The 516,082-nt window shown below is 41.0% G+C and overlaps 4 protein-coding genes across 4 annotated transcripts; all 4 read right to left on the reverse strand.

Moving 5' to 3' along the window:
- Positions 1–394: 394 nt before the first annotated feature.
- SLC26A3 (solute carrier family 26 member 3) lies at positions 395–55,920 on the reverse strand (the record flags this gene model as incomplete). Its single annotated transcript, XM_082253530.1, has 20 exons — positions 395–418; positions 2,000–2,071; positions 2,344–2,489; positions 11,980–12,034; positions 17,002–17,238; positions 20,288–20,383; positions 20,468–20,560; positions 20,955–21,024; positions 21,324–21,430; positions 23,505–23,600; positions 23,822–23,899; positions 33,614–33,727; positions 34,514–34,661; positions 43,976–44,058; positions 45,699–45,851; positions 48,109–48,273; positions 48,356–48,492; positions 52,755–52,865; positions 53,951–54,090; positions 55,790–55,920. The coding sequence occupies 20 exons, from the start codon at positions 55,918–55,920 to the stop codon at positions 395–397; spliced, it is 2,256 nt and encodes a 751-aa protein (XP_082109656.1).
- A 49,664-nt stretch (positions 55,921–105,584) lies between these two features.
- On the reverse strand, positions 105,585–237,103 carry LOC309552584 (chloride anion exchanger-like; the record flags this gene model as incomplete). Its single annotated transcript, XM_082253531.1, has 23 exons — positions 105,585–105,896; positions 112,333–112,338; positions 115,010–115,075; positions 122,237–122,382; positions 125,348–125,402; positions 156,262–156,492; positions 156,878–156,973; positions 157,053–157,145; positions 157,240–157,309; positions 160,087–160,193; positions 164,197–164,292; positions 169,217–169,294; positions 198,841–198,954; positions 199,099–199,246; positions 206,264–206,346; positions 214,801–214,953; positions 216,651–216,815; positions 216,906–217,078; positions 220,480–220,590; positions 224,143–224,282; positions 234,668–234,904; positions 235,232–235,337; positions 237,001–237,103. The coding sequence occupies 23 exons, from the start codon at positions 237,101–237,103 to the stop codon at positions 105,585–105,587; spliced, it is 2,889 nt and encodes a 962-aa protein (XP_082109657.1).
- Positions 237,104–238,775: 1,672 nt separating this feature from the next.
- On the reverse strand, positions 238,776–364,112 carry LOC309552585 (chloride anion exchanger-like; the record flags this gene model as incomplete). Its single annotated transcript, XM_082253532.1, has 20 exons — positions 238,776–238,850; positions 290,925–290,990; positions 291,080–291,225; positions 293,346–293,400; positions 295,977–296,210; positions 297,777–297,872; positions 297,974–298,066; positions 298,197–298,266; positions 299,982–300,088; positions 316,080–316,175; positions 319,028–319,105; positions 323,559–323,672; positions 326,529–326,676; positions 338,386–338,468; positions 340,233–340,379; positions 344,820–344,984; positions 349,533–349,711; positions 351,696–351,806; positions 353,953–354,092; positions 363,982–364,112. The coding sequence occupies 20 exons, from the start codon at positions 364,110–364,112 to the stop codon at positions 238,776–238,778; spliced, it is 2,334 nt and encodes a 777-aa protein (XP_082109658.1).
- Positions 364,113–376,477: 12,365 nt separating this feature from the next.
- Positions 376,478–456,790, reverse strand: LOC309552586 (chloride anion exchanger-like; the record flags this gene model as incomplete). Its single annotated transcript, XM_082253533.1, has 20 exons — positions 376,478–376,519; positions 379,432–379,509; positions 384,892–385,037; positions 387,035–387,089; positions 390,982–391,221; positions 394,000–394,095; positions 394,181–394,273; positions 397,243–397,312; positions 398,686–398,792; positions 401,403–401,498; positions 404,722–404,799; positions 406,407–406,520; positions 411,356–411,503; positions 413,976–414,058; positions 414,870–415,022; positions 417,953–418,117; positions 425,060–425,232; positions 428,367–428,477; positions 433,187–433,326; positions 456,642–456,790. The coding sequence occupies 20 exons, from the start codon at positions 456,788–456,790 to the stop codon at positions 376,478–376,480; spliced, it is 2,337 nt and encodes a 778-aa protein (XP_082109659.1).
- Between the last annotated feature and the right edge of the window lie 59,292 nt (positions 456,791–516,082).

The raw sequence follows: 516,082 nt of genomic DNA on the forward strand, positions 1-516,082 counted from the left end.
CGGCGACCTGTGAGGCGACCAGGTCGCCTCACCGGTCGCCCTAGTGTGAACCGGCACTAAGTGTTATTCGCTCATGGTTTTATTTTGGAGATTTAAAACATCAGACATGTGTAAATATGTCTATATAACTATACTATTGCTGTATGTAATAATTTAGGGCTTTTATGTCAAATATATACCTTACTATATCTATTTGTTTTCTTGTGGTAGCTAGGTAACATGACTCAAAGTTACAGGTTCTCATTATTAGGTTTTATTCTAGAGCTTTGAGTTCCAAGGATAGTTTGTTAATGTTTGTATGCCAAGATGTGTATATATTATCTGCCAATTTTACAAAACATTCCTGTGGCAACTACTTCCTTTTTTGGCCAGCTTTCAGGAGGGATCCATGTGGTCACAGTTGAGATCCAACGGCTACCTAAAAAATGCAATAAATAACAATTAGTACTTGCTTTTATGTAACAATGGCTACATAAATAATTCAACATGGTACACAGCTTCACCTGTCCAGGCATTTAACCCTGAGAATTTCAGATAAGGGAATGCATGGTACCCAAGCATCATAGGACAAGGGAATGCATGGTACCCACACATCATAGCATGTGAAACATCAAATGCAGATAAGTACATGTACATAGTGATATAGAGTCTGCATATGTTGTTTTCCAATAGGACCTGAACCTTGCAGAAATTGAACCAGCAGCTGTTGTTTTCCTGCATTGGAATGAATAGCTGTGTTGTGAGTCTATTAAGTGTTAACCTTTTTATTGCCAGAACCATTATTTCAATTTGCACACACCTGCTAACATTTGTTTGCATGAGAAATCAATTAGAACCCCAAAACATTGTATGTTTTTGTGAAGCAAAGGGCTCATAGAATAAAATGAGGGTAGTATATATACAATACTACCACAATTTTTCAGTAAAAATAGATTTCAATTATTTTGTAGTGCACAATACATTTCCAGAACGTTTGTAAAATGTTTTTTTTTTTTAATTCAATTACATTTTAGTCTTCCAACACTTTTTAACTACTTTCATTACTATTGCTAGGAGACCCCATCTGTGATAGTAAATATATGGTGAAAGGTCCTTTGTATGGAGACATTATGGAGACATAATGCCTTTTCTGCACTCCATTCAAGCTGATGAATGTTTTTCACTCTATTCCTGCTCACAACCCTGGAAGTGAATTTAGGCTTCCCGAATTCCCACAGAACCTAGTTGAGACCTAAAAGGGGTTTGAGTGGGGGTGCAGCATTCCCAGCATATACTGTGATTGGGTGGCTTTACAGCAACCAGAATCACTTCTATTACAGAACCTACAGTCGGCTCTGTGAGATGTGAAAAAAACGGTGGTTGCCTGTGCATAGACACTAGATGGAGCTGACAATCATAATAAGCTAATTATATTGTAAATAATTTAACAAATAATCGTGGTGCCAGTGTGAATGGTTAAGACATCCACTCAGCGGATGTTTCATTCATAGACCCCTTAAATTAGATGCAACCCCATGACAACTAAGCAGGATACCAAATCTATTAAATACACAATACTCAAAACAAGCCACACTTAAACAATTTTACCCTAATTATCAAATCACTAAAAGCTATATGAAGGGTAACTGATTTTATAAAATTCAAACAAATATGCCTCTCTAAAATGTGTCAATCAAACAAGAAATTGCCAATGGTGTAACAGGTAATGTGCTTTCCTTTAAAGAAACCTGTACTGAAAGAAAATGGAGACTGCCATTTATAATTTTTCTATTTGATGCACTGACCTGGGGCATTTATGCAGTTTAGAAGTTCTGATTTCTTTCTGACTCCCTAATCTGCAAGCTTCTTATGGGTCAGCAACTCAACAAACATTGACACCAGAAACAGCTAGGCAACTGGTATTATTAGGAGGTCAGTGACATGCCACTTTTCTTTTCTCAGTACATCTTTCCTTTAATACGTAAATTACAGAAACTATCCTTTAAAGATGTGAACTTACAGAATATTCATTTGCTTTGCTGTCTTTATGTGGTGTGTTCATTGCATCAAATCTGGTCTCCTTTAATTCTTCCTAATGAGAATAAAATTAATATACTTTAATCTCATGACTGATTTTTAGTGCCTAACATACATAACATAACATACAGAATATATACAATATATATAGTATATCATAAAAAAGAATAAAACATTGGTAACAACATGGACTTTCTACAGTAGTAATTATTCAAAATAGATTTAAATAAGTAGTAATTATTCAAAATGGATTTAAAGTGAAACAAAGCTTTAGGAGAATATACTAATATGATCTAAAAATCATGTAGTTCACAGTGATATTTTTACCTTGGACTCCCTATACTTAGATATGCTATCCAGATTCTTCTTGATGAATATATGTAACACCGCATCATGGACAGTTAGGAAAATTATGGAAGTAGTAATGTCATCATCAAAAAATCCACATCGTTCAAGTTTTTCTAAAAGATTGCCTAGGAGAAGAATAAAATGATTAATTACATATATCTTGTATTATCTCTTACCTACATCTTTCATATTAGTTCTAAAAAAATGTCTGTTTTCGAACCAAATATTGAGGATATTTTCTGGTTTAGGTACTAATGGATGCTGGATTATCTGTTGCTGCTGGCAATGCATTTTCCATGTTTTATTTATTAGTTTTTTGTTTAGCTCAGTATTTAATTATGTGCACTCTTAAGATCTCTTACACATTGGTGCCAAAATGGCCCAATTTTAGTTTTTCATGTTTCTTTTTGTTACTGATATGAATGCCCTGAATTACTGGGAGATTACAACTCCCCCTTGAATAGTAGATTATATTATTTGCATTTTTGGCCTACTGGGAAGAACTTTTACATGTGTAAATGTGCATACTATATGGACCATATGCATGGGAATTTTCTGCCTTAGAAGATCCAGCATTCATACATCAGCACCTGGTTCAAAGAACCTAACTATGTTTAGAAGATTTTTTGCTTGTATTTTTGAATGGCCCATGTGATTGTCTGAATTCCTGGGTCCCAACCTGCTGCTCAAGTGCCACAAGCACTTTTAGTGTTTGAACTGCAGCCTTTGGTGTTCGAAGTGCGGCCCTAGGACTCCAGCAGTCAGTAATGGCAGCACTGATTGGTAAATAAAGGTGACTTTAACAACAGTAATCTCTAGCAGTTTCTTGTAATATGTATCTAGCCTCTGACTGTCTCCTACAGCATGACTTCATTTTCCAGCCACTCCTGGAGAACATTTAGTCTAGTAAGTACAGTAGTGGACAGTCTGTAGATAAATTCTGTATGCATCATTTTGGAGACATCGGTGGCAGCATTTGAGGCCCCCAGCATCCTATATGTTTACTACTACTGTTCTGGACTTTAAATTATCATTTAATTGAAACCAATCGAGGATGAATACTGCTGTGCAAAATGTGAGCGACTTGTTTCTCTGGAAGCTCAGATCCTGGATCTAGAGAACAAAGTGGTAACACTGCGTAGCATCAACAACCTGGAAAGGAGCTTGGACATTACCCATCAGGTGCTGACAGGGGCCAGCATAGAGGAGGGAGGAGAAGAGGAGACGCAGGCATCAGAGGTAGGCAGTTGGGTGACCGTTAGGAAGGGTAGAGGGAAGAGTGCCAGGGAGGCCAGTCCTCAGTTGGAACACCCCAACAAATATGCTAAGTTGCATGTTGATGGGGATATCAGCTCAGAGGTGGCAGTGCTGGAGCAGGCGCCCTCCCCCAGCTGCCAGGGGAGTGGCTGCTCCAGGAAGGAGGGGGGCCGAGACTCAGGAAAGGTTAGACAGGTTGTGGTAGTGGAACAGAGGACAGAGAGGGCAATCTGTCAAAATGATCGTGGTAGCCGAACAGTATGTTGTTTATCGGGCGCTCGAGTTCGGCACATCGCGGATCGGGTAGACAGATTATTGGGCAGGGCTGGGGACAACCCTGCGGTCATGGTACATGTGGGCACCAATGACCAAGTAAGAGGAAGGTGGAGGATCCTAAAGAACAATTTCAGGGACTTAGGGAATAGATTGAGGAATAGGACCTCCAAGGTGGTTTTCTCTGAAATACTGCCGGTACCTCGAGCCACACAGGAGAGGCAGAAGGAGATTAGGGAACTTAACAAGTGGCTGAGGAACTGGTGTAGGAAGGAGGGGTTCTGGTTCCTGGAGAACTGGGCTGACTTCTCAGTTGGCTACCGGCTCTTTAGTAAGGACAGGCTGCACCTTAATGGGGACGGTACAGCTCTTTTAAGGAGAAAGATGGCCATCAAGTTGGAGGGGCTTTTAAACTAGGAGACGGGGGGAGGGCTCAGAAGTAGAATCAGTCAGGAGGGAGCAAAAGACAGAAGGTATTATTAGGGTCAGCAGCGACAGTAGATCATCCGAGACGTCAATTGGAGGGTCTGTGCAGGCAAACCTCAGACCAAACAGGAATACAAACAGGAATAAGAATAAGCACCATTCACTACCAACTTCCACAAATCTAAGAGGTGTATATGCAAATGCCAGGAGTCTAGCCAATAAAATGGATGAGTTGGAAATGTTAGTACATGAGGAGGACATTGACCTTGTGGGAATAACAGAAACTTGGTTCGACCCCTCACATGACTGGCTGGCCAATATCCAAGGGTATTCTGTGTACCGGAAGGACAGGGTAGGAAAAAGAGGGGGAGGGGTATGTCTCTATGTCAAGAATAATATAAGGGTGATAGAGAGGAGTGATATTTTGGAAGGGATGATTACGGAGTTAGAATCCGTGTGGGTAGAACTCCATAGGGAAGAAGTAAAGGGGAAAAGTAATCGTGGGGGTTTGTTATAGACCACCCAACCAAAGGGAGGAGGTGGAGCTGGAATTTATATCACTGTTGGGTAAAGCGGCAAAGCTGGGATCAGTCATCATATTAGGGGACTTCAATTTTCAGAGGACACTAAAAAGGCAACCGTGCTTAATGCACTGACCATGACTGTATGGTTATCAGTAATTCACAGGACTTGCCGCTATGGCTAACAGAGGGTGAAATCAGGGAAAGGCTGGATAAAATTAACACAAATAAATCACCAGGCCCGGATGGCGTACATCCGAGAGTACTCAAAGAACTTAGTAAAACTATATATAGACCACTGTTCCTGATCTTTGCTGACAGTATTATGACAGGAAATGTACCGGGGGATTGGAGGAAAGCTAACGTGATACCGATATTCAAAAAAGGGTAGAGGCATGTCCCAGGAAATTATAGGCCGGTCAGTCTGACATCGATAGTATGTAAACTTTTGGAGGGGATGATAAGGGACTATATGGTAGAGTTTGCTAAAGACAACAACATCATCAGCAGTAATCAGCATGGGTTTACTAAAGGGCGTTCTTGTCAAACCAATCTCTTAAAATTCTACGAAGAGGTGAGCTGTGAGCTATATAGGGGGGGATACCAGTGGATGTGGTGTATCTGGATTTCGCTAAGGCGTTTGATACAGTTCCCCACAAGCGCTTAATTTATAAAATAAGGTCTGCAGGCATCGACCACAAGGTTTGCTCTTGGATACGGAACTGTCTAAAAGGGCGTGTCCAAAGGGTGGTAATAAATAGCGCATACTCAGACTGGTCTGGGGTGGTAAGTGGGGTCCCCCAAGGCTCAGTCCTGGGACAAACCCTGTTCAATTTATTCATAAACAGCATTGAGGACGGGATCAGTAGTTCTATATCAGTTTTTGCAAATTACACAAAATTGGGCAGGGCAATAACTGCACAGCATGAGGCAGATATCCTACAGAATGACCTGAACAAAATAACAGAGTGGGCAATGACATGGCAAATGAGGTTTAATGTGGAGAAGTGTAAGGTTTGCACTTGGGGACTAAAAACATAAAAGCACAATACACTTTAGGGGGGGAACCTTTGGGGGAATCAAAAATGGAGAAAGATCTGGGAGTCTTGGTAGAGGATAGACTAAGCAATAGCACGCAATGTCAAGCTGCAGCTACCAAAGCCGGCAGAATATTAGCATGCATAAAGAAAGGGGATGTATTCCAGAGATAAAACTATAATCCTACCACTTATAAAACTCTGGTCCGACCGCATCTGGAGTATTCTTTCCAATTCTGGTCGCCAGTCCTCAGGAGGGATGTATTGGAGCTGGAGAGAGTCCAGAGAAGGGCAACTAAACTAATTAGGGGATTGGAGGACCAAGAGAATCTACAATCGCTTAATTTATTCTCCCTGGAGAAGAGACGCCTGAGAGGGGACATGATAGCAATTTATAAATACCTCAATGGTGATCTCAGCATAGAAAAAAAAGCTATTCAGTCGCAAGGATTGCATGAGGACTCGAGGACATACAATGCGATTAGAGGAGAAGCGTTTTGACCTCAGGCAACGCAGTGGGTTCTTTACTGTTAGAGCTACAAGAGTGTGGAATTCTCTACTGCAAGAGGTCGTTTCTGCGGGAAGTATGGTGGCTTTCAAAGACTTGGACATACATCTCAAGGATCAGAACATTAAGGGGTATGAGAGATGATTACGGCCACGCGCGCCTACACAGGTTGAACTGGATGGACTATTGTCTTTATTCAACCTCAACTACTATGTAACTATGTATGTAACTATGAAACTGGTTTTGCAAATATGGTTTCATGAAGGCTCAGTCATTTTTCTGTTCTATGTCATGATTATTGCTGCTGATTTGATTGGTACAAATTGGATTCATCTATTAAATATAAATGAATTGCTTTGATTTTGGAAAATGGATTCGTATAGTATGCATTTCTTTCACTTTCTATGCAGTATGTTATGCTTTATGGATGGCCACACGATAGCCTGGACTTTTCATTATTATTTTATTAAAGCTTAGATTTTAAAAAAATACAGACTCAGATCTACTTAAAGAGACTTTATCACCAACCTACAAAATGCAGGTAAACATACAGAAAATATGTTTTTTTTATGCTTACCCATAGTATTTTTTCTATTCCAAAAAGAATTTGTATTCACTTATAATGTGCCTTTGACCTTGTTAGAAAATTTCACTAGTAAATTTCTTAGAAAAGCCTTCTTTCTCTTAAGCCCCGTACACACGTACCGATCGTCGGCGAACGATCGGCCGTCTTTTGTCCAGGGCTGTCGGTGTCTGTTGAAAAGTGCAAAAGACAGCACAAGAATTTTGTCCGCCGACTACAGCCGACTGCAGAAGTGATGTCATGTAATGGTTAACTTTCCCTGTGTTTTTCCTTTTCTGAGCATGCCCAGTATTGCAAATCTGCGGTCTGTCGGCCGAAATCTGTATTGACTGGCGAACAATCGGCCGCTCTGGTGTCGGCATACTAAAATTTTAATGCTTGCATGACAGATTCTTATCGGCAGAATGTGCGCTGACGGCTGTCGGAGGCATCATACTAACAAGCCTACAATCGGCAGATCGGTCGTCGGCCGACGCTTTTCGGCCGACGATCGGTACGTGTGTACGGGCCTTTAGCTTTTTGTAGCTCTCTCCTCTTCTGGGTGTGTCCAATTTCTCTCTGTGCTGACAGTTACCCTACCCCTCAACTCCCTACATACCTTTCCTGTAGCAGCCAGGGGAGGAGCAAAGAGTATTCCATAGAGTGTCACTTAAAAGATCACATCCAAGATGACATGAATAAGATATGGTATATGCACATTTAATCTCCCCTTCCCTGCTCTAAAATGCTTAGAGTACTTGTATTCCATCACTGCCATCCCTTCTGTTGATTTCTGTGTGGCAACCTCCCATGGAGCTTCCTGATCGGTTTCTAGTAATGTCAGTTGGTTTCCAGCCTACGATGGACATGGGAGCATTACTGCTCCTGGCACACTACAGCTGCTTCTAACAGCCCGTGGAATTTTACATTTGGGTTGCTCCTATCTTTTTCTTGTAAGATTTCTCTGATCTTATCAGACAGCAGGCCATTCAAGAACTTTTCCTTTGGCCACCAGTCTTTGTCATCCCAGTCTGACTGTCCCTCATGGCCTCTTTGTTTGGGGCATATCTCTGCTGTGATATCTTGTAATTACATCAAGTATTGCAGAATAGGTTATTCTGCTCTCTGTCTTCTGCTGATGAAGCGAGCTATGAGATGATCGTATAACACTACTGCCTGGCTGTACACTGATTCTAGGCTTCTAATTGTATCCAGGAAATCCTAATCTTCTGCTGGCAAGGGTGCAGAATTAACCTCCTTGCTTCCCCTTCTAAGATGTTAATGTCCTGTTCTGCCTCCAATCACCCATTTGATTTGATCAGATCATGCAGTCTTTGGATCCAGTCATCCAAGTCCTGATCTTGCCCTGCATTCTTGGGTATCTGTTGTGGCAGAAATCCTGCTAGAAACAAGAGGGTTATAATGGCAGTTGTAGTAGGCTGTTTGTTTCCCTCTGGCGTGTATGGGCATATGGGCACTGCTGCCATGTTACTATCATCGCTGGCTGATCCTCTTCATAGATACCAAGTGTAATGCAGGGGTATTATCCAAATGATCAGACAAACAGCAATGTGCAACTTGTGGTTTACTGAACGAATACAGGATAAATTGAAAATGCAAACAATATGGTAATGGGGTATACAATAATTACTAAATAAATAACACCAGGCAATGATATATAACAATAAAAAGAGCTGCCTAAGAGCAGTTTCCTAAGAAAGGAGCTATGTGGTAGCATAGAACAGTCAATGAGAAACTTTATATGAGCAAAGGACTACTTGCAATTCTTCTAGGGCAACACTTCTCTCACAAGAAGGTAGACTGTCTCTGACAATGCAAGTGGCTTGCTGGAGGGTTCCCACAGGCATTTGTAAGAAAAGTTCTTGGGTCTAAATATTCGAGTGAATGGCTGTAGGCATAGGACCATCTCACTGAAAGCTCAGCACCCTGGAGCAGCCATTATGATTGTGAAGCCTTGCCCTCTGCATTGGCTGGGTTATTTCACGAATCTGCATGCTATTGTGTCCCAAATTGACTGTCACATGCTGGATAAAACATTGGTGGATTAGACTCCTGAGGACAGATGTCATGGTGAGTCACCTTCTAAGCCCACTTGAATATGGGAAACATTATTGAAGGAGCCTGCATCCACCATTGAACAATGTGGGCAAAAAGGACTCCACTATATTTCCTGTTCCCCATTGAAAAATGATTGATAATCATTCAGCAGTGCATGTGTCAGACTAAAAGAAAGTGCATCAAAATTATCAAGGGCTCAACAGTCTTTAAAGGGATATGAAGAAGATGTAATATAATATTATTACCAACAGCGCATGTCTCAAAGAAAAAAGAAAAGGGGGTGAGGATAATATTTCTATTTAGCCAAGCCAATAGAAGGGTAGGTGTAATGTACTAACGTTCATGTCAAAACTATATTGTGCATGAGAGTTATGCTATATCAAATGAAAATTGCTATTCACATATATCATATACGGTGCATCCCCAAGAAATTCAAAGTGCATATAAACAGTGCATACGGTGATAAATCAATTATCACATGTGCAATGCATCAAAAACAACACATATAGTGCTCATTAAAACCATGCATCAAAATTAATGAACCAAAATAGAAAAACAATTGTCTAAATCAAAAAAGGGGTTTATGATGCTAAGTGTCCTTGTATCAAAAGTGTCCGGAGAAGTCCATAGTGGATATACTGTAGGTGTATCTGGTTGAAGCACCAAACAACTCCTCTATAGCATGGAATGGTGAAGTGGATCTTCTAATCACTACTTGCATGTGAAGTATGGTATAAATACAAACTCACCAGAAGGTGTTGACCCTCAATACCATATGGCAAGTGGGTCAAAGAGGCTTAGGGTAAGTATCCTGAAAGGGTCCCCTGCGTCTGTGCCCGGATGGTTCTGGATGTTCCAGTTCTTAGATGTGATGCTGCATTCGTTTTGTGGGCTTTCTTTCTTTTCTTTATAACTTTTTTTTTTTCTTTGGTATTTGACTCAAAGACTAGAAATTTTACTGAAAAACAGCAAACTTACTGGCTGGATCACCAGTTATAAATAAAAGAAAGAAAGCCAACAAAACTAATGCAGCCATCACATCTAAGAACTGGAACATCCAGGACTATCTAGGCACGGACGGAGGGGACCCTTTCTGGATACTTACCCTAAGCCTCTTTGACCCACTTGCTGTATGGTATTGGGGGTCAACACCTTCCGGTGAGTTTGTATTTCTACCAAACTTCACATGCACGGAGGGTGACCCCACCATTGCATATCTATGCACTCCATGCTATAGAGGAGTTGTTTGGTGCTTCAACCAGATACACCTACAGTATATCCACTATGGACTTCTCCGGACACTTTTGATACAAGGACACTTAGCATCATGAACCCTTTTTTTGATTTATACAATTTTTTTCTATTTTGGTTTATGAATTTTGATGCACGGTTTTAATGAGCACTATATGTGTTGTTTTTGATGCATTGCACATGTAATAATTGATTTATCACCGTATGCACTGTTTATATGCACTTTGAATTTCTTGGGGATGCACCTTATATGATATATGTGAATAGCAATTTTCATTTGATATAGCATAACTCTTATGCACAATATAGTTTTGACATGAACGTTAGTACATTACACCTACCCTTCTATTTGCTTGGCTAAATAGGAATATTGTCCTCACCCCTTTTTCTTTTTTCTTTGAGACATGCGCTGTTGGTAATATTATTATATTACATCTTCTTCATTCCTTACCATTGTGGGCTGTTAAAGCGGAGTTCCGGGCACAGAAGTCATTTTTTAATAAACATACCCCCGGGACAGTCAGGGCTAGCACATTCCACAATGGCTAGCCTCTGATCTGTCCCGGTTCGCACTTACCTTTTAGAAGAAATACTTACTTATAAAATTTCTTCCACAGCGTTTCCATCTCTCTTGTGGGCAGCTGAAGCCGGCGCGGTCCTCTTCTGTGTCTTCTTCCGCGTCTTCTTGTCCCAGAATGCGCCTGCACCGGCCCCTGGGAGCTGAACGTCATCGCTCTCAGGAATCAATGCGACGGCACCGGCCCCGCTCGTCACTTCCGGTGCGGCGCCGCATTCCTCCACAGCTTCTGGGCATGCCCAGAAGCTGTTTAGCAGGGGAATGCGGCGTCGCCCGGAAGGGACGAGCGGGGCCGGTGCCGTCGCATTGATTCCTGAGAGCGATGACGTTCAGCTCCCAGGAATCATAGCGAGACAGGAAGTGACGGGGTGAGCCGCGGCGCCGAGGGAGGAAGTACTCTGAGATGAGTATTTACGATCTTCAATTAAAAGGTGAGCAAACAAAAAAAAATAAAAATAACTATCCAATTCCTTTTCAGGTAATGTCGAACTAGCGGAGGGGCACAAAAAAAAAATATAGTTTTTGTGCCCGGAACTCCGCTTTAACAGCAGCAGTCTATTTCTAACCACATATATATATATATATATATATATATATATATATATATATATATATATATTTTTTTGGCGCGATTGAATTTATCACACTATATCTTTAAAGGTAAATGCCTTGCTTTCGTCCCCTGTAGTAACCAATACTTACTCATATATTTTTTTTACCTTTATTTCTATTAGATTTTTTTAACTGATCAAATATGCTATAAAACTGGTGGTAATGCAGATACTGCTGCATCCTAAAGGTGGCAGTATTTGCAGTTTAGCAGCTTTCATTTTTTAAGCTGAAGCCCCCCACCTGCTTGTAATCACTTTGTCAAAGCTGACATAGTAATGATATTATTGGTAAACACTCTGGATGACTCCTGATCCATAACAGCCAGGACTGAGAGGTCACACTAGTTCCGCCTGCTTGAACTCAAAGAGGGAACATTTAAAAATGTATCTCCATCATGGGGCATTGTGTTAGGGATGCTTATTTACAGACTGTGACTGGGAAGGAGTTCAATTTAACAATATGCATCCTCAATATACCTCCCTAAAAAAAACGTTAAATTGGATGGCACTTACTGTCTATTCCAGCAATGTAAACATCAACATCAACCTTGATAAATTCTTTGATGATCTAAAAAATAAAAGATGTTAAAATAGGTAGGAAGGATGCTGTTGTTACATAATCAAATAACTAAATAGAGCTTCCTATATACACATCACTGTGTGCCACTGCCTGACAGTATTTGCTCAGATGGGTCTATAAGGGCAGGACAATCAGTGACTTGAGACTTGAGACTGGGTCCTCTAGTGACATAACAGCTACCCCCTCCCAAATGAGCAGCTCAGGCCGTGGTTTCTATTTTGCTGGTGGAAGCCAAACCCAGGTTGGGCAGTCTATTAGGCTGTGAACACAGTGGGTGCTGAATGTTTTTATTGAGCTTTGGTTTTTTTTCTATAAAAAAAATCGAATTAAATCTACAGAGTAACTGTGGTGTAGTAATCAGTCAGCTGAGCTAAACACCCATCCATTTAGCAACAGTGTGATGTTCAGTTCCTGGAACATGTACAAATTTGGTGCAAACCTTCTGAACACCAATATATGTTTGATCATCTGAATTAATCTTTATATATTAAGATTGTAAGAAAAAGAGAACAACTATGTTTTTTACTGGTAAAGATAATATTGCAATGAAAATCACATACTAGTGTTTTTTTGTATAGTCTAACCTATTTCTATGGAATGGTCACACTGTACCAATTCATCTAAGATTATATTTATTATTAGCTATTACCTTTAAAAAGCAAACCCTTCTCAACCCTGGGCAACTTAACCTCCCTGGCGGTATGATTCTTTCGATTTTAGGTGCTGAAAGCGGTACCATTATTTTGGATGTAATTCTTGTGAATGAGCAGCCCAAACCAATTGTATACATTATATATATATATCTATATCTATATATAATATATATACAGTATATACATACATATATATACATATATATATATATATGTATATATATATATATATATATATATATATATATATATATATATATAATATACACATATATATATATATATATATATATATATATATATATATATATATATATATATATATATATATACATAAAAATTACAGTAAAACTGCAGGAAAGGGCACTGGGGGGGCAAACGAATGTGATTTTTTTTATTTTGAATTGTATCAGTGTGTTTGGTGTGTTTTACATTTGAATTTGCTGCCGGTTCCACCCCCCTGAGAACGTCACGTCGCAGGAGACGGAAGCCGGGGCACGGAGAGGATAGGGAGGAAGAATCGCCGCTAGACACCGCCGGGACACATCGCTGGATCCCGGTGACAAGATAAGTAACCCTGCTTACAGGATCCAGCGATGCTTCTGGCGGTACCCCGAGTGTGGCTCGGGGTTACCGCTTTTGGCTCTGAAATTTAACCCCCGAGCCATGCTTGGGAATACCGCTAAGAAGGTTAAATTGAGCAAATGTTGACCCCCCCTCCCCCCAAAATGCAATAATCAGGGATTAAGCAAATACCACTTTAATCACTTCCCACCCAAGGCTGTCACCTGACGTCGTGGACTTTGAGTGGAGATATCTAAATGATGTCTGGAGCTGCAGGCATCATTCAGATATCATCCTTTTCTGCCAGTGATTCCCTGCACCATAAAAACAATCATAGTGACTGTTCAGGTGCTTGATTGTTCTTGCAGGCTGCAGGAGGGGATGCCCCCCACCCTCTCCTGCCGCCCTCCGGTGCTTCCACAGGCTTGCCCGTGTGATCGGTGAGCCGGAGAAGGAATCCGCCTGTGGCGTAAGTTTACCATAGAGAATACCGAGAACCAAATGGTCCCTGGCAGTCTCTATGACCTTGGGAGGCCCGGGCGTGACGTTATTACGTCACGTCCAGCCCAGCAGATGTAAACATTGCCATGTACTTGGCTGGAAAGTTTTTTTTCTTTTTTGATGTCAGTCTTTCCTGCCTGGAGGAGTGATGTGGGGTCTATAAAACCTCCATAAAGAGATGCCTTATTCCTATTACAAGGGATGTTCACATTCCTTGTGATAGAAATAAAAGTAATCAGAATTTTTTTTTTAAAGGGAAAGCAGAAAAATACAAAATAAAAATAAAAGAAATAATAAAAAAGAAAGTAAAGCGCCCCTGTCCCTGCGTGCTCATACGCAGAAACAAACGCATAGATACATTATGTCCACATGTGTAAACAGCGTTCGAACCACACATGTGAGGTATCGCCACAAACATTAGAGTGAGAGCAGCAATTCTAGCCCAGACCTCCTCTGTAACTCTAAACTGGTAACCTGTAAAAAATGTGGACACTATTTCACGAGTATGCGCAATTTTAAACCATGACATGTTATGTATCTATGTACTTGACGTAACATCATCTTTTACAGTATACAAAAAAATTGGGCTAACTTTAGTGTTTTTTTAATTCATGGGACAGTTTTTAAAAAAAAAAAACCCTTTTTCAAAAATTGCTGTGCAAATACCATGTGACATAGAAAATTGCTTTGACCACCATTTTATTCCCTAGGGTCTCTGATAAAAAAAATATATATAATGTTTGGGGGTTCTGAGTAATTTTCTAGCAAAAAAAATGATGATTTTTTACATGTAGGAGGGAATTGCCAGAATAGGCCGGGTATGGAAGTGGTTAAAATTATCAGCAGGTCCAGATTTGAAAATATTAACAAATGTCCCCATTTTGTATAAAACGTGAGGCTGGCCCTTCCCCTCTCATTTCCCCAGCCTACCGATATGACCATAAGGTTTTAGGGTTTCCCATCATAATAAAAGACCAATAGAACGTCTCAGGAGGTGGGAGAGGACAGAGCCTGGCTTGACTTTTATCAGAAAAGTTAATATTTGCATACAACTTTAGCTAAGCATAATTCTTGATAATATTTTGGCCCACAGTTTTTACAGAAGGTAGGTATTCTTTTTCTCATATAAACAGATAAAGTATGAACTTTATACATGAATAAATAAAAGTAAAACAATTAAATTCTTTAGGATTGGCAGTTCACTGTATAGTCTACAGCCATAGTGTCATATGTCGCAGATGCCTAATAAAAGTAAAACCCTGCCTTATTTTAGTTGCGTATGTGGGAATTGTTATTCATAAATCTGCAAGTATACATACACTAATTTTAATTATTAATGGGGCGTTTGTGGATAATTACTGCAACTTATACAGTTTACATACGTATGCAATGAGGACATGATGTATGGCATAGTTGCACTTTATCTATAATATATATATATACTACAATGCCTTGCGAAAGTATTCGGCCCCCTTGAACTTTGCGACCTTTTGCCACACTTCAGGCTTCAAACATAAAGATATAAAACTGTAATTTTTTGTGAAGAATCAACAACAAGTGGGACACAATCATGAAGTGGAACAAAATTTATTGGATATTTCAAACTTTTTTAACAAATGAAAAACTGAAAAATTGGGCGTGCAAATTTATTCAGCCCCCTTAAGTTAATACTTTGTGGCGCCACCTTTTGCTGCGATTACAGCTGTAAGTCGCTTGGGGTATGTCTCTATCAGTTTTCCACATCGAGAGACTGAAATTTTTGCCCATTCCTCCTTGCAAAACAGCTCGAGCTCAGTGAGGTTGGATGGAGAGCGTTTGTGAACAGCAGTTTTCAGTTCTTTCCACAGATTCTCGATTGGATTCAGGTCTGGACTTTGACTTGGCAATTCTAACACCTGGATATGTTTATTTGTGAACCATTCCATTGTAGATTTTGCTTTATTTTTTGGATCATTGTCTTGTTGGAAGACAAATCTCCGTCCCAGTCTCAGGTCTTTTGCAGACTCCATCAGGTTTTCTTCCAGAATGGTCCTGTATTTGGCTCCATCCATCTTCCCATCAATTTTAACCATCTTCCCTGTCCCTGCTGAAGAAAAGCAGGCCCAAACAATGATGCTGCCACCACCATGTTTGACAGTGGGGATGGTGTGTTCAGGGTGATAAGCTGTGTTGCTTTTACGCCAAACATAACGTTTTGCATTGTTGCCAAAAAGTTTGATTTTGGTTTCATCTGACCAGAGCACCTTCTTCCACATGTTTGGTGTGTCTCCCAAGTGGCTTGTGGCAAATGTTAAACAAAACTTTTGATGGATATCTTTAAGAAATGGCTTTCTTCTTGCCACTCTTCCATAAAGGCCAGATTTGTGCAGTATACGACTGATTGTTGTCCTATGGACAGAGTCTCCCACCTCAGCTGTTGATCTCTGCAGTTAATTCAGAGTGATCATGGGCCTCTTGGCTGCATCTCTGATCAGTCTTCTCCTTGTATGAGCTGAAAGTTTAGAGGGACGGCCAGGTCTTCGTAGATTTGCAGTGGTCTGATACTCCTTCCATTCCAATATTATCGCTTGCACAGTGCTCCTTGGGATGTTTAAAGCTTGGAAAATCTTTTCGTATCCAAATCCGGCTTTAAACTTCTCCGCAACAGTATCTCGGACCTGCCTGGTGTGTTCCTTGTTCTTCATGATGCTCTCTGCGCTTTAAACGGATCTCTGAGACTATCACAGTGCAGGTGCATTTATACGGAGACTTGATTACACACAGGTGGATTCTATTTATCATCATTGGTCATTTAGGTCAACATTGGATCATTCAGAGATCCTCACTGAACTTCTGGAGAGAGTTTGCTGCACTGAAAGTAAAGGGGCTGAATCATTTTGCATGCCCAATTTTTCAGTTTTTTATTTGTTAGCAAAGTTTGAAATATCCAATAAATTTCATTCCACTTCATGTTTGTGTCCTACTTGTTGTTGATTCTTCACAAAAAATTACAGTTTTATATCTTTATGTCTGAAGCCTGAAGGTCGCAAAGTTCAAGGGGGCCGAATACTTTCACAAGGCACTGTATATATATATATATATATATATATATATACAGTATATATATAATTGGTTACTTTTAGTAAATCTCTCCCACTGAGTATCAAGAAAGAGTGGTGAATACAGGTAAGGACAGATAAGGACGCAGGAGCCCACTTTTTGCCAATATACCTGCTTAATAAATGAAATATTACTTACTGCTTTTAAGCCTTTCATTCCAGACATGTCTAGGAAGGACACTGCTCCGAAATCAATGATTAAACTATGGAGATCAATCCTAGGAACCTTGATATTATTTGGCAGATCTGCATTCCAGTCAATGACAATGGGCAGGTCAGCAGTGTTAATGGGTTTGTCCAATTCTTCAATAAGGTTGTTGTCTATTTCTTCATAATCAGACTCAACGGTGTCATATGATGTACAAATCACACCCTTCTGCAATAGAAGATGTTTGAACATTAACTGAAATATTGACTCTGAAATATTGAAAGTTACAGCTGGAATCTTAAAACTGACAATACAATAATCTTTTTGTGTCCAAATCCGGCTTTAAACTTCTCCACAACAGTATCTCGGACCTGCCTGGTGTGTTCCTTGTTCTTCATGATGCTCTCTGCGCTTTAAACGGACCTCTGAGACTATCACAGTGCTATTAGTACTGGCACATTGATCATGGAGCCCATGTGCTCCCAACTACCACCTGCTCATCCCATTTATATGGTCTGAAATATTCTGCATTTGTTGGGTATTCCTGCTGAATCAGACTAAATTCAAGCCACCGATGACCCTTTAGCACCACCTGGCTCAACAAAAGATTTTAAATTGATTGAGCTGCATGAAAAATGATTGGCAGATACATCAGATGCAGTCAATGTTTGGGTATTCAGTCAGTTGTGGGTGGTAAAGCTGCCTGAATACCATAGCTGACAGTAGCATTTATTTTCAGTATATTACAGTAAGGCATAAATGCATGAATCTTAGATTACATGTACAAACTGTGTGCTCAACAGTTTAACCACTTCCCGCAAAATCACATACCTGTATGTGATTTTGCTAAAGTGGTTGTATTGTAGCTGCAGGCATCACCCTGGTATGTTTTTTTTAGAGCTGCCAGTCAGCTTTTTAGTAATAACAACCGATGCGGCCAAGCATCCTCCCCTCCTGCCGCCTTCTGCTGCTCTGTCTGGGTCTCCTGCCCCACTGGGAGAGCCGAGCCACTAGCCAGCATGTCCGGCCGACTGGCTGGAGTCTCGAACAAAGTCGGATTCGGCTTTGATTGGGTCTCGGATGAAAAAACTCAGAAGCGACATCACAACATCACTTCCAGTTTACTCTGCAGCCAACGGCGACAATTTTAATAAAATGACCGTATTCAAAAACGCCAATCTTGGTGCAGAGGAGGGATTTGTGGTCTTTTAAACCCCAGATCCCTCCATAAAGAATACCTGCCACTGCCTAATAGTGTCACAAGGAATGTTTATATTTCTTGTGAAAGCAATAAAAGTGATTAGAAAAATAATAAAAAAAAAGAAGAAAAAAAAATGTTTTAAAAGCATCCCATCCCTCCGTGCTTGCGCCCCAAAGCAAATGCATTCGTAAATCGTGCCCGCAAATGTAAACAGTGTTCAAATCACACATGTGAGGTATCGCGGCGATCGTTAGAGCAAGAGCATTAATTCTAGTGCAAGGCCTCCTCTGTAACACTAAACAGGTAACCCTTAAAAAATTTTAAAGAGTCGCCTATGGATATTTTTAGGTACCATAGTTGGTCACCATTCCAGGAGCGTGTGCAATTTTAAAGCGTAATATGTTAGGTATCTATTTACTTGCGTTTAAAAAACCACTGCACAAATACAGTGTGACATAAGATAATGCAACAACCCTCACTTTATTCTCTAGGGTCTCTGCTAAAAAAAAATATATATATATATATATATATATATATATATATAATCCTGACTTTAACGTGTAAACAAGTTTCAGAATTAGGCCTGGGTTTGAAGTGGTTAATAGAGTAGAATAGAATAGGTAAGTATAAAATTCCTGCCAGTTTTTTTTTTTTTGTCTATGTACTATTGACAAATTTCTCATCACCTCCCTTCACTGAGAAGTTAGAGGAAATCGCCAAGAGTATAGGGTGTTCCCCTCTTGGATAGAGTAGTTGTCAATGGAAATAGTGTCCCCATCTCACTCTCATACCCCTTCTTTTGAGGACAACTCTAAAATTTTGGAAGTCCACTTAATTTACATAGTTACATAGTTAGTCTGGTTGAAAAAAGACTCAAGTCCATCTAGTTCTACCAATAAAAACAGAGGGGGGGGGGGGGGACTAATACAATTCCATATACACAATCCTATAACCACAGTTGATCCAGAGAAAGGCAAAAAAACCCCAGCAAAGCATGATCCAATTTGCTACAGAAAGGAAAAAAAATTCCTTCCTGATCCTCCAAGAGGCAATCGGATATTCCCTGGATCAACTTTACCTATACATGTTAGTATCCATTTATATTATGTACATTTTAGGAAAGAATACAGGGCTTTATTAAACCAATCTACTGAGCTGGCCATAACCAGCTCTTGAGGGAGTCTATTCCACATTCTCACAGCTCTTAATGAGAAGAAACCCTATCGTATTGGAGATGAAATCTCTTTTCCTCCACAACTAAAGAGTGCCCCTTGTCCTCTGTGATGACTTTAAAGTGAATGACTCAACACCAAGTTCTCTATATGGACCCCTTATGTATTTATACATTTTGATCATATCCCCCTTAGTCTCCTCTTCTCAAGAAAGAATAAATTCAGTTCCTCTAATCTTTCCTCATAGCTGAGCTCCTTCATGCCTCTTATCAGTTTGGTTACCCTTCTCAACCCTTTCTCCAGTTCCCCCATATCCTTTTTTGCGAACTGGTGCCCAAAACTGAACTGCGTATTCCAGATTCAAGATAAGGTTTTGCTAATGATTTGTACAGGGGCAAAACGATATCTCTCTCTCTGCTGTCCATACCTCTCTTAATACAAGAAAGAACTTTGCTCGCTTTGGAAGCCGCAGTAGAAACCTATTATGTTGTCTTGTAATAGGTGTATACATTTTTGCCCTTTAACTGTTCCTTCAGTGCCATTACTCCTGTCCATTTCCTGGTAGTTAAAACCCCCATTATTATTACAGTCCCAGCTCTTGCAGCCCTTTCTATCTGTGCAAGGAGCTGAGTCTCCACCTCCTCATTAACATTGGGTGGCCTATCACAAATTTTTTTCTTGGTAACAATGGTCACCAGTACATACAAAGGAGTGAATTTCCCCTATGGGGACACAGCCAGTACTTGACAGTGGGTCTACCCATTCCGCACTATATCCAAATCTGAAAAAAAGTTTTTTCCTATAGATACAATTTAAAAAGACTTTGTGACATCACTCAAGGATTACTGAAAGTTGTAGTTGTATGGTTGGCACTGTGTATATTAAACAAATATTTACTACTTACTGGTGTAATATGAAGTTCCCCTTTAGCCAACAGCTTCATTATCTTTCTCAGCGCTTTATTGCGCTTGCGCAACACTCTCAGTGGGCTGAACCCTGCCTATAATAAATAAAAAACAGTCATATTTAATGTGTTTGTTCAAGTAAATAAAAAACATGGATCCTTGTATGATGCCTAACTTACAGCAGCAACGAGTTTATCCCTAAAAAAGTCAATGTTGGCAAAAAATATTGGTGATGGACATCTGAAGATCTTGATTCCTTGAGGTTCATATATCTTTAAAAAAGAAACAAACATTTGTGTATTAGATGGGCATTTTTAGAGAAAATTGTGGAATAAAAGGGCAGTAAGGATAACATAATAATGTAACAGTTAGTTATGGTGAGATGGAATTGTATACACAAAAAGAAAAGGGATGAAACAGCACTACCAGGATTGCCAAACAACCAGTAAATAGCAACTCCCCAGATTTATCTACCTTTTCTGAAAAAAGTCCCAATGGGCTTGCTGAGTCATGCTCATGGGTATTTTTTCCACAGCGCTGTTTTCTAATCTCAGCCTATGCCATCTAGATCACATGTTCTCTGACCACCAGCCATTAGAGGCAACAGTCTAAAGTTTTCAACTGGACGGACCCTTTCTGGGAGACTATATAGTATATCATACTTACATTTGTATAGTCTTTCCTGTTTCTGTATATGTCAGTTCCCATAACATTTGCAACCTGTGAGCATTTTGGACTGTAAAAGATCAAAAACAGTAGTAAACATGTGTTGCATATATCTGACCAGTAGGTATCCAAAATAATACAGCTATGGAATCAAGGTAAAATTAAGTAGGTATTATGCAATAAAACACTGGTAACACTTCTAGAAGAAGTTGCTATTGCAAATTTGTGCTATTTTAGTTTAGGTTTTTGCTACTAGCATTAATTGCTTATTATAATATAAATATACTGTATTGTAACTTTTATTTCTCTATGTTTATTTCTCACACCTGTATAATAAATAGCGTAGGCTAAACACAAAACACTACTTACAACTGTGCACGGAACACTACAGTCAGCAACTCAAATCCAACTCCTGCAGCCAGTCCAAGGTCAAGCCCAAGCAGGACAGCAGCCACAAAGGTCACCACCCATACCAACTGCAAACAACGAAATGTTAGCTGTAGGTTGTGTCATATGGTAATTGTATTTATTTACTTTATTAAAAATATATATAGTGCAATGTACAGTAGACCATAGCAACCAAGCAAATTTTGTCTTGCTGGTCAATTTATCTAAAGTTTGCATCCCTTTAAAATGGCTGGAAGTACAAAATTAGAGAAATATATAAATACGTACGGGCAGTTTATGTACAGCACTTATTTAAGCCCTAAACACACAACCTTTTCTGTATGTTTGCTCAGGAGAGCACCCATAAGCCCCCTTTTTTTTTAATGATTGGGTAGTATTATGAGACTGCTCTTGCAATTAGCATCTGCTTTCTGTCCAGGTGAACCTAGGAAGATGTAAAATGCATTGACAGATTTAGTTTGGACTTGATTATCCCTACGGAGGGTTTAACTTTAAACACTCCATCAAGTTAGTAACATGCTGCCATATCCCTTCAAACAGCTTCTGTTTATTAATGGTAAAAATATTACAGGTACATGTTTCATTTGCTATGTCACATTGCTAGTATTGCTAAACAATGAGTTGAATTGGGTTTTAGGTGTCACCATAAGGAGGCAAATATGGACACCAAAATAAGAACAGCGCCTCATTCTGATATTCAGTAGAAAATTATATAGAGCAACAGGATAAACTTTAGTGGCACAACATAGTTTACAACCAACAATAAGTTTTTGCATAAAAATTATAAATTTTAGTATATTTCATTAAAATATTACACAGACAACAATAAAGTGCAAATATAACAATATTTTGACAATAGATCAAGCCTTTTATTGCTCAAGACTTGATCTATTGTTAAAATATGGTTATATTTGCACTTTATTGATGTCTGTGTAATATTTTTAATAAAATATATTAAAATGTGTAATGTTGGTTGTAAACTAAGTTGTACCACTAAAGTCCATTGTGTTGCTCTAAATCACAGGTGTCAAACACAAGGCCCGCGGGCTAAATGCGGCCCCCCAGGCCATTTCATGTGGCCCTCACACCTCTCCTGCAGCTGTGGCACCCCCTTGTCTCCTTTGCCAGATCCTGCACTCCTCTGTCCAGCTGCAGAAAGGCTCATTTTTGCCCCACCCCCTTCTCATTAGTCAGCAGCAGAGAGGAGGGCAGAACTCCTTCTGCAGATCCTGCACTTCTCTGTGCAGCCCCAACACCACCTTGCCTTTTCCTCCCCTGGTCTCAGCATTCAGACCCTGCACTTCTTCCCAGATCCACCCGCATCTGCCTGGCAGCAGCACAAGGTAAGGAGTGCATTGTGATGTAAGGAAGGGTGGGTGACTCTTGACTTCTGATGGTGGGGGGTTCTTTACATCCCATGTAAGAGTGTAAGGGGGCGTGGGGTGCTCTGGACATCTAATCCTACAGATATAACCGGTCCTTTGAGGGCAACCATAATGCTGATGAGGCCAGCGATGAAATTGAGTTTGATGCCCCTGCTCTAAATCATTTTCTAAACAATGAGTTGATACAATAATCTCAATATACACTATTTAACCCGTCTGACGTAAGTTTGCCATCAGTGTAGTTAAAAATTAGACTGAAGCCTTGTTTGCTCACCAATGAAAGCTGGGACCCCACCATACAAAGGGATCTGAGTCAAATAAGGAATTTCCATTTTTCAAGGGAAAGTCCACTTTAAAGACAGCAGGTAAAAAATAAATCACATATCAAGAGAACACTTTCTTGATAATTATTTATATTGTTAAAGTCCTTGATGTATTTTTGTTGCTTTAACTTGGTAAGATATGCTATCTAAATTAGTCCAAGAAGGTAATTTATAGAGTCGGAATCTCTATTGACTCCAATTTTTTACAACACTAACAAGACTTTGAACTCATAGTGGAGTTCACACAGCTCAAACAACCAGTTTCCTATTCTGGCAGCTATCATATCAATTTCTTGCAAATACGGAATTATGCTTTCATTAATTATTGGCCCTGGTTCTGAACATTGCACAATTTCTTTTTTTTTTTTTAGAACACCAATAAACAAAATGAATACATCAGAACAAAGACTTGATAACTCACATGTACTACTTACACAATCATATTTGTCCTTGCGAAACAAATTAGGAATTTCATTAAACTGCATCAACATTCCCTTTAGGTTGATTACGACCAATGCTGCAAGTACAGACTGTAAAAAAGATGCACCTATTAGGGTTGGATTTAACTGTTAATTTTAAGTAACAATATATCCAATCTCAATTAAATTGCCTTTGCCGCTTGTTAAGAATATGTAAACGATTTAGTGTGCATATTTAAAAATACTTAGCCTAATGAATAAAAAGAAAGATTTGTGTTAAACTTCTATAAAGCAATTGTTATACGTTTTTAAACTTGAGACTTAAACCTTACCTTTTGTAATGGTTCCAGAAGAAATCCGATAGCCAAAGTGACAATCATAACAATAATGGCTGATAGAAGTCCGGCCACCTATAATTAAATATAAGTAGATAAACTGAACAGTGTTTTGTAGGGAAACTATTTTATTTTTATTAAAGGAATGGGGCAAAGGCTTTTCTAATCCCCTTCACATGGTCTCTTCAACCTTCTGAGGGTGATCCTAGCATTTCTTGCCAAAGGCATAACCATTGTCATTGCAAACCATGCTGCCATTCTGGGGCCCATCAGCACTCAGGGCCCAGCACTGCCTGACTATATAGTAATTTCCAGTATGTAGTGAGAAATAGAATTTGGTAAATACTTTAAGTAAAGAACTCTGGGAATTTAATTGTGAGGATAGCAAAGATGGTTCTGTATCACAAGAGGGATTGCCTTTAAAATATACACAGTAAAGAGGCAAGGGGTCCCATAATTGTTCTGCTTCACTGCACTAAAACAATAATCTAAACATCAAAAGTGTTACTTTTTACATGTATTTTTTTGTAATTTTCCCTTTAGGAGGACATTTTTATGGTCAAAAGTGAAATTCATTATATGGGGGGCTATTTGCCAAAGCAAACCTTTACTCCTAACAGAATAAAAGAAGAGTTTTTCCTGAACCCCGAGTGGTAATTTGTAGTGAGTAAAGTAAGGGCTAATAAAGTCTTCACTATATCACCAAGAGGTAAAAAGGTAAACACCATTGCCTGATTTACTACAATTTTCATTTGAACTCAATTGTGTATTCCAAGTGAACCCATGCTCAATTACTTCTTAACTAGCTCTGCTTCATGGAGTTTTATTAGCGTTGGCTATCTCCTCTTAATATATGTAACAGAAATTGCACAGTATGATTATAGATACAGAAACACTGTTTGTAATGCTAGTAACAGAGTTTATACAATAAATTAAAAACTAAATGACTTACATGTAACTGATATTTTAAAGCATTTGACAGTCTAACTCTCATAAAAACACAGTATTATAATACAAGATCACTTTACACCAAATGGTAGAGAAACATGAATTCGCCTAATTGGATAATTAAATTGGTTATTAAGCTAGTGTGTTGTTCTTATATAATCCTCTGTGGTTAATAATGTTAGGTGCCCCAGTGTCTGTGTTTTTATAAAAATAATGCCATTCTATACCTGATTTCAGGGCACCTCTCAGCGCTCACTTGACTGGCCGCCTCTCCCCTCTCTCGATCTGACAGCTACATTGGGAGGGGCCGAGAATCTCCAGCTGACATCAGTCGGGAGGAGAGAAGCAGGCGGTCACGTAAGCACCGAGCGGCGCTCTGAAATCAGGTACAGAATTATTTTATTTTTTTTAAAACACAGACACTGGACACCTAACATCATTAACCACTTTCCTTTCAGACCAGAGGATTTGGCTGCTCAATGACCAGGCCATATTTTGCAATTTGGCACTGTGTGACTTTAACGGACAATTGCGCGGTCGTGCGACGCTGTACCCAAACAAAATTGACGTCCCTTTTTTTCCCACAAACAGAGCTTTCTTTTGGTGGTATTTGATCACCTGTGCGATTTTTATTTTTTGCGCTATAAAAAAAGAGCGACAATTTTGAAAAAAATAACAATATTTTTTACATTCTTTTATAATGAAATACTCAAAAAAAAAATGTAAAAATCTAAATTTTTTAACATTTTAGGCCAATTTGTTTTTGGCTACATATTTTTGGTAAAAAAAAGTTGCAATAAGCGTATTTTGATTGGTTTGCACAAAAGTTATTGCGTTTACTAAATACGGGAAAGATTTATGTCATTTTTATTGTTTTTTTGTTTTTACTAGTAATGGCGGCGATCTGGGATTTTTTGCAGGACTGGGACATTGCAGCGGACAGATTGGACCCCTAACTGACATTTTTTATACTTTTAGGGGTACCAGTGACATTAGTACAGCTAAAAATATGCACTGTTACTGTAAACATTACACTGGCAGGGAAGGGGTTAACATTACTGGTGATCAAGGGGTTAAATGTGACCCTAGGGGTGTGATTCTAACTGTGGGGGGCATGGCTTGTGAAGTCATCACAGAGACATGTGATCCTATATAGCAGGATCACATGACATCTGTGATCACTTCAGGGAGAAGCACAGATGGCTGTGTTTACATCAGCTGTCCGTCCTTCTCTGTCAGCAGCGGGAGATTGCGAGTGGCCGGCGGCCATCGGAGCCACCTGCCACACGCACTAGCTCCCCTGCTGATGAGCGGGTTTGGGAGCGCGCCTCCAGCGGCGCGTGATCGCCCCCTAGCTCCTCCCAGGCGAGGGCCATACATGTACGGGACTTTGCCTGGGAGAGCCAGACTGGCGTCGTACATCTGCGGCGTGTGATCGGCCAATCGTTAAAGACAGAGGATTATATTAAAATTAAAAAGTAATTTCAGCAGCAGGAGGGGAGGGGGCAGGCACTGTCACAAGCTGACAGGCAGGGAGGGAGGGGGGAGAGGGGGACAGAGGACAGCAGTGGATGACGGAGGCACGTAAACTAACCACAGTGTCAGGGCTCAGCAGCCATGATAAACCATGGTCAGTTGACAGGGAGGAGAGCAGAACCAGGTAGGATCAGCCAGGTATTTCAGGTGATACAGGGGCCCAAATTACACAGCACAAGCACTGTTCTGTATACCATGCTTTAAAGAAACAGGATCCATTTTAGGGTAACAAATGCTTTAAGTATTAAGTTAATTTACTACTCAGTTACTACTAAGGTACGAAGTTACCAAAGTTAATATTTAAAAAGGCCAACAAGTTCTTTAACTCCTTGTCTACAAAGGTATGTTTATAAATGTCCTGGTTGTCAAGGGGTTAAAGCAAGTTCATGACTGCAGTCTTGAACTTGGTATGGATTTTTAGATCTCTGCTTTAGAGATTAACCCCCCCCCCCCCCTCCCCAGTGGTGCATGCAGTGGTTCCTGGACTCTAAGAAACCTGGAAGCAACATGTATTATGTCACTTCTGGGTTCGGAGCTGTCATTTTCTGGCTTCTGTACTGGGGTAGCAGCTAATCAAGCATGATCTGTGCTGAGGCAATATTGAGGGTTTATTAGAACCCCAATATCTCCATAAATAGGAAATATTATCTGCCTATACTATTACATAGGGGGCTTGTTAGCCCCCTTGTGATAACAATAAAGTTACATTTAAAAAAAGATAAAAAGTGTTAAAACAATTATAGTAGAATAAATAAAAGTACTACAAAACATTTAAAGCACCACATCCCCCCTGTGACACCCCAATGCAAACGTACAGCATGTGGTGTGCAATTGTATATAAACATAAATTTAAATAAATGGAATATACAAGGTTGTATAATTGGAAGCAAAGGAAACCTGAACATTGGTAATGAGCCTACTCTCACCTTCAGTCCTTGTGACTCCTGTGTGTCTGGTTCTTTGCATCCTCTTCAATGTCACTTCCTACCCTCCACCCATCTGCAGCTGCTATTGCTATAAAGGGTCCACAGTTATCTGGCCACACGTGACATGCTTATAACAAGTGGGTAGCAACAAACTATTAGTACAAGTATGGGTTTTTCCTTTGCTTAACCACTTTGAGTCCCATAGACAATTTTACAATGGGACCCAGACACAGTGCTTCTCTTGGGTCCTGGCATCTTCCAGTGCTAGAATCACTAGCTGGGACCCATCATTCAGCCCAGGAGCAGCCTTATCAATCCCAGGCTTCCAATCCATCTACAGATCACCCCATAAAAGCTTGCTGTAGAATTGATTGTAAACACAATGATTCTAGGAGTGTAGTGACATCATGGAACTTTCTAACAGCAGCTGTTTCAGCTCTGTCCAGCTTCTCTCTGCAGCAGTACATGACTTCTATAGTGATCTATTGCTGGTTGACTACAGTGACCTGTTGCTCCACAGCTGTAAGGGTAGTTTGGATTAGGATTCCACTAACCATATCCAGACCCGCCATGAAAAAAAGTGTAAAAAATAGAAAAAAACTAAAATATACAGGGCCTGCCAAAAAAACAAGTGAGCTTATAATGAGGAGCCTGAAATCACAATTTATTACAGCATCTGCACTCTATTAACCACTTGCCGACTGCGCACAGTATATTTACTGCGCCAGTCGGCCCCGGCCAGGCAGAGTGACGTAGGTCTACGTCGCTCGCCTGTCACTCCTTCTAGAGCCAATAGCGGGCGAGCGCGTGCCCGCCTCGGCGCGCGCCCGCCTCGGCTCGTTCACGGAGGAGTGCGGGAGTGTGACTGGCGGACCCGATGTCCGCCGGTCACACTACGATCGCCGGTACAGCGGGAGAAAGACAGAGAGGCTTATGTAAACAAGCCGCCTGTCAGTTCTCCCTGTGTAAAAATGAAGATCAGACGGTTCTACTATGTAGAACCGTTGATCTTTGTTTTTACACCAATAGCAATGTCCCACTATAGTTAGAAGCACGCCCCTAGGACACACTTAACCCCTCCCTGTCCAATACAGTTAACCCCTTCCATGCCAGTGTCATTTTTGCAGTAACAGTGCATATATATAGCACTGATTACTGCAGTAATGTCACTGGTACCCCCAAAAGTGTCAAAAATGTCAGTCAAGGGTCCGATCTGTCCGCCGCAATGTCGCAGTACCGCAAAAAAATCGCAGATCGCCGCCATTACTCGTTAAAAAAAAAACACCAAAAATGACAAAAATCTTTCCCTTTGTTAGTAAACGCGATAACTTTTGCGCAAACCAATCAAAATACGCTTTTTGCGATTTTTTTTACCAAACATAGGTAGCGTAAAACAAATTGGCTGAAAATGTTAAAAAATTTTGATTTTTACATTTTTTTGGGGGGAATTTCATATAAAAAAAAGTGAAAAATATTGTTATTTTTGCAAAAATTACACTCTTTTTTTGTTTATAGCGCGTGATCAAAAAATCGCACAGGTGATCAAATACCGCCAAAAGAAAGCTCTGTTTGTGGGAAAAAAAGGACGTGAAATTCGTTTAGGTACAGCGTCGCACGACCGCTCAATTGTCCGTTAAAGTCACGCAGTAAAAAATCGCAAAAAACCCCCTGGTCTTTTAGCAGGAAAATCCTCCGGTGGTAAAGTGGTTAAAAAAAAAATATACAGAAAAATGCTGTAAATTAGCAATGCTTTCAGAAATAGAAGTTTTAATAGTTTGTTTTTATCAATTACCAAAATGGAAAGTAAATGAACAGAAGAGATATCCAAATCAAATCAATATTTAGTGTGACCACCCTTTGCCTTAATGATAGCATTGATTCTTTTACTGTAGGTGCACTTTCACACACACATTTTTTGAAGGAACTCAGCAGGTAGGTTGTTCCAAACATCTTAGAGAACTAACCACAGATCTTCTGTGGGTGTAGGATGCCTCAAATCCTTCTGTCTCTTCATGTAATCCCAGAGAGACTCAATGATGTTGACATAAGGGATGTGTGGGGGACAAACCATCACTTCAAGGACTCCTTATTCTTGTTTACGCTGAAAATAGTTCTTCATGACATTGGCTGCATGTTTGGGGTTGTTGTTCTTCTCTGAATACATTTGGGGCCAATCACATGCCTCTCTGATGGTGTGGCCTGATGGATAAGTATCTGCCTGTATTTCCCAAATTTGAGGACACCTTTGATCCTGACCAAATCTTCAACTCCATTTGCAGAAATGCAACTCCCACCATGCTTCACTGTTGCCTGCAGACATTCATTATTGTACCAATCTCCAGTCCTTCGGTGAACAAACTGCCTCCTGCTGCAGCCAATTATTTCAAATTTTATCTCATTAGCCCAGAATACCTGCTGCCATTTTCTGCATCTTAGTTCCTATGTTTTCATGCATAGTTGAGTTTTCATGTCAGAGGTATGGCTTTTTGGCTGTATTCTATGAAGACCACTTCTGGCAAGATCTCCGGACAGTAGATGGGTGAACCTGGGTCCCACTGGTTTCTGCCAGTTGTGGGCTGATGGCACTGCTGGACATCTTCTGATGTTGAAGGAAAATAAGCACGATGTGTCTTTCATCTGCTGCATTAGGTTTCCTTGGCCGACCACTGCATCTACAGTCCTCAACATTGCTGGTTTCTTTGTGCTTCTTTAAAAGAACTTGATGAATTGAAATGATGCTGGTTAGAAGCCAAAGGGTAGCCACACCAAATGTTTTTTAGATTTAGATTTTTCTTGTGTTCACTCATTTTGCATTTTGTAAATTGATAAAAATAAACAATTAAAAATATATATTTTTTAAAGCCTCCTTACTTTACAGCATTTCTACACATCTGCCTATATCTTTTGCACAGTACTGTATACATACAATAAAAATAAATAAAAATACCCCAAGCCCCCCCCCCCCAACACATTAATCCCCAGGTTGCAACGAAAATATGTATCAGAATTTGCTACCAAATTAACATCCTTTCTGTCCCCCAAGAAATCTTTAAAACTATATAAAAATGTATAACACATTGGGGTACACTATAAATGCATACTGTGCAAAACTGAGACATCACCAAATGCAATATCACTTTGGGATTCAAGGGGAGAGTGCAAAATCTGGTGCAACTCTGTATAGAAACCAATCAGCTTCCAGGTTTTATTGCCAAAGCTTAACTGAACAAGCTGAAGTTAGAAGCTGATTGGCTACCATGCACAGCTGCACCAGATTCTGAGTACACCAGTTTTAGTAATTCTCTCTCTGAGTGGCTTATTTGAGGTAATGGGTAATTTGACACTTTTCTACTGAGGACTTAAAGGAGAAGTACAGCCAAAGTTAATTTGGCTATACTTCTCCTGTGGATCACCGGAGTGCAGTCTGTTCTGCACTCCTGTGGCCTGTTTTCAGCTGACGTCACAGAGCCAGTCCAGGCTGGGGAAAGATGGCCACCCTATGGTTGGGATCCACCCAGAAGCTTGAGCTGACAGCTGGCCCAGCCTCTCAGCGAGCCGCTGAGAGCCTAAGCCAGCCGCTCCCGCCTTCTCCACATTCCAGCACTCCAGTAAGTGTGGTGGGGGGGGGGCAGAGCAGATAGCCTGAGAACTGAGCGATCAGCAGTGTTTGCAAGCTCACTTCTCAGTCTTAGAGCCAGCGGGGGACAGATGGACTAATGCTGCATCCAACTAGGTAAGTATGTTTCCTAAAAAAAATTTGTTTGTGTAATATATGCAAACATATGCTGCCCCCCTAGTGTCTGTATTTGTGGCTGTACTGTGAATTATTTGTGTACATCACTTTCTGTCTCTGTGGGGTTGGTTTAAAAACCCCCAGAAGAAAAAAGTTAAGAGAGAGAGAGAAACTGAGCAACTTGACCTTTACTCACCCAGGACCTGTAGCTGTTATTGTATTTCACCCAGACCAGAAAAAGAGACTATTGTGCAAGTGTTACTATGTTTTTATAGTTTAGCTGCCCATAGCTTTTTGAGTGTGTATTTTAACCCTTGTGACAGACAGCGTATCTAGGTCTGTTCTTCTGTACATGTGTAGTAGTGTAGATGTGTGTGTGGTCTGCATTGTTAACCCTGTCTCTTCCAGTCTGGGATACTATAGCTAGAGTTAGCTCAGGGCTCAATGACCAGCATATGCTAGAGCTAGGTTAGGTATCCTTCAGCTAGTAAGAGGCTGCATGACAGATTAGACGCTACTAGGGACTAAGCGCAGAGTATAACATTGGTCTCCAAAATCAAGATGAATGCTACATCATGATCATCCTCAGAGGCCCCTGCAACTAGACTTTGCTGCAACATTCATCTTTACAAGGTATCTCTATTAATAACTATATACTGTATACCCTGGTGTATGTGCACTAGGACTCTTATTGGGCCCTTTGCTGATAATGCCTGTTTGTTCGTTGGATTTGGATGTATATACTATGATTACTCTTTTCCTATATAAAGCTTGCATTATTTCAATAGGGATGTGCATCTACACTCACTGATCACTTTATTAGGTACACCTGTTTAACTGCTTGGTAATGCAAATTGCTAATCAGCCAATCACATGGCAGAAACTCAATGCCTTTAGGCATCTAGACATGGTGAAGGGGACCTGCTTAGGTTAAAGCCGAGCATCAGAATGGGGAAGAAAGGTGATTTAAATTACTTTAAACCTGGTATGTTTGTTGGTACCCGACAGGCTGGTCTAAGTATTTCAAAAACTGCTGATCTACTGGGATTTTCACACACAACCATCTCTAGGGTTTACAGAGATGGTCTGAAAAAGAGAAAATATCCAGTGGGTGGCAGTTGTGTGGACAAAAATGCCTTGTTGATGTCGAGGTCAGAGGAGAATGGACAGGCTAGTTTGAGATGATAGAAAGTTAACAGAAACTCAAATAACCACTCGTTACAATCAAGGTATGCATATTACCATCTCTGAAAGCACAACACATCGAACCTTGAAGCAGATGGGCTACAGCAGCAGAAGATCATACCGTGTGCCACCCCTGTCAGCTAAAAGGAAACTGAGGCTACAATTCACACAGGCTCACCAAAATTGGACAATAGAAGACTGGAAAAATGTTGCCTGGTCGGATGAGTCTTGATTTCAGCTGCAACATTCAGATGGTAGGATCAGAAGTTGGCGTAAATAACACAAAAGCATGGATCTATCCTGCCTTGCATTAACGGTTCAGGCTGGTGGTGGTGTAATGGTGCGGAGGATATTTTCCTTGGGCACACTTAGGGCCTCTTAGTACCAATTGAGCATCATTTAAATGCCACAGCCTTCCTGAATATTGTTGCTGACCATGTCCATCATTTTATGACTACAGGGTACACATCTTCTGATGGCTCCTTTCAGCAGGATAATGCACCATGTCACAAAGCTCAAATCATCTCAAACTGGATCTTGAACATTAAAATTAGTTCACTGTACTCCAATGGCCTCCACAGTCACCAGATCTCAATCCAATAGAGCACCTTTGGAATGTAGTGGATCGGGAGTTCTCATCATGGATGTGCAGCCGAAAAATCTGCAGTAACTACGTGATGCTATCATGTCGATATGGACCAAAATCTCTGAGGGGTGTTGCCAACACCTTGTTGAATCTATGCAAGAATTAAGGCACTTCGGAAGGCAAAAGGGGGTCCAACCCGGTACTAGCAAGGTGTACCTGATAAAGTGGCCAGCGGGTGTAAATACTTATGGTTAGTCTTATATGCTGATTGCAGTAGTTCCTCTGCTCCCAGATAATTGTTTAGATTACTGATTCATTTCCCAAGGAGGGAATCCCCTCTGTTCACAGAGGCCTTGTTTTGGGCGGGTGCACTGCCAACTTTATTATTAAACCCACCCCCTCTTCCGCTTAGCAAAGGTGTTCTGGGTATTTTCTATTTACCGACAGGTTTAGCACAATACCTTTGGGTGGGGGCCATTTGTCACAACCCCCTAAAAGAGAGGTACATGTATGTATTATGATTTGGAAAGTCAATTGGCAAGAAACCTTTCTGACTGGCTTGTGTCACAGATGCTTTTACAATATTATTTGTATATTTCTACCTAGCCCTTTATATATCTATAATCAAGCACTTTGGATAAGTCAGTACTTTGGAAGTATATACTTAATATATATATATATATATATATAGTATATACTTAATATATATATATATATATATATATATATATATATATATATATATATATATATATATATATATATAGTATATATAAGATGAGTCAATACTTTGGAAAAGTCAATACTTTGGATAAGTCAATAGAAAAGCTAACAAAGATCATTTTATGTGGGATTATCAATGAGAATCCATTTACCTGTGTTTTACCCCCTGTGCTTTCCTGTACAGCCGATCGCGATAGTGAGGTGCTTGCAGCAAATCCTCTGAAACAGCCACCAAATATATTGCTTACTCCAAAGGCCACCAGTTCCTGCAGGTTTATAAAATAGACCCAAACATGGACAGTACATTACAATGAAGGATCAATTTTACCTCTTGTGAATAGCAATTAAAAAAAAGTAGTATAAATCTAAACTTATCATCTTAACGTGATTATGAATAATATAGAAAGTGACTTCTGCTGGCTATGCAGTTTAAGCTTTATATATAAATATATATTTTTTTTCAATTTCTAAATTTGCAAATAATGTTAATGAAAGATTTTACATTTCGATCATTGATAAGTAGAATTTAAGGAACATGTTTAACAGTTAGGCCCTGGTCACACCTGAGCGAATTTCAGCTCGTAAAGTGTTTATCTCTGAAGTCTCCAAACGCCCAACAAGCAAAATCACATATGAGCGTTTTTTTCACCTGAAGCAAAATGCCTGAAGCTCAAAGAAGTACAAGAGTTTTTTTTTTTTTTTGGCAGATTACAAGCGTTTTTGTTAGATGTTAATGCATGCCTCCAAACACCTGCAAAAAATGCCTAAAAAATGCCTGAAAAAAGCCCAAAAATGCCTGAAAAAAGCCCAAAAACGCCTGAAAAAACCCCAAAAATGCCTGAAAACGATACGCTCAGGTGTCAATGGAGCCCTAAAGTTAGTTCAGCTTTTTCTCTGCTGTTGGATTTATAAACAGAGGTTTTTAATTGCCACAATACTTTTTTACAAACATAAAATGAAGTGTGATGTGGCTGGGTACCTAAATAACTAAAACTGAACATTTAGACTAAAATAAGCTAAAGACATGCCAATATAACTGTAAATACACATACCTGATTACCATTGATAACATAGTCATGTTTGATCGAATAGACTTTGGCCACAGAAAAGGCTACAGCAAAGCCAACAATGCCAATTGAAAATCCATCCGCTATACAGTCTTTAAAAACTGAAATGCTTGGAGCCATCGGAGGCTGAAACCTATACATAAAAAACATGAATAGGAAATATTGAAATATTGTTTTTCTATGCAGTATAAATGCAGCAAACGCAATAAGGTGCACAAATGCAGGTTTGCTGCGGAAATTAAAGTGAAGCTTTAGTCAGAAAATAAAGGGATTGTAAAGTCTTGTTTTTTTTTATAACAAACATGTTATACTTACCAGTAGTTTTGCACAGAGCAGCCCAGCTTCTTCTCTTCTCGGATCCTGGCTGGAGCTCCTGGCCCCTCCCTCCTGTTGAGTGCCCCCACAGCAAACAGCTTACTATGGGGGCACCCGAGCCAAGCCGCAGCTCTGTGTATCCATTCAGACATGGAGCCGCGGTTTGGCCCGCCCCCTCTCTTTCTTCATTGGCTAACTGAGTTTTATTGACAGCAGTGGGAGCCAATGGCACCACTGCTGTGACTTAGCCAATCAGGAAGGAGATTCCTGGATGGCTGAGGCATTTGTGGACATCACTGGATCCAGAAGAGGCTCTGGGCTTCAGCAAAATGTATGTTCCTTGCTAAAAAACATGATTTTTTTATGAAGTTGTTATAGGAAAAGTTCCAGTTTACAATGCTATCGCATAGGCCGACACGGGAATGGTCTTCCTGTCCTAAATGCAACTATTTAGACATCAGACAAGGGCAGACAGCTTAAAGTTCTAATAAGGAATGCAGACTTTTATACTTATTGGGAGATAATTATCTAACACAAATGGGAGCTTAGCCAAATATGGAAACTTTGCTAGGTTTAGCTATTTCTAAGAAATCAGATACCATGTCAAATGCGGAGGTGTTGGCACATAAAATGAGGCTGCAAAACTACAGATGTAGAAAATGTTAAACATAAATTGAATGAAAATGTTTATAGACACCAAAAGCAAAAAGGGTTAAAATCTACTTATTCTACTGTACTGTGCAGAATACACTCCCTTAAACATGGATTGAAATACATGGATTGAAAGTCAGCCGGTTCAGCAGGGGCCGGTCAAATTGTGATTCTTGTATGGGAAGGGTAAGTCTACTGATTGACTTCTGTAAAACCAGCCGTTTTGATTTTTGCCATTTGATCAGCTCTATAGCTGGCAGTGCTGATCAGTTTTTTCTTATGTCGGGGAAGTCTTCAACACAAACGACTGGGTGAGGATTCCCCTGTCCACATTGAATGGATGGATGGCCAAAGCAAGTAATTTTTTTGGTTCAACTTACTGGGTGCTTTAGTCATAGCTAATTTTGATGTTTTTACAACTACCCTTTATCTTCTGTTTTATAATCAGTTCATTGCCCATGTACAAACAATGCATTCTTATCTATAAAAACATTTCTAGGAATTAAAGAAACATGCTATGACTTCATAGGGATGTTTTTAAGCGGGTAAGGCATGAAAGGAAAGCATTTGAATCTCTAAAGGCAAATTTTGAAATGTACTTAATTCAACAGTAGTTTCCACGAAAACTTTAGTTTGGTATTGGATAGAAGGTGCAGTCCTGAAGGCAGGGTGACAGTCATCTACTCCTCTACAGTTTATGTCAGTTCCATCCTGTTTCTGATCTGACCTGTATAGTAAATCCTAGCCAGCCATATCCTCCACATTTTATAACAAAATAGAGTAGGGCAACACCTATTTCCCAATTATTCTTCTAAATTCATCAATTACCTCATTATAAGCAGTGATAATATACAGGTGCATCTCATAAAATTAGAATATCATCAAAAAATTAATTTATTTCACTAATTCAATTCAAAAAGTGAAACTCATATATTTTATATAGATGGGTTACACACAGAGTATTATATTTCATGCATTTCTTTATTTTAATTTTAATGATTATGGCTTACAGCTAGTGAAAAACCGAAATGGAGTATCTCAGAAAATTAGAATATTACATAAGATCAATAAAAAAAAAGGATTTTAATACAGAAATGTTGGCTTACTGAAAAGTACAGTGCATTGCGAAAGTATTCGGCCCCCTTGAACTTTTCGACCTTTTGCCACATTTCAGGCTTCAAACATAAAGATATAAAACTGTAATTTTTTTTGAAGAATCAACAACAAGTGGAACACAATCATGAAGTGGAACGAAATTTATTGGATATTTCAAACTTTTTTAACAAATAAAAAACTGAAAAATTGGGCGTGCAAAATTATTCAGCCCCTTTACTTTCAGTGCAGCAAACTCTCTCCAGAAGTTCAGTGAGGATCTCTGAATGATTTAATGTTGACCTAAATGATTAATGATGATAAATAGAATCCACTTGTGTGTAATCAAGTCTCTGTATAAATGCACCTGCACTGTGATAGTCTCAGAGGTCCATTTAAAGCGCAGAGAGCATCATGAAGAACAAGGAACACACCAGGCAGGTCCGAGATACTGTTGTGGAGAAGTTTAAAGCCGGATTTGGATACAAAAAGATTTCCCAAGCTTTAAACATCCCAAGGAGCACTGTGCAAGTGATAATATTGAAATGGAAGGAGTATCAGACCACTGCAAATCTACGAAGACCTGGCCGTCCCTCTAAACTTTCAGCTCATACAAGGAGAAGACTGATCAGAGATGCAGCCAAGAGGCCCATGATCACTCTGGATGAACTGCAGAGATCTACAGCTGAGATGGGAGGCTCTGTCCATAGGACAACAATCAGTCGTATACTGCACAAATCTGGCCTTTATTGAAGAGTGGCAAGAAGAAAGCCATTTCTTAAAGATATCCATAAAAAGTGTAGTTTAAAGTTTGCCACAAGCCACCTGGGAGACACACCAAACATGTGGAAGAAGGTGCTCTGTTCAGATGAAAACAAAATCAAACTTTTTGGTAACAATGCAAAACGTTATGTTTGGCGTAAAAGCAACACAGCTCATCACCCTGAACACACCATCCCCACTGTCAAACATGGTGGTGGCAGCATCATGGTTTGGGCCTGCTTTTCTTCAGCAGGGACAGGGAAGATGGTTAAAATTGATGGGAAGATGGATGGAGCCAAATAACGGACCATTCTGGAAGAAAACCTGATGGAGTCTGCAAAAGACCTGAGACTGGGACGGAGATTTGTCTTCCAACAAGACAATGATCCAAAACATAAAACAAAATCTACAATGGAATGGTTCACAAATAAACATATCCAGGTGTTAGAATGGCCAAGTCAAAGACCAGACCTGAATCCAATCGAGAATCTGTGGAAAGAACTGAAAACTGCTGTTCACAAACGCTCTCCATCCAACCTCACTGAGCTCGAGCTGTTTTGTAAGGAGGAATGGGCAAAAATGTCAGTCTCTCGATGTGCAAAACTGATAGAGACATACCCCAAGCGACTTACAGCTGTAATCGCAGCAAAAGGTGGCGCTACAAAGTATTAACTTAAGGGGGCTGAATAATTTTGCAAGCCCAATTTTTCAGTTTTTTATTTGTTAAAAAAGTTTGAAATATCCAATATATTTCGTTCCACGTCATGATTGTGTCCCACTTGTTGATTCTTCAAAAAAAATTACAGTTTTATATCTTTATGTTTGAAGCCTGAAATGTGGCAAAAGGTCGAAAAGTTCAAAGGGGCCGAATACTTTCGCAATGCACTGTATGTCCATGTACAGTATAGTGTGCACTCATTACTTGGTTGGGGCTCCTTTTTCATGAATTACTGCATCAATGCGGTGTGGCATGGAGGCAATCAGCCTGAGGCACTGATGAGGTGTTATGGAAGCCCAGGTTTCTTTGATAGCGGCCTTCAGCTCATCTGCATTATTGGGTCTGGTGTCTCTCATCTTCCTCTTGACAATACCCCATAGATTCTTTATGGGGTTTAGGTCAGGAGAGTTTGCTGGCCAAGCAAGCACAGTGATACCATGATCATTAAACCAGGTATTGGTACTTTTGGCAGTGTGGACAGGTGCCAAGTCCTACTGGAAAATGAAATCAGCATGTCCATTAAGCTGGTCAACAGAGGCAAGCATGAAGTGCTCTAGAATTTCCTGGTAGCAGGCTGCACTATCTTTGGCAAAGTATTAAGTGCATACTATACCGTACATGAACATACTTTTCAGTAAGCCAACATTTCTGTATTTAACCACTTTACCACCGCCCACAGTAATATTACTGCGGCAGAGTGGCTCGTTATCGTCTGACGACGTAGTACTACGTCGTCAGACACTCCCCCTTCTGGGCGGCGCTTGCACGCCGCCGGAGGCTCGCTCCCGCTGTTTTCATTCACAGCGGGAGTCGGGCCAGGGGAGGAGCAGCGGCGATAGCCGCTGCTCTGCCCCGATCGCCGGGGATCTAGTGTGGAGATCCGCCCGCCTGTGTAAACACAAGCGGGCGGATCTCCATAGTGACAGGGAGTGACAAATCGGACTGTTCAGCATAGCTGGACATCCGATCTGTCCATGACTCACTCAGTCACCTCCCCCCCCACACGTCAGTAAGCACCAGGCATACATTAACCCCTCCCTCTCCAATAAAATTAACCCCTTCCCTGCCAGTGTCATTTTTACAGTAACAGTGCATATTTATAGCACTGATTGTCACTGGTACCCCCAAAAGTGTCAAAAATGTCAGTCAAGGGTCCGATATGTCCGCCGCAATGTCGCAGTCCCGCAAAAAAAATCGCAGATTGCCGCCATTACGCGTTAAAAAAAAAAACACCAAAAATGACAGAAATCTTTCCCTTTGTTAGTAAACGCAATAACTTTTGCGCAAACCAATCAAAATACGCTTATTGCGATTTTTTTTTACCAAACATAGGTAGCAGAAAACAAATTGGCCAGAAATTTTTAAAAAAATTGGTTTTTACATCTTTTTTGGGGGGAATTTCATATAAAAAAATTTTAAAAATATTGTTATTTTTTCAAAATAAACGCTCTTTTTTTGTTTATAGCGCAAAAAGTAAAAATCGCACAGGTGATCAAATACCACCAAAAGAAAGCTCTGTTTGTGGGAAAAAAAGGACGTAAATTTCGTTTGGGTACGGCGTTGCACGACCACGCAATTGTCAGTTGAAGTCGCACAGCGCCGAATCGCAAAAAGTGGCCTGGACGGAAGACAGCAAAATCCTCCGGTGGTAAAGTGGTTAAAATTATTTTTTTTATTGGTCTTATGTAATATTCTAATTTTCTGAGATACTGAATTTTGGGTTTTACCTAGCTGTAAGCCATAATCATCAAAATTAAAAGAAAGAAATGCAAGAAATATATCACTCTGTGTAACACGTCTATGTAAAATATATGAGTTTCACTTTTTGAATTGAATTACTGAAATAAATTAACTTTTTGATGATATTCTATTTTTATGAGATGCACCTGTATTTAAGTTTGTGTTAACAAAAATAATGAATGAACAAAAGAATTTCAGTCTAAGTAATATAGGATAAAAAACATCCAGTTTATAAAGTGATGAAAAAAAACACCCAAATGTCTTCACTATTTCTTCACACTTCTGTGCAAATCCATCACCAGGTGAAAAACCTGCTCACCTTAATTAGATAAGAAACACACAAATGCTCTGTATTCCCCAGTGCAGTGAATCCTCTGAGAACACCTCCTTAATCCTCCTCAGTATGCTCGGGATGGCCACCTTCTCTGGTCTCCAGTATGCTCACACATCCCCCACACACAATTCATGTAACACATAAGGCACGGACATAGTGTACTCCATTTTACAAGTTTTATTAATCCCCGCAAAACAAATACACTTACTGTCATCAGCCAACTCACCACCTTGTCAGGAGAGTGGCATGACGTCACGCCGCTCTCCTGCTCACATGGTGAGTTGGCTGATGACAGTAATATTTAGCACTCTGATATCATTCCTATGGCGGGAGGAGGTGAGCCTGGGATATCAAGCTTGCTCTCCTGCCGAGGTGGTTAGTCGGCTGATGACAATAACATTTAGCACTCTGATGCTGTTTTTATGGAGGGGGGAGCCGAGCCCGTGACGTCACGCTGGTCTCCTGCTGAGGTGGTGAGATAGCTAATGACAGTAAAAGTAAAAAATATTACTGTGCAGGGGATAATACCCTAAGTGAAATAAAGCTGCTTGCAATATCACAACAGAACCAATTGTGCAAAAACATACATAATAAAAATTAGCGCTAACATTTTTATTATGGCTGATGACAGTAGCATTTAGTGCTCTGATACCATGTTTTTTGTAAGTGTATTTGTTTTGCGGGATTAATAAAATTTGTAAAACGGAGTACACTATGTTTGTGCCATATGTTTTATATGAGGGGGATGTGTGAGCATACTGAAGACCAGAGAAGGTGGCCATCCCAAGCATACTGAGGAGGATTTAGGAGGTGTTCTCAGAGGATTCACCTCACTGGGGAATACAGAGCATTTGTGTGTTTCTTATCTAATTAGGGCGAGCAGGGTTTTCACCTGGTGATGGATTTGCACAGAAGCGTGAAGACATAGTGTTGTTTTTCATCACTGTATAAACTGGTCTTTTGTATCCTATATTACTTAGACTGGAGTACTTTGGTTTATTAATTATTTTTGTTAACACAAACTTGAATATATTGTCACTGCTTATAATAAGGCGATTGATGAATTGAGAACAATAATTGGGAAATAGGTGTTGCGCTACACTATTTTAACTAAGTGTTTTAGCTGGCAGCACGCAATATTTGTTTTTTTATTTATTTGATCATTTTGAGCCAATTTTTTGTTTTATAATTTGTTTGTTAATTATTGTATAGTAATTGCGCTGATTGTTTAAAGTTTATTTGATCACCCTGCACACATATACCTCATTCATCTCTATCCTCCCATTGTACAGTATGTGAACTTTAAATTAGCCCCTTCAGCTCTTGATCCTAATGTGTATGACCTAAACATTTAATGAATCTAGTGCACCATCACTAATCTCTATGTTGTATCCCTCTCAATACTGGCATGTTTCTTCATTTCCAAAAAATTGTGGCAAAAAATGAGATTACTCCTGTGTGTCTACATTCCAGAAATGGGTCATCTGGGGTTGGTTCGTACTGTTCTACTGTTTTTATTTGCTACGTTGTATATAGTAAAAAAACGAAATCCAGTGGCTTTAAATACCACCAAAAGAAAACGTTATCAGTCTTAAAATATATCAAATGCATTTGAGAACAGTGTTTCAGGACAGTGTCATTGTCAAACGCTAAAAATGAAAAAATGGCCTGGACATGAAAGTGACAGATAAGTGTATCGATGGTCAAAATGATAAAAATACAGTAAAACCTTTGAGAGTTACTTTTTATAAATTTTGACTTGATAAACAAGCAATGTCTGCATATACAAGTAGCGTCATGTCACAACTAAGTATAAAAGAGAAGAGAGGCGTCTCTAAGTGTAGCAATGTGATTACATTTAATGAACGCTCAACATTTAGCAACTCAGCTACAGAAGACGCCGTGATTGGATGGCGAAACGCGTCTAGTGATTGGCTAAGCGTACCTTGACGTCACTTCCGGCCGGTGAAGCGCATGTGGCGGGAGCAGCGTACCACCGAGCCGTGCTTTATCTGCCTTGACATTATACATGTTTGTAAGTAAGTTTCTTCAGCAATAAATTACTTTTACTTAACGTACTTCACCATGGATGGCTTCTTTTATTATTCCTTATGAGGGGACTCGGAATGTAAGAAGAAACATCTATCAGGATCTCTCCCATCTAATTGTGTACCCCAGGCTGTCACCAAAAGAGGCTGTGACTACATTATAAAATTTACACTGAATCCCTATTTACGCAACGTTGTGTGGTAAGTAGATAACCACAGGGGGAGCACCCCATACATGCAAATAAGTGAAGCACAGAAGCACCTTTTTTGTTACACCTAATGGGCACTTTATATGGACTATTTTATATTTTTATATTTTATAATTTAGGAATTCACTGATTAGTTTGTTGTTTTGTCTGCGATATTTTGCACATTGGTATATTTTGCACAATTTTTGCTTATTTTGCACAATTTCAGCATTAATGCAATAGGTTGCACATTGATATTTATACCACTTAGAGTATCACTAAGAGCAGCGCTGCAACATTATGTTTCTATCACATGGTTGATGATTAAAATAGGCACATTTAAGTATGAAGGCATCCGAGGTAAAGCTGTCCTCCGCACCGCCATCAACGCCATCCCTTCCACGCTGCGCTTCAAGCCTCGTTTCAGATCACTCTGCTGCAGGGTAGTCTTCCTGGTCACAATTGCTGACTGACAGCGGTGAGAGCCGGTGGGGGGGACAACAGTCTGGACAGCTTTACCCCGGATACCTGCATACTTAGATGTGCCTCTTTTAATCATCAATTATGTGAGAGGCTAAATGCTAAACCTTCATTAAATGTAATCATATTGCTACACTTAGAGGCGCATGTCTTCTCTTTTATACTCTGTAGATCCTACTGAATCTTGCTTCTAATCCCCTTATGAAGGCTGCTATTTGTGGATGGACATTTTATGGTTACACAACATATCACATTGCTATAATCTTTTTATATGGACTATAAACTGAAGGACTTAAATAAATGGTTGCGGAATGAATCATCTGAGTTTCCATTATTTCTTATGGGGAAATTCGCTTCAATATACGAGTGCTTTGGATTACAAGCATGTTTCCGGAATGAATTATGCTTGCAAGCCAAGGTTTTACTGTATATATTATATATATATATATATATATATATATTTAATGTTAATTTCGCAATGTATTTTATTTATTTCTAGCCTACTCCTATTAATCTTGAACAATCTTGAAGTTTGAAAACTGGCTTTTTGAGGGATCCCACACATTTACTTCCTTGAATTCTGTGACAAATATTCACTATGCCCTGTGAATATATATTTCTGTGTCACACTTTTTCCAAAGGCTACCTTCTACTGTAATCTACAGAGGTGCTAAAAAGGAAGAGTTTCAGTACAGAGAGACAGCACAAGAACCATTGCCTAAGAGCAACAAAGTACCGTGGGATATGTAGTCCTTAGAAGTTATAGGTAAACAATAAGAATTGAGCACAGGAAAACCTGCAGAGCATGCAGGAAATTCAGTGAGTTGTGGAAAGAGATGGCCAGCAGACAGGCAACACTCAACAACAGTTTTTTTTGGATAAGCCTGTAGTGGATTGTCAAAAATAACTATTGTTTTTATTGCTATTACATTGCTTGTGTTAAAAAATGAAAGGGTTGTGTGATTATAAATCTTCTTTATAAGAGCAAAAACAGATTAAAAAAACACATGAAGATAGTATAGTATTCACCCCCTCATTATTATTATTAATAATAATAATTATAATAATAGTAATAATAATTACAGTTGTCTAAACTAAAACAAATTAAATGTATCTTACCCTTTCTCTATTTTCCCAACAATGGATACACCATATTTTTTTTCAAAATTAAATCCATATGAAACTCCAGTTGCAATGACTGTCTGCAAAGTAGACAAGAAACGTCTACAATTAAACAATTGTAAACAATTTACAAGATTTTTCCCAAGTTAACATCATCCCGTGATATTTTTAAGTGTCCCCTTCTCTGAGCCTTGATTCCCTCATTGGTATTACAACCAACTGTATTTGCAAAAGTTATTAATAAACTAATGAGCATTATTTGGCTTATCTATGCAAATAGGTACACTTATGATTCCACCAAACCCCATTTGATACTGCAACAAAATTTCTACCCATTTACAAGAATGATTGAGCTGTGCCGAGGCTGTGCCAAAAGTAATGCAAAAGTGAGCATAACCTTTTTTTTATTAACATACATACAGTAGGTCATTCAAATTAAAATGTTGGTCGAGTAACTCTTCCTCAGTACTAGTGATCGACCGATATCAATTTTTCATTGCAGATACCGATATTTTGGCCATAGCATATCGGTATCGGCCAATATGCGCCGATATTTTGAAAATTTAAAATTTTGCAAAATAAACACAATTTTCGACACAAATCTGTTACTGAACATGTTAATGTTTGTTTATTAACCACGTGACCTCCGAGATCCTCATCGTATGCTGGACAGAGCAGTATCACCCGGGTGTCCCTTACGGCAAGTGGGTGAGAGATACCGATCTGCCACCAGATCTGCTAATGTGGAATGACTTATATCTTTAATTTGTACATATGTGAGTGGCATTTCAATAACATTTGTAAACGGAATTATGCTATGTGACATCATTTTCCCTTATATGAGCAATAATTTGAATATCGGCAATATCGGCCAGTTCCAGGGCTGATACAGATATATCGGCAAAAGTCAATATTGGCCCTCGATATATCGGCCTTGCCGATAATCGGTCGATCCCTACTCAGTACTAACTCTCCTCCTTTTTATTACAAGTAAATAATGAATTCCAAGCAGAAGCAACATGCAGCCATTGAGTTCTTGACAAAGGAGGGATGCAGGCTGTCCAACATTCACAGAAGGCTATAGAATGTTTACAGAGATGACATCATTGACAAAATAGATGAAGACTTTTAAAGAAGTGGAAACCAGCATTGAAGATAAACCATGCAAAGGGAGACCAACAACTGTGACCACTGACATGAATTGTCCTTTGTCAAGAACTCAATGATGGTCCACTTTTGCATTACTTTCAGTATAGCCCTTGTATAAAGAAAATTTTTATTTTGACCTTTTATAAAGAGGTTTCATAGAATTAAAGTTTAACATATTATGTTGATTCTTTCATCAGTCCAACAAATAAGAAAAAGGCAGGGAATCCAAACTGTTAATGTCCAGAACACAGAAAAGTGATATTTTAGTTATAAATAGAGCCTGGGGGCTGTCAGCTCCTAGCCTTTTATATATAATTGATAATCCAATATATAGACATGTCCTCATGGTCAAAAAAATCACATTAATGCTATCATACTCACCATCTTATGAAGTCCAATAAAAAAGAACAAGGATATATTTGCTATAATGAAGAGTACATTAGCTAAATTAAAAAAAAAAAAATATATATATATATATATACAGTATATTGTAGCTCCATGTCTCACTTTCTTTCCTCCACTTTGAGACATCTTACTTTTTAAAGGTAGCCCAAGTAGCCTTGCTACTTACCATTATAACCTCAATTGGGATTGGCACAGGAATCTTCGCTTTAAAACGATCATTAATTTCTTTCACTGCAAAAACTACAACCATGATGATTATAGATGTAACAAGATCGGCGATATTTGTTTTTGTAATCTGTGTAAAGATACCTTCCAAAGTCTGTAAAACAAAATCAGCAGAGTCATAAATCTGCATTCCAAAGTGTAGATTACAGCCAATATCTGTACACTCATATTAGTTCATGTTACATGGTTAAAGAAACAAAAAAAAAAAAAAACAAATAACACATAAGTTTTACTGTTTTTTTCCCATTAAAATCACAAAACATGAGAGGATAATATGTGTTGACTGTCCAGTTACTTTTCCCTTTTGGGGTAAAGGTTTTATATAAATAAATAAAAGCTGACCATTGTAAGCACCCCTCTCAGTAGTAAATTGTTTGGTGCACTGCCTGCGACCCGCCCCCGCTGTGATTATACACAGCGGGATCCCAGCGGCTCGATGTCTGCCGGCGCCCGCCAATTAGACAGTACAGAGGCGGAACGACAATCTGCCTATGTAAACAAGGCAGATTGTCATTCTGTCAGAGGGGAAGGTACTGATCCTGTGTTACAGCTAGGCAGGAACACGGTTCTTTGCCTTCCCCAAGTCAAAACATCTCCCCACAGTTAGTAAACACAACCTAGGCAAACAGTAAAACCTTTGATCGCCCCTGATGTTAACCCCTTCTCTGCCAGTGTCATTAGTACAGTGACAGTGCAATTTTTTTTAGCACTGATCGCCGTATTAGTGTCACTGGTACCCAAGAAAGTGTCAGTTAGTTGTTCGATTTGTTTGACGCAATATCGTAGTCCCGCTATAAGTTGCTAATCGCCACTATTACTAGTAAAAAAAAAAAAATATCCCATAGTTTGTAGGCACTATAACTTTTGCACAATCAATCAATATACGTGTATTGGGATTTTTTTTAACCAAAATACGTAGCAGAACACATTTGATTTTCTACCTTTTTTTATTGAGCACGTTATATAGCAGAAATGAAAATGTTGCTTTTTTTTTCAAAATTGTCAGTCTTTTCTTGCTTATAGCTCAAAAAATAAAATCCGCAGAGGTGATCAAATACCACCTGAAGAAAGCTCTGTTTGTGGGGAAAAAAAACAACAAAAATTGTATTTCGGTACAGTTTCATACGTCCGCGCAATTTTCAGTTAAAATAACGCAGTGCCGTATCGCAAAAAATGGCCTGGTCATGAAAGGCGGTAAACCTTACGGAGCTGAAGTGGGTAAAGGAACTCCAAAAATTACAGACTGACTGGCTGCATCACCAGGCAAAATAAAGGCAGAAAATCCTGGTCACCACAGTTACCACATCTGAGAATTAGTAACGTGCAATAAAAAAAACATTTTTGTTACATCTATTTTTTTTTATAACACTTTAATTAAAAACTCCAGAAGTTGCATATATTTTCATGCAGTTGTATGATTTCTCTGCATCAGTGAAACTTTAAATGAGAAGTATAACAAAAGCTATTTGGCTATAATTCTCCTATAGGTCACAGGAGTGCAGTTCGCTCTGCACTCCTGTGACCTGTTTTCAGTCAACAGCAAGCTAAAGTCTGCTATCGGCTGACATCACTTAGCCGGCCTAGGCTCAGGAAAGGTCCCAACACCGGCTGTGAGCCTGAGGAAGCCTCTCCCATCCCTCCACAGGGGCAGAGCAGAGAGCCGGTGACTGACAGTCATGGCTCTCTGCTTAGAGCGGAGGGGGAGAACTGAGCGATCAGCTGTGTTTGAGCGCTCAGTTCTCCCTGCAGAGCCGGCGGGGGCCAGATGCAGCATCAGATTGCTGCTACATCCACCTAGGTGAGTATAAATATTACTTAAAACACTCCTCTTTAAATCTCCTCAACCGCCAGTCCATTGTTCTTTCACCAGCTCCCATGTAACAGATCTCCTTTATCTTGACATGTGAGACTCCCTTCTGTGATATAACATTTTATTTATGTTGTGTCTTAAGCTGACTGAACACACAGCTTTTTTATTCAGCTGCCTGAATCCAGTGGTGTTGCCGAACAGTGATCACATATGATAGAATGCAGTCACTATTCAGCCAAAAATATCTTATTAGGCACAGTTGTTTTTTAAATCAATTGTTATAAAACCAGGTGGTGCCCACGGGACCTCCTAGGCTCAAATTTGGACCAATTGAGCTGAAATTTGTCGTTTGAGTCTTTTATGGCCAGCCTTAAACATGACGCTGCTGTGTAGGAAAATATGTGCAAACACACTCTGAAACACACATACACAAGTACACAAGTTTTTTTTTGGTATTGATATGTAGCATTTGTCTAAAATTGTAGACATTAAAAGACATTTAGCGAGTAGCAAAATATAATAAATGGTTAAATTCACTTACATAAAACAAGGCTAAAGGTCCACTGAATGATTTCACTGTTAAACCCAATATAAACTTTAACTGAGATATCAAAACATGGATGGCGGCAGCTGTTGTAAAGCCACTTATCAGGGAATCAGACAAATAGATGACAATAAATCCAATTTGAAGCAGTCCCAACGCCAGCTAAAAAAAATAAATTGGGCATTAATTTTAGCTATGAAGCAGAGATGACTATTCTTTCAATAAGGAATGTTTTAGCACTGACCTGAAAGATTCCTGCAAGCACTGTCACAGAAGCTGCCACTACCACTCTTTTGTCATCAAGGTCTGGATCAGCAGGATTATCAGGAAATAATCGGAGTACAGCTGTTCCAACCATCAAACTCAAGACAGGAAAGGGACCTAAAAGAACATGGTTTTAGTCAGTGAGGACTCTATGATCCATGTCAGTAGTAACATCAACAGGGGGCTAATGCCGATGAGCTTCTGGCAACACCAATAAACTGAAAATGTGCCTTTTCAAAGAAACTTGACTGAATAAAATGTTTGAATAGTTTGTATTTGAAAAATAATATACTTTTAAATGGGAATCAAGCTTAGAACATTGTTTTCTAGTATTAAGTGTAATGTAGAAATTCATGTTCTAATGGAATATTGTTTCCATTAGAGTGTTCTTATTCATTCTTCCTCTTCTTTAGTAAAGTATAGACGTCGGGAGGAGCCGGGTGACGTCACTTCCGTGTTCACGGCCGTAACCTGGAAGTTCTTTTGTGTACCGCTGGTAGCGGTGTCAGCGTGTTTTAACCTATTTACATGTAAGTGCAATACTTTTATTAAATAAACCATCCCTGAGGATACTAAACCATGAGCGATCTTTTCTTTTGCATTCCCATGAGACCGATGCCTATGGTATAGGATGTTATAGTGGAAGTGCATTACGGAGCACGAAGATCCCGCCATCCATCCATCCATCCATCCATCCAAAAGAACGGTCTGTGGAGTGTCTCTGGAGCAAATCCTTGTCATCATCAGATTACACACATGCGTTTTTTTTGTGTGTTAGAGGTAAGCGGCCACTACACACTCAAGATTGGGATTCTTTATCTGTTGATTCACTGCATCTTATTTGCATCATATCTCGGACATTATTTTGGAAATTTACTGCACCTATTTGCATCATATCTCGGACATTTTCGTGGAATTTTTTATGCAGTTAGAAGTGCACACCTTTTTTACACAGGATTTATAACGATTTTATCGGATTGATTGGGACATTCACTGTGCAATACGATCAAGTTCATTCTTTTTATTTTATTGGGACATTGTACAATATGGAATTCACTGGTTTTACATTAGCATCATTTTAATCTATTATTATTCACATATTTTTATTGGGACAGCTTTATATATCTTGATTTCACAGTTCCAATATTGTTTCACCTTTCTGTTAACACGGCTGTCCCGTGGAGGATTAGTAAGAGATTTGTGCACTTGCACTGTTTATCCACAGCATTCATTCATCTCACTGTTTTGATAATCATTTGTTTCACAGTAACATTATTGTTTCACTTTTTTGTAAACACGATTGTCCCTTGGAAGATTGGTAAGAGAATTGTTCACTTGCACCGTTTATTTACAGTATTCATTCACTTACATTATTTTGGATTTTTATTTATTGAGATATTCATTGCACAGATTATCCACCTGAACTGATATTGGATTCGTTCATTATTCCTACATTTATTTTTGAAGAATTACACTCTTTATACTACACCATACAGATTTGTTTTACCTACATGGATGCAGGTTACCATTTTTTTATTTAAGTCCCTTATGAATTAGCGCCGATTTTTTTTAGTTTTTTTAGTTATTGATTGACAGTGGGGACACTGATTGAAATTGGCTGTTTTTTCTCTTTTGGTTTATTTTACATTGCGGATTTGCACATTTCCATCTGTGGTTTACATCTCACCAGTTTCTTTGAGGTTAGATTATCTCTTAGTAGCGCATTGGTTCTCGTCATTTTATATTTCACCACCTAGATTTGTCCACCAGCACGGTTATTTTTTATGAATTAGCGCCGATTTTTTAGGTTTTTTATCATATTTATTGACAGTGGGGACACTGATTAGAATTGGCTGCTTTTTCTTCTGAATTATTTCTCATTGCGAATTTGCACATTTTTGTTCATGCTATCTATACCTCATCAGCTTCCCTGAGGTCAGATTATCTCTTGGTAGCACATTGGTTCTCGTTATTTTTTCAGAAGTTCTCTTATGCCGTCATGCTGGAGGCTTCTATTTTGATCCCCTTGCAAATGGGAATGGAAAAGGGCATTTCACTGCTCTGTTATCTTTGTATAACAGCTTTAGTTGTCTCTTATATTCGTTTTATTCTGTCTCATTGCTCAGAACAGAGGAGCCCAGCTTCTACTTTTATTTTCTAAACCTTCCTTTTTGCTATGTTCTTGTATATATCTCCTGTCTTTTTTGCAGTTCTTCCTGCTAACTCTTGCACTGCTCTGGTTTATTATCTAATGATATTAAACACTACCGTGCACAAGCATGGTGGGATGTATCCAATTGAGTGAACCAATACATCATAAAAGTACCCGCTTGCATTTCTTTTGCATCCAATTCTTTATTGTCCAGTATTTCCACTAAAAATCATAAAACCAAATAACTTACCTTTAACCACTGGCAATGTATACCCTAATACCCCTGTTTCTGTCACACATGGCCAATTTCCCCAAACTCTACATATCCAACCTAAAGTGTAATACCTTATGACCCTACAAATTTCTGGGTCATATGTCATATGCTAGGTATATAAAATTTTCCAGTGATTGCTTTATAAAGTCAATATACACGTATACTCCCTTTAGCTCAGTTTTTATATTTTGGTGAGAACTAAATATGAGATGGTTTCTATATAAAGATTCTCTGTGTATGTTTTCTGCTAGCATGACAGACTTTATAAATGTTGTTTAATTTACATTTTATAGATTTTGTTGTTATGGTTTTTTGGGTAGGTTGGCTTTGATATTGATTATGGTTTACGAAAAATATCTATGTCATGCCCTGGAAGACGTCACGTGTGACAAAACACTTGGGGCAGAGCCACATGCTGACGCCATTGCGGGACCGGAAGTAACCCAGAATCTGATCTATGTGCCAGCCAGAACTGTTTTTTTCAATGCAGAGTCATCTGTTGGAGCCTGTATGTGCAATGCAAAATGCAGAGCGTCTGCTCGTATGATTAATTCTGAACATGTGTAGTTGGGGGCTGGAATGGCCTATTTACTCACACAGTGTGCAGACTTTTTCATTATAATTTTTAGGGGCATTATGTTTCTCACTATTCCTGTTTTGTTTTGAATTGTTCACATTTGCTTATATATTTCACTGATTAGCACAACACAGTGGATCTATATGCTTTTATTGTTATTATCCCCAATATGTGCAGCGCTAAAAAGTCCTCAATGTGTTCCAATATGTTTCTAATCAAATTCTTAGAAGTGCATCTTAAGTTAAAGTGCTTATATATATATATATATACATATACACATACACATACACATACACACACACACACACACTGTCTTCTATATACACCGGCCTGAGACCCACACCCAAGGAAGAAGAAGAAGAAGTCACTTCTCTTCAGGAAAAACATCAGGGACAGACTGATGTTCTGCAAAAGGTACAGGGATTGGACTTCTGAGGACTGGGGTAAAGTCATTTTTTTCTGATGAATCCCCTTTGTTTGGCCCCCCGATTGTTTGGGGCATCCCGAAAAAACCTTGTCTATAGAAGAAAAGGTAAGTGCTACCATCAGTCCTGTGTCATGCCAACAGTAAATCATCCTAGACCATTCATGTGGGGGTTGCTTCTCAGCCAAGAGAGTGGGCTTACTCACAATTTTGCCTAAGAATACAGCCATGAATAAAGAATGGTACAAAAACATCCTCCGAGTCCAACTTCTCCCACCATCCAAGAACAGTTTGGTGAGGAATAATGCCTTTTCCAGCCCGATGAAGCACCTTGCCATAAGGAAAAAGTGGTAACTAAGTGGCTTGGGAAACAAAAGACTGAAAATTTGGATCCATGGCCAGTGAACTCCCCAGACCTTAATCCCATTGAGAACTTGTGGTCAATCCTCAAGAGGCGGGTGAACAAAAAATCCCCACAAATTCTGACAATCTCCAAACATTAAATATTATGCAAGAATGGACTGCCATCAGTCAAGATGTGGCCCAGAAGTTGATTGAAAGCATGCCAGGGCAAATTGCAGAGGTCTTAAAAAAAGATGGGTCAACACTGCAAATATTGATTCTTTGCATAAACGTAATGTAATTGTCAATAAAAGCCTCTGACACTTATGAAATGCTTGTAGTTATACTTCAGGATACCATAGTAACATCAAACAAAAAGATCTAAAAACACTGAAGCAGCAGATTTTGTGAAAATTAATATTTGTGTCATTCTCAAAACTTTTTGCTAGGGCTGTATTTTAAACAGGACTATTATTAGATTGCAATAAAAGCCAATAGTTACCAATGCTGGGTGCTACGGAGATGCGGAGAAAGGCCTCACTTTTATAACTCTCAAAATCTCTTTGGCTGTGGTTGTTTGTGTAATGTTTATATAAAGGAAACTACTCACCAACTGATATGTGCTTTGATGTACCAAGGAAGAAATAAATAATGACAGGGAAAAATGCTGCATAAAGTCCATATCCAGGAGAAACATTCACTAAAAGGGCAAAGGCCAGACCTGCAATATGAGACAACATATAGTAAAGTCAATTCTCTTTTTCCATCACAATATACTTTTAACAAACAGTATTTTGTTAACTTGTAAGTTAAAAACAGCTCAATCATTGTGTTTTTTGTTAAGGACAAGCAATAGCATTTATATGGATCGGTAGAGGACCAGCTATTATAGACCTGGGGGCCAGTCTGAGTTTAGTAACTCATTTTAGCTGAGTTCCTGCTCTGGTTTTATAGTAGAAAATAGAAGCCATGGTGCAGATTTATCCTCTTGTATGTATGGCTGTAACCATTTTCACTCCAGAAAAAACTTAAACTGAATCTGTGAAATAATTCTTTATGTGTGCTTGTTGCATCAGTTGAACAACTTTGAAGGTGTTGCTTGGACAAATCATTATGACTGCATTTCCTAAGCATTTTCAATACGGAAGACTCTCTTTCTATAACAATACTGTCCCTCATTCTCATTTCAAAGAATAAAAATTAGCCAGGACAAAAGCCAAAGGTTGTCAACAGTCAGGCAGCAAGGTACCAAATCAGAAAACAGCAGCAGTGTCCGGATACAATCCAAGATCATCAACAGCTGGACAGCAAGGTACAGGGACATAAAACAGAGACTGAGTCAGGATACAAGCCAAGGTCAGTTAACAGTCATGCAGCAGGGTACAGAATCAGAAGGCAGGAAGTAGAGTCTGAAATACAGGCCAAGATCATGAACATAACGGGCAGACAAAAATCCAGAAACAGGTCAGGGGCATGCTGGTTTGCACTCAGGAAGGAAGAAGTAGCAGGTCAGGTCACAGGTTTATTAGGAAGCAGCTGAAGATCACTCAGCAACCTGTCTATGTCACATTCCAGCTTATAACGGGCATTTTGCACTAAAAACAGTTCTGAGAATGCACGGGCATCCATGCCCATGCTAAGGCACAACTGGAAGTGACCTTATGCAAAGAAACATGCAAAAGACCCTCCTTACCAGAGCACTTTTGATATTAGCAATAATTTTCTTATACATAAAATTTGGATTTTTATTCAGCAAGCTCAATTAAATTATAGCCTTGATTTAAATGAGGAAAGTAAATGGCTTACCTTGCAGGACAGCCACCAGGCCAGTGCTGATTCCAGAAACGATATCACTTAAGATCCATTCCTTTATTCGGTACATAGGAAGCCAAGAGGCAATGGGAAAAAATGTGTAAGCAATTCTTTTGGCCTTCTCCGCAGAACAACTAGAACAGAAGGTTGTAGCATAATACATACAAATACGACTTACAATTCTTAATGAGCATAATGAGTGTATCAATTTCCTAAACCTCATAATATGAAACGTATTGGCCATTAGGTTAGTTATGATCTTTTTTTGTTGGAATATGTGCACTGGTAGAATTGCTTCAGGGTATAAGATGTGCCAACCATTAGCAGAGACTGGGAACACATATGTGTAATTCTGACTGCATGCTGTATGGTTAGGGAATGTGTATCTTGTTTGGTGTCATACAATGCAAATGCCTTTTTGCATAAGTACCGAGAACATTTATTAGCATAATAACAATGGGTATTCCCAAAGTGCACTACTAACAAATAGTAACCCATCAGATTTTAAATTATTGCAGTTTGATTTTTTAAATAGAGATGCTGCTTGGTTGCAGTTTCACTACACTTTGTACATTGTACTGTGGATTATTAAACCAGCAACATTTTCTATGAATATAATTTTAATGAAATATTAGAAAATCATGTACAAGAATAGTTGTACATGAACACATGTACTATGCACATTGTTCTTTGTCTTACTGCATATGGCTGATGCAAAATATCATTTTAATTTATTATTTAATATTATTTAAATACTTTCCGTAAGCAATCTCCACATAAATGCTGCCCTATGCTGGGGATACATTTATAAATGTTCCCCCTTTTGAGTGCCAGCAGCCACTTTGTGCAGCTGCTGACTCTCAGTCCTGGTTGTTACAGACAACTTGGGTGCCCTCTGGGAATCGAGAACCAATTTATGTAGTTCCCAGTTCAGCCTGCAGATGAACACTACCACCTTAAGTTTGCAGTGGAATATGCCATAAAATAAGTTTAATAATTAAAACTGTCAGATACAATTCCAGTATTAAAAAAATAAATAAAAACGGGGACAATTGTTCTAATATATATTTTAGGTATGTGAATTAGTCATAAAGTTGTTCCAGGTTAACTGACACTTGCTAATGCTACTTAACTTGGCCTAGGTCATGAGGACCTCTAGTCATAAAAAAGCTAATGAATATATTTTGATTGGCAAGATAGAATAATCGGACTATTAACAATTAAAAAAATATAATAACACGACGCATTACAGAGTAAACAATTGTTCATGTGGGAGATTTTTTTATTAGTCTGATGTCCGAAGGGTGAACCTCAAAGCAAAAGCACAGGAAAGCACTACATGCAAGAAAGGGCTGATTTATTAAAATATAAGTAAATGTTAAACTTTTTCCCATATCACCAATAAATCAGTTTCTTTCTGCTTTTTTTTAATGGAAAATAAGACTTGGTTCTTCACATTTCTCTCAGAATTAATTTACTGTAGTCCAGTCCTCATAAATTACCCCTTTTCAATTCCTCAGCCCCTTTTACACAAATATCTATGAAGGTTAGAAAGGCAACAAGAGTAATTCGACAAAGTTTTACAAGCACAACAGCAATTAAGATAAAATACATTTGTTAAATACATAAATGTTGTATCATATTTATGTCCCACTTTTTCAGTGTGAAACTGGTACTGTACTTGCGTGAGCTACAAATATATTTATGTACATTGCATAAATGTATGCATGGTGTATGCAGCACTTTTTAATGTTTGTAACAAGTGACTTCATACATGCCCAATTGTAGCTCCAAACATCCCATCCTAGCTCATAGTAAAGACATACAACCTACCTGAAATAAAGACGCAGGTGGTCCAGGAATGTTTTGTGATATCGGAGAATTTTGTCATTTTCAGCGTGGAAACTGTTTTCTGAATACACAGGTCTGGACACCACATACTGGTTACCTACGGGCTCTATCATTGTTTCTAGCCGTTGGTTTTGTAATTTTCAGTCTTCCACCAATTAGGTCCGCCAAGAAAATATCCTAGTTAAAGAGTGAATTTGTAGCAATCAGTCATAACAATGACCATGTTTGATGGGTACCCATGACAAAGTTCTTAAGCAAGATTCATAATAAGGAGAAAGATGCAGTAAAAGGCCAGACATTAGTCTAATTATTCAACAATTGGCTCCACAGAGGAGCTTCTTTCCATCGGACTATTCAATCTATGAAACAGTATCCTGCCATAACTGTATATGATGCAGTAAAAAAAAAAACAGCAATCTGTTTAATTCTGTCCAATCAGAGACAACATAAAATATTATTAACCTTTATTAGAATGCATTGTTAATCTATTTAAATATTTTTGTTCCACTATGTGGGGCATACTTCAAACTTGGTTTCTTAGTCACCCTGTTTATTATCTATAGGTTCAACTTTAGTTACTGAAATTTCTATTATGTAGAATATAGGGTTTACTCTACCCTGGTCACCCATCATCAGTACTAATTTGCTATATTTCTAACTTCATTAGACTGAATTGTAACTGATTTCATGCTCCTGTGTCCATTATAGCCTTTGTATTTTTTTGTTATTTTTTTCAAATTCAATGAAAATTTAACAGTGAAAAAAAAAACTTGCTTTCTCCTTTAAGTGACAGAAATTGTTGACAGAAGCTGGAACCGGAGACAGTGTAAGCAACAGAAAGCTGCTACCAAAGTTCACTCTTAAGATGCAATAAACATAGCCAGTGACAAACACATTATTTGTTGCAGTATCAATGTATATCAAAATATACATATGCTTCTGTCCTTTGTACTTTGCTTGTATTGTGTGAAAACCGGATAAAACATATACTTTAACAAAAAAGGTAGTGTTTCACGACTATGTGAGCAATGTAAAATCAAATGCAAACTGCATAGTATGATGCATAAATCTCATGAACTTCAACAAAGGGAGTTTTTGACAATTTGGTAAATGTTATGCCTAATCCTTAAACTTTGATGTTTAAAGGTTTTAAAAGAATAAAGTATATGCCAGGTCATGATAGCAACCATGGTTGGCGTATAATGAGTCTTGTAGTGTACATCCACAGGAAATGCTGGTTCTTAACATTAGTTTTATTTAAAAATCCAAAATAAAACACCATAAAATAAGAACATATTATATATTATACCTAACTATGCACAACTATCTCTATCTATCTATCTATCTATCTATCTATCTATCTATCTATCTATCTATCTATCTATCTATCTATCTATCTATCTATCTATCTATCTATCTATCTATCTATCTATCTATCTATCTATCTATCTATCTATCTATCTATCTATCTATCTATCTATCTATCTATCTATCTATCTATCTATCTATCTATCTATCTATCTATCTATCTTTGTATTTAAAGTATTCTGCATACAAATACATCCATATGTACTACAAAGATAGCATGCAATCATCACAAGTAAACATCTATACAAATAAGCATATCCCTATAAATAAATGATGACCATAATGGTTTAATAATGTATTTTATAGAACAATGTTTTGAAATAAAATCCTCTCTATCTCTTATAAATTACATCTTTCAATATTTTATAGCAAGTAGATATAAATGACACACCCATGCATTACTTTTGATAGAGCCTTATTGTAAAGTTAAATAGTGATCATAGCATTGAAATATATTACTTTAAAGATGGCATAGCAATTTAGAACTTCAGAATAACGAGTTCTGCAAAGTAAAAATGCCATAAAACATTATGTAACTAATAAGTAACTTTGAAGGTATTGCTAGATTTCTGTCTTCTATATTTTGGCATATCCTATTTGTTTTTAGACCCTTACCCATGTATTGGATTGCCTGGCTTGGCTGGAGTGTTGCTCCCAAGCACCTGTAATGTCTTAAGTTAGCACAGTGAGAAGAAATCTTTCACATTTATTCACTGGTGATGATGCACTTGTTTGAAGGCTTATCATTCCCTATGTAATAATTAACATAGATTAACTTTTACAAGATCCTACAGATCTTGCATGGCCTTGAACATTGAAAGTGGAATCAATAGAAGGAGTGGAGATGCTTCCATATGACTGTAACAAAATGTGTTCAGTGGACACATTGAAACATTGAGTTTTTTTTAGTATTTTATTACCTTCCTTTTGAGATTATTAAAGTAATCTGAATCTGAATGTCTGTATATACTTACTTTCTTTCCACACATACTGTATATCAATGCCCAAAGTCTGTTTGATTAGGGATAAGTAATAGAATACAATATAGGACTGATTTATATATTAAAAGTTCCTACTGATTTTATTCCATGTCTAGTGGATCAGCAATCCCTAGCTTGAGACCTCAGGGACCTCTAACAGGGGATGTTTTCTGGACTTCCAGGCGTGTGTGTGTGTTTATTTGTGTATGTATTATTGTACATGTGAGACTTACAACACTGAACCTTTGGGCAGCCCTGAACAGAGCTACCTAAGGGTCATGTCAATGTCACGTGCACTAAAAGACCTACTGCCAATCTCTATGAAATCCCTTCCTTGCTAGTAAGGCAAGAGATGTTGTTCCTTTGCTGCCCCATTGCTAGCAAGTTAATTTTGGCAGCTGTCAGGGTTCATGAGAGAGAAATTCCAAGGAGGCAAGTAGAAGTCTCTGTCCTATAACTCTGCTGCTGGCACTGTGTTTCTGGTGGCAATGTCACCCATTTGCAGAGTTGTATAAAGTACTCGAAACCCATACTTGAGTAAAAGTACAAGTGCTCGATCAAAAAGTGACTTGAGTAGAAGTGGAAGTGCTCAATCAAAAAGTGACTTGAGTAGAAGTACTAAAGTATGCAACATTTTTTGTACTTAAGTATTGCAAGTAGTTTTTTTAAAAATTTTGCTACTCAAATACTGAAAGTAAAAGTACCAGTAGTTTTGAAAAAAAAATTGCTACTCAAGTACTGAAAGTAAAAGTACAAGTACTGTGTTATGTAGTTATTAAAGAAAGAAGTCAAAAGTTTGAACATCATATTGTTTTTTATTATTTCAAATGCAGCTTTTATTTATACATACAGTAGCATTTATTTTCGTATGCGCTGATAATAGACATGTTTTGAGCTTCATGAAACCTGCCATCTACTGTTCTGGCAGTGGTAATTTTTATAATTGTAACCAGTAACTATGCAGCACAAAAAAAATATATCGGAGTAGAAGTATCGAAATCATCGAAAAAATGTAGTGAAGTAAAAGTGGAAGTAGGAGAAAAAAATTATACTCTAGGAAAGTACAGATACTGCCTTTCGGTACTTAAGTACAGTAGTGAAGTAGTTCTACTTAGTTACTATACATCTCTTCCCATTTGACATAAGCCTAAGGGCTCATGCACACTGCAGCTCAGAAAAAAAAAAAAGGCTGCTTTTACAGACATTTGAGTTTTTATTTCTCTGCCTAAAAGCTTGGAGAAGTCTGTGTTTTTTGTGCTCTTTTGCATGTTTCTTTTGAACTTCTTTGAGCTTATTTGAGCTTTTTGGAGAATAAGTGTTTTTTTTTCTTTTACAACCCCTCCCCTCCCTTCAGCTAATTTTTCCTATTTTTTAATGTGTATTTTCAAGCTTTTTTGAGCCTTTTGCTCTTTTTTGCATTTCTTTGGTACGTTTTTGGGCACTTAGGCATCTTTTCTTCTCAAAAGCCCCTCTCAAAAACGTAAGTTTGATTTGGGTTTTTTTCTGCCTGTAGGAGCAAATGCCTGTAAACTCCTAAAAAAGCCATAGTGTGCATAAACACATTGGCTAACGTGGAGGGGAGTTTCCAGGCAAAAAAAATTAGCCTGTAGGACTTGCTTCTTTCAGCTTCTTTGAGATGTAGTGTGCATGAGCCCTAAGAGACACGGATTTCTCTGGAATCTCTCCTTGCTGTTTTTTGGATTGCTAAAGTTTTACCAATACTAACAGACTCATTTTTGAAAGATAATAAATTATTTTACTTTTGAACTTTTGCTTTTGCTGAAGATGTCTTTATCTTCCATCATAAATGGGGCTTTATTCAAAAGTCAGCAGTATACTATGTGCATACGGTGATCATGAATCGCCCTGAATATTAAGGAGTCATGTAGAAACCAACGGTGAAAAGCGTCCGTTTTACAGCTTTTACATACCGCATTGATGTGAGTTTAACAGCAGTTATGAGCATTTGAGGTTAGAAACATTTTTTAAAAGATAACTTAAGGAGACCCTTCCCAAATGCCCACAATGCATTAAAAAAGTAAATTATTACCTATTTCAGCCTTTCTCTGGAAGAAGAGAGAGCAGCAGCAGCAGAGAGAGCAATGTGCTTGTAGATAGCTGTCCAATTTTTTGTGTTTTCACTTCCCATCATGAGTATGTGTGAGGAAATGCTCCTGATGTTGCTGTTGCTGAGGCTCTGAAGACGTAGAAAATTGCGTGAGAGGACCAGACCATATACCATGCATATGGTGAAATTTGTGTTTTTTCAACATGTTAATGTTGAAACATGTTAAAAAATTATCAGAAATGTTTTCCCCTTTAAAAATGCTTATAAACACAAATGCGCATTAACATGGTTTACCGCGGTTACAAGCATTTGACGTTTGAAATATCAGTAAACTACAGTCCTGAACACAATTTTTCTGTTTTCAAAAAAATGCCTGTAACCTCAACTGCCTCTAAACTACTATAAACGACTGCGTTTACATGTATACATAAGATATCATAGAGGAGAGTTCAGGGACTGCTGAAAAAAAAAAAATGCCCAACTGCTCCTAAACTGTAAATTAACGCTTGAATGCCATAATAATTTACCCTTTCTCTGCCTGAGCCAATTATCTTTTCATTTTGCGCACACATGCTAAAATTTACATTGCATCTATGAAAATACACTTAAAGACCCAAACATTATTTATTATATGAGGACGGTTGCAATTAAATTATGGTGTTTGCAATAGCTTATTTCATAGTGGATATGCAGATTCACTATGACAACGTGTTTGGACATGAAACGCGTCGGAAAGAGGCCTAAATGCTGACATCTCGACCCCCACGTTCTCGTGGTAGGAGCAATGGACTTTCTTGTGAGTTTTAAATGTACATGTACTTTTATTATTAAATAAATACTACACTATATTAACATCATTTGGCTCCCATTGGTGAGCTTTTTATGCAGCATATTTTGCATGATTAGTGATCATGGGACCGGCATAGCAGGCAATGCTTCCAGCATTCTGAATGACAGCATTAAAGGGCTTGTTTCATTCCAGCTTCTGGTGAGTGCATTCAAATGGTGAAGGGAGAGCACAGTGAAGATACCTTTTTGCAATACACGAGGTGTTTCACTCTTTGTATCTCACAGCTTTTTTTTTTGGCTTATGTGCAGGGAGTGCTCTGTGATGAACTAGGGAACTGATTTTTGATTGCTACACATATTTTTGGACTCTTTCTTTGGACTATATATACATTTTGATAACTATATGAGGAGCTTTCCTTTGTTTGCATTTTGAATTTTGGATTGTCTAAATATAATCATTAGAGCTGCACTTATATTCACTATAATAGTTTATTTCAAATGTGAAAAAAAAGTTGCACTATCTGTAAATTAACAGAGAAACGAATCCCAAGGAATATCATAAAGTAGCCAGATCTTGCTTTTACAACCACACTCCTGGATATTCTCCTGGGCATCTGGCATCTCAGCCTCCACATACCTGCGTCCTAAGTACAAGGGAGACTTGACCCGTGGCTTGATCGCAGGTGTGTGGAGGCTGGAACGCCAGATTCCGAGGAGATTATCCAGGAGTGTGGTTGTAAAAGCAAGATTTTACTACTTTTATGATTTTCCTTGATCCTATGCTTCTTATGATCTTCTGTAATATAGAGATCATGTTGATCTGGTAAGAGGCTAATATTTTCCTTTTGAGCACTGGTGGAATACAGATAGTGATTCACGAATGTATCAGTTTTAAATACTGGGAGCAGTACACTTTTATTCATCTGTTTTGAAGATACACATGGACATTTTGTTTATCTCACAGATACATTTTATAGACATTTTTGTTTATATTTGACACTATAGTGTTATATTTTTTGTTTGGATACAGTTATTTCACAAGGTTAATTCATTGTATCTATTTTTGATTGAATTCACGTTTGTTAAGACACTTTTTTCTTTGGGAATCATTTCTCTGTTAAAGAGGAATAAACCCTCCTCTGCAAGTTGTACCTATAGGTAAGCCTATGATAAGGCTTACCTATAGGTACTGTAAATATCTCCTAAAAATGTACCTTTCATGCAGCTAGTGACGTCACTGGCACATTCGCTCTGAAGGAACGGCCGCTGGTGCCGTTTCTTCAGAGCCCCGTGCCGTGATTGTCGGCTCCCGCGCGCGTGCGAGCGAGTGACGTCACCGCGGCTCCTGCCAATCAGATGGCCGGATGCCGCGATCCCGGAAGACGGGCGACTGGACAGTCGCCCGTCATACAGGTGAGTGAGCGGCACGGCGGGGGCTTGTTCTAAGGTAAGTATTGCATAATGAGCTAGTATGCGATGCATACTAGCTCATTATGTGTTTCTCTTACAGGTTGCCAAAGAAAAAAAAAAAAAGGGGTTTACAACCTCTTTAATTCACACACAGCGCAAACTTTTTCACATTTGGTATTTATTTTTCTGTATTCGGGAATTTTAAGGTGCAGCAGTTTGTGTTCACTCTAGCATGAGGTTTACTTTACAAAAAGTTTATTTCACACTATATTATTGCAACTGTTTGTAAAATCTAAATTTTCAGCAAAAATACACTTAAAAAGTAATTTCATTAGGCACAAATACAATAAACTCTCTAAAATGTATATAAAATGTAAACAATAAAATAGAGTCAAGTAAATATCTCTCAAATACATCAAGACTTGATCTTAATACCAACAATTGACCATTGACTTAGAGTTTAAGTGTTTGTAAAGATAGAAGGTTTTCTTTTACCTTACTGCATTCTATGTAGTAAGAAAAAAACCTTCTGCATGCAGCTCCCCCCCCCCCCCGCAGCCCCCCCTAAATACATACATGAGCCCAATCTTGATCCAGTGATGTGCATCAAAGCAGAGGCTCTCTCCATCTTCATTGGCTCAGGTAGAGCAGTGAGAGCCATTGGCTCCTGCTGCTGTCAATTACAGTCAGTGATGAGGGAGTTGGTGCGTCTTTTAGGTACACAGAGAGGGGTTCAGGAGCGAGTGTGCACGAGTGCATTCAGTGGGGGGAGGAGCCAGGAGTGCTGGCAGGGGACCCGAAAAGAGGAGGATTGGGGCTGTTCAAAAAACCCAAAACAACACTTTAAAATCACTTTAACTCAAGATTTAAGCTCTAGAATTATTCCTCCCACTCTGATGCATAAAAAAGAACTCCATATCTGTTGTGCAGTCGTTGTTTACATATGTGTGGGCAACCTATGTTCGTGTTCATATGTGCTTGTGAAGTGGAGGCAATGTCTTTAAAAGTTGCGAGAACAACTATTTATTAGACCACCAGAGGTGTCCATTTATGAAACTGCAATAAGCCATGATAGTGACTATCCCACTTTATCTCCACTGTTCATCGGTTTATATAGCTGCAAGGAAGAGTGGAGATGCTGTTCCCATCTTCCCAGTGAAAAAAAAAGATATATATATATAGATATATATATCTCGATAGATAGATAGATAGATAGATAGATAGATAGATAGATAGATAGATAGATAGATAGATAGATAGATAGATAGATAGATAGATAGATAGATAGATAGATAGATAGATAGATAGATAGATAGATAGATAGATAGATAGATAGATAGATAGATAGATAGATAGATAGATAATATATACAGTATCTCACAAAAGTGAGTACATCCCTCATATTTTTGTAATTTTTTTTAAATATTTTTTCATGTGACAACACTGAAGAAATGACACTTTGCTACAATGTAAAGTAGTGAGTGTACAACTTGTATAACAGTGTACATTTTCTGTCCCCTCAAAATAACTCAACACACAGCTATTAATGTATAAACCGCTGAAAACAATAGTGAATACACCCCTAAGTAAAAAAGTCCAAATTGGGCCCAATTAGCCATTTTCCCTCATGTGTCCCTCAAGTCATGTGACTTGTTAGTGTTACAAGGTCTCAGGTGTGAATAGGGAGCAGATGTGTTAAATTTGGTGTTATCGCTGTCACTCTCTCATACTGGTCACTGGAAGTTCAACATGGCACCTCATGGCAAAGAACTCTCTGAGGATCTGAAAAAAGAATTGTCACTCTACATAAAGATGGCCTAGGCTATAAGAAGGTTGCCAAGACCCCGAAACTGAGCTGCAGCACAGTCGACCAGATCATACAGCGGTTTAACAGGACAGGTTCCACTCAGAACAGGCCTCACCATGGTCGACCAAAGATGTTGAGTGCACATGCTCAGCGTCATATCCAGACGTTGTCTTTGGGAAATAGACGTGTGAGTGCTGCCAACATTTCTGCAGAGGCTGAAGGGGTGGAAGGTCAGCCTGTCAGTGCTCAGACCATACGCCGCACACTGCATCAAATTGGTCTGCATGGCTGTCGTCCAAGAAGGAAGCCTCTTTTAAAGATGATGCACAAGAAAGCCCGACAGACTAAGCAGACTAAGGACATGGATTACTGGAACCATGTACTGTGGTCTGATGAGACCAAGATAAACGTATTTGGTTCAGATGGTGTCAAGCGTGAGTGGTGGCAACCAGGTGAGGAGTACAAAGACAAGTGTGTCTTGTCTACAGTCAAGCATGGTGGTGGAATTGTCATGGTCTGGGGCTGCATGAGTGCTGCCTGCACTAGGAGCTACAGTTCATTGAGGGAACCATGAATGCCAACATGTACTGTGACATACTGAAGCAGAAAATGATCATGTCGCTTCAAGACTTGGCCGCAGGGCAGTATTCCAACATGATAACGACCCCAAATACACCTTCAAGGTTACCACTGCCTTGCTAAAGAAGCTATGGGTAGAGGTGATGGACTGGCCAAGCATGTCTCCAGACCTAAGCTCTATTGAGCATCTGTGGGGCATCCTCCAACGGAAAGTGGAGGAGTGCAAGGTCTCTAACATCCACCAGCTCCGTGAGGTCATCATGGAGGAGTGTAAGAAGACTTCAGTGGCAACCTGTGAAGCTCTGATGAACTCCATGCCCAAGAGGGTTAAGGCAGTGCTGGAAAATAATAGTGGCCACGCAAAATATTGACACTTTTACTTAGGGGTGTACTCACTTTCGTTGCCAGCGGTTTAGACATTAATGGCTGTGTGTTGAGTTATTTTGAGGGGACAGCACATTTACACTGTTATACAAGCTGTACACTCATCACTACTTTACATTGTAGCAAAGTGTCATTTCTTCAGTGTTGTCACATGAAAAGATATAATAAAATATTTACAAAAGTGTGGGTGTACTCACTTTTGTGAGATACAGTATATATATATATATATATATATATATATATATATATATATATATGCGCAGTAAAACCATGGATTGTGACTAACTTGGTCTGCAAGTGTTTTACAAGATGAGCAACATATTTTATAGATTTTAACTTGATAAATGAGCAAGGTCTTGCAATACGAATAGGGTCGCGTCCCATTTTAGTCAATGAGAGCTGTCTTAATTAGCACTACTGAAGTCACTCCACGTTTAGAAAAGTTTCCTGTACTATTTCAAGGCGACTTCTAACTGACTTGTGCCCATAGACTTTAGGGAGGGTTTGTGAAAAAAACGCTTATGCTCAAAAAAGCTCAAAGAAGCCTGAAACGGCTCAATAAAAATGTGCACAAGAACACAAAAAAAAAAGCACAAGCTTATTCAAGCTGAAATAAAAGCTCAAATGCCTATAAAAGCAGCTTTTTTTTATAGCTTCAGTGCACATGAGCCCTAAGTGGGATCCTCATCTTAATTTATGTGATTTGGATCCCACATTACAGGAAGATTACCCAATCATTCCCTGAAGTTGCCTCAAAGTTGCCTTTGTCTACACTATACAGTAGACTGAAGGACTTATGAATAAATGGTTGTGAAATTAATCATTTGAGTTTCCATTATTTCTTATGGGGGAATTTGCTTTGATATAAGAGTACATGTTTCATGTATTAATTATGCCCGCAATCCAAGGTTTTACTGTATATATATATATATATATATATATATATATATACCAATACCTGGTTTAATAATCATGGTATCATTGTGTTGATTGGCCAGCAAACTCGCCTGACCTAAACCCAATAGAGAATCTGTGGGTAATGTCAGGAGGAAGATGAGAGACACCAGACCCAACAATGCAGACGAGCTGAGGGCCGCTATCAAAGCAACCTGGGCTTCCATAACACCTCAGCAGGGACACAGGCTGATCACCTCCATGCCATGCCTCATTGATGCAGTAATTCATGCAAAAGGGAGTCCCGACCGAGTATTGAGTGCATACCATACTGTACATGGACATACTTTTCAGTAAGCCAGCATTTCTGTATTCAAAAACCTTTTTTTATTGGTCCTATGTAATATTCTAATTTACTGAGATACTAAATTTTGGGTTTTCACTAGCTGTAAGCCATATTCATCAAAATTAAAAGAAAGACATGCTTGAAATAAATCACTTTGTGTGTAACGCATCTATTTAAAATATTTGCGTTTCACTTTTTAAATTGAATTATTGAAATAAATTAACTTGTTGATGATATTCTAATTTTTTGAGATGCACCTGTAAATACATACAAATTTACAGATTTTCAGGGACAATACATTCAAAGCACACAGTCTAACACAGCGCAATGCAATGGGCCTTCTGATGCTGTCAAGAAAATGGAGCAAAAAACAATTTTTTTCCATTAAAAAGAGAAAGAAAAAAATCTAAGTATTTCTGTGAATGGCACTGTACTCTAGGTCTGCAATGCTAAAGCTGACCACTATCGGGCACTAGGGATTTTGGTAAGAAATGCCAAAGTTTGTTAAATTAAATGCAAATGTAGCCCAAAAATGGCACCATGCACAACATTCAACCACAGTACCTCAAATGAAACAGGCAGGATTCATCAAATTCTTTGACTTAAGTTTAAGCATTGATTTGCCTAATTCTATTATTTAAAAGCTTTCTAGGCCTCCCAACATGGTAAGTGCACATTCACATTTGTTTGATTGTCTTCATGTCTACCATACAATACTTTAAATATCCAATTATGGAAATATATTAAATGTAGTAATTATTCTATAATGTTAGCAATATATTTCTTGTCATCAGTACTTCTGTGCTAACTAGGTGTACACAGCAGTGTTTTCATTTCATGTGTTTGGAAGCAATGAATGGGGATTTTTGCCAGAGAGTAACACTGTGTATAGTCACCTACAGAATGATGCTGCTTTCAGAAATTTATGCATTTAATTTACACAGCTAAATACTGGAATAAGGGCTCACTCAGACATGTAACCAGGTGGCAGTAAAAGCAGGCGGTTGAGCCACAGTTTTACCACGCCCCGATGCTCCCACCTAAAAAAGTTGGTGCAACCGCTCAAAGCTGTACTCATGCCGTGGCCATGACAAAAGTTAAACAGCATGTTGCAAGTGAATGGGATCATGCTGCAAACACGGTACAACCACAAGCAGTGCATGTGATTGTGGAGTGGTAGGTGTCATTTTCAATGTTAATACAGGCAGTAAGGAGGTGCTGTATTGCCTCATCCCCCACCTGTCAAACACATCTTAAAAAGCATTCCATTGCAAATCACTTTTCAGAGGGGTGGCATTGCAAGGGCTGCTGCACATAAAAACAAGCACTTAGGATCTTTTTCAAAAAGTGACAGTTATTTCTATCTAAATCTAATGAGACTTGAAATGACAGTCACATGGCTGAAGATTGTTGTAAAGCTTTGTGAATTTAGCCTATGGGGTTCATTTATTAAAGAGGATGTTCACTTTGTGATGAAGCTCTGCTTACTTCCACCATCCATTCATAGTCATGTGCAGGTAAAAATATTGTTTTTTTTTTTTTATTTGTCTTGCAAGTGATTGGATATTATTTGCAAAGTGAATTTTCACCACATTTACTAAGCTAAGAGTAAATTCATTTGAAAAGTAAAAAAAAAAAAAATCCCTTGTAAAGTAGACAACCTATTTGCCTTTAGTAAATAAACCCCTTTAAGTCTTTCTATGGCCTGACTTTCACTATTTACAACAGAATACGGTGCTCGTATATCTAGGCAATTCAATTACTTTGTAACCCCTAATCCAGCAGCTTTTATTTTTTTCTAAATAAATGGTTTACTTATTGTTTTAAATTACTTTGAGATTACTGTTTGTTTTGCAATAGTTTCACATTTATATCACACGAAATAAAAAGTATGAAATTGTATTTTTTTATTACATAGTTACATAGTTTGTATAAAGGTGAGTATATCCGAACTATGGTTATATTTGATGTGCTCCAACCTTAACAGTTCATCATTCTATAAAAATGAAAATACAAATACAAAACCTAAACATAAGCTATAATTACAAATATAAATGTGAATGAAGCTGCTGCTAAAGTAAAAGGTCAATTGACCTCATAAGCTATCTTCAACAATTTATTAAACTCAGCGCTGCTTCTACATTTTAAACACATAGTTAAAATATGTGCATTTATGCATAAAAAGTGCTAGTGCATTCATTAAAAAAGTCCATCAGTGCAATTAAAGTGCTGGTGTTGAACACTCTTTGTGGTTAAAATCCAAGGGGCCACTCCGTGCTCCCCTCCTGAGTTCCCCACTCACCAGCAATATGAGTCAAAACAGCATGATATGTGTCCTTAGCAAATGGATGGTTATGACTTCTTCCTTCTCCTTCAGTTGCTACATAGTTACATAGTTGGTCTGGTACAATAAAGACACAAGTCATCGCTTCTTGGCCTATTGGCTAAGATCAAGTGTAGAAAAAAGACACAAGTTCATTCAGTTCAACCCACAGATAAAAAAAAAAACACACATGCACACATCGAAAACCTCCATATACATAATTCTACATCCACAGTTGATCCAGGAAGGCAAAAAAACCCCCCAAATAATGCATGATCCAATTTGTTTCAGTGGGGAAAAATCCTTCCTAATTCCCCAAGAGGCAATCAGATATTCCCTGAATCAACTTTACCTATCAATATTAGTATCCAGTTTGATTTTGTGCATTTAGGAAATAACCCAGGCCTTTTTTAAAACAATCTACTGAGCTGGAAAGAACCAGTTGAGGGAGTCTATACCTCATTTTCACAGCTCTTACTGTTAAGAAACCTTTCCGTATTTGGAGATAAAATCTCTTTTCCTCTAGAACTAAAGCGGTCCCCTTGTCCTCTGTGATGACCTTAAAGTTAATAACTCAACACCAAGTTCACTGTATGGACCACTTATGTATTTATACATGGTAATCATATACCCCTTAATCTCTTCTTCTCAAATCTTTCCTCATAGCTGAGCTCCTTCATGCCTCTTATCAGTTTGGTTGCCCTTTTCTGTACTTTTTCCAGTTCCCCAATATTCTTTTTGGGAACTGGTGTCCAAAACTGAACTGCATATTGCAGATGAGGTCAAAATGATATCTCTCTCTGCAGTCAATACCTCTTTTAATGCAAGAAAGGATTTTGCTCGCCTTGGAAACCCCAACTTGGCATTGTATGCTATTATTAAGCTTATGACCTACCAGATCCGCCATTGATTCCTTCAGTTGTACTCCCCCTCAAAAAAAAAAAAAAATGTGATCACTTTTGGTGCTGTCACAAGGAATATAAACATCCCTTGTGGCAGTAATAGGCAGTGACAGGTACTCTTTATGGAGGGATCTGGGGATGAAAACACCCCAAACCCCTCCAATGCACTTCAAAGTATTCAAAATGCCGAAATCTGAATTTTTGAATACTGTCAGTTTTTTTTAAATTGGCGCCGTTAGCAGACGAAGAAATCGGAAGTGACATTATGACATCGCTTCTGGGTTACTTGATCGGACCCGATCAAAGCTGAATCCGGCTTCGTTTGGGACTCTAGCCAGCGGGTGCACACACCAGCTGGTTGCTCGGGTCTCCCGGTGGGACGGGAGACCCAGGCAGAGTGGCGGAAGGCTGCAGGAGAGGGGACATCCCTTCCCGCTTGCTGGGATAACAGCCAAGCGGCTGCTGAGCAGCATAATTTATCACCAGAAAGCCGACCGCTGGCTCTAAAAAACAGTACCGGAAGGATGCCTGTAGCTGCAGGCATCACCCCGGCACAACCATTTCTTCAGGCCGACGTTGGTTTGCGGGAAGTGGTAAATGTGTCCAATTTTTCCACCGCAATTTCGCAGTCCCGATATTAGTCGCTGATTGCTGCCATTACTAACAAAAAATAAAAATAAATAAAAATTTTACTTTTTAATATACAGTATATCAATATAACTCAATTTTAATAATATATCAATATATACGCTTATTGGGATTTTTTTTTTACCAAAAATATATAGCAGAATACATATTGGCCTAAATTGATGAAGGAATTCGATTTCTATTTTTTTTATTGGATATGTGTTATTGCAGAAGTAAAAAATGATTTTTTTTTTTTTCAAAATTGTCGTTTTTTTTTTGTTTATAGCGCAAAAAAACAAAACAAAACGCAGAGGTCATCAATTACCACCAAAAAAAATCTCTATTTGTGAGGAAAAAAAGGACACATATTTTATTTGGGTACAGCGGCGTGTGACCGCGCAATTGTCAGTTAAATAACGCCGTATTGCAAAAAATGGCCTGGTCATGAAGGGGGATAAATCTTCCGGAGGTCAAGTGATTAAAACTCTTCTACTGCTTGATAAGTATGTGTGCATATTTTAATGTCCAAAGTCTGGGCACAGGTACACTTTAACCCCTTGGCACCAGATGCATGCAAATATGCAGCCTCTTGGCGACTAGGCCTTAGTACCGAGAGGCCACATATTTGTGTGAATTGCAATAAAGATTGCTATCCCCAGAGCGTGCACCCTGCATGCTCCCGGCACAGTGACCGCAGCGATCGGGAGTTTTGGGATCACGTGACCGCCGTGACAGCCAATCATGGTGGTCATATGATCTTAAGCCAGGCCCTGCCTTTTGTGAGAACAGTTTGGGGATAGCCCTTTCCGGTTCCAACATGACTAAGCACCAGTGCATAAAGCAAGATCCATAAACTTGACTGGCCTGCACAGAGTCCTGAACTCAACCTGAAAGAACACCTTCGGGATGAATTAGAGCACAGACTGCAAGCCAGGCCTTCCAACATCAGTGCCTGACCTCACAAATTTGCTTCTGGAAGAATGGTCAAACATTCCCACAGACACTCCTAAACCTTGTGGACAGTCTTATCAGAAGAGTTGAAGCTGTTATAGCAGCAAAGGGTGGGCCAACTCAATATTGAACCCTACAGACTAAGACTGGGATGTATAAAAGTTCATGTGCATGTAAAGGCAGGCGTCCCAATACTTTTTGTAATATAGTGTATAGTAAACATATAACGAGCAAATGGATGGTTATGACTCCTTCCTTCTCCTTCAGTTGTTACATAGTTACATAGTTGGTCTGGTTCAACAACCAGACTTGGCGTCCCAATACTTTTTGTAATATAGTGTATAGTAAACATATAACGAACTGATGGAACAATACAACAATACTGCTTTCACATCACTGCATTTTTTAAGGGACTCAATTGTAAATAGTCTACTTTTTCCACTGCTGTATATCTATCCTGATCCATTTGTCCTTGCTTGCTGGTTTAATATTTGCTCTTTGATGATTGTACATATACATGTATGTATGTATTTGAATCTTTTTAAGTCACCATTCCTGGCAAGAGATAGTCAGTAAGGTTTGACTGAAATATATTGATTTGGCCAATAGAAAGAAATCACATCTATTTTTTTTTCACCTCACTTTCAATATGTAAATAAATGATGAAATAATTGCATAGAGTCCCAGTATTTCCAGTATTTTATCTTAATTACTTATTAGATTATCGATTTAGTCATAAATGAATGTGTGCCCGACGACATGGAAATGATTTATACAAATGATAGCTACAATTAAGGAACTTGTGTGCTGGGTTTGTAATGATTTTTTCATTATGTTAAAGGTATAGCTATAGTAATATGACAAAAAAATATTCCTGAAAATGTAGGTTAATTTGAGAAGTCCCAAATACCTGTCATTTTAGATATATCCAAAATCTATCAAAGACTGTGCACTTTGCAAAGTGTAAAGGAATGTATCCACCGCTCAAGTGAGCAATCCAAAAGCTGCCCAGCATGGGTGCTGGCCCCAACTCACCACTGCGCACTAGTAGAGATAAAAGAAAGGTTGGCTGCACACCACCAGCTCCTAGAAAAATGAAGTCCTTTATTGAAAAAGCCAAATATGGACAGGACACATGGAAAAGGTAGACACATTTCACACTTGTTAACATGCTTGTTCACTACAATGGGAGCATTGGGCAGCCCAGAATTAAAGTGCACACCCATCAGGACTAACACCCATAATTGATTAGCTGTCAGATGATCCTGACCCATGATAAAGACATACATTTAAAAACCTAATGAATGATATTGCTCATAACAAAAAGGGACATAGAAAAAAATAATAAATAAATAAAAGAGTTGTATGGGAGAAAATACAATACAAACGGAAGAAACAAAAAAGTGTTAACATCGTATCCACAAAATGTACTGATAAATTGAAAAGAAACTAAATAGCTCTTGTTGAAATATATATTGTATATCACAGTATTCATTGAGATACATATGTAGATGGCCCATCATGAAGGTGAACAATGTCAGTAGGCAGTGCTCAAAATCAATAGCTCGAAAGTACAGATAGAGCAACAACGGCAGTCACATCTACACAGGTTCCAACACCTGCAACCGATAAATACTGTGAAAAATTACAAAGTTCTCCTGCATAGAAGGGTTGGAGCCAATAAAACCAGACCAGACGCAATCCAAAAAAAGGGGAGAATAGATAGAATACAAAAGATAGCTCGAGTCAACCATCTAGATCTAGAGTAAAATGGTATATATGGAACAACCTTAATCAACACACATCAATAATAAGTCTCTATTATTATTCAGGATTTATATAGCGCCAGCAGTTTACGCAGCACTTTACAATATAAAAGGGAGACAATACAGTTACAATACAATAAAATACAAGGGGATTAAGAGGGCCCTGCTCAGAAAAGCTTACAATCTAATGGGGTGGGGCATGTGTTACAAGAGGTTGTAACAGTAGGGAATGAGCTGATGGAAGATTAGTGATAGGCTTCCCTGAAGAGATGAATTTTCAGGGATGGCCTGAAAGCAGCTAGAGTAGGAGATAGCCGTACAGGCTGAGGTAGAGCATTCCAGAGGATGGGAGAGGCCCTGGAGAAATCCTGGAGACGAGCATGGGAGGAGGAGACAAGGGAGCTTGAGAGTTGGAGGTCTTGAGAGGAGCGGAGAGGACGGGTTGGGTGATATTTGGAGACAAGATTGGTAATGTAGCTCGGGCAGAGTAGTGAATGGCTTTGTATGTTGTGGTTAGTATTTTGAATTTAATTTGCTGGGCAATCGGGAGCCAGTGTAGGGATTGGCAGAGAGGGGAGGCAGACACTGAGCGGTTGGTAAGGTGGACAAGCCTGGCAGCAGCATTCATGATAGACTGAAGAGGGGATAGCCTATGGAGTGGTAGGCCTATGAGAAGGGAGTTGCAATAGTTGAGGTGAGAAATAACAAGGGAGTGAATGAGTAGCTTGGTGGTTTCAGTTGTTAAAAAGGGGCGAATTTTAGAGATGTTGCGGAGGTGAAGTCTACAAGCTTTTGACAATGATTGAATTTGGGGCTGAAAGGACAGGTCAGAGTCTAGGATTGCACATAGTACCCTGGCTTGAGGGGAGGAATTGATGGTTGCATAACTAATTTTGATGGAAAAGTCATGGAGGGGGGCATGTGCAGGGGGGAATATTACTAGCTCAGTTTTAGAGAGATTTAGTTTGAGGAAGTGGTGCGACATCCATGTTGATATGTCAGTAAGTAATTTAGCAATGCGAGAGGAGACTGAAGGAGTGAGGTGAGAAGTAGACAGATAGATTTGAGTGTCATCAGCGTATAGATGGTATTGGAAGCCATGGGCAGTTATCAAGTGACCAAGGAAGGCGGTGTAGATAGAGAAGAGGAGGGGTCCAAGAACAGAGCCTTGGGGAACCCCCACAGAAAGGGGCAATGGGGAAGAGGAGGTAGAGTTGTGGGTAACACTGAAGGAGCGCTGTGATAGGTAGGAAGAGAACCAAGATAGAGCAGAATCTTGGAGGCCAAGGGAATGGAGTTTATTAAGAAGGAGCGGGTGGTCAACAGTATCAAAGGCCGCAGAGAGGTCAAGTAATAGGAGTATGGAGTAGTGGCCATTGGTTTTAGCAGTTAGTAAATCGTTGGTGAGTTTTAGTAAGGCAGTTTCTGTGGAGTGCTGCGAGCGAAAGCCAGACTGTGGGATCAAGAAGGTTATTTTCACTGAGGTAGGAGCTGAGATGGTTGTAGATTAAGCGTTCTAGCAGTTTAGAAGTAAATGGGAGCAGTGAAATGGGTCTTAGGTTGTTCGGGTTGGTGGGACCCAGTGAGGGCTTTTTAAGTATGGGAGTGATCTGTGCATGTTTTAGAGGGGAGGGGAAGGTGCCACTAGAGAGGGAGAGATCGAATATGTGAGTAATGGATCATAGGATAGAATAAGAGGGTGTTCATAGTAGTTGTGAGGGAACAGGATCCAGGGAACAGGTAGTTAGGCGGGCATCTGAGAAAAAATGCTTTAACCTCTTCAGTAGTAGCCAGTTCAAATGAGGAGAGTGTTGACTGTGCTGTTAGGCAAGGTATGTTGAGTGGGGAAGATGTGCGTACAGTGGAGGTGTCCTCACGTATTGCATCAACCTTGTCTTTGAAGTTATTGGCAATCTCTTGGGCAGTGAGTGAGTTAGTGAGTAGAAGTTGAGAAAAGCCGGCGGGGACTGGATGACATGGTAGTAATAAGAGAGACAATGGCTTCTTCCAAAGATAATGAACCAGTCCCACAATTCATTTTAACCACAAATCCATCTATGAACATAGATGAATGTCTTAAAACTTCCCACAGATAGGAATGAAGTCTAGATGATCCAAACGTATAAATCGACTTCAATACCATCTAGTAAACAAAAATGTATGTGTAAAGAAAATATACAAAAAATAGAATGAAAATATATAAAAATCTATAAAAAAAGATAAAAAAGAAAAAAAGTCTTTAAATAAGAAAATCCCGTTCCCAGGTGTGGGAGAAAGAGACAACTACAGTGTGTGACCTCAGATCGCTATAAAACACATAATATAGCAGCAAATGTATAGCATGAAAGGATTCTTAGCATGAAGAGATACTTTTACCAAAATAATCACACTTGTTCCAAGTAAGATAAATTAAAAATCCACTTTTAAGCTAGGATTACCCGAGAAGGGGGGCAGCATTAAATTTTAAAGTAGGGATACATCACTCATAAAAATGTGTGATATCCCATTCATAGTTTAGGCCATACGGGATTCTAGTTTTTAAATACTTCCTGTTTACATAATAGCCTAAACATGTCTCCTCCTCTCTTGGTTAGACGGACCTTCCCCAGAATCTGCACCCCAACTGCCAACTTATCTCCTGAATGGCACCCATTGAAGGGTCGTGCTACATTGGTGGACTGTTTTTTTTTAATGCTAAATAGATGTTCATAAAAGCGATCCCTTAATTGTCTGATTGTGTGTCCTATATACCCAGTTACTCAGAGTCTGAGCTCTCCTAGGAACAATGGTAACTCCTTCACTCAACAGACTGGCACAGTGATCCTCAAAAAGAATAGGGTGATGTTTATTAACAATCTTTTTCATCTCATTATACTCTACGTAGAAGGGTGTTGTCAGAATGAGTTTAGTCCTATTATATTAAATGGTTGTTTACTACAATCCTTCTTTTCATTCTTCACTGTACACTTTTTGTTGCTATTCCGATTACCCTTAAGTAGTTCATCACGGGAACAAGAGGATACTATATTGACCGCCCTGTCTAACATCCATTTGGGATAGCCCCTCTGTAAAAAATGCTGATAAAGAGGAGCAGTTTCTTTTTAAAAGGCTTGTTGGCTAATGCAGATCCGGCATATCCATAAAAACTGACCCACCGGAATGCCCTTAATTGTGTGCTTAGAATGCCCCGATTTGGCCATAAGAAAAGTGTTACCTGAAAGGGGCTTTCTATATAAACTAGTGCCCACTGCAAGTCCGTCACCATGAAGCTGGACATCCAAAAAACTATTTTTGCTTTTGTCTGTCTGTCCAGAAAATTTCAGATTCACATCATTGGTATTTAGATTTCAAAAAAGACTCCAAACGATGTATCTTGTCATCCACAGCAAGCAACAGATCATCTATATAGCGATAGAAGGCTATAATGTGCTGCATGAATGGGTTACCACTTCCAAAGGTGCTATGTTGCTCCCACCAACCCATGAGTAGTTTGGCGAGAGCGGGCGAAAATTTGGTCCCCATCACGGCACCGCACCTCTGCAAGTAGTACTCTCAATTAGAGATGTCGCGAACATAAAATTTAATGTTCGCGAACGGCGAACGCAAACTTCCGCAAATGTTCGCGAACTGGCGAACCGGGCAAACCGCCATAGACTTCAATAGGCAGGCGAATTTTAAAACCCACAGGGACTCTTTCTGGCCACAATAGTGATGGAAAAGTTGTTTCAAGGGGACTAACGCCTGGACTGTGGCATGCCGGAGGGGGATCCATGGCAAAACTCCCATGGAAAATTACGTAGTTGACGCAGAGTCTGGTTTTAATGCATAAAGGGCATAAATCACCTAACATTCCTAAATTGTTTGGAATAACATGCTTTAAATCATCCAGTGTGTGAATACGATCAGGTATGATGTTGTATCGATCAGGTAGTGTAAGGGTTACGCCCGCTTCACAGTGACAGACCAAACTCTGACAGATCAAACTCCCCATTTAACGCACCGCAAACAACCACAAACAGACCAGAACCAACCAAAATGGGACAGGAACTGGGCTTTAAGGGTTAGGGTTTTGGCTTAGGGTTTAACATTAAGGTTAGGGTCAGACCTAGGGCTAGGGTTAGAGTTAGGGTTAGAATTAGGGTTAGGGCTAGGGTTAGGGTTAGGGTTATTTTTAGTGCTTAGGGTTAGAGGGTTAGGGTTAGAGGGTTAGGGGTAGGCGTAGGGTTAGAATTTAGGGTTAGGGATTAAGGGTTAGGGTTAGGGGGGTTAGGGTTAGATAGAGTTTGTTTTAAGGTTGGATAGGGTTTGGGGTTAGGGTTAGAGTTTAGGGTTTGGGTTAAAGGTTAGGGTTAAGGGTTAAGGGTTAGGGTTAGTGTTAGGGTTATGGCTTAGGGTTAGCATTAGGGTTAGGGTCAGGCCTAGAGCTAGGGTTAGAGTTAGGGTTAGCATTAGGGTTAGGGCTATGGTTTTCGGCTAGGGTTAGGGTTTTTTTAGTGCTAGGTTTAGAGGGTTAGGGTTAGGGTTAGAGGGTTAGGGTTAGAATTAGGGCTAGGGTTATTTTTAGGGTTAGGGTTAGAGGGTTAGGGGGTTAGGGTTAGAGGGTTAGAGTTAAGGTTAGATACTTAGGGTTAGAGCATTAGGATTAGGTTTAGGGTTAGGGTTATGGTTAGAGGGTTAGGGTTATGGTTAGAGGGTTAGGGATAGATACTTATGGTTAGGGTTAGATACTTACTGTTAGGGTTAGGGTTTGAGTTAGGGATAGGGTTAGATACTTAGGGTTAGGGTTAGAGTGTTAGGATTAGGGTAAGGGTTTGGTTTAGGGTTAGAGGGTTAGGGTGTTACAGTTAGGTTTATGGTTATAGTTAGAGGGTTAGGGTTGGGGTTATAGTTTAGGGTTAGAGTTAGGGTTAGGGTTGGGGTTAAGTAGGGTTAGTGGTTAGGATTAGGGGTTAAGGTTAGGGGTTAGTGGTTAGGGTTAGGGTTGGGTGAGGTTTGAGTTAGGGTTAGGGCTTGTCTAGGGCTAGGATTGGGGGTTAGGGTTAGATACTTAGGGTTAGATACATAGGGTTAGGGTTAGATACCTAGGGTTAGCATTAGGGGGTTAGGGTTAGAGGGTTAGGGTTAGGTTAGGGTTAGGGTTAGATATAGAGGGTTAGGGTTATATACATAGGGTTAGGGTTCGGATTTGATACATAGTATTAGGGTTACAGTTAGGGATGATCAAACTTTTGAAAAGTTCGGTTCGACCAGAACACCCGAACCTCCCGAAAGTTCGGCCCGGTTTTCAGAACCCCATTGGGACCCGAACTTCGGTAATCAAAAAACACCATTTTGAAGCCCTAAAACCCAATAAATGCCCCTAAAAAGTGCCTAGGGTTCTGGGTCATGCCCCAGGGACTATCAATCACACAAAAAAAGTTCTTAAAAATTGTCATTTTTAATAGAGAGCCAATTATTGGAAAAATTAAAAAAAAAAAAAATTTCTTTGGATTTAGTGTCTGGGGGGGGGGGGGGGGTCTAAAAAGTGTACCTGTGAAGTTTCAGCTCTGTAGCATGTCCAGAACCTAGAAAAAAACGATCATATAGGTGTAAAAGAGGGTCCCACCATCCCTGCTCTACTGAACAATGATCTTTTTTTCTGGTTCTGGACATGCTACAGAGCTGAAACTTCACAGGTACACTTTTTAGACCCCCCAAACACTAAATCACACAAAAAGTTCTTAAAAATTGTCATTTTTGATAGAGAGACAATTATTGAAAAAATTAAAAAAAAAAAAATTAAACAAAAAAAAAAAAAAAATTTCTTTGGATTTAGTGTCTGGGGGGTCTAAAAGTGTACCTGTGAAGTTTTAGCTCTGTAGCATGTCCAGAACCAGAAAAAAAGATAATTTTTCAGTAGCGCAGGGATGGTGGGACCCTCCTTTTAAACCTATATGATCTTTCTTTTCTGGTTCTGGACATGCTACAGAGCTGAAACTTCACAGGTACACTTTTTAGACCCCCCCCCCAGACACTAAATTCAAAGTATTTTTTTTTTTTAGTTTTTCCAATAATTGTCTCTCTATCAAAAATGACAATTTTTAAGAACTTTTTTTGTGTGGTTTGGTGTCTGGGGGGTCTAAAAAGTGTACCTGTGAAGTTTCAGCTCTGTAGCATGTCCAGAACCAGAAAAAAAGATCATTTTTCAGTAGAGCAGGGATGGTGGGACCCTCTTTTACACCTTTATGATCTTTCTTTTCTCGTTCTGGACATGCTACAGAGCTGAAACTTCACAGGTACACTTTTTAGACCCCCCCCCCCGACACTAATCCAAAAAAAGTAATGCCTGCCTCCAAAAATGCCTGATAAATATATAGAAAAAAAATAAATAAAAGCAGACTGATATACCAGCCCTAAAAAGGGCTTTTTGGGGTGCTGTCAGGATGCTGTCCTTACAGCAGGAGTGGACACAGAACACTGGCCTAGCTAATGATTTCCCTATTAATTCAGCAGCAGCACTTTCCCTGCTCTAACTAACACTGCAGCTTCAGAATGAATCTAAGATGGATGCTGCCCTTGCTTTTTTATAGGAGGTGGGAGGGTCTGGGAGGGAGGGTATGCTGATTGGCTGGAATGTGCCTGCTGACTGTGAGGTACAGGGTCAAAGTTTGCTCAATGATGATGTATAGGAGGCGGACCGAACATCGCATATGTTCGCCCGCCGAGGCGAACGCGAACATGCAAAGTTCGCCAGGAACTGTTCGCCGGCGAACAGTTCGGGACATCTTTACTCTCAATTGAAGATAAAGTAATTGTGGGTTAACAAATAATCCAAAACATCCAAAATATACAGACAGATGATGGATTTCCACTGGGAGAGCGATGAAGTGTTCCAAATAGAAATGAACCACCTGAATAGCGAGGCCATGTGGAATTGATGAGTATAGGCTAGCAACATCACAAGTCACCCACATGTACTGTTCATTCCAGTGCAAATCCTTAGCTATTTTTAAGAGATGATTGATGTCCTTGAGATAGTTGGGGAGTCTGGTAACTAGTGGTTGTAATTGTTTATTAAGCCACTGACCCAATTTCTCATTTAAAGAGCCTATACCAGATATAATAGGCCTACCAAGTAAAGGATTAAGCCCTTTGTGTGTTTTTGGGAGGTGGTAAAAGCAAGATGTGATCGGTTGTATAGGTATTAAATCCTCTGCCATTTTCACATTAAACACTCCCAATCTGATACGCTCATCCACCAAGATCTTGAAGGCAGCCCTGTACTGTTTGGTCAGGTCACCCCTCAATATTAGGTAGGTGCTGGTGTCAGTAAGCTGCCTTTCAGCCTCCTGCCGATACATGTCCACCCCCATTACAACCATTACGTCCCTATGGCGCTGGGATTACATCCTTGTTCCTGTTTTCTCCTGTGCTGGGACCTTGGTGTATTTGGCATGCTCTGTGATCTACACTGAATGGTAAGCATGATATGAAAATCTGTACATAAATGGTAGGGGGATTATTCACTTGTGTATTATGGTCTTGATGTTATGACTGTATGCATAATTCTCCCCTTTTATTTTTTGTAATCTCTTGTATATAGCATCTAGAAACAGTGCTGTGACTCTATTATACTGTTCCTGAAGAAGCCAATATGAGAGCTTTTTCTGCTAACGTTTGGCTCCTTCAAGAATAAGTTAGGTAACATTTATGTAATTAATGCAATAACATTATTTTAAGTAATGATTGGTAAACAGTCTTCTAGGAGAATTAGTCATTTGTTATGACACAAGCGGTGTGACAAGCCTTTGCTTTTCTTGGTTATTCCTCCCCCCCTTTTTGTCTTTTTCTTTCTTTTTTTTTTCTTTCTGTTTTCTCTCTTCAGGATGACACAGATGAGTGGGTCGGGATGGGAGAGTTTTCTGGATACTATTCAGAGAACCTGTATTTCCGAAACACGTCAGACAGCTATCGGAGTAGAAGTATATTTTCAAAAACTTAAAAGATTGCTGGAAAGAAAGTCCAACATTGGATGGCATTTGAAATATTTTGACAGATATATAGGGAAAGGGGTGAATCCGCTTGGTTTGCGGATTCAAATTTTCCCCTCGTTTGAGGTCACTGATAGTAATTTTAAGGAAAGATGGGAGAAAAATCTGAACCAGCGCACCTCAAAAATTATGGAGGTGTTATGAGACAAGTATAGGTTGGATCTGATGGAGATTGAAAAAGAAATTGAGATATTACAATCTAAGAACAGACTTATTCAAAAAAATGCAGACTTCCCCAAAAAAGAACAGGAACTTATTACATACTTGGAAAACTATAATAAAATTTTTTTAAAAGAAAAACTGGCGTTCACAGGGGGATGCACATATAGATAGCAAAGAGCATTCCAGACTAAGAGAAATAGACCTTCTAGGCACAATCTAGAGGCCAACAGTACTATGTATAGATCTGAGTCTGAGTCATCAATGGCATCATCAGCATCCTCACAAAAATCACACAACATAACAGGTAAAACCAAATCAGGTAAAGGGAAAATACGCAAACGCATATGTTTTTTCAATAAAGCAATATTTTTATACTAATTCATTGTCTATTACTACAGACTATCCCAAAGCCGTTAAAATCCCATCTACTTAGTGTGATGGGTCACTGGCCTGTCATTTTCTTGGACAGCATTGACGACGACCACACTTGTTCATTTTTATTTTTCACTAATCCCCCTTTGTTCGAATTTCGTATAATAATGGAGGGATTCTGTATTTAAGCGCTTCCCTTTTGTTTGGGGTGAGATTATCGTGCCAAGGACTAAGACCTGTAGAAGCTTGGGTTGCCAAGGCAGTCAGTTCCCTTTCCACTACTTTTTGAAAAGTATCCATCTCTTTGCAATGAGCATTAACTGGATAAAACTGTGATTTGCTCTTAAAAGGGACAGAACATATCGTGTCCTTCATCTCAGAGCTATGACCCTCCTTATTGCTTTCCCAGAACAAGTACTCCAACTCATTACCAGCACAAAGTTCACTAAACATGTGTATTGAGTCCTCATCTGTAGTTTCACAACATACAAGGCTAGATTAATTTTGCTTGTGCAATAAAGGACTTCATTTTTCTAGCAGTTGGTGGTGTGCGGCCAACCTTTTTTTTAATCTCCACTTTGCAAAGTGCAGTTACGCTCCGCAAGTGCAGTTGCTCCAAAGCTTAGTAAATGAGCAGAAGCTCTGCTGACTTCCATCGTCCAATCATGTGCAAGCAAAAATGCTGTTTTTTTTACTTTTATTTTCCTTGCACGTGATTGGGTATTCTTTGCAAAGTGAAGCTTTACCTCTTTTACTAAGCTCTGGGGCAACTGCACTTGCAGAGTACAACTGTGCACAGTCTATTGTCCTTTAGTAAATCAACCCCATGAGGGAAATGCCTAAATGCCCAAACATTCAAGCAACATTAGGATGGTATGTCAATCCCTTTGTATAATTAATATTTATCAAAAAAATAATTTTTTAATTTTTTGGAAATTGAATAAAACTATTTACATAAATTATTTGCTCTACACAAACAAATAGGCAAGTCCTTACTTATTAAGAAATAATTAGGTTCTGTTGACTACAATTTAAGGCTGACGCACACAAAAAAAGTGCCCATCCAATGCCTCTTCTCTTACACCTCAGCTAAATCAAGCAAACAGAATATTTAAAGTGAATTGAGCCAAAGTGGTTAACCCCTTTCCACCTGCAACCTGTATTTTTATATTTCCCAGCACAATGCCACTTCAGGGAGGCAAATGACCTGTGTGGCATGTAGCATCTAAAAAGGTGTGGTTTAATTACACTAAACATTGGGCTTGGCTCAATAGTCTGATTAGAAATTAAAAATAAAAACTGCCTGGGAAGTATTCCAAAAAAAAAGAACAATTCACCCACTGTACAGGCTGTCCCTCTCTCTCTTCACACTGCCCACCCGTCCTATACACACTGCCCCTCTTTTTCCCTGCAGGGAAGGGTCAGGAGTGCAAAACCAAAAGAGTGCAGAAGTCAGAGGTGTGTAGCACACAGTAGAGTGAAAAATACTCTCCCACTTTACATTTTCAGCAATATTCCCCACTTCCCCCTCACAAACCTTCTTACCCCCCTCCGGGAATAAATCCTCCTCTAGCCCCTAGACCCCCGCCTCCCAGCACAACCCCCCACCCCCTCCCCAACACTGCCAGCAAAAATCTTCCTCTAACCTCCAAAACCATCCCTCCCTGCACTAACCCCCACCCTAACTACCAGCACAAATCCTCTTCTATCTCCCAAAACCCACCCTGGCAGCACAGATCTCCCCCCTCGCAGCACTAATATGCATGCTCAACCCTGCAACCTCAAATCTTTGCCTCCTGAAATTCCTCCAGCTCCTTCCAGCACACATCCTCTCCCCCTCAATTCCCCCTCTTAGCACTAATCCTCTTCCCCTCAACCCCCTCTCCCAGCACAGATCCTCTACCCCCAATTCCTCCTCCCCACACAGATTTTCTTCCCCTTCTAGAAATAATCATTCACCCCAATCCCTTCTTTTAGCACAAATCCACCCCCCTCAAAACCTCCTCCCAGCGAAAATCACCCCCCCCAATCCTTCTCCTCTTTTAACTCAAATCCCCTCTTTTAAACTGGCCTTTAAATACAAATCACCCCGTCCAGCACAAATATTCTCCACCCTCTAACAAAATTTCCCTCTCATCAAACCCCTTTCTTTCAGGACAAATCATTACCACCTCCCAATTTGCCCCCCCCCCCCCCCACATACAAATATCTTTTCTCTACCACCACCACCAAACTCGCTCATTCATATCTTTATGGACCTTGCATTGTACACTGGTGCAAAGTCATGATGGAACAGGAAGGGGCCATCCCCAAAGTGATCCCACCATGTTGGGAGCATGAAATTGTCCAAAATGTCTTGGTATGCTGACACCTTAAGAGTTCCCTTCACTGGAACTAAGGAGCCAAGCCCAACCTCTGAAAAACAACCGCACCATACTCCCCTGTCCACCCAATGATTTGGACCAGTGCACAAAGCAAGGTCTATAAAGACATGGATGAGCGAGTTTGGGGTGGAGGAACTTGACTGGCCTGCAGAGAGCCTTGACCTCAACCCGACAGAACACCTTTGGGACTAATTAGAGCAGAGACTGTGAGCCAGGCCTTCTCTTCAACATGACCTCACAAATACGCTTCTGGAATAATGGTCAAACATTCCCATTGACACACTCCTAAACTTGAGGACAGCCTTCTCAGAAGAGTTGAAGCTGCAAAGGGTGGGCCAACTCAATATTGTACCCTACGGACTAAGACTGGGATGCCATTAAAGTTCATGTGCGTGTAAAGGCAGGTGTCCCAATACTTCTGGTAATATAGTGTATATTTTGGATAGTATGTCACTTTTGATGTAATGTCTTCTTAGATCTATTCACAGTTATGCAGGGAATGCAATATTTAACACAACAGTTACATTTAAAATTAAAAAAATGTAAAATTAATGTGTTTACAGTTCAGCAACCTCTGTAAGTACACTACAGAAGAAGCAATCAAGCTGTAATGTAGCATAGTGCTTTAGAAAGTCACATTATTAAAATTATCTTTAACCACTTAAGCCCCGGAAGATTTTACCCCCTTCCTGACCAGGGCCTATTTTGCGATTCGGCACTGCGTGACTTTAACGGACAATTGCACGGTCGTGCGATGCTGTACCTAAACTAATTTGACGTCCTTTTTTTCCCACAAACAGAAATTTCTTTTGGTGGTATTTGATCACCTGTGCGATTTTTTGATCATGCGCTATAAACAAAAAAATAGCGTCAATTTTGCAAAAATAACAATATTTTTCACATTTTTTTATATGAAATTCCCCCCCAAAAAAATGTAAAAATCTTAATTTTTTAACATTTTCGGCCAATTTGTTTTATGCTACATATGTTTGGTAAAAAAATTGCAAAAATCATGTTTAGATTGGTTTGCACAAAAGTTATCGCGTTTACTAACAAAGGGAAAGATTTTTGTCATTTTTGTTGTTTTTTTTTTTTAACGAGTAATGGCGGCGATCTGCGATTATTTTTGCGGGACTGCGACATTGCGGTAGACAGATCGGACCCTTGACTAACATTTTTGACACTTTTGGGGTTACCAGTGACATTACTGCAGTAGTCAGTGCTATACATATGAACTGTTTCTGTAAAAATTACACTGGCAGTGAAGGAGTTAACTGTATTGGAGAGGGACGGGTTAAGTGTGTCCTAGGGGCGTGTTTCTAACTGTGATTGGCTGTGGCTACTAGTGTAAGAACAGAGATCAACGGTCCTACATAGTAGCACCGTCTGATCTCCATTCTTACACAGGGAAGAATGACAGGCGGCTTGTTTACATCAGCCGCTTGCCTTTCTTCCGGTGTAACGGACGATCGCGAGTGCCCGGCGGACATCGGGCCCGCCGGGCACACGCGCGGGGGGGGTCCGTGACTGCGCAGGAGCGGGAGCGTGCCTCCGGCGGCGCGCACTCGCTCCCTAGAGCCTCACAGGCTAGCGACGTAGCCCTACATCGCTTTACCTGTGAGGGGCTGAACGCCGCAGTAAATAGTCGTGCGGCGGTTGGCAAGCGGTTAAGAGAGTGGTTGAAAAGCCATGCATTAATTATTGTGCTCCTGTATATACTTTCAGTATCAGAATTAAAATATATATATAAACACAAATCTCATATGATGTTTACCATGTTATTGTAATTTTAAAAGTCATGGTCGTGTTATCTATAACATGTTAATGTAATTCAGAAGTTATGATCAGTATGTTTATCTTTGTTGCTTTCATTAACCACTTTGATACTGGGCACTTTCACCCCTTTTCTACCCAGGCCAATTTTCAGCTTTCAGTACTGTCACACTTTGAATGACAATGGTGAGGTCATGCAACAACTGAACCCATATAAGCATTTTTTCCATTTTTGACATAGATAGAGCCTTGTTCTGGTGGTATTTAATTACCATGGGTTTTTTTTTTTTTGCTAAACAAACTAAAAAAGACCGACATTTAAAAAAAAAAAGTTTTTCTTAGTTTCTGTTAAAAAAATTGGCAATGAAAATAATAATAAATATAAATAATTTTTCTTCTTAATTGAGGCTGCACTGATGTGCGCTAATGAAGCTGCACTGATGGGCACTGATAAGCCCCCCCCAGATGGGCACTGATGAGACTGCACTGATGAGGCAGCACTGATGAGCTGGCACTGATGGGCACTGATGAAGCAGCACTGATGAGGCTGCACTTATGAGGCAGCAATGATGGACACTGATAAGCTGCACTGATGGGCCCTAACTGGCACTAATGGGGCTGCACTGACCATCAGGACACTGATGATCAGTGTCCTGATTATCAGTGTAAACAGTGTGCTGACAGCCTTGCTGGTTATCAGCACTTCTTTCCTCATACAGACACAGAGAGTGAGTAAAGCATTGCTGATAACCAGCAAGTCTGTGTACATATGATAAGCTGTGATTGGACACAGCTAATCACAAGGTAAAGGGTTCTGTGATTTGCCCTTTACCCCAATCTGTGACCAGCTGTGTCTAAAGGACACCGCAGTCACAGAGTGTGCCCAGTGGCGAGCAGGGGCAGGGTTCTGGGAGGACATCTATGGAGGCACTTGCAGAACTATAGTACCACACTGTAGCTGTCTTTTTACTATAGCGTGGTACTGAAGTGGTTAAAATAACACCTGTTGATCTTGCCATGGAGTTCCTTATTCAGGGCTCTTTCTGTTATAGGGTAACAACACACTGCCCCTATCTCCTAAAAGTGCTCCTGTGTTGTCACTCTATCACATGGGCTTCTGATGAAAACATCTCGTGGCATTTTACACACCTTACTCAAGCATGATCCACTGTTGTCACCATTGGGAAACCCACACAAATGCTGGAATGCATGCATATAGACATGAAGTGGCTGCAAAAAGGGTGCAGAAGATCAGTAGTATTGAGATGAAACAAAGTATAGAAAGGTATATCTTTTTTTAGGCTGCATTCACACTTGAGCGTAGTGTTTTCGTGTGTTTTTTACCGCGATTTCAGGCGTTTTTTTCAGGCGTTTTTGGAGGCAGGCATTGACATCTATCAAAAACGCTGGTAATCAGCCCAAAAAGAAGCTCATGTACTTTTTTCATCTACAGGCATTTTGCTTCAGGCGTTAAAACGCTCAGATGTGAACAGGGGCCATTTAAATGAATGGGGTTTTACTTGTTGGGCGTTTTGCAACGTTTTTTTTGAGCGTTTTTGGAGTTGAAAAAAGCTCAAAAACGCCCAGGTGTGAATGGAGCCTAATAAAGCATTTGTTTATGATACATAGTGATTGATTTACTAATACTGGAGCGTGCAAAATCTGGTGCAGCTCTGCATAGAAACCAATCAGCTTCCAGGTTTTATTTTGTCAAAGCTAAATTGAACAAGCGGAAGTTAGAAGCTGATTGGCTACCATGCACAGCTGCACCAGATTGTGCACTCTCCAGGCTTATTAAATCAACCCCATAGTGTCTTAACAAGCTTATGTAATACATTTAGGGTTTACATATACTTTAGGGATGCAATTACGGAAAGGAATTTTGTTTTGTTTGTACTTTATGTATTAGGGGTTTGATTTACAGATTAACTTTAATTTTAGAGAGCCATGACCGTGACGAAAACAATATTTGATAATAGTAGAATACACAAGTGTCTTGTGTCATGGTAAATTTATGATTTAATACATTGCCCCTGAAATGCCCAAAGTATGCTACTTTGGGCATAGGGTAGAAAAAATGTACTTACTAATAATTGTCTTTTTAAATCATCTTCATTTTACGAATAAACATTTACTATAGAATGCATCCATGATAATCAGTTTGTAAAGCCTGCTGGACTTTCTTTTTTTAAAAGCTTTTATTTATGCATTTTTTAATATGGAAACAGTAGCTGAGATTGCACACAAGCAAATGTGCTAAGAAAAATACTCGTAAATGTACAGAAACACACACACGCGCGCGCGCGCAATCATATAAGACAAGAATGACCAGAGGCCAAGAGAATGCACATATCAACACAAAGGCGTTCACTAATTAAAGGATGATCCGTTCCCATTATTAGTCTGTCAAATCGGTACACCAAGTGCATCAATCTAGGACTGACAAATTTTGTAAACATTTTGGGGACAGGCTCTGCTATTATATATTATCTTAAAGTGTTACTAAACCCACAACAGTAAAATCAGTCTGTATATGCAGTAAAGAATGCTTGTTATACTCATTGCGGAACCTAAGGGGTTATCCATCTGCATTGTGTATAAAGGCTGATTGATCCCGGTCTTCTATCTGCTATAGAACAGAGCCTTGGGGACAAGCTGTGTATTGCTAAAGAGTTTTTTTCTTGAAAGAGAGCATATGATCAGCACATGGCCAATCAGCACTTTCCAGACAGAGGGTCAGGGGTCCTGCAGACTCTAGGACAATCATGGGAGAATGTAAACTTCTCCTATAAGCTTTACCCAGACACTGATAGAAGTCCCAAGACTGCTCTAACTGCTGATGAGAAAAGGTATTTAGCAGTTCATACTTACTAAAATAATTGAATTTCCATCTTCTGTGTACTGTAGGAGACCAGTTATAGTAAATGCAGGGTCCTGTGTTCAGTAACACTTTAACTTTGGTTAATATAAACATCAAAAAAAGGTTTAAAGGCATCTACCAGACCCAACAGACCAACCTCTGGTTGGTCCCCTATAGCTTAACCACTTAAGCCCCGGAAGATTTTACCCCCATTCTGACCAGGGGGTATTTTGCGATTCGGCACTGCGTGACTTTAACGGACAATTGCGCGGTCGTGCGACGCTGTACCTAAACAAATTTGGCGTCCTTTTTTTCCCACAAACAGAGCTTTCTTTTGGTGGTATTTGATCACCTGTGCGATTTTTTGATCACGCGCTATAAACAAAAAAAGAGTGTCAATTTTGCAAAAATAGCAATATTTTTCACATTTTTTTATATGAAATTCCCCCCAAAAAAAATGTAAAAATCAAAATTTTTTAACATTTTCGGCCAATTTGTTTTATGCTACCTATGTTTGGTAAAAAAAATCGCAAAAAGCGTATTTTGATTGGTTTGCGCAAAAGTTATCGCGTTTACTAACAAAGGGAAAGATTTTTGTCATTTTTGTTGTTTTTTTTTTAACGCGTAATGGCGGCGATCTGCGTTTTTTTTGCGGTACTGTGACATTGCGGCGGACAGATCGGACCCTTGACTGACATTTTTGACACTTTTGGGGTTACCAGTGACATTTCTACAGTAATCAGTGCTATATATATGCACTGTTACTGTAAAAATACACTGGTAGTGAAGGGGTTAACTTTATTTGGGAGGGAGGGGCTGTGTGTGTCCCTAGGGGCGTGCTTTCTACTGTGATTGGCTGTGGCTTGAGCTGTAAGGATACTGATCAACGGATCTACATAGTAGATCCATGTGATCAGTGTCTTTACAGCGAGGAGAATGACAGGTCGCTTGTTTACACAAGCTGCCTGACATTCTCCCTCTCCCCCGCCGATCGCCGAGTGGCCAGCGGACATCGGGTCCGCTGGTCACACGCGCGGGGGGGTCCGTGACCACGCGGGAGCGGGCCTCCGGGGGCGTGCGCTCGCTCCCTAGACCCTCACAAGCAAGCAACGTAGCCCTACGTTAGTTTGCCTGTGAGGGGCTGACCACCGACGTAGATAGTCGTACGGCGGTCGGCAAGTGGTTAAACATGTCTCCAAAAAATGGAAGGCTTCAGTCCAAACTGCAAATACAAAAGGACATGTCCAAAACATGTGAAACGTGTAATAAAGAACATCTTTGACATGCAGAATTAGCTAATAAATACATGTTATGCAGTATCTTCAGACTGATATAACTGGTGTATGAATTTTGGTCTAATTAAGCTTGTTGGCAGACAGTGATAATCATTCAGAGCAGGTATAAGTTGTGTCAATTTTTGCTGAGCTGACTAAAATTAGCAATAGCCTTAGAACTGAAAGTAGGTATATATGTCTAAAGTAAGTTTATCTAGAGACTCATTATTCATAAAGGTCTCCAACTTTGACTAAGATAGTGTAATGTGTTAGATGTACTATCTTAGATAGTGTGATGGTGCCAAACTGAGATAACACTGCATGTTGTAAAGTAAGGTAGTGGCATAATTGCTTATTCACAACAGTATCAGAAGATTTAGGTAGTTGAAGAAAGGAGAAATGTTTTATTCAAAAATATATGACAAAGTAAATTACAGGCGGTCCCCGAGTTACAAACAAGATAGGGTCTGTAGGTTTGTTCTTAAGTTAAATGTGTTTGTAAGTCGCAACAGGTACATTTTTTAAGTGTAGCTCCAGCCAAAAAAATAATGTTTACATATTTTAGATAGCATAGGGAAGGGTTAACACCCCTGTAATGTTTGTTTTGCTGTCTGTGGCCCTGTTCAGAAGATTTTACCTCACTTTCTGTCCCTATAACGATTGGATTTTGAAAAAGTTGGGTTGTTGTGGAAACAAAGATTGGGGATAAAGCTTCAGTGGAGACACCTTTTTCCCATGAGAACTCTTACAGGAGTGAATTTCCCTTCCTAGGGATAGATTTCTCCTCACTTCCTGTTGTCTCTCTCCGTTTGTAAGTCGGATGTTTGTAACCTGGGGACCACCTGTAATACCTTGGCTTGATCACCACTTTGAGTCCACATGACAAAATAGTTCTCATAGTTTAGTGTTTTTTCACAGTTGGGTTCTGGAGGAAAAACTAGTGTCATATGCATACTTTTTGTTCGCAGCCATGAGCCAGCCTTTTACTGGAACATTCATGAGGGAGAAATTATTACAATTTCTGATTTTTACACTCTACAGTTAAGAGTGTATTCAAAGTAGAACGAGTTCCAAATTTAGTGCTTAAATTTGGCAAGGCAATTATGGATTTGTACCCTCCAGTACTTTAACCACTTTACCACCGGAGGATTTTGCTGTCTTCCGTCCAGGCCACTTTTTGCGATTCGGCGCTGTGCGACTTTAACTGACAATTGCGCGGTCGTGCGACGCCATACCCAAACGAAATTTACATCCTTTTTTTCCCACAAACAGAGCTTTCTTTTGGTGGTATTTGATCACCTGTGCGATTTTTACTTTTTGCGCTATAAACAAAAAAATAGCGTTTATTTTGAAAAAATAACAATATTTTTCACATTTTTTTATATGAAATTCCCCCCCAAAAAAATGTAAAAATCTAAATTTTTTTTAATTTTTGGCCAATTTGTTTTTTGCTACATATTTTTGGTAAAAAAAATCACAATAAGCGTATTTTTATTGGTTTGCACAAAAGTTATTGCGTTTACTAACAAAGGGAAAGATTTCTGTCATTTTTGGTGTTTTTTTTTAACGCGTAATGGCGGCGATCTGCGATTTTTTTTGCGGGACTGCGACATTGCAGCGGACAGATCGGACCCTTGACTGACATTTTTGACACTTTTGGGGGTACCAGTGACATTACTGCAGTAATCAGTGCTATATATATATGCACTGTTACTGTAAAAATGACACTGGCAGGGAAGGGGTTAATTTTATTGGAGAGGGAGGGGTTAATGTATGCCTGGTGCTTACTGACGTGTGGGGGGGGAGGTGACTGAGTGACACAAGGACAGATCCAGGGTTCAGCTATGCTGAACCCTGCAATCTGACCCTGCCTGTCACTTCAGAGATCCGCCCGCTGTGTTTACACACAGCGGGCGGATCTCCAGACTCGATCCCCGACGATCGGGTAAGAGCAGCGGCGATCGCCGCCGCTCCTCCCCTGGCCCGACTCCCGCTGTGGCTGAAAACAGCGGGAGCGAGCCTCCGGCGGCGCGCGCGCGCCGCCCACAAGGGGCGCAGTCCAGCGACGTAGGTCTACGTCGTTGGACGGGAACGAGCCACTTTGCTGCAGTAGCAGCAAAGTGAGCGGGGGTAAAGTGGTTAAAAGAGAAGCTCAGAAATACAAAAAAATAAACAATCATACTTACCTAGATGGCTGCAGCACAGATCCCAGCTGCTGCTTTCCTCTGCCACCTCTAAGATCTGATTGCTCAGTTTTCAGTGTGCAGAGAGCCGGTGACTGTCAGTCGGCTCTCTGCACTGCCCCTCCAGCACTGGGCTATGGAAGGAGCGGGAGAGGCTGGATCAGTCTCCCAGTGGCTCACTGAGAGGCTGAACCAGCTGTCGGTCCAGGCATCTTGGTGGATCCCAACTGTAAATTTGGTCTCTTTCCAGAGCCTACAGCAGCTGAAAATGAGTCACAGGAGTGCTGAGCTAAGTGCACTCATTTGAACCATAGGAGATCCATAAGAGAAGTAGGGCCAAAATATCTTTGGCTATACCTCTCCTTTAGATATTTATGTATTAGAAAAGAGGAATTGGCTATGTATGACATAAAGCAGGGTGGTCCAATAGGGAAAGCCACTGAATTCTTCCAGCTCTCTTTGAGACTTGATATTCTGCCAAAATTCTGGTCTTATGGTAACAATGCAGTAAAATAAAACGTATCTAAAAAAAGAAGGAATCATCTGAATACAATACATGTTCTCCTCTACAATTGATCAACATATACCTTCAATTTCTGAAGATTATCTTATATAATTTGCTAAATATTCTATGGCTAGTGAAAAATTCCTGGTCTTCCTTACAGAAAGTCACGCAGGCTTTAAAGGATAAGTTCACCTTTCTAAACACCCCCCCCCCCCCCCACAATGTGACATTCTCTCCCCGCATCCACTGTCACACTTTTAAAACAGCATGACCCTGTGGGCTGCACCCACACAGCTGTGCCATTTATTCATAAAGTGAATGAGCTATTGCAGCTGATCTGCTGATCGTGGGTGCATTGCCCTGCAGGCACCTAGGAAAAAACTTAAATAAATGCACATTTTTTTACCTACAATTATTTTTTTTAAAGTGAACTTATCCTTTAATGTAGCCTCTACTATACTAATGAAAAGTAACTCTGTCATGAGAGAAATATGGGGGCATCTGGAGCTGACATCCCTTTTAAGTTACTGGCCTGCTGGTTTTGCTATTCACTGACCTGGAACAAATATGCAATTTAGTAATGACAGAGAAAAGTCTCAAATCCTTATCTACTTATTTTGGGACAACAACTTATATACTAAAGCCAAAAGGTTAGCATGATGGCCACACAACTACCACTTTCACAAGTAGTGGTCATCAGGGGCAGCCTACATATTTCTTTCATAACAGGTTTAATTTCAGGCAGAACTTAACCTATTGTGACAAGTTGGGGGTTTTGTAGCTCATTGATAGTGCCACAATGTTTACTCTACACCAGAAGTATGTTTCAGGGCTTTTCCTGCTCGCTTTTATTTAAAAAATAAATCATGTGCTTGTTCCCTGGAAAACCTGTTCCAGTCCGCCATATTAACCACTTTACCACTAGAGCATTTTGCTGTCGTACGTCTGGGCCACTTTTTGCGATTCGGTGCTGTGCGACTTTAACTGACAATTGCGCGGTCGTGCGACACCATACCCAAACAAAATTTACGTCCTTTTTTTCCCACAAACAGAGCTTTCTTTTGGTGGTATTTGATCACCTGTGCGATTTTTACTTTTTGCGCTATAAACAAAAAAAGAGCGTAAATTTTGAAAAAACAACAATATTTTTCACATTTTTTTATATGAAATTCCCCCCAAAAAAATGTAAAAATCAAAATTTTTTTAAAATTTTTGGCCAATTTGTTTTCTGCTACCTATGTTTGGTAAAAAAAGATTCACAATAAGCGTATTTTGATTGGTTTGCGCAAAAGTTATTGCGTTTACTAAGAAAGGGAAAGATTTTTGTCATTTTTGGTGTTTTTTTTTTAACGCGTAATGGCGGCGATCTGCGATTTTTTTTGCGGGACTGCGACATTGCGGCAGACAGATCGGACCCTTGACTGACATTTTTGACACTTTTGGGGGTACCAGTGACATTACTGCAGTAATCAGTGCTATATATATGCACTGTTACTGTAAAAATGACACTGGCAGGGAAGGGGTTAATTTTATTGGAGAGGGAGGGGTTAATGTATGCCTGGTGCTTACTGACATGTGGGGGGGGAGGTGACTGTGTGAGCCAGGGACAGATCGGAGTGTTCAGCTATGCCTCTCCGATCTGTCACTCCCTGTCACTTGGGAGATCCGCCCGCTTGTGTTTACACAGGCGGGCGGACCTCCACACTAGATCCCCGACGATCGGGGCAGAGCAGCGGCGATCGCCGCCGCTCCTCCCCTGGCCCGACTCCCGCTGTGACTGAAAACAGCGGGAGCGAGCCTCCGGCGGCGCGCAGCGCCACCCACAAGGGGGAGTGTCTGACGACGTAGGTCTACGTCGTCAGACAATAACGAGCCACTTTGCCGCAGTAGTACTACGGTACTCAGTGGCAAAGTGGTTAAACAGTGGCATGTCCTCGCCCTACCACATATTCAAATTAACTGTTGTTCCAAAACAGTTATTTTCAAGGCATGCCGTGAATGATAATTGTCACATTTGCTTGTGCTCTCAACTGAACCAACCATCAAACCATCAAATTGCCAATGTCATAACTGATCACATGTATGGCACCACGTCAACTGCAGATCAAACAGAATACAAGATGGCAGTTTCCTTAGCTGTAAAGATAGGAGGGTTTACTTCCGCTTTAAGACATTGCTGTCTTCACTAGGGGTGGGCGGATTATCTGCCGTTTGGTGTTATTCATTTTTTTTTTTTTTTTTTTTTACCATTTGGCAAAATATTTATTGATAATAAATCTGTTCAGAAGCTGTTGGTCACATCTGTTATTTATTTTACATTGTTGGGCTATTACAATGGTTTTGACAAATGTATATACATGAACTGTTTTTTTTTTTTTTTTTTTTTTACATTTTACTAAAGAAAACAAAAAAGAACAAAGAAATTTAAGAAAGAAGAGAGAAAATGCAACAACAGAAACATGTGGAAACAGGCGGATTCCATCAGACAAAAAGCAGAGCAGGATGAGTTGTTTTCCCTCAGGAAACTGCTGCCAATATTGTTACCCCGTACAAGTCCTCTGCCCCAATAAAGTATGACCCAACAAAAGTTTACTTTAGGTGCACGCTCTGCGAACTGGGAATTGTTTCTGATAAATTTCAAGCTGCACACAGTACTTTTACACCAGATTAACACATTTTATTACTCCCACTCAGTAGTTCCTGGTGGCTTAGAAGTCAAATCATACATAACTCGAGAAATTGCTGGGATCTTCTTAATTTCTGTCACCCTTTCCAATACAACCTCTTGAGTTCATTGCCTGGTGTTGCTGCAAAGCCAGTTATAAAATCACTTGTGATAAATGTCTGGATGACAATAGATCTCTGACACGATGCCTGTTTTGTAAAGGATCACGAGAAAGTGCATTGGTGTCAATATGATCGGCATCTGACCTATTTTGCCAACATAACCAGATTCTCTTAAAATATTATGTGCTTCAAAGTCAGCTTGCCATACCGTGCAAAGCACTTCTGTCGTTAAAAAGGTATGGGTAAAATCAGTAGGGGGGGTTCTTTCACGGGTGGGCCAAAAACATATACCACTCTGTTAATATTGTGACACATTTGTGGTATTAGCCTAGCTAAGTACATTAGTGATTTCCAGTGTGGAGCGTCCTTACTTGAAATTCCACATACATAGCTTTATGAGCAACAGTCTCCCTGCACTCCTACAGTTTTAAAAGCAATAGAAAGGCATTAAGTGGATGTAGATTAGTGATGTGCATCAGTTTCTCCTGCTCCTCTTCTGTTGTACATGCTTTGACTCTTTGTAGCAGGGTGTGCAGCTTTGTAATAGTTGCTGAATAATCTGCAACTATTTTCAATATATTTTTTGTCTCAGGGAAATCTTTGCAGATAAAAGGCTCTTCGGTATCGGTACGTATTACATGAATTGCTAAGCCCGGACTTGGGAAGGGATGTTGACTGACCAGTTCTTCAGGTAGCCCAAGCTCTCTTTCTAAGATTCTTACTTCATCCTTGTGAAAGTCTTTTAAGGGTTCTATTACTTTACCCTCTTCCCTCAGTTTTCTTATAAGTTCTGTATCATTGTGATGGGTTTTTTATTAACTTCTGCTTTAACACTGGCAAATTGTGGCAATAAGAGATGCACTTTCTATCAGATCCGGTCGCAATGTGCCTTGTGCAAGAAAGACCTCCTCAGGATTAAGATTCATTTCACCTATCACCTCATTAGCAATCTTCACAAAGGTGTCACCAATGATTTTCCTCTTCTCCTCTGGGTTGTCATATTAAGGGTTTTTCTGATTCTTTCCCATCAGATATTGGCAATGTTGTTGTACTATTACAAAAAGAATGTGCTGCATTGACAACTTTAAAACAGGAAATTATTCAGCGCTAAATCACTATGGAAAAATATCAAGCAGCTGAACACTGAAATAGCTCAAACCTAACAAAACCTATGGCATATACAAAAAACTCAAAAATAGTGCAGCGCTAGAATTAACAATTAAAAAATTATAACATAATCTGTAATGTGTAAAGTCCATAAAGTCCATAAGAAGGAAGCCTTCAGTGCAGGAAAGGTGAGCAATATACACCACTGAAAAGTATTGAGTCCCTCCACCACAGAGTGTCAAAGCCTCTCACCTCCAACAATGGACCACTAGGGGTCACTGCGCCAAGATATATCACTGAAGATACTGGAAACACCAATCTTCCTTTGCAGATCTTGCACTGAATAGGGCTTAATATAGACGTTTCATCCAAGGAAATACAAAGAAAGAGATCTAATGCTCTCTGTCTATAAGCATTTTAATGTATAAAAGCAGATAAATACAACTTACAAAGCTGGCACTATCATAGTGCTTGTAGCAGGCTTAAAACAGACAGGTAACATCATAAAGGCATCGGGCGGCCGCGGGTGACGTCAGACTCCTCCCCCCATATGCGTTACATCAGTGGGCGTGACTTCGTCAGTGGGGGGAGGAGACACAACGTGCCCCGCTCTCTAAATAGACCGTCTCCTGGCAACAGGACGCAATATCCAAACAGCAGGGAAAGGGGAGGCGGCGCCGCAGCACTTTCACATTTACAGGACTCATCCCATTTCCTGCTGACACCGGAGCCAGATAACTGAAAAGCCTGCTAAAAATACAGTGGGAATCGAAAGTTTGGGCACCCCAGGTAAAAATTTGTATTAATGTGCATAAAGAAGCCAAGGAAAGATGGAAAAATCTCCAAAAGGCATCAAATTACAGATTAGACATTCTTATAATATGTCAACAAAAGTTAGATTTTATTTCCATCATTTACACTTTCAAAATAACAGAAAACAAAAAAATTATGTCTGCAAAAGTTTGGGCACCCTGCAGAGTTCATATCTTGTACTGACCCCTTTGGCAAGTATCACAGCTTGTAAACGCTTTCTTGTTTGAGGTATCTTTGCCCATTCTTCCTTACAAAAGTCTTCCAGTTCTTTGAGATTTCTGGGCTGTCTGTCACGCACTGCTCTTTTAAGGTCTATCCCTAGATTTTCAATTATGTTGAGGCCAGGAGATTGTGAAGGCCATGGCAAAACCTTCAGTTTACGCCTCTTGATGTAATCCCCCGTGGATTTAGAGGTGTGTTTAGGATCATTATCCATTTATAGAAGCCATCCTCTCTTTAACTTCAGCTTTTTCACAGATGACATCAAGTTACCATCCAAAATTTGCTGAAAATTTTATTGAATCAATTTTTCCTTCTACTCGTGAGATGTTCCCTGTGCCACTGGCTGCAATACAACCCCAAAGCATGATTGATCCACCCCCATGCTTAACAGTTGGACAGAGGTTCTTTTCATTAAATTCTGTGCCCCTTCTTCTCCAAACATATCTTTGCTCATTCCGGCCAAAAAGTTCAATTTTAACCTCATAGGTCCACAGAACTTGTTTCCAAAATGCATCAGGCTTGTCTATATGTTCATTTGCAAAGTTCGGACACTGATTTTTGTCGTGAGGACATAGAAGAGGTTTTCCATGAAGACCGTATTTGTACAAGTATCTCTTTATAGTGGAATAGTGTACCACAACTCCAGTGTCTGCCAGATCTTTCTGGAGGGATCCTGCAGTCAAACGTGGGTTTTTAATTGTTTTTCTCACAATCCTGCGAGCTGTTCTGTCTGATATTTTTCTTGGTCTTCCAGATCTTGGTTTAACTTCCACTGTTCCTGATGACTGCCATTTCTTAATTACATTCCGAACAGAGGATATTGACATCTGAAAACGCTTTGCTGTCTTCTTATAGCCTTCTCCAGCTTTGGGAGCGTCAACTACTTTCAGTTTTAGTTTTCTAGACAACTGTTTAGAAGATCCCATGGGGCTGATTGTTGGGGCAAGGTCAGATGAGTCTGGGCATTTAAAACCTTTGAGATTGACATCACCTGGTCTTCCCAGACGATGACTGAGAACAATCCATGACACTGGCAGGTCTCAGCCTTGCAAAGGGTGCAGTGCATGCTATAAATTCTGCAGGGTGCCCAAACTTTTGCAGATGACATTTTTTTTGTTTTCTTTAATTTTGAAAGTGTCAATGATGGAAATAAAATCTAACTTTTGTTGACATATTATAAGAATGTCTAATCTGTAATTTGATGCCCTTTGGAGATTTTTCCATTTTTCCTTGGCTTCTTTATGCACATTAATACAAATTTTTACCTGGGGTGCCCAAACTTTCGATCTCCACTGTATATATAGTGGGAGTATCATCACAGATAAACCATTAAGACATAAATATATAAAATTGCAAATATAAGAGGGAAATGCTTTATGAATCGTATGGGGCAAGTATCTGCTTACCAGAAACAGAACAACTAGCCATAAAAAAGCAAATCACTACAATTATAAAATCAACACACGTATACTGATACGTATAATAATTGATAATTAATCGGAATATGACTTCCACCGCGGCTACCCAAATACCTTAAATACAAAAGAAAAAATTAAATAAACAATATATAAACCAGTAAACAAAAATGTGAATAAATATATAAATATATTTTTAAACATAATTATAAGCTGAAAAAAAATATATGTATGGATGTACCTGTGAAATACATACAATACATAATTTAACACTATCTATTTGAAATGAAGCAATTTAAATCAAAATCAACGTTAAGTCCCCCTGGTGTCATTACATGTGTGCGATAGATCCAGTAGGATTCTCTGCGACTTAATTTGCGTACAAAGTTGCCACCCCTCCAGTGGTGCCCAACTTTTTCCAAGCCCCAGAATTTGTATCCTGTTGGATCCCGCTGATGACAATTTTTAAAGTGTCTGGGGACGCTATGATTGACCTTGCCTTGCCTAATCTTACTAATGTGCTCTCCAATTCGCACATGGAGTGCCCTAGTCGTTCTCCCGACATATTGTAACCCGCACCTACACTCAAGCATATAAACTACAGCCTGTGTGGTGTAGGTTATAAAATCCTTAATCGGTTGAACCTCTTGAGTGGCAGTGGCAGTAAACTCCCTTCTCCTTTTTAAATTGGTTTAAGAGTTCTTGCACGCTGCGCATTTACCACATGCATAGAAACCCTTTAAAAAAGGGAATAGCCTGTTGTCTACAGCCACTGGTGGGTCCACTACCCCTGGTGCCACATGATCTCTTAATGAGGGGGCTTTCCTGTAAATAAATTTGGGCCGCACAGGAAGAGCTGGGCCCAAAATCCGATCACTCTTCAATATAGGCCAATATTTGGCTATGATGTTCTCAAATTTTCTATATTGGACATTGTAGTCCAATATTAAGCTAAATTCATTACTAAGAGTTTCCTTTCGTGTACCTGCTAATATAGTCTCTCTATCGATCGAACCAACTTTCTCTATTTCGCTGTTAATGTGAGAGGGATCATAACCCTTATCGAGGAACCTGGAGGCTAAGACATGCGACTGGGATCGGAAATCCTCCTCTGATGAGAAGTTGTGCCTAATGCGCATGAACTGCCCCCTCGGGATATTACATAACCAAAGATTATGATGACAACTATTCTTGGAGAGGTAAGAATTCCGGTCCGTTGGCTTAAAGAAGGTACGAGTCTGAAGGGAATCACCTTCCTTAAAGATCTCAAGGTCTAAAAAGACCATCTTGTCAGTGCTTATATTCCATGTCAACTTGATGTTCTGAGTGTTATTATCCAGCCTCGCCATAAACTGTTCAAGGCTTGTAATGTCGCCTTTCCAGATCAGGAGGTGGTCGTCAATAAATCAATGATAGCAGCTTATTTGTAGGGGGGGCAGTCTGTAAAGATAACCTCTTCCTCCCAGTGTGCCATAAAAATATTTGCCACTGGGAGCAAACTGAGCCCCCATAGCAACTCCCTTTGTTTGCAAGAAGAAGTCCCGGTCCTACCAGAAGTAATTCTTAAGCAAACAAAAGTCTAAGCATTCAAACAAATATTTGGAATGCCTAGGAGGAAGCTCTGATTTGGACAAGGCCCATTTAACCAAGGACAATGCGTCCTCATGGTTGATGATGGTATATAGTGAGCCAACATCGGCTGTCACTAAGATACTATCAGATGTGTCAGATAACGCAGCAAGCAACTGAATAACATGCTTAGTATTTTTTAAGTACGCTGTAGTATTTACTACTAACGGCTGTAGGAAATAATCAATGTATTGGCTCAATCTAGCTGTTACGGAATCAATTCCGTTCTCGATTGGGCGGCCAGGTGGACAGGGCTGATGCCTATGGACATTGGGTAGAAAATATTTAATAGGCGTTCTACAAAAAAGGGGGTTGAGGTACAATGCCTCTTTGGAACTTAATATCCCACACTTTTTGCCTTTCCGTACCAAACTACCCTGTTCCTTCTTAAATCTTACCATAGGGTCCCCTGGGAGGAGAGAATAAGTTTCCCTATCTCCCAAACAATTGTTGCATTTCCTCTCTATAATACATGCCGCTTAGTACTACCAACCCTCCCCCCTTGTCCGCAGGCCGGATAACAATGTCCTTCCTCCCTTCAAGAGATTTATCCCCCTTTTTATTTGCTGAGGGTCACATACCCTTTTCAATTTCAAAGAGTCCGAATCCCTGCAGACCATATTTTTAAAGACATCCAAATGTTTGGTGTCTACATTGGGTGGGTTGAACACTGATTTATTCCTTAATTTATAATCAACAGCAGTACTTTTTGATACTAATTTTAGGCCCCTGTCCAGGACACGCACCTTATCATCAGTTAATGTTACACCACTAAGATTATAAATACCCGTTCCTATTGGGGTTTTGATCTTTTGTACCCCCCCCCCCACATCCTCTTTTTTTTCTTTTCTTTTGGTTCAATGGCCCGCTCTGGGCTTGATTTAGGGGATGTAATGGGGGGGGGGGGTACCATTCTGGCTCCATTCGGAAATTGGAGTACTGGGTTGAGGATCCCTCCAAGGGGTTCTCTGAACCCCTAAAAAATGGGGGTCCTCACAATATCCTTGTGATGGTGTAAACCTATTGTTAGGGGGGACAGGGTGATTACTAGGTGGGTAACCTCCCCTAGGGCCTGTATGGCATCCTCTGTTCTGGTAAGGGACTGCGTGCCAGTACTGGTCATCATGGCTATAATCATCCCTGGCCCAACCATCCCTAGAAGGCGACTGATATCTAAGTTGCTGTCCTCTACCCCTTCCCCTTCCTCTTCCCTCCCCCCCCGGCCTCTACCCCTAAAGGGATAACCCCTATTGGAGGGAGGCCTCGGATGAGATATTTCCCATTGGGGCTCAATTCCAGCCGTGGTTTCCACATCAGGTGATGGGGGGTGGGGCAAGGTGCTGGGGTCTACATTGGCTAGAGCCAAGTTTTCCAAAGGGGCCTGCCACCTATATATCTGATTTTCTCCAAAGTCGCCCATATCCCTAAGGAATTTTTTTTAACAAGGAATGGGGAGATTTCTTTACTGACAAAAGGCTTGGAGCGTCTATCCTTCTTGCTGTCACAGAAGCAGAGAAAGATGGAAGCTCTTGAGACCCAAATTGATTCTATTAACAAATCTATTGAAAAAGACAAAGATAAACCAGAGTTCATCAAATTATCCAATGTACTAAAATTTAAGTTGGTTAAGTGGGATAAAGAAATCCAAGAAAAGAAAAAGAAAAAATTCCTTGGGGCGCATTAGGCGCAACTGCTCATCAGAGGAGGATTTCTGATCCCAGTCGCATGTCTTAGCCTCCAGGTTCCTCGATAAGGGTTATGATCCCTCTTATATTTACAGCGAAATAGAGAAAGTTGGTTCGATCGATAGAGAGACTATATTAGCAGGTACACGAAAGGAAACTCTTAGTAATGAATTTAGCTTAATATTGGACTACAATGTTTTTTAAAATTTGAGAACATCATAGCCAAATATTGGCCCATATTGAAGATTGATCGGATTTTGGGCCCAGCTCTTCCTGTGCGGCCCAAATTTATTTACAGGAAAGCCCCCTCATTAAGAGATCATGTTGCACCAGGGGTAGTGGACCCACCAGTGGCTGTAGACAACAGGCTATTCCCTTTTTTAAAGGGTTTCTATGCGTGTGATAAATGCGCAGCATGCAAGAACTCTAAAACCAATTTAAAAAGGAGAAGGGAGTTTACTGCCACTGCTACTCAAGAGGTTCACCCGATTAAGGATTTTATAACCTGCACCACACAGGCTGTAGTTTATATTCTTGAGTGTAGGTGCGGGTTACAATATGTTGGGAGAATGACTAGGGCACTCCATGTGCAAATTGGAGAGCACATTAGTAAGATTAGGCAAGGCAAGGTCAATCATAGCGTCCCCAGACACTTTAAAAATTGTCATCAGCGGGATCCAACAGGATAAAAATTCTGGGGCTTGGAAAAAGTTGGGCACCACTGGAGGGGTGGCAACTTTGTACGCAAATTAAGTCGCAGAGAATCCTACTGGATCTATCGCACACATGTAATGACACCAGGGGGACTTAACGTTGATTTTGATTTAAATTGCTTCATTTCAAATAGATAGTGTTAAATTATGTATTTTATGTATTTCACAGGTACATCCATACATATATTTTTTTCAGTTTATAATTATGTTTAAAAATATATTTATATATTTATTCACATTTTTGTTTACTGGTTTATATATTGTTTTTTTTATTTTTTCTTTTGTATTTATGGTAGCCGCGGTGGAAGTCATATTCCGATTAATTATCAATTATTATACGTATCAGTATTTGTGTGTTGATTTTATAATTATAGTGATTTGCTTTTGTATGGCTAGTTGTTCTGTTTCTGGTAAGCAGATACTTGCCCCATATGATTCATAAAGCATTTCCCTTTTATATTTGCAATTTTATATATTTATGTCTTAATGGATTATCTGTGATGATACTCCCACTATATATATTTTTAGCAGGCTTTTCAGTTATCTGGCTCCGGTGTCAGCAGGAAATGGGATGAGTCCTGTAAATGTGGAAGTGCTGCGGCGCCGCCTCCCCTTTCCCTGCTGTTTGGATATGGCGTCCGGTTGCCAGGAGACAGTCTATTTAGAGAGCGGGGCACGTTGTGTCTCCTCACCCCGCTGATGAAGTCACACCCACTGATGTAACGCGTACGGGGGGGAGGAGTCTGACGTCACCCGCGGCCGCCCGATGCCTTTATGATGTTACCTGTCTGTTTTAAGCCTGCTACAAGCACTATGATAGTGCCAGCTTTGTAAGTTTTATTTATCTGCTTTTATACATTAAAATGCTTATAGACAGAGACCATTAGATCTCTTTCGTTGTATTTCCTTGGATGAACCGTCCATATTAAGCCATATTCAGTGCAAGATCTGCAAAGGAAGATTCCAGTATCTTCAGTGATATATCTTGGCACAGTGACCCCTAGTTGTCGATGTTGGAGGTGAGAGGCTTTGACACCGTGGTGGAAGGACTCATTACTTATCAGTGGTGTATATTGCTCACCTTTCCTGCACTGAAGGCTTCCTTCTTATGGACTTTATGGACTTTACACATTACAGATTATGTTATAATTTGTTAATTGGTAATTCTAACGCTGCACTATTTTTGAGTATTTTGCATTGACAACTTTGACTTGAATTCCCAGTTTCTTCAGAGCCTCTTCCACAGACTGTCTCTCTCGTTTCCGCATAAAGCCATTGTCTATGTGCACTAGAATCAATTGGTCTTTGTTTAAAACTTTGTTTAACCACTTAAAGACGGCCCGCCACAGTTTTACCGTGGCTGGTGAGCTCTGTCCCAGGAAAACAACGTAAATGTTCATTGCTTCACAGAACCACTGGCGGCCATTCACCACAGAGGAAGCCGATCAGCGGGTCCAGCGGCCGCGATTGCCACTGGGCACCCGCGATTGCTTCTCGTGGAGACAGAACAGCGGTCTGCCATTGTAAACACAGCAGACTGCTGTTTTGTCAGTTTTGAACACAAGGATCCTGTTTTCTCTTATTTAGGAACACAGGTCTCTGTGTTCATGCAGAAAGCCCATCCCCCCAAAGTTAGAAAGCACAACCTAGGGACACATTTAACCCTTTGATTGCCCTTGGTGTTAACCCCTTCCCTGCCAGTGACATTATTACAGTAACAGTGCATATTGTTAGCACTGATTACTGTAGTAATGTCACCGGTCCCCCCAAAAGTGTCAAAAATGTCAGTTGGGTGTCCGATCTGTCTGCCACAATGTCGCAGCCCCGCTAAAAATCGCTGATCTCTGCCATTACTAGTAAAAAATAGATTAAAATGACATCAATTATTCCCCTAGTTTGTAGACACGATAACATTTGCTCAAACCAATCAATATACACTTATTGGGATTTTTTTTACCAAAAATATGTGTCAGAATCATCTTTTTTTTTATTGGAAATGTTATATAGCAGAAAGTGAAAAATATTGTTTTGTTTTGTTTTTTCAGAATTGTCGCTTTTTTTTTGTTTATAGCGCAAAAAAAAAAAAAATTGTACAGGTGATCAAAAGCACCAAAAGAAAATTCTATTTTTGGGAAAAAAGGACATCAATTTTTTTGGGTACAGCATCGCACGACCGCACAATTATCAGTTAAAGTAACACAGTGCCGTATCACAAAGAATGGCCTGATCATTAGGGGGGTAAATCCTTCCGCTCCAGAAGAGGTTAAGAGAGCTGTGCTGACAGTAGAATCTACTCCACCACTCAATAGCACCAAAACTTTTGATGATCCCACCTTCTCCCTAATTTCTCGTATGCATTGAATCTCTCGGGTCTGTACAGTATAGGTCCCGTCCCACTACATCTTGCAACATCATATAAGAAGTTTTTCAACATCACTTTGCCATTCTCTGTGAGCTCAACCTCACTAAACTGAACATCATAACGTTTTTGGACTCATTAGCAATGCCTGCAACTATGTTTCCAGATTGTGCCACAACTTTAAAACCATTAGCTACCTTCTGTACATTGTCACCGTCTGTCAACAGCACAACCTCCCCTTTTTGCAGTCCCCTTAACAGAGAACATGTATTATCAATGCTGATACTGAAGACACGGTCTTCACATGTCTTCACATGTCAAATGTCTTCACATTTTTCTCATGGACCGTTCCACCAAACACTTTGTTCATCATCTGCATGTCGTAGCAGATTCCAAGCACTGGCTTTCCAATTGTGAATATGGCAGAATCAAACAAAGGTGCATATTCAGCGTATACAGAATTTGGCCCTCCTGATATTATTATAGCATGGAACCCTTGTTCTCTTATGGCAAATGCTGGTGTTTCCAATGGATAGATTTCAGATTGCACAAAGAATTCTCGAACACGTCGGTCAAAAACTTTTCCATACTGGGCGCCTGCATCTAGAATGACCACAGATCCCTAAAAGTGATGCTGCCCATCTTTAACAACTGTTCCAGTTTTGCCCAGCTTGGATTCTCCATTACACAGAGCCATGAGTGGCTGTGGGCTGAGTGGCTGGTGATGTGGATAGCAGTGTGAGAGCGCCACTTTGGATAGAATGGTGGCGGCGAGTGTGCACTCGGCAGTCTCCCCCTTGGTGTTATTCTTAGGCTAACGGCAGCAGAAGGAAGAATTCGCCATACCTAATATGTCATATATACCAGATTGGAAATAAATAAATACATAAATGCATTTTTTTTTTCATTATGAAAATAATAAATAAGGAAAAAGTATTTAAATAGAGTAAGAAGAGAGGGGTGTGTTACAACTTTCATCAGGTTTTGTATGCTTGCCCTCTCCATTGAGTTGACCTTTCTGAAAGTTGTGAGGTTATTTGTGCTCCCAGTCAGGAGATTTATTATTTCTGCCTCTTCTTAGCAATGCTTATCACCTAGACAGAAAGTGAGGCTAAATCTCTCTTATAAAATTCGGACACGTCCTAAACCTTCCTACTTTACTAAAAAATACTTATTGCTGCATGTGTCAACACTGGTGAATCTCTTCTCACTTTCTGATCTGACATGCATCAAATATCCAGAAAGTAGGGAAATTTACTCTCAGTAGAATCAAAGTAAGGAAATGCAGCAATAAAAAAGTAGATAGAGGTTCAACATTTAGGCTCCATTCACACCTGAGCGTATTCTTTTCAGGCGTTTTGTTGGGGTTTTTTCAGTCGGTTTTTGGGGATTTTTCCAGGCATTTTTTGCAGGTGTTTGGAGGCAGGCATTGACATCTAACAAAAATGCTTGTAATCTGCCAAAAAGGAAGCTCGTGTACTTTTTTGAGCTTCAGGTGTTTTGCTTCAGGTGACAAAACGCTCATATGTGCACAGGGGCCATTGAAATGAATGGGTTTTTGCTTGTTGGGCGTTTTAAGACTTTAGAGATGAGCGTTTTTACGAGCTGAAAAATGCTCAGGTGTAAACAGGGCCTGAGATCTTCAATGTAAGCCAAAAGCAGCCTGTAAAAGAAGATGTATGCTTATCTTTCCAATGTCATGAGTCCTAAAACTGCTGTATGACCTCTGGCCACTGCAGATATTCTCAGAGTGTCAGATCCCTGGTCTGGTGTGATTCTTTCCATTTGTTCCTTTGTAATTGAAGGAGATATGGGGCAGTGAGAGAACCAAAGGGCGGGGAAGTAGGCATTCTACACAGGTTGCGGTAGATCTACAAAATGTCAGAGTTTTCAGACACAGACATTGGAAATGTTCAGCAAACTAGATCATTTGAATATCAATAGAGAAATCCTGTTACTTGCAGCACAAGAAAGAAGTTTTAGCTATGTGTAGGGATTACTAAAATGTATTCAAATCCTACCAAGATCCAGCCAAATCATAACAGCGTTGTGTGTTGTTTTTGAAAAGATCTGGCCTCCCAAACTGTAACGCTCGCTGAGCCAGTAACAGCTCCATCTCCTGTTATTAGTAATAGAAATTTTCCATTAGGCCAGCCAGGTCATAACCATTTGCAAATGTTGATGACCTGTTTAGTAGCAGTGAGCTCACATATTCCTTTTTTCCGTGATACAGAGAGATTAGGTGGCATAATAAAAATTCCACATAAGTGTAAGTAAAAGTGTTTCGATCAGTGCAAATTGTGATGTCTCGTTGTTATCAAAGGTCACAATTGATTTTTAGATGTTTAGAGGTAGTAAATAATATATTGCCTTTGTAAACTGTTGAAGAAGAGAAAAATCTACTAATAGAATTTAAGCGAGAATCATTAATGTTTTTTTTTTTTTTTCTTGAATGGCGAGTGTTTGGCTCTATATGTGTCTTAAGATAAGGGATTTACGTTTTCTGCTATAACATGGCAAAAATCATATATTCTAAATTCAGATCTTTCACGTCTTGACTTTAGTCATTAAGGGCAATATAATTGTTATATGTTACATTTGCATACTACTTAAACACATACGGTATAATTATGTATGTAGACATCCATGCATTATTTATTATAAATGTCATACTTTCTTTTCTGTTTTTCTAAGACCCTAGGCTAGAGTGACAAAAATGCTCAGTTGCTGTACTCTATGGAGGAGCAGTGTTGTCACTGAATCTGAATTAGGATAGGAAGTGTACTGGCAGGATCACTAGGTAAAATCAAAGAAAAAATATGAATGTAGCCCCTACATCTAAGGCCAGGTAAGCTTCAATATATTATTTTTTTTTTCTTTTGATACACTGTAATCTCTTCCCACCCGCATAACGCATATATGCGGTGGCAAGGAAAATGGGTTTTAGCGCTCAGCCACTGTACATTTGAGTCTACGGCGGCATGAGATTGTATGCTGAGAATGAGCTCACTGTGTGCTCCCTGTCTAAATACTTCTGATTGGGAGGATAATCATGTGACCGCCGTGATCATGTGACTTCCACTGATGATTTATAATCTTAGGTGCTACACCTTAGTCATGTTGCTTAACTAACCATTACTGTTTATACCCATACTAATACATTAACCAAGCAATAATATTACTCCTATATGTATTCATTCCACTGATCATACTGTTGTGCAATAATCCAAGGAGCAAGGGCAAAACTGTCTCATACAGCAGGGATCACACATGAAAATGCTGAGAGTGTCTCTCTTACACAGCCCAGAGCCAGCACTAACAGTCCTTCCCCTCCTCCCTTATACTGAAGGGAGAGGAGAGGGAGAGCTGGTCTGCTCCTCCTCCTCCCTCCCCTCTCCTCCTGTGTCTGTCCTGTGGGAAGTGTAAAGCCCAGCAGCTGTATGATTAAATGTTTAGACAGCTGAACTCTGTGAACTGTGATGTAAGGGGGGCTCTGCAGACTCTGATGTAGAGGGGCTCTGTGAACGCTGATGTAAGGAAGAACTTTGTGAACTCAGATGTAAGGGGGGCTCTGAGGACTCTGATGTAAGGGTGTTCTGCGGACTCTGATGTAAGGAAGAACTCTGTGAACTCTGATGTAAAGAGGGCTCTGTGGACTCTGATGTCAGAAAGAACTCTGTGGACTCTGATGTAAGGGAGAACTCTGCAGACTCTGATGTAAGGAAAACCCTGCAAACTCTGATGTAAGGGGGGCTCTGTGGACTCTGATATAAGGTGGGACTCTTATGGTTAAATCCAGCCTGCTGCAGAACATGTGAAAGGGTCCCGCTATAGGACCATAATAAAGGGCCCGGGGCTTGGAGGGAAAGGAGGTGATCAGGGGGGCCCTACATAGTTTCTTGCACCAGGGCCCTGAAGGTTTTAGTTAAGCCTCTAGTCTGAGGTCTTGGATTGATGGGAGAAGAATTATCATAGAGGTAGAGTAAGCATGGATAGAGAAGAATTAATATAACCAATGAGAAAAAAGGCGATGGACAGAAGTGAAGGAGAATAAATCAGAGGAAAGTGGTAGGGATGGAGGTAAATGAGCATACCCAGTGTTGAGAATATGCATTTATGGAGAAGGATCAAAGAATCAGAGAAGAAGTACAGAGAAAATAAGAGTGTCCGTAGATAGAAGATTTGGTGGTAAGGGGGAATAGGAGGACTTAGCCTAGGTTCACACATATGCCGTGTGGGAAACGCCTAGATCCCTGTGCATTTCCCATACCGCATTGCAATTGTACTGCCCTTGCAATCCGCTGGTTTCAATACAAAGTTAACAACACTCCAAACAGATTGCAAATGCAATGCAGTTTGCTTGCACCATGGAACAAAAGGACCATGTGCTCCGGTTGCAGTGTTTATCCAAAAAAGGTGCCTGCATGTCCTTGGTGTGATGCAGTGTGATTTGAGCCCATTCAAAATGAATGGACTCAAATCACACCACACTGAATCGGATGTGGACTGCATAGGAATGTGGTGCGGTTCCTGTGTGAGTCACATGCGCGTTATAGTGTGAGCCGGGGCTTATGGTGCTATTTGTACAGGAAAAGAGGAGGTTGGGTGGGGAAGTTAGGATCCATGCTTCTAGAGGGGGTGTAAGAGGATTTGTGTTAGAATGGTTAGGCAAAATCTCTCATCTGCCTCATTTACCACTGACCCCTGAAATCTGCCTCACTTACTACTGACTCCAGAACTCTGGCTCATCTACTACTGCCCCCTGAACTTTGCCTTATCTATTACTGACCCCTGAACTCTGCCTTACTTACTATTGACCCTGGAACTCTGCCTCATCTACTACTGACCCCTGAATCCTGCCTCATTTACTACTGACCCCTGAGCTCTGCCTCATCTGCAACTGACTTCGGAACTCTGCCTCATCTACTACTGCCCCCTGAACTTTGCCTTATCTATTACTGACCCCTGAAATCTGCCTCACTTACTACTGACCCCTGAACTCTGCCTCATCTACTACTGACCCCTGAACTCTGCCTTACTTACTATTGACCCTGGAACTCTGCCTCATCTACTACTGACCCCTGAATCCTGCCTCATTTACTACTGACTACTGAGCTCTGCCTCATCTGCAACTGACTTCGGAACTCTGCCTCATCAACTACTGACTCTGGAACTCTGCCTCACTTACTACTGAACCTTTGTATTCCTTACTGATAAACCCCTGCACTCTCTGTGCCTTTAAGCCACGACTAATATTCAGTATAAAAACAACCACATCCAACATTTGCCACAGCACTTTCTTTTTGACAGGCAGGAGAGCTCAGCTTATGATCTTGCACACAGGCCTACTGTGTTCAGAAAACACCCTGATAGCCAACCTCACTGAGCAGGCGCAAAAGGCACCATCTTGTGTCACTCTTGTATTTGAGAGACCTGAACCCCCTCGCCATTAGCAAAAAAATATTTCCAGGCCATTAGTCTGTAGCTGGCTGCTATGTTGCAGTTCTGACCTCTGAAGTTCCATGGTCAGAATGGCAGCGCAGCTACAGTATTCAGCTTCACGCTGTGCTGTGGTTATGTGTAAGGGAATCCGATTTCAGTTATGTGCTGTCTGGGGAGAAGGAGAGCTGCTAACTGTGCCCAGGCTATGTGCAGTGCAGGGATGGGAGAAGTAGCTCAGCTGAGTGCCCTGTCCTGCCAGTAGTGACCCTTGTCATCTGCCCTGCCAGCAGTGAACCCTGTCCTGCATCCTGCTGACTCCTGTCCTCTGCCCTGCTGACCCCTCCACACTGTTCTGCTAACCCCTGAGCTCCACCCTGTGGATCCCTGTATACTGCCCTGTTGACCACTGTGTTCCCCCCTGCAGACCCCTGTACATGGCCCTTCTGACCCTTGTCCTCTGCCATGCTGTGCTCATACACTGCCCTTCTGACCCCTGTCCCCTGTCCCCTGTCTTGCTGACCCCATACACTGCCCTTCTGACCCCTGTCCCCTGTCCCTTGTCTTGCTGACCCCATACACTGCCCTTCTGACCCCTGTCTGACCCCTGTCCTCTGTCCTGCTGACTCCATACACTGCCCTTCTGACCCCTGTCCTTCGTACTGCTGACCCAGTACACTGACCTACAAACAAATGGCCTCTGTACACTGCCCTACAAACTGCTGACTCTATTCACTGCCCTGCTGATCTCCCATTCTCTGCCCCTGACATTTTTTTTTTACTGCACCCCCACATCAGACAGGCTATATCCGGCCCTGATATTAATGAAAAAAACATTTTATTAGCAATGTATGGTATTTACATTATCTAAATACCAATTGAAAGAATATTAAACACCTGCACTCAGTTCCTAATTTAAAATTTTTGATTTGTTCCAGAGAATTGCAGCCAATTTTTTTTTTCTAAAATGAAATGTATGTTTTTTTTGGTTCCGTTAAAGTGAAATTCCATCCAAAAGGGAAAGTTCTGCTTTAAGGACTCCTTTGGGGAGGGGGGGTGGGTACCCGATTTTGACAGGTACCCACTCCCACTTCCGCTCCGACGACCTAGGCGATTGTAAGTGAATGTCCTCTGGGACATATGACAGGTCCCAGAAGATGGCAGACCATTCACCATTCACTGTGTGCAGCACTGCTCGAGCATGCGCACTGGGTACCCAGCTGTGAAGCCACAAGCTGTCACAGCTGGGTGCCTATAATAAAAATCTAGGCAAGAGACACGGAGAAACGGCTGGGGTAAGCACACCGCTGAACACTTGGACAGGTTAGTGACTGTTTATTAAAAGTCACCATCTACAGTTTTGTAGCTGCTAACTTTTAATTTTCACTTAGGAGACTGGAGCTCCTCTTTAATTCTTATGGAAAATGTTCACAGGTGTTTAACACTTCTGCCACCTTGTGGCACAACATAAAAAGTTATTGTAGAGTGATGAAGTCTCTAAAACGAAAGAAAGTGTACAAGGCAGTAATGCTGGACAAAGAAGGTTTGTATCTTGTTTAGGGGATGTAAAAAAGGAAACCATATGCTTCTATTGGTAGCAGTCATTCCCTGACATATACCTGCATCTGCAGGAGTGAAAAAACACAAAATAGTTACACAAAATATACATATACATCAGAATAGGGTCTAGATCAGGCATGTCAACCTCAGATGGAACAGTAGGCCGAATTAGGGGGTTACATCTTTAGAGGGGGGCCACATTTTGTGAACTAGGGGAGTACCTACTTAATTCCAGAAAAAGATTAGGGCACTTTGTAATTGAATATTATACTTAGAATTTCAAATTACAATGTTTAATCCCAGAGAAAGGGGCAAATAAATATTTCCTAAAATATTAAACTGCAAACTTTCAAAATTTTGTAAGGACATATAATTTATCAGCATTCCTTTTTTATCCTTAAACCACTAAAGGAAGGGGAGGGTCACATGTAGCCCAAAAAACACCAGTTGGATGTACTGTCTAAACTGATATTCAGGAATGCTCAATAACTTAAATGTTGAATACAGGAGGTGGTAAACACGTGTTATATTAATTTAACCATGGGTATGAGTTTGCTCTAGAAACTCTAGGATATTGATTGATAAGAAGAACCCAATTGCCAAAGCTGCATTTTATTGCATATGTTGGTAAAATTAAATATTGTTCAAAATGATTTCTATTAACAAGATTGGCATAACATAGATAACATACAGTATTAGGTAACATGAAATAGATAACAGCTTGATGTATTTAGGATCCATTTTTACTCATCATATAAAATATAAAGGACAGAAACATTTGTGATTCCAGCAGAAAAGGTTTCATTGATATTTCTATAGTACGGTCAACAGGTTAGAATCTAGTTTCTGAGGAGACCTGGAAGAGAGAAACACAATATCAGGGGGAATTCAATAAAGTCTTTGCAAAACTTTTCTGGCAGTATGGCCCTTTAAAATGGCCTGTGCCAGATTTAAAAAATCCCTGCTGCCCATTTTGGTGGATTTATAGACACATGCTTCAGATCCAGGTAGTTCTTATTAGCACCAAATTTACAGAGTGGCACCTTTACTGCATCAAATTAAAAAATAATGACCTCCTGTTTGCAGATAATGTAACTGCAGGTAATTAACCACTTGCCGACTGCTCACAGTAATCCTACTGTGGCAGTGCGGCTCCCCTGGGTCCAGCGACGTAGATCTACATCGCTGGACTCCTAGTGGTCCTAGTGGAGGCTCGCTCCCGCTGTATTTAGACACAGCGGGAGTCAGGCCGGAAGAGGAGAGGCGGTGATCGCTGCCTCCCTTCCCGGATCATCGGGGAAAATGTGTGAGATCTTCTCAGTGACAAACAGGGAGAGATCACAGGATTCAGCATAGCTGAACCTGCGATCTCTGTCTGTGTCACAGAACCCCCCCACAGGTCAGTAAGCATGAGGCATACATTTAACCCTTTGATCACCCATAGGGTTAACCCCTTCCCTGCCAGTGTCATTATTACAGTAACAGTGCATATTTATAGCACTGATTACTGTAGTAATATCACTGGTCCCCCCAAAAGTGTCGAAAATGTCAGTTAGGGGTCCGATCTGTCCGCCGCAATGTCGCAGTCCCACTAAAAATCGCAGTTTGCCGCCATTACTAGTAAAAAAAAAAACAATAAAAATGACATAAATCTTTCAATAAAAATATGCTTATTGCGATTTTTTTTTATTAAAAATATGTAGCAGAAAACAAATTGGCCTAAAATGTTAAAAAATTTTGATTTACATTTTTTTTTTTTGGGAATGTTATATAGCATAATGTGAAAAATATTGTTTTTCTTTTTTTTTCAAAATTGTCGCTATTTTTTTGTTTATAGTGCAAAAATTACAAATGGCACAGGTGATCAAATACCACCAAAAGAAAGCTCTATTTGTGGGGAAAAAAAGGACGTAAATTTTGTTTGGATACAGCGTCGTGCAATTGTCGGTTAAAGTAACGTAGTGCCGAATCGCAAAATAGGGCCTGGTCAGGAAGGGGGTCAAATCTTCCGGTCTTAAAGTGGTTAAAAACAAATCTAAGCTGGTGTATAGAGACAAACAGAGTTCCTGTCTCTGTATGCTGTGTAGCAGGCAACATATTTGTTTCCACTTGTTCCTGTCCTCCCCAACTGTCATTGCTTTTTAGGGACAGTGTCAGCTTTACGGCTGACGGCCTCCAACCAACTAGTGCTGTTGACAGTGGGAAGAGTTTGAGGAGGAAGCTGAGACATTAGTTCTCCCTCAGGTCTACTCTCTCCTTTTTATTGACAGCAAGTAGTGGGCAGATTCGATAGCCAATAGCAGGCTGTCTTTTGGCTATTAATAAGCCCACTGTCTACTGTTAATCACAAAGTGAGTGGACCTGATAGGGGACTAATGTTTGTGAATCCCCATTAGGCTCCACCCACCTGCCTTTACAAACCCTTGTCTGCTATAATGTCTGTGTGAAAGCTGCAGTTGTGGCGAGGAAGCTCAGCTCCACTAAGCACAAAGTTCCCGTACGGATGCGTCAGTATTGGTGTGCCTCTACATATGGTGCATGCCTCAAAATCCATGTACCTGTTTACAACAGGTACATGACTTTGTCACCCAAAAAGGACATCTGTTGTGCGGAGGCACCTCAGAGTTCTAAAGATTTCTTGTTGCAGTCAAGTATTCACACTAATCTTAAAAAAATACAAAAAAATTCAAAATGAGGGGTACCAAATATGAAGTCTGACATATTTGTTTTACTTACAACATGATCTTTGATGTAGTTGGTTCCATTTGTAACACCATATAAAGATAAAATGGTTCCAGGATCCTATAAAAAAAACCCCCAAAGGTTTAAATTCACAAGCAATGTCCACTTATTTACATTACATACATACAGTACAAACATATGAAGCAGGCAGTAGGTGCACTCAGTAGGACTTACAAAAGGAGGAATTTTCCAACATAGTTTAATAAACCTTGGGAAATTCCTCCTGTTCGAAGTTCCAACTGAGTGTGCCTACTGCCTGCTTTATATTTTACATACTTTTTCCATGGATTGCACCTGGTCCATATCTTTACAAGCTTGTGCAGTGGACCACTTCTACATACATGACTTGCTCTTACATCACATGTTATTATGTTGTTTTAGAAGCTCATGACGAAAGTAGGAATGATTTGGGATGCCTCTAAAGCAGCCTTTTTCAACCAGGGTGCCAAGGCACCCTGGGGTTCCTTGAGGTTTCTTCAGGGGTGACTTGGAAAAATGCCTAAAAATTGTCCAAAATTTGTATACAAGCCAGCATGTGGATGAAGGCTGCCTTTTAGCTACACTAAGCCACAGATTTTCATTGTGTACCATTACAACCTTCTAGCTGCCGGAGTCCTAACGACCAATGGGGTCATGAGGATGTCGTCTGCATAGTTTTCTTGCTCGACCCTTCCCTGCCCTTTTCCATCAGCGTTGGGGGTCACATTAGGTGAGTGATAAAGAAAAAATGAGGGAAAGAGAAACATTGGAATACTAGTCAGTACCAGTTTGCAAAAGTGTATTTGCTTTGGAAAAATAAATCATCTCTAACGTTTGGTGTTGTACTTTGACTTGTGGATGTTGATGCATTAGAATCGTTTTTACATTTTAGAATGGGGTGCCTCGAGACTATCAGCAATTTTTAAAGGGTGCCTCCAGATTGTCCATAATTTTACGGGCGCCTTTACTGAAAAAAGGTTGAGAAACACTGCCCTAGATACCACAATGCACATTCCTGGGCCTAAAGCTGATACACAGACCGGAGAGGCAATCTGGGCAGAGTAGACTACATCATCGAATTTGAGTATGACCTGTTCACCAGACCAGATACATGTAATCCCCGCTTCCGTGTCTGGTTTAATTTTACAGTGCAGACTGTAAAGGAATATCAGGAGTGAACACTGAGTGTGGATTACCATCAACCCTAAAGGGGGTTATTGCCTAATTTTGCCAATATGAAAATATTTGGCAATCTCATCTGGTGAGTGGACATCTGAAGGGGAGAGGTGTCACCTGTGCATGTGGTGTGGTGGATAGATATTGGATGAAATGCAATTAATATGGACACTTATGTTTTATCGCTTCTTAATATATTTTTTGATTTTCAGCTTTGTGATTGAGGACTTTTTAATTTTCTTATGCACTTGTCATTCACAGTGACTTATAAATAGTGCCACTATCTATTATATTTCTTATACTATATTTTATTATTTGCATTGTGGTAGATACTGTGTCATGGTTTATACAGCTGAAAGAAAAAGTATGTGAACCCTTTGGAATGATATGGATTTCTGCACAAATTGGTCATGAAATGTGATCTGATTATCATCTATGTCACAACAATAGACAATCACAGTCTGCTTAAACTAATAACACACAAAGAATGAAATGTTGCCATGTTTTTATTGAACACAGAATGTAAACATTCACAGTGCAGGTGGAAAAAGTGTGTGAACCCCTAGACTAATGACATCTCCAAGAGCTAATTGGAGTGAGATGTCAGCCAACTGGAGTCCAATCAATGAGATGAGATTGGAGGTGTTGGTTACAGCTGCCCTGCCCTATAAAAAAACACACACACCAGTTCTGGGTTTGCTTTTTGCAAGAAGCATTGCCTGATGTGAATGATGCCTCACACAAAAGAGCTCTCAGAAGACCTACGATTAAGAATTGTTGACTTGCATAAAGCTGGAAAGGGTTATAAAAGTATCTCCAAAAGCCTTGCTGTTCATCAGTCCACGGTAAGACAAATTGTCTATATATGGAAAAAGTTCAGCACTGCTGCTACTCTCCCTAGGATTGGCCGTCCTGTAAAGATGACTGCAAGAGCACAGCGCAGACTGCTCAATGAGGTGAAGAAGAATCCTAGAGTGTCAGCTAAAGACTTACAAAAGTCACTGGCAAATGCTAACATCCCTGTTAGCGAATCTACAATACGTAAAACACTAAACAAGAATGGATTTCATGGGAGGATACCACAGAGGAAGCCACTGCTGTCCAAACAAAACATTGCTGCACGTTTACAGTTTGCACAAGAGCACCTGGATGTTCCACAGCAGTACTGGCAAAATATTCTGTGGACAGATGAAACCAAAGTTGAGTTGTTTGGAAGAAACACACAACACTATGTGTGGCGAAAAAGAGGCACAGCACACCAACATCAAAACCTCATCCCAACTGTGACGTATGGTGGTGGGGGCATCATATTTTGGGGCTGCTTTGCTGCGTCAGGGCCTGGATGGATTGCTATCATCAAAGGAAAAATTAATTCCCAAGTTTATCAAGACATTTTGCAGGAGAACTTAAGGCCATCTGTCTACCAGCTGAAACTCAACAGAAGATGGGTGTTGCAACAGGACAAAGCATTGAAGTAAATCAACAACAGAATTGCTTAAACAGAAGAAAATACGCCTTCTGAAGTGGCCCTGACCTCAACCCGATTGAGATGCTGTGACATGACCTCAAGAAAGCGATTCACACCAGACATCCCAAGAATATTGCTGAACTGAAACAGTTCTGTAAAGAGGAATGGTCAAGAATTACTCCTGACCGTTGTGCACGTCTGATCTGCAACTACGGGAAACGTTTGGTTTTAAGTTATAGCTGCCAAAGGAGGTTCAACCAGTTATTAAATCCAAGGGTTCACATACTTTTTCCACCTGCACTGTGAATGTTTACATGGTGTGTTCAATAAAAACATGGCAACATTTTATTATTTGTGTGTTATTAGTTTAAGCAGACTGTGATTGTCTATTGTTGTGACTTAGATGATGATTAGATCACATTTTATGACCAATTTGTGCAGAAATCCATATCATTCCAAAGGGTTCACATACTTTTTCTTGCAGCTGTATGTTTAAGTTGCAGCTGCTCATAGATACACGTTTTAAAGTCAACATTGCATGGCCCAGTGGTAGGATCTGTTTATAGGCACGCTCAGATCTCATATCCTGTTTTTGTATAGAGAACTAATGTTTATAATGAAATTATTCATAAAATCCTAGACATGGTTTTTCGAGACATGTTTTATGTTCGAGATGTTGGTTAATGTAAAACAGCAGAAAAATACATAAGTCAGCAACATGTAGGCAATAAGACTAGCTGCTTACCAATAGCTGCCTCTTATGACAGTATCTGTGTTTGCATTCCATATTTGTTTACGAGTTTTCTCTCCTTTTATTACTTGAACTGTTTAACAAGTGTAGCAAATGGCTACAGTTTTAGGCCTCAATACAGCAAGGCTGGCCACCTGAATTTTAATCTCTACTCACATAAAAGATTCACCTACAGACTTGCATGATAGACTTGTATTTTTTACCACTCCCCCTCTAGAGCAATTGTTTTGAACGCATGTTAATCTGCAGTTTTCGTTAGAAATGTATTTTAAATTCCCAGAACATTTTGGGGAAATCCAAAAAAGCTGCTGAGCTGCTATTTTGGTGTTAATGCATCTTCATAATGTATTGTGCCAAATTCATGAAGCATCTGCAACACTTTTGGTTCTGACAGTGCACCAAATTCAAGCGGTGGTAAAATGTGCCACTTTTACTTTGTGGCCCAATGAATGTGGCAAATTTATAATAAAATAGTGACAGTTGGTATCTTACAAAAGTGGAGCTAATTAGGACTGAAGGCCCGTACACACGATAAGAAAATAAAAAATAACATTTCGTACAATGATTGATCTGCCTATTTTCTGATCCTTAGTATAGTGCTTACGACAGCTGATTCCGACTTTTCGGATGATAAAAACTGTAGGTGCAGGCTATAAAAATTTTTATCGAACGTGAACAAAATTTGAAAAAGATTTTAGTTTAATTAGTACAATTTTCATCCGCAATAAATCGTAAGAGCAAAACTACGCATGCTTGGAAACAAAAGAACACATACAAAACAATTCAACACATTACATAATTTCGGAAGTTGTATTCTGTAGTATGAAATGTTTTCGTATGTTGAGTAACCTCTTCACTTTCGATAGCATACAACAAAAAACGGTTTAACTCTCTTTTGACATACAGAGAGAGAAACTGACTGCATGCATTCTAAAAAGTGGCACAGCATGAGCCAAAATCAAGTACAAGTTCCAGACATGTGCATGAATTTGGCACATTCTGCCCCACTTTTAAATCACGAGAGACATTTTAGCAAAATCTGTCTGCACCGTCTTTAATTCCAGGGAATATGTTATCCAAATACAGAGGCTCCGGTAAATAAAAAATAAGGTAGTAGCAATTTTTTATGTTGCAATTGTGCAACTGTACCAAAACTATATTTTTTTTTTTCAGGAAAAATACACTAAAATTAAACACAAAAAAATTGAATCCCCAATTTTTGTGTGCAAAATAAAGGATGAGGCTATGTCCAGTAAACAGATACCAAGTTTGCCAGGTATTAAAACTGCATGTGCCTGCAAAACAGCAAAATGATATGGTACCCCAAATGATCGATAGACAGCACTTTAAATGTCTTATCAGTTTAGAGTTAACCATAAAAAAGAGACCTAAAAATATTTCTCCTGCTTCAGATTGCAGTGATACCCAATATGTAGAGTACAATTGTTGTTTTCATACATATGCTTGCCCTGCATGCCTGTGTGTTTGAGGAAACAGGGTGCTTTAGGCATGTTTATTTATTTTATTATATTTTACATTTTTATAACTTTATTTTTTATTTTTTTTAACATTTAACTTTTTCTTTTGCTTTTTTGCATCTTGATATGATTTGTTGTGGTCCTAGGCTTCCACCTGTGGGTCACATAAAAGTCATCAGGTGGCTCTGGTCCTGTCCTTTTACAAGAAAATCAGGAGGTGGCTGCACTAAACAGAAATAAGTTTCACCTCTTCCGGTTTTTGGACATAATAGACACAAATGCTGAAGAAGCTAAAAAGCAGCAGGTGCATTTATAAAGCATATTGGTTTTCTTTACAAATATGCATAGTGCTCTGCTGGTTTTGGGAAGCCAAGAGAACGCTAATAAAATGAATGGAAGTTTTCTGGTATTTTGAATCAAAAAGAGAGCCCAGTCATGAGACCTGACAAAGTTAACATAAAGTTCTCTCTGCTGCATTACACAGAGAGAGCTCTTGTACAGACTGCAGGCTCCACATAACTGCCTGCATTTAATGAATGGGCTTTGAGCTGTATTGTATACTTACAGCGTGCTGTACAGCTGAGAGCAGATAGCAATATCCAATCCCTGTTATAAACTTCCCCTTAAAAATGTGCAACAGAAAAAGTGTCTGTTTCCAATAGCAACTAGTCAGAATACCTTATTTTCAAACATTTCAAATGTTTTGGGAAGCTGAAACCAGGAGAATGCTAATAAAATGAATGGATGTTTTGTGGTATTTGGAGTCAGAAAGAAGAAAGAGAGCCCAGTCATGAGACCTGACAAAGTCAACATAAAGTTCTCCCTGCTGCCTTAAGTAGAGAGAGCTCTTGTACAGACTGCAGGCTCCACATCACTGCCTGCATTTAATGAATGGGCTTTGGGCTGTAATGTATACTTATATTCAGAGATGTATAGTAACTAAGTAGAACTACTTCACTACTGTACTTAAGTACCGAAAGGCGGTATCTGTACTTTCCTGGAGTAGAATTTTTTTCTCCTACTTCCACTTTTACTTCACTACATTTTTTCGATGATTTCAATACTTCTACTCCGATATTTTTTTTTTGTTCTGCATAGTTACTCGTTACAATTATAAAAATTACCACTGCCAGAACAGTAGATGGCAGGTTTCATGAAGCTCAAAACATGTGTATTATCAGCGCATACGAAAATAAATGCTACTGTATGTATAAATAAAAGCTGCATTTGAAATAATAAAAGACAATATGATGTTCAAACTTTTGACTTCTTTCTTTAACAACTACATAACACAGTACTTGTACTTTTACTTTCAGTACTTGAGTAGCAATTTTTTTTTCAAAACTACTGGTACTTTTACTTTCAGTACTTGAGTAGCAAAATTTTTAAAAAAACTACTTGCAATACTTTAGTACTTCTACTCAAGTCACTTTTTGATCGAGCACTTCCACTTCTACTCAAGTCACTTTTTGATCGAGCACTTGTACTTTTACTCAAGTATGGGTTTCGAGTACTTTATACAACTCTGCTTATATTGTGCTGTACAGCCAAGAGCAGATAGCAGTATCCAATCTCTGTTATAAACTTCCTCTTAAAGGACTGCTGTATAAAAGTTTGCTAAAGAAAAAAAATGTCTGTTTCCAAAAGCAACCAGTCAGAATACTTCATTTTCAAACACGGACTGCTGGAATTGCAGTTGATTGGTTGTTTTGGGCAATAGATAACATTCCTATAGCACACTATTTATACCTCAGCCTTTACCGTTTGGAAGATTTTGGTTCAGGGTACATGTCTTGGCAAAGGCCTGTAAAGTAAAGAGGGTACTGGTAGACTGAGGACATGAAAATTAAAAACATTTATGTCTCTATGGCCTTCCTGGGGTTAAGGCTTTTTGTATTGTGCAAAGTTAAAGTATAACTTTTTTAGTGTTTGACAGAGTTGTGAGGGATTAGAACACTTGTCAGATTTTTATTGCTGTCTGTGTCCCTGTTAGGGAGGTTTACCTTATTTGTCATGTTTACCATTATCCTGAATAGTGAATGTAAATCCTACATTTTAGGTTGTCCCCAGAACAGTTATAGAGGAGAATCTTCGAATGGGGATACTTATTCTGGAGTCCCTGGTTCTCTCAGTCTGGAGGGGTTCTTCTGACTTTCTATTTTGACTATGGGACAGGAAGTGAAGAGAAATCTCTCCAATGGGACACAGGTGCAAAAAAATGTGACAGGTATAACCCTTCCTCACTCTATCAAAAAAAAAACACCCTTTTTTTTTTTTGTGGTTTTGCTTTGCTTTTTGTGTTGGTGACCTCCATTTACAGCCATTTTTTTACTGCTGCATAGGCAGTACCACTGTTCATACATTTGTACCTTATCTGGGGCATACTTGAATGCATCCTCTATGCCCCTTTTTTCAAGTACATGTAAAATTGCATCATGCACAGTGACAAAAAATATTGATGTTTTAATGTCTTTATCAAAAAATTCACTTCTCTTTAATTTGTCCAGAACAGAACCTGGGGAAACAAAGTAAAAAAAATGTTAAAGCTAGAGGTTGCTTATGACAACATTTTCTATTTTTCAAATTATTTAAAATTTTGTGTACATTTTTTTTTTTTTTTTTACTGTTTTTGGACAACTCCAGTACTTATGGCATTGTCCAAATTTCTCCACAAATCATTATGATTTCCGATTTGACCTATAGGATTATTGCTGAAGAAATCTGATATTGCATCTTTTGCAGTCACTGATCATAAAACATTTTGATGATAAAGTTTAGGTCCTCACAGTGGTGTATGAATATTTAATATTTTCAGTATTTTCAAGAGCTCTGCGATGAAATTGATCGAATTCCAAAAGCCTCAAAGGAAGATAATTAAAAGAGTGTCATAATGAACCATGTTCTTTAGGAACACCCATCTATCACTATGCCCACCACTAGCTCTGCATGTTATGATTTTTTCATCCCCCAGAAATCTATTCCTACCATCAAAGATCTACATATTTTTATTTGCCCCATGCCAAAGAATCCCAGACCTCCTCTATATAGCAGGGCCCCAGCTTTTAAAAAGAGGACCGGCTGAAAACTATAGAGGATATTTCAGCTTTAGAATTTAAACACCTGGTGTCCCTCTACTTACACAATATACCTCAAGTCAAGTGTACATGGCCTGAGAGTATGAACCAATGACACAAAGGACAAAAAAGTGATACAGTACAGATATGTGAATGAAATTAACAGGTGTTGCCAAAGTTTAAAAAATACAGCCCTCTAAAAGCTGAATTTGAACTTTTTCATAAAATAGGCTATGCAGTCCAGGGACCACACAGTAGATAGAAAAAAACTGTCCAGCTTTGAAAAATGTTCATTCCTTTTATTGGTATGCCTTTGCAACCCCCCCCCCCCCCCCCCCATCACCAGGACTTGTCTGAAATGCTTCCAGTTAGCAATCCCTGTCCTGCCCTGTTGCCAGGATGCGCTCAAGCCCAGAATTACAGGATTGAAAATCAACAGTTTCTGCATACTAAATATTTTAGTTATAGCAAAACTAAACTTACCTTCGCATGAGAGGTCCCATCCTTCGCCAGCACCAACCACTTCTGCTGTGTGCTGGTCTTTTGCTATCTTCATTGGCCAATGCAGGATGACATCACTCTTGCATATGTACAGGAGTCGGTCATCCCTGCCCACAGAGACCTGGCTGGCAGTGTCAGCTGAACTGCGCATGCGCAGCTCGTTTTACATGCCCGACAAGACAGCAAGCAGGCAGGTAGGTGCATCTTATTGTAGAAGAGGCATGTCTCTTAACCACTTCACATCCAGGACATTTCTGACTCTTCAGTCCCAAATCTACTTTTTTTGCTAGAAAATTACTTAGAACGCCCAAACATTATATATATTTTTTTTTAGCAGAGACCCTATAGAATAAAATAATGGGTATTACAATTTAAATCGCCTTTACAGGTTACCAGTTTAGAGTTGCACAGAAGGTCTGGGGCTAAAATTATTTCTTCCACTCTAATGTTTGCAACAAAACATCACATGTGTGGTGGGATTACCAATTGCATATGCGTGCAGGAGTAATGCATGCGTTCACATTTGTGCATAATCAGGGTGGGACCGGGCACTTTTTTTTTTAAATTTATTTTATACACTTTTTTATTTTTACACTTTTTTTTTGTACTTACTTTATTGCTATCACAAGGGATGAACAAAATACCTTGTGACAGCATGGGCTGTGACAGGTCCTCTTTATGGAGAGATTTGGGGTCTATTAGACCCCAAATTAGACCCCTATTAGACCCCAAATCCCTCCTCTGGCCTCCCATGCAGCGGATCAGACACAGATCTGTCTGATCGGCTGCTTTACTGGCTGCTCGTGGCCAGGTAAACAAAGGGGTGGGACGGGAAGATCAAATTGTATTGTTCAATTTTTCAATAATAATGATGTGTGATCAGTCCAAACTATTTTCAGTCGTTGCCCAGTGTAGATTCCATTACTTCTTTGACCAACCTTATCGATTGTTCCAAGGTGCAGCATTAGATCACTCAAAATATTGCACATTTATCTCCGTGACATTAAAGTATTAATGTATGATAAACAGTATTGCAAATAATTAGTACAACAAAGAGGAGATACAAATAGCAGACTCAATAATGAGTTCAAAGCATCCAATAAACCAAGAAAAAACATTTTTAATTTTCGGCACATCCAGTTTGACTTGTTTGTTGTTTGTATCAAGAGTTTGTCATATTTTAGGTTGTCAGTAAAAAAATGTCTTCTGTAAGTACATCTTTCTTCGTTTGTAGGTATAGAAAGTTGTGGGGATTTGGCAACCCTGTGCTGATACATATAAAAAGTGTTAAGGATTTAGGGTCCCTTCACACGGGGCGGACCGTTTTTGGATCCGCTCCGGCACTTTTTTTTTTTACGGACACGGGTGGCACTTGTGTCATCCGGTCCGTATGTCCGTTTATCATCCCATCCATTTGCGGATGATAAACAGAGATAATGTATGTCAATGGGATTGCGGATGTCAGCGGATGACACCTCTGACATCCGTTTTTGCGTCCGTTCCGTTTTTTGAAACGGAAGAAAAATAGGGTTCTCTTCCGTTCCAAAAAACGGAACTGATAGGAAAGGACGCAAATCGGATGTCAGCAGATGGTCATCCGCTGACATCCGCAATCCCATTGACATGCATTATGTCCATTTTTCATTTGAAAAAAAATGGGATGAAATACGGACATACGGAGCGCCCTTGTGAAAGAACCCTAAGGGAAATTTGCAAGGCAACACATAGAAAGTCCAATACAATAAAAAAGTTAAAAAAGAAGATCAGAGTATTGCAAACCGAACCACATGTTTGTGAATAGGATAAAATGATACACAAAAGCATTCTTTTAGATTGTGTATCTGCATTTCAAAAATCTAATTGGTTTTAGCAGATGACAAATTTCATTTACAAAATTATACTTACAATCAGCACTTGCAATGTATGTATCCACTTCAACTTTATTGAATTCCTTTAATATCTATCAAAAATAATGAAATGGAAATTGCTATAAAAAATATGTGCCAGACATGGAGCATTTTGTATCCTGCAACTAATTCCCATATAGAGTTTTAAGTATAATTTTGCTATGATTATAGAGTATATGCCAATGTGTAGAAAAACAATTGCTGTCGATGTCTCACTAACCCTGTGTCGCGGGGGTCCCCCGTGCCAGCCTCCCTCCCCTTCCTTTCCTTATCTCTCCTCTAGTATGAGCCTTACTTTTTCTTTGCTGTTTTCTCTCTCCATCTTTTCCACCGATTTCATGTCTACATTCCCCCTACTTCCCCTTTACTTTTTTTCCTTCTTTCTTGGTTGACCGACTTGGTCTACTTGTCGCACGCACGCACGCACGCAACACACACACACACAATGTGACTTTTGATATCAAAACTCTGTGTACTGATTTGTTATACTTCTCCTTGGTTTGGGATATCCTCCAGCAACAACGTAACATCTGATTGCTTTACAGTGTTTATTGGATACAAGTTTGACATAATATCAATCCATGTATTTGGCTTTTTTCTCTGTACCCACAATGCGGACTGTTTGATCTGTACTAAATGCTCAAACCAATAATTATGAACAAGGAAATAGAAAAACAATTGCATTATTTGTTCCAAGTTGTCTAGTTGTTTGAATTGCGTTTAGTTGTGGTCATGGTGGAACAAACTTTAAAAACATTTATGTTACACTTTATGTATTCTGAGGTCAGTTCTTGGACTTGAACATTTTTGTGTAAAATTGTGTAAAATAATAGACTGTGAACAAGAACCTATAAGAAAGAAGCAGACTGTAACAGTTCTAGAATTCTAGCTGTCATCTTCTAAAATGCCTAATGAACATTCCAAGCGGCCAATTTATACATTTAAGGTGTTGATGCAGTAAAATGACAAGGAGCTGACTTTACAGTTCAGTGAGAAAGGGTACAATACAGGAGAATTTAACTGGCCAATCCTAAAGCGCAATCATAGTTTGTTGAAACTATTATCAGAAAGACCGATGTTTATTTTTTAGGAATGACAATAATCTAAGAGGTAAGATAACATTTACGAGCAATTTAGGTATGCCATGCAAACAAACTGCAAGGAGTGGTAAATAAAGGGCTTTACAATGTAACAAGGTAATAAGAAATTTTATTTTAAAAGCTATATTACCTTTACCACCAAAGAAGTAATCTATGGTACACAAAGCCCGTGCAAGGAGTTGAGAAAAAAAATAAAAAAATTAAAGAACATTTCTGTAACATCCTATAAAGGAATGTTAAATCCCCACCCTCTAAACATTAAAAAAAAAAAAAAATTGATAAAGGTAGTCTTAAAGGATCCGATTCTGGGTAATAGAGGTAGTGAAACCAGATTGGCAAAGAGGAATTTAAATGTATAAGATTTTGAAACAAGAATCCAAATGGATTTATAAAATTGACACTATTGCTCCTAAAGGATTAAACATTAATATAATATTCTTTGCATTTGAATAGAGTTTTGATTTTAATATTTGTTTTAATATTTTTAGCTTTAAAACAATTTACATATTCTAATAAAGATGATCTTTCTTTTTTTAAAAAAAATACTGATTTCATATGGCTTTGACCAATAAATGGACTCAGCAGACAGTCTGTTAGATAGAATGTCTGACCACTGGTCTGCACAGCCATTCTTGAGAAAGAGAGATCATTTGTCTATATATCTTTCGTGATACTGTGCTGTATGCAAACCAACTTCACATTAGGGATGATCGAATGGTTCGGGTCGACCATCGGTTCGACCCGAACATTGACTGTTCGAAATTTGGCCGAATTCCGAACTTTTTGCAGAAAAAGTTTGGAATTCGGCAACCAGAGCCGCCCAAAATGCAATGGGACAGGAACTGGGCTTTAAAAGCCCATGATTGGACCAGAAACATCAGTAAAAGCCAATTGAGAGGGCAGGAGGATGCTAGGAATGTAATTGAAGTGACTAGGGAGTCCAGAGGCCAATCAGTAGTGAATATGCCGCCCAGTATATAACATAGCCCCGCCAAATCTCTAGCACTGTAATACAGGGGCTGTGGAAGAGATTGAAAGCAGTTCTGTTACTCCTGCTGCAAAAGTGTCATTTAGCAATTATTAGTGTGAGGAAAGGGATATCTAGTGTAGTTAGGGTACTATATACCATTATAGTTAGATTCAATAATCTAGTTTCTGCAGGGAAAGTGTTAGGTGTCAGGGTGACCGTAGTGTAGTTTAGGGTGAACTGACTCTGACTGCTATGCCAGGGTGACAGAACTCATCCATGTCAGGGTGACCGCCATAAGAAAAAGATAATTTTTCTAAGAATTAATAGTAGAGCAGGGATGGGGCTCCGCTCCTTGTATGCCAGGGTGACCAAATTCATCCATGTCAGGGTGACCGCCACAAGAAAAAGATAATTTTTCTTAGAATTATTAGTAGAGCAGGGATGGGGCTCCGCTACTTTCACACCTTGGCGTTTTTGTTTCAGGCGTTTATTGGGCAGGCATGACATGTGAACTTCTGTGTAGGGGTATATATACACACACACATATATGTATATATACACATACACACATATAGGTGTGAAAGTAGCGGAACCCCATCCCTGCGCTAATGAAATTATTTGCAGGGATGGGGTTCGGCTCCTATCACACCTATATGTGTGTATGTGTATATATACATATGTGTGTGTATATATACCCCTATACAGAAGTTCAGATGTTATGCTTGCCTCCCAAGACGCCCAAAAAATGCCCAATAAACGACTGCAACAAAAACGCCCAGGTGTGTTGTTGCAGGCATTTATTGGGCATTTTCTGGGCGTCTTTGGAGGCAGGCATAACATCTGAACTTCTGTATAGGGGTATATATACACACACATATATGTATATATACACATACACACATATAGGTGTGAAAGTAGCGGAACCCCATCCCTGCGCTAATGAATTTATTTGCAGGGATGGGGTTCTGCTCCTATCACACCTATATGTGTGTATGTGTATATATACATATATGTGTGTGTGTATATATACCCCTATACAGAAGTTCAGAGGTTATGCCTGCCTCCCAAGACTCCCAAAAAATGCGGGATAAACGACTGCAACAAAAACGCCCAGGTGTGTTGTTGCAGGCGTTTATTGGGCATTTTTTTGGCGTCTTTGGAGGCAGGCATAACATCTGAACTTCTGTATAGGGGTATATATACACACACATATATGTATATATACACATACACACACATAGGTGTGATAGGAGCCGAACCCCATCCCTGCAAATAATTTCATTAGCGCAGGGATGGGGTTCCGCTACTTTCACACCTATATGTGTGTATGTGTATATATATATCTATATATATATATATATATATATATATATATATATGTATATATATATATATGTGTGTGTGTGTGTATATACCCCTATACAGAAGTTCAGATGTTATGCCTGCCTCCCAAGGCGCCCAAAAAATGCACAATAAACGCCTGCAACAAAAACGCCCAGGTGTGTTGTTGCAGGCATTTATTGGGCATTTTTTGGGCAGCTTTGGAGGCAGGCATAACATCTGAACTTCTGTATAGCGGTATATATACACACACACATATATGTATATATACACATACACACATATAGGTGTGAAAGTAGCGGAACCCCATCCCTGCGCTAATAAATTTATTTGCAGGGATGGGGTTCCGCTCCTATCACACCTATATGTGTGTATGTGTATATATACATATATGTGTGTGTATATATACCCCTATACAGAAGTTTAGATGTTATGCCTGCCTCCCAAGATGCCCAAAAAATGCCCAATAAACGCCTGCAACAAAAACGCCCAGGTGTGTTGTTGCAGGCGTTTAATGGGCATTTTTTGGGTGTCTTTGGAGGCAGGCATAACATCTGAACTTCTGCATAGTGGTATATATACACACACACATATGTATATATACACATACACACATATAGGTGTGATAGGAGCGCCGAACCCCATCCCTGCAAATAATTTCATTAGCGCAGGGATGGGTTTCCGCTACTTTCACACCTATATGTGTGTATGTGTATATATACATATATGTGTGTGTGTGTATATATACCCCTATACAGAAGTTCAGATGTCATGCCTGCCTCCAAAGACGCCCAAAAAATGCCCAATAAACGCCTGAAACAAAAATGCCCAGGTGTGAAAGTAGCGGAACCCCATCCCTGCGCTAATAAAAATTCTAAGAAAAATTATCTTTTTTTTCTGGTTCTGGACATGCTACAGAGCTGAAACTTCACAGGTACACTTTTTAGACACCCCTCCCCCAGACACTAAATCCAAAGAAATCTCATTTTTTTTCAATAATTTTTTCAATAATTGGCTCTCTATCAAAAACGACAATTTTTAAGAACTTTTTTTGTGTGATTAATAGTCCCTGGGGCATGACCCAGAACCCTAGGCACTTTTTAGGGGCATTTATTGGGTTTTAGGGCTTCAAAATGATGTTTTTTGATTACCAAAGTTCGGGTCCCATTGATTTCAATGGGGTTCTGGAATCCGGACCCGAACTTTCGGGAAGTTCGGGTGTTCTGGTCGAACCGAACTTTTCAAAAGTTCGATCATCCCTACTTTACATCAGGGAAATGTAGGTCTCGATACACTGTTGATACACGTGTATTACTGTACATAGCGATGAGCAGTTTGCAAAGGATATAAAGGTAATGGGTGTCCTTTTTTTTCTAACCACTTGACCCCTGGAAGATTTACCCCATTCACGATCAGGCCATTCTTTGCTATGCGCCACTGTGATATTTTAACTGACAATTGCCCAGTCATTCAAAGTTGTACATGAATGAAATTTATGTTTTTTTTCCCCACAAATAGAGGTTTCTTTTGGAGGAATTTGATCACCTCTGCGTTTTTATTTTTTACGCTATAAACAAAAAAAGACTGACAGTTTTGAAAATAAAAAACAATATGTTTTACTTTCTGCTATAAAACATATCCAATAAAAAAAATAAAAAAAATTTGATTTCTTCATAAATTTAAGTCACAATGTATTCTGCTACATATTTTTGATAAAAAAAAAAAATCTCAAAAAGTGTATAACGATTGGTTTGTGCAAAAGTTATAGCATCTACAAACTATGGTGTCTACAGTAGAATTTTTATTCATTAATTTTTTTTTTTATTAGTAATGGCAATGATCAACGACTTATAGCGGGACTGCGATATTGTGGCACTTTGTGGGAACCAGTGACACTAATACAGTGATCAATGCTAAAAAACTACATTGATACCTAATCTGCTGGTGGCGGCCAAGCAAGCAATACTAAAGAAACGGCAGTAACCAGAGGCTCAAACAATTAAAGAGTGGTTTAGGAGAGTGGAATTTATACAAGAAATTGAATATTTAAGTCATAAATAGAAAGGGGATTAGATAGACATGAAAAGATCTGGGGGATTTGGAGAGAGTTTAAAAAAACTAGAAGTTTTATTGAGAAAATTAAGTTTTATTGAGGCTGTGGTGAAGTAATAAGGGATAGGCAACGAAGACCATTGGCAACAGGGGTAGGTTGCGGGGAGTGGGGGAGGGGCGTGTGTTTTTTTTAATTATTTTTTTTCTCTTCTTCAGTATATAAGGAGAGATGATGTAAATGTATGAAGATGTAACTGTCTGAAATTAAATAGAAATTAATATAAGAAAAAAAGGGTTAACTGTGTGCCTAACCAGTGTTTTTGTGTACACAGTGTGCTGCTTTTACTAAGGGATGTGCTGCATTTTATTCCCTGAACAAAATCCAGCACATCCCTGCTGACAGGATGGAGCTCTGCCTTGTATACAGAGCTCCGTCCAGCGTGTCTCCTTGCCGATCAACGGGTGCCGGCGGACATCCATTGGCTGGCACCCACAGATCGGTATCTGCTGTGACTAACCACAGCAGAAGCGGTGCGCTGGCGGCACTCGCGCCCCCTACCAGGAAGTGCAGAATCACATATACGTGATTCTGCACAGAACGGCTGACCTGTAGCAATAAATCTGCTATAGGGTGGTCGGCAAGCAGTTAACCACTGCCTGCCTGCCGTATGCAAAATGACGGCCACAGGGTGGTTGTATTAACCTGACTGGGAATCATGTGACGTCCAGCAGGGTAAGTGGCTCAGGGTCCCAGGAGCGCGCAGCCCGGCGATTGGTGGTTTTTCGATCCGACACATCGCATCTATGATCTAGGTAAAGAACCTATGACGTAGGCTCTTTACCATGTGATCAGCTGTGTCCAATCACAGCTGATCACATGGTAACCAGGAAGTGCCCTGTATCGGCTTTCCTCCATTCGTGCTGACAAGGCATGGGTAGAGGGGAGCCAATCACCGGCTCTCCTGATGGGGGGGGGGGGTCTGCACTGATGATCAGCGTATTGATTATCAGTGGAGACCCATCAGTGTTGCCCACCAGTGCCCACCAGTGATGCCCATCAGTGCCTCACCTGTGAGGCCCACCTGTACCCATAAAGGATGCCAATCAGTGCCCACCTGTACCCATTAAGGATGTCAATCAGTGCCCATAGAGGATGCCAATCAGTGCCTATTAGTAATGCCAGTCAGTGACCATCAGTGCTGCATATCAGTGTTACCTATCAGTGCCAATCAATATTGCATATTAGTGCCTCATCATCAGTGCCCATCAGTGCCACCTCATTTGTGCCGCCTCATCAGAGCACATCAGTGCTGCCTCATCAGTGCTCATCAGTGAAGGAGAAAACTTACTTATTTACAAAATTTTTTAACAAAAACAAAGAAAAACTTTTTTTTTTCAACATTTTTGGTCTTTTTTTGTAGCGCAAAAAATAAACAGGACAGTGGTAATCAAATACCACCAAATGAAAGCTCTATTTGTGGGGGGGGGGGGGGGGGATTTAAAATGTCATATGTGTATAGCATGACAGCACCATTGTCATTTGAAGTGCGACAGGGCTGAAAGCTGAAAATTGGCCCGGGAGCAAGGGGGTAAAAGTGCCCAGTATTGAAGTGGTTAAATAGCTCACTATTTACATATTATGTATTATTGAACTTTTTTTGTATTTAGAGACGACCTGTCATTGTCAAAAGATTGCATACTGAGCATTATCCATATGGATGCAGTAAGATTTTGACTTATTATTTGAAGTTAGTTACATAAAATGTAATTTATTTTCAATATCTGCTGTAAACATTTTATAAAACAATTTATTTTTAAAGGTGCCAGATTTATGTATTCTTAGAGGTGGTCAGTTATCACTCAGCTGCTGCTGTTATACTTTTTTATTACTGTGCTGAAGAATATTACCTTATAATTTTACATTCCTGTTGTTAGCTGTAGTAATCAAAGCACTGAGTATAGCAAAGTGAAAAATATTATAAATAGGTTGTAAATGGAAGACAAAACTTGCGATAGACATTATATGGTGGATTCATTTGTGAACATGATCCAACTACTTAACCTATTGTTGCTGGTCAAATTTTCCTTTTTTAAATATATACTAAAATGCACATTAGTGATTAAAGCTGTGCTAAGGAAAACTATATATTTTTGTGAAGAAAAGGACCAAAAGAATATGAAGATGGTAGTCTCAGATTTTTATAGTACACCGTATTTGCATAAATGTTTATGAAATCTATATTTTTCATACAAAATACAATAACTTGATTTGTAGTTCACACAAACACATCATAATTTCCAATTTTTCTCATAACTATAAAACATGAGACTGTAGTAAGGTAATAAATATTAAATATATCTATTGTCAAGATCATATGTTCTTGTGAAACCCCAGAATAACACAATACCCAAAACTGTATATCAGCAATAGGGTTGAGCGGACACCTAGATGTCCGTGTTCGACGGGTTCGGCCGAACTTTAAAAAAAAGTCCGGGTCCGTGTCCCGGACTTTTACCGAACTTTTCCCGGACACCGAACCCCATTGAAGTCAATGGGGACCCGAACTTTAAGGCACTAAAATGGCTCTAAAACACCAAAGGAAAGGGCTAGAGTGCTGCAAATGGCAGCAAAACGTAATTAAGAGCATGGCAAGTGCTCTGCAAACAAATGTGGATAGGGAAATAACTTAAAACAACAAAAAAAAACAGAAAAATAAAACAATGTTCTTCTTCATTTCTGAAGGACGAGGCCCATATGGAGTAGGAGGGAGGTTGAGGTGGTGGTGGATGTGGCGGTGACATAGGCATGCGCACAGGGTGTGCCGGGTGTGCCTGGGCACACCCTAATCACCTAGGGCACATAGCATTGCCAGTGAGGAGATGGGAAAGATCTCCCTCGGACCTGCTCTGCTCTATTTCTCTTTGCCTACAGGTACATGGCCCCGATACATTACTCTCCCTGCTGGCAAACACATGCATGTGTATTTCAACTTTGGGGTGCACACCTTAATGCAATAGGCTGCGCACACCTATGGGCGGTGTAGGTGGAAGCGGCGGTGGAGGAGGACCAGGGCCGGATTAAGAGCATCATGGGCTTGGTGCTGAGGATTTTGAAGGGCCTTAAGGGCCGTGCCTTGCCATGCACCCAGAGGAGGAAGGGTGCAGCCATGCATGCCTAATTCAACATGGGATGCTGTCTCAGAAGCCCATAAACACATCCATGCATCGGCAACTGTCCCTCCTTGTCCGGCCTTCGCGCTGTGTGGGGAGGTTCTGAGGGTGCTGCCTGGGGAAGCGAGCATAGAAGCCAGACTTCTGTGTTTACAAGTGACAGAAGAGCGGTAACAGTGAATATGGCCAACCCGGGGCCTATATAAAAGGTAGGGGCCTGGAGCTGCAGCTCCAATAGCCCCTACGTTAATCTGGCCCTGAGGAGGACGACGAGGTAGCCAACACTGCTTCTTTTCACAAATTTTAAATGAGGGTACACCCCAAAAGAGTGAGAAAGAGCAAAAATGGAACAATGGGTGGGTAAGGTCGGTATCCATTGCTATTCTGCACAAGGTACGGAAAAATCCCGTGGGATCCATGCCTGGTTCATTTTAATGAACGTGAGCTTGTCCACATTGTCTCTGGACAGGCGGCTGCGCTTGTCTGTTATAACGCCCCCAGCCGTGCTAAATACCCGTTCAGATAATACACTGGCTGCAGGGCACACCAGCACCTCCAAGGCGTAAAGGGCAAGCTCAGGCCATGTGCCCAATTTGGAGACCCAGAAGTTGAAGGGGGCAGACCCGTCATTCACTACATGTAGGCGTGTGCACACATACTGCTCCACCATGTTGGTAAAATGCTGCCTCCTGCTAAGACGTTCCATCTGAGCTGCTGGTGCTGCTGTTTGTTGTGGCGTGCTGACAAAGCTTTTCCACATTTCGGCCATGCTAACCCTGCCTTCTGAGGTGCTGGCGGTACCCTGGTTGCGTTGGCGACCTCCTCCTCCTCCTCCTCTGCCTTGTGCTTCCACTGCGGCCCCGCTGTCAGATGGGAATGCCAGCAGCATGGCGTCTACCAGCGTGCGCTTGTACTCGCGCATCTTGCGATCGCACTCCAGTGAGTGAATTAAGGACGGTACGTTGTCCTTGTAACGGGGATCCAGCAGCGTGGCCACCCAGTAATCAGCACAAGTTAGAATGTGGGCAACTCGGCGGTCGTTGTGGAGACACTGCAGCATGTAATCGCTCATGTGTGCCAGGCTGCCCAGAGGCAACGAAAGGTTGTCCTCTGTGGGAGGTGTATCGTCCGTGTCCTCTGTATCCCCCCAGCCACGCACCAGTGATGGCCATGAGCTGGCCTGGGTGCCACCCTGCTGTGAACATGGTTCCATCTCCTCCTCCAGCTCCTCCTCCTCCTCATCCTCCTCATCCTCCAGAACTGTGCCCCTGCTGGACAATTGTGTCCCTGGCGTTTGTGTGTGCAGGAACCCACCCTCGGAGCCCCTTGCGAATGACTGCCCTGAAAGCCTTGGAAATGTTACCTCTTCATCCTCCTCCTCCTCATCCTGTGCCACATCCTCTTCCATCATCGCCCGAATTGTTTTTTCAAGGAGGCATAGAAGTGGGATAGTTAAGCTGAGAACGGCGTCATTGCCACTGGCCATGTTGGTGGAGTACTCAAAACAGCGCAACAAGGCACACAGGTCTCGCATGGAGGCCCAGTTATTGGTGGTGAAGTGGTGCTGTTCCGCAGAGCGACTCACGCGTGCGTGCTGCAGCTGAAACTCCACTATGGCCTGCTGCTGCTCGCACAGTCTTTCCAGCATGTGCAAGGTGGAGTTCCACCTTGTGGGCACGTCACATATGAGGCGGTGAGCGGGAAGGCCGAAGTTACGCTGCAGCGCTGCCAGGCGAGCAGCAGCAGGGTGAGAACGCCGAAAGTGCGCACAAACGGCCCGCACTTTCTGCAGCAGCTCTGACATATCGGGGTCCTCTGACATATTTAAGGAACCTCTGCACCACCAAATTCAGCACATGCGCCAGGCAAGGGATGTGCGTCAAACCGGCTAGGCCCAGAGCTGCTATGAGATTTCGCCGTTATCGCACACCACCAGGCCGGGCTTGAGGCTCGCTGGCAGCAACCACTCATTTGTCTGCTGTTCCATGCTCCTCCACAACTCCTGCGCGGTGTGTGGTTTGTCCCCCAAACAGGCAAGTTGTAAAACTGCCTGCTATCGTTTACCCCTGGCCGTGCTGAAGTTGGTGGTGAAGGTGTTACGCTGTCCGGATGAGGAGGCGGTAGAGGATGAGGAAGCGGAGTAGGAGGAGTTAGGAACAGGAGGCAAACTGAAACGCCCTGCAATCCTCGGTGGTGGAAGGACATGCGCCAAATTGCTATCCGCCTCAGGCCCATCCGCCACTGCATTTACCCAGTGTGCCGTTAGGGAGATATAACGCCCCTGACCGTGCTTACTGGTCCACGTATCGGTAGTTAGGTGGACCTTGGCACAGATGGCGTTGCGCAGTGCACACCTGATTTTTTCCCCCACTTGGTTGTGCAGGGAAGGGATGGCTTGCCTGGAAAAGTAGTGGCGGCTGGGCACGACGTACTGTGAGACAGCCACCGACATAAGGTTTTTAAAACTGTGCGTCTCCACCAGACGGAATGACAGCATTTCAAAGGCCAATAATTTTGAAATGCTGGCATTCAGGGCCAGGGATCGCGGGTGGGTAGGGGGGTACTTCCTCTTCCTCTCAAGTGTTTGGGAGATGGAAAGCTGAACGCTTCCACGGGACATTGTGGAGATGGTTGTTGGTGACCAAGGTGGTGGTGTTGCTGACAGATCGTCTGTTTGCGGGGTGGCAGGTGCCGGTATCACTACAGATGTGGCTGGAGCGGCCGAGACTGCAGCAGAAGAGGAAGCAGGATGAGCCAGAGACGTTTCTTGGTTTTGAAGGTGTGTACTCCACTGCAGCTCGTGCTTTGCACTTAGATGCCTGATCATGCAGGTTGTGCTCAGGTTGAGAAGGTTTATGCCTCGCTTCAAGCTCTGATTGCACAGGGTGCAAACCACTCGTGTCCTGTCATCAGCACATTTTCTAAAGAACTTCCACGCTAGAGAACTCATTTGAGCTGACTTTGGTGCGCTCGTTCCCTTGCTGCGTTGGGCAGTAGCGGGCGTAGTGTCTAGGGCACGGCCGCTCTGCTTCTGCACCCTGCTCCCTCTTCTGCTGTGCTCGTGGCTCTGTGCGACCACCGCCTCTTCCTCCAAACTACTCAGGTCACCTGCATGACGTTCATTCCATGTGGGGTCGAGGACCTCATCGTCCTCCACATCATCTTCCACCCAGTCTTCACCCCTGCCCTCCTTGTCGGTCTCCACAATGCTGAACGCCGCAGCAGTTGGCACCTGCGTTTCGTCATCATCGGAGACGTGCTGCGATGATCCTTGCATGTACTCATCTTGAGAAATAAGTGGTTGGGCATCGCTGCACTCAATCTCTTCCACTTCTGGGGCAGGGCTAGGTGGATGGCCCTGGGAAACCCTGCTGACAGAGTCATCAAAAAGAAGAAGAGACTGCTGTATGGCTTGGGGCTCAGACTGCTTGCCTGATTTGCAAGGGGGTGAGGTGAAAGACGGTTGGACATCGGCTGCAGGTGCCAACTGTGACCTTTCTGCAGTAGACTGGGTGGGAGACAATGTGAAGGAACTGGAGGCACTGTCAGCAGCAAACCAATCTACTATCGCCTCCACTTGTTCTGGCCTCATCACTTCTAGGGGCGTATGATGCCCTACCAAATACTGATGCAGGTTCTGTCGCCTACTCACACTTGAGGAAGGTGTTTCACTTGTGCGTGTAGCTGGCACAGATCGACCACGTCCTCTCCTTGCAACAGGAGCTCTACCAGCAGCACCACGACCCAGGCCACGGCCCTTATTTGACGGTCTCCTCATATTTCTGTAATTTAAGATCTTGCCCTAGAAAGGTTTTTATTGAATAGCGGAATAGGAAATATGATCCAAAAAAGTGTATGTATCTCGCACGTACAAAACCACACTAGGCCCCAATTACTATTGTTTCTACCCCTAAAAGGATGGATGAGGAGTAGGAGGAGTATGGAACAGACAGCACCCTCAAATCTTCAGAAGTATGAGATGAACCTCAAAAACTTGGAAAGGTGGATCTCACACGTACCGACACAGACTATCCCGCAATTCAATAGATCCTCAAAGGTTTTTATTGAATAGCGGAATAGGAAATATGATCAAAAAAAGTGTATGTATCTCACACGTACACCACCACACTAGGCCCCAATTACTATTGTTTGTACCCCTAAAAGGATGGTTGAGCAGTAGGAGGAGGAGTATGGAACAGGCAGCACCCTCAAATCTTCAGAAGTATGAGATGAACCCCAAAAACTTGGAAAGGTGGATCTCACACGTACCGACACAGACTATCACGCAATTTAATTGATCCCCAAAGGTTTTAATTGAATAGCGGAATAGAAAATATGATCAAAAAGAAAGTGTATGTATCTCACACGTACACCACCACACTAGGCCCCAATTACTATTGTTTGTACCCCTAAAAGGATGGTTGAGCAGTAGGAGGAGGAGTATGGAACAGGCAGCACCCTCAAATCTTCAGAAGTATGAGATGAACCCCAAAAACTTGGAAAGGTGGATCTCACACGTACCGACACAGACTATCACGCAATTTAATTGATCCCCAAAGGTTTTAATTGAATAGCGGAATAGAAAATATGATCAAAAAGAAAGTGTATGTATCTCACACGTACACCACCACACTAGGCCCCAATTACTATTGTTTGTACCCCTAAAAGGATGGTTGAGCAGTAGGAGGAGGAGTATGGAACAGGCAGCACCCTCAAATCTTCAGAAGTATGACATGAACCCCAAAAACTTGGAAAGGTGGATCTCACACGTACCGACACAGACTATCACGCAATTTAATTGATCCCCAAAGGTTTTAATTGAATAGCGGAATAGAAAATATGATCAAAAAGAAAGTGTATGTATCTCACACGTACACCACCACACTAGGCCCCAATTACTATTGTTTGTACCCCTAAAAGGATGGTTGAGGAGTAGGAGGAGGAGTATGGAACAGGCAGCACCCTCAAATCTTCAGAAGTATGAGATGAACCCCAAAAACTTGGAAAGGTGGATCTCACACGTACCGACACAGACTATCACGCAATTTAATTGATCCCCAAAGGTTTTAATTGAATAGCGGAATAGAAAATATGATCAAAAAGAAAGTGTATTCATCTCACACGTACACCACCACACTAGGCCCCAATTACTATTGTTTGTACCCCTAAAAGGATGGTTGAGGAGTAGGAGGAGGAGTATGGAACAGGCAGCACCCTCAAATCTTCAGAAGTATGAGATGAACCCCAAAAACTTGGAAAGGTGGATCTAACACGTACCGACACAGACTATCACGCAATTTAATTGATCCCCAAAGGTTTTAATTGAATAGCGGAATAGAAAATATGATCAAAAAGAAAGTGTATGTATCTCACACGTACACCACCACACTAGGCCCCAATTACTATTGTTTGTACCCCTAAAAGGATGGTTGAGGAGTAGGAGGAGGAGTATGGAACAGGCAGCACCCTCAAATCTTCAGAAGTATGAGATGAACCCCAAAAACTTGGAAAGGTGGATCTCACACGTACCGACACAGACTATCACGCAATTTAATTGATCCCCAAAGGTTTTAATTGAATAGCGGAATAGAAAATATGATCAAAAAGAAAGTGTATTTATCTCACACGTACACCACCACACTAGGCCCCAATTACTATTGTTTGTACCCCTAAAAGGATGGTTGAGGAGTAGGAGGAGGAGTATGGAACAGGCAGCACCCTCAAATCTTCAGAAGTATGAGATGAACCCCAAAAACCTTGAAAGGTGGATCTCACACGTACCGACACAGACTATCACGCAATTTAATTGATCCCCAAAGGTTTTAATTGAATAGCGGAATAGAAAATATGATCAAAAAGAAAGTGTATGTATCTCACACGTACACCACCACACTAGGCCCCAATTACTATTGTTTGTACCCCTAAAAGGATGGTTGAGCAGTAGGAGGAGGAGTATGGAACAGGCAGCACCCTCAAATCTTCAGAAGTATGAGATGAACCCCAAAAACATGGAAAGGTGGATCTCACACGTACCGACACAGACTATCACGCAATTTAATTGATCCCCAAAGGATTTAATTGAATAGCGGAATAGAAAATATGATCAAAAAGAAAGTGTATGTATCTCACACGTACACCACCACACTAGGCCCCAATTACTATTGTTTGTACCCCTAAAAGGATGGTTGAGCAGTAGGAGGAGGAGTATGGAACAGGCAGCACCCTCAAATCTTCAGAAGTATGAGATGAACCCCAAAAACTTGGAAAGGTGGATCTCACACGTACCAACACAGACTATCACGCAATTTAATTGATCCCCAAAGGTTTTAATTGAATAGCGGAATAGAAAATATGATCAAAAAGAAAGTGTATGTATGTCACACGTACACCACCACACTAGGCCCCAATTACTATTGTTTGTACCCCTAAAAGGATGGTTGAGGAGTAGGAGGAGGAGGATGGAACAGGCAGCACCCTCAAATCTTCAGAAGTATGAGATGAACCCCAAAAACTTGGAAAGGTGGATCTCACACGTACCGACACAGACTATCACGCAATTTAATTGATCCCCAAAGGTTTTAATTGAATAGCGGAATAGAAAATATGATCAAAAAGAAAGTGTATGTATCTCACACGTACACCACCACACTAGGCCCCAATTACTATTGTTTGTACCCCTAAAAGGATGGTTGAGGAGTAGGAGGAGGAGTATGGAACAGGCAGCACCCTCAAATCTTCAGAAGTATGAGATGAACCCCAAAAACTTGGAAAGGTGGATCTCACACGTACCGACACAGACTATCACGCAATTTAATTGATCCCCAAAGGTTTTAATTGAATAGCGGAATAGAAAATATGATCAAAAAGAAAGTGTATGTATCTCACACGTACACCACCACACTAGGCCCCAATTACTATTGTTTGTACCCCTAAAAGGATGGTTGAGGAGTAGGAGGAGGAGTATGGAACAGGCAGCACCCTCAAATCTTCAGAAGTATGAGATGAACCCCAAAAACTTGGAAAGGTGGATCTCACACGTACCGACACAGACTATCACGCAATTTAATTGATCCCCAAAGGTTTTAATTGAATAGCGGAATAGAAAATATGATCAAAAAGAAAGTGTATGTATCTCACACGTACACCACCACACTAGGCCCCAATTACTATTGTTTGTACCCCTAAAAGGATGGTTGAGGAGTAGGAGGAGGAGTATGGAACAGGCAGCACCCTCAAATCTTCAGAAGTATGAGATGAACCCCAAAAACTTGGAAAGGTGGATCTCACACGTACCGACACAGACTATCACGCAATTTAATTGATCCCCAAAGGTTTTAATTGAATAGCGGAATAGAAAATATGATCAAAAAGAAAGTGTATGTATCTCACATGTACACCACCACACTAGGCCCCAATTATTATTGTTTGTACCCCTAAAAGGATGGTTGAGGAGTAGGAGGAGGAGTATGGAACAGGCAGCACCCTCAAATCTTCAGAAGTATGAGATGAACCCCAAAAACTTGGAAAGGTGGATCTCACACGTACCGACACAGACTATCACGCAATTTAATTGATCCCCAAAGGTTTTAATTGAATAGCGGAATAGAAAATATGATCAAAAAGAAAGTGTATGTATCTCACACGTACACCACCACACTAGGCCCCAATTACTATTGTTTGTACCCCTAAAAGGATGGTTGAGCAGTAGGAGGAGGAGTATGGAACGGGCAGCACCCTCAAATCTTCAGAAGTATGACATGAACCCCAAAAACTTGGAAAGGTGGATCTCACACGTACCGACACAGACTATCACGCAATTTAATTGATCCCCAAAGGTTTTAATTGAATAGCGGAATAGAAAATATGATCAAAAAGAAAGTGTATGTATCTCACACGTACACCACCACACTAGGCCCCAATTACTATTGTTTGTACCCCTAAAAGGATGGTTGAGCAGTAGGAGGAGGAGTATGGAACAGGCAGCACCCTCAAATCTTCAGAAGTATGAGATTGTGTTCACTGTACCCCACAAAGATTGTGTTCACTGCACCCCACAAAGATTGTGTTCACTGCACCTCAAAAAGGATTTTGTTCACTGCACCCCACAAAGATTGTGTTCACTGCACCCTAAAAGGATTTTGTTCACTGCACCCCAAAAAGATTGTGTTCACTGTACCCCCCAAAGATTGTGTTCACTGCACCCCACAAAGATTCTGTTCCCTGTACCCCACAAAGATTGTGTTCACTGCACCCCACAAAGGATTTTGTTCACTGCACCCCAAAAAGATTTTGTTCACTGCACCCCACAAAGATTGTGTTCACTGCACCCCACAAAGGATTTTGTTCACTGCACCCCAAAAAGATTGTGTTCACTGTACCCCCCAAAGATTGTGTTCACTGCACCCCACAAAGGATTTTGTTCACTGCACCCCAAAAAGATTGTGTTCACTGTACCCCCCAACGATTGTGTTCACTGCACCCCACAAAGATTCTGTTCACTGTACCCCACAAAGATTGTGTTCACTGCACCCCACAAAGGATTTTGTTCACTGCACCCCAAAAAGATTGTGTTCACTGCACCCCAAAAAGGATTTTGTTCACTGCACCCCAAAAAGGATGTTGTTCACTGCACCCCAAAAAGGATTTTGTTCACTGCACCCCAAAAAGATTGTGTTCACTGCACCCCACAAAGATTGTGTTCACTGCACCCCACAAAGGATTTTGTTCACTGCACCCCAAAAAGATTGTGTTCACTGCACCCCAAAAAGGATTTTGTTCACTGCACCCCAAAAAGGATGTTGTTCACTGCACCCCAAAAAGGATTTTGTTCACTGCACCCCAAAAAGGATTTTGTTCACTCCACCCCAAAAAGATTGTGTTCACTGCACCCCACAAAGATTGTGTTCACTGCACCCCAAAAAGGATTTTGTTCACTGCACCCCAAAAAGATTGTGTTCACTGCACCCCACAAAGATTGTGTTCACTGCACCCCAAAAAGGATGTTGTTCACTGCACCCCAAAAAGATTGTGTTCACTGCACCCCACAAAGATTGTGTTCACTGCACCCCACAAAGGATTTTGTTCACTGCACCCCAAAAAGTTTGTGTTCACTGCACCCCAAAAAGGATGTTGTTCACTGCACCCCAAAAAGGATTTTGTTCACTGCACCCCAAAAAGATTTTGTTCACTGCACCCCAAAAAGGACGTTGTTCACTGCACCCCAAAAAGATTGTGTTCACTGCAGCCCAAAAAGATTGTGTTCACTGCAGCTCACACACAGAAAAATGGATGTGGATCACTGACACCTGCCTATCTCCTATCCCACACCACACAGCAATATCGATTGTAGTTTGTAGAACACAGTTTCCCTAAAATTCAGCAGCAGCAGCCTCTCCCTAACAGGATTGAGAAGAGATCGTAGATCAGGATTGAGTGCAGAGTCACCCCACCCCCCACACAGCAATATCGATTGAACTTTGTAGAAGACACTGACCCTATAATTCAGCAGACTCTATCCCTAAAATGCCTACAACTCGCCCTGCCTAAACACTCCGACCTGTCCCTCAATTCTATCCGGACACAAATGTTTTTTTCCTGCCTGTCTTTCCCTAATCAGCAGCCAGCACGTTGATGTGTGCTCTGTCCCTGATCTAAGCAGCAGAATGAAGACGCTGCGGCTGCCTGGAACTTATAAAGACTTGGTCACATGCTTCAGACGGCCAATCACAGCTACTGAGACATTTGCAGGCATGGCTGGGATGGCTTAAGGCACACCAGTTAAACGATTGTTGATTGGCTGTTGAAAGCCCGCCATGAAAAGAGCGCCAAAGCATGCAAAACCCAGAAATAAAACGACCGAACACTGATTTTTACCCGAACATACAGTAAAGTGTCCGTGTCCGTGTTCGGGTACAAAAAATCCAATTATTCGGTACGAACACGAATAATACAGTCCGTGTTCGCTCAACACTAATCAGCAATTCTCTAAGATCCTGCATTCAAACACATATGTGTGTACACCTATTACAATCACAAGGAAGCTGGCAAACCTCATATTGTACACAGGCAATGACAACCAGGTATTCTTTATACCCCCCCAGTGCCATCTTAAGAGCCTTATAGGCCCCTGGGCAATGCAGTGCACTGGGGCCCCCTGCCTACACAATCGCGCACGAGAATAAAAATGCAAGTTATCGATGAGGCGATATTTATTTTTATTGGTACCTCAAACAAAATCAGTGTTTAAACAGAGTAGGGTATATACTCCAGGTAGTAGTTGTACTATATACACATTACAGGGAACACTATATACTACAAGAGAGTACAACTACTACCTGGAGGATATATACCTTACTATATACATATTACAGGGACCAATATATACTACAATAGAGAGTACAACTACCTGGAGTATATACCTTACTATATACATATTACAGGGAACACTATATACTACAAGAGTCTCTTGTAGTATATAAGATTCCCTGTAATGTGTATATAATAAGGTATATACTCCAGGTAGTTGTCTCTTGTAGTATATATTGGTCCCTGTAATATGTATATAGTAGGGTATATACTCCAGGTAAAACAAACAAAGGTAAAATTCCCAGTTCAATTTGCTAGCCAGTCTGCTTACCAACCAAATTAACCTGTCTAACAGTTTGCGTCAAAACAGGGGTTTAGTTAACACACATTTGCAAACGCATGTGAAAGCTGCAGGGCCACTCCACGGCTCCCTGTATTACCTGCAGTCCTAACTCTAATGAATTTATAAGAGTCTTCACAGTGGAAGCACATGCAAGCCAATGGATAGATAAGGGGCAGGTGACCCTGGAGGTGGCCCATCCCTCCTCTGAAAGGTAATTGGGGGCATAATGGAAGCCCAGCTGTGTAACGTTCATGCGTTTTTGTTTGTGGATGGATTTACAGCTGCAGAATTATTACACTCAGTAGCCTTGTAGAGAATCTGTTGAACAACATATCCAACTCTCAGGACTTCATCACCGTGTACAGCCTGTTATATACTACATATATATTAATAGATGTTTAATGGAGGGATAGAGTATATGAGGATATATAGATGAGAGACAGGCTATTATATGGTGAGCACTAGAAGTAGTATAGGAGTTGCAGGTGATGGTGAAGCAGATAGGTTCTGATGTCAAGTATAGTGCAGATGGTAAGAGGACACAGATGGAGTATACTTAGACAGAGTAACCTAGTGCAAGGATAGTTGAAGGTAGTCCCAAGAGCTAACAGTCTATGCAGATGATAGTGAATAGATAGATACAGATAGTCTTGGTAATTGCAGTAGATGACAGTAGGAGATTGATTAGCAAGAATCCCCTGCGGGGTACTTATCACTTAGATAGGTTTAGGAATAACAGTGTCCATTGGAGAGGGGTGATCCCGTAGCGAGATACGGATCACCAGCGAGGTTTCCGGCTTCAGTTCAGCAAGGGAGGTATGTCAGCAGCTCCGACTTCTCAGGCGTAGGTGCGATGAACATGTGGGTTTGAACGAGCGATGAGTGAGAGCAAACCGGCGATTGAAATAGCCGCTCATAGCGGCGCTCGGCAATGATGTCATCCGGTCTTAAAGGTATATGCGTTCTTTGTTACACAAGATGGGACGCAATTAGGAGAGGAGAAATATGGAGACAAGGGTACCAGAGGTACCGGAACATTACAGTACCCCCCCCCTTAAGGCCGGCTCCGGAAGGCCTCTAGAACTGGTTTTTCCGGATATTTCGAGTGGAAATTGCGAATCAGTCTAGGGGCATGTATATCGGAGGTATCCAGCCAAGTGTCATCTTGGGGCCCATAATTCTTCCATCGTACAAGATACTGGAGTCTTCTTCTATTGAAACGGGAATCCAAAATTTCTTTTATCTCAAATTCTTCTCCACCTTCCACTTGTACAGGAGGTGGAGGTGAGATAGTAGGCCTTATTCCTTGGTTAGGAACATGGGGCTTCAGTAGAGACACATGGAAGACAGGATGTATCTTGAGGTTTACTGGCAATGTGAGTTGTACTGCAGCTTTTCCAATAAGCTTCTCTATTGGAAAAGGTCCCAGAAATAGAGGTCCAAGTTTTTTACTAGGGATTTTTAGTCTCAGATTTTTTGTAGAAAGCCAAACAAGATCCCCAATGGCATATTGGGGAGAGGGTTTCCTACGGAGGTCGTAGTACTTTTTTTGTTGGCTATGAGCATGAGATATGGTATTGTTGAGTAATCCCAGAGAATCCTTTATCTGGGCAAGATAATCAGATGCCACTGGATTACTTGATGGCAAGATACGTGGAGGAAGGAGTGTGGGATGAAACCCATAATTCAGGTAAAACGGACTTTGCTTAGTAGTGCTATGAGTAGCGTTATTATAGGCGAATTCCGCCAGCGGGAGGAGATCTGCCCAATCGTCCTGTAGATACGAAGTATAGCAACGCAGGTACTGTTCAATGCACTGGTTAACTCTCTCTGTCTGTCCGTTGGTCTGAGGGTGGTATGGAGAAGTAAGGTTACGCTCTATTCGCAGTATCTGACATAGAGCTAGCCAAAACTTTGAGATGAATTGTGAACCACGGTCAGACAGCAGTGTTTTTGGAATACCATGTAACTTAAAGACATGTTTCACAAGTAATTCCGCTGTTTGTTTGGATGAAGGTAGTTTTCGGATAGGAGTGAAATGTGCCATCTTGGTCAGATGGTCCACTGACACCAAGATGGTGTTGAATCCTTTGGAAGGTGGTAGTTCCACTATGAAGTCTAAGGATACCACTTCCCACGGAACCTGGGGTATCGGTAAACTACAAAGTAACCCTGATGGTTTTGTGTTGTCAATTTTAGACCTTACACAGATATCACAAGATGAAACGAACTTTTTTACGGTTGTCTTCATGTCTGGCCACCAAAATTGCCTAGTGAGTAGATTGAGAGTTTTAGTCATACCCATATGTCCTGCCATAGGTACATCATGCGACAGTTCTAAGATCTTGGTTCGCATAGTAGGGGGTATGTATAATTTATCGTTGTAGTAGAGGAAGCCTTCTGCGTCAGTAGTTAGTTGTGGTGGAGGTGAATCCAACCCTATGCTGTGCAAAATCTCCTCCTTCAGGGAGCGAACGACTCCGATAATACGCTCAAGTGGTATTATAGGAACTGAGGGAACCTCAGTGCAATCTTTCTCGGCTAGTCGTGAGAGTGCATCCGCTTTTTTATTTTTGTCTGCGGGGGTGTAAGTTACTAAAAAATTAAATCTCAGGAAGAATAACGACCACCGTACCTGCTGGTGGGAAAGAGTTCTATTAGTCTGAAGGTATTGAAGGTTTTTGTGATCAGTATATATCAGAATTGGCAATTGAGTGCCCTCAAGTAGATGTCGCCGATTCTCTAATGCCAGTTTTATGGCTAATAACTCCTTCTCACCTACTGGGTAGTTCACCTCGGGGCTACTTAATGACTTTGAAAAAAAAGCAACTGGGTGAAGAGGTGAGGTGTTTGTTGGTCGTTGTGAGAGAACTGCTCCTACTGCCATATTAGACGCATCTACCTCCAAGATGTATTGAAGGGATGGGTCTGGATGGCATAGTATGGGGGCAGTAGTAAAGCTTGATTTCAGCAGAGAGAATGCTCCATTTGCTTCTTTTGTCCAATTAAATGGTTTCTTCGTGCTTGTAAGTTGTGTGAGAGGTTTCACAATCGCAGAGAAGTTTTTAATGAATTTCCTGTAGTAATTAGAGAATCCTAGGAACCTTTGTAATGCTTTGCGAGTGGTTGGCACAGGCCAATCCAGAATGCAGGATATTTTGCTCATGTCCATTTTGATTCCACTTTTAGATATAATATATCCTAGGAATAGTACTTCCTCTTTATGAAACAAACATTTCTTTGATTTAACATATAAGTTATGTGCAAGTAGTCTTGACAACACAAGTCTCACATGTTTTATGTGCTCAGGTAAGGAATGAGAATAGATAAGTATATCGTCCAAATATACTACCACACAAACATCAAGCAAGTCTCGGAATATCTCATTGATAAACCGTTGGAAGGCTGCGGGAGCATTACATAGCCCAAATGGCATTACAAGGTACTCAAACAGTCCGTATCTGGTTCTGAATGCCGTCTTCCATTCATCCCCTTTACGGATTCAAATTAAATTGTATGCCCCTTTTAGGTCCAATTTTGAAAAGAAGGAAGCCCCACGCACCTGTTCGATAAGTTCAGGAATAAGAGGTAAAGGATAACGATCCTTTATTGTGATGGCATTTAATTGTCTGAAATCAATGATAGGCCTAAGGCTAGAGTCCTTATTGCGGACGAAGAAGAGCCCAGCAGCAGTGGAGGAAGTAGAAGGTCGGATGAATCCTTTTGCCAAGTTCTCATCCAGATACTCCTTAAGGTGAGAGAGTTCATCCTGTGAGAGAGGATATACATGTCCGTAAGGCAACTTGCTATTAGGGAGCAGATCGATACAACAATCATAGTCCCTATGGGGAGGTAGCATTTGAGCGTTTTTCTCAAGGAAAACCTCCGATAAATTTGATAACACTTAGGAATAATGTCATCCGGCAGTACAGACAGGATCCTATCATGTGTGGGGAGGTTGCACGGCGTCTCACAATAGTGAGAAGAGAAGGCTAACGTTCTTGTTTTCCAATCGATGATTGGTTGATGTATGTGTAACCAGGGAAGTTCCAAAATGATTGGAAAATGTGGTGAAGTTAATACATCAAAGGTGGTGGTCTCCACATGAGACTTGTCAGCAGTTACAAGAAGTGCCTGTGTCTGACTGGTGATAGGACCAGAGGATAAAGGGGTACCGTTAATAAAACTAACGGAGACAGGTTTGGGTTTTGAAACAATAGGTATTTTATTAAGGGAGACAAAACAAATGTCAATGTAGTTTCCACAAGATCCTGTGTCAATCATAGCCTTGGTGGTGATCCTAGTTTGGTCCCACTGCAATGTTAATTGAACAAAAAGATAAGGATTAGAAAAGGAAGTTGTGAGTGCCCCTAGCAAGACATTTGAACACTCACCCTCTTTTCTGCGGACAAGAGGACAGTCGTTTACCAAATGATTCGGGGATGCGCAGTACATGCAAAGATGTTCGGTTTTCCTCCTGGCACGTTCAGAAAGGGTCAGAGGTGGACGTATCATTCCTACTTCCATAGGAGTAGGGTCAGCAGGCAACATCCGAGAAGGACTGGAAAATGGTGAGCCCATCTTCTCAGCCTTTCTTTCTCGTAGTCGTCTGTCAATATTGATACTGGTCTGGATCAGTCCCTCTAGAGTGCCAGGTAAATCCGCTCGGGAGAGCTCGTCTTTAACGGCCTCAGATAGGCCGAGTCTAAACTGCGTTCGCAAAGATGTGTCGTTCCACCCTGAATCAGGGGACCATCTTTTAAAATTCGCCACGAAATCTTCAACAGGTCTCCTTCCTTGTTTTAAGGCCCGTAATTGGGTGTCAGCGGTACTCTGCTTGTTGGGGTCTTCATATAAAGTAGCAAGTTGTGCTAGAAATAAGGGATAAGAATTAAGGAGTGGATCATCCTTTTCAAAGAGAGCATCTGCCCAGGCCCGGGGTTCACCCGTTAAATAGGAGATGATGGTACAAACCTTAATTTGGTCAGTGGTGTAGGTTAGAGGTTTTAACAAAAAAAACAATTGACATGCGTTTTTAAATTCACGGAATTTGCTCCGATCACCAGAAAACACTATAGGAGGGTTTATCTTAGGCTCACGGGGCTGAGCAGCAGGAGGCTGTGTGAGACGGCCAAGCTGCTGTCTCAAGGTTTGCTTGTCATTTTTTACCTCTGTAAGCGCATGGATCAATGCATCTACTTGCTGTTTTAATTGTAGTACATGAGTGGATAATTCTGCTGAATCCATATTTTTTTTAAAGGCTCGTTCAATCTGTAACGTTCATGCGTTTTTGTTTGTGGATGGATTTACAGCTGCAGAATTATTACACTCAGTAGCCTTGTAGAGAATCTGTTGAACAACATATCCAACTCTCAGGACTTCATCACCGTGTACAGCCTGTTATATACTATATATATATTAATAGATGTTTAATGGAGGGATAGAGTATATGAGGATATATAGATGAGAGACAGGCTATTATATGGTGAGCACTAGAAGTAGTATAGGAGTTGCAGGTGATGGTGAAGCAGATAGGTTCTGATGTCAAGTATAGTGCAGATGGTAAGAGGACACAGATGGAGTATACTTAGACAGAGTAACCTAGTGCAAGGATAGTTGAAGGTAGTCCCAAGAGCTAACAGTCTATGCAGATGATAGTGAATAGATAGATACAGATAGTCTTGGTAATTGCAGTAGATGACAGTAGGAGATTGGTTAGCAAGAATCCCCTGCGGGGTACTTATCACTTAGATAGGTTTAGGAATAACAGTGTCCATTGGAGAGGGGTGATCCCGTAGCGAGATACGGATCACCAGCGAGGTTTCCGGCTTCAGTTCAGCAAGGGAGGTATGTCAGCAGCTCCGACTTCTCAGGCGTAGGTGCGATGAACATGTGGGTTTGAACGAGCGATGAGTGAGAGCAAACCGGCGCTCGGCAATGATGTCATCCGGTCTTAAAGGTATATGCGTCCTTTGTTACACAAGATGGGACGCAATTAGGAGAGGAGAAATATGGAGACAAGGGTACCAGAGGTACCGGAACATTACAAGCTGATAGTATTACAGCAAAGGCATCCAGTATGTCCACTCACCAGTACACATTAACAACAAACAAAATGGCTACTGCCCCCACCTATTACTGGCCTTCATAGCAAAGAACACATGGAAGGGCTCCACACATGAAACAAACAAAGGTAAAATTCCCGGTTCAATTTGCTAGCCAGTCTGCTTACCAACCAAATTAACCTGTCTAACAGTTTGCGTCAAAACAGGGGTTTAGTTAACACACATTTGCAAACGCATGTGAAAGCTGCAGGGCCACTCCACAGCTCCCTGTATTACCTGCAGTCCTACTCTAATGAATTTATAAGAGTCTTCACAGTGGAAGCACATGCAATAACCTTCCTGCAGAAGTGGTAGCTGCAAATACAGTGAAGGAGTTTAAGCATGCATGGAATAGGCATAAGGCTATCCTTCATATAAGATAGGGCCAGGGACTATTCATAGGATTCAGATATATTGGGCAGACTAGATGGGCCAAATGGTTCTTATCTGCCGACACATTCTATGTTTCTATGTTTCAAGCAAATGGATAGATAAGGGGCAGGTGAGCCTGGAGGTGGCCCATCCCTCCTCTGAAAGGTAATTGGGGGCATAATGGAAGTTTCATGTGTTGAGCCCTTCCATGTGTTCTTTGCTATGAAGGCCAGTAATAGGTGGGGGCAGTGGCCATTTTGTTTGTTGTTAATGTGTACTGGTGAGTGGACATACTGGATGCCTTTGCTGTAATACTATCAGCTGGGCTTCCATTATGCCCCCAATTACCTTTCAGAGGAGGGATGGGCCACCTCCAGGCTCACCTGCCCCTTATCTATCCATTTGCTTGCATGTGCTTCCACTGTGAAGACTCTTATAAATTCATTAGAGTAGGACTGCAGGTAATACAGGGAGCCGTGGAGTGGCCCTGCAGCTTTCACATGCGTTTGCAAATGTGTTTTAACTAAACCCCTGTTTTGACGCAAACTGTTAGACAGGTTAATTTGGTTGGTAAGCAGACTGGCTAGCAAATTGAACTGGGAATTTTACCTTTGTTTGTTTCATGTGTGGAGCCCTTCCATGTGTTCTTTGCTATGAAGGCCAGTAATAGGTGGGGGCAGTGGCCATTTTGTTTGTTGTTAATGTGTACTGGTGAGTGGACATACTGGATGCCTTTGCTGTAATACTATCAGCTGGGCTTCCATTATGCCCCCAATTACCTTTCAGAGGAGGGATGGGCCACCTCCAGGCTCACCTGCCCCTTATCTATCCATTTGCTTGCATGTGCTTCCACTGTGAAGACTCTTATAAATTCATTAGAGTAGGACTGCAGGTAATACAGGGAGTCGTGGAGTGGCCCTGCAGCTTTCACATGCGTTTGCAAATGTGTGTTAACTAAACCCCTGTTTTGACGCAAACTGTTATACAGGTTAATTTGGTTGGTAAGCAGACTGGCTAGCAAATTGAACTGGGAATTTTATCTTTGTTTGTTTCATGTGTGGAGCCCTTCCATGTGTTCTTTGCTATGAAGGCCAGTAATAGGTGGGGGCAGTGGCCATTTTGTTTATATACTCCAGGTAGTAGTTGTACACTCTTGTAGTATATATCGGTCCCTGTAATATGTATATAGACTATATACACATTACAGGGAACACTATATACTACAAGAGAGTACAACTACTACCTGCAATATATACCCTACTATATACAAATTACAGGGACCAATATATACTACAATAGAGAGTACAACTACCTGGCGTATATACCTTACTATATACATATTACAGGGAATCCTATATACTACAAGAGTCTCTTGTAGTATATAGGATTCCCTGTAATATGTATATAGTAAGGTATATACTCCAGGTAGTTGTCTCTTGTAGTATATATTGGTCCCTGTAATATGTATATAGACTATATACACATTACAGGGAACACTATACTACAAGAGAGTACAACTACTACCTGGAGGATATATACCTTACTATATACATATTACAGGGACCAATATATATAGGAAGGTATATCCTCCAGGACAGAGTTGTCTGTCTCTTGTGTCATCGATTCCATCATTATCATTCCCAGCCATGAGAGAGTTAAAAAAATAATATATATCATCAGATTCAGCCTTGCAGGCTGTGGGCCGTGGCAGCCTTACCTTTAGAATGGCTCAGCTGCACATGGGAGGAGGTGGGTGGAGGCGGAGCCAGTCGGGTCGAGACGGAGCCGGAGGGAGGAGAGGAGGACGAGCCGACGAGGAGGAGGATCCTCCTCCGAGTCCTCCGCTGCGGCGCCGTGCATCCTGGGTCTGCTCTGCTAACGTCACTGGTTGCTAGATGCCAATCGGGCTGGCCTTAGCAACCAGTGTGCACTGCAGTGCAGACTCAAGCCACGGCCGCCGCCGGCGGGCGAAAGCAATAAGGGGGGGCCCGGGCCAGCGGACAACATAACGGGGGGGCCCTAGACCACCAGGGACATGCCACCATCCATGTGGGGCCCCTTGGCAAGTGGGGCCCCCGGGCAACCGCCGGGCATGCCCAGTGGAAAAGACGGCCCTGCCCCCCCCAGCCCAGACTTCTACTGTTGGTATACTGATCCTATGAATTCCGAAGTCCCAAGAGCTGAGCACCTCTGGGCTCATATCACAGATGAGACTCTTCTTCCTGATTTTCCCCTTCAGTGTTTCAGTGACTTCTAGAAATGAGAAAACCCCAGGGTGCAGGAAAGAAATTTGCTTGATTTTCTCATCAACACTGTCTGTGAGGGAATCCCTTCTGCGGGACCATTGTTTTACTCAACAATAGTAGCGTTAGTCTTTAAAGAACTATAATTTGTTTTTACATTATTTAGTTCCTGATAGGACACGGTACATGTAGTACTTTGTCTTATTTTTCTAGATGTCCTAAAACACTAGCCATGTTGCTTCTAGCACTAGCTCCTCCTGGCACATGGTAACCTGGCACTGCAGCTGGCAAGGAGCCAGCTGTTGTCTCCAGTTTCCATCACTTTCCAGAGGCAAGCACCTGCATTAGGAATGCACAGGGAGTGAGGTGTGTCATTCCTCATGCCGGTGCTTGCCTTGGGCAAATGGGCAACTGCTGGAAGCTGGAGATAGGAGCAAGGAGAGGACAGCAGGAACAGGTCAGCACATCCAGGAGTTTTCCAGAGAAGTCATCTGGGTGGGCTGGTGAGTGAGCATTCACCCTTAAAATGATTGAGTGGATGGAGAGACTGTGTCTACTGTTTCCTGGTTACAGAATACCGACCACGTTGGTGTGGGCCTAGATTCAGTGCGGGCACTGTGACGAGCCGCTCACTGGGCTAACACCAAGTGAACGGGAGCAACAAAACTACAATGTGAATCTGCGGACAGGTCTCTGCACAGAACTGCAGCGAAAGTCCTCGAAGCGGGCCTTGAAGTATCTGCTCAAGGCAGGGTTGACATCGGGGAAGAGAGTTGGAAGTCTGCCACAACCTGCAGCCAAGTCAGGGGACCTGGCACCTGTTAGTACTGCCCAGCAGGAGCTAGATGACATCCCTGAAGTGATGGCCGGGCCTTTAACCCTGCCAGCCCCACTAGGAAGGAGCCTATGCCGGAAGACAGCTCATCCTCAGGTTAGCCAGTGGGGAGTGGTGGGTGCATAGATGGGGGGGGGGGTCGCCAAGACTGCAGGCAGAATTTGGGCCCTTGGATAACGAGTTTTCAGATTGGTCGTTACACAGTAGCTCGGAGGAGGAGTGGGGACACTCTAAGGAAAAGATGGAAGTAATGTCATAGGTAATGAATGTACCAGATCCAGATGAGGGGACCGGAGTAGCCATGCAGACCCCAGTCAGTGTATTTTGCCTAACAGACATTGCCTAACAGACCCCTACCACCCAGACCAGAGCTACTGAGTGCAGGCAGTGGATAGTGAGGTCGCCCAAAGCCTGTGTTCTTCCTGGGAAGGGAAAGCCAAGAAAACTGCCAAGGTTTTCAAGATACCAGGGGATAGTGCAGCAAAGAACAGCTCTGGAGTGGGGTCTGGACTATCTCTATGCCCCTCCTAACACCATGGACATCATTAAGGACTCCCATAAAGAGTTAAGAGTATGAGCTGGTGTGGGAGTATCTGCATGTCACCAAGCCCTTGCAGGTACCGGTCTGTGACCAATCTTGGGCCTGGTTCCAGGACATTCGTCAAGAATTGAGGCTAGGAAAGAGTGATTTACAAAGACAGGGTGGTGGTTGTGAAAGCAAGACAGCCCCCCCCAAGAGCCACTCCATTGCAGTTAGAGGAGCTGATAGAAACTTGAAGAGACCGCCAAATTCTCACTATTATCTGCGAAGGACTGATGTAGAGTGTTCAGCTCACAGGTAAACAAAAAAAATTGCATGGCCAGCTGGGAAGATTGGACGGCTGTTCACCATGCTGGTGATGGACCCTTGAAGGTCAATTTATTTGTGCCTTATGTTATGGGAGAGTTCGCTACAGGGACCTGTAACTAGGAAATGCAAATATTGTGATGTATTGATATAAAATTCTTGAGAGAGATGTGTATTTTTGAATACTTCCTAATTTATTTGTACCATAGCCTAATCCATGTTTCCCCTTTCACCTCCCACTGTATGTTATGTATTTAATTGTGTTTTTTCCCCCAGCCATGGGGTCAGGCTGGCTTTTTAGGGGGGCAAGTGTTGCACCCTTTAGCTAGATAGTGTACATAGATGTTGGTGTAGGTAAATATTGACTTGGTTGGCAGCCAAGCCTAGGTTGAATCTGGGTCAGGGCTGAGTGACTCAGGGAGGCTGACTCACTCAGCAAACAGCTCCTCTGGTAACTTCAAAATTAAAGTTTGGAGAGTATTGAATCTCAGCAAATTAACTGTACCACTGATTTGGTGTAAAATGTATCAACTTTTGCTTCTACTGGCTAATATTCCTAATCTTCCTGGCACACACTGAACTAGTAAAGAGGTCTGTTTGACCCATTTCTAGTTCAGTTAGAGTGCCACAGTCCATTTCAGAGCACAGGTCTCCTACCTCCTCACTATTGAACTCCAATTAGAAATGTAGGTGGAATGTCATAAAAGATCCTGTATTTTTTCTAAAGGCAGAGAGGGCAAGAAGGTATGGGACAGGATTCTCTGGTGCTATCCAATTAGGAAAATAGTGTTCTTCCCTATTAGGGCATGACCATCACAAAATGAAGGGAATCCCCCCTGGATCCTGCTTACACTGCTTACTGGAGGTCAATGAGGGGTAAAGAGTCCATGATTCATTGAAATATGGGCTTTATATATATATAAGGGACAGGCTGAACTCTCTCTAATTAAAAGTAGACTGATGAGAGGTCCACAAGGTCCCTTTACCAATTTACTTATTGGATCACCTGGTTCAGAAATTCAGTCATCTATAGAGAATCTCCAGTCACTTCATAATGTCCCAGCTTGCAGCAAATATGAGTTGGTGTGAGACCATTTGATCATCTATATTAAACTCTTTCTTTGTGTCTGATTATTATACTACATGGTCCTTGATTGAATGAGAAACTGTGTTAGCTCAAAAGCATAGATGTTTTTTTTTTTGCTTACATATAAAATTAATGTGCTTACCGCTTTAAGAACCTTCATTCCAGACATATCAATAAATGACACTGTTGTAAAATCCAGAATCAATGTGTGGAGATCAATTTTTGGAACTTGTATGTTATTTGGAAGATCTTCATTCCAGTTCACTACAATGGGCAGATCCTCAGGGGGTTCATCCAACTCTTCTATTCTGTTATTGTGTAGTTCTTCATCATCAGATATATCAATATCATTTGTTGTTGGTACCAAACCTTTCTTTAGAGGGAATTTTGAAAAGAATTTAAAATGTGTATTAATGCTTTAATTTGTATTAGTAGATCTTTATTTTTACAAGAGAGAACATCAAAAACAATCAAAAATGCATTATGACATTCTTGTATTAAACTATTTGCATTATAATATTCATTTTGAACATAGATCTATCTATCTATCTATCTATCTATCTATCTATCTATCTATCTATCTATCTATCTATCTATCTATCTATCTATCTATCTATCTATCTATCTATCTATCTATCTATCTATCTATCTATCTATCTATCTATCTATCTATCTATCTATCTATCTATCTATCTATCTATCTATTTGGTATAAAACTTTTGACAGTTTTATACAACAGGTTATTTTTTTAGACTTACTGGTGTCATCTGTAATTCTCCTTTTTTGACTAATTTTGTAATTTTCCTGAGAGCCTTATTGCGTTTACGAAGGAGCCACAGTGGATTAAAACCAACCTACAAGATATCATTGTGTTAGTAGGCAGTAGTAAAAATGCATAATTAAAAAAAAGAAAAGGAATAAACATAAACTTACATAGGTGATAAGTTTTTCTTTAAAGGCATCAATGTTAGCAAAAAAGACAGGAGATGGACATCTGAATATTTTCACTCCATCTAACTCATAGATCTGTGGACAGTGTGAACATATATTATATATACATGGTTTTAAATGAAATGAAATTACTTTAATGCATATTGTTGATTGAGATTGACCTACTTACATCGCTATAATCCTTTCTGTCTTTATAGATATCTGTTCTTCCAACGCTAGCTAATAATGCATATTTTGGGCTGTAAAGTAAAAAAGATGTTACATGAAATAAACTTTAAAGAAGATAATAATTAAACATAGTAAACAGTAGGAACTATATATATATTTATACATATACAGAGGCATAGCTAGAACCTTTAGGACCCCGGTGCAGGAAACTACGAAGGGCCCCCCTGACCCTGTCTTAGGGCCCTTGCCACTGATCCAGGACCCTTTACTCCCATCGTGGGGACCCCTTCACGTGTTCTGCAGCAGGACCCCTTCCTGCATAGTTGCCAACCTTTCCAAAAAAATTTTAGGGACACCTTTTTTTTTTCTTTGTTTTCAGCTAGTCAATGTAGATGGAGAATGTATCTTAATTGGGGGTGGGCCATTTAAAATGCGCGTGGTTCTACAAGAACCCTCTAATGCCATACCTCAGTGTTTCCCATCCTTTTTTCTGTCAAGGCACCCGTTAAAATTTTGCACAATCTCGAGGCCCCCCATTCTAAATTGTAAAAACTTAAACTAATAGTTTTATGTATTGCAGCATCATCCACACACATAGGACACCGAACATTAGAGACTATTTATTCTTAAACATGCAATGTATCTTTGCACACTGGTACTGACTAGCATTACAGCTTTTCTCTTGTTCTTAGGCACCTGGTGTCCTTCTAATAAACATTTGCCATCATCAGTTGCTGGGATACCAGCAGCTGGTCAATACAATGCCCAAACTTGTATTGCTGCACATTAAAACATGGTGGCTATGTGTAACAAAAAAGGCAGCCTTGATCCACCCTCTGGTTTGTTGACAATTTTTGGCCAATTTTTAGGCATTTTGCCAAAGCACCCCTGAAGAGCCCGGAAGGCACCCTGGTTGAAAAAGACTGCCATACCCCTTTGCATATCTCTAAACCCCCCCAGAATGCCTATGTACCCCTCAGCACCACACCTCTATACCCCCTGCCCATCTATGTACCTCCCAAATAACCCCTTTACCTCTTGCACACCTCCGTACCTGCCTACCTTTGCACATTGCTGCACCTCCTACATACATCTCTGCACCTCCCAGCATCCTCCGTACCCCACCCCCAGCACACCTCTGCATCCCATACATACCTCTGCTCCTCCTAAAATCCTCTTTATTTGGTGAAAGTGCAGAGAAGAGCAACCAAACTAATAAGAGGCATGGAGGAGCTCAGCTATGAGGAATGATTAGAGGAACTGAATTTATTCTCTCTTGAGAAGAGATTAAGGGGGGATATGATCAACATGTATAAATACATAAGGGGTCCATATAGTGAAATTGGTGTTGAGTTATTCACTTTAAGGTCATCACAGAGGAAGAGGTGCACTCTTTGTGTCTAGAGGAAAAGAGATTTTGTCTCCAAATACGGAAAGGTTTCTTCACAGTAAGAGCTGTGAAAATGTGAAATAGACTCCCTCCAGTGGTGGTTCTGGCTAGCTCACTAGATTACTTTTAAAAAAGGCCTGGATTCTTTCCTAGGTGTAAATAATATCACTGGGTACTAATATTTATAGGTAACGTTGATCCAGGGAATATCCAATTGCCTCTCAGGGGATCAGGAAGGATTTTTTTCCCCTGCTGTAGCAAATTGGATCATGCTTTGCTGGGGTTTTGCGCCTTCCTCTGGATCAACTGCGAGTATAGGATTGTGTATATGGGATTGTATGGTTGGGTTTTCTTTACTGTTTTTTGTTTCTTATTGGTTCAGCCAGATGGACTTGTGTCTTTTTCCAACCTGACTAACTAACTAACTAATTCCCTAGGCTTGATTCCCTACACCCAACAAGCATTTGTAACCCCCAGCACAACCCCCCCCCCCCCACACACACACACACATCTCCCATCATCCTCTGTATTCCCCAGCACAATTCAACACCTCCAGCACATCTATGTACTCTGCCGCACATCTCTGCACCCCCACACCTCCATAACCCCCCTCCCCCCCCCACACACACACTCGCGCACACACACACACACACACACACATCCACACACACACATCTCTGCACCTCTCAGCATCCTCTGTATCCTTTCAGCACACAATTGTACACCACAGCAAGTGAACTTTGCACCCCTAAGGTCCCTTATACATGGGGCAGACCCGTCAGCAGGTTCCCATTGCATAATGGGAGAACTTTCCACTGATCACTGCTGAACAAACGCATGACAGGTTAGTGTTCGCTCTGCTGATGCAGAGAGAACACGGACACAGCCTGCTGCTCTCTATGGGGCTGTCAGATGGAAACAGGCTTTTCCATTCAACTGTCTTCCAATCCGATCCGCCAGACTGATGGGGAATGGATTCCCATCCGTCTGTTTTTAGTGGACAGGAACAGGTCGGATGGCGGCGGGGGTGTCAGCTTTACACCCACTACTCCATAGAGAGCTTTAAATGGACAGATTGGGTCTGCCTAAAAACTGACAGGAAAAACCCAAAGGTCTGCCACTGTGAAAGGGGCCAAACCCATCTGTGCTCTGTACCCACTTGATGTGTACCTCCAAACCCCAGCATATCTCTGTAAGGACAGGCAGACTGTGCTACCAATGTAAAATAGGAAAACAGAGAGTCTGGCAGGACCAACAGCTTTTAACAAAAAGGAAGAATTACAAAGAGAGCAGGATACATTTTAATACAAGTACATTGTACAGCATACTACACATATCAGGAATATAAAGTGTTTGGGTAACATACACTTTAAAATTAGGCACAGCTGAGAAACAGGTACTGAAATGTAATTTTTGTGCTTTTACATATGACTCCACATGATCCAGTTAGGTACTTACAACTGCACACGGAAAACCACTGTCAGCAGCTCAATTCCAACACCCACTGCAAGCCCAAGATCCAGACCAAGAATGACTGAACCCCAAAATGTTACCACCCACACAACCTGTAAAAAAAAAAAAATACTATTGTTACTATGCACTTGCTTTCCATTTAATGTTATTGCTTCTTGATGAATATAAAATCACGTCATTGTGCAATCAATTCCAGGTGATCAAGGAAAGAAGGTGTCAATGTGCAAGTTTCTATGATTGTCCAATGTTGAGCTTGCACAGTTAAAGCATTGCAGGTCAATCCTGGATAATCACAAGAACACATCTAGTGTTAGCAAAAGTAAAAAATGGGAATAGATTGGTGTGATTGTTAACCACTTAAGCCCCGGAAGATTTTACCCCCATTCCGACCAGGGGGTATTTTGCGATTCGGCACTGCGTGACTTTAACGGACAATTGCGCGGTCGTGCGACGCTGTACCTAAACGAATTTGACGTCCTTTTTTTCCCACAAACAGAGCTTTCTTTTGATGGTATTTGATCACCTGTGCGATTTTTTGATCACGCGCTATAAACAAAAAAGAGCGTCAATTTTGCAAAAATAGCAATATTTTTCACATTTTTTTATATGAAATTCCCCCCCAAAAAAATGTAAAAATCAAAATTTTTTAACATTTTCGGCCAATTTGTTTTATGCTACCTATGTTTGGTAAAAAAAATCGCAAAAAGCGTATTTTGATTGGTTTGCGCAAAAGTTATTACTAACAAAGGGAAAGATTTTTGTAATTTTTGTTGTTTTTTTTTAATGCGTAATGGCGGCGATCTGCGATTGGTTTGCGCAAAAGTTATTACTAACAAAGGGAAAGATTTTTGTAATTTTTGTTGTTTTTTTTTAATGCGTAATGGCGGCGATCTGCGATTTTTTTTTGCGGGACTGCGACATTGTGGCGGACAGATCGGACCCTTGACTGACATTTTTGACACTTTTGGGGTTACCAGTGACATTTCTACAGTAATCAGTGCTATACATATGCACTGTTACTGTAAAAATACACTGGTAGTGAAGGGGTTAACTTTATTTGGGAGGGAGGAGCTATGTGTGTCCCTAGGGGCATGCTTTCTACTGTGATTGGCTGTGGCTTCAGCTGTAAGGACACTGATCAACGGATCTACATAGTAGATCCGTGTGATCAGTGTCTTTACACCGAGGAGAATGACAGGTGGCTTGTTTACACAAGCTGCCTGCCTTTCTCCCTCTCCCCCGCCGATCGCCGAGTGACCGGCGGACATCGGGTCCGCTGGTCACACGCGCGGGGGGGGTCCGTGACCACGCGGGAGCGCGCCTCCGGGGGCGCGCGCTCGCTCCCTAGACCCTCACAAGCTAGTGACATAGCCCTACGTCACTTTGCCTGTGAGGGGCTGACTGCCGACGTAGATCGGCGTTAGGCAGTCGGCAAGTGGTTAACAGGATCCCTGACCAATTGGAAGAAATCTTTGGTCATAATATTGAAAATTGTAGTCATATTAAATTCATTTTTTCCAGCACAAATTCAAAAGTCACAGCAATTCTAACCTCTGTAAGCATGGGTACACACAGGCCGAAAACAGTTGGTTCGGCAGGAACTTTCGGTCCATGTGTACAGCTCCCTGTCCAACAGAAGCTGGTCGCATGCTGGAAAATCAGCATCTGATCAGCACTGTCAGCCAATGGCAGAGGGGTGGCCCAACTGTCAGAACACAATAGCACAGAAGGGGAGATTGCTGTACTAACATTGCTTGTCTTATGGGCCATACACACTATAAGATTTTCTGAAGAATTTTTCCTTCAGACTTACCAAAACCATATAATATGAGGTCAAACCTAAACACTTTCAATTTGTATGCAATCTGGCAGGCCCTTGCACTACATAGAAAAGGTAAATCTGAAGGAAATCTAACCACAAAAGTTGAAAAGTGTGTATCCAGCTTTACTATGGCGATCTGTCAGTTTTATTTTACATTCAGCCCACTGGGTTAAACGAAAAAATCTTTTAGTAAGTACCAGACATAAGCTAGATACAAACTATACAATTTTCTGTAGACTTTTCCATTTTGATTTACCAAAACCATATGATGGGAGGTAAAACCTAAACACTTTCAATGTGTATGCAATCAGGCAGGCCCTTGCACTACATAGTTGAAGGAAAAAGCCTCGTACACACGCAACAATTGTTAGCCGACCAATCGGTCGACTTTTGTCCAGTGTTGTTGTGTTGGTTGAAATGTGCTCTAGACTGCACACAAATTTTCTCGGCCAACAACAACCAACTTCAGAAGTCATGTCATGTGCTGGTTTACTTTCCGTGTGTTTTTTCTTCTCTGAGCATGCCCAGTCTTGCTCGTCTGATTTTTGTCTGCCGAAATCTGTACTGACTGATGGAAAATCGGCCGTTCTGTTGACGGCCAACAAAAATTTTCTAGCATGCACACCAGATTTTGTTCGGTCAAAAAGTCGCAGTCGTTTTTCGGAATCATCATACTAACAAGCCGACAATCAGCCGATCGGACGTTGGCCGAAAATTCACGGCCAACAATCGTTGCGTGTGTACGAGGCTTAAATCTAAAGGAAATCTAACAACAAAATTTGTATAGTGTGTATCCAGCTTTACTCTCCTCATGCACTGACTTTGCAGAAAACCATGTGACCCTATCTGATTGCCTTGATTTGTTTTTTGAACTGCAGTCAGACCATTTGTATATGTAACAGCGCTCATGATGTGCCATTATATCTACATGGCTGAACCTATACCAGAGTTCACGTAGCACGATTTCAAAGTAATACTACTTCAGGGGCAGCCTGGAAGACATCTGTGATTTCATGCACAGATGTCTATGCAAGTCGTACCTGAACTTGCAAAAAGTAGTGCAAGAACTACTTTCAAAATCAGTGCGACTCCGATGGAGTCAGAGTCGCACTTAGTTGACGGCTTCCATTGTGGAGAATAGGGTGCGACTTGTCATGCGATTTGAAACCGAGGGATTCAACAGATGTACATGCATGTACATCCTTCTATAACTGCTAGCCACTGCTAACTGCTAACTGCTAACCGTTCGATCATCCCTAATTACAAGTAGTACCTCTGAATTGCACTCTGATGCTCTGGAAGGACAGGTCAGCAAGTGCAGATCGTGATCTACAAGTCACCTGGCCGATATCTATCGGTAAATCACCATCTAGGGGTTGCTGACCCCTGCTCTAGACATCACTGTCTTACCGCAATTGTAGTGAAAGTCTATTCTTGTTATGACAACCACTGACTATCTGTGCAACATTTTTTGGATTTTAACAATGACACAGAGCATTTTGGGGTGTAAGTTGTATTCTTTAACTTAAATAAAGCTGAACCCACCAATTTAAAAGGAAGCTCAAAATATCAATAAATGGTATTACTGCTATTCAGTCCTGAAGGTAAAATTATAGGAAAAACTTATTTTTTTAACATTTTGAATAGAGTAAGGGAGGGTTATAACCCCTGTAAGGTTGATTTTTGGCCTTCTTTGTTCCTGCCCATAGCCAAAACAAGAAATTTTGATGAAAACATTTTTGTTGATGAAATGAACACTGCTCTGGATAACGTTTACAGTTGTCTGTGTGCTTCATAATCTTTCAAGCCTCAAATAACTGGTTTCATAGCTGGTTCCAATTGTAGCACTCTGGCAGCTGTAGAGATAGGGTCTCAAGTCCACCATGATCCTGTCCACCCCCTTGGCTCCCAGGCTTAACTAAGGGAGCTGTCAGAAAGCTTGGTCACTGCTGGAAGCATGCAAATCTTAGGAAGCCTCGGCCTCCATGGTCGCATATGTGTGGCATTTGGGCAGCAAGACCCACGCTCCTTACTGCCGCACATATGTGTTACGTGGGTTAAAGATGCAAGCTATCAGACCCTCTTAGGTTCCCTCTTCAGGGTTTAAAAAAATTCAAGAAAATGGTTCTGAAAAACACATATTTATACACAGAACAAACAAAAAATAATAATTAACTCAGAAACACCACTACCATTCTCTGATACAAACTGTAGGATGACCTGTGGATATCAGTAATGAGTCAATTGGGTTTTACCACATAGCATTTACTTACTAAATCATACTTATCCCTCTTGAACAATATAGGGATTTCATTAAATTTCATCAACATTCCTTTCAGGTTTATGATAATAATAGCTGCAAGAACAGCCTGAAATAAAAGGAAAATATTAAAAACACTATACATGATTTTCCTATAAATTGTATTCTAAAACCATCTTTGATAGAGTGAGCCAGTATTTTTTTTTTTTAATAAATTATTTTTGTAACAATAAAAATGATAATACTGAGCAAATACCTTAAAAAATAATTTTTTCCAGCAATGGGCACATATGTTCCTACAATCCAATGTGTTGGGTTTTCATCCATTAATCTTCCCATAATTAATATTGCCATCTTTTTTTCTATTTTCACATATTTTTATTAAAATTATGAAAAAGTTATGCTGTCCTCACCTCAGGATAGCACCAGTCTGGCTTGTAAAAGATACTGTTTCCCATGCTAAATGCAATTACCATGTGGGGTACTGCCCCACTGATATCAATCTGTGTGCCAAATAAAGAAGTATGGGCATCTGGTGGGTAACATGTACGATTCTGCCCTCCTGTGGGAATAGGTAAGTTGCTACCAACAACCAGTGGTGACCTAGTTAAAGTGCTTCTATGCATGAAGGTAAAACAACCTTCTGTGTGCAGCAGATCCCCAGCCCCCTTAATACTTACCTGACCCCCATCTCGATCCAATGATGTGCATGAGATCCTCGACTCGCCAGGGATGCTCACTCCTCATTGGCCATTGGCTTCCGCTGCTGTCAATCACAGCCAAGGAGCCAATCAGGAGAGGGAGGGGTGGGGCCACTCACACGCAGAGTCACTGCTCAGGAGCGAGCCTGCTTGGGTGCCCCCAGAACAAGCTGCTTGCTCTTGGGGTACTTAGCAGGAGGAAGGGGCCAGGAGTATAGACAGGGGACCTGAGAAGAGAAGGATCTGGGCCGCTCTGCACAGAGCAGGTAAATATAACATGTTTGTAATTTAGAAAAAAAAACAAGACTTAAAAAATTACTTAAAGGGCACCATTTTAGACTCCTTTGCACCCATTATTTGTTAAAGCAGATTTAAACTCTCTCAATCAACATTATCTATGTTAATCCTTATGCTACTAGCATTAGTAAATAGATAGAAAGATATATTATATTTACCTGTTTTCAACTTTTTTATTTACATTTCTTCAGTTGCTTCCTGGTTTCTGTCCTAGGCTGAAATTATGCCATATATACCATGAGTCTTCATGGGCATATATTTTTTCTTTCACCTGGAGGAGGGGCTTTGTCAGCTAAGCACACCCTTCTGCCTGCATGCCTGAGCTAAGGGCAGATGTATTAAAGGAACTAAATATTACATGAATCATCTTCCCTTACTCAAGATGGCCACAATGGCCACGTCTAGAAAGGGTAAGAAAGTGTTTTTCAAAGTGATTTCTCAACAAAATAAAGCATGGAGACCTGGTTGAATGGATGAGTTTGCTTTGTATATTAAAACGAATTACATTTTCAGTTTGTGGTGCTCAGACACAGTTGAGCTCTTTAACTATGATTTAAAACAAATAATGATTAAAACAAGTATGCCAACTCTGTCACTTAAGGCCAACAGTCCTTTGCTCTTTCCCTGTTTTGCCCCTACTCTGAATTGCTCCAACAGAACAGGCATGCCAGGTATGGGAGTATGTAACCCCCCCCCCCATGTGACAATCTTAAGGCCAGAATGGCATATCTCCATCATTCACCTGGGTAAGATCCTGACAACATTCCACAGAGGAGCTTACCCAGGATGGACTGCAGTGGGGTAGCAGACATACAGTAGTAAAATATATTATTTACCTGTATCTGTAACAGGATATAGGATATGGTATTTATTATTATTTTAAATGATGTAGCTTTCTCATCTACATGAGCCTAGTATCAAAGGGGACAAGCTAGAATTAAGCAGTAATGGCTTATCAGGGGGAGCCTAGAGATGTTCCCTCAGACTTTGGCTGTCCAGCAGGGATGAAGGCCTTCAACAGAAATTAACTCTTTAGAGATTAAGTCATCTTATGTCTATAAGTGCCTCCTAAATAGAGGTTCTGTTAGAGGTAAACAGCAACAGTCTGTGAGTAGATCCAAATCAGATGAAGATGTATTTGACATGTGCTGTACACGCGTGTGGGGTCAGTAAAAATGACTGACCACACACAAAGCCATATTTTTTTATGCACTCTACTATCAAGATAATAAGCAAGTATAATATTATTGATTCTCAAACTTCTCATAATTAGTTATAAAATATAGTTATCCACTTATAGGCAGGGCTTTTTTTCTGCTGGAAAGCACCGGAACGTAGGTCCGCCACCTCAGGCTGCCCTGTCCTCTCCTGCTTGTCACATTACACAGAAGCTGGTGGAGGACTCATTTCCTCCACCACTTTCTGTGTGCTAGTGTCTGCACTGCAGACACATGAAGCTGGATGTTTCGGGTCTCGACAGTGATGTTCCTGCAGCTCTGCGGCTCTGCCTATCAAGAATGCAGCACGGAGGAGGGGAGGAGGGGCTTGGGGAGGCGGCTTCTTTCTGCATCTCCTGCCTGTTACAACTATGTGCAGCACTGAGCCAAGTGAAGTGCTGTGAATCTCCTCCCCTGCTCCATGCTACATTCCTGATAGGCTGAACTGCAGGGATGTCACTGTAATGAAAAAAAAAATCCTGGGCACAGCTAACAGAGCCATGATTGCTGCATTACTGAAGCAGTAAAAAGTAAAAGAGGAGGACAATCTGTGAATACCAGGTGAGAGAGTTTTTTGTGTGGGGGAGGGGGGTCTGTGAAAAGGTGAAGGCTGGGGGCGAGGGGGGTCTGTGAAAAGGTGAGGGCTGGGGGGAGGGGGCTCTGTGAAAAGGTGAGGGCTGGGGGGGGGGTTCTGTGAAAAGGTGAGGGCTGGGGGAGGGGGGTCTGTAAAAAGGTGAGGGCTGGGGGGATGGGGTCTGCAAAAAGGTGAGGGCTGGGGGTCTGTGAAAAGTAGAGGGCTGGGGGAGGGTGGTCTGTAAAAAGGTGAGGGCTGGGGGGAGAGGGCTCTGTGAAAAGGTGAGGGCTGGGAGGAGGGGGTGGGCTCTGTGAAAAGATGAGGGCTGGGGGGAGGGGAGGCTCTGTGAAAAGGTGAGAGTTGGGGGATGGGAGGTATCTGTGAAAAGATGAGGGCTGGGGGTGGGATCTGTGAAAAGGTGAGGGCTGGGGGGAGGGGAGGATCTGTGAAAAGGTGAGAGTTGGGGGGAGGGGAGGGATCTGTGAAAAGATGAGGGCTGGGGGTGGGATCTGTGAAAAGGTGAGGGCTGGGGAGGGGAGGATCTGTGAAAAGGTGAGAGTTGGGGGGAGGGGAGGGATCTGTGAAAATATGAGGACTGGGGGTGGGATCTGTGAAAAAGGTGAGGGCTGGGGGGAGGGATCTGTGAAAAGGTGCGGGCTGGGGGGAGGGGAGGATCTGTGAAAAGGTGAGAGCTTTGGGGGGAGGGGGCATTTGTAAAAGAGCTGTGGAGGGGGATTTGTGCAAAGGGGAGAGTTGGGAAAGGGGGACTTGTGCAGGGGTGATAGCAGGGAAGGGGTGTACAGATAATACAGAGGTGAAAGCTGTGAAGATAGGCTCTAGATGGGGATGCAGAGGTGAGTTGTGGAGGGGAGTGCTAAGGTGAATTGTGGAAAAAGTGCAGAGTTGAGCTGGGGGTGGAGGGAGAGGAAAGTGCAGTGGCCAGAAGTGTGTAAAAGAGAACAATTAATAAAGAGAACAGGGGTCATGATTATATCATGTATAGCACAGTATACAGGGGTAGTAGTTAGGAGTGCGTGTCATACGCCTTCGATTATGTATGTACAGTGTACATTACATGCTCCTGATCATAGTCTCTATGTTGTGCTGTATGGTACATACTGTACTTTTTAATGTTGTGTACAGTACATGTTTATGGCTACTACACCCTGTATGATATGCACTCCTCAGTACTGCACAATACATACTCATGTACTCTGTGTCTTTCTCTTTTCTGAACCTTGCGTCTTCTGCGATACGCAGTTCTGAGCCTCGATCACACCCACTATTTGGCAACTGTGCAATTTTCACCTCTGAGGAAGGTGTAGCTGGGGGCGGGGTTGTGGGCGTGGTTGGGATGGGGTTGTGGGCGTGGTTGGGGCGGGGAGTTGGCTGGGGAGGGTGAGTTCCAGCACCTTTTTTTATGAGAAAAAAAGCCCTGCTTATAGGTTAACAGTAGCTAATTACTTAATTCCAGTCCAACCATCACACAGTAAGTCCATATGTATTCCAAGCTAAAGGGGTAAGGCATTTAAGTCTCTGCTGTTCCACTGGATGATGTCCTTGGCAATATGGCTTTGCAGAATTGCCATATTCTCTATGTCTCTGAAAATGTCTCCTTATCTCCTGTTGACATACCCTCAGGTCATAAGACTGCCGGGTAGTCATATGATGATGATGACACGGCAATATTTCTAATTAAAAACACGTTTACAAAGTTTTCATATACAGTACCTCCATTAAACCTAGAATAAAAACAATTCTAAGATGGCTGACACTGCTACAAAATGAGAGAAGGTGGTTCATCATCCACAAATTCCCTACACACTTTGGATATACATATTCAAATGATATATAGAATATTTGAGTTGTTGTTTCATCGGAGGTACTTTTAGCTCTGGTGTGACGTGAGAAACCTAAATGCATGGTATTTTGCGATCATTTTGGGCCTTCAATTCAAAGTTAACAACACCCCAAAAGCAGGGCGCAAAGGCAGCGCGTTTGCCTTAACCTGATCGCATGGGTATAAACAACCATGTAATCCGGTTCTAGTGCGGCTAAAAAAAAAGATGCCTGCAGGTATTTGGTGTGGCTACAGTGCGATTTGAGCCATGAAAAATAAAAAAGGCTCAAATGGCACCGCACAGAATCACATGCGATTTGCACAGGTATGCGGTGCAATTCACATGCGTTTCACAGTGTGAATCTAGGCTTAGAAGTTAATAATAAGAAAAACCTGTACATTACCTTTGGCAGAGTTTCCAAAAGATATCCAAGAGCGAGCGTTACTATCAAAACTATTACACCTGATAGTATCCCAGCAATCTGTAGAAATATGAATGTAAATTAAGATGACCTCATTTGGAAAGGTATGCACAAATTTTACAGATCAGGAGTTTAAAAGTGATCCTTTTACATACAAAGCCAGGTCTTTAAAAAAATTAAACATAATAGAACTCTCTTTTGCATTTTATATCTATGCTGCTGATGCCTAATAATAAAGTTGTTTGTTAAAATTGTGGCAATTTATCACCAAGCTACGGGAAACAGGGATTCTCAAACCTTCTCTATACCTGGACACTAGAGATTGTTTAGAATATCAATGCTTACACTGAACATACAATGGCTCTTTCTTTGAGTCCAAATGACCTTTAACTATAAATGTTATATTTGGTGTAATCAATACATTTTATATTGTTTGAGAACATAGGTGTGCACAGCCTATTGCATTAGGGTGTGTACCCCAGAGTCCAAACACACACGTGTGTATATTGTCAGTAGGGAAGAGGTCAGTGTCAGTCAGTAGAGCAATGAACTTTGTCAGTAGCACAGAGGACGGTGTCAGTCGTTTTTTTTTTTTTTTTATTTTTTTATTGCATTATGTTTTACAAATGTATTTATTATTATTTACATCTTTTTTGAAATGATTGTTTTACTATTTTTTGGAGCCCCGTTGGGGGGGCTTTGGCAAAATATCAGAGGTCTTCTTTTTTTTTTTTAAACTTGTTTTTTTATTAATTTCAATACAGAAAATAACAATACAAACATACAATTCTCCAAGGGAGCCACACAATACATACATTCAACAATTCATAACCCAACCCCAAAGAAAAAAATAAAATAAAATTATAATGATAAATAAAGTATACATTTTATTATATATATGGTAATTCTCCCCCTTCCTTTTCCTTCCTTCCCTTCTAGGTACTAAAGCATAACTTTATCCTTTTCCTTCCCTTCCTTCCATTTCCCAAATCTATATACCTTCAGCCCATGTAGGCCAATAGCCCCCCACTGAAGAATAGGCAAAGTCCAAGCAGGGTAGACCGCTCCAGGTGAGACTGGGATCAGGTGCTGGTCGGATCCGCAATCCAGGATAACTTCAAACAAAAAGGAATGACCGCACTTCCGATGAATTTTCAAAGAAAGGAGTATCTTTATTCCACATCAATCAAATGGCAGGTACAGTACACGCTGTGAGTGCAGGCCAATCGGTGGACGCGTTTCACGACTGGATATGTCGCTTATTCATCATGATGAATAAGCGTCATATCCAGTCGTGAAACGCGTCCACCGATTGTCCTGCACTCACAGCGTGTATTGTACCTGCCATTTGATTGATGTGGAATAAAGATACTCCTTTCTTTGAAAATTCATCGGAAGTGCGGTCATTCCTTTTTGTTTGAAAATAGCCCCCCACTCTCAGATCAGAGGTCCAAACAGATGCCTGATGTCTCAGCCTGGGTTCACACTGCTGCGCTGCGATGTGGTGTGAATTTGATGGGGGGTTTTTGTCCAAGGTGGGGTGAGAATTTACGTTGCGATTTGTGGTGTAGAGTTGCAAACAAATTTTCATAGCACCATAGAAGTGTGCATCGCACTCGCACCAAAGAAGATCGGGAGTCTTTTTGTTCCCTGCATCAAATTCGTAATGCTGGTATGTGAACTAAACACATAGATGTCCATTAATTTCAACTGACAAGCAAATCTTAGTTTAACTAACAGCATCTAAACCACTCAAGATTCGCAGCAGTGTGAACCCAGTCTGACTTTTGAGACAGAGAAAGGGACTGAGAACAGAGAGTCCCCAGTTCTCTGCAGCCTCAGCTGCACTGGACAGTGAATGAATGGGAAGTGCTCTAGGGTAAGCAGCTTCCTGTTCTTCACAAACTGAAGCATAGTAAACACAGCAGCCAGTGGGAGAGGGTGGAAGGTGGTAGTGCTGCAAGGGGTGGGCATGGGGAAGGCCAGGCAGTAGCGGGAATCAGCATTGCACCCAGTGATTAGGGTGTGCCTAGGCACATCTGGCATGCCTAAGTTTGAGAGGATAAATATTACATTAATCTCCCTAGCGGTATTCCCGAGTGTGGCTCGGGGTTAATTTTCAGTACCAAAAGCGGTAACCCCGAGCCATACTTGGGATTACCCCGCAATGTTACTCATCTTCCCTATGATCCCCCGCCGTCCTCCCTGGCGTCCTCCCTGGCGTCCTCACTGTCTCTCCCCGCTCTCTGCACAGCCGATTGCCGGCACTTGCCTTCTGGTTCTCTCCCTGCGAGCATTGCGACGCAGGAGGTGGAACCGGCGGCAAATTCAAAAGTGTAAATACACAAAATACTACAAAGCTGTTATCCTAACGGATTACACTGTATCATGCCATTTCAGCACAGGATTTCATCTGGATACTTTTCCAGTGCCCTGCCTGTGCTTTTCCAGTGCTTGGTGCCTGGAAAATTTGTGGAATTTTGGAAGTATATCAAATGATTCTTCAGAATTTCCAATAGAGAGATGTGCCAGAAAGAGACATCAGAATCGTCACTGTCATCACTTTCCGTACCTGAAGACGTATTTTCCCACGAATCGCTATCGCTCATTTCTTCAAGTAACTCAGTTTCACTGTCGCTGTTTTCCAGTTCATCTAAAAGAGCTTTTGTGCAAAAAGAACGCTTTTTGGACGCCATGGTCGTTCTCCATTTTCCAGGCACAAAGAACTGGAAAAGCACAGGCAGGGCACTGGAAAAATCACCAGGTGAAATCCTGTGGTGAAATGGCATGATACGGTGTAATCCGTTAGGATCACAGCTTTGTATTATGTCCTTTAGTGTATCTGCACTTTTGAATTTGCCGCCGGTTCCACCTCCCTGCATTGCAATGCTCGCAGGGAAGGGAACCGGAAGACAGGAGCCGGCATCTGCCGAGCACACAGCAGGAGGACAGCGGGAGGACGGGGGGGAGGACGGCAGAGGATCGCAGGGGAAGGTGAATTTTAAAATGTAAAACAAAAGATTTCTGTGCAAAACAATGTACCCCTTTTAGCACAGAAATCCTGACATAATCATACCGCCAGGAAGGTTAATAATAGGATATATATTCAGCGCTAATCTCCATACAAACCGAATATATTGGAAGCTAAACACTCCAATATAAACATACAACACCTGCAAAAGTTACAAAAGCAGTTTTATCAAGACATTCATAATAAGTTAATATTATTGTCCATATAACATTTATACCTCCCAAAGACTGCGCATAAACCGCCACTATGGGGAAGTGCTTCCAAATCCAGGCACGCAGGTGTCAAAGTGAATCAAATCCCTCCACTAGAGACATAAGCAGCCGCTCACCTCCTTAATATGACCAATATGGTCTCAATGCGCCTTCCCCAATATGGGGACCCAAATCCACCGATGGACAATCAGCAACAAAGATAGAGATCCATCCTTATCAAATATGTAAAAATAAAATAAAGCAACATCTAGTGCTCTGCTAATACATAGAAATGTATTAAAAGCGGCGTTCCAGCCGTAATTTTTATTATTCTTTTAAAAAAAAATTCTTATCACTACGTTTTTAAAAAGCTAACTATATGCAAATTCGCTGTAGTATTATAGTATTTAAAAAAAAACAAAAAAAAAAAACTTTATAATCCTTTGTCTGCGTGCTCCTATCTTAATTGTGGGCATGTGAAGTCCACTAGTAGAGTCTGTTCCGGGATAAGGTGCTGCTGGATACCCAGCATGCACCTCCCAATCTCACGCATGTGCATGGCACACAATTGTATCTGAAAAAGTGTTGGGTGCAAGTGAGAAGTGGCGCTGCCTGGGCTAAGAACCAAGTGACTTAAATCTCAAAACTCTACGTCTTTATTAGATAAGTTTGAGAGCTACCTCCCTAAACCTTACTAATGGTGAATTAATGTGTGATGGTGTGTAATATCATTGTAAATACCTGCTGTACTGAATAATAATACGTGCTGGAAAATAATACTGATATCAACATAAACTGCAATATTTGCTGTGCTGTTGTACATCCGGATAAACCTTGTTGAAGGTGCTGTAGTGCTAAATTTTAAACAAAGTGCAAATGAGTGCAATACAACACAAGTGCATAAGTGCAAAAAAAGTGCAGTCTGTTAGCAGCAAGGTGCAAACAGTCTTTAAATATATCCACAAAGTGGCTTATGGCCCAGGGGCCCTTTTGACCCTATGGTATGGCTGTACTGTCTATATTAGTCCATATGTGGTAAATAAATGCCCTTGTGATAAATACAAGTGGTCCAATAATGGAAATCTTTGGTGAGCCCAACTTCCCGGAACACAGCCCCCAGTACGTGCTTCAGTGCCTCCACTCGTCCTTCCCCCCTCGGGGTGAACACTCACCAAAAACCCGTAGTGGTACTTGTTTTTAGCTCCTTTCCCCGCACTAGGACTGGGGGGATGGTTCCTCAGGAGTACATAAGGAGAGTGCCCATAGTGAAGTATGTTATGTTCAAAAGGTTTTTATTAAATAAAAAGTATCACACATCAATAAATCCAGTAATCAGCGTTAAAATCCTCTAAATGCAGAAGTCCAGGATTCTGCCTGCGTTCCACGGACTGACTGAAAAACCGGAAGTGACGCAACGACGCCTGGCTCCTCCCTACGCGTTTCATAACACTGTCGTCATCTGGAGCGGCCTGTATCTGGTTACCATTACAATGGTGCCGTTGGAGGAAGGTCCCGCCCTGTTGTTGACTCCTGGGAATGATGACACACATCTTTCAGGAGCCAGGGCGCCGCAGGATATGACATACCTCGCCGCGGCACCCTGTACAGGAAGAAAAAAGAATGTGCCCTGAAAAGAAGGTAAAGAAAGCTTGAAAAAAATAAATAAATGCCAATGTTGTTCTAACTTGCTGGATTGAAGAGGATGATGCAAAGTAGAAAATGTGGGTGGAACTCTGCTTTAAAGTCGAGCACTTGTACCAACTGGATGTAATGAGAACACAATATACAAACAATATAATGAAAGGATGGCCGCGGGTCACGTCATTCGTAACTCCTCCCCTGTACGCATTATGTCCTGGGTGGGACTTCGTCAGCAGGAATGGAGCCATGCAGTCTGCCCACTCTTAACCACTTGCTGATCAGCCGCTGTAGTTTTACAGCAGCAGGTCAGCACTATTGCGCGAAACTACGTACTTGTACGTTATTTTGTGCAATAGCTAATGGAGCGTGCACACGCTAAATGACCAGGGGGGGAGTCAATCAGCAGGTCCGGCCGATGCAATGTCCGCTGGTCACCCGCGATCGCTCCCCATAGAGACAGAATGGTGGTCTGCCTTGGTAAAGAAGGCAGACCGCCGTTCTGTCACAGATGAACACAGGGATCCTGTGTTCCTGCTACAGTATTCAGGAACACAGATCTCTATGTTCATCTAGTGAGTCCACCCCCCACACAGTTAGAAAGTATCCCCTAGGGCCACACATAACCTTTTGATCGCCTCTGGTGTTAACCCCTTCCATGCCAGTGTCATTAGTACAGTATCAGTGCATATTTTTAGCACTGATTACTGTAGCAATGAAACTGGTCCACTCAAAAGTGTCAGTTAGGTGTCCCATCTGTCTACCGCAATGTCCCAGTCCTGCTAAAAATCGCTGATCACCGCCATTAGTAAAAAAAAAAATAATAATAAAAATGACTTAAATCGATCCCCTAGTTTGTAGACGCGATAACTTTTGCTCAAACCAATCAATATACACTTATTGGGATTTTTGGGATTTTTTACACATTGGCCTAAAATGATGAAAAAATTCAATGTTTATTTTCTTTTTAATGGCTGTGTTTTATAGCAGAAAGTAAAAAATATTGTTTTTTTTTTTTATTCAGAATTGTCAATCTTTTTTTGTGTAGAGCGAAAAAATAAAAACAGCAGAGGTGATTAAATACCACCAAAAGAAAACTCTATTTGTGGGAAAAATGTTATTTTGGTACAGTGTCACATGACCGCGCAATTGTTAGTTAAAGTAACGCAGTGCCGTATCACAAAAAATGGCCTGGTCATTAAGGGGGTTAAATCTTCCAGTTCAGAAGTTGTAAAATACAACTTCAGGCGCCATGGTAACCTGACGCCTCTTAATTATTCCTTAATTCAGCAGCACAGCAGCTCTCTGCTATGAGATTCAACCTAGGGTAGACCCACTGTATGCTGCAGTTTCCTGGATACACATAGAAGTGGATCCACCACTATCCAGCGCTTCTGAGTTCTGACAACAGTATATAGAAATGCAAATGTGTAAGAGAGCATTAAAAGGGGGTTCCAACTCATCCTTATTTTCAATACTCTCCTTATTGGGTCAAATTAAAACAATCACCACCAAGGGGCTATCACTAGTAATGAATAAGATGTTAAAGAGCAAATCCTTTTAGAACAGACTATGGTAGCTGACGTAGGAACAGAACAAAATGCAGAAGACACACAAAGTGATCAACCGTTAACTAAGGGGGAAATGGCTATTATGCTTAGGTCATTGGAAATGTCTTTGAAAACAGACTTAACAACAATCAGTAAATATCTGAGCCATTTATTACACCATGTGGAGGACCTGGAGAAGAAACAGGTAGGACATCTGAAGATGATAAATGCCCTAAAGGGGGATGTGAAGGAATTGAAGACTGAAAATAGGGATCTGGCCTATCTACTAGAGGATCAGGAGAATAGGAGCAGGAGAAACAAAATCTAAGAATTCGTGGACTACTAGAACAACATGGTGAAGATCTGTCAGAGAAAATGAAGAAAATTTTCCATCCATTGCTGGATAGAGCAGAGACAGACCAGACTGGAATTGAGAGAGTACATCGTCTTAGGAGACCTGGAAACATCACAGCGAAACTCCTAGAGATCTCATCATAAGGTTCCAGAATTACACAGACAGGGCCCCTGATCTGGATAAATTTAAAAAAGAAAATACCTGTTAAATATGAAAGTGCAGATGTTCAGGTTTTTGCGGATCTGTTGCAAGCCACTTTAAGAAGAAGGAGGATTTTGAAACCATTGGTAGAAATATTGCAGAAACAAGGAATTCAATATAATTGGAGATTTCCAGCCTGTCTGACGGTTCCAGGTAAAAGAAATGCAAAAAAAGCAAAAAAGCGAAAAAGCAAGATTAAGATTACCTGAAGAAATCCGTGACTTTTGTGGAAAATTAGATATACCTATCCCTAAGATCCCAGAATGGACTGAGGAATGTGAAGAGAAAGAGACTGATAGTGATGAACAGTGGCATTTAGTTCCGAAGAAGAAGAAGAACTAATTAAAATTGGGAGTGAGAGGAGGTGGGGGGCAGGTGGGAGTGGGTATATGGCCTGGGGGTAGGAGTAGGTAGATGAATAGATTATGTATAGAATTTTGAAATATAATTTGGCTGTCAGGTGTGATCTGATTCCCCTTCACCCTTGTAGTAGGGAGGGAACTACCACGACTGCGCTAGCTGAGCATCACCCCAGGGTGAGTAGAGTGGGGGGGGGTGGATCTATAGGTAGGTCCCCACTAATCTCTGTGATAGGACCATTTATTGGTCATAATAATGAATTTAGAGCCAAAAACACATAAAGCTTTGGTGTTAAAAAGAGATAAATTAAGAGAACTGCTATTAGAGGAGACTCAATGTTGTTTTAATAAGGTAGCCAAGGCGAGATGCCAGTGGGGAAATAAACCTGGAAAATATCTTTCAGGATATTAAAGGAACAAAAAATTGAATAATTATATAGGAAAAATAAAGGCTAGTAAAGGAGAAGTAGTATTTTCCACTACAGAAATAGCTTGTGCCTTCCATAATTATTATGAATATCTATATAAGGTTAGACAAAAAGGTTCCCCTGAGGCAGAACTAAACAGAAAACAAAGGATTAAGAGTTACATTCAAGACTCAAACCTCCCGATAATAGATAGAGAAAGGTTGGCAGCATTAGAGGTGCCAATCTCACAAGATGAAATAAAAGAGGCTTTAAAAAATACATCAAAAGGAAAAAGCGCAGGCCCAGATGGATTCACATCCAGTTATTATAAAAGATTTAAGGAAATATTGGTCTCCAAACTCTGTTCACACATGAATGAAATAGGTAAGGATTAGAGTTGAGCGGACACCTAGATGTCCGTGTTCGACGGGTTCGGCCGAACTTTAAAAAAAAGTCCGGGTCCGTGTCCCGGACTTTTACCGAACTTTTCCCGGACACCGAACCCCATTGAAGTCAATGGGGACCCGAACTTTAAGGCACTAAAATGGCTCTAAAACACCAAAGGAAAGGGCTAGAGTGCTGCAAATGGCAGCAAAACGTAATTAAGAGCATGGCAAGTGCTCTGCAAACAAATGTGGATAGGGAAATAACTTAAAACAACAAAAAAAAACAGAAAAATAAAACAATTATGTTCTTCTTCATCTCTGAAGGACGAGGCCCATATGGAGTAGGAGGGAGGTTGAGGTGGTGGTGGATGTGGCGGTGACATAGGCGTGCGCACAGGGTGTGCTGGGTGTGCCTGGGCACACCCTAATCACCTAGGGCACATAGCATTGCCAGTGAGGAGATGGGAAAGATCTCCCTGGGACCTGCTCTGCTCTATTTCTCCTTGCCTACAGGTACATGGCCCCGATACATTACTCTCCCTGCTGGCAAACACATGCATGTGTATTTCAACTTTGGGGTGCACACCTTAATGCAATAGGCTGCGCACACCTATGGGCGGTGTAGGTGGAAGCGGCGGTGGAGGAGGACCAGGGCCGGATTAACAGCATCATGGGCTTGGTGCTGAGGATTTTGAAGGGCCTTAAGGGCCGTGCCTTGCCATGCACCCAGAGGAGGAAGGGTGCAGCCATGCATGCCTAATTCAACATGGGATGCTGTCTCTGAAGCCCATAAACACATCCATGCATCGCCAACTGTCCCTCCTTGTCCGGCCTTCACGCTGTGTGGGGAGGTTCTGAGGGTGCTGCCTGGGGAAGCGAGCATAGAAGCCAGACTTCTGTGTTTACAAGTGACAGAAGAGCGGTAACAGTGAATATGGCCAACCCGGGGCCTATATAAAAGGTAGGGGCCTGGAGCTGCAGCTCCAATAGCCCCTACATTAATCTGGCCCTGAGGAGGAGGACGAGGTAGCCAACACTGCTTCTTTTCAAAAATTTTAAATGAGGGTACACCCCAAAAGAGTGAGAAAGAGCAAAAATGGAACAATGGGTGGGTAAGGTCGGTATCCATTGCTATTCTGCATAAGGTACGGAAAAGTCCCGTGGGATCCATGCCTGGTTCATTTTAATGAACGTGAGCTTGTCCACATTGTCTCTGGACAGGCGGCTGCGCTTGTCTGTTATAACGCCCCCAGCCGTGCTAAATACCCGTTCAGATAATACACTGGCTGCAGGGCACGCCAGCACCTCCAAGGCGTAAAGGGCAAGCTCAGGCCATGTGCCCAATTTGGAGACCCAGAAGTTGAAGGGGGCAGACCCGTCATTCACTACATGTAGGCGTGTGCACACATACTGCTCCACCATGTTGGTAAAATGCTGCCTCCTGCTAAGACGTTCCATCTGAGCTGCTGGTGCTGCTGTTTGTTGTGGCGTGCTGACAAAGCTTTTCCACATTTCGGCCATGCTAACCCTGCCTTCTGAGGTGCTGGCGGTGCCCTGGTTGCGTTGGCGACCTCCTCCTCCTCCTCCTCTGCCTTGTGCTTCCACTGTGGCCCCGCTGTCAGATGGGAATGCCAGCAGCATGGCGTCTACCAGCGTGCGCTTGTGCTCGCGCATCTTGCGATCGCGCTCCAGTGAGTGAATTAAGGACGGTACGTTGTCCTTGTAACGGGGATCCAGCAGCGTGGCCACCCAGTAATCAGCAAAAGTTAGAATGTGGGCAACTCGGCGGTCGTTGTGGAGACACTGCAGCATGTAATCGCTCATGTGTGCCAGGCTGCCCAGAGGCAACGAAAGGCTGTCCTCTGTGGGAGGTGTATCGTCCGTGTCCTCTGTATCCCCCCAGCCACGCACCAGTGATGGCCATGAGCTGGCCTGGGTGCCACCCTGCTGTGAACATGGTTCCATCTCCTCCTCCAGCTCCTCCTCCTCCTCATCCTCCTCATCCTCCAGAACTGTGCCCCTGCTGGACAATTGCGTCCCTGGCGTTTGCGTGTGCAGGAACCCACCCTCGGAGCCCCTTGCGAATGACTGCCCTGAAAGCCTTGGAAATGTTACCTCTTCATCCTCCTCCTCCTCCTCATCCTGTGCCACATCCTCTTCCATCATCGCCCGAATTGTTTTTTCAAGGAGGCATAGAAGTGGGATAGTTAAGCTGAGAACGGCGTCATTGCCACTGGCCATGTTGGTGGAGTACTCAAAACAGCGCAACAAGGCACACAGGTCTCGCATGGAGGCCCAGTTATTGGTGGTGAAGTGGTGCTGTTCCGCAGAGCGACTCACGCGTGCGTGCTGCAGCTGAAACTCCACTATGGCCTGCTGCTGCTCGCACAGTCTTTCCAGCATGTGCAAGGTGGAGTTCCACCTTGTGGGCACGTCACATATGAGGCGGTGAGCGGGAAGGCCGAAGTTACGCTGCAGCGCTGCCAGGCGAGCAGCAGCAGGGTGAGAACGCCGAAAGTGCGCACAAACGGCCCGCACTTTCTGCAGCAGCTCTGACATATCGGGGTAGTTTTTAAGGAACCTCTGCACCACCAAATTCAGCACATGCGCCAGGCAAGGGATGTGCGTCAAACCGGCTAGGCCCAGAGCTGCTATGAGATTTCGCCCGTTATCGCACACCACCAGGCCGGGCTTGAGGCTCGCTGGCAGCAACCACTCATTTGTCTGCTGTTCCATGCTCCTCCACAACTCCTGCGCGGTGTGTGGTTTGTCCCCCAAACAGGCAAGTTGTAAAACTGCCTGCTGTCGTTTACCCCTGGCCGTGCTGAAGTTGGTGGTGAAGGTGTTACGCTGTCCGGATGAGGAGGCGGTAGAGGATGAGGAAGCGGAGTAGGAGGAGTTAGGAACAGGAGGCAAACTGAAGCGCCCTGCAATCCTCGGTGGTGGAAGGACATGCGCCAAATTGCTATCCGCCTCAGGCCCATCCGCCACTGCATTTACCCAGTGTGCCGTTAGGGAGATATAACGCCCCTGACCGTGCTTACTGGTCCACGTATCCGTAGTTAGGTGGACCTTGGCACAGATGGCGTTGCGCAGTGCACACCTGATATTTTCCCCCACTTGGTTGTGCAGGGAAGGGATGGCTTGCCTGGAAAAGTAGTGGCGGCTGGGCACGACGTACTGTGGGACAGCCACCGACATAAGGTTTTTAAAACTGTGCGTCTCCACCAGACGGAATGACAGCATTTCAAAGGCCAATAATTTTGAAATGCTGGCATTCAGGGCCAGGGATCGCGGGTGGGTAGGGGGGTACTTCCTCTTCCTCTCAAGTGTTTGGGAGATGGAAAGCTGAACGCTTCCACGGGACATTGTGGAGATGGTTGTTGGTGACCCAGGTGGTGGTGTTGCTGACAGATCGTCTGTTTGCGGGGTGGCAGGTGCCGGTATCACTACAGATGTGGCTGGAGCGGCCGAGACTGCAGCAGAAGAGGAAGCAGGATGAGCCAGAGACGTTTCTTGGTTTTGAAGGTGTGTACTCCACTGCAGCTCGTGCTTTGCACTTAGATGCCTGATCATGCAGGTTGTGCTCAGGTTGAGAAGGTTTATGCCTCGCTTCAAGCTCTGATTGCACAGGGTGCAAACCACTCGTGTCCTGTCATCAGCACATTTTCTAAAGAACTTCCACGCTAGAGAACTCCTTTGAGCTGACTTTGGTGCGCTCGTTCCCTTGCTGCGTTGGGCAGTAGCGGGCGTAGTGTCTAGGGCACGGCCGCTCCGCTTCTGCACCCTGCTCCCTCTTCTGCTGTGCTGGTGGCTCTGTGCGACCACCGCCTCTTCCTCCAAACTACTCAGGTCACCTGCATGACGTTCATTCCATGTGGGGTCGAGGACCTCATCGTCCTCCACATCATCTTCCACCCAGTCTTCACCCCTGCCCTCCTTGTCGGTCTCCACAATGCTGAACGCCGCAGCAGTTGGCACCTGCGTTTCGTCATCATCGGAGACGTGCTGCGATGATCCTTGCATGTACTCATCTTGAGAAATAAGTGGTTGGGCATCGCTGCACTCAATCTCTTCCACTTCTGGGGCAGGGCTAGGTGGATGGCCCTGGGAAACCCTGCTGACAGAGTCCTCAAAAAGAATAAGAGACTGCTGTATGGCTTGGGGCTCAGACTGCTGGCCTGATTTGCAAGGGGGTGAGGTGAAAGACGGTTGGACATTGGCTGCAGGTGCCAACTCTGACCTTTCTGCAGTAGACTGGGTGGGAGACAATGTGAAGGAACTGGAGGCACTGTCAGCAGCAAACCAATCTACTATCGCCTCAACTTGTTCTGGCCTCATCACTTCTAGGGGCGTTTGATGCCCTACCAAATACTGATGCAGGTTCTGTCGCCTACTCACACTTGAGGAAGGTGTTTCACTTGTGCGTGTAGCTGGCACAGATCGACCACGTCCTCTCCTTGCAACAGGAGCTCTACCAGCAGCACCACGACCCAGGCCACGGCCCTTATTTGACGGTCTCCTCATATTTCTGTAATTTAAGATCTTGCCCTAGAAAGGTTTTTATTGAATAGCGGAATAGGAAATATGATCCAAAAAAGTGTATGTATCTCGCACGTACAAAACCACACTAGGCCCCAATTACTATTGTTTCTACCCCTAAAAGGATGGATGAGGAGTAGGAGGAGTATGGAACAGACAGCACCCTCAAATCTTCAGAAGTATGAGATGAACCCCAAAAACTTGGAAAGGTGGATCTCACACGTACCGACACAGACTATCCCGCAATTCAATTGATCCTCAAAGGTTTTTATTGAATAGCGGAATAGGAAATATGATCAAAAAAAGTGTATGTATCTCGCACGTACACAACCACACTAGGCCCCAATTACTATTGTTTGTACCCCTAAAAGGATGGATGAGGAGTAGGAGGAGGAGTATGGAACAGGCAGCACCCTCAAATCTTCAGAAGTATGAGATGAACCCCAAAAACTTGGAAAGGTGGATCTCACACGTACCGACACAGACTATCCCGCAATTCAATTGATCCTCAAAGGTTTTTATTGAATAGCGGAATAGGAAATATGATCAAAAAAAGTGTATGTATCTCGCACGTACACAACCACACTAGGCCCCAATTACTATTGTTTGTACCCCTAAAAGGATGGTTGAGCAGTAGGAGCAGGAGTATGGAACAGGCAGCACCCTCAAATCTTCAGAAGTATGAGATGAACCCCAACAACTTGGAAAGGTGGATCTCACACGTACCGACACAGACTATCTCGCAATTGAATTGATCCCCAAAGGTTTTAATTGAATAGCGGAATAGAAAATATGATCAAAAAGAAAGTGTATGTATCTCGCACGTACACCACCACACTAGGCCCCAACTACTATTGTTTGTACCCCTAAAAGGATGGTTGAGCAGTAGGAGGAGGAGTATGGAACAGGCAGCACCCTCAAATCTTCAGAAGTATGAGATGAACCCCAAAAACTTGGAAAGGTGGATCTCTCTCACACGTACCAACACAGACTATCCCCCAATTTAACTGATCCCCAAAGGTTTTTGATTAAATAGCGGAATAGAAAATATGATCCAAAAAAAGTGTATGTATATCACACGTACACAACCACACTAGGCCCCAATTACTATTGTTTGTACCCCTAAAAGGCTAGATGAGGAGTAGGGGGAGTATGGAACAGGCAGCACCCTCAAACCTTCAGAAGTATGAGATGAACCCCAACAACTTGGAAAGGTGGATCTCTCTCACACGTACCAACACAGACTATCCCCCAATTTATGTATAAATATAAGTTGCGCTATATAGTGAAAACATATATGATAATGTAAAAAAGTCCAGAGATAAAGTCCATATAAAGGCAAACAGCACGTCTGACGAAATTTTCTGTACAGGTACCGCTTACCAAAGGCTAATGATAAATAGGCTCAAAGTTTCAAGTGATCCACAGGAACCAGATCTCAGACGAACTCCGTATGTTGAATGGATCTCCTCAGTGTTGAGTGATCATGTGAAATGAAATAAAAAACGCCATAGCGTAAAACCACAAACAAATAGATGTAACACCCCAAGTGATGGGAATATCAGAAAGGTGCTGTAGTAGTGATAGTAAAGAACATAAACACCTCCAATCCTGTGAATATACTCCTTACCAGAGTAATAGAAAAATGTTGCAGAACAAATAGTGTAAAGGACCTCCCCCAATAGGACTGCAGCTTACCAAAAGGAAAGTAAATAGAGCACAAAGATCCCAATCGTGTCACCGAAGAGGGCTGACATACATATGCCCTTACCAGCTCCAAAATGATAAAGGCAGAAAAGGTCCTGATTCGCCTAAGCACTTCCGCTGCGAGCAAAACTCCAAATGCTGGTGTCTAGATATTCCAAACCAGGCGCCTCCAATGGGAACACTGATACAGGCTCAGCATACAGATGGTGATGGCCGTGAATTGAAAGAGAGGTAGACCATAGTGTAAAACCCACAAACAATTTATTAAAACAAAGGGCAAACACTTACAGACATGTAGATCAAAAAAAAGCCAAACGGAGAGATGTAGGGAGCCGCCGGCCGGATGGCTCTGCTCGCCCGTTCCTTCGTAGGACTGTAGCGTATGGGTGACGTCAGCACGCCGTGACCTGACGCGTTTCATCAAAGATGATGTTCTCAAAGGTACGGGCGGCGTGCTGACGCCACCTATAAATAGCCAATGGAACCGCCAAATCGATGACCGGAAGTTCCCTTGCCGCCATATTAAGTGTGGTGCTCCGGAACCGGAAGTAGCTACACTACCCGGAACCATAGAGCGATCAATATCAGTCAAAGAGTGGACAACATAAGTCAGAAAAACCCGGATATCCGGAAAACACGGGTTATGTAATAAATTAACTGGTGCACAATAAATGTCCAAAAGACAACACCGTAAGCCAGAAGAGGAACATAACTAAATAAATGATGGAGTGAATAGCCCCTGATTAAATTTGGGATATGCCATACAAATCTAATTTAGTCACGAATGACCGACTAAACGGGAAATTCCGGTGATGGACTCGCTCCAAATTATAGGTACAGCCTTGCAACACTAAAACGGTGTAGCCCTCATGACTAAACATAATAAAAATGATTAATAATATGATGTCAATTAGACATCTCCCCACAATTGTGGGTCTTACAACTGTACCCCTAAATTAAAATTGTAAAATGTTGTTTGAGCCTAGATTATAACAAAACAGGACAAAATAAATTAAATTGAATAACACAGATCAAAGGTATATGGATTACATGAATTCCAACAATTTAAGAGTTATCAATGAACGCATTAATCTCAGTATCGACATTCAACCCAAAAGGTGTGTAGGTTTTGGCCCTATAAATCCAGGACATCTCGAGGCGAGAGATGCCTCTGGTCAACGGTTCCCCCCTCCAATGGGGTGTGAATTTGTCTATTCCCAAAAACAAGGTATTTTTAGGGTTGCTATTATGGGCCTGTGCATAGTGTTTAGAAACTGAATGTTTCGGAAAGGCCTTTCTAATATTGGCCACATGTTCGTTTAGTCTAACGTTCAGTGGCCGCTTGGTTCTACCAATGTATTGGTAGCCACAAGGGCACTGGAGCATATAGACCACTCCCTTGGTAGTACAGGATATAAAAGGTTCTATATCGTGTGTTTTACCAGTGCTGTGGGAGGTAAAGGTTTTAGTGTTACGCTTTTTGATGGCGTTGAGGGAACAGATTTGACACCTATTACATCGATAATATCCAGTGAGTTGGTCCAAGAAGGTAGCTTTAGGTGGTGGGGGCTCTAATACATTTGGAGCTACCTGGTTCCTCAAGGACATTGCACCTTTGAAAATGACTCTAGGCTTATCGGGTAAAGATGAGCCCAGAACTGGGTCATTATTCAAAATATGCCAATGTCGACGGATTAGATATTTTATGGCCATATGTTGGCTGGAAAAAGAGGTAATGAAGGGTGCGGCAGACACAGTGGGCACATTGTGTCTGCCGCACCCTTCATTACCTCTTTTTCCAGCCAACATATGGCCATAAAATATCTAATCCGTCGACATTGGCATATTTTGAATAATGACCCAGTTCTGGGCTCATCTTTACCCGATAAGCCTAGAGTCATTTTCAAAGGTGCAATGTCCTTGAGGAACCAGGTAGCTCCAAATGTATTAGAGCCCCCACCACCTAAAGCTACCTTCTTGGACCAACTCACTGGATATTATCGATGTAATAGGTGTCAAATCTGTTCCCTCAACGCCATCAAAAAGCGTAACACTAAAACCTTTACCTCCCACAGCACTGGTAAAACACACGATATAGAACCTTTTATATCCTGTACTACCAAGGGAGTGGTCTATATGCTCCAGTGCCCTTGTGGCTACCAATACATTGGTAGAACCAAGCGGCCACTGAACGTTAGACTAAACGAACATGTGGCCAATATTAGAAAGGCCTTTCCGAAACATTCAGTTTCTAAACACTATGCACAGGCCCATAATAGCAACCCTAAAAATACCTTGTTTTTGGGAATAGACAAATTCACACCCCATTGGAGGGGGGAACCGTTGACCAGAGGCATCTCTCGCCTCGAGATGTCCTGGATTTATAGGGCCAAAACCTACACACCTTTTGGGTTGAATGTCGATACTGAGATTAATGCGTTCATTGATAACTCTTAAATTGTTGGAATTCATGTAATCCATATACCTTTGATCTGTGTTATTCAATTTAATTTATTTTGTCCTGTTTTGTTATAATCTAGGCTCAAACAACATTTTACAATTTTAATTTAGGGGTACAGTTGTAAGACCCACAATTGTGGGGAGATGTCTAATTGGCATCATATTATTAATCATTTTTATTATGTTTAGTCATGAGGGCTACACCGTTTTAGTGTTGCAAGGCTGTACCTATAATTTGGAGCGAGTCCATCACCGGAATTTCCCGTTTAGTCGGTCATTCGTGACTAAATTAGATTTGTATGGCATATCCCAAATTTAATCAGGGGCTATTCACTCCATCATTTATTTAGTTATGTTCCTCTTCTGGCTTACGGTGTTGTCTTTTGGACATTTATTGTGCACCAGTTAATTTATTACATAACCCGTGTTTTCCGGATATCCGGGTTTTTCTGACTTATGTTGTCCACTCTTTGACTGATATTGATCGCTCTATGGTTCCGGGTAGTGTAGCTACTTCCGGTTCCGGAGCACCACACTTAATATGGCGGCAAGGGAACTTCCGGTCATCGATTTGGCGGTTCCATTGGCTATTTATAGGTGGCGTCAGCACGCCGCCCGTACCTTTGAGAACATCATCTTTGATGAAACGCGTCAGATCACGGCGTGCTGACGTCACCCATACGCTACAGTCCTACGAAGGAACGGGCGAGCAGAGCCGTCCGGCCGGCGGCTCCCTACATCTCTCCGTTTGGCTTTTTTTTGATCTACATGTCTGTAAGTGTTTGCCCTTTGTTTTAATAAATTGTTTGTGGGTTTTACACTATGGTCTACCTCTCTTTCAATTCACGGCCATCACCATCTGTATGCTGAGCCTGTATCAGTGTTCCCATTGGAGGCGCCTGGTTTGGAATATCTAGACACCAGCATTTGGAGTTTTGCTCGCAGCGGAAGTGCTTAGGCGAATCAGGACCTTTTCTGCCTTTATCATTTTGGAGCTGGTAAGGGCATATGTATGTCAGCCCTCTTCGGTGACACGATTGGGATCTTTGTGCTCTATTTACTTTCCTTTTGGTAAGCTGCAGTCCTATTGGGGGAGGTCCTTTACACTATTTGTTCTGCAACATTTTTCTATTACTCTGGTAAGGAGTATATTCACAGGATTGGAGGTGTTTATGTTCTTTACTATCACTACTACAGCACCTTTCTGATATTCCCATCACTTGGGGTGTTACATCTATTTGTTTGTGGTTTTACGCTATGGCGTTTTTTATTTCATTTCACATGATCACTCAACACTGAGGAGATCCATTCAACATACGGAGTTCGTCTGAGATCTGGTTCCTGTGGATCACTTGAAACTTTGAGCCTATTTATCATTGGCCTTTGGTAAGCGGTACCTGTACAGAAAATTTCGTCAGACGTGCTGTTTGCCTTTATATGGACTTTCTCTCTGGACTTTTTTACATTATCATATATGTTTTCACTATATAGCGCAACTTATATTTATACATTGTTTTTGAGGTGATAGTCACACTTGAAGTTGCTGCTTACAATCTTTTTGGTTTAGCGCAGTTGTTTACCCTTTTTTGTTTATCCCCCAATTTAACTGATCCCCAAAGGTTTTTGATTAAATAGCGGAATAGAAAATATGATCCAAAAAAAGTGTATGTATATCACACGTACACAACCACACTAGGCCCCAATTACTATTGTTTGTACCCCTAAAAGGCTAGATGAGGAGTAGGGGGGGTATGGAACAGGCAGCACCCTCAAACCTTCAGAAGTATGAGATGAACCCCAACAACTTGGAAAGGTGGATCTCTCTCACACGTACCAACACAGACTATCCCCCAATTTAACTGATCCCCAAAGGTTTTTGATTAAATAGCGGAATAGAAAATATGATCCAAAAAAAGTGTATGTATATCACACGTACACAACCACACTAGGCCCCAATTACTATTGTTTGTACCCCTAAAAGGCTAGGAGTAGGGGGAGTATGGAACAGGCAGCACCCTCAAACCTTCAGAAGTATGAGATGAACCCCAACAACTTGGAAAGGTGGATCTCTCTCACACGTACCAACACAGACTATCCCCCAATTTAACTGATCCCCAAAGGTTTTTGATTAAATAGCGGAATAGAAAATATGATCCAAAAAAAGTGTATGTATATCACACGTACACAACCACACTGGGCCCCAATTACTATTGTTTGTACCCCTAAAAGGCTAGATGAGGAGTAGGGGGAGTATGGAACAGGCAGCACCCTCAAACCTTCAGAAGTATGAGATGAACCCCAACAACTTGGAAAGGTGGATCTCTCTCACACGTACCAACACAGACTATCCCCCAATTTAACTGATCCCCAAAGGTTTTTGATTAAATAGCGGAATAGAAAATATGATCCAAAAAAAGTGTATGTATATCACACGTACACAACCACACTAGGCCCCAATTACTATTGTTTGTACCCCTAAAAGGCTAGATGAGGAGTAGGGGGGGTATGGAACAGGCAGCACCCTCAAACCTTCAGAAGTATGAGATGAACCCCAACAACTTGGAAAGGTGGATCTCTCTCACACGTACCAACACAGACTATCCCCCAATTTAACTGATCCCCAAAGGTTTTTGATTAAATAGCGGAATAGAAAATATGATCCAAAAAAAGTGTATGTATATCACACGTACACAACCACACTAGGCCCCAATTACTATTGTTTGTACCCCTAAAAGGCTAGATGAGGAGTAGGGGGGGTATGGAACAGGCAGCACCCTCAAACCTTCAGAAGTATGAGATGAACCCCAACAACTTGGAAAGGTGGATCTCTCTCACACGTACCAACACAGACTATCCCCCAATTTAACTGATCCCCAAAGGTTTTTGATTAAATAGCGGAATAGAAAATATGATCCAAAAAAAGTGTATGTATATCACACGTACACAACCACACTAGGCCCCAATTACTATTGTTTGTACCCCTAAAAGGCTAGATGAGGAGTAGGGGGGGTATGGAACAGGCAGCACCCTCAAACCTTCAGAAGTATGAGATGAACCCCAACAACTTGGAAAGGTGGATCTCTCTCACACGTACCAACACAGACTATCCCCCCATTTAACTGATCCCCAAAGGTTTTTGATTAAATAGCGGAATAGAAAATATGATCCAAAAAAAGTGTATGTATATCACACGTACACAACCACACTAGGCCCCAATTACTATTGTTTGTACCCCTAAAAGGCTAGGAGTAGGGGGAGTATGGAACAGGCAGCACCCTCAAACCTTCAGAAGTATGAGATGAACCCCAACAACTTGGAAAGGTGGATCTCTCTCACACGTACCAACACAGACTATCCCCCAATTTAACTGATCCCCAAAGGTTTTTGATTAAATAGCGGAATAGAAAATATGATCCAAAAAAAGTGTATGTATATCACACGTACACAACCACACTGGGCCCCAATTACTATTGTTTGTACCCCTAAAAGGCTAGATGAGGAGTAGGGGGAGTATGGAACAGGCAGCACCCTCAAATCTTCAGAAGTATGAGATTGTGTTCACTGTACCCCACAAAGATTGAGTTCACTGCACCCCACAATGATTGTGTTCACTGCACCCCACAAAGATTGTGTTCACTGCACCTCACAAAGATTGTGTTCACTGTACCCCCCAAAGATTGTGTTCACTGCACCCCACAAAGATTCTGTTCACTGTACCCCACAAAGATTGTGTTCACTGCACCCTAAAAGGATGTTGTTCACTGCACCCCACAAAGATTGTGTTCACTGCACCCTAAAAGGATGTTGTTCACTGCACCCCAAAAAGATTGTGTTCACTGTACCCCCCCAAAGATTGTGTTCACTGCACCCCACAAAGATTGTGTTCACTGCACCCCAAAAAGATTGTGTTCACTGTACCCCCCAAAGATTGTGTTCACTGCACCCCACAAAGATTCTGTTCACTGTACCCCACAAAGATTGTGTTCACTGCACCCCAAAAAGATTGTGTTCACTGTACCCCCCCAAAGATTGTGTTCACTGCACCCCACAAAGATTCTGTTCACTGCACCCCACAAAGGATTTTGTTCACTGCACCCCAAAAAGATTGTGTTCACTGCACCCCAAAAAGGATTTTGATCACTGCACCCCAAAAAGGATGTTGTTCACTGCACCCCAAAAATGATTTTGTTCACTCCACCCCAAAAAGATTGTGTTCACTGCACCCCACAAAGATTGTGTTCACTGCACCCCAAAAAGATTGTGTTCACTGTACCCCCCAAAGATTGTGTTCACTGCACCCCACAAAGATTCTGTTCACTGTACCCCACAAAGATTGTGTTCACTGCACCCCAAAAAAGATTGTGTTCACTGCACCCCAAAAAGGATGTTGTTCACTGCACCCCAAAAAGGATGTTGTTCACTCCACCCCAAAAAGATTGTGTTCACTGCACCCCACAAAGATTGTGTTCACTGCACCCCAAAAAGATTGTGTTCACTGCACCCCAAAAATGATTTTGTTCACTGCACCCCAAAAAGGATTTTGTTCACTGCACCCCAAAAAGGATGTTGTTCACTCCACCCCAAAAAGATTGTGTTCACTGCACCCCAAAAAGATTGTGTTCACTGCACCCCACAAAGGATTTTGTTCACTGCACCCCAAAAAGATTGTGTTCACTGCACCCCAAAAAGGATGTTGTTCACTGCACCCCAAAAAGGATTTTGTTCACTGCACCCCAAAAAGATTGTGTTCACTGCACCCCACAAAGGATTTTGTTCACTGCACCCCACAAAGATTGTGTTCACTGCACACCAAAAAGGATTGTGTTCACTGCACCCCAAAAAGATTTTGTTCACTGCACCCCAAAAAGATTGTGTTCACTGCAGCCCAAAAAGATTGTGTTCACTGCAGCCCAAAAAGATTGTGTTCACTGCAGCCCAAAAAGATTGTGTTCACTGCAGCCCAAAAAGATTGTGTTCACTGCAGCTCACACACAGAAAAATGGATGTGGATCACTGACACCTGCCTATCTCCAATCCCACACCACACAGCAATATCGATTGTAGTTTGTAGAACACAGTTTCCCTAAAATTCAGCAGACTCTGTCCCTAACAGGATTGAGAAGAGATCGTAGATCAGGATTGAGTGCAGATTCACCCCACCCCCCACACAGCAATATCGATTGTAGTTTGTAGAAGACACTGACCCTATAATTCAGCAGACTCTATCCCTAAAATGCCTACAACTCGCCCTGCCTAAACACTCCGACCTGTCCCTCAATTCTATCCGGACACAAATGGTTTTTTCCTGCCTATCTGTCCCTAATCAGCAGCCAGCACATTGATGTGTGCTCTGTCCCTTAGCTAAGCAGCAGAATGACGCTGCTGCGGCGGCTGCCTCGAACTTATAAAGACTTGGTCACATGCTTCAGACGGCCAATCACAGCTACTAAGACATTTGCAGGCATGGCTGGGATGGCTTAAGGCACACCAGTTAAACGATTGTTGATTGGCTGTTGAAAGCCCGCCATGAAAAGAGCGCCAAAGCATGCAAAACCCGGAAATAAAACGACCGAACACGGATTTTTACCCGAACATACAGTAAAGTGTCCGTGTCCGTGTTCGGGTAAAAAAAATCCAATTATTCGGTACGAACACGAATAATACAGTCCGTGTTCGCTCAACACTAGTAAGGATGGAAAAATGAGAACAGAACCATCGCAAGCAAATATAAGGGTAATCCCTAAAGAAGGTAAAGACCCAACCTTATGTTCCAGTTATAGACCAACTACACTGTTAACCACTTTACCACTAGAGCATTTTGCTGTCTTACGTCTGGGCCACTTTTTGCGATTCGGCGCTGTGCGAATTTAACTGACAATTGCGTGGTCGTGCGACGCCGTACCCAAACTAAATTGACGTCCTTTTTTTTCCCACAAACAGAGCTTTCTTTTGGTGGTATTTGATCACCTGTGCGATTTTTACTTTTTGCGCTATAAACAAAAAAAGAGTGTTTATTTTGATAAAATAACAATATTTTTCACATTTTTTTATATGAAATTCCCCCCAAAAAAGATGTAAAAAACAATTTTTTTTTAAATTTTTGGCCAATTTGTTTTCTGCTACCCATGTTTGGTAAAAAAAATCGCAATAAGCGTATTTTGATTGGTTTGCGCAAAAGTTATTGCGTTTACTAACAAAGGGAAAGATTTATGTCATTTTTGGTGTTTTTTTTTTAACGAGTAATGGCGGTGATCTGCGATTTTTTTTGCGGGACTGTGACATTGCGGCGGACAGATCGGACCCTTGACTGACATTTTTGACACTTTTGGGGGTACCAGTGACATTACTGCAGTAATCAGTGCTATAAATATGCACTGTTACTGTAAAAATGACACTGGCAGGGAAGGGGTTAACTTTATTGGAGAGGGAGGGGTTAATGTATGCCTGGTGCTTACTGACGTGTGGGGGGGGGGGGGGTGACTGTGTGAGACAGGGACAGATCGGATGTCCAGCTATGCTGAACACTCCGATCTGTCACTCCCTGTCACTGAGGAGATCCGCCCACTTGTGTTTACACAGGCGGGTGGATCTCCACACTAGATCCCCGACGATCGGGGCAGAGCAGCGGCAATCGCCGCTGCTCCTCCCCTGGCCCGACTCCCGCTGTGAATGAAAACAGCGGGAGCGCGCCTCCGGCGGCGCGTGAGCGCCGCCTACAGGGGAGGAGTCTGGCGACGTAGGTCTACGTCGTCAGACGGGAACAAGCCACTTTGCCGCAGTACTATTACAGTACTTAGTGGTAAAGTGGTTAAATACAGATACAAAACTGTACGCAAAAATTCTAACGGCATGATTGAAAGCTCTGATGGCAGAATGGATCCATCCTGATCAAACAGGATTTATACCGGGCAGAGAATCAAAAGATAATGGAATTAGAACGCAACTGTTAATACACTGGGCAAAAAAAGCATGAGACCCCGGCCCTCTTGCTGTCAATTGATGCTGAAAAAGCATTTGACAGAGTGGACTGGGAATTCATGATTGAAACAATAGAATCCCTAGGGTTGGTCCTAGGATGAACTGCTGGATAGGAGCCTTATATAGAAGTCCAACAGCCTCGGCAAAAGTGAATGGCACTCAGTCATCAAGCTTTGAAATGTGGAATGGGACTAGACAGGGCTGTCCTCTTTCGCCTTTATTATTCGTCTTGTCATTGGAACCCCTACTGGCATCAATCAGGAATAATGGAGATATAAAGGGGGTGAAGATTGGACAAGACGAACATAAAGTTGCAGCTTATGCAGACGACGTCTTATTCTATGTGAGGAATCCCAGAATTAGTCTGCCAAATATCATTAAAGAGTTAAGGAAATATGGAAAATTATCCAATTTTAAGATAAACACATTTAAATCAGAAATATTAAACATTGGACAGAGTAAAAAAGAAGAACAGGCCTTGTAGAGTGAATTTCCATTTACCTGGGCGAAGTCCAAAATAAAATATTTATGGATAAATAAACCATCATCTTTGGAAAATTTAGAAATAGCTAATTATATACCTCTGCTGGAGGAGATAAGGTCAAACATTAGGAAAATATCTAGTTGCCCAATATCTTGGTTGGGTAGAATTGACATGTTCAAGATGACAATTTTACCTAAAACTCTATACAAATTCCAAATGTTACCAACTGCTATTCCATCAGCCTATTTTAAAACATTAAAAGCTATGTTATTGAAATATATTTGGCAAGGGAAAACACCTAGAGTGCAATGGGCGACTCTCAGCAGGGATAAATTAGCAGGGGGATTAGGGGCACCAGATATTAAGTGATATTACACAGCAACTATACTTTCACAAATGATAAATTGGACAAAGAGGGATTTAGAAAAAAGATGGGTAGGGTTGGAATTTTTGTTAAGTCAAGCACAATTAGATAAGAATAATTGAATTCCACCAAAGTATAGGAAAATACACGAGGAGACTGACAAAATGATGAGTGTTGCATAAAACCTGGGGTGCTTTTTATAAGCAGGCCAGGTGGGAATACAACTGTCCATTATTACCATTAGAGGGCACAACATTTTTTTTACCTGGGTTAGAGAAAAAATTTGGGGGAGGGTTAAGAGACCTAAGACTAAAAGATATAATACACAAAGGAAAGATTATGTTTTTAGACAAACCTAACACGAAGAGAAATTTGACACTGAATGAATGGAGTTATAGACAATTATCACATTTTGTTCCCTGCCACACAACCCATCAGATCAGGAAAGGAATTATTCCCTATGGAAAAACTATACGATCCGCAAAAGAAGGTAAGACATGGTTTGTCTTGGGTATATAGGATACTTACTGATCTGGTGGGATTGAGGAGGCCTCCATTTATTGAGAATTGGGAAAATTTGGAGTTAGTCTTGGAGGCTCAGGGAGAGGAAACCATGCGGAGAGCTGTCCACTGTACTGCTAAAGACGTAAACACCATAGAGACGAATTACAAATGTCTAGCGGGATGGTATTTAATGCCAATCATTGTACATGGATATCAACCAGAGAAGTCGGAACGGTGTTGGAGGAGATGTCAGCTTGAGGGTACAATGGTACATATCTGGTGGGAATGCCCTAAGATACGCACATCCTTATTAATCAAATCACCGGAGAAAAAGTTGTAGATGACTCTTGGGTATGTTTATTTTATAGAGTAGATGGTTCCTTAAAGAAGTATAAAAATACAATTGTTCCAAATCTACTTAATGGTGCTAAGGGAGCAATCCCAAAGAGATGGCTTGAATTAGAAGCACCCGCTATTGAGGAATGGTGTAAGAGAGTGGAATATATTTATAATATGGAATACATGTGTTGCAGAGATGAAGACATGACTGATATCTTTTTAGTGTAGCACCCTCCTAGTCAGGTGCTAGATAGGCAGTATAGTTTTTGGCTCTGGCTGCTTATCAGCAGAGCAGCAGGCCAAAGTTATATTCTGTCTGCTTATCAGGGAACAGGATTTATAGTTAGGCCTGTTCCATGTGTCCACTGTCTGATTCATCTGGGCTGAGGGAGTGTCCCCACTGTGTCCAATAGTGAGGGATGTTGGACAGTGGAGGAAACCCAGCCAGTGACACACCGGCTTTGATATCTATCCCATGAGTTTGGCACAGGAGAGGTGCATCATGGGATAGGATATAAAAGCCCAGGGCACATGTGGCAAGGGGTCTTTGGGCGGGAAGCCAGGTCCCGGAAGGAGGGTGACGGCTGTCTCTCCTGTAGCTGTGGATGGTGGTCGCAGGCAGTCGGCCTGGTGAACCAGAGTGTGGGGCTGAATCCAGAGGTCCAGGAAAGCTGACGGGTGGAGTTGGAGGCAACCGTGACTGTAGAAAAACAGTGTCCGTGAATACAGAGGAACTTGCCTGGGGGTCTGCCCAGGAAGGGGACCACTCCAGAGGATAGAGTCAGTGGACGGGACTTAAAGTATCTTCACTTCAGTGGCAGAGTGAAGCAGTGGCATTGCCACATCCTAGAGTCAGTTGTCCTCAATACTGTGAATAGTTATCAGTTGGAGTATCCCACTCATCCCTTCTCCTATCCAAGTTCTAAATAAAACTACAAAACAACATCCCCTGGACTGATTAATGACTGAGCCAAGGACTTAAAGTGATACGTTTCTGCAACCAGTTGCTACGGGCAACCCAGGGGAATCCAGAAAGTGTTATATCCAGCAGTCCTCTAGGGGGCAGTGCTACATTAGCTAAGTGGAAAATGTGGAAAGACTTTAAAGAAACTGGAGACTTTATACGAATATGGGAAAACAAAGTGTAGAATTTATAGGAATACTAGAAGATGGGTACAAATTGATAGAATAGGGGAAATTGGGGGGGGGGGGTGGAGGGAGGGAACAAGGTTGGGGTTATGTATGAAAATGTTATAAGTGTTATAAAATAATTAGGTTTCTTTTTCTACTTATTTTTCTTTATTGGTTGTTTTATACAATTTGATTAAAACAATAAAAAATATAGTTAAAAAAAATAAGATGTTAAAGAGGTACTCCTACCTATACTTCAAATAGTAATATTAAAGGGGCACGTCAGCCTCCTCACACAAAAAATACAAAAAAAAAAACACACGAAAAATCATTGTTTATGTTAAATTGTACCACGCCATCTCCTTTTACAACAGATATAACATTCAAAAATATCCAAATTAATCACAAATAATTATCTACCAGAAATTAAACAATTTAAATCAAATTGGACATTTAAGCCTGCAGGGGCCAAAGCCTTGGATTCGTAAATCCAGAATGACTCTCTTTGACTCAATTGTCAAATAAAATTAACCCCCCCCCCTCCAATGTCACCTTATTTTTTCAATGCCCCAAAACTTGGGGCCTTTAGGGTCCCTTCTGTGGCAGATTCTAAAATGCTTCAAGACGCTGTGTGTTCTAACCTCTTTCTTAATGTTGTTCACATGTACTCCTATTCAAACACGGAGAACTCTGGACGTCCTACCTATGTATTGGAGTTTCTTGATAACAGCTGATATCAGCTCATTGTATACTATAATTGCCCATGATGACGCTTTTACATCAGTTGAATGGGCTCTAGCTAACTCAGAAAGCTCAGGTGACAAGGAGACACAAGACTTTCCTGTTGAATAGTTTGAATTTTTGTTTGTTAAAAAATTATTTTTGGTTTGATCAACAGTTCTTCTTGCAAACGAGAGGTGTTGCGATGGGTGCCCGCTTCGCTCCCAATGTGGCCAATTTGTTTTGCACATTTTTGGTTTTATAAATATTACATTGACTGATGTACAATATCTCACAAAAGTGAGTACACCCCTCATATTTTTGTAAATATTTTATTATATCTTTTCATGTGACAACACTGAAGAAATGACACTTTGCTACAATGTAAAGTAGTGAGTGTACAGCTTCTATAGCAGTGTAAATTTGCTGTCCCCTCAAAATAACTCAACACACAGCTATTAATGTCTAAGCCGCTGGCAACAAAGTGAATACAGCCCTAAATAAAAATGTCCAAATTGGGCCCAATTAGCCATTTTCCCTCCCATGTGACTCGTTAGTGTTACAAGCTCTCAGGTGTGAATGAGGAGCAGGTGTGTAAATTTGGTGTTATCGCTGTCACTCTCTCATACTGGTTACTGGAAGTTCAACATGGCACCTCATAGCAAAGAACTCTCTGAGGATCTGAAAAAAAGAATTGTTGCTCTACATAAAGATGGCCTAGGCTGTAAGAAGATTGCCAGCATGGTGGCCAAGACCATACAGTGGTTTAACAGGACAGGTTCCACTCAGAACAGGCCTCGCCATGGTCGAACAAAGAAGTTGAGTGCATGTGCTCAGCGTCATATCCAGAGGTTGTCTCTGGGAAATAGAAGCATGAGTGCTGCCAGCATTGCTGCAGAGGTTGAAGGGGTGGGGGTCAGCCTGTCAATGCTCAAACCATACGCCACACACTGCATCAAATTGGTCTGTGTGGCTGTTGTCCCAGAAGGAAGCCTCTTCTAAAGATGATGCACAAGAAAGCCCGCAAACAGTTTGCAGTTCATTGAGGGAACCATGAATGCCAACATGTACTGTGACATACTGAAGCAGAGCATGATCCCCTCCCTTTGGAGACCGGGCAGTATTCCAACATGATAATGACCCAAAACACACCTCCAAGACAACCACTGCCTTGCTAAAGAAGCTGAGGGTTAGGATTCTTTCACACAGGAGTCCGTCGGACGGACTCCGTTTATCTCAGGAGAAGAGCAGGAGAATGACAGCTGTGTCTCCGCGCTGTGTGCGGAGACACAGCTGTCAGGTTCCCATGCATCTCTATGGGGGAATTGGATGGGAACCGTCTGTCCGTTCTCATCCGATCTGATCCACTGGAAGGATGGAAAATAGGGTTTCCATCCGTCCAGATTTGACGGATCGGATCGAATCAGATGTCAGCAGGCATGTCTCCGCTGACATCTGATGCCCCATAGACATGCAAGGGGTGACCGTTCAGATCCGCCAAAAAAACGGACAGGCTGATCTGAACGTTCCGCCTGTGTGAAAGGGGCCTAAAGGTTTTGGACTAGCCAAGCATGTCTCCAGACCTAAACCCTATTGAGCATCTGTGGGTCATCCTCAAATGGAAGGTGGAGGGGCGCAAGGTCTCTAACATCCACCAGCTCCATGGTGTCATCATGGAGGAGTGGAAGAGGACTCCAGTGGCAACATGTGAAGCTCTGGTGAACTCCATGCCCAAGAGGGTTAAGGCAGTGCTGGAAACGAATGGTGGCCACACAAAATATTGACACTTTGGGCCTAATTTGGACATTTCCACTTAGGGGCGTACTCACTTTTGTTGCCAGTGGTTTAGACATTAATGGCTGTATGTTGAGTTATTTTGAGGGGACAGCAAATTTACACTGTTATACAAGCTGTACACTCACTACTTTACATTGTAGAAAAGTGTCATTTCGTCAGTGTTGTCACATGAAAAGATAGAATAAAATATTTACAAAAATGTGAGGGGTGTACTCACTTTTGTGAGATACTGTATATATATATATATATATATATATATATATATATATATATATAACAGTAATAACTTCAAATAGGGTGTCATGAATTATGGTTGTGAGGTGAACAACTGCAAGTATAGCTTGAAACACAGGCAAAGTAAGTCATACATACGCAAAAATGGTCATTCTATGGTGTACTAGTCTGGTATTTGATATGTGCAGTTACAGTATAAGTAAGTAAGTTTGCTAAAGAGATTCATACCTGGGTTTTGCCTCCTGAGCTCTCTTGCACTGAAGACCTGGCTAATGAAGTGCTTGCTACAAATCCTTTGAATGCGCCACATACTACGTTACACAATCCAAATGCTATTAATTCCTACAACAGAACATACAAAAACATGTGTTTTTGTGTTTTGGTTATAAAGAAACACTTTAAAGGGAATTGAATTGAAATATATATTTAATTAAATAATTATTTAAATATAAATCATTGATTTGAATATATAACTTTGTGCCTTACTTGGTTACCATCAATGGTATAATTGTGCTTCACTGCATACACCTGAGCAACAGAAAAAGCCACAGCAAAACCAACAATGGCAGTAGAGATGGAATTGGCTATGCTTGCTTGGAAAACAGCAGTACTTGGGGAAACGGGAGGTGCGAAACTGTTAAAAATAACATTGCGTACATTAAAAAAACAACTAGGACATAATTCATTCTACTGAATAGCTGGTATTAAAAAGAAGGTATAATTGCACTTTCCCTAAAAATATTACATTTGTTTTTGTCCCAGCAGTGTCTGAAAATGTCAGAATGACAGATCACTTTTACTGGAAAAAGCCCTCTTCTTAGGAAACAGGTTTACCATTTAGCTCAATGCAAAGTAGGCAAGTAGGTCGCTGGTGTCCTATCAGCACCCTCTAGTGGTGACCAGGAACAGCATGTTTGCAGCATAGCTTGATAAAACACTGTGCTGCTGGAAACAGGATTTATCTTCAGTAAAGATACCTGATCAAGTACTGGAACAGGGTCATCCAGCGCTCAGAACAAGGATGCAGAATCGCCCTCCCCTCCCCCACTAATAATATATGCAATAGAATGGGTGTACCACCCTGCATCTATTTTTTGCCACTTTGCTTTACTGCGCCCAGGGCAACTGTCCCTCCTGCCCACCCCTCTTGAGCTGATCATTATTATATTATTATACAGGATTTATATAGCACCAACAGTTTGCACAGCGCTTTATGGATCATATTGGTATTTTTTCATTGGCTGTAGCGACACAGATCTATGTTAAGTTAAAGGGCATGTATACCTTACATTTCCTTGCTACTAATGTTATCTATGTGTTTCCTTTCTTGATGTAGAATATGTAAATTTTTTAACCTGACCAGTTTTTTCAGTCATTTAAATTTAGCCTTACAGCCTATTAGCCTAGTGGTTTCCCTGTTTAAAGGTAACTAGGATTATGTTATATCCCTTGTTTACCTTTTTAATTTTAATTTTTGAAATGGTGAATTATTTATAGAAAACATGGGTATTTTCTAGGGATCTAACACTGCAGGGTTTCAACACCATGGCACAATCTCTTCCTTTAGCAAGACGCAAGAAGAACAGAAATAGAGACAGAGAGAACTAGTTCTAGTCTTTTAGTTTTTTCTAATAGATTTAAAAATATGTATTTTTTAATTTTTTCTTCTTTGCTGTCCTCTATGATGCAGGATTGACAGCGATTGTGTCTCTTTATGCATACAAAAAAAAAAAAATATATATATATACATTTTTTTTACGCAGTGTGCTTCACCTTCATCTTATACAGCCACTACATTTTGTTTCTTTAGCTTACTAATGAAGTACAGCGTTTTTCATTTACATTTTTTACTTTTCTCCTTTTTGGATTAATTGTCTCAACTCCAAAACAACAAACCTCATGCAATCTTCCAGTCAATGATGATATAACATATTCAGTGGATTATTTCGGTTTTTTTTTTGCTGTAATATATTTAAAAGTCTGTCATCATAATCTGGTCACAGCATTGTCTGGAGGCAGCTATCTCTTTAACCACTTGACCTCCGGAAGATCCCCCCCCCCCCCCGCTTCATGACCAGGCCCTTTTTTGCAATGCGGCACTGCGTTACTTTAACTGACAATTGCGCTGCCATGCAATGCTGTACCCAAATAATATTTCTGGCCTTTTTTCCCACAAATAGAAATTTCTGTTGCTGGTATTTGCTCACCTCTTCGGTTTTTTTTTTTTTTGTGCTATAAACAAAAAAAGACTGGCAGTTTAAAAAAAAAAAACACAATATTGTTTACTTTATGCTATAAAACATACCCAATAAAAACTTTTTTAAAAATCAAATTTCTTTAATTTAGGCCAATATGTATTCTGCTACATATTTTTGGTAAAAATAAAAATCCCTATATGCATATATTGATTTATTTTTGTGCAAACGTTATATTTTTATTTATTTTGTTTATTACTAGTAATGAATGCAATCAGCGACTCATAGTGGGACTGCAATATAGCAGCGGACATTTTGATACTAACTGACACTTAATTTTACACTTCTTGGGGACCAGTGACACTTATACAGTGATCAGTGCTAAAAAATATGGACTGTCACTGTCCTAATGACACGGGCTGAATGGGGTTAACATTAGGAATGATCAAAGGGTTAATGCACTCTACAGTGTAGTGGAGAATCATGGGAAATGTAGTTCCAAAACATCTGGGGTGCCAAGGTTCGCCATCACTGACATCACTGAGATAGATCGCTGTTCTGCCTAATGATTGGTGGGTGCTGGAGGACATCAGGCACACCACAGGTTGGCTTCCACCAGGGAAGGACTGCGCCAGGAGGCAGGGGGGCAATTGCCCCCTGGGCTGCTCTGATGCCCTGTAAAAAGGCTGCACTGCTTCTGCCACAGACCTAAAGGATTCCTGGTGAAGAGAAGTAAAAAGCCCCTGCCACTGACCTACTGAGTGTGGGTTGAAGACAAGGACAGAGCACAGACCCCCCCCCTTCCCCCCCAGCATGGATGGTGTAAACTGTGTCTGAGCAGAGGCCGGTTCCATGCCCCACTGGAGACTCTTCTGCCTCTGTCCCAGCAACCCCCAAACTCCCCCTGCTGGCCAGGTCGAGAATCCCAGATTCTGATGGTAAGTAGAGAGAATCTGGAGCAGGGCTTTAGCTTGGAATGGGGGGCAGGAGGAAGATTGGGAGAGTGGGGGGGGGAGCCAAGTTGCTGCACCATGGGCCTCTGATTTGTACTTGCCCCCTGATCCAAAAGCTGCCCCTGGCTTCCACTGTGTGTAATCACAGCAGAACTAAGCCACTAGTGGCGCATATCCGTGCCCCCTACCTGGAAGAGTTGGATCACAAATATCAAAAATAAAATAAATCCCAATAAGTGTATATTGATTTTTTTGCGCAAAAGTTATCACATCTACAAACTAGGGGAAATATTTATGTCATTTTTATTTATCTATTTATTTTTTTATTAGTAATGGCAGCAATCAGCGATTTTTAGTAGGTGGATTTTTTGTGGTGGACAGATCGGACACCTAACTGACACTTTTGAGGGGACCAGTGACACTAATACAGTAATCAGTGCTAAAAATATGCACTGTTACTGTACTAATGACACTGGCAGGGAAGGGGTTAACTCCAGGGGTGTCTAAAGCAGGGATCCTCAAACGACGGCCCTCCAGCTGTTGCAGAACTACACATCCCATGAGCCATTGTAAAACCCTGACATTCACAGACATGACTAGGCATGATGAATTGTAATTCCTGAGCAACTTGAGGGCCATAGTTTGAAGACCCCTGGTCTAAAGGGTTAAATGTGCTCCTAGGGAGTGCTTTCGAACTGTGTAGGGGTTGTACTCACTGGATGAACACAGAGACCTGTGTTCCTAAATAGGAGGAACACAGGATCCCTGTGTTCATCTCTGATAGAACAGCGGTCTACCTTGTTTACATTGGCAGACCGCCATTCTGTCTCCATGGGAAGCAATTGTGGTTGGCCGGCGGACATTGCGTTCACCGGACCCGCTAATTGGCTCCCCCTCTGGCAATTCAGGACGTGTGCGCGCCCTCACTATCTGTTGCACGAAGCGACGTACAGGTACGTCGTTTTGCGTAATAGATCCGACCTGCCGCAGTAAATCTAGGGCGGCTGGTCGGCAAGTGGTTAAGTGGTAAAAAACATTTTTTCAGCATTGTTTCCATATGTTGTTTGCACAATTAATCGTATGCTTTATGACCGGCTGATGATATATAAATAGAATTGTCTTGTTCCACTCCTCTCCTTCTCTATAATTAAGCCTCGGTTAGCGGGGCAAAATGCAACAGAGATAGGGCTCAGTAGGAGCTTAAAGGAGTTGTAGAGTCAGAAGTTTTTTTTTTATCATTCTATGCATTAAGATAAAAAGCCCTCTGTGGGCAGCAGCCCCCCCCCCCAGCCCCCTAATACTTACCTGAGCCCCCTCTCTATCCAGCGATGTCCAGGACTGCCTCAGCTATCTGGGAATCTCTCTCCTGATTGGCTGAGAAGATTTTTAGAGATCATCAATGGCAGTTTTAGAGGTCCCCTAATTGTACGCCATGTGACATGGGCATCCCATGAAAGTAGATTGTTTTGTAGCTTATCAGGTAGAGTTTTAGGGTTGCAATGCAGTATAGCTGTTAGATTCAGGGGAGACACCAGTGCTGCCTCTAGTGTCTTAATTGAGTAGTTAGAATTTTCTAATACCCAATCTATACCAATCCTCAAAAGACATGTCCGATTAAAAAACCTAATGTTAGGAAGACCTAATCCCCCTTCATTCTTTGGGAGATATAGCTTGGAAATAGAGATGCGCCTTTTTTTTTTGATTGCCATTAAAGGATGTTATGGCTTAGTTATTGTTTTGATGTCTATATGTTTGAGTAAAAGTGGGATGGTCTGCATTGGATATAAAAGTCTAGCGAAGGAGACCGTTTTAAAAAGATGACACCTCCCAAAAAGTGAGATTGGAAGACTCACCCATGCTTCCAACTCTGATACAATTTTAGAAATAAGTGGTGGGTAATTCAAAAAATAAAGTGATGAAGTCTCTCTTCCTATTTCTATTCCTAGGTATGTGATATATTGAGTAGATATTTAAAATGGGGAAGTAGAGGCCCATACTTTTGATTTAGATGTATTTAATGGCAAAATTTCACTTTTAGAAAAAATTATTTTGAATCTTGTGCAGCTCTTAAAGTGTTACTAAACCCAAATCCTGCATTCACTATATCTGGTCTCCCACAGTACACAGAACATGGAAATGCAATTATTTTAGTAAATATAAACTTATAAATACCTTTTCTCATCAGCTGTATATAGCAATTAGAGCAATCTTGTGACTTGTATTAATGAGTGCTGATAGCTTGTAGGAGAAGTTTTCATTTCTCCCATGATTGTCCTATCAGGCTTCAAGACCCTTAATTCTATGTCTGAACATGTCTGGACAGTGCTGATTGGCTCTGTGCTGATCACATGTACCCTCCCAAGAAAAAAAAAATCATCAATCAATCAAGATGTGACATCCCACCCACTGTGTTCTTTTTTTTAATTACTGGGCATGGAGGAGGAGGGAGGGACTGGGCTGTGTGACAGGTCAAGACTCAGAGTGTGCACATTGGCACGTTGGCTCCGTGCAGAACTACAGAGCGTAGATGTGCAGATTTGTATCTTTCTCCAGGTTTTGGAATACATGGATGGGGCTCTGTAGTTTGGAGATTCCAAAGTGTCTTGGGTGGGATGGAATCCCCAACCCTGTGTCCATGTTTTGTGGATGACCAGCAGTGTGTGTGCTCAGGTGCATGCATCCCTTATAATGAAGGTTTAGGAAGACCACCCAAGAGAGACAGGAGGTCTCTAGGAGTCAGAGGCCGCAGGTGGCAGCCATAGCACTTGTGTGTCTGTAAGAGACATCTGATGGCCTGAGGACTAAGGCCAGAGTGAAGCTGTCAGCTTCGGAGTATTCATGGTCTGGGGAAAAGCATAAAGAGCAGAGGTCTTGCTAATGAAAAGCTGAGGGAGAGCTTAAGAGCCAGGTAGGCTAGCATTTTCTGTTTATCATATGTTGGCTGTATGTTATGGACTTTCTTTATGCCTTTTAATAAAAATGGACTGCCATGCCCTAAAGCCAAAGTGCTCACTGACCTGGATGCCTTGAAAACGAATCTACCACTGGAGCTAACAGCCCCTGTGTTACAGCTGTCATTTAGAATCTGTATACACGCCCACATGTGTGATGTCAATACCATGTGACCTGAATAGCTCAGCTAAAACCAGGAAGTGTTCTCTCCAGCAATAGAGACCAAACTGAGCATGTGCAGCTGAACTAAACTTACTGTGGCTTATCTGGACTTGTCCAGAGTGAATGTGCAGGAGGGGGAGGATCTGTCCATACAGGATCACACAGCCTTTTAACACAATGCAGAGGATAAATCACTTAAGTTACACAGTGAGTATAACAAGCATGCAATTCTGCATCTACAGACAGATTTTACTGTTGTGGGTTTAGTAGCACTTTAAAGATATTAAAAATATCTTGTAGTATTGGCATATCCCCTATTGGATTTGAAGTGAAAATTAGAACGTTGTCTGCAAATAATGCTGATTTAAAGGGGTTGTAAAGGCAGAAGGTTTTTATTATCTTAATGCACTCTAAGCATTAAGATAAAAAGCCTTCAGTGTGCAGCAGCCCCACTCACCCCTCCTAATACTTACCTGAGCCTATCTCTATCCAGCGATGTCCAGCGAAGTCCATTTACTGTCTGGGATCCCTCTCCCCTCAGATTGACTGACACACAGCAGCGGCGCCATTGGCTCCTGCTGCTGTCAATAAGTCAGTTAGCCAGTCAGGAGAGAGAGGGGGCGAGGCTGAACAGCAGCTCCGTGTCTGAATGGATACATGGAGCTGCAGCTTAGCTCGGGTGGCTCCATAGCAAGCTGCTTGCTGTCGGTGCATTTAACAGGAGGGAGGGTCCAGGAGCTCCAGCCAGGTACCCGAGAAGAGGAGGATGTGGGCTGCTCCATGCAAGACCAACTGCACAGAGGAGGTAGGTATGACATATTGGTTATTTTTATAGAAAAAAATTAGACTTTACAATTACTTTGCCTTACTCATAGCTATAAGCTATGATGCTATGAGTAAGGCTACGGCCAAAACGCGTTAGAATTTTTCAATGTTGTATACTGCTGTCATGCTGGAATAAATCGCATCAAAACAAAGCATTTATGTGCCGGCTTTTCTTGTTACTTGGAAGCAATTGCATGCATCTGGACATTGCAGCCTGAGCACCGACACTCAGTTCCATATTCATTCCACATATGCGGTAGAGCTAGGGTAAGTCTGTATCTATTTTACAATTACTTTAAGGCTGAGGCTGTTCACATTTCTTTTCACGTGTTGAGCCAGTGATTGATGCCTTCTCTCATCCCCTTATACTTCCCTGTTTTCTGGATTAGGCATTAGACAGCATGCATCCTTATATTTCTGAGAGACACCGGATTTACCAGAACACCTTGAGTGGTGCTATACGTAGTATTGGGTATGGTGAGCATAGATTATGCTGGTGTTTGCATGTAATATCACCATACTTTGTCATTAATCAAACAGCAATACATTAAATGAAATCCTTACCCTCTCTGAATTGTTCCTACAATTTGTACACCAAATCTGTTTTGGAAATCAAATGCATAAGACACTCCAGTGCCAATTATTGTCTGCAAAATAAAATGTCTGTATGAAATAATTTGTAAGGTGACAAGCCAAAATAAGCAGCTAAAGTCAAACAAAAAACAACATAGTTCTGCACATGTATTTGATGGCTGATTTGAGAACCTCTAACTCTACCAATGAAGCATGTGTTCAGATTTAGGCTGGGTTCGCACTAGTGCGATTTTAGATGTAACTTGAGTTTAACATAATCGGATAGCAACGGAAATCACATTATTCTTTATGGTTCACATCAATGCAGCACAGCACATTTTTGGAACAGGTTCCAGTGCAACTTTGCTGTGATTGCAGCATGATTTTGGGCCAAAGACTTGAATGGAAATGCAACAGAGATGCATGTACATTCATTTTTGTCACGTCTTTGACACATTTTTTGCAGGTTGTTAGGGTTCCTTAACCCTTTCATGGCAAAGCAAAACAAAGCTTAATGCCTGAGCACAGTTTTGCAACTTTGATATGTGTTAGTACAACGTAAAACTGTACCTATGATAGCAACTACTTAGTATATTCAGGTAGATTATACCTTGTTTTTTTTAGGACAAATTGGGCTTTCATTTGGTGGTAAATGGTAATGGATATCTGATGTGTTTTAAAGCGGAGTTCCACCCTGGTTATACATTTTTTTACAAAAATACCCCCGGGACAGTCAGGGCTAGCACATTCCACAATGGCTAGCCTCTGATCTGTCCCGGGTTGCACTTACCTTTCAGGATAAATACTTACCTTGAAATTGTCTTCTCCAGCGCTGCCATCTCAGGTGTGGGCAGCTTGAAGCCAGCACGATCCTCTTCCGCGTCCTCTTCGGTCCTCTTCCTCCTTCTTCGGTCCCACGATGCACTGCACCGGCCCCGACGTCACTTCCGGGTCGCGCGCGTCATCCCTCCACAGCTTCTGGGCATGCCCAGAAGCTGTTTAGAAGGGAATGACGCGCGCGCCCCGGAACTGACGTCGGGGCCGGTGCAGGCGCAATGATTCCTGGGAGCGATGACGTTCAGCTCCCAGGAATCATTGCAAAATCCAGGAAGTGACGAATCGCCGTGGCCGCCGAGGGGAGGAAGAAGGAAGTAAGGTGAGTATATTTTCTCTAAAAGGTAAGTGAAAAAAAAAAAAAATTGCGATTATCCATTTGTTTTTCAGGTGACCGGGAGCGAGAAGATGGAGGTAAGTATAAATTTCGGGTGGAACTCCGCTTTAATTATCAAAGCAAAACTAGCACAAAATTGTCATAAAATATATATCTATTTCTTTAAATGTAGCTGTGTATGTCTTGCTATTAACATAATTTACCAGCAAAGAACAACCCAAAATTAATTCTCCTACTTCTGATGATTTGCATCAATACCACGCATGTGTGTACTATGTGTTGTATACAGGGCTGCTGCCTACCTGGCAGGCCCCCCACCCAATTTATCAAGGCAATATTTTCACTAAAAATACACTAAAATCATTATTTGCGAACACAAACATAACGGAGAACCTGCGTGAATTAGCCCTTCTTTACTTGTTTTGTAACCCTTTTTTTTTTAAAGGTTGAAAATGTTTACCATTTTTTTTTTTTAATTATTTATTACAATGTTTAATTATTATTATTTTTTACAATTTGTTATTTTTTACAGGACAGGGAAGCCTGCAGCGCTGCAGGGGGGAGTTGCACAGTGAAAGGGGGGCACACAGGAAGGGGGGATCAGGAGCAGGCAGAACAGGGAGGGGGATTGTGTTGGAGAAGCAATTACAGGAACGATGCCCTGTGTCTGTGTCTCTTCCTGCAGCAGGTGAAAACTGGCAGGAGGGGGAGAAACAAGCTTTTAGCTGCTGTAGAGAGCGGCACAGGGCTTCCTTCTGTAATTGCCCCTCCACCCGACCGTACCGATTCCCCATGCTCTTGGGGCCCCCCTGTGTGGCCGGGTCCCCTACAGGAGGACTGGTGGTTTTTCCCCTATCAGCGGCCATGGTTGTATGTATGGGTCCTAGAAACAATAGTGTATATTTTGATTTTTTTTTATCCTACCTTCCAGAAGGAAGGAAGTAATGGCAGCCTCCATATTTTCTTGTGACAGGTTTACTGATTTAACTGAAGTCCTTATATACACTAATCCTGATGTATTCTACCCTTTTATTACTAATTTTTTCATTCAATTTAAACAGAAACAGAAATATAATATTCAAATATCAGGATATTTTGCAGAGGGACCCTATTTTGAACACATTACTCCCTGAACACCTTACAGTAATTTCTCGTTGATCATCTAACTTAAAGTGGTTCTAAAGGCTGCCACTCCTTGGCTGTCCTGGAACTCTCCCTCCTTATCGGCTGAGGCAGCAGTGGGAGCCCATTGGCGCCCACTGCTGTCAATCAAAGCCAGTGAGCCAATAAAGAGAGAGAGTGAGGGGGGGGGGTGTCACTGAGCCAGGGGTCTATGTATTTTGTGGACGCATAGAGCAGCAATTTGGGAGCAAGCTCGCAGCAGTGCTAACAGAGCAAGCGTAGAGTTGCCACCTCATTCTTTTAAACCCGAACACATATGAATTGTACAGGTTCTGAGGCTAATTTAATGCAGATGTAGCACCCTCCTAGGTAGGTGCTAAAAAGAGAGTATAGTTTTGGATCTTTTCTTCTTACCAAAAAGAACACTAGGTAAATCTACCAGAGAGCAGGATCTGCTAGTGAGGTCTGCTGATGGTGCTCAGGTGCAGTTCAGTTTGTCTGAAGTGTTTCACACTGGTCCAATAGGGAGGCATATTGGACAGTGGGAGGAAATCTGACAAATTAGTGCACAGGCATTTAGTACAGCCCTGGTGATTGGCAGAGGAAAGTGCCTCTGTGCATGCTGGGATACTGTATAAATGCCAAGGGCACATTTGCTCGGGGTCTTTCAGCTGGGGAGCGGGGTCCTGGAGGGATTGGATGTCTGCCTCTCCCCTGTAGAAGTTGCCATGCATCCTCAGGTAGTCAACCTGAGGGCCTAAGAGTCAGAGAGGATCTGAACCCAGAGGTCCTGCAGAGCTGACTGGAAGAAAGACACTGGAAAGGATCTGATTCTGCCTACAGTGAGTACAGATCTGTGTAATGGGGCCTGTCCTGAAAGAGTCAGTGAATGAGTGTCAGTCAAGGGTATGCTAGAGAGTGTCCTGAAGATAATGTAGTTGCATTAAGCCTGCTGCTAGAGAGAGCAAGACAAGAGGGATGTTGCGTGCTTGTGCCAAAGAGAAAGGACCCCAGTGCAGCAACAATTGGTTGAGACAATCAGGGACTACTGGAGCATATGCTCTACAGGTGCTGGTGTAGGACTCAGGGCAGCTCTGGCAGGCAAAAGACGGAAATCCCGCTGGCAACAAAAGGAGAAAACAGGCGCCGCTGATTGTAGCATAAAATATATTCACATGACATGTATATCAACTGACATGGGAATAGCCTTAGTCCATAGTTCCTGGATCGATTTCTGTATCATGTATGTCTGCCTTTCGACTGGCCCGCAGCCGGGTGATGACGATTACAGGAAAGACGTGAAGGAGCTGGATCAGGCAAAGGCAGCGGTGAACTGCAAGCCTTCCGGAAATTACGTAACGCGCTTTGGAGCATGCGCACTACGTTCCTTCCTCCGACGTATGGAGATGAGATACGTCTGAAGAAAGAAGCGCTCCAGGAACTATGGACTAAGGCTATTCCCATGTGAGTTGATAAATATGTCATGTTAATAAATTTTATGCTACACTCAGTGGCGTCTGTTTTCTCCTTTTGCTAGAGAGAGCAAGAACACTTAATTCCTCCATACAAGTGGCAGTATGGTTAAATCAGTGTGACTGCTTCCACAAGTAACCTGATGAGGCCAATTGAGAGTTGTCCTTATCTACTATAAATAGTTCAAGTTGGAGTATCCCACTATTCTCTTCTCCAATCCAAGTTCCACAATAAATATAAAACCAAACCCCCTGGACTGATTATTAAGTAACTAGCAACTGGGAGTAAGGATGGATGAGTGAGCTGTCCCTAAGTGACTGTCTGCAGGTAATCAGAGGAGGCCCAAGAAGACATCACACAGCAAGCCTACGGGGACAGTACTACACAGGTAAGACACCAAGTGAGTTCAATTAGCACTTTAACCTCCCTGGCGGTATGATTCTTTTGGATTTTAGGTGCTGAAAGCGGTACCATTATTTTGCATGTAATTCTTGTGAATGAGCAGCCCAAACCAACTGTATACATTTATTATATATATTATATATATATATATATATATATATGTATGTATACATATATTATGTATACATATATTATATATATATATACATATATATATATAATGTATACAGTTGGTTTGGGCTGCTCATTCGCAAGAATTACGTATATATATAAAAATAAAGTACAGTAAAACTGCAGGAAAGGGCACTGGGGGGCAATGTAATGTGATTTTATTTTATTTTGAATGGTATCAGTGTGTTTGGTGTGTTTTACATTTGAATTTGCCGCCGGTTCCACCCCCCTTCGAACGTCACGAACGAACCTGTGTAATTCATATGTGTTCAGTTTTAAAGGGATGAGGTGGCAACCCTAGGCAAGCGGCTTTCTCTAGGGGCACTGCTCGTGGGGGAGGAGCCAGGAGCGCCAGAGAGGGACCAAAAATAAGAGGATCTGAGCTGCTCTGTGCAAAACCACTGCACAGAGCAGGTAAGTATGACATGTTTGTTATTTAAAAAAAAGCAAATCTTTAATACCATTTTAAGGGATAAAATAGCACTCAATGTTTTTGAACCCCCAGCGAGAGCAGACTTATTTAAAAATATGAAAGACTTTTACCCATGTAACAATTGCACAATCTACAAACTAGATGGCTCTAGAAAAAAATAAATGTACTACCTTTAGCTCAATCAGTACCGGTATTGAATATGTAGTAAAAGATTTTATTACTTGCAAAACTAGACATGTTGTATACCTCCTCCAATGTTCCTGCAATAAACATTACATTGGTAGGACCACCAGAATGGGGAGCACGTCTAAAATATTAGGAAAGGTTTATGTACCCTCAGCCTATCAGCTCACTTTAGGAGGTAACATAATTGAGATCCCTCGGGTTTGAGCTTTATGGCTATGGAGAAACAAAACTAATTGGAGGGGTTGTACTAGAACCCGCGAGATCTCGATAATGGAGATTTGCTGGTTCTACATTATGAATACATTGGCCCCTTCTGAATAGATAGAACGTTGATTTGGATATCAATTGTTTTATTGACAATAATTATTTTATTTGTGTACACACCCTGTTCATTTAGCCTGTTGCTTATAGTGTATACATTTTGGAGTGATTTTAATTTGTTAATTTTATTTCATGACACGGTTATGCACAATGACCGTTATGTTAAAAACAGTGGCTACTTACTAAAGTGTCCACTAGAGGGAGCTGCTCATCAGTACAGAGGACTTGTAATACATGTATATTTGCAATAAGGCTATGTTTCCACTATTGCGGCTACAAAGTCACGCTACTTCTAGTAGACTTGTTTGCGGCTACTTCTGGGGACTTCAGTGCGACCTTCCTTCTATGAGGGACAAGTCGCACTAAAGTCGGCCCAAAAGTAGTGCAAAAATGATTTTTTAAGTCGCTGCGACTCAAGTCGCAGCAGTTAGAACGGGCCAAATTGAAATGAATGGCTTTTGAATTGCTGTGCGACTTGACATGTGTCAAGTCACACAACAAGTCGCAATAGTGGAAACTGAGCCTTAATGGTATTTCCCCTTTTCTAGTGGAAAGCCTTTTTATTATTGAAATATTTAATTGTCTGATTATGGTTTTATTGCTGTTCGAAGCTTCACAACATTCTATGTAATATTATTTTTAGCATTTTACAAGCAACTGATGTTTAATAAAATTTATTTTTCAAGTTGCATTCTTTACTGATATGGACTGGGTAATGTGTTAGGAACAAAAGGATGTCACATTGTTTGATGGAAATAAAAAATATCAACCTACAGAGGGCTGAAATAAAAGACAACCCTAAAAATCAAAGTGAAAAATGTATGCAGCAGGCTAGTTCATTTTGCTGAAATGTCATCTTTTCTGACTGTATTTTACTAATTTTGCATTTGGCTAGGGTCAGGGTCACTACTGGTAGCACAAGGCGATACCTGGACCCTATAGAAGTTGCACAGGCAGTCCAACTCCTCCAGGATAGCACATCAATACGTGCCATTGCCAGAAGGTTTGCTGTGTCTCCCAGCACAGTCTCAAAAGCATAGAGGAGATTCCAGGAGACAAGCAGTTACTCTAGAAGAACTGGACAGGGCCGTAGAAGGTCCTTAACCCATTTGCAGCGCCAGTATCTGCTCCTGACAGATATGAAAGGGTCTAGAAGGCCATGGAGAACGTTATGCTGCATGTAACATTGTTCAGCAAGACTGGTTTGGTGGTGGGTCAGTGATGGTCTGGGGAGGCATATTCATGGAGGGACGCACAGACCTCTACAGGCTAGACAATGACACCCTAACTGTCATTGGGTATTCGGATAAAATCCTTGGACCCATTGTGCTGGGTTCCTCCTGGTGCATGACAATGCCTGGCCTCATGTGGCGAAAGTATGCAGCCAGTTCCTGGAGCATGAAGGAATTGATACCATTAAATGGCCCCCATGCTCCTCTGACCTAATTTCAATAGAACACCTCTGGGACATTATGTTTTGGTCCATCCGATGCCGCAAGAGTGCACTTCAGTCTGTTCAGGAACTCAGTGATGCCCTGGACCAGATCTGGGAGGAAATACCCCAGGACACCATCCTTCCTCTCACTGGGAGCATGCCCTGACATTGTCAGGCATGCATACTAGCACGTGGGGGCCATATTGAGTTGCTGCAATGACATTTCAGAAAAATGGATCAGCCTACCGCATCATTTTTTCTCTTTGATTTTTAGGGGTGTCTTTGAATTCAGTCCTCTGTAATTTGATCATTTTCATTTCCATCAAATGATGTGGCATCCTTTCATTCTTAACATATTACCCAGTCCATATCAGTATAGATATCCAGCATGATCTTTTTCCCCATTGGAATCTGATGTGTTATCAAAGTGTTCATTTCATGTTTTTGAGCAGTGTATATATACATACCACCCCCACTTTCCTCCCTCTTACCATTGGGGTGAATGGCAGAACTATCTGTCCCTCCCTTCATGCCAGGGTGCTAATCATGTTCTTGGACTCTGGGTTCTCCTTTTAGCCCAATATCCAATCACTGTCCAAAACTTGTCACCTTTACTGCTGTAACATTTTCAAATTACACCTTTTAACCAATGGAATTGCCAAACTACGAATTCATTCCTTTGTTTTCAGGACCTTCTTGTTGGCCTACCTCTACATAGCTATCCACTATCATGGATCCTGCTGCCAGACTCATCCACCTTAGCAGTTGTGCAGCGTCCACCATCCCTTTCTGGCTTCCATTTGTTCAACAAATAAAAATAGAAATTCCTAACAATATCATGAAAAGCCATTCACAACTCTGCCACAAGCTATATCATCAACTTGGTCTCAAAATATCACCCAAATCATGATATTCAGTCCTCCTTAGACTTTCTGCTCTCCAGTTCCCTCAACAACTCCTCCTATGCTCACCTTCAGGACCTCTCCAGAGCCTCTCTCCTCCTCTAAAACTCTCTGCCCCGCGTATAGCTATTTCTTACTCTGTCTGCCTTTAGGTGATCCCTGAAAACTCATCTCTTCAAGGAAGCCTATTCCCCCCTCTACCTAACAACTGACATTTTAATAATTTCTCTATCAGCTCATCTGCACATAGTCATTACCTTGTTGTAAGACTTGCCCTGCCCTTTTAAATTGTACATTCTCATGAGCAGAGCTCCCCTAACCCCCTAACCCTCTTGTCTTGAATATTTTTTTACCTTTAGTTGTAAAGTGCTGTAAACTGTTGCCAATATGTACATCTTTGATAATAATAATAGTAAAGATTTGCTGTTTCCTCTTCCTGTAATAGGGTGACAATGCTGTTCATTTTGCATTTAAATTATGCAGCAACATTGTCACCCTCTGGATAGTCTTAGAATATGTAGTTTTAAATATACTTTGAAGGGTAATAAAACCCAAAACAAAAAAAAAATGTATGTTTTTAGATTTTATTTTTTGGTTTAATATTATCAATCCCTTTCTAAATCCACCTACTATTAGAGACACATTATTAGCCCTACTGTAATTCACCAATGCCACATGGAAAGCCTGTTAGCAACAAAAAATGTGTTTGCATCCTGGTTCAACAAGTTCTAATCTGTATGGCTAGACAAACCCTAACAGCAGTAAAGTCTAAAAAATCTTTTATTTGAACTTTATTGAGTAGTAAAATTGTCAAGATAATCCCAGCATAGTCATACAGTATCTGAGGAAAAAAAATAAAAATAAGAGACATGTTTATAATGATTTTATGCAGTAGGAAATTCTGATACTTACCAGTACGATTTCAATTGGAATAGGAACAGGCATTTTTGCTTTAAAATAATCATTGATTTCTTTCACAACATAAACTACAACCATTACAACAATGGAAATAATTAGAGATGCGATATTTGTAATTCGTAAATTATAAAAAATTGCATGAAGCACCTAAAACAAATACAGAATAGCAACAATTAAAACAAATGTGTAGAAATATGAATTCAAACTGAAAAGAAAAAATGAAACTGTACCTAATTGACAAAAAATGTTTAGGATAATCACCAAAACTTTAGCAAATACATTAATGATAATGAATATAATATACCCATAAATCACATACTGCATTATTTTCTGCAGTATGTATTCATACGTTGTAACAGAGACAGATGTGAATTTGGGATTGTCCATCAAATGCTCTAGTTATATTGCATTATATATTTTAATTTTGTGTGATTGCCAGGGATTTTTTTCCAGCTGGAACTTGGTGGAACTCAGTTCCACCACCTTTGGCTCAGGCCTTCTGCTCCCTGCTCACCACTATGACTTGTAAACACTGGAGTCCGGCTTCTGTGTTTACAAGTGACACCTTGTCTCCCAACGGCTCCCACAGATCTGATCTCCTGAGAGGCTCTTACTGAATGCAGGATGGGGACAAGGGACATGCAGGTGCCCAGGATGTAGAGTGCATGTCTACACCCCTAATGGATGATCTCCCTGCAAGTGAGAGAGGTGGAGCCACCTACACCTACAGCTGAGTGCTTCAAGTGATTGCAAAGTCTTTTTTTTTTTTAAATAACACATGTTATACTTACCTCCTCTGTGCAGTTGGTTTTGCACAGAGTTGCCTGGATCCTCCTCTTCTCGGGTCCCTCTTCTGTGCTCCTGGCTCCTCCCTTCTGTTGACTGCCTCCACAGCAAGCAGCTAGCTATAGGGGCACCCAAGCCAAGTCACAGCTCATATGTCCATTGAGACACAGAGCTGCGACCCCGTTCCGCGCCCTCTCTCTCCTGATTAGCTGACTGACTTTGATTAACAGCAGCCAGAGCCAATGGTGCCGCACTGCTGTCTCAACCAATGAGAGGGGAGTCCCGGGCAGCTTAGACATTCCTGAAACATCACTGGATAGAGATGGGCTCAGGTATTAGGAGGGCTGAGGGGGGCTGCTGCACACAGAAGGTTGTTTTATCTTAATGCATAGAATGCACCTTCTGACTTTACAATCCCTTTCAGCTTAATAAAGCAACAAAAGTAAGACACGTGGAAGATAGTGGAGGGTTTTGGGGGTCATGGTTGAGTTCCTGCACTTATTTTCTGAGAAAAAAAGCCCTGGTGATTGCACTGCAAAATGACTGGGTATGCTGTCTGTAAAATTTTACAGTGACCATTCTAAATTTCACACATTGAGAAGTTTAAAAAACAACCTTCTCTTTTGAAGGGTGTTTTTTTCATTTTTTTTTTTTTTTGGGGTGGGGGTAGTTTTTGGGTAATTTAGCTTATTGAATTTGATTTGTTTGTATTTTTTTACTTTTGGTGTATTTGATTGTTATTTATATTGTCAGTTTAAATGTTTAATGAGGCTAATGAGGGACCAGTTTTAGCACAAGAACTGATACATAATTGAAAGGAGCTTCTAGTACCACCAAGAGTTTTTTTTAAAGCTCATTGCACCCATGAATCCCCAAAAAAACACCTTACCCTTATTTTCCCTATTGAAAAATACAAAAACAGGGAAATTTCACCATTAAAATGTTACAAAATCTCTAATGGGGGTATGTATTTTTTCTAAAATCTGCAATGTATGTACAGTAAATCTTTGTATTGTATTATGTTGTTTCATGAATCACGGAATACTATTAATACTTACCCTAAAATTGGCAATTGGTCCATTAAAAGCAGGAATGCTTAATCCAAAAACATATTTTAGTTGAGATATCACAACTTCAATGGCTGCAGCTGTTGTAAATCCATTAATTAATGGCTCTGACAAATATATAACAATAAAACCAAACTGCAGAAACCCCAAAATCAACTGTATCAAAGAAAAAAAAAGTTGTCAGAAAAGATAGTTTGGAAATACTTTTTCAAAATTTGAGATTTCTTAACAATGGACAAAACTAACCTGCACTATTCCAATAAGAAAGGTTAAAGATGCTGCCACCATAACTTTTTGTTCATTTATATACTCTTCATCTGTGCTGTTGCCAGCAGTAGAATTGCCAGCACTCGTGGATGCACTGCCTACAAGATTTGTCACCACTGAGCCAACCATTAGGCATGTGACAGGAAAGGGACCTACACAGAAAAACATCAATGATTTAGGCATTTTTTTTTAGGAGCAAAATACAAAGTGTAGTGGTAAGCAGTAACCCACAGCAACAACCAATTTACTACTGTTCAATTAACTTTTTGATTAAAAAATATTTGTATGCAAAGTCACCCTACGCAGCATGAAAAATAAACCTGCAAAGGATACCCACTCTATGGAAGGATTTAAGATTTAAGATTTTCTGCACGTCTGATTGTACAATTCAAATAATTGCCGGAGGAAGTGTTATGCAGAATTGCACATTCATAACACACAAGCAAAATTAAACATTGACCAGCTGCTTTTCCAAACATCCGTATTTGCTTTGATTTATTTGGATCTCATGTTAGGACAATCACAATGAGATTTCACATTATCATGTTATGAAATTATTAATTTCATATTATCTGGAACTTAGCAGAAGTGTAAAATGCAACTGCAAATGCAGGTTGCGAACATTTGATTTTTCATTTGTTAAACTGTCACTGCTCACCAGTTGTCTCTGTAAGACCTCATTCACACCTGTAGTCCATGAATGGGCCATGTCTTTATGCAGGTCCTAGTTTGACAGCTTCATGGGTGCTGGTGAGCATCACCAAATGCAGACAGTGTTAAATAATTGTGTGTCATTTATAATTACAGTGGGTATAGAAAAGAATCACCCCCCCCATTTTAAAATAATCAAATTTTGTTGCTTTTCAGCTTAAAATGAAGAAGCAGTTTTTTTGTTTTATCCAGCTGTATGTCAGAAGAAATAAAAAATATAAAAAACAATCACTGAGTTGGAAAAAGAATCACCCACTTGTGTCAGTATTTTGTTGAACCCCCTTTTGCTTTAATTACAGCCTTTAGTCTGTTGGAATTTGTCTCTATTAACTTTGCACATGTAGATTTTGCAATATTTGCCCACTCTTTGAAGAACTGCTCAAGTTTAGTTAAATTTGATGGTAATAAGTTGTGGACTGCAGTCTTCAAGTCATTGCATAGGTTTTAAATGGGGTTTAAGTCTAGACTTTGACTAGGCCATGCAAGGACATTCAACGTTTTCTCCTTCAACCACTGTGTGGTCATTTTTGCTGTGTGCTTTGAGTCATTGTCATGTTGGAAGGTAAATCTTCTTCCCATTGACAACTTTCTGGCGGAGGGCAGACGATTTTCCTTAAGAATTTTACTGTATTTTGCCCCATCCATTTTTCTTCTATCCTGACAAGTGCTCCAGCCCCTGCTGCAGAGAAACACCCCCATAACAAGATATTACCACCTCCATGCTTTACTGTAGGAATGGTGTTATTGAATGGTGAACTGTATTGGATTTCTGCCAGACATATCGGGTGTTGAGGCCAAATAATTACATTTTAGTCTCATCTGACATTTGTGAATCTTGGCAAAGCTCAGTCATGACTTCATGTGGCCTTTCTTGTGGAGTGGCTTTTTTCTTGCAACTCTCCTATACAAGCCACATTTGTGGAGAATTTATGATATTGTTGTCACATGCACACAGTGAACACTCTTTGTCATAAATTCCTGCAACTGTTTCAGAGTTTCTGTAGGCCTCTTGGTAGCCTCTCTGACCAGTTTTCTCCTGCCTCTTTCATCCAGTTTGGAGCGATGTCCTCATCCAGGGTGGGTCTGTGTTCTACCAAATACCTTCCAATGTTTCTAGGCATTAATAAAGCCTTTACATTTTTTTTTATTTATCTCCTGACTTGTCCATAGCTTTACTCCGGAGATATTTTGACAGTGCCTTCCCACTCATAGTTGATTGTTTTCTTCAGTTGTACTACCAGGGACTAAAATGCTCCTGCAAAGCTCTTTTCATGCTGAGATAATCAAAATCACAGCTGATCACAATTAAAAGTCAAATGGCTTTGTGTGCCATTGAGAAAGGGATTAGCTACACTTGATTAAGTTTACAAGTTTCAAACTCAATTATTCTGTTTTTTAATTTTTTTAAAATTTGTTTCTGACATGTTGGTGTTATAACGTTCACTTGGATGTTAAAAACTGCACCAAGTAAATACAGCAGGACAAAACAAAAACTGTGTCTGTCTTCATTTCAGGCTGCAAAGCAACACAATATGATTCTTTTAAAGTGGGATAATTCTTTTCTGTACCCCCTGTATTTGTTTTTGATAAGACTGTTTTGAATTATGATTAGGACAAAGTATATTAATGATTGGGATTAAAGCTATAGTCCTGCCACCTTGAACCATATTTTTAAGACAAAGGTATCTCCTTATTTTTTTATAAACCTGTGCTCCTGCTAATACCGAATAGCCATTTAACCACAGTGCTGCCTTATTATGGCTGTTCTTGGTGTTTGAAGCTCACTATATTATACTTTTTTGCTGTAGAGGTGGAATACAAAAGGCCAAAATAAACAAAAACATATATACTTCTATAAAAAAAGCAACACGAAGGAAGCTTGAGATTGATGTTGCTCTTACATGGTGGTCCTGTGCCTAAAACAATTAAAGAGGATCTAAAGCCAAAAACATTTTTTTCAAATTTTGGGTAATGATAGAATCGGTTAAAATCCTCTCCATTTTTTGCCAGTTTGCTAGTGTCCCAGTTTCCCCTTAACTTTTGTCTTGTATACAGTGCAGGAAGTGAGATAACTCTTTTCCAAAGTAAGAGAAAGCTCATGTTAAGCTGGCTATAGACTAGTAGATTTTAGATAGAAGTACATTTTATCACTTGATTAATTATGTTCAAAAGTGCTTTAAAACTTCAATTTCTTTTAACATTCAGTTTCAGAACAAATGGACCTTACTAAATGAAAAAGCATACATTGTTAGAAATGTGTTAGTTCGAGAAAAAATTTGAAATTCTCTTGTCACTGTTGTAATTAACGAGCATCAATTAGAAAATTTAATAAACATACTTAAAACTAACAATTTTTTAATAAATTCTACTAGTGTACATTCAGTCGCGGTGACAGAGAGGGTAAATTTCCTCAGTTTGGACACAGACAACAGAAAAAAGTGAGAGGGGTTTTAAATTCTCACCACTCTAAACTAAAAAAAGCTAAGGCTTTACATTTACTAAGAAAACTAAAGGAAGTTTTAAATATTGGTGCTTTCTAAGAAATCTGTGCAAATAAACCTCCACTTTCTTCAGGCTTTAGCTAAATGATGTAGGACCTATCCGTTCCAGTGCATTGCTTGTTAAAACCCTGCAAATATACATGAGATTACATTAAGTTCCCATGTAGCCAACCCCACTGAAAGCAGTGTGCTCCAAAATAGAGGGGGATTTTAGTAGTGCAATTACATAGCTAAAAGTTGCCCATGTAAATTAGCCCCTTTGTATACAGAATATTATGTTTAGTGTAAAATATATTATTCATACTGTATATGTAAACAGGAAAATGTGAAATAATACTCACCAGCAGAAATATGTCTAGAGGTTCCAAAGAAGAAATAAACCACAACTGGAAAAAATGCTGCATACAGTCCATACCCTGGTGGTACGTTTGTTAGCAGAGCATATGCCAAACCTAAATAAACCAGACAGTTATGGTATATTGTATGCAATATTGACTATTAAATAAAAACACTGGTGCTTTAGGCAAGCTATTTGGCATTTTCTTATTGATTTAGTCAAATGTTTTAGTGCTAAAAATAAAACAGCTTTTCCTGAAGGATTAACATGTAGTAAAACTCTTTTAACTTTTCTAAGATGACTGTAATGTGTAAAAACAAGACATCCAAAAAAATATTTTATATTAATACTTTCTATAGGGTAGCAATAAGAAACGGTTTTAATTTCATGAACCTTTACATGCTCTACTCTGAAGACTATAACAATGTAACTATATATCTATTTTGTGGACGTGCCCATAAGTAGCGCATTGGATGACAGTTTTTGATCTCATCAACACCTGTTTACAGTTGTTCTCCAGAACTGGCACTGTTGGGCATACACGATGATGAGCAAAGACCCAGATATACCAAGCTACTGATATCATATTTGTTGTGTTACGCTAAAAAATAAATTCTTTTCAAGAGGGCTTCCCCCTCACCTTCTACGTTATCCTCTTGGAAATCTATCATAAATGGTGTCCTGTCGATGTACAAATTGACATATATTAATAGGAACTGCCCCAAGAAAAATCTGGCAACCATGGTTTGATTGTTAAATGTTTGTCCCCTATGGGGACCTATTTACTCTTCCTTCTCTCCTCACTGATGATTGTTAAATGTATGTTCCTTATGCGCTTTGGTCAATGAACTGATATGTTTTGATCTATGAAATACCTCCTCCTTTACCTTTGTAATGTGTAAACCTTGAATGCCTACTGCTCATGTACCACTTATGTTTCTAAAAATGAGCAATTCTGTTTGTAAAAAAAAAAATATCTATCTATCTGGGTTCAGTTGACTTTTTAAAGTTATAAGATCTTAGTGCGGGTGACTATTTTTAAACACACAGCTGACTTTTTTTTTTTGCAAAAGAAAACTAATAAACATCATTTCTTTTACCTCATTTTGCCTAAATTGGCAGCTAATATGGGGTTTTACAGTAAAATTACACAAAAGTCAAACAACAAAACTCTGGTTCTGCCACATCTTCAGTATGTAGTCTAGTTATGGTCACCAGTCTTCAGGAAGGATGTGCCTTAATTGGAGAGAATCCAGAGAAGAGCAACAAGGCTAATAAAGGGCTAGAGGACCTCAGTTATGAGGAATGACTACAGAAATTAAACATATTTATCCCTGGAGAAGATGCACTTAAAAGAGGATATGATTAATAAATCTTTAACCACTTGCCGACCGCCGCAAGTAGATATACTGCGGCGGTCAGCCCCTCACAGGCAAAGTGACGTTTATAAACGTCACTAGCCTGTGAGGCTCTGGGGAGCATAAAACAAATTGGGCGAAAATGTTAAAAAATTTAGATTTTTCTATTTTTTGGGGGGGAATTTCATATAAAAAAATGTGAAAAATATTGTTATTTTTGCAAAATTGTCGCTCTTTTTTTGTTTATAGCGCATGATCAAAAAATTACACAGGTGATCAAATACCACCAAAAGAAAGCTCTGTTTGTGGGAAAAAAAGGACGTCAAATTCGTTTAGGTACGGTGTCGCACGACCGCGCAAATGTCCATTAAAATCACGCAGTGCCGAATCGCAAAATACCCCCTGGTCAGGAAGGGGGTAAAATCTTCCGGGGCTTAAGTGGTTAAATGGTGACTCTAGCATTGGGTGGAAGCTATTTACCCTAAGGTCTCTAAAGAGAACATGCAGCCACACAATGAAGTTGGATGAGAAGCAGTTCCACCTTAAACTGCGTTAGAGATCCTTTACTGTTATAGCAGTAAGGACGTGGAACTCCCTTTCATAGTTGGTGGTGTCAGTAGGGAGTTTAGATAAATTAAAAAAAAGTTCTTAGTTTCATAGTGAATGCAATGTACAGAGATATGGAAAATGCTGGTGACATAAACAGACACACACACACACACACTCATGTTGAACTGGATAGACTAGTGCCTTTATTCAACCTTACCAACTATATTTTAAATCCTCAACAGATGAGGGTACTTTTATAAGCATAGTTGTTAATACTATATTAGCTTTCTAAAATATGTAATGTTATATTTTAGAGGTTTAGTGGTCTTTCCTAAATAGTTCTAGCAACCTTAACTATACTGAAGTATACAATGATATACTGTATATATAAAAATTTGATGGGCTGACTTATAGTTCTACAGAGGCGTAGATTATACCCCCTGCCCTCAGAGTGTCATGACTGATGGTCACTGTTGAAGCGCTGGGGTGCTACTGCCTGGGCATTCTTCTGTGTCTCTGCCATTGACAGACAATGCATCAGGGGCAAGAGAACTTCAATTGGCTGCATTGGCAGCCAGACATTGGCCCCACTCACCAGCAAGGAAAATGTGCGGAGGACAGTGTAGGACGCTGAAGGTGATCAGCAGGACAATAACGTTTTAATCGCCTTTTAGTACATACATTTCTCATACTTTGTAAAAATAACAAATTGCAATGTTTTCTGTAAGGCTTTCAACACATAAGACATTTACAATGTAATCATCTGCCACAAGCTGCTCCTGGTTTGCAATATACTGTAGCAATTAATAAGTGACTCATTCTATCTGACATACTTTAGGACCTATGAACACTTTTACATTTTACCTTAACTAATAATTGCATTAATTTTACATCAATAATATACAGTACATAAACACTGCAAATTACCTTACATCAAACATAAATATCTGACATTTCAAACATAATAAGTACAGATTGAGCATAAAAACAAGATACAGGAGCCCAGCAAATCAAATTGACATGAATTATATGTGACATTCAGTGCACATTGAGCACTATTGGAACACTAAATAACATTCTCTCATTCCTATTTCTCTAACAATATTGACAATTGTGCTGATTATGAACTTAGATTTGCTTGTTGTACATGCAGGCTACATTCTACATCTGGTCAGAGTGGTGTGGTATTTAGGACCATGCTACTTCATGTTGTCATGTCTGCTAAATCGTTTCAAAGTTCAAGTTACACTAAAATTAAAATATTCCCTAAACCCATATTTTGGACTACATCCACACCAGCAGCTTTATCATCTTAGATATTTAAAACAGAACTAAACTTTTCTATCCTTTACAGCTGAAAATGGCGCAATCTTAGCATCTATTTAGATCTGCAGTTGTCATGGTGTTGTACACATGACCAACTATGGCTCCAGTCATTTCAGGGCTTGACTGTTCTCCTGAGAGCTGACATAAGCACACTGGCAACTGTAATGGTTGTCAACAGAAGCCTGTGATTATTTTGGAAAACACCTAAATCAGTGGGTTTAGTTTTGCTTTAAGTGACTGCTAAACTCAAGTTGTGTGACCTTTCTAATATTGGCAGTGATATATTTCAGGGCTTCATTTGTAAGAGTTACCATCCACTAGTGACCCACAAAACAGTGTTACTGAGTGTTAGTGATTCTGAGAGAAGAAATATTTTGTTATAGACATAGCCGTTTTATTTATTACTTTGGATAAAAAAAATGAAAATTACAAACCTTGCAAAACAGCAACAAGCCCTGTTGTCACCCCAGAAATGATGTCACTGAGGATCCATTCCTTGAATGTATATTGTGGAAGCCAGGAAATAATGGGAAAGAAAGTAAATGCAATTCTTTTTGCTTTTTGAGCAGAACACCTGTATATGAAGATTAAAATTGTAATTTTTATAAAAATTGTTATTGCAAAAATAACAAAAGTAAATTAAGACCCCGTTCAGACAGGGGCGACACGACTTGATGGGGCGACCTGTGAAGTCGCGGTGTACAGCGTGCACCGCAACCTTGGCGCGACTTGCACGGACTTCATATCATTGAAGTCAATGCAAGTCGCCTCCAGGTCGCCCCAAAGTAGTACAGGACCCTTTTTCTAAGTCGGAGCGACTTGTGTCTCTCCTATTAGAACGGGTCCTGTGCTAATCAATGGCGAGCGACCCACCGCGACTTGTCAGACGACCAAGTCGCCTGACAAGTCACGCTAGTGTGAATGGGGACTTATACATGTGTTGTTTTGTGTACTTTGAACCATCTGGCAACATAAATGTTTAAGAAACTTACAGATCACCAGAGTACCAATTACATTAGGCTTAAAATAAACCAGTCATTGAAAAAATAAATTTCACTTGTATACTGCAAAACATAGTAGTGTTTTTTTCCCCAGTAAACCTGGGGGGGGGGACACATTTTTAAACATGGAAAACAGAGAAAAAGGCCAGTGTAAACACATCTCCAAACCATGCAACTTTCTCCTTAAAAGGTAAAATTAAATACAAAAAAGTGTTATAGCTGCTAAACAATAATTTTTTGAAATGTATCCAATGTAAAAAGATCAGGCGCCTTGGGAGGTTTTAAGGTAAAACTATGAATATAATTTTGATGGAAACTCTCAGAAGTGCTGCTGATCAGCTATAGATATACTTTATATGCATGAGAAAATATATTTTCTCATGCCTGTATAGTATTTTTTTAAATTTAATGGCACTAAAATTATAATTCAAACTGTAGCTGCTTTAGATGATCTTCTAAACTGGCACAATAATTCCAGAATGTCATTGTTGTAGCCAAGATACTCATAACACCATTTTAAACTATATAAATATAAATAATGTAATTTATTAGGTGGTTCCCCAGGGGGTCTTTGTCTGATCCTATGCTGCCTATGAATGATGTTACACAACTGATCAGCTTGATGTGCTCCACTTGAATTGAAGGAATGTTGGTAAAGCGCACCTAAAACCTTTCTATTCTATGCAGCTAAGGAAGCTGCCATCTTAGTCTGCAGTCTCCATGGTGCTGCACATGTGATCAGTGATGACATCAACTATTTCATGGCTTGACGGTTTGGGTGAGAGCACAAACAGCTGTCTCAGTCACACCATTCACGTTGAATGTAACTGTCTTCAGAAACAGTTAAGTTAATGGGTTTAACTTCACTTTTTTCGTCTAGAGAGTGTTAAGAACGAACCAACGAAGTGAAGAGAGGGAGAACGTCCAGGTGTCTAGATGTCCAGGACATCCAGCTGTAGCCTGTTGTCTAGGAACTAGCTCACCATCTATCTGCTGATGGGGAAGTCCTGATCCAGATTAGTGTTGCTCCAGAGAGAGAGTATAGTAGGGGGAGAATGTTGCCTATGTTTATCAATCCGGATAAAATTTATAAGATAGGAAATTATTTATTTAAACACATAAAGCTCCATTCACAAAGCTAAAACACCAGGATAAAGAAAGACACTTATTAAAAAAAGAAAAAAAGTGACAGGTATTTTTGAAAAATACACTCATGTGACTAAAAATATACATACTTCTCCTCTTATTTCAATGTGCCGGAAAATAAAGATATTTATCCTTGTGTAATGTTTTGTGAAGTTACTCTATAGGCTAGGTTAACAAAACTAACATTCCAGGATAAGGATACTTCTTTTCAAAAAAAAGTGACATTCATTTTTATCTTTGTAATTTGAAAACTACAGTCATGGGTAAAATAATGACTCTTTCCTAGTGGTAAAGCCATGTGAATTGAGCAGATAGCAGTGAGGACCATGCTGTTACTTGTAGCCACTACTTAACTGTAATGATTTTTCTAAATATGATTGAAGGAGGCACTGACTGTGCAGTTTTTACATCAGTCCTTCTCTTTCCACAGTTTTTTTTAATTGTTTTTTGTTGGGGTGGGGGGAGGGAATATCATCATTTCTACATTGCACAAATTCCTAAACCACTTGCTTACTGGGCACATATCCCCCCTTCCTGCCCAGGCCAATTTTCAGCTTTCAGTGCTGTCACTTTTTGAATGACAATTGCACAGTCATGCTACACTGTACCCATAAGAAATATAGAGCACAAATAGAGCTTTCTTTTGGTGGTATTTAATCACCGTGCTTAGTGTTGAGGCACTGGCTTCATACTAAATATGTGTCTAAACCAATGACCAAACAATATACAAAAACAATGTACAGTGTCAACAATACTATACAATACTGTTCAGAAAACAAAAAAAATGTGACACAACATATATGTCTATTAAAAGTCCATGCAGAAAATAGTAATGAAAAAATATAAAAATATGAAAATATAAAAAATTTTTAAAATCTTCTACTACACTTTTTTTTTCCACCGTTGATAATCAGTGATGCATGCTTTTCTTAACTGTGCTCCACTTATATACTGTGCTCGCCTGATGACGCCCTCCAGTGAAATGCATTGATTGAAATGCATCCGGTGAAAATCGGGTCTCAATAGTGGTGGTTAGTTCCAGGTCCTTCTCTGACGTCACGTCTTTCTCACGTGGAACGCACGCTGGCTCAGAGAGACAAGCGGCGGCGAGGAAACTTTTAAACAGGCTCCTAACAGTGGGTAAGGCTTTAGAGCACATAAAATTGTGAGTGAATCGGCTTTCATTTTATTAACCCTTTTAATTAAACGTGTTGCATGATCACCCAGTTATATTTTTTGTTCTGGGTTTAACCTGCAGTTACTGGATACAAGTAATAAGGAAGTGAATGCACACTACAAGTCCAGTACAGGAATCAGCATATAAGCGGTGAGGATCCTGGTGGCCCAAAGCCTTCTGGTGAGTGGCCCCTCTTACAATAGGTGGTGGAGCACAGTATATATAGCAAGTGGAGGACAGTTAAGAAAAGCATGCATCGCTGATTCACAATAGTGGAAAAGAAGTGGAATAGAAGATTTTTTACATTATTTTATTTTTATATTTTTTCATTATTATTTTCTTTGTGGACATTTAATATACATATATGTTGTGTCGCATTTTTTGTTTTCTGAACAGTATTGTATAGTATTGTTGACAGGACTCATTTTTGTATATTTTATACTAGTATGAAGCTAGCACCTCAACACTAAACACTATATTGAGTTTGGGTTACCCAAAATGGATGGCAGCAGCTGAGCACACTTTTCTAAATAGGTATTCTATTGAGGGGACACCGGTATTTAATCACCACTGGGTTTTTTATTTTTAAATTTTGCAAATAGGTAATTTTTCTCCTGCATTGATGTGTGCTGATGAGGCTACACTGATGGGCACTGATAGGTTGCACTGATAGGCATTGATAAGGTGGCACTAATGGGAACTTATAGTTAGCACTGATAGGTGGCACTAATGGGCACCGATGAGGCGGCAATGGTGGGCACTGATCAGGAGGCAATGATGAGGCTGCACTAATATGTGGCATTAATGGGCACTGATAGGCAGCACTGAAGGGCACTAATAGGTGGTACTGAGAGGTAGCACTGATGGGTGGCACTGGTAGGTGGCACTGATAGGCATCACTGATAGGTGTCACTGATGAAAAGACACTGATGGGCACTGATTGGCAGCACTAATGGGCACTTATAGGTGATATTGGTGGGCACTGATAGGTGGCACTGGTGGGCACTTGTAGATGGCACTGGTGAGCAGCACTTGTGTTTACTGAGTGGGACCGATGTCTCTCTTACAGAGGCCTGTAATCGGCTTTATTTTTGACAGCGTGAGGAGAAAAAAAGCTGATTAACAGTTTCTGTTTACATCATGAGATCAACTGTCATTGGCTGACAAATGATCACATGGTAAAGGGCCAGCAAGGACTCTGTAATCACAAAGTGCACTGCCCATGCACCGCAGGGGGTGAACAGGCAGCGCGAGCACGGGAGGTCTTCCATATACTCCCCCTGGTAATCTGAACATCTTTCGGCTATAGAGCAGGCATGAAGTAGTTAAAGTCGAGCTCCAGGGGAATAAAAAAAACCCTTGCAGTGGGGCTCCCTGGCACTGCAAGGGCTAAATGCCATTTTTGCATTTGAAAAGCACTTTCACTTACCATTACACCTTGCTCTCTTATCAGCCAACGCTCTCCGATTTCCTCTAACTCTCTACTTTGTGGGCGGGCTTTCAATGTCCTCACTTACAATGCAGAACTGCTGATCCTGCATTATACGTGATGTCATCAGAGTGCAACCAGATAGATGTGATGGCAAAGATGATGTGTACCGCTCGCGTAGAGAGGACAAAGCTTGTGGCAGTGAGGAATAAGGAAGGCAAAAGTGCTTTTAAATGCTACCCTAGTCAAAAGAAAGCATTTACCCCTGCAGTACAGGGGGAATCCACACTGCAAAGGTAGTGTCCTAATTTCCAGATTTGAAATTTAATTTTGTTAAGCTATTTACTTACAATTTATAATAATATAATGTACAAAAAATGCATATACATGCAAACATTATCGCAAAATCTATGTTTTCTATTTTTACATAAACCAAACAAAAGCAATATCTTTGAGAAATAAAAGAAACCATCTCAAGCAGGGGCGGACTGGCAACTTTCGGCACAGGGGGCAAGTACAATCCAGAGGCCCATGGTACAGTGACTCGACCCACCCACCCTCTTCCCAGCCTCCTTCTGACCCCCATTTTAGGCTGAAGCTCCGCTCCAGGTACTCTCTACCCACTGGCCGAATCCGGGTTGCCAACCTGGCCAGCAGGGGGCGGTTGGAGGGAGCTGGGACAGCTCAGTTGGGGCTGGCCAGGAGAGAGTCTCCAGTGGGGCATGGAACCAGCTTCGGCCCAGACACAGTTTACACCATCAATGCTGAGGAGGGGTGGGGGGCTGCACTCTGTCCTTGTGCTCATTCCTCATTCAGTAGGTCAGCAGTGGGGACTTTTTACTACTCTTCTCCAGGAATCATATAGGCATGTCTGTAGCAGAAACAGTGCAGCCTTTTTACAGTGCATCAGAGCGGCCCAGGGGGCAATTGCCCCCCTGCCCCCTGGCCCAGTCCTCCCCTGATCTCAAGATTAGGTTCACACTATTGCAGGTACAAATCACGCACATTCCTTCACCCACAGGCACCCACAGCAAAAAATGCGCTTATCTGATAAGGTAGCATTTTTTTTGGGTGTGCAAATCGCATGGTGCTGCTCTGCGGGTGCATTTTGGAAAGCTTTTTTTCTGCATTTCTCGCAGATATAACAGCCAATTTCAATAAATGGGCTGCTGTGTCTGCGCAAACAGGGCATACAGGACCTGCAATAGCATGAACCTAGTCTGAAAAGACATTTTAAACATTATCTGTGTTTTATTTCAGTGTTCAGGATAATATGAGTCCAGAAAAACTCATCAAATGCGAGTTTTATGCATTGTTTTTATAACTAATTTGGCTGGAAGTTTTTACACTATGAGATCTTCCCTTACCTTCTTTTATACATGGACCTTTGGATTTATAGAGTGAAATGGAAACTGGGTAAGTAGAGTTAAATGTTATTATAGTATAATTGAAGGGAACAATAAGGATAATAATACACACAAGAAATCTTTGACCTTTCTTATTAGTTAGTGGTAAGTGAAATCCAGTGAGTGAATTCCCAAAAGGGGCACACAAGGGTGACTGACCCAAAAATTAATGTAGAAAGGGAAAAATATTTACTCAAAGTTCAGTAGATTGTAGCACTGAGTTTTTATGGTTTATGAGAACTGTGTCTGATATACAGTGTAGATTGCACAAGGAACTTGGACTCATATTATCCTTAACACTAAAAGAAGACATAAATCATGTTTATAATGTGTTTTTAAGACTGTTTCTCTTGTTCTTAAAGAGGAAGTAATCCCTCCTCTGCAACTTTTACCTATAGGTAAGCCTATAATAAGGCTTACCTTTAGGTACTGTAAATATCTCCTAAACTTGTACCGTTTAGGAGATATTTACCTTATATGCAGCCAGTGACGTCACTGGCGCATGTGCTCTGAAGGAACGGCCGCTCGTGCCGTTTCTTCAGAGCCCCGTGCCGTGACCGTCGGCTCCCGCGCGCGTGCGCGGGAGTGACGTCACCGCGGCTCCGGCCAATCAGATGGCCGGAAGCCGCGATCCCGGAAGACGGGCGACTGGACATGTCGCCCATTATACAGGTAAGCGGGCGGCACGGCGGGGGCTCGTTCTAAGGTAAGTATTTCATAATGAGCTAGTATGCGGTGCATACTAGCTCATTATGTGTTTCTCTTTCAGGTTGCAGAAAAAATAAAAAATTGTATAAGTTTACAACTTTTTTAAGATATTGTTTCAGCACGGTTTTTTTATTATTGTTTTTTTATTGTTTTGGTTATATAGAAATTGTAAAATGTACACAAAGTTACGTCATCACGCACATTTTTGCCCATCTTTACTTTTATTTTGAAGTGGATTCTTTTGCAAGTATTGTCTTGCTCACTATCCTGCTTTTAAATAAAACATTTTTTGGATTACACTATGGGTGCATGTATTTTTTTTTATCTCCTACCATATCCTCTATACTGTTGGAGTAATCCTGATGGGACACAGGCCTGATGCCTGGAATTATCCTAATCAAATTGTTTTAACAAGCGCGTTTGACCATTTATGTAATGGTCCACTGAATCAGGTAAGAAGCTCATCTATATGGTATCACTCGGTGGTGGATGCACAAGAAATTGGGAGTGTGGGGACATATGTGAAGTGGAATGTGGATTTAATTTTTGAAACGTATTGCATTAACACACTTTGAGAACCTTTGTTGATTGGTTCTCATGGACTAATTTTATCTTGTCACATTTGCACTTTATTTTGTCATATTTGCATTTTGTACAACTTTTTTTTACTTTCTTTGTATTTATTATATAGATACATCATTGCATCATTAGTTATTAGGATTTTGCACTACTTTTTTGTTCCTTATATTTGTTTGTTGTTGGTGTCAGGATTACTTAATTGGCTGCTTTATCATTTATTTATATAGTAAAAAATGAGTGTTACGCTACCCTTAAATTGCTGATTAAATATGGAACCTTATAAGTTTATAAGTGTCGAAAAAACTGTAAAAGTGGAAACTTAGTTCATAAACATATTAACATAATTCATCATCATATTGACATAAAGTGCAATCCTGTAAACAATCTTTAAAGTGCGTTGTTCAATAGAGCAAAGTGAAGATAGAAATTAGATGTGCAAAACAAATAATTAGAATCAGACATATATACATTCTAGTAGAACAGCTGGTGTATCACTTCATATAGAAAAAGTGCACATGTGCAAACAAGTGTATAATCTTCAATAAAACATATGGCAATAATCTGTGAAAAAGTCCTTAAAAATATTGTAATGTGTCCCTTCATCAGTGTTGACAGCTGGCACCACTCTGCCCCCTAGCCGTTTTTACTCAATTCCACTTGAAATAGGCACATAATGTTAATATATCCTTAGAATGGTCCTACTGGTTCACTAGATGTCCTCAGCACGTATACGTCCAAATAGTATGTCAGTCCTATCCCTGGCTGATAATCTCAACTGCGTCATAAGGATCACTTATCTCCGTATAGTAAGAGATGTATAGTAACTAAGTAGAACTACTTCACTACTGTACTTAAGTACCGAAAGGCGGTATCTGTACTTTCCTGGAGTAGAATTTTTTTCTCCTACTTCCACTTTTACTTCACTACATTTTTTCGATGATTTCAATACTTCTACTCTGATATTTTTTTTTTATGCTGCATAGTTACTCGTTACAATTATACAAATTACCACTGCCAGAACAGTAGATGGCAGATTTCATGAAGCTCAAAACATGTGTATTATCAGCGCATACGAAAATAAATGCTACTGTATGTATTAATAAAAGCTGCATTTGAAATAATAAAAAACAATATGATGTTCAAACTTTTGACTTCTTTCTTTAATAACTACATAATACAGTACTTGTACTTTTACTTTCAGTACTTGAGTAGCAATTTTTTTTTCAAAACTACTGCTACTTTTACTTTCAGTACTTGAGTAGCAAATATTTTTAAAAAACTACTTGCAATACTTAAGTACAAAAAATGTTGAATACTTTAGTACTTCTACTCAAGTCACTTTTTGATTGAGCACTTGTACTTTTACTCAAGTATGGGTTTCGAGTACTTTATACAACTCTGCGTATAGTCATACAAGGGGATGAAAAGATACTCTCATAGGTGTCCTTTTATGAAACTGAGATGAGCAGTGATCCTGCTGATCGCAGCTCATTTCCGATCTTTATTGGTTTATGAAACAGAGATGATCGGGGGAGAACATGTTCTCAGCTGATCATCTCTACACATGGAGAATCTGTCATTGACAGACACAGAAATGGTCAGGTTATGAAGCTGCGATCTCCACACTTCACTGGTGATCTGGGTCAGAATTCACACTCCCAGATTCACCAGCCTGGAGGTGGTGAATCGGGGAGAGAAGACAGAATCGGGGGAGAACTGAGGGGCAAAAAGGAAGATTATCGACTTCCTTCTTCCTCATTCAGACCCCCCAACACAGTAATCACGTCCCCCTGCCATATTTATGTATGTATATATATATATATATATATATACATACATGTGTATGTATATATATATATATATATATATATATATATATATATATATATATATATATATAGTTCATGTGTTTGTATATATATAAAATGTATGTGTGTGTGTGTGTATGCAGTATATATGTAAATTTATAAAGGGGACTAATTATTTTATTAACTTTAGTGGGGTCGAACGCACATGTACTCAGCAGTGATAATCTATCACTGCTTTTTAAAAGGTTTCTCGTACTGTAATCTCGCTTTGTCTCACGAGATTACAGGCAGCCCATTCACTTATACACAGATCTCGGCCGTTCTCTGAGGAAAAACGTCTCCTCTGTTCATCCTTTGAGAACTGAAGTTCACCGCTTCATAAAAAGGGTGCCAGAGGTGATAATTTTCCCCGAAGAACTGCCGAGAAGTGAACGGTGAAAAAAATTCACAGTTTCATAAATGGACACCTCTGTGTAGTAGACTAAGCCATTTATTGAAACAAAGCAGCAAAACACTTACATATAAAGATAGATACGTCCGGCGGTGACTCAAAGGCTTTTAGCCTGTAATAGTACTGGAGTCGCTTCCAGCATTCTCCGTTCACGGTCGAGTATCTTTTCATCCCCTTGTATGAATATACGGAGATAAGTGATCCTTATAGCCCTTGAGATTATCAGCCAGGCATAGGGCTGATGTACTATTTGGAAGCATACGTGCTGAGGACATATAGTGAACCAATAGGACCATTCTAAGGATATATTAACACTATGTGCCTATTTCAAGTGGAATTGAGTTGAGCGGCTAGCGGGCAGAGTGGTGCCAGCTGTCAACACTGGTGAAGGAACACATTACAATATTTATCCAGGACTTTTTTTTCATGGATTATTGCTATATGTTTTATTGAAGATTACACACTTTTTTGCACGTGTCTGAAGTGACACACCAGCTGTTCTAATGGAATGTATATATGTCTGATTCTAATTATTTGTTTTGCACATCGAATTTCTATCTTCACTTTGCACTATTGCACAACACACTTTAAAGATTGTTTACAGGATTGCACTTTATGTCAATATGATGATGAATTATGTTAATATGTTTATGAACTAAGTTTCCACTTTTACAGTTTTTTCGACACTTATAAACTTATAAGGTTCCATATATTTAATCAGCAATTTAAGGGTAGCGAAACACTCATTTTTTACTATTTTTATACCCTAGTCACTGAGGATGAGTGTCTAAATATTAGCAGCAACCCGGTTAAGTACTAATTAGATATTACAGACCATATCTTAATTTATCTTTTCACTCTTACATATATTGACAGCATGAGAGTCTTCCATACCTTTTATCATTTATTTAGCACTATACGCCCCAGCGCAGATTTTTATATAATTCGTATATGGAAATTGTAGTGATAGAAGGTGCAAATATTATTATTCTTTTGTACAAGCATAAAGGTAATTTAAATACACTGTGCACTGAGCACACGAGGAATGAGTTAGCATATCATGTGTAATATTAGTGCAGCTGATGGGATTTGGTTTTGGAAATAATGAAACTGCTAGGTAATGTTTTTCAGTGAATTACAAGAAAAAATCCAGGGTGAAAATCTCAAAATGCAAAAAAACATTTTGCTTATATCTACATATATTAGCTCCCAGTAGATAAATAATTTGTATTCACATAATCAAGTGCTACTTGCCCACATGTCCTCTTTAAATGGTCTAATACTGTGGTATGTCGTCTGTCTACTATTTCATTCTGTTCATGGAAGGCATCGTCTGAATAAATGGGTCTTGCCACCAAATATTTATTCTCCAATGGTATCTTCACTTTTTCAGCTGGAGGTTCTTCTGTAGGGTTGGCATTTCCTTTTTTGAATCGATTCAATGGATTGTTCCTATCAAACCAGCTCCGGATGTTGTTCATTTTTGTAGCTCTATGATGAAACAAGAAAAGACAATGTAAATACATGTATAGTATTGAATTACCAAGCAGTATCTTATAAAAAAAAAAGCTCACACTTATTTAAACATTATTACTTACTCTATTAAGAATATTTCAAATGTCTAATTTTACTTATATGATTATCACCAAGGCAAGCATATACATACATATATACTAACCTTGGCACAGAAAGCTTTGTATTTTATTGAGTAAACCTCAGGATTTCACTTTTAATTAGGAAAATAACAGACTGGCCTATGAATATGTCACTAATAATTTTTTAAGAGCTCAGACAATAAACATCCAATGCTACACTCACAGGTTATATGCTGCACCATTTAACATCTGGAGTAAAACAAGCCACAGGGTGAAGATATAATTACAAAATAATGATGGTAAATAAGACAGACTATATGGTAAAACTTCTAAGTAGAATATTAAAAGGAACTACCATATGGGTAAAAAGAGGATAGGACATTGCATACAGACTATATTGATGTAGACATGGTAGGCACAATAGATAAGAGACCAAAGTCTTATGTAGAAAAAAAAGTAGGTGACCATCAATGTGGAATCAAGTAGGAAAAGATGGACCATCCACAGTATTTTTACGTTATTTCAAATACTGATAAATTGAATTATCATGATGAGAATATTCATAAGATTTCTGCAGGTTTAATACCATATCGTGTCTGTGAATGTTCTTATGTATCCAGGTCGAGGTATAACTAGTAGTGGTCAGCCACGTTCAATTAAACTTGCTCTGTAATTTTGAGGGCGTTTTTGCAGCTTGTCCAAATCAGTTCTTCAGTTCCAACGATTGTCAAGACATAAAACTTCTGCTGTGCTGCACTTTATTCTGGAATGCTCTCTTTGCATGTATCAGACCATTTTATAATTATAAATACCACTTAAAAAAGAAACCTTTTTGCATTCTAGCTCATCTGTTATGTTCACATTCTCTTCTACTGTGCACCCCAAGCCAATGTTTAATTTTCTCCTATATATGTATTGGTGACTTCTCTTCACAATCTATCCTACTACTTACCCATGACAGCTGTTCTTTGATTACGCTATTTATTGAACCAGATCCAATGCTAATATCTGCTCTCCTGGCACTTCTACAGTGGCCATAAATTACATCTGAAGCTTCTGATTTGGGGCATCATGTACAATTATTGGGCATTTTTGAGACATAAACAAGCACCTTCGGCAGTTGAAGGCATTCATTATTGCACAGAATGATTTTCCAACATGTTGAGCTGTAGTCGTATCTATGTTAAATTATTTGAAGCATCCAAACACAGAAGAGTTTTGAGTGGCCCAACTCCATGGTTCTTCTATGCTGCTAGTAGCCTGCTTTCTTCAATATTTTAAGTTGGATGGCTGTAATTGCAGACTTTCCATTGCTGGTTACTGGTAAACATCATTATGGATTTAAAAAGTAAAAGTACATTTTAATTTTCTCAGAGTGATTTAGAACCTCGTGATCTTGCATCACATCTGTGGCAGGTTTACAGATAGGACTTAATATGTTTCATGTAGCATTTACACTTCTCTATTAAATTGTAAGTTCTGATAAGCGGGATCCTCATACCTCTGGTATTTATAGCACTGTATGATTACAAGCAAAATAGTATAATCTAAATTAAAGACCCTATTTAAAATAAACAAACCATGTTAATAGTAATAGAAACAATGAAAACGTAACAGAGGATGGTGGAGGAAAACTACAATATTAATTGCAATTCTTTACAGGAAATAATTAGAATTAAACAGAATTTTGGTTATCTCTTCTCTTAAATTATTTGAAATGTGTTTAACTAAAAAAAGATAACTCAGTAAGACAAAATGATTGGCATTAATATAATGTGTTCTAACTATGTAACAAACATATGGTTCAATAATGCTAGGTCATGTTCACATAACCAAGAATCAATGTAAAATAAAATATAATAGAATGTAATACAATGTAATACAAAGCAATATAAAGAAAAGCTTAACACAGTGCTATTTATTCTATTTAAACATGTACTTTGCATTTCCTTACACCTTTTTAAAAGACAATTCGAATTTCCATTTGCTTACCTTTATTGGTATTCCAGCAAGAATAGTCTCTATAACTGGTGCCCTTAGGAAGTAGATGGTTTTCATCAAAGAGTATTTCATATAATGTTGGAGGTGTTACCATATTTTGTCAGAGGTAATGATTACCTTTATCTTTTTAACATGCAAGAAGTCTGGCTACTGTTGAACTTTGAGTTGTAATCAAAAAAAGATTTATTATAAAATTATTTAATGTTTTTCAAGCTCTCATAATACTTTGTTCTTATGGGCATGTTAATTTAAACAAGCCTGCAACTATAGGCATGATTTTTTTTAAGGGTTTAGGATATAAACCTGGGTTTAAAGGTGGAGAATAAACATTGAGACTGGGTTCACACATTTGCAGCTGCATTTTGCAGTCCGATGTCTTGCGCATTTCTGTTTACCAGTTCAGGTGCGATTCAGGTGCAAATTTTTCCCTGAATTTGCACCTCAACCAGGCTCGAAAGAGCACAGGACCCTTTTCAAAACTGCACCGCAGCTGCCCCGGACATGTGTGAACCGGCTCCATTGAGAGTCGGTCACAGTCAATGGTTTGCAAATCGGATGCGGTAACAAACGCAGCTAATTTGCATATATGTAAACCGAGCCAGACACATTTGTTTGGTAGTATCATACATCATACTGTTCCCTAATTTCCATCTATTATGACAATTTTTTTTTTTTTTTAAATATATACATTTGTCTTTGTGTTACCATGCGCATGATGGCAGAAGAAAGGCCAAGTGGTCCATCAAGTCTGCCTCATTTTTATTTATTTATATGATTTTTGTTTAACTTTGTTTTCTAAGTATAGATTGATGTTTGTCTCAAGCATGTCTGAATCCTCTTACTGTTGACATACTCGCTACCTCTGCTGGAAGTCTATGCCAGATATCAACTAATCTTTTGGTATAATTATATTTTCTAAGATTAGTTTAGAACTTTAAGGTCAGGTCCCTATCAGGCTGTATGTCATCCAGGAATGATTTGGACACACACACACACACACACACAGCATGGACAAATTAAACTCAACATGAAAATGTAGTTTACAGTTGTAAAACCTAGTATACCCAGTGAAGTGACTAGCCTCAGGTGATACACAAAGATAAAATATATTCTCCTGCATACGTTGTATCTGTTTATCTGCAGCCCTCTGTTTTCTTCAGTCTTGTAATACACACAGGTAAAAGCAGGAAGCAGGGGATGGGGATCTGATGTCACACATACACTGCACTGCTAGAGCACAGAGTTTAGTATATTGTGACCCTGGATTGGAGAGAAGAGACACATCCTCCTCTACACAGCACATAAGAAACATGCACAGCTGAGGCTGTGTGCTGCGGCTCCTTCCTCCATCTCCCTCCTCCAGGTGTCAGGAAAATCCGTCAGCAGCGACTCATGCTGATAGTAGAGGAAGGAGAAAGTTGAGAAAAGACATCTACACAGTATAGAATGGCATAATACTGTATGTTCATTTTTCATGCTATAAAGGTTGAGTCACATCAGATTGATTGCCTTAAGGGAAATTCCACTTTGCAGCAAAATTGGGATAATACCAACTTTATACTTGTGACATGTTCCCATTCACATAGCATAAATAAAAAACAAAATAAAAAAAAATGCAGCTTACCTTTTTATAGATGCTTTTTTCTCCAACCTTTAGTAAGAAAAAAACATCTACTTAGTTTTATTTGTTATGAGGGGGACTGGAAAACTGAAAGAAAAACATTCTAGCTCCTGGCTATGTACTTCAAACACCATTACAGTTTTTCTTAATTTTCTGTTAAGCCGCTGTATAATGCTGTATTGCTGATACCTGGAATTAGATCCTCAACCCTAAGTTTTATCTGTGATATAAGTATGATAATTACACAGTAACAACAATACTGAATGGGTCCCATTTTTACTTGTGTGAAATGTAATGAAGAGTTAAATCTGACTTATTGACTTAGACATGCAAAGTACCAGAACAATTAGCATACAAAGCTGTTTGTATTGACACCAGTATATTCCATCAACCCTTGGAAATTCAAAATTTTTGGGATTTTGGAGTAAAAGTGCCTCCTTCTGCACAGCATATGCACAGCTGTATTATATAGTTGGGATTTATGCTCTACATTGGATTTCCCAGCCTATGTCCTTTTTAGTTAGAGAAGTCAGACATCGCTATGTTTAAGAATCTATTGAATTAAATGTAAAAAGTGTGGTTAAAAAGAATGCTAATGTAATTGCAACTCCATGATCAGTAGTAAGTACATAAAAATATGATTTTTTGTATACATTTATAGTATAATCCAGAAATTCCTTTATTAGATATACATTCTGGATGATGTGATGTTGGAAGATCACATATGGTTTGACAATGACCGTGGTCATTAGACCATGGAAAAATTGTTGGAGGAAAATATTGTTGTATGCCCAATTGGTCATGAAATATATTTACCTTAAAATATTTAATAAGTTGTCAGTATTTAATTATATGTTTACTTATTTTAAAATGGTATTAAATACAACAACAAAATTACCAATGGTAGCTACATTAGGTTTCTTTTTCCGTTTTTTTTTTCTTTTATTTTCGCCCTGAGATTCAGTCAGTAATACTACACTGGTGTGACATACACTCTGACTTTGAGATCACATGTTGCATGATGTGAATAAATCAATGGTTCCCTAGGATAGCCGCCTCAACTGGTCCGACGCAAGTCAGTCCCACTTTGAAAAAGGTTTCGGCAATACTTTTCAGCCCATTCAATACCATTGAAGTCGGATCATCATCTTAACTCATCCGACTTGTGGCATGCGACTTGTGCTCTGAGGATCTTGAAGGGAAACCCCACACCAAAATAAAAAAATGGCGTGGGAACCCCTCCTTCCCCCCCCCCCCCCCAAGACCATACCAGGCCCTTTGAGTCTGGTAAGAATCTTGAAAGGGGAATCCCACACTAAATTAAAAAAAAAAAACAAAACAGCTCAAAGGGCAAGTATATTGTAAGGGGGGGGGGGGGACCCCATGCCGTGTTTGGAGGAAGAAAAATGCTGACTATGACCCAAAGAACACTATCCCTACAGTCAAGCACGAAGGTGGGAAGGTGGAAACATGATACTTTAGGGCTGTTTCTCTGCTAAAGGCTGGCTTTGCTGCATTGAGGGACAAATAGACAGGTCAATGTATTGTAAAATCTTGGATGAGAACCTTCTTCCCTCAGTCAGAACACTGAAGATGGATCATGCATGAGTCTTCCAGCATGAAAATGTCCCAAAACATACCACCAAGGCAACAAAGCATTGGCTCAAGAAGAAGCACATTAAGGTCATAGCCTAGCCAGTCTCCAGACCTTAATCATCTAGAAAATTTATGGAGGGAGTTGAAACCTTCGAGTTGTCAAAAGACAGCTAAGAAACCTTAAGGATTTAGAAAAGATCTATAAAGAAGAGTGGACCAAAATCCCTCCTGAGATGTGTGAAAACCTGGTCACTAACTACAAGAAACGTTTTATCTCTGAGCTTGCCAACAAGGGTTTCTCCACAAAGTCATGTTTTGCTTGGGGATCAAATACTTATTTTAGTCACTGAGCTGCAACTTCATTTATAGAATTTGTTTTATGTGTTTTTTTTTTTCTGGATTATTGGTTGATATTCTGTCTCTATCATTTAAATACATCTATGATAAAATCTTAGACCCATCATTTCTTAGTAAGAGGGCAAACTTACAAAATCTGCAGGGGATCAAATAAGTATTTTCCCCACAGTAGAAACCCTTTTTCCCTTTTAGAATACATAGTAAATTAATTAAAGCTGGCCATTGAAAGTACCCCTGTCAGTGTTAAATGGTTTGTTTAAATCCTCCAAATGCCATGTAATCTTGGTCTGTTGAAAAGTAACATACTTATTTGTAGGATCAATAGATGGGGAGGTGTGGAGAGGGCAAATTAACTGAACTGCTTTTTTAACAGTTTTGATTTGGTGGCTCTTGCCTTGACTCCCCCAGTATTAACATAAAGCTGTAGACACGCAGTGTTTAGGCTAATACCCCCCACTTCTCATACTAGATATCCTTCCTCCTTTATTGTCCGTTCTGCTTCCCCCTTTTTGGATACCCTCAGGACAACAAGTAATTCTCCTGTGCTCAGGTGCTGTGTTTCAGGGAAAAGACTTTGTTGATAGCGTCTAGGTTCTTGCTGTCCTCTCAGGACCATGGGTATCCACATATATTAGAAAACAACAAAAACAAGAGAAGGGCGCACTGACCTAGTGCAATACCATAAAAACATTTATTAAAGGGTAAAAAGAGTATCCATACATCATACTCACAAACGCATGTTGCAATTACCCATATAAAATCCTAATACAGTCAGGTGACCTCCAGGACATAGATTCTTCCAGTGCTGCAAAAGGGCTGGATGGCGTCCGTACTGGTAAGGCTGACGTGCTTCAAGGGAGAACCCTCTTCATCAGAGCCAAAAGTACAAATGACCTACTACACATATATATAGAGTGCAGCAAACCGGACCTCCTTCACTGGTCAGTCCTGACCCTCAAATATCCTTAGTGTGTATGTATTTCAGGGACCCAATAGCAAACCACAATCATCAGACCCTATCAGTACTAGGGTGTATTGTGCAATAAGTACTCATCAGTGTACCCACAATATCTTTATTGCGCCTAAAATTCCGCCAAGAGGGTGGGCTAAAAGGAGGGGGTCCTACTGCTGTCCCCAATGTACAAAATTCACGGCAGAGGAATCCTTCAGCCGCTATCCCAAATGTACTTGGAACGCACCCTATGCTCGGACACCCGGAAATTCCGACAATCGTGTGTTCCACCGGCCAGCGTGTCACTTCCGGCATTTACCGGCGTCATGTCCGGCTTTGTCAGGAGCCTGTAAGTGACGAGTGATCCAAGCGGCTGGAAGCTAGAGCTCGCCCACTTGACTTGTTAATCCTTTGTCGCGGCTCTCTCAGCAAAGGGGGAGTGCTCACTATACGGGGACCATATTAACGCAGAATAAGAAACAATAAGTTGAGTAAATTAAACAACATAAGATTAAATTAAAATAACAGAAGTTAAGATGGGTAGAGAAAGGCTGCAAAAATGCTTTGAAATCGTAATTTGTAGGGGCCATAGGACTACCAGCACCTCTTAGAGCTACTCCTACTTTAATGTATAAAATGTTTTCACATTTTTATGTGGGGGGGGAGGGGCAATAGTGGAATAATGGTAAAAATATATATTAAATATATATATTTACTACATATTGTAAGGTAACAGATACTGGGCAAATCTTACTAAAGGGGTAAGAAGGTCGACGCGTCCCTCTAAATAGAAGGTCAGGGCAGAAGAAAGTTACATCATAGAATGAAGCTCAATTTCTTCATTCAGCCCTTTAGGGATAAGGGAACCTAGGGTTAAGATCCAGAACGCCCCTCTGATGCAAAATTTCTGGTGTCTTCTGTTGTTATCTAGGTCATTGCCGATGGCTTCAATTCAAAAGACCTTTAGGCCTTCTGCACTGCTGTTATGCACAGCCGCAAAGTGCCAGGGAACTGAATAGTTATCTTTCATAGTTGTAATATTGCTCCTGTGTTTGCCTATTCTGACCCTTAATGGACGTGATGTGCAGCCCACATATAGCAGCTCGCAAGGGCACAGTAGACTGTATATCACGAATTAAGTGCCACCATTGATAAATTGCTGAATTGTGTGCTTCTTTTTTGCGGGGGCACATAGCAGCACAGGTGCAACAGTTACTAAGCCCACACCTGTAGCTGCCTTTTATGATGAAAAATGTTAGTCCGCAGGCTACATAAAGGACTCTTCCTAACTTTTTCGATCCTACTTGGTGCTACCATATACCTGAGATCCTTTGGTTTCCTAAAGATCAAGTTAGGATGGGAGGGCAAATCATTTTTCAGGAAGGTGTCTTGTCTTAGTATATTCCAATTTTTATTCATGATCTTATTAATCAGGGGAGCTTTGTTGTTAAATCTAGTACAAAATCTTGCATGTATTTTCCCATTGTCAACCTGAATTTGTTTGCTTGGTGTTTTAGGGACATGTTCTCCATATGAGGACCAATACTTATAGTATGCTTGCTCCAAATGGCTTTCCTCATATCCTTTCCCTCTAAACTTATTTCTTAGGATTATACTTTGTTCTTCATAATCCTCTCTCCAGGAATAGGTACGTCTTAATCTTCAAAATTGGTTGAAAGGGACATTTGTAATCCATCTATGGTGATGATAACTGTGTGCATGGAGAAAGGAATTCCCCGCACTCGGCTTAAAGTGGGTCCTAGAATAGATGCGACCATCCTCTCCTACCCACAGTTCTAGATCCAAGAACACAAGGCACGTGCCATCAATCACATGTGTGAAAGTGATTCCATAGGGGTTCATAGAACAAAAAACCTTCCAGCTCTTCATCAGACCAATTCCAGATGATTAGTACATCATCTATGTATTGTGCATATAGGACCAGGTGTAATGTTCCGGTACCTTTGGTACCCTAAATTACACTTTCCACAAGTGTATGCGCCCTACCATTTACTTTTGGAAAGGTGCGCATACACCTTTAAGACTGGAGCTGTCATCACTCAGCGCCGGACTAGATGGCTATTTAAGGCGTCGGTTCTCACTCACATGTGTTCGTTCAAACACCCTTATCTGGATGCTAACCTTGCTTGAAGCTTCCATGCTTGCAAGCTTACTTCGCTGACGGAACCTCGCTGCGCTGATCCCTGTATCCCGCTACTGGATCATCCGCCTCTCCTGAACCACCCTTCGGCTGTATCGCTAATAGTGCTAAGTACCCCGCAGGGGAATTCTCTATAAACTTATACTAAGCTTACACTATCTAGCTCTGCATAGTAGAGACTGTTTATCACATCTGCATAAACTAGATTGCTAGCTCTTGAGACTACTGCTACTTTTTTGCACTGGGTTGATCTCTTTTGTATGTCCACCTGCTATTCTATCATCTGCTATCATACAACATTGCTAAACCTTCCTGCATCCATCTGCTACTGTCTCACCTTCAAGTGTCTATCACCTACCACCTCCACTCAACCTATCCCTCAACCTTCATCATTGTGTTACCACATGCATAAAGTCACTCTAAGAACCAGCTTGCTAATTGTGTGTATTTACTGGCTGAAATAAGACCTTCCACACATGATGAGTCATTGAGGTTGGGAATGGTATCTAAGCATATCTCTTACATGACTGCTGACGTGGAACTATTTCTGCAGCTGAAAATCCACACCATATAAAAACGCAGGAGCGTTACAGATTGAACGAACCAAAAAATGGATTCAGCAGAAATAGTTCCAGAAATAACCACTCAGGTGACACAATTAAAACAGCAAGTATCTGCGTTAATACACGCACTTGCTGAATTAAAAGAAGACAATCAGGCTCTGTCGCAGCAGGTAATTAGACTGACACAACTTACCTCTGCTCAGTCCCCTGAACCCAAGATAAATCCCCCTTTGGTATTTACAGGCGATCGCAAAAAATTTCGCGAATTTAAAAACGCATGCGAGTTACTTTTTTTGCTAAAACCTCGTACCTACCTTACTGATCACATTAAGGTTTGTACTATTATTTCTTACCTATCAAGCGATCCTCGAGCCTGGGCAGATTCTCTTTTTGAGAAAAACGACCAGCTTCTCAACTCCTATGCCTTGTTCCTGGCAGAGCTCACTAGCCTATATGATGACCCCAATAGGCAGAGTACTGCTGATCTTCAGTTAAGATCCTTGAAACAAGGAAGGAGGCCTGTGGAAGACTTTGTCGCAGAGTTCAAGAGATGGACCCTTGATTCAGAATGGAATGATGCATCTCTGAAAACCCAATTTAGGCTTGGCCTATCAGAAGCCGTTAAGGACGAGCTCGCCCGAGCGGATCTGCCAAAAACCCTGGATGCATTAATACAACTCAGTATTACCATAGATATAAGACTACGAGAAAGAAAGGCTGAAAAGATGGGAATGCCATTATCCGTTTCCTCTCGGAGTCTGGCCGTTCCTATGGAGGTAGGAACCATACGCCCACCGCTATCAACTATGGAAAAAGCCAAAAGACGAAATGAAAATCTCTGCTTGTACTGTGCATCCCCGGATCACAAGATAAACGTCTGTCCCCTAGTCAACAAAAAGAAGGGTGAGTGTTCACATGTCTCTCTAGGAGGATTGACAACTTCATTCACTAACCCCTACATTTCTGTTGTTTTGACATTACAGTGGGACCAGAACAGGATTACTACTAAGGCCATGATTGACACAGGATCTTGTGGAAATTATATGGATATATGTTTTGCTGCTTTAAATAAAATTCCTATTATTTCTAAACTCAAACCTGTCTCAGTAAGTCTTATTACCGGTGTTCCGTTATCCTCTGGTCCGATCACCGATCAGACACAAGCACTTCTAGTCACTATTAACGAGTCTCATAGGGAGACTTCTACCTTCGATTTAATACCATCACCCCACTTTCCCATTGTGTTGGGACTTCCCTGGTTGCACACACACCAACCAACCATAGATTGGAAGAAACGGTCCTTGACCTTCCCTTCTTGTTATTGCGAGGAAACGTGTAACCTCCCGTTTTCCGGGAAGATTCTGTCTGTGGTGACAGATGAGATTGCACCACTATGTTATCAGGATCTTTCTGAGGTTTTTCTTGAGAAAAATGCTCAAGCATTACCTCCTCATCGAGACTATGATTGTAGCATTGATCTACTCCCAAATAGCAAATTGCCGTTCGGTCATGTTTATCCTCTTTCACAGGATGAACTTGCCCATCTCAAAACCTATTTGGATGAGAACTTGGAAAAAGGTTTTATTAGACCTTCCACTTCTTCCACAGCAGCAGGACTCTTTTTTGTTCGCAATAAAGATTCAAGTCTCAGACCTATCATCGACTACAGGAAATTGAATGCTATCACAATAAAAGATCGCTATCCTCTACCGCTTATCCCTGAGCTCATTGAGCAGGTGCGTGGAGCTACCTATTTTTCAAAATTAGACCTGAAAGGAGCATACAATCTCATTCGAATCCGCGATGGACACGAGTGGAAGACTGCGTTCAGAACTAGATACGGATTGTTCGAATATCTTGTGATGCCATTCGGCCTATGCAATGCCCCTGCAGTTTTCCAACGATTTATAAACGATATTTTTAAAGACTTACTAGATGTCTGTGTTGTGGTATATCTGGACGATATACTTATATATTCACGGACCCTGTCTGAACACATAAGACATGTAAGACTTGTATTATCGATATTGCTTGCACATAATCTTTATGTGAAGCTGAAGAAATGCTTTTTCCATAAAGATGAGGTACTCTTTCTAGGCTACATCATATCCAAAACAGGAATCGAGATGGATATGAGTAAAATATCCTGCATTCAGGATTGGCCTACACCAACTACACGCAAGGCGCTACAGCGATTCCTGGGATTTTCAAATTTCTACAGGAAGTTCATAAAAAACTTTTCTGCTATTGTGAGACCCCTCACACAGCTCACTAGCATAAAAATACGATTTAAATGGTCAGAAGAAGCAAATAAGGCTTTCCACTTGTTAAAGACAAGGTTTACTTCCGCTCCCATATTACGCCATCCAGACCCATCCCTCCAATACATTCTGGAGGTAGATGCGTCAAACCTGGCAGTAGGAGCAATACTCTCCCAACGACCTACCCCCACTTCACCACTTCATCCAGTCGCCTTTTTTTCTAAATCCCTGAGCAGTCCCGAGATGAATTACCCCGTGGGTGAGAAGGAACTGCTTGCTATAAAATTGGCTCTGGAGAATTGGCGACATTTACTCGAAGGCACCCAATTACCAATAATTATATACACGGACCATAAAAACCTCCAATATCTTCAGACTAGCAAAACTCTCTCGCATCGACAGGTACGATGGTCACTATTCTTTCTAAGGTTTAACTTCCTAGTGACCTACACACCTGCAGATAAGAACAAAAAGGTGGATGCACTATCACGACTAACTGAAGAAAACTACTTTGAAATTCCTTCCGTTCCTATAATACCTCACAAACGCATTATTGGAGTTGTCCGTTCCTTGAAGGAAGAGGTTCTGCATGGTATAAGGTTGGATTCACCCCCACCACAATTAACTACCGATGCAGAAGGCTTCCTCTACTACAACGACAAACTTTACATACCACCTACCCTACGCACCAAGATCTTGGAATTATCGCATGATGTGCCTATGGCAGGACATATGGGTATGACAAAGACTTTCAATTTGATTTCTCGGCAATTCTGGTGGCCTGACATGAAAACATCTATACAAAAATTCGTCTCTTCATGCAATGTCTGTGCCAGGTCCAAAATTGACACTACCAGACCATCCGGTCTACTATGCAGTCTACCAATACCCCAAACTCCATGGGAGGTTCTGTCATTGGACTTCATCGTAGAATTGCCTCCTTCCAAAGGATTTAATACCATCTTGGTGTCAGTGGACCATCTGACAAAGATGGCACATTTCATTGCTATTCGCAGACTACCTTCGTCCAAACAAACGGCAGAACTCCTGATGAAACATGTCTTCAGATTACATGGTATCCCAAAAACTCTTCTGTCTGACCGTGGATCCCAATTTATTTCTAAATTCTGGCAAGAACTATGTCACATACTACGGATTGAGCGGAAGCTCACTTCTCCTTACCATCCGCAGACCAACGGACAGACTGAAAGAGTCAACCAATGCATCGAGCAGTATTTACGTTGTTACACTTCTTACCAACAGGATGATTGGTTGGATCTTCTCCCCCTGGCAGAATTTGCCTACAACAACGCAACTCACAGTACAACCAAGCAGAGTCCGTTCTACTTGAACTATGGGTTCCATCCCTCTATTCTCCCTCCACGCATCCTTCCTTCAAATAACCCAGTAGCCTCAGACTATCTTTCCCAAATAAAGGATTCTCTGGGTTTACTAAATACTACCATTGCACACGCTCACAGTCAACAAAAGAAGTACTATGATCTTCGTAGAAGACCTTCTCCACAGTATACTATCGGGGACCTCGTTTGGCTCTCAACAAAAAACTTGAGACTGAAGATCCCTAGCAAAAAGCTTGGACCTCTGTTCTTGGGACCTTTCCCAATCAAGAAACTTATTGGAAAAGCTGCAGTGCAGCTTACATTGCCAATGGACCTAAAAATCCATCCCATTTTCCATGTGTCGCTACTAAAACCCCATGTTCCGGACCAAGGAATAAGGCCAAATATTCCACCTCCCCCTCCTGTACAAGTTGAAGGTGGAGAAGAATACGAGATGAAAGAAATTCTGGATTCTCGTATCTACAGAAGAAGACTTCAGTACTTGGTTAGATGGAAGAACTATGGGCCCCAAGACGACACCTGGCTAAACACCTCTGAAATACATGCCCCTAGATTAATCCGCAATTTTCATGCGAGATACCCAGATAAACCAGCTCCAGAGGCCTTCAGGAGCAGGCCTTAAGGGGGGGGTATTGTAATGTTCCGGTACCTTTGGTACCCTAAATTACACTTTCCACAAGTGTATGCGCCCTACCATTTACTTTTGGAAAGGTGCGCATACACCTTTAAGACTGGAGCTGTCATCACTCAGCGCCGGACTAGATGGCTATTTAAGGAGTCGGTTCTCACTCACATGTGTTCGTTCAAACACCCTTATCTGGATGCTAACCTTGCTTGAAGCTTCCATGCTTGCAAGCTTACTTCGCTGACGGAACCTCGCTGCGCTGATCCCTGTATCCCGCTACTGGATCATCCGCCTCTCCTGAACCACCCTTCGGCTGTATCGCTAATAGTGCTAAGTACCCCGCAGGGGAATTCTCTATAAACTTATACTAAGCTTACACTATCTAGCTCTGCATAGTAGAGACTGTTTATCACATCTGCATAAACTAGATTGCTAGCTCTTGAGACTACTGCTACTTTTCTGCACTGGGTTGATCTCTTTTGTATGTCCACCTGCTATTCTATCATCTGCTATCATACAACATTGCTAAACCTTCCTGCATCCATCTGCTACTGTCTCACCTTCAAGTGTCTATCACCTACCACCTCCACTCAACCTATCCCTCAACCTTCATCATTGTGTTACCACATGCATAAAGTCACTCTAAGAACCAGCTTGCTAATTGTGTGTATTTACTGGCTGAAATAAGACCTTCCACACATGATGAGTCATTGAGGTTGGGAATGGTATCTCAGCATATCTCTTACATGACTGCTGACGTGGAACTATTTCTGCAGCTGAAAATCCACACCATATAAAAACGCAGGAGCGTTACACCAGGTTAGCTCCGAATGGGTTATTGGTCCAGATATATTTAGATTCCCAAAAACCCATGAAAAGATTGGCATAGCTCTGAGCGAACCTGGCCCCCATACCAGTACCTTTCCCCTTCCTATAAAAGTTTCCCAAAAAAGAGAATTAGTTATGGGTAAGCATAAACTCAATGCTCTAATATATGAAACAAGCTTGCTCATGATGGAAATTTTGACCCGCCACTAAATAGTGTAGTATTGCCTGAAGTCCGAACTGATGCTGTATTGAGGTGTACAGAGAGGCCACATCGAGTGAAAGCCATCTATAACCCTCTTGCCATGTGTAGGACGAGAGTATGTCCAAGGCATGCTCTGAGTCTTTTATAAAAGATGGTAAGGTGGTGACTATACCCTGTAAGAAGTAGTCAACATAACAGCCCAAATCACTTGTTAAACTATCAATCTCAGCAATAATTGGTCTACCCGGGGGGATTTATGGGGTCTTCAGGGATTTTCAGAATATGGTAAGAGTGGGGTACCATAGGTATCTCTCTCCTGTATAGCCACCTTTTATCAGCTTTCCTGATGATCACTTGCTTTCTGTTTATCAAACCAGACAAAGGACTTCTGATATCCTTTCCTTTTTTTACCATACTGCTTATATTCCTTAGCACTAGGGATGATCGAACGGTTCGGGTCGACCATCGGTTCGGCCCGAACATTGGGTGTTCGAGGTTCGGCCGAATTTAGAACTTTTTGCCCAAAAAGTTCGGAATTCGGCAACCAGAACCGACCAAAATGCAATGGTTCAGGAAATGGGCTTTAAAAGCCCGTGATTGCACCAGAACCATTAGCAAAAGCCAATTGAGGGTGCAGAAGAATGCTAGGAATGTGATTGGAGTGACTAGGGGGTATCTAGTGTAGTTAGAGTGCTCTTTTACACTTTAGTTAGCTTAAAAAATTTAGTTTCTGTAGGGAAAGTGTGAAGTGTCAGGGTGACCGTAATGTAGTGTAGGGTTAACTGACTGCTATGGAAGGGTGACCGAACCCTTCCATATCAGGGTGACCATAATGTAGTTTAGGGTGAACTGACAGTGACTGCTATGGCAGGGTGACCAAACCCTTCCATAGCAGGGTGACCGCTATAGAGAAAAGATAGTTTCTCTTGTGTCACTTTCGCTGCAGGGATTTGGCTTCGCCGCCGCCAGCATTTTTGGCTGCAGGCGTTGCTAGTGATTTTTTGAGCACATGTTTGGAGTCAGACATGACATCTGAACATGTGTATAGGGGGTATATATACACACCCATGTCTGTATATATATACCTAGACATATATATGTGTGAAAGGAGCAGAAAAAACTACTTGCGCTAATGAAATAATTAACACCAATATAGTTACGCTCCTATCACACCTATATATGTCTAGGTGTGTATATACATATAAGTATGTGTGTATATACACCACTATACACAAGTTCAGATGTTTTGCCTGCCTCCAAAGAACCCAAAAAAATTCCCAAAAAAACGCTAGCGTCAAAAAAAAACGCCCAGGTGTCTTGTTGCAGGCATTTTTTTGGGTTCTTTGGAGGCAGGCAAAACATCTGAACTTGTGTATACGGGTATATATACACACATACTTATATGTATATACACACCTAGACATATATAGGTGTAATAGTAGCAGAAATATATGCTTGCGCTAATGAAATCATTTACACTAATTTGGTTATGCTCCTATAACACCTATATATGTCTAAATGTAAAATACATATACAGTGGGTACGGAAAGTATTCAGGCCCCCTTAAATTTTTCACTCTTTGTTATATTGCAGCCATTTGCTAAAATCATTTAAGTTCATTCTTCTTCCTCATGAATGTACACATAGCACCCCATACTGACAGAAAAACACAGAATTGTTGACATTGTTGCAGATTTATTAAAAAAGAAAAACTGAAATATCACATGGTCCTAAGTATTCAGACCCTTTGCTGTGACACTCATATATTTAACTCAGGTGCTTTCCATTTCTTCTGATCATCCTTGAGATGGTTCTACACCTTCATTTGAGTCCAGCTGTGTTTGATTATACTGATTGGACTTGATTAGGAAAGCCACACACCTGTCTATATAAGACCTTCCAGATCACAATGCATGTCAGAGCAAATGAGAATCATGAGGTCAAAGGAACTGCCTGAAGAGCTCAGAGACAGAATTGTGGCAAGGCACAGATCTGGCCAAGGTTACAAAAAGTTTTCTGCTGCACTTAAGGTTCCTAAGAGCACAGTGGCCTCCATAATCCTCAAATGGAAGAGGTTTGGGACGACCAGAACCCTTCCTAGAGCTGGCCGTCCGGCCAAACTGAGCTATCGGGGGAGAAGAGCCTTGGTGAGAGTGGTAAAGAAGAACCCAAAGATCACTGTGGCTGAGCTCCAGAGATGCAGTCAGGAGATGGGAGAAAGTTGTAGAAAGTCAACCATCACTGCAGCCCTCCACCAGTCGGGGCTTTATGGCAGAGTGGCCCGACGGAAGCCTCTCCTCAGTGTAAGACACATGAAAGCCCGCATGGAGTTTGCTAAAAAACACCTGAAGGACTCCAAGATGGTGAGAAATAAGATTCTCTGGTCTGATGAGACCAAAATAGAACTTTTTGGCCTTAATTCTAAGCGGTATGTGTGGAGAAAACCAGGCACTGCTCATCACCTGTCCAATACAGTCCCAACAGTGAAGCATGGTGGTGGCAGCATCATGCTGTGGGGGTGTTTTTCAGCTGCAGGGACAGGACGACTGGTTGCAATCGAGGGAAAGATGAATGCGGCCAAGTACAGGGATATCCTGGACAAAAACCTTCTCCAGAGTGCTCTGGACCTCAGACTGGGTCGAAGGTTTACCTTCCAACAAGACAATGACCCTAAGCACACAGCTAAAATAACGAAGGAGTGGCTTCACAACAACTCCGTGACTGTTCTTGAATGGCCCAGCCAGAGCCCTGACTTAAACCCAATTGAGCATCTCTGGAGAGACCTAAAAATGGCTGTCCACCAACGTTTACCATCCAACCTGACAGAACTGGAGAGGATCTGCAAGGAGGAATGGCAGAGGATCCCCAAATCCAGGTGTGAAAGACTTGTTGCATCTTTCCCAAAAAGACTCCTGGCTGTATTAGATCAAAAGGGGGCTTCTACTAAATACTGAGCAAAGGGTCTGAATACTTAGGACCATGTGATATTTCAGTTTTTCTTTTTTAATAAATCTGCAACAATGTCAACAATTCTGTGTTTTTCTATCAGTATGGGGTGCTATGTGTACATTCATGAGGAAGAAGAATGAACTTAAATGATTTTAGCAAATGGCTGCAATATCACAAAGAGTGAAAAATTTAAGGGGGTCTGAATACTTTCCGTACCCACTGTAAGTATGTGTGTGTACACAAGTTCAGATGTTTTGCCTGTCTCCAAAAACCCCCCAAAAAATGCCTGCAACAACACACCTGGGCGTTTTTTTTTGACGCTAGCGTTTTTTTGGGAATTTTTTTGGGTTCTTTGGAGGCAGGCAAAACATCTGAACTTGTGTATAGTGGTGTATATACCACTATACACAAGTTCAGATGTTTTTCCTGCCTCAAAAGAACCCAAAAAAATGCCCAAAAAAAGCCTGCTAAACCGGCAAGGTGTGAAAAGCGAGAAGCCAACATCCTGTGCTGAAAGTGTTCTAATACAAACAATCTTTTTTTTTATGGTTCTGAACATGCTACAGAGCTGAAACTTCACAGGTACACTTTTTAGACCCCCTCAGATACTAAATACAAAGACATTTTTTTTTTCAATAATTGGCTCTCTATCAAAAATCTATCAAAAATGACAATTTTTAAGAACTTTTTTTGTGTGATTTTGTGTCTGGGTGGGGGGGGGGGTTCTAAAAAGTGTACCTGTGAAGTTTCAGCTCTGTAGCATGTCCAGAACCCCCCAAAAAAGATCATATAGGTATATAGGTGTAAAAGGAGGGTCCCACCATCCCTGCTCTACTGAAAAATTATCTTTTTTTCTGGTTCTGGACATGCTACAGAGCTGAAACTTCACAGGTACACTTTTTAGACCCCGCAGATACTAAATCCAAAGAAATTTTTTTTTTTTTTTTTAATTTTTCCAATAATTGGCTCTCTATCAAAAAAATACAATTTTTAAGAACTTTTTTTTGTGTGATTAATAGTCCCTGGGGTATGACCCAGAACCCTATGCACTTTTTAGGGGCATTTACTGGGTTTTAGAGCTTCAAAATGGTGTTTTTTGATTACCGAAGTACGGGTCCCATTGACTTCAATGGGGTTCTGAAATCCGGGCCGAACTTTCGGGTAGTTCGGATGTTCTGGCCGAACCGAACTTTTGAAAAGTTCGATCATCCCTACTTAGCACTACACAGTGCTTTAAATTCCTCTAGGACCACCTCATAGATGAAATTTCCCTTAGTCCAATGGGGATATAATGTGAATTTAGGCCTAAAATTAGTGTGTAATATCTCAGCCTCAAATGTAGGGAACAGGGAATCATCCCTTCCCTCATGCTCTCCTTCCATGTATAATTCCTCTAGAACCTTTAGCATATCCTCATCTACCGCCTCAGTGGGAGAGGGAAGAGGGGACACCAAGTTTTCTTCACTGTTAGTGTCATTATTTTTAATAGCAAAATATCGCTTAATAGTAAGGTTCCGTATAAACCTATAAGGATCGATAAATAGTTTGAACAGATTGGGAGGATTTTCTGGAGCAAAGTTTAAACCTTTCCTAAGTAAATTGAGTTCTGTTTGGGAGAATACCGAATTAGAGAGGTTAAAGATCCTAATATGTATTTAGTTCCTTCTCCCTCTTAATGTGTTTCCTGCCTCCCCTTCTCCCTCGTCTTGTTGGTTTCCCCTTTTCATTGTATCTTGTACAACCTTGGAGGTTTTCATCGCTGCGGGTTCGGTCTCCCCTGTAGCTTTTCTATATACAGTATCTCACAAAAGTGAGTACATCCCTCACATTTTTGTAAATATTTTATTATATCTTTTTATGTGACAACACTAAAGAAATGACAATTTTCTACAATGTAAAGTAGTGAGTGTACAGCTTGTATAACAGTGTAAATTTGCTGTCCCTTCAAAAAAAACCTCAACACACAGCCATTATTGTCTAAACCGCTGGCAATGAAAGTGAGTACAAACCAATTTTCCCTCCCCGGTGTCATGTGACTCGTTAGCAGGTGTGTTACATTTGGTGTTATCGCTTTCACTTGCTTATACTGGTCACTGGAAGTTCATCATGGCACCACATGGCAAATAACTCTCTGAGGATCTGAAAAAAAGAATTGTTACTCTACATAAAGATGGCCTAGGCTATAAGAAGATTGCCAAGACCCTGAAACAGAGCTGCAGCACGTTGGCCAAGACCATACAGCGGTTTAACAGGACAGGTTCCACTCAGACCAGGCCTCGCAATGGTCGACCAAAGAAGTTGAGTGCACGTGCTCAGCATCATATCCAGAAGTTGTCTTTGGGAAATAAATGTATGAATGCTGCCAGCATTGCTGCAGAGGTTGAAGGGGTGGGGGGTCAGCCTGTCAGTGCTCAGACCATACGCCGCACACTGCATCAAACTGGTCTTCATGGCTATCGCCCCAGATGGAGGCCTCTTCTAAAGATGATGCACAAAAAAATTCCGCAAACAGTTTGGTGAAAACAAGCACTGTTGTCTGATGATTTGTATTGGGATCCATTTTCTTATGTGAATGAAATTTTAATAAATGAACAATGTTTTTTATAGTATTACACTATTGTGGTCCTTATCTATTTTGGGACATCCACGTCGGTTATATGAAGAGATTATGGCACCATGAGATATCTGGATTGAAAGCCAAAGGGAGACTTGCTGTGAGACTTTTGATTGCTCCATCCATCCATTCATCCATGTTTTGTGCTGTTTGAGCCCAAATTCACAGACTTTGGGCATCTGTAGCTGGCCAGTGTATGTCCTTGAGCTGGTGATCCATCTCTTCTTGGGTCTCCCGCCAGTACTCCTGGCCCCATCCTCCTGCGGAGTGCCCCCAGAGAAAGCAGCTTGCTCTGAGAGCATTTAAGGAGCTCTCTCCCAAGCCGCTGCTCTGCATGTCCATTCAAACACAGAGCCATAGCTCTGCCCTGTGCTCTCTCTCCGCCAATAAGGAAGGGATGCCCCTTGAGAGCCAAGGCTCCCGTGCACATCACTGGATCACGATGGGGGTCAGGTAAGTATAAGGGGGGCTGGGGGCTGCTGCACAGAGAATGTTCTTTTACCTTCATGCATAGAATGCACCAAATAAAGAGGTTTTGGCAAGAGATAGGGGTGGATTTACTAAAAACTGGAGAGTGCATAATATGGTGCAGCCGTGCATGGTAGCCAATCAGCTTCTAACTTTGGCTTGTTCAATGAAAAGAGAAGTACATTATGGATTTTGGTGTTTTTCCCAACCTATAGTTACCTAGGTGGATGCAGCATCAGTCCGATGCTGCATCTGTCCCCTGGCACCTCTACATTGAGAACAGAGCAATCGAACACCGCCAATCACTCGGTTCTCCCAGCTCTCCGCTCTGCCTCCTCCTCCCTCACTGGATCGCTTGGCTGTTGACGGGCGGGGTGCGGCTTGCTCAGCCTCCCAGCAGCTCGCCTAGAGGCCAAGCTAGGTGTCAGTCCAGGCACCTGGCAGATCCCGACTTCCATTGGTCACAGGAGTGCAAAACGAAATGCACTCCTGTGATTTACAAGAAAAGTACAGCCTAAAAAGCTTTGACTATACTTCTCCTTTTAAGCTTTGACAACAAAAAAATTAAAAATCTGGAAGCTGATTGGTTTCTGTGCAGAGCTGCAGCAGATTTTGCACTCTCCAATTTTAGTAAACAAAACCTTACAGACTTCAGTATTATCCTCCATAAATGCAACCATCATTTCTATACATTTAAATGGTGCTGATAATAGTGATAATTGTTTACCAATAAACATAATACATTTTCATAAGACAATGGTATAGTTAATGGTGCCAAAAATAGTTCTTCTTAATTTGCAAAACGTTAGGTTTCCTGCACCGTGCCAATAAATGAAATAAGATGTAATAGTCATAGGTAAAAATATAACTTTTTTTTTATATGGTATATTTTTGGAGCACATGTTTAAAATATAACTTGTGTAGGACACAAATGTTTGCTTTTTACAGAATAGGAATCTAGTACAATGGGCTTAAAGTAATAAATCTGCAGTTAATATGCACCCAACAGTATTGCATTTCAGAGAAATCATTTATGTGTTCTAGAAAATTGTATTTTGGTTTCCATTGCTCATCTTTCAAAGGCTGATATAATCTTACTGTTATCTATAAATTTCTACAGCCATATTTCTTTGTTTAGTCAGTCTTATAGATGTACTTATAATTACATAGGAATTCAAGGAAATGATTTATGACCATTCACCCATTGATACTAGATGAATAATTGCTTTTGCTTCAATCATGAGTAGGGATAAAAATGTGAGCAAATAATATTCAATGTACAGTAGAATCGACTAAAATCCTACTAAAAAGGTGTTTCTACGCAACCAGGAAGTCTATGCAAACAGTACTTCCGCAGTATTACAAACTTCTGTAGTAACAACATCTTAGAGTTTCATGTATACTTTGAAATTATTTTATTGTGAACTGCATGGATGATTGGATCAATTGTGTTTTATTTAACAAATCTTTTCCAGTTTTTTTTTTTCATTTTGGGTAAATGTTGGGGTGTAAATGCACCTGAAATTTTCTTTATTTTTTCAGACCCTCTGAAATTTTTGAGCTTGAGTTTCATGGTCTGCATATCTGCTGTGATCATTATGAGTAGTTTCCACACTACCAGTTAAATTTTTAATTCATGTTAAATTACAGAGAATTTAGCAGGAGATTGAACATGCAGAGGTGGACAGCAACTCCCAAAAATCCAAAGTGCTCAGAAACAGAGTTGGCAACTATAACAGACAGATCTATTTGATTGGACATTCAAAACATTTACGAACCTAAGGGATGACTCATTTCACGGCCTCATCTTGTATCTCAAATATCACTTTTAATTGAACTGGTCTTTATATTAACCTCTTGCCAACTGCCCACCGTAGTATTACTGCGGCAGGGCAGCTCAGCTGCGCAAAATTACGTAGTACTACGTGATTTCGTGCGTGAGGCGGGCTACGGGAGGAGCGGGAGGATTGCCGCTGGCCTACTGTGATCATCAGATAAACTGACAGAAGGCCCGTCTGCTTATGTAAACAAAGCAGGCAAGTCTTCTGTAAGACAGGCGGGGAGAGATCAGAAGTTGAAACCCTGATCCCTCTGTGCCTGTCACAGAACCCCCCCCCCCACAGTGAGCAAGCATATTTAGGCACACATTAACCACTTTGATCACCCCCCAGTGTTAACTCCTTCCCTGCCAGTGTCATTTATACAGTAACAGTGCCTAATATTTAGCACTGATTACTGTATTAATGTCACTGGCCCCCAAAAAGTGTCAAAAATGTCAGTTAGGGGCCCAATCTGTTGCAGTCCCGCTAAAAAATGCTGATCGCCACCATTACTAATAAAAAAATAAAAATAAATAAAAATTCCAAAAATCTATATCGTAGTTTTTTTTAAACGCTATAACTTTAAACCAATTAAAATACGCTTTTTCGGATTTTGTTTTACCAAAAATATGTAGCAGAATACAAATTGGCCTAAACTGATAAAAAAAATGTGATTTTTAAAAATTTTTTATTGGGAATGTTTTATAGCAGAAAGTAAAAATATGGCGTTTTTTTTTTTTTCAAAATTGTCGCTCTTTTTTTGTTTATAGCGCAAAATCTAAAAACCGCAGAGTAGATCAAATACCACCAAAAGAAAGCTCTATTTGTGGGAAAAAAGGACATCAATTGTTTTTGGGTACAGCGTCGTACAACCGGGCAATTTTTCATTAAAGTAACGCAGTGCCGAATCGCAAAAAATGGCCTGGTCATTAAGGGGGTAAAACCTTCTGGAGCTGAAGTGGTTAAGAATCCTAAATTTGAAGACGGGGAAAACCAAACAAGAAGTCTACAAAAAAATGAAGTTAGAATTAGGGATCGACCGATTATCGGCAAAGCCGATATATCGAGGGCCGATATGCACTTTTCCCAATTTATCGGAATCGGCCCCAGAGTTTACCAATATTGCCGATATTTCGGGAAAGTGCATGTACCGAGTGATGCCTGCAGCTAGAGACATCACCTCGGTACCGGTGTGAATAGTACACGGTCGGCTGTCTTGTAATGACAACCGATGCGGCTGAGAAGCTGCTCAGCTGTCCCTCCCGCCGACTTCCGCGGCTCGCCCGGGTCTCCCATCCCACCGGGAGACTCTGGCAACCATCCTGCATGGCCGCCAAAGACTCGATCAAAGCCGCATTTGGCTCTGATCGGGTCTCCATGCAAAAACCCGGAAGTGATGTCATGAGTGGTGTTTTAAATGCTTTTATTTGCAATTGAATGCTTTTTAAAAAGAAAATTTTAAATGTACAAAAATATCGGCCGATACCGATATGCATTAGCCAAAATATTGGTATCGGCAACGAAAAACCGATATCGGTCGATCACTAGTTAGAATCAGAAAACAGGGTTGTTGAAGATGGGGGTCAGGATAAATGGGATCAGTATGAAGGTTTTACTACGCAGTATACCATATATACTAAACAAGGTAAAACAATAGGCATACTGGCCTTTCTCAGTGAGATCCCATCTATTTGAATAGGGTGTTTTTTACTTTTGGAGAAATATGCATATGCATGCCTTGACTAGAAAATTTGCATCACTCACTTACGTTGGAAGTTGATCTAAAGCCAATCTCTTAAATTTCATAGGAGGTTTACCATATTAGTGTAATATCAAAAGTTGTTTTCAATATTTTTAAAACTGCAGCTTATACTAAGAACACTCACTTTTACTCCTGCACTGTCACCATGTAACTAGGGATAGGCAAGCAAAGTTTAGATTGCAGGAGGTTTGGTGAGCTCAGTGGGATGTCTATGAACCCTGAAATTAGTATTAAACCCAATGAGCTGCTTGCGGCCTGCCCACAGTATATTTGCATCCCTTACCATATGCATACTGTAGCTGTGATTGCTATGACCAATCATAGCAACACATGTTTACATATAAGCAATACAGTAATGAATGTCTTCCATTGATGACTGCTTGCTTACAGTTGTGATGCTGTGGTTGGCCCACTGCTATCACATGGCACCTGGGTCAATGACAGCACACTGTACTATATGATTAGCTGTAGCCAATCAGAGATCACAATAGTAAGCAAACTGTCATGAATAAAAGCCATTCATGACCGTTAAAACTATTGCTTTTAACAGTGATCATCACTGCTATAAGCAATAACAGTGTAAAAATAAAGAAAAAACAAAACCTGATCAACCCCCTCCAGAGAAGTGCAGTGTCACTATGCGGGTCTACTCTGATGAGAGTAAGTTTAAACATTTTTTTAAAAAAATAAGAAAAAAATCTTAAAAATAGAACAAAAAAATGTATAAAGAATTGAATCAAAAATAATTTACACATATTTTTTTTTACATACTGTCACCAGTCAGTATTCCTGCTCACCACCACACTAGTCATAATATGACACTGTAATGCACTGGTGTCAGTGTGTAAAAAAACAAATGAAAAAAATGATAATTTTAGCAAATTTTTTTCATTTTCCATAAAATTGTGAAAAAAAATACAAACTCACCATGTCTCATACTAAATACCTTGGACTGTCTACTTTCCAAAATGGGGTCATTTAGGGGGCTCTCCCAGCTCTTCCTTCTGTACCCAACACTCCTTATCCATAGCTTCCCCTTCTGTGCCCAGCACCCTTATCCGGAGCACTCCCTCCTGTGCCCAACACCCTATTTCCACACCTCTCCATCCTGTGCCCAGCAACCTTATCCACAGCTCTCCCCCAGTGCCCAGTACCCCTTATCCACAGCTCTCTCTCCTATGCTCAGCACCCTTTATCCACAGCTCTCGCCCCTGTGCCCAACACCCTTCTTTGCACCTCTACCTTTTGTGCCCAGCACCTTGCTATCCACAGCTCGCCTTACTGTGCCCAGCACCTTGCTATCTACAGCTCTCTCTCCTGTGCAAAGCACCTGCTTATCCACATCTTTACCTCCTATGCCCAGCACCCTCATCTTTAGCTCTCTATGCTGTGCCCTGCACCCCCTTATCCACAGCTCTCCCTCCTTTGCACAGTTATTCACAGCTCTCTCTCCTGTGCCCAGCACCTCTTATCTGAAGCTCTTCCTCCTGTGTCAAGTCCCCTTATCCACAGCTATCCCTCCTGTGCCCAGCACTCCTATCTACAGCTCTCCACCCTGTGCCCAGTACCCCTTATCCACAGCTCTCCCTCATGTGCCCAGCACCTTTATCCACAGCTCTCTCCTCTGCCCAACACTCCTTATCCACAGTTTTCTCCTGTGTGCAGCTCCCCTTATCCACAGCTCTCTCTTTACGGTGTCCAGCACCCTGCAATCCACAGCTCTTCTTCCTGTGCCCAACACCCCATTATCCACAGTCCTCCCTTGTGTGCCCAGAAGGGCACACCCCTTATTCACATCTCTCCCATCTGTGCCCAGCACCTATATCCTCAGCCCTCCCTTCTGTGCCCAGCACCCCTTACTCACACTTTTCCATCCTGTGTCCAGCACCCTCATCCACAGCTCTGCCTGCTGTGCCCAGCACCTCCTATCTACAGCTCTCCCTTCTGTGTCCAACACCCTTATTCACAGCCCTCCCTCCTGTGCCCAGCAACCCCCTTATCCACAGCTCTCCCTCCTGTGCCCAGCACCATTTATCCACAGCTCTTCCTTCTGTGCCCAAAACCCTTATCCACGTCATTCTCTCCTGTGCCCAGCACCCCTTATCCATACCTCTCCATCTTGTGCCCAGAACCATTATCCACAGCTCTCCCTCCGGTGTCCATCCCATCACCCTTATCCGCACTGCTCGGTCATGTGCCCAGCACCCTTCCTTTACACCTCTACCTTCCCCTGCCTAGAACCTTTATCCATAGCTCTCTCTCCTCTGGCCAGCATCCCTTACCCACAGCTCTCCCCCCCTGTATGCAGCTCCCCTTATCCACAGCTCTCCCTCCTGTGTCCAGCACCCTTATCCAAAGCTCTCCCTCCTGTGCCCAACACCCCTTATCCATACTTCTCCCTCCTGTACTTAGCACCCTTATCCACAGCTCTCCCTCCTGTGTCCAGCACTCCTTATCCTCTCTTCTGTGCCCCACACCCCTTATCCACAGCTCTCCCTCCTGTGCCTAACACCCCTTATCCACAGATCCGTCTCCTCTGCCCAGTACCCCTTCTTTACACCTCTCCTTCCTGTGTCCAGCACCCCTTTATCCACAGCTCTCTCTGCTGCGTCCAGCACCTACCTATTCACAGCTCTCCCCCTGTGCCCAGCATACCTTATCCAAAGCTTCTCCTTCTGTGCCCAGCACCCTTATCCACAGCTACCCCTTCTGTGCCAAGCAGCCTTATCCAGAGCACTCCTTCTTGTGCCCAATGCCCATTATGCACACCTCTCCCTCCTGTGCCCAGCACCCTTATCCACAAATCTCCTTCCAGTGTCCAGCATCCTTATCCGCACTGCTGTCCCCTGTGCCCAGCACCCCTAATCCACAGCTCTCTCTCCTGTGTCAAGCACCCCACATTCCAGAGCTCTCCTTTCTGTGTCCAGCACCCCCCTATCCACTGATCTTGATCTCCCTCCTACGCCCAGCACCCCTTTTTCCACCTCTCTCTTCTGTGCCCAGCACCTTTATCCACAGCGCTCCCTTCTGTGCCCAGCACCCCTTATCTACACTTCTCTATCCTGTGCCTAGCACCCCTTATCCACAGCTCTCTCTCCTGTGTCCATCACTCTTATCCACAGCTCTCCCTCTTGTGTACAGCACCCCTTATCCTCACCTTTCCCTTCTGTGCCCAGCACTTTATTCACAGCGCTCCCTCCTGTGCCCAGCACCCTTATACACACCTCTCCCTCCTGTGCTCAGCTCCCTTTATCCAATGCTCACTCTCCTGTGCCCAGCATTCTAGCACCCTTATCCACAGCTCTCCCTCCTGTGTCCAGCACTCTTATCCACAGCTTAAAACTTCTGTGTCAAGCACCCTTATCCAAAGCTCTCCCTCCTGTACCCAGCACCCCTTATCCACAGTTATTCCTCCTGTTCCCAGCACCTTTCAGGAAAGGGGGTGTCCCACAGCAGCCAGAAGATCATGTCATGTAATCAGTCATCACCTGATGCTTTTTGCAGGATATGTATTTAAGCCCTGCCTATCCTGCCTATCCTCTTCATTCCTACCTTGGAGGTTTGTCTCCAATTTGCCCCTGACCTATGTTCCAGTGTTCCTGCATCCTGTTCCTGGACCGTGATCCCGACCCTGCAGCCTGTCGCCTTCCCACCTGCTTTCTCTGTCTCCTGTTACCCTCTCCCTGTCCTGTCTTGTTCCCAGCTCCTTCTTCTTGATCTTCTGTGTATGACCCTGACTCTGTTACAACTACGCGTTGCATTCCCTGCTTGATGTATATACTTGGTTTGGGCAGTTGTTCATCGTGTGTCACTCACTATTTGTTTAGTTTTCTGGGTTTCTGGTTTGTTTTACACAGTTTGATATATTAGAGGTGCGTTTACATTTATGTTGTTCACTAATATTTTAATAAATTATATTTCTTTACACTGTATCTGTGTCTGGTATTCTCTGTAGCAGTCCACACATTTCTGGTCACACCCGTTCCTGACATAACAGCAAGGCCAGTCCTGACCAGTAGCGGCTGCACAGGGAAGCCATCTTGGCTCTGCTGTTTGTGGCAAGATGCATCCTGAGGTGGTTTTCTACTGCTGCCAGATAGTGAAGGAGTGGGCCATTGACCAGCTGTTAGAATGCATTTGTCTTGCTCATTCCCTAGTTGATCAGGACAGGATGTTGTTTGCCGATGTTCAGCCAATGATTCAAGTTTGTGCAGAATTGGCTTTGTCTAGTACTCCTAAAGGCAGTGATTACTTTTCTCCCCCCTTCAGTATGGCTTGGGTAGAATCGCTGGTATGGCTATTGGAGGCTTATTTCTTTGAGAACTATTTAGCATGTTACCAACAGGTGCTAGTGGAGTGTATTAACGCAGTGCAGTCTCTTGTCAGACAAGCAGAGTGTAAACTGAATTTTGTTCAACCATTACAACAAGCATTGTCAGACATATTGCACTCAGCCTCAGTCAGCTTGCAGCAATGCATTCCTGCTGCTAGACATCCGCCTTCTCAAACCTCTCTCTCTCTCCATCATCCACAGCAACCACAGTCACAGCCCAATATATCCTACGACCAACTTTATGTCAGTATCCTGTTTCCACTTGCTGCACCTAACCTGCCTTTAACCAATTGAAGATTACCTCTTCTTCGCTGCCTGCGTCAATCCTACAGAAATCCTCCTTAGCAACTGCTCCCTCTTTTTCACCACCTCTCAGTTCTTCTCTTCATCAGCTGCTCATCTACTCACAGCCCTGTGTTCACACGCAGAACCTCAGTGGCTAAACCCAAAAAAACCCCGAAAGTCTTTCCCAATTGGCACAATCCTGACACTGCTTCCACACCAGCCAATCTGCTCCAGTCTGCTTCCATGCAGGCGGATCTGCTCCAGTCTGCTTCCACGCCAGCCGCTTTGATCCAATCTGCTTCCATGCCAGCTGATCTGCTCCAGTCTGCTTCCACGCCAGCCGATAGGCTCCAGTCTGCTTCCACGTCAGCCGATCGGCTCCAGTTTACTTCCACATCAGCCTACTGGCTCCAGTCTGCTTCCACGCCAGCTGATCTGCTCCAGTCTGCTTCCATGCCAGCCAATCTTCCCCAGTCTGCTTCTACCCCAGTTGATCTGCTCCAGTCTGATTCCACGCTAGCCGATCTGCTCCAGTCTGCTTTCACACTAGCTTATCTGCTCCAGTCTGCTTCCATGCTAGCTGATCTGCTCCAGTCTGCTTCCACGCTAGCTGATCTGCTTCAGTCTGCTTCCATGCCAGACGATCTGCTCAGGCCTGTTTCAAATAGACTTTTCAGCTGTCACGATACTTCAGGAAAGTTGTTTATTTTCTTAAAGTAAAGCAAAACATACGAAAATTGGTATGAAGGGTGCACTGATATGTTTAAAGCTGCAAACAAAGGTCCTAATTACCTAATGTGGAATATAAATGTGAATAAAAAGTCTGGTGCGCTAAAAAATAAAAAAAACTATTGTATAAAACAAACTTGTGTGTGTATATAAGTGGGGTGGTGAGATTCACAGACACTTCTTTTTGGAATTGCATTTGGTTCCCATCTTGGATCCATCATTTATTTTGCAGTTTGCACTTTGGATTATATGGATTTATGGACACTAGACAGGTTTTATATGTATAATTGAAAATTGTTTTGAATTGTTATTTAGTGTCACGCCACTTATATACACACACAAGTTTGTTTGTGTTTATACAAGAGTTATATTTATTTTTCAGCACACCAGACTTTTTATTCACAAAGCAAAACATATGAAACAGAACAAAACAGAAAGGTTTCATGCTTCAAAAGGAGAGAGAGAGAGGTGTTACATGTCTTCAGGGTGTAGGATGTCCTTTTCTCATCTCTGCTTGATTTCTAGTTATAGTAGTTTTTTTTGCTATATGTAAAGACAATGTCAGCAAAAAGTGTGTCCCAAGAAGGTAGTAATTCTATATATAAAAGTAACACCCACTCTTGCATATATGGTTTGAGTCTATAGTAAGACACACAACTCCACCCAACATACTGACATAATGTAAAAAATAAATATACATACATAGCAAAATAGCTTCTCTGTCCTTGAAAGAGACATATTAAAGCAACCTTCAAAACTAACATCATTACATTATGGCATTTATATATATTTTAGAGACTTTTATCATTTAACCTCTAAATCTCTAACAAGGTCTGCCTCTGATTGCCAGTGAGGTTAGGCCAGCTTCTGAGGGTTCCCGAACCAGATGACCCGCCTGACCTTGATGGCCCTTTGTCTGCTGCTCAGCCTGATGTGCCTCTGCCTGCTGCTCAGCCTGATGTGCCTCTGCCCATTGCCCAGCCTAATGTGCTTCTGGCTGCTACCCAGCCTGATGTGCCTCTGCCCACTGCTGAGCCTGATGTGCCTCTGCCCACTGCCCAGCCTGATGGGCCTCTGCCTGCTTCCCAGCCAAAAAGGGTCAGTGCTTGTTGCCCAGCCTGCCTCTGGACATCCAGTCCCCAACAACCTGCCTGCCTCTGATGGTCTGCTGCTCAATAACAAGTCTACCCTTGATGATCTGATAACTGACGACCCACCTTCCTCTGCCTCTGATGATGATCCGGTGTCAGATGTCCAGCCTGATCGTCCTAATGCTCGATGTCCAGCCCCTCTCTGATGATCCTCTGACCAATGACCAACCTGATCTTAGTTATCTTCTACCTTTCACCCAGCCAGGTTCTTTTGACTCTATGCCAGCTGCTCGGTTGAATTTTCGTGCTAAGGCTAAGTGTCCACCTACTAATAAGTCTGAAAGCTCTGAGTCCTCACATTCCTTATATGGGTTACCTGCTTGGCCTGAGATCCATTTGATGGTTGCCTCGGTTGAGTCCCTCTGGCAGTGTGTTGCTCCTATGGCGCCAAAGCCTGGTGATCCAGACATACCCTTGGTGACTGGTAGCTGTATTTGCCTTCATGGCCTTGATCGTGGTAAGCTCCTGGGGAATGGCAGAGTACTATCTGTGCCTTGCCATGATCCTGATGTGATTGCCACAGCTCCAGGAGCATTAGGGGAACCAGGTTGGGTAATCAGTGCCTGGGAGAGACCTAGCTGGCTTTTGATGTGCAAAGTAAGTCCTGGAAACCAGGCTATTTACATGTTTATTAGAGACACTTTGGTGTTAGGGTCCCGGTATTGTCACTTAACTCCAGGGCTATTTTTGCAGATCGCCCATGGGGTACCTGCTGTTTTGAGGGACTTGGAGTATTGAATGCTGTACATCTGACCAGCAGGATACCCAGCCAGTTGCTTGACCCCAGTGGTGGGGTACCCAGTCAGTCACCTGACCCGGGCGGTGGGACACTTTGCCTATTGTTTGATCTTGGCAGTTGGACACCTTGCTTAGAGCCTGGTACTACTTCAGCCTACAAGGAACTTTTGCTCTGGACTTGTGTAACAGATGACTATCTATCATGGACTCATTCAGCTATGACTTTTTGGAGCGTCCACTTCTTAGAGGGGGGTTTTGTCAGGAAAGGGCTCACCTGATGGTGGCACTGTGGCTCCCAGATCCATAGTCTGCAGTTCCGGTCTCCACCAGCGGGTGTCCCTCAGCAGCCAGAAGATCGTCTAATGTAATCAGTCATCACCTGGTGCTTGTTGCAGGATGTGTATTTAAGCCCTGCCTATCCTCTTCAATCCAGCGTTGGTGTTCTGTCTCCAAGTGCCCCTGACCTGTGTTTCAGTGTTCCTGCTTCTTGTTCCTGGACCCTGATGCCGACCCTGCAGCCTAATCCCTTCCCACTTGCTCTCTCCGTCTCCTGTTACCCTCTGCCTGTCCTGTCCTGCTCCCAGCTCCCTCTGCTCGATCTCCCGTGTATGACCCTGGCTCTGTTATGACTATGCTTTGCATTCCCTGCTTGCTGTATATACTTAGTTTGGGCAGTTGTTCATCGTGTGTCACTATTTGTTTGGTTATCTGGTTTGTTTTACACAGTTTGGTATATTGGAGGTGTGTTTTACATTTATGTTCACCTATTTTTAAATAAAAATGTATTTTACACTGGATTTGTGCCTGGTATTCTCTGTGGCAGTCCACACATTTCTGGTCACATCGCTTCCTGACAGCACCCCTTAATCACTGCTCTATCTCCTATGCCCAGCACCCTTTTTCACAGCTCTCCCTCCTGTGTCCAGCACCCTTATCCACAGTTCTCCTTCCTGTCCCCAGCATACCTTATCCACAGGTCTCCTTCTTGTGCCCAGCACCCCTTATTCACAGCTCTCCCTCCTGTTCCCAGCGGCCAGAGTGCGCTTTTGATAACTATGTCATCACGCAGCCCACTTGCTGCTCTTAGGCAGCGGTAATGTGCAAGGAAGCACTGTCGGTGGGCAGCATCAGCACCAGGGGAAGAGGGAACCTGTTGAACAATGTAGGAAAGTGTCCTGGATGCTGGCACCAGCAGTGCTCCTGCCGCAGAATTTCAGTTAGGAACATTTATTTCACAACAGCATCCAAAGCAGCCTGGGGGGATAGCCACTGAAATCTGGGAGGAGGTTACAGAGGAGCCGCATGGGCCCTCACGAGCATAGGGCTGGGTCGCAATTGTGACCTCTGCGACCCCTGTAGTTATGCCCCTGTTATAAAAAATGTGTAATGACTCTCGTACTATCCTGTGTATGTGTATGTAAATAAAATGAAAATGTGAAAGACTGCTGCTGGCACTTCATAGCTCATCCAAGGCTAATAATAAAGATAAAGTGCCTAAAGAATAGTGCTGCGCTGTCTATAATATAATGGTAGAAGAGTATATCTTGATTAACTTATTTACGGGAATTCCCATAAATATTCATACCACTATATTAAAATACATTAAATGTGCTAAGGAGTACCATATAATAACTTACAAAGTGCTCCGTTACACTTTACAAAAAGGATCAAACTCTTATTTCAAAAAGCCGATTGTAAACAGCATGCACAAACAAAGTCCATAATATATGCCCAAGGGATATCCCTTCACCAAAAAGTTCTTGTGTGAATTATTCTTGTCTTCATCCAATGTGTCACCACTGTGCTTACTAGCCTCTCACCTGAACTAAACTTGAAAAAAGGTGTAGTATTAAAACTCCAATGGAATTGCTATACTTCTTGTTCGCCACTAGATGTCCTCTGTTATATACCATATTTGTAGACTCTATAACTTTCTCACAGAAAAATAAAATTTGGGTTATTTTTACCACAGAAATGTAGCGGACTACATTTTGACTGCATTTATGAAGAAAGTTATTTGTTTGCAAAATTTTATAATAGAAACTTTTTATTTATTTTTTTTAAATGTTGGTGTTTATTTATATTGCAGAAAATAAAAACCCAGTGGTGAATAAATGCCCCCAAAAGAAAGCTCTATTAGTGTGGAAAAATTATATAAATTTAATTTGAGTACAGTGTTGCATACCCGAGCAATTGCCAGTTAAAGCAGCACAGTGCTGAATAGCAAAAAATGCCCTGGCCATAAAGAGCCATAAACCTTTTTCAAGGCTAATTTGAAAGCTTTTCCTAAAAAAAGGCCAATGGTAGCTAGGCACGTCATAGGGAGCCAGAGGCGTAACTAGAACCTTCAGGGCCCCGGTGCAAGGAACCATGAAGGGCCCCCCAGACCCCTGGCCGGGGCCCTTCCCTTCGAGCCTGAGGCTCTTCCCACTGATCCTCGGGCCCTTTACTCTCATTGCTGGGCCCTTTATTACGGTCCCGCAGTGGGACCCTTTCACAAGTTCTGCAGTGGGCCCCCCTTCCTGCCATCTTGGGGCCTCCCCACAGTGGTGGAATGCCAGGGCCCGGTCGCAAGTGTGACCTTTGCGATCCTGGAAGTTCACCCACTGGTGTCAGTAGTTTTTATTTTTTGGTATTTTAATTGTATTATTTTTTATCATTTTATTTTATTTTTTTACAATGTGACTGACTATGACTCGGTCCATTCAGAGAAGAAAGGAGCTGGTAAATTACATATTTACTGACCCCTTCCTGGTTCTCTATTGTGACACATCCCCTGCAGCAACCGGCAGGAGAGGGAAGGGAGCACAGTGAAGGAGGGCAGTACAGTAGGAGGGGGACCATGGGAGCACACAGGGGCCCAGAGACAGCGGAACACAAGTGAACTGGATAGGAGGAGTGGCGGGGGCAGCATACAGAGGAACCAATCTCCTCCATTTTCCTCCTGCAGCTACAGGAGGAAAAAGGAGGACAGTGATTTCTCTACATGCTGCCCCCACCAACCCTCCTATCCAGGTGTACAGGGGAGCCACACAGGCCCCCTGGAGCATGGAGCCCGGTTGCAATTGCAACCCCTGCAACCCCTGTAGTTACGCCCCTGTAGGGAGCATATACCAATGCAAAAATTATTTCTTAAAAATACCATTCAGTGATAGAAAGGCTTGCAGGGCAACATTGAAAATATTGCCTTAAAGGGTGACCCCACTTTTATGAGAAGAAAATAAAAATTTGCAAATAAAAAAAAAAAAAAATAGCGTATACAATTGTGACTCAAGTCATTTTGTAATTGAATGTTAGTAGAAATTACATTTTCTGTTCAATCTGCAGCTCTGTCATTTTCTGTAAAATGCAATGCAATATGGCAGCCTGGAGGCATTCTGTACCCAGATGGTATACAGAACGACCCCTGAAAATGTTATTTCCTGTTTGAGAGATTGGCTTACTGATTTTCCCAGAAGTAAGCACTAAGGTACAAGTCAAAGTTTTGGCATCCCCTGCAACACAGAATGTCATTTTTGGTGACATTGTTCCAAAGGGAAATCACATCTAAAGCCAGCCATACATGGGTCAAATCCTGAAAAGATTTTCTTCCGAAAATCGTATCTAAGAAATTTTGTTTGAATTTCGCACCATTAGTAGACACAAACAAATACCTATTTCTTTAGAATAACAAAAGGTAGGAATCTGAAAAAAAGTTTGTTAAAATCCTTGTTATGTACACCCAGAAGGAATGTTTTTTACTCAAGAAAAGTAGAGTTATTGTTTAATAAAGCTGCATATGAAATTGATGAACAGCAGCAGTCAACCCTATAAGAGCAGCCACCTGTGTGCAAGATAGTAATCTGAGCCCTGCGGGGGCAGAGCAGGACTCCACATGTTTATTTTGAAGTTTGTTTTTATCTGTTTGTGTGAATTTAGCTATTTTGTAATAAATTGGTTCCTTTAACCACTTAAGGCCTGGAGGATTTGGCTGCTAAAAGACCAGGGGGTTTTTTGCGATTTTTTACTGCGTGATTTTAACGGACAATTGCGCGGTCGTGCAACGATATACCTAAACTAATTTGATGTCCTTTTTTTCCCACAAACAGAGCTTTCTTTTGGTGGTATTTGATCACCTGTGCGATTTTTTGATCATGCGCTATAAACAAAAAAAGAGCGTCAATTTTGCAAAAATAACAATATTTTTCACATTTTTTATATGAAATTCGGCCAATTTGTTTTATGCTACATATGTTTGGTAAAAAAAATCGCAAAAAGCGTATTTTGATTGGTTTGCGCAAAAGTTATCGCGTTTACTAACAAAGGGAAAGATTTTTGTCATTTTTGGTGTTTTTTTTTAACGCGTAATGGCGGCGCTCTGCATTTTTTTTCTCGGTACTGCGACATTGCGGCGGACAGATCGGACCCTTGACTGACATTTTTGACACTTTTGGGGTTAACAGTGACATTACTGAAGTAATCAGTGCTATACATATGCACTGTTACTGCAAAAATGACACTGGGAGGGAAGGGGTTAACTTTATTGGACAGGGAGGGGTTAAGTGTGTCCTAGGGGCGTTCTTCTAACTGTATAGGGACATTGCTATTGGTGTAAAAACAAAGATCAACGGTCCTACATAGTAGAATCGTCTGATCTTCATTTTTACACCAGGGAGAATGACGGGCGGCTTGTTTACATAAGCCGCTCCGCCTTTCTCCCTTCACCGGAGCGATCGTAGTGTGACCGGCGGACATCGAGTCCGCCAGTCACACGCACTGACTTGTCAATGAACGAGCCGCGGCGGGCGCGCGCCCGCCCGCAATTGGCTCTCAAGTCAGTGACAGGCGAGTGACGTATCCATACGTCACTCTGCCTGGCCAGGGCTGACCGCCGCAGTATATAGTCGTGCGGCGGTCGGCAACCGGTTAAAGGTATCACACTATGTGGATGTTTCTGTTTTATTTGAATACCTACAGGAGAATTTGATACTTTTCATGCAAGGCATAAAAGCTGCAAGGAGGAACTGACAGCTGTGGGGGTACATCCCTGTGATGTTTCAATGCCTGTTTGCCATACATGAAAGTGTTTGTCAATAAGGTCTCATGCACAAAGGGTGTAAAAAAAAAAAAAAAAAAAAACGAGTTGCAAAGCCAATACTAACGCCAGGAAAAATCAGCTGTAAAAATGCGCTTTTAGATGCTGTTTGCATTGGCGTTAATGTGCGTTTAGCCACGTTAGTGTTTAACAGCATTTTTCTGCCTTCCCCGGGTGCCTCAATGATTCCCTATGAGAGAAGTTTTAACTGATCTGACTTTCAGCCCATTGTTTGATCTGATCCGACTTGTGGCATCCTCCGGTCTTCCCCCTCCACAGATGTTTTCTCCCTCCAGTGATGTCTTCTTCCTCCTGTGTTCTCCCTCTGACTTCTTGCTCTGGTCTTCTCTGTCTTCCTTCGATGTTGGCTCCTGTTGTTGTGCCTGCTCCCTTGTCTGCTGGTTCCTAAAAAACTGTGACATCACAAGGTATGGAGTCTCTGGGTGACATCACCATGGCTATATAACCACTTTAGCCACTGGAGTATTTGGCTGCTCAAAGACCAGGGCCTATTTTGCGATTCGGCACTGCGTTATTTTAACGGACAATTGCGCAGTTGTGTGACGCTGTACCCAAACTAAATTGATGTCCTTTTTCCCCACAAACAGAGCTTTCTTTTGGTGGTATTTGATCACCTGTGTAATTCTTATTTTTTGCGCTATAAACAAAAAAAGAGCAACAATTTTGAAAAAAATAACAATATATTTTACATTCTTTTATATGAAATTCTCAAAAACAAAAATGTAAAAATCTAAATTTTTTAACATTTTAGGCCAATTTGTTTTCTGCTACATATATTTGGTTAAAAAAACACTATAAGCTTATTTTGATTGGTTTGCGCAAAAGTTATTGCATTTACTAACTACGGGAAAGATTTATGTCATTTTTATTGTTTTTTTTAACTAGTAATGGCGGCGATCTGTGATTTTTTTTTGCAGAACTGTGACATTGCGGCAGACAGATCGGACCCCTAACTGACATTTTTTTACACTTTTGGGGGTACCCGTGACATAATGCGCTTTGGCAGTATAATTACAACACTCGACAGATTAAACTTAATTATTAAAATTATTTCTCCCATACCAAGCAATTCAGATTGCTTATCTTTAAACAAATTACTTAGTATGTTTTACTTTTTAGCACAAGTCTTTTTGCTTTTTAATGAATAATAGGATCTACATTCTCACAATTTGTGGCACGTGAAATGCAGTTAAAGAATGTTACTCAATAATGTACATTATGTATTTAAGATTTTACATCTTCATCTGTATTGAGTATAGGTTTGTGTACTTGTGCTTTTCTTTTTGTTTAAAATTTAAAATAGTAATAAAATTATCCTTAAAAAAGGGGTTGTTACATCCAGTGAAGTGACTAATCGCAGGTGATGGGGAACCCTGCAATTAGCCCGCAATCACATGCAATGCATGTGGCAGCAGTGTGCTTGTGCAGGGTTTTAAAAGTTAAAACAGGCATCAGTGGCAGCTGGTGTATATGGGGCCTGGGGGAGCCGCCCCCCCCTATCCATGCGTCTGGCCCCCTAATCTACATGAAGGGCACCAGACGCATGGAGTTCAATGGGGCTTTTTTTTTTTACCCATGTGACTAGAGCCAGAGGCTCTCACAGGCTAAAAAAAAGGGTGGGCTCAGGGTGCAGAGCACTGCGCCCCGAGCCCACCCAGTTGTGTGACAATAGCGAATGAAAATTCACTATTGTCACATGAATCATCCTCCTGGCCAATCAGGAAGCTGGTTTTGAGACCCGTTTCCCGAATGCCCAAAAGGAGAAGCCATGCCATTGGGCATGGGGGAGGAGAGAGGAGATGCAGACGACAGGAGGAAGAAGCCGAAGCCGCCGCTGCCTGCTGCTGCATCCAGGCAGGGTGAGTGAGGGGGGTCCTGTCCTGTCTCCGGTCTCCCATCTCCCCTCTCTCCTGTCTCGCTGTGGTCCGGGGGGGGGGGGGTATATGGTGTACGGCCTGTTGTGGTATGGGGGGTGAGGTATGGTGCGGTCCGTCTGCTGCCCCCGGCCCATGGAGCACCAGCCACCATGGGCCGGGGGCAGCATGGTGGCCTCCTCACTGCCTGTCAAATTAGCTCTGAAGAGCAATATAATGCAAATTGCCCTTCAGTTCATTGCATGTGTAAACAAATCCGTTGACAGTGTTTCAGCTATCACTTTGGTTTCATTAAAGCGTAACTCCACTTTTTTAGAGAAAAAAACATTCCCCTCTGGGTGATCTCTGTACATTGCAAGGATTATAACAACCTTTGTTGCAGATTCCTACCTTTTGTTATTCTGAAGAAATCCCTGTTTGTTCCTCTGCGCCTCTGTGCTAAGTGAATCTAAGGGGAGTGGTTTCATAATTATCTATCAGCTGTGCAGTTGCAGGGCTCTAATGAGGAAATCTGTTGGGCCTGCATCCCTTTAGACGTGTTCCAATTGGGAGTATCCTACCAAAAAGGAAATTTTTGTTGCAGGGGATGACAGAAATCTGACTTGTATCTTAGGCAGATTTCTGGGGAAATTGGTGAGCCAATCACACAAGCAGGAAATTATGGTGTGGTCAGTACATATTCTGTGTACAGAACAGCTCCAGGTAGCCATATTGCATTGCATTTTCAGAAAATTACAGATTGAAAAGAAAAGGTAGTTTTTAATACCATTCAATTACAATATGACTTGTGTCACAATTGTATACACTACATTGTTTTTTCTTTATTTGCAATTTTTTTTGGGGAGTTACCCTTTAAGTAAATTACAATAAGCCATGCACGGCAAATACAAGGGACCAACACAATGTATTTGTTTATGAAAACTGTTTGATTAAAATGAATCCTCTGTCTTTTTCCCTGAACCTTGTACAGTCAATAAGTATCACTAGACATTTCCCTGCGTCATATATAGTTACTCTATACTGATAAGCAATTCTTTAATCTAATAAAATAATTTTAAAACTTTACTGCTTGTTTCACATATATCCTTTGCAATTGATTTTTCTCTGAAAGTAACCTTTCGTACCTTTGGTTTATGGTCATAAAGCCCTGCTTTATATAACTAGTATGCAGCTAGTGTGGCTGTTCATGCCCCATACACACGTGCAGATTATCTGCAGACTTTTGTCTGCAGACTTACCAAAACCATATAATATGAGCTCAAACCTAAATACTTTCAATTTGTATGCAATCCGGCAGGCCCTTGCACTACATAGAAAAGGTAAGTCTGCAGACAAAAGTCTGCAGATAATCTGCACGTGTGTATGGGGCATCACTTTTCATGGGAAGTTGCCCTACAGAAAATAATTTGCCTCAGAACTTAGTGAATGAGGTAAAGCTTTGCTGACTTCCACCATCCAATCATGTTTAAGCAAAAATGTTTTTTTTTCTTCCCATTGGTACTCGCTGCAAAGTGACATTTCACCACATTTACTAAGCTACGGGACACATGTCCTTGCAAAGCGAACAGGCTATTTGCCTTTGGCAAATCAACCCCACTGCTTGCATATAGTTTGAATAAGCTTAAAAGAGAAACCATCTCCCCCCAGCCCAGAGCTGCAGTCAGCACCGGAGGGGCAGAGCAGACAGTCAGAAGATATCCAAACTCAACCGCACAATTGAAAAATACTTGCTGAGGTTCGGTGCTCAGGCTGGGGGATCTCCACTCCCCTGTTCAAACATCCAAAGCAGAAATTAAGCCAGAAACTTGATAACTCTTTGGTATTGTCCTTTATTTGGCTACATCATATACACTGGATCAATGCTGACATGTTTTGGCTATTGCAGCATTAGGCCCCTTTCACACGGGGCGGATCCGCTCGGTGGACTCAGGATTGTCTCTGCTCACTGTGCAGAGACGGACCTGTCAGAGTCCCACTCTCCTCTTCGGGGAGATCTGATGAAAACGGACAGCATGTCCATTTTCATTCAATCCGACCCGCTGGACAGATGGCGAACATATCGCCATCTGTCTGTTTTAAGCGGATCTTGTCGGATTGGATGACAGACCGGAGTCAGGCTGTCAGCAGACACATCTCCGCTGACATCCGCCTCTCAATAGAGGAGAATGGGTGGCCTGATCAGTCCGATCGTGTGAAAGGGGCCTTACCCATAGCATGATTAACATTAAAATGGTATTGCTTATATATTGTAAAACCCATCCCCCAACTAATGGAGGGGGCAGGACTGAACATAATTACAATTTAAACCAATTAACATCAAAAGGTTAAACACGGAGGGTGCACACCAGATAACACTACATCAGAAAACCAATAGTATTAAATCATACCAGGCAACATGCCCTCAACCTGGGGGTTGCTTTGGGTTGGGGGTATCCCTTCCCCACAACCCTGGGCTGTAGTTGTGGAGGTCTTTAACAAGGGGGCCCCCAGATCCCGACCCCACCTCCATGTGAATAAATATGGGGTACATAGTACTCCTACTCATTCACCAAAAAAAAATAAAAAATTAATAAAAACAGTACACAGGTTTTTGAGAATTACTTTATTAAAAAAAAAAAAAATGATGTCCCCCCCATTGTAGATCCATCCTCATTCACACCACCTGCCAGACAGAAAAAAGGGGGGCAGGATCTGAGGGCTCCCTTGTTATAGAGGGCTTACAGACTTCGATAAGCTCCCTGCCCACAGACCCCCACAGCCACAGCTCAAGGTTGTCAGGAAGAGACCCATGTCCCTATCAACATGGGGACAAGGTGCTTAGGGGTGGGGGAGGACAGAGCCCCCCTGCCCCAATCCACCCACCACCTCATGTTGAGGACATGTGGCCTAGTATGAATCAGGAGGTAGGGTGCTCACTCACCCCCTCTTTCCTGGCATGCTGGGCTGTGTGCTCCGATAAGGGTCTGGTATGGATTTTGGGGGCGACCCCACGCCATTTATTAAAAAAAAATGGGTGTGGGTTTTTTCTTTCTTAACGGCAATTGCAACCGCAAGTCAACTTATGGGTGATTTGACTAATTTTTCTTTCTTTAGAAATGTCATTTTTGCTGCAGCAGGTTCTATACATGGTACAGATGCGCCACTTTACAGGCAGACTAAGGGAACCCCCCAGGCACTATATTTAAAGGAATTTTTCATTATTATTTCAGTGTTAAAGAAAATGGTGTGGGGTTCCCCCTAAAATCCTGAGGGTCTGGTATGGATTTTAAGGGGAACCCCACCCCATGCCAACTTTTTTTTAAAAATGGCATAGGGTCCCCCAAAATCCATACCAGACCCTTATCCGTCCACACAGTCTAGCAGACCAGGTAAGGGAGGGGGCGAGCGAGTACTCCCCTCCTGAAACATACCAGGCCACATGCCCCCAGCATGGGGGGGAAGTGCTTTGGGGCAGGAGGGGCTTTGCCTCCCCCACCCTAAAAAACCTTGTCCCCATGTTGATAGGGGCATGGGCCTCTTCCCAACAACCCTGGGCGGAGGTTGTGGGGGACTGCGGGTCCCCTTTAATAAGGAGACACCCAGATCCCGGCACCCCCTATGTGAATGAGTATGGGGTACATTGCACCCCTAGTCATTTACCAAAAAAATTACAAAAATATAAAAATCAGTAGACGGTTTTTGACAAGTCCTTGACTCAAAAAAAAACAAAAAACAAGCAAACAAAAAAAAAACAATGTCCCCGTTGTAGATCCATCAACAATCACAAAGCCCGCCACACCCCCGGACCCGAGAAAAATAAAGGGGAGACATCATAAGGGGACGGGGCAGGCATTCGGCGGGTAGTAGTCGACAAGGCCAGAGGCTTTTTTTTTTCTTTTTCTGGGTCCGGCAGTGGCGGCAGACAGCGTGATTGACGATGGATTTAAATGGAGGGGCATTGTTTTTTATTTTGTAATAAAGTAATTGTTAAAAACTCCTGTTGTGTCTTTATTCACTTTTTACACTTTTTTGGTGAATACCCCATATTCTATAACATGTTCACTTGTTAAAGGGGGCTTCCAGATTCCGAAAAAATACCCCACCCGCAGACCCCCACAACCAAGGCCCAGGTTTGTGGGGAAGAGACCCTTGTCCCTGAGGTACTTTGGGGAGGGGGCAGAGGCCCCCCTGTCCCAAAGATATGGCTCAGGAGGGGGGGCGCTCGCCCCCCCCCTTCCTGGACGGCCTGGTTGTATGCTCAGGTAATGGTCTGGTATGGATGTTTAGGGGGACCCCACGCCGTTTTTTTTTATTTAAAATTTTGCGTGGGGTTCCCTCTAGAATCAACCCCGGACCCGAATGGCCTGGTATGGATTGGGGGGGACCCAACGCTGTTTTTTGGAAGAATACTTAACAACCAGCTATTCTTCACAAAGAACCATTTTTTGACCAATCCGAAATCGAACCGTACCGGAAACTTTGAATTCGTTATAAAATGAATAAACAAAATAAAGTTTAAAGAAAATTAACAAAATTAAACAAATTCCAAAACCAAACTGAACAGATTCTGAAATGAAACAAAACAAAATTAGTAACATAACGCATCCATCCAAAACAAAACAAATTTTTCAGCTCTGCACATGTCTATTTGTCACATTTATCAAGTACATACCCCAATTAGATTTGCTTACAAGCACATTGATTGAGAGCCAGTCACATTTGGTGCATAGTTGCCAGCATATCTACAATAAGTAATTAGGAAAGACATCTCCAAGCACACTATCATTTTTTATAAGCTCAAAAAACGCTAGAAAAAAAACGCTGGATGAAAAATGCTGATAATGTTTTTTGTGCTGGCTTTTAGTAGCGTTTGAATAGCTTTTATGAGCATTTAGGAGCAGAAGCTTTTTTACAGTACTCAAAGAAAAAATAAAAAAGCTCAAAAAAAGCTGTTATGAGCATTTTAGCAGTGTTAATGAGTGTTTAGGAGTGTTCAGTGTTTTTTCTGCTCGAAAAACACTCAAAAACAATCTTTTTCTGCTCCTAGATGCTGAAGCTCTAAAAATACCAATAGCCTAAAGTAGTGTACATAGACACTATGTACAGGATAACACTATTTAGCTTCTAGGAGCAGACAAAAAAGCTAATAACAGCCTATAGGAGCTTAAAAAAACTATAGTGTGCATGGGGTCTAAAGCCTTGGTACACACGATCAGATTATCAGACAAATTTTTGTCCGTTTTTTGTTACATGCTAGTCTCATATGGAAAGAGAAGGTTACTTTCATAAAAAAATTCTCGTACGACAGAATTCAACTTCAGAAGTGATGTCGTGTTGAATTGCTTTGTATGTATTCTTTCATTTCAAAGCATTCGTAGTCTTGCTCTACGATTTTTTTCGGGCAAAAAACTGTACTAAAACGATTTTTTTTTAGATGAAAATCGGACATTGTGTTCACTTTTGAGAAAAATTTTATAGCCTGCACATCCAGTTTTTGTCATGCGAAAATTCGTAATCAGCTGTCGAAAGGACTATACTAACAATCTGAAAATCGGCAAATCGTTCGTCGGACAAAATTGTACTTCCAATTTTCTTATTGTGTGTATGAGCCTTAAGGGGTTTGAAAAGAAAAATGCATTTATAGGCCTAATATAAATTTATTGCTAAAGCATTTTTATGTGGTGTGCTTACTCTATGTATTTAACATGATTGTATTAACAGATTGATACACTATTGAGGGGTTTAAGCACCCTAAAAAAGAATCAATTGTTGGTTACTAAATGGTGTAGCTAATAATGGTGTGTAGACCTTAAATGCTAATTATCAGTGGCCTAATAAAACAAGAAAGCAGGCTCTGGATAAGAGCCCTGCAGTGTGTGCCTTCAAAAACAAGTCATCTCTGACAACCCCATAGATCTATCCTGACAAGTTCCTTTTAAAGACAAAAAAACCTGATATAATTCTCCTGCTGGAAATTTCAATACATTATTACTTGGCTGCTATGTATAGCCTTTTGAAGATATCTTAAGTGAAACATTATTGCTGTTCTTAAATACACTATGACTAAACAATGATTAATGCATAGAAAAAATGTTTGCTATAATATAAAACTGTAGAAACTTGTAATATTATTGGCGTGTGCACATTTTGTTTTGTTTCTACTTGCAAAATCAGTTAATCCTGTCATGAAACTCCCAGTGCAATTTACTAATGAGAGATTCATAAAGACAAATACTGTTTATGACATCGGGGAGGTACCTTGAGATTTCCAGTTGTGATACTCCAACAGAGTTAAATGTATTTTATTACATATATATATATATATATACCAGTGGCGGCCGGTGTGCTGGGGGCACAGGGGTGCCCCCCCTATCCATGTGTCTGCCCCCCTAATCTGCATGCCGGGCGCCGGACACATGGAGTTCAATGGGGTTTTCTTTTTTAATCACCTGATTAGAGCCAGAGGCTCTTATAGGCTTCAGAAGAGGGTATACCCGGGGCACAGAGCAGTGCGCCCCGAGCCCACCCATTGTGTGACAATAGCGAATGAAAATTCGCTATTGTCACACGGATCCTCCTCCTGTCCAAGACCCGCTTCCTGATTGGCCGAAAGGCAAACCCCATGTCATTGGCCGAGGAGGAAGCGGGAGGACTGAGGAGACGCCGGGGGAGTGAGGAGAAGCCGCCGCTACAGCTAAGTCTCTCTGAATTGATGGGGCACTGCATTGATGGGGGCACGGCACGCTGGTCACTGCATTGAAGGGGGCATGGCACACTGGTCACTGCATTGATGGGGGCACGGCACGCTAGCCACTGCATTGATGGGGGCACGGCACGCTGGTCACTGCATTGAAGGGGGCACGGCACGCTGGTCACTGCATTGAAGGGGGCACAGTACGCTGGTCAATGCATTGACGAGGGCACGCTGGTCACTGCATTGATGGGGGCATACTGGTCACTGCATTGATGGGGGCATGCTGGTCACTGCATTTATGGGGGGCACGCTGGTCACTGCATTGATTGGGGGCATGCTGGTGACTGCATTGAATGGGGGCACGCTGTAGTAACTCTGCATTGAATGGGGGCATGCTGTTGTAACTCTGCATTGAATGGGGGCACACTGTAGTAACTCTGCATTGGATGGGGGCATGCTGTATTAACTCTGCATTGAATGGGGGCACGCTGTAGTAACTCTGCATTGATGGGGGCACACTATACTTTGATTACTGAAGGCCCCTTTCACACTTTTGTGACCTCAACGTCATGCAATTTTTTTTTTTTGCCGCAAAGGAATGCCTATTCGATTTTTTCTGTTTGCGCCCCCCCCCCCAAAAAAAAAATTTGAGAACCAGCCGCCACTGATATATACACAGTGGGTATATAAGAGAATAACCCCATTTAAAATAATCACATGTAGCACCCTACAGGTAGGTGCTAGGTAAATGTATAGTGGGTCTTGTCTGCCTAACAGCAGGGCTATGATTTCTTTTTGGTTTGGTAGGGTGTCATGGCTTCCAGGTGTGTCTGCCGAGGGGGGAGTCTCCCCTCTGGCTCTGTGAGAGGCTTCTCATATGGCAGTGGAGAAAACCCAATCAGGGACACATTCAGGTTTGTAACTACCCCAGAAGGCAGATTCTGCCGCCAAGGATTCTGGGAGTAGGTATAAGTTTGAGGGAGGTGCGTGACTCAAGGTCTGGCGGGAAGCAGAGTCCCAGGAGGTAGAGGACGGCTGTCTCCCCTCCTGTCAGAGGAAGCGGATGTCGCAGGTGCTGCCTGAGAATCCAGAGAGTGCTGAGTTGAGCTGAAGGGGATCCGGTGTGCCGAGAACCAGCAGAGAGCGAGAGGAGTTCAGTCCCAGGAAAGCCTACACAGGTCGTGGGTACTGAGGATTGCCCCTGGGGGTCTGTCTAGTGTCAGTGGGGACCACTCTGGAGAAGGTTCTAGGATCCAAGTATCAGCTAGCTGTAAAGGGGTACCTGGTCAGAGGACCCTGAAGTGATAGAGGGGATACCTAGGTTGAGGACCCTGAAGTGTGAAAGGGGGCACCTGCAGTTTAGGCCCTGAAGAGTTGGTGCACAGTGTGAGTGCATTAGTTGAGAGTTACAGATATACAGGAATCCACAGCAAGCTACCTCAAGCCGATGCAAGGCTGGAGGGAGTAGTCAGTGACTTTGCTGTGCAAGCACTGTCAGATGTTCAATGCTCTACAGACCTGGATCTTCTGGACTTAAAGTCGAGGTTCCAGCACCAGTTTCAGAGCTTCAGTGTGTTTAAAGCATCAGTGAGCGCTGGCTAGCGTCGGCTGGCATCAAGGCAGCACTAACAAGCAATTTTCTAGAAAAAATCCCAAAGTTGTACCTTGTTGAGCCTAAGGAGTTTCCCACTCATTCCCTTCTCCCATCCCCTAAAATACAATAAAACAACCAAACAAAGATGCTGGAGTTGTTGATGTCTCAATTCTCACACCCAGGGTCGCAGCTCACATGGGCTGGAGAGGTAACCGGTAACAATGGCAGACCCACATCAGGCCCAATGCCTTGAAAACCTGCTACACACGTTTGTTGATTTGCAGCCTAAAATTAAGACAGACCAGCTGTATTTACTCAGTAGAACTTATAGCATCCGAGGGAAAAATATAACAACATATCAGAAAAAAAAAAATCAAATACAGAATCACTGAGTTGGAAAAAGGATCACCTCCTCGTGTCAGTATTTTGTTGAACCACATTCTGCTTTAATAACAGCCTTTAGTCTGTTTGGATATGTCTCTACTAACTAGACTTTGCAATATTTGCCCACTCTTTGGAGAAGTGTTTAAGTTCAGTTAAATTTGATGGTGACCGTTTGTGGACTGCAGTCTTCAAGTCTGGACTTTGACTAGGCCATGCAAGGACATTCATCTTTTTGTATTTGACGACAGCCATGCAGACCAATTTCATGCAGTGTGCGGCGAATGGTCTGAGCACTGGCAGGCTGACCCCCCCACCCCTTCACCCTCTGCAGCAATGCTGGCAGCACTTATACGTCTATTTCCCAAAGACAACCTCTGGATGTGACGCTGAACACTTCTTTGGTCGACCATGGCAAGGCCTGCTCTGAGCGGAACCTGTCCTGTTAAACTGCTGTATGGTCTTGGCCACCTTGCTGCAGCTCATTTTCAGAGTCTTGGCAATCTTCTTATAGCCTAGGCCATCTTTATGTAGAGCAACAATTGTTTTTTTCAGATCCTCAGAGAGTTCTTTGCATTGAGGTGTCATGCTGAACTTCCAGTGACCAGTATGAGAGAGTGAGAGCGATAAAACCAAATTTAACACACCTGCTCCCCATTCACACCTGAGACCTTGTAACACTTACGAGTCACATGACACCGGGGAGGGAAAGTGCCTAATTGGGCCCAATTTGGATGATTTTACTTAGGGGTGCACTCACTTTTGTTGCCAGCGGTTTAGACATTGATGGCTGTGTGTTGAGTTATTTTCAGGGGACAGCAAATTTACACTGTTATACAAGCTGTACACAAAATATTTACAAAAATGTGAGGGGTGTACTCAATATTATGAGATACTGTATATATTTTTTATACACACACACACACACTTTTTTTATTTTTTTGAGGTTGGGGGCGGGGGATCTTGAGTGAGTTCCCACACTTTTTTTCCCAGGACTTAACCCTTGCCTCTGTATGTTTTGGGGTCTTACAATCTAAGGAGTAGTTCACTTATAATTATGGTGGTTGGGACATATATTAAAAAACATCAGAAAAGAAGTGTGGGAGTCTCATTTTTAGCTCTGTAATCATCTAAATATGCTATTGACTTGCTGTACAAACCCCTCCCGCATTGAAACTGTGTTTGTTGCCCTGCTGAATAAAAATGCAGGATAAACCTGCTTGGACCCTTCCTGGTTGTCCCTGTTTTATGCATGGTAGCTTGAATTGGATGGTACATGAAGTGTAGGTTAACATTTTAATGTGCGTATCTATGTGTGTTTTAATGTGTGTAGCTATTAAATAATAAATAAATAATAATAAACAACAACAATAATTTTCCTATATCCCCACTACTTTTTAGTTCACCTGCTCATAAGTGGTTAGATTAGTAGTTTAGTGTAGATTTGTAGTAAGTGTAATTTGTTAGATTAGTAATCTATGATTTTGTTCTTTTGTAATATAATTATTATTTTTGTACAGTTGAAATGGCATGCAGATTTAACACTGAGAAGGAAGCATACTATACCATACTGTGTTGGCATCTGATATTAAAGTGTTTGTAAAGGCTGAAGCTTAATTTTACCTTCATGCATTCTATGTCAAACACAGCCAGTGAGCCAATGAGGAGAGAGAGGGGGCAGCGCCTAGCCGCGGCTCTGTGTGTAAATGGACACGCAGAGCAGCGGCATGGGAGCGAGCTTGCTCAGGTGCCCCCACTACAAGGGAGGGGCCAGGAGCCCTGGTGGGGGACCTGAGAAGAGGAGGATCTGGGCTGCTCTGTGTAAAAACACTGCACAGAGCAGGTAGGTTTAACATGTTTGTTATTTTTTTAAAAATTGACTTTACTATTACTTTTAAACCATTTCTGGAACAAACAGTAATGAGTCATTTTAGGGATTCTCTAATGTGACAGAAAACAATGTGCTGCCAGGACCCCAATGGCAATGCTACAGATTTTCTGGTTTACATGGGAAATGGATACCAGTTAGATTCCCCAAAAAGTCCAGATTGCTTTTGGACAAACTGAAAGCTTTTTGGGTAATTATAAAACCAATGCTGCAGAAGAGGCGCAATCTGTATTGCTATGTGTCTCCCTTTTAGGGGTATAAAAGAGACACACACAGGGGACTATGGTATCATCCAGACAAAAAAATAAGATTATTTGGTCACTGAGAGGAAAAAATGGCTGATGCTGATGGACACCGGGAGACAAAACACTGTTGGGTGATCTGACAAAAAGGCTCAGTCAGATAGGTAGCAAAAGCCCTTTACAGGCAGTGACCATGTGCCCCTTGTTTGTCTAGCAAAGTCCTAGTGCCCAGCTGTCCTTCTGTGGCTACTGATCCTAGCACCACCTCTTCCGGCACTGCCAGCCCACCTGGCTGCAGCTGCCCCTTTCTCCAGCCCTCTTGGCTAAAATTCCACAGTCCTCCCAGACTGACTCATCATCCATCTCAGACTGCACTCTCCAGTCCTCTCAGGCATGCCTCTAAGTGCTTTCTCAACTATAACATTCACCCACCTGGCTGTCTTCCTCCCTAGAGATTTTTTTCGGCAGTGTTCTCCTGCTGTCCTTCTCCTGCTCCCGTGACCTCAGTCAGGACACCCCTGTGCATTGTGAATAGGGTCCCTTCCACACCTGAACACAGGCCCAAAGTCTTCCCCTCAGACTAGGGGGCTACCTTCAAATGCCACCGACAGCCTAACACCCCATCTCCAGCTTTTCCCCGAGCTCCACTTCCCCAGCTGGGCTGACCCTGAGTATTTGAGGGTGCCTGCCCCCTGCCAACCCATCTGTTGGGGATTGGTTTAATTCCCTCATGAATACTCCAGGCAGCTCCTCCCTACTTCCATGCCCATCCTTCTAGAATCTTCTCCGAGTTTATAGAAGTAGGGGGAGGTCTCAGAAGTGCAGCCTGTGAGTCACCCAGCCCTCCCTGAGTCTCTCACCTCACCCAGATTAACAAAACAACATACCAGCCAATTTTTTGGAGTATTCGTGTGAATAAACTCTAGACATGTTATAATTAACATAAATAATGTGTATTTAATTCAGATATTTAACCACTTGCCAACCGCGCTGTAGCTGTCTATTGATGTCCTCCCAGAACTGCACCCTCTGTGCGCCTGCTATGATAGCTTTGTTCTTCATGTGTATGATCCGAGTAAATCACAAAGTCTCTTTACCATGTGATCAGCTGTGTCAAATCACAGTTGATCCCTAATGTAAACACACTTGCCAGTTATCAGCGTTTCTTTCCTCACGCTATCACAGAGTGAGAAGTAGAGAGAGCCGTTAACCAGCAAGTGTGAAAGGGGACATCTACACTGATAATCAGGGCACTGATCATCAGTATCCTGATCATCAGTGCGGCCCCAACAGTGCCAATCAATGCTGCCTGTCAGTGCCCATCAGTGCTGCCTATCAGTGACTCCTCATCAGTGCTGCCTATCAGTGCCCATCAGTGCCACCTATCAGCGCCCTTCAGTGCTGCCTATCAGTGCCCTTCAGTCTGCCTATCTGTGGCCATCAGTGCTGCATATCAGTGAAGCCTCATCAGTGCCTCCTCATTAGTGCCCATCAGTGCAGCCTATCAGTGTCCATGAGTGCCCATTAGTGCCACCTCAGTAGTACCCATCATTGCAGCATATCAGTCCCCATCAGTGCAGCCTCATCAGCGCACATTAGTGAAGGAGAAAAATTACCTGTTTGCAAAATTGTAAAAACAGAAACTAAGAAACTAAGAAAACATTTTTTTTTTCAAAATGTTTAATAATAATAAAAAAACCCAGTGGTGATTAAATACCACCAAAAGAAAGCTCTATTTGTGTGAAAAAAATAAAAATTTCATATGAGTACAGTGCTTCATGACGGGCAATTGTAATTCAAAGTGCAACAGTACTAAAAGCTAAAAATTGGCCTGGGCAGGAAGGTGGTGAATGTGCCCAGTAGGCAAGTGGTTAAATGATAAGTGACACTATAATTTTAAACTTTGTTAATCATATATTTGTATTACTCTATACCAACAGTTAGGTGAAAAGAGATGAATAGGACTGCTGACAAATGTAGGGAATCTTCTGGCATTTGGAGGTGAGAAAGCAAGAACCTACAGGAAGATCAATTATTCTCTACTTTAGAAATATGCCATATTGTCTGTCAAATTAACTGGAATAAATAATTGAATCATCAATACAATAAATATTTTGTCTGTTTTAAAACATTCTCTTTATTAATACAAAATAATGAAAGCATAATGTTTTCCTAATACAGAGCAAATGGAGGGAATGGAGGAAGGTGTGCTTTCAATCTTGTGACAACATTTTGGGGAAGGCCCTTTTCTGTTCCAGCATGACTGTGACCTGTGAACAAAGTCAGGTCCATAAAGGGAGTCCAAAGGGAGTTTGGTTTGGAGGAACTCTAATTGCCTGAACAAAGACCTGACCACAACCCTACTGAACATCTTTAGGGTGAATTTAAACTCTTGATTTAACCTCATACATGCTCTACTGGCTAAATGGGTGCAATTTGCCACCAAAAAAATGGAATGTTCAACACACATATATTGTAGATGTCATTGTCAGGCACTTTTGGCCACATAGTGTATGACCAAATCCACTGACATAGACCAGTTTTACAGAGATATGACAAGTGAGTTCAGGTGCTTGTTAGTCTTCTTTTAAAGAAACAGGAAAATCCTTATTATAAAAAGTGTGTTGCTTTTATAATTTCGGGATTAATTCTTCATTTCAATCCCATCTCTTGGTATGGTTAAATTATTATATATTCACAAACATGCCTTGCCTGAAATGAAGCCTGGAATGAATATACCAAAAAAAGAGTGGCAAGATGTTATACTAATCCAGGAGTTAATGTGGAAAAAAGCATAGAATCCTGATTGTTGTTGGAGTTTTTTTTTTTCGAATACATGGCCTTTATCCAAAGTTAAAATATTGTTTCATGTAGCATCTAAAAACAAGAAAAATGATATGTTATCTTTGTGTGACAGAAGCACCTTCATACTTTTTAGATAAATGTAACATCCATGTAGAATATAGTTGATTTACTGAACGAGCTACAAATCTTTACTCTATAAAGTTTAACTTTAATTATCCAGTCATAAAGCAAGTTCTTGTTTACTTATTTGATGATTGGGTATTCAAACTGAATATGAATTAGTGAGTTGGGAAACTACGCGCCTCGGGCTTAATTGGATATATAGTAAAGACTGCTGCCTCCCTATAATATAGTCCGAAGACTATATGGCGTGTAAGAAAGAGTTAGGGGGTGGCGCTGTCTAATAGTCCAAGAAAAGGGGGTTATTTGTTAGTGCTATCACTAGTCACGTGTAACAGGTATAGACCCAATATATAAATGAGGTAGCTATTGTGTCAAAGTGCCAAGTATATGTAATTCACCCTTAAGGTGCCTAATGCTGTACATATAAAAAATGGATGTAAATGACACTTGAATGTCAGGTAAAATATTGCACAAGTGTGATATAACCAATAAATAATCATAAACAATTATAACCGTGCATAAGTGATATATCTATATAAAGTGGCAAGTGCTAAAGTGAATGCTGACAATAATAATACAGTATAAGTGTATAGAACTTAATACAACATAATACATATAGATCTATGTGCAATCGTGCTTGGAAAGTAACTCAAATAGTCCCCAATGATTAAAGTGACCTGTGCAAATTAAATAAAATAACGTGACTGGTAAATAAGGGGGAATAATTTAAATAGTGATAATAAAGTGACATGTGCTCAAGACACCCAACATGAGTATCCAATGTCCAAAAAATAGATGAGTCTCTATTTAGTGAGGCAGTGATGGGTGCTCATATTCTAGGAAGCTGTAACAGATTTCTTCGTGTGTCCTGTACACACCAATGGATAACCCCGTGGTGGGTAGTGAGGTGAACCGTGACCCCTATAGTAGGTAACACACTCACCAGAAATACCCACCCCACACAGGGGTATAAGGTGGGTATATGAGAGTGATAATTCTCCCTCCTACTCCAGGTCCTGGGGGGGACAGCTGGGAAGGTCCCTGGTGGTCCAAGGGTTAAAGGATATCGACTGTGTACTGTATGGGTCTGGTGGAATTTCAGGGGTGTCCACTCCGGGGGTCCGCGGTGTGTATAAAGCAAGGGATCAAACGATAAAGAGGCACATAGTGTGAGACTGTAAATACAGTGCTTTATTCTGGGAACCGGAAGTGAGGCATCACTTCCGGTTCCCACATTGAGGCTTGGATTGCATAGCGCTCCGGACGCTCGACTTCCCTGCCTATATATCACCCACGTTTGTGAGTACTTTTACCCTGCCTTATCAGAATAAAGCACTGTATTTACAGTCTCACACTATGTGCCTCTTTATCGTTTGATCCCTTGCTTTATACACACCGCGGACCCCCGGAGTGGACACCCCTGAAATTCCACCAGACCCATACAGTACACAGTCGATATCCTTTAACCCTTGGACCACCAGGGACCTTCCCAGCTGTCCCCCCCAGGACCTGGAGTAGGAGGGAGAATTATCCATCTCATATACCCACCTTATACCCCTGTGTGGGGTGGGTATTTCTGGTGAGTGTGTTACCTATTATAGGGGTCACGGTTCACCTCACTACCCACCACGGGGTTATCCATTGGTGTGTACAGGACACACGAAGAAATCTGTTACAGCTTCCTAGAATATGAGCACCCATCACTGCTTCACTAAATAGAGACTCATCTATTTTTTGGACATTGGATACTCATGTTGGGTGTCTTGAGCACATGTCACTTTATTATCACTATTTAAATTATTCCCCCTTATTTACCAGTCACGTTATTTTATTTAATTTGCACAGGTCACTTTAATCATTGGGGACTATTTGAGTTACTTTCCAAGCACGATTGCACATAGATCTATATGTATTATGTTGTATTAAGTTCTATACACTTATACTGTATTATTATTGTCAGCATTCACTTTAGCACTTGTCACTTTATATAGATATATCACTTATGCACGGTTATAATTGTTTATGATTATTTATTGGTTATATCACACTTGTGCAATATTTTACCTGACATTCAAGTGTCATTTACATCCATTTTTTATATGTACAGCATTAGGCACCTTAAGGGTGAATTACATATACTTGGCACTTTGACACAATAGCTACCTCATTTATATATTGGGTCTATACCTGTTACACGTGACTAGTGATAGCACTAACAAATAACCCCCTTTTCTTGGAATATGAATTAGCTTTTCTCATGACTGGATCATGTCTCATGACTCATAACTGGATCATTGAACTCAACTTAATTTTCCTATGAATGAAGAAATGGCTGCACACCATGGCTAGTCCCAAAGTCCTTTATTGGAAATCCCATCGTGACACATACAGAACACTGACAGTCTGCACAGATTGACGCTTTTCACACAATGAAAATGTGTTGAATCATAACCAAGGTTACAATTCAGCACATTTTCATTGTATGAAATGCGTCAACCTGTGCAGCCTGTCAGTGTCCTGTATGTGTCAGGCTGATATTTCCAATAAAGGATTATGGGACTAGCCATGGTGTGCAACCATTTCTTCATTCATTGTACACTATACGGTGGTGAGCCAGGGCGGGCACCTACATGCAAAGCCCATAAGGCTTCAAGACAGCACCTGGAGCGGGGGGCTTCACAATCCATACTTGCTTTCCTGCTGAACCAGCCAATTTTCGGAAAGTGTGCACCCAGCTTCACTCACACATATTTAGGTGGGGTTCAATTCATATGGTAATCATCTAATGTTTGCTAGTTCTGTGTACATTTTTTTTACCCAAAGTAAAATTCCAGCCAATATTTTTTCATCCTAAATACAGCGGTGAAGGGTTACAACCTCTGCCAGGTTTTTACTTGGGGAGATTTTTCCTCACTTTCTGCCCTAATAACCATGCTAGCACCGAGGAGAATTTTTAATTTGGAATGCAAACAACTATAAAATCTGAAAGGGGTTTTAACTATTACTGCTAGAAAACTGGACAACATTTGCTCAGTGGGTGGCTCTATTGGCCCTTTCCTGCCCGATATCCTTTAATTGAAAAAATTGAAGGAGCCAGGTGGAAAATTGTTGGCCGAACAATGTCTGTATCCCATCAGATGCAGGCACTGTTCAGGTATTTTGACAGCTAGTAAGGCTGCATGTTAAAATAATACATGCCCTTGAGAAATTTGTCTTGTGTAGATTGGATGGAGGAACCTGTTTGTCCAACCTACTTGAAACCCTTTCATACTCTGTCCAAACTAACAAAAGAGTTATGGCTAGAGATGGATTTTATGTACCCTCATTAGGTAAAAGTTTCAACTTTGTGAGCTTCCTAGCTCATTGACATGAATATTATAATCTGTCTAAGAACCCTTCCTCTAAATCTTAGTACACACTGCTTGTTTTGTTTTAGTTTAACCAGCGGGCTGAATGAAAAAAAAAAAAACTGACAGCTCAGGTCGGAGCCGCTGTACTAACAATCAGATGTTAGAACAGCGATCTCCCCTGCTGCTCTATTGTGTTCAGACGCCCCCACTAGAACACTCAGGTCAGCGCTCTCAGCTATTGGCTGATCGGGAGCCAGTTGGCAGACCTTTTTTGATCATGCCCCATCAACAGAAGTTGGTTGGACCAGCTGCAGTACACACAGAGCGAATTTCTATTAAACTGGCCGATGCCGCCCCAACATTTGGCCCATGTGTTGGGAGCTTAAGGCCAGTCTGGATTTTAGACTAAATTTTAATTTGTAAACCAGTTACTTCTTTTATACAGTGTGGTATGGAATTAACCAAATTAGAAATATAATTTACATGAACAAATCTTGTTATAAACTTTACTTACAGAATGGTCTCTATTGCGTATGTTTCCATTTATGTATCCATTTTCATAATGGCCAAATCTTTTGTCCTGGTATCAGAGAATTGTTGGATTTTACATTTCATTTTTCATACATACTTAAGGCACAGTGATGCCAGAAATTACAGCATAACAATTACCTTTAAAGTTTTCTGATCATTGGAATAAGCCATGCCTCTTTTGGATAGTGCATACAGCACAGCATCATGGATTGTGGGAAACAATATAGCAGTCTGGATACTGTCATCAAAGAAACCACAGTGGTTCAGCTTATCCACAACTGTACCTTTAAAGGAATGAGGATATTTTTATATAACAAAATATACATAGGAAGCATTTTAAGAATTGTTTTTTAATTGAATACCGTACTATGCTTTATAGGTTTTAACAGAGTCTTTTATTTGATGCACTGACAGATAAATGGTATCAAAAATTATCAAGAATTATTGACATTTTAACTTGGTGCAACCGAAAAAAGGCACTGGGCTTTTACCCTGCCGACAGGGCAGCATTAAAGTAATATTATACACAAAAACAAAAATATAATATTTTGCACCTTACCAATCCTCAAATGTGGTGGCTACATTTTTTTTTCTTTTTTTAGACTTTTTTTTCCTTTTATTTTTACCTGGTGATCTGGCCAGTAACACATACCCTGTTGTTGGGTGGATCTTTAGAAAAGCACTGGAGTCACCCTTGGACAGCCAAAATATCTGGAGGGTAGTGTCAGATGGACTAGTTTGATTAAAATGGACGTCAGTGAATAACAAATTAAAGCTGAATTCAGGGTAATACTTTTTTTTACAGAATAATGGGATAAAGGTTTTAACCAAATGAATACAAGCTGAGACATTGTAAGTATCTTTGTCAGTGTTAAATGATTTGTCTCAACCCTATAACAGCCACTTTTGAAGCACAGCTTGGTCTGTTAAAGGAAGTAAGAAAATAAAAGCAGGATGAACAGGTTAAAGAAAAAAAAAAAAAACATAGTTACAAGGGGACACAGAAGAGCAAAGACTTATGTGTTATGACAGGCTGCATTATATATGTCATATTTTATTTTGTCATGACATCACTTCCGGGTACTCGGTGCCAAATTAAAAAAAATGACAGCATTCAAAACAGCCAAACTTGGCGTTTTGAATGCTTTTAAGTGCAGAGGAGGGGTTCGGGGGTCTTTTAGACCCCCAGATCCCTCCACAAGAGTACCTGTGTAAAAAAAAAAAAAAAAAAAATGTTTTTAAATGTCAGAAAATATCGGCAGATATTGGCCGATACCGATATGAATTGGCCAAAATATCGGTATCGGCAATAAAAATAACTATATTGGTCAATCACTAGTGTAAAGGCAGTGTCCCAATACTTTTGACAATATAGTGTATATTCCCTATGCCATGTGAGTAGGTGCTGCCCTGTCACAGATTTCACAGAGCCTGCCTTCTGAACTATGGAGGTGCTGAGAGGAGCAGTTTTAGTGTACAACACTGCCTGCAGGCAGCAAGGTACCATGGGATATACAGTCCTTCAAAATAAAAAGTACTCAGGGGAGGAGATGCTGAAAGGTATGCAGGAAATAGTTGGGGAAAGAGATGGCCAGCAGATAGGCAGGATTCACAACATGAAAGGAGATTTTTCAAGTAAGCTTGTATTGGATTGTCAAAAATAGCTACTGTTTGTATTGTTATTACAATGCTGATGTTACAAAATAAAGTGTATGCGGTGACAACAGTACATAACTCCTTTAAACATCTGTCTCCCCTGCCTATTCCTTGGCCTAGCAGTGTGAATGCTATTGATCCACATGAATTGCAATGTCAATAACCCAGATAGCAAGCAATTGTGCTGCAAGGTTGAAAATGACTTACTAAGCTATTGCTAGACTTGCCAGGCACAATTACAGCAAGTCTGCATTCCATGACTCCAGATCAACTTTCTTTGCAAACATTCTACAAGTCTGCTGCAAGTTCTGGTTCAATATGTTGTGCAATAGTCATCCCACCACAAGGGGTCACTGTGGCTGAATTTTCATGCTGTAGACTTGCAGAGCTTGCAGAGCTCTTGCTGTAGACTCACCACTACAACTTGTCTCTTGCTAGAGACTTGCCACTCAGATTTGCTACAAATTGGAAAAGTGTCAACTAGAACTTGTGCTTCAGGTGCTCTGCAAGTGTGCAACTTGCCAGTGAAAATGTGCAGCAAGTAAACAGACTTACAATTCAACACTGCCACAAATGTGTGGCAAGTCATCCTTGCTGTCTGGGAATGAATTTTACCCTGTTCTGTTTATTCAAAGGAACACTTCCAATTCATTACTCTTGGTTTGTCTAAAATTGAATGTGTTTAATACATTACTGTATATATTGCAAAGTGAAGAGACAAAAGCAGTATAATGAACTACAAACTTACTATCAATATTAGCAATGTATACATCCACTTCAATTGTCAAATAGTCCTTCAGAATCTGGAAACGACAAAAAAAAAATGTTTATTAAAAGATAAGTATTGTCTTATATCCATCATCTGAAATTAATTTACTAAATAAATACATATCTAGATTAATACATCATTCTTTACCATGACAGATCTCTCAGACTGCTTGAATCTGGATTTATATACATCACTCATCACAAAGGCGTGCTTCCAATTACTAGCATCTGGGTCATATTCAAAAGATGTGTTGAGATTTCTGAACGGATTCATTTATCTTTAGTTTTCATCAAAATGTAACTCGGAGGCTCATATTTGAGGTGATTGTAGCTATATTAGGTAACATAGACCTCCACCGTGCCACATACTAAATATAATGGTAAAAGCAGATTGGAGCAGAAATCTATTCAGCCATGATTTGGACTGTATTGGCACCCACATGAGACATACACAATCATTTTAATAAAATAACCACTCTTTATTTACACCCAATAGTAAAAAACATCACTGTGTAAACAAATCGTAAAAACATACAGTCTCTAACCCCTTCACACCGAGGTAACACACATATGAGGCCTCAAGGAAGTGGGCTTTTTTTCCATGGAGCCATATATATGCATATCTCTCTCACAGCACAGAGACCGGGGTTTCACTAAAGATCAGGACCCTGATCTCCCGATTCCAGGTCACCCGGTCGCTGTGGTAGCCTCAGATTAGTCACTGTGAAGCCCACCCTTGTGTTTTTTTCTGTTAATAGAGTGGAAAGATACAATGTATCTTTCTCTTTTCTTGCAGAAAGAAAAACAAAAGTGTTTGTAAAAAATATAAAAAATAAAGAAAAAATACCAAGGTTTGATCTAGATCAGTGCCAGGGTTAGTTATTGAGTCAAGGAAGGGTCAAAGGTCAGGGCCAAATGTCAGGGTCAGTATATTTTTGGCAGGATTTTTTTTTTAAATTAGCATCAGTGTCAGTTAGTGTGAGTATTTTTTAAGCAGGACAAAAAAAAAAAAAGCAAAATGTGCACGATTGATTTTGGGCTGTACTATGGGTACAAGCAACAAAAAACATACACATATGTGTTATCACTGCGATCGTCAAGAGCATGAGAATTTATTTTGGATAGATCTTTTGTGGTAAGTTATAGTATTGACAAGAAATATATAGCTACATTTTAAAAAATATATTTTTTATTTACTATTTTAGGCACGTTTTCCTTTGATTAAAAAAAAATATTTTTTTTTTACTATTTTAGGCAATTTTTCCTTTGATTAAAAAAAAAAAATCAGGAGATATCCATAACTATTTACTACCAAATGGAAGCACAAGTTGTCCTGAAAAAAAGGTATAATCCACCTGGATGCACAACATAGTTTTGATATGTACAAAGTAGTTACGATGATATGTACGATTTTACTGTTTATTTCAATAAAATGATTGTGTACGTCTCATGTGAGTGTCATTAAAGTCCATATCATGGCAGAATATTTTTCTGCTTGAATCTGCCTGTGGCTGTAATAGTGGACTTGTTACAAAAACAATTGAGTACTCTCCGATATACACAAAATATTAGTACTGCTTGGATCTTGAAGAAGGGGGTACACCCCGAAAGCTTGTCCTGAAAATTGGATGTTATTGCACATAAAACAAATATCAAGGACAATACTTAACTGTTTCTAGAGACTCCTAGGAAATGTATGATCAGACATAAAACAAGATATAACGATTATGCAGCTAAAACTAGACAAGAAAAATGCACCAAATCTTATTTTCTTAAAGTTTAAGTCCAGTGTCAGACTGATGTGTCGCAGTTTGGCCGCAGCGCGGGTGTATCCACGACACAGCAATAGACCAAACCATTGCCCAGAGCGGGTAAGTATAACATGTTTCTTAATTTAATTTAAAAAAAAAACAAGTCTTTACAATCACAGCAAGTTTCCCCTTTGACATATTTCCTCTTGATCTCTGTTCCAGGGAAACTCAAAATGTTGGAATTTCCATCACTTTAAGTCTGGTGACAATAGTCACTAGGACAAATAGAGAGGATGAATCCTTATATTGGGGGCACAGAAATAGACTTCCCTACTGTTTTTTTTCTAGAACCACTCTAAATGGACAAAAACCTGTAGCTTACTAGATGAGATAAGCCTGAACTCTGGGTTAAGTGGGTTAGATGCTCCTTTCGCCTTGGAGCAAAGGAAAAAGCAGCAATACTTATAAAAGAAGCCAAAGAAAGTGAGGAATTACAGCTTATTCCTCTACACTATACAAAACAAATATTTTACCCTTGCAGTGAGGGAGACCCAATGCAAGGGTTGTTTTTTCAGAGATTTAAGGTATCCAGAAATACACTGAAAAGCACTAGTGTTTTGTAAGTACTTTGAATTTTGTACCCCCTTGTATACCCTTGTATAAGGTACCCCCATTAGAGAATAAATATTTATGAGGGATTGAATTTTCACTATCTGGGTATTTGTTAAGGGCTTCAGTAATACAGATAATACAACAGCAGCAAGAGAAAACACATTTTGGGTAGAAGAGAAGCAATACAAAAGAACTGTGTTGCTGAGAAAGCTTGCTTCATGCTGTATAGGTATGTTGGAGCTCCTTACTGTTTTGAGACTTTTCATGCCAGACACGTCAATGAATGAAACTGCTCCAAAGTCAAGAATTAGGGTATTGAGATCAACCTTGGGCACTTCAATGTTGTGTGGAAGCTCAGAGTTCCAGTCGATAGTAAATGGAAGGTCGTCAGTGTTGACGGGATTGTTCAGTTCCTCCACTTTCATATTGTCTAGATCATCATAAGAATCCATGTACTCATAAGATGTGCATAATACACCCTTCTGAAATGTGATGAGATATACCAAAATGACACAAAGCCAAATGTATTGTACATGAAACATGAAATATTAGGCAGGCAGATTTATACTTGTTTACAATGCATTAAAGAGGTTTTTCTTTTTGCCTATTTTTTATCCTCTTCCCATACTTATGTATGATCTCAGGAGCAAGTGGTTATTAATGGTTCATAGCTGCTGCTGATCCTTGTATAACCACTGTCACCCAGTGTGATAGCAAAAAAAATAAAAATAAAATATGTGTAAAAAACAATATATGATTAAAAAAGTGCAAAAAATGTATTTAAACAAAATAATTAAAAAAATGTAAGTACTGCCATCTCCCTGTGCTCACATGCCAATGCAAACATGCACATAGCTCCTGCATGAATATGTAAACAGTAATTGCACCACACATGTGAGGTATCACCACCAACATCAGCATGAGAGCAATAATTCTAGTGCCAGAGCTCATGTTTACCTCTAAACAGGTAAATATAAAGGCTTTTACAGTGTCACCTATTGTCGCTATTCCACAGGCATGCACAATTTCAAATCTTGACATACTTGGTATCTATTTACTTTATGAAACATGACCCTTTTATATTTTTCCAGAAACATTAGGTATTATATTGTGTATGTGTGCACTAAAATAATATTTAAGAATGTTTTCCTGAAAATGTGCATTTCATACATGGCTGGGCAAGTATGGTTTGACATGAAAAACTGAAACAGTCACCATTTTACCCTGGGTTCTTTGCTTTCAGAAAATATATAATGTTTGGGTTCTAAATAATTTTCTAGCAAAAAATGCTGATTTCACCATGCACTTGTCAAAACTAGGACAGCATATGATTAAAAAAATGAAAGCAGCTACAAATACTGTATCTGCTGGCTTTTGAAAGTGAGGTACTTACCAGCCCAATGAGTCCAGCTCTGTTTTCCCATAGCGGGTTCTTCTTGCTAGTCCCTGGTTCCGTCATCTTGGATTTGGGCATCACCTGTGACTCCCTGATGAATCATAGCTGGCTCCCTGTTGCGCATGTGCGGGATCATGCAGTGCGGTGCAGTACCAGTCCTTTAGCCTCTTACTCAAACATGTTCGGGGCAAGGGTGGGGACTGGGAGGATTAGCGGTCTTTTCAATTTTGAGTGAAAGTTCACTTTAAATCTCCTTCAAATTACCACTAATGCTTTGCAAATGGTGGGAACATCCAGCCAAGTGGATTTGTGCATAATCTCATATTTGCCAAGTTTGTTCATTTTATTTGACACTTAAAGGCATATTTATATAGTAGCAAATGTGTCATTTAACAAACATTCACATCTAGGGAATCAATCACTGTAATCTAAAACACATGCCCCAGGAAGATTCACCTGCCGAAAATGTTTAGTGCATGTCACATTCACTGCTTTTTAAATACACCCTTAGTATTAGCTCCAGAGTTACAGTATTATTGAATCCCAGTCCTTGCAAACCCACGTAATTTGGAAATGTTGCTTAATTGTTATTGCCCCTTATCTTCGATTAAACAGGCATAGCCCAGAATAGATGGTAGACAGGCAGACTTACTGGTGAAAACTGCAGGATTCCTTTATTAAGTAACTTCCTAATTTTTCTCAAAGCCTTATTCCTTTTGTGCAGGACTCTCACTGGATTAAATCCAACCTGTGCAGTCCAAGCAAATCATGAAATAAATCAGAGAAAAAAAAACATTTTATATAAATTTGGTATATATTGCTATTCGTGAAAAACCAAGACAAACTTACAGCAGAGTTAAGCTTGTCTTTAAAGAATCCTGAGTTAGCAAAAAAGATAGGCGATGGACATCTGAAGATTTTCATTCCCTCTGGCTCAAAGGTCTACCAAGAAATGTAGATATTTTAGTTCCACACCATTGGTGCTAAATAGATCAACTGATAGACATACAGGTAGAGGCAGAATAAATGACATGTGTTGTGTATATACACACATATATATAGTAACACTCACATCCAAGTAGTCCTTTCTGTTCCTATAAATGTTGCTTTTGCCAACTCTAGCCATGAGTGTACATTTTGGGCTTAAAAGCAAAGAAAAATGTAAGTGTAATAAATGACCTCTAAATAATATATCATATATCATAACATCATATATCATCATATCATATCATACATTATATCATGTATAAAAACACGCACAGTAGCTGTATGAAAGACAAAAATGGGCAAATCTTACACACTTTTCACAAGCATTTTTTTTTTTTTTTATATGTGAATACACATTTTTGGGTAGATTCTCAGCAAAAAGCCACAAGTTCCCTCTAGGTTTCCATATTTCCAAGACATGCTCTTTGGTCCTTTTAGATTTGTATTTCCTTGAAAAATTAGTGGAACAGATTGTTGTTGTGGAACTATAGTTTAACATGTTATGTTGCATATAAATATACAATTTTAAACTTGTATTTTAACCAATTACTTCTTAAAAATGGTAGGTAGAGGGAATTCTTAAAAAGTAATTTTGACACTTTTTATTTGATTCTTTTTCAGGTTTTATATAAAATGTTTCTACTGTTAATTTGGTAAATGATCATCCTTAGTAAGCTGCATTTTGGAAATTTTCCTGTAAACGCAAGTTAGCCCATGCGACTATACAGCTGTATTTGCAGGGATACAGGAGCATTGAAGTGTGCTTTTACATAAATAACGCTAGTTATCGCACATTTTTACTGACTATTATCTGAATTTCGTAAAACATACGCTATTTTAAGGTTAGTATAATAAACGTGCTGCACTTATTGACTTAGTGATTTGTGAACAAATTCAAAACATCACAGTAATAAATCAAATACAACATAAAGTAGCATGCATCAAAGTGATGTTACAGTATGTCATGTTTGATTTGATTTATTACTGTAATGTTTTCAATTTGATCACATATCACTAAGTCATTTATCACAGCACACTTATACTATTATTATACTATAAATTAGATATTTTTTCACTGAATGTGAGCGGCTAGAAAATAGTAACTGTTGCATGGATTTTTGTTTATATTTCACTATTTTAGGGTTACCATTTATCCCTATTTCCTGGGGACAGGCCCTATTGTGAGGAGTCTGTCACCAGAAAATAGGTGTCCTTGACATTGTTTATATTTTGAATGTCTGCCTCTATTTTTAATAAGCTTATGCCAAATTATTTCAGTGCATGTTTAAATTGGGGGTGTTGCAGTTGTGGCTTACAAAATGGGGGTATAGTTCTATAGTTGTGGTTTAAAAGTGGGCATGAGCAGTAGGGTGTTCCCAGATTTAATTTTGAAAACCTAGTAACTCTATCATATATATGCTGTTATTAGTTAAGTTGAACAATAGGCATTTGTGGGGTGTTGGAGTTGGTGGGGGGGATTTAAGCATCTGCCTTTTTCCTCTACTTACTCATAAATGCCTTTTTGATAGACAGGAATTCCTACTATGATGTAAACTTAACAGTATATCCTCTCCTCCTTCCTTTAAACTTCCCTTTAACTAGGGTGCATTATATATTGGGATGCATGGTGTAGTGTGTAATTGGGGTGCATGGTGCAGTGTTTACTGGGTAAACGATGCAGTGTGTATTAGGGTGAAATGTGCAATGTGATGAGTGTAAGATTTAGGGTTAAAACATAAGGCTCAGTAGAGATAGATGGTCTGTTTAGCACCCATTGCTAAAGAGTTCTCTGCACATCCCTGTGGATAGAAAATATTATTTATTATGGTATATTTCTGTTGAAAGGCAAAGGAAAGTTTGATGTACTTACAACTGTGTTCTAAAAACGACAGTCAGTAGCTCAAATCCAACTCCTGCTGCAAGCCCAAGGTCGAGGCCAAGAATGACCGCTGCTGTGAAAGTCACCACCCATACTAACTGTGAGATATGGAAGAAGGGTTGTCACTGAAATGTAATCACACTGGAGCATATTTCTGTTATAGCACACTGAGAACAATAATCTAAAACATATAAACCAGGACAGGAAAGACTAGTAAAGGATGGATGGACCTATTAGGTCTATCAAATAGGCTCCCCAATGGCCAACTGAAGTGGCCCTCACTGCAATTTGAGAATTTTGCTGCTAGTTGCCAGGCAGTAGTTTAGCTATGTCGTCCAGCATAGGAAGCGGTAGGTCTCCACGTATGAAACTCTAAGGATTCACAAATAATAATTTGATTAGTAAAACTGCGTACAGTGAGACATGATGCTAAACATACTGAAAAATTTATTTGGGGTTTTCACACACTTAGTGTACTTAAGGGCAAACTTTTTTTTTTTATATATATTGGATAGAGTGTGGTAGGATTATCTCTGCCAAGTTTTTATTTCTCTGTAAAGGGGAGAAATGGTTTTGTCTAACACTGCCATGTATCTAAACATAAAGAATTTACATAATATGTCACTGAAGAAAAGCATCTCTTCAAATTAAGATATTTATAGAAGACCTAAATTATTATATAGAAGTACTAAATACCTTATTAATAATTGTTGAAAAAAATAATGATGGTATCCCTTAAAAAGTACCTCATTAAAATCCCTAGTAGTAGTTAGTCACATCCAACTGGACATGTTCTGTAAGGCTAGCCATACATGAGTCGAATTTCGAAAGAGCAACCAAAACTTTGTGCGTTTTGTGATTCGATGGTGCCACCGTTGATTTCGAAATTCGACCGACCAATTTCACCCTATATTGCTACAGAAAAGATATTTCCTGGCCTGGGAATCTTCTTTTCGGGAATTTTCTTTTTTGCAATCATGCACATTTCTTTTTTTGATTATATTTCGATTCTCCCATCCTTGATTAGAAAATCGTTTGTTTTTCAAAAAATTTCCAACATACCTGATCACTCAAATTCGATGACCGCACAAAAATCGGCCGTTGCTGCGGCCTACTAATGGTGCGAAATTCAAGCGAAAATTCTTAGATAAGATTTTCGAAAGAAAATTCTTTCGAAATTCGACACGTATGACAACTTAAGGCTGAAGGCATCTTTTAGCTTATTTAAACCACTTTTTTAATTCTGATAAATGCCAAGAATATACCTCAGCATTAATATCCACACAGATAGCACTAGCACCTTGGTCCAAGCACCATGGAAAGACAGACGTTACTGTCCATAAACCGGATGGGATGTTGCAAAATCGTAGAACCATCTTTTCTAGTTACATAATTCCATCCTTGGTGTCAGCAATGCTTCATAGGTGGTATTCAATTGATTTACACGGCTGAAGATGTGAACTATTGTCAAAAACGCTGGGGTAGAGATGTTAGAGAAAGTATATGTAGAAGATTACATGGCAATGGCAATATATGTAGTATTACAGAACTAGTCTAGTTGAATGTGACTAACTAGTACTGGATATACCACAACCTGGATAAATGAGAGTTTTCACATACTAAAACCTATAGAGGGGATTATTAATCCACAGATTTGTATCCAAAAAGGGACCTGTCATTAAAGGTAATCTGTCCTTCTATATAGAGGTGTCCCTAAATATTCTTAAATTAAATAAAAGAGCTTTCCATCCCAGGATTTGTCTAAAGGATAAAAAAAGTTCTCAGCAGTATAATATATCAGGGATATTGAAAATATATATTATGAGGCAAGATGATTATGCAATGTAACGTCAGACAATATTGAATGTGTTCAAGACTCTTCTGTTTGTCTTATTGTGACAACTGTAATATATAATGCAATGTAGAATGAACAACACTGAACACTTGACATTCAGAGAGTTGCTAATAAACACATTCTGGCAGATGGGATCCAAACAGTATGTACATTTCTGCCAAAAATGCAGATAATTAGTATTATGTCCATCAATAAATATTTCCTCAGCCATAGCCAGAATCAAAACCAAACCATCATCAAACCTGAACCGTTTTAAATCTTCATGGATAGTTTTGTATGTAAGTATGTTGGAAAGTGGGATATTTATTGATAAGTAGTATTCAGTAGTATCAAACAATCAATGATATAGTAACTTCTAGAAGGCGTGTACAGTATTATGATTTTCAAAGCAGATAGAATGGGTTATGTGCTTGACAACTTTGAAAAGGTAGACAATAACTACATTATGTTTTAATCAGAAAGTCAATGGCTTTGCTGTGTGCCTGTTTTATGCCACCTGACGTGTACTATTGCACTGATTATAGAAGCTGTTTCTTATTATATCTTTAGAAGGCAATTAAAAGAGTATGGTGAAGTTGATATATAATATTTTACGACAACCTATTGCAGCATTTGCCCTTATCAGTCTTTCTAATACTTATGTGAAGACAATCCAGCATTTTATCTATTGATTCCCCACTTTACAGCATACTTGCTTGCGGAATATACTTGCTATTTATACAGATTTACAGTGGTTCAAGTATGAAGGAACGTAGCTTTTGATTCTGGCTGTGGCTGGGGAGCTATGAATTGGAGAACATACTGCTAATTATTTAAATTTTTGGTAGAAATGCACAAGTTACATACATGCTGCTTAGATCCCATCTCCCTGGATTACTTTAATAGTGATTATCCATATATCAACTGTTCGGTGTTGTTAATTCTAAATTGCATTATATAATTTTAGTCTGGTCTGGTGTTACATTGCATAATCATCTTGCCTCATAATCGCTGATTTCAAGATCCTTAATAATATACTGGTGAGAACTGCTTTATTCTTTAGACAATTCATTGGATGGAAAGCTCTGTTTTCATACTTAATGAATATTTTGGGACCACTCTATAAAAAAAGGCAGATTCCCTTTGATTACAGATTCCTTTTAAGATAAAACTCTATGATAATGTTAAGTGTGGCCTCTTCCAATTTTAAATTATTTTAATAAAGCTATATGCAGTTATTAAATAATTCACTTTTTTATAATAACCTATAATAACTTAAGTTTGTGAAACCTCAAGATTTCTTATTTGTACTGGTGACCGTTGTTACTGAGACAGAAAGGGATAAGAAATCCAAAATGTTTAGAGCTTTCATAAGAAAAAGAGGTATAGGGAAAACTTACAATGGGGATACCTGTCCTCTAACTTTCTAATTGTGCCTGTCTAAATTTCTGTTGCATCCAAGACAGGAATGTAAGAAAATCTCCCAATAAATAATAGCCAAGGGTTGGGAGGATGGGTGAGCTGTAAAAGGACAGAGGTTTGTAAGCCTTCCCTAATTCTACCAACAACTTTATAAAAAATATTTTGGCTATATGTACACTTTGTTATATTTTAGGACTTAAAACAGAAGTCTCTAAAATGGCTCAAAAATAGAGATTTCCTGGCCCACCTCATGTCAGCACACAACGGATTAACATCTCCTCTGGTAGTATAATAAACTACCAGTGGGGAAGAAGAAATGCAATTTGCACAGATTGCCTCACAAAGATGTGGATGTGCAAAATTCTAAGCCCTATTGAGAAGTCTATAGCAGAAAGTATGCTGCAAATATCCACGCCACAAGCAACACAAAAAAAAAAGGGTGTAAGAGTTGAAGGATGGATGAAGAAAGGTCAGGTGCACATACTTTTGATTTCAATCTCATTGGCACCTTTAGTACTGGGGGCCAGATGCCCTACCACCGCAAAAAGCATGCAGATATTTCCAAGGGCATTCTTTTCCCATAATGACAGAGCGTAAAGCGTTGTTGATGAAGGATAGCAGAGCCCTCCTCAGAAGACCAATTTACAGTAACAGGTTCTCTAAGCTTTATCCAAATAAGACGGCTAATGCATGTTTATGCACTGTACTTCCAGGGGTGGATGCTGCCCTCTAGCGTCTGGTGCATCAAGTGTCTTTGCCTTTTCTCAACTCAGTTGCCTTTACAAAATACAGAATACTTTAATAATCCCAAAGAGAAATTGGGAAATTGTTGAAGATCCTATGGATGGGAAAGTGAACTTGTTCACACCAGATGCAGTCCCGTACATTTTTATTCTGCATCAAGAACGCATGGGCAGTGTTTAATTTGGATTCCAATGACCTAGTTCACACCAGTGCAGCGCATTCTAGTCCAGTCAACAAAGTAGAATATGTTACATTGTTTCTGTATGGAACACATCTGGAAAGTGGCAAAATGCATTGGAATGCATGAAAAACACTCACGCAGAAACACATCTGGAACACAGAAATTATGGTGATCTGGCCATCAGGCTTGTAGAAAATCATTACAGTGACAGTTTTTCCCTTTCAACCAGCAACAGTGATAACTTCGATATCTTAACTGTTTAGAAATGGCATTAAATTCAAGAGTGGAAACAGCAAGATTTGGCACAGTTTCTGGAGGTGTTAAAACTGGCAGTTGACTTTTTGGTGGATACTTTGATGGACCTAGTACAAGCGCTGGCAAACTCAGTCACAGCCATGAGAGTGTTGTGTTCTGCACTGGAGGGCAGATGGAACTTCCACACAAGTCTTCAACATTTCCTATCATGGGAGGTTATTATTTGGGCAAACGCTGAACCATGCAATTAAGCGAATGACAGGAGGTAAAGTTTGGACTGTGGCCAGACTAGTAAGAGGAGGCAGTCATTTTTCACTCACGCCTATTAAACTTTAGAAGGGTGCAGGAGCCCAAATCTTATAGGACAGGCTGCAGATTTAATAGATCACAGTGGAGGTGCCTCAAAGTTACTTTTTACATGAAATAAAGTTCAGAGCGCATTGCTAACATGCTAAGTTGCTCAGATGGCTGGAAAGTCTTTTGAAGGTGCGCCAAAAATTCTCTTTCAGTTGGGGGCCAGGAGGCCTGAGTGAAGTTGATGATTGTAGCCTCCTTCTGGGGGGTTTGGAGGACAATCATCAAAGACCAGTGGGTCCAGAAAACAGTTAGGTGGGAGTACAATGGAGAATTCCAAAGTTGACCACTGAATTAATTTCATTCATGACCAACAGATCTCAGAAGAGAAAATGTTTGCAAGATTACGTTTAGGATTTTTTATACTGCTACAAGGTTACCATGCCAGTGATGCCAGAAAAATAGAATCATCTAGGGGCTTTTCTACCCAGTTTTTCTAGTACCTCAAGCAGGAGCCTGTTTCAATTTTAAGGAATCAAATGTGTACATACACCCCAAGAGGTTCAAGATGGAGTCCATGCAGACAGTCACAGGGATAGTTCAGCTGGTGGACCAGTTAGTGTCAACCGACCTGCTGACCCTTACTTCCATGTACCAATCAATGCCAAGCACCAGAGACATGTGAGATTTGCAGGGGCCAGATGTCACTTCCAGTTCAAGTGTCTACAGAATTGGCACAGCCCCAGGAATCGTTTGAAGATCTTGTTGGCAGTGGTGGTACCATGGGCCAAGTGGCACATGGGGGCGTTTCAATTTGCCATTCTATGAGCTGGGCTGTCTATGGATCAGAAAATCTTTGTGCCTATACAAATACAACAAGAACCAAAATTTTGGACATCACCACTGTGCTTCTTTTGGGGCATGCCTCTCAGGAGATAGGATGATTCTTATGGCAGATCCCAGTTTTTGGGGCTGGGGACTCTACAATCTGAGGAAACGGGTGCAAGGCCATTGAAGCGTGGTGGAATGAAGACTCCCCAATTATCTTGTATGGAAGGAAGCCTTTTCTAGCATTGCAAGCCTTTTCAGGATCTTCGTCAAGGGGGCCTGAGTGAAGTTGATTGACAGCAAGGAGACACCAGAAGCCTTTTCCTGTTACATCTTGCAACAGAAACTTTTTGCTGCGCAGAGAGCCACTTACAGCCAGTTAACATTGGTCTTCTTGCCAGGAAAGAAAAATCAACTATTGGCTCAGTCAGGCAGAATATTTTTCAACAAGTGCCACAAACCAATATTGGCCCAATGAGGCTTTCCAACAGTAGTTCTCAGGGAGACTCCACTGAACACACAGCTTCTTATATTTGCAACAGAATACCAATGCAAAGACTCTGTCATACAAGATAGGTTCACAGTGCCATGAAATTTTCTGTTTGACTTTGTCTCTCTCTGTTGTCCTTGAATATAAAGGTGCTTCTGAAATTTTGGACATGCCACACAGGTCCTTTCCACCTACCGAGAAGGCCTTGACTTTCACTGCTCCCCTAAATGTCATCAGCACCACCAAACCAGTTTCTAGTCAATTAAATTATTTTATGGCAAGGTCAGTGAAAGCACCCCAATCCAATGAGACTACGTTAATAGCCTGGCTTTGGAACAGGCCAGACTAAAGGTGTAGGGATTCTCATCCGAGGTTGTAAATGGATTTAATGGAAGTGGGTGTGGAGCTGCTTGTTATTAGTTAAGTGACTAAATTAAGGCTCCATGTACACGGGACGTTGTTAAAAGTCCCTTTGAATGCTGGAATTTTTAGGACGTTTGAAACGTCCGTTCGGTCGCGTTTGTACCCGCGTTTAGCGGGCGTTTAGCAGCGTTTGCAAGCGTTTGCGTTTAGAAGCGTTCCTAGAGGTCAAAAAAATTATTCCCCTTTAAAATGTAAAAACGCGAACGCTAAACGCGGGTCATCGCGTTGAGACGCGTTCGGACGCGTTCAGACGCGTTCGGACGCGTTTGTGCGTTTGAAACGCCGGGAAACACACGTTCGAACGCAAATATTTGCGTTCTAAAAACAGTCCCTGAACGCAACTGCCTGCAAATGACTGCAAACGACCTGGTGTACATGGACAGATAAGATAAAATGTAGATGGGTTCAGGGGCTTCTGAAAAAAACGCCCAACTGCTCCTAAACGGCCATTTCCAGCGTCCCGTGTACATGGAGCCTAAGTGTAGAGATTACTAAAATAAATTATAAGTAGCAATAGGGTCCCAGACGTCTTGATTTTAAATGCTGAATGTTTCTTTCCACAATGTAAGTTCAATATATGCCATTTAAATAAAAGAAAAGTTTTAAAACTATAGCACACTATGGGGTATGCCTGCTGTTGTTATCTTCTCATGCGAGAGATCTGGAGGGGCAGACAAAAAAAGGGGAGGACAGCCTTGGATCTGAAGCATGTGTACAGCCACAATAGCACTGTGAATGCGAATACACCACAACACGGGGGAGCACGTGTGAAGACCACCGGCACACTGCGAGAGCTGTATAATATTATATGGCCTCACTATCATCGATTTTGTACGTCACTTTAATTTTGAATCAACTTTATTTTTTGAATCAACATTTCTACTTAATATTTGTTACTTTTTTGACACAGCACTTGTCACTTTTTTACATCCTTTTATATCTTTGTATATACAGTATCTCCCAAAAGTGAGTACACCCCCCACATCTTTGTAAATATTTTATTATGTCTTTTCATGTGAAAACACTGAAGAAATTACACTTTGCTACAAATGTAAAGTAGTGAGTGTACAGCTTGTATAACAGTGTAAATTTATAGCCTAGGGCCATCTTTATGTAGAGCAATTTTTTTTCAGATCCTCAGAGTTCTTTGCCATGAGGTTTCATATTGAACTTCCAGTGACCAGTATGACAGAGTTAGAGCGATAACACCAAATTTAACACACCTTCTCCCCATTCACACCTGAGATCTTGTAACACTAACGAGTCACATGACACCGGGGAGGGAAAATGGCTAATTGGGCCCAATTTGGACATTGTCACTTAGGAGTGTACTCACTTTTGTTGCCAGCGGTTTAGACATTAATGGCTGTGTGTTGAGTTATTTTGAGGGGACAGCAAATTTACACTGTTATACAAGCTGTACACTCACTACTTTACATTGTAGCAAAGTGTTATTTCTTCAGTGTTGTCACATGAAAAGTTATAATAAAATAATTACAAAAATGTGAGGGGTGTACTCACTTTTGTGAGATACTGTATATATTTTGTTTGGAGGAATTGCATAGGAATTGCAATTGCTGAATGGAGTAAGCACACACTTAGCTGCATACTTTTTATAAATTTATGAATTTGTAATTTATTTTAGTAATCTTCACTACACTAAATTTAGTCACTTAACTAATAACAAGCAGCACCACACCCACTTCCTAGCAGTAGTCTCAGTGAGGGCAGCAGCTCATTATATATTTTTTGTTCATCCCATATAGTGGTCCTTAGCGCGCAATATATTTTCTTATTTTTTTTCTCATCCGAGGTTGTTCAGACCTTGGTGAAGACCAGAAGATCATCCATGAGTGCTACATATGAGAGTATATAAAAGAAATTTGTTTGTTTTATTCAGTAAAAGATTTCTCTCCTGTGTCCCCTGCTCTAGCCAATATCCTGGACATTTTACAGTCAGGTTGGTCTGGCATACAACTCCATTTAGGTACAGATCTCTACCTTCTCTTTCACAGACTGCAGATTGGTATGACCAGATGGTTCTTGCAGGCGACAATCTATATATGACATTGAAGGAATTCCTTGTTTTCCCTGTGGGAACAACACCCGTTTCTCTAATGGTTCCATTTCCATTGAAGTTTATCACGGTAAACTAGTTCTTCTGATAGCAAATACTTCAGAAGAAGAAGATTGCAAAAGTTTCCTGCAAGCGCCCTTTTGTGTCTATTTTTTTTTTTACCAGAAATAGTGATACTACGTCTATCTCCAAAGTTCAATTTTAAAGTGGTATCCAGTTTCTGTAACGTTCATGCGTTTTTGTTTGCGGATGGATTTACAGCTGCAGAATTATTACACTCAGTAGCCTTGTAGAGAATCTGTTGAACAACATATCCAACTCTCAGGACTTCATCACCGTGTACAGCCTGTTATATACTATATATATATTAATAGATGTTTAATGGAGGGATAGAGTATATGAGGATATATAGATGAGAGACAGGCTAATGTATGGTGAGCACTAGAAGTAGTATAGGAGAGTTGCAGGTGATGGTAAGCAGATAGGTTCTGATGTCAAGTATAGTGCAGATGGTAAGAGGACACAGATGGAGTATACTTTAGACAGAGTAACCTAGTGCAAGGATAGTTCAAGGTAGTCCCAAGAGCTAACAGTCTTATGCAGATGATAGTGAATAGATAGATACAGATAGTCTTGGTAATTGCAGTAGATGACAGTAGGAGATTGGTTAGTAAGAATCCCCTGCGGGGTACTTATCACTTAGATAGGTTAGGAAATACAATGTCCAGAGGAGAGGGGTGATCCCGTAGCGGGATACGGTTTACCAGCGAGGTTTCCGGCTTAGTTCAGCAAGGAAGGTATGTCAGCAGCTCCGACTTCTCAGGCGTAGGTGCGATGAACATGTGGGTTTGAACGAGCGATGAGTGAGAGCAAACCGGCGATTGAAATAGCCGCTCATAGCGGCGCTCGGCAGTGATGTCATCCGGTCTTAAAGGTGTATGCGTCCTTTGTATATACAAGATGGGACGCAAAGAGAGGAGAAATATAGGAACAAGGGTACCATAGGTACCGGAACATTACAGTACCCCCCCTTAAGGCCGGCTCCGGAAGGCCTCTAGAACTGGTTTTTCCGTAAATTTCGAGTGGAAATTGCGAATCAGTCTAGGGGCATGGATATCGGAGGTATCCAGCCAGGTGTCATCTTGGGGCCCATAATTCTTCCATCGTACAAGATACTGGAGTCTTCTTCTATTGAAACGGGAATCCATAATGTCTTTTATCTCAAATTCTTCTCCACCCTCCACTTGTACAGGAGGTGGAGGTGAGATAGTAGGCCTTATTCCTTGGTTAGGAACATGGGGCTTCAGTAGAGACACATGGAAGACAGGATGTATCTTGAGGTCTACTGGCAATGTGAGTTGTACTGCAGCTTTTCCAATAAGCTTCTCTATTGGAAAAGGTCCCAGAAATAGAGGTCCAAGTTTTTTACTAGGGATCTTTAGACTCAGATTTTTTGTAGAAAGCCAAACGAGATCCCCAATGGCATATTGGGGAGAGGGTTTCCTACGGAGGTCGAAGTATTTTTTTTGTTGGCTATGAGCATGAGATATTGTATTGTTGAGTAATCCCAGAGAATCCTTTATCTGGGCAAGATAATCAGATGCTACTGGATTACTTGATGGTAAGATACGTGGAGGAAGGAGTGTGGGATGAAACCCATAATTCAGGTAAAATGGACTTTGCTTAGTAGTGCTATGAGTAGCGTTGTTATAGGCGAATTCCGCCAGTGGGAGGAGATCTGCCCAATCGTCCTGTAGATACGAAGTATAGCAACGCAGGTACTGTTCAATGCACTGGTTAACTCTCTCTGTCTGTCGGTTGGTCTGAGGGTGGTAGGCAGAAGTAAGGTTACGCTCTATTCGCAGTATCTGACATAGAGCTAGCCAAAATTTTGAGATGAATTGTGAACCACGGTCAGACAGCAGTGTTTTTGGAATACCATGTAACTTAAAGACATGTTTCACAAGTAATTCTGCTGTTTGTTTGGATGAAGGTAGTTTTCGGATAGGGGTGAAATGTGCCATCTTGGTCAGATGGTCCACTGATACCAAGATGGTGTTGAATCCTTTGGAAGGTGGTAGTTCCACTATGAAATCCAAGGATACCACTTCCCACGGAACCTGGGGTATCGGTAAACTACAAAGTAATCCTGATGGTTTCGTGTTGTCAATTTTAGACCTTGCACAGATATCACAAGATGAAACGAACTTTTTTACGGTTGTCTTCATGTCTGGCCACCAAAATTGCCTAGTGAGTAGATTGAGAGTTTTAGTCATACCCATATGTCCTGCCATAGGTACATCATGCGACAATTCTAAGATCTTGGTTCGCATAGTAGGGGGTATGTATAATTTATCGATGTAGTAGAGGAAGCCTTTTGCGTCAGTAGTTAGTTGTGGTGGAGGTGAATCCAACCCTATGCTGTGCAAAATCTCCTCCTTTAGTCAGCGAACGACTCCGATAATACGTTCAAGTGGTATTATAGGAACTGAGGGAACCTCAGTGCAATCTTTCTCGGCTAGTCGTGAGAGTGCATCCGCTTTTTTATTTTTGTCTGCGGGCGTGTAAGTTACTAAAAAGTTAAATCTCAGAAAGAATAACGACCACCGTACCTGCCGGTGGGAAAGAGTTCTATTAGTCTGAAGGTATTGGAGGTTTTTGTGATCAGTATATATCAGAATTGGCAATTGAGTGCCCTCAAGTAGATGTCTCCAATTCTCTAATGCCAGTTTTATGGCTAATAACTCCTTCTCACCTACTGGGTAGTTCACCTCGGGGCTACTTAATGACTTTGAAAAGAAAGCAACTGGGTGAAGAGGTGAGGTGTTTGTTGGTCGTTGTGAGAGAACTGCTCCTACTGCCATATTAGACGCATCTACCTCCAAGATGTATTGAAGGGATGGGTCTGGATGGCATAATATGGGGGCAGTAGTAAAGCTTGATTTCAGCAGAGAGAATGCTCCATTTGCTTCCTTTGACCAATTAAATGGTCTCTTCGTGCTTGTAAGTTGTGTGAGAGGTTTCACAATCGCAGAGAAGTTTTTAATGAATTTCCTATAGTAATTAGAGAATCCTAGGAACCTTTGTAATGCTTTGCGAGTGGTTGGCACAGGCCAATCCAGAATGCAGGATATTTTGCTCATGTCCATTTTGATTCCACTTTTAGATATAATATATCCTAGGAATAGTACCTCCTCTTTATGAAACAGACATTTCTTTGCTTTAACATATAAGTTATGTGCAAGTAGTCTTGACAACACAAGTCTCACATGTTTTATGTGCTCAGGTAAGGAATGAGAATAGATAAGTATATCGTCCAAATATACTACCACACAAACATCAAGCAAGTCTCGGAATATCTCGTTTATAAAACGTTGGAAGGCTGCGGGGGCATTACATAGCCCAAATGGCATTACAAGGTACTCAAACAGTCCGTATCTGGTTCTGAATGCCGTCTTCCATTCATCCCCTTTACGGATTTGAATTAAATTGTATGCCCCTTTTAGGTCCAATTTTGAAAAGAAAGAAGCCCCACGCACCTGTTCGATAAGTTCAGGAATAAGAGGTAAAGGATAACGATCCTTTATTGTGATGGCATTTAATTGTCTGAAATCAATGATAGGCCTAAGGCTAGAGTCCTTATTGCGGACAAAGAAAAGCCCAGCAGCAGTGGAGGAAGTAGAAGGTCGGATGAATCCTTTTGCCAAGTTTTCATCCAGATACTCTTTAAGGTGAGAGAGTTCATCCTGTGAGAGAGGGTATACATGTCCGTAAGGCAACTTGCTATTAGGGAGCAGATCGATACAACAATCATAGTCCCTGTGAGGAGGTAACATTTGAGCGTTTTTCTCGAGGAAAACCTCCGATAAATCTTGATAACACTTAGGAATAATGTCATCTGGCAGTACAGACAGGATCTTATCATGTGTGGGGAGGTTACACGTTGTCTCGCAATAGTGGGAAGAGAAGGCTAACGTTCTTGTTTTCCAATCGATGATTGGTTGATGTATTTGTAACCAGGGAAGTCCCAAAATGATTGGAAAATGTGGCGAAGTTAATACATAAAAGGTGGTGGTCTCCACATGAGACTCGTCAGCAGTTACAAGAAGTGCCTGTGTCTGACTGGTGATAGGACCAGAGGATAAAGGTGTACCGTTAATAAAACTAACGGAGACAGGTTTGGGTTTTGAAATAATAGGTATTTTATTATGGGAGACAAAACAAATGTCAATGTAGTTTCCACAAGATCCTGTGTCAATCATAGCCTTGGTGGTGATCCTAGTTTGGTCCCACTGCAATGTTAATTGAACAAAAAGATAAGGATTAGGAAAGGAAGTTGTGAGTCCCCCTAGCAAGACATTTGAACACTCACCCTCTTTTCTGCGGACAAGAGGACAGTCGTTTACCAGATGATTCGGGGATGCGCAGTACATGCAAAGATGTTCGGTTTTCCTCCTGGCACGTTCAGAAAGGGTCAGAGGTGGACGTATCATTCCTACTTCCATAGGAGTAGGGTCAGCAGGCAACATCCGAGAAGGACTGGAAAATGGTGAGCCCATCTTCTCAGCCTTTCTTTCTCGTAGTCGTCTGTCAATATTGATACTGGTCTGGATCAGTCCCTCTAGAGTGCCAGGTAAATCCGCTCGGGCGAGCTCGTCTTTAACGGCCTCAGATAGGCCGAGTCTAAACTGCGTTCGCAAAGATGTGTCGTTCCACCCTGAATCAGGGGACCATCTTTTAAAATTCGCCACGAAATCTTCAACAGGTCTCCTTCCTTGTTTTAGGGCCCGTAACTGGGTGTCAGCGGTACTCTGCTTGTTGGGGTCTTCATATAAAGTAGCAAGTTGTGCTAGAAATAAGGGATAAGAATTGAGGAGTGGATCATCCTTTTCAAAGAGAGCATCTGCCCAGGCCCGGGGTTCACCCGTTAAATAGGAGATGATGGTACAAACCTTAATTTGGTCAGTGGTGTAGGTTAGAGGTTTTAACAAAAAAAACAATTGACATGCGTTTTTAAATTCACGGAATTTGCTCCGATCACCAGAAAACACTATAGGAGGGTTTATCTTAGGCTCACGGGGCTGAGCAGCAGGAGGCTGTGTGAGACGGCCAAGCTGCTGTCTCAAGGTTTGATTGTCATTTTTTACCTCTGTAAGTGCATGGATCAATGCATCTACTTGTTGTTTTAATTGTAGTACATGAGTGGATAATTCTGCTGAATCCATATTTTTTTTTAAAGGCTCGTTCAATCTGTAACGTTCATGCGTTTTTGTTTGCGGATGGATTTACAGCTGCAGAATTATTACACTCAGTAGCCTTGTAGAGAATCTGTTGAACAACATATCCAACTCTCAGGACTTCATCACCGTGTACAGCCTGTTATATACTATATATATATTAATAGATGTTTAATGGAGGGATAGAGTATATGAGGATATATAGATGAGAGACAGGCTATTGTATGGTGAGCACTAGAAGTAGTATAGGAGAGTTGCAGGTGATGGTAAGCAGATAGGTTCTGATGTCAAGTATAGTGCAGATGGTAAGAGGACACAGATGGAGTATACTTTAGACAGAGTAACCTAGTGCAAGGATAGTTCAAGGTAGTCCCAAGAGCTAACAGTCTTATGCAGATGATAGTGAATAGATAGATACAGATAGTCTTGGTAATTGCAGTAGATGACAGTAGGAGATTGGTTAGTAAGAATCCCCTGCGGGGTACTTATCACTTAGATAGGTTAGGAAATACAATGTCCAGAGGAGAGGGGTGATCCCGTAGCGGAATACGGATCACCAGCGAGGTTTCCGGCTTAGTTCAGCAAGGAAGGTATGTCAGCAGCTCCGACTTCTCAGGCGTAGGTGCGATGAACATGTGGGTTTGAACGAGCGATGAGTGAGAGCAAACCGGCGATTGAAATAGCCGCTCATAGCGGCGCTCGGCAGTGATGTCATCCGGTCTTAAAGGTGTATGCGTCCTTTGTATATACAAGATGGGACGCAAAGAGAGGAGAAATATAGGAACAAGGGTACCATAGGTACCGGAACATTACAGTTTCCAGCGAGACTGGGAAGTAGTCCCTCCGAGTTTTCGCACGAGAGTCACTGGGTGCACAGCCGGAAGACTTCAGTTCCTTACACATGGTCAAGCTACTAACAGTGGACAATCTTTTCAATAAGCCATCAGGTCCTCAAGAGTCATCCACTGTTGGATTACCAGGGTGATTAGATTGGCTTGCAGGAAGTAGGCTTTTCTGCTCTGAAACAGTTGCAAGCTTATTTGATTAGAGGGACAGCAGCCTTTGGGGCATTTATGCCAAGATTGCTTGAAAGATCTATGTAACACAGCTAGCTTAAAGTTCTTGCACAGCCTTCATTCAACCTTACAAACTAGATGTGCGGTCAGCAAGTTTGGGACAAGAGAGATCAATTATTTTTTGCTTTACCAGCTTTTCTTTGATGGTCACTGATGGTCAGTGTCTCTTTTCATGTGCATATTCAGCTATGGTATATCCCGTTGTGTGCTGACATGAGGTGGGTCAGGAAAGATTGAAAATTGTTATCAAATACTTACCATAATTTTCCTTTCCTGGCCTATCCTCATGTCAGCACAGGACTCCCTCCCTCGTAGCCTGTCACAGGCTAGGTTATCGAACATTTCAGTTGGAAGAGGGGCTGTCTTTTATTTAGCTAGGAAGAGGTGGTCTTGTGGGCTCCAGAGGAGATGTTAACCCGTTGTGTGCTGATGTGAGGATAGGCCAGGAAAGGAAAATTACGGTAAGTATTTGATAACAATTTTCCATTATCGCCACAATGTGGAAAAACACAGGGTAAAAATAAGACCTGTGTCACACAAGAGAGAGGTTTTTACTATTTTGACTACATTTCCGCATTATTATTTTTAAATATAGCTGATATAAATAGCTTAGTTTAGGTTTCCTTTAATTACCTGCGCAATTGCCTGTAGATTGAGAGATAGAAGATTATCAGTGTCAGTCACTCTGCTTCTTTTGCATTGTGCAGTACTGTCAGTCTAACACAGGGAATATGCTCAGAAAGTGGAGAGCACAAAGTATGAGCTCATTAGTATGTTGCCATTGCAGCATAATTCACAAAAGTGGATAAACTAATTTACAAATTTTCTGGTTGTTAGAAATTTTTTCTTATGTATTTCAACTGCTTGTTCAGATTTCTCTTTTAAAGTCAGCTGAACTCATAGGTAAATAATGATTTATACTGTGATACCTGAAATGTTTCCTGCAATTGTGTTTCCCATACTGAACACGTTTTGTTGTGCTCATTGGCACCGGATATTGTTATTATGGTTTGTAAAATTACTAATAAGTTCTGTTTAAGCATCTGTAAGTGAATTCCTTTTTTCTTTATAGGAAGCCCATAACCTTGAGGGTTGTTTCATGTGGAATGCTATGATAAAACAGTTAGATAACTTATATTATGAGAACCTGATGAGGGATCTAATCGTATGTGGAAAGTCTTTGTATGTGTCACATGGATGACAGTTAATAAAGATTTATATCACTTACACAATCAAATTTATCCTTCATCCACAGTGCAGGCACTTCCCTAAACTGCATCATCATTCCCTTTAAATTAATGAGACATATAGCTCCAAGTACGGACTAAAAAAGAAAAAAAAGGCATTATATTTATTTGTATAGTTCATTTATTAACACAAGCACATTTTTATAGCAGTTTAAATATTGTTCTTGCATATTTCTTTTATATAATGTTTAGTTCCATACAAACACGTGGGTGAAAACTTTTTGTGTGCAGTCTATCTGCCCAATCTTAGATAACAAAGGAATTCAGATTGTATTCATTAAATTAAGTGAACAGCCACATTGCAGGGTTAACACAGTTGCTATTCAATAAGTAAATAAACCTAATTATGGGTCCCCAGTGGTTGAAAAAGTCACACATTATAGTATGTTTAATTATCGATTTATTTAAGACATAGAAGAAGTATATCCAATGGTGGCCATACATGCTTTTATAAATATTAGTTTTTTTTTCCTATTGATCTCTTTAAACAAGAGTAAATGATCTATGATTGACAACCCATTCAATCAATATGTCAGAAACAGGAAAGTAGATCTTGATTGATAGTTAAGATACAATTGTAATGTACGATTGTGAGTTATCGATCGCATCTTTGTTTGCAGCATGTAAACTCAGTCATGATCTGATCTACTGGGATATATTCATATTCATAAATTATATATTTTATTGCTGCAGATTGATGCAAAATAAGTGATAATACTCTGCCCTGGCCGAGCCGATCAACTCAATTCGATTTAATCTGATTGAAAAATTAGTCCAAAATGATCGAAAAGTTATGGCTTTTTCATTATTTGCAGAAGAAGGTATTTTGATTGAATTGCATGTTGATTGAAAAAAAACATTGAAGCGTGCATGGCTGACAAAAGACTGGAGAGTTTATATGTATTCGGCTTTCCACTGGTATATTTGCAACAAATATATACATATATTAAAATTGTGCATAATCAGATCTAGAAACATGTAGATATGTCACTTGTTAGTCTTATTAACTTTGTAACATGAAATGTTTTCGTGTAATTAAAGAACTAGAAAATAATAAAAAAAAACGTCAATGACATTAAAACCTAATCGTGAAATATGCAACTTGTCCTTTGAAGCAGTGCTAATTTTGACATCAGATTTCAATTTAGTTTTAGTCATAGTCTTTTGACTAAAATGCCATTTTAGTTTTAGTCATATTTTAGTCAACTAAACTCTCCAGTACATTTTAGTCAACTAAAGTCTCTAGTACATTATAGCTGACTAAAATCTAATGGGTTTAGGTAAATTGTAATGCATTATTTAAGCATTTCTCTTGAATTGCCAAACTTATTAAATACTCCTGGAGTGAAAATCTAAGAGTATGTATTACTTATAGTATTAGGCCCCTTTCACATGGGGCAGATCCATTTTGACAGACTCTGCTTGCTCAGCGAGGATCGCTTCGTTGATCCCCGCTGAGCAGGCGGATGACAGGTCTGTCTCCACTCACTGTGCAGAAACGGACATGTCAGAGTCCCGCTCTCCTCTATGGGGAGATCAGATTAAAATGGACAGCATATACATTTTCATCCGATCCCTTCCGATCTGACCCACTTGATAAATGGCGAACGTATCGCCACCCGTCTGTTTTCAGTGTATCTTGTCGGATCGGATGCCAGACAGGTGTCAGCGGATGCATGTCAGCTGACATTTCCCTCCCCATAGAGGAGAATGGGTGTCCCGATCGAGTCCGCCTGATCATGTGAAAGGGGCCTTAAGGTTCGAACATGCACTACAGACACAGATTTAGCCTTATATAATGTCTTTATAAATAAAACATAACAAAACAAACAAAACATAATAAAAAAAAGTTCCACAAACAAACAAAAATATTGCCCCCTACTTTTTCTTATGTGATAGTGCAGTGTTTATTTTGACATCAAATTTCAATTTAGTTTTATTCATAGTATTTTCACTAAATTGCCATTTTAGTTTTAGTCGTATTTTAGTGATCGGAATTGTTTTAGTTTTAGTCATATTTTAGTTGACTAAAATAGTGTTAATTTCGTCACCGAAAATATTTTGGGCAACTAAATTAACACTGCTATGAAGTGCCACCCCTTATCATAATCAGAGGGATTTAAGCTCATTAAGTTTCTGCCATTTTGGACTACATTTTCGAAGTTATTTCCCAAATTTGTATAATTTTTTTAAAATATCAGGACTCTAAACTAGATCAGATTTCCAGCCATGTATTTTCATGTTCTTTATGTTTCTTTCAAGAGCCCATGACAAGCTGGTTCCATCTGACTCTAAGTATAAGTATATAATGAGATAGGACAAAGGGTAGTGCAGCTGAATGTAGCTGTTTGGGTTAAAGAGCACCGAAGAATATTTGTAAGATGTTGCTCATACTGTTCTTTATGTCACTCAACTCTATTCATTCACTGCTATGTCTACCTCTATCCATACTTCTCTTGTGCCTGCTATTATGTTACATATGTTTATATCAAGAATATCAGGATATGAATCCAATGACTGGCAATTATAGAAAGTTGAATAAAAGGTTAAAACAAACTTGAAACAGTAAAACAGACATCTCTGGTAGTAATGTTAGCCTTAGAAGCCCCCAAAGAGCTTTTTCTATGTATTCCAATGGAAACCACTAGAATGTGCATACAAATAACAGAATTAACTTAAAGTCTAACACCATGCTTGGCCCAAATGACCTATTTACTGTACTAAAAGGTATGCTTTCTGGTTGTGCTGTAAAACTGCCTCTACATACAGCATACAGCTATGTGTTTCAGAAGTGGAACATGTACTTCCCTTCCCACACCTGGAACAAAATAGAGTTGGGCTGAGCACTTCTCATCCATTCACGGAAGCTTTAATTCAATAAAAAATCTTTATCTTTTTACATTGTGTAGTATAACAAAGGTGTAAATACCTTAGGTAAGGCTTCTAGAAGGAATCCAATAGACAAAGTAACTATCATAACAATTAGAGCAGAGATAAGACCAGAAATCTGCAATGATAAAATCAGTTAGTTTTGTTTTGAGAACTGCTATGAGAAAATGTCAAAACTGACAAAACCGTTGTTCTGGATACACACTATTTTTAACAAATGTTCCTATAATCAAGTATTGTTTAAAGATGAGCATCAGGCAAAATACATTTTGTCCATATACAAGAGGCATGAACAGCATTTTGTTAGTTGAATTGTGGTGCCCTTTTTTTTACTTCCCCAATACTTGTGCAGTAATCCAACTCTCCGTCAGGGTGCCAGAAAACCAGACCACACGGAGATGCAGCTAAAACAAGGCAGTTTATTGGAGCAAACAGCAATAAACACACAGCAAGAGAAAGGAGCGAGATCAGGAAAGCTGGGGTCAAGTCCAGAAGCGTGTGGTCATTCAAGCCGGGATCGAGCCCAGAAGCGGGTAGTCACCTAAGCCGGGGTCGAGTCCAGAAGTGGGTAGTCTGCCGATGCCGAGTCATCTGCCGATGCGGGGTCGAGAGCCAGGAGAGTCGTTAGCCAAGCCTGGTCTGACACGGAGGAACACAGAGAACAGAAGACTTCTAGCAGTAATGCACCTTGGAGCACCAATGCAAAGGCAGGGACTGCAACCCATCAGGTGATTGATATAGTCAGGTGTGCAGCAGAATCAACACTGTGTGACACCCAAGCAGCAGACAAGTGATGATGCAATCAGAGTTTATAAGAGGCAGCAGTCTGCACATGTCCAAGATGACTGCCAACAGGAGGGCAAAGTAAGACCTTGACAGTACCCTCCGGTCAATGACTCCTCCGCTGCGGACCAAAAATGGTTTCTGAGGAAAGCGAGCATGGGAAGTGCGGAGAAGGGCGGGAGGATGAACATCAGTGGAGGGAACCCAGGGGCGCTCCTCAGATCCATAACCGGTCGACCACCATGAGGATAATCATGTAACCTTGAGACGCGGGAAGTTCCACAATAAAATCCATGGCCAGGTGAGACCAGGGAATGGGATGCATTAAGCCCAAGGGAAGGTGCCAAGGAGATTTGTTTTGGGTACAGACCGAACAGGCAGCCACATACGAAGCAAAATCAGTGCGGAGAGACAGATACCAGAACTGACGGGAAATGGGTATCGAGTCCAGAAGCGGGTAGTCATCCAAGCCGGGGTCGAGTCCAGAAGCGGGTTGTCTGCTGATGTTGGGTCATCTGCCGATGCAGGGTGGGGAGCCAGGAAAGTTGTCAGCCAAGCCTGATCAGAGAACAGAAGACTGCTAGCAATGATGCACCTTGGAGCACAAGTTCAAGGGCAAGGACTGCAGCATCATTACTGTGCGATACCCAAGCAGCAGACAAGTGATGATGCGATGAGAGTTTATAAGAGGCAGCAGTCTGCACATTTCCAAGATGGCTGCCAACAGGAGGGCAAGGTAAGACCTTGACACACTCACACCTCTATACCTCCTACAGACCAATCTTTACACTTCTTCTGCGGCCCTTTAAATTGATAACTTTGTCATAACCTAAAGTAGCATTCCAGTCAAATCCTAACTATACCTAAACCTACTCCCACCTAACTGCTAATTGTATTCTGTGAAAAGAAAGAGCTGTCTATACTTCCCTACTCTGAGGGTGATGTGGTCTAGTCACATGATCTCCAGCAGCCGGCTTCAGTGAAGAGGAGAGATCGCTGACTACAGTTGCTGAACCTGTCTGATGACATCACCTATAGGCTTACTGTGGGGAATCTGTTGTCAATTGTCCCCCTTCTACACTGAAGCCGATGCTGGGAACTGATTATGTGACATGATCGGAGCGCCGTCAACATAGGTAAGTATAGACATCTTTCCTAGGTTATGAGTGGGGGTGGGAGTAGATTAGGTATAGTTAGGATTTTAATGAAATGCTAATTTAAAGTGTCAATAAACATAAAAGTTTTTCTTTTAGTTTTGGATAGAGTGGAGATTAATTGGAACTCTTGAAAGGTTCTATTGCTATCTTTGCCGCTATTGACCCTCTCTATTTGTCCTGTTTCTATTATCATCAAAAGTGAAATTAAAAGAAAATCCCACAGAATAGTAGTTTAGAATAGTAATAAAGTGGAAATCTTACAATGGGGACATTAGTTCTTGTGACCCTGGTGCCACCCTGAGATTCTCTCACTTTGGAGGGATTTCCTCTCATTTCCTGTTTTAGCAATTGGACAGGAAATAAAGGGAAATATCCACAATTAGACAAGGCAATTAAAAAAAAAACAAAAAAAAAACAGTTTATAACCCTTCTTTACTCTATTAATGAAAAAAAAAGTTTTGTCTTTAGTTACACTTTAGGACACACTAAATCCACAAAAGAATGGCTCAAAATGAAGAGATGTAGGATTATTGACTCCCTCCAGTCAAAGCCCTGATTTGAATCCCATTGAAATGTTGTGGGGAGTTTTGAAAGTGGCAGGTCATGCTAGGAAACCCACAAACAATGTGCAACTAAAGTAAGTTTGCATAAAGACACGATCAAAAAAATTTAATATCAAAAACTGGTGGACAGTTATGCAAAATGCAAAATTAATTTCTGCTCAAGGGGGCAATACCAGTTTCTGATGCCAAGGGTGTATTTACCTTTTCCACAGAACACCATTGCATCTATTGCAGTCTATTGATAATTTGTGAAATGATTGAAAGGACATTTCTTTAAAGGGCAGGTTATTCAAGTATATTACCTTTTTCATGTGACTGTATTACAAAAAACTAAAATCAAAATACTTAGATGCAAAACAGTTGGGCATAACATATAAGACGGGACTTCCTTTTGCTTGGGTCACATCCGGTGAGGTACATTGCTCTGCGTGGAATGCACACTGGCTCCGATCTCCTAGGGAGCAGCGGTGGTTCCGATATTGCTGTTTGGCTGGCCATACCTGGTGCCAGATGGGGCACTGCAATATGAGTGGACACTGGGATTTATATTTGTTTTACATTTAATAAATGTATTGCACAATGATATTCTCTTTTGCCCCTTTGTCTGAGTCGCATATTAAGGTGATATTAACCATTATTTGGGATCCGCCCTGGAGTGACAGAATGTCTTATTCTGGCTTATTATTGAGCACATAATTGACCTGCTTAATATTAAGGGGTCAACTGCAGTGAGTAAGCATTTTCTATGGGAGCACTCAGAATCACAGTTTATTTGGTGAAGGGTGGATTGAAGTAGCATATCATTTAGAGTGCAGCATGGTCACAAGTAAATTAAAAGACGTATTAATGATTGAATTTTCAGCATGTGTTAAGGAGAATTCACATGCCTGGACTCCCTTTATGTGGTTCATGAACTGTATATATTTTTTTCATATGGGATTAACCACTTGCCGACCAGCCGCCATAGTTTTACAGCAGCAGGTCGGCTCTATTACGTGAAATTACATACCTGTACATCGCTTTGTGTAATAGATAGTGGGGGCATGCACGCACCACTGAAGGCACGCACATGCACTGGTTGGCCAGAGGGAGAGCGTCCGGCAGACGCGATGTTCGCCAGCCACCCGCGATAGCTCCCCATGGAGACAGAATGACGGTCTGCCTATGTAAACAAGACAGACCGCTGTTCTGTCAGAGATGAACACAGGGATCCTGTGTTCCTCCTATTTAGGAACACAGGTCTCTGTATTCATCCAGTAAGTCGATCCTCCATACAGTTAGAAAGCACTCACTAGGAGCACACTTAAACCCTTGATCACCCCTGGTCTTAACCCCTCCCCTGCCAGTGTCATTAGTACAGTAACAATGCATATTTTAACACTAATTACTGTAATAATGTCACTGGTCCCCTCAAATGTTTTAAAAGCATCAATTAGGTGTCCAATCTGTCTGCCGCAATGTCGCAGTCCCACTAAAAATCGGTGATCGCCGCCATTACTAGTAAAAAATAAATAAAAAGGACATAAATCTATCCCCTAGTTTGTAGATGCAATAACTTTTGCGCAAACCAATCAATATAAACTTATTGGGATTTTTTTTACCAAAAATATGTAGCAGAATACATATTGGCCTAAATTGATGAAAAAATGTGATTTCTTTATTTTTTGGGGGGGATGTTTTTTAGCATAAAGTAAAATATATTGTTTTTTTTTTTTCCAGAATTGTTGCTCTTTTTTTATTTATAGCGCAAAAATAAAAACCACAGAGATGATCAAATACCACCAAAATAAAGCTCTATTTGTGGGAAAATAAATACATCAATTTATTTGGGTACAGCTTTGCACGAGCGCGCAATTGTCAGTTAAGATAACTCAGTGCCGTATCGCAAAAAATGGCCTGGTCATTAAGGGGGTAAAACCTTCTGGTCCTTAATTGGTTAAATATGCACTTTTTAAATAGATATCAATGGTGTATGTATATAATATATTTTCTCAGCACGTTTTTTAATGCTACTTTTTTGGATTATTGTTATATATGGTCAATAAAACCTCTTACAACATTATGGTACCTGGGATTTTCCTCCAGTGCTTTCCTGGACAGCTGACCTTGACAGGGCCGTGCTAACAGCAAAACCTTTGAAACAGCCACAAACTATGTTCCCTAATCCAAATGCCACTAATTCCTGAAATGAAATACACACACATTTTTTTACCAACATTAACAAGAAATGAGATTTTTTCATATTTAATCATATAAAAAAATCCACATTTACTGTACCAGGTGAACATAAACTCCATGTTCAATTCCTAACTCTAGTTAAAATATTTTAGTTTTGGATAGAAAAAATGAATCATGTGTTAGGCTTTATTGCTGCTGGATTTTCTTTTGAGACTTTCATTACTTCCTGTCCCAGGGGCCACAACCTTTGGGATATGAAGTGTGGAAAGCGTAAACTTATGCCATTCTAATAAACTGTCTTATTGCTGCTTGTGTTCTCATAATAGAAATTCCCGTCTTGGTGACCGATATTTTTTGCTGAAAAATTACTTAGAACCCCCAAACATTATATATATCTATATACATCTATATATCTATATATATATATAGATAGATAGATAGACAGACAGATATATGTATATATCTCTATATATATATAGATATATATATATATATATATATATATATATATATATATAGATATATACAGAGGCGGCTCTAGGCATTGTGAGGCCTTAGGCACCCCCTTTGCAGAGGTTAAGGAAGAACCCCGAGGCCAAGCATCTAATTACTGCTGCTTGTGTGGGTGGGATGTGTACTGTGGAAATCGCATGGGATGAATAGGAGAGGGATGGGACTGGGAACCATGGGGTAGGGGAGAAGGAGGAGGGGGTAAAAATGGGGGAGTGGGTAGATGATGAGGGATAGGTAGAGGAGAACTGGAGTTAAATTGGGGGATCCTGATCTGTATAGCAATGAAAAAGGAGAAGGATTTGTGCTCGCATGAGGGAAAGAAGGGGGGAGCAAGAAAGAAAGAAAGAAAGAAAAGGAATGGAGAGAGAAAGAAAGAAAGGAATGGAGAGAGAAAGAAAGAAAGGAATGGAGAGAGAAAGAAAGAAAAAAAGGAGGGGAGGGAGAAAGAAAGAAAGAAAGAAAGAAAGCAAGAAAGAAAGAAAGAAAGCAAGAAAGAAAGAAAGAAAGAAAGAAAGAAAGAAAGAAAGAAAGAAAGAAAGAAAGAAAGAAAGAAAGAAAGAAAGAAAGAGGAGAGAAAGAAAGAGGGGAGAAAGAAAGAATGAAAGAAAGAACGAAAGAAAGAAAGAAAGAAAGAAAGAAAGAAAGAAAGAAAGAAAGAAAGAAAGAAAGAAAGAAAGAGAGAGGGGAGGGAGAAAGAAAGAAAGAAATGAAAAGAGCTGGAGGAAGGGTGCCCCTTACATGAGAGTACTCACTGGAAGGGGAAGGGAGTGGATGGATGGGATGGATCAGGTGCCATCTTTCCTCTTCTGGCTCCTGGTCTGCAATCTTCCCGCCCACACCTCCCCTTCTCAGAGGAGAAAACTGTCGGAGAGTGTGGGCAAGCACAGGTGGAAAGGGCGGGAGGAGGAGCAGGTGCGTCTCTCTCTCTCTCCTCCCCATCTGTGTTCTGTGAGGGAGGGGGGAGTGTCAGCGCTGCGGCTCTAGTATTTGGCTGTGATCCGGAGATGTCAGTGAGCGCCTATCCCCTGGTGATTTGCTTCTGATCGCAGCCCCGAATCATAGCGGATTGTACCGCTTACAGACCGGCCGGGACTGTGCTGATGGCAGGGAGATTCCTGCTCCCAGCCTCAGAGGTGGCTCTTTAACTCGGCAAATTAGGCGGCCGCGAGGTCCCTGTGAGCGCGAGGCCTTAGGCAAATGCATAATTTGCCTAATTAGAGAGCCGCCTCTGGATATATATATATATATAGATATATATCTATATATATATAGATATATATGTATATATTTTAGCAGAGACCCTAGAAAATAAAATGGTGGTCGTTGCAGTATTTTATATCACACTGTATTTGCAGAGATGACGCTTTAAAAATTTTTAACAGTTACCCGTTTAGATTTACAGAGGAGGTCTTGCGCTAGAATGAATGCTCATGGTGATACCTCACATGTGTGATTTTAACACGGTTTACACTGTCTAAAAGACCCTAAACCCCTCCTCTGCAGTATTAAAAAACACCAAGATCGGGGTTTCTGAATACTTTGGATTTTTTAAAACTGGTGCCGTTGGCTGCAGAGTAAACCAGAAATGATGTCCTGACGTTGCTTCCGGGTTACTACATCAAAGACCTGATCAAAGCCGATTCTTTCGGGTCTCCGGCCAGCCGGCTGGTCACTCGGTTCTCTGGGTGAGACAGGAGACCTGGGCAGAGCAGCAGAAGGCAGGGGAAGGGTGGAGACGTCCCTTCCCGCTGCTTGTAATAACAGCTGAGCGGCTGCTTACCTGCATCAGTTTTTATTACAACAACGGAGACTATCAGCTCTAAAAAACGGTACCAGGGTGATGTCTGCAGCTGCAGGCATCACCCCGGTACAACCACTTCAGCAAAATTACCGTACAGGTATGTGATTTTGTGGGAAGGGGTTAAATTAAAACTTCAGGCAAATGCAGGAACACATTTGAGATACATATACTGTATGCTTACTATTTTCCTAGCAAAATTATTTTTAATTCTGGTCAGCCAAGCTTCGCCTGGCACATTCACGTTAAAACTTACTGGAAAAGCCTTAGTGCTTCTTGGATATCCACTCTATTTAATAGACAATGGTGATGGTGCTGTTTGACTGTCCAACAAACAGACTGGAGGTGACACAGGAAACTGCTTTTGCTGATCCAGGAGATAATTATAGCAACTGCTCACCTTTTTCAATTATGAACCATACATTTTAAACAGTAAACCTATATGTATTTAAATTGTGATTTTAGCTGTTTGCCTGGAATTTAACCTTAAACAGCTTTGCACCATTGTATACTCTAAAAGGAATAAATCTTGAAAAAAAAAAAAAATACCTGGTTTCCATTTATGGGGTAATCGTGTTTGATTGAATAGACTCTGGCAACAGAAAATCCAACGGCAAAGGCCACGATAGCAATAGTAAAGGCCTCAATCATACATTCTTCGAAAACAGATATGCTTGGTGTTATGGGAGGCTGATATCTGCATATAAAAAAGACAATGGGGTTTTAAAAAGCATGTACGTGGAAAATATATACAGTATCTCACAAAAGTGAGTACACCCCTAACATTTTTGTAAATAGTTTATTATAACTTTTCATGTGACAACACTGAAGAAATGACACTTTGCTACAATGCAAAGTAGTGAGTGTACAACTTGTATAACAGTGTAAATTTGCTGTCCCCTCAAAATAACTTAGCACACAGCTATTAATGTCTTAACCGCTTGCAACAAAAGTGAGTACACCCCTAAGTGAAAAATGTCCAAATTGGGCCCAAAGTGTCAATATTTTGTGTGGCCACCACTGTTTTCCAGCACTCCCTTAAGCCTCTTGAGCATGGAGTTCACCAGAGCTTCACAGGTTGCCACTGGAGCCCTCTTCTACTCTTTCATGACGACATCACGGAGCTGGTGAATGTTAGAGACCTTGCGCTTCTCCACCTTCTGTTTGAGGATTCCCCATAGATGCTCAGTAGGGTTTAGGTCTAAAGACATGCTTGGCCAGTCCATCATCTTTACCCTCAGCTTCTTTAGCAAGGCAGTGGTCATCTTGGAGGTATGTTTGGGGTCGTTATCAAGTAGTGTCAGTGGGGTGGGGAGTAGGAGCTGGTTACACACCTGGGAGACTGAGCTGGAGAAACAAGTGTTTGTGTGCTGCATGGTAGTGTCAGGGTTACCTGATCCGAGGCCGAAGTGCTGAGAGGGCTCCCCTTGCAGCTCAGTGCGGCGCACCCCTGGATATGGTACAGAGGGTGTGGCGCCCCAAGTGGCACGGGTTACCAGCTGCAGGCAGGTAGGTAGAATCAGGAGCAATCTGAGAGCGAACTGGAACAGGCTGGAATCACAGCAGAGTATGTCTTTCAAGGGCTCTGAAGCAGCCGGGCTACCTTGTGCCAAGGAACAGTCTCTAGTAGCGGGGACAGGTACTGGCCGTGGTCTGGGACTGGAGCAGGCAGCGGGAACCGTAGTACAAGCCGAGGTCATGCACAGGAGACAATCAGAATATCCGAGGTCTTGAAGCAAGCCGGGGTCATACACGGTAGGTAACGGAAGCAGGGTCAGTGGGAGAAGCCAAGGGTCAAACCAGGAGCAGGAGATCAAATGGAATCAGGAACAAGCCGAAGTCACAACAGGAAATCCAAACAGGAAACAGGAAGCACAGAACACAGGAAGCTGAGAGATAATCCAGCAATGAGTCTGATCCTATGGCATCCTTTTATAGGCCATTTCCCTGACAGGCCAGCAGAGGGCTATGTCAGTTGAGTCAGGAATGTCCATTGCTATTACTGGCAATGTTGCCAGTTCTCCTACGGCCATTTCCCTGACAGTGCCCCCCCCCAAGGGGCAGCCTCCGGATGCCCAGACGGGCCAGTCTCTCTGAGTGTCTGTTGTGGAACTCCCGGATCAGTCTAGGAGCGTGAACATTATCTGCAGGCTCCCAGGAATTTTCCTCTGCAGAATATCCCTTCCACTTGATGAGGTACTGGGTTTTTCTACCCCTCTTTCTGCAATCCATTATGGCCTCCACTTCGTACTCTGTTTCGCCTTCCACCAGCACTGGAGGAGGAGGCAATTCATCCCTACCAGAAAAAGGACTGGGTACAACTGGTTTTAGCAGAGATACGTGAAATACTGGGTGAATTTTGTAGGAGCTGGGTAAAACCAGTTCGAAAGCCACAGGGTTGACCTCCCTTTTGATCTCAAAGGGTCCAACGAATCTTGGACCCAGTTTCCGGGATGGGCAGGAAAGTTTCAGATTAGCTGAGGAAAGCCACACTTTGTCCCCTTTTTTTGAAGGTAGGTTCGTTTCTTTTCTTTTTATCATAGAACCTCTTGTAATCTGTTTGTGCTTTCTGGATGGCCTCCTGAAGGAATAAGTAGTTTGTCCGCATAGAATCAATCTGGTCTTGGACTGCAGGGACCGATGCCTCAGGAAGGGTATTGGGCAAAAAGGAGGGATGGAACCCATAATTCGCCCAAAATGGGGACTGGTTAGTGGCGGCATGTACTGAATTATTGTATGCAAACTCCGCACATGGGAGAAGGGATATCCAGTCATTTTGGGCAAAAGTACAGAAACAACAAAGATACTGTTCTAGAGTCTGGTTTGTTCTTTCTGTCTGGCCATTGCTTTGGGGATGGTAAGCGGAAGAAAGACATATTTTAATGGACAAGGTCTTACAAAGATCCTTCCAGAATCTGGAGGTGAACTGTACTCCTCTATCAGAAACAATATCATCCGGAAGCCCATGTAGTCTGATTACTTCCTTGATAAACATTTTTGCTGTTTCCGGGGCTGATGGAGTGCCGGTCATGGGCAAGAAGTGGGCCATTTTGGTCAGACGATCCACTACCACCAAGATGGTAGTAAAACCCCCAGAGGAAGGTAAGTCAACATAAAAGTCCAATGAGATCATCTTCCAGGGTTGCTCAGGGATGGGTAGAGGCCTTAACAGACCCCAGGACTTGGTGTTGGACCCCTTGTAGCGCTGACAGACCACACAGGAGCTAACATAAGACTGGCAATCCTTCCTTAAATTGGGCCACCAGAAGGAGCGTTGGATAAGCTCAAGGGTCTTTCGTACACCAAAATGTCCGGCCAGCTGATGATCATGGAAAGTCTTTAGAACTTGGAGCCTGACTGGTTGGGGAACGAAAACTTTGTCCTGGTGCCAAAGAAACCCGTCTCGACTCTCCAAGGCGGGTACTTCTGTGTCCGCATACTGGGTGGATGCCTGTTTAATTGAGGATTTTAATTCTGGCTGGATCAGGAAAAAATGTTGTGCTGACAGAATGGTACTTGGTTCCACAGACTCAGGGGTATCAGGGAACATTCGGGAGAGGGCGTCAGCTTTCCCATTCTTGGAGCCTGGTCGGTAAGTTATGTGGAAATTAAATCTTTAGAAAAATAAAGCCCACCGGGCCTGTCGTGGTCTCAGACGTTTAGCGGCCCTCAGGTATTCTAAATTTTTATGATCCGTGAAGATCATAATTGGGTGGGCGGCACCTTCCAATAAATATCTCCACTCCTCCAAGGCAGTTTTAATGGCCAACAGTTCTCGGTCACCCACGTCGTAATTTCTCTCTGAGGGGCTCATCTTTTAAGAGAAAAAGGCAATAGGGTGGAGTAAGGCCTTAGGTCCTTGGCGCTGAGACAAGATGGCCCCTGTGGCTATTTCTGAGGCGTCTACCTCTAATACAAAGGGTAAAGCTGGATCTGGGTGCTGTAAGACTGGTGCAGAGGTGAACAGTCCTTTGAGTTTGTCAAATGCTGCCTGAGCTTCTGGGGACCATTTGAATCTGGTCTGCTGACGAGTCAGCTGAGTAATTGGTGAAATGATAGCTGAAAAGTCTTTTACAAATCTTCGGTAAAAATTAGCAAATCCTATAAATCGCTGAACACCCTTCTTATCTGAAGGGGCTGGCCATTCAAGGATAGCTTTCACCTTTTGTGGGTCCATTGCGATTCCCTCGGTAGAGATGATAAGACCCAGGAATTGGATGGAAGTCTTTTCAAATTCGCACTTTTCTGCTTTAATGTATAAACCATGCTTCCTTAGAGTTGCAAGGACTTTTTTCACGTGAGCTCTGTGGAGATCCAGGGTAGCAGAGAAGATGAGGATGTCATCTAGGTAAACGATTACGAAATAGTCCAGAAATTCCCGGAAAATATCGTTTACGAAGTGCTGGAACGTGGCTGGGGCGTTACATAATCCGAATGGCATAACTAAATATTCAAAATGTCCGAACCGGGTCCTGAAAGCTGTTTTCCATTCATCCCCCTCTCGGATACGAACCAGATTGTAAGCTCCCCGTAGGTCAAGTTTAGTAAAGAGCTGGGCAGTTCGGAACCTTTGGAAAAGTTCAGGAATGAGGGGAAGTGGGTACCGGTTTTTAATAGTAATTTTGTTAAGTTCCCTGTAATCCACACATGGCCTTAGTGAACCATCCTTCTTCCCGACAAAAAAAATTCCAGCTCCAGCAGGGGAGGAAGAAGGGTGGATGAATCCCTTTTCAAGGTTCTCATCAATATACAGTCGTAAAGTCTCTAGCTCAACCTCAGATAACGGAAATATATGCCCAAAGGGGATCTCGGCACCGGGAAGCAGTTCAATGGGACAGTCGTAAGGCTGATGAGGTGGGAGAACATTAGCCTTCTTCTCATCAAAAACATCCAAAAACTTGTGATAGACTGTAGGTATAGCCTGACCGACATCTGGAATTGATTGGATGGTTGAACAACTAACGGGACTGCTAACTCCGGGAACGAAGCAGTGTTGCAGGCAGTAGGAAGAGGGAAAGGAAATCTCCTTCTTGGCCCAGTTGATCTGAGGATTATGGGCCTGCAACCAGGGAATTCCCAGGATGATGGGGAACATGGGAGAGCAAAGGATGTCAAAACAAATGAATTCCTGGTGCCCAGAGTCTGTTATTGTGAGGATGGGCTTGGTTTCCTGGGTGACAAGTCCAGAACTGGGCAAGGAACCATCGGCCAGATGCACCTCAAGTCGCTGACGTTTATTGCAGAGGGGTACACGGAGTCTTCTTGCCAAAGTCAAGTCCATAAAACAGCTGCAAGCCCCCGAATCAACTATGGCTAGGAGTCGGACCTCCTCTTCCGCCACCTGTAGTAAAACAGGAAGAACGAGATGAGACGGAGAAGATCCGGATACTTGGAAGTAAGAACTTTGTGGGAGGAACTTACGGGGTCTCACGGGGCAGTTTCGTAGGAAGTGTCCGGACCCTCCACAGTAGAGACAAAAATTGGCTTGTCGGCGGCGTTGTCTTTCATCTGCACTCAGTGAAGAACACACCAGGCCAATCTGCATTGGTTCATCCTCTGCATGAATAGCGGGGGAAGGCGCTGGTGCTGAAGTTGGAGTGAAGTGGTAAGGGGCCCTAGGCAACATCCAGGTTGGGCGAGAAGTCTGTGAGCGCTCAGACCGACGCTCCCGGAGGCGCCTATCGAGCTGGATAGTAAGTTGAATCAGTCCCTCCAGGGTAGTGGGAGTCTCTACCCTGGCCAGCTCGTCTTTAAGAGATTCGGATAATCCCAGACGGTATTGGTACCTAAGGGCCGCCTCATTCCAGCACGTATCAGCAGACCACTTGCGGAACTCTACTGTGTAATCTTCAGCGGGGCGTTTTCCCTGCTGGAGGGAATGCAAGGTAGCCTCAGCCGTAGCCACACGCTGAGGATCATCATACAGTTGGGCCATTAGATCAAAGAAGGTGTCCATAGAATTGAGAGCAGGGTTCTTTTGCTCCAGCAGGCCATGGGCCCAGGCCTGGGGCTCCTCCAACAGTAATGAAATCACAAACCCAACCTTTACAGTCTCTGAAGTAAAAGTCCTAGGCTGGAGGGCCAGGTATAGTTGGCAGGCGTTTCTGAAGGCCCTGAATTTCTTCCGATCACCGGAGAAGCGTTCCGGTATTGGCACCCGTGACTCTGGAGGAGGAACCATAGTGTGGGAGGAAACCGGCTGTCCTGTAAGGGGTGGAGCAGAAACTGTGCTGGTGGATGGAGGACTGAGGTCCGCAGGAGAAGTTGTCAGATGTTGCAGTCGACCTTCCAGTTGGAAGTATCCCTCCTGTAGACGCTGTACTGCCTGGGTGAGGGCAGTGACCTGCTGGCACAGAGCCTCGAGTGGGGAAGCACCTCTGTCGGCCTCTGACATGGCTGGATTATACTGTCAGGGTTACCTGATCCGAGGCCGAAGTGCTGAGAGGGCTCCCCTTGCGGCTCAGTGTGGCGCACCCCTGGAGATGGTACAGAGGGTGGGGCGCCCCAAGTGGCACGGGTTACCAGCTGCAGGCAGGTAGGTAGAATCAGGAGCAATCTGAGAGCGAACTGGAACAGGCTGGAATCACAGCAGAGTATGTCTTTCAAGGGCTCTGAAGCAGCCGGGCTACCTTGTGCCAAGGAATAGTCTCTAGTAGCGGTGACAGGTACTGGCCGTGGTCTGGGACTGGAGCAGGCAGCGGGAACCGTAGTACAAGCCGAGGTCATGCACAGGAGACAATCAGAATATCCGAGGTCTTGAAGCAAGCCGGGGTCATACACGGTAGGTAATGGAAGCAGGGTCAGTGGGAGAAGCCAAGGGTCAAACCAGGAGCAGGAGATCAAACGGAATCAGGAACAAGCCGAAGTCACAACAGGAAATCCAAACAGGAAACAGGAAGCACAGAACACAGGAAGCTGAGAGATAATCCAGTGTAACGTTAAAAAACCATACCCCGTGGAGAAACCATACCCTCATCACTTCCGGGCTGAAACAGCTGAGCAGCGCAGCAGTGCGCATGCTCAGAGCCCCGGATACGTGATTGAACATTAAAGAATTAGACAAGTGCGCATGCTCGGTGGGCATGAAATTCTCACGGCACTGTGTCTAATGTAATACTTGCGGCGCTTACATTAAAACAGCTCATCTGAAACGTAAATCATCTCCGCTCTTCGCCCTGTCACTGCCCTCATCTCCGGTAATAAATATAAAAGCGGCGGCGGGTGTATGTGATGTAAATGTGACGGCGATCGCGGCTCCGTGATCCGCTTTTATATTTATTACCGGAGATGAGGGCAGTGACAGGGCGAAGAGCGGAGATGATTTATGTTGCAGAGGAGCTGTTTTAATGTAAGCGCCGCAAGTTTAACTACCGTGAGAAATCCATACCCTCCGTAGGTGCACCGGAAGTGACGAAGGTATGGTTTTCTCACGAGTATGGTTTTTTCACGGAACACCAGCAATGAGTCTGATCCTATGGCATCCTTTTATAGGCCATTTCCCTGACAGGCCAGCAGAGGGCTATGTCAGTTGAGTCAGGAATGTCCATTGCTATTACTGGCAATGTTGCCAGTTCTCCTACGGCCATTTCCCTGACAGGTAGCTGGAGATAAGCTGCTACCTGGGACTGCTTACCCGGGGTAAACCCCCGCCAGAAGCCGATATTGTATCTGTCATTTATGCTGAAGTTAAGCGGATTTTTATGTTATGCCTTTTTTGGACTTTTTGCTGCTGGAAGCCTTATTTCTGTCGTGGATGAAAATAAACCACTTTTTGCTTTAAAATTACCCGGCTTGTGCATGTGATCCCTTGGAGCTATCATCCCCAAACATCACAATATATATACAGTATATACAATATATAAAAGTGAGTACACCCCTCACATTTTTGTAAATATTTTATTATATCTTTTAGTGGGACAACACTGAAGAAATGACACTTTGCTACAATGTAAAGTAGTGAGTGTACAGCTTGTATAACAGTGTAAATTTGCTGTCCCCTCAAAATAACTAAAAAAAAACCCCCATAAAATCAAAGTGAAACAATTTTGCAGTAGGCTAGTCCATTTTGCTGAAACTCCATTGCAGCAACCTAAAATGGTACTCAGAAGGTTGTATGGCCCCCACGTGCTTCTATGCATGCCTGACAACGTCGTGGCATGCTCCTAGTGAGAGGACAGATGGTGTCCTGGGGTATTTCCTCCCAGATCTGGACCAGGGCATTACTGAGCTCCTGAACAGACTGAGTGCACCCTGGTGGCATCGGCTGAAACATAATGTCCCAGAGATGTTCTATTGAATTTAGGTCAGAGGAGCATGGGAGCCATTAAATGGTGCTAATTCCTTCATCCTCCAGGAACTGGCTGCATACTTTCGCCACATGAGGCTGAGCATTGTCGTTCACCAGGAGGAACCCAGGACCCACTGCACCAGCGTAGGGTCTGACAATGCGTCCAAGGATTTCATACTGTTATCTAATGGCAGTCAGGGTGCCATTGTCTAGCCTGTGGAGGTCTGTGCCATTCATGGATGTGCCTTCCTAGACCATCACTGACCCACCACCAAACCGTTCATACTGAATGTTGTTACAGGAAGCATAACGTTCTCCATGGCTTCTCCAGACCCTTTCACATCTGTCACATGTGTTCAGGGTGAACCTGCTCTCATCTGTAAAAGGACATGGCGCCAGTGGTGGACCTGCCAATTTTGGTGTTCAATAACAAATGCCAATCGAGCTTCACAGTGCCGAGCAGTGAGCACAGAGGATGTCAAGCCCTCAGCCCACCCTCATGAAGTCTGTTTCTGATTGTTTGGTCAGAGACATTGACACCAGTGGCCTGCTGGAGGTAATTTTGTAGGGCTATGGCAGTGCTTATCTTGTTCCTCCTTGCACAAAGGAGCAGATACTGGTCCTGCAAATGGGTTAAGGCCCTGTCTCCTAGAGCAACTGCCTGTCTCCTGGAATCTCCTGGAGCTGAACTGCCTGTGCAACCTCTATAAGGTCCAGGTATCGCCTTATGCGAGCAGTAGTGACACTGACCCTAGCCAAATGCAAAACTAGTGAAAAATAGTCAGAAAATATGAAATTTCTGCAAAATGGACTAGCCTGCAGCATCATTTTTTAACTTTGATTTTTAGGGGTGTCTTTGAATTCAGCCCTTTTTAGGTTGATCATTTTAATTTCCATCAAACGAATGTGTTCCTTACACATTACCCAGTCCATATCTGTATAGATATCCCGCATGATATTTTTCCCTATTGAGATCTGATGTGTTTTCAAAGTGTTCCTTTAATTGTTTTGAGCAGTGTATACTGTATATTAATAGCAGGCTCAACTGGTTGTAGCAGTGGTAGACCATGCATGAGACAAGGACACCTAGAAACAATCCAAGCTTGTTTGTCTGTCAATTTTATTTCTCAAGACAGAAAATATGCATAGTTTTAATGCTGGATAACTTTCTACAGCAAGTCCTTTGTGTAAAACAAATCTAAACATCTACTTTTCCGACAGACAAAAAAAGGTCCTATGTGTCACACATCACTGTAAGACCCTGTGGATATGTAAAATTACATCCTCAACTCAGGCTCCATCCAAGCCTCGCCACCAACACATTTCACTCCACCCCAGATCTTAATTATGGTTCCTCAGAGTGAAACACGTTGGGGGCATAGCTTGGCTGCAGCTGGGCTTAGCCTATCATTTCACATATCCACAGGGTCTTGCAGTGATGGATAGGACCTTTTTTGTCTGTTGTATCATTGGAGCTGGGATGGGCTCTGTCCTTGTCAGCACTCCCAGCGGTGTACTACAGGAGAGGACCAGGCTGGAGCCTTGAGCGGCACTCCTTACTTGTTGACTGATCTACTTTTCCGAGCCAAATTAGGTCAGTTGCTGACTAACAGGGTGCCCTCTAATGGGTTCCCGAAAACAATCAACATCTGTATCATTGAAATGTTCTGTCAGTCAGCTGGCATAACATTAAAAAGATACAGGTGTTTTTGCTTTAGGGTACCTATTAGAGGACACTCTGTTAGTACAGATCTGAGACTAATCATGAGGGATGGCTTCTTGGTACAATGTAGACCTAGCAATAAAAGCTTTATCCCAAGTAAAAGCTCTCCTAAGTCTTCATGCTCCAGGGCCCAAAACTGATCTTATGATCTGTTTTCTCAACATCGGTCACAAATCTTGGAACCCATCACTCTCTGCAAGTTCAAACCTGGTGACACCTATACGCCATTCACAATCTTGCCTGCCTGTGCTTCACAATATAAATATTTATATATGGTCATGGTCAGACAATATAATGGAAACATTTACTTGCTGCCTTCCTCACCCTCCAAGCATGTAAAAGAAAGTCAAGTATAGAGTTTAGTGACCTACAGATCTACTGTATATGCTTTTCCATTATAGTTACACTGCACATGTGCAATCCGACAATTAAAATTTACTAAAGAGCACTGTTAGGTGTGACACTTCCTTCTTCCTCCACAGCTGTCATACAGACAGTGTAGCAACTGGGGGTTTGGAGGCTGGGTGGATGGAGCTTCATGGGGTTTGCATACTCTCTTTCTCCATCAAGTCCGCTCCCCTTGTGACTGACAGCAGTGGGTGGATCATTAGCTAATAGACAGCCTAGCATTGGCTATAGAATCTGCCCCCAGGCTGTTGTTAATCACAAGGAGAGAGTGTCTTAGCTTTCCAATCAGGCCCCGCCCACTGTAGCATCATTGGTTGTTAGGAGACTGTTCACTATGAAGCCAACAATGTCATTAAAGTGGGAGTAAACTCCCTTGATTCGTTTTTATATATAACAAGGCTTACCTTAGATATAGATACAATACATATCTCCTAAACAAGCACTGATATTTACTGGTGAAGCCGCCGGTGATGTCCCCGGGGCATGCGCTCTGAAGGAACAGCATTTTCGTGCCGTTCCTTCAGAGCCCTGTGCCGTGAACAGTGACTCTCGCGTACATGCACAACAATGATGTCATTGCGAACCTGGAAAAAAGGCCAGGTAAAGATGGAAGCCCTGTCGAAGCTGACAGCTGTCGCTAGAAAGGGTTTGTTTTATGGTAAGTTTCACATTATGTGCTAGTTTGCGATGCATACAAGCACATTATAACATGGCCTTGCAGGAGGAAATATTTTTTTGTTTGCTTACCCAGTTTACTACCGCTTGAGAGGGCAACGGGCGCAAACATGCGGCTCTGCAACACAGCATACAGAGACAGACACTTTACCTGTCTCTGTACGCCAACTTAAAATTGGTCTTAATTACCTCAAGTTTAATTATCTACAAATTAGAGGTAATTTTTTTTTTATTTGGTACATTATTAGCACAATATTTGTGTAGTGCAGCCATTTGTGAATGTTTTGCTTTTCTTACACATTATAAATCTTTACCTAATGGTAGCTTGCAAGCTAAGGTGGCATGACCCTATCATTTTATATTGTAGGGTTGCATGAGGAAATGGACTTTGGTGGCACAACATTGACTTACGACAAATATATATCTAAAAAATATATTTTATTACAATATTTATTAAAAAACACAATTCAATGATAAAAAAACATGACTACAAAACATCAATTCCAAAATGGACAGCCATTCTAAGTGTTGGATATAATTGCCCAAGAGGGCTAATGTAAACCTAGAGCCCAACCAGGGCATTCTTATGTACCGACAAGAATGGGCACCCAACAACCTAGTAGCATCTCTGATGTTTGAGGTACAGTTAGCCCGACATGTTTCACCCCGATTTCGTGCTTCTTCAAGAGCTCAGTACCATGCATATAGATCATTTCTATGCTCTTTCTATGGTATTTTTGCATAGAAACTATCTATATGCATGGTACTGAGCCCCTGAAGAAGCGCGGAATTGGCACGAAACATGGCAGGCTAACTGTACCTCAAACATCAGACATGCTACTAGGGTGTTGGGTGCCCATTCTTGTTGGTATATAGGAATGCCCTGGTTGGGGGCTCTAGGTTTACATTAGCCCTCCTGGGCAATTTTATCCAACACTTAGAACTGCTGTCCATTTTGGAATTGATGTTTTGTATTCATGTTTTTTTATCATTGAATTGTGTTTTTTAATAAATATTGTAATAAAATATACTTTCTAGATATATTTGTTGTAAGGTTATGTTGTGCCACATGCAACATGTTGTGCCCCCATGCAACCCTACAATATTCAAGTCAAGATGAGGCACAGATTTATACATTAGTGTCCATAGTGCCACTCTGCGGTGACGCTTATACACAATATATCATTTCGTAAGCTAAACACCAAACTGAAGAGATCTAAATAAGACTTTTACTGTATCATGCTACCCAGTGCAGTATGTACTGTATGCGTGTCTTTTCCCAGAAAACCCTATATCACTACAGACACACTTACCCACTTTCTAATTCTCCAATTATCTGTACATGAAATTTTTTACTGAAGTCAAATGCATATGATATGCCAGTTGCTAAAATGGTCTGTAACATAAAATATTAAACAGATTATTTAACCTTTATATATTACAACATTTTTTTACTGTAACAGTTAATGTAATAATAACATTTTCTGGAGCAGAACCTTTATGTTTGTAGACTGTAAACGTGCCAATAAATCATTTTGATAAAAATTTTAGATGTATTCGCAATCTTATAGTAACTCTGTCATGGAAGAAATATGAAGGCTGGCTATCTGTTAGTTGCCTGGTAGTTATGCATAATCTCTGGCGTTACTGCTGTCTCAGTAACTGACTTAGAACAAGAATCGAGAAATTTTAAGGAAAGTCTTTATCTAGCTCCAGGTTTGCAATTCAAAGTCTTGAAAACAGAGCATCACGATAACAGTCTAACACAGGGGTGGGCAATCTTAAACAGGTGGAGATATACATGAACAATATGGGAGACGTCAAAGATCATCATGCACAGTGTCACCTCCCCACACCTGATTTACACCTCTAATTGCTGCACTACTGTGTCACAATCACATGCATTGCACTGCAATCACATTTGGCACCTTTCTGTGGGGAGGGGGGAACGGGTATCTAATTTTGACAGGTACCCTTCCCCACTTCCAGGAGACAGCGCCACGATGCTGTCCCTTGGAAGTTTGGCCCCCTCCTTCTTCCTCCGCCGCCGGGCCAATTAGAAAACGCAGCACGCTTCACGCATGTGCAGTAGGGAACCAGCTGTGAAGCAGAAAGGCTTCACTGCCAGGTTCCCTTACCCTGAATGGTGGCGGCAGCACCCGAGAGCCGATACGAAAATTGGCTTCGGGTGCTGACATCGCGGGAACCCTGAGCAGGAAACTTTTAATATTTAAAATCAGCAGCTACAGTATTTGTAGCTGCTGACTTTTAATTTTTTTTCCTGGGGGGGCGGAACTCCTCTTTAAAGTGATTGTTTCTTTTTTCTATTAAACTAACATACATGTTATACTTACCTTCCCTGTGCAGTTGGTTTTGCACAGAGCAGCCTGGATCCTCCTCTTCTTGGGTCCCTCTTCGGCTCTCCTGGCCCATCCATCCTGCTGAGTGCCCCCAAAGCAAGCAGCTTTCTATGGAGGCATCCGAGCCAAACTGCAGCACCATTTGTCTATTCGGACCCATTCATCGGCCCCCTTCTCTTTCCTGATTGGCTAGCTGAGTTTGATTGACAGTAGAGGGAGCCAATGGTGCCGCAGCTGTGTCTCAGCCATTTAGGAAAGAGAGTCCCGGATGGCTGAGACACTCATGGACATCATGTACACTCATGGAGGGGGGCTGCTGCACACAGAAGGCTTTTTATCTTAATGCATAGAATGCATTAAGATAAAAAACCTTCTGACTTTACAACCCCTTTAGGAGACTGCAGATGATTCAGGAATTAAACATTAGTTAGCAGTAGGACAGTTTTAGTAAAGAAGAATTAAGATCATCATCCAACAGATGTTAGAGATAAAAAAAAAAATCTGGTCATTGGCAAGACAGTTTAAATCAGGAAGTGGTGTATGCCTAACTTTTTTTTTTACTATGAAGATGGGGCTGGGGTGGGGGAATATGATTGATATAATATAAGGGGGTCTGTGTGCACACATAGCTTTTGTTTGGAGTTTTCTACTTACTAGCTATAAGTGACATACTGTATATGAAATGATAACATGTAAACCTTTAGACTTGCCTGAATAAAATAATTTTAAAATATATCCAAATTGTATCTACAGCTTCTCTACATATTCAAAGTTTAATGTTTGACAAGCAAAGAACCTACCATTATTAACTCAACGGGGATGGGTATTTTCATCTGATATCGATCATTCAGTTCTTTAACAATAAGGACCACAACCATAATGATAATTGATGTAGCAAGGTCAACGGTGTTTGTATTATTTATCTTCTGAAAGATGTCCTCTAGTGTCTGAAATAACAGAATCATATAAACATATATCAGCCTTTTTAAAGCCCAATCAAAGCTTCCGTTTAAACGAGTTAAATACTGTATACACTATATTACCAAATTTTGGGACACCTGAATTTACACGGACATGAAACTTTAATGGCATCCCAGTCTTAGTCCATAGGGTTCAATTTTTAGTTGGCCCACCCTTTGCAGCTATAACAGCTTCAACTCTTCTGGGAAGGCTGTCCACATGGTTAGAGGAGCATGTCTATGGGAATGTTTGACCATTCTTCCAGAAGTGCATTTGTGAAGTCAGGCACGGATGATGGACGAGAAAGCCTGGCTTGCAGTCTGACCTAGAATTTATCCCAAAGGTGTTCTATCGGGTTGAAGTCAGGACTCTGTGCAGGCCAGTCAAGTTCCTCCACCCTAAAATTGCTCATCTATGTCTTTATGGACCTTACTTTGTGCACTGATCCAAATCATTTGGTGGAGGAGGGATTATGGTGTGGGGTTATTTTTCATGGGTTGGGCTTGGCCCCTTAGTTCAAGTTTGGGGAATTCTTAAGGCATCAGCATATGAAGACATTTTGGATAATTTCATACTCCCAACTTTTGGGAACAGTTTGGGGATGGCCCATTCCTGCTCCAACATGACTGCACACCAGTGCACAAAGCAAGGTCCATAAAGATATGGATGAGTGAGTTTGGGGTAGAGGAACCTGACTGACCTGCACAGAGTCCTAACCTCAACCCCATAGAACACCTTTGGGATGAACTAGAGCCAGGCCTTTTTGTCTAACATCAGTGCCTGACATCACAAATGCGCTTCTGGAAGAATTGTTAACATTCCCATAGACACACTCCTAAACCTTATGGACAGCTTTCCTAGAAGAGTTGCAAAGGGTGGGCCAACTTAGTATTGAACCCTACAGACTAAGACTGGGATGCCATGAAGTTCACGTCATTGTAAAGGCAGGTGTCCCAATACTTTTGGTATTATAGTGTATTTCAGGTGTATCAAAACAAATGTGGTGCATATTCTAATAATAATTTGTTTTCTCTCCAAAGCAGTTATAATTTGAGTAACAAATCCTATTCCCTGACCAACAGCGGCAGGGCAGAACCCTTGCTCTTTGTGCGAAAGCAGTGGAGTGGTGTGAATTGCCCCCTACGGAGTCAGGCCTATAGCTCTGGAATAATTCACTCTACAGCATGATGGCAAGGAATAGGCTCATCTACCTAGGATATGTCTGTTTTTTAAAGAAAACAAACTGTAAAGCTGGCCATACAGGGATCGAAATTTTGCTGATTCAGCAGGGACCAGGCGAGTTTCGATCCAGGTGTGGTCACTATGGTTGAACGGAAGTTGATCAGCCACCCTGTTAATCTCTTAAGCCCCGGAAGATTTTACCCCCTTCCTGACCAGGGGGTATTTTGCGATTCGGCACTGCGTGAATTTAACGGACAATTGCGCGGTCGTTCGATGCCAAACCTAAACGAATTTGACGTCCTTTCTTTCCCACAAACAGAGCTTTCTTTTGGTGGTATTTGATCACCTGTGCGATTTTTTGATCATGCGCTATAAACAAAAAAAGAGCGTCAATTTTGCAAAAATAACTATATTTTTCAAATTTTTTTTAGATGAAATTCCCCCCAAAAAAATGTAAAAATCAAAATTTTTTAACATTTTCGGCCAATTTGTTTTATGCTACATATGTTTGGTAAAAAAAATCACAAAAAGCGTATTTTGATTGGTTTGCGCAAAAGTTATTGCGTTTACTAACAAAGGGAAAGATTTTTGTCTTTTTTGTTGGTTTTTTTTTTAACGTGTAATGGCGGCGATCTGCGATTTTTTTTGCGGTACTGCGACATTGCGGCGGACAGATCAGACCCTTGACTGACATTTTTGACACTTTTGGGGTTACCAGTGACATTTCTACAGTAATCAGTGCTATACATATGCACTGTTACTGTAAAATTACACTGGCAGTGAAGGGGTTAACTTTATTTGAGAGGGAGGGGTGGTGTGTGTCCCTAGGGGCGTGATTATAACTGTGATTGGCTGTGGCTTGAGCTGTAGGAACAATGATCAACGGTCCTACATAGTAGAACCGTATGATCAGTGTTTCTACACAGGGGAGAATGACAGGCAGCTTGTTTACACTAGCCGCCTAACTTTCTCCCTCTCCCCCGACGATCGCAGAGTGACCGGCGGACATCGGGTCCACCGGTCACACGCGCGGGGGGGTCCGTGACAGAGCGGGAGCGCGCCTCTGGCGGCGCGCGCTCGCTCCCCAGAGCCTCACAGGCTAGTGACGTTTATATACGTCACTTTGCCTGTGAGGGGCTGACCGCCGCAGTATATCTACTTGGCAAATGGCAAATGGTTCATTTATTTTTGTTTAATCAATACCACAGGCAATAGACTGAAGTGCTAATCTGTGTTTTTTGATGGTGGGGAGGGGGTTCATTTCGGGGGATTCCCAAATCCACATCAAATGTGTGGATGGGGAAATCAGGCCAGTTTTCTCGTTCAACCCACTGGCTTAACATGACCCATGCATGACCAGACTTTGCACAACCTTTTATTTTGCTAAACCTGGAATATATTTAGCTAATTTGAAGTTGTTGAAAAGTTAGATGTTTTTTCACCTTAACCTCCCTGGCGGTATGATTCTTTTGGATTTTAGGTGCTGAAAGCGGTACCATTATTTTGCATGTAATTCTTGTGAATGAGCAGTCCAAACCAACTGTATACATTTATTATATATATTATATATATATATATATATGTATGTATATATATATATATATATAAAAAAAAAAATATATATATATATATATATATATATATATATATATATATATATATATATATATATATATATAATGTATACAGTTGGTTTGGGCTGCTCATTCACAAGAATTACGTGTATATATATATATATATTTATACGTGTGTGTATATGTATGTATATATATATATATATATATATATATATATATATATATATATATATACGTGTGTGTGTATATATGTATGTATGTATATATATATACGTGTGTGTATATATGTATATATATATATGTATGTGTATATATATATATATATATATATATATATGTATATATATATATATATGTGTGTGTGTGTGTGTATATATATATATATACTGTATATATGTATATATATATGTGTGTGTGTGTGTGTGTGTATATATATATATATATATATATACTGTATATATACTGTATATATATATATATATATATGCATATATTTACATAAAAAGTACAGTAAAACTGCAGGAAAGGGCACTGGGGGGCAATGTAATGTGATTTTATTTTATTTTGAACGGTATCAGTGTGTTTGGTGCATTTTACATTTGAATTTGCCGCCGGTTCCACCCCCCGGCGGACGTCACGTCGCCGGAGACGGAAGTCGGGGCTCGCAGACGATCGGGAGAGAGCTCCGCCGCCGCATACCGCTCGCAGTCTTCGCTGGATCCCGGAGAAAAGGTAAGTAAAACCTCCTCCAGCATCCAGCGATCTTCTTAGCGCTACCCCGAGTGTGACTCGGGGTTACCGCTTTTGGCACTAAAATCTTACCCCGAGTCACACTCGGGAATACCGCTAGGAAGGTTAATACATTCTCTGCATTAAGGTAAAAAACCTTCTTTGTTCAGCTCCTCCCCCAAGCCCTCTCTCCCCTCATTGGACATGAAGGCAGCAGCGGGAGCACTCAGAATGTGGGAGGAGCCAGAAGCGCCAGCAGGGGAACCAAGAAGAAGGGGATCGGGCTGTTCTGTGCCAAACCATGGCACAGAACATGTAAGTATGACATGTTTGTTATTTAAAAAATCTTTAAACTAAAAGTTTGAGTTTTTGTAATGGAAAGCATAGTGCAGTAACCCAAAGAAGCTAATGGAATTTAGTTTTGTCTGGAAGCTTAGTATAGTCGGGAAAATAAAAAAATATATTTTTTGATTTGTTACCATGGGACACAGTTGTTCTAACTATGTGCACAGCCTTACTGCTTAAGGAAAAAGGAAATGAAAGGGACCAGAAATACAATTAAAAAAATGTCAAAAACTTTATTCATATAACTAAATGTTGATGTTTACATGATTTTACACCTTAAATACTGTTGCTAAACACTGGCAGCATGTAAAAAACTTTTATGCAAATAGATGGAGCAGATATGGGTAGCAAAGTGTTCAGATGCAGGCACAGGCTTTATTTGCTTTTCCGACAATTCCCTGTACTATTGCATATTATCGCACTGCTCTGGAACGCAGTGTAACACTTTGTTCTGGTCTGAACAAGACACACAAAATATTTTTGTTTTCTTTCTTGTGTTATTGTGGTTACCTGCTATTTACTATGTGGAAAAATGCAGGTGATTGCATATAGTGTGAATAAGCCCTAAAAAAAGCAAAACATAAAAGTACTCACGAAAAACAGCGACATAGGTCCACTGAAGTTTGATATCTTTATTCCAAGCACAAACTTAAGCTGGGACACTAGAACATGTATGGCAGCTGCAGTAGTAAAACCACTTATCAGAGGATCTGACAGGTAAATAACTATAAACCCTGCTTGTAACAATCCAAACACCAGCTGTAAGAAAACAATGAAACAGTGGTCAGCACAATTTTCATTTTTTTTTTCACTTGTCATATGTTTTTATTTTTATATTTCCCCTTTTGATATTTGTAACCTCCAACTGAGGTTTGCAAAAAAATAGTTTTAAGAAATGTGTGTGCAGGACCATTACCAGTTATGTTATAGTATGCAATAAAATAATGTAAAATAAAATATTATATTTTGTAAAAGTTTAAACTATTAAAGCGGTAGTAAACTCTTAAAAAAAAAAAACGTTCTCCCTGCAAGGTAAAGGTTTGATCTGTACAGTGGGCTGGCTATATTGGCAGCTCTCCTGTTACCTGTCTAATATTGGCAAACTTTATGTTAAGATCAATGACAGTTTTGTAACAGATGCCATTGAGAGAAGTCACACGGGGGCTTCATCAACATTTTGCTATGGGGCCCATGATAGTTACACCCCTGGCTGGATAGATGGAGTATCGTATTTTCCGGCCTATAAGACGACTGGGCGTATAAGACGACCCCCCTAATTTTTAAGTTAAAACATAGATTTTGGGCTATACTCACCGTATAAAACTACCCCCCTTCCGAAGCAAGGCAACACCATTGAAAAACATCAGATTTCTCATACATCTCCAAGGTACCCCAAGTACTGTAATACATGTAATCTCTCATAATATCTCCAAGGTATCCTAAGTATTACCAGTAGATGTAATCTCAAGACGCTGTCTGTGCGGGAATCCTGTACTGGTATACCTTATGTACCGTAGCTTCGGCTACATATAGTATACCGCGCTGAGCCAATCACAGTGGTCGATGTATTCTATTATTGAAAGCAAAGCCTGCTCGGATTGGCAGAGTCAGAGAGGCGGGCTGATGTTACTCCGCCAATCCGAGCAGGCTTTGCATTCAATAATAGAATACATCGCTCTCCCTGATTGGCTCAGTGCGGTACACTGTATGTAGCCAATGCTGCGGTACATACGGTATACCGGTACAGGATTCCCACACAGCCAGCGTCTTGAGAGATTACATCTAGCGGTAATACTTATACTTAGGTTACCTTGGAGATATTATACTCGGCGTATAAGACGACCCCCCATTTTTGGGGGATTTTTTTGAGGTTCAAAAGTAGTCTTATTCAAATAATACAGTAAGTGCTTTAGAAAATCTTCTTTGTAGCTGTGTGTGCCCATTATGTTCCAACTCCTAGATGTAAAGAATCTGCCTGGATATAGAACCTTTCCCTTAGCTTTTCTTAGTACTTGCCAGCCTGTACATTATTGCTGCTGGCCTCTTCTCACCCGTGTCAGGTTTGAAGCTATATAAAGATTTCTCTGCTCAGGAATTACTGGTGCATTGTATGGATTGTATGCTAAGCCATTAGCAGCTATAACCCAATACACTTGTTATCCATGACAATGGTCTCAATAGTTACAGGCCTTAGTGCACTGCATCATGAATGATTCAGCATCCTTGTGTACAGGGCTGCTGTTAGGAATGATGGGGCCCCGTACAGCCTACCTGATGGGGCCCCCTTCAACCCCATCCCTGGCCCCGCCTCAAAACAAAATGCAGGTTTGTCACCGTTTACGTATATATGTGCGGGACCAACATGCATGTTTGCAATTACTCATGAACAAGGGGGAATGGGGGCTTTAAAAAGGTTTTACATTTTATTTTAATTATGTTACTTTGTGCAAAGTTGCTGGGGCTATTATGATGCAGGGATGACCAAGATATCACCCTTCCAATCCAGGGACGTGCCAGTGTTCTGTCAGAATAGCGCTACCTATCAGATTCTGCTACCGGAAGTAATATACAGACTAGAACAACTTACTGCGCATGCGTCATGCATTCCAACATGGCCGCTATGCATACCAATAGCTTTCTTAATGACACGAAGCAGCGGTGGACATCTTCTTACACCCACACAAGTCTTCAATTTTACATTTATTTTATCAGTAAACTGACCTTATAGAATAAATCACAGTATTACATTTGTATTATTATTGTATTCTAGTAAATATAGCGAGAAACCTGCGGCCAATGTGGTGACGGCCACCTTGGTACACCCCGCACTGCTCAGCGACAAACTGATTATATAGTGAAATAGACTGTTCCACTCGGCTGCGGTGAAATAGTCTATTTCAGTATATAAGGTGAGTTTACTGCTAAAATAAATGTAAAACTCCAGACTTTCGTGGGTGTAAGAAGATGTCCGCTGCTGCTTGGTGTTCTGTCACATTAGGAAACCTATTGGAACGCATAGTCGCCATGTTGGAACACATGGTGCATGCGCAGTAAGTTGTTCTTTCCGAATGCCACTTCTGCTAGCAGAATCTGATAGGTAGCGCTATTCTGACAGAACACTGATACATCAATGGGCGGGAAGAGGTTAAAGGGGAGTGGTTTGACTGCACATGTTTACTGTCCCCCAAACACAAGTTTAAAGTAGCATCTCACTGTGTCCTATGATCACCAGCATGAAAATCACACAGGCTACAGGTGCCCTGTCACAGTGTCATATGGATGCTGGGGATGCTGACTTTGTTATGCAGTAACACTCACTACAGTCATAGCTTAAAGTCAGCATCCCCAGCATTCATGTGACACTGTGACAGGGCACCTGTAGCCTGTGTGATTTTTATGCTGAGATCATAGGACACAGTGAGGACTCTATCCTCTGTTCTTCACTCACTGTGTCCAATCCAGCCACGCTGTCCTCCTGCTGTTCCCTGTCAGCTGCTGAGCAATCTGCCTCCGTACATGATCACACTCTGCACTTGAGTAAGGGGAGGCGGGGCTGAGCAGAGAACTATTGTATCCCTCCGCCAGGCAAAGCAGTGGACAGCAGCAGCCAGCACTATATTGCAGCAAATCACCATGGAACTAAATCCTATGTATACATGCGACCCGAAAATGGAAAAAAAGTCCCGCCACTGCACTCACTTCCTGGGCCCTTCTGCTGTCATTATAGGGCCCAGGAAAATGTAATTACACCCCCAAGAAATTACAAATTAGGAAAAGGTTTAGAAAAAACGATTTTTTTTGAACATGCAGAAATTTACTGTGATGCTGCCCGGGCCCCTTGTAGAGCTGATGGAGCCCGGGCCCGGTACAACAGGGCTGGTTGTACTGCCCTATCAGCGGCCCTGCTTGTGTATATAGGTGTATGTTCATTTCCAGGGAAGAGATCTCGGGGAAGATATCTCCAGTGGCAAGAGCTGGGAATACCTTACTGTAGGCAGCGCTGATCTGAAGACATTAGCGTGGTCTGGTTGGAACTAGCAAAGGGCAGTGATATAACCACTCACCCAATACATATAAATCTTGGGCTTTGGGTTTAGAAAAAATGTTTAATCTAGAGTAGAAACCCAAGCAGGTGTCAATTTTGGACTATATTTTTCTCAGTAGCACTGTCCTATTATTAGTAGACTTAGAGCCGGTTCACACTACTCCGACTTGGGACACGACTTGTGTGCCCTCAAGTCGCCCCAAGTCTCTTGTCATCACAAATTCAATGTAAATGAATGAGAGCCGTCTTAATATGCACTACTGAAGTCGCTCCGACTTTAGAAAAGGTTCCTGTACTACTTCAAGGCGACCTGTGATCCGACTTGTGCACATAGACTTCAATGGGAGTCGCCTCTAAGTCGGATCCTTATCTATTTTCAAGCGACTTGTTATCAGACTTTCCAGGAAGAAGAAAAAGATTAGCCAGGCATTCCCCACAGACAAAGTCGCCTATCATTTAAGTCTCTTCAAAGTAGTGCACAAGTCTCTTCCAATTCTCTTCCAAGTCGCTTACAAGTCGCTTACAAGTCTCTAAACAAGTCTCTTCAAAGTCACGCTAAAAAGTCACTCCTTCGTGGGGCCACTTTCTGGTCACGGTAGTGTGAACCGGCTCTAAATCTGTCTCTCACTCTGTCTTCAACCTCTTTCCATCTGCACTTGGTTTGCTCAGTTACCAAGAAGAACTTATTGTATTGTTAGGGACTGTTTGTGATTTGTGTGGATTTTTTTCTACCCAACAGATTTTCTTGTGCTCTGTGACCCCATTTGTTAGCCTTCTTGGCTGATGCAGTAGTTTTATTGTTGTCTGAACCTTAGCTGCCTCGGCCTTCTTTTTGTGTCACTATTTAACCTAAATACTATCTGCCACAACCTCTGCCTCTTTGTTTATTACTTTTTGTCTGTTGATTCAGTTCAGTAGCCTGTCACCCCACTATAACCAGTAGAGGATGGCTGTGATGTGGGAGTGTCAAACCCAAGCACACTGGTCCATTCAAAGAAAAGACACTCTTTAGACTCCACACCTCAGGGGGTCCTAGGCCTACTACTGATGACACAGGGGATCCACACCATTCTGAGATAGATTATTAGGCTCTGGCATTCACAATCTCCATAGTTGAGGAATTTATATTTATCTGATTTGTTTTTGACCATGGAAACATTCAGAAAATATTTCACATCCTTAATAGTTCTAATTCACTCAATAACTCAATTACTGGTATAATGTCATAATATATTTTTTTGTTAAATGAGTAAGATGCTGACCTGAAATATACCAACAAGTACTGTAACAGATGCAGCAACCAGAACCCTTTGTTCAGCAGTTGTCAATTCATCTGTGTTATTTAATATGTTATAATTCACTCTTCCATCCTCATCGACAGGATCTGGGACTAACCTCATCACAGCTGACCCAACCATCAAGCTTAATACAGGGAATGGACCTAGAAAAGATAACAATAAGTACAAAGTCACATATACATTTTAACAACAGTTTAAGTAACTTCTAACATTTATGATGGGAATGAAGTTTAGTGTACTGTATCGAGTTATGATGATCCACCTATTTTATCAGAGAACATGTATCAGTACAACAAATAGATTGTCATAGGTGTGCGCAGCCTATTGCATTAGGGTGTGCACCCTAAAGTTCAAACACACGTAAGTGTGTGTCTACATATATTTAAGACCTCGGCACATAGATCTCCATGCTGACACAGTGAAAGAGAAGTATGTAAACACTTCTCTTATGGCACAGTTGGTAAGCGGGAGATCTTTCCCATCTTCCTATTGGCACACAGAGCAATAATGCTAATGCGCATGGGGTGATTAGGGTGTGCCCGGGCACACCTGGCACACCCTGTGCGCACGCCTATGTAGATTGTCATACTGTATTTAGGCTACAAGTTCTCTCAATGAACTTTGGTTTGTCTTTATTTGATTTCTATCCTCACGTACAAACCTAGTAGTATAGAAGACCTTGCCAAATTAAAGTGAAACTAAACCCTCTTATCATTTTCAGCTAAGGAAGCTTCCATCTTAGCCTCTGTTTGTTCTGTAACTGCCATGGTGCTGCACGTGTGATTATTTATGACATCAGCCATTTGATGGTTCGACAATTTGGTTGACAGCACAAGCAAATGTGACAGTTATAAATAGAAAGTGCAGCTCCACAATATTACATAAAATGCCATATATATATATATCATATATGGACATCACACAAGTGTCCAACATATAATCAAAGTCCATAAAGTGCAAAATGTGTCCAAAGTGTACAGAGATCATAAAGTGAAGATGTATTTCCAGTGATCTTAGACATATAAAGCGACAAAAGTGCTTCTCTGCATAAAGTGACTCCAGTCCTGTTTCCTTTACCACTATGCACTCACCAGAATTCTACTGGTAAACGGCATAACAGAATATCCTTTAAGAGTTCCCAGCAATCATGTAGGTGGATCCCCTGATGATGTGCAATGCGCACGAAATGCGAAGGGAGAAGCCTTGCATGCTAACGCCACGCCATTGCTTGAACACCTTTCAGTCCAAGAGGCCATTTCACCTGAGAAAGAGCCACTAGATGATTGCTGGGAACTCTTAAAGGATATTCTGTTATACAGTTTACCAATGGCATTCTGGTGAGGGCATAGAGGTGAAGGAAACAGCACTGGAGTCACTTTATGTCTGCGATCACTAGAAATACATCTTCACTGGATGATCTCTGAAAAACTATGGACACATTTTGCACTTTGTTGACTTTGATTATATGTTGGAAATTTGTGTGATGTAAGATGGTCACATGTTTGATTTATGATATTTTGTCTTACTTGGCATTTTATGTTTGTAGTGTTGCACTTTCTATTTATTATTGAGTTTTATCATAGAGTCGGCCACCTTTGTGCTAGCGGCTTCACCTCTGAAGCACTCACTGTGTTTGATTGAGAAATGTGACAGTTAGCATTCCCAGCATGGCACTCACCACAGCTCTAGCGATGGGGCGACCCGGAGCTCCCCACCCGGCCGTTGACACCTACGGGTGGCTGGCTTCTGAGTCTCAATCACTGGCTGTGCATGTGCAGGAGTTCAGTTAGATTTGGCATTGCCAAATTTGACAGTGAGCTATGCATGCACAGCTCACAATACATGGCTGGACAGGCAGGTAATCAACTTTATTGCAGAAGAAACAAATCATGTCTTTTCTGCATTAAAATTTCTGTCTGTTTCCCCTTCAGTATTTTTGGCCTAAAGTTCCACTGTAATTTATTATCTTAAAATGTTTGTTCAGGCAGGGCTCTACTCTCTTGTCTCCCGTGCTTGTACTAGTTTTGTTTGTAGGTTTCACCCTTTTATTATATAAATGTGCAAACTGTAACATGTTGTCATTTTATGAACAAAGGATGATCATTTTAATAGAAAAATTGTACTTACCGACAGAGATATGTTTAGATGTCCCAAGGAAAATATATATTAATGTGGGATAAAAAGCGGAATAGAGTCCATAAGCTGGGGAAACATTTACCAGAAGAGCAAATGCCAAGCCTAGAAAACAGGAATCAACATACTCCAGTTTGTGTTTTCTCTTTTCAACAAACATACACACACAGAACTATGCAAGTTCCTTAAAGAGGAGTTCCAGCCACCTGTCAAAAAAATAACAGTCAGCAGCTGCAAAAACTAGCTGCTGACTTTTAAAAACCAGCCACTCACCTGTACCAGGATCCAGTGGTGCGCCCAGCCGTCTTCATCCTCTGTCCTCCCTAAGCAGGGCCGGCATCTTCACTATGGGCACCCCGGCTGTGACAGCTTGCGGCTTCACAGCTAGGTGCCCACTGCACATGCGCAAGTCGCACTGCGCACTGTGAATGGTGGATGCAGTCTTCTGGGACCTGTCAGTGTCAGAAGACTGCAGGGGGAGGAAGGAAGGAGAACTTCCTTTGCCGAGCACCGCAGTGCTCAGAACTGAAGTGGAAAGCAGGCACCTGTCAAAATTGGGTACCTGCTACGCACCACCCACCACTACTCTTGCACAATTGGCACCTTTGGTGAGCAGGGGGGGGGCGTAGCAGGTACCCGATTTTGGCAACCCGATAGTGAAGAGTCTTTAAAGTGGAACTTCCCCTTTTGGGTGGAGCTCCGCTTAAGAGACTAACTCTACTTTTCTTAGGAAAAAATAATCTTTCCAGGTGATCAATCTACATTGCAAGCATTTTAGCAAACCTTGTGTCAGATTCCTACCTTTCGTTGCTCAGAAGAGCCCTATTTGTTTCACCACGTCCTAAGCAGACTGAATCTGAATGGGAATATCTGCTGCATTATAATCAATGCACTCACAGTGTCTTATGAGAAAAGCAACAAGGTATGCATCCCCTTCAAGCATTTAACCCTTGGGGAGTATTTCACCAAAACTGAAATTCCTGTTGCAGAGGGTGCCTAAAATTTGACTTTGACTTGTATTGTATCTTATGGGAAAATCAGTGAGCCAATAAGACAAGCAAGTAATGACATTTCTGGGAGCATTCTGTACACTAACTGTGTGGACAAGCACTCCTCCTCCACTCCCACCATCAGTGCGGAGCAGTCTCAGCAATCAGAAGCCTCCAACCTTTTTATCCTGGCTTTTACCATTGCCACCAAAAGAAATGGAATGTCTTCTTCCTGGGACCTCAACTGTTCAGTTCTCTTCTCCCTGTGATGCAAGCTTTTCTCTCTCCAAAATGGCTGCCAAAATCTTATGGGAGTTTGGTGTCTCACTGTCCACAGTTCATATTTCCATCTCACGCGTTCCTGGAATAATCTCTTTAAGCTACTGTAGCGACTGCCAGCTGGATACTGGAACCTATACGATATGTAGATATTCACCAGCGCACCAAGGATCATCAATTTCGTCCAAACATTTTTTTATTCAAGAAAGATCACATCACAAAATGGTGTAGTGCAACGTTTCGGAGCCACGCAGGACACCTTCGTCAGGCATGTGATGTTCACATGCCTGACGAAGGGGTCCTGCGTGGCTCCGAAACATTGCATTACAGTGTTTTGTCATGTGATCTTTTTTGAATAAAAAACCATTTGGACTAAATTGATGATCGTTGGTGTGCTGGTGAATATCTACATACGGTGTCTGTGACACAGACTTCTCCAAGATAGCATCCAGAGCCCACTGAAAAGGATACATGAAGAGTCGGTTCACACTACCGCGACTTGTCAGGCGACTTGTCAGCCTGACAAGTCGCGCTCCCTTGCAGTCCATTGACCGCTACAGGACCCGTTCTAATAGGAGCGACACAAGTCGCTCCGACTTAGAAAAAGGGTCCTGTACTACTTTGGGGCGACCTCGGAGTGACTTGCATAGACTTCCATTATGTAAAGTCCCTGCAAGTCACTCCGAAGTCATGGTGCACGGGACTGCACAAGTCGCCCCCGAAGTAGTAAGGAGTCGTGTCGCCTCAGTGTGAACCGGCTCTAATAGTTAGCTGGATTACATTATTATATAAATATAGAATATAAATACTAGATATTATGGTAACTGAGATAACTACAGCATTTTCAGCCAGTGACTGACTGATTTATACTCACATCTGATTCAAGCTCACATCGGATTCAATATGTATATACTGTAGGCAATATAAAATAATGGAAAAATATAAATAAATATATAAATTTATAAATATGTACTATATGTTACCTTGCAAAACAGACACCATTCCTGTGCTGATGCCAGAGATCATGTCACTAAGGAGCCATTCCTTTAGATTGTACATGGGCAGCCAAGCAGCAATTGGTATCAATTTAAATATAATTCTCTTTACTGTACCCGTGGGACATCTGCATGAAAATAAATAAATACATACCATGCATTCATAAATAAAAATGAGCCCACAATACTACAATATTTGCAGCACTGGTTTCTAATTTTCAGACAACAGCCAAATACACTGTTAAAATACATACTGTCTATGGGAGCTGTTTTATTTGCCAAGGGATTAGAATTTTTGTCCATTCAGTCTTGAGATTTACACAGTCCTGTAAGACAGCACAGCCAGGTTGGTGACCTCACTTTTCTCAAGTGCAGATAAGTATTACAGCTAGGTCACTTACCTAACTCTAGTTTGTGGCTGTAAAAAAAGAAGCAGCAGTCTGATGAATTCATCCATCTGGTTTCTATGCTGTACTACGTGTAATATTTCAAAAATAAGTACATAACTGCATTTATTTGCCTAGAGTGCAGGCTTAAAGTGGAATTTCACCCAAAAGGGGAAATTCCGCCTCCTCCCCCTCTCACTTTTGCTTTTTTGTTTTTTTTGGCTTTGCCATGTACCTGCTTCCACTTCAGATCAGATCACCTAGGCAATCCAAGTGGAAGTTCGTCCCCCCTTTGCCCACAGCTGTCCATGAAAGGCTATAGAACCATTCACAAAGCGCAGCATGTATCGTGCATAAGCAGTTGGAATCCAAATGTGAAGCTGCAAGGAGTCACAGCTGGCTTCCCTTAGTAAACATTTTGGAGCAGGGGACAAAGAACCGGCCTGGGTTTAAATAACGCTGGATCTCTGTGGAGGTAGTTGTCCTTTTATTAAAAGTCAGCAACTACAGTAAGTCAGCTTCTGACTTTTAATTTTTTTTTTCGGTGTTGGGGGATTGAAGATCTACTTTAACCCAACGATGAACACAGCGCCAACCAGAAAATAAAAAGTACAAACCATCAAAATCTCTCCAAGCGTATAAATACTAAAATAGAAGTTATACATAAAAAAAAAAAGATTATACATACCTTTGACATTCTGCCACATCCATGTTTTTTTTTTACATCTTTTGACTACAGATATTGTGCATTTGGGGCTGTGCAGCTGCTGTGTCTACATCTACTCCTATAGACTGCCTGCATGTAGCTTGGGGTGGATGCAGACAGCAAAACATGGGCAGCTTGCACTCAGTATGGGTGCCAGCACCCATCTGAATGAAGCCTTAATATCTAAAGATGACTAAGTACAAGGGCTATTATTGTTATATGGCATGTACCAGGGGCGTAACTACAGGGGTTGCAGGGGTTGCGATTGCTACCGGGCCCCATGCTCCAGGGGGCCCAGTAGCAAACCAGTGGGTGAACTTCCAGGATTGCAAAAGTCACACTTGCGACCGGGCCCTGGCATTGCACCACTGTGGGGAGGCCCAAAGATTGCAGGAAGGGAGCCCACTGCAGAACTTGTGAAAGGATCCTGCTGCGGGACCGTAATAAAAGGCCATGCAACGAGAGTAAAGAGCCCCAGGATTAGTGGGAAGAGCCCTGGGCTTGAAGGGAAGGGCCCCGGCCAGGGATCTGGGGGGGCCCTTCATGGTTTCTTGCATCGGGGCCCTGAAGGCTCTAGTTACGCCTCTGGCATGTACTGCACACCAAGTTTCTTCAAAGCCCAACTCTAGGTATTAGAAGAGGCTTTTTAACTTATCTTACTCCTACTCAGGCTGACTCCAGCACTCTCTTCTTCTACCCTTGGTGCTCTGTGCTATGGAGGGTCCTTCAGCATCATCACATACAATGCAGGGCTATTAACCTTGGATTGTATGTGGAGACATGGCCAAGAGAGCCTTGTAGAGGAGGCTAGTCTCATTGCTTGAGGGACCCTACTGGAGTGAGAAAGAAGGTAAGTATCACACCTTATTCCTAGACTAAACAAGCAGTTAAGTCCGGGAGTTGGACTTTAAACAAGCCGGAGAATTGGCAGGAAAAACAACATCTTTCATGCCAGAAAACATTAAACGGCTGCTTTAAAAAAAAAATAAATAAATAAAACTAAAGCCAGCAGGAAGTAGGAGGCAAACTGTTCAAAGCCAGGGAAATGTCCTCATAGTTTGGTAACCTCCAAAACAGGCATCCCTGGTACAAGACATCCCCTTATATCCTGTTCCTGGGACCACTCTAAAGCTCTGCCATCACTCACAGAACATCTCCGCAGTGTCTGAATTTTTCAGTTATAGCTTATTTACAATGTCTTTACTGGTTGTTATAGATATGGAGATATTTGAATGGCCATAGCCTGGTCACATATTCACCTTAATGAGGGAGATCATTTATTGCAGCAGCATTGAGACCTAACTTATAAGGTTTTTCTGACATGGGCCATCTGCATTCATTTTATCTAAATGTAGGATACATTGATCTGGGAAGTATAGTGTTTGTTTTGTTTTTATATGCAAGGTGTACAGGCGTTTACATGCATTTACATATATTTAAACATGTTCAGAGTATATAATTTGTCCCTGGATGCACACATTTCTATTCTTTTCTAAACACAATAAAACTAACTGCATATGAATGCAAGTAAACACACAGGGATTGATTTACTATAAGCAATTATACTGTTCACTTTGCAAGGGAAGTTGGACTTTGTAAGGGTATTTCCCCTTAACTAAGTGAATGAGGTGAAGCTCCACTGACTTCCATCACTGACTTTCATCACTTCTATCACTGACTTCCATCACTTCAATCACTGACTTCCATCACTTCCATCAATGACTACCATCATTTCCATCACTGACTTCCATCACTTTTATCACTTCCATCACTGACTTCTATCACTTCCATCACTGACTTCTATCACTTCCATCACTGACTTCCATCACTTCCATCACTGACTTCTATCCCTTCCATCACTGACTTCCATCACTGACTTTACTGACTTCCATCACTGACTTTCATCACTTCTATCACTGACTTCCATCACTGACTTTCATCACTTCTATCACTGACTGCCATCACTGACTTCGATCACTTCTATCACTGACTTCCATCACTTCAATCACTGACTTCCATCACTTCCATCAATGACTACCATCATTTCCATCACTGACTTCCATCACTTTTATCACTTCCATCACTGACTTCTATCACTTCCATCACTGACTTCCATCACTTCCATCACTGACTTCTATCACTTCTATCACTGACTTCCATCACTTCCATCACTGACTTCCATCACTGACTTTCATCACTTCTATCACTGACTGCCATCACTGACTTCAATCACTTCTATCACTGACTTCCATCACTTCCATCACTTCAATCACTGACTTCCATCACTTCCATCAATGACTACCATCATTTCCATCACTGACTTCCATCACTTTTATCACTTCCATCACTGACTTCCATCACTGACTTTCATCACTTCTATCACTGACTGCCATCACTGACTTCGATTACTTCTATCACTGACTTCCATCACTTCCATCACTTCAATCACTGACTTCCATCACTTCCATCAATGACTACCATCATTTCCATCACTGACTTCCATCACTTTTATCACTTCCATCACTGACTTCTATCACTTCCATCACTTCCATCACTGACTTCCATCACTGACTTTCATCACTTCTATCACTGACTGCCATCACTGACTTCGATCACTTCTATCACTGACTTCCATCACTTCCATCACTTCAATCACTGACTACCATCACTTCCATCACTGACTTCCATCACTGACTTCCATCACTTTTATCACTTCCATCACTGACTTCTATCACTTCCATCACTTTTATCACTTCCATCACTGACTTCTATCACTTCCATCACTGACTTCCATCACTTCCATCACTGACTTCCATCACTGACTTTCATCACTTCTATCACTGACTGCCATCACTGACTTCGATCACTTCTATCACTGACTACCATCACTTCCATCACTGACTTCCATCATTTCCATCACTGACTTCCATCACTTTTATCACTTCCATCACTGACTTCTATCACTTCCATCACTTTTATCACTTCCATCACTGACTTCTATCACTTCCATCACTGACTTCCATCACTTCCATCACTGACTTCCATCACTGACTTTCATCACTTCTATCACTGACTGCCATCACTGACTTCGATCACTTCTATCACTGACTTCCATCACTTCCATCACTTCAATCACTGACTACCATCACTTCCATCACTGACTTCCATCACTTCCATCACTGACTTCCATCACTTCCATCACTGACTTCCATCACTTCTATCACTTCCATCACTTTTATCACTTCCATCACTGACTTCTATCACTTCCATCACTGACATCCATCACTTCCATCACTGACTTCCATCACTTCCATCACTGACATCCATCACTTTTATCACTTCCATCACTGACTTCTATCACTTCCATCACTTTTATCACTTCCATCACTGACTTCTATCACTTCCATCACTGACTTCCATCACTTCCATCACTGACTTCCATCACTTCAATCACTTCCATCACTGACTTCCATCACTTCCATCACTGATTTCCATCACTTCCATCACTGACTTCTATCACTTCCATCACTGACTTCCATCACTTTTATCACTTCCATCACTGACTTCTATCACTTCCATCTCTGACTTCCATCACTTCCATCACTGACTTCCATCACTTCAATCACTTCCATCACTGACTTCTATCACTTCCATCACTGACTTCTATCACTTCCATCACTGACTTCTATCACTTCCATCACTGACTTCCATCACTTTTATCACTTCCATCACTGACTTCTATCACTTCCATCACTGACTTCCATCACTTCCATCACTGACTTCCATCACTTCAATCACTTCCATCACTGACTTCTATCACTTCCATCACTGACTTCTATCACTTCCATCACTGACTTCCATCACTTTTATCACTTCCATCACTGACTTCCATCACTTCCATCACTGACTTCCATCACTTCCATCACTGACTTCCATCACTTCTATCACTGACTTCATCACTTCCATCACTGACTTTCATCACTCACTTCCATCACTTCTATCACTGACTTCCATCACTTCAATCACTTCCATCACTTCCATCACTGACTTCCATCACTTCCATCACTGACTTCCATCATTTCCATCACTGACTTCCATCACTGACTTCCTTCACTTTTATCACTTCCATCACTGACTTCTATCACTTCCATCACTGACTTCTATCACTTCCATCACTGACTTCTATCACTTCCATCACTGACTTCCATCACTTTTATCACTTCCATCACTGACTTCCATCACTTCCATCACTGACTTCTATCACTTCCATCACTGACTTCTATCACTTCCATCACTGACTTCCATCACTTTTATCACTTCCATCACTGACTTCCATCACTTCCATCACTGACTTCCATCACTTCCATCACTGACTTCCATCACTTCTATCACTGACTTCATCACTTCCATCACTGACTTTCATCACTCACTTCCATCACTTCTATCACTGACTTCCATCACTTCAATCACTTCCATCACTGACTTCCATCACTTCCATCACTGACTTCCATCATTTCCATCACTGACTTCCTTCACTTTTATCACTTCCATCACTGACTTCTATCACTTCCATCACTGACTTCCATCACTTCCATCACTTCCATCACTGACTTCCATCACTGACTTTCATCACTTCTATCACTGACTGCCATCACTGACTTCGATCACTTCTATCACTGACTTCCATCACTTCCATCACTTCAATCACTGACTACCATCACTTCCATCACTGACTTCCATCACTTCCATCACTGACTTCCATCACTTCTATCACTTCCATTACTTTTATCACTTCCATCACTGACTTCTATCACTTCCATCACTGACATCCATCACTTCCATCACTGACTTCCATCACTTCCATCACTGACATCCATCACTTTTATCACTTCCATCACTGACTTCTATCACTTCCATCACTTTTATCACTTCCATCACTGACTTCTATCACTTCCATCACTGACTTCCATCACTTCCATCACTGACTTCCATCACTTCTATCACTGACTTCATCACTTCCATCACTGACTTTCATCACTCACTTCCATCACTTCTATCACTGACTTCCATCACTTCAATCACTTCCATCACTGACTTCCATCACTTCCATTACTGACTTCCATCATTTCCATCACTGACTTCCATCACTGACTTCCTTCACTTTTATCACTTCCATCACTGACTTCTATCACTTCCATCACTGACTTCCATCACTGCCATCACTGACTTCCATCACTTCCATCACTGACTTCCATCACTGACTTTCATCACTTCTATCACTGACTGCCATCACTGACTTCGATCACTTCTATCACTGACTTCCATCACTTCAATCACTGACTACCATCACTTCCATCACTGACTTCCATCACTTCCATCACTGACTTCCATCACTTCCATCACTGACTTCCATCACTTCTATCACTTCCATCACTTTTATCACTTCCATCACTGACTTCTATCACTTCCATCACTGACATCCATCACTGACTTCCATCACTTCCATCACTGACATCCATCACTTTTATCACTTCCATCACTGACTTCTATCACTTCCATCACTTTTATCACTTCCATCACTGACTTCTATCACTTCCATCACTGACTTCCATCACTTCCATCACTGACTTCCATCACTTCAATCACTTCCATCACTGACTTCCATCACTTCCATCACTGATTTCCATCACTTCCATCACTGACTTCTATCACTTCCATCACTGACTTCCATCACTTTTATCACTTCCATCACTGACTTCTATCACTTCCATCACTGACTTCTATCACTTCCATCTCTGACTTCCATCACTTCAATCACTTCCATCACTGACTTCTATCGCTTCCATCACTGACTTCTATCACTTCCATCACTGACTTCTATCACTTCCATCACTGACTTCCATCACTTTTATCACTTCCATCACCGACTTCTATCACTTCCATCACTGACTTCATTCACTTCCATCACTGACTTCCATCACTTCAATCACTTCCATCACTGACTTCTATCACTTCCATCACTGACTTCTATCACTTCCATCACTGACTTCCATCACTTTTATCACTTCCATCACTGACTTCCATCACTTCCATCACTGACTTCCATCACTTCAATCACTTCCATCACTGACTTCTATCGCTTCCATCACTGACTTCTATCACTTCCATCACTGACTTCCATCACTTTTATCACTTCCATCACTGACTTCTATCACTTCCATCACTGACTTCTTTCACTTCCATCACTGACTTCCATCACTTTTATCACTTCCATCACTGACTTCTATCACTTCCATCACTGACTTCCATCACTTCCATCACTGACTTCCATCACTTCAATCACTTCCATCACTGACTTCTATCACTTCCATCACTGACTTCCATCACTTTTATCACTTCCATCACTGACTTCCATCACTTCCATCACTGACTTCCATCACTTCCATCACTGACTTCCATCACTTCTATCACTGACTTCATCACTTCCATCACTGACTTTCAGCACTCACTTCCATCACTTCTATCACTGACTTCCATCACTTCAATCACTTCCATCACTTCCATCACTGACTTCCATCACTTCCATCACTGACTTCCATCATTTCCATCACTGACTTCCATCACTGACTTCCTTCACTTTTATCACTTCCATCACTGACTTCTATCACTTCCATCACTGACTTCTATCACTTCCATCACTGACTTCTATCACTTCCATCACTGACTTCCATCACTTCTATCACTGACTTCCATCACTTTTATCACTTCCATCACTGACTTCTATCACTTCCATCACTGACTTCTATCACTTCCATCACTGACTTCCATCACTTTTATCACTTCCATCACTGACTTCCATCACTTCCATCACTGACTTCTATCACTTCCATCACTGACTTCTATCACTTCCATCACTGACTTCCATCACTTTTATCACTTCCATCACTGACTTCCATCACTTCCATCACTGACTTCCATCACTTCTATCACTGACTTCATCACTTCCATCACTGACTTTCATCACTCACTTCCATCACTTCTATCACTGACTTCCATCACTTCAATCACTTCCATCACTTCCATCACTGCCATCATTTCCATTACTGATTTCCATCACTTCCATCACTGACTTCATTACCATCACTTCCATCACTGACTTCATCACTTCCATCACTGACTTCATTACCATCACTTCCATCACTGACTTCATTACCATCACTTCCATCACTGACTTCATCACTTCCATCACTGACTTCATTACCATCACTTCCATCACTGACTTCCATCACTGACTTCCATCACTGACTTCCATCACTGACTTCCATCACTTCCATCACTGACTTCATCACCATCACTTCCATCACTGACTTCCATCACTTCCATCACCCAGTCATGTGCAAGCAAAAGTTAATTTGTTTATTTTCCTTGCATATGATTGGGTATTCTTTTCAAAGTGAAATTACACAACAATCCCTAAGTTCTGAGGAAAATTCCCCTGCATAGTGAACAGCCTATTTGCCTTCAGTAAATCACTGCCACAGTGTGCATTATGCCATTACCATTTCAAATCATTACATGCCTTTATACTGTCTAGAAATTTCCTGTATGCATATAAATGAGTATAATCGCATGTATGTCATCGCACGTGTGAATTAGGCCTTAGGTGAGGAAACGTTTCTGTGTCATGCTCTTTAGCCAATTTTTAACCCATCATTTTCCATAATGTCAGTGATAGTCATTTGAAATATATTATCTGCTACTAGTTCTTGTTATGACTTATTTTTACTCCTATAAGTGGCCATGGGTGACCTGTACATTACTGCACACATTCGCCAGGTCAGAGCTGCATGATTGATTGGTCAATACCATTTGAGAATTATTATCACCCTTTTTCAGAGCATAAAAAAATAGAAAATCTCTAGAAATTCTCAAAATAAGCAACATCAGCTGTAATCATTGGACCATCTATGGTCGGCCTTAGCCACTGTTTTGGGCTACAGGTACAAAAAAAATTTCCTGCTTGTTGTATGGGCTTCAAAAATGCGAAGCCTTGAAATGACCAAAATGTTTTTGAATTTGACAAATGAAAGTAAAAGCATGGGGGTTGATTTACTAAGGGCAAATACTGTAGGTTGTGTACTTTGCAAGGGAATTTTCCCCAGAGCTTAATGAATGCATTTTGAGATTACACTTTGCAAAGAATACCCAATCATGTGCAAGGAAAACAGTATTTTTTCTTGCACATGACTGCAGGGTTGAAGTTGGCAGAGCTTCATCTCCTTCACCAAGCTCTGGGGAGAATTTCCTTGCAAAGTGCAACTTTCTTTGCAAAGTGAACATTCTTTTTTTCCTTTAGTAAATCAAACTCTACAGTTTTCACTATACTTCAGCCTCTGCATATCAGCTGTGACAATACTGACATTTAAATAGAAATACACTTGTACTTTGGTACAGTTATCGGCATTTATAAGTACAGAATTATGCTCAGAAAGATACAGAATTACACATTTTCTTTTTCTCACTTGAGTCTCCAGTTTGGTGAAATGAGCTTATCCTAATATAACACTATCATGAATACTTCTCAGTCTGTCATTCACTTTTACCAAAAAACCTGCAATCACGAAGACGCCCAGGCTGACGCTGGTGACTTTACTAAAATCTTAGGTTATTAACCCAAATCAAGTACGATGCTAATGGCCACAATGTATGTGTTTATGACGAATGAGCCACAGATGATGAATATTAGAGGATCAGCATAACAGCTATGTAATTTATATCATCATAAGGAAGTCAGCAATGGCAGCTTATATTTTCTGACGATGGGGCCCATTTAATTCTTTCCTCTGTTATCAATCAGTTTAATGAAAAAAATTCAATGGAAAAGTAACATTTAATATAAAATCGAATTTCAGAATCATCACTTACCGAAAACACTCCTTGAGGTGGTCCAGAAGAGTTTTATGATACCTGAAGACTTTTTTATGCCTCGCAGAGAAAGCATTCTCGGAGTATATGGGCCTGGTCACCATGTAGTAACTTCTTGTGTTCTCAGTCATCGCTTCCAAATATTTCCTGCTGTGTGGAATCTTGATCATGGTTCATTTCTAGGTAACAGATGACTGAATGGAAAGGAGGGCTCATTACGTCCAGAAGGGATCAGATGTCACTCGCTACTAATTCACAGTAATAAAAGTTCCTCTCTCAGCTAGTCATACTAGGGTTGATTTACTAAAACTGGAGAATGCAAAATATGGTGCAGCTCTGCATAGAAATCAGCTTCCAGTTTTTTTTTGTTAAAGCTTAGTTGAACAAGCTGAAGTTATTTATTTATTTCAGGTACTTATATAGTGCCGTCAATTTACACAGTGCTTTACATATACATTGTATGGTCACATCAGTCCCTACTTTCAAGGAGTTTACAATCTAAGGTCCCTAACTCACATTCATACAAACACATACTAGGGCCAATTTAGACAGGAGCCAATTAACCTCCCAGCATGTCTTTGTAGTGTGGGAGGAAACCAGAGTAACTGGAGGAAACATGCGCAAGCACAGGGAGAACATGCAAACTCCAGGCAGGTAACGTCGTGCATGGGATTCAAACCAGCAACCCTTTTGCTGCTAGACGAAAGTGCTAACCATTACACCACTGTGCCGCTCAGTTAGATAGAAGTTAGAAGTTAGAAGTTAGAAGTTAGAAGTTAGATGCTGATTAGCTGCTATGCACAGATGCACCAGATTTTGCACTCTCCACTTTTAGTAAATCAACCCCACAATGCATACTTAATGGGTCATTCAGATTTTTTATTTTTTGCGTGTTCTGTAAATATTTTACAACCAATTTATGTTTTAATGTAGAAAGAAGATTTTTGCTCAATATAAGAAGCTTTAGAGCCGGTTCACACTATTACGACTTGCCAGGTGACTTGGTCAGCCTGGCAAGTCGCGCACCGTCGGGTCCATTGAGTAGTACAGGACCAGTTCTAATAGGAGCGACACAAGTCGCTCCGACTTAGAAAAAGGGTCCTGTACTACTTCGGGGCGACCTGGAGGCAACTTGCATAGACATTCGTTTTATGAAGTCTGCGCAAGTCGCGCCGAAGTCGCGGTGCATGCGACTTCACAGGTCACCCCCTAAGCTGGAGCGACCTAATGTGAATGGGGGCTTAGAATACTGATGTTTAAGGTTCTGGAATTTTAATAGCAACTAGTTAAAGTTCATCTTTCATTAATAAGAGTAGAGGGGAATGAACTAAAAAAAAAAACTAAAATCTGATTGGCTTATGAGAGATTGGTTTTGGTTAGGCTTAGCCATTAAAGATCCAGGCAAAAAAATAATGTAATTGAGGTCTTAATATATTAAAAAATGCAGCTGTATTGTAAATAGAGAATCCAGTAATTTTACTTTATTATGAGAGTTCTGTAACCCACTGCAGACAGACTGACAGTGTTCTTGCTGGAGTATTTGCTGTGTCCCTTTCTACCTCTGATTATTGACTGTAAATTATTAATACTGACTTTTTTTTTTTTTTAATATAAAACCTTCGCTGTGTTAGACATCAAGCAGCCTGCAGTGAATAAAATTGCTTTTATATTGAAAAACAAGTAAAGATCAACATCAAGAATCCAAAATTTACCCAGGTAAGGTTGATTCACTAAAGGTGGACATTTGTACATTTTTATATCAAATGGTTTATGTAATGCTAATGTTCTCAACCTTCTTTGTGTCTTTTCGCTATTTCTTTCAGCCACATAAGAGCCACACAAAGAGTTCATGCTTCCAGTTTCTGCGTGTAATTACAGCTGGACACATTATACAGAGCTGCAGTTTGCCGTTCAAAGCCTTCACTTTTGTTCACATTTTTTGTTATTCTTACCCAACACCTCGTCCTTAGCAGTTGGTCCATTGGCAGTGCCACCCAAAGCTTTAATCGCTTTGAGTCACATGATACTTTTCATTCTTAGCCATCCTCATCCTTTTAACACCAGCAGTCCTATACAGCACCACTTTTGGGCTCTGAGATTACCAAAATGTGTTTCACTTTGAGAAGTATTTGGTTTCCAAGCACATAACTTTTTTTGTAGAATAGAACAGAAAGTCCCCAACACTTTTCACATAGAAGAGATGATGGGGAAAAGGGGACTTTAAAGTGTCCACCTTCTCAAGAAGACAAATATCATGACTGCATTACTCCACAAATTAATAAAAACAAAATAAAATTTATGAATACATCAAATGTTTAAAAAACATATACATTTTCAATGAGGTGAGAACATTATAACAGACAAATATGATCATCCCAGATAGGAGAATGTGTAAAAAAATAATACATATGGATCTGGATCAATGCGTTTCGCCCACATCTGCCTGGCAGATGAGACTGTTGTGTGTGGAGGTTGCTACACCGGTGTGTTTCTTTTTGTCGATCATGGGCATTTGGGACTGGCTCTTTTTCTTCCCTCTTGGTCTGATTATTACATTTGAACCAGAATAGTTTGCTTTGAATTTGTGGATTATATAATTGAAGCTTCCCTGGGATGGCAGCCTTCTGGACTGCCTTCACCTTATTATGGTGTGGGCTTAACCCCTTGGTTACCTCTATTTGTGGGATGGTGATCTCTCACTGGTCCATCCTTACATGATTTTAAAAGATTTTTTTACATTTGTGCATACTTTCGTTTTTTTACCAAAATATGTAGCAAAATACATATTGGCCTAAAATGATAAAAAGAAATTAGATTTAATTTTTTTTTTTTTATTGGGAATATTTTATAGCAGAAAGTAAAAAATAATGGGTTTTTTTTTTCAGAATTGTCGCTCTTTTTTTGTTCATAGCGCAAAGAACAAAAATGGCAGCGTTGATCAAATGCCACTAAAAGAAAGCTCTATTTGTGGGAAAAAAGGACATCAATTTTATTTGGATACAGCCTCGCAGGACCGCGCAATTGTCAGGTAAAGTAACGCAGTGCCGTATTGCAAAAAATGGCCTGGTCATTAAGGGGGTAAAACCTTCTGGTCCAGAAGTGGTTAAGGAACAAACTTACAGAACCTAACTTGTTTGTAACCCGGGGACTGCCTGTACTAAGATCAGGTGCTGTAGATAGAATTTGCCATAGGGGTGCATCAGTACAGGGAATTAACTTGTGTTGTAGTAGCAATAATATTACCAATCACAATATTTTATAATATTACATGGTTGTTAATGATCCTTCATATCATTACTCTTTTTATTTTTGTTTTTGCAGAACTACAAATCCTTGCTGCCTTACCAGTTTTTATCTGAGAAGACACTCACTCCTTTTTAGGCTGAGAAAGACTGTGCTAAGCATACAGAGCTAATTTCACTGCTGGCTGGGATGACCAGAGTGCAATACATCTACACAAGTAAGAAACCTAAACTAGTTCTCCTTGCTGCATAACCTGCATAGGAATCTATGACTAGTGACACCATCCTGGAGATTCCTTCTGTTTGTTAGACATCTGTCCACTCACTCTTCTTCTCTGGAAACATCTCAGGGAGTACAGGATTAGTGTCAGCAGCAATCTCTCGAATCTATGACTAGTGACACCATCCTGAAGATTCCTTCTGTTTGTTTGACATCTGTCCACTCACTCTTCTTGTCTGGAAACATCTCAGGGAGTACAGGATTAGTGTCAGCAGCAATCTCTCTAACCCTTAAAGGCATAGTTCACCCTTACCAAAAGGCTGCCTGTGCAGATAGGGGACGTCTGTAGATGAAAACAAGCAGGGCAGCGTTGACTAAAATTGAATACATTTAAATATTGTGGTATATATTGTGAATATCTTCACTAAAAAAAAAAAAAAAAACAATCAATGTGCCCACATAGTTCTAAAGAAAATAACAAATCGGCCCACTAATTGCTTAGAGTAATGGACCCTGCCCATGTCCTGGCATGCGTTCCACTCTCTGCACCAGAAGTGACATTCGGGAGTATCAGTTGACGCGTTTCATAATTAAACAGCGACATTATGAAAAGCAGACAACGCTACTTTTATTGTTTTTTTATTGCTTTAAGCTGCTTTTGATAACATCGCCATTTGATGACAAAACGCGTCAAGCGGTATGCCCCGTCCCAGAGAGTGGAACGCACCCCAGGACACAGGTAGCATCCATTACTCTAAGCAATTAGTGGGTCAATTTTTAATGCACAGTGGAGCTACTTTTATTTAGTTGCCTTGTTTTTCCTATGGTCTGCTGCGGGCTGTGAACAGGGCTGTGAACAGGATGCAAAAGGCCTTTTAAGCAAAGCTAACAGTCCTCAGAAGTGAGTACTAATACACCTGTCGTCTGGGAGAGCGCCTGGCTGGGCAAAGGGATAGTGAGAGAGACTGGTATACTAAAGAAGGCACCGTGACTATACTCGGTGATGGAATGCTGTGGATTTAGTATACATAGAGAAGAAGGAATTCCCAATTCTGTGGTGCTCCCAAGAAGAAGGGAGGTGAAAAAGGGAAGATGGCTTCAAAATTATGTGCTAAGTAAACCTTTCTATGATACATGCCAAGATGACAGCCCTAGATAATGGTACCTTGAGTAAATTTAACATTCTTTGGAATCCTTGGATTCAGACTTTAATGAAGATGTTTTACTTTCCTGGTAATCTTCCCACTCGTCCTGTTATACTGCCCACTTCAGCCTATGCCTTATTCCCGAGAGTTGCTCTTGCTTCTTTCTCTTTTTTCCTTTCATTTTCCTTCTCTGTTCTCTTGCTTATTATTTCCTCTCCTTTCCTTCTTCTTCGTTTTTATATTCTTATTATTTGTTAGCAATGATTCCTTGATACAACAATATACTTTCTGTAATTTATTCGAGTCCCTGTATACTCTAAAACAGTGGTTCTTAACCTTGTTGGAGGTACTGAACCCCACCAGCTTCATATGCGCATTCACCGAACCCTTCTTAATTGGAAAAATAAAATATGATTTTATGAGTCTAGTCTCGGGAGGGGCACTGCCAGAAAATAAGGTGTTGTTTACAGAACTGAATTAAACATATCATACAAAGTAAAATGTACAGAGGTCAGTAGTATGTAGGGCAGCGTACAGAGGTCAGTAGGCTGTAGGGCAGCGTACAGAGGTCAGTAGGCTGTAGGGAAGCGTACAGAGGTCAGTAGTTTGTAGGGCAGCGTACAGAGGTCAGTAGGCTGTAGGGCAGCATACAGAGGTGCTGTAGGGCAGCTTACAGAGGTCAGTAGGCTGTAGGTCAGTAGTGAGTAGTTTGTAGGGCAGTGTGCCATGCTCAGTAGAATGTAGGGTAGTGTACAGGGCTCAGTAGTTTGTAGGGTAGTGTACAGTGCTCAGTAGTTTGTAGGGCAGTGTAGTGAGGTCAGTAGCATGTAGGGCAGTGTATAGGGGTCAGTAGTTTTTAGGGCGGTGTAGAAAGGTCAGTAGGATGTAGGGCAGTGTATAGGGGTCAGTTGATTGTAGGGCAGGATAGAGTGGTCAGTAGGCTGCAGGACGGTGTACAGAGAATAGGGCAGAGGACAGGAGTTGACAGGACAGAGGATAGAACAGTGTACAGAGATCAGTAAAGCCACACACCAGGGGGCTGGGAGGGCACACACCGGGGGAGGGTCAGGAGGGCACACACTGGGGGGGGTCAGGAGGGCACACACCGGGGGGTTATGAGGGCACACACCAGAGGGTTGGAAGGGCATACACTGGGGGGAGGGTCAGGAGGACACACACTGTGGGGGAGGGTAGTGAGGGCACACACCAGTGGAGAGTCAGGAGGCCACACACTGGGTGTCAGGAGGGCACACATCAGTGGTTGGGAGGGCATACACTGGGGGAGCCAGGAGGGCACACACTGGGGGGGGGTTGGGAAGGCATACCATGGGGTATAAGGAGGGCACACACTGGGGGGGGGGTGCGAGGGCATACCATGGGGTGTCAGGAGGGCAAAATGGGGTGGGGTTGGGAGGGCATACCATGGGGTGTCAGGGGGGCACACACTTGGGGGGTTGGGAGGGCATACCATGGGGTGTCAGGAGGGCACACACTGGGGTGGGGGGTTGGGAGGGCATACCATGGGGTGTCAGAAGGGCACACAATGGGGGGGAGGTGTTGGGAGGGCATACCATGGGGTATCAGGAGGGCACACACTGGGGGGGTTGGGAGGACATACCATGGGGTGTCAAGAGGGAACACACTGGGGGGAGGTGTTGGGAGGGCATGCCATGGGGTGTCAGGGGGGCACACACTGGGGGGGGGGTTGGGAGGGCATACCATGGGGTGTCAGGAGGACACACACTGGGGGGAGGCATTGGGAGGGCATACCATGGGGTATCAGGAGCTTTATTGAGCTAGATGAAAAGGACATGCATTTCCATTTGTCAGCTAACAGCACCTCTATGCTAAGCTTCAGTAACTCAGCAGACTTAGCATAGAGGTTCTTGCAAACTAATCCACCATGTACAGCTAGCTGAGCCTACCTCCAGGAACATTCACTCGGCTCCCTCTGCTCAGCTGCTCACACTTCCCTCTTCCAGGCGGGCGCGATCTCTGTGGTCAGGTACATCCCCATCCCGCCCACTCAAGCAGCCTGCAGGAGATAGGCTGGAAACCTGCTGGGGGAGGAACGGGGGGCAGAGCGTCAAGTGTCTGTGTAATGGCTGTGAGTCGTCCCGACCGCAGCTCTGATTTCCCGGGGGGGTTGGCCTCACAATCAGTAATATTTTCTCGGGGGGAGCAATTGCCTCGTTGCCCCCCCCGCCGAACCCCTGTGACTGACTCACCGAACCCCTGGGGTTCGATCGAACCCAGGTTAAGAACCACTGCTCTAAAAGATCAAGTGTCTACGTTTCATATCATCTCGGGTTGTTTTATACATGCTATATGAGACATTTTTTATTATTTGAGATTAGTAATGCCTTTAGAGATCCTTCATCTGTGAATGTTCATCCTGCATGTTCTCCTTCTGGGTCACAGTTTGAACCCATTATGGGTGTCCTAGAAGGTGGACGCGAACATGTTGTTTCTATTGATGCAATATCATGGACCTCCACTTCATATTTAATTGTTATACATATAGATTTTTCGTTCTTGTCTGATGACTATTTCTATACACTCTATCCCACGTGGCTACAAATATTTAGACTCAGTCTTCTTTATATTTTTTGTTGTATCATTTGTACATTTTTGTTATATCTATTGTATGTTCATGATATAATAATATAATAAAATACTGTGAACGAGAAAAATTATGTGCTAGTGTTCTGTGCCTAAATACCAGCTACAGAGTGTCTGCTCTTGTGTATTACGCTCTGCACCAAAGAATTCTGCCAGTGTGTCAAAACGCATCAAGCGTAAGGCTTAATCCACATTGTAAACCTTACCCGGAAATTGTCAACCAGCGACGTCACTTCCTGCCGGACAGTGGAACGCACGCCGACCGCTGCCACGCTACCAGTATTACACTATCCTTGGCTTCTTGTCTTTTCCACCCTACTCGTTTGAGACCCTTACTGTTTGTGATTGAAAAAGTAACCCAGGAGTGAGGAGTGTAAATATGAAATGGTATCTGGATTATTGATCAAAATGCCTGTGAGGTCTGTGTGATCTGCCTACATCTGGTGAGCATATATATTTATCATTCAGCACACAAAGATCACGAGGTGGAGCACCAGGATTATAGCATTCTCCTTTGGATCACCGCACAAACGTTATTACTAATTACTCTGTTCATAGAGCATTTGCACTACCACACTTTATTTTGATTATATATGCACAAATTGTGGCACCTATTTTATATGTTGGATTACTCACATCTATGTGTGTAACTTCACTTATCATTTAAGGAACACCTAAGCACAGTGTATTTTTGATGCATAAATACACTATATAGTTTATATGGTTTAAATACACAGTCCTATCTGAGCACCTTTTACTATTATACTTGTTGGATTATTTTAAACTGTTGGTATTTTAATTATTATTATTTTAATTATTGATTTACACTGAATTTTTAAATATTTATAATTTATATACACTAGCACCAGTGTCCACTTTATTTATATTCATTCAGAGTATTATTTTTGAATGGACATATAGGGATGTAATTATAAATAAAATTTGAATATAAGTTGGCCCAGTGAAAGAGCATGTACATTTGTTCTGTGTGAAAATATCCAAATAAAATTTGTTTGTTTTTTGCCCATTGTACATGTTTTGCTAAATTGCTATGCAAATATTTTTAAATACACCCCTTTTTTTATTATTATTCAAAAAAATAAAGGGGACCTAAAAAAATGTGTAAAGGAGTGTGCATTAGCGATATGACAGCAAAGCATCATCATTAACATGAGACAGGGAGAGATTATTTTTTTCTTTCTTTAAAAGATTTGTTTTGTAGAAATATGAAAGAACCAGGTTCATAGAAATGTCCTAATTACCGCAATGACTACAAAAAAAGAGAAAGACTTGAGAAAAGATGATTAACAGCTCCCTCTTCTGGAATCATTATTTTCAGCACGAAAGAATGAAAATAAATCCGACTGATATGGGCAGTAAAATTATATCCTTGGACATTTTATTCTTTGTACTGTAAGAAAGGGTAACAGACAATGAAAAACTGACACAATCAGATGGATGCAAATCAGACTGTCTCTCTGTTAGCAAAGGTAAGGCAGCTTAATACAAGTGTCATTTGGTTTAAGCATTTCCTTCTACTCCATGGTGGAGCATAGGACAACTGTAAAAGCCTATTCGCCACACTTGCATGGTTAGATCTCTCTTGGTCTTGGGGGTTCCAATTTTGTTGTTGCCTTGTGGAGTTTTCCAGAGGTTGAGCGCAATCCAACACCACCACTATGCTTTATTTGTTGTTTCTGAAAGTTGGTTGGCCAATGCTCATAATTGACCAATAAAGAACACATCTGGCCATCTGATGCTAAAAATCAATTTGATGATGATTTTTTCACTAGTGCTCTATGTCTCATACACATAAAATAAAACAGATCTAATACTATGCTGGAAGATGCTCAGCTTTGTTCTGTTCATCTGGTTTGATCTTTGGATCAGCAGTTGTCGACAGAAAAACACTGAGGCTGCCACTGCCAACATTGCCTTCTAAAAAGGCTAGTTGTCCAGCTGTTATTATGACCATCTTGCTTCAATGCTTTGTTTGACTGATCTTGAACAAGTGGTCAGATAAGGATGACTTACCTGATCTGCATACTTCAGGTAAGTACCTAAAAGTAATAAAGCCAGGGGGGTGAGTATAAGATGTGGGTATTAGCATTTGTAGGAGGAAGTCAGTTGCAGTGATCTCTATATCCTCCTCTTATCGCCAGTTTGCATTTAGTCATCCTGTAATGTAATTGATTCCCCTAAACTAAGGTAACACATCTGTTGATGAAACCTTGGTCCCTATCCAAAAAAAAAAAAATGTACCTCAAGGCATTAGCTCTTCACAGCTAGATTTGTAATCTCCTACCATTGGAAGTCATCCATACCTCCTTCCATTGTGAACTGAGTGTAGGTTCTTAAAGTGATATTAAAAGCAATTGAAAAAAAATAACAAACATGTTATACTTACAGTACCTGCTCTGTGCAGTGGTTTTGCATAGAGCAGCCCCGATCCTCCTCTTCTTAGGTCCCCCATTGGTGCTCCTGGCCCCTCTCTCCTGCCGAGTGTGCCCAGAGCAAGCAGCTTGCTATGGGGGCACCCAAGAAGGCTTGCTCCCCAGCCGCTGCTCTACGTGTCTATTCACACACAGAGCCATGGCTCAGCTCTGTCCTCTCTCTCTCCTTATTGGCTCATTAGCTGTGATCGACAGTAGTCTCAGCCAATGAGGAGGGAGAGTTTCCAGAGAGCAAGAGGCTCTCATGTACATTGCTGGATCTCTATGGGGCTCAGTTAAGTATTAGGGGGGCTGCTGCATACAGAAGGTTTTTAGGTTTTTTACCTTCATGCATAGAATGCATGAAGGTGAAAAACCTTTAGAATTTACAACCACTTTCATACCATATTGGGGGGAGATTTACTAAAATCTGAAAGCTGATTGGTTTTTATGCAGAGCTAAACCAGATTTTGCATGCTCCAGTTTTAGTAAATCGTCCCCATTGTCTACGGAGACTTAGGTGGCATCTGACAGAAATCATATGGAGGTGGTTCCTCCTTCTGAGGCTTCCTCCACTCCAGGACACTGAGGTTTTAAGTTTAAATTGCAATGTCCTTAGATTTTCATGTACACACCATACATTTATCTTCTCCTCTCACTAAATTTCTTAAATTTGTGTCCCTTGTGATAGCTTGTTATTCATTTGTATCCAATATCCCAGTGTATGCCATATACTTGTATTTGACTTTTGCACACAGGGTTTTTTTTTTTTTAATTTGTGTTATTTGACATTGCACTATGTTTTGTACTGTATAAGGCATTATATAATTGACCTTTAAAGCAACAAGCAACTTTTAAAGCAATAGCCTTCCCACTCCCATTCCAATAAAAACGCCAAGATCCCTTTTGTTTTTGAAGGACGGCTCTCAAGCCTCAGCAGTCAGTATTGGAAGTACTGATTTGTAAAGGGACCTCCATCAGATTCAGTGTAATATGTCCTTAGTCTCTGACCATTATCTCTAGTAATAATTCATTCTATCACAGTTTTCTGTAACATTACATTTGGCTCTTTGGAGGTATCAGGGACCCCTACACCTTGTTAATTGACAACCACAGAGCTAGAGCTAAACGGGAGATTTTTTTTGTAGCCTAGTAAGCATACTTAAATTGCTAGAGATTAGTCACTACTAGGTGTAGCATCACTATGGCATAAGCTACTCAAGTAGCATGTAGTGGCAATCAATTTTGTGTGACTGCCACAATGCTCTGTTCATGTATGATTGACCTCTTCAAGATGCTCCTACTTGCTGCTTGTGTAGCTTATGTCATAGAGAGAAATGTCTTCCATCTGTTTGGTGATCACTTGCTACACCTACTGTAGTGACTGATCTCTAGGGATTTTAATAGCAGGAATGAGCTACTTAACCTCCCTGGCGGTATGATTCTTTTGGATTTTAGGTGCTGAAAGCGGTACCATTATTTTGCATGTAATTCTTGTGAATGAGCAGCCCAAACCAACTGTATACATTTATTATATATATATATATATATAATGTATACAGTTGGTTTGGGCTGCTCATTCACAAGAATTACGTATATATATATATATATATATATATATATATACGTGTGTGTGTGTGTATATATATATATATATATATACATATATATGTATATATGTATATACGTATATATATATATATATATATATGTATATATATATATATATATATATATATATTTATATATATATACATATATATATATATGTATATATATATATATATATATACATATATTTACATAAAAAGTACAGTAAAACTGCAGGAAAGGGCACTGGGGGGCAATTTAATGTGATTTTCTTTTATTTTGAATGGTATCAGTGTGTTTGGTGTGTTTGAATTTGAATTCCGCCACCCCCCAGGCGGACGTCACGTCGCCGGAGACGGAAGCCGGGGCTCGCAGACGATCGGGAGAGAGCTCCGCCGCCGCATACCGCCTGCATTCATCGCTGGATCCCGGAGAAAAGGTAAGTAAAACCTCTTCCAGCATCCAGCGATCTTCCTAGCGCTACCCCGAGTGTGGCTCGGGGTTACCGCTTTTGGCACTAAAATCTAACCCCGAGTCACGCTCGGGAGTACCGCTAGAAGGGTTAAAATTTCCCCTGACCCATTCAGATGACTGCACGCAATTTATTATATCTTTTAGAAGAAAATAAAATCACCTATGTATCTTAGCCCTAGTTGACACAGCCAGGCCATGTCCTCTAATTGGGCTGATTTACTAAACGAATTGTATCAATACGCAGTGATACAGAAATATTAGTTATCCAGTCATGTAAAAACAAATGTATTTGTATGTATCACCTCTGCACATGCCTGGATAATTAAAGTGAATATTTACTCAACTTCTTGTGTGAAGATTCCCAACTTTTTTTAGTAAATCTGTTCAAATACATTTTTTTTTTAAATTTCACTTTATAAATTGTGTGAATGTTTTCTTCCATTATTCAGTCATGTGAAAAGCAAACTCCTGTTTTCCTGTTTCCTTATTTCACCTGCATGGAACTAGATAATTAAAGTGAAATTTGACAAAATGGATTTGAACAGATTTACTAAAAAAGTTGGGAATCTTCACACAAGAAGTTGAGTAAATATTCACCTAATTATCCAGGCACGTGCAGAGGTTATACATGCAAATACATTTGTTTTACATGACTGGATAACTAGTATTTCTGTATAACTGCGTATTGATAAAATGTATTATGTGAAGATTCTCAATAAATTTAGTAAATCAGCCCAATTAGATGATATGGCCTGGCTGTGTCAGCAAGGGCTAGGATACATGGGTGATTTTATTTTCTTCTAAAAGATATGACTAAATAATGGAAGAAAACATTTAAACAATTTATATTCAAACAGCTCTTTTAGTGAATCAGGTGCAATGTATGTGTTGAAACCTAAAAAAACAAGCAAAGTTTGACATTTAGACATCTTGATTTAAGAAAAGGTCTTTAATATTGGCATTTATCTTTTCTCTGTATAGTAGCATTAAATTTTATATTTACACAACATCAATAAAAATAAATACATATACTATAAATGGTTAAATAAGAAAAAAAATCTATATATTGTTTAGATGTTTTTCATTTCAAAGCAAAGATTTCTTATTTTTGAAAAAGGTATATTTAAAAAAAATATGAAATAACTCATTTTATAATGTAAAATAAATTGCATTCCCAGGCAAAACATTTTGTTCATGTTAATTACTCCCCTAACAGTCTTCCAGTCATTGTAAAGTCTTCATTTTCTTCACATCCTCATCCTGTGTAGAATGTCAAGTTTTGGGGTAGCCAGTCAATGAAAAGCACCATACAGAATTCATCTTCTTAGAATTTAGTTTCATTTGGCACCTGAAATGCAAACACTACTATAAGATACAGAACTATGACTTAGATTATAACATTATAAATTGCAAAAAAAATATAAATTCCTTAAAGGATAACAAATTGTGGTTTATTGGATACTTATTTAAAGTGACCCTCTTTGAACAGAAACATTGCACTGAAAAATTATCTTAAAGCTGTGGGCCCCAGGACTGCAATTTTTATCTAAGCTTTACTAGCTAGTAAGTCCTGGATCTGGAATAAACATGCAGACTTTTCAGATATTATTGGCTGCATGCTTACATCAGAAAAGTGACTCACTAGGTAGCAAATCCAGGATCTGGATGAAAGCACCAGAATCTTTATTTTTAAAGCATGTCAGGAACGGCAGCATATATATTTTTATCCTCGCAGCATAATTGGTTCCTGAATAGTATAAAATATTCTTTAACTGATATTTGTATATAGATATATGTATAATCTGAACATTTTGGAAGCTTGGTATCCCTGCAAATCTTTGGACTTAACAACTCACATGCTAACGTTCTGAACCATAAGGTGACCATCAGACCACTTGTGTGGGGGGAATAGTATGCTTCACATAAACAGGCTGGTTACTGGCTAATCAGGTCCAAAAAAAAAATCCAGTTAAGAAGATAATTGGACTGTGCATGAACAGAATAATTCTGTACTGTGATACTCAAAGTGCACCTGTGCCTAGACTATGGACATTAAACTATTTACATCTTCTTAAACTTCACAATACTTAAAGCAGAGTTCCACCCACATTTTGAAATTTGCCCCTGCCCTTTCATTATTGCTTTATAATTCAGCATTGGATGTTTTTTTTCCCCTGCAGTTTAATTACCTTATTTGTAAAGGGTAATTGCTCCTCTTGCGGTGAACCTTGCTGTGGTGAAGTACGTCATTTCCGGCCACCACATTGGCTCCTGGGATATGAGTTTCATCAATCCCAGGAGTCAATGGCCATCCTCCGCTGGTAGCATTACGTTATTTCCAAACAGGAAATGACAGGATGTGAGGCAGAGATAAGGGGAGGGCCGTATCTCGGAAGGAGATACCATTGGGCTTCATACTGAAGATGGGAGCATGCTCGGAGGGGACAGCAAGGTTAGATTAAAAAATAAAGAACATATAGAAAACCAACATTAACTATTTATGCAGCTTGGTATCATGGGCATCCGCAGGTAGGGGCATGGGGAGGCAAATGCCCCCCCCCCTGGAATCTCAACTTCCCCTTTAAAGTGTCGGTTAAGCCATTTCATACCATCCTGTCTGGTCTGTTTAATAATCATGTGTGCCCCTGTGTCTGTGTTTTAAAAAAGTAAGCCGTTCTTTACCAATTTTTATAGGGCTCTCTCCTTTCCCCGTCTGACAGCTACCTGCCGCGGGCAGGGCCGAGTATTCCTTGTTGATGTCAATCGGAAGGGGGAGGAGGAGGGAGGGACCACGGTGGCAGGGCTCAGCAGCCATGGTATACCGTGGTCAGTTTACAGAGCGGAGGACATAGCCAGGCAGGATCAGCCAGGTATTTTAGGTGATAGAAGGGGCCAAATTACACAGCACAAGCACTGTGTTGTATAACATGCTTTAGGGGAACAGTATTTTTTTTTTTTTTTTTTTAGGTTAACAAATGCTTTAAAAATAAATGCTGCCATTTGCCCTTTAAAAATAAATACTCAAAATAAGTTGAATGACTAAGCCCCTCCCCTTAATGCCATTGTTGGAAAGGGGAGGGGCATGGGTGACCTTAAAATTATGCCCCCCCCTGAAAAAAAGTTCTGCGGATGCCCATGCTTGGTATTAAATTAGATGCAAACATCACAGGGGGAGTTTAAAAAATCCAGCTATACCCTTGCTATAGGTGTAGACCTAGGGGTTGATTTACTAGAGACAAATATACTGTCCACTGCAAGTGCACTTGCTCTAGAGCTTAGTAAATGAGGTAAACCTTCATTTTACAAGGAACTCTCAATCACATGCAAGGAAAATAAAAAAACAGCATTTTTGCTTGTACATGATTAGATGATAGACACCAGCAGAGCTTTCCCTCATTTCAGAGATTCCCCTCAGATCTAGAGCGAATGCACTTCAAAGTGCACTTGCAGTGCACATTATATTTGCCTTTAGTAAATTAACCTCCCTGTACAAACCTGCCAAAGCCTGCCTGAAGACCTGAAGCTGTTAGCCATTGGAAAGATAGAAGTTCAGAGACAGGAAGGGGACAGGCATCCCTGCAGTGAAGATTTCTCCAGAATCCAGCTGTCCACACTACATGGAACATTCTTCAATACAGGTAAGTCATACGATTAAAGCAAAAGGGATTTTTTTTTTTAATGTCAGCTTTAATGAACTCTTATGTATGAATATCAAGACAACTTACATTTAAGACTTCACTGTAGATGTATCCATTTGCATAGCCATTTGCATATCCATTTGCAAAGAAAGAGGTATCATTTTCCTGTGTTAAAGACACAAAATTATGAAAAAAGACATGTAATGGTATAATACCTAGAAGTTCATGAAGATAGGAATTTGGGAATTGTATTGACCTGGAACAAACATGCAGCCAGCTTAGTCTGAAAAGTCTAAACTCCTGATTAGGATACTTGATCCAGGCTAAGCCTGGATCCTGAGCTTTTAAAAAACAAGTCAGTAATGGCAGCGCCTATAACTCTACATTTATAGGTTATATTTAAGGGCCCCTTTAGATTGATGTGTGTATGAAGAGGTGCTTCTTTTGTAGAGTTAGGCAAATCTCTTGTCTTGCATCAACATGTGTTTCTTTTGAGGATTGACATGCATTATTGGCGTTCCTTAACGCGTGTTGACGTGTGTTTCCAATGCATGGATAGAGTTAACAGCCATTGAGCAAAGCTTGTTAATATATGTTGCCAATGGATCAAAATGCATGTTTCATGTATTTTGATGTGTTCAAATTTACATCTATGGGGTCCCAATGCAATAAAACACAGAAAAAATTTCACAACACCTCCTGACGGGGCTAGGAAATCAAAGTCTTGCTAAAGTGCAATCCATCTCCTTGAAGGAGTGTATTGCAATGGAATTTTAAGCTCCCAGCTTTGCAGGAAGGCACAGTGACATCCCCTCCTGGAATCCAGGGCAGAGGTAAATTTTTGTGTTGGAGTGCAGGAGTTGGGAAATAAAGTGGATATTCTATTTGCCATGGAAGGCTCACTTTAATGGTATTTTGTTGCACAATCTTGGTGCTGCAATGTAATGTCCTTGACTTCACTACAAGTGACAGATGTTCCCTTGCTGACAGAACCAAATTCAGATCATTTCAAGAGCCAACAAATCTGATCTTTCCCCACTATACCCATCAGGTGCATTAAAGTGGAACTTCAGTCAAAAATTTAACTCTTGGGGGCCTTTTCATAAAATATTTATTGGATAAATATCACACACAGTCATGCAAACTGGATACATTTCCCTATATTTTTGTAATAGAATAATTCCTTTGATTGTCAGCCCCATCTAGTGCCCAAAATGGAGTATAGTTTCCTGAACTACCTATATGTGAAAATATACATTTTGTCCACTAGATGGAGATGAAAAATCATAGGATTGCTAGACTCATAGGACTTAAATCTATTACAGAAAATATGGGAAAGTTTTGCCCAGACTGCCAGAATATGCGTGACATTTTTCCAAAACATGTTTAATAAATAGACCCTTAAGGGTTTATTATATCCCCATTTATATATGCACAGTTAAAACTCTTCTCCCCCTGAAGTAATTGTAATAGCACACGCCCATTTGATGTGGCTGTTTGTAGTAAAAAGAAATGTAGTAAAAATGTCTATTGGTTTCGAAAACACAACATTTTTAAAATTTGTGATGTTTTAACTAGTTATTAGTGTAGTTAAATTCCCTGTGCTGTTTGTTTGCCTTACCTCGTAATGCCGGTGCTACATGCTACATACAGTAGTTAGTCAGGTTGAAAAAAGTCCATCTATTTCAATGTTGTAGCTGCAGTTTGTAGTGTCACAGTTAATCGATCCCCCTATGCTCATTCATTGCTTCAGCCAGCTTGGCCCTATGCACCAAAGGGACAAGGCAACTTGTGGTAGTGGTAGAGTGGGGGGGAGGGCAAATGTTACCTTCCCTGCTGCCAGAACACACTGGGGTTGATTTACTAAAACTGGAGAATGCAAAATCTGGTGCAGCTCTGCAAATAAACCAATCAGCTTCCAGTTAGGAGCTGATTGGCTACCATGCACAGCTGCTTCAGTTTTAGTAAATTAACCCCACTGATCAGTGTTGTTGGCTATAGCCACCAGCACTGATGATTCCGGAAAAACCCAACAGGCTAGTTGTACAGTAATCGACCAGTATATCAACTTCTGTACTCTCAGCCTGCCTATACATAGATCGAAATTTGGCAGGTCCCAGCTGAATTTCTATCCATGTATGGTTGCCTTAACTCTAAAATGCCACTGTCCCTTCTTTGTGCTTATTAGAAAAACATAGTGAAAACTCGAAAGTTAAAAGCTACTTATCCACAAAAAGAACAATTTGATTTAGTCAGATACAACGCACAATACAGCAACCGAAAGATATATCTTTTGCGAGATTATGTTAAAAACTAAGTTTAGGAGCAGAAAAAAAAAATGAACAGTTTTTGGGAGCATTTTCCAGACAGAAATAAATGTTAAACACTCCTAACAGCTTTTTTGAGTGTTTTTTTTTTTCCTTTATGTACTGTAAAAGCACTAATGAAACGCTAATACTCCTAAACACTTCTAAAAGCTACTAAAACGCTACTATAAGGCACAACAAAAGGCTATTATCGTAATTTTTCATCCAGCCTATTTTTTTGCGTTTTTTGAGGTTATAAAAAATGCTAGTGTGCATGGAGCCTTACTGTGTACAGCACCAGGTTTGAGGATGAAGTAAAACAGGCCCCCAATGTTGATAGAGAATTTACAAATACTTGGAATAAAGAAAGAGGAGAGGTATATAAATTACTCTAAATTAAATGTCTTTGTATACCACACAAGACTGCAGATAAATTATATATGAAATAAAAACATGACATGACATGATATCATTGAATGTGAATTAAACACAGTTTATGATGAGAAGATAGGCACAATTCAAGGTGTTACATTATACCCCAGGAAAAAAAAACACATACAGTAGCTGCACAATTAACTGACCACTGTAAGGATGAAAAGCTAAAGCAGTGGCAAAAATTGTGGACACTTTGGGACATTTTAATGCTTTACAACATTGCAGGCTTATAGGAAATGGTATTTTACATCAAATGCAAATGTCAAGACAATTTAATTCTGAATTCAATACAAAAAAAAAACAGAGTTCAAAAATAGACAGTAGAAAAAAAAGTTATGCTTACTTTAGTCTAACAAAGAAACACAAGTGTGAAGACCAAACCTTTTCTGACACTATTTGTTAACATCTAAAACTCAGCTTTTTTTGCTAAAAAAATACTTAGAACCCCCAAACATTATATACACTATTTTACCAAAAGTATTAGGACGCCTGCCTTTACACGCACATGAACTTTAATGGCATCCCAGTCTTAGTCTGTAGGGTTCAATATTGAGTTGGCCCACCCTTTGCAGCTATAACAGCTTCAACTCTTCTGGGAAGGCTGTCCATGCGGTACAGACAAGACAAGAAGGGGCCATCCCCAAACTGTTTCCACAACGTTGGAAGCATGGAATTGTAAGAAGAACTTTAAGATGTGTTCTCAAGACAGAATATAGGAAGGGGGTAAAAAGGGGGGGGGAAGGAAATTAAATTAATTAAGTTCAATTAAGAGGGAGCTGTCGGTATATACTGAGCTCAATCTTAATTTTACACTCTATATTATGTATCCATAGATAAGTGTAACAGGACCCAGTGATCTGACACATGTATAGAAATGTAGAAATCAACTTTATTAAACACAACTATCTACACAATACAAAGCCCACTATCTATCTCATGAAAACATTATTGGCCAATTATTAAAAATACACACAACCATGGTGGCAGCTACAGGGAAGTTGTGTAAACAACCAGCACTACCAAAAAAAAGGGGGGAGAAAAACAAAAAAATAAGCAAATATATATATATTTGAATGTATAGGCCCCATCGGGGGTACAATATGCGTCAGCAAAATCAATAATTATGTAAAAGTGCTTTCTCCGATTGTAGGATAATAATTCCTGGCTGAATGTTGCTGAAAATTTAATTATATTCCAAAGCTAGTTAAAATCGAATGGTATACAAAGTCAATCACGAGACCTTCTCCTGGATATGTAAAAAGATTCAAACCACTTGTGGACACTGTCTCCTCAGTGTAGATACAGAGACTGGTTTAGGCGCTCAGAGGTCAAAGGTCAAAGAGTTCATATAGATATAAGCTGAAACAATGGCAGATAAAAGTGTTGATGTACACAGGTGGGGCAAAAACAGTTTGCACAGGGGGGGATTAAGAGTCCATGTGCAAATTTCTGACAGTTCTTAGAGGCAATCCAAGGGTGATCCGCAGTTCAGGGTCAGCTCATTCAAACAGAGTGAAGTCAACTCTAAACGGATAAAGGAGGAGGGAAGAGTGCCACTTGAGTGCAAGATTATGATTTATTATGACATAAATACGTAGTAACTTACATTAAAGTAAGGATAAAAGCGTCTGTCAGGTCCAAAACGGTTCCACGATGGAGAGAGGGGTCCACACAATCCAGGGTGCCTCAGGTACAGAGCGCCAGACCAGCTGGCTGTGTGCGTCCGGGCGATTGGGGAGATCAGAAAGATGCGGCCGTGGAAGGAACCGGAAGGCGTCTGACGTCAGCGGCAGGAAACTGGCAAGATGGCTGAGGGAGCTTCAAGACGTGTTTCGGAGTCTGCACGAGGGCCCGGGCAGGGCATGCGCACTCCTTCTTCCTGGATTGTGTGGACCCCTCTCTCCATCGTGGAACCGTTTTGGACCTGACAGACGCTTTTATCCTTACTTTAATGTAAGTTACTACGTATTTATGTCATAATAAATAAAGAAAGTCAGTTTTGCTGTGTACATCCTGACTGCATGGAGACCATTGTAAAGTATCCAACAAGCGTTGATTTGGACATGTATGGCAGGAAATAGTGGGGGCTCGCTTCATGTAATTGATGGCACGCTGAACGCAAAAAAATACATTCTGGAATCAAAACTGCTACTTTCCATCAGGGATCTCTTTCCCAAACAATACACCATTTTTATTTTAGCCAGATTGAGCTCCCTGCCACACAGCAAAAAATATGAAATCAGTGGTTCACAACAAAGTCCATTCCATTGTTGACCTGGCCAAGAAAACAGCCCCAACTTGAGACTGATAGAAAATGTGCAGCACTATTTGAAAAGCCTTGTACGAATGAGGCGTCCATCAAATAAAAGGCAATTAATTGAGGCTTTAATTGCTTTCTGGCACCATGTGATAATGAAGTCAGAGCTTCAAACACTTGTTGGCTCAATGAAATGTCGCTGTGATGCAGTTTTGAAGAATAAAGGCTACCCTACTAAATACTGATAGTATATTGAAAGCATAAGTGCATTACAGTATATTCAGCACGATTGCAGTATTCCCTGCATACCTTTTTTTGCACTGCATATATTTTGCACTCTGTTGTTTGTGTTGAATCCAGCATTAAATTGCCTTTAAATTGACATAAATATTTGCATTTAGTGCAATAAAACACTTCCTAGAAGCCTGCAAAGTTGCAAAAATTTTTTTCCCAAAGTGTCCATATATTTTGTCATCATTGTAGCTATGGTTTAATTGTGTCAATATATTATATTATCTGGTTTATCACACAAACATGCACTTGAGTTACCTTGCTGGTCTCATGTGCTAAAGCATGCTGAAGGCCTTTCTTTTCAAGCACATGTAGGACGGCATCATGGACAGTGAGAAAAAGCATTGATGTTTTAATGTCATCATCAAAGAATGAGCTACGTTTTAACTTTTCCATCACAGAATCTAAGGGATGGAAAATAAATCATTGGTTACAATTCATGTTGCAGGGTTTTAAATGAGCTCCTTGTTTCATTGTCTGTGTATTTAAATACTTCAATACCAGGCACTTTCATCGCCTTCCTGCCCAGGCCAATTTCAGCTTTCAGCGCTATCAGACTTTGAATGACAATTGCGTGATCTTTCTTTTGGTGGTATTCAATTACCACAGGGTTTTTTATTTTTTGCTAAACAAATGAAAATAAAAGTTTCAAAGTTTCTGTTAACAAGTAGTTTTTCTCCCTTACTGATGTGCACTGACGAGGCTTCACTGATGGGCACTGATATGATGCACTGATGGGCCATTATATGCTGCACTGATGGGCACTGATGAGGCGCCACTGATGGGCACTGATGAGGCGGCACTGATGAGGCAGCACTGATGGGCACTGATGAAGCAGCACTGATGAGGCTGCACTGATATGTGGCACTAATGGGCACTGATAGGCAGCGCTGATGGTCACTGATAAGCGGCACTGATGGGCATTGATAAGCTGCACTGATGGGTAATCATGAGGCTGCACTGATATGCTGCACTAATTGGGCTGCACTGATGATCAGTACCCTGATTATCAGTATAAATGTCCCCTGTAACTGGAAAGCCAGTTATTGGCTTTCCTTTCCTCAGATACTAAAAACGCTGAGGAAAGGAAATGCTGATAACCGAATGAGCCCCCCTCCCCCCCAGGGCTCATACCAGGCCACGTGCCCTCAACATGGGGGGGGTGCTTTGGACAGGGGGGATCCCCCTTAAACCACCTTGAAGGACCTCTTCCCCACAACCCTTGGCAATGCTTATGCGAATCTGGAAGCCCCCTTTAACAAGGGGGCCCCAATATCCCAGCCCCCCCATGTGAATGAGCATGGGGTCACTCATTCATCAAAAAAAGTGTCAAAAATGGATAAAAACACAGAGACAGCTTTTGACAAATCTTTATTAAAAAAAAAAAGTCCCCCAAAGTAAATCCATCATTAATCACCATGAATGCCAACACTGTCCCGAAAAAAAAAAATAGTTCCGCACTCATCTCTTGCCACCTGCCGTCTGACATCTCCAGTCCCCCCCCCCCCCCCCCCCGGCAGTAAATAAAGAAAGGGTCGGGGTCACCCCAGTGGGCACTGTGAACTGGAGCTGTCAGTCGGTGGGTGCCTATCTTTGCTAAATGAACAGGGCTGCCCCATTCCTTAACAGCCAGCAATAAATTTGAATGGATTTGATATTCTTGATTCTAATTCGATTTGAATACTTCAAATCCATTGAAAGAAACATGAATCTGGTCGAAAACAAATAAACAAAATGAAGCTAAACTTAAATAAACAAATTTCATTAGGAGTGCAGCGAAAATAAATTAGTATCTTAACGAATCGAAACGAAACACATTTTTTCATTCTCCACATGTCTATTACCTGATACTTACCACAATTTACCTTTCTTGGTTTATTTTCATGTCAGCATAGGTTTCACTCCCTGGTGCCCTGTTGTGGTATGGAACACTGGTCTAGGGGAACAAGCTCTCTTTTGTAGTGAGAAGGTGGTCCTGTGGTGTCAAGGGAACAGGGTTGACCTGCAGTTTGCTGACATGAGGATAAGCCAGGAAAGGAAAATGATATTAAGTATCAGGTAGCATATTTCCATGATCTTACTGCAAGTTTATCAGAGATGGATTGTGTAACACATAACAATAAACTCTTTACATACTCTAATGACAGAACCCCGCACAATTCTATTAGTATCCAGACACCATCCCGTGATCTTTAATTAGGAAATATGCCCATGTTAGCATAATTTATCTTAATAACAAGAAAGATTTGCATAACAATTTTATTGGGTAATGCTGTCATGTAGCCTGCTAAATCTGACACATTTTAATCTTCGGCCCAGTTTAACACATCTTTAGTTTAAATTAAATTCCAACTATTGTGTAACTAATCGTCACTACAGTAGATGCAGCATATTAACTTACCATCCACAGAAGCAATGTATGTGTCCACTTCGACCTTGATAAATTCTTTTAAAATCTGTAAAATTGCAAAATATGCACAGGAATTAGTTCTGATGACATACAGTATATGACTAAATGTACCATCTGTGAAAGAGATTTTTATTAGTAAGGTCTTGAATGCAGAACATTACTAAACCATGGTCTATTATCCAGGCAATGTAGAACTAGCACTAGATTCTATCGGTGTATATAAATAGTGACCATGAAATGTAAAACCAAATAAATTTAATAATAAAGTGCAAGTGCCAAGTGACAGGATCTATATTGGGCTGGAAATATATGAATGCCCACAAAGTGCTCAGTGCTGTAAATAAACGTGCGATGTATCAAATATAAGTGCAGATCTATTTATTAAAGTGCAATATTGTGCAAAAATATAATCAAAAATAAGAGTATTGTCCAAAAATTCCAACAAGGTGAACACTCTAAACACTGATGTGCTGAGAGCAGTGCTGGTATAAAGAAAAGGGTGGTGGATGAACTGAGGTAAGTGACAAAGTGCTAGTACCTGTGAAACCACCAGGTAACCCACTCACCCTTTCTATTACCCCTCAAATTGGGGTATGGAATGCAGGCAGGAATGTTCTCTCCACTCATGCAGCAAGTATGCAAAAACTTCGGGGTTCAGTCTTTGATGGCTGGGCAACCCTTATAAGGATCCTCCGGTGGTGGGTCCGTTCTGGGTTCTCATAAAGAAAGAAAACCCCATGGTGTAGTAAATAATGCAGACTAAAGGCAAGTATAATCACACTCACAGTTGAGACTGATCAGTTCAGCTTCGATTCAAATGCCGGGATTCTTCCGCGTTCCACGGCTCCTCAATGCAAAAACCGGAAGTGACTTTCAAGGATCTTGTCCAGCTCACCTTTAGGCCATCCTGACCCTCCCGCCTGTCCTCTGTAGTGAGGATCACATGGAAGGTCTGCAGACACGGAAGAATCCCGGCGTCCGAATCAAAGCTGAACTGATCAGTCTCAACTGTGAGTGTGATTATACTTGCCTTTAGTCTGCATTATTTACTACACCATGGGGTTTTCTTTCTTTTTGAGCACCCAGAACGGACCCACCACCGGAGGATCCTTATAAGGGTTGCCCAGCCATCAAAGACTGAACTCCGACGTTTTTGCATACTTGCTGCATGAGTGGAGAGAACATCCCTTCCTGCATTCCATACCCCAATTTGAGGGGTAATAGAAAGGGTGAGTACTTTACCTGGTGGTTTCATGGGTAAAAACTTCGGGGTTCAGTCTTTGATGGCTGGGCAACCCTTATAAGGATCCTCTGGTGGTGGGTCCGTTCTGAGTTCTCATAAAGAAAGAAAACCCCATGGTGTAGTAAATAATGCAGACTAAAGGCAAGTATAATCACACTCACAGTTGAGACTGATCAGTTCAGCTTTGATTCGGACGCCGGGATTCTTCCGTGTCTGCAGACCTTCCATGTGATTCTCACTACAGAGGACAGGCGGGAGGGTCAGGATGGCCTAAAGGTGAGCTGGACAAGATCCTTGAAAGTCACTTCCGGTTTTTGCATTGAGGAGCCGTGGAACGCGGAAGAATCCCGGCGTTTGAATCGAAGCTGAACTGATCAGTCTCAACTGTGAGTGTGATTATACTTGCCTTTAGTCTGCATTATTTACTACACCATGGGGTTTTCTTTCTTTATGAGAACCCAGAACGGACCCACCACCGGAGGATCCTTATAAGGGTTGCCCAGCCATCAAAGACTGAACCCCGACGTTTTTGCATACTTGCTGCATGAGTGGAGAGAACATTCCTTCCTGCATTCCATACCTCAATTTGAGGGGTAATAGAAAGGGTGAGTACTTTACCTGGTGGTTTCATGGGTACTAGCACTTTGTCACTTACCTCAGTTCATCCACCACCCTTTTCTTTATACCAGCACTGCTCTCAGCACATCAGTGTTTAGAGTGTTCACCTTGTTAGAATTTTTGGACAATACTTTTATTTTTGATTATATTTTTGCACAATATTGCACTTTAATAAATAGATCTGCACTCATATTTGATACGTCGCACGTTTATTTACAGCACTGAGCACTTTGTGGGCATTCATATATTTCCAGCCCAATATAGATCCTGTCACTTGGCACTTGCACTTTATTATTAAATGTATTTGTTTTTTACATTTCATGGTCACTATTTATATACACCGATAGAATCTAGTGCTATTCCTTTTACAACAGGTAGCGCCAATACCAACTTTTTTTCTCACCCTCATTTACACTTGACCCCTTCCTTTAGGGGTTGGTTGGTGGCAGCTTCACACCTGTATACAAATAGATTTCTTATATACTCCTTAGCGCTGGTCATTCCATTTTTTCATTCAATGTAGAACTAGATCTTTCTTACCCTATTCCTTACCTGCAGATGGTGAATCAAGAAGATGAGGTACTGTTTCATATAAATTAGTAGATCTCTTTTTATCACTATTTTTGAGATGTTCATTTTAGTCATAGTAACTATTTTTTAACTAATGAAAAATTTACCTTTTTCCAACTCCTATGTTTTGCTGGCCTTCAATTTTAGATGATTTTCACATTTACAGATTAAAAACTAATCTTTATGTTATTTATCAGCAAGAGATGTGTAATTCTCTGAAAAATGCTGCAACTCTGGAGTTATTTTGTAAAGCATACATAGTTATTTAAAGGTTTTATTATAGTAAAATATGTTGATAATTAAATACACTGAAAATACCCCATGCCTTCACTTCTTGGTCAAACAATTAATTTTAAAAAAACTTAAAACAGTGTAATTACATACAGTGAAAGCTGGTGGGAAGTGGTTAACAGTTAAAATATATAAAAAAAGTGTTTAAACATTGGAGAATAACAGGAAAAATGTAGCCAACTGCTTACAGTATTCAATTGATGAAGAGTCCTATGTTAAGTTGGTAATCACATTCAAGGGAAACAGTAATGTGCAACATTTTATAAATGAAAAAAATTGCTAGAATGACCTAGAATGTTGATGTGTAATAAATTATTAAAAAACGTTGATTAATATCTAGCAACCTTTTGGCATTCCTGTTGCTGGTACAAACATATTGGCAAGTAGTAAATATTCCCCCTATATTTATTTTATTTCTGAATTTGATGTGATTTTAATGGGGCAATGTAATTCTCTAGATCAAATCTAACCTCTATATAAATGTAAATAAAACAGCTACTTTATTAATGGAATATACTCTGTTATGGAATAAAAAAAAAAGGAATATACTCTGACCTGTCGCTATGGAGGTGCAGCCACCATCATCACAATATTCTTTTACATACTAAGTAGAGCTGTTTACTTTGCAAAGTAAATGTTCACTAAACTTAGTAAAGCAATGAAGCTGTGTTCATTTTAAATACCTAATGTTTTTCATGGCAAAATAAAAAATAGAATTTATTTTTGCACATGGCTGGATGTTCACGGAGAAATCAGCTTCACTTTGCAAAGTGAACAGTTTCTACCCTGTTAGTAAGGTATCATGCTTGTGTACGCCATGGGGGTTAAGGCTGTTCACTTTGAAAAGAGTATATTAACTTTGCAAACTATTGAGCCACCTGGTAGAGAGATTAGAAAATTTTTTTAGTACCTAAACGGTTGCTGGAAATGAAAAAACCTTCACTTTTTAAAATAATGAACATTTACTTTGCAAAATGAACAGTTTCTATCCTGTTAATAAATCAAACCCCATGAACAGCTTTTATATGTACTTTCTATACTTACTTTTATGGTTCTTGAATGATTACACTGTCTATATTTGGTCTGTATATCTCAATGGTTGCACCTTTGATTGTATATTAGCAAAGTTTAGATAACTTCAAATGCCAAAGGCTAGAATTTCTGCCTATACATATTTTAGCTGTAACATAGAAAAAAACACTTCTTATATACTTACCCCTTTCAGTGCTTTCATTCCAGACATATCAATGAAAGATACTGCTCCAAAATCAAGTATCAAACTATGAATATCAATTCTTGGAACCATGATGTGATTTGGTAGGTCAGAATTCCAGTCGATGACTATAGGCAGATCAGCTGTGTTTATTGGATTGTCCAGCTCTTCAAGCCTGTTGTTGTCAAGTTCATCTTCATCATCAGACTCTTTATAATCATAAGATGTGCAGACCACACCTCTCTGTAGAACATTTTATGAAAAAATCTTATTTTGGTTCTGAAAATAATTATATATTCACCTTAAGCGCACAGCACCTTCAGAACCCTACTATACACATGCTAAACCTCTCAAACAGTGTAGAGTACAGGTTCTCAACTAGTGCAGTGGTTCTCAATTCCGGTCCTCGGGACCCACTAACAGGCCAGATTTTAAGTATTACCTTGGGGGATGCAGACTAGAATACTGCAATCACTGAGCAGCAAATGAGATCACCTGTGATGTAATTTAGTTATCTTGCAAACCTGGCCTGTTGGTGGGTCCCGAGGACCGGAATTGAGAACCACTGAACTAGTGCAACATCCACCCCGTGGTCACTTCCAATAACTTCAACTTCTGCTTTTAAAGTCACTTTATCATAACTGTCTTAGCAAATTGCAAATCATTTGTGAAATAAATATAAGTGTTCATTTTTGCTGTTTGGAAACACAATGAGTCTTTCTGAAAGCTGAAGTCTCCTGCTGACCTCCATGTTATTACAGGGGATGATATGGGCATGGAAATAGGCAGAAGGAACTAGTAAGAGCTATGGGGACCAAGCTGATTGACACTCCATAATTGTAGGTTTACCAGCAAATGTTGGGTATAAAGGTATAAATTATCCCGATCATGAGTTCAGTGGGGTGAACAGCATAAAAGGTAGGTATTACAGGCATGTACAGTACTCCTTTGTATATCTGGGCAAAATAAACAAAAAAAAAATATTCAGTATATTTTTTTCAGTATAAGTTTTGTTTCTTTAAAAATTCTGCCAACACTGAAAAAGTATGCAATACATACTAGCACATTATAACATTACCTTGCAGGGGAGGGGGGGGGGTCTGTTTCTCCACTTTACTAACACTCTAAAGAATATGTCTGGGAAAAAATACCAAAGTGGAGAAAAAAAAAGAACGTCCCCTGCATTAAATACTAGCACATTATGAGAGTTACTATGCCGCCCTTAGTCACAATGAGAAGGCTGAGGTTCTTGTCTAATAGATGTTTAATGTACATATCAAGTCCTTACACTGACACTTACATCAACACCATAGAAGACTTTTGCCTGCTTGTGAGCTAAGAGAGGGGTTTGTATCTTGAAGATTCTTAGTCAGATGGCTTACTTTACACACACAAAACAAAAAAGAAACGCTTTAAACCTTGGGAGGACAGCACTGTTCAATCTCCTTTTAGTTGCAAGAAGAAACAGGAAGAGACATGTAATAATGCATAAAGGGAGAAATTAATGAACAAGTAAGTACACATGCGCCATCTAGTGGAAATTAACATTATAGACACAGAAACTTTGTGCATGCAAGTACACTTACTTTAAAAGGAAGCCCTCCAGTGGTTTGCTGCCACCGCTGACAGGGTTTCCATCTTTACCCGGTCTTCCTTCCGGGTTTGTAGACTCCGGACACTTGAATAGCTGATCTGCCATGACGTCATGGACACAGCTCAGAGCTCCTAAGGGATGGCACATGTATGCCGTCCCATAAAAGTGCATGCGCCAGTAACGTCACCCACTGCAGCTCACTGGAATATCTCCTAAAAGGTGCACATTTGGAAGATGTTCATTTTACCTATGGGTAAACTTTGTTATAAGCTTACCTGTAGGTAAAAGTACTAAAGAAAGAGTTTACTATCACTTAAACTTGAAGCACCTAAAAGGTTTTTTTTTACCTTAATGCAGAGAATGCATTAGGGTAAAAAAAAATCCTTTAGCATTTACAACTACTTTAAACAGTATTGGCCTTTAAGAGCATCGATGTATACATAAATACCAGGACCAATACCAATAATAGGGTATTTCTTATGTACCAACCCCCTCACTATAAAAGGGGGCAAAGAAAATATTGTCAGTGTATTGGAAAAAAAATTAGGGAAAGGATAGGGAAAGCTATAAAACTGCATAGAGATAAATTCGGGATCAGGTAGGAAACTATACTTTAATTCTGAATAATATCTCTTGAGCAGTCAAACCATTACACCCTTTCCAGCTTTTATTCTTATTTCTTATTTTTTCTGCACGTAAATGTAATGTCGCTCCCCCCAACCAGCCCATATGACATGAAAGCATTTGCCTCATGTAGTTATTTGACAGTTGGTGCTTGCTTCGAAGTTCCCTGAAGAAGCCGATTTAGGCGAAACATGTTGGGATGATCCAAAGCACCGTCTTATTGTGAAAACAATTTAAGTGTGCAACTGTCCACTATTGAGTTTGTATACTCATTCCTCCTTATCTGCTGTTAAATTGTCACTGTTATTCTACACCACTGTCCCCTTTTTTATATGATGTTTTAATCAGATACTAATAAAATGTTTTGTATTTTTAACTAAAGAGAATTTTCCTGTGTACTCCCTTTGCACCACAATAATCTTGCCTTTTCACCTCCCTTTTGTATTTTATTATTTAGGGATGAGGTGCTTACTGTAATAGAGTTACTACCTGCCCGCATAACACTTTTTTGAAATCTCAAGAAAGTTATGTAAAGGATATGTGTACTTTCAATGTTTCCTTTTCAGCCGCTTGCCTGCTGAATGCTATTTTATTTTTTTGCTAAATGTTTCACATTGATACATAATCCCTAGTGAATTCAATGGGATTTGGCACTAAGGTTGGGTCTTCACAATCTTTGGGTCTTTCATTGATCCTCTCACGAAATAAACTTGGACCCATTCACTCATCTCTGTAAAGATGTCTTGTATTTACCTTTTCATCCTTCGTATATGGGTGTATAATGCATTTAAACAGCTACTTACCGGGGTGACTTGTAGCTCTCCTTTCTTTACCAACTTCTTGATTTTTCTCAGCGCCTTATTTCGCTTCCGAAGTACCCACAGTGGATTAAAGCCAGCCTGAGGACAATAAGATCTTTATTGTAAACAGTATAGACAGACTATTAGTAAGAAAATTAGATAAAACCAAAAGAAAAAAACTTACTGCAGCAATGAGTTTGTCTTTGAAGAATTCACTATTGGCAAAGAAAACAGGAGCAGGGCATCTGAAAATCCTAATTCCTTTAGGCTCACAAATCTGGCACAAAATAAAAATTGAATTAAGCTTAGGCCCAGCTGAACTTTAATTTAAAATCATCCAATCACATTCCAGGTGCATCAAAACAAAAAGGCGTTGTGAGAACTAGCCTATTTTTATTTAAAAGAAAGTTCCAGAAAAACACAAAACATGGGTTTCCAGTGCAGGGGTATTCAGCATTACTTTTCCATCACAAAACAAACGGCATTCAGCCCTTCTGGCTTGCACTTGCAGCACTGTTGCTCTGGTCTTACACTTTATGCCTTTGTCTGTCTTCTTCACTCACCAACTCTGTGCAAACAGCTAGCAGCCCCTTTCTCCTGGGTGGAGCCCTCCTGATTCCTGGGCAACAACCTTCTGTCTACTGGGGCAGAGCCCAGAACCATAGTTAGGTCACTGCTAATAGCCCAGCACACACCTGACCAAACAGTGTGCTGATGGTTCTGAAAACCTTGACCCAGGATTGGAGATTTCATCCCACCCAGATCCATTTGAAATCTTCAGGTCCAAAAACAGACTTTACTCAAACACTGAGGAAACTGAAAAGCCAGTTTCGGCTTTATGACACAAGCTCCCAGGAGCCCCTTAAACCCTCCTAGTTGAGAATCCTGGGTTATAACTTCTTTCTAGACCCTGCCAGGGAAATGTTCTGCCACAGTGTGTATAATCTAAAGTTTCCTTTGGAAAGTAATCCCAGCCTGAGTAGAAAAGCCTTTCCCCTGTCATCATGCTGTAGAGATAGACTCTTTCTTTCTCTGAGGAATCATTGGTCTCTCTGTAGAGGTCCAACAAACCACTGATTAATCAGAGATAGAGGTCTCCAATCAGCAGGCAGCATAAGCTTTACTGAATGGAGAGCTCTAGCTCTAACTCAGCAGAAGGCACGTTGAACCTTTGAAGCAAAACCACTAATTCCACACAGAGAGCAAGGATCCAGCTTTACAACCTGCTGGCAGGGGCAGGCTTTTCTATTTAGGATGTCACTGCTTTCCAGAAAACACACACTGTAAAGCTCACCACACAAGTTACAGTTCGATTGTACAATGTCTTTTAGATCTAACAACAAATATGTAGTGGAAGGGCCTGCTTGATTGGATATATATTGATTTGGTAGTTTAGGCAGGTGCCCGTCTTTTATACAGTAGTTTTGAGTAGATCTAAGGACAAGGGGGCACTCTTTACATCTAGAAGAAAATAGATTTAATCTTCAAATAACGGAAAGGTTTCTTCACAGTAAAAGCTCCAAAAATGTGGAATAGACTCCCTCAAAAGTTGAGTCTAGCCAGCGCAATACCTTTCTTTAAAAAAGGCCTGGATTCTTTCCTAAATGTACATAATATAACTGGAGACTAACATTTATAGGTAAATTTGATCCAGGGAATATCTGATTGCCTCTTGGAGGATCAGAAAGGAATTTTTTCAGAATGGGTCAAATTGGATCATAATTTTCTGGGGGGTTTTTTGCCTTCCTCTGGAGCAACTGTGGGTAAAGGATCATGTATAAAATAGACAAAAAGAGAAAACCCCCTAGTGGGTATTTAAAGACCTGTGACAATAGTTAAGTCATATAGAGATATAGTACATCAAAGGAGTATTAAAAATTCAATGCAAATCTTATTAGAAAAATCATTAAGACAATTACAGGCTGGTGTGCATATAGGTAAAAAAAAGTATAAAATACACAAGTGCAAGCAGTTCTACGTGTTCCACAAACTGGAAAACACCCAACGCGTTTCAGAAATTTTTTTTTTTTCCTAGAACTAGAACGGAGCACTTGTAATAATACAGATGAGCCACAAATACATTAGCCAAAATGGTTAAAAACCATCAATGATATCCATCCTGTTGCTCAAGGAAGGGAGTATTATCAGCCCCCAAATGAGATCCAACAAGACCTACCAGAACGCACACAACAAAATAGAGAGGCGTGGAGATGAAAAAAGAGGTAGTCAGGTAGATTGGATCGTGCTGAAAATCATAATGTCGCTGGGGGGTGCCACACAGCCTGTCACATGGATCAAGGGAATGGATCCCTCACTTTAATCCCTGAGCAACAGGATGGATATCATTGATGGTTTTTAAACATTTTGGCTGATGTCTATATGGCTCTACTGTATTAATACAAGTGCTCCGTTCTTGTTAATTTCACACCCCTGAGGAAAGAAAACATCTCTGAAACGCGTCGGATGTTTCCCATGGTCGCTCAAGCAGTGGTGCTAGCCATGACAGTAGTCCATGGAACACGAATAACTACTTGCAATTGTGTATTTTGTACCTTGTTGACCTAAATGCACACCAGCCTTGTAATTGTTTTTAATGATTTTTCTAATAAAATTTGTATTTAATTTTTAATAGTCCTTTGATGTACTATATCTCTTTAGTTCCACTAGGGGGTTTCTCTTTTTGTCCCTTCTAATTGATTTGGGATGTTGGCCTGACCAAATATAGCGATCATAACCTCTTCCCCTCTTTTAGGATTGTGTATATGGGATTGTATGTGGGTTTTTTTTCCCTTTCATTGGTTGAACTAGAGAGGCTGAGTCAGCTTCCAGTCCAGGCATCTGGGTGGATCCGGACTGTAAAGTTGGGATTGATCCAGAGCATGGAGTAGCTGAGTGACTTCAGCCTGCTGTTGGCTGAAAAAGGGTCACAGGAGTGCAGAACAAACTGCACTCCTGTGACCCACAGGAGAAATAGAGCCAAAAAAGTATTGGCCCTACTTCTCCTTTAAACTGAAAATGCAGTTGGAATTTAATCAAAACGTGTAAATACAGAATGCAAATTAGAAAAAATCTATAACATACAGACAGCAATTATGTCTCAATATCTTGGCATTAGCAAATTAGACTCATATTGGCTATGGATTCTGCACATTGCACATTACCATTGTACTTTGAACTGCTTTAGTTCATAAGTCAAAATTTCTAGGTATAAACACACATTTAGTTGCCAAATTTGCCAAGACTTACTTCATAAAAGTCTTTCCTATTTTTGTAGATGTCAGTTTTTTCAATATTGGCTAATACTGTAAATGTGGGGCTGCAAAATAAAAAAAGGTTTTAGTATGTATTGGTCACAACATCATCAATGTCTTATGACAAACATGAACAAAGAAGTCAGAAAGATCAAAACCAATATATGTTGATCGCTTTAAAGTGAACCTAAATCCTCCTATCATTTTTAGCCAAACAAGCTTCTGTTTTATCTTCAACTGCCTTGGTGGTCATGTGATCAGTCATGACACCAGCCATTTGATGGTTTCACAGTTTGGTTGAGAGCACAAGTAAATGGGATGGTTACATTCCCGGGATATGCCGTAATGTAACAGTTTTTTTTCAAACTTACCGTAAATGTATGGGTTTAATTCTGCTTTAAATATCTCAGATTTTGATTGCTGCTGTGAAGTGTGGACACAGCTGTGTCTGTGGAATACAGCTACATCCAGGGTATGTTCTCCTAAGGGCTCAGTGTGTATAGACACAGAAAAAATAGAAAAAGGCAGACTTTTTCCGTGTGTTTTTTTTTTAGACCTATATGGGCTAAGGCTGCCAATACATGGGACAATTTTCGAACAAATTTTCTTTAGAAAATCTTATCTAAGAATTTATGTTTGAATTTTGCACCATTAGGCTGGCTATACATTATTTTCTTACAAATTTCTTTACAATTTTCTTGAAATTTTCCTTCATTTATGTAGTACAAAGGCCTGCCTAATTGGATACAAGTGAAAGTGTTGTTTAGCTTTGACCTCATATTATGTGATTTGTGGTAAATCTAACAGAAAATTGTGCAAGAGAATTAAACATGTATTGCCAGTGGGTTGCAGCAACGACTGATTTTCATGCAGCAATCGAATTTGAATGATTGGGCATGCTGGAAATTTTTTGAAAAATTAACAATGGGAGAATCGTGTGAGAAATATAATAAAAAATAAATGCTCATGAGCACAAGAAAAGAACATTTCCGAAAAGAAAAGAAAATTCCTGGCCACGAAAATTATTTTCTGTAGCAACATGGGAAGTTGAAGGCTTGGTTGGTCAAATTTTCTAAATCAATCGTGGCACCACTGTATCACAAAATGCACTAAATTTCTGATTTTCGAAAGAATATTCGTTTGGAATTCGACCCATGTATGGCCTGCATTAGAGGTAACTGGATATAAACATACACATGTCCTGCCTATAGACTTACATAGAGCTTTTGTTCAGATCTGCCAGAAAAACTGACAGGCGGATCTGAAATGAATGACCGTATGAAAGAACCCTAAGATAACTGCCTACATGAATATACATCAGCAACATCAGGCAATATTTTATACATTAATGATGCAAACTCTGATTGCCCTTTGTAAGACAGATAAAGATATTTCTATTTATCTAGCATTAAAAAAAAAAACAGACAAATTCACTTACAATTGCACACGGAACACCACGGTCAGAAGTTCAATTCCCACACCAACAGCGAGCCCAAGGTCCAGACCAAGAATTATAGATGCTAGGAATGTCAATATCCACACAAGCTGTCAAGGAAACACACACTTTAATTTGTAGTGATCATAATAAAAAACAATTCCAAAGGGACTTACATATGAAATGTGTATAATGTTTGAATAAGAATGAAATGGACAATTAACCCTTGTTTGTCTGAGTTAGACATAGGGATTTTTGGCAGTATTATGTTCTATGTGATTTGGTGATATATGTGATTTTTAATTATAGTGCCTTGAAAAAGTATTCATACCACTTTGAAATTTTCCACATTTTGTCATGTTACAACCAAAAACGTAAATGTATTTTATTGGGATTTTATGTGATAAACCAACACAAAGTGGCACATAATTGATGATAAATGGTTTTCAACACTTTTTACAAATAAATATCTGAAAAGTGTAGTGTGCATTTATTTTAGCCCTCCTGAGTCAATACTTTTTAGAACCACCTTTCACTGCAATTACAGCTGCAAGTCTTTTTGGGTATGTCTTTACCAGCTTTGCACATGTAGAGTGTCATTTTTGCCCATTCTTATTTGTAAATTGCTCAAGCTCTGTCAGATTGGATGGAGAGCGTCTGTGAACACCAATTTTTAAGTCTTGCCACAGATTCTCAATTGGATTTAAGTCTGGACTTTGAATGGGCCATTCTAACACTTGAATATGCTTTGATCTAAACCATTCCATTGTAGCTCTGGCTGTATGTTTAGAGTTGTTGTCCTGCTGGAAGATGAACCTCCACCTCAATCTCAAGTCTTTTGCAGACTCTAACAGGTTTTCTTCCACGAGTGACCTGTATTTGGCTTCATCAACTCTGACCAGTTTCCCTGTCCCTGCTAAAGAAAAGCATCCCCACAACATGATGCTGCCGCCTCCATGTTTCACGGTGGGGATGGTGTGTTCAGGGTGATCTGCAATGTTAGTTTTCTGCCACACATAGCGTTTTGCTTTTAGGCCAAAAAGTTGGATTTTGATCTCATCTGACCAGAGTGCCTTCTTCCACATATTTGCTGTGTCCCCCACATGGCTTCTCGCAAATTGCAAATGGGACTTCTTATGGCTTTCTTTCAATACTGGCTTTCTTCTTGCCACTCTTTCATAAAGGCCGGATTTGTGGAGTGCACAACTAATAGTTGTCCTGTGGACAGATTATCCCACCTGAGCTGTGGATCTCTTCAGCTCCTCCAGAGTTACCAGCCTCTTGGCTGTTTCTCTAAATAATGCTCTCCTGTCAGTTTAGGTGGACGGCCATGTCTTGGTAGGTTTGCAGTTGTGCCATACTCTACCATTTTCAAAAAATGGGTTGAACAGTGCTCCGTGAGGTGTTCAAAGCTTAGGATATTTTTTCATAACTTAACCCTGCTTTAAACTTCTCCACAATCTTATCCCTGACCTGTCTGATGTGTTCCTTTGCCTTCATGATGCTCTTAGTTCTCTCATGTTCTCTAGCAAAACTATTAGGGCTTCACAGAACAGCTGTATTTATAATGAGATAAAATTTCTCTATTTACTAATTAGGTGACATCAAAAGGCAATTGGTTCCACTAGATTTTAGGGGTATCAGAGTAAAGGGGGCTGAATATAAATGCATGCCACACTTTTCAGATATTTATTTGTAAAAAAAATTGAAAACCATTTATCATTTTCCTTCTACTTCACAATTATGTTTTCACTTTGCGTTGGTCTATCACATAAAATTCAAATCAAATCAATTTATGTTTTTGGTTGCAACATGACAAAATGTGGAAACTTTCAAGGCACTGTATCTGTGTGAACCTACAATGCAGAATATGCTTATTTAAATGTTAACCACAATTTTCTTGTGCTGCTTCCCTCTCATCAATCTGAGTTATGCTGTACATGATATTCAAGATGCTACTAGGTCATATTTAGAAACTTACAATTGTACCTAATGATTTTAATGAGAAAAAAATACATAAATGTGTTTTCTTTTGTCTGTCTGGAGTTCAGCTTTAAGAAATATGGATGTTATCATTGCCAAGCTTTTCAAAGGTTTCTTTTCTGTGGTTGTAAACTTCATCCTCTAGCATCACAGCTTTGCAAGTCATAGCTCACAGGCTGCATGGCCCACGTTTCTGTGTGGTTCCTATACGATTTTCAGCCTATTTAATTGCAAAGGCTGAAATCACACTGGATCGCACCAAAATGAATGCATGTATGTATTTGTGAGTTGTGTTTTGGGTCCCATTAGGAATACATTGACCTCACGGCAGATAGCACACCCAGTGCGTTTTGAACGCGGAGAGGGAAACACACACAGAAAACAGGTTTCCCGCACCACATTCTGGTGTTAACAAGCCTTTAATAAGATTTTTGAGTGATTAGTATAAAGACAAAATGAGTGCAGGATAAAATTCCAAAACCAACTAGCAGCTGTACAACCTAATGTGAAGAAATAAAGAGCAGTGAAATTGCAGGCTAACACGCAGTACGTATGTTTCTATATGTAAATATACAGTATCTCTGGTAAGCTATACAGTATATCGATATGGACTTAATCTTATTATTTCTGTAGGAGCCTTTATTCACAGCTCTAAATAAAATAAATATAACAGGCTAGTAAACATACAAATCCAATGCAAATAACAAAAAATAATAATAATATAAAGATCTACTTACACAGTCATATTTGTCTCTTCTAAATAATACAGGAATTTCATTAAATTTCATCAGCATCCCCTTTAAATTTACCAGGATAACGCCAGCCAAAACTGACTATAAAACAAAAAGTACAACAAAGTTTTTAATTGTAAGGATATTGACTGAGGCACTTTAACAAGAAGATTGAAGGTGAACTTTAGAAAAAAAAAATGTTTTGAACAACGTGTCCCATGTGTGACTGCTGCTACGTTCTCTAAAACTGCTAATTTCATTAGTTCCATTCACTACAGTATGTGCAGAACCTTACAGTTTTGGCTGGAATGTAGTTCTCCACCTGGCATTCTGTTATTAGAGGAGGAATATCACAATCTTACCTGCTCCAATCAAAGAATGACCTCAATTCAGTGAAGAATGAATGGAGGAGGTGGAGAGCAAGAGACACCCTATGAGGACTTTATTCCAACTGGAACTGTATGTTATAGTGCCAGATGATCAGCTCTTGCCTTAGTGTAAGAATGTCATGAAATTAGCAGTTGGGGAATGCAATGGCCACATACAGCAGGGAAAATAATTATTTGACCCCCTTCATTTGTATGTTTTCCCACTTACAAAGAAATGATAAATGAAAATAATTTTTATCATAGGTGTATTTTAAATAATAGAGACAGAATATCATCCAAATATCCAGAAAAAAAAACCACATAAAACAAATTATATAAATTAAGTTGCAGTTCAGTGAGTAAAATAAGTATTTGATCCTCAAGCAAAACATGACTTAATACTTGGTGGAGAAACCCTTGTTGGCAAGCACATAGGTAAGATGTTTCTTGTAGTTGGTTACCAGGTTTGCACACATCTCAGGAGGGATTTTGGTCCACTCTTCCTTAGATCTTCCTCCTTCACTCCTCCTTCCAGATCTTCTCTAAATCCTTAAGGTTTCTTGGCTGTCTCTTGGCAACTCATAGTTTCAGCTCCCTCTATACATTTTCTATAGGGTTAAGGTCTGGAGACTGGCTAGGCCACTCCATGACCTTAATGTGCTTCTTCTTGAGCCACTCCTTTGTAGCCTTGGTGGTATTTTTTTGGGTCGTTGTCATGCTAGAAGACCCATCCATGACCCATCTTCAGTGTTCTGGCTGAAGGAAGAAGGTTCTCATCCAAGATTTTACAATAATTGGCCCTGTCCATTGGCCCAAAGTCGGTCTGTATCAAATAATTATTTTCCCCACTGTATGGGGCACACATCATTCGTGGTAACTTATTCTTACATTGCAAATGTCCAAAAAATATTTTTTACGTCCAGACCAGACTTAAACCATTCACGCTATTCCAAAAATGACAGGTTCCTGTGACAATTGCATAAGCCCACACTCTGTAGTCCACTTTATACAGAGGCTAGTTAGCACATTAATATGTTTATAGGGTATGTGAAAAAAGACTTAGAATCCACAGGAAGCACATACATGAAAGGAACGTGTAAGGCTGGCTATACATTGATCGATATTCGGCTGGACCAGCACAGACCATCTGAATTTTGATCAGTGTGTGGGCTCCCCCAGGCGACAGAAGTACATTTTGTCGACTTCTGCGTGAAGGGCAATGTTGAGAATTTTTCTATCAATCAGCGCCTGCAGCCAATCAGTAGGTGCCGCAGTCAGAATGCAATGTGTGGATTGAGAAATCTGCTGGCACCCTGGATGAATGAAAAAAACTATTAGTGTTTAGTCAGCTTTATACTCCTTAAGACATCATACCGACGAATCGTACGTTGGGGCGGAGCTACAGAAAGTGATGTAATTCGCTGGAGACACCTGGAGTTGGTGTGATACCTGCAAGGATCGGGGATACGAACCAAACTCACACTAGCTATAGTGAAGCTGGCTTGTAACATTTTAAGGCTATTAAACCTGGGTGCATGGCAGAATGCACAGATAAATGTGAGCGTATTAGCTAGTGGTTTGATCATTGTTGTAATGAATTAGTCGTTTATTAAAATGTTTTTACACTCTTGGATCCTTTCTCCCCTCAAATTTTATGGTAACCCTAGTGACGCAGAGAAAAAAAGTGGCAGAGCCCTGGATGTTCAAACAACAGGGGGATAAAAGCGTATACAGATCTACACTATTGCGGGGGGTCATGGTTGTCTGGTGAGTTCTCCAGAGTGGTGATGGTACACAGTGCGGGAGTGAAACGCTGAAGAATCACTATAGTGCAAGAATTGTTATGGTGCAAGATTTATTTTTGCTTTGCACAACATGCACAAAGCATTTTAAATATTGGAGAAATATATTACATGAAATAGGAGATTTGAATGTTGCACTTTAATGGACACTCATATTGTTGCACTTTAATGGACGTTTACATTGACAATAATGCATTTCATTTACTTATTAATTCATTTATTTTAGGAGCACATTAGAGTATTAGAATATAAAGGGCTATTAAAGGTTCAGCTTTAAAAAAAAATATCGTACTTACCTGCTCTGTGTAGTGGTTTTGCACAGAGCAGCCCTGATCCTCTTATTCTTGGGTCCCTGGCCAGCACTCCTGGCTCCACACCCTTGACCAGTGCCCCCAATAGCAAGCCTCTTGCTATGGGGGTACTGGAGCATGCTCACTCCTGAGCCCTGCTCTATGCATCCATAAGACAAAGCCCCATCCCCACGCTCTCCTCATTGGGTCAGTGGATGTGATTGATAGCGGTTGGAGCCTGCGGCTCCGGATGATGTCTCAGCCAATGATAGAGGGAATCCCATGACCGACGTGTCTCTCGTGCACATCGCTGGATCAAGAGGGGGCTCAGGTGAGTAATGGGGGGGCTGCGGCGGGAGAAGCACACTAAAGTTTTTTAACTTCATGCATGAAGGTAAAAAAACGTCAGCCTTTACAACCACTTCAAGCACATAGTGTGTTACATACAGCAGCTGTGATTTTTAGAATCCCTAAGCATGGGTGTTGTTGGTTTCATACTGTTATAATAGTACACAAGCGCATTATTCCATAAATACAGCTGTCTGAATATATACTAGCTTTGCCACAGACCAAATTTCAAAGCAAATAAAGGCCAATATTGTTTTATCTCTATAGCCAGAGATAATATTTTATGAGTCTATTACAATCATCCCCAATGAAGGGCTATTTCATCATCTAGCAACAGTTGTTTGTTAATCTTCCCATTTGTCGAAAAGTAAAACATGAATAGTGTTTACTTTGTTATAAAAAAATTTTCAATTTAGATTTTTTTTTTTTCAGATTTTATTATTTAGAATTACTATGTTATTCTTTTATTGCTAGATTTGAGGCATAATTAAAACAAATAAGTATACCAATAAATTACCTTTGGCAGAGGTTCTAGAAGGTATCCAACGGCCAATGTCACTATCAATACAAGTATACCAGAAATGATGCCAGCGACCTGGGAAATGTTAATAGGAAAGAATAACAAAAGTATTTTGCAAGACTCACTCAAGTTTTTCAGTATTAGTTTTCCATTAGCTATAGTGTATAAAATTACATTAATACATTGTTTTGAAGCGATTATCAATGACCTAAAAGCCTTCTAGCAACAGATTTGCCTATTTTTTGTGTGTTGTCCTTTTGGGAAGACTTCCCTTCACTTCCAGTCCTGGAAATAAAACAAAGATACTGACTGACTGCAAGACCTTTCACGATGTTGTGTGAATGCGATGCAACACTCCTTGCTGGTGGACATGCAAACATACATTTTGGTGTGCTACTAAAATGCTACATGCATTTTTTTGGTATGATTTGTTGCATTAGCACATAACTCGTGTTAATGAGCATGCACTAACCCACTGCAATAGTAAAATAGGTCCTAAAGGAGCTGAGAATCCCTAGTTAATTAATTTGCTTCAATTTAATTAATTGATTGCATTGATGTGCAATCATATGAAAAGCAAATTCCAGTTTACCTATTTCATCTGAACATGATCAGATATTCAAAGTGAATAGAGATTTACTTTTCACATGATCGAATAGCTGAAGTGAATATCTGTAAAGTGAAACTATTACTAAACTACTACTACTACTACTACTAAAGAAGGTGAGAATGTTTAAACCATACATTTTCTAAATGTGCATTTCAATTATTAAAATATATGAAAAGCAAATTCCTGCATACGTATTTCATATGTACACTATTGGATAACAGAAGTGAATATTTACATAATTTATTGTGTGAAGATTTGTAACTCCTTTTAAACCAGCCTCAATATATTGAGTGAGAAATGTCAATTCCTTTCGTAAATCAGCCTCTTAAAGTCAGAGGAAATCTCTACAAAGTGAGAGGAATAGACCGTTGTCACTGAAAAGATGTCTCTATTTACCTTCTTGTGTTTTTTGGAGTAAAATGTTAGTTAGACATATACTTTAAGCATTCATTCACATTTTTAGCCTTGATAGACAGTATTGAAGATTCAATTATTCCATGTTATTCAAAAACATTCATACTGGTTAACAGATAATACTTATACCCTAGAAGAAAAATAATAATATAGATGGCTGGTGGGTCTGTTTAGCTCAAGGCTTTCAAAAACTAAATATCAATTACCAAGAAAAAGAGAAAAGAAGAAAAAAAAATGCTTTGTGCAACATTGGATATATGACGCTTGTGGGGATGCACTGCAGGGTCCCGCTAATTAATTCATATTTTTAATTTACATTTATATTTTACAATATTCATTTTTCATTATATATTATTATTTATATTAATTGTAGAATACGTGCCAGGACTGCCTATGATTATGTATTTTTACATATATACATTTTTCATAATTTAAATAAATGATTTGTATGCTTATATGTGTGCTGGTAGTTAGCTGCACATTTTTTTTAAATTTTAGAATCAAATAAGCTAATATATACATACACACACACACACATTATATATATATATATATATATATATATATATATATATATATATATATATATATCTGGCTTTCTTACAACCATAAGTCTAGTATGTGAAAAGATAAGATAATACACATGGCCTTTTAGTACCTGGGTTTTGCCTCCAGTGCTTTCTTGTACAGATGACCTTGATAAAGATGTACTTGCAGCAAATCCTTTGAATGACCCACATAAAATATTACTCAGCCCAAACGCAATTAGTTCCTGTAGTGGAAATGTTGATAGTTTTATTTTGTTATAATAATGTCTTATTCATATTTTATGCTCACTCATGCAGTTTCCATGCACTCACTTCAAAAATACACATTTCATATGTAACCTGTTCAATAGCTTTTAGAATCCACAGTTTCCCAGAGGACTCCACATTTTGCACCCAAAGTGAACCTGTTCCCAGGTCATGCACACCAAAATATTTATATATAATAAACAACCAATAAAAGCACATTAAAATGAGTCCATCTCTGTATCTATAAGCATTGTGAGAAAATTCATTTTCAAACTTCACGACACTGGCAGTGGGTTTTTCTATGACAGCAGGTCTTACCAGGCTGCCAGTCTTCTATTGTAAACAACCAGCAGGTGTTTCTAAGCTGTTAGAAATCAACCGACACCCAACACAATCTATTTTGGAGAGTACTTAACATTAAAAGCAGCTAGAAATGTCAGAGATAGTTATTTTACTGCTTGCAAGTTGCAATGAATTTATAAATTGTTTGATGTCCATACTCAGGGAACAGGTGCACTTTAAAGTAGAATGGTGGCCAGGCTATGGACTTTTTTACATATTTACATGTTCCGACCTCCCAATTTGGAACCTGAGAAAGAGGGACACTCCACAGTGGAGAAGACAAGCAGTGCACATAGCACACCACAACAACAACATGCGTAACTAATTTGAATTTATGTAGTGACTGTGGCTTAAATTGAACAGGTTAAATAGAGTTTGCAATCTGTATACACTATACACAATCTGCAAACCTTGTACCCACAAAATACTCCCTAAATAATTAGCTGTGAGTGAAAGTTAGGGTCCTTTCACACGGCCGCTCCGTGTGAAAGGTCCGCTGCGGGACTTTTTTTTTTTTTTCCACGGAGCGGATGACATTTCTGTCATCCGCTCCGTGTGCCCGCATATCATCCCATCCGTTTGCGGATGATATGCGGACATAATGTAAGTATATGGCACTGCGGATGTCAGCGGGTGACACCGCTGACATCCGATTTTCCTTCCTTTCCGTTTTTTACATGGAAGAAAAAATGGGGTTCTGTTCCATTCGTAAAAACGGAACAGAACTGAAAGGAGGAAAATCGGGTGTCAGCAGATGGTATTCCGCTGACACCCGCAGTGCCATTCACTTACATTATGTCCGCAAATCATCCGCAAACGGATGGGATGATTTGCGGACACACGGAGCGGCCGTGTGAAAGGACCCTTACCCTATAAAAAAACCTAAAGAATCAATAAAAAAATTAAATAAATAAAAACAAATAAAAACAAAGAACCAAGACTTTGTCTAAGCTAGCCTTAAAGTGGAACTTCACTCTCTCAGTCAACATTGATTATTTTAAATCCTTATGCTGTTAGTATTAGTAAATAGATAGGAAAGTATATCAGATTTACTTGATTTAACCTATTTTTTTTATTTCTTCAGTTACTTTCTGGTTTCCAGGCCAAGTCAAATTATGTCATACATCCCAGGAGTCTTCAGGAGGGGAGGAGGGTGGGAGGGGTTTTTGAGCTGAGCACACCCACTTGCCTGCATATTTTAGCTAAGGGCAGATGGATTCCAGAAAGTAAATCATCATCTGCCCTTACTCAAGATGGCCACAGCCAGAAGTGCTAGGGAGATGGTTTTCAAAGTCATTTCACAGCAAAATAAAGCATGGAGACATGGGTGGATGGGTGAGTTTGCTTTGAATATTAAAAATGAATTAAATAGCATTTTTGGTTTGTGGTGCTCAGATGCAGTGTAGTTCCACTTAAAGAAGAACATAAAATAGTTACAAACTACAAAGCAACTAGCAACTGCTGGGACAGTAAACACATTAGTCAGGAGTCAGGACTATATAACATTCTACATAGAATATGGTGTGGACATTGTGCAGTCAGTGGGGCATGGTGGGGGTGCAGATATTAACATTGGTGTTTATTGGGGGGGGGGGGGGAACACTGATACTCAGGATGGGAGGTGGGGTAATAATGGTGCTTAGTGGCAGGGTGGGACTATTTCCTCTTTAACACCCCTTCACTACTTTTTTACAATTGTAAACTTTGAGGATGAATTGCTTCATAGTGGCTGTAAATTCAGAGGTCAGCGAAGAATTGTTTTAAATTTTATACCTTGTTAAGAATATACAAATATTTAAATATCTATGGCCTGACCAAAGTTGACATACTTTTCATATAATAAACCATGGTGCTAGAAATAAAAAAAGAAATTAAAATATTTTGCTATCTTCAATTAAATAGATTTTTAAAAAACACGTCCTCAGTATTTTTCGGTGGTTACATCATGATCAGTAGTTTTCAAAAAGAGAACCAGACTGTAGCCATTTTTAGTGTAAAGTTCTGAGCGAGCTTTTTAGGTCAGTTTAAACATGAAATTAATGCTTGACCAGTGAGTTCATCAAATTGAAAATTAGTTTAAATTCTTATTACTTTTTAAATAATATAGATATTAATCGAGACTAAAGTAAGTTTACTTTTCTGTTACTACTATTGTAGTTTAGGATCTAAACAATACATATTACAATTCCACTTCATGTACTAAAGTCTGCTGCAGTGGGCACTCCCAGGACTTCACAAGAAAAAAAAATAATAAATAAAAAAATGAATTATATTGCATATGGTTTGGTGGGATACAGTAATAAATGTGGGCTGCTTCCCACTGAAGCTTCAGTTTCTGTCACTGGCTTATCTCCACTCATTGCTGACATACAAAAAGGAAGATCTAATACACAATTATGGTGATGCTCATTGTGTGATCTATTTCCAGCTTTTATAGTTTTTTTCCAAACCCTGGACTATATCTGCATTCACTATATCTGGTCTCCCACGGTACACAGAACATAGAAATGCAATAATTTTACTAAATATAAATTGCTAAATACCTTTTCTCATCAGCAGTTAGAGCAGTCTTGTGATTTCTATCAGTTCCTAGTGAAGCTTGTAGGAGGAGTTTTCACACTGCACTGAGCTGTCTTATGAGGCTGCAGGGCTCCCGACCCTCTGTCTGGACAGTGCTGATTGGCCCTGTGCTGATCACATGCACTCTTCCAAGAAAAAAAAAACCTCTCTAGCAATACACACCAAACTGACCATGTGCAGCCTAACTCTAAAGGTTCTGTCTTATCCAGACATGTTTTGAAGTCAGTGGAAGAAGAGGAGGATCTGCACAGCCTTTTTACACAATGCAGAGGATTAACTCCTTAGGTTCTACAGTGAGTATAAAAAACATGCTTTACTGCATATTTACACTGATTTTGCTGTTGTGGGTTTAGTAACACTTAAAGTCATTTGAGTGCCCACTGCAACAGACTTCAAAAAAACCCTCTCTAGCAATACACACCAAACTGACCATGTGCAGCCTAACTCCAAAGGTTCTGTCTTATCCGGACATGTTTTGAAGTCAGTGGAAGAAGAGGAGGATCTGTGCATACAATATCAAGCAGCCTTTTAACACAATGAGGAGGATAAACTCCTTAGGTTGTACAGTGAGTATAACAAACATGCTTTACTGCATATTTACACTGATTTTGCTGTTGTGGGTTTAGTAACACTTTAAGTCCTTTGAGTGCCCACTGCAACAGACTTTAGTGTTATTTTACCTTTGTGAGTGCAACCAGGCTTATTTTCACCTTGGTGTGCAAGTACCACACTCCAACACTATTTATATTTATTGTGAAGAACAAGCTGGCAGGGTTGTGAATGGTCTAGATGTGTCACCTAAGTTTCTCACATACATGGTGAGGGGCTCCAAGATTTGTAAATAAACATTCTGTTTTCTCAGATCTTAATACATTCTGGTCTGAGTCCTGGAGCCTGGAGGCTTTATAAAGTTTTGTGTAGGACAAAGCTGGCAGTCTGCCAGTCATAGGGTGAGCTCAAAGGCATTCTCTGCTATGGGAGAGCCTGCTGCTGGGTAAACGGCTGACTACTGACAGGATGCTAAAACAGTACATGTGAAAGCATGGTCTCTTGCCTGGTTTAAAATGTTATTTGGTGTTCACAAAATGCAGAGATGTATAAAAAGTGTGTGGTATATTATCCAAGGCCATAGGGTGGGTGACCTTGCAAAAACATACCTCATATACAAAAACAGTGTGATGAATGAACACATGAAAAATCAGCCCTCAAAGAGAATGAATATATTTAGCACACAAATAGATTTACCCACAAATGTTAATCACCAGTCCAATATTAGAACAAACACCCGGAAATAGTTCAACCAGGTGCAAAAGACACAGAAGATATGTATGTGAGTTACAGGAGATACAACCTTCAAAAGAGCGTTCCATGGTAAAGCAAGAGGAGTGTTGCCTTGATATCACAACAGTGTGCCAGCTAATGGCATCCAGCCTCTATATAGTACAATGAACGACTCTCTGCAATCCAGCATTCATTAAACATATTACTCTCATTCTCGATTCAATAAAGCCTGGATTGCCAAGCTTGTTTTTTTTTAATTTTTACAACTGTCTAATGAAAAAATCCCCTCCTCTTCCTTGCTGGGCTCCAGTACAGAGAAGCACCAGTTAGTGCTGTGATAACTCCCCCTCTCATCCACTGCAAAGAAACTTGTCCCCATGTTGACAGGGGTAAGGGCCTCATGCTCACAACCTTTCCCCAAGAATCTGTAACTCCCCCATCCATGAATGAGTTTGGAATACATAGTATACTTTTCTCTCATTCACAAAAAAACAAAACATAAATAGTAAAAATATATAATATAATCTGTACAGTATATTCATAAGTATTCATGAGTGTGATAGGCCTATTTTAATATGACAAATAAATGTTGGGCTCCAACATTTCTTACCTGATTTCCATTAATGTTATAGTTATGCTTGATTGAATAAACCTTAGCAACAGAAAAGGCCACAGCAAATCCAACGATAGCAATAGAGAAAGAATTGGCAATGCAAGCTTGAAAAACCGCTAGACTTGGTGCTGCAGGCGGCTGATAGCTGTGAAGAGAAGTGACCATTGTTAGGCCTCATAGACACTGGATGTTTTTAAAGCTGCTCCTAGGGACGTCTGGCTTTTTTACTGCCTCTAAACTCCCCTGCACGTTAGCCTATGTGTCCAAGTACACATCAGCTTTTAGCAGCGTGTAGTGGCAGGAGAGTTTAGAGGAAATAAAATCCCACTAGCAGTGTGTCCAGGAGCAGCAGAGTTTGGGTAGAAAAATGCTTAACTCTTGTAAACACGTGTAAACGCATCTAAACACACATTAACGCTAGGCGCATTTGGTGCTTAAGTGTTAATTAATTTCTATGGCAAGAATTCATTATTTATTCTTGCCAATGAAATGAATTTACTTCCAAACGCTTGGCGCCTGTAAAAGTATTTCAGGTGAGTTTCTTCCACAGTAAATTACAGCTTGAACAATATTGGAAACTTTGGGCAACTGCTTTAGTTGGCCATTGGGCTACCTATAAGGCCTGTCAGATAGGCAGTCCAAGGCCAGTTTAAGGAGTTTGTCCAGCAGATTGACAATGCTGCTGATACTTGCAAAGTGGTGGCTTAGTGCCACCATCCTTCAAGAGGAAGTGCTGTTACCAGCAGAAACTCAAGTCAAGAAACTTTCCAACAGTTTGGCATGAAACAATTTGCTTATAAAAACTGTGAGATATGATGCCAGTCATACTGAAAATTAAATTTAGGGTGTACATGTACTTACATTTTCCCTCTAATAGATTAGCCTAGTATAGTCATATAAGGCATAACAGTCTGTTTTTGAATATAAATTTTTCTTAAACATGAAGATGAAGTAACAAAAAAATCTAAACAGCTTCTAGCACCACATAACAGGTACTCCCACTTCCCTGCCCAAGGACACTTTTCCTTTTTAGCACTCCCTGTACCCATAAACTGTGAACTTTTAGAATGCAAATACTCACACACCTTCAATGATTGAGAGCCCTATACTGCCCCATGCTGCCTCTTAGCTATCGCTATTGCCAAGAAAAGCTGCCCATCACAATGATTGGCTAACACTGGGGCTTAGAACGTTGGAGATACTGGGGTGAGGCTTACAAATAAAAAGTTGGAAGTGCTGAAAGGGAAAAGCCTTCAAGGAGTTCTAAAGTTGTCTGTTATTTGGTGTCAGTAGTGGTTCAGGTAGTTTCATTTTAACCACTTGCCCCCCGCGCTATAGCCAAAAGATGGCTACAGCATAGGCTTAAAATGCCGGAAAGGCGTACATGGACCTCCTGTCGGGGACACGCTTTCTGCGTGCCCTCCTAGGCATGCATCCGGAAGAATTTGTGATTGGCGTGTCCCTTGGACACAGTCAATCACAGATCGTGGTAAATGGCCAATCACATTGGCCTTTTACCACGTGATCGCCATGTTCAATGACAAGTTATCTCAAATGTAAACATTAGAGATCATCCCTCATTGACAGCTGTCCTTCCCTCACACAGAGACCGCATATGGGGAAGGAGAGGGATCTGTGATCTGAGTGAGTTGGATACAGTTTTTTTTTACAGTTTATTACAGTGCTAAAACAGTGTGAAAACAGTGCCTATCAGTGTCACAGTGCCCATCAGTGTCGCGGTGTCTGGGCAGGAAGGGGGTATAAGTGCCCAGTAGGCAAGTTGTTAAATTCAGTTATCCTTCAAACTTATATTATTATTTTTAAAAATGAGTCTTTAAAGCCCTGGTGTCCAACCTAAAGCTCGAGAGCTGCATGGGGCCCTTTGGTATATGATGTGCGACCCTTGGTCATCAGCAGTTTGTAGTAAGAACATTGATTAGGGTAATAGCATAGATCTCTACTAGCTTCATGTAACATGTTTCCAGTTTCGTACTGTCTTATTCCCAGCCAAAAACTGTAGCATGTCCACACTCTCTGACCCTCATTTCCTCTATTAGGTCTGCAGTTTTTGACAGTCCTCTCATGCATTACATATATTGAACATTATGTGCAGGCCTTTCGTGATGTCGGGGCCGCATTTGAGGAGCCCTTAGCTCATAAGTTGACAACCACTGCTTATAGTGGTTAAGCTTATAGAATACCTTTGTGATATATATATAAATATTTATATATATATATATATATATATATATACGCAGAATCATACAAAGCCCACACTGCGACCATATGTAACACAAGACATTTTAATGTTATGACATTAAAGTTAGAACAAATTAACACATTTTTCCAGGATTGCTGGAATCAATCTGAGAAGGCCAGACTAAATGTCCTTTTCACAGTCACAAACTTCTGCTCTTCCTCTGAGTTTCATATGGGCTATGTGTGGGTGGATATCCATGGACGTGCTCATTACATACCACTGCTGAAGGAGTGTGCTGGGGGCAACCATGTTTATCTCTTTGATAGACTTCTGGGGAATTACAATAGGGACACCTTTTTAAATGTAAACATTTTATATTTTAAATATTAAAAAAAAAAAAGAAAAAAAGACTCTTACCCTTTTTGTATGGTTCCTACAATAGTAACGTTGTACTTGACTTTAAAATTAAATGCATAGGACACACCAGCAGCAATAATTGTCTGAAAGCATAAGAAACATTAGAATAAAATTAATTAAAAATTAAAAATGTTTTAAAAAGTGAATATTAGAATTATATTTAGAAAACTAAATAAACTGAAGTTTATATTTTCATGCATATAATTTTTGCTGTACATGACTGTCTAGCCAAAGGGATCCGCTAATTGTGTAATAATTATGTAATTTTTTTTCTTTTTCAGTAAAGGTTTTAACTCCAAAGGAGTTACTACAAGGAAACTTTTCCTGGCTGTGTAATATACACCATATTATAGCAAATTTAAACTCAAATGTTACATATTGCAGCCTACCAGTTCGTAGATGTGGTTGCTGCATAAGTCTTCTTTTTTTTAGCCTTGTTTCCCTTTATTTTATCTAGGTGATCCTGCCAAAAACTTACTTCCTGTCCAAGGGGGACAACACTCACTTACTGTACTGTATCTATGGAGAAACTATTTTGTCACTCTAGACTGCTCTCTCCTTATTTCGACCGCAGAACCCGCCTCCCCCTCATCTCTATCATATAGGATGACGTTTTTTGTAGTTCACATACTTGAACTGGGCAGGGCTGATAAGACCACTTGAGATAATATTGTAGAGTGCACAAGATGGCATTGGATTTCTTTCACGATCAATAGATATTTATTTTTTGCACTGTTGATTAGCTATGAATGGTATACTTAACAGATCAAAAAGGGAGAAGAAAAAAAGTAAGTTCATTGTAAGAGTTTACCAGACTTTAACTTTCTAGTATCTGCATTGCTTCTTTATGAGATATTTATTTCAATATATATGATACCGATAAATTGGACTTACCATAATGATCTCTATAGGGATTGGCACAGGTAATTTTGACTTGTAACGGGCATTAAGTTCTTTCACAATGTAAACACACACCATTATAATGATTGCTATGACAAGATCAGCAATATTGGTTTTTGTGATTTGAGAAAAGATACTCTTCAATGCCTACAAAGTCCAACAGATAAAATAGTTAATGATCTAAACAAAAACAAAAGACTAGATGCAAGAAAGTCAAATAATACATTATTACTGTAAAGAGCCTCTGAAAATATGCACAATATATGGGACTGTGAATTACTACTCAAAGAGAATCAGAATAATCTGATTTTACCAGCTAATCTACAATACTCACTATTCATTGATTTTTATATCATTAAACCCCTTTCCCCCCTCTTTAAAATAAATATAATGAACATCATATTGTACTACCTCCCTTCCAGCAGGTAACATCCCCTTATATAAGTAACCAGGAAGTGCTCTAAATTCTATAGGCGCTAGTTCAACACAATCATAATAAAGCGGGCACATTGGCAGTAAGGATAAGTTTTCATTTTCCCAAAATATACGAGAAAAATCAAGATATGTTTGCAAAATAATGCCATTTTGGTGAAATATATTCAACCCAATGAACCAATGAGGTGTTTTTTTGTTGGTTGATAAAAGTGCAATTGGCTTTATATAGCTCCTGTTTGTTAGGAAATTGCTTTCAACAATCCTGGATCGGATTGTTTGCATGTCATTGGTTAATGGAAGTCAGCAGACCTTCACCTCCTTTGTAAAGTCAAGAGCTTAAGGTCTATTTAAAATGTTTTTACACAGATTTACCAAAAATTCACATATTTCTCCAGTTAAATCCAGTTTGTGTAATCCATGTGAAAATCTTGAGTGAACCTTGTATGAATCTTGTGTGAAACAATTTATAAATAGACCCCCCCCCCCCAAAAAAAAAAAAACGTTAGGCTCCCCTAAATGCAATCTTTAAAATAAGGAAAATTTGTAACTGCAACTGATTTATATTTGCCCAAATCTCATCCCTAGCCAGGAGGATGCCTAATATGTAAGCTGTTGGTGGATACTGTGAATGCTGAAAGCTATGTCTTTATAACAGACTATAGACGGCTATATATACTTCTCTTAAGGGAGTTCACTTTCATAAAAAAATAAATATATGTTGTAAATGCACATTTCCTGCAGGTAAAAAAATCTATTAAAAAAAAAAAAAAAAATCTTAGGAGCCTGCAGACCATTGCACCTGTGATCAGCAGATCGTGAGTGCAATGCTAGGCTTCTGCAGACTCCCAGTACAGTTATCTGCCCATACCATCCCCGTAATTCGACAGGATGGTTGTACAGAAGTTGATTGCAGATACACTTCTGTACATCCACAGTGCCCATACATGGATTGAAATTTGACTACTTCAGCAGGGACCGGCTGAATTTTGAACCATGTAGGGTCAGATTTTCGGTGTACAGGCAGTCCCCGGGTTACAAGCATCTGACCTAAAAATGACTCCTTCTTATAAACAGAGGGAATTAACAGGAAGTGAGGAGAAATCTACCCCTAGGAAGGGAAATTCACTCCTGTAAGAGTTCTCATGGGAAAAAGGTGTCTCCACTGAAGCTTTATCACCAATCCTTGTTTCCACATCAAACCAACATTTTTAAAATACAATTGTCATAGGCAAAGAAAGTGAGGTGAAATCTTCTGAACAAGGCTAGAGACAGCAAAACAAATGGTACAGGGGTGGTAACCCTTCTCTATGCTATCCAAAAAACTTAGAAATTATTCCTTTGGCTGAAGCTAAACTTAAAAAATGTACCTGTTCTGAACTACAAGCAAATTCGACTTAAGAAAAAACCTTTAGTCCCTATCTTTCTTGTAACCCGGGGACCGCCTGTATGTGTTTTTTGTTTGGGAAAAAAGCCGATTCCTTCCAAAATCAAACAAAATTTTGAAGTACTTTCAAATTACATTCGTCAAGTCATCAAATGTACTGAGAATTTTTTTAATGCAAATATTTATAAATCTACTAGTTTATGGTCAGCTTAAGGCAGATTTTATACATTAACCAGACCATGGAGACTTAAATATAGACATTTATTGCACTTACATAGAACTATTGATCCTGTGTGAACAGGTGATTATTGTTGTTTCATGGACCTCTGACACTATTAGCAGTGTAGTACACAAGATACGGAATGCAAGGCTATGTGGCCACATAAGTATCTACTTTTAAACACTGAATAGCAGTCCGTCAACTAAGAGAATAGCATCTGTACATGCAGCCGTTCACTAATTAACACACCCATTGGCGTGGGTTAAGTGGGGTACACACTAGTAGAAAATCTGCCGAAAATTCCTGTCCGAGGTAAAATCGTACGATTTTCGGGTAGTGTGTACACAACTTTCAGCAGCCGATGCCGACATTTTCAACGAAAAAAACCGAAGGGACGAACACCAAAGTTTTTATCGTCCGTCCCCAGACGACCAATTTTTCGTTTAATGTGTATGCAGTACGTCTGCGAAAAATCGGATAGGAAAGACCGCGCATGATCTGAAGTTTCTGACTACCCGGAAGTCTAGGAACAAATGTCCCAAAAAAAAAAAAAAAAATCGGACGAGAAATTTTGTGAACATTATGCACTGTCAACTAAAAACGGTAATGAACGCTGAGCAAGAGAGAGAAAAATCGGAGGATATTTCGTCCAATTTCCGTCAAGTGTGTACGAACCTTTAGTGTGGCAGAGTAATAGGAAACTGATTGTGGAATCAGCCATTTTGATGAATTATCTGCACTGTCCAGGTATGTAGCCCTGTTGAAAGCTGCTGTGTCCACAAACTTTTCTACTACAGAGATGCTACAGAGAAGGTGTCAAAATTACTGATTTTCCTTTAGTGATTACTTAGCAGAGGCAGCACAGATCAAAGCCTATTTTATTTATTTCATTACCCTCTTGGGGATAGGGGCGAAGGTTAGAGCCTCAGGTTTTTATTACCCTATGTGTCCATTTAGAATAACATGTATAGTAGAGGACTTTCATAAAAACACTGTAAACATCTATCATTATAAACGTACAATAGCAACCATACTTACATAGAAATTGGACAGTGGTCCACTAAATGAAGGAATTTTAACTCCAAAAACATATTTTAATTGTGACACCACAACTTCAACTGCTGCAGCAGTTGTGAAACCGTTAATTAAGGGCTCTGACAAATATATGACTATAAAGCCAATTCGTAGAAGTCCTAAAGCCAACTGCAAAAAAATATAATAAACAATAATAGCATCATAAGTTCATTCAACTAAAACAGAAATGTAAAACATAGAAATATTTTTATTTCTGTTACTAACAACTTATAAGAATTAGATGTTTGGTCCAATAGATTTTTGTAAGGTTCAAGCCTAAATCATGCATTTCACTTCAATATTACTTTGTGTTCTCACTTTGTTCATGCATATGTTAACTCTTTATTGTCCAGGCACTATTTTTTTAATAGGGAGCTTGACATGGAGTGACACTAAACTCTGGTTTAAAAGAAAAAAATTGATTCAATATATATTCTTTTTTTTTTTTTTTTTTTTTTACAAACTATTTATTGAGAAAATACATTTTGTCTTACATGAAACAAGTGAAGTAACAATCGTAAGGAACAAAGGTATATATGATATTGTTGAATATTTTAGAAGAGAATATATAATAGTACGAATATAATGTAATATCATCACATATAGTGTAAAGCTACTCCAAAATAACTATTGTTGACCTATATCTTAATTACTTACATAAAACAAAAAAAAAAAGTAGAATACTAGGGTACTTCAATAAGAAGTATATATATACACGTAATCTATGCGATCGCTGAATTTTTATAAATAAACCATGGTGTCCATTTGAAATCAAAAAGTTTCTTGGAGTTGTTTACTGAGTGGTGAATGCTTTCCATTGTTTTCATCTCTTCTATTCTTGGTAATACTTGTGAGAATGGTACAAATGTCTCCTTCCAATGGAGATCTATTGTCCAGTGTGTGGCAACACAAATGGTATGAATCAGCTGTGTAAGGGATGGGTGAATATCTGGGATTTTTTGGACAAATTAGGTGAGTTAATGTAATATTTTACCAGGTAGTTGATTTAAAAGGGTAATAACACGTTGGAGCTAGATGATCACAATACCAGAAGGTGTGTAAAATGATGCCAGGGAGAGAGCCCCCTCTAAAACAGTTAGGGGAAACATCTGGAAAGATTGTGATTAGGTGGGAGGAAGTATAATACATCCTTGTGAAAAGTTTCACAGCTGTTTCCCTAACTGCTAGAGATTTGGTGCATTTATGTATGTTTACCCACATAGCAGACCAATCAGATATTGAGATTTGAGTATTTAGTTCTAATTCCCACCTTTGCATATATGGCAGTTTGTCCATATTGTTAGAGGTATTCAGATCATTATAAAGTATTAATATAAGACCTTTACCTCTTGGGTTTTTAAAGCATATCTGTTCAAATATAGTTAAAGGGGATCCAGAGAGTTTGAGGTAATATATCTAAAAAAATGATTTTATAAGATCAAAATTTTGTTGTTCAGCCAGGGTGATTTTTTTTTAGATATTTGTAGAGAAATGAAGGAGGTAAACTTCCCACCTATATAAAAATCAGATAGTTTGGTAACGCTATTGTCAATCCACCATTGAAATTTGTTTGGGAAGAGATAAGCTGATTTAAATCGCGGATCTCCCAAAAGCTTAGCTCCTGGGGAGGGATTAGAGATAAGTAGACAATCTTTCCTACATTTATTCCAAAGTTTTATGTAGTGAGGGACGATAGCGCTACGGGAAGATTTAAAGCATAGTTATACCGCATTGGACCAAAGTAGGCCTTCAATATGTGTTCTTAACTATTCCTAACTTAACTGTATTCTTAACTTCTATTGTTCTCAGTCCTCAATCTCTTCCAAATCTAGAAATATCTTCTTTTTTTTTTGTTGTTGCTATGATCTTAGCTCCCAGGCGGCTATCTATGTTCATTCTCTATGGTCCTACTGTATGTAGGAACATAGCCACCACCCTCTTTTTCCCACTCCTGAGATGCACTATGAACCATGGGATTTGTAGAGTGCATAGAGCAGTTCCCATGACTAATCTGCACCACATGTTCCAAACAAAGGAAAGTGGGGAGGAGGGAGAGGTTCAGGAGCTTGTGGAGGATGTTACAAGGAGGAGACAGTAAGAAATTATTTAATGAAAAATAGATTACATGACCTTTAAATAGTGGATATGTATTGATTATTCTTGGAGATTAAGGATGTTGTTTAAGTTTAAAAATCCCTTGAATTTTGGCACTGTTACCCTCACCCTCACCAGCGTTCAGGAAGTACGGGCGAACGGAGCCGTCCGGCCGGCGGCTGTTTCTTCTCTCCCTTGCCTAGTGTTCATCCAATATTGTAAGTGTGATTCTTCTTTTTAAATACATTTTGTGGGATTTTATGCTATGGCCCTCCTTCTTTCATTTTATGGTTGAAAACTTGTCTACATCGTTCTCAAATCCTGAGCCCCCATTGGCTGGTATATGAGATCTGGTCTTCAGTCCTCTGCATACATCTACCATCATTATCCGCCTATTTTATACCATCATCTGGTAAGGATATTTAGTGTTGGTGTTGAGGATACGGCTCTAGCATGTTTAGGATCCTTTGTGGATTTTCTCTATGAGCGTTTATACTATTCTTTTCTGGTAAACTGCATTCATATCGGTGGAGGTGTCTGGATCTATCATTTAGCCTGTCACTTTTTACATTTGGTAAGGAGTACCTTATTGGTCTGTCTTGGTGGTGGACGTCTCACTTACCCCATACCATAACACTTGGATTTCATGTTAATTCACTTTTTTTATTTTTTTATGAGCACTTTATTATCACTGAAGTTTTGGTGCTACATTTATATATAGAGTGCAATATCTTTTTCCCATCTGTTATTTTGGTTTTACGCTATGGCGTTATAAACTTTTTTCCACATACAACATTACCATTGAGGGGATTGTTTGAGATTGTGAGATCTATCGTGTATAGCCTCTGCCGAATTTCTGGAGTTGATGCTATCATTTGGCACGGTTTTTACTGATTTCCGGTAAGCCTTTCATCTACACGTATATCACCAGTCACGTTCATTATATTTATTTCTTCATGGACTTTATGGACAATTTATTTATTAATTTTCACTGCATGAAATACATTTTTCATCTAAATGTTTGATCATTTTTAGCGTGACTTGTATTTATTATTGTTCTTTGGGGTGTTGGTCACACTTGAAGTCGCTGCTTCACACATATACTTTGGTTGGATTAGCGCAGTTGTTTTTTCTATTTTAAACCTTTATAGTGTCCAGGTATCGCCTCATGCTATCAGTAGTGACACCGACCCTAGCCAAATGCAAAACCAGTGAAAAACAGTGAGAAAAGATAAGAAGGGAAAAGAAATGTCTGTGGCCTCCACCTGTAAAACCATTAGTGTTTTGGAGCTTGTCTAATTGTTTCCCATATAGTCTACCTGTTGTTAATTTCATTAACACAAAAGCAGCTGAAACTGATTACCAGCCCCCTCTGCTTCTTAACTGACTGGATCAATATCCCAGGAGTTTAATTGACTTGATGTTATGCTCTGATTAAAAAGTGTTCCTTTAATGTTTTTGAGCAGTGTATATATTAATGTGATTTTAAAAAGTAGTTCAGCAACGTTGAAGTTATATTATCTTTTATACGTCTTCCATGCATGTCCACAATTAAGTTACAAGGCCATTCTGGCCACAGGAGTGTACAGCCAATTTCTCTGTAAATATTTTTTTTCTAGCAATCATTTGTTTTTAACAACGGAAAGTCATTTTGTAATGAAAAAGCTACTCTCAGCTATTACATTCTCCACAATGAAGTTTGCCTCTTTTGCCGGGACTACCTCTACCTAAGTGTGTGGAGGTTCAAGGTTAATGGTGATAGCAGATATGGTTAGTGAATAAAATATTGATCAAAAGAGGGAATATTGTAAAGGAAATTTGTAAATTCGGTATATTATTGTATTATGTATTGCACACTATACCCACTGTGCGCACAGCACTAATAATGTTTTCATTAAATGTTTGCAATCTTTGGAGTCCTGATTAGAATTAGCCTGCCTATGTTACGCCTCTTGTTACCATAAAAGTACAACTTTATAATATTAATGTGATACCTACATAATCATGTGTATAAAAGTTGCATCAAATAAAATAAAACAGTTAATCTTAATTTGGAACCGCTAATCATTATGAGGATAGAAGTTGCCTATCTATAAAATTTCCAGAACACGCAAAATAATTTGTAGTTTGTAGGCTTCTATATATATATGTTGCTTAAACAGTATTTTTACTTTCACAGTCAAATAAAAAATAAAAAAATTAACTATATGTTTGTTGTATATGTGGGTATGTGTTCCCATTCACAAAGCATACCTAAAAATAAAATTTTTAAAAAAATATTTCTTACCTTTTAGATGTTTCCTAGGAGAAAGTGTCAAGGCAGACTGCAAGTATTACCCAGTAATTTCAGAGTGACTTTGTCTTAAAGTAAAGTCTTAGGGCAAGCTGCGCTTCCTCTCATTAACATGTAATGCAGGAGGCTAGCTTCTAAATCTTTAACCCTTTGTTATAAAAGACAGCGTTCAAATATAGTTTTCTTGTTTACAACTGATAAAGAGATCTGCCAGCACAATACAAACCAGGTTAAATATGACAAACCTAGTTCCACAGTCCCTTTTAAAAACAAAGAGAACTATGTAGGATTTTTCTGTAGAATCTAAAAAGGTAAGCTGCAATTTTGAAATATTTTTTTTTTTTTTTTTTTTTTTAGGTTATGCTATGTTAATGGGAACAGGTAACAAGGAAAATATAGGTGTTTTTGTGTTTGGCTGCAAAAGTGGACATGCACTTTAAGAAAATAACTGCAGCAGCAGCACACAAAACCAGTGTTTAATCTTGGAGAGTAGGAGAAAATGGACACAGTTAGAAGCTTTGCAAAAAGAGAGGCAATTTCAGCTGGTGAGTGTCTGTCTATCAGAGTGTCGGCGGGACACAGGATTGTGAGATTACATGAAGATATTGAGGTGTACATAAAGAAACACTTTTGATATCAGTTGTTCATTCACTTAAGATTGGAACTTATTCACTGGTGAAATAAATGAGTGACTTTCCCATTTGATTGCAGAAACTTTAGTTAATTAACATTGCACAGTTTGGACACAGACACACACACACACACACACACACAAACATATATATATATATATATATATATATATATATATAGTATCTCACAAAAGTGAATACAGCCCTCACATTTTTGTAAATATTTTATTATATCTTTTCATGTGACAACACTGAAGAAATTACACTTTTCTACATTGTAAAGTAGTGAGTGTACAGCTTGTATAACAGTGTGAATTTGCTGTCCCCTTAAAATAACTCAACATACAGCCATTAATGTCTAAACCGCTGGCAACAAAAGTGAGTACACCCCTAAGTGGAAATGTCTAAATTGGGCCAAAAGTGTCAATATTTTGTGTGGCCACCATTATTTTCCAGCACTCCCTTAACCCTCTTGGGCATGGAGTTCACCAGAGCTTCACAGGTTGCCAGTGAAGTCTTCTTCTACTGCTCCATGACGACATCACAGAGCTGATGGATGTTAGAGACATTGCGCTCCTACACCTTCTGTTTGAGGATGCCCTGCATATGCTCAAAAATGGTTTACGTCTGGAGACATGCTTGGCAAATCCATCACCTTTACCCTCAGCTTCTTTAGCAAGGCAGTGGTTGTCTTGGAGGTGAGTATGGGGTTGTTATCACGTTGGAATACTGCCCTGCAGCCCAGTCTTCGAAGGGAGGGGATCATGCTCTGCTTCAGTATGTCACAGTACATGTTGGCATTCATACTCCCCTCAATGAACTGTAGCTCCCCAGTGTCGGCAGCACTCATGCAGCCCCAGACCATGACACTCCCACCACCATGCTTGACTGTAGGCAAGACACACTTGTCTTTGTACTCCTCACCTCCCATGGCGAGGCCTGTTCTGAATGGAACCTGTCCTGTTAAACCACTGTATGATCTTAACCACCATGCTGAAGCTCAGTTTCAGGTTCTTGGTAATCTTCTTAAAGCCTAGGCCATCTTTATGTAGAGCAACAATTCTTTTTTTCAGATAGATCCTCAGAGAGTTCTTTGCCATGAGGTGCCATGTTGACCTTCCAGCGACCAGTATGAGAGAGTGAGAGTGATGAACACCAAATGTAACACACCTGCCCCCCATTCACACCTGAGACCTTGTAAGACTAATGTGTCACATGACACCGGGGAGGGAAAATGGCTAATTGGGCCCAATTTAGACATTTCCACTTAGGGGTGTACTCACTTTTGTTGCCAGCAGTTTACATATTAATGGCTGTGTGTTGAGTTATTTTGGGGGACACCAAATTTACACTGTTATACAAGCTGTACACTCACTACTTTACATTGTAGCAAAGTGTCATTTCTTCAGTCTTGTCACATTAAAAGATATAATAAAATATTTACAAAAATGTAAGGGGTGTACTCACTTATGTGAGATACTGTATATATATATATATATATTTATTTATTTTTTGCCATATACACATTTATTTGCTTTAATTTGAATTTACGTGTATTTTTGTGTAAGATTTATTGCTACAGCACATTATATAAGGGTAATATCACTTTTATTGTTTAATCACTTATCATTACTCTTTTTCACTCACGATTTATTACAGCACTCTGCTTAAAGCAGTGTTCCAGCTGGGGAAAAAAAAAATTAAAGTCAGCAGCTACAAATACTGTAGTTGCTGACTTTTAATATATAGACACTTACCTGTCCAGGGAGCCCGCAATGTCAGCACCAGAGCCGATTTTTGGATCGGCTGCCGGGTGCTGCCGCCGCCATTCGTTCTAAGGGAAACCCGGCAGTGAAGCCTTTTGGCTGCACAGCCAGTTCCCTACTGCGCATGCACGAATTGCGCTGCGCTTTCTAATTGGCTTGGCGGGGGGAGAGGAGGAGAGGGGGGCATAACTTCCGAGGGACGACACCACGGGTCTTGGGTTGATCTATCATGGCAGATTTTAATTTTGCATGTACTTGGAAATCATTCTTTTATGATCATACAGACCTGAATAATTCCAACCAGGAACGTTAGAGATGCTGCTACAATGATACGTTCATCATTCAGTAAATCTTCAGCAGTAGAGTTAGTGATAGTAGAGTTTGTATTTGCATATTTATCTTCAGGTACAAGTGTAGCTACAACTGAGCCAACCATCAGACTCACAACAGGGAAAGGGCCTAAAAATATAAAGTATAATAGAATTGATCAGACATTTCAACCTGTGTTTTATCTATTTATACAATCTATACCTGTAGGCAGGTTGCATACAGGTGTATTAGTTAGTTAATGGCTGGCTCAGGCTGAGGGGGGAAAGAGTTCATGTGATTACTTCAGTTCCCAGGCTTTTTGATTCCAGTCTGCCAACCTGCGATATAAAAAGGGAGAGGGCTGAGGTCTAGGGCCGCACATGCTGTGTTTGCATTAGAGCCGCACTGCTGCACCTTGCAGTGCGTTGGGGTCACCAGGGTTCCAAACAACATCCAAGACATCGTAAATGGCGTAATGGATTTCTACCTTTCTGAGGTACACCTGGGCAGCCAATTAGAGGATGCTAGAGACTCCATGATAATATTACTGTCCACCCACGCATCCTAAAAGAATTGAGCGCTGCGATTTCAAAGCCTTTATTTCTAATTTTTAGGGACTCGTTAAGGACTGGAATAGTACCATTGGATTGGTGTAGGGCCAATGTGGTGCCTATATTTAAAAAGGGATCAAAGTCTTTGCCAAGTAACTATAGACCTGTTAGCTTAACTTCTATAGTTGGGAAGATACTGGAGAGTTTATTAAAAGACCACATATATAAGTTCTTGCTGGAAAAAAATATTTTGAGCAACAGACAACAGACATCATGGATTCATGAAGTTGTCAAACAAACCGGATTTCTTTTTATGAGGAGGCAAGTAAAACCTTGGACAGAGGGATGGCTGTGGACGTAGTATTTTGCAAAAGCGTTTGACACAGTTCCCCACACACGGCTTATGTGTAAGGTAAAGTCTACTGGCATGGAAAGATTGGTTTGTAATTGGATAGAAAATTGGCTAAAAGATAGAATTCAGAGAGTAGTGGTTAATGATTCTTACTCTGAATGGTCTAAGGTTATCAGTGGTGTATCCCAAGATTCAGTGTTGGGACCCTTACTTTTTAATACCTTTATAAATGATATAGGGTCTGGGATTAAAAGTACCATTTCAGACTTTGCAGATGACACCAAGCTTTGCAGTGGAATAACTTCTTTACAAGATGTCTCCAACTTACAAGCTGATCTCAATGCATTGTTTCATTGGACAACTATTTGGCAAATGAGGTTTGATGTTGATAAATGTAAAGTTATGCACTTTGGGGCTAAGAATATGCATACATAATACATACTAGGTGGAGTAGAACTGGGGGAATCCATAGCGGAGAAGGATCTGGGTGTTCTGGTAGATCATAAGCTTAATAATAACATGCAATGCCAAGCTGCTGTTTCCAAAGCAAGCAAAGTCCTTTCTTGTATTAAAAGAGGCATGGACTCCATAGAGAGAGAGATATCATTTTGCCCATGTACAAATCATTAGTAAGACCTCATCTGGAATATGCAGTTCAGTTTTGTGTACCAGTTCTTAAAAAGGATATCGGGGAACTGGAGAAAGTGCAGAGAAGGGCAACCAAACTGATAAGAGGCATGGAGGAGCTCAGCTATGAGAAAAGATTAGAGGAACTGAATTTATTCTCTCTTGAGAAGAGGAGATTAAGGGGGGATATGATCAACAGGTATAAATACATAAGGGATCCATATAGATAACTTGGTGCTGAGTTGTTCACTTTAAGGTCAACACAGAGGACAAGGGGGCACTCTTTACGTCTAGAGGAAAACAGATTTCGTCTCCAAATACGGAAAGGTTTCTTCACCGTAAGAGCTGTGAAAATGTGGAATAGACTTCCTCCACAGGTGGTTCTGGCTAGCTCACTAGATTGCTTTAAAAAAGTTTTGGATTCTTTCCTGGGTGTACTTAATATACAGTAAGTGAGTACTAAAATTATTTTTTGATGTAAAGTTGATCCAGGGAATATCCGATTGCCTCTCGGGGGATCAGGAAGGAATTTTTTTCCCCTGCTGTAGCAAATTGGATCATGCTTTTCTGGGTTTTTTCGCTTTCCTCTGGATCAACTGCGGGTATAGGATTGTGTATATGGCATTGTATGGTTGGGTTTTCAAAACAGTTTTTATTTTTTTTTTTCTCTTTTTGTTGGTTGAACCAGTTGGACCAGATGGCGTCTTTTATCAACCTGACTAACTATGTAACTATGTTGGACTGTATTATAAAGTTCTTCAGTAAAGATGCATCAACTGTGCTGAGCCTGATCTGAGGTTATTCAATGGGGTGCATGTTGGTTCAGGCATATCAAAAAATATCAAAATAACCAGGGTCTGTAAAGCACATGTGGGGTATGGAGCTCAGCTGCTACAACAACCAGTCTACTTGGCAAGTCAGGTAGAGAAGCAATATAGTTACTGTGGGTAAGCAAGCATTACTTCAAGACACAACACAGCCAGTCATTAGGCATGGTACCTGGTAAAGTTGACAGGTCCTCCAGTAGCAAGGGGGTCGATGTTCTGGCTCCCTCCCAAGTGGTCATTTTCCAGTAGCAATTGCAAGAGTACCTGCGTTACTGAGCTGGTCACATGAGTATGGGAAGGAAGGAGTTAACAAGTGCATGTATGAGGTCTGCACTATGTTTCCGCGGGTACCCCATTCTGTTACTAGGAGTGAAGTAATAGAGGTACACTGAGCTGGTGGAGGAGGCATGGGCTCAGCAGCGTCCCTCCTAATGCAACATACATCAGTGTGGAGTGACATGGCATAGTATTTTTTCTAGATGAATTCTGCACTTTTACTGCACACAGCGGGATGGCTCATCTCTAATTCGGGGAACTGTCTTAGGCCCCTTTCACACTTGTGCGTCTTGTCCTGGACTGCAACGTCACATGACAAGTCGTACCCCATGATTTCCCATGAGTACCATTCATATCTGTGTGACTTCCCTGCACTACTTTGGTCCAACTTTGATGTGACTTGACGTCCATAGAGCTCAAGATTATACAGGCATTGCTTTAGGTTGCGTCAAAGTTGCCTCAAAGATGTGTGACTTTCAGGTCGTACAAGTGTAAAAGGGGTCTTAATGTTGGACTTTCCCATGACAGCAGTCCCTGCCTGGTCCTAGGCATTGATAAACGCACTCCGCAGGGCGCAGGGCAAGTGGCCCTGCCTACATACTTACTGACTATCACCAAACATCTCTAATATTATTTTGGTATGTAACTTACCTGCTGATATATGTCTGGAAGTTCCTAAGAAAAAGTAGACTACAACGGGGAAGAATGATGTATATAATCCATAGCCAGGCGAGACATTTGCAAGAAGTGCATAAGCCAAACCTTAAACACAAACACAAGTTATAATTTTTTTAAATGTGACAGCACAGTTCTAAATCATGCTTGAATTACTAAAAAAAAAAAAAAAAAAACCTGCATGCATATGGCCCAAACACACAGCTATCCTGATCACTGAAACTACAAAATGGAAATTGTATATAGATGTTTGTACAATTAACAGACAGTTGTTGCTGAAATGCCCAAGGGCCAGTTCACAGCACAAAAAATGAACTCTGCATGTGTTCCGGTTGCGTTTTTGCTTACAGTTCACACCACATTCCGTTCCAGTGCTTTTTTGTTGCAGAAAAAAAATGCACTGGACTGCATCTGGTGTGAACCAGCACTAAGACATGTATTCCTGAAAATTATGTATTTAAAGGATAAGAAAAAACATGTGTATTTATCATGTTTTTGCAAATTAGCCTGCAAATCATTGCAACCACAATCAGTGGACCATGGGTGCAATGCCAAGCTGCTACAGACTCCCCCCCCCCCCCAGCTCTCTTCCCATACAGGGAATGGGCTTTCAGTTGGAGAGCTGGAGGAAAAGTCAATGGACTAGCATCACAATTTATTTGGAACTGCAAGTCCATATGTCATGGTGGCAATGGTAAACGAATGATGAGGTCATGTAGGCAGAGGCCCGCACAGCTGCAAATTTCACATGCTTTTGGGGAGGGAATGATTTGGGAGTAGGAGGAGGGTCCAGTTTTCCCCATGTTACACCAAAAATACAAGTGTCCAAAAAGTGGAGTTAGCCTTCAAATACTCTTTGTTATAGATATACACTATATTGGCAAAAGTATTGGGACACCTTCCTTTGCACACACATGAACTTTAATGGCAACCCAGTCTTACTCTGTAGGGTTCAATATTGAGTTAGCCCACCCTTTTCAGCTATAACAACTTCAAATCGTCTGGGAAGGCTGTCCACAAGGTTTAGGAGTGTGTCTATTGAAATTTTTTTGCCCTTCTTCCAGAAGCACATTTGTGAGGTCAGGCTCCGATGTTTGACAAGAAGGCCTGGCTCACAATCTCACTCTAATTCATCCCAATTCACCCCTGTACTATCAGGTTAAGATCAGGACTCTGTGCAGGCCAGTCAAGTTCATCCATCTCAAACTTGCTCCTCCATGTCTTTATGGACCTTGTTTTGTTCACTGGGGCGCAGTCATGTTGGAACAGGAAGGGGCCATCCCCAAACTGTTTCCACAAAGTTGGGAGCATGAAATTGTCCAAAATAACTTGATATGCTGACGCCTTAAGAGTTCATTTCACTGGAACTAAGGGACCAAGCCCAACCCCTGAAAAACAACCCTACACCATAATCCCACCTTCACCAAATGATTTGGACGAGTGCACAAAGCAAGATCCATAAAGACATGGATGAGCGAGTTTGGGGTGGAGGAACGTGACTGGCCTGCACAGATTCCTGACCTCAACCCAATAGAACACCTTTGGGATGAATTAAAGTGGCCAGTCTCGTCCAACATCAGTGCCTGACCTCACAAATGCGCTTCTGGAAGAATGGTCAAACATTCCCATAGACACACTGCTAAACCTTGTGGACAGCCTTCCCGGAAGAGTTAAAGCTGTTGTAGCTGCAAAGGGTGGGCCAACTCAATATTGAACCCTACGGTCTAAGACTGGGATGCCATTCAAGTTCATGTGCGTGTAAAGGCAGGTGTCGCAATACTTTTGACAATATAGTGTATGTTTCATAGGATATTTTAATTTCTGAATATTTTAGTGGGAGAAAAATGTTGGACTTGAAAATAGAAAATGAATACAAAAGACTAATTTCTTCATTTTTTTTGCAAATACACCATTGCTAATTATAATACCTTGAGTCAAATTTATAAACATTCACTGGAACATTTGCTAGCTGATATCCAGTGCATCCGGAAAGTATGCACAGCACTTCACTTTTTCCACATTTGAATATGTTACAGCCTTATTCCAAAATGGATTAAATGTATTATTTTCCTCAAAGATCTACAAACAATACCCCATAATGACAACATTAAAGAAGTTTGTTTAAAATCTTTGCAATTTATTAAAAATAAAAAACGGAAAAATTGCATCTACATAAGTATTCACAGCCTTTGCCATGACACTCAAAATTGAGCTCAGGTGCATCCTGTTTCAAATGATTATCCTTAAGATGTTTCTATAACTTGATTGGAATCCACCTGTGGCAAATTCAGTTGATTGGACATGATTTGGAAAGGCACACACCTGTCTATATAAGGTCCTACAGCTAACAGTGCATGTCAGAGAACAAACCAAGCCATGAAGTCCAAGGAATTGTCTGAAGACCTCAGAGACAGGATTGTATCGAGGCACAGATCTGGGGAAGTGTACAGAAACATTTTTTCAGCATTGAAGGTCCCAATGAGCACAGTGGCCGCCATCATCCGTAATTGGAAGATGTTTGGAATCACCAGTACTCTTCCTAGAGTTGGCTGCATGGCCAAACTGAGTGATCGGGGGAGAAGGGCCTTATTTAGGGAGGTGACCAAGAACCCGATAGTTACTCTGACACACCCCCAGTGTTTCTCTGTGGATAGAGGAGAACCTTCCAGAAGAACAACTATCTCTGCAGCACTCCACCAATCAGGCCTGTATGGTAGAGTGGCCAGAGAGAAGCCACTCCTCAGTAAAAGACACATAACAGTCTGCCTGGAGATTGCCAAAAGGCACCTGAAGGACTCTTGGACCATGAGAAACAAAATTCTCTGGTCTGATGGAACAAAGATTAAACTCTTTGGCCTTAATGGCAGGCGTTATGTCTGGAGGAAACCAGGCACCACTCATCACCTGGCCAATATCATTCCTACAGTGAAGCATGATGGTGGCAGCATCATGCTGTGGCATGTTTTTTAGCAGCAGGAACTGGGAGACTAGTCAGGATTGAGGGAAAGATGAATGCAGCAATGTACAGAGAAATCCTTGATGCTCCAGAGCACTCTGGACCTCAGACTGGGGCGAAGGTTCACCTTCACACAGGACAACAAACATAAGCACACAGCCAATATAACAAAGGAGTGGCTGCATGGCAACTCTGTAAATGTCCTTGAGTGGCCCAGCCAGAGCCCAGATTTAATCCGATTGAACATGTCTAGAGAGATCTGAAAATGGCTGTGCACTAACGCTCCCCATCTAACCTGATGGAGCTTGAGAGGTCCTGAAAAGAAGAATGGAATAAACTGCCCAAAAATAGGTGTGCCATGCTTGTAGCATCATACTCAAAAAGACCTGAGGCTTTAATTGGTGACAAAGGTGCTTCAACAAAGTATTGAGAAAAGGCTGCGAATACTTACTGTACAGTATGTACATGGGTTTTTTTTTTTTTTGTTTTTTATTTTTAATAAATTTGAAAAGTTTTCAAACAAACTTCTTTCACGTTGTCATAATGGGGTATTGTTTGTAGGAATTTGAGGAAATTAATGAATTTAATCCATTCTGGAATAATGCTGTAACATAACAAAATGTTAAAAAAGTGAAGCCCTGTGAATACATTCCGGATGTATATTACTGCACATTCGCCAAGTGCACCTTTGCTGACATTTGCTCCAGATTTCTTGTATTTATAATGCATTTTGCATATAAGCACCAGCTTTGAGCAGTAATTGTGAGACTGGAAATGTAGCAGGTTAGTACTGGTATTTTTTATTTGCCCCCTTTCTGATGTTACTAGCCTAGGACAACAAGCAGACAGGTTAGTATACCCAGCAAACATGCACCTCTCTGCTGTGAATTTATCAAGTCACATCGCCTTTAAAATTGTTCATGCTTTGTTAGGGGTTCCCAAAAATAATGCACTTCTGTAAAAACACCAGGCTTGATGCTGACAGGCCTGGGTTCTTCACCACAACCTTTTATAAGGAGAGAGGACTTAGGTGCAGAGATGTATAGTAACTAAGTAGAACTACTTCACTACTGTACTTAAGTACCGAAAGGCGGTATCTGTACTTTCCTAGAGTAGAATTTTTTTCTCCTACTTCCACTTTTACTTCACCACATTTTTTCAATGATTTCAATACTTCTACTCCAGTATTTTTTTTTTTTGTGCTGCATAGTTACTCGTTACTATTATAAAAATTACCACTGCCAGAACAGTAGATGGCAGGATTCATGAAGCTCAAAACATGTGTATTATCAGCGCATACGAAAATAAATCCTACTGTATGTATAAATAAAAGCTGTATTTGAAATAATAAAAAACAATATGATGTTAAAACTTTTGACTTCTTTATTTAATAACTACATAACACAGTACTTGTACTTTTACTTTCAGTACTTGAGTAGCAATTTTTTTTTCAAAACTACGGGTACTTTTACTTTCAGTACTTGAGTAGCAAAATTAAAAAAAAACTACTTGCAATACTTAAGTACAAAAAATGTTGAATACTTTAGTACTTCTACTCAAGTCACTTTTTGATCGAGCACTTCCACTTCTACTCAAGTCACTTTTTGATCGAGCACTTGTACTTTTACTCAAGTATGGGTTTCGAGTACTTTATACAACTCTGCTTAGGTGCCACAACATGCCCCTAGTGGTTGCCACATAGATTGTCACATCCACTTTCGTTAACAAGTTCTCGGGGTCCTTTGGACCGCGGACCCTTTAAATCTGCATGCAGCAGGATGAATGTGCCTGCAAACATTTTCTAAAATGTTTTTAATGTATTTGCATAAGGCGAACTCACCTTGTAATACAGCTACAAGCCCTGTTGTAACTCCTGATATGATGTCACTGAGAATCCACTCCTTAAATCGATAAGCGGGGAGCCAGGAAATAATAGGGAAGAAAGATAAGGCAATTCTCTTAGCTTTCTGAGAGGAACATCTACAATAGAAGTCAAAATGACTCATTTTAGTTAAACATAATAAAAGACTGTGAGGACTATAGCATAACATTTATTACAGTTCACATGAGGACTATCAATAAAAAAAACATACTTTTTAGCTGGCAAGACACATAGGTTGAAAAAGCAGAACCCCCCGCCCCCGTTCCTGTCACACAAACAGGGTTGAAATCTCTGTCCGGAAAAGAGCTTTTCGTTAAAAAGTATATATATTGTATCTATTTTCCAAAAATGTAAACATCAGCCAGAAATGCATTGCCAAAGGACACAACAAATGCACATTTAAACGGCATGGTGCTGATAGAGTTAAAGGCTTTTCAATAATTAAATAGTTTTATAACAACCAAACTAGTGTATGACCAGCTTTAAGGACTGATCTATAGCAGATACACTGCTACAGGGCGGCCCTCCTGTGCAGAATCACGTATATATACGTGATTCTGCACTTCCGCCTAGGTGACACGCGCATGCGCCACCAGCCCCCCACTTCTGCTGTGATTACTCACAGCAGAAGCCGATCTGCGGGTGCGGGGTACTGGATGTCTGCTGGCACCCACCGATCGTCAGGCAGACACAGAACGAAGATCTTCCCATGTAAACAAGGCAGATCTCTGTTCTGATAGGGGGAAAGGCAGGGCTGGCGCTCCCGCTAGGCAAACTAGGCAGCCATCTAGGGTGCACTACTGCCCAGGAGACGCAGCCATGGGCCACTAACTTCCCTGTTAGCCTGGCCAGGGAACACGAAGGGCTCTACACAGGGCTGGGGCGCTGACTGACTGCAGAGAAAGCAGCAGCCGTAGAGGACGTCCATCATGACTTCTGCATAGGAGGTAAGCAGCAGCTCAGCCTGTTAAGAAGGGCACAGCGGCGGAGGTGGAGGAGGCGGGCATGAGGTCAGCGGAGGATGTGGGTACAACTGGGGAGGAGAGGAGGTGGGACTCTGAACAAAGCTGCTGAGTCTGGTGAGTCTATGCTCTCTGATCCTGTCACCTGCGGGTGAGGGGAGGGGGGGGAGTGTTAGTCTTGCCTAGGGCGCAAAATAGTTAAGCACTGGCCCTGGGGAAAGGGATGAATTTTGTGTCCCTGCAAAGCAGGAAATAAAATCCATCACTTCCCTTAGTAAAAGCAGTACACATAGTACAGTAAAAACACTGGCTATGCACACAGTTAACCCTTTGATTGCCATAGATGTTTAACCTCTTCCCAGCCAGTGTCATTAGTACAGTGACAGAGCATATTTTTAGCTCTGATCACTGTATTAGTGCCACTGGTTCCCACAAAATAGTAAATATGTCAGTTAGTGTCTGACTGTTTGCTGCAATATCACAGTCCCGCTATACTACAACTTTTGTGCAAACCAATCAATATACGCTTTATGGAGAAATTCGATTTTTTGAATTTGTTTATTGAATATGTGCTTTTACTAAATGAAAAATGCTGTACATATAAAACTATTATACAGACATGAACTTTAATGGCAACCCAGTCTTAGTTCATAGAGCTCAATTCTGAGTTGGCCCACCCTTTGCAGCTACAGTGCCTTGAAAAAGTATCCATCTCCCTTAAAATGTTCCAGTTTGTCGTGTTATAACCAAAAACGTAAATTTATTTTATTGGGATTTTATGTAATAGACACAATGTGTAAACACAAAGTGGTACAAGATTGTGAAGTGGAAGGAAAATGATAAATACTTTTCAAAATTTTTCACAAATAAATAAATAAGTATAAATACAGCAATGCTGTGAAGCCATCAGAGATTTGTTAAAGAACCTTAGTGAAAAAACAGCATAATGAAGTCCAAGGAGCACACCAGCCAAGTCAGGGATAAAGTTGTGGAGAAGTTTAACCACTTAAGCCCCGGAAGATTTTACCCCCTTCCTGACCAGGGGGTATTTTGCGATTCGGCACTGCGTGACTTTAACGGACAATTGCGCGGTCGTGCGACGCTGTACCTAAACGAATTTGACGTCCTTTTTTTCCCACAAACAGAGCTTTCTTTTGGTGGTATTTGATCACCTGTGTGATTTTTTGATCACGCGCTATAAACAAAAAAAGAGCGTCAATTTTGAAAAAATAACAATATTTTTCACATTTTTTTATATGAAATTCCCCCCAAAAAAAAAGTAAAAATCAAAATTTTTTAAAATTTTCGGCCAATTTGTTTTATGCTACATATGTTTGGTAAAAAAAAATCGCAAAAAGCGTATTTTGATTGGTTTGCGCAAAAGTTATCGCGTTTACTAACAAAGGGAAAGATTTTTGTCATTTTTGTTGTTTTTTTTTTTAACGCGTAATGGCGGCGATCTGCGATTTTTTTTGCAGTACTGCGACATTGGGGCGGACAGATCGGACCCTTGACTGACATTTGTGACACTTTTGGGGTTACCAGTGACATTTCTACAGTAATCAGTGCTATACATATTCACTGTTACTGTAAAAATACACTGGTTGTGAAGGGGTTAACTTTATTTGGAAGGGAGGGGCTGTGTGTATCCCTAGGGGCGTGCTTTCTACTGTGATTGGCTGTGGCTTGAGCTGTAAGGACACTGATCAACGGATCTACATAGTAGATCCGTGTGATCAGTGTCTTTACAGCGAGGAGAATGACAGGCAGCTTGTTTACACAAGCTGCCTGACATTCTCCCTCTCCCCCGCCGATCGCCGAGTGACCGGCGGACATCGGGTCCGCTGGTCACACGCGCGGGGGGGTCCGTGACCACGCGGGAGCGCGCCTCCGGGGGCGCGCGCTCGCTCCCTAGACCCTCACAAGCTAGTGACGTAGCCCTACGTCACTTTGCCTGTGAGGGGCTGACTGCCGACGTAGATCGGCGTTAGGCAGTCGGCAAGTGGTTAAAGCAGGGTTAGGTCATATAAAAAAAAAATTCCCAAGCTTTGAACATCTCACGGAGCACTGTTCAATCCATCATCCAAAAATGGAAAGAGTATGGCACAACTGCAAACTAAGACATGGCCGTCCACCTAAACTGACAGGCAGTTGTGGGCAAGGAGAGCAATAATCCGAGAAGCAACCAAGAGGCCCATGGTAACTCTGGAGGAGCTGCAGAGATTCACAGCTCAGGTGGGAGAATCTGTCCACAGGACAACTATTAGTTGTGCACTCCACAAATCTGGCCTTTATGGAAGAGTGGCAAAAAGAAAGCCACCGTTGAAAGAAAGCCATAAGAAATTCCATTTGCAGTTTGAGAGAAGCCATGTGGGGGCATCCACAACATATGGAAGAAGGTGCTCTTGTCAGATGAGACCAAAATTAAACTTGTTGGCCCTTAAAGCAAAATGCTATGAGTGGTGGAAAACTAACACCGCATATCACCCTGAACACACCATCCCCACCGTAAAACATGGTGGTGACAGCATCAGGTTGTGGGGATGCTTTTCTTCAGCAGGGACAGGGAAGCTGATCAGAGTTGATGGGAAGATGGATGGGGCCAAATACAGGGCAATCTTAGAAGAAAACCTGTTAGAGTCTGCAAAAGAATTGAGACTGGGGCAGAGGTTCATCTTCCAGCAGGACAACGACTCTAAACATACAGCCAAAGCTACAATGGAATGGTTTGGATCAAAGCATATTCTTGTGTTGGAATTGCCCAGTCAAAGTCCAGACCTAAATCAAATTGAGAATCTGTGGCAAGACTTAAAAATTGCTGTTTGCAGACTCTCTCCATCCAATCTGACAGAGCTTCATCTATTTTGCAAATAAGAATGGGCAAAAAATATCACTCTCTAGATGTGCAAAGCTGGTAGAGACATCCCCAAAAAACTTGCAGCTGTAATTGCAGCGAAAGGATATTCTACAGAGTCCTGACTCAGAGGGGCTGAATACAAATGCATGCCACACTTTTCAGATATTTATTTATAAAGTTTTTTAAAAATGATTTATCATTTTCCTTCTACTTCACAATTAAGTGCCATTTTGTGTTGGTCTATCACATAAAATCTCGATAAAATACATTCATGTTTTTGGCTGTACCATGACAAAATGAGGAATATGTCAAGGGGTGTGAATACTTTTTCAAGGCACTGTATAACAGCTTCAACTTTTCTGGTAAGGCTGTCCAGTAGGTTTAGGAGTGTGTCTCTGGGAATGTTTGACCTGGCTCGCAGTCTCTGCTCTAATTCATCCCAAAGGTGTATCAGGTTGAGGTCAGGTCTCTGTGCAGACTTAGTCATGTTCCTCCACGCCAAAATCTCTCATCCACACTTTATTGCCAAAAGTATTGGACCAACCCTCCAAATCATTTAGTGGAGGGCGGATTATGGTGTGAGTAGGGATGGGCTCTTTGCTTGAGTCGAAGGTAAGTTCGACTCGAACATCAGCCGTTCGTGTGTTCACAAACAAATTGGGCGCTCGGCAGGAAGTTCGCCCACCGATGAGCACCCCACATTGCACTGCGCTGTTGCAGTGCATTGATTGCTGATAATTAGCCAAAGCATGCACCTGACCTGTATGCTTTGGCCAATCACAGCACAATGTACTGTGAGAGCCATGATTGGCCAAAGGCAGAATCATGGCTCAGGGGCTAGGTCCATGCCCCACACTATATAATGCTGCTTCTTACACGGCAGTCATGTATAGTGTGTGACAATAGAGATTAGGCAGGTAGTTAATGGATAGTGAGTTCAGTCAGTTTAGTGCAGTCAGTGTAGTGTACAGGCATTTTCCACTTCTCCAGTGTATAGTTATATTGTAGTTCTGGGTCCCCTCTCGGTGCCCCCCAAGTTTAGTGTCCCTGTCACTTATGTTTCATCAGCAGTGCCATGTCAACTTGACCAAGATTTCCCATAGACGCCAATGTTAAAGACAGGGAGCAGTGCCATGTCAAGCTGACCAAGATTTCCCATAGGTGCCAATGAGCACTGAAAGCTGAAAATTGGAATTGGTCTGGGCAGGAAGAGGGTGAAATTGCCCTGTATCTAAGTGGTTAAGGGGAGCCCTAGTATAGAATAAAAAAAAAAAAAAAACAGGTGTACGGTCCCCAAAAGGCCTGGTATAGATTTTAAGAGGAACTCCATGTCAAAATAAAAAAAAAACGGCATGCCCCCCCCCCCCAAGACCCATACCAGACCCTTATGTGAGCATGCAACCTGACAGGCCAGGAAAGGGGGGCACGAGTGAGTGCCCCCCATCTCCTGAACCATACCAGGCCGCTTGCTCTCAACATGGGAAGGGTGCTTTTGGGTGTCCCCCCAAAGCACCTTGTCTCCATGTTGATGGGGACAAGGGCCTCTTCCCAACAACCCTGGGCTGTGGATGTGGGGGTCTGCGGGTGGGGGTCTTATCGGAATCTGGAGCCCCCTTTAACAAGGGGCCCCCAGATCCTGCCCCCCCCCATGTGGATGGGTATTGGGTACATTGTACCCCTACTCATTTACCAAAAAAAGTAAAAACCACAGGAAACAGTTCTTGACAAGTCCTTTATTAAAAAGAAAAAAAAAAAAATAGTGTCCCTCAATGTAAATCCATCTTCAATCACGATGCCCGCCGACCCGAAAAATAGAAAGAAAAATTAAAAACGCTTCGCCTCCTAAGAGGCTACCCTCCGTATGCCCAATCTTTGGCTTTGAGAGTTCTTTTATAAGCAAGGGGCGGGGCCACCCTCTTAGGAGGCAAAGCATTTTAAATTTTTTTTTTATCTTCGGGTCCGGTGGGCATCGTGATTGACGATGGATTTACATCGAGGGACACAATTTTTTTTATTTTTAATAAAGGACTTGTTAAAAACTCTTTCCTGTGTTAGGCCCCCACCCTAAGTACCCGGCCAACCACAGCCCAGGGTTGCTTGGAAGAGGCCCTTGTCCCCATCAACGTGGTGCTTTGGGGGGGACACCCAAAAGCACCCTTCCCATGACAAGGTGCTTTTGGGGGGGGGGGGCAAAAGTATTGGGATGCCTGCCTTTACACGCACATGAACTTTAATGGCATCCCAGTCTTAGTCTGTAGGGATCAATATTAAGTTAGCCCACCCTTTGCAGTTATAAGAACTCTTTTAGGAAGGTGTCCACAAGGTTTAGGAGTGTGTCTATAGGAATATTTGACCATTCTTCCACAAGGGCATTTGTAAAGGTCAGGCACTGATGTGGATGACAAGGCCTGCCCTAATTTATCCCAAAGGTGTTCTGTCTGGTTGAGGTCAGGACTCTGTGCAGGTCAGTCACCCCAAACTCGCTCATCCATGTCTTTATGGACCTTGCTTTGTGGTTATGGTGGAGGGGGGATTATGACGTAGGGTTGTTTCTCAGGGGTTGGGCTGGGCCCCTTATTTCCAGTGAAGAAACTCTTAAAGCATCAGCAAACGAAGACATTTTAGACAATTTCATGCTCCCAACTTTGTAGGAACAGCTTGGGGATGGCCCCTTCCTGTTCCAACATGACTGTCTCAGAAGAGATGAAGCTTTTATAGCTGCAAAGGGTGGGCTAACTGAATATTGAACGCTATGGACTAAGGGACTAAGACTGGGATGCCATTAAAGTTCATGTGGTGTAAAGGAAGGTGTCCCAATAGTTTTGGCAATATAGAGTGTACATATATATATACACTGCCTGGCCAAAGTCGCCACCTGGAATTAACTAAGCAACTAACTAAACTGTTGGATAGTTACTGCATGTGCCCAAAGAATGAGGTCAGCTGACTACCTGAATATACTGAATGACCAGGTTATTCCATCAATGGATTTTTTCTTCCCTGATGGCACGGGCATATTCCAAGATGACAATGCCAGGATTGATCGGGCTTAAACAGAGTGGTTCAGGAAGCATGAGACATAATTTTCACACATGGATTGGCCACCACAGAGTCCAGAACTTAACCCCATTGAGAATCTTTGGGATGTGCTGGAGAAGGCTTTGCACAGTGGTCCAAATCTCCCATCATTTGGTGAAAAATTAATGCAACACTGGACGGAAATAAATCTTGTGACATTGCAGAAGCTTATTAAAAGAATGCCACAGCGAATGCATGCCGTAAAGCCAAAGGAATAGTGCGTGACCTTTTTTTTTGGTGGTGACTTTTTTTTATGGCTGGCAGTGTATATATACAACTATTCAGTTTAAAATAGAATTTAAAGGCAAAATACTTCTGTGTATACATATATCTGAAAAACATTATTTTTTGTTTTTTTTTCTCTTTTTATAGGTGATCGCAATCTCTGTTCCCAGCTGCATAAAGGGCATTGGGATTTGAGGGTGGAGAAGCAGCAGTACACTGAGCTTCCCAGTGATTGGCATGTGAGGGGGCAGGCAACACACTTCTGATCACTGAAGGCTGTGCTCCCAGGATAGCCAGAAAACTTAAAAAGCTGGTATGGATGTGCTCCCATGCCTAGCATGGTCAGTTTGAAATAGGAAAGCAAGGGGGCTGGCAGGATCGACAAGTATTTCCCAAAAAGGAGCTATACAAAGAGAACAGGATACTTTTTAACACAAATACATGGTACAACAGACACATATCAGAAGTAGGAAATGTTGGGGTAACATATTCTTTAACCTTCTTTTCTATTATATTACCAAAAAGTCCAGCTGCCATGTTTATCAATTGCAATACCTACTTCTGTAACCAACTCCAGCCTGATTCATTGTGTTTTTTTGGTAATGCAGTGTTGATGTTTCCAGGCACTTCCAGTAAAGGTGTGTAGTTAGCTGCCATGTCCACACCTCACTCCTCTATGACTTCCAGCCAGCTACAGAAACGATATCTCCCATGATTCCCTGAATGTTCTTCCAGCAATGGAGGTGTGAAATGAAGGGGCTATTGAAAGATCATGGTACTCTGTGAATGTTGGGTACGTCAATATGTTCTCCTGTATTCCAGCAAAGGCATGAGGACACAAGGGTGACAACGTTGATTTGGAATTTCAGTGGAACAGTGCCAAGTGTTGTCACCCAATCAAAGCGACATGCAAGCTGAGTCTCTGGCAGGATCATCTAGCATGTTTTTTCTATACATATCGCTCACAAAAGAAAATCGCTCGTTGCGATCATTTGTAAGCGCTCTGTGACTTTTTTTTTTTTTAAACTTGGTTACATTTGGTTAATATACTTTAGACTCTTAAAGTCTAAAGGTCCAACCTTCTACATCAAATATCCTCTGTGTGAAGTCCCGTTACAGAGACAAAACATTATGCCACTTTTTGTGACACGTATATGAGTATTGTGTATTTTTTAATATAGACTATGGCGCCTATTATGATTTAATAATAATTTAATATCTTTAATATCTTTTTATGTGAGTGCCTCTAAAGTCCACCATTGGCAGGACAAGGTCCTGCCAGTGATAGAAAACATCTCCAAACCCAGAAATGACAAAAACACAGTTTTAGTAGCGCGGTGAAGAGTTTCAAGAGTTCTAGGCTCTAGTAAAGAAGGCAATCATAAGCTATGAAGATGAAACTTACGTACATGTTTACAACTGACGTAGGCAGAAGGTGAACGTGTATTATCGAGGATTGTTACTCTGCTGCTTTCTGCATGTTTGCAGTGTGAAGAATTCCAAAGGTTAATTATTTTTTAATTGCAATTGTGTAATATTGAATGTGTTTTCCCACATGAGCTTTGCATACTCTGTATTATCAATTATTATACAAGTTCCTGCTCCAGCAATCCTAAGAGAATACAAGTCTTCATTGATCGTTGTGCTTCCCAAAATCATCACTCAAATACAGGGATGGTCTGAGAGACAGTCAGAGAGGGGGGTGGCATTGGGTGTAATATTGAATAATAGTAAATTAAAACTTCTTACAGCTAAGTTCTTAAGGAAAATCTGATTCCTTTAGAAATAAATCTACTAAACCCTGCTGGCTCCTTGCTGTCTCTCACATACACATGCACATTCTTTAGCCACTTCAGCCCGGTAGGATTTGCCCCCTTAATGGCCAGGCCATTTTTTGCGATACAGCACTGTGTTACTTTGACTGACAATTGCGCGATCGTGCGACTCTGTGCGTGTTATATGCCGATATATAGTAAAAAAAAAAAAAAAGGGTTGGGCGGAGCAGAATTAGGACGAGCAGCTGCTGTCATAAGAAGTCCCTCCTCCTATGATAGACAGCACAGTGGCCCAATTCCGGGACACGGATGTGTGACGTCTATCATAGGCGCCAGGACGTCAGATGACAGCGGCGGCTTGTACTCGCTTCTCCTCAGCACGGCCCGCCCCCCTCTGCCTCAGTGCTGCCTGGCCTTTTTTTTAAAATATATGGACGATCTGGGCAATGTAATGGCGCTGGCGAGGCTGCTTTGGGGACACTGCGCTGGCGAGGCTGCATTGGGGACACTGCGCTGGCGAGGCTGCATTGGGAACACTGCGCTGGCGAGGCTGCATTGGGGGATACTGCACTGGCGAGGTTGCATTGGGGGACACTGCGCTGGTGAGGCTGCATTGGGGACACTGCGCTGGCGAGGCTGCTTTGGGGTCACTGCACTGGTGAGGCTGCATTGGGGGACACTGTGCTGTCGAGGCTGCATTGGTGGACACTGCCCTGGTGAGGCTGCTTTGGGGACACTGCGCTGGCGAGGCTGCTTTGGGGTCACTGCGCTGGCGAGGCTGCATTGGTGGATACTGCGCTGGCGAGGCTGCTTTGGGGACACTGCGCTGGAAGGGCTGCATTTATGAACACTGCGCTGATGAGGCTGCATTCATGGGCACAGGTAAGACTGCATTTGATTAAAAAAAAAAGTTCTGAGTTCAATGCTGTTTATTTAAAATTTAAGCTTTTTTCCTAAAATTTCCCTCCTAAATGTGAGGTGCGTGTTATATGCCGGTGCGTGTTATACGCCGATAAATACGGTATATATTTTTTACTTTCTGCTATAAAAAATATCCAATATGTAGCAGTATTTCCAGGCCTGTGGCCTGAGGTGGGTCTGCCATTGTTACCGGTTACCTCTCCAGCCCATGTGAGCTGCGACCCTGGGTGTGAGAACTGACACATTGACAACTCCGGCATCTTTGTTTGGTTGTTTTATTGTATTTTTAGGGGATGGGAGAAGGGAATGAGTGGGATACTCCTTTTGGCTCGACTATGTACAATTTCGGGACTTTATAGCAAAAATGCCTGTTAGCGCTGTCTTAACGCCAGCTGACGCTAGCCAACGCTTACTGGCGTTTTGAACACACTGTATCTCTGAAAGCTGTGCTGGAACTCCGACTTCAGTCCAAAAGATCCAGGACTGTAGAACATTGAACGTCTGACACTGCTTGCACTGCAAAGTCACTGTCTGACTACTCCCTCAGCCTTGCACTGGCTTGAGGTAGGTTACTGGGGATTCCTGTATGGCTGCAAATCCTACCTGATGCACTACACACTGTGCACTGACTCTTCAGGGCCCGAACTACAGGTACCCCCTTTATCAGTTCAGGGTCCTCAACCTGGATACCCCCTCTATCACTTCAGGGTCCTCTGACCAGGCACCCCCTTTATCACTAGCTGATACTTGGATCCTAGAACCTTCTCTGGAGTGGTCCCCACTGACACTAGGCAGACCCCCAGGTGCAATCCTCAGTACTCACGACCTGTGTAGGCTTTCCTGGGACTGGACCCCTCTCACTCTCCGCTGGTTCTCGGCACACCGGATCCCCTTCAGCTCAACTCAGCCCTCTCTGGATTCTCAGGCAGCACCCGAGACTTCCGCTTCCTCTGACAGGAGGAGAGACAGCTGTCCTCTCCCTCCAGGGACTCTGTTCCCCACCAAAGACCACGAGTCACGCACCTCCCTCAGACGTATACCCACCCCCAGAATCCTTTGCAGCAGAATCTGCCTTCTGCGGTAGTTACAAGCCTGAATGTGTCCCTGATTGGGTTTCCTCCACTGCCCTATGAGAAGCCTCTCACAGAGACACGGGAGAGACTCCCCCCCCCCCCCTCAGCAGACACACCTGGAAGCCATGACACTCTAACCAAAAAGCAATCATGGCCCTGCTGTTAGGCAGACAAGGCCCACTATGCATTTACCTAGCACCTACCTGTAGGGTGCTACAAATAAAAAAAATTAAAAAGTTAAATTTCTTCATCAATTTAGGCCAATATGTATTCTGCTACATGTTTTGTTTAAAAAAAAATCCAAATAATTGTATATTGATTGGTTTGCGCAAAAGTTTTCTCGTCTACAAACTGGGATATTTTTATGGCATTTTTATTTATTTTTACTAGTAATGACAGCGATCAGAAACTTTTAGCGGGAGTACGATATTGTGGCAGAAAAATCGGACACCTAACTGACACTTTTTTGGGGACCACCGACATTATTAACCTCTTGCCGACCAGCCGCCGTAGTTTTATGGCGGCAGGTCGGCTCTGTCCCGCGAAACAACATACTGTACCTGTATGTTGCTTTGCGGGAGCACTGGGGGGGGGGGGGACATGCCCATTGGCCACAGGAGGAGCCAATCAGCGAGTCCGGTGGCCTCGATTGCCGCCGGGCACTCGTGATCGCTCCCTGTGGAGACAGAACGGCGGTCTGCCGTTGTAAACACGGCAGACCGCTGATCTGTCAGTTATGAACACAGGGTTCCTGTGTTCCTCTTATTTAGTAACACAAGTCTCTGTGTTCATGCAGCAAGCCCATCCCCCACACCCCCTAGGGACACATTTAACCCTTTAATTGCCTCTGGGTTAACCCCTGCCAGTGTCATTAGTACAGTAACAGGGCATATTTTTAGCACTGATTACTGTAGTAATGTCACTGGTCCCCCCAAAAGTGGCAAAAATGTCAGTTAGGTGACCGATCTTTGCGCCGCAATGTCACAGTCCTGCTAAAAATCCCTGCCGCCGCCATTACTAGTAAAAAATAAATAAAAATTGCATAAATCTTTCCCCTAGTTTGTAGATCTGATAACTTTTGTGCATACCAATCAATATACACTTATTGGGATTTTTTTTTTTACCAAAAATATATAGCAGAATACAAATTAACCTACAATGATGAAAGAATTTGATTTTAATTTTTTTCTTTTATTGGGAATGTTTTATAGCAGAAAGTAAAAAATATTGTTTTTTTTTCCAGAATAGTTGCTCTTTTTTTGTTTATAGCGCAAAAAGTAATTTTGCGCAAAAGAGCCGACCTGCCCCAGTAAATGTACATTAGGCGGTCAGCAAGTTGTTAGTAAGCCCACCTCTGAGATGAACATTACAAAGAACTTAGATTATGATATACATGATGTTAATATTCTGACTTCAGCACATCTGAAGTGTTTGCTGTTCAGTTTTACTCATAGACTGGAATTGTCTTTTATTGACCATTATTGGTGGGTAGAATAGAAAGGAATATTGTTGTTTTTGAAAACAACACACAGTTATAGACATTTATTAAAATAACAGGTAGTTGTCATACTTCAAAACACAATGCAATATGGGCAGGTAAATGGCAGATGAAATGTATCATTATTATGATCTGAGGCCTTGGTAATACCAGTATCTTAATAATATACACAGTTATTTTGTGTTTCTTCCATTTACGAATAATCGCGCCAACTGTTGTCACCCGCTCACCAAGCTACTTAGCGATTGTCTTGTCGTTTTCCAGCCTTGTGTAGGTCTACAGTCTTGTCCTTGACATCCTTGCACAGCTCTTTGGTCTTGGTCATGGTGGAGAGATTGGAATCTAAATTATTTCTTCTTTGGACAGGTGTCTTTTATGCACGTAACAAGCTGAGATTAGGAGCAATCCCTTTAACCACTTTACCACCGGAGGATTTTCCTGCTAAAAGACCAGGGTTTTTTTTGCGATTTTTTACTGCGTGAATTTAACGGACAATTGCGCGGTCGTGCGACGCTGTACCTAAACGAATTTCACATCCTTTTTTTCCCACAAACAGAGCTTTCTTTTGGTGGTATTTGATCACCTGTGCGATTTGATCACGCGCTATAAACAAAAAAAGAGCGTAATTTTTGCAAAAATAACAATATTTTTCACTTTTTTTTATATGAAATTCCCCCCAAAAAAAATGTAAAAATCAAAATTTTTTAACATTTTCGGCCAATTTATTTTACGCTACATGTGTTTGGTAAAAAAAATCGCAAAAAGCGTATTTTGATTTGTTTGCGCAAAAGTTATCGCGTTTACTAACAAAGGGAAAGATTTTTGTCATTTTTGGTGTTTTTTTTTTTTAACGAGTAATGGCGGCGATCTGCGATTTTTTTTGCGGTACTGCGACATTGCGGCAGACAGATCGGATCCTTGACTGACATTTTTGACACTTTTGGGGGTACCAGTGACATTACTGCAGTAATCAGTGCTATATATATGCACTGTTACTGCAAAAATGACACTGGCAGGGAAGGGGTTAACAGTATTGGACAGGGAGGGGTTAAGTGTGTCCCAGGGGCGTGCTTCTAACTGTAGTGGGACAATGCTATTGGTGTAAAAACAAAGATCAACGGTTCTACATAGTAGAACCTTCTGATCTTAATTTTTACACAGGGAGAACAGACAGGCGGCTTGTTTACATAAGCCGCTCTGTCTTTCTCCCGCTGTACCGGCGATCGTAGTGTGAGCGGCGGACATCGGGTCCGCCAGTCACACTCCCGCACTCCTCCGTGAACGAGCCGAGGCGGACGCGTGCCTCGGCGGGCGCGCGCTCACCCGCTATTGGCTCTAGAAGGAGTGACAGGCGAGCGACGTAGATCTACGTCACTCTGCCTGGCCGGGGCCGACTGCCGCAGTAAATATACTGTGCGCAGTCGGCAAGTGGTTAAGAGAGTGCTCCTAAACTCAGCTCATTACCTGTATAGAAGACACCTGGGACAAGTCACGAACCTACAGGTCCCCCAAACACCTCATGTCACCTTCCTCCATGACTTCCCATGGATGTTTTCTAAGAGCTTGTCCACCCTATTGTTTTTTATGCTCCTGGGCGCGAAGCTCACGTTGGCTAAGTCTTGGAAACAACCTTCGGTCTCCCTTACCGCTGCAAAACGGAAGATCTCTTGGATCATGGCCCAGGAAAAAATGGTGGCAATCTTCCAGGACCGATTAGCTAAGTTTGAAGCTGTTTGGGACCCATGGGCTCAATACCTGCATATAACCTTGTAGACTTCCCTACCACACCTACTGTACCCCCGGTGACTCTCCCTCCCTTCCTTCATCCTCGTCCTGCTTACTCGTCCCTTCTTCCTTCCTTCTGTCTCTCTTACCCCGATCTTTCTACTCATTTTGTCTGATTTTTGTTTTTTATTTCCTTTTTTATTTATTGCTTTTAGGATTGGGGCTTCTCCCACTCCTCCTTGTGGAGCCTCTTCCCATTGCACCTGCCTCCGTACCTGCTAAGGGATTCTTCTGCTGAGAACCCTGTTATGTCTTGGTGAGAGGCCTGGTCCCCAAATGTATCGCAACCCTCCTGGGTGCTTGGGGCCGGGGTTTCCCTCACCGATTTGCTGTATGTTCACCCCTCCTCCCCACAAGATTCCGCTTGGCTCCCGGGGGATCTGGGGAAGTCTCTCCATCACTGGTTCCGGTTTATTAGCACACGTAATGGGCCTTTTCTTTGGTCGTCGTTCTTAGTTGGCCAGTAAATGCTCTTCTGTGTACTTCATTGTTATTATGCATTGTTCAGATCGATCTCTTGTTTCATTGTCGATTGCTAGTGGCTGAATTTGACAGTTTGTATTGCTTTTGTTGTATTCAAAATAAAATATTTGAAAGTGAAGACACCTGGAAGCCAGAAATCTTGCTGACTGATAGGGGATCAAATACTTTTTTCACTCATTAAAATGCAAATCAATTTATAACTTTTTTGAAATGCGTTTTTCTGCATATTTTTGTTGTTAATCTGTCTCTCACTGTTAAAATAAACCTACCATTAACATTATATACTGATTATTTCTTTGTAAAACATACAAAATCCGCAGGGTATAAAATGCCTTTTTCCCTCACTGTAAATAAATAATATATATATATATATATATATATATATATATATATATATATATATATATATATATATACCGTGGGTACGGAAAGTATTCAGACCCCCTTAAATTTTTCACTCTTTGTTATATTGCAGCCATTTGCTAAAATCATTTAAGTTCATTCTTCTTCCTCATGAATGTACACATAGCACCCCATACTGACAGAAAAACACAGAATTGTTGACATTGTTGCAGATTTATTAAAAAAGAAAAACTGAAATATCACATGGTCCTAAGTATTCAGACCCTTTGCTGTGACACTCATATATTTAACTCAGGTGCTTTCCATTTCTTCTGATCATCCTTGAGATGGTTCTACACCTTCATTTGAGTCCAGCTGTGTTTGATTATACTGATTGGACTTTATTAGGAAAGCCACACACCTGTCTATATAAGACTTTCCAGATCACAATGCATGTCAGAGCAAATGAGAATCATGAGGTCAAAGGAACTGCCTGAAGAGCTCAGAGACAGAATTGTGGCAAGGCACAGATCTGGCCAAGGTTACAAAAAGATTTCTGCTGCACTTAAGGTTCCTAAGAGCACAGTGGCCTCCATAATCCTCAAATGGAAGACGTTTGGGACGACCAGAACCCTTCCTAGAGCTGGCCGTCCGGCCAAACTGAGGTATCGGGGGAGAAGAGCCTTGGTGAGAGAGGTAAAGAAGAACCCAAAGATCACTGTGGCTGAGCTCCAGAGATGCAGTCAGGAGATGGGAGAAAGTTGTAGAAAGTCAACCATCACTGCAGCCCTCCACCAGTCGGGGCTTTATGGCAGAGTGGCCCGACGGAAGCCTCTCCTCAGTGTAAGACACATGAAAGCCCGCATGGAGTTTGCTAAAAAAACACCTGAAGGACTCCAAGATGGTGAGAAATAAGATTCTCTGGTCTGATGAGACCAAAATAGAACTTTTTGGCCTTAATTCTAAGCGGTATGTGTGGAGAAAACCAGGCACTGCTCATCACCTGTCCAATACAGTCCCAACAGTGAAGCATGGTGGTGGCAGCATCATGCTGTGGGGGTCTTTTTCAGCTGCAGGGACAGGACGACTGGTTGCAATTGAGGGAAAGATGAATGCGGCCAAGTACAGGGATATCCTGGACAAAAACCTTCTCCAGAGTGCTCTGGACCTCAGACTGGGCCGAAGGTTTAACTTCCAACAAGACAATGACCCTAAGCACACAGCTAAAATAACGAAGGAGTGGCTTCACAACAACTCCGTGACTGTTCTTGAATGGCCCAGCCAGAGCCCTGACTTAAACCCAATTGAGCATCTCTGGAGAGACCTAAAAATGGCTGTCCACCAACGTTTACCATCCAACCTGACAGAACTGGAGAGGATTTGCTAGGAGGAATGGCAGAGGATCCCCAAATCCAGGTGTGAAAGACTTGTTGCATCTTTCCCAAAAAGACTCCTGGCTGTATTAGATCAAAAGGGGGCTTCTACTAAATACTGAGCAAAGGGTCTGAATACTTAGGACCATGTGATATTTCAGTTTTTCTTTTTTAATAAATCTGCAACAATGTCAACAATTCTGTGTTTTTCTGTCAGTATGGGGTGCTATGTGTACATTCATGAGGAAGAAGAATGAACTTAAATGATTTTAGCAAATGGCTGCAATATAACAAAGAGTGAAAAATTTAAGGGGGTCTGAATACTTTCCGTACCCACTGTATATATATATATATATATACTGTATGTGTAAATACTATTTATAAACATAAAAAAATACTACCTCCAAGTGCAGAACCTCTGCCTCCCAGTTTAGGCCTGTCCTTCCTATATTGATTGATTGATTGATTCATGAAATGAAATAAAGAAATGGAAACCTACCAAAGTTATTGAACATTAAATAACAGCAACAGTTTTATTTTGTAGAAATCAGGCATACAGCTAAATATATGGAAAGAAAACAGGTTTATTCAACTTCACCTATGTCTATAAACATAAAAGGTACAAAATATATTGGTGAAGTGTGACAGATATCTGATGCTGTTTTCATATCAATATTGTGACAACTGAAAAAAAACAAGACATTGGATAGCCCGGGTCCAATTACAATTTTTAGTGATTTTGTAAGTTAAAAGTAAAGCGTATGGCTGAGAAAAGATGGGGCCCCCAGCTTATTTTCTGCCTTTTAGGCTTTTTTGTTCCATTGATAATTTTTTACAGAATTAAAAGAAATTTAAATAAGACTGCTATATTTTCACAACAGTACAAAGCACACGGCTCCCACTCTGACACTATTCCTTTTCCTAATAAAGGGTTAGGGTGAGCAGCCTATGATTGTAGGATTCTTCACTAAGTCTTTGCTGCTGCCTGCACTTCACTCTGGCCTTAGGATTTTATTCTCTAACTTTCTATTGCCCGTCCTTCTTTCTGCATTGTGGAAGAGCCGGTAGCCTTTGGCCAAAGGTTTTTCCCACCGAAAGATTGTTTGGAACCTGCTGGAGCTCCAGAATAGGCCAGGACAGTTGGCAGGAGCTGGTAGTCCTGGCAGCATGTCAAAGTTTAACCTGGGTTATCTGCGGAGTTGGCGGATGAGTCCAGTGATGAGGGGGGTACAGGTTATACCTAAAGTCTAAATTGTGAAAATTTGGGGAATATTTGGGGATACAGGAATGTGAGGGGCTACAGGAAATGTGGGGTTGTGGTTATGAAGTGTTTTTTTCTGTTTTCTGCTTTTTTGACATTTTATTTAATGCTCAAGACAAAAAAGTGTGGTTATTAAAAAACAAGCTCATAAACTATAATAATGAAACTGTCATGCCACTGGCAATTTCTACAAAGTTGATGGCGTTGGCTTTACTTTTTAGGAGTACATTGTCTTATAGCTTTTAGATCTATTCGGGCATTACTTCCATCAATTCAGGCCTATTACGGCTGACAAAAAAAAATCAGGTGTTACAGCCAAAACTACCTGAAAAAGGCTTTTTTTTAAGTTGTGTTGAATCAGATTGGGATGTTGCTGCTGTATTTAGTCAAGCTAAATTTAAAAAGTTAAAACAACAATTATACATCAAAATGTGTGATGTCAAAAGATGGTATCCCTGATGTCATCTGTGAAAATCGTACTGTCCCGTAACACCACAAACATCTTAAAGGCATCCCCCAAGAATGTAATTTAAAGTGATTGTGAATCATGTTTTTTTTTTTTTTTTTTTTTACAAATAATATATTAAAATAACAGCTTTATACTTACTTGCACAGAGTAGCCCTGAACCTCCTCTTCTGGGATCCCCTGCCGGCTTCTCCTTTTCTTGGTATGCCACCATAGGAAGCCTCTTCCCATGGTTGCACACCTGCAGGCTTGCTCTATAGACACACACAGCCTGACTTGGCCCCTTTTCCGCTCCCTCCTCATAGGATTTGATTGACAGCAGCAGGAGCCACTTCCTCTGTCATTTGAAGGCAGGGAGAGAGAAGAGAGAGCTGGTACAGATGGGCACAGAGCTGGATCTAGTGAGGACTCAGATAAGTATTGGGGGGATGCAATACTTGGACATTGTTACCTTAATGCGGGGAATGCATCCAAGGTAAGAAATATCTAGCTTTTACAACCACTTTCAAGGATTGATGTTTTTCTAATGTCACTCTTAAAGTCACATAAAAGGAGGACACTCCAGTTGTATGGTATATTTAACTTTGCACTGGCACATGTACCCATGGCAGTGCTCAGCTCTCTTGCCTTTTTGACAATCCCTTGGCTATTCATTTTGGATTATCGAATCCAGGCACATTCTCTAACCCCTAACTGACATCAAATGCCAATCAAAGGCCGCCCTTTTAAACTTCATATGAAAACTGTTTAAGGGCTCTTTCACACGGTCCGCCTCCGCAGGCGGATCCGTGTTGCTCAGCGGGGATCGATCCGCGATCCCCGCTGAGCCGGGCGGATGACAGCTCCGTCTCCGCTTGCAGAGCGGAGAGGGAGGTGTCTCAGCCCCCCGCTGCCCTCTATGGGGGATCGGATGATTACTGATTACTGAACGGATGGAAAAATAGGGTTTCCATCCGTCCAGATTTCAGCACAGGATCGGATGCGGATGGCAGCGGGTGTCAGCGGAGGTGACCTCCGCTGACACCCGCTGCCCCATAGAGCTGCATGGAGGATCCGATCAGATCCGCCTAAAAAACTGACAGGCGGATCTGATCGGACCGCCCGTGTGAAAGGGGCCTAAAAGCTTTGTTTTTTAAAGCAGTAGTTCCAGATAGCTGCTGTACTCACTTAGCAAGCTCAGCTGTGATTTTTGCAGGTGGCAAAACCTTGAGCCTATATTAGACACCCAGTGGTGTCATATCACATTGTAGTAGTTGTTCTACATCTACTTGTATGTTAACTAAAGAATTGCATTGACTTTCTATGCAAATCTCTTTCAATATCTGCATGTGTACATATAGCATTGTATTTGTTTTTATTAAATACGTACTCTTCCAATCAGAGAGTAATATCAATAGTAGATTCTGTAAGCACAAAAGATAATAAAGAAAACAGAAAAGAATCAAAGGGGGAGAAAAACCCCAAACCTTTTCAGAGGGAATTACTACTTTTCACTTTACAGTAGACCATTTATGGTTTCCCCATGTGAGCCATTATACTGGGTTACATAACGATGTACAATAAACCGTGCACAATACTAAAGAGAATCCAAAACACCTTATTCCTTTTCTTCTGTTAAGAACAATCTTCAACAGCTTCCATGGACTCTACCCATCTAGCCAAAATTCTGGTACATTTTTTGGGACACCCCCTAGCGTTATAGGTCAATCTGTATAAGGTAGTATTGGAATAACCAAAGATTTCCAGGCTGACAATGTATGGTGTTCTGTCCGCATCCAATTTATCAAAATCAATTTACGAACATAAAAGAAAAATAATCGCAGAAGAGTCTTTACATTTTTATGAATTAGCTCATCCTCTATTATTCCCAAAAGTCCAACCATAGGACTGCATATGTTTGAAAGATCAATAGTGTTTGTGATAAACTGGGTGACCTGAGACCAGAGTGGGCAGACCTTATTGCATTCACATACCATACGTAAAAAGGAGCCCTCAGGTCAATTAGCGCTGAGCCTCCTCTACTGACCAGTAGCTATAGAGTATCCAATGATACTCTTGGTGCTTTAGAGCCCCATAAAAAGGAAACAATCAGGGAATTAATATACCCCAAAAGCTTTTTTAGGAATGTACACAGGGAATTAGAAAGAACATACAAAAACTCTGGTAAATAAATAATTTTGAATAAGTTTATCCTGCCCAACAACGTTAATGGGAGGTCTTTCCATTTTTGCATCCATTCCTTGAATGATCCAATAATAGGCCAAACATTTGTATCTCTAAATGACTCTGAGGGTAGTTGTACATTAATCCCTAAATATTTAAAGTTATCCAATACTGTTATATGGTATCGAGGGGGAGTGACCATATTAGCTGGCCCAGCGAGAACAATGACGATTTAGTCCAGTTGATATGAAAACTGGAATAATCTCTGAATTCCTGTATCAATGAAAAGGCCGCAGACAACAAGCGATCCAGGTCATTTAGATATAGAAGCACATCATCCATGTACAAGGAGACACGTTCTTCAAATTCCCCTATTCTAAAACCTTGAACATTATCATCCTCCCTCAACCCCGCTGCCAGTGGCTCAATGGCCAGCGCAAATAGGAGAGGAGATAAGAGGTAACCCTGTCTGGTGTCCCTAAATATCTAGAATGGCTCCAAAATAAGCCCATTGACCCTAACAAGCACCATGGGTTCGCAATAAAGGAGTTGTACCCATTAAATCAACACAGGTCCAAAACCAAATTTGACTATAAGTGGAAAGAGATACCCCCACTCCACTGAATGAAATGCTTTTTTTGTATCTAAGGACGCAATTACTCTACTCGCAATATTATCGTGAGCTATATGTAAGTTTGTGTATGTATAGTGAGTGCACTTTTCCTATGTGATTATTAAGGCTACATTCACACCTGAGTGTAGCGTTTTCGCGCGTTTTTTACATCAATTTTACCGCGATTTTTACAGTGATTTTACCGCGATTTTTACCACGATTTACAGGCGTTTTTACAGGCGTTTTTTGTGCAGGCGTTTTTAGATTGAATAGAAACCAATGGAAAACGCCTGTAATCTGCCCAAAAAGAAGCTCGTGTACTTTTTTGAGCGTTGGGCGTTTTGCTTACAGCGTCAAAACGCTCAGATGTGAACAGGGGCCATTGAAATGAATAGGATTTGCCTTGTTGGGCGTTTTGAGAGCTGATCCTAGAGCAGAAAAACTCCCCAAAAACGCCCCAAAACGCCTAGATGTGAACGGAGCCTAATAAATAAAATTATTAATAGTGATTTTCCAATAATAAACAATATCAAATAGTGAACACTTGTGTATAAACAAAAGCTTGAAACACAAATTAGATATAAAAGTCTAATTTCATAAATCTTCTTTCAAAGTGATGGTTGTGATAAAGGGGTGAAGGAATCCAAACAAATGAACAGTGACTGTGATATCCCTCCACCAGGTGAATTTCTTCCTTACCCGGCGGAAAAAAGGTAGGAGCCTTAGGTGTATCCAATTTTTCCACAATCGCTTATAATGTGCAATCCACCTTCAATATAGTGATAACACCAATGTGTGAAGGTAATGGCCTCTTACCATAGAAAGGACCTTTTACGCTTGTAGTACACTCATATGAAGATGGCGCTAATCCCTCTTAATCTGTACAAGGTGCACGGCTCCCTCAGTTATTCCAGCAAAGATGATATTATCCTCCGCATGCCCCTTATTAAATACCTTGGAATGTCTACTTTCAAAGTAGACATTCTAGCAGTCTGCTAGATATAGTTAGGGACATTCTAATGTTACTGTTCATGCTGGACTGTACTATTCAGATAATTCAAGTAAAAGTTGCATCAACTGTTGTAAGCCTGGTCTGAAGTACTTTAATGGGGTGCATGATAGTTCTGGCCAAATAATGAATTAGGATCAATAAAGCACAGGTGGGGTATGGAGCACAACCACTCCTAAATGTCTACTCAGCAAGACAAGCATGAGGAGCATTGTGGCTGCTATGTGTAACCAAGAACTAGTGCAAGGTACATTGCAGCCAGTCGTGAAGAATGGTACCTGGGGTTGGTGACAGGTTCCCCAGTAGCGAGGGGGTCGGTGACCTGGTTCCTTCCCAAGCGGTTGGTTTCCCAAAGCAACCGGGAGTAAACCTGCGTTATGGAGACCCTTAACCTGGCAATATGTATGGGAAGGAAGGAGTTCACAAGTGCATGCATGAGGTCCATGCTAGATTCCCAGCTGGACTCCATTCTGTAACTGGGAGTGAGGTGGCAGAAGTACACTGGACTGGTAGAGAGGGCATAGGCTGAGCAGTATCCCTCCTAAATTCAACATACATCAGGCAACAGTATGTAGTGACATGGGACAGCACTTTTCAGAAGAACTCTGTATTTTTATTACTGCACACAGTGACACCACTCATCTCTAAGTCGGGGAACTTCCTTAAAGTGATACTAAATCCACAACAGTAAAATCAGTATGAATATGTAGTAAAGCATATTTGTAACACTTTCTGTGGAACCTAAGGGGTCTCTCCTCTGCATTGTGTAAAAAGGCTGTTTGATCCTGTCTTCTCTAATCCTCCCCTTCTTCCACAATCCCCAATTCATCTGATAGAACATAGTCTAGGGGACAACTGCACATACTCAGTTTGGTGTGTATTGCTACAGAGTTTTTTTTTTTTTTTCTTGTAAGGATGCTAGTGTTCAGCACAGGGCCAATCAGCACTGTCCAGACAGAGGGTCAGGGGTCCTGCAGTCTTATTAGACAGTCATAAGACAATCATAGGAGAATGAAAACTCCTCCTACAAGCTTTAACCAGACACTGATAGAAGTCACAAGACTGCTGGACTGCTAAGGAAAAAAGGTATTTAGCTGTTTATATTTACTAAATCTATCGCTGCGTACCGTCGGAGACCAGATATAATGAATGCAGGATTCTAGGTTTAGTAACACTTTAATGTTTGATTCTCACATGACTGCAGTCCCTGCCTGTTCTGAGGGCATTGATGAGCACGTGTACGGCGCAAAGTGCCCCTCATGTGCAGGTAGGGTGACCCCGTTCATGGACTGATTTGTGGGATGATGCTACTGCATAACAGAAGATAACTTGGATTTCCTGGAAATTCAAACAGTTTCCTGCTTTCTTTGTTTTTAGAAATACGTTTTTATGGGATAGAATTGCACCTTAATACATTACAGTATTTGGAGTAAACTTTTGACAAATATGGCTTAACTAAAAGCCTAACAAGTTACTGTGTAAGCTAATTAAATACATGTACTGTACTTGTAAGTGTTGTTTCTCCTTACCCACATAACCGTTTTAGATGATCCAGTGTTGTGGTGTGATCTCTTTCTACTATTTCATGATGAGCACTGAAGGAATCCTCAGAATAAATAGGTCTGGACACCAAGTATTTATTCTCCATTATCGCTGCGTCCTGTTCATGGGTTTCCATTTGAAAAAAGGCTTGAGGTAGACCGAAACAGCTAAAAAAATTTTTAAATAAACGTCTTGACCTTCTGATCTGAAAAATAAAACCATGAATATTTTAAAATTCACTCTCCCAATCAACATTGATTATTTGTAATCCTCATGCTGCTAGCATTAGTAAATAGATAGAAAAGTATACAAAATGTACTTGTTTTATACTTTTTTTTTTACTTTCTGGTTTCCTGCCTAGGCAAATGATGTCATGCATCCCAGGAGTCTTCAGGAGGGGAGGAGGGGTTTTCTCAGCTAAGCACACTCTCCTGTATGCATACTTGAGCTAAGGGCGAGAAGTAAATACTACATGAATCATTTGCCCTTACTCAAGATGGCCACAGCCAGAAATTCTAGGGGGTGATTGTTTTAGTGATTTCTCAGCATTGTGTATAAAGCATTGAGACATGGATGGATGGGGGGAGTTTACTTTGAATTGTAAAAAAGAATTAAATAGCATTTTCGGTTTGTGGTGCTCAGAGGCAGTAAAGATCTGCTTTAGGAGAACCAACTGAAGGATCTTGGCAGTATATTCGGTTACAAAGCTCAAACCAAGATTTCTGGCATATTTTTCAGCTCTTGTAAGGTATCACCCAGAACTACAAGTGCCAAAAGCAGAAAATAGGCCAGCAACTCGATAACTCCTTAGTATTATCCCTTTTTTGGCTACATCATATACACAGGATCAGTGGTGACATGTTTCGGCTATTACAGCCTTACTCATAATTACAATAAAAAACAATTAACATCAAATGGTTACACATAGAGGGTGCAAACAAGATAACACCACATCAGAAAACCAATAGTATTTAAATGACTATAGATAATGTAAAGAAATTTTAGAATAAATAGGTCTGGACACCAAGTTTTTATATTAAAGTATCTTTACTTCTCGTTCATGTGTTTCCATTTAAAAAAAAAGGCTTGAGGTAGACAAAAAAAGAGTTATAATTTTTTTTTAGTAAAATTCTTGATATTCTGATCTGAAAAATAAAAACATGAATATAATAAGATAACCAGCTGAAGGATATTGGCCGTATATTCAGTTACAAAGCTCAAACCAAGATTTCTGGCACATTTTTCAGCTTGTGTAAGATATCACCCAGAACTACAAGTGGTTTGAAAAAAATGGGCAGCTATTGAAATCATTGTGGATCAAGTTGATAGAACCAGCCAAATGTTATATACCCTGTTGTACAAGGTGTGTCCTTGCACAAGATATCTTTTGTCTACCACATAACTGATAAAAAAACAATCTTTAAAGTGTTTGAAGCAGCTAAAAAGTAATGTTGTTTACATATTCTCTAGTAAAGTCATTCTAAACCAGGCAGTCGCATCACTAGGGTTAGGGTCGCCTGGTGTGGTAATACTTGGTGTCATCCATCCACTTTTGGTCCCACCCTTGTACCGACCCAGGTGTCAACCCTCTGGCGGGTGTCACTTGGGTGTGGAGCGCACCCCCCCTAGCAACACCGATGAAACCAGGGTTCCTCCATACGTTGCTAGGGTTTCCTTGAGCTGTGGATTACTGACCTCCCATTTTAAGGTGCTTGCATAGTTCCTGGGCCAATGTCATTTAGCAAAGCCAGCTGCATGACACAAGTAATCGTTTTAGCTGTCTGTAAGAGATGCATTCTGACCACCACTATAAAGAGGTACAGGGGGCATTCTTCCCACTGGCCACAAAGGTAAGAGACATTTTTCCATTGACCCTCGATGTATTGGTTTAAGCAAGGGTTCCCCGAGACCTGAAAATGATTTCCAGAGTTCATCTGAGGTAAAAAGTCTGAGAAAGGCTGCTCTAGTAGGCTCTAAGAGTTTTTGTTACCAGGATTGGAAAATATGTTTCTATACTTGGTATAAAATTATGCTTACACTATAAAATACTGAAGACTAGATTGAAATCCTTCTACCATAAGTCTGTGATTAGAACCAGAACTGTATTTGCAAAGACAGAAAAAAATATTTATCTGTTGCTCATGCCCTCTCTGTTTTGAACTTATGCTGAGGCTTTTCCTTAAAAGCAGATCATTTTAAAGTTGTTCCTTTTAAAGGCATCATACATAAAGGAGCAGGGAGGATATTTATTGCAGAAGAAACATGCTTGCATTCTTCTGGAGCGTGTACAATGGTACAACTGAATCCTGCACCGACCAATGAAGATGTCCTTAGACCTGCACTATTAGTGAGGCATCACTAATGGCGCTTTTCCACTGCAGGGTACGGCTCGGTATGGCTCGCTTTGGCGCTTTTCCACTGCATGGTAAATGTGGGAGAGAGGGGTAGGGCACAGGACCCCCTTGGTCAAAAACAGCCGATTGGCAGACTCCTTAGGCAAAAATGTAGAAAAGGTAGACAACAGTACAGAAAAAGACCCTTTAAGCTGAAACCAGCAATCTGTACTTTGTAGCATAAGCTGTCTCTTATAGCAACAGTATTCAACTCAAGGAAGGTGCAGGAACTCTCTGGATGATTCCATCTTGATGCTTTCCCATGCTCTCTATGGTTCCCTGGTTCATGTCAGAGTCACCTCTGGTACTTCATCTCAGGTCTCCATTTTTTCCTTCATGCTTCCAGGTAATGTGCAGGCTTTGCCATACAGATCCCTAAGCACATGGCTAGGCCTCAGGCTTCAGGCCTACCCAGCAACAGCTGTTCCTCACTCACCAACCCAGACAGGAGTCTGGGTGGAGAAGGACCAAGATCACCTGACTTCCTCCAAATAAATACCTTCTCCCAGTATGCTCAGCTATTAGTATGATTGGCTGAGAAAAAGATACATATTCGTAACCTGACTCACTGTAATTCATCACACTAATGCCAAAATGAACAGTGCCATCGACTGACAAAAGGGAGAAACATGGCTAAAATAGGTTTAGGAGGAAATCCAATGATCACAGAGACTACACATCAGCCAGGCACCTAGCACAACTAAATGTATTAGCAGCCCTGTTTAGGACAAGGGTGCTACATCTCCCCCTTGCCAAGGAAACAACGTTTTTAGAGCCTGAAAAAAAAAAAATATGCTCTCAAGCCTGAGAGTACATGTCCTGGCAAAATGTGGATAGGGAAGGGTAAGAGGAAAGAATAAACTTTGAAGTACAAATAAGTGTGGCATTCCACACAAAAGCAAATGAAAAATACAATAGGCAAATGATATTACATCCTATCCAACTACCTTTCTAGCTAATACTATACGATAAGGTAGTGTAAAGCAACATTAGGCAAATGGGATGCACAGTCACTCCTCAGCTGAGGAAGATGAAATTGTATATGCAAATACACAATATCATATTTTAATATACTTTACTATTTTAGCAAATAACTGTATATATATAGATATACCAACATAATGAAAAAAGCCCCACTGCCTAGAGAGTGACACCATTTTCCAAAAACATTTCAACACATTTCAAAGTAAAGTTCACTTGGCAAATCATAATTGAAGCACAGAATTTACTGCTTACTCAGATTGGCATGCTCACACCATTTGGTGGCAGCAAGACAGAGAAATTTTGCCTGCATACATTTTCAGTCCATAGGTTTCAGATTGCAGGTAAAGGACTTGCCCATTTGCCACAGCACAGCCTACCCGACTAGCTAGCTAAACATTGCATTGTCTCTGTCACACCAAAGTCCAGCAGTTACTTTTCCTGGAACTTGAAGAACATGAAACTCAAGTGTGATATAAAATGGGAGTGATATATCACAGACCCCCATTGGTAGCAACAACTTTTACGTTGAATCCCCAATCCCAGGGACTAACACTTAAGCTGTAAGGGTGGCTACTTTCAAACAAGCAACACAGCCACACAAGTATGCAAGGGACTGTAATCATGATGAACTCTTCTAATCCATCTTCTAGAGCAACAAAGTCCCACTGCAAATATAAGCACATCTCAGCCTTTTTATGGCAGGAAACTAAGATTACTTTCCTCACCCTATAATGACAGAACACACTGATAATCCAGAGTAACAGGCCAGTATGTCACCTCTTCAGGGCACTTCCTGCAACTGCTGGTATCAGGAGCACAATCCAACAGCAAATAGCACAGGCAGGAGTTTACCCGTAATAACATTTTTTTTCAGGTGAAGGACAACTTCCTGTGGAAGTAACACAGCCAAACTGAGCAACATAGCTGTCTTCCACGCTGACTTGGATACAAGATTAAACAGCTTGTGGCATCACCAGTAGTAACGTGGATAAGGTGGTTGTGACGGTATTAACCGTCACTGGGGGTGAAAGACTGATGGATTGGATTGCTTCAAATGGGGTCTGTATTTACAAGTCATGCTAATGTGTATTGTACTTCAATGTCAGACAGGCTCTCTCTATTGTTTGTGTATTGAGATAATGTGTATTGTGTTTTCTGCCTGTCCCATTGTTAAATGTTAATGACCTCATATTGTTCTGTCCAGATGGCTAGATAATTAATTTAGGTTAATTCTATTCTTGTATACACTTTCATCTGCATATGATAATGTAATCAGCCAGAGGGGAGGGGTTGTGTACACTGTATGGGAGTGTAAAACCTTGTTTCTATTGGATTGTGAATGTCTTGTCCTCTTCCCAACAGGGTCCACCTGGGCGTTAACCTTGTGGGGGGAAACTGTATAAAAGAGCAGCTGTCCCATCAAAGTTTGAGTTATACTTCACCCTCAATCTAGAGTGTTGTCTCTTATTGGGGGAAGCTGATACAAGGGATTGCTATGCGCTTCATACTCCCTTGAATCATCACTAAGCTCTTGTAAGAGCTTGTAAGAGCTTTTTCCTGTGCCCGCTGCACTCTCTGGGGAAAGAGAGGTTCACCCATGGGAACCTGGAGCCTTGTCGAAGGTCCAGGGTGGGTAGGGGACGGCGAGACCCCAACCAAGCTGCGGCGGTTAATGGGGTCTGAGGTGGTTATGGTGTTGGGTGGATGTAACGCTCCTGCATTTTACGTATGATGTGGATTTTCAGCTGCAGAAATATTCCACTTCAGTAGTCATGTAGAGAAACGCTGAGACACCAATCCCAACTCTCAATGACTCATCATGTGTGGAGGATCTCAATTCAGCAAGTAAATACACACACTCAATAAGATGTTTCCTAGAGTGACTTATGTATATAGTAACACAGTGATGATAGGCTGAAGAGACAGGTTGGGTAGAGATGGTAGATGACAGACACTTGAAAGGAAATGTTCTTGAAAGTAAGATAGTAGCAGATGGGATGCAGATAGGTTTAGCAATCATGTATGGTAGCAGATGACAGAGTAGCAGGTGGACATACAAGAGAGATCAACCCAGTGCAAGAACAGGTGGTAGTAGGCTCAAGAGCTAGCAATCTTAGATAATGCAGATGTAGTAATAGTCCTTAGTATGCAGAGCTAGATAGTGTAAGCTTTAGTATAAAGGTTATAGAGGTTTCCCCTGTGGGGTACTTATCACTAATAGCAATGTAGCAGAGGAGAGGTTCGGCAAGAGCGGATGATCCGGTAGCGGGATACAGGGATCAGCGCAGCGTGGTTCCGACAGCGAGGTATGCTTGCAAGCATGAGAGCTTCAAGACAGGTTAGCATCAAGGCACAAAGCAGTTTGAACGAACACATGTGAGTGAGAGCCGGCGATCTAAATAGCCATCCAGTCCGGCGCTCAGTGATGACAGCATCAGTCTTAAAGGTGTATGCGCACCTTACCAAAAGAGAATGGTGGGGCGCATACACTTATGAAAGAGTAATTAGGGTACCCAAAGGTACCAGAACATTACAGTACCCCCCCCCCTTAAGGCCGGCTCCTGAAGGCCTCTGGAGCTGGTTTGTCTGGGTACTTCGCATGAAAATTGCGGATTAATCTAGAGGCATGTATGTCAGAGGTGTTTAGCCAGGTGTCGTCTTGGGGCCCATAGTTCTTCCATCGAACCAAGTACTGAAGTCTTCCTCTGTGGATACGAGAATCCAGAATCTCTTTTATCTCGTATTCTTTTCTCCACCTTCAACTTGTACAGGAGGAGGAGGTGGGATAGTAGGCCTTATTCCTTGGTCAGGAACATGGGGCTTCAGTAGCGACACATGGAAAATGGGATGTATTTTGAGGTCTATTGGCAATGTAAGCTGTACTGCAGCTTTTCCAATAAGTTTCTTGATTGGGAAAGGTCCCAAGAACAGAGGTCCAAGCTTTTTGCTAGGGATTTTCAGTCTTAAATTTTTTGTTGAGAGCCAAACGAGGTCCCCGATAGCGTACTGAGGAGAAGGTCTTCTGCGAAGATCATAGTACTTCTTTTGTTGACTATGAGCGTGTGCAATGGTAGTATTAAGCAAACCCAGAGAGTCCTTTATTTGGGTAAGATAGTCTGAAGCTACTGGGTTATTTGAAGGAAGGATGCGTGGTGGAAGAATAGAGGGATGAAACCCATAGTTCAAGTAGAACGGACTCTGCTTGGTCGTACTATGGGTTGCGTTGTTGTAGGCAAATTCTGCCAGAGAGAGAAGATCCACCCGATCATCCTGTTGGTAAGAAGTGTAACAACGTAAATATTGCTCGATGCATTGGTTGACTCTTTCAGTCTGTCCGTTGGTCTGCGGATGGTAAGGAGAAGTGAGCTTCCGCTCGATCCGTAGTATGTGACATAGTTCTTGCCAGAACTTGGAAATAAATTGTGATCCACGGTCAGACAGAAGAGTTTTTGGGATACCATGTAACTTAAAGACATGTTTCATCAGGAGTTCTGCCGTTTGTTTGGACGAAGGTAGTCTGCGAATAGCAATGAAATGTGCCATTTTTGTCAGATGGTCCACTGACACTAAGATGGTATTAAATCCTTTGGAAGGAGGCAATTCCACTATAAAGTCCAAGGATACAACTTCCCATGGAGTTTGGGGTATTGGTAGACTGCATAGTAGACCGGATGGTCTCGTAGTGTCAATTTTGGACCTGGCACAGACATTGCATGAAGAGACAAATTTTTGCATAGATGTTTTCATGTCAGGCCACCAGAATTGCCTGGTAATCAGATTAAGAGTCTTTGTCATACCCATATGTCCTGCCATAGGCACATCATGCGATAATTCCAAGATCTTGGTGCGTATGGTAGGTGGTATGTAAAGTTTGTTGTTGTAGTAGAGGAAGCCTTCTGCATCAGTATTTAGTTGTGGTGGGGGTGTATCCAAACTTATACCATGCAAAACCTCTTCCTTCAAGGAACGGACAACTCCAATAATGCGTTTGTGAGGTATTATAGGAACGGAAGGGATTTCAAAGTAGTTTTCTTCAGTTAGTCATGATAGTGCATCCGCCTTTTTGTTCTTATCTGCAGGTGTGTAGGTCACTAGGAAGTTAAACCTTAGAAAGAATAGTGACCATCGTACCTGTCGGTGCGAGAGAGTCTTGTTAGTCTGAAGATATTGGAGATTTTTATGGTCCGTGTATATAAGTATTGGTAATTGGGTGCCTTCGAGTAGATGTCGCCAATCTACTCGATAGAGCCAATTTTATAGCAAGCAGTTCCTTTTCACCCACGGGGTAATTTATCTCTGGACTGCTTAGGGATGTAGAAAAAAAGGCGACTGGATGAAGTGGTGAAGTGTGAGTTGGTCGTTGGGAGAGTATTGCCCCTACTGCCATGTTTGACGCATCTACTTCCAGAATGTATTGGAGGGATGGGTCTGGATGGCGTAGTATGGGAGCAGAAGTAAACCTTGTCTTTAACAGGTGAAAAGCTTTATTTGCTTCATCTGACCATTTGAATGGGTTTTTAATGCTAGTGAGCTGTGTGAGGGGTCTCACAATGGCAGAGAAGTTTCTAATGAACTTCCTGTAGAAATTTGAAAATCCAAGGAATCGCTGTAGCGCCTTGCGTGTGGTTGGTGTAGGCCAATCCTGAATGCAGGATATCTTACTCATGTCCATCTCGATTCCTGTTTTGGATATGATGTAGCCTAGAAACAGTACCTCTTCCTTATGAAACAAGCATTTTTTCAGTTTCACATAAAGGTTGTGTGCAAGCAATCTCGATAATACTAGTCTTACATGTCTTATGTGTTCAGACAGGGATCGTGAATATATAAGTATATCGTCCAGATATACCACAACACAGACATCTAGTAAGTCTCTGAAAATATCGTTTATAAATCGTTGAAAAACTGCAGGGGCGTTGCATAGTCCGAATGGCATTACAAGATATTCGAACAATCCGTATCTGGTTCTGAATGCAGTCTTCCACTCATGTCCATCACGGATTCGAATGAGATTGTATGCTCCTTTCAGGTCCAATTTTGAAAAATAGGTAGCTCCACGCACCTGCTCAATGAGCTCAGGGATAAGCGGTAGAGGATAGCGATCTTTTATTGTAATAGCATTCAATTGCCTATAGTCGATGATAGGCCTGAGACTTGAGTCCTTATTGCGGACAAAAAAGAGTCCAGCTGCTGTGGAAGAAGTGGAAGGTCTAATAAAACCTTTTTCCAAATTCTCATCCAAATAGTCTTTGAGATGGGAAAGTTCATCCTGTGAAAGAGGATAAACATGACCGAACGGCAATTTGCTATTTGGGAGTAGATCAATGCTACAATCATAGTCTCGATGGGGAGGTAGTGCTTGAGCATTTTTCTCAAGAAAAACCTCAGAGAGATCCTGATAACATAGTGGTGCAATCTCATCTGTCACCACAGACAGGATCTTCCCGAAAGACGGGAGGTTACACGTACCCTCGCAATAGCAAGAGAGGAAGGTCAGGGTCCGTTCCTTCCAATCTATGGTTGGTTGATGTGTGTGCAACCAGGGAAGTCCCAAAACAATGGGAAAGTGGGGTGAAGGTATTAGATCGAAGGTAGTGGTCTCCATATGAGACCCGTTAGTAGTGACTAGGAGTGCCTGTGTCTGATCAGTGATCGGACCAGAGGATAAAGGAACACCGTTAATAAGACTCACTGAGACAGGTTTAAGTTTAGAAATAATAGGAACTTTATTTAAAGCAGCAAAACGTATGTCAATATAATTTCCACAAGATCCTGTGTCAATCATGGCCTTAGTAGTAATCCTGTTCTGGTCCCACTGTAATGTTAAGCAAACAGAAAGGTAAGGGTTAGTGATTGAAGTTGTCAATCCCCCTAGGAGGACATGTGAACACTCACCCTTCTTTTTGTAGACTAGGGGACAGACGTTTATCTTGTGATCCGGGGATGCACAGTACAAGCAGAGATTACCAGATCGTCTTCTGGCTCTTTCCATAGTTGATAGAGGTGGGCGTATGGTTCCTACCTCCATAGGAACGGGGTCAACGGCCGAGATCCGAGAAGAACTGGATAATGGCATTCCCATTTTCTCAGCCTTTCTTTCTCGTAGTCTTCTATCTATGGTGATACTGAGTTGTATCAATGCATCCAGGGTTTTTGGCAGATCCGCTCGGCGAGCTCGTCTTTAACGGCCTCTGATAGGCCAAGCCTAAATTGGGATTTCAGAGATGCATCATTCCATTCTGAATCAAGGGTCCATCTCTTGAATTCTGCGACAAAGTCTTCTACAGGTCTCCCACCTTGTTTCAAGGATCTTAATTGAAGATCGGCAGTACTCTGCCTATTGGGATCATCATATAGGCTAGTGAGTTCTGCTAGGAACAAGGCATAGGAGTTGAGAAGCTGGTCGCTTTTCTCAAAAAGAGAGTCTGCCCAGGCCCGAGGATCGCCTGTTAGGTAAGAAATAATAGTACAAACCTTAATGTGATCAGTAAGGTAGGTACGGGGTTTTAGCAAGAAAAGTAACTCACATGCGTTTTTAAATTCGCGAAATTTTTTGCGATCGCCTGTAAATACCAAAGGAGGAATTATTTTGGGTTCAGGGGACTGAGCAGTGGTAAGTTGTGTCAGTCTAATTACCTGCTGCAACAGAGCCTGATTGTCTTCTTTTAATTCAGCAAGTGCGTGTATTAACGCAGTTACTTGCTGTTTTAATTGTGTCATCTGAGTGGTTATTTCTGCTGAATCCATTTGTGGTTCGTTCAATCTGTAACGCTCCTGCGTTTTACGTATGATGTGGATTTTCAGCTGCAGAAATATTCTACTTCAGTAGTCATGTAGAGAAACGCTGAGACACCAATCCCAACTCTCAATGACTCATCATGTGTGGAGGATCTCAATTCAGCAAGTAAATACACACACTCAATAAGATGTTTCCTAGAGTGACTTATGTATATAGTAACACAGTGATGATAGGCTGAAGAGACAGGTTGGGTAGAGATGGTAGATGACAGACACTTGAAAGGAAATGTTCTTGAAAGTAAGATAGTAGCAGATGGGATGTAGATAGGTTTAGCAATCATGTATGGTAGCAGATGACAGAGTAGCAGGTGGACATACAAGAGAGATCAACCCAGTGCAAGAACAGGTGGTAGTAGGCTCAAGAGCTAGCAATCTTAGATAGTGCAGATGTAGTAATAGTCCTTAGTATGCAGAGATAGATAGTGTAAGCTTTAGTATAAAGGTTATAGAGGTTTCCCCTGTGGGGTACTTATCACTAATAGCAATGTAGCAGAGGAGAGGTTCGGCAAGAGCGGATGATCCGGTAGCGGGATACAGGGATCAGCGCAGCGAGGTATGCTTGCAAGCATGAGAGCTTCAAGACAGGTTAGCATCAAGGCACAAAGCAGTTTGAACGAACACATGTGAGTGAGAGCCGGCGATCTAAATAGCCATCCAGTCCGGCGCTCAGTGATGACAGCATCAGTCTTAAAGGTGTATGCGCACCTTACCAAAAGAGAATGGTGGGGCGCATACACTTATGAAAGAGTAATTAGGGTACCCAAAGGTACCAGAACATTACAGTGGAGTGCTTGGAGCCCTTGGGAAGCACTAGGAGCATCTGTCAACAGACAGTCGGGTGCGGTTTATCCGTTACAGTGGTTGAATAGGCTTTCCAATAATGACACAAGAATGGCTGTGATCCCAAGTTTTGCAGGACGTTAGAGTGCTTTCAGCATACCTGGGAAGTAATTATTGATGCAGTAAGAAAGTACAGCACTGACTTCCAATAACAGCGCCAATATGCTTCTCAGCCCCTGCCACAGGCTGCGAGCACAGATTGAACATGCTATGCATAACCTTTCTTCTTTCTGGAACAGCAACAATAATTGCAACGGTCACTTTATTCAAGACAGGACCAGCAATTCCGAACTGGCAATAAGTGTCACGGCCATCACTGTGTGACAAAGGCTGTAACTTCACAAAAAAATGCACATCTCAGAAGATACATACACGGTTATCACTTTTTCTGCACATTCTCCCTCCTGGATTAGCTTACCAGCTTCAGACATTGGCGTGGCAAGACATGGGATCAAACAAAAGGACAATAGCACAATCTCTGAGGCACAAAGATGTTACTTGCCCCTTTTCCACAGAGCCCAAAAAAATTCCTGTGTAGTTGCAGTCCGTTGCTCAGGGTGACCAGCAAAATTAACGTCGGGTGCCAAAATGTAGCGCCCCACCCCAACCTCCAGAGGCCTGGTGGTGACCCCCAGAGACAGGGAAGGCCGACATTCCTCCTTAGGGTGCAGGTTACTAGGCATGGTGGGTGGTGTACAAGATATAAAGATGGGTGCCGGTCACTATTATGCTTGAACAAAAAGAAGTTTATTTCTCACAACAGGAACAATGTGGGAGAGAGGGGTAGGGTACAGGACACCCTTAGTCAAAAACAGCCGATTGGCAGACAAAAATGTAAAAAAAGGTAGACAGCAGTACAGGAAAAGAGCCTTTATGCTGAAACCAGCAATCTGTACTCTGTAGAATAAGCTGTCTCCTTAAGCAACAGTATTCAACTCACGCAAAGTGCAGGAACTCTCTGGATGATTCCATCTTGATGCTTTCCCAGGCTCTCTATGGTTACCAGGTTCATGGCAGAGTTACCTCTGGTACTTCATTTCAGGTCTCCATCCTTTCCTTCATGCTTCCAGGTAATGTGCAGGCTCTCCCATACAGAGCCCTGAGCTCATGGCTAAGCCTCAGACTTCAGGCCTACCCAGCAGCAGCTGTTCCTCACACACCCACCCAGGCCGTAGCCTGGGTGTAAAGGGACCAAGACCACATGACTTCCTCCAAATAAACACCTTCTTCCAGCATGCTCAGTTACCAGTATGACTGGCTGAGAGAAACATACATATTCATAATCTGACCCATTGTAATTAATGACACTAATGTCAAAGGTAACAGAGCCACCTACTGAAAAAAGGGAGAAACACAGCTAAATTAGGATCAGGAGGAAATCCAATGATCACAAAGGCTACAAATCAGCCAGGCTAGCTACTACCTAGCACAGCTAAATATATAGCAGCCCTGTTTAGGACAAGGGTGCTACCCAATATACAGGGATATGGGACTTGGAAGTGACATAATACATACACACCCACTGAACTAGATGGACTGGTGTTTTTATTCAGCCTTACTAATTGTGTAACTAATTTATTTGTCATTTTGTTTTAACCCACATGTGCTTCAATTGAAATAAATAAATCCAATGCATGTAGTAATGTTACTTTTTCTGTGTTTCTATTGATTGAAGTTGAGAATGCAAGTGCCCAAAATGTATAAATGTTGTACTACAAATTGTCATGGAAGGTCCTTAAGGCCTCTTTCACACGGCCGCTCCGGTTTTTTGCTCCGCTGCGGGACTTTTTTTTTTTTTTTCACGGAGCGGATGACACTTGTGTCATCCGCTCCGTATGTCCGCATATCATCCCATCCGTTTGCGGATGATATACGGACAAAATGTAAGTCTATGGGCATTGCGGATGTCAGCGGATGACACCGCTGACATCCAATTTTGCTTCCTTTCCGTTTTTTGAATGGAGGAAAAATAGGGTTCTGTTTCGTTCCAAAAAACGCAACAGAACTGAAAGGAAGAAAATCGCAATGCCATTGACTTACATTATGTCCATAAATCATCCGCAAAAAAATAGGATGATTTGCGGACATACGGAGTGGCCGTGTGAAAGAGGCCCTAAGCTTCCTCTAATTTGTGGATGCTGTAGATTTTCCCACAAGGTGTGTTTAAAAATCAGAATCAAAATAATATAACTATGACACCATTGTCAAACAGATCTGTATTGGCTTTTGCAATGTAAAATGTTTGACTTACTGCGGCTCTGTTTTAACATTTGAATCAGTTAATCATTTCTTATCACTTAATGATGGAATTTTCCACTTTCCCAAATGATGCGGATTTTTTACTTTATGTCTCCCTGAGGATGGATATATGGATTTCTTCCTTGGGCTCCCATAAAAAGGAATATAAAAGTCTATTCCCATGAACACCAATGAAACACCAACACAGAAAAAAATCTGTTGAATTGAAGGGTTTGATCTGGTTTATGTTGGAACATAAGTGAATAAGTTGTCTACTTTCTTTATAAAAACATTGCCTCAGTTCAAAATGCCTGATTCTGCTTCTGTACTACCCATCTTTGGGACCAAAAAAAGTCTGATTCTGCTTCTGTGCTACAAGTTTATGGGACCAAAAATGCTTGATTCTGCTTCTGTACTACAAGTCTATGGAACCAAAAACACCAGATTCTGCTTCTGTACTTTGGGACCAAAAAATATCTAATTCTGCTTCTGTACTACAAGTTTATGGAACCAAAAATACTTTGTTCTGCTTCTGTACTACAAGTCTATGGGACCAAAATGCCTGATTCTGCTTTTGTTCTACAAGTCTATGGAATCAAAAACACCAAGTTGTGCTCCTGTACTACAAGTCTATTGGGACCAAAAATACCTGATTCTGTTTCTGTACTACAAGTCTAGGGTACCATAAACACCAAACTCACCCATGCGATCTGATTCCAGTGCGAGGAAAAAAAGTTCTTGCACCTTTTTGTCGTGCGAATCCAATGCAAGTTCAACTGTATGGCTGAATTCGCATTGCACAGACATCGCATGTTATCTGCATAGCAATGCAGTGCAAATCTCATGTGATGTCTGACATCTGAACCTAGGCTGAAAGGGGTCTTCTGCTCACTGAGTAGGTGGTTAATGAGGTTGATGCAGAGGGTGGAGGGGTAAGTCAAGATTATTAGTTAGGAATATGGGTTACTGTGGTAGGAGGGAGTGGTAGGGGTTCACAGAAAAGGAAGGCTTTCCCTGGGTTTGAGCACCCAAACAAATTTGCCAAGTTGGGTGAAGATGTGGGGGTGGTAAACTCAGAGGTGGCAGCCCTGGGTGTCACTGCTACCCCTAAAAGCTGGGAGAGCAGCAATCTAGTATGGGTGGTGGGGGTAGTAAAGGGAAGCCTAGAAAGTTGGTGGTAATTTGGGATTCTATAATTAGAAAGGCTAATAGAATAATTTGTCGCCAAGTCACCTCAGCCGAATGGTTTGCTGTCTCCCTGGTGCCAGGGTTCGGCACGTAGTGAACCTTGTTGATAAATTACTGGGAGGGGCTGGGCATGACCCGGCTGTCTTGGTCTATGTTGAAACCAATGACAGAATACATGGAAGATGGAGGCTCCTTAAGAATCGATTTAAAGAACTAGGCTGCAGATTTAACCATTTGCCGACCGTGCAACAAACATTTACTGTGGCAGATCGGCTCTATTGCGCAAAATCACATACCTGTAAGTCATTTTGTGCAATAGCCTCTAGAGACCCGATTGTGTGCTGATTGAAGAGAGGGGGAGCCAATCAGCGGGACAGCAGACCCAATGTCCACCAGCCACTCGCGAGAGGCAGAATGGCGATTTGCCTATGTAAACAAGGCAGATTGCCGTTTTGACATAGGAAAAGATGGAGATCCGTGCAGGAACACAGATCTCTTTCTTCCCCCAGTCAAAGCACCTCCCCCACAGATAGCAAGCACACCTATAGACACATTTACCCTTTGATCACCCCTGATGTTAACCTCTTCCCTGCCAGTGTTTAATTAGTAAAGTGACAGTGCAGATTTTTTAGCACTGATCACTGTATTGGTGTCACTGGTCACCAAAAAAGTGTCAAATGTGTCATTTGCTTACTGAATTGAATGCATGGCTAAAGACCTGGTGTAGGAGAGAGGGATTTGGGTTTCTAGAGCACTGGACTAACTTTTCATTGGGGTACAACCTATTTGCTAAAGATGGTCTGCAAATGGTAAGGGGGTTTGCTGTAGTGGGGGAGAGGTTTATGGAAAAGCTGGAAGAGTATTTAAACTAGGATTGAGGAGGGAGGGTGAATTAAATTATATTAGGGCAGACAAACCAGATAGACCCAATGGTGGGTAGAATGGGGGAAGATGGAGGGCTGTGGCAGAGGTAGGAGGAGGAGTAAGGAGGTAACTATGTTACAAACAACCATTGGAAATGGTCCCATTTGTATTCCAAAAAAATGTGCAAAATACATGTGCAAAATGTGACAATGAATTATAGTGTTTGTTCACCAATGCCAAAAGTCTGCAAAGCAAAATAGGTGAGCTGGAGGCTTTGGTGCATGAAGAGAACTATGGTTTTAATTGGTAATGTTAAATCTTGGCTTCGTTCTTCACATGATTGGGCTATTAATATTCCTGGCTATGCTCTCTTTTGGAGAGACAGGGTAAAACAGAAAGGCGGTGGTGTCTGTCTCTATGTGAGAAGTGATCTCAAAGCAAGTGTGAAAGAGGACCTGGTTGATGGAGAGTATGCTGAGGCTGAAGTATTATGGGTGGAACGTTATATGGGTGTGCATACTGCAAATTTTTTATATTGGACTTTGTTATAGGCCACCCAGTGTTAATAAAAAGGGGGAAACTCAGCTTCTTGATAGAAAGAGCTGCAGGGGCTGGGGCAGTGACAATATTGGGGGATTTTAACTACCCAGAAATTGACTGGAGTGGCACTGCTGGGACAGTTAAAGGGCAAAAATAAATAAACGTATTAAAAGACAATTTTGTGGTCCAGTTCATTGAGGCCCAATGTAGAAATTAAGCTCTGCTAAGATAACATCTGGGAAGAAAGGACCATAACATGATTTAATTTAATGTTAGATATAAAGCACATAAAAAAAGGATAAAAACACTTAACTTTAAGAGAGCAAATTTTCCAATGCTGAGGGCTGCTCTCCAAAACTTAGACTAGGAGGGAATACTGAATCACTGAATATAGATTAGAAATGGGAATTCTTCAAAACGACTGAATGCAAACTCACTGAAAAATATATTCCCATAGACAATACATTTAAAAGGCTAAAAATAAAACCTTTGTGGCGCACGGCCAAATTCAAAAAAGCTATAAATAATAATAAAAGAGCTTTTAAAAATATAAAAAATTAAGGAACACTCTCATCATTTAAATGTTAAAAGGAATATAACAGAATATGTAAATAGGATATCAAGGCCTCAAAATTCAAAACTAATGGCAGATTGCAAAAGAGAATAGGACAAACCCTAAAAAATTATTTAAATATATTAATAGGGAAAAGGTCAGGTCTGAACATGTAGGCCCTTTATAAAAGGATCTGGAGTAGGTGAAACTGGTGACAAATAGAATGCAAATGTATTAAATATCTTCTTCAGCTCTGTGTATACAAAGCATGGGGGAGCTTGTGTCTATAATGAGGATAATATTGACAAAGCCCCAAATGATCCAAAATGGCTCACAATTGATATGTCCAAAATATTTAGACAGGATAAAGGTGAACAATGCACCTGGACCAGATGGCATACATCCATGGCTCCTACAAGAAATGAGCTCTGTCATTTCAAAGCCATTGTTTCAAATTTTTAGGGGCTCTTTAATGACTGGGAAAGTACCACTGGAGTGGGGTAAGGCCAATGTGGTGCTTATATTTAAAAAGGGGTCAAAGTCTTTACCAATAAACTATAGACCTGTTAGTTTAACGTCTATAGTTGGGAAGATACTGGTTAGTTTAATAATAAACCCCATAGATGAGCTAATGCTAACAAAAAAAAAAAAAACATTTTAAGCAATAGCCAGAGTAGATTACAAAAAGACAGAAGTTTTCAAATAAAAAAGGAGTGCCTGTGGATGTGGTTTACTTCGATTTTGAAAAGACGTTTGACGCTGTTCCCCACACTAGGCTAATGTGTAAGGTCTACTGGCTTGGGAAAAAAAATCAGTTTTTAAATGGATAGAACACTGGCTAAAGGACCGAATTAAGAGAGTAGTGGTTAATGATTCTTACTTTAAATGGTCTAAGGGTATTAGTGGTGTACCCCAAGGTTTAGTGTTGGGAAACCTACTTTTGAATATATTTAAATGATATAGGGTCTGGAATTAAAAGCATCAGTCTTTGCAGCCATGCAGTGGAATGACATCCTTATAGGATGTCCTAGATTACAAGTTGGCTTCAATGCATTGTTTAATTGTGCAACTGAGTGGCAAATGAGGTTTAATGTGAGGTTTAATGTTGAAAAATAAAAAAGTTATGCACTTGGGGGCTAAAAATATGCATAGCATCATGGGAGTACAACTGGGTAAATCAGTGGTAATGAAGCATCCAAGTGTTCTGGTAGTTCATAGGCTTAATAATAGCTTGCAATGCCAAGCTACATAGTTCCATAGTTAGTCTGGTTGAAAAAAGACACAAGTCCATCTAGTTCAACCAATAAAAGGTAAGAAAAAAAAAAGAAAATGTACAATCCTATATACACAATCATATACCCACAGCTGATCCAGAGGAAGGCAAAAAAAAAAAAAAAAAAAACAGCAACGCATGATCCAATTTACTCCAGCAGGGGAAAGAATTCCGTCCTAATCCCCCAAAAGGCAATCCGATATTCCCTGGATCGACTTTACCTATATACGTTAGTATCCAGTTATATTATGTAATTTTAGGAAAGAATCCATTCAGGAAAGAGCTGCGGTCTCCGAAGTGAGTAAAATTTTTTCTTGTATTAAAAGAGGTATAAACTCCAGAGAGAGAGATATCATTTTTCCCCTGTACAAATCAGTAGTAGGACCTCTTCTGGAATATAAATTTCAGTTTTGGGCACAAGTTCTCAAAAAGGATACCAGGGAACCGGAGAAAGTGCAGAGAAGAGCAACCAAACTGATAAGAGGCATGGAGGAGCTCAGGTATGAGGAAAGATTTGCTGAATTGAATTTATTCTCTCTTAAAAAGAGGAGATTAGGAGGGATATGATCAATATGTATAAATAGAAAAGAAAATCCATCCGGGCAAGGGAAATCCTAAGTCTCCGTGTGGCTGCTTTCATTTCCCAAACGGAATATCATATATATTCAAGGCTCATTTACATCCTAAGTCTGGTGAGTGCATCCCCATAGGGGGATTTTCTTTGACGAGCACTTGAGCACTTTATTTGGATTTTGAGCACCTTTTGGCACCATAAACTTATTTGGAAGAAATATAAGTTTGGATTGCACTCTAAATACATTTTGCACTTTATTCCTTTGCATTTTTGGACATTGGATCATATTCATTGTTGCACCTTATGAATTTTCTGATTTGTGTATATAACCAATCATATTCACTGTTGGATTTTATGTATTTATGAATTCACTGAATTATATGCACTTAATTTTAGTATACCATTTTTTGATCATTTAGCACTTATTTATAGATTTGCCTGTTAGCGCTGCCTATATATATTTTCTAGTTTTTCCTGGTTTTTTACTTGGTGAGCAGCAGCTTCGGGGTATATATATATAATTTTATAATTCACTATTTATTCATCACAGCGCGGGTATTAATTATTGTTTTACAAACATGTATAAATACATTAGTGGTCCATATAGTAAACTTGGTGTTTAATTATTCACTTTAGAGTCATCACAGAGGACAAGGGGGTACTCATTACGTCTGGAGGAAAGGAGATTTAGGGCCTAATTCAGTATAAGTTTGGAGTAGAGCTGCTCACTTCTCCAGAAATAACTCCAGCCTAAACTCATTGCATCCTAATTAGGTAAGTGGCTGGAGTTAAACCATCAACTAGATGCTTTAATGAATTCGGAGTTGGAGTTAACTTAGACTGAATTCGGGTTTGGAGTTAACTTAGGCTGAATTTGAGTTTGGAGTTAACCAAATTCCCTTTGTGTTTTTCATAAAAGGAAATTTGTCTATTCTGAATCACTATTACACAGCAATGTCATCTATTATGGTTTATTTTAATTTTAAGGTATAGTTATGTATCTTATGTGTTTTAACCTTTAGATTTTCTAATAGCAGACTACACAGCTGTCTAATTAGCAGTCTTCATTCTTTATTCATCTGAAACTTTCAGGCATATCTGATTGTATTCAGCACTTTGGTGTAGTGGGCTAAGCTCACAGCTAAAGATTGCTAGGTCATGAGTTCAAGGCCAGACCATGATAACACCCTGTGTGCCATAATTTTTTTTGGCCACATAGTAATACATTGGCTACATCACCTAAAATTGCATGTCAATGGCCATGTATATTCAAGAAACAAACATGCATATGTGCAGAGTGCAATTATGCATTTGCCAAGTTTCAGTATTTATTTATAGCTGTCTAAAATTTAGGAAGGTGATGGCACACTTGGGATTTGAACTCATGCTCTCAGTGTTTATAGCCAGGAACACTAACCACTGAACCATTGAGCTGAGCATGATTACCCCCTGGAATATTTATTCCCATGTTTCAATAGTTAACCACTTCCTTACAGGGCAGTTACACCCCTTCCTGCCCAGGCCAATTTTCAGCTTTTTATACTGTTGCATTTTGAATGACAATTCCGCGGTCATGCAACCTTGTACCTAACACAAATGTATCACAGTATTTTCATTAAAAAAATAGTGCTTTCTTTTGGTGGTATTTGATCACTGCAAGGTTTTTTTTCTATTGGCAAAAAGAACACCTAAATGTTTGACCCCTAAAATAATGTGTTTTTGTTTATGTAATAAAATTTGGTAAATCAATATGTTTTTTGTTGCACTGACGAGCATTGAAGAGGCTGCGCTGGCAGGCACTGATGAGACACTAATAATATGCAGCACTGATAGACAGATAGGTGGCACTGATATGCAGCATTGATGGGCATTGATAGGTGGCACTGATGGGCAATGATTGGCACTGGTGGGCAGCACTGAAAGATGGTAATGATGGGCAGCACTGATGAGGAGGGCACTAACAGGTTCCCTGAGCACTGATTGGCATCAATGGTGGCATGGGTGGGCATCCCTGGTGGCTCTAGTGGCATCCCCCAAGGGTCTGCACTGGTAATCAATGCTCTGATTACAAGCACAGACCCCCCCCCCCACACACACACACTTAATTTGCATATGAATGCCATTTCTTCACAGCTGAAAGTGGCCCTCACCATGATTAGCCAGTTGATTGTGACCACTTGCTGGAATGTGTGCAAGCCAATGTGGTGTCATTTCTGGTCCAGGGCGAACGCCAATGTGCCATTTGCAATTTATTGTAAAGAGATTTTGCTTTATTTTAAAAATGGCGCACACAGACAACTAAAATGTATTGGAAATGTTTTACCCAGGCCAGTGATGGTAACCCTTAACCCCCCCCCCCCCAAGATGTTTTTGCCCTACATTTCCCAAAATGCTCATGTACTCTGCAGTGTAGGTGAGCATCATGGGAAATGTTACAAAACACCTGTGTTGCCAAGGTTCATCATCACTGACCTAAGCCAACTAAAAAGGCGAGTGAGCGCTGTAGCAATCTTTTATTTAGTAATCATTTTTAGTGATTTTTTTATTAAATGTTTTGGTTACATTCATCCACAGAGGCTGAAGGGAAATTTGGTATTATTCCTTAATTTATATATTTTTAGCTAAATATATACATAAACACTTTAATTTTTTCTTAAAATTTAACACACACCCATACACACCCATACACACCCATACACACCCATACACACCCATACACACCCATACACACCCATACACACCCATACACACCCATACACACCCATACACACCCATACACACCCATACACACCCATACACACCCATACACACCCATACACACCCATACACACCCATACACACCCATACACACCCATACACACCCATACACACCCATACACACCCATACACACCCATACACACCCATACACACCCATACACACCCATACACACCCATACACACCCATACACACCCATACACACCCATACACACCCATACACACCCATACACACCCATACACACCCATACACACCCATACACACCCATACACACCCATACACACCCATACACACCCTGCTGGAGTAAAGGGAGAAACCCTACCCATGTTCATACTGCACTGCCATTGCACACACACACAAAAAATACAAGAAATTGATTACATTCAATAGACACAAAAGGTATCTGAATTACATCTAGACAAATAAGAAAAGAAAACAAAAAACCAGGAGCTGTGTACAAATGAATAAGCTTTATTGAACATGTATAAAACATCAGTAATCACTCAAGCAAGCATGTGAAATGTGAAATGCCCCCCAAATCAAGTAATTTTTATTCAAATTACAGTGCAAAAAGATACAACATATGATGGATAGATAGAGCTTACAATATCCAAAAGTCAAGCAAAATAAGTTGTAGACACCTTAGTATTAAGCATTAAACATACCCAACATACTTTTATGTTAATTGTTTGCATGAGCCTGTCTTTCCATTTAAATACCATCAAATCAGTAGAACATACAGCTACACAGAGGCATGAAAATAAAAAAAAAACATGTATAGAGTACATAAAGACACACTTTGCAAAAACTATACCAAACTGTTAGAGCATGAAAAGTATTCATCCAAAAGAATACACTTACTGCAATATGGATCATTAGGCATGCCAGCAAACCCCCCACCCCCAAAAGCAAATTCGGACATAAAGACCTGTGGCCCTTCCACAGGCCAAATGATATGATCTCATACATCCCTTTATATAACCTTGGTTAAACTACACCCACCCAGTATAGGAAACGCCCAGCAAAGTAATTAATTGGGTCTGTTGGTTCCTAAACCAAAATCACCAGTTCACTAATGAATGAGTGTTTGGCTGGCCATCCATGATCCAAGTTTCTTACAAGTCAACACACATAAGAAATGCTTTCAATAATCTCAGCATGAGCACAAAGTGGCTTTTTCATTTAGACTAATGCCTCGTACACACGTACCGATCGTCGGCCGACCGATCGGCCGTCTTTTGTCCAGGGCTGTCCTGTCTGTTGAAAACTGCAAAAGACTGCACACAAATTTTGTCGGCCAACAACAGACGACTGCAGAAGTGATGTCATGTGATGGTTAACTTTCCGTGTGTTTTTTCTTTTCTGAGCATGCCCAGTCTTGCAAATCTGCTGATTGTCGGCCGAATTCTGTACTGACTGGCGAACAATCGGCCGTTCTGGTGTCGGCATACAAACATTTTAATGCTTGCACGACAGATTCTGTTCGGCCGAAAAATGCGCTGTCGGCTGTTGGAAGCATCATACTAACAAGCCTACAATCGGCCGATCGGTCGTCGGCCTAATGTTTACGGCCGACAATCGGTATGTGTGTACGAGGCTTAAGGCTGGCCATACATGTTCCAATTTTCTTACAATTTTCTGTCCAATTTTCTTGAAATTTACCTTCAAGTATGTAGTACAAAGGCCTGCCTAATTGGATACAAGTGAATGTGTTTTTTAGCTTTGACCTCACATTATGTGGTTTGTGGTAGATCTACCAGAAAATTGTACAACAAAAGTTGAACATGTATGGCCAGCTTAATGGGCCATACACACTATAATGCCTCGTACACACGTACCGATCTTTGGCTGTAAATATTCGACCGATCGGCCGATTGTAGGCGTGTTAGTATGATGCTTCCGACAGCCGACAGCGCATTTTCAGCCGAACAGAATCTGTCGTGCAGGCATTAAAATTTTTTTTGGCCAACACCAGAACGGCCGATTGTTCGCCAGTCAGTACAGAATTCGGCCGACAAACGGCTGATTTGCAAGACTGGGCATGCTCAGAAAAGAAAAAACACAGGGAAAGTTAACCATCACATGACATCACTTCTGCAGTCGTCTGTTGTTGGCCGACAAAATTAGTGTGCAGTCTTTTGCAGTTTTCAACAGACAGGACAGCCCTGGACAAAAGACAGCCGATCGTTCGGCCGACGATCAGTACGTGTGTACGGGGCTTAAGATTTTCTGAAGACTTTTTCCTTTAGATTTACCAAAACCATATAATATGAGGTCAAACCTAAACACTTTCAATTTGTATGCAATCTTGCAGGCCCTTGCACTACATAGAAAAGGTAAATCTGAAGGAAAAAGTCTTCGGAAAATCTTATAGTGTGTATGGCCATACATGTTCAATTTTTGTTGTACAATTTTCTGATAGATTAACCACAAACCACATAATGTGATGTCAAAGCTAAACAACACTTTCACTTGTATCCAATTAGGCAGGCCTTTGTACTACATACTTGAAGGTAAATTTCAAGAAAATTGGACAGAAAATTGTAAGAAAATTGGATCATGTATGGCCATACACACTATAAGGTTTTCTGAAGACTTTTTCCTTCAGATTTACCTTTTCTATGTAGTGCAAGGGCCTGCCAGATTGCATACAAATTGAAAGTGTTTAGGTTTGACCTCATATTATATGGTTTTGGTAAATCTAAAGGAAAAAATCTTCAGAAAATCTTATAGTGTGTATGGCCCATTAGTCTTAATAAAAAAAAGCCACTTTGTGCTCATTCTGAGATTATTCAAAGCATTTCCTATGTGTGTTGACTTGATGTAGTAATTTTTTATATATATATATATATATATATATATATATATATATATATATATATATATATATATATATATATATATATATATATCTTTTTTTTTTTTTTTTGGGTTGTTGAATTCTGAGTTCTGGGGTTGCACTGCATATGTTCAATCAATTTGCAAATTCTCAGATTTGCAAGCTGAAACACTGCTATTTTTCAGAGTGTAATGTGGCTCTATATAGGAAGCAACACATATGGCTCCCCACTCAACAAATATAATAATTTCATACATATACAATGTTTTATTTTTGGGGCGTTGCTTGTCATATATAACAACAGACAGTTGTAGGTAGTTCAGGGATTTGAACACCCAAATACATTGTTGCAAGGCAGCTGTGCTAACCACTTGGATATTTTGGTCAGTTTATTTAATCAAGCTCAAGCTCAATACATATTTGCAACATTTTTGCAAAACACAATTTACACAAACATAATCACTTTGTTACATTTATTTCATAATATATGCCACTGATAGTTTCTTAGCCTATCAATTTAAGTTTTAAATACAAATTTTTCACAGAAATAAATGTTTTAAACACCTATATATAATTTCCAGCATGCAGGATTATTTTTAAAAATTTGTTGATTTTATACAGTTTCACTAAACTAGGTTAATTATTTGGGAATTGTGGTCTCTGAGGTTTTTTTTTTTTTTAGTTTCTTGTTATCTTTATACCAAGCATACATGCACTGGCACCTTAAGAGCCCATTCACATTGAGGCGACACGACTTCGGGGGGTGACCTGTGAAGTCGCGTGCACCGCTGTGCACTGCGACTTGCAGAGACTTCACATACTGGAAGTCTATGCAAGTCGCTCCGAGGTCGCCCCAAAGTGGTACAGGACCCTTTTTCTAAGTCGGAGTGACTTGTGTCGCTCCTATTAGAACGGGTCCTGTACTACTCAATGGACCCCGACATACCGCGACTTGTCAGGCTGACAAGTTGCCTGACAAGTCGCGCTAATGTGAATGGGCTCTAAAAATTAATATAGTTTGATTCAATTAGTCCATCAAAAAATTTTAATAAATAAAAATTATTTGAGCTTGAATTGGGTCTAAATAGAATATATATATATATATATATAATTTTTTTTTCTTAAAGTACAAATCACACATGCTTTGAAAAAAATGTCATTAGCTTTAGGTAGTTAAGTGGTTAGCACCGCTGCCTTGCAACAGTGTATTTGGGTGTTCGAATCCCTGAACTACCTACAACTGTATGTTGTTATATATGACAAGCAACACTAATACGGCTTCTCCCCAAAAATGAAACATTGTATATGTGTGAAATTAATATATTTTTGGGGTTGGTTAGATATAGGAAGTAACAATAATATATAGTTTTTTGCATATATATATATATATATATATATATATATATATATATATATATATATATACACACATATGCAAAAAAACATATATTATTGTTACATTCTATATCTAACCAATCCAAAAATATATTAATTTCACACATATACAATGTTAAATTTTCGGGGAGGAGCCGTGTTAGTGTTCCTTTTCATATATATATATATATATATATATATATATATATATATATATATATATATATACACATAGGCAAATCAATAAATAAAACATATATATATATATACATATAATTATTTTTGGGTATCTATCTATCTATCTATCTATCTATCTATCTATCTATCTATCTATCTATCTATCTATCTATCTATCTATCTATCTATCTATATATATATATATCTATATATATATATATATATATATATATATATATATGTGTGTGTGTTTATATATATATATATATATATATATATATATATATATATACACACACACACACACATATATATATATATATATATATATATTTATGTATAGATATATATTTTTTTGTGATTCATATATATATATATATATATATATATATATATATATATAGACATACATAGATATGTGCAAAAAAAAATTTAAAAAAAAAAAAAAAAAAAAAAAAAAATTTTATTAGCGCCGGAATAGCGCCGTTTTACCGCGAATTTGCGGCGGTATTTGCCGCAAATTCAATAAAACTCCCACTAACGTTTTCAAAAACGTTATTTTCAGCCTAGTTTTTGGTTTGGAGCATGCTCACATGGGCTATCTGCCAGAAATTGACTCTGGAGCTATTTTTGCATTTTACAGTTTTATTAATATCTTTTTTTCTACTTAACATTTTCACACAGTTTAAAAGCAGTTTAGCTCAAAATCATATAACACATATTTCCCACACATTTTTTATTTTTTTCCTGCCATATTTTGTGATTTTGAAAAAATTAGTCCACCTTTTAGCTGGACTGTTTTTAAGTCCAGTCCTGACATTAGTTGATCTTAATGAATCTCACAGTTGGCGTTATTTTCCGCCCGCCGTTCTTTGAATACCAATTTCAGACTTAAAAATTCTCCGGTTCACAAAATCCCGCCAAAAAGCCATTTCTCCGTACTATGAATCAGGCCCTTAATCTCCAAATACGGAAAGGTTTCTTCACAGTAAGAGCTGGGAAAATGTGGAATAGACTCCCTCAAGAACTGGTTCTGGCCAGCTCAGTAGATTGTTTGAAGAAATACCTGGATTCTTTCCTAAGTGCCCAAAATATAACTGGATACTAATATTTCTAGGTAAAGTTGATCCAGGGATTATTAAATTGCCTCTTGGGGATCAAGAAAAAGCAAATTGGATCATGCCTTATTGAAGTTTTTGCCTTCCTCGTGATCAACTGTGGGTATTTCATAATGTATATAGAAGTTTTCTATTTGGGTGTGATGAGTTTTTTTTTCTCTGTTGGTTGACTGGATGGACTTGTGTCTTTTTCAACCTGATAAACTTTGTAACTATATGTATTCTTGTGTGATGGAATTCATAAACGCCCCTTTCTTGTGTTTTCATAGTGTTGGTCCAAAATAAATCTGCCTTAATCTACCTTCCAATATTCCGATATACAGAAATAATTCAGTGGGGTTAATTTACTAAAGAAAGTAGAGGCTGATTACTTAACAAAGTGTATGTTCACTTAGCTTAGTTAATAGAGTGAGGCTGTGTTTACATTGGATACCCAATCATGTACAAGGGAAATAAAAAAAAAATGATTTTGCTTGCAAATGATTGGATGATTAAAGAGAAAACATTTTCAACTAATTTACTAAAATAAGTGAACATTCACTTTACAAAGTACAAATACATTTTACAAAGTGAACATGGTATTTTAGTAAATGATCCATAATGCATTACCTGAGTTATCTCATGCACATTCTAATATGTGGTAATTTCAAATATAAGTGGTCATTTCGCTATAAAATGCTATCATTTGCGTAAGCATTTCTTACCTTTCATGTCATTCGAAGGAAGAAAACATCTGGTACATTGTACGTTCCCGTTAGAAAGAGGTGTTGGAGGAGACAGGTTTTTTCCACTAATAACGTTACACGTGTTCCTCTATGTGCTCTGTAGTAATGATTAACCTTGATTAACAACAAGAAGATTTTGTGACCTTTGGGACTTCAATCAATTTAAGAACTGATATCACAATTCCTTTGAGAATGTTTATTTTTTTGCAATTTATCCACATCAAAATAGTTTAAAATGGCATGGCTTTTTTTGTTTTACTTACAATTAAAAACTGTTAAACAAGGTTAGCCAGGTGGATAGTTAGAGAGAGAGTGATTTGGGACACTTTACATATTTACATAGTTAGAGAGGTTGAAAAAAGACACAAGTTCATCCAGTTTAACTTATGATGTGTGTGTGTGTTTGCAGTTAACAGTACATCATATACCCCTGTAATTTGTAGTCATTAAGATGCCCATCTAATAGTTTTTTTAAACTATCTATGCTCCCTGCTGATACCACTGAGAATTTCACATCCTTACTGCTCTGACAGTAAAGAACCCTTTACACAGTTTAAGGTTAAACCGCTTCTCTTTTAATTTTAGCGAATGGCTTTTTAAATTCCCTTTCGCTGAAAAGTTTGTTCCCTATGCTAGGGTCGCCAGTATGGTATTCGTACATTGATATCATATCCCCTCTCAAGCGTCTCTTCTCCAGAGAGAATAAGTTTAATGCTTGTAGTCTTTCCCCATAGCTGAAGTCCTCCATATCCTCTTTTTTGCCCTTCTCTGGACTCTCTCCAGTTCCAGCACATCTTTCCTGAGGACCGGTGCCCAGAACTGGACGGCATACTCGAGATACGGCCAGATTAGTCTTGTAGAGTGGGAGAATAATCATTTCATCTCTGGAGTGAATCCCCTTTTTTGTACATGCCAGTATTCTGTTGGCTTTGCTTGCACTATAACTGCAGTGCTCTCTGTGCTCCCTATGGACGTTAGCTGAATGGGTTTTACACAATCTCTCCTCCATCCACCAGGGGAAGCAGACAAGCAAAGGAGATAAAATGACTTGATGATTGCCAGCACTAAATCATGGGATATGAAGTTTGGGAAAGAAACTTTATTATGGTAGTTAATGGACTACAATTGCCAATGAGAGCCGGCTATAAAGAGAGAGAGAGCTGTATTTTCACAGGCTGAATACCCAAGGATTTCCTCTTTGCTGCAAGAAGACCGAGGTGTGCACATCACTGCTCCAGTGTGCACATCAACCTGCTACAAGCCTGCTGCCTGTGTGTTTTGAGGACTGGAGTTTCTCCAGGTAGATCCAAAATTGAGCTGACATCTGAACAGCAGGACTCCTTTTGCTGTACTGCTAGGACTGGTAAGAGGACACTGCTGCCATTAACCTGTTGCTGCTAGCAGAGATTGAGAACATAGAGACTAGCTTTCTAACTAGCAGCATTATTTACTGTATGCAGACTTTACTGGGACTGTACTCATGTGCACCACTGTAAAGACAGGGCCCCAATGCAAGTCAGCTGAACTAGGGCTAAGACTGCTAACTCAGATAGCTGCTTCACAAGAACTTTGCCTATTTTATATAGCAAGGGGTACAAGTCAAAAATGTTATCATTGCCATTCATATAGAGTTTACTCTAAAGTTGATATAACTTACTGTTTACAGAGGAGTTATTACATCATTGATTATTCTTGATGTTACTGTTTTCTAATGCAATTACCTATTGCTGATTTTGTGGAATACCAGGTTTAATCTAACTTAGCTGCATATAACTCTATTCTATACTGCTATAGCCTAGTGAACATATTGTCCAGTGATCTGTGATTGACCTAATCCTTTACTTATTTTTGTGCATACTGCTATTTACTGCAACCGGTGACAATATATTGGGTTCATTTACCACTAACCGGACTGATGTTTGCTTTTTGATACTGAATCTTAGTTGTGTGCAGGGTATCTATTATTTGTGCTCTTAGTAGCAATGCAGTATACATTTGCTTAACCTGATGTGTCAGTGGGGCCAAGGTTGTTCTCAGAGTCAAAGCAGAAGAACAGAGAACCCAATCGACCAAGCAGCTCCCGCAGGGGTAGCGATACACATGTTTTTTCTGGCTATAGTTGACTCAAACAGGCAATCTAATTTTTTGGCAAACCTAAAAGGGCTAGTAAGTGCTGTCTGCTCTGGACTGCAACAGGAAAGCTGGCCATACACCAATAGAATTTCCTTTGAAAATGTTCATTTTTGGAACATTTGTTAGATTTTCTAATGGCTAGTGGGGCCATATTGATGATTATTTTTGACCATGGTTATGAGAATATTCAAAGGAGCAGAATGGAACTTTTTTCCCGGAATGAACGGAACTTCTACCTGTGGCTGGGGTGTTCATTCAGGAAGAAATCATACATTTTGTAATGCTCACATGCTAGGCACAAATGAGTCTTGTTTAATATGCCTGTGAGTTTATACAAGTAGCAGGTCTGGATGAAATTTTAAGAGCTTTCAAACAAAGTAAGTTGACTCAGTGATGGCAAGATGGAATGCTCTGACAAACAATTTTTCAGAGTTTCCATAACAATTTTGGAATAAAATTCTACTAGAGTATGAGCAGCTTATTTCTCTGATAACTCAACAATGAATGTGCAAGAAGGTTGTAGGAGGAGGCAGCAGTCCTGCCAATCTGAGTAATTCCCAAAAAGTAGTGGTTCACCACCATTATCTTCTGAACTTCCTGTGATCACATTCACTCTGTTATCAGCTGCATAAAAGCTGGGGAGAGGAGAAACAGCATTACATTGATCTTCTCAGATAATGGCTGTGAGGGGGGGGGGGGGGTTGTCAGGAGAAGTCTGATTATTGGTGGAGAGCAGGCTGAGTTCCCAGCATAGCTACAGAGAACTGATCACAAGTGTGTTTCCCTGCTTAGTGAGGTCAGTTTTTAATAGGAAAGCAGAGGGACTGACAGGATCACCAGGGATTTCACACAAAGGTAGCAATACAAAGAGAACAGAATACTTTCTCATAAAAGTACATGATACAGCAGAAATATAAAGTGTTGGGTTTACATATTCTTTAAGTAAATCAACTCCTCTGCCTTTACATACAGTCAATAGGTGAAAGTAATGCGAATTTTCCCAACAACAGGATTACTCATGTGACTGATGTCTTTACTATAACATCTTTTTTTTTTAAATCATATATCATTTATAACACTTTAAATAAAAATGTAGGCTTTATGTGACATTCAGATTAACCATAAAAATCAATTGTGCTTTTATATCCCACGGCTTTACCTTTAACTATAAAAACAGAGCCTTTAATATATACTTATTCATCACAGCGGTTCACCTTTAGACATATAACGGTATTCTTTTTTCCCCGATTAACGGCAAGCTGCTCATATTATCTACACAATTTTGCAAAGTCATGATCAGCTGCTAATAATCAGTTATACTGCCCTGCAATCACTATTTGAATACTGGGAAAAAAATTTACGATCGTTAGTTAAACAATAGAAACTGATGTACAGGTTGTATGGGTGTGTTCTCTGAAGTATTATTGCGCAAGTTGAATAACGCAATTCATTCTAACTAAACCATTGAGGTACATAGCAGAGAAATAGAAAAATGTTGAATTTTAAATAACAGGACAGAGAATCTCCAAGTGTGCAATTTGCCATCGTAAAATTATACCAGCCATATAACTAATATCAATTTTCATATAGGTGCTTGTAGAGGTGTTTATGCAGAAAAAATACAATAGTACATTTTCTGGTTATAAAAATGTTTAAAAATACCCTAATATCTATTTCCTGACACAAAATGTAAATTGCTTTATTTTATTTGTACTTGCAGCTTTATGTCTGTTTAGGACATATTGAAATATAACAAAACGAATAAATATAACACACAATTTGAAAATAAAGATCACAGTATTGTGACAGATTAAAAATACTATATGCTTAAAAGCCAAAAAATGGGAAAAAATGTAACCAAAAGATAAAAGGGTCTACATATATCAATCTTTGAATGAGGTTTTAAATAGTCAGTCCACACCAAAGATCCTTCCGTTATGATTGGATGCTTAAATACTGCCAACGTTTCAAGGGCACGTTCACATATATGTTGATTATGTAGAATGAAGCAATGCTCATTAGCGCTCTCTTAGCACTTATGTTATCTTTATTATGTGTTTTTGTTGTGTTTATGAAGTATCGAAAACACTTGAGCCCATGAGCCCCCGTTCACACTGGGGCGACCTGTCAGGCGACCTGGTCGCCTGACAGGTCGCCGTAGGTCGTCTGGCATAGAGAAGCTGTGGACCCGTTCTAATAGGAGCGACACAAGTCAATGTTATGAAGTCCATGCCGGCCACTCCGAGTTCGTGGTGCGAGCAGCGCGCCGCAACCTGTGAGGTCGCCCCGGGAAGTCGGATCGCCCCAGTGTGAACGGGGCCTTAAAGTATTGTTCATCTAGTGGGAAGTGCTTAAAGGCAAGTGATGTAGAGGAAATAATCTATGTTAGATCATAAGCTTAATAATAGCATGCAATGCCAAGCTGCAGTTTCCAAAGCAAGCAAAGTCCTTTCTTGTATTAACAGAGGCATGGACTCCAGAGAGAGAGAGATATAATTTTACCCCTGTACAGATCATTAGTAAGACCTCATCTGGAATATGCAGTTCAGGTTTGGGCACCAGTTCTTAAAAAAAGGTATGGGAGAACTGGAAAAAGTGCAGAAAGGGGCAACCAAACTGATAAGAGGCATGGAGGAGCTCAGCTATGAGAAAAGATTAGAGGAACTGAATTTATTTTCTCTTGAGAAGAGGAGATTAAGGGGGATATGATCAACATGTATAAATACATAAGGGGTCCATATAGTGAACTTGGTGTTGAGTTGTTCACTTTAAGGTCAACACAGAGGACAAGAAGGCACTCTTTACGACTAGAGGAAAACAGATTTCGTCTCCAAATACGGAAAGGTTTCTTCACCGTAAGAGCTGTGAAAATGTGGAATAGACTCCCTTCAGAGGGGGTTCTGGCCAACTCACTAGATTGCTGCTGTACTTAATATAAGTGGGTGCTAAAATTTTGTTAGGTAAAGTTGATCCAGGGAATATCCAATTGCCTCTCGGGGGATCAGGAAGGATTTTTTTCCCCTGCTGTAGCAATTTGGATCATGCTTTGCTGGGGTTTTTTCGCCTTCCTCTGGATCAACTGCGTGTATAGGATTGTGTATATGGGATTGTATGGTTGGGTCTTTCAATACTGTTTTTTTTTTTTTTTGTTGGTTGAACCAGATGGTCTTTTTTCAACCTGACTAACTATGTAGTTAGATTGTGGTGTGATAGCAGGCATTTTGTGAATTTTCTTCAAAATTCATTTGTAAACTTTGATTTCTTTGACACTTGACTTGATCCAGCTCAGCTTTGATTAAACAAAAAGCCTTGCCACTGGCAATAATGATCAATGCCTCTGTCCCTACCTGGCCCTGTCAGTATTGCTGGCTGTCTTAATGCTTTTGCCTGCACACAGAAGTAAATGGCGATAGCAAACAGCTGCTCTGTACAACCAGGAAGTGACTAGAGCTGCTCTGTCCTGGTTCTTTATTATTTCCCAGTGCATTCTAGGATACAGGAAGCTCCACTGACTCTCCTCCAATGACCCAGCTAACACTTCATAAATACTTCACTAACAAGTCACAATTGCTCTAGGTGATGTTAACATGAGGTCACAGAGCATTACAATTGAAATCAATAAAGGTAGCTGACAAGCTTCAATGTCTCATGAAAGTGCCATCCTGCTTTATTTTTAACACGACACAACCCTATCACTCCTGTGTGAACAGCACTATGTAGTGCCATTGTAATATTCATGGCAGGTGTTGAAGGGCGGTTATGAGTCTTAAAAATGCTGAATAAATGCCATATAAACACATGATATTGATATATATACGTATGAAAAATACTTTGGCCCTAGTCAGTCTCTGGATCTCATTTCCAAGGTTTCTAAAACCTAAAACCATTTTTACTTCTGGTATAATGGTCTCACCTTTGCTGCATTCCTCATTATTATTTTTTTCTAATAGATTTTAGGATGTTATATTGCAAGGGATAGCATGCACTGAATATTTAAGATGGGCTAAGAAATGCATGATAAAGAAGATATAGGAAGCAAGCTTAGGTGGATTTATTGGCTGGCCTGCAGCACAAAGGTTGGTTAAATCTATGTGTAAGGAAGATATAAATCAGGTGGACTAACCAAAGGTAAGGAAGAGCTGAAAAAGCTCCTGTAGAAAGCCATAATATTGTTGTTTTGCTGCTGATCAAATTTAGCTAAACCTGGCACTATTAATTATTGTTATTATAACTTTTCTTATCAGAGGTATAGCTATGAAAGAGAATGGGAACTCATGAATTTGTCTAATTTTTTAAGAAGCTCTGTCACCAAATGTAAACTTTAAATAAAATAGCTTCCCGTAACGAGTATAGTGGAGGCTTACTCAATGCCAAACAATGCTAAACGCATGAGAATTTGTCCTCCAAAGTCTTTTCAAAAACTGACACTTCCAGTAGAGTTGATCTCCTGGTCCCCCACTGTGGTGTTTGGCAGCAGCAGGAGGTGTTAACATCCAGAGTGGGTTGTCTAATCTAACACCTTCCCACCAAGCCCTGACGTCAATTTAATAGCGTCTGTATGCCAAGAAGGAGGGAAGGATCGATGATCATGTGACCACTGTGATTGGCTGTCACAGTGGTTACATGATCAGGAGCCAATCCTGCCAGCTACCGATCATTAGTGAGGACTGAGAGCTGTCTTTGACAGCTTGGTCCCTGTGCTGGGAGCATGCAGTGAACATATACACTGATAAGCTATAACATTATGACCATCCACCATACCATAACCACCCACGTAATACTGAATAAGTCCCCCTTATGCTGCCAAAACAGCCTTGACCCTTCAATGCATGGACTGGACTAGACCTCAGAGGGTACTGTATGCTGTGGTATCTGACATTAAGCTGTCAGTAGTAGATCATTTAGGTTTTGTAAATTGGGTTCTACATGGATTGGACTTGTTTTTCCAGCACATCCCACAGATGCTCAATTGGACTGAAATCTAGAGAATTTTGAGTCAACACCTTGAAGACACCTTCTTCCTCCATGGTCCAGTTCTGATGCTCACATGGCCATTGTAGGTGTTTTTTGGCCATTGTCATGGGTCAGCATGAGCACCCTGACCAGTCTGTGCCTATGCAACCCCATACACAACAAATTTACACATACTGTGTGTTCTGACACCTTTCTACCGGAACCAGTATTAACATTTTTCTGCAATTTTTGCTACAGTTGCTTTTCTATTGCATCAATAAACCTTGGCTGCCCATGACCCTGTGGCCAGTTCACCAGTTTGCCTTCCTTGGACCTCTTTTGGTAGATCCTGACCACTGCGGACTGGGAACATCCCACATAAGCTGCAGTTTTGGAATTGCTCAGACAAAGTCATCTAGACATTACTATTTAAGGTTCTTGTCAAAGTTGCTCAAATTGTTACATTAACCCATTTGTTCTGCCAGATCAACCTCAGGGAAAACATGTGCACTTGCTGCCTAATATATTCCAGACACTTTCATATGCCATTTAAGATAATCAGTTCACTTTACCTGTTAGCGGTCATTATTATATGGCTGATCAGTGTCTGTTACACTGGCAGCAGTATATGTGTTACATGGGCAGCAAAAGGTTAAAGTTTAACACCCCCAAGACACACATGTGTCTCACAAACTACAACAAACTCATGAGCGTGAGCAGTCTTCAGGCTAACAAACACACCATGGCTATATTTACACATGAGGTTCACAAACTAATTTGGCCTACCGCTCCCTTTTCAGAAAAACAATTACTCAGCGCCCCCTTGAAATCTCCTTCCTTAGGCAAACAAAGAGAATGATGCTATGACAAATTTGTGTTCTTTAACCACTCCAGGACCAGAAGGTTTTAGCCCCTTAACCACTTAAGCCCCGGAAGATTTTACCCCCTTCCTGACCAGGGTTTTTTTTGCGATTTTTTACTGCGTGACTTTAACGGACAATTGCGCGGTCGTGCAACGCTGTACCTAAACGAATTTCACATCCTTTTTTTCCCACAAACAGAGCTTTCTTTTGGTGGTATTTGATCACCTGTGCGATTTTTTGATCATGCGCTATAAACAAAAAAAGAGCGTAAATTTTGCAAAAATAACAATATTTTTCACATTTTTTATATGAAATTGCCAAAAAAAAAAATGTAAAAATCAAAATTTTTTAACATTTTCGGCCAATTTGTTTTATGCTACATATGTTTGGTAAAAAAAAATCGCAAAAAGCGTATTTTGATTGGTTTGCGCAAAAGTTATCGCGTTTACTAACAAAGGGAAAGATTTTTGTCATTTTTGGTGTTTTTTTTTTTAACGAGTAATGGCGGCAATCTGTGATTTTTTTTGCGGGACTGTGGCGGACAGATCGGACCCTTGACTGACATTTTTGACACTTTTGGGGTTACCAGTGACATTACTACATAGTAGAACCGTCTGATCTCCATTTTTACACAGGGGAGAATGACAGGCAGCTTGTTTACATAAGCCGCCTGACTTTCTCCCTCTCTACCGACGATCGTAGTGTGACCGGCGGACATCGGGTCCGCCGGTCACACGCACGGACTCCTCCGTGAACGAGCCGGGGCGGGCACGCGCCTCAGCGGGCGCGCGCTCGCCCGCTATTGGCTCACAAGCCGGTCACAGGCTAGCGACGTAGATCTACATCACTCTGCCTGGCCGGGGCTGACTGCCGCAGTAAATATACTGTGCGCAGTCGGCAAGCGGTTTAATGACCAGGCCAGTTTTTGCGATATGGCACTGCGTTACCTTAACTGACCATTGCGCGGTCATGCGTTGTTGTACCCAAATAAAATTGATGTCCTTTTATCCCCATAAATATAGCTTTCTTTTGGTGATATTTAATCACCTCTGCAGTTTTATTTTTTGAGCTATAAACAAAAAAACAGCGACAATTCTGAAAAATAAAAAACAAAACTATATTTTTAACTTTCTGCTATAAAACACAGCCAATAAAAAAATTTAAAAAAATCAATATCATCAATTTAGGCCAATATGTATTCTGCTACATATTTTTTTAAAAAAAACATCCCAATAAGTGTATATTGATTGGTTTGCGCAAAAGTTATAGCAACTACAAATTATGGGATATTTTTATGGAAATTGTATTTATTTAATTTTTTTACTAGTAATGGCGGCGACCAGCGATTTTTAGCAGGACTGCGGCATTGCGGTGGACAAATCAGACATTTAACTGACACTTTAGATACTTTTTAGGGAGGGACCAGTGACATTAATACAGTGATCAGTGAAAAATAAAATGCACTGTTAATGTACTAATGACACTGGCACCGAAGGGCTTAACATCAGGGGCAATTAAAGGGTTAAGTGTGTCCCTAGGGGGTGCTTACTAACTGTGGGGGAGTTGCACTGATTGGGGAAAGACAGAGATTCTGGTTCCTGCTTAGCAGGAACACAAGATCTCCATCTTGTTCCCTTGCAGAACGGCAATCTGCCTTGTTTACATAGGCAGATCGCCGTTCTGCCTCTCCCAGGGATGATCGCAGGTAGCCGGTGGAAATCAGGTCTACCAGACCCGTTGATTGACATTCCTGCTAGCCAATCACGGTGCAATCACACCTCCAGCAGTGCGATATTGCTATCTAGTGGCTATTAAACGAAATAGTGTCACTTTGCTGCAGTATATACATGACGGCTGGTCGGCAAGTGGTTAATGTATCTATATTGCTACACTTAAATCTAGAGAAAAGATGAAAAGAGATATTCCTACTTGATCCTCCGCTCCTGTCTGTACAAGATTGGTCCCTACAGCTCCCGCACCTATGTGCTCTAGCAGTGATAGTGCTCTATTGGTCATCAAGTCCAGAACAGCATCCATAGACCTGCTCTGGACGTGAGGACACCATGCACAGTCTACCGATCAATTGTAGGGGGAGCGCCGTTTGCGGGGGTAGCAGAGGTTTGGGTAACTATAAGGGTTTCTCCTCTCCCCTGGACAAAACAAGCACTTAACCCTTGCAAAGTGGGCATAGCAGCACTTTGATCTTTTTTTTTTTTTTGCATGGAGTTAGGCTTGAAGACCTGTCAGCAGACTTGACCACTAGTTTTAATTTGCATTTTGTGTGTTTATTTGTAAAATAAAGTAAACGCAGCAACTTTAACTCTATTTTACACACTTAAAGCTGGGTTCACACATATGCAGCTGCGGTTTGCAGTCCAGGGTCCGGTGCATTTCTGCTCACCGGTTCACGTGTGATTCAGGTGCAAATTTTTACCTGAATTCGCAGCTGAACCAGACACAAAAGCACACAGGACCCCTTTCAAAACCATGCCGCGGCCACCCTGCACATGTGTGAACCGGCTTTTCAGTGAAAGCCGGTCACATTCACATGTTATGCGAATTGGATGTGGTTACAAAAGCATCCAATTCACATATACAGTACGCTATGTTGTCAAACGTATTAGGACAAGAAGAGAGGCAGCGCTCTCTCTACTCTAAGAGTAGCAGTAAGCAAGTAAACAACTTACAAGATAATGGTATGTAAGCGCTCGTCAAAAGAATAAGAGTCCCTGCTGGGTACAACTGGATAGCAGGGGCAGACTGTGCCAGAGGGCAGAGGGGAAATTGCCTCCCGGGTCGCTCTGATTCCCAGGAAAAAGGGCCGCTGTACTGGCAGCTCAGAAGAAAGCCGGCGATGTGTCCTGTGACAGGGATGTTAGCTGTACCTGTAACAGGGCTAAGAGTCTGTGCTCCATTCACCATCTTACACACCACTGTGAACCCAAAGCCTTATACGCACTTGCAGCCGGCACTGTCACTCCGCAGAAAAGTGATTGATGCTCGGGTCACTTTTCAGAGGCATTTGACAGGCAGTGAGGAGGTGATATGACATTTCCTCCCTGCCTGTTTTAACTTCCTCAATGCTAGTCTGTTCAGGTAATGGCACAGTTCACTTCCACCTCCACCTTATTTCCATAACTCTCTTTCGAATTAGATGTGCTCTCACCATATACAGTATTTTTGCACATCTAAGACCTAAAGAGATTTATGGAAATAAGGTAGAGTTGGAAGGGAAATTCTATACCTAAGTGGAGCACTTTACAAAAGATTTGGGGATCCTGTTTAACCCAGAGACTGGTGGACTTAAGCCCCCCATGGACATATCGAAATTTCTGCTGAGCCAGATGAATTTCGATCCATCTATGGGCAGGTTGGCTGTACTCAAGTTGATCTATAAATTGACTTCAGTACAACCAGTCTCTCATTTTATTTTTTTTTTTCAATCACTGCTGGCTGCCATAGCTGCTAGCAGTGATCACTGTATTCTGATGGCTGGGAAACCTCCCAATATGCAGAATACAATAGCGCAGCAGGAGGGATTCCCCCACCATCACTGTCTGTGTTGATGGGGAAATCAAGCGATTTTCAACCCGTGGTAAAGGATTGAAAATTGCATAATATATGGCCGTTCTTATCGTAAGAGCAGAAATATGGCACATCTAATGTGGACACTGATATCAGACATATATAATGTTTCCTGGCATTTTGTGAAGGGGCAGGCTGCCTGTCTCGGTCTCTCTAGGGGCAATCATGTGAAGAAGTCTCAAGAGGGATTGTTTGTTTCTCTCAGTGAGAGCAATTTGCAGTCTCTCTGTGCAGGCAATGTGGAACGGTCTCCCTCCCTCTCTGCAATGTGGAATGGTCTCTCTCTCTATCTCTGTGTGGGCAACAAGGAACAGTCTCCCTCTCTCTCTCTGTGCAGGCAATGTGGAACGGTCTCTTTCTCTCTGTGCAGGCAATGTGGAACAGTCTCTCACTCTCTCTCTGTGCAGGCAATGTGGAACAGTCTCTCACTCTCTCTCTGTGCAGGCAATGTGGAACAGTCTCTCACTCTCTCTCTCTGTGCAGGCAATGTGGAACAGTCTCTCACTCTCTCTCTGTGCAGGCAATGTGGAACGGTCCGTCTCTCTCTGTGCAGGCAATGTGGAATGGTCTCTTTCTCTCATTGCAGGCAATGTGGAACAGTCTCTCACTCTCTCTCTTTGCAGGCAATGTGGAACAGTCTCTCTCCCTGTGCAGGCAATGTGTAGCAGTTTCTCTCTCTCTCTATGTGGGCAATGTGGAGCCGTCTCTCTCTCTCTCTCTGTGGGCAATGTGGATCGGTCTCTCTCTCTCTCCGTGCAGGCAATGTAGAGCGGTCTCTCTCTTTGTGTGGGCAATGTGGAGCAATCTCTCTCTCTGTGCAGGCAATGTGGAGCTGTCTCTCTTTCTCTGCAGACAATGTGGAGCAGTCTCTTTCTTTGTGCGGGCAATGTGGAGCAGTCTCTCTCTTTGTGTGGGCAACGGGTAGCAGTCTCTCTCTCTCTCTGTGGACAATGTGGAGTGGTCTCTTTCTCTGTGTGGGCAATGTAGAGCTGTCTCTCTCTCTGTGTGGACAATGTGGAGTTGTCTCTCTCTAACTCTGTGGACAATGTAGAGAGGTAACTCTTTGTGCAGGTAATTTGGAGCTGTCTCTTTCTCCGTGTGGGCAATGTGAAGCAGTCTCTTTCTCTGTGTGGGCAACGTGGAGCGGTCTCTCTCTTTCTCTGTGTAGGCAATGCGGAGCGGTCTCTCACACTCTCTCTGGGAACAGAAATTAAGGTGAAGTCTCTCCATTTGAACGCAGGTGACAAAAAAGATGAGTTATAATAACCGCCCTTACTATACCGAAAATAAGAAATTTGTTATTTTGCCATTAGATCTACTTTAAATCACATTGTTAATCGCATATGTTACTTGTTTGTAGCTTAAATCTGGAAATTTGCCCTTAAAACAGTAATTTTGTAATTTTTTAAATGTCAGTATCAAGAAATTTCACTTTGGTAGGTTGGCAACACTGGCTGAAATAATGAAACGGCGCACACAGCAATTGTGAGACCATCCACTCACCTATTCTCATGGCCGCAGCATGTAGGACAAGAATACACTATGATCTGGCTGGGGTTGGGAAAATCCGAGTTTTTTCCAGCAGAGCTGGCTGGCTAGTCCCGCAGTAGTGGTGGCAGGATGGAAGTGGTGCCATCCCTATGACTTCCTCCCAGCATTCTATGTAGCCATGCAGGAGGGAAGAGACCCAGAGGTCGAGGCAGCAGCGGGCTAATTAACACCTAATCAGTGAGGTAAGACCCTCACTACTATTCTTTTATTTTATAATGTCTAGGATGGGGGCTGAGTCGCTGCACCATGGGCCACTGGGCCAAATGTTGCCAGTCAACCAATGCCGGATGGTCAGCGATCCTAGTCAGGGAGGCCGGATGGAACCTTCGGCTGTGTGGGTAGATAGCAACACTTTTTTTAAACAACTGAATGACCCAAGTGCTCATTCCAATGGGAATAATAGGCATGCCGCTCTCCTCAGACGGGGAACTCCAAAGACTATAGACATGAAACAAAAAGGTGGCGCAAGCACCTTGTGCATTACCCTTGGACACCTTTAAAATGTTTATTAAAATGCCAAAACCACACCCACAGACATGAAGAGTAAAAATCACATGGAATGAGTCCACCGCATGTGGAAATGAGCATGTCCCTGTGCTAGGACCGCTAGTGTGTTTCGGCAGACACGCTCCCTTCCTCAGAGCCTCAATCCATGCAATTTTTTTCTCTTTATATCTGTGAGTATGTTTTTGGCATTTTATTAAACATTTTAAAGGTGTCCAAAGGTAATGCACTAGGTGCTTGCACCTCCATTTTGTTTCATGTAGATAGCAACACTTCCTGGAGCTGGTCCGAGAATCCTGGGGGGGGGGAGCCGAAGTCCCAGGCATCACAAGCGATAGGAGTGGCACACGTTTGGAGCATGCATGCTCCTTCTTCAGGCCGTGGGGAAACCATGTTTGTAGGTGGAATGTATATGCAGCCAAATGAGCAAGGTACACCAGATGGCGCTTAAAGCAATTGTGGAGAGGCGAAGCCGCTCTAACTAATATCAATGGAGGAGCATTGGAACATACATTAAATAAACAAGGAGTGAATTATCAGTACTAAAGGTGCTAGCATACTGTTACAAACAGTAAGTGTTTCCAAATAGAATTAAATAAAAAGACCCATTGGGTCCTGTATAAATGAATACATTAGTAAAAAGTAAGAATTAAAACCTAGTTATAATACAAGCCACTAAAATAAATTTAATGAGGATTTAAAAAAACTTTTCCTGTGTGTGCTTGGGACCAAGATAATGTGGGTAGAGGGATAGAGGCAGGTAGAGGCAGATGAAAGGGGAAATGAAGCCAATCTGGCAAAGGATGTATTTATTAATTTATTGTTTTCTGTTTGGGACCAAAGTAGGTAAGAAGGATTAAAGTACATAGTATTTTAATGGGTCAAGAGTTAGATGGAGGGGTCACAGACCACTATGGATCTTTCTCCAAGTCTTCATTCATACCTTCTGGCGACATGGTATCTAATGTGTAAATCCAGTAGGTCTCACTAGTGCACAAACGCTTGAATCTTTTGGCAGACTCTGAGGGATGGCTTCCACAAACCATACCTTGAGACACTCCGTGGAGTCATTGTGGAACTCAGAAAAGTGTCTGGGTACACTGAATTTGTCTTTACCCTCCTCCACACACCTTTGGTGTTCCCCGAATCTTTTCCTAAGGGTGTGGATGGTCCAACCGACATAGAGCAAGTTGCACGGACATGACAAACAGTATATGACACATTCAGAGGAGCATGTATAAAAGCCAGGAGTCTGTTAAGTTTTTTCTTTTGTTGAGAATTCTTTTTTGCCATGTGGAACAAATTTATAAGTGAGGCAGCTAGGCTTTCTGCATTGAAACATGCCTCTGATGTTAAAGAACTTCAGTTGGGGGAGGATTCGAATGGGAGAAGACTTGTATTTTCTAAGAGCAATCCAATTTTTGATAGTACTGGCAGTGGCGTAGCGTGGGTTGTCAGCACCCGGGGCAAGGCAAGTAATTTGCACCCCCTAACCCGCGGGATTTTAGCACTCGAGTCTCTTCCACTAGATTAGTTAAAAAAAACCTTACCCCCTAAGCACATGTATTGTTTGTTATGAAAATACTGATGTAATTAAAGTAAAATGCATCTAAATACAAGTTTGAATGACCAGCGTGCCCCCTTTCAATGCAGAGAGACCAGCGTGCCCCCTTCAATGCAGAATGACCAGCGTGCCCCCTTTCAATGCAGAGAGACCAGCGTACCCCCTTTCAATGCAGAATGACCAACGTGCCCCCATTCAATGCAGAGAGACCAGCGTGCACCCTTTCAATGCAGAGAGACCAGCATGCCCCCTTTCAGTGCAGAATGACCAGCGTGCCCCCTTTCAATGCAGAATGACCAGCGTGCCCCCTTTCAATGCAGAATTACCAGCGTGACCCCTTTCAATGCAGAATGACCAGCATGCACGCGTGCCCCCTTTAATGCAGAATGACCAGCGTGCCCCCTTTCAATGCAGAATGACCAGCATGTCACCTTTCAATGCAGAATGACCAGCGTGCCCCCATTCAATGCAGAATGACCAGCGTGCCCCCCTTTCAATGCAGAGAGACCAGCGTGCGCCCTTTCCATGCAAAATGACCAGTGTGCCCCCTTTCAGTGCAGAGAGACCAGTGTGCCCCCTTTCAATGCAGAATGACCAGCGTGCCCCCTTTCAATGCAGAGAGACCAGCGTGCCCCCTTTCAATACAGAATGACCAGCGTGCCCCCTTTCAATGCAGAATGACCAGCGTGCCCCCTTTCAATGCAGAATGACCAGCGTGCCCCCTTTCAATGCAGAATGACCAGCGTGCCCCCATTCAATGCAGAGAGACCAGCGTGCCCCCTTTCAATGCAGAGAGACCAGTGTGCCCCCTTTCAATGCAGAATGACCAGTGTGCCCCCTTTCAATGCAGAGAGACCAGCGTGCCCCCTTTCAATGCAGAATGACCAGCGTGCCCCCCTTCAATGCAGAGAGATCATCGTGCTCCCTTTCAATGCAGACAGACCAGCGTGCCCCCTTCAATGCAGAGAGACTTACCTGCAGCGGCGGCTTCTTCTCAGTTCCCCGCATCTCCTCGAGTCCTCCCACCTCCTCCTCGGCCAATGGCATGCGTTCGCCTTTCGGCCAACCAGGAAGCGGGTCTCGGACCCGCTTCCTGATTCACCAGGAGGAGGATCCGTGTGACAATAGCGAATTTTCATTCACTATTGTCACACAATGGATGGGCTTGGGGCGCACTGCTCTGCGCCCTGGGTCCAACCTTTTTTGAAGCCTATTAGAGGCTCTGGCTCTAATCAGGTGATTTTAAAAAAAAAACCCACTCTGTAACAGCGCCAGGCTGCTGACTCACTCGCTGCTAAACTGACTGAGCAGTGAAGATAGGCGGCATAGGCGGGGCTTGGCTTTCAATGCCACCCCACCCTACACCAATGCACAGGTGAGGCACAGTCCAGCCCCGCCCCGACCCGCCATTTTCAGCCATAGGGCGGCCGCGATGGACATCTCCCAGCCTAAAGATGGAGGCAGCCGCAGACAGTGTGTGAACTGTGTATGTCAGAGTCAGACAGACAGAGTGACACTGAGGATGCGCCCCCCCCCAGATGTTGCGCCCGGTGCGGCCGGCCCCCCCTGCACCCCCCACGCTACGCCACTGAGTACTGGACCGTCTATACGAGACCTTAAGTTTAGTTGAGATGGAATTTTGAAGGTGAGGATGCCTTTACTTGCACATGAACTTTAATGACACCCCAGTCCTAGTCCATAGGGTTCAATATTGAGTTGGCTCACCCATTACAGCTATAACAGCTTCACAACTTTATTCATCCCAAAGGTGTTCTGTCGAGGTGCAGGCCAGTCAAGTTCCTCCACTCAGCCAACTCGCTCATCCATGTCTTTATGGACCCTGCTCTGTGCACTGGTGCGCAGTCATATAAGAAAAGGAAGGGTCCATCCTAAATTTGTTCCCACAAAGTCCCACAAAATTGTACAAATTGTCCTGGTATACTGACGCCTTCACTGGAACTAAGGGCCAAGCCCAATCCCTGAAAAAAACACCCACACCATAATTCCCCTTCTACCAAATGATTTGGACCAGTGCACAAAGCAAGGTCCATAAAGACATAGATGAGTGAGTTTGGAGTCTGAGCAAGTCTGCTAAGGAGGGATTTTTTTTTATTTTGGTGGATTGACTGGTGTCCTTGAGCATTAATGGTGAAGATCTGCATCATTGGACAATATGATTGAGGATAAATGTACATCATTGGATTATTTTTGAGGTTTATTCTTTTATTAAAGGACTTGTCAAAATGTATTGTGTCCTCGTAACCTGTTTATATTTTTTTGTGAATGAGTTAGGGGTACCATATTGTGGGAGATTAGCTCGGTGGTAGGCGTGGATGACCCCTTTGGGGGGGTTCGTTACACAGGGAGATAGCCGAGAAGTGGTTGCAAACAACAGTTTGGTTTATTCTTGCAGTTTACTTCACACAAGTGCAAGCCTCAAAACAGCCAAAATAAAATAAAACACAAAATAAATCCTTGCCACTGTGGGCGGCTACCTTCACACACTGGAACCTATCTAATGAAGTCTGTCCCCAACCTACTGTTGGGCAGACTTGGCTGATCATACAGCAGACTCTCAATAGTCCATGTTTTATCTCTTCACACACGAAATGTCCATTGAACCTGTCCCTTTGTTTGTCTCTTCACATAGCAACCATTCCTTTGCTTGGCTCTTCACATAGCAAACAGTTCATTTATTTCTTCCACATAGAAATAGTTCAAGACCTCACCTTGAGTAGTCTTCAGTCTTAATTAATTTCCCCTTCACACAGGAAATGTCCATTGGTTTCTTTTCACCTAGAAACGATCCAAGACCTCACTTCGAGTAGTCTTCACACTTGTTACCCTCCTCAGCTTCACATCGCTTCAGGAGGTCTTCCCCATGCTCACACAGCTTTCAGGGGGCACACATCTGACTGTCCTCCTCTCCCAGCCCACACGGCGACAGGAGGCAGCAATCCTTAGACTTCCTCTGGACAAATTATAGAGGCCTTCATTTTCTCATTCTGAACAGCTGAATGGTTTTCAACTTCCTGCTGGCTATCTCTGCAGCCAACACCCTATAGTAATTGGTGAACTTTCTAAATCAGGTGGAAATGTATCTCCTGTCTGTGACTACATTCACAGATTTACCTGACTTCCTGTCACAATATACATGGGGGAACGGTATCTGGAGAACCCCATTATCTTAAAAAGGGCTTCCAGAATCTCTCACCCTTAGACCCTAGGTCAGGGTTGTAGGAAAGAATCTCTTAGCCTTATCAACATGTGGACAAAGTGCTTTGCCAGGGGGGCCTTGCCTGGTAAGGTGACCCCTCTTGTTGAGAGCATGTGGCCCATTATGGTTCAAGACCATAACCTTAACCCTTTTCTGGTTAGCTAGTCTGCAAGCTCAGATAAGGGTCTGGTATGGATTTTGGGGGAGACAATTTTTCCCAAAATTCATACCAGACCTGAAGAGTTTTTTTTTTTTGTGTAGAGTCCCCCTTGATATCCATACCAGACCCTCATCTAAAATGAAGGGAATCTCCAGCCACTTTGTTTAATTGTATTTAATTTGTAAATGTCAATTTTGCATTGCATTTTTAATGTATTACTTTAAAAGAGAAGTATTCGATTCATTTATTTTTTTAAATTATACTTACCTAGGTAGATGCAGCATCAATCCAATGCTGCATCTGTCTACCGCTGGCTCTAAGGCTGAGAACTGAGTGATTAAACACCACTGATTATCCAGGTCTCCCTGCTGCTCTGAGTAGAGAGCAGTGACTGTAAGTCACTGGCTCTTTGCTCTGCCCTTCCAGTGCTCACTGGAGCACTGGGCTGTGGAGGAGGAGGGGGAGGGAGCGGCTGGCTCAAGCTCTTAGCAGCTCACCAAGAGCCTGAGCCAGGCTCCTGGGTGGATCCTGACCATACTGTATGGTCACAAACTTTTCCGGCCTCGACCAGCTCTAAAACATCAGGCAACAGTAGGCTTTAGCCCACTGTTGGCTGAAAACAGGTCACAGGAGTGACATGTTGCTTTGGAACATGATCCCTGGGGCCTCGTTCAGCCCCCATGACATTTGTTTAACAATCTCTTGCCTATTAGCTTAGAAAATGATCATTACTGTTTTTTTAACATATGGCTCTCATTGACTTCAGTGGGGTTTCGATGAGGTGCCCGAACTTCAGTAAAGTTTACCAAATCAGCCTTGAACTGAACCCATTGACATTCAAGCTCATCCCTCACTTTCACCAAAGCACAGGGATTGGAAGTCCATAGCTTTTACCAGAGCTGCTAACAGTGCAGGCAGAACCAAATCCCAGGTTGCAATCTTTTCATTGCCCTGCTGGCTACAACTGAAGTACAGATATCATCAGACAGAGCAACAAAACACAACAGATAGACAGGTTCAGAGTGCCAATACAGAGAATACATAACAGAGAGACAAACAAACAGAAACAGTGTGCCTGTACACAGCAGATAGGGACAGCCACAACCACAGCACAGTGGCTAAGTGGTTAGCACATCCACCTGACAGCGCTATGGTCATCGGTTAAAATCCCAACCTTGGTCCTATCTGCCTGGAGTTTGCTTGTTCTCCCTGTGCCAGCGTGACTCCAAAAGAGCGGTTTATGGGTAAGGTAAGTTGCCTCCTTTTTTAATTTGCCCTAGTATGTATGACTGTGTGTTAGGGACCTTAGATTGTAAGCTCTTTGAGAGCAGGGACTGATGGGAATGTACAATTTATAGCTCTTAAGAACAGACAGTGCACAGTCTGCATGGGCTTTGCTTCTTAACTGCAGACAGGAAACAGGAACTTTATGATGGAGAAAAGACATAGAGCATACCATAGATGCAGCTGCAAACTTATAAACACTGCTATCTACTGGTTGAAGAATATATCTCTACTAAACACTGATGTGCAGTAGTTGTTGCACAAAATACAATTCTGTATTCCAACAATATATATGTTAAATGCTGTGTAAATGATCAGCGCTATATGAGCATAAATCTGCTTGAATCTTGTTAAATGCTTTGAAAAAGCCTAATCAAATAATTCCTTTCACAGGTGAAGTAATAGACCCCCGATGCTTCATTTAGGAGGGCCTGTCACCCGTCACCTGCAAATAGCACTCCTTAACAGGGATGAATTGTCTTTAAAATATTTTGGAGGTGTTTTAATGATTTTATTTAATTGTATTTTAAACTTTTTATACTTTAAACTTGTTTTTTTTCACTTAACCTTATTGCAATCAAAAGGGAGCTGATAAGCTCCCTGTGTGCCTACAATAAAGTTATGTGAAAAAAGGAAAACGTTTTTAAAATTAAAGTAAAAAAAAAAAAACATTAAATAATCCAAACATTTTTGTAAATCAAACTCATCATATTTAGGAGAAGTACTCTAATCTAATTTTCATAGGCTCATGCATCCAAGCCCTGATCTGTGTCTAAATATTAGCTCCGAGCTATAAAAAATGCAGTTTTAAAAATATCAATACAAAAAGAGGGTACGATCATAGAATAACACTGAAAAACTGTCTAGCATAGCAATACAGTATAAACACAGGCTGGCATAGACGAGCAACATCAATAAAGTAACTTTTTCTTCATATCAGTCATTAAAATCTGATAAGCAAAAACACAATGTACTTTTTAATCTCAGAGAACACACTTTTTCACAGACTTTGATTAATAATTTATGTTTATTGAATTTTACATATTGAACCTGAATATGTCTATTAGAGTTTAACTTTTTTTGGTTGCAGGGAGTGGGGAATGGTCAGAAACAAGTGACTGCTTTTTATTGCTGTCTGTGTCTCTGTTGGGAAGATTTAGCTTTTCTTTATGAGAGTTTCTAACACCTTACCATTATAATAATAATAATAATAATAATAATAATAATAATAATAATAATAATGGGATATTTGTTGTCTGTATTCCTATTGGAGAAATGTATTCTCACTTTCTATTCTGTTGACCACTGCAGCTTTTCCTGTCTTTCTTTCTGTTAAAGTGGAGTTCCGGCCTATTTTGCAACTTTAGTTATTCTTGGAGTCCTCGCTATGCTGATCAACAATTGGGCATTTTCAATTTTTTTCAGGGGTCCCTTACCTTATTTTCAGGGCATTTTTTATTGAACTTCCTCCTTCTCCCCCCTCTGTGGCCGAGGCCACCGACATCACTTCCACCTTTGCATTGCATCGTGGGAGCTGTTTGTCATCACTCACAGAAGGCTGGAATCAGGAAGAACTCCCAGAACACTCCCTGGAATCTGGAAGAAGGACACAGCATATTACACTGTGGCTTCAGATGCCCACATCCAAGATGGCCGCGCCCAGACAGTGTTTTTAAAAGTAAGACATTGACTAAAATCCAATACCGTACAACTTGTAAGTATGAGAATAGCGGTTCTGTAAAGGGCGATGGATTAGTATTATAGGGGTATTTTTAGTTAAAAAAGGTATTTGAGGCCGGAACTCCGCTTTAACATCCTTAGTGCTAGCACATGTACTGTACATGCAGAAGAGCCTTACCGGCTCCTAATGCTGACCCTCCCTCTTCCCAGTATTATATTTGTAGCACCCTTGTCTTAAACAGGGGCTACTGGTAAATGTAGCTGTGCTAGGTGGTAACTAATCTGACCGACTTTTAGTCTTTGTGATCATTTGGGTTTTCTCCTACGCCTGGTTTAAATGTGGTTCTTCCCTTTTGTCAATACGTGGCACTGCTGCCTTTGGCATTAGCATGATGAACTGCAGTAAGACTGTATTATGAATATGCATATCTCTTTCAGCCAATCAGTAGGAGGTTCAGGCCACTGAGCATGCTGCAAGAGAGTATATATAATGAGGAAGTCAGGGGATCAAGGTCCTTCCAGCCAGACCTTGGTCTGGAGTGGATGAGTGTGGAACAGCTGCTTGGCTTGGAGTCTAAGGCCTGGACATGTGCTTGAGGCTCTGCCAGAGAGAACCTGTTTTCTGCCTGGGGGCATGGGAGCCAGACAGCAGGAGCCATTTGTTGCCTGGAGGCATGAGGAGAAAGATGGAGTTCTGAGATAAACTACATTTTAGTTGAATGAAGGCATCTCCATAGATCAAAAAGGTCCTCTTGCGGAAAAAGGTTTCCCAAACAATTCCTTACATTATGAGTGCCTTTGGAGGTGTCTATGGTCAGGTCCATTGGAGCATTAAAATCTCTACAAATGATAAGATTACCTTTTTGTATTTTTCTTATTTTCTTAATAGTTTTTCGGATAAACTGGTTGGACCGTTTGTTAGGAGCATATATGTTAGCAATGGTGAAAGTTGTGTTGTCAATACTAGCCACCAAAATCATATATCTTCCTTATGGATCTGATTTTACATCAAATAGTTGGAAGGTGACAGAGTCCTTTATAATGTTAGCCACACCTCATTTTTTTTCCGAATAGTTGGAGAAGAACATATGTGGGAATTTTCCAGTGAGAGAATTTGGGAGGACTGTCACTCGCAATATGGGATTCTTGAATGCATAAAATGTCGCTGTTGGTTTTGAGAGCGTTGTTCCATAGGGATTTTCTTTTGCATGGGTTGTGAAGACCTTTAACATTGAGAGAAAGAATTTTAAGTTGTGCCATATTGGGAACTGTTATTGCTTGACTTTATCTTTTCACTTAAATATAGTGGGGTGGAGGCTTTGAGTATGAATCCCACGAACTGTAGCTTCTAATGGGGAGGGGTAAGGGAAAAAACGTGAACAACAATCTAAAATTTAACCAAAACTTGTAAAAAGTGGAGAGTTACTATGCAGCTCATGGGTGCAATAAACACTACAATGTAATCGTGAGGTTGTAGGCAACAAGCTGCCAACAGAAGTGCTCCTAAAAGCTTGTGGGACCCAAGATAGTCCTTTCCAGAACTTGAAGAAAACATTTTGAAGAAGGACTTAAAGGCTGACAGTGACAGAGATTATAGACAATTATCAACCAGGATTATTGTGCCATTGCTGTGGAATCTTCTCTAGAGGTTGTTTATTGATAGCGTTGGCTTCTCCTTCTGGTAGTAACCCCCCAAGATTTGAGGATTTTAATGCCACCATCAATTGAGTATATTGTGTAAGAGGTTTTGCCCCGTTCTATCATTAATTTTTTGGGGAAATCCCCATTTGTAGATGAGCTTGTGATTCCTAAGAATCTTGCTAATGGAATTCAAAATGGAATTTTGCGTGCCATTATGGTGGCTTGGGAGAGGTCCGAATATAGTACGATACCCGCATACTGGTCTGAGAGTGGAGAATATTGTCGGGCGAATTGCATTAGCTGATCTTTTATGTGATAAAAGTGAATTTTTGCGATCAGATCGCGTGGCAATTTCTCCCGAATATGGGAAGGATTAGGAAGACAATGGACCCTGTTGATTACCAATTCTTGGTAAAATGTTGTGCCGCAGGAATTGTTTTAAATCTGCGTTCTTGACATTTTCTGGGATGCCATGAAATTTGACGTTGATACATCTAGACCTATCCTCAAGGTCCGCCACCTTTAAAGCGGAGTTCCAGGCACAAAAACAATTTTTTTTTGTGCCCCTCCGCTAGGTAGAGCTCACCTGAAAAGGAATTGGATAGTTATTTTTATTTTTTTTGTTTACTCACCTTTTTATTGAAGATCGTAAATACTCACCTCTGACTGCTTCCTCCCTCGGAGCCGCGGCTCACCCCGTCACTTCCTGCCTCGCGATGATTCCTGGGAGCTAAACGTCATAGCTCCCAGGAATCAATGCGACGGCACCGGCCCCGCTCGTCATTTCCGGGCGACGCCGCATTCCCCTGCTAAACAGCTTCTGGGCATGCCCAGAAGCTGTTTAGGAATGCGGCGCCGCACCGGAAGTGACGAGAGGGGCCGGTGCAGTGCATTCTGGGACACGAAGACGCGGAAGAAGACAGAGAAGAGGACTGCGCCGGCTTCAGCTGCCCACAACAGAGATGGAAACGCTGTGGAAGAAATTTTCTAAGTAAGTATTTCTTCTAAAAGGTAAGTGCGAACCGGGACAGATCAGAGGCTAGCCATTGTGGAATGTGCAAGCCCTGACTGTCCCGGGGGTATGTTCAGCAAAAAATAATTTCTGTGCCCGGAACTCCGCTTTAATTTTAGCTGTTTAATTCCGTCTTCCACCAAATAATTATGTGCCTTAGTGAAATCCTCAATTTTTTCTTCAATGTATTCTACTCTATCTTCCAGTGTATTTATTTCTCTTTTAGAGTTCTGCATGAACTCTCCCATATCATGCTGAATTGCATTTTTTAATGTTAGAAGCGTTTCTTTCAAGTCAGTTTATAACTGGCTGTCACGTAGTGGGGAATGCATGTAGCTTATCCTTATGTGGAATATTTATTATCATGGAGTCAATATCAGATGAGGTTCCTCTTACTTGTTCCCCTGCTGTTCCAGTTCAGCCTGATCCAATGCCTGCTGTTCCAGTCAAGCCTAACCCAATGCCTACAAATCCAGCCCTGCCTGCCTCTTATGGTCCTAAGCCTGCTGTTCATCCAGCTGCTGCTGATCTGGTGCCTGTTATCCAGTCAGCCTCTGGTACTAGGCTTAGGCACTGAGTCTCCATGTTTGTTGCATATCTGGCATGAGTTACCCATCTGGTCCAAGATTCTTACATATCATAAAATGTTATTGTTATTAGATATACTGTCACATACCTGACTGGAGGCTGAGGTGACGAGAGTGCTGCCATTGTGGCTGAGTGCAGAGTACCCCTGAAGGTAGTGACAGAGGGTGCTATGCCCACTGTTGCATGGTTTGTCTGCAGGTGAAGCTACTTGATGAAACTAGATCCAAGGACACCCACGGGTAGAGAAGGTAGTAACAGCCAATGGTTCTCTATAGGTGCTGGCAGATCTTGACAGAAGAGTAAGCAGGAGCAAGGTTAGAAGCCAGGCTGGGGGTCAAACACAGCAAGTCAGTCAGGAGCAGAGGCAAGTAGCATAGTCAAGATCAAGCCAGGGTCAAACACAGGATATCAATCTGGAATATACAGGAGCAGATCCGAGAAGCAAGTCGGGTTCAGAGCCAGGAGAGGAGCCAGAGCAGATCAGGGGTAAGCCGGGTCAGTAACGGGTAATCAAAAGAAGCACAAGGCACAGGAACATAGGATACAAAGCTGAAGATAATCCAGCAATCTATGATAGACACTGATGTCCTTATATAGGCCAGTGAACACTGGCAATTAGCACTCTTTGTGTACACCAATGCGCCGTTGCGTCTACCAATACTCCATTGCGTGCCTTTCCCTAATGCACATTCGTGAATTAGCATGACTATATTGATCATTGGCATATTTGCCAGTACTTCTTGGACTTCTTCCCTGACATATACTTTGAATGGTAAAACTATATTTTTGGACAGTAGTAATATATTGATGTCGATATTTGTAAATTAAATTAAATTAAATATGGTTATGTCTTGATCAATAAAATCATTAAAAAACAATGGCAGCCTCTGTATTTCTGTGCAGGCTACCATTAGCCCTGCTTAACCTCCCCCCACATTGTACATACATCAGAGTCTGGGTTCCTTATTGCTCTTTAAAAATCTTGTCCTACCAGTTGTTACAGGATCCCAGCCTTACTTTCCTAACAATAAGTCACGGACCTTGAACAAGTGATGCAGATCTGGGGAATAAAGAAGTCTTCAGCTATGTATGTATTCTGTGTTTATGGTGTGACAACTTGGGGGTTGGTTAACCCAATGGTAGTGCATAACAGTGAGTCCAGTCCACTACAGTAACTATTTTCAGGGCTTGTCTGCCCACTCATATTGTACATACACCAGAGTCTGGGTTCCTTATTGCTCTTTACAAATCTTGTCCTACCAGTTGTTACAGGATCCCAGCCTTGCTTTCCTAACAATGAGTCACGGACCTTGAACAAGTGATGCAAATCTGGGTCTTCAGCTGTATATGTATTCTGTGTTTATAGTGTGACAAATTGGGGGTCAGATAACCCATTGGTAATGCATAACAGTGAGTCCAGTCCACTTCAGTAACTATTTTCAGGGCTTGTGCGCCCACTTTTATTTAAAACAGAAAAGAAACAGCAAGCAAAGAAAAGTTCAACAGCAAAGAACAGTTCAACAAAAGACATCAGTTGCCCATGCAGGGTGTTTTCACCAAACCATGTGAATGTGAATTCACCATGTGAATGTTCAGTTCGTACCAGAACATCTTGAACAGGGAAAAAATTCTAACGAAAATGCAAACTCTATTAAAGTCTATGGGACACGAACATGAAAAATCAAAAGTCCTAATTTTAAAGGATTATATGCAAGTTATTGCCATAAAAAGTGTATGGGGTATGAATGTCATTTAAACTTGCTTGCGGCTGTAATGTATTGTTGGCTCCCGGCAATACAGTTAAAAAAAATGGAAAAAAAATGGCATGGGGTCCCCCCCAAATTTTATACCAGACCCTTATCCGAGCATGCAGCCTGGCAGGCCAGGATAGGGGGGGATGGGGAGGAGAGAGCGCCCCCCCCTCATGAACTATACCAGGCCGCTTGCCCTCAACATGGAGAGGGTGCTTTGGGGTGCCCCCGGAAGCATTTTGTCCCCATGTTGATGGGGACAAGGGTCTCTTACCATCAACCCTGGGCTGTGGTTGTGGGGGTCTGCGGGTGGGGGCTTATCGGAATCCGATAGCCCCCTATGTGAATGGGTATCAGGTACATTGTACCCCTACCCATTCACCAAAAAAAGTGTACAAAAAAAAAATTAACACAAAAGACAGTTTTTGACAAGTCCTTTATTCAAAAAATAGAATTAAAAAATAGTATCCCTCGATGTAAATCCATCATCAATCATGACGCTCGCCACACTCGAAAATAGAAAAAAAATTCAAGGACGCTTCGCCTCTTCAGATGACGCTCTTCAGCTTTGACAATTCTTATTCAAGGGGCGGGGCCACCCAGTTACGTCACCCAGTGGCCCCCCGTGATGTCATGTGACATCAGAAGGGGGCGGTACCCATGCTGAGGGCAAGTGCCTGGTATGGTTCAGGAGGTGGGAGGAGCTCACTTGTCTCCCCTCTATCCTGGCCTGCCAGGCAGCATGCTCGGATAAGGGTCTGGTATGGATTTTGAGGAGGGGGGGGCCCACGCCGTTTTTCTTTATTTTGACATGGAGTTCCCCTTAAAATCTGTATCAGACACAAAGGGCCCATGCTGTTTTTTTTTTTTTTTTTTAATTCTGTCATAATGTTCCCTTCAACTGCTTAAATACAGGGCACTTTCACCCCCTTCCTGCCTAGACCAATTTTCAGCTTTCAGTGCTCATTGACATCTATTGGAAATGTTGGTCAGCTTTGCATGGCACTGCTCCCTGTCTTTAACATTGGCGTCTATGGGAAATATTGGTCTGCTTGGCATGGCACTGCTCCCTGTTTTTAACATTGGCATCTATGGGGAATCCGGGTCAGCTTGGCATGGCACTGCTCACAAACTATAAGTGACAGGGACATAAAACTTGGGGATCACTGAGAGGGGACCCAGGACTACAACATAGCTATACATTTTAAAAGTGGGGTATAACCTGTAAACTACACTAAACTAACTCAACACACTATCCACTAACTACCTGCCTAATCTCTATTATAGGCTTCTGGAAGAATGGTTAACCATTAAACATTCCCACAGACACACTCCTAAACCTCCTAAACAGGGCATGAGTATACCCAGGGCTGCTGATAAGGCAGGACAGCCAGCCCTCCTGTACTGGGGCCAGCCACCATCAGTTCAAAAGGGGGGCCTAGACACCTTCTGAGCGGAGGGCCGAATGTCTTCTGCCTTCCCCTGCAGCGCTGACAGCTTCTCTTCCTCTTTCTCCCTACGTCTGCACTGCAGGTGGATTTGTCCTAGCACATGTGCCCCTTCCATCTGCTACCCAAGCCCCCCGTTTGCCCCTTTGCCCTGCAGCACTTCTGGCTTCCCTCCTCTCCTGCCGGCAGCCACTACCTGTCAGGTAGGCTGAAACTCACTGCAACTGCATTGCATGGTACTTTGCCTACATCCATGTCTGTTTTTTAAACGGAACAAGGTTGCGCCCTTTTCTGGTTAGATGGATCAGTATGGATATAAATGGATGCCACCTTCCGTTTGTGTGTGTTTTCAGGCCTCATGCACACTGTAGCTCAAAAACACTGCTTTTACAAGCGTATGAGCTTTTTTTATCCTCATCCTCTAAACGCCCCTCTATGTTAGCACTATGTGTCCATGCACACTATAGGCGTTTACAGCAGTTTAGAGGCAGAAACCCCCCCCACCCCCCCCCCCCCCACCCATGGTTTTTTATTAAGAGGAGACATCTGGAGATATCTGGTTGTGCATAGTGGAGAACCCTTGTGGCAAAGAGGAGCCATTAATTTATAACATCAAGCGTATATAGACCTCCTTTGATATAGAGGTCTTAGGCGGAATATATATTTATTATATATACAGTATGTGAAGTCACTTGTTGTAATTTGGAGTTCAGGAGCACTAAGACTACTGGGCGACTAATGGGCAAGATCTGCGTGGGAATCACATTCTGCAGGTCTCAAAATTTCAAATTCTAAGCTACTAGCCAGGCCTTAAGAGTTACTCACCACCAGTTGGCCCACCCATCCCCTACCCTGCCCCACCCCGCCCCTAAACATGCCCTCATAAATTAGCTCATGAAATGACTGTTAAATGTTTTGTGCCCCTTTCAAACTTGTGCGACTTGTCCTGCGACTTGGGACTGTCATACTCAATGATTTCCAATGAGTACAGTTCTTCATATTTGTGTGACTTCAAGTCACAACGATTAAGTAGTCCCTGCACTACTTAGGTCCGACTTTGATGAGTTTTGAGGTCCATTACACAGGCATTGCTTCAAGTCCAGTCAAAATTGGGGCAAACTTGCGGCCAAAAATATTGCGGCAAAATTGTGTGACTTTAAGGTCGCACAAGTGTGAAAGGGGCCTTATGCAGAATTAAGTTACAAAAATAAATATTACAACAACAACTTTATCAGTGCCCATCAATGCAGCCTATCAGTGTCCATCTGTGCATGATATCAGTACCTATCAGTGCAGCATATCAGTGTCCATCAGTGCATCATATCAGTACAGCCTCATCAGTGCAGAATATCAGTCTAGCCTCATCAGTGCAAAATATCAGTGTATATCAGGGCAGCATATCAGTGGAGCCTCATAAGTTCAGCATATCAGTGCAGCCTCATTAGTGCCCATCATTGCAGCGTATCAGTGCAGTCTCATCAGTGCCCTTCAGTGCAGCCTCATACGTGACCATCAATGTATCCTCATCAGTGCCCATCAATACAGCCTCATCAGTGCCCATCAGTGCAACTGCATAAGTGCACTCTCATCAGTACCCATGAATGCAGTCTCATAAGTGCAGCCTATCAGTGCAACTTCTTTAGTGCCCAACAGTGCAGCCTCATCAGTGCCTATGAATGCAGCCTATCAGTGCCCATCAGTGCAGCATCATCAGTTATCATCAATGCAGCCTCATCAGTGCCCATCACTGTAGCCTATTAATGCACATCAATGCAGTCTACCAGTGCACATAAGCGCAGCCTATCAGTGCCCATCAATTTAGCCTCATAGCGGCCGATTATCCTCCCAGTGATCAGGCAGGAGACTGTGGGGAAGGGAGAGGAGAGAATGAGTAGAGCCAGCCGGATCACACATCAAGGGGGGGGGGGGGAGTCTCGCCTTCTGGACCGGCTCCTATGAAAGACGTCACACTACTTCTATTTGTCGGCATTGGACCAGTGTGCTGTCTATCATAGGAGCCGGTCCAGGAGGCGAGACTTTGTTTGACAGCGGAGATCCCTTCTCCTCTCTGTGTGATCATTTTCCTCTTCCTCTCCCTTCCCCACAGTTTTCTGGCTGATCCCAGAATCAGCTCCTATTTAACCCTGCCTGCAGGGGATGACATCAGACGCTACTAACGAAACGCGTTCGGTTGGATCTGCGTGACATTTCACTTTGGTCCAGGTATCTGGCGGATCCAGACCCCGTGGTTGTGATGACACAGAGCCTGGACCAACTTCTGTGACATCAGCAGAGAGTGGACTTCAGCCTGCTCTCTGCTGAAAATGGGTCACAGAAGTGCAAAACAAACTGCACTCCTGTGATCCATAGAAGTACAGCCTAATGAGCTTTGGCTGTACTTTTCCTTTAGCCCATGTTCACATTGGGCTGATTTAACATGCGATTTGACATATCAATTGGAGCCTATTGCCAGCAATGACAACCCCTGAATCAGCTGCACCGATTCCCAAAAGTAGTTTCTGCACTACTTTTGGCAATTTCGGGGGGCAATTTCAATAGACATGTGTGCAGGAACCTGCGCAGATGTCTGTCAAATCGCCCCCGAAGTCAGACTGAAATGCTGGTTTGAAATCATGCGAGTTCAACTCGCCCTCAGTGTGAACCTAGGCTTTAAGACCATTGAGAGTGGCATCCCTATATTCCAAACTTGCTTTTTGTGACTTCCTGTAATAGGGGTCATACATGTCTGGTGATGAGAAGGATGTGTGCCTAAGTGCCGGTTCACATTTCTGCGATCACAGAGATTGCATGTAATTCGGAACGCACTGCTCCTAAAATTACTTGCCATCTCTGTGCGGTGCAAATTCAGCCATACAGTTTGTATGGCTGAATTCGCACCCAACTCGCACAGGACCCTTTTTTGGTCCGCAGCAGAATCGGATCGCATGGTGGTCCACACTAGTGCGATCCGATTCTGTGCCAACTTTCAGATCGCACTGCGATATGCGATTTGATCTGGGGGAGTCGTTAACTTTTAATTGTCCCCCCCCAGCGTATTGCATATGGCAGCGTGAACTGCCAAGGGGGGGGGATGCGATGCAGGAACACGCTGTATATTCGCAGCGTTCCTGCATCGCAGAAATGTGAACCGTCACTAATGGCGCTTTTCCACTGCATAGAACCGTACCGGCTCGGCACGCTTTTGTGCTTTTCCACTGCTGGTACCGCATGGTATAGGGTCGGAACGGTTCGGTACGGTACGGTATAGGTTTGCTTTTCCACTGCATGGAACCGAACGGTACGGTACGGCTCTGAAAAAACAGTACCTACTCGATTGTGGTTCCAACAGGTACCAAACTGGTACCATATCCCACAATCCTTTGCATGCAGTCACTACTAGCCACTGATTGGTCAGAGAATCACACCCACCCCGTTGTTATCCCACCCACTTAACTTTAGTACTACTTTAGTGGAAAAGCAAACCTATACCGTACCGTACCGAACCGTTCCGACACTATACCATGCGGTACCGCAGTGGAAAAGCAAACCGGGCCAAGCAGGGCCGAGTAGAGCCGAGCCGGTACTAGCCGTTACTTGCAGTGGAAAAGGGCCATAAATGTCAGTGAAAGAAGACACAGAAACATTCACATGCACATTCATTTACACTTGGCTGGAGACACCTGGTGGCTGTTTATGGACATTGCACTTAATACGTTATTCCTTTGAGTTGCTTTGGCTGGTTGATGGTTATTGCACGTCTATGCACTTTATTGATTTGTTTTATATATTCTTTATTGTTAACATTTATGGAGCACAGTTATTAATCAATTGTTTCACTATATATAGACTAAAATTAGCCTCACAACAGGCTGCTCTAACTATTATCAGAAACAAATCTGTTTATTCACAGGTTGAGCTTCACCCTTATTATTATTTCTGGCTCTGTTCATGTAGTGTTGTCTGGGATCGCCCATGCGATTCCTGTGACTTGCAATGGCACCCCAAACACAGTGCGATTTTTCAGCGATTGTCGCCTGAGGAATCGTGGTAAAATCCCCCAAACAGAATTGCGAGACGCCTGTGGCCCCAAAAAAGTACAAAAACTTTCTGTTGGGCAACAGGCGTCCCGCGATTCTGTTTGCGGAATTTTACAGCGATTCGGCAGGTGACAATTGCGGCAAAATCACGCCATGTTTGGGAAGCTATTGCAAGGAATCGCACGGGCATCCCGCGATTGGCAATGACAGCAATATGTGAAC

Source organism: Pelophylax lessonae (assembly GCF_965119305.1).
Source record: "Pelophylax lessonae genome assembly, chromosome: 4".
In the NCBI taxonomy this organism is placed as follows: domain Eukaryota; kingdom Metazoa; phylum Chordata; class Amphibia; order Anura; family Ranidae; genus Pelophylax; species Pelophylax lessonae.